This window comes from Camelus bactrianus, chromosome 29 (genome assembly GCF_048773025.1).
Source record: "Camelus bactrianus isolate YW-2024 breed Bactrian camel chromosome 29, ASM4877302v1, whole genome shotgun sequence".
Lineage (NCBI taxonomy): Eukaryota > Metazoa > Chordata > Mammalia > Artiodactyla > Camelidae > Camelus > Camelus bactrianus.
In genome coordinates this window covers 23,897,996-24,474,711 of record NC_133567.1, presented here as the reverse complement: position 1 = coordinate 24,474,711, position 576,716 = coordinate 23,897,996, and the positions used below count along the sequence as shown (strand labels likewise).

The 576,716-nt window shown below is 36.0% G+C and overlaps 1 protein-coding gene and 1 pseudogene across 1 annotated transcript; both read left to right on the top strand.

Moving 5' to 3' along the window:
- Nucleotides 1–2,346: 2,346 nt before the first annotated feature.
- Nucleotides 2,347–4,171, top strand: LOC105066652 (endonuclease G, mitochondrial pseudogene; annotated as a pseudogene).
- A 144,193-nt stretch (nt 4,172–148,364) lies between these two features.
- On the top strand, nt 148,365–431,750 carry MMP16 (matrix metallopeptidase 16). Its single transcript, XM_010952046.3, has 10 exons — nt 148,365–148,862; nt 282,567–282,715; nt 292,074–292,196; nt 303,411–303,715; nt 348,590–348,751; nt 350,686–350,897; nt 390,782–390,920; nt 406,555–406,705; nt 415,609–415,724; nt 421,891–431,750. Exons 1-10 carry the CDS (start codon nt 148,731–148,733, stop codon nt 422,223–422,225), a joined length of 1,824 nt encoding a protein of 607 aa, XP_010950348.1. The 5' UTR covers nt 148,365–148,730; the 3' UTR covers nt 422,226–431,750.
- Nucleotides 431,751–576,716: the final 144,966 nt, after the last annotated feature.

Sequence of the window (576,716 nt, the reverse complement as noted above, 5' to 3'; positions counted from 1 at the left end):
TAATCCCAGAATATTCTCTAAAATAAAGGCTTACTCAGAAGAAAAGAATTTAACATAGCCTTATCCAAAATAGGGAAGGGAAACTGCCCAAGTTCATCTTCTTCTAAACTTCTTGTCTCATCCGAAAAAGGAATGAAAGCTGAGAAACCCTGTGAAGGTCACAGTCCAGAGACACAAATCCATTAAAAGACTAAAATTTCATTATAAGATTATAAATTTATTTTACCTACTGCAGTATCAACAGAGGTACAGCATAATTACAGTGAAGTGTAGTCGAGAGAGCTACAAGGTACAAATTCCATGAAAGAAGGAACGTCTTAGGGAAACTTAAAATAAGGGAGGAAAAATAAGGACACCTATATCTATAGCAAACATTAAATATAGCCCAACTCCTAATCAGATTAAGATAATACCTCACACTAAAGATCTATTTACCACATTTTATATTACCCAATATATCATATCCAGATTTCAACAAAAAATTACAAGGCATGAAGAAAAATAGTCTGAAGAGAGAAAGTATCATAACTAGACAGATATGGCACAGACTTTAGAATTATCACAATTTAAAATAACTATGATTAAATTTTTTGATTAGCATTTGTGATTTTTAAAGTTTATTTAGTATAGTCAGTTACAATGTCAATTTCTAGTGTACAGCATAATGTTTGAGTCATATAAATACACACATATGTATTTTCATATTCTTTTTCATTATAGGCTACTACAAGATACTGAATATAGTTCCCTGAGCTATACAGAAGAAATTTATTTTTTATTTATTTTATATACAGTAGTTAACATGAGCAATTCTTGACCTCCCTAATTATCTCTTCCCACCCCTCTTCCCCCTAGTAGTCATAGGTTTGTTTACTATGTCTGTGAGTCTGTTTCTGTTTTGCAGATAAGTTCATTAGTGTCTTCTTTTTTCTTTTCTTTTTTTAAGGGTCTGCATATGAATGATATCTTACGGTATATTTAGTTCTCTTTCTGGCTTACTTAGAATGATGATCTTCAGATCCATCCATGTTGCTTCAAATGGTACTGTTTTATTCTCTTTTATGGCTGACTAGTATTCCACTGTATAAAAATACCACAGCTTTTTTATCCAGTCATCTGTTGATGGACATTTAGATGGTATCTGTGTCTTGGCTACTATAAATAGTGCTGCTGTGAACACTGAGGTGCATGTATCTTTTTGAATTTGAGTTCCCTTCAGATATACTCCCAGGAATGAAGTTGCAGGATCATATGGTAAGTTTTTTTTTTTGTTTTATGAGGAATCTCGGTACTGTTTTGCATAATGGCTGCACCGAACTACATTCCCACCAACAGTGTAGGAGGGTTCCCTTTTCTCCACATGCTTTCCAGCAATTATTGCTTTGTGGACTTTTTAATGATAGCCATTCTGAGTGGTATGAAGTGATACCTCATTGTGGTTTTAAAATTTATATGGACTTTCAAAAGACTCAGAATTTCCAAAGCAATACTGAAGAAAAAGAACAAAGCTGGAGGAATAACCCTCCCAGACTTCAAACAACACTGCAGAGCTACAGTAATCAAAACAATGTGGTACTGGCACAAAAACAGACATATAGATAAATGGAACAGAGAGCCCAGAAATAAACACACAGATCTCTGGTCAATTAATCTTCAACAAAGCAGACAAGAAGATGTAATAGAGAAAAGACAGTCTTTTCAGCAAAAGGTGCTAGGAAAATTGGACAGCTGCATGTACAATGAAGTTAGAACACTCCCTCACATCATACACAAAAATAAATGCAAAATGGCTTAAAGATTTAAATATAGGAAAAGACACTATAAACCTCCTAGAAGGAGACATAGGCAAAACATTCTCTGCCATAAACCTTAGCAATAGTCTCTTCAGGCAGTCTACCCAGTCAATAGAAATGAAAGCAAAAATTTTAAAAAGGGACCTAATTAAATTTATAAGCTTTTGCACAGCAAAGAAACCAAAAGTGTAACAAAATGACAACCCATTCCCCACAGAATGGGGAAAATATTTGCAAATGATGGAATGACAAAGGTTTTATTTCCAGAATATGTAAGCATCTCATACAATTTAATAAGAATAAAACAAATAGGCACAGCGAGTTGCCCTCTGTCCACGCTTCGGCCACAATCCCCGAGCATGCAGGCGCTGCGGGCCAGCTTGACCCTGGCGCTGAGCGCGGGGCTGGGCGCAGCCGCTGAGGGCTGGCGGCGGCGGCGGCGGCGGCGGCGGCGGCGGCGGCGGCGGCGGCGGCGGCGGCGGCGGCGGCGGCGGCGGCGGCGGCGGCGGCGGCGGCGGCGGCGGCGGCGGCGGCGGCGGCGGCGGCGCGCACCGGAGGCGCCGGGGCTGCTGAGCCGGCTGCCCGTGCTGCCCGTGGCAGCGGCGGCTGAGCTTCCAGCCGTGTCCGGGGCCCTGGCGGGTGGCAGCCCGGGCGAGCTGGCCAAGTACGGGCTGCCCGGCCTGGCGCAGATCAAGAGCCACGAGTCATAGTACCTGCTGTGTTATGACCCGCGCCCCCGCGGCGCGCTCTGGGTTGTCGAGCAGCTGCGGCCCGAGCGGCTCCGCGGCGACGGTGACCGCTGCTCCTGCGACTTCCGTGAAGACGACTCGGTGCATGCATACCACCGCGCCACCAACGCCGACTACCGCGACAGCGGCTTCGACCGCGGCCACCTGGCCGCCGCCGCCAACCACCGCTGGAGCCAGAAGGCCATGGACGACACCTTCTGCCTGAGCAACGTCGCCCTCCAGGTGCCCCATCTCAACCAGAATGCCTGGAACAACCTGGAAAAGTACAGCCGCAGCCTGACCCGCACCTACCAAAATGTCTATGTCTGCACGGGGCCGCTTTTCCTGCCCAGGACGGAGGCTGACGGGAAGTCCTATGTGAAGTACCAGGTGATTGGCAAGAACCACGTGGCGGTGCCCACCCACTTCTTCAAGGTGCTGATCCTGGAGGCAGCAGGCGGGCAGATCGAACTTCGCTCCTATGTGATGCCCAACGCGCCTGTGGATGAGGCAATCCTTCTGGAGCGCTTCCTGGTGCCCATCGAGAGCATTGAGTGGGCCTCGGGGCTGCTCTTTGTGCCAAATATCCTGGCACGGACCAGCAACCTTAAGGCCATCACTGCGGGCAGCAAGTAAGGGGCAGCCCCAGCCAGACTGTGGGGTTGTCGGGGCTAGGTCAAATTAAAGGTGTTTATTTTTGGAGAAAAAAAAAAAAAAGAAGAAGAATAAAACAAATAACCCAATCCAAAAATGAACAGAAGATCTAAACAAGCAATTCTTCAAAGAAGACCTACAAATGGCCAATAGGCACATGAAAAAAAAATAGCTCAATATTGTAAATTACCAGAGAAATGCAAATCAAAACTATGATTAAATTGTAAGAACTTTAATGCAAAAAATAGACAATGTGAAAGAAGAAATGGATAATGTAAGCAGATATATGAACATTCTAAGAATCAAAATGAAATGCTAGACTCTAAGACAGTATAAGAGAAATGAAAATGGTGTGGACACAACTGATGAAATAATCAGTGAGCTTGAAGATGGCAAAAAGAAATTTCTCACATTTGAAATGTGAAGAGGAAAAAAAGCAAAAAACAGAACAGAAAATCAAAGAACTGTGGTATAATTTTAAAAGGTATAACATGTATAATTGGAACACCAGAATGAGAAGATAAAAAAGGGAGTAAAATAAATATTTGTAGTAATGGCTGGGAATTTTCCAAAATTAATGACAGTCATAAACCACACATCCATAAAGCTCAGAGAACACAAAATAGTTATATATATATATGTATATGTATACACACACACACACACATATACACTACACCTATGCATATAATACTCAAACTGTAGAAAACCAAATACAAAGAGAAAATCTGGAAAGAAGTTAGAGAAAAATAATCGCTTTATGCATAGAAGAAAAATAATAAAATTATGGTGGATTTTTAATCATAAATAATGCAAGATACAAGACAATGGAGTACAATAGTTAAAATGGTGGTGAAACTCAGAATCTATATGCAGTCAAGTTACCCTTCAAGAGTAAATAAAAAATAAGGACTTTCGTAAACATACAAAACCTGAGGGAATTCATTGACAATAAGCCTGACTTGAAAGAAATGTTAAAAAGAAGTTCTTCAGGGAGAAGAAAATAATACAGGTCAGATACTTATATTTACAGAAAGAAAGAATCATGTTAAAGAAGAAATAAGTGGAGATAATTTTTCTTAATATATCTAATAGATAATGGTTCAAATAGTAATAATAACACTGTATAGGGTAATTAAAGTATATGAATAAATGGAAAGCAATATTATAAGAAATGGGAGGGAGAAATTGGGACTGCTCTATTATAAGCTACATGTACTATTCATGAAGCAGTGTACTGTTATTTGAAAGTGGACTTAGGTTAGTTGTAAATGTGTATTGCAAAATCTAAGGCAATGACTAAATTTTTTAAAAGAAGTATAATAGATATGCTATGATAGGGGAGATAATTGAATACTATGAAATGCTTCATTAAAACCAAAGAAGGCAAAACGAGCAGAAAGAAAGAAAGAAGAAAGAAAGAGAATGAAGAAGAAAGAAAGAAATAGTAATAGAATGACATAAAATTGTCAGGTTTTAGAGTTTGTCTTCCATATAATATGAATCTACTTTCTTTTTCATACTAAACTGTTAATAATTTGGAAAATGAAAACCAGTTCAGCTATATGTTCATAGTTTCAAATTAAGTGATGGTGATTGTAGTATGATTTCAGTATTTCTTGTTCACTTTTTTCAATCTAAGAAGGGTGACTTAATTTCAAGTAATTAAGAATAAAAAGTGATATTCTAGGGATAAATAAGGAAACAAATGGAAAGGACCACAGCATTCAGATTACCTTGCAAATGTCTTCAATTTTTCATCATTCATGTCTTCTCAAAACAAAAGCAAACATTTGTTCCTTTGCATAAAGTATCACGTATTTTCACTCGTACATGCCTGAAACCTTTCAACTGTTATCACCTAAGAGTCACTTATTACTGAATCAGCATATTCCCTAAGTTTTTGAGGTATGTAAATAAAGAAAGCCTAGCAATTTGTATATATGTAAATTAATGTATATTACACATATGTATAGAGGAATAAGAGTAAGAATTATAGTGGATTTCTCGTCAGAAATCCTGTGATCTGTCTATCTATCTGCTATATAGAGAGACTGATTTGTTATTAGGACTTGGCTTATACATGACTAGCAAGCACAACATTTTCTGAGCAAATGTCCCAGTCTGAGTCCAAAGATCAGCGCGCTGCTGTGGAACCAGGAAATTCAAAGGCTACCAGAAAGGAGAATTCTCCTATATTCGGGGGAGGATCAGTCTTTTACTCTATTCAGGCCTTTAACTTGCCTAGATGAGGTCGACCCACACAATGGAGGCTGATCTGCTTTATTCACTATACCGATTTAAATGGCAATTGTATCCAAAAACATCTTCATAGAATGAATATGTGACCAGATATCTGGGTAACATGCAGCCCAGTCAAAGTGACACACAAAATTAACAATCACAGATAAATAACATTCTTCAAAACAATTTTTTTAATGATACAGTTGGCTCTTGAACAATGTGGAGTTAGGGGTGGTCATGCGGTCAAAACTACGTGCATAACTTTACATTGTTATGTATTCATTGTTCTGTACCTGCAGATTCACCAACCACTGATCCTGTGGTATGGAAGTAAGTATTTAATGAAAAAAATCAACCTATACGTGGACTCACACAGTTCAAACCCAGGTTGTTCAAGGGTTAACTGTATTTAGTCAATAATTAAATGATTTATAAATCTCAGGAAAGAATTTCATAACATTCACAAGATTATAATTGTATATTCCTCAGGATTTACCCCCATGGGTGACTCAAGAGGCAATGGCTCTATTCTGAAAAAGCTTTTAAGTTACTTAAAAGTCAAAATAAAGCTGTCTATACAGAAGCATAAAGCCCCTTCAAATAGCTCATTCAGGGTAAGATAGTTTCTTATGGATGGATTTCATATTTATTTCATCTATCTCAAAAGCCAATATGTGGTATATGTCACCAAAAGGAAAGAAAATAATGTGATTTCCCTAGAGAAAGTTGATAGCTATCACCAATATTTAAAATAAAGGATAAATAATTTTTTAGAAATTGTCCTTCTGCTACTCCAGATAATGCTGTCATATTTTATACACTACAAACAACAATAAAGATAACAAGAAACAAAGCACTTTGAAAAATATATCAAAGAATTCATACATTTTCTTGTAGCCAGACTTGTTACAGGACACAGCAAAATAAAAAAAAATCTGAGAAATAGATACATAGGAGATAATTGCTATTTATTTCTCAAAACAGCTTTCACAAAACAGCTAACAAATGCTAGAATATGGAAGTTTTATGTAATCCTCCCTACCAATATAATATTCATTGAGATATCCTGTTGTATCTTCACAGCAAGTTTATGAGGTAGTTATCAATAGTACTATTTTACTGATGAGGAAATTACCCGTAAATAATAGAATAGTCATGGCATAGCCATCATTAGCAAGACATGGAGCCAGAATTTAATACAGGTGTGTCCGTCTCTGAAACTTCTTATTCCCAATTCACATTCATTCCTTCCTTTGTAAGGAGTGCCCTACCAAGTAAAAAGTCAATTAATAAATAAAGATTGATCATATGAGTTCATCTGGCTTTGGTGTCAAATGACATTTTCTATAATATCATATTTAAAATATCATGACATCAGAGTTCCTGAAGTTCAAAGTTGGGCTTTATAGGTAATAATTTCATGAAATTTATCTGAAATGTTATTGAACGAACTCAATTTTTAACAATTTCAATTAAATATCCTAGGTTTTTAAAATATATATATTACATATCAAATCTCATCAGATCTCTTTATAGAATCAGTTTGAAAGTCTAAAGCTTGCTTATTTCTGGTTTTTGAAGATTACTCTATAACATAGTAATATTAATGTATTGATACAAAATATCTTGATATTTCTTTGGGAAAAAAAATGTTGGTCCTTGTTTGGGATATCAAAGAATTATGTTGTATATGACTATGTATTTTATCTCAGTGGGATTTGGCATCACGGGCTACATTCAAAAGAGTCATTTTGTAGCCTTCTCTGCCAAAGATTAGCAATGAGAATCTAGTACCAGATGTCTATTAGGTGTCCCTGCAGGTCTGAGTGTAGACTATGATCTCATTTTACACAGTATTCTAATATCTTTGTTTTCCTGTTGTTCAGCAGTAAAGCCTGTGGAGAAATGGAAAGCAAAATTATTTCCTGTAGTTCACCATCTGCGGACCAAGCTTTTTCTTTTTTTCCCTTTATGATGCAATGCAATGTTTATATTACCCAATTGCAGCCTACACACCACACCAAGTGGTTTTTTTTTTTCATTTTTGATTTGTACTTTGTTCAGTGTACAAGTGTAGATAAATGCAAATTTAATTTTTTTTAAAATATGAAGGAAGAAAGTCATAACAATATGAAATGCATGCTAAAAATATTCAACAACTGAAGTAAAACCATCATACAACTTTCATTTGTAAGTCAAAATGTCTAACAACAAAGGAAAGGACAGGATACATGGCAGAGATCAACACGGGCATGTAGCCCATGCCAGGAATGGTGCTTCAATTGTTACTCCAGATTCACATTAAGAGAATACAGGTTGAGATTTAAGGCAATTAAGATGGGATTTAAATAAATACAGAACAGAAAAGGGCAAAGCAAAAGTTGGTCTTGTGATGTGAAACTATGTAGGAAACTGTATTTCAGGTACAGCAAGTCACATAAATCCATGCACCAAGCCAAAAATAACTTCATGTCAAAAGCTGTTTATCAAATATGGGAGCATGTGGTAAGCACTGGTAATCACTGTGGCTTTAGTAGCATGCCAACTTGTGCATTTACTCTGTAACATTTGTCTGGGTTATATCATGTTCAAATAATGACCCATGTTGCAAAATCCTTGTCTGATTCTATGACAGTAAAGAAAAGTACATTTTAATTTTTTGCTGCTTATACACAGAAATAGAGTACCTGACTGAATTAACATTTCATGAATCATTTTTATATCACATATTCAACTGACATGCAGCATTATCAGGACCTAAACTCTATTTACTATAAGCCACCAAGCACATTTTATAATCTATTTACATATATCCATATGTGAGATTTTTATAGAGTCAGTGAAATATGAAGTTATAATCATTTTTTAATGCTGATGAGTGCTCACTAAAATTAGAGCAAGTAGTTGTAATAAAAATATCCACAAATATTAAAGCACACTTTGAAATGCTGCTACATTTTACTTAATGAATATAAACTTACATGACTTTTTGTAATCCTTAAAATTTAATTTACGTTATGAATCTCAGAGCTTAATTAAAGAAACAAACCTTGAATTGCCTAATTTAGTCTGTATAATGTTAGGAGTGTTTTGGCAAGCAGTGAAAAAGTAGAAAACTTCCAAGGTACTTAGAACATATTTCATGTGAATATTTAGATTTCTACTAATTAAAGCTTACATACATGCACACACACACATATACACAGAAATCATTGAAATGAGAAAATTATGACTAAATTGAATATAATAGCCAAAGCTAAATTTCATCTTATATTTCATCAGAAAAAAATTTGTTTCCACTCTATGTTCACAAAAAATCTGCAAATATAAATGATCTGAAAGTGATGAATTCATAGAGTAAACATCAGTTCATACAAATCAGTAAGCTCATACAAAAGAGAACCATTTGGCATCCAAAAAGGAAGAGAAGCTAGCTACCACAGTGACACAGTAAAGCTTAATCTACAGATAAACCTGAGTCTTTACAGATCTCAGTAACTAAGAATCATGCACATTAAAACATATTTAAGTAGAGAGAATATACCTTTGAGTCTCACTTGAATTTGTACTAACAATATGGTAAAGGGAAACCCTAAGCTGGGAAATGGACCTGGTTTGACACTTGTCCATATACCCTGATAGAGTAAAAGTATAAGAACACAGAAGTGTGCTCATCCTCAAGTCAAGTATCCCAAAGTAACTTTGGGAAAAAGTTCTATCAATTATAAGATCACAATTCAAAATTACAAAATACACAGAATAAGGCTCATAACACAATATAATGTGGAAAACAAGTAGAGAACTAAATTTACAATTAACTGTAGTCATACAGGACTTCAGTCATGAAACATAAAATAATTATGTTTATAATGCTTAAAGAGGCTATTTAGAATTTGTGGGGAAAATATACTATAAAAACAAGAGAACAAGCAAATTTAAAAGACAACTAAAAAAATGTTAAGTGTAAAAACTGAAATTAAGATCTCAATGTTATTATGTCAAAAAAAACCCCACAGAATATATTCCAAGTGCACATGGAATATTCTCTAGGATTTATGACGTACTTGGACACAAAACAAGCTCCAAGAAATTTAAGATGATAGATATTATTTCAGGCATCTTTTCTGACCACAATGATATGAAACTAGAAATCGACCACAGAAAGAGAAATCAAAGAAAAAAGGTTACATGGAGACTAAACAACATGCTACTAAAAAAAAAAAAAAAAAAACAAAACAAACAAAAAAAAAACCAACAACAACAAAAGAAAAACCATGGGACAATGATGAAATCAAAGAGAAAATTAAAAAGCCCCTTGAAACAAATGATAGTGAAAACACAGCAAAAGCAGTCCTTAGAAAGACTGGCCTTTCTCAAAACAAACATACAAACAAACAGACAAACAATCAAACAAACAAAGAAGAAAAATGTCAAATAACATAAACTACCACCTGAATAATTAGAAAAAGAACAAACAAAACCTGAAGTCAGCAGAAGGAAAGAAATAATAAAGATCAGAAAGGGAATAAATTAAAGAGATTTAAAAACAATAGAAAATATCAATAAAACCAAGAGCTGTTTTTTTGAAAGAATAAACAAAATCAACAAACCTCTGACCAGGCTTACCATGAAGAAAAGAGAGAGGACTCAAATAAACAAGAAATGAAAGGGGAGAAATAACAACCGGTACCACAGAAATACAAAAAACCATAGGAAAATACTATGACCAAATATGTGCCAACAAATTGGACAACCTGGAAGAAATGGACAAGTTCCTAGAAACATAGAGTCCACCACAACTGAATCAAGAAGAAGTAGATCATGTGAACAGACCAACCACTAGAAGTGAAATAGAATCGGTAATAAGAAAAAAAATCAAAAACCTCCCTGCAAACAAAAGTCCAGGACCAGATGGTTTCACTGGGGAATTTTACCAAATATACAAAGAAGAGCTTATCCCAATCCTTCTCAAACTCTTCCAAAGTTTGATGAGTGGGACCATTCCTAAAGTCACTCTATGAAACCACCATTGCCCTGATACCAGAACCAGACAAAGACACCAACAACAAACAACAATAACAACAAAAAATTACAGGCCAATATCTTTGATGAATATAGATACAAGAATTCTCAACAAAACATTACCACACTGAATCCAACAGCACATAAAAAAGGTTATATGTGACGGTCAGGGTGGATTCATCCCAGGGTCACAAGGATGGTTGAACATTTGCAAATCAATCAATGCAATCGACCACATCAACAAAAAAAGGACAAAAACCACATGATCATCTCAATAGATGCAGAAAAGCATTTGATATAATTCAACACCCATTTATGATTAAGAAAAAAATACTCTTAGCAGAGTGGGTATAGAGGAAACATATCTCAACATATTAAAAATAATTTATGACAAACCCACAGCCAATATCATACCCCACAGTGAGAAGCTAAAAGCCTTCCTCCTAAAATCCGGAATAAGACAAAGACACCTACTGTCACTGCTTCTATTCAGCATAGTGCTGGAAATCCTAGCCACAGCAATCAGCAAGAGAGAGAAATAAAAGGGATCACATGGGAAGGAAAGAGGTAAAACTGTCATTAGATGCAGATGATATGATACTAGATATAAAAACCCTAAAGACTCCACAAAAAAACTGCTAAAAATGATAAACAAAGTCAGCAAGATACAAAATTAACACATAAAATTCTTACATTTCTTTATACTAACAATACAATATCAGAAAGGGAAAGAAAAAAACCCCTTTTAAAATCATATCAAAACATAAATAAAATACTTAGGAATAAACCTGCCCAATGCAGTGAAAAACTTACATGCTGAGAACTATAAAAATTGATAAAGAAAATTGAAGATGATTCAAAGAAGTTGACAGATATCCCATGCTTTTGGATTAGAAGAATTAATATTGTTAAAATGGCCAAGTTACCCAAAGCAATCTATAGATTTAATGTGATCTCTATCAAATTACCCAGGAAATTGTTTACAGAGCTAGAGCAAATAATCCTCAAATTTATATGAAACTATAAAAGATCCAGAATTCCCAAAGCAATCCTGAGGAAAAAGAATAAAGCTGGAGGCATAACCCTCCCAGACTTCAAATAATACTACAAAGTTAAAGTAATCAGAACAACACGGTTTGGCATGTGCACACACGCGTGTGCGCGTGCACACACACACACACACACACACAGACACATGAATCAATGGAACAGGATAGAGAGCCCAGAAATAAACCCACAAACCTTTGGTCTATTAATCTTTGACAAAGGAGGCAAGAATATATAATGGAGAAAAGACAGTCACTTCAGCAAGTGATGTTAGGAAAACTGGACAGCTGCATATAAATCAATGAAGCTAGAACACTCCCTCACACCACACACAAAAATAATCTCAAAATGACTTAAAGATTTAAACATAAGCCATCATACACCTCCTAGAAGATAACATAGGCAAAACATTCTCTGGTATAAATTGCAACAATGTTCTCTTAGTGAGGTCTACTGAGGCAATAGAAATAAAACAAAAATAAACAAATGGGACCTAATTAAACTTACAAGCTTTTGCACAGCAAAGGAAACCATAAGCAAAACAAAACAACAACCTACGGAATGGGAGAAAATATTTGCAAATGCTATGACTGATAAGGGCTTAATTTCCACAATATACAAACAGCTCCTACAACTCAACAACAACAAAAAAACAAACAACCTAATCAAGAAAATGGGTAAAAGACCTAAACAAACATTTCTCCAGTGAAGACATACAAATGATCAATAGGTGTATGAAAAAAAAAATGCTCAATATTGCTAAGCGTCAGAGAAATGCAAATCAAAACTTTGAAGTATCACCTCACACTTGTCAGAATGGCCATTATCAAAAGTCTACAAATGACAAATGCTGGAGAGGGTGTGGAGAAAGGGAACGCTCCTATACTGTTGGTGGGAACGTAAATTGGTGCAGCCACTGTGGAAAATAGTATGAAGGTTCCTTAAAAAACTGAAAATAGACTCACCCTGATACATATATAGACAAATAATCAGAAAACAGACCATCTCAAGATGTTACTCTGGTGCATTACAGAGATATTTTCTTAGATAAAAAATATGTCAGAGAAGTTAAGAAGGATGGGATGGGAATAAAAGGCTTAACATACATTTCATTGGATTTTCAGAATACTAGAATAGAGAAAATCAAGAAGATAGACTATTTTTTAATGGCTGAGAACTTCCTAGCCTTATGGAAATACGTGAACACTGAGATTCAGTAATCACGGCAAATCCCAAGAAATATATATTAAAAAGAAGAGGAAACCAAATGTAAGACTATTGTTGATATCAAAAATACCAAAATATCGATGGCTTAAACAAGCCCAAAATCTTATTCTAAAAAGTTGTCTTTCTATGTTGTTTGACACCCCAACGTGATGCCCTCATTCACTTGCTTTAGGCGACTGCTGTGTACATCTCAGATATTATAAAAAGGGTAAGAAAAGAAGAATATAAGTTGCACACATTGTGGTTTTTTGCATCCCGTTAACAAATTTTAGTCTTCCTGGCCACGGCCAAACTAGGCACAGGGAATCTGGAAATAGTACTGTCTTTCACTGGGCAGCCATGTGCTCAGAAAAAAAGAGAACCTCAATAATATAAATTATTCTGTCCAGTAAAATCACTACTAGTCACATTTAATCAGGATTAAGTAAAATTTAAAAATCAGTTCTCATTCCCACCAGCCATACTCCCAAGTGTTCAATAACCATATGTGGTTGGTGTTGAGAAGCACAGTTTAAGAACATTTTCACAAATCAATGCACAATGGATTCTCTAGAAGAAAGGTAGACTATTGATTGGAAGAAATTTAGCATTCTGTGTCATCAGCTTCACCTTTAGCCACTCAAATATTTACATGAATCCTACTTCCATACTCAAAATACACTCTCACCTTAAGACATAAGTCCCAGTCCCAGGACTTTGGGTGCAGTCCCCTCAGCTGTCTACTTATTCTAAAGATATCCATAATTAAAGATAATTGACCTGTCTCTAACTGCCCCATACACAGTGGTAGAGCAGGGTCAGGAAAACTACATATAAAGCACCCCTATAAGCAAGGAAGGAAGCAAAGCGCACAACATTCGCCCAAAATAATTACCCAATTCTCCTGGGCATGAAGTGTTAAATACTCAAGCTGGATTCAGTTTTGCTTAGCCATCAGCAGTTTTAGTTCTGCTGTCTGGGAACCTCTCATCCCTTTTGTTTTTAGATCTCTGAAAAATTCTTCCCTAGGGCCACATCTGAAGTGAGCACTGGAGAATATTCTTCCTGGGTATTCTGGTGCAGATTCACAGGTTACCTTAGAAGTTGAACAACCATAGGTTTTTGCATTACTTAAAGTCATCTGAAATAAAGGTTTTGAGTGGGAAGACAAGATTCTTAATTCATTGCCACTGGGCTGATTCCAAGTTTTCCGACCTTAAACTCTTAGTGGAAAATACTGGAAAATACATAATACTAGAGTTGGATAAGGCTGCCTCTTCAAAGATACTTGTCAAAATCGCTTCTGCTTTGGGCTCAGAAATAAATGTATTTCTAAAAACTAGCAATTTATATTGCAAGCCATAGGCAAGGAGTGCTGGGGACTGTCTAATTTTTATTTAACAATTGCTTTATTCAAAATATTTTCCACTGTCTTCCTCTAATATTTCTGGTCAACTGTGCACTAAGGAAATAGGAGGAGTTAGGAAAACAAAATTGTAGGACAATAGATGAAAAGAATCTAAGATATTTTTCTGTAGTTTGATGTGTAAGTGGCAGTTAAGTCTATTTATAAAATTTGAAGAGACAAGCTACGTCGTGCCCTCTGGCATTTCTGTCAGATTTGATTGAACTTGCTCCAACAGCTTTAATATTGCTAAGTGATGGGCACACTTACAGGTAGACAGAGTGATTTATAGCAAGAAGACTTTCGCTATCTAGTCTATTAGTCATTCATTTGTCTCAAAAAATGCTTCAGCTAAGTTTCTTTAAAAAAAAAAAAAAAAAGACTGATAGGAGCTTGTGGGTGTAAACAGCCTGGGTTCTAGTCCTAGGCTGGCTACTGTCTTAGCTGTGACAATGCAAACCTTTTAATTTCTTAGTTGTAAAAGAGCATATGCATTTCATTTCTACTGTATGGGATTAAACTGATGATTTACACAATTGAATTAGGAAATCTCAAAATAATATTGAATTTTCTTTTTAAGGCCGAGCGAATGATTTTAAGCCAGTGGAGGAAATCCCAGGCAAGTGTAGCCAGGTGAAAACAAGTAAACAGAAAAAGTCTCCGGGATGGGTTATGAGATACTCCACTGTCTCATCTCACTAGATCTAAAGATAACTGTCACAGCATATTTGTATAATACCCAGCAGTGTGGGATATAGAACCTAGGGCCTTCTATGTTAAAATATCTGAAGGGTACTCAGCAGAAGCCCTCACCGCAAAATATTCCTCTAAGCACCTGTCCAAAGGGCATACATTCAAGAATAGATAATGCTGCTTGTGCATTTTCAAGGTTTACAAAGTTCTTTTAAAATGGAAAGTCTTAAGTTTACACTGAACTGTACACTTCAAAAGGTTTAAGATGTTAAATTTTGTTATGTATACTTTTCCACAATATTTTAAGAAAGGAAATCCATCAGATTTCATTCCTAGAGAAAGCACTTCAATAATGAATATGGAAAGTAACCTTATTTTTTGAGTGTCTACTTTAAGTTAGGTGATTTCTATGAGTGATCACATTTACTATTTACCAGAATTCTTACAGGTGTTGTTAACACTTACAAATTAGAAACTGGTTCATAAAGATCGTTTAGTATATCTGTGGGTGCAACGTTAGTAAGGGAAAGAGCCAAGATTCAAATACATTCTATTGACCCTTAAAGTCACTGTAAATAAATATGTCCAAAAAAGCAGATGCAAAAGGAAGGAGTGGGGAAAAGCCCACAAAGTCCATGAATTGTGGAAAATATGAATACAGCATCTCTGCCACATTCTGATCACACTAAGGGCTGCACTGTATCCCATTCCTGAGCAATTCTCCAGTGAACATTAAGATAGCAAGCCTAGATCAAGTAGTCAATGCAAGTAAAAGATAGGGGGGACTATAAACTGCTGTCTGTCTGTCTATCTATCTGTCATCTATCATCTATCTATCTATTATCTATCTATCATCTATCTACCTATTACCTATCTGTCTATCATCTGTCTTTATTTCTCTATCAACTGTCTATCTATTACTAGTAACAGCCTTATTCCTCCTAAGGAAAATAATACTTTAGTATTAGATATGGCATCCTCTCCAAAATAAATTTCAAGCAATTGTGTCCCAAGTTTTCTCTCAGGGAGAGCTGACTTTAAAAATGAAATTTCAAACTGATACTTCATTCAAACTATCATAAAAACCAATAAATCTACCAGTACAAAAGGGTAAGAACTGAAGACAAATTATAAAAATAATTCCAAATATACACACAAGAAAAGTTATTTAAAAAAAAAAAAACTGCAACTAGTGACTGCTTTCCCTACTCTGTGTAATTCTTCTCTCTATTCACCCTTTCTTAATTTTATAGACAACAGCACACAGGAAACATGAACTTTGAGGATCTCCATCTTAAAAATATGTCTAAAACTCAGAAAATAAATCAATGTCAAAAGTCTATGACACTGTTTTTTTTATAGGAACAGTAAAAAACATTCTTCATCAGATAAAACAGTTTTTTAACATTCGGGTTTAGAAGGGGATGTAGCATTTTAAGAGCTGAAGACTCATGTATCATTTTTCTTTATCCACAGAAACCTCATAACTAACTAGTACTGTTTTCCTAACATTAGTGTGATCCAGGAGAAAGGGAAGCTGTGGACTAACATTGTCTTTGGGTTGCTGATAGAATTGAGAACTATACAAAAGGTTAGAAGTTTAATTAGCTCCCATTTGTTAATTTTTGCTTTTATATCTATTACCTGGGTAGACTGCTGTAGGAGAACATTGTTAAGATTTATGAGACTTAGGATGTGATCCGGCAATCCCACTCCTGGGCAAATACCCAGAGGGAACTCTAATCTGAAAAGATACATGCACCCCAATGTTCATAGCAGCACTGTTTACAATAGCCAAGACATGGAAACAGCCTAAATGTCCATCAACAGATGACTGGATAAAGAAGGTGTGGTATATTTATATAATGGATTACTACTTAGCCATAAAAAAGAAAAAAATAATGCCATTTGCAGCAACATGGATGGACCTGAAAATTGTCATTCTAAGTAAAGTAAGCCAGAAAAAAAAAAAGAAAAATACCATATGAGATCACTCATATATGGAATCTAAAAAAACTCCAAAACAAACAAACAAAAACAGACTAAGTATATTCTATCTACAAGAAACTCATTATAAGTCTAAGGCTTAAATAAGTTAAAAATAAAAAGAAAGAGAAATATATTTCACATATAAAATAAATGAATTTTTAACAAAGATGTAAAGGAAATTCAATGGAGAAAGAATAGCTTTTTTTAATAAAAATTTATCAGTTGAGTATCCATAAGGAAAAACAGAAACCTTGAGACATAACACAACTTTAAATAATTAAGTGGAAATGAATCAAAGATCTAAATGTAATATCAAGCAATTTTTAGAAAAAAACATTTTAGGAGATAATCTATGAGACTTTGGATTTTGTGATGAGATTTATATATATATATATATATTTTTACATTTGTATTGAAGCACAGTTGATTTACAATATTATGTTAGGTTCAGGTGCACAGCATAATGATTCAGGTTTTTTGCAGACTATAATGCATTACAGGTTATTATAAGATATTCAGTAAATTTCCTTGTGCTGTACAGTAAATACTTGTTGCTTATCTATTTTATGTATAGTAGCAGGTTATCTGTTAATCTCACACTCCTAATTTGCTGCCCTCCATCTTTGGTAACCATAAGTTTGTTTTCTGTGTCTGTGAGTCTTTTTCTGTTTGGTATATGAGTTATAAGACTCAGCCATTTGACCTTTAGGAAGTAGTGGAATGGTTAAAGCTCATGGTCATGGCAGAAACCTGGAAGTCATGCCTCAGTGTCTTGTTTGGGGCGTGCTGTTAGTCTTACTCTTGGTTATAGTGGTTCTCATGTGGCTACCTCCTGCATAGATAAGACTCATTTGCACTATTTTTTAGATATATATGTGTGTGTGTGTGTATATATATACATATATATATATATATACTTCTGCATTTCTTAAGCCAATCATCTGATGATGGACACTTGGGTTGCATCCATGCCTTGGCTATTGTAAATAGTGCTGCTATGAAAATTTGGGTGCATGTGTTTTTTCAAATAAAGGTCTCATTTTTTTCCAGGTATATACCCAGAAGTGGAATTACTGGAGCATCTGGTAGTTCCATTTTTAGTTTTTTAAGGAAACTTCATACATCTTCCATAGTGGCTATGTCAATTTATTTTCCCATTGGCAGTGTAGGAGGATTGCCTTTTCTCCACATCCTCTCCAACATTGATTATTTGTAGGTTTTTTTGATGGTAGCCATTCTGACTGATATTAGGTGATACTACATTGTGGTTTTTATTTGCATTTCTCTAATAATTAGTGATGCTGAGCATCTTTTCATGTGCCTGTTGGCTATCTGAATTCCTTTTTTTTTTTTTTTGGAGAGATAGGCAGAAGACCTCAATAGACTTTTTTCCAAAGAAGATATACAGATTCCCAACAGGCACATGAAAAGATGTTCAACATCACTAATTATTTGACAAAATGTCTATTTAGTTCTTCTGCCAATTTTTTTATAGAGTTATTTTTTTTTTTTTGAGATTGAGTTGCATGAGCTGTATGTATATTTTGGATATTAATCCCTTTTTGGTCCCATCATTTGCAAATATTTTCTCCCATTCCAAAAGTTTTTTGTTTGTTTGTTTTTGTCAATGGTTTCCTTTGCTGTAAAACAGCTTTTAAGCTTAATTAGGTCTCATTTGTTTATTTTGGCTTTTATTTTTTTCCTTGGGAGACTGATCTAAGAAAATATTGATACAATTTATGTCAAAGAATGATATGCCTTTGTTCTCTTCTAGGAGTTTTATGGTGTCATACCTTACATTTAGTTCTTTAAACCATTTTGAGTTTATTTTTGCATATGGTGTGAGACTGTTCTGATTTCATTTTTTGCATGCATCTGTCCTGCTTTTCCAACACCATTTGTTAAAGTGATTGTTTTTTAGATACAATATGAAATACACAACCATAAAAAAAAGAAAAATTGAACTTCTTCAAAATTATAATATTTCACTCAGTAAAATATGCTCTTTAGACAATGAAAAGACAGGCCTCAGACTATAATCAAATATTTGTAAATTACAAGGCTGATGGGAAACTTAAGACTCAACAGTGAGAAAACGCCAAGAGTAGCGTCAGCAAAATGGCAGACTATGAGCTCCTGATGCTCATCCCCCCACCAAAAAAATAAATAAATATATAAAGATTAATTCGCTACCTGGCAATGAAAATAGCACTAGGAAAGCTCTGAAATACAATAAAGAAACTGCAAAAACTCATTGGAACACAGAAACCAGGGATGACTGCATAAAAATACATAGAAAGCATTTTACATATGCTGACCCATCTGCCAGTCTGGCAGAATTCTGTGTAAAGAGGGATTCCCTAAGCTGTGATCACCCCATAGAGGAAAAAGAGCAGGAGGACTTCAGCAGCTTTTGCCCCCAGTGTGTGCACCCATAGCTTTCAACATTAAGGACACAAACAAGTTCAAGTGATGTGCTGTGTGTAAGAGACTCATTTTAGATTTAAAGGCACACATAGGCTGAAAGTGAAGGGAAGAAAAAAGTTATTTCAGGCAAATTATAACCTATAAGAAAAAAGCAAAGGTGACTATACTTACATCAGGCAAAATACACTTTCAGTCCAAAACTGTCTCTAGATGCAAAGAACGTTATTATGTAATGAGTCAATTCAACAGGAATATAAAACTATTAAATATATATGTACTGACATTAGAGATTAAATATATAAAGCAAATATTTATAGAGCTGATGGCAGATATTAAAAGTAATGTAATAGGAGGGGATTTCAATATCCCACTTACAATGATGACAGAACTTTCAGACAGAAAAAGAAAAACAAAAATGAAAAGAAAGGAACAAGGAATAAATACAAAAGCAACTGGAAAACAAAGTTCAAAATGGTAATAAACACATATCTTTCAATAATTACTGTAGAGGGGAGGGTATAGCTCAAGTGGTAGAGTGCATGCTTAGCATGCACAGTGTCCTGGGTTCAATCCCCAACATCTCCTCTAAAAATAAATAAGTAAACCTAATTACCTTCCCCCCACAAAAAAAATGTTTTTTAAAATAATTACTTATAAATGTCAATGGACAAAATGCTCCAATAAAAGACAGAGTGGCAGATTGGATAATAAGACAAGAGCTTATAATATGCTGCCTATAAAGACCCATTTTAGGGTGAAAGACACATATAGATTGAAAGTGAAGGGATAGAAAAATATATTTCATGTAGATGGAAATGACAAGAAAGCAGGAGTAGTAATACACACATCAGACAAAAATAGACTTTAAAACAAAAGCCATAGAGAGAGATAAAGAAGGACACCATATAATGATAAAAGGAGTAATAAAAAATGAGGATATTACACTCATTAACATACATGCACCCAATATAGGAGCACCTAAAGATATATATATAAAAAAATACTAACAGACAGAAAGGGAGAAATTGATGGGAATACAATAATAGTAGGAGACTTTAACACCCCACTAACATCATTGGACATGTTTTCCAGACAGAATATTAATAAGGAAATGGAGGTACTAAATGACACAATAGAACAGTTGGACTTGGTGGATATCTTTAGGACATCACATCCCCAAAAAACAGAATATACATTATTTTCAAGTGCACATGGAACACTCTCTGATAGACCACGTATCCAGGCACAAAAAGCCTCAATAAACTTAAGAGGATAGAAATTATTTCAAGTACTTTCTCTGACCACAATAGCGTGAAACTAGAAATCAATCAGAGAAACAAAGTAGAAAAAAATGACAGTATGGAGACAAAACAACATGCTACTGAAAAACCAATGGATCAATAATGAAATTAAAGAAGCTGAAAAATACCTTGAGAAAAACGACTATGAAAACACGATCACACGAAATCTATGTGATGCAGCTAAAGCAGCCCTAAGTGGGAAGTTCGTAGAAATATAGGCCTTCCTCGAAAAAGAGCAATCTACCACCTAAAAGAATTAGAAAAAGAAGAACAAACAAAACCTAAAGTCAGCAAAAAGAAGGAAATAATAAAGGTCAAGGAGGAAATGAGTAAAATAGAGATTTAGAAAAAAATTAGAAAAATCAATCAAACCAAGACATGGTGTTTTGAAAGAGTAAGCAAAATTGACACACCGCTGGCCAGGCTCACCAAGAAGAAAAGAGAGCACAAAGGTAAATAGATACGTTCATGGAGAGAGGTGAGTTCCACATCTTCTTACTCTGCCATCTTAATCTCTTCTCTTCACTTTGTCACTTTCTTAACTTTAAATTATAACAGAGTAAAAATATATCATCTTTTGAATTTGAATCTATTAAGGATCTATATCAAAATAACAGTCATGTATAAGATGAATTCAATATAAATAATCTTAAAATGGAATTGACTGAAGTTTTGAATCAGAATATTTAATAGTGTCTTCCAACTTGCAAAATTAACATAAGTGTCATCATTTTTTTTTTTTTTTTTTTTTTGGTAACTGTGTTAGCTAGGATGTCCAAAACATCAGTTCATCTAAGTAAGATATAAATCTGCAGCTCTCTGATGTGGGGGTCTGAGCTTCAGCAATGCAGGACTGACCAGGGATAGCACATTGCCCTCACCCAGAGGGCCCAAGATGGCTTGCCACTATGCCCATTTTCCAGGCCACAAAATGGGAGAAGAAAGGACAGGAGAAGCACACCATTTCCCCTTAAGCACTTGACCTGCCAGGAGACTTCATTATTTTACACACCTCCAGCTGGCAGACCTTAATTCCATGGCCAGTTTTGCTGAGAAGGGGCTGGGGAATGTATTATTTAGCTAAGCAGCCATAATCCCAGCTTAAAAATTTATTACAATGTGTAAGTAGAGGAGAACAGGTATTGGGACTCAAGAAAGGCAGCCCTCTACCACAGTCTGACAGTATTTTGAGATACTAGTCAACACTGATTTTCTTTCACATATTCTGGTACCATTTGCTCTCCATAAACTTCACCCCGACTTTGGTCTGTGTCAGTCATGGTCTCAGAGAAAAGATGACACTGTCCAATGTAGGAAAAATTCATAAGTATAATTTTTAAATTTCAAAACATACATCTTTGTATCTTATATAATGTTAAGTCAACTGTACTTCAATAAAAGACTGGTAGGAGTGAGGAGAGAGAGCCACTGAAGGTGTAAGCTTTACTTCCACCATCTGGAGTTTTTCTCATATTCCAGAGCTGGAGCCCCAGAAAGGGGGCTGGATAGAGATTATCTTGAAAGAAAACCACCAGGTCTAATGAAGAGAGCTTTTGTAGAGACGATACCACTAGAATCCAGGGCTGAGCTGATGCTGTGGGGTAAAGGAAGAACCTGGAGGATCATACAAACAAGGACCTCAGTCAACATTTGAACACGTTACAATGTGTGAGTATTGATACCAGGAACAACTATTCTAGTCTAGTGGAACCTTTTCTGCTCTTTCCTCTCCTCTCTTCCTGGCTCTGGCCTTGTAGTAACCAGAGACAGTGGAGTTAACCCAGGAGAATCAAAGAGAAAGGGGAAAGGAAAGAAACCAGACACACCTGGCTTCCCCAACTGTAGGTTCCAAAGTTAAATTAGATGAAATTGGAGGTAAAGGAGGCAGGCTTTTTTTTCCACAATGTGAAGTTGAAAATTTGATATGAGATGTGATTAGATTTTTCAGAACTGTAAATACTTTGGTGCTATGATAGAGACTGATTGGAACAGCTAATGACTCTGTCTGCCATCTCCTCTAGCCCTAAGGAGAAACTAGGTGACACATGAAATTCTATCAGTTTGCCCTTTCTCCTCTATCTCCCTCCATGAGTGACCAACTAAGGGTGCATTTTCTCCCTCACCCCGCTTTGACTGCCACGTTTCACTCAATTCCATACATATTTATACACACTACACTTATTTAAGGAAAGAGGTTTATTCACTGAGTCTTTCAAAGTCTCTGGCCTTCAAATCCTCTCAGGTACCTTCCTGGAACCACCGTTTTTTAAATCCAGTGGGAACACATTGAGTTCTCCATTTGTGCTCTCTTTTCAATTCTCATGTTGCTTAGGGTTGATGGAGCACTCATAGGAAAAAGAGGGAAATGTGCAGGGTATTTAGTTCTGTTGTTTCCATCTCACTAGCCTCTCTTCACGTGGCCTAGGTGTGGACGGCAAGGGGACTGCAAAACCAGAGCTCCAACTTCTGTGCATGTCCTGCTTAGCTGATCTGTCAGTACAGTCCTCTTTGGCCTCGAGGATTACTCCATGATCTCTGAAATCTCAGAAAAAGTCCCATTTAACTTCTGTCACAGCAGTAGGAAATAGATTATTTAAGGCCTCTTGTATCTGAAGGATCTGAACAGTGTGCTTTGGGCAATAATACATTTTGAAAACTTCAAGTAGAGTATAATTATAAGAAAGCTCAAGAAAGTATCTCAATTAACCAAAAGTAGGAAAAAAACTGGCAAATGAGAGTTCAACAGGATGAAAAACTCTGGATTTAGAGGTTGTATCAATAAATGACTTTCTTACATCTTTCACTTTACTTGAGTGAAAAGAACAAATGAAATAAAGAGGCAGCCAAAGATCTCAAGTTTATCTTTACCATCTTGAAACTGTGTTTGCCAAAAAATTTTGACATGTTAGCTCACGTACTCATACTGGAAAATAGTTATTTAGGGCTTTAGTAAAGTGTAACCTACTGGAGACACTTCATTAAGATGGCTTGGAGGGGAAAAAAATAACTAAATTGAAAATACAAAGACTTGTATACCAGAGAGAAAAAAAGACAATCACAACAAAATTTCACAAGTTTCCTACAAAATGTGTGATGATGGAGACTAACATTTTGTTCAGGTTAAGAAAAACTGAACCATTGCCCAACGTGTATTAATATGCTGTTCTTTTTGCCATAGCTTATTTCTTATTTATGACAAAATCTTTATTGCCTTAGGCAATTACTTAAAATCTCATTATAGTGAATGTTTGGAAGTTTCAGAAACAAACTTAGAACTTTAACACTAAATATTGATTGTAGCCCTAAGTGAATGTGCGTGAACTCCACTGCCTTACCAAAAAAAGAAGAAGAAGAAAAGAGAAAGAGAGATCATATATTCCATTAAGTCAGATAGAAATTACACAGAATTACACAGGTGTTAAAGTATTTCATTTAGCTTTTGATTGGAATGGTACTACATTATTCTTTTCATTATTGCTTATCTAGTTCTAACTCGAATTTTAATATGTATGTAAGGGTCAATCATTTTTTATTCATACTTTTTATGAATTACACTTGGTAATATATCCATTTGTTAAAATGGACTATAAACTAAAACATTATTATCTGCATAAATTGTATGTTAAAGAGAAAAATCAGTCACAATAAAAAGCAATTAGAAAATATAATACATCTTCTATTAATTGCCTTAGAAATTATGATACACTTTAAAAACTAAATTTGGTAATTTCTGTTTTATGATTTATTTGTGTGTTAAAATTTGGTCAACTATTAAGAAAATACTTTGTAAAGATAATTCATTTGTTTGATGTTGAGTACTGTTGAGTTCATTGTATCCATCTATTTCAGCGTATTATTATCGGTCATAGGCTGATTAGAGCTACCTATTTTATTTTGTTTTATTTTATTTGTAATTTTTTGTATCTTTTGTCCATGAACCCCACTCCCATCCTACTTTTTCATCAGTACTCACGATAATATATTTAATATATATCCTTATATATGATTGTCTCCTACTATATATATTAGTGTTTGAGGGAAGAAGAAATATGGTCTAAATTTACATAAATGTTATTGTTTTATAAACGTTTCTTTCACCTGCTTTTATCACTCAACAACATTTTTGAGATTTGTGTTGCTCTATGAATAATTAGATTTTTGCTTCTTACTGCTGCTAAGTAGTCCATATTACAAATTCTCAGCACTTGACTGATCCATTACTGTAATGACTAACACCTGGTGTTGCTCCCAACTCCTAGCTGTCACAGATAATGGTACAGTAAATATCTCTGTACTTCTCATTTTAAAGACCAAATGAGAACATTACTGACCTAAATACCCAGGAGCAGAATACTGGAACTTAGGGGACACAAATATAAAATTTCATTAAATTCAGCCAGATTGACCTAGTAGAGCCTTAACAGTTTACATTTCCCATTTAAGAATTCCCAACTAACCACAATCTGAAGAGTACTTAATATTATTAATATTTCCAACATTTATCATATTATGAAGTAATTTTTATATTGTTTAATTTGTTTACTTTTCCTTTCTTTAATTTTACATTGCATTTCTCTAATGAGAGAAAGCAATCCTTGATAAAACTGTTAGCCATTTAGACTCCCCTTTCTCTGGACTCCTACACACCATCCTTGCCCATGTTTTCTCTTAGATCTCCACTTGTTTTGATGATGTGTAAGAGATCTTTTTACTGTCTCTATATTAATAACGTGTCAATTTTAGACATTGCAAATGTCCCTTCTCTTTCTATCATAATCTGTCAAATCTGTCTATGGAATTCTTTGTTGAATAGATATCATTATAATTTGATGTTGTCAAATCCACCCATTTTTAACCTTATAAGGTTATACTTTTAAAATCTTGTTTTAGAAGTCTCTGTTGACCTTTAGGCCTTAAGATTATTTTCCTACATATAAGAGAAGGTATTCTGCAAAGACTTTGAGGTAATCACGTGGCAGTTTAAGTCTGTTTTTAGTTTCCATTTATTTACATTATGTTAGTTCATAATGGTATTTATAAATATATTTTTACTGCATGTATAAAATAATGCAGTTAAGTAGGTAATACAAAATAACAATGAGAATAGCTTCTAAGATATATGAATTAAGGAGCATAAAGATTTTATTTAGGCTTCAGTGGTAGTTACAAGAAGGATTGGAAGAGACAAATGTCCAGCGGTATTTACTGAGCATTCTCTACCTGCTTTAAAGCTTCAAGTCACATTCTATGGGTTGAAAAGTAACATAAAACCTAAAATGAACCATTAGAATACAAGCAAATATGAGGAGTACTACGGAGCCTTTTCATATGTAAGTTTAAGGAAGAGTAAGAGACATTCATTTCAAAGAGATGATTCTCCTTGAGACCTTACTGATTGTCAAAATGTTCTCTCTCTAAGAAAGTGTGTACTTGAAACCAATGTACCAAAAACTACTACCAAAGTGTAGTGTTCATCACATTGCTCGTTACGAGACAATATTTTTTCTGACTATAGGTCCAGATTAAGTTCTCACTACTTAGAGCCTTTTATTTTGAGATTTGTGAACAAAAGTTGTTCCTGAATATTTCCAGTCTTGCTCTATTCACTGTCCTTGGATGAACTAATCCACACCCTTAACATCAGCAGTCTCCCAGGCATGGTCTCCTAGGTAACAAAATTCTCTAGAATCATATAAGCAACATAGGTGGTATTTCCTCTGAAAAATATTTTTAAATTTTCTTTGCTCTTACTCTTGCTCTTTCTGTAACACACACACACACACACACACACACACACACACTTTCATTTACTCTTTTTCCCCAAATACAATCTCACCCCAGTTGGGTTGCAGAACCCCTTATAACTCACCATTTGCTTCAAGCAAAATATTTATAAAGTGAATTTGTAAGAGTTTTCTCCCTCAGATCAAAAACAAGTATGAAAAATATCACACAGATACTAGATATAGTTTGATGGTTAAGAATATGGTTTTTCTGGCAGTTGGGACATGGAGATAGCTATCAGTATGAAGGGATGTGAAGAGATAAGGAGGAAAATAAGAAAATTGCAGATTTGTAAATCTTTGTTTGAGTCTAACATTCCTGAAGAGAAATATTTTAATCCCAATCTTATAAATAATGCATTATTTTTAAAGACCTGTACTATTTTGAAAGACTGTATCATTTGAAGTACAACTTTTCATAATAAACCTTATTTAGTAACTCAAAAATTTTAAAACTTAATTCTCTTAACCTATGTTGTTCAAATTTTGAAAAAGAAGAAAAGAAGGAAGAAAAAGGAAGGAAAAGAAAAGTTACAAATTACAATGCTGCATTTCTCGATACTGTTCTCAATTTTTCGTGCATGATAGTGATTAATGATCCCTGACTTTGGCTGTCTCTTATCAAGTTTCTTCAGGTCCTGATTTAGAAACTGAAGGTTAACCTTTCTACTGTTGATCAAGGGTATGGGGAGCCTTCTGGAAAATAACAGATTACAAATGAAGACTCTTTTCACTGGAAAGATAAAGGCTGAGAAGTAAGATAAAGACTTCTAAAATCATGGAGCTTAGGGATAGGATAGACATGAATTCATTCCCCAAACAGTAGTGTGCTAAAATCAGGAGCAATTCTTGAGAATTACTTAAAAATGACGTTAGAATTACTAAGCTGAAAATAATCTATTCATATGGAGTGTAGATAGTAGCTCATACATGTAAATAAATTAAAAGTGTTTTAGGTATATTTGCAAATGATTAATCTATATTAATCATCAAAGTAAAATAAGAGAATGTAGAAACAGATGTCTAAATGTAGAAATTAATAAATTAGTCTATACATCAGATATCTGATTCTATGGAACATTTTATTAATCCTAACAGTGTATGTTTTATAAAAGATGCTTTTAAAAATTATCTTCGTGCTCTGGGTGTTAAGAATGAGACCTAGAGGTCTTAATGCTCTAGACATTCCCATCTGACCTTCACACAACCTCAGGGCTTCTGGCAAGAGACCCCCTTCCCACCCCCACTCCCATGATCCCTTCTCTAGCCTCATTTGCAAAGCTCACCCATTCACCACCAGCACTGGCTCCTGTGACTACCAGAATTAACCTTACTAGACTCTCTTTTGGGTTTTTCTGTTTTTTTGGTTTTTTTTAATTTTATTTTATTGAGTTATAGTCAGTTTACAATGCTGTGTGAACTTCCAATGTAGAGCACAATTTTTCAGTTATAAATGAATATACACATACTCATTGTCACATTCTTTTTCACCATGAGCTACCACAAGATCTCATATATATTTCCCTGTGCTATACAGTATAAACTTGTTTATCTATTCTATATATACCTGTCAGTATTTACAGATTTCAAACTTCCAGTCTGTCCATTCCCACCCCCCTCCTCCCTGGCAACCACAATTTTGTATTCTATGTTATGAGTCTGTTTCTGCTTTGTATTTATGTTCGTTTGTCTTTTTCTTTTCTTTTTTTTACACAACTCTTAGAGCTATTAAAAAAAAAAAAAAAGACAAAGCTGAGTTTACTTACTTGTTCGTAAAGTAAACACATGTTAGAAAAAGAAACACACTGAGTAGTTCCCTGGGGGGAAATGTGAGCTTTTAACTACAAGAATGGTGGGGAGTTCACAGTGGCTGTGCTTATAAAGAAGTATAAACTAGCACTCTGGACAGAAAAGCATGTTAAAGATCTACATAGCAACACTAAGAATGTGGCAAACTCCAAATGACTCAATTTGTCGGGTCCTTTAATAACTATATCTGGGTAGAACCAGTTATGACAAACACAATATTCATCTGCTATTTCCTCAGCAAGGTCATTTTAAGCAAAAAATTTTCAAGTTGCGTATTTATCCAGCCCATATTGGTCTCCAGAGTAAACCCTAAACTCTCAGATTACTCTTCATCACTTGGCCTTTAATCTAATCTGATCTCATTCTCAACTTCCAAAGCCTTCAGTAAATCTTCAGACCTTATCAAAACTTCCTATTGCCTCAACTTCCTCTTGTCCACCAGTTTTGGAAACTTCCTTTTTATTCTTGCTCAGACTGAAATTCGACTCTCCTCTGATGACTCTGTACTTCTGTGGCCTTGTTAGGAGGTAGCTGTTTTGTTTGTTTGCTTGCTTTTTCTCTCATACAACTTCAGGTCATTGGGCTTTTAGATTTTCTCTGTCCTTATATTGTTTTAGCCCATTCTCCTTGTCCTCCCCAAGGACTCCCACCTTTGAGTCTCATGTAACAACATATTGGTAGTAGACTGAGTAGTCTACCCCCATACTAGCTCTGGATTTCCCCAGGTGATTTGCTGTAGCCAATAGGATAATTGCCAATATAATACAAGCAGAAACTTGCAGATTTCTTGCATGTGAGTCTCGTTCCATCTTGGTATTTATGGGAATCCTGCAACCACCAGTATGTGTAAGAGTCTAAGGCAATCATGCTGTATAACAAAAGACCCTTAGTGAAGTCATCCCCATTGTCCACGTGCCTCCATCCAACTTCTAGACATATGATTAAACTCATCTTAAGTCACCTAATTACAGCCAAGTGAATATTGACCAGAAAAGTCTCCAAGTAAATCCACAGAATACAGGAAAAATGATAACCCTTTTTTTCTGTCTTAAAAATACTAATTATGCAGTGGTTTGTTATATGGTAAAATCTAACTAATAAGGATTATAAGTTAGTCAGATGCTAGATCATAAACTCTATGTGAGTTTATTTTGTCCCCAACTGCTATTGCTCCAATACCTGGAAAATATTAGATTTTCAATACTCTTCTTGACTACATAGAAATGTCAAGTATCTTTTTAGGTATCTGTTGCCCTGAATTAAATATAAGGAGGAGATGCTTGTTTCATTTATTGCTCACAGATCTGAGATACTTGAATACACATATTGTTTAGACAGTTGTTTTGCTAAACCTACAGTGAAATTATTTTTCAAGCCTCTCTATTCTAAAATTAATATAATGAAATAGCAATAATGATAATGTTGCAATGGTTAATTGTAATTATTATAACATTAGCATAATATTAGATAGATAATTGTAATATTAGCATAATATTATATAATTATTATTTATTATAAAGCCCTTGATTTCTGGCATTGCACTATTTAATCTTCAAGTGAAACTTATAAGACAGACAATAGTTTCCCTATTTTATTAAGAAGAAGGCCTGATGCTCAGTAAAATTACTCATTGATCCAAAGTTTCACAGTTATATTTAAATCCAGAGCTGCCTTTTTCTAAGACATTAGTTACATTCATTTTTTCAATGTCTATCTTCTTTATATCCCTATTTTTAAAGTAGTTTTTAAGATAGAAGAAAACTTAGGATGTATCTGATTCAATTTCTTATCCAGTAGGTGAGGGAACAGAGGGCAAAGAGGTCAGCTACTGTATCTAAGAGGACATAAAGAATAATTTATTCAATAAATTGCACCAGGATCTTAGACACTAGGAATAAGGAAGGCTCACAAATGGAAGGAGGAAAGGTATTTTCATTTATTGAGATCATATCACACGCTGGGCACTGGGTAGGCAGAGACAGACATATAACCTGGCTTATCCCTCACAAGAAGCCAGTAAGGGAAGCATTTTATTTCTACCCAAGAGGAAGCTAGGGTTCAGAATTGACTAGTACCTAAAAGACATGTCTGAAATCTAAACTCACGTCTGTCTGAATTCAAACAGCATGCTTTGTCAGTAAATACACAGCAATTTGATGTTATCTTACAGAAGTTACAAAACTTTTAACAGGAAAAATGGCTATTTCTCAGAGAAAGAATATTGCAAATCCGTTTTAGAAAAAAAGTATCTCTAGTTAAGGAAACTAGTATTCATTAATATTTTGACTTAAACTGGTGGACAAGAGGAACAGTATTTAAGGTAAATGCCAGGTCAGAGGGGGAGACATGTTTCAAAAAATGATTCAAAATGCAAATATTGTTTCTGAAACTCTATTTCAGTGAGCTTCATGTTGCTGATGAATATGTTAATACTATGAGGTAATTCACTGTTTTTGTTTTTTGCAGTAAAAATTATGACAAATTAATAACCTGAAAATTAGATCAAGATTCTATTATGTAGTACCAATAATATGCTTAATGATGTCTTTTGGAACATCGGGAAGCCCTTATCCTCAGCAGTACACAGTAAGGGCTGGCTCATCTAATAAAAATGAGGCTCACCACTGCACGTGGCCCGCTAATGGAGAAGGAAGCCATAGAAATGGGCAGCTCTTCAGACGGAAAACACAGTAATTTATTTGTCCAACTTTCACGTCCTGAACCAGACTGTGAATTTTTAATTGATGGCAATTAATAATTGATGAATGAATGAATGAATGAGGCAAGAGATGAAATAAAGTTACTGGATGGAAAATGCAGCCTACTGGAAAGATAAGATACACCTTGGTCAAAGTTAGGTACTGACACATTATAAATGAAATGTAAAAAATCCATTAATATATAACATTAAAATACATATTTGACACCCAGTGAATCTTTGCTTGAGATTCTATAAGTGTTAAAGAAGATCACAAGTTATTTTTAAATTTTTATGTGTTAAAATATTATTTAGAGTATTATCAAAGCTCAGAATCCCTCCTATTTAAATGGATTTAGAGTAGTGAAATGTTAAAATGCATTTTAATATACTAATTAAAACAGCCTTAAACTAGATGAGTTATCATTTTACATTAACATAATGTCAACATAATTTCAATTTAAATATATTTCCATATCTTTTGATCAGAATCTTGTTAATATTCCTGTTCATTACCTCTTACTAAAGACTGACTTTATTTAGAAGTCATATGCATGCGTTAGTTGTTGAGCATGCTTACAACAGTTAAAACTTCTCAAATAAAATTTTTAATTGGAATATAAAATGTGCAGTGTACCAGTGGGCAAAGCAAGCCAAAATTCAATTCTTTCTTGTGTCTTTGGATGCTGTTGCGTCTCTTCTCATTACACTTGAGCACCTAGGAAAATAAGTTAATATACTCTTCAGTTCAATTTTAGTTATTCCCACAATTGTAAATGATTTTCAGAAATGCCACTTTACCTGGGCTCAGTCTTTAAAACCTCTTCTTTGCATTCAAGAAACCTACCATTTATGCTTTCTGAAAAATTGTAAGCATTTTAATGGGGCCATCCTGACTAACTGTTGGAGGTGATTTCCTGCACAACTAGTATCTATGTCATGAAAAATGTATTTTAATGACTGTTATACAAGTAAACATCACTGTGGAAATCCATGACTTACGTTATTAATTGTATGCAATTAAAAGCATATACCAACCTTCAGTAGTTTAAAACTTTATCTTTTGGTGGCGTACTGACAAGCAGTCAGGAAATAATTTTTTTCATTTAGAATATGACCACCAAATACTGTCTTATTGATGAATTTAAGTGCAGGATATAAAGAGAATCAACTGAACAACACATTTATCACTGCCTGCGGCTATGGATGAGAGGGAAATAACTTGTTAACATGGGTGGTTGGAGGTTAGAGTTTCCAGAAGCTATTGGTCTAGTTCTGTCTGCAACTCAATTACAATTCAGGTGTGTGGGGGAGATGGACACAAAGGCAAAAACAAAACATCCATTGTTCTTAAAAATATAGAAAGTATATAGACTTTTTTGGCATTTGAGAGCCTAGATTTAGTCCAGAGCTACAAAGACCTGGAGCTGTCACTGACACTAACAAACAGATGTGTGATCAGTGGTAAACTATTTACATTTTTTAAGCTTCAATTTCTTCACATGAAAAGATGCTAAACAAAGGATACAGCATATAATAAGGAACTACAATAAAGCTGTTCCTAACTATTATTCGAGGGGACATGAGGCTATCAAAACACAACCCTGAAACTCTTTGAGCATTGACATTTACTACTGTTTTTTACTACCAATATTTTTAATTGATTTTTTTATTGAAGTATAGTCAGTTACAATGTGTTAATTTCTGGTGTACAGCATCATGTTTCAGTCATACATATACATACATATATTCATTTTCATTATAGGTTACCAGGAGATATTGGGTATAATTCCCTGTGGTATACAGAAGAAATTTGTATTTTCATCTATTTTATATATAGTAGTTAATATTAGCAATTCTCGAACTCTTAAATTTATCCCTTCCCATCCTCTTTCCCCCAGGTAACCATAGGTCTGTTTACTATGTCTGTGAGTCTGTTTCTGTTTTGTAGATAAGTTCATTAGTTTCTTTTTTTCTCTTTTTTTCTTTTCTTTTTTTTTATTTTAAGATTTCACATATGACTGATATTATATAGTTTTTTTCTTTCTCTTTCTGCTTTACTTCACTTAAAATGGCAATCTTCAGATCTACCCACGTTGCTGCAAATAGCATTATTTTATTCTGGATGAGTATTTTATTATGGATGAGTAGTATTCTGTTGTATTAATATACTACAAATTCTTTATCCAGTCATCTGTCAATGGACATTTAGTATGTTTCCATGTCTTGGGTATTGTGTATAGTGCTGCTATAAACATTGGGGTGCATGTATCTTTTCAAATTAGAGTTCCCTCTGGTTATATGATCAGACTGGAGTTACTGGGTCATATGGTAAGTCTATTTCTAGTTTTTTGAGGAATCTCTGTACTGTTTTCCATAATGGCTGCATCAATCTGCATTCCTACCAACTGTGTAGAAGGGTTCCCTTTCTCCACAGCCTCTCCAGCATTTGTCATTTGTGGACTTTTGAATGATGGCCATTCTGACTGGTGTGAGGTGATACCTCATTGTAGTTTTGAGTTGTATTTATCTGGTAATTAATGATACTGAGCATTTTTCAATGTGCCTATTTGTATGTTTTCATTGGAGAATTGCTTGTTTAGGTCTTCTGCCCATTTTTGGATTGGGTTGTTTGTTTTTTTGTTATTAAGTTGTATGAGCTTCTTATATATTCTGGAAGTAAGCCTTTGTCAGTTTCATCTTTTGCAAATATTTTCTCCCATTCCATAAGTTATTTTGTTTTACTTATGGTTTCTTTCACTGTACAAAGGCTTATAAGTTTAATTAATTCCCATTTGCTTATTTTTTATTTTATTTCTAGTGCCTGGGTAGACTGCCCTAGAACATTGCTAAGATTTATGTCAAGTAATGTTTTGCCTATGTTTTCTTCTAGGAGGTTTATAATGTCTTATATTTAAATCCTTAGGCCATTTTGAGTTTATTTTTGTGAATGATATGAGTGAGTATTCTAACTTCATTGATTTACATCCTTTTGTCCAGTTTCCCCAACACCACTTTGTGAAAAGACTGTCTTTTCTTCATTGTATATTTTTGCCTCCTTTGTCAAAGATTAATTAAACATAGGTTTGTGGGTTCACTTCTGGGCTCTCAATTTTGTTTCATTGATCCATATGTCTGTTTTTGTGCCAATACCATGCTGTTTTGATTACTGTAGTTCTATAATATTATCTGAAGTCTGGGAGGTTTATGCCTTCAGCTTTGTTCTTTTTCTTCAGTATTGCTTTGACAATTCCGGGTCTTTTGTGATTCCATATAAATTTTAAGATTATTATGTTCTAGTTCTGTGAAAAATATCCTTGATAATTTGATAGAAATTGCATTAAATCTAAAATCAAAGTAGATTGTTTTTGGTAGTATGGACATTTTAACAATATTAATTCTTTCAATTCAAAAGCATGGGATATCTTTCCAATTTCTTTAAGTCATGTTTAATTTCCTTAATCAATGTTTTATAGTTCTCTGTGTATAAGTCTTTCCCCTCCTTGGTCAGATTTATCCCTAAGTATTTTATTTTTGGGGATATGATTTTAAAAGGGATTTTTTAAATTTTCTTTTTCTGATATTTCATTGTTAGCATAAATAAATGCAACTGATTTCTGTATGTTAATCTTATATGCTGCTACCTTACAAAATTCTTTTATCAGCTCTAGTATTTTTTGTGTGGAGTTTTTAGGGTTTTCTATATATAGTATCATGTCATCCACATATAGTGGCAATTTTACCTCTTCTCTTCTGATTTGGATCCCTTTTATTTCTTTTTCTTGACTGATTGCTATCACTAGGACTTCCAAGACTATGTTGAATAGAAGTGATTAGAGTAGGCATCCTTGTCTTGTTCCAGATTTTAGTGGGAAGGCTTTCAACTTTTCACCATTGAGTATTATACTGGCTTTGGGCTTGTCATAAATAGCTTTTACTATGTTGAGATATATTTCCTCTATACCCATTTGGGTAAGAGTTTTTTTTAATCATAAGTCATTGTTGAATTTTATCAAATGCTTTTTCTGCATCTATTCAGGTGATCATATGATATCTGTCCTTTCTTTTGTTGATGTGGTGTATCACACTGATTGATTTGCATATGTAATATCATTGATGAACATAGATGCAAAAATCCTCAACAAAATACCAGGAAACAGAATCCAACAACCATAAAAAAGATCATATACCATGATCAAGTTAGATTCATCCTAGGAACACAAGGAAGGTCCAGCATACACTAACTGATTTTAACACAGATGGCATTTTTATGTCCCTCAGCATACCTTTTCATCTTATTTCTTGTATTCCTCCTCAAGCATGCACTGCTAGGTCTCCCTGTTCTCTGCCTTAAAACATATATTTTTTTTCTTCCAAATAGATAGAAGTCCACTAAGCCGATGTACAGGTGCTGCTTGTAATTGGAAGAGTTGTTAGCATCTCTCTGCCTTGGGGAACTCTCAGCCACCAAGGGACATGGTTGATGGATACACCACACCCTCTTTTCCTTCAGTGACAAGTTCAGATGCATAATCTGTTTGTTTCCTTTCCGAGTACCCTGTGGGAATGAGTCCACGGCTCCATGCCAAGACTGCATAGTGGAACTCTCTATTCTGCGTAAGACAACATCTAGTTTACAATAGCCTCAGACTGATAGAATTTGAAATGGTATTTTGAATATTGTCTCTCCCACATCCCTAATCTATATAGACATAAAACATGCGTCACAAAGAAACTGAATAGTTTGTCAAATTTCAGTGGTAGAGTTCAGAACCAAGCCAGAATTCTTTTCATTATAAGAAGCAGAAGTATTTAGAAAAAATTTAAGCAGATTCACAAAATAGATACATTGAACAGTCATTGCCTTTACATGAAACTCTTCTTTTAAAGACATTCTCATCTGTCCAGATTTACTTTATAAAAGAACATACAAGTATTATGTTAATTGATCCAACATTAGTATTTCCCTTTGCCTTCTTAACCAGAGATTTTGGCATATATGTGATAAATTCGGCAGGTACATTTACACCTGTTAAAACATGGTGGTTTGTAAGAAATTCACAGAGAGAGCAAAGATCTTACGTAGAGCATGCTTGTGCATCGGAGTTAAAGAGAAGACAGTGAAAAGGAATAAGCAGGTTGTCCATGGTTTGGCATCAGTCAGTTGAGCGTGGGATGTTGTGGAAAATGTATTAAAATACACTTGTAAGGCTTATGAAATTTTGAGAAATATTTAAAAATCTGTACATGAATTTACTAAAAGAGCAAGTTTATAAATATGTTTATGTTCATAAAATATGCTTAAACTTTAGCAAGATTTGGTGACAAAAAATGTCTAAGCAATGCAAGGTGGTTTATCTGTTTCAGTAAATTTTTTTAAGAATTAATTTTATTGTACTATGTAAATGTTAGATACTAAAGAACCGTATATACAAGAAAGTAGCAATATTTACTCTACAAAGGAGTGAATAAAACAATTATATGATATATTTTAATTCACTTGTACATATTTATTCTCTAGTTACACACTTAAATACTTTAAGATTTTTTTTAGATGCAAGTATGTAAAGAAAAATGTGACTTCTCAAACAGAAATAAGGGAAGGGAAGTGGATTTTAATGAATGCAAGTGTAGTGAAAAGCATTACACACTTAAATACAAAGTTCATGCAGTTTCCTACAAGCCTTTTAACATGAAAATAACCAAAGATTGCATTTTATTATCAAGGTCTAAACTAGTGTCAAACTCATCTCTCTTTCCAGAAAATCGGAGTTTCCAGAGGACCCCTCTGGCCAACTCCCATAACCTTGAAATTCACAGCACCCTTATGAAAAAACAAGAATCAAAAAACAAAACAAAACAAAAAATATTGCAAGATATATGGTCTTCTCTTCAAAAACAGTGAGGGAAATCTCATATGGGATGAAAACTCCCTTCCTGCTTACAGATTTTTGCTATGATAAAAGGTGGAAAATCACTTTCATAAAACAAAGTATTTAGGAGAAAGGCCTGAGCTTACAGAATAAGCCTACGGCTTTAAGAATTAAAGTTCTCAGATGAACAACAACTTTAGCAGAACAATTTCTTGCCCCAAATCACACAAGACTCTCTGGTTAACACTATTTCTGAAACAGAACAGAATTGTCTGTCTCATTGCCTGACCCAGCTTGACTCTTGTCATCTTCAGAGTAAAGCCTCCACCGAGGACATGTGCATTCCAGTATCCCTCAGAATCGTCCAGTTAAGTCGGCTTAACTCAGATACTTTGTCAACGCCATTTCATAGGCTTTGGATATACAGAGATGAATAAGGAATAATAACTTTCTTGGAGGACTTTGGGCAAGTTGGGGGAACAGATATGATTTTTAAAAAGTCTAACAATGGAAAATACGTAGGGTATCAAATCTTAAAGGTAACAGAGGGGAACTCAGGAAGCTTTGTCACCCATCGTAGCAGGTCTGCTCTTAGCAACCTTTAATGATGTTTTGTTTTAACCTCTGTGTAGTTGCCTTGCCACACTTCTTGTTTCCTGGCCAACACTAGAACCGTGCCCAGATATGTTACAAATATTATTCCCACATAGAGAGAGTCTTTAAATAAGTCAGAAGAGATTAGCAAAACTGCAGATGATGGTTCCAACCAGTTGCAGTTCAAATTTTTTATTGAGCCTAACCCTTCAAATAAAAACATAATGGAAATTTTAAAAATGAAGGACCATAGGCCAGATACGGAAAGTCACATAAAGCATAGAATATGTCATATTGATTTGCTCTGATTTTCTGCTGTGGGTCACAAGGACACCATCATACAATCATCTAGTTTCCTGGAATAAAGAATAATCTTTCTACTTAATCACTTTGCTCAGTAGTTGGTGCCTTCAGCTTCTCTATCTAAAACTTTCGTGGTCCATTATTTTTCTTAAGCCTCCAGTCATTTTCTGTTTGAAATGTCATTAATTTTCTACAAGGGAATGTGAGCAAAATTAGTTAATATTCCTCATTCATCCTTGTATTTAAACACACCATTTTCCACTTGTATCATCTCATGCTGGATTCAATTCAAGCTTCTAAGAAACATTTATTGAACGATTTATCTGAGTGCATTTAACAATGTTTCTATCCACATACATTTTCCTATTGTTATTATTATGATCTCCTATTTAAACCTCCCAATCACTTTGGATCTTTCTTCAACATTTCACTACATGTAGTTTCTAGAAATTTTTTTTTTTTGAGAGTCCCAAACTACATATGTGTTTTTGCCTGACAGCAAAGACAACTGACTTTTCTACACATTGTATGTTTTCTCTCATTACTTTATACATAACTAGCAATCAATTTTCCCCTAGAATGATTTAATTATATTCTTGCAGTAAATCCAGTAGCCTCAGCTACAGTATTCTTTCAGGTTCTGAGAGCCTTCGAGGAGGACCACCACGTTACAGTTTCAGATGGAATGATGCCCAGAGGAGTTAGTCGTGCAAAGGGGTGATGCTCCCACGAATAGTACATCTTTCCCTTGAGACCACTTTTGTTTTTGGTCTTTTTGAATCTTCCATTTTTGAATTCTCTTATTTTTCATTTTTAGTAAATATTTTAGTTTTATACAGCTCACTTAATTTTTTTGTTAAGGTTTTTTTTTTTTTTTTTCCAGAGCAGTCTTTGGTTCACAGCAAAATTAAAGAAGGTACAGAGATTTCCTATGTAACTCCTGCTCCATATGCACATGCACAGCCTCTCCCATTATTAATATCCCTAACTGGAGTGGTATATTTGTTACAATTAATTAATATACATGGTCACACCAGAGACACTCAAATCCATAGTTTGCATGACAGGTCATTCTCGGTGTTGTACATTCTACAAGTTTGGACAGATATAATGACATGTATCCGACATGATGGTGTCTCATAGAGTATTTTTCACTCCCCTAGAAGAAGTTCTGTGTTCCTCTTATTCATCATTCTCCCACCCTCAACCCCTGGCAATTACTGGCCTTTTTACTTTCTCCATACTTTTGTCTTTTCCAGAATGTCATATTGCTAGAATTATACAGTATGTAGCCTTTTGAAGTTGGCTTTTTTTTTTTTTTTTTTACTTAGTAATATTTATGGAAGTTTCCTCCCTGTCTTTTCATGGCTTAACAGCTCATTTGTTTTTATCATTAAATAATATTCTGTTGTCTGAATGTACCACCATTTATTCATCAACTCATCTATTGTAGGACATCTTCATTGCTTCCTAATTGCTAAGTTTTGGCAATTAGGAACAAAGCTGCTGTAAACATCGTATGGAGGTTTTTGTGTGGAAAAAATTTTCAACTCCTTGAAGTAAATACCAAGGAGTGTGATAGTTGGATTACATGACAAAAATATGTTTAGTTTTATTAGAAACCACCAAATTGTCTTCCAAAGTGTCTGTATCATTTTGTGTTCCCATCATAAATGAATGAGAGTTCCTTTTGTTCCCTATCTTTTCCATCATTTGGTGTTGTCAGTGTTCCAAATTTTGGCCATTCTAATAGGTGTGTAGTGGTATCTTGTTATTTTAATTTGCATTTCCCTGATGGCATATGACATGGAGAATTTTTCATATGCTTGTCTGCCATCTCAATAGATGATGGAGGTAAAGAAACAGAGAGTAGAATGATGATGAACAGGGGCTGAAGGGTGGGAGAAATGGAGAGATATTGGTCAAAGGGCACAAACTTTCAGTCTAAGATGAATAAATTCTGGAGATTCGATGGACAGCTTGGTGACTATAGGGAACGATGCTGTATTATATACTTAAAAGTTGTTAAGAGAGTCGTTCTTAAATGTTATGACCACACCCACCAAAAAAAGTTAATTATGTGAGGGATGGAGGTGTTAGCTAACCTTACTGCGATAATCATTTCATGGTGTATACATGTATCAAATCATCGTGTTGTACACCTTAAAACTGCATATATTGTATATCAATAATATCTCAATAAAGCTGAGGGGAAGAAGTGTCACATGTCATTAGCCATCAGGGAAATGTAAATAAAAACCCAAATGAGCCATCAATATATACTTCCCAGAATGACTAAAATGAAAAGGTTGTGATAACTCCAATTGCTGGCAAAGCAGAGAAAGCTCATCACTCATAGATTGCTGGTGAGAATGTAAAGTAGTACAGCCCCTCTGGAAAATAGCTTGTGAGTTTCTTTTAAAACAAAAATGATCTTAATATAAGCCCCAGTAATTGCACTGTTTGGGCATTTATCCCAGAAAAAGGAAACTTATGTTTACACAGAACTTGTACACAAATGTTCCTGTACGTAATAGCCCAAAACTGGAACTGATCCAGATGTCCATCTATGGGTGAATGGTTATATAAACTGAAGTTTATCTAAACCATGAAATACTACTCAGCAATTTAAAAAAAAAGGTCACATAGCTTAAGCTCTGAGTTTTGTATTTTTTTTTTTTTTTTGTAATGCAAGTGCTTGACTTCAGCTTTGAATGCTGAGGCATTCGCTTGAAAGAAGCATCCACTTCAAAGACAGCTATCTTGAAAAAAATACATGTCCAGCCTCAGGACCAGATAAAGAGCCAGGTGCCCCTCACCCTCTCCAGGTTCCTTTGTTTTAGAGATCTTGGTTGATTTAGATAACTGACCATTTGGGCAGCTTGCATTTATTATATTTCTTTTCATGCTTTAAATTCATCCTCTCATGTTTTAAATTCACAAGTAATAAGTGAACTCGTGAAACCCTAGGACCCCATCTTCAACATCAATAAAAGCAAAACCCCAGGGGAGATGGTTCAAGATGGCCATGTAGGAAGTCCTTAAACTCACTTCCTCTCATGGACACACCAGATCTATAGTTACATGGGGAACGACTCCATTTGAGAAAAACCTGAGAACTAACAGAACATAAGACACAATAAAGAGGCCACATCAAGATGGTAGGAGAGAGCCCCCAGACTCCACCCCTAGCACAACGACCCTGAGTTGAGATGGAGATCATAAAAATGGAACTTCTTCCTGAGGAGCAAAGTGTTTGAGGCCTATGTCAGGTACCCAACCCTTAAGATGTGCACCAGAGAGACAAGCTCTCAAAACAACTGGCTTTTAGAACTAATGAGGTCAATGTTCAGGATGCACAAAGGGCTGTAGAAAATGGAGATACTGCTCTTAAGGGGCACATGCACAGCCTCACTCATGCTGAGACCCAGCACAAAAGCAGCAATGTAAAACATGCCTAGACCTTTTGTGAAGGAAATTCACTCCGTAGTCCTAAAGCATCTGCCAGAGGGGCAGGGGTCTACTGGAACTCTCTCAGGGGATGGAGGCACTGGTGGTGCCATTTTTGCATTTACCTTCTACATTACTAGCACCACACTTGTGGGTGCCATTTTTGCATGCTCTCTCAATCTAATAAGGCCTGCTTTCCCTGCCCCTGCACTCTCCCACAACCCTGCTCCCCCAAACCTGATGGGTTGGCTCAACACAGCCTGACATTCCCCAATGGCCCAGCCTCACCAAAGCTGGTGGAAACACACAGTTCATACAGGGGACATCCCATAAACATCTGGCTCTCATGATCAGTAGTCTTGAGTCTCTGGGCCCCATGGGACTAAAACAATCAGAGATAGGCCCTGGCAGGCTACCATCTCCAGGGCACAGCTCAGATAGCAGATTGAAACACATGTCCAGTCTTCTTGTGACCACCCCTTCAAGACGAAGAGGGGTAGTTGTTTCATCTAATACATAAAGATAAAACAAAGACTCAAGCAAAATGAGGAAACAAAGGAATGTATTCAAAACAAACAAACAAACAAACAAACAAAGACAAAGCTGGGGGGAAGGGGGGAACTAAATGAAACAAAGATTAAAAAAATAGAAAAAACTTACATGATAAAGAATTCAAAGTAATAAAGATGTTCACCAATTTCAAAAGAAGAATTGATGAACACAGAGAGAAATTCAACAAAGGGATAGAAAGCATTAAAAAGTACCAAACAGAAGTCACAGAGCTGAAGAACACAACTGCAAAATACACAGCAGGGGTTCAACAGCAAACCAGATAAACCAGAGGAAAGGATCAATGAGCTGAAAGGCAAGCAATGGAACTCACCCAAATAGTGCAGCAATAAGAAAATAAAATGTTAAAGATTGCTTAAGGGAACGTGAGATAACACCAAATAGAACAATATTTACATTATAGGAGTTTTGGGAAAAGAAGAGACAGAAAATGGGACAGAAAACTTATTTGAGAAATAATGACTGAGAATTTTCTAACCCAGGGAAGGAAACACACAACCAGATCCAGATGATATAAACCCGAAGGGAGCCTCACCAAGGACACATTATAAATAAAATGTCAAAAAGTTAGAGATAAAGAAAGGCTCTTAAAAGCAGCAAGAGAAAAACAATGTGTGAAGGAACCCTCATAAGATTATGAGCAGATTTTTCAGCAGAAACTTTGCAGACCAGAAGGGAGTGACATGATTTATTCAAAGTACTGAAGGCAAAAAGCTACCAACCAAGAATACTCTACAGGATGAGATTATCACTCAGAATTGAAGGAGATATAAAGAGTTTCCCAGATAAGCAAAAACTAAATGAGTTCACTACCACTAAACTGCCTTACAAGAAATGTTACAGGGACCTCTTATAATCTTAGAAGTAAGGGTACTGGTTAGTAATAAGAAATTGTAGGTAATAAGAAAACGTGAAAAAAAAATTCTCACTGGTAAAGGTAAATATATAGTAAATTTAGCAGAATAATCATTATAAAGCTAGTAACAAAGTTAAAAGACAAAAACAGAAAAAGAATAGCTATAATAATTAGTTAAGGGATACACACACACACAAAGATGCAATACATGAAATCAAAAACATAAAATGTAGGAGGGAGAAGTAAAATATAGAGTTTTATAATGTGCTCAAATGTAACTTACTAAAAACTCAAAATAGACTTGCATACATATATATATTATATGTGTGTATAATATACACTTAGTAACTGCAAAACAATAACCTAGATTATATACACAAGAATGATGAGAATGGAATCTAAACATAACACTAAAGAAAGTCATCAAAGCAGAAGGGAAGAAAGCAAGAGAAGAAAAAAGAAACAGAGGAACTACAAAGCATCCAGAAAACAATTAACAGAATAGAAATAAGTACATAACTTTCCATAATTACTTTAAAAGTAAATAGACTAAAAACTTCAATCAAAAGACACAGAGTGGCTGCATGGATTAAAAAAAAAAAGCAAGAACAAAAACAAGATCTATCTATATGCTGCCAATAAGAGACCACTTAAAATGTAAAGGCACACAAAGACTGAAAATATAGGGATAGAAAAAGTTGTCTCCTACAAATTGAAACCAAAAGAAAAATGAGGTAACAATACCTATATCAGAGAAAAAAAAATACTTGACAAAATGATTGTAATAAGACAAAGATGCACACTGCATAATAATAAAAGGGTCAATTCAAGGAGATATAACATCTATAAATGTTTATGCACCCAACATAGGAGCACCTAAATATATAAAGCAAATATTAACAGACCTAAAGAGAGAAATTGAAAACAATACAGAGATAGTAGGGGATGTTAATACCTACTTACATCTAGATCATCTTGACAGAAATCAATAAGGAAACATCAGCCTTAAATGACAAGTTAAACCAGGTGGATTGAACAGATATGTAAAGAATATTCTATCCAAAGCAGTAGCATTCACAGTTTTCTCAAGTAAATATGGAGCATTCTCCAGAATAAATCATATGTTATGTCACAAAAAAACTTCCAATAATTTAAGAAGCTTGAAATCATATCAAGCATCTTTTCCAACCACAATGGTATGAAGGATCATGAAAATCACAAAAAGGAAACTAAAAATAGCACAAATACTGGAGATTAAACAACACAATACTAAACAACATAAGGATCAACAAAAGAATTTAAAAATTTTTTAAAAATACATGAAGACAAATGAGAATAGAAATACAACATGCTAAAATCTACGGATGCAGTGAAAACAGTTCTAAGAAAGAAGTGCATATTGATAAAAGCTTACTTCAAGAAACAAGAAAAGTTTCAAACAATTTAACTTTACAACTAAAGGAACTAGAAAAGGAAGAACAAGTGAAGCCCTAAGTTAGTAGAAGGAAGAAAATAATAACAGAGTGGAAATAAATGAAATAAAAACTAAATAAAAATAGATCAATTAGACTACATCAAGCTAAAGAGCTTTGCACATGAAGGAAACTATCAACAAATTGAAAAGGCCACTTCCTGAATGGGAGAACATGTTTACAAATAATATATCAGATAGGGAGTTAATATCCAAAATATAAAGAGAATTCATACAACTAAGCATCAAAAAAATAAACAACCCAATTAAAAAATGGACAGAGGATATGAAAAGACATTTTTTTCTGAAGAAAATATATAGATAGTAAACAGACTCATAAAGAAATGCTCAACATTACTAATCATCAGGGAAGTGCAAATCAAAACAACAATGAGATATCACTTCATACATGTCAGAATGCCTATTATAAAAAAACAAACAAACAAACAACAACAACAAAAAAACAAATAACAAGTGTTGGCAAGGATGTGGTGAAAAAGGGATCCTCCTGCACTGTTGGTGGTAAATAAATTCATGCAGCCACAATGGAAAATAATATGGACACTTCTCAAAAAATTAAAAATAGAACCACAATTAGATTCAGTAATTCACTCTTGGGCATTTATTTGAAGAAAACAATAACACTATTAAGAAAAGATCTATGCACCCTCATGTTCATTGCAGCATTATTTACAATAACCAAGATATGGAAGCAACATAAGTGTTTATCAAGGGATGAATGGATAACTATAATGTGATTATATATATATATACAATGAGATATTAACTATAAAAAAATGAAATCTTGCCATTTGTGACAACATAGATGGACCTAGAGGGTATTGTGCTAAGTGATAAGTCATATAGAGAAAGGCAATTACTGTATGATTTCAATTATATGTGGAATCTAAAAAACAAAATAAATGAACCATAAGTGAACAGAAACAGAGCCATGAATACAGAGAACAGGTGGCTGTCATAGAGTATGAAGGTGGAGGGAGGAAAGAAATAGGTGACTAAGATTAAGGGATACAAACTTCCAGTTGCAAAATAATTGAGTCATCATTTTGAAATGTACACTGTGAAGAATGTGGTCAATAAGTATGGAATATCTTTGTATGGTGACATAGCGTAACTAGACTTATCATGGTGATAATTTTGAAATGTACAGAAATATCAAATCACTAAGTTGTAAAACATAAACTAACATACTATTGTAGGTCAATTATACTTCAAAAACAAAGAAACTGAAAAAAAAAAAATCAAATTTGTAGTTACCAGAGTTGGGGCAGGGGTGCAAAAATTAGATGAAGACAGTCAAAAGGTACAAACTTCCAGTTATAAGATAAATAAGTACTAAAGATATAAAGTACAACATGAGTAATATAATTACCACTGTTGTATGTTGTATATGAAACTTGTTAACAGAGTAAATCCTGAGTTTTGATCACAAGGAAATACTTTGTGTATTTTTTAAAATTTTGTATCTATTTGAAATGATGAATGTTCACTAAACTTGTTACTGTAATCATTTCATAACACATGTAAGTGAGATCATTATGCTGCACACCTTAAACTTATACAGTGCTGTGTGCAGTTATATCTCAATAAAACTGGAAGAAAAAAGAAAAATGGAATGAAACTTAAGTTTTAGAAAAATAATCAAAATGGACAAAACTTGGTTATACTTCCTAAGTAAAAAAAGAGACAGAGCTCAAATAAATAGAAACAAAAACAAAAAAGGAGCAGTTACAACTGATAGTAGAGAAGTACACAGGACCGTAAGAGACTACTGGACACCAACAAATGAGGCAGTCTAGAAGAAATGGATTATTCCTAGAAATATATAATATTCCAAGACAATATAATGAAGAAACAGAAATTGTACATGGACCAATTACTATAAGGAAATTAAATCAGTAATAAAAAAAGTACCAGTAAACAGAAGTACAGGAAAGCTTCAATGGTGAATTCTACTAAACATTCAAATAAGATTTAATATTATCCTCCTCAAACTCTTCCAAAAATGTGAAGCAGAGGGCACGCTCCCCAATACATTTTAAAGGCCAGCATTGCTCTGATAACAAAACTAGACAAGGACATCACCAAAAAAAAAAAAAAAAAAAAAAAAGGCCAACATCCCTGATGAGCATAAATGTAAAAATCCTCAACAAAATATGAGCAAACCAGTTTCAACAAAACATTAAAAGGTTCATATACCATGATCAAGTGGTATTTATATCAGGGATTCAAGAATGGGTCAATATCCACAATTAAATCAATTTAATGATATACCACATTAATGAAATGAAAGATAAAATTACACAAGCGTCTCAAAGATGCATATAAAAAATCTGACAAGATTCAATATTTACTTATGATTAAAAAAAAAAAAACCTCTCAACAAAGTGGATACAAATGAAATGTACCGAACATAATAGTCTTATACGACAAGCCCACAGTTAACATCACACTCAACTGTGAAAAGCTGAGAGCTTTATCTTTAAGACCACAAACAAGACAAGAATGTCAGCTCCCACCACTTTTATTTAACACAGTATTGGAAGTACTCACCAGAACAATTAGGCAGGAAAAAAAAAAAATTTAAAGGCATCCAAACTGGAAAGAAAGAATAAATCTGTCATGATTTTCAGATAACATGATACTATATATAGAAAACCCTAAAGACTTCACAAAAAACTGTTAAAACTAATAAAAAACAAATTCAGGAAAGTTTCAGGGTACAAAATTAACACGCAAAAATCAGTTACATTTTATACAGTAAGAATTAATATCAAAGAAGTTAAGAAAAAAATCCCATTTATAATTAATCAAAAAATAATAAAATACCTAGAAATAAATTTAACCAAGGAGGGGAAAGACCTGTATGCTAAAAATTATAAGACACTGATGAAAGAAATTGAAGAAGACACAAACAAATGGCAAGGTATTCCTTGTTCAAGGAGTGAGAGAAATAATATTGCTAAAATGTCCATTTTACCCAAAGAAATTCTACTATATGCAAGATGTTAACATTGCAAAAGTTTGCTGAAGAATGCATGGTATCTCCCCCTTACTTTTCCTTGCAATTTTCTTTGAATATATAATTATTTCCAAATAAAAATTAAAGCAAATTTACTCAAGACAAAAATAAGCCATGCATCCTTTATAAGATAGAAATATTGTCTGTTGCCAAGTGTTAGAACAATGCCTAGTATATATATAGACACTCAAGAAATAGTTCTTGAATGGATTATGAAAAAGATCTATAAATATTAAAAGCAGACACTATATTTTAAAATTCATTCTAACAATTAGCACATATCTAACATGTTCATGATGGTGTTCATTTTTATTGTCCATTTCTGACTTGTAATGGATGTGCACTTAATGCATCTTACAATTTTGCAAATGGGTTTCAAGCCATTAATAAGACTGACACATTAAATTCTCAATTCTTAGAGAAACCAAAGTACAACATATGGTAAGGATATAAAAGTGAATTTCATTTTTATAAAACAAGTGCCGTAGCAGCAGAAAATCTTGATTACATTAACAGTGAGGAAGAGACTCGAATCCCTCATGTTGCCCCAATTTTCAAACTTAGATGTGATATTGATTTTTTCACCTTGTTAAATGAAAGCTTGCTGTCAGAGACCATTTTTTATTTTGGGAGACCTTTTAAAATAAGAAAATTGGCTTCATTTTATCTTAATTCACCTGGTGAAAGCTTTCTCCTCTCTCTCATTCCACTCCCTCCCCTCCACCTTTTTACTCTTTAATAGACAAGTTTTCACTTCAGGCACAGAAGAATCAATACAAAACTAAATACAGTACACTGCTACCCATCAAGGACTAAATGAAGAAGTATATAAAAAGTCTTGTACTTTGAGGAAAATCAGTAAAGCCTGCCCTTTTGTTACTTAACCTTTTAGCTAGTCAAAAGCTCATTTTATTAGAAATAAAAGAGTATTGGATACACTTTCTCAGAGTCTGATTCAGTTATAAAAGTAATACAGACCCCCCAGAACAGTGGCTTAAAGAAGACTGGAATTTCTTCCTCAGGGGAAGGAAGTATATAAGTAAACTGTTCAGACTAGTATGGCGTTTCCAAGAAGACAATGGGGACTAGGCTTCCTTCTAGATCATCTTTTGACAAACCCTAGGATGCAGCTTTGATTCCTTTGGCATAAGAAGATTGATAGACTCCTAGCTCTCTCAGTTGCATTCCAGGTAGCAGTGTGGAAGATGGTGTACCACATCATTTTAAGAGTCCCTCAGAAGTCCTACACAGTACTTTCATTCATGTCTTAATGACAATAACTTAATTGACTAATTACTGCAAGGGAAGCAGGAAATGTTTCTTTTCAAGAAGGAAATGTACCCATTGAAAGTTGTAGTTTTCTGAATTTCAGACTGGAAAACAGAATGGTTCCTGGGAGGCAAATAAATGTCCCTTCTTTAGGTGATGGACATGGAGTTTATCCCAACCTGCAATTTCCTTACTGAATAAGGAATGTACTGAATATCAGTTCAAAAATAATTATTGTGGATCTGCTATGTGCTTATTGTCAGATGATTAGGGGTGCTTACAAATGTGGAGAAAATATTTGCAAATTAAATATTGGATAAGGGACATGTATTGAAAATATATAAATAATGGCTATAATTCAACAACAAAAATACAAATAACCCAATTTAAAAATGGGCAAAGGATATAAGTAGACATTTATCCAAAAAAGATATGCAAATGGCCAATAAACACATGCAAATATAATTAACGGTATTTATCATCAGGAAAATGGAAATCGAAACCACAATGTGACCCTACTTCATATACATCAGGATGGCTATCATTGAGACAGACAACACAAATGTTGGTGAAAATGTAGGGAAATGGGAACTTTTATACATTGCTGGTGAGATTGTAAAGTGGTTGCAGACACCTTGTAAACTAGTCAGGCAGTTCCTCAAAATGTTAAACATAGAGTTATCATATGACTCAGCATTTCCACTCCCAGGTATATACCCAAGAGAAATCAAAACATATATTCACACAAAAATGTGTACATGAATATTCATACTAACATTATTCACAGGAGCCAAGAGGTTGAAAAACCCCAAATGTCCATTAACTGTGAATGAATAAGCCAAATATGGTGTTTGTATATGATGGATTATTATTTGGCCATAAAAAGGAATGAAATACTAACACAGTCATCCCTCTGTACCTGTAGGGGATTGGTTCCAGGAGCCACCATCTTCACCAAAATCCCTGAATGATCAAGTCCCTCACATATGAAGTCATGGTATCATCAGCCCTCAATATTCACAGGTTTTGCATCCTCAGAAATTTCAATCCAAAATTGCTTGAACCCAAAGATATAAAACCTGTGACTATGGAGGGCCAACTGTGTGTCTATTGAAAACTAGCCACGTACAAGTGGACCTGAGTGTGCTGCAACATGGATAAATCTGGAAAACATTATGCTAAGTGGTAGAAGCCCATTGCAAAGCATAGATATTGTATTATTCCAATTATATGAAATGGCCCAGAAAAGGCAAATCTATTGATACAGAAAGTAGATTTGTGATTGCCAGAGCTGTCGGGAAGGTGAGGCAGGAAGTGACTGCTAGGCAGAAAGGGGTTTCTTTGAAAATGTGATAAAAATGTACTGGAATTAGAGAGAGGGGATAGTTGCACAGCATTGGGAATATATTAAATTGGACAATTTAAATGGTTGCATTTTATCCTATATAAAATTATATCTCACTAAAACTGGTATAAAATGATAAAAAATGCTTAGGGGCAAATAAGGGCTATAAGACAAATCATCATTTCCTGTTCTCAGGAATTATATGTGGACTTGGTAGGTAAGTAAATAATTATATGTTTCATGCTCTAAAACTATTATTACAAGTATTAAGGAATCATATTACCACAGGCAAATATTTTAAAGCATCATATGAAAATAACATCAATGACACATTTAGTTGTCAACAGTTCATATGTCTCAGAGCACACTAACCGAAAACCCTCCCATTAATTACATAGTCAAATGGGATGTGCAGGTTTCGGTCCTTTCCTGTCATTCTAACCTCAGGCAGAGTGTTCTAGGCTTCATTTTAATACACGGCAAATCTCCTTATCGCAAATAGTTTCTTTCACTTAGTAAATTGTTCATCCAGTATTTATTTCAACCTAGGTTTCTACAGCTTTCTGAGACTATGGAGAACATTCATTTACCACTCTTTAGGAAAGAACCTTTTACATACAAAAAGGTGATAGAGTCCATCTTCTACTTCTATTTTTGTATGGAGAGTAGACTTTCTCCTGTTGCTAAGGTTAAATTCCTGAAGAAAATAAAAAGAAGAAAAGAAATTAAAGACTGAAGTTTTCAAATCTTGTTTGTCTTTTTTTTTTTTTTAACAAAACCAAATAAAACCTTTAAGAAGTGCTAAATCCAAAGTTAAACTGTCAAAACACTTGCCAACTAAAGAACATCATATGCCATCCGGTCTACAAGGATTGAGTCATTAGCCACTCGGTTGCTGGCCTTCAACACACCCTAGAAGGAATTCAAGTGGAGATCAGAAATGAAACACTATGCTCTAGGAAAGCTGAGAGGACAGACCTTCAGACAGTAAGGTATCTTCGGGAGAAAATTTTATGAACGTAAATTCTTTCATCCTCTCATACCTAGAGAAGCACTAAAGCCATTAACATCTTTTCTTCGTGACCAGCAGCAACCTTCTACTGAGATGTGTCCTTGATTGCAATGTACACCCTTCACCAAAATCACATATATACCAACCTCCCACTTACCTCCTCATAACAGGTTCTCAGAGCTTTCGGAGATGCTATCTCTGGGCCAAAGTCCTCAGTAAGACGCTGAATAAACTCAACTCACAGCTTTTAAATTGTGTGTTTTATTTCAGTTGATACATTTTTAAACATTTCATATTCATTAAAATATAATAGCTTATAGAAAAATTATTATTTCATTAATATTCATGCTTACTAAGATCAGACATTTTGCTAGATTCTTTGGTTGGATTTGACCTTAAACCAGGTAAATACTAGTGCTTGTTGTTACCATTTTGTAGTTGAGAAAATAAGATTAAAAGGCATTAAGTAACTTGTCCAAAGTTACAGCCAAGATTCAGATCCCAGGGAGTCAGAATCTTAGGCTTTTAATCACCGTCTATTTTATTTTCTACTAAAATATATAAGCTATATTATATTTACTTTACTACACTAGTCAAAAAAGACCAAAAATAAAACAGAAATAGTAGCTAATATTTAGTTTAACTCTGTATAGCTAATAACTCTATAGTATCATTTAATTAAATCAAATAAGGAGAAAATCATATTTACTAGGGCTTACATTAATATTAGTGAGAATTATGCAACTAAATTCTATCACTAATGATGGCATGATGATGGTGGTAATAAAACTGAAAAACATGCACACCATTGCGGGAGGAGGACTCTAGGTCCGATTCTGAAAGTTCAATTGCTAATTTAAAGACTTAGCAGGAAGCTTACTGTCTCTCAAGTATGTTTTAGTGGGAATGTAGCATGGATTATTTCTCCAACGATTTGAAGAAAGATCAAGTCAAGGCTGAGTAGTCCTTTTTTAAAAGGGTTTCTTTCAGCTCTTTGTATCTTGTGGAAAATCACTTAAGCCTTGTCTGAAGACCAAACTATTTGAAAAAGAGATCAATTTCCTTTTCTTCTAAGTTAGCCAAGAGATTTAAAAGTAGATTACAAAAAAATTGTTCAAGTGTTTTAAGTTAGTTTCATTCTGGCCCCTGTCTTCTCTTGTTTCTCCTTGTCGTTACTCAATGTGATACTTGGATATTTAAGATCCATACGCGGTATTAGGATGGAACCACGTAATGACTTTGCTTAGGTCAATGGTGGTGGATTCTATTCTCAAGTATTTTCCAAATGTTACAGTTTTGCTTGTTTGTTTGTTCTGTGTTTAATTTCTGTGCCTGTACTAAGAAAACCACCTGTGGTTTTATTCTGTAGTTAGTTCAATGTTGCATATTATCCATTCACTTTTTTTTTTCACAGTTGAATCATGAGCCTTTCTACATTCATTTACTATAATCTTAGGAATGATTTGATAAATTTTGCACTATGATATGACATGCATCTGGTATAATTGCTCTTGAAAGCTTTGATTATAGTTTTAATCATGTTGTTAAGTAAATGAAGTAAATGAAGTTTGAAGCAGGAGAAGGGGACAGACACTAACATTAGGACAAACACAGATGAATTGCACCAAATGGTCAGTTTTAAAATCAACACTGGTTGAGATATTATCTTTTTACTTATATATTATTCAACTTCATAAATGATGCATTATAAAAGGGCATAGCCATTACCCTAAATATTCTTCTATATAGTGAGAAACAAGAAAGAGTGCCATGAGAGAAATAGGTGAGGGGGATGGGCCTATTCCCCCTTTGAGAGCATAAAAATTTGAAACACTACAGTGCATCAAGGGATTTCTCCATGAAGTCGTATGTATTGGTAGAGTATCTCTCTTTCAGAAAGGACAGCCACTCAGCTCAAATTGGCTTAAACAAAGAAGTATCATCTTATATTTTCTTACTTCAGGCATGTCTGAATCTTGCTGCTCTGCTAAATCGGTCCATAAATTGAACATCATTGGTTCTGAATCATGTGATGGTTTCTCCCACAGATCTTTGATCTAATCACCACAACTACAAGAATGAATTCCTCTAATCAGCCAGCCTTAAATTCTGTGATCATTCCTGGACCCAATGTCACCTAGACCTCATGGACTAACAGTTGATAAGGTCTGGAGCCTCAAAGAAAATTGGGGTGCACTTAGCAAGAGGAAGATGAATGAATTGTGAGTAGGCAAAACAACAGGTGTCTACTAAACTATTTGAAAAATAAGAGCATTAATTTATTCCAAGCTTTCTTAAATATTATACTTTGTTTTTTGTCATTGGTAGAGAGAGTAAGACAAGACATGCCATGGCAAATCTCACTAGTACCATTTTAGTTTAAAATGTTTCTATGTGAATAAGCCTCTTTGTATCAGCTAACTCTGTAACAGAATGTCTTGGCTATAATCTTTCTTTCCTGACACACATCGCATTGCCCAGCATTAGGTCTTCATCTATTGATCAAACTTTTTTTTTTATCTTACTGTTGCAAAATAATTTTGTTAGGTACCCTATATTAAAATAACCTAGTTAACTTATTGTTTTTCTGTCCATTTTACTTTCTTTTATTTCTTCACAGGAAGTAATACATTTTGAAAGCAGAAGAGAAACACAATTGTACTTCAACATGTGGTTCTAATAATGTGTTTCCTAATTTGTTTATCTACTCAATTAATTTCATTTCAAATGGAATATAATCTAAAAGATTCTTTTAGAGGCTTTATTTAAAGAAATCACTAAATAGCAATGTGGGCCTTAGTAAAACAGCATTAACAAAAGAAGAAATCATTAAGCCTTAAAAAAACATGCTATTCATGAAGCTCAGTTCCAAATCATAAGATCTGGTTTACCTCTGCTACCACTTAGCAGGGGGAAGTCACTTCCTAATCCCTTTCTATTCAAAGTCTCATCAGTGCCCTGCTGGCGGGAACCCTGTGCTAACGTTCAGTGTGTAATCGCCTCTCGGCCTGCCATTTTCTTATTTGGTTCCATTTCCCGGTAAATCTGCAAACTGACCTTCTAAACGAATAACCACTTTGAAAGGGCTTCAAATAATATAACTGTTAAATACCTCTTTTTTTTTCTCTTTCCCTTTGTAAACTGATAATTTTTCTTTTGACAGTTCCTAGTGTTCCCTGTTACTAAAATAGCCATGCTGTTAATCCAATATTCTTTAGATTTAAATAAATTTACTTTGCTTATATGGATAGCTGGAAGTTCGACAAGAGAATATGTACCTTTGTGAAAGGCGTATATGGTGAAAACATCAAGCTGAGATTTATTCTGTTTGTTTCCAGCCCACCTTTCCATCCTTTTCTCCTGCCAGATGGTACCATATGAATTATATTCCACTCAGGTATGACTGCTTGCCATTCCCCTGTCCAATGTACTGTCCAAGCATGATACACAGGCCAGCATTTCCTCAGGAAAGCAGTCCTTGAATTCTGGTGGGATCCCTTTTCTAAGGCTTCTTGCTTTTAAAACCTGAGTAATTTTTACTCCTGAATATATCAATGTTTTTCATAATTTTATATCAGGAAATGCTAAGAGAAATAGGACAGCTGAATAGGGAAATGGGGGATTTGAGAAGGCTTGGAACAAATGCTCTCTAAGAGAGAGCTAGCCAAAAATCTCTTAAAATGTTCAATTCACCAGGGTTAGGTATAGTGATAGCTAAGCTAGGTTAGAGATGAAGAATTTATACGGTCATCAGTCTGTAGGCTATTATGGTTTCCTCAAGCAGGAGTCAGCTGCAGTAATGATTTGAGAATCAGCTAGAGAAATGCATCTATTCTTGATTTCACAGATTAAGAGAGAAAACTGGAAAAGCCCCCAGTGTCTCTAACTCCCCTGGTGTGTCTATGCAGTGGGCTATTGAAATGGAGAGTCTGGGGTACAGTCTTGAGACTGAGTAGATCTTTATAGCGGTGGTGGTGGGCATGTTTTCTGCATGGATGTTGAACTGTTTCCCTAATCATAGTCAGAACTGGCATCAAGGAGTTTAAAAGTGGAGACTCACTTCACTCTTCAGTACATGGGAAAAAAATAATCCAAAGATTATATCCAATGGTTAAAGGAAGTTTTAGAATTCACCAAAGAGGTAGTTTGTGAATCTCAATTAAGGGGTGCTCTTTAAGTGAAGAAGAAATACTGTTGATTTAACACCAGAAGAACCAGCCATTACCCCTGGCCCTGAGGTATATTCACTTGAGACTGAGTTGTTTCCACTCTAAAAGGTAACAGAACTAAAGGCATTTATTGCAGAGAACTAGATCTTGATTGGGTCAAAAGATGAAGGCAATTATTTTGATCCTGAAGGCAGATTAGTTAGCTCAAAATAGAAGAGTTTGGGAGTAAAACAGGGATAGGGGAACCAATCAGAGGGAAGAAATACTGATAGTAAAATGGTGAGTGTGGTTGACAAGATAATTGATTAGGTTAACTTGCTTTTTCACCCTGGACCAAAGATGGTAGAGGTGGAAAATACTGATAGTATGATAGAAAGAAAGGTTTTTGCTCAAAGTATTTATTTCTAAGAATATTTTCCTATATCTATGGAGGCATCTCTTCCAAAAATTTAGTTGGGAAAGATTATTAAGATTCCAATACATCCACTTTCTGATGGAAAAAGTTAGTCAAAATTCCTGGGAGAATCCACACTTCGTAAGGTGGTAAAAATGAAGACAGCCTTAGTTTGAGAGAAAACTCCTTTGATCAGGGTTTCCCAGGTGAGTCCTATAGTCATACCTTTACTTCCCAATGACTGTAAAGTGACTGTAAAGATTAATCATTACTGGAAAAACCATATGGCCACTGGGGAAATTGCCATCAGCTGGAATTCTTCCCAGGCCAAGTAGAAAGGAGTGGATGGTTATCCAGTAGGTCTCCTGCCAAGAGAATCACAGCAGGTGGCATTTAACCTTTATGTGGCAGTTTACTTCATTTTCTCACCATACTGTATATCACTAATTCACTCATCTTCTGTTTCTTCACTGCTACCTTTGGATTGCTTTTTTCAATATCTGGTACAGCATATTTACTTATATAAATGTTTTCTGTATTCAGGACTTCCAAACTCAACAGTGTATTTATCTTGTTAGAAATAAGATGGCTAAGAAAGTACATTTGAGTCAGAATATGATATTTTGGAAAAATATCTAATAGCATAATATGGGCCTTTTTTATTGTTGTGGTTCTGTGTGTCTATTTCAAGTGAATTCTATTGGTGAATTGTGAACAGCAGAGCAGTGAGTTGACAGCTCTTCAGGTAGATCATTCAACTTTATATGCAGAGAAATCAAAGCAACTGTAATTGGAAAACAGGGTGATAAGAGGAACACATGTTCTAGTCCCACTGGGCTCATGACTACAATACTGTTCACATCTGACTGGTACAAGACTCCCATCAGTTAGAGACCGAAAGCACTTGGCTGGTGAAAACCATCCTGGCTGGTCTCCTTTCCAATAAATGATGGCTTTCTACTAGATTCTTACCACATAGCCATCTATTTAAACATTTCTATTAAAGAAATTACTATTATTTTTATTTTTTCTTTTTAAGCTATATGATTACTTTTAAAAAAGCATTAGTGATACCTATCATTATAACATACTAAGATTTTTTAAAAGTTTAATGTCACTATTTAACACAACTACTGTTTCTTTTAACTTTAAGTACATATTTGATAAACATGCCTTATAAGCTCCCTCCATGGGGTCTACGTAGCAAACCACTCTGGTATGGTTGTAAAATCAGCTACATATACTCCTAAATTCATTTTTACTTAGCCTTCATTTGCCCAGATAATTCAGCTCTTACAAATTACCAAGTGAAATATATAAAAAGAGAAAACAATGATTTTCAGAGATATGTAGTATCAAATAGCTATGGTGGAAGGTAATTTACTAGTTCAGGCACATAAATCACTAAAATACAGGAAGTTCAAAATTCGATGACAAGGGCAGTCATATGAGCACATTGTAGATTCAGACATCAGTGGAATGAGAAGAGTCATCTTAGCATTTACATCAAAATTAGCAATATGTCTAAAATAGAATTTATATCTTAAATGGAACAACTTGCAAATATACATATCAAATCCCAGAAGAAAGTGGTAGGAACCAGAATTCAGGGGAAGGGGCCCTAAACCTATGGAGATCTGGCAAGAAGAAAGTTTTGGAATTTAGGGATGGATATTAGAATCCAGCAGAAAATTTGTCAGAGGATAGATTTACTATAAATGTTTATTGAAATGAATTAGTAAAAATAGGAACAGAGTAATTTAACTGAAGTATAAGGTCAGAGACAAACTAAGAATGAAAATGTAACTGTGCTAAATCATAGTATTGCTGAATTTGCTGTTCTTTTTCACTTCTTTGTATAGGAAATTATATTGAACCCATGGCCTGAGCCAGGTCTATCTGCGCCTGTAGTTAGGACTTAATTTGATGGATTTAGGAACAAGGAAGCAGAGAGGTCATTACATCAGAATTTAATTTACTGAACTTGAAGAGCTAGTTTTAAATTGTTTCCCTGAATTGCTGACAAGTATATTTACAGAAAAATTTTACTTTTTGCTTTTGATTACCTCCCTATAGCATCTAGCAAATGACTGTCAAAATAGACCTATTATATAATACTTAAAAGTATAGAATTCTGGGTCTCCAACAGCAGTGTTCTAACAGAGCAGTGCTTTAGTTTTTTGAATAACAACTACCCCATAATTTCAGAAATGCTGACTAATTATACTTTTCATTTAAACCTTTTATATTCTGCATTTGAAAAAGTGCACTATACTGCAAGCTCCAGACACTGATTTCAAAATCTGAGTTTGCCAACAAGTGTAACTGTTAGACATAATTCAAGTCAGTCTTTCTGAGTCTCAGTTCTTTATTAAAAGAAGGTAGCGATAACTGGTCTACCCACTTCACATAACCTCGTAAGAATTACAATATATGGTATATGTGAAAATGAACCATGAAGAATGGAGAGACGTTGTTTGGTCTCCAGCCTATGTTGAATGTTAGTAAATGAGCAGCTAACACCAAGAGCGAAGAATTGTGACTGTAAATATTGCTTGGATCCATCCAGTTCAGAAATTTCTCTTACCTGGGAGGAATACCTGGAAATTTTCTTTTTATTTTTCCATTTCCAGTTATTAGTTGAGTAGAATAAAACTCCCACAAGGAATTAACCATATACAGAGCTTTAAATATTTAACATAAGCATAAAAATGATTATAGAAATGAGGGTGATAATGGTATTAAGTAACATTAAGTAATAATACTTATCATCCATTACATGCTGTGATAGATTCTACTATAAACTCTTTATAAATTTATTTTTATAGCACCATGCTTGGTGTACTGCAATCACCATTTTATTAATTTGAAAAATAAGAACCAGTAGTGCAGAGTTGGGTAGAACCCTCAAAAAGAAAAAAACCAGAATTGGATTCATGCTGGCCTGTCTTTAAACCATTAATAGCGACTATGTGTGAGCCAGTATATGGGAGTGAGATGGGTGGACAGGCATATTTCTGTGTGAACTGTCACATGGGGCTTTAAAATTAATGGGTAAGGATTAAAAATTTTTCATACTTGAATCCTTCATACTTAGCACATCATTTAGTACATTACTGAATCTTGTTTCACTACCAAAGACCATTCTTTTTTCAGTTAGAGCTTTAAATAAACCCCAGGCAGAATGGCTTTGCATTAGCCTTATATGAACTTTAGTAACTTATAACATGGAAGAATGTTTTATCTTTCCTAGATACAGCCTAATAAAAACAAGCTACAACCACAAATGATACTTCCCGTACTCCAGACAAGCCAAACTTTCTCCACTCCCATTTAATGTAGTATTCTTGTATCTCCATGCCTCTCATTGTGGCTTTCACTGATCTGTATTTCTTCCATGACATCTATCTATACAATGTGTGAACAAAAAATACTGCAAACCACATCAGTAAACAAAGAATGCTGAAGCCATCAAGTTATCAGCGGCTGCCACCCTCCCCCAGTGAAGACAAGCCTGCAGCCAGGCCTCTGCAGCCACTCACACTGGTGCCCTCTGAGGGGACTCAGAGCAAGAAAGGACAGGACACCTGCCCTAGATAGCTAGGTGCTTGTCAAAGGAATGAATTCAATGAGCCCAAATGTTTGCTTCCTCCCATACATAGAAAAGTGCTAAATTCTTCAACTTGAGATGCCTGGTTTTCTTTAGATAACAAGTAATCTTTCATTGTTCCAACTACCTGGTCTCTGTTGTAAAGCTCCTATGTATCCTAGCTCCTCCCCTAATTCTTGGGAGCAGTCCCTCAGGGAGATCTGGGAGGCTGTCATCCCGTCAAATAAAACATAACTCTCAACGTTTAGGCTGCACATTTATTTCAGCTGACAAAAGCCAATCTAAGTTTTGTGGTTCTTGATGCTTATTCAAGTAAGGCTATTCACTTCTACAATAGAAAATTTCTTAAAAAACTTTCGACACAGATCTTGTGCTCTTCCCTGAAGTTCCACAAATATCTTCTTTATTTCTTTTTGGTTGAAGTTTAACTTTTGCTATGTTGCCTCTTCACATCTAAGCTTGAAAGAAATGCGTGGGAACTGCCTTTCCGAGTGGCCTCAAAGGGACCTGATGATGCAAGTTGGAGATGCAGTGAGTGAGGTTTCTGCAGGATCAGACTTAATCAGTGGACTATGTGTGAAGGGAGAGAGCCAGCAGGTAAATTCTCCAGCCTTTTGTTGTTCAGGAAATCATCCAGTAAACAAATGATCACCCTTCCTGAGGGACCTGCTGTATCTTTTTGTGGCTCCTTGTGAAGTGAGTCATGCTTCCCACTGTTTTGTATCTTTCCCAGCTTTACTTTACTCTTATTCCCTCTAACATTCTCTCTAATAAAGCTTCAGCATGTTAATCTTTGCTTAAACTTTGCTTTCTAGGGAACTGCAGTGATAACTTAAAATTTACTTAAGAATTTGTTAATTTTATTTTCATTGCCCTTGGGTTAATGGCTTTCAAAATTGTTCATTTTAGTCAAGGAACCATTTCTTCAAATGTATTTTAAGAAGGAGATCAACATACTTAGAAGAAAATCGCAAAATCGGAAGTAGAGGTGTGTGTGTGTGTGTGTGTGTGTGTGTGTGTGTGTGTGTGTGTTTGTGTGTGTGTGTGTGTGTGTGTGTGTGTTTGAGAGAGAGAGAGAGAAAGAGAGACATCTGGACTCCTACCCCTTTCCTCTCCCTTTCCTTTGGGAAGTTCTGAAGCACATCTATGAACTCTTAGAGCTTACCTCTCAGAGCATAAATTGAGAATGATGCTCTATTTCTGTTTTTCTTTGTTACTTCACACCGCTGTAAAAATGCAGAGACTTCTGAAGTGCGATTCTCTTCCATTGTAAACTTAGCAAGAAGGCTTCCTAAGGTTGATAGAAATGCAAATACTGACTTCTCTTTTCTCATGTAGAGATCTCTCTCCCTCTCTCTCCTTAGATAGGAAGAGAACAGCTTATATTCTGAGTACTCAGTGAAAAACAGCATTCTCCATTTTTTAGAAGAGTTTTGGGTTTCCTTCCCAGGTCAAATTGCATGTCATCTGCTCTGCCTTTAGCAGCTGGAAATTTTTTGCTGGACTCTTACATTTGCACATGTATATTTATTATAGAAGTACTTCTAAACTATAAAGGAATAAGCAAATATGAAGTATACGAATTGTAAGAGTTCTACTTGTTTTTTTTTTTTTTTTAAATTGAACTATCTGGATGAAATTATACAAAAGCTTTACTGGAAGTCGCATGTCATGAATGCCTAAAATTCAACCCAATTAACATTAATAGGAAGCATACTTTATTTAAGATCCTTTACTAAAAACAGAACCACACAAACAGAAGTAAGATATCAGAGTCTACTAGAAAATACAAACACGTTTACATCAATAACACAATTCAGACTGTGATGCCTGATATAACAGATGAAAACAAAGCGCCACGAAAGTACAGAGGTAGTAAGTGATTAATACTGACTGAGACGGTCAAGGAAGGATTCATGGAACAGATGACATCTGAGCTGAAACCTGAAACTAGTTAAACAGTCTAAGAGCACAAACGATGTGATGTGCTTGGATTACAAGTATTCTGAGAACTGAGGGGACTAGTTTTCACTTGTAAAGAAATTACCACCAGTAGTCAAAACATTTTAGGAGGCAGATGCACTGTTATATACGATGCTGGAGGACTGCTCCACAGTTGCAGGGTTTGTAAATGCTTGACACATGTTCAGTACATTTTGTACTTATAAACATTGTGCAATGTTCAACATAGCCTTATAGGGTGTCTTGATGAAGATGTAGAGAAATGTGAATGAAGTCCAATGTCTGATTTATACCTCAGATACTTAAATTTTCCAACTGAAAAACACCATTCCAACTGTGTAAATAATTCTGGGATCCAAAAATATCAAATGAAAGCAGCAAGAGTGTCACAAAGATTTTAGAAGGGGCTCTACTGCAGCTCGGGAAGCCACCCTAGTTACTTTGTACCTTTATGACATTTTGGATAGTGGAGTCCATGTTAAAAGAGCAGACTCTTCCCAAGGCTCCCACCTCCCATCAGCGCCACACAGAGAACGTAAAGGAAGCCCAGCTGTTCACCCCTTCTTGAGCCATCCTTGCTTCCCGACAGTCCTTGTATCCTCTCCACAACAACAGTCTTCTTCAAGCTGCATCAGGCCTGTTCAGAATCTAGGTCTATTTCGACTCAGAATCTCTGCTTCTGTGCTATTTTGAAAGTCAAAGGAGAGATTTCCCAATTAAACCAGAACATGTGCAGCTACGCTTGCAAATGTGTCACATTAGCTTGGATTCAAGTATAAGTCAGAAAACCTGTAGTCAACCTCCTACTTACATCTGCGAATGAGCCCATAAGCAACGGCGGGGTTGTTCAGGCTAAACAGATGGATGGTCCCGCCAGGGACAGATTGCAGTTGAGCTGGAATGTAGGATGCAATGCCACCCGCTCTGACTGAGAAACATATTCAGGAGCAGGAAAGCCATGCTTTTTAATGTAGATATTCTTTTTAAATTCTCCACAACTGTTTCTAAGGAAAGGTTAAATCATTTGTCCTCCATTTTTTTTTTGCTTTGTTTCATTTTATTTCTTTATTTCATTCTGCTGGATTCAGATCATATGACATCTAATTAAATTAATAATCACTATTCTTCATGCCTTAATGCTATACAATCATCAAAAATAATTAGCTTAGCTGATTAACAGAAAGATTGTAATATACAATATATTTTATATTGGACAGACCAAGTGGATAAAGCTATATTCTGATACTTTCATAAATAATCTGAAAACTTTTTATTTAAAATATATTTCATATATCTGAATCAGAAATATCTAAAACGCCATTCCTTTATGTGAACATATATATAAGATTTTCAAATGAATATGTTCATAACAGTAAATATAACATTATAATACTGGATTGTGCATGAAATTAGTGTTAGTATATTTCAAAGATATTATGTTACTGTAAATATAACCTCTGAGATAGTTCATTATAACAATTTTCTCAGTTCTGCTTTGAGATGAAAGAGATTTATTTTAAATAAGACTGTATTCCATAACTCCATTTCTAAAAACTGTATAAACCAAGAGTTAATATGAAGAAAAACTTTTAAATGTGAGCAAAAAATCTGATTGCATTATTTGCTCTTCAGTGGGTTATGTGTTAATCTATTTTTTACATCTCACAGGCTATTTATTTTGTGCAGTAACATGGCTCCTCTATCCAGATATTCAGGATTTCAGTGGCATAAAGAATTTTGGAAGAAGCTTGTGTTTATATGATTTTATTTCTTAGCAGTCAAATAAGTAAATATCAACATTGATCAGTTTCTGAACAATTATGACTTTTACAGATGAAAGTCTCATATATATCACGCAGACAGGTTTAATGCCAGTTTTTTATCAGTCATATCATTTTAAATGGCACAATTTCCTTTAACAAAATGACCTCATTCTACATTTGATACTGAAATTGTTATGTAAAGGATAGAGCATCAGGGAATTATCACAAATAAAGTTGTATTCATAGTGAGTAAAAGGATAATTTAGCTGACAAAGTCTGCTCAGTTGCGTACTTTTCCTTTTTTTCTGAATGTTGAAATAATTCTAAAATATTGTTAAGAAAAAAGGAGAATAAATCTAGTTAGAAATTTAGCATTTTTTATGGGGGTAGCACAGTATGGTTGTATTGATTGAAGATTTCTTTATAGTGAGTATGGAGCATTTTCAAAGAAAGAAATTTTATTTTTCACATAAATTTATATTAGTTGAATAAAAATTATAGAGACTGCTTGGAGTATAACCAAATTTGGAATATTTATAATTACCTCTTTAATTGAGAACATACCCTTAAAACTATTCTCAGTTGAAATATTTACCTTTTATGATAGTCAATAGGAGAATGGAAGTGGAGAAAGGATTATTGAATAAATGATTTGTATTCATTTAACAAGTCTTTATTAAGCTCTGATACATGCCAGGAATGCAAAGATTTCTAGGGCCAATTATCTGTTCAAAAGATGCTCACAGTCCAATGGCAGATGTAGATGTATAAATAAAAATGATAATAAAATATAATAAATGCCAGAGATGAGGAAATTTCCAAGCAAAGTATTGAAGCTGTGGCCTGGTTTATTCTTACTGCTCAAAATAACACATGAAAGAAAAAAGATAAATTGAAGGAATAACTATCAAACAAAAAGAAAACAAGACTCAATTATTTGGGAATTTCTCAGTCTGTTTAGAAGGCAAAAGACTCTAAAATTGAGAGATTCACACTGGGGAAAGCTTGTCTTAGAGGAAGAATTGAGAGTATGGCTATACAACATTTTGATCCCAGAGGATCAAAACATCGGCATATTCACTGACACAAAAGATCCTTTGATGAGGTTGAAATTGTGACTGGGATCTCTTCAATTAAACAAAAGAATATCTAGGAAGCTTAAAGGCATTGTCTCTCAGCAATCTCAGAAAACAATGAACATGAATATAGGAAGGGAATTATCTAGGAAAAACTTGTGGACCAGCCTCTTGGTTAATGGTGTGAATATATGTGATATACATAGGAAACCACAAATTTCTTGAAAATGTTACATCAGCAGAAGCACTGCTAGACTGGACTGAGACAGAGAGAGAGTTTTAAAGAAAGAAGGGTGTCAGAAAAACAGGCTTATAAGTAATTTGCTTAAAACACATGATACCTTTTATGATAAAGAATGAATGGCTCAGAGGGTGGAGCTGTAGGCCCAAAAGGGACAGAAAACTATTCTCAGGCCTTGACACCCGACGGAGTTTTGCTTGAATGTACTTTGAAATTGCTTAGTACTATCCTTTTATCTTTCCTTTCTCCCTTTTAAATCTGGGATATCTGTAAGTGTTATTCTATACACATCTCATCATTTGGGACCAGATAGCTTGTTTCTTTAATTTCACAGGTCCACAAATAGAGATTAATTGTACCCAATTATAACTGGATTAAAACCAGAGCCTCATGGATACCTAAGGTAGATCATGAGATTTGGGACTGTTGAACTGATGAGATTCAGTTGAGATTTTTGGAGCTTGAGTTGATGATGTAATGGGTTGAGAATTTAAGTGACTCTGGGCTGAGGTAAATATATCTGAGGTGGGTGCAGAGCTTTGGGGGCCAGAGGACAGACTATGTAGGGAGGATAGTGGTCTCTCAAAGATGTCCTCGCCATAATCCCTGGCATCTATGAGTGTGTTATCTCACATGGGAAAAGAGATCTTGCAAATGTAATTAAGGATAGGATCAAAAGGTTTACCTTGATTATTAGGGTGGGCCAAATCTAATCACATGAGTTCTTAAAAGGGAAGAAACTTTCTGGGCTGAATCTAAAAGATGATTGTATGAGAAGGATTAGATGCTCCATTCTATTTCTGAGATTTAGGGACAATGTGAGTGAACTGAAGAGACATCTCTGGGAGCTACTAGCAGCCCTCAGTAGACAGCCAGCAAGGAAATGGACAGCTTACTCTCATAACTGCTTGAAAATGAATGCTACCAGCAACTCAAAGGAGCAAGAAAACAGATCTTCCCTGGTGCTTCCAGAGAGAAATGCAGCCAACATCTTGATATTAGCCCAGTGAGACAAATGTCAGATTTCTGACCTGCAGAACTGTTAGGTGATAAATTTGTGTTACTTAAACCATTAACTTTGTGGTAATTTTTATGGCAGCAAAAACAGAAAAACAAAAACAAAAAAAACCCGTGAATACAGGTGTCATGAAGTAAGTGAATTTCAAGCATAATCTTAAAGGAAATGAGTAAAAATCTACCATAAAAGGGCAAAATAAAGACACTTAAATTGGCATCGTTTTCCATGTAGAACTATAAGTGTTCCAATCAGAAACATGGGAGATGGATACTGCTGTAGGTATAATAAGTAAATAAAATTCAGACAAGTTTTTTGCAGTGCATTAAACATAATTTTAGGTAGTTTTTTTTTCCTTATGTGGAAGATAAAATAGTATAATATTTAAGAAAGTAATATATAAAAATATTATAAACATTTGAAGTGCATTGGTAATTCAAGTTAGGATACATAAAGTGTGTTGGATGGATAAATTTTTACCACAGATGATATTTGGGAATAATCATAATATGTATTTAGTTAATATCATGGATGCAAACTAACTTAAAGGACACTGAGTTAGAAGAAAGAGCAAAAGATGGAACCAAGGAAATACTGTGTCTTAAGAATACACCAAGGAAGAGAAGCTAGTGATATAATCTAATAAAATCTCACCAAAATATGAATATTATACTAATGTTGACCAAGAAAATAAAAGATAAGAATTTTAAGAACAGATTTCTCAATGGTCAAATACAACAGAGATATTTAATAGATAATAACTAAAAAGGAATTAGTAGTTTTAGCAATTAAAAGATAAAATCAATCATAATAAAAGCAGTTCCCATAAAGCAGTGAATTCAGAAGCCAAATTTTCTACATAATAAAAAGCTTTTGGAAGATAAAGTAATGGAAAGAGTAAGTAGTCTACAATTTCAAGATGTTTGACTAAGAAGGCAAGAAAAGTCTATTGATGATGTGGGATGGAGTGTGAGTTTTTTCTATATAACTTAATAAGCATATTGGCAGAAAAGAAAAACATGGTATAGAGGATGATTTTAAATATGACTAAACTTCTGGGTGTATATCTGGAAGAAACACTAATAGAAAAGATACATGTACCCCAGTGTTCATAGCAGCACCATTTACAACAGCCAAGACATGGAAGCAACCTGAATGCCCATTGACAGATGACTGGATAAAGAAGCTGTGGTATATTTATAGAATGGGATACTACTCAGCCATAAAAAAGAATAAAATATTGCCATTGGCAGCAATATGGATGGACCTGGGGATCGTCATTCTAAGTGAAGTAAGCCAAAAAGACAAATAAAAATACCATATGCTATCACTTATATGTATAATCTAAAAAAAAAAAAAAAATGAGTGAACTTATTTACAAAACAGAAACAGACTCACAGACATAGAAAACAAACTTACAGTTACCAGGGGAGAAGGGGGTGAGAAAGGATAAGTTGGGAGTTTGAGATTTGCAGTTCCTAACTACTACATATAAAATAAAAAGCAAGTTTCTACTGTAGAGCACAGGAAACCATATTGAGTATCTTGTAGTAACCTATAATGAAAAAGAATATGAAAATGAATATATGTATGTATATGTAGGATTGAACTATTATGCTGTACACCAGAAATTCACACAACACTGTAAACTGACTACACTTCAATTAAAAATAAAAAAAGAATACCTCATGCCAAAAAGAAAAGAGCATAATATCATTGGGGAGTAGAGGGTTTGGGTTCATATTCCCTGATTTTGATCCCAACTCCACATTCCTGAGGGAGGAGAGATTTTTGTCCTTGTTTAATTTGAATCAGAAGTATCATGGCATAGGTACATGATGGGTACTTCTAATCTACAAGGCTAATTTTATTGAAATGAGGGCAAAATGAGTAACAGGTTACATTCAGACACTGAAGATTCCTGCCTTGGTTCCCAACTTTCTTTGTGGCCTCCAGGCCACTTGTCATCCAAAAATGTGTGACTGTTTATCAACCCACAGGTTCCTGCTTTTCTCCCTCTGCCCAGGGACCCCTGTTGTTTACATGATGTATGGTTTCCTGCATTTGGCCCATGCCCCTGCTTTTTGCCCAATTCCTGCCATTTGTCCTGCATCCCCTTTCTCTGCTCATATCTAGCTGTCTGCCTGCTCTAACAATGTTGTCTAATGTCTAATGAATTTTCTCTGTACATAATTTAAACATGGTTGTTAAGAACAAACAAATTAAATAACTGCAAATAATATAAAAGTTTTTAGGTGCACTTTTTACAAATGATTGCTTTGTAATGTGTCTACTAAAACAGTTTCCCTAATTTCTTTGGTAACATACATACTTAGAATTTTGCTAAATTAAGTCAAATGATGAGTTAAGTTAAACTTATTGAATATCTTGATCATTCCTAAATAGAATAAGATACCGAAATATTAATATTACAGATAAGTTTATTTTACAGAAAAACTAAAGATATTTGGGACTATTAGTAAATATGTTTGGTGGCATGCTGGGGAAATTTTTTTTATACAAAGCACATGTTTCTAGGAATTATAAAAAGTATCATAACTTTGCCAATCTATAGAATGCTAATGTAAAAGATAATTTATAATTGTTTAGTTTTTAGTTTTCACCAGAAATTAAAAGTTTCTATAAGAGTTAAAAAATTCTAATATATGTGATTAAAACTATTAAAACAGAAGGGAGACAGCTTCATACGCAAGGAGAATAGGATGTGTGCTTTTAGTAAAAGAAGATTTATGAAAAAGGAAACTTTGGGAAAGAATTTAATGTGTGTTCAGAACTGGGTAAGATTGGAATAAATTCAATTAAGTAAATTATTTGTTGAAATATAGTTGACAAACAATATTATATTAGTTTCCAGTATGCAACATAGTGATTTGATATTTGCATATGTTATGAAATGATCACTGTAAGTCTAGTAACCATCTGTCTCCATAAACAGCTTTTACAATGTTATTGACCATATTTCTTATATTGTATATTATATCCCCATGCCTTATTTATTATATAACTGAAGGTCTGTATCTATTAACCTCCTCCCCTTCACCTATCAAAAATAAATCTATTATCTTGTCAAAGTAATCACACTGAAGTTTTATATTGTCTGTTTCAGGTCTTTACTTATATAAACCTGATTCTCTTGATATGGACAGAACGACATTTTTCTCAGGACTATATAACCTTCTAATTTGCCTACGAAGTCTTTGTCATTTTGGTTACACAGACAACTAAGCATTGCCTCACAGTGACCCATGATCCTATTTGACTGAGTGTTTTAAAAACTTTTCGGTATTTTTGACAACCTTTCCAAAATTGAATACCAAATAAAGTCTTTTTGACTTAAAGCTAATTTTGAGATATGTGATATTTCAGAGGGCCCCTGAAATATCTCAAGCTCTTAAAAAATAGAGAGATTATACTGACTTGGCACATTTGATAAGTTAGATTACATGTTAATCACTGTCCAATAAGAAGTAACAATAAACCTCTCTGTGTTGTATCCGTATAGTGTTTGTTATAAATATTCCAGATATTGTGTGAAATTCCTGAAGATCTGATATGTCTCAGAGAAATACCTTCACTGACTCTTATGTAAAGGCAGCCACAACAGAATTTTGTCACCTGCATGTCCTTATAACATGGCAACAGTCTGCATCTGAATCAGAGACATTAAGAGGGATAAAAAACAGCTATAAACTAAATGAGCAATTAGAACTGTAGGAAACCCAAGATGGATGCTTCATACTTCCTGGCTCCCTGGCAAACGGCATTTTCATTTTTTGTATTCCTTCACCCATCATAGTGCACTTAAGATGACTCAAATTATAAATAACATTGGTGGGGGTACTTCTATAAAATTGTGAAAACAGTCTACCGGCAGTGTCTGACCTGTGATGTTCATAACCCTGAAAAAACTATTTTTTTGTCTCAAAGGCCTCAGACCTCCTCCCTCTGAACCCTCTGAACACTTGTACCTGCACTTCATTCAACTACCGCCCAGTGCATGTTATCATAATATGTTCTTGTTAATGTTTGTGTGCTTTCCAGGTGGGTCGAAGTCTTCCCTTGTTGCAACACTCACGCCCACACAGTGACAAACTATTAGAAAATGTGCTTTCTACTTTGGCTGTATCTTCTACAGTTCCAGTGGTCAAGGCACCAAATTATATGAGCCTTAACAAAACCCTTGCAAACTTTTCACAGTCCCTGTCACCCTCAATTATCAAGGTCCGTGGAACTAATGGAAAAACAAGACTCAGCAGAACAAGAATTACATGGACTGAATGACCTGATAAATATGATTACAATTTTTCTGACTTTTTTTTGCCTAAAATAACATTTTTTAATCTTTTATTTTCCAAATATGAGAATTTTTTTCCACTAAGTTACCTATGACTTATAGCAATTTGGTAAATTTTGCCTTTATAAGCAGAATTAGAACATTTATCTTTTTCTCCCTACTTGATCCCTCCAGAATTAAGACCCTCTTAGTGAGTGTTCTTATTTCATGGCAATGTACTTATTTCTACGAGTTCAGTAAGAATCTGTTCTTCTTGTAACAGGATACAATTCAAAACATTGGTAAGATTACCAGGGCTTTTTACTGGAATGTCATATTTAAGAGTACATGTAGTTCAGATAGGACCAGACGGCTTTAAGGAATTAGGGTTGACTTTATGGAGTCAGTATAGTCCCTTGGAAAAATAGCCATGTACCTTTCTTACATGACTTCTAGCATGTGTATGTAAAGATGGTCACTTTCCAGCAGGTGCAGGAACTTCAAGATATTTTGGGGACTTCAAAAAGAGAGAAATTCACCAAATATGTAAGTGGTTAAGAAAAAGTCTGAACTACTTAGCCTGGTTATCCTGGCCTTGAGAGTCCTTTAAATGTCCAATCTGAGATTTCTCATGAAAAGCTCCAGCAAAGCAAATTTAAAACAGCCTCTTTGATCAACACCATTCTTGTTACACTTATGTAAGTAATCATATCTATTTTACTGAAAACTAGACTTATTTTGTAAACATATTAGTCTTAACTTGGCTATCTTTAATAGAAATGTAGGGAATTTTAGAGAAAAAAATTTTTTTCACTAATAAACATTTGTGAATATTACATTCTCATGCTGTTAATTTTCTTTGCACTTTTGCTGTTTATCTGTAAACCAGACTAGACCCTGAATTCTTCTAGTTTCCCCCAATATCTGGCTATGACTGCCCAAAAGGGTGCTCCCAGTTTTCTCCAGCCCTTTGACTTGGAAACACTGAGAACTAAAACTGTCTTTTTTTGAAGCCATGTAAGCCAAAGGAAGACAACTTAATAAAAGTTTCAGATAAATCACTGCAACAGCTCATGTGTGGACAATCTTCCTGTCTTTTTCTACATGGACCACTTTGAAAGATCATCAAAGGCATTTAACCTGCAACTTGGGAAAATCTGTCAGGTGGCCACGGTCTGTCTCACTCCCTCTGAGGATGCTTCAAGCCTGACATCTAGGACTTTATCCAACTGGCTACCCTCAGAGCTCAGAGACTGAGGTTATAGTCCATTCCTGTCACTAAGCACTGTCTTTCTTTCATTTCCATAGAAATGCTTCTTATTAAATGCCTGATTTCTTGCATTATGGGCCTAAGCTGGGGAGCCCACTGGCATCACCACCTCCTTAAATGAGACACAGCTGTTAAACTAGACTGCCCTACTCTCAAGGAGGAGTATGGGACTGGTTCAGGGAGACAGAGCAATCTACCAAACAGCTTCTACACCCCAACTGCCAGGGGTCAGAAAATGCCTCCCCAAGATGTGCCTTTAGGCACATGGTTTATTTTGAGCTAAAGGCAATGGGGCCCTGTGGACTCAAGAGAAACCACTGTTCCTCCCTTAACTACCTAGAAGAATTTAAATTAGGAATCTTCCTCAGAAAAAGAGGCTATTACCAAAGATAAATGTTATCTAAATCGTCTCATCTGTATGGCAGAGCAAACATCTGATTACCAAATATCTGCTTTTCTTATTGTTCTGCAAATGAGACTTCTGCCCTTGGAAGCCCCAGACCCCCAACCCATTCATGTATCCCGTTCATTCATATATATCAGGATGGCATATGTACCTCATTTTACTTTTCTGGTTTCGAACCTCTCATATATGTGAGGTGTCCATACTTACAAATTAAAATTTGATTTTCCTCAATTAATCTCTCATGTCAATTTAATTCTTAAACCAGCCAGAAGAACCTAGAAGAGTAGAGAAAAGTTTCTTTCTCTCCAATCATACTTTTTTTTCACTAATCTAAGTTACTTTGGTTTGAAAAGTCAAAATGCTTTCTTTTAACTTTTTCCTTTGCTTTTTCACTAAGAATGCATTCTAACATGTATTAAAAGTTATTATAATTTTATTAAGTTATTTATAATATATAATATTTTATAATTAACTTAAGTTATTAAGTTTATAAAAGTTATTAAAATTCCAAATATAATAAAAAATAATATTTGTTTCACTATTTAGTTTTGAAAGCTACAATTGATAATATTTGATATTGAAAAGGGTGTGGAAAAATGTAAAATCTCCTATACTATTGGTAAAAGTTTGGAATGCAATAATTTGATGGAATTTGACACTATATACCTATGATTTTATGTTTGAATAATATCCTATCTCTCAACTCATTTGTAGAAATGTACCCTATAGAACATGAAGATTTCAATTAGAGCATTTGTTTGTAAAAACTAAACAAAAACAAAGCAAAGAAAAATGTCTATTTATAGAGAACTGGTTAAGTAACTTTTGGTAAATCACTGTGCTAGAAAATTATGTCTCCATTAAAAAGACATTATATATAAATAATTTAAGTAAAAAAACATACTAACATATATTACTAATTGGAAAAATGAGAGTTGCCCCAAGTTATTTATATGTCATGAGCTGTGAACCATCTAAAAAGCTCTTACTTTCTCAAAGATGTTGCTCCTGAATTTTCTCTTTTATCACCAATATTATCCATTTTTTCTCTTTTTATGGATCAAATATCAGCAATGTTGAGAAAAGTAAGCTCTCCTCACCTCAGGCTTCTTCTAGGTATGACTGAGTTTCACTGCTCCTTAAGAGAAAAACACTTTGAAAGAATATCCTGTCTTCCTTTTCTCCACATTTACATTGCCAGCTTAATTATTTCAGATTGTTTCTTCTCAATTTTTGTGTGTGCTTTGTTGTAGTAATAAACAATTATTGAGTAACTGATCCCTTAAATTAACATTATATAAAATACGTATAAATGAAAATACTTAAATATCAAGTATGTCTTTCAAATAACTTTCTAACACCTATCTTCTGACTGTAAATAAAAAGAGACACCAAAAAAACAAATGAAAACCCATTTTGAGAAATAGGACCTCAATACCATTCAAAAGGTTATAAAATGTTGCACAAGTTGAGGAAAAAAAAAATGGGACAACAGTAGCTGGGGGTTGGGGAGGATGCCAAGCAACTGGTGAGTAGGTAAGTATGGTCTATTCACAAAACAGACACTGCTCAACAATATAGAGAATGAGTTACTGATAAATGTAGTAACATGGATGAACCTAAAAATAATATTGTGGAATAATTTTAAAAAAAGACAAAAGAGTACATATTATATGATTTTGGTAATAGGAAATTCTGAAAATGGCAACGAATCTATTGTGAGAGAAAGCAGATCAGTTGTTTCAAGAAAAATGAGGAGACAGGCAGGAGCTGGACTATTGAGAGGCATGGGAATCTTATGGAGGAGATGAAGGTGTTCGTTGTCTTGACCGTGGTGATGGCATCCTGGATGAAATCATATCTCACAAGTTATTAAATTGTATACACTGTAAATATTTAAAGTCTATTGCATGCAAATTATACCTGTCTAAATGTGATTTAAAAAATCAAAATGGAATGCTTCAGATAGTTTACCTTGTTCTTTACACAGTCCTGGTTCACAGATTTTTTTTTTTTAACAGAAAGTTTCTTCTTATGAAAGTTACATTAATTATCGCTATTTTATGATATAATTTCATAAGACAATAGCATAACAATTGCCATCATTTCACAAGGAATAAATGAGGGTACAAAGAGGGGGGAAAAGAAGGAAAAGCAGTTATTAAAATTGGGATTTGAGTGGAGATAAAAGACCTAAAAATGCACTTTATTATTTGAGAAATTGTGCCTTTTGATTTGGCATTTGAACATGCATAATCTTGGAGGAAAAGACGGGGTGATACATGGGAAAGAAGGAAACAGAATTCCTAGCCTGAAGGTGACAAATTAATTGTTCATCATTCAGCTCATTAATTTTATCCCCATTATGAGATTAAAACAATGCTCTTAGAGGTTCTTTGTTTTTTGTTTTTTTTACTCTAAGACTATGATTTGTGACACTTGAATAGAATCTTTAAAGGCCAGGAGTTCAAAAATAATTCTGTGAACCCTCTAACATAAACTATGTATGTCCAAACAATTAAATTGCATAACCTTTCATGCACACCATGTTGAAGAAAACAATTTATTGGCTCATTATAATGAATAATAATTTAAAATAGCCTACAAAACATAAAACGTACATTATAAAAGAATGACAAATTTCAACTGGTCTAAATTGTGAATTGAGAATCGTTCATTGAGCATAATACTCCTAATTTATCAACTCAACTTCGTTATATTAAATCTGTATTCACATATGTGAAAGGAAAATAATCTATTTCAAACTTGTAATAACTATTATTAAACATAAAAGATGCATTATGGTATCTTGAAGCTGATCACTATTCATATTAATAATTTTCAGAATACTATTATGAAATGAAATATGAATTTTGTACACTGAAAAGAATACATGGGAAAACTTAATATAAGTGTCTTTGTTTCCTCCACTAGGAATTATACTGTGAAAAAAGAACAGTGTTGTAAAGGCATATGTGAAGGAAATGGGGATCAAAATGATAGAAAGATCACTAAAGCTTCTCTCTCAGCTTATGGAAACACTATTAGAATGATGTCTATAACAGTTTTTTTGTAGAATCATTTTGAAATATCTAAGTTTAATTTAAGAGATTATTTTTTACTCTTATTTAAAAAAAATACTATTCTTCAAAATGGGACTGCATTAAGCAGCTAAAAAGTAATCATTGCATGCAGGCTGTGCACAGCAGGCACCCTGGCAAATTTGTAAGAATTAAATGCTAGACTGTTCAACTACTTCCAAAAATCAATCTGAAAGGGGGTCGATGAAGAAGAGCACAGACATTCTTGTGCATGGATGGACAATTATAAGCCAAAGGAAATATTTAAATGTTCCACGCTCCTTAGGGAAATTTTTGCCTCTGAATTCTCATTACTTTTAAAAGAAAATGATTTCCTTTGAAAGAGAGCACATTCAAAGACTTTCTAGACTGTGAACTGGCAACAGAAGAAACCAGCTTCATTCTCTGGCTATTTACATAGAACTTACTACATAATAGGAAAATAAACATGGTAAGCCACGAGAAGGGTAAGGAAGTGGAAGATAAGGAAGACACAGCCCAGAAAGGGAAAACAAAACAGTGTAACAAGAAAAAGAAGAATTCAGGCTTGTAAAGAATTATTATCTCTCGCTTCAGCCAAATATTTTTGAAATGCAAATGATTCAATAATGAGTGTTTTATTTTACAATCTCCAACTCTCAGTTATACCACAGATAATTAGGCATTTCATAGATAAACCAGTGCCTAAGGTTTTCATATCAATTAACAAAATGATGAGAACACATTAATGAAATAATTCATATAAACTTTATCAAATCTTATTAGAACAACCTTTTGCAAGAATTGGCTCAATTAGTCAATTAACCTATAAATGCCTACGCTTAAATTGTTGCCATTCTGCTGTCAACAATTTTAGTGATTTTAGTTTTTCAGACGGTTTACCAAAAGTTGGAGAAGGCTAGAACAGAAACTCAAATTAGTCAATTTTTTTATTTAGCAACTCCAGCCAAAGAGGTTTAGAAGATGGAGGGAGATTATGGATTAAATTATAATTTCTTAAATTTTTCTGGATTTTTAGCATCAATACTGCCTTTTTTCCTCCATAACTAGAGATAATTTGCAGTTGTGGTCCTAATAGCAGTTTTCAATGTATACATGTTATTTGACTTATATACTGGACCAGAATAAAGTTATATAGTACAATTCTACCATAATATGTGTGTAACAGATTGAAATTTATGATATCAAAAACCATTTGCTGAGGTTTTAGAATATCCATTAGTCTAGATGAGAACCAAAAGGGAAAAACGTTGATCTATACTTTCATGATCGTTAAGAGATCCTGATGCTCTTTACAATCATTCCACACATTACCCCACACACCTGCCCTGATGCACTTTTGGATAACTCAACTTTCCTAACTTCATGACCTCTGTTTCACACTGCCCAATGAGGAACCTCAGTGTACTGTCTTCCCTTAATAAATTCCAGAGCGTGTCTCTTGTAGCTACTAGTTAGCAAACAGTTCATTGCAAACCCATTTGCTTTGTAAAACTGACTGTCCTAGTACTTAAAGAAAGATCCATAACTGAATGAAAGAAAACCACACAGAATTAAGAAGAAACTTTTAAGCGAATGCTTATATTTTCGCTCTTGTTTTTAGAGCTGTGTAGCAGTTTTTTCACAAGAAAGGCAATTTTCCTTCATTGAACTTGACTTAGGTATGAACCAGTTATTTCAAGTTTACTTCCTGGCTTTCCATTTCTCCTGTGAAATATTTGCTAGTGACTTTGAAGTGGATCTCAGTCACAATTGGTCCCACTACAAGAAAGGATTTTTTCTTTTTTGCTTTATTTCTCAGTGAGTACTTTATCTCAAGAGCATTCGAAATGTGGAGCGGCAAGACCCCAGATGCAAGTAACTGTAGCTCAAAATGAATGAACTGGGAACCGCGACGGTTAGAAACCCAGATTGCAATATCTTTCAAATGTGGAAACTCCACTTAAAATAGGCTTTTATATTGAACAGCTATTCTTTTGACACAAAGACATTGTAAGACTTTTTATTACACTAACACTTCACAAGGCTGTATTATAATTGTACAAAAAATAATATTATCATACACATGATTATTAATGAATATATATGTTCACTGATGAACATACCTATGTATATGTTCATTTTCTGATGGGAAAACAAAAGGAAAATAATTCACTTACATAGATTTGAGGTGTATTCTTCTTTTTCCTAGCATTGCCTCAAATTGTCAGAATGGATTATTTTAAGGGCCTTTTAAATATAAAATACAACATGAAAGTTGTTGCTTTTAATTCTTTAAAATAACGGTGTTTGATTTTTTTGGGGTATAAATATCTCCCAGAGAACAAATACAACCGAGCAAGAAGTAAAAGAAGCAGAAAACATGGCAAAATGCTTTAAGGGGAAGCTGCTGGAGAAAAGCTTCTATTCTCAAACAATGATGTAGGTAACAAAAGCGCATTTCCTCCAGGGATGTGGCCAATCTGGGGCTTTGCTTGAGATGTTGGTTAACAAGACTCTGGCTGCTGACTCACCACTTGGAGTTGAGTGCACCTGATAGCAGCACTTAAGGCCATTAGTCTTGCAGGAGCCAAACAGAAGTAACATTTTTGCCTCCACAATAACATGTAAAGCGTATTAAGGATCCTGGAGTTTACTGTGTAGTTGCGTGTCACATGGGTATTAGTTTGCTACAGATGATAGAACAAAGTACCATGAATTAAGTGGCTTAAAACCATAGACATGTGTTGTCTGACAATTCTGGAGACTTGAAGTTCCAGACGAAGATGTGTGCAGGCCACCCTTCCTCTGCAGGCTTTAGGGGAGGATCTGTCCCCAGGCTGTCCCCTCACTTTTGGTACTTCCTTGGTTTTAACTCCAGTCTTCACAGAGTGTTCTTCCTGTGTGTGTGTCTGTGTCCAGAAGTCCTCTTTTTATAAGAACCCCAGACATGTCAGGCCTTCCTTTTTCTAGTAGAACTTTATCTTAACCAATTGTATCTGCAATGACCCTGCTTCCAAACAAAGTCATATTTTGAGGTGCCAGGGGCTAGGTTTTCAATATATAAACTTTTAGGGAACACAATTCAACCCACAACAGCATATAGATAAATGTCTTCCTGTAGGCAAAAAATTAACATATTCTTACACTCAGACTTTGGAATAGTATCTATAATTCTCATTTTATTCATGCATAAATCACATTGTATTAAACTCTGTAGTGGTAAGCAAAGTGAAGCCCATTTGTTTGTCTCTAATGAAGTTCTATTTTGGGGGGAACCAGTCACTATCTGTAGATAAGCAGCAAGAATAATCTCAAAAGCTACTTTTATAAGATTTCCAAGATTTCAAATCCAGTGCCTTATCTATCAAGAAAAATCTGACCTTGAAATGTACTGTTGCTGAATATTGATGGCATATATACTTAGAAGAGTTGATTTTTTTTGAAGGCACAAAGAGAGACAACCTGAAATGGCTGAAAGCTAATTCTTTTAGAACAAAAGTGATATAATTGACTCATTTTCACTTTATCTGATGATTTTCTAACTGACAAATCTCTGTGAAACCACTTCTATTAGGAGGGGTGAAATTCAAATGTTTTTCTTTTATAAAAATGTTAGTAAACAAGTCTGGCTAGGCTTTGAAGTTTATACTTGTGATGCGTATTTTCATACCTAGACTACGTCAAAACGAAAATAAAAGGCTAATGATTTTCAATTTTATTGTATCTGTATATTTCTTCCTATGTCTTAAGTTTCAAAAGGCTTAAAGAGCAAAATTACCAGATCTGCAAAGAAGAAGGACCAGACCTTTAAATATATATATGACCAGATATCCAGTAAACTTAAGCTGTCATAGACTCACAATTCATTTTAATAAACAAGCATTTGTGGATTGCTGACAATATGAAACATATTATAGCAAATATTATGGAAAGTGAAAAGGGGAGTAAGTTATGGCTGCTTGACCTTAAAGACTATAGTTCCTTTAGATAAGCTGAAACAATCAACCAAAATAGAAAACTAAAGATGAATGATTTCACTAAAGAACTAATTTTAAAGTATAATAATTACAACAATACTTATAATAATATGATACTTGACAATGATACGGCACTTCTCATATGCCAGGTGCTGTTTTAAATGCCTTATATATATTTATTCAGTCTTAGAAATATTTTTATTATCCTTGTTGTACAGGTAAAAAGAAACTGAGGCAAAGATAGATTACATAAATTGGTTTCTGAAGCTGCAAAGCTAATAAGAGTTGCAGGCAGGATTCAAACCCAGCCAGTTTGTCTCTAGACTTCCTTTCTTGTCAGTTAACCTGTACTGCCCCTCTCCTCTTAGAATTCCTGGCATCAGATGGCAAACTAGGATATTTTTAGTCTACACACTAAGGCAACTCACCAAATACAATAAAAGTAATCAAAAAGATAAGAATGAGGAAAGACCTTTGTCACCAAATCAAAAATAATGAAAAATGTCCCACACATTTGTAAAGTTTGGACCCAATTAGATGAATATTGGGGAAAATATAAGATACAATAGATGTGGAATAAGAGAGGCAATGTGAGTCTTCCTTCTGACAAACACATCCCCAGACCTCATTTAAGGGATAGATTTTATCAAAAGTAAGTGAAAAATACAGGAACATTTTGCACTTGGAATAATGATTCTAAGGGAAGAGACATCCTTGAAAAAGCCAAATTCCAGCAGAGGCGCAGAGCTAAAGGAGAAATGCCATGCAAGCTAGCTCTACTTCCCACGACCCATCCTCCTAGTCAGAGAAAAACTACAAAATCAGGTGAGGGGACAAGGGAACGAGCCGTCACCCAGGCAATCACTATTTAGAATCAGGTGAGCAGTGTCACAAAAAGAATCTGACACGTGGGGATTCACCGACTGATTTTTTTTTTTTTCTGAAGGAGGAAGTGCTGATAATTATGGAAGGCCTCTTTAGAAATTGTTTCCCTCCAGACTCGCACACTGAAGTCGCTGCTTGTCCTTTCTTACTTCCACATCTCATTTTAAGAATGAGTAATAAGCAAAAAGGAAGTAGCATGGGGCTGATGCTGAGAGGTTTGTTTTGTCTTTTTTTTTTTTTTTTTAATCAGGAAAAGAATATAACAAACATAAAAAATGACCCCCACCACCATAATCAACCCTACCAGGTCCTTCTGAGGAACAGACAGGACACTACATACTTTGTGCTTTTTAGTGCTTCTACTCCCAAAAGACCACACTATTGAGACCCAAAGGATGAAGTGGTCCTTTCCAAGCAGCCAATTGTAAAGGGACCCTTTCAACCAAGCTCATTATTAAGAATATGGCTTGAATGAATCACCCTCATCTGCCTGACTTCTCAGGATGAACACCGGCATCCGTGTTTATTTCTGGCAAGGTTAGAAGCCTCAGGTTTTCCGGGCATCCACTTTCACTGGAACTTTCATTATCAATCAGGGGTCTTTATGCTCTCTCTCACCTATTCCTCTAACACTTCCTTCCTTGTTCTTTGCCCTCAGGTTCTATAAGGTCTGAGCTAGCAAATCCTCTATATCAACAATCTTGTATTTGAACTTGTTTCAGTTTTTCTCATCTAGGCTGACATGGCTTTCCCCCAAGGACACCACATCCCCTTCTCAAGGGGAGACTACTTATCTCTCACTTCCCAAGCCTCCTTTGTCCTTTTGTCTCCCCTCTCTCTGCCCCTTACTCTCCAACTAGAGCAGCAGGAAGATGGGGCAGGAAAAAAGTAAACATTTCTTAAAATGCAGTGATGAATGCAAGGTAAATCAAAATCAGTAAACTTAAATACTTCAGAGGAATGAATGAATTTGGTAAATGGGTGATTCGAGGTGACGCCTTGGGAACCGGCCTGCTTCCCACTCGGACTCACTTTAGGGGCTGATCCTGAGCCTTCTTTTCTGTGATCCTTTCTCCTCCCAGATGAGCTCATTTATTCTCATAATTTCAAACACTGTTTCTGTGCTACGGACTCACGTATCCATGTCTTAAGCCTGAATCATTCCCCTTTAAACTAAACTCATGTAACCCAACTGCCTACTTAATATTTCCACCTCAGGGCCTTAATACGTATTTGTTCAGGTCAAAACTCTTGTTTTATCCTTACTGACTACTCAAACCAAAGCAATGCCCTCTCCTGGATGTCTCCTGTTAACAATTAACCAGGTGAACCACTATTCGTCTGGTTACTTCAACCCAAGTCGGGGTTCATCTCTGATTCCTCCTGTTCTTTCATCCACTTACACTGCATCTGTCTTCAGTTTCATGGGTTCTATCTCCAGCACATCTGAAATCTCTGTCTGTTTTGATACAGCTTCCCTTCCATAGCCCAACAGGTATAAATCGCTGTCGTCTCCCATTTGGATTGCTCCGCTGCTGCATTAACCCCATAATTAGTCTTTCTGCACCTGTGTACTTTCTCCAGTTTACCCAAATGCAATCCATTTTTTGCATGAACAAATCAGATTGCTGCTCCCCTGCTTAAAGGCCTCTCAGAACTTCCCGCTGAACTTCAAGTTAAACCCATTCACTGTACTGACTAGAAAATGCCCTAAATCAAGGGTCACCAAACCATTTTCTGTAAAGAGCCAAACAGTACAACATCTAGGCATTGCAGCCTCTGGGGTTGTGCCGTTGCAGCACAAAAGCGTCGCAGACAATATGGAAACAATGAGCAGGACTGTGTTCTGATAAAATTTTAATTATGACACTGAAATTTGAATGTCATATCATTTTTATATCATATTTTTCTTCTTTTGATTTTTCCCCCAGAAATTTAAAAATTAAAAAAAAAAAAAGCAAAACATTTCTTAACTTATCCAAAATCAGGTCGGAGGCTAGATTTGGCCTGTGGGATATAGTATGTCAACCCATCTAAATTACTATCCCAGACTGCCTTTCTGACATCTCCTTACACGTCTGTTCCCCTACCTCGGTGTGCCCAGCCTTATCAGCCTCTCTTCTGTTTTAGCATACTCCAGTGTTCCCTTGACCCACACCCTGCACATTCATTCTTAGCTTGACTTAGAATATGACTTTCCTTGTGGTATGAACGGCTTGTTACTTATCCTTTATCCTTCCACAAGAATACAACCTCTTGCTAGCATTGTTTCTTACTTTTCTTCTCTCAAGTGGCATTTTTACCCCATCCTAATACCGTTTTATTGTTTATTTCTCCAAGAAATTACCTGCCCAGTTCCAAGCATGTAGTAGTTACTCAATAAAAGGATGACTAAAACAAAATAAGAACTTCCACACGCACAGATAAAACAATGGGAATGTGGAATTTTTGAAAGGAAGTGGCCCACCATGTTAAATATCAATACTACAGAATAGTCACCCTTAACATGTTGGCAAAGTTAGGAACTTTCAAGGAAAAGAAAGGATGTATGAGCAACCAGGTAAAGGAAAACGTTATATAAAAAAGAGAAAGGAACAGTTCCAAGTTGTTCTCTTAACTTAATGCAACTTTCAGGGTTAGAAAAAAGTGCAGCAATGTTAAATTCTGGGAGAAAGAAAGCTTAAATCAAGGAATTATTCAAGAGCATAAGAGATTATAGGATAGGAATGACACAATGAGGAGCTCCGTAGACCCAATCTCCAGCAAAACCATAACTGGTAAAATTATTTTAAAAAAATTAAGTCTCTGAAAAATTTCCTTAGGGCAAACAGTTAGTGAATAAATTCCTATTCAAGAAAATGTACTAAATCTCACTAAGAACAATAAGAGTTGCAGGCAACTGAGCAAAGATTCACTTTCTGCCCAGCCCCGATTTCTCATCAGCCAAGCTCCATGTTGCAAAAGTTGCATTCTAGGCTGATGCAGCTGAGTGGGTGGGGAGTCCCTTCTGCCACTCAGTTCCACCCGGAGGGTGAAGACTCCATCCCAGGCACGGCAGGTCAGATACTAAGACTCTAATCATCCTCCACTCAGCTTGCTCATTGGACAGAGTTTCAACTCTCAGAAAGGAAAGTGAAAAAATCAGAAACCCAGTGCCCAACTCATAAAGCAGGAGAGTCACTTCAAGATAAGTGGGACAAAATGGAACTCATTCTTAATCTTACATTGATATAAATTTGAAAATAAAAGATTTGGCTATCAATTTAAATTCAAAGACATGTAACTGAGAAAATCTGATTTTACTCCAAATCTTCTAAGTAAAGAGGAAAATCTTTTCAACTGAAATAAATATGCATTCTTAATTATCTCATTGTACATTGCAGATACATATATATCTATTCAAATATGCATTTTTCCAATCCATTTTTATGGATAAAATATGTGCCAACTATTATATCAGGAGGATATTAAGACTAAATATCTTTGAGTTCAATAGTTAAAGACTTACAAATATAGCAAAAGCTCTCAGCTAGAGAGTTAAAGGAAGGGGGTGGTTCAGGTTGAAAGCGGCTATAGCCAAATGACTATTTCTGAAGGGTAATACATATCTCCTTTTTATTACCTCCTTTCTTATGTATTGATGCATTTGATTTCATTTGATTTTTAAGGATTTTTGTGTCTTGTTATTACCCTTGCATTTTTTATTATCTGAGAAATGTTCACAGTCTACAGAAGTCTTAGGAGACATGATGGTTATGTATAATGTGATATGCTGCATGGGATCCCAGAACAGAAATAAAAGGCACATTAGGGAAAAAAGAACTAAGGTAATCTGAGTAAAGCTTTTAGTTAATAATAATTTATCAGTATTGGTTTATTAGTTGTCACAAATGTATCATGCTATGTACGATGTTACTAGTAGTAAAATTGGGGATGGGGTAAATTGGAACTCTACCATTTTCACAACTTTTCTGTCAATCTAAAGCTATCCTGAACTATTCTAGCAAATTCCATTATTGCTTGTGTTCTTTATTATCAACTGATTAGATGTATTTTTCTCTATGTTTATTTATAAAATCAAAACCTATGCAAATACTTTGAATTCTTTTAAAGACATTGACTATGTAATTCAAGGAATATTGCCCCAGTTTTAATGTTATTTCACTGTAGAAAAATTATACCTAGGGCATTTTTAAAGGTCACTTAGTATAGTTGAGAATTTATAACTTTATTTCTTTTCTCTTGGATCTGATTTTTTATTCCTATGCTTTTAACACTACCCTGTGTCATTGTCTTTCTTGTGTATGTGTAAAGCAACATGTGCAGGTTACTGGGCAATGTGTGGAAGCAAATCCCTTTCTGTTCATCCTTTTCAAAAGCAAAGAGCAAACAAGGTATCTGGCAGAACCCCAGTTCTTGTTTTTCATTTCCATTTCACCTTAATTTTATTCCTGAGTTGCCAGGCCTTAATTTTTTTTTTTTTTTAATTTCAAAGTGAATTCTGCTTTTTATTCATTCTTCAGATTCAAAGACTACAAGCACTAAAATTTTTTGTACATTTCTAATGGAACTTTGTGATGAGGAGTAAATCTTTTCAACTAGGAACATTCTAAATTTAAGTGAACTCCGACAAGCAGCCAAATTTGTCCACAAAAATTTCCCCTGGAGGATCTCCCACATTGAGATTAGAGTAATGGCTGAAAATGGCATTATCATCATCATAATAATATCTTCTTCATCAAATTGTTGTGACAGTTAAATGTGGTGATTTTATAATGTGGTTAGAATGTTGGTGGTATGTAGATGTTGGCTAATATCGTCATTAGAATGCTTTAGTAAAAGCATTATTTATTTCTGGACATATATGCATTATAAATACCAACCAATCCCAGGCCTAGTCTCTTAAAAAAAAACACACAGATACTGAAGATGTCATGAAACAGTTATATTCCCTACACGATTTACAGATTTAGCACTTGAGAGAATAGTCCTCTGATAAGTGAAGTTTTAGTTAAATAAGTGAAAGTCAAGTAAGTATATTTTTTAACTAAAAGAGTTAAAAATAACAATGCTTTCATTTTTGGAAAAGTTGTTAATTCTTTATTAGCATTTACCATTTTTAAAACATTAAGTCAATCATTTTTTGCCTACCATGTATCTGACATTGTTTTAGAAGTTGTGTTTGGTGCTGATAATTCAAAGTTTAAAAAGACAGATACTGTCCTTTTCTTTGGTTTATTATCTAGTTGGTATCAAAGAACATAAACACTTAATTTAAAGTGATTATGTAAGTAGATGGATATTTGGATCTGAAATTAAAACGAGAATATGATGTAAACGTAAACTTAATTGGAATATTATTTGCAGACGAATTGGTAATAGCCACTGAGGAAGTAGATGGAATTACCCAGGGAAATAATTGAGAAAGAGTTTATTAATTGGCAGGGTAGTGGAGTAACAGCTATTCTAAGCTCATTGTTGTCACCTAACATAACATGAAAACTGAATCTGGAATCACCTGAAGGCTTGTTCATTTATATGTCTTGCACATTGGTTTTAGCTGTTGGCTGGGACTTTGGCCAGGCTGTCAACCAGAATACAACACATAGCCTCTCCATGTGGCCTGAGCTTCCTCCTAACATGGTGCCTGGGTTCCAAGGAAAAGTTTCTTGATGGAGAGAGAGAGAAAGAAAGAGAGGGGAAGAGAGAGGAAGGAGAAGCTTTCAGAGTGAAGCTGTATTGTCCTTTATCACTCAAACTCAGAAAATACGCACTGTCACTTCTGCTGCATTCTATTTATCAAAACAACCATAAAGGCCTACCAGTTTTAAGGGAAGAGGAAATAAACTTCATAGCTTGATGAGGGAGTGGAAACCTCTGAAATGCATACGGGAATAGAAATATTGCAATGCCATTTTTGGAAAATATAGCCTTCCACATAAAATTTCATGTAAAACCATTTAGATTTTGGTTAGGTTTTCCTTGGAGCCAAGTAAAAATTTGGAGAAAATTGGTAACACTAAAATATGGCGTTCTTATGCATGAACAGTTTATTACATTTATTTTATTTTTATAAAATAGCTGTTAATGAAGTTTATACATTTCACTGTAGAGATGCTGTATGTCTTTGTTAAACATTTTTACTATTCTGAGATGCTATGGTAAATTGAATTGTTCCTTCAAGTTATTTATTTAATTCCTAATGCTTAGTTGTAAATGACTTTTGGATACTAGCTTTTTATCCAGTCACAATTGCAAATTGTCACATTATTGTTAAAAACTGTCTATAGATTTTCTTCCCAGTACTTTTTTTTATTGAGCAAAATTCACATATTTGAGTACAGTTTGGCAAATTGTGGTAAAAAATATATTTCCACATAAACCATAATCACAATAAAGATAAAAAAATTTTATCACCTCAAAGAGTTCTTTCATGTCTCTGTCCAGCCAATCCAGCACATTCAAGTACAATTAGAATTTTTATTTATATAGTAATACATAAGTTTTGCCTGTATAGAATATTACATAAGTGGAATCTTGCACAGTATCTGGCTTATTCTTTTCAACATAATTATTTGCATTTATATTTGCTGTTGTATCTATCCCTTTTAGTTTTTGAGTTGTATGTCTCTTTAATTATTGAATAGCAGTCCATTGTATCAATATACTATAATTTACTTATCTGTCCTCTTAATGATGGACTGAAGTAGTCTGGGTCCAATAAGGAGACAGAAACCAAATAGTAAATTGAACAAAGAATATTTAATATTAAGAATGATTAACTCTACTTGATGGATGTTAATTAAACTTAATTGTGGTAATCATTTTACTATATATATATGCATATATAATATATAAAGTCAATTTCTTATGCTGTGCACTTTAAACTTATACAGTGTTGTATGTTAATTATATTTCAATAAAACTAAAAAGCATTAAATTTAAAAAGTGATTAAAAAGAAATTAGCCTAGCAATGATTGGCTAGTAAGAAGTAAAAAAAATTGAAAAAAATATAAAAACAGTGGTTAAAAGGAACAGCCACTACACTTGGGACTGCAATAGATTGTCCTCCTTGTGTTATTATCCAGACCTTGTTGGGGAAGGCATGGCTGTGGATTACCAAATGACAGGAGAGTCTGTGGTGCCACACTACCTGAACTTGCTAGAAATACACCCTTCAAAGCTTACTGGAAATTTGACCTCTAGGGTGCTGGGGAGAGCTGTTCCCAGGGAGGTATATCACCAGAGGCACTCTCCTACAAAGCCACCCAAGGTGGGTGCTGGGGGAAGCTGGGTGCTTCTGGCTAATGACTGCTCTCAGGGCTGTGCACTGGAGAAACCCCACACACTGCAATAGCCAACTGAGCAAATCCACTGGAATTAGGAATTAAAGCTATTTTCTCTCCTTCAATGTGTCTTCAGTGAATTCTGCTGGGCAAACTTCAGTGCTAGCTGGAACAAGTGAAAATATTTAAAGGGCCCAGGTCCTTTTTCACAGATTAGTCTAAAAGGGTGAATTCGGAGCCTAGAGACAATAAATACTTAACCAACATTTGAAACTTTGGGTATTTGGGGATAGAGCTACAATGAATGTATTTTAAAGTAACTCGTGGAGATGTTTCCATGTCTCCTGGATCATAGAGTAGATATATGTTCGACTTTAAGATACATTGCCAAAATTGTGGTAACATTCAGAATCACCTTGTAAATTTCTACAAATAAGCCAACTAAGACTTTAATTAAAATATATTGAAACAATCAGAATTGAGAGAACTGATATCTTAATAATGTTGTCACCTAATCCATGAACATGGTATACTTATTTATTAAAATCTTCTTTAATATCTCAAATAATGTTTTATATTTTTCAGGGTAAAGTCTTGCACAAATGTTGCTCATTTTCCCTAAATCCTCTATATTTTGAATGATTGTAAATGGGAGTTTTTGAAACTTCTTTTCTAATTGTTTGTTGCGAATATAGAGAAATATGCTGATTTTTGTATATTGATCTTATATACTGAGACCATGATACATTCACTTATTGGTTCTAGTGATTTGGGAGGGTAGATTCCAGGGGATTTTCTGTTTACATAATCATATCATTTATAAATAAACAGTTTTACTTTTTTCCCCAAACTTTTTGTCTATTGTGTCTGTCTGGCCTTCTTACATTAGCTAGCACCTCCAAAAATATAGAATAAAAGTGACATATGGAGACTTTTTTTTGCCTTGTTTGTGATCTAAGGGGGAAAGTATTCAATATTTTATCATTAAGTATAATATCAAAGTCATCTTCTGGTATCACAGCTATGCTGGACTCATAAAATTAATCAGGAATTCTTTTTTTTTTCCCTGTTTTTTTTCTGTTTCCTGAAAGTTTAAGATTAGTATAATTTCTTAAATATTTGATAGAGTTAATAGTAAAGTCAGCTCGGCCTGGATATTTCCTTATGGAAAAATTTTAATTACAAATTCAATTTTTAAATAGGGAAAGGTCTCCTAATATATATATATTTTTAAATTTCTTGTTGGCGTAAATGGTGTATTTGTTGGAGGAGGTCATCGAGAGGATGTGACTACCAGTTGACCTGTGAGTGAGACCTAGGCAATCAGAGGTTTCTCATCCCCTCCCCTGTCCTTGGAATTTATGTTTCACCCACTGTTCCCACAGCTAGAGTTGTTTTCAAGGATGCAGGCTTGAGAGAGCAATATGTTGCTGAGGCTGTTTAGACAGTATACCTAACTGAACCCAGCTAAGGCCTCTGTGTAAACTTTTAAGACTGGTGGGCAAGTGATGAGCTCTACTGTTTTCTAGTCACCAAAGGCAAGCCTCATAAGTAAGTTCCCTTGCTTATTAAACTTGCCACCTACAATCTACAATGTCCTACCTCTTTCTTGAGTCTCTCCTTGTCTTCTATTCATATACTAGATAGCTTCAGATTTTTTCCCAGGAGACTCTCAACCAACAGTATTTCAACTACTGTACTTTCTATATCTAGTATTTCCATTTTAGTTGTGGTTTCTTACCCATATTTTATGTTGGTAATTTCTTCCATTGTCTCTTTGACTATGTCTTTAAAGCTAATTTAAAATTCTTAAGTTTAAAATTTATGCTTTAGCATTTATACCTCTGATAGAATCTATAAATACTTAGTGTGTGTTATTTTCATAGAATTGTGCTCTTCAAAGATCTTGTTTATTGAGTCTTTGAGCTTGTTTTTTCCCTGAGTGTATCAGCTCCCCTGATAGGACTGTGGAATAGTGAAGCTTGGTCCAAATAGTTCAGGGGATGGGCAATGGGTGGGTGGTATGTTCAAGTGTCCTTGGCTCAGACAGCCACAGTCAGTTGCTTTTTTAACCTTACCAAACAAGTCCACAGGTCAGGGCTTCTTGCTTTCTAATATCCCCATTATAATACCCCTTAACCTCAGAATTAGAAGAAAACAATCCTCCCTGTTAATTCTCCAGTCCTGAGTACTTTGAGGGCAAAAGAAGGTAAGAAACCATCCACCTAAGAAGGTCACAATCTGTTTTCCTCAAGTTTTGTTAAGCACAGTTTCTGCATTGTCCTAATTTTGTTCCTGAGGACATTTGAGCAAGAGCTTTGAGTAGATGTTGTTGTCTCGAGGCAATGGATGGAGGAAAGGAACAAGAAGTTTGAATTTTTTTTTTTTCCTACATTATCCTCATGCATCCATGCTGTTTTCTCCTCCCTCAGGCGAAAGCCAGTATTCACAAACAGGCTCAAAGACCTGCCATCCAAGATTTTCTGAATTTTCCATCTTGGTTTCCAATCATTTTAAGATGGGACTCTGGCCAGGGAGCCAGTTAAGGCATGAGTTTTATAAAGCTGACCTTCTAATTTTGAATCTCGATGTTAAAAATACTGAGGAAATTCTTTTCTTGGGTTCATATATAGTTAATCTTACACACTGGAAATATTCAAACACCACTGGTATCTGTACAACACAATTTAAATAAATATTCTGATACTAAAAATATTAAATTTTATCAGCTAAAATTACCAGAATAATATGGAAACTAAAATTATTTTGTGCATTGTTATATTTTATTGGCTTCAAATCATTCTATTTTTTTATGGGAAGGTTTTCAGAGATTTCTTATTCAGATTTGGAATGCAAGTGAGTTGTGTTTTCAAAAGCATTTTACATGAATGTATTTTGTAGTGTTTAAAAAGGCAATACAGAAAAAGAAAGTTCAGAGCCCATGTTAGCCAATTAGTCAGCCACTATACAAACTAGAGAATGAAGCAGGGATTGGCAGCTATATTGATATCAAATGATTTTTAAAAGTCACAAATTCTTTAACACCAATTAGCAATTCTTGCCTGAATTAATATATGCCTAAAATAGAATTTGCTACATCATAGACCATGAAAATGCACAGCCTTAGAATTGTTAACCAAAATTTCAGAAACAGAGACCTGATTGAAATAAAAAGGCGTTTATTTGCAGTCTGTTATGACTGCAGAATCAGGATGCACTTGAATTGCATTCCCCCTGACTGCAAAATAGAGGAGGCTTTTGAAGACACAAAAAAATGTAAAATTACAGTTAGTTACATGAGTTGTTTATCAAGAATTATAATTGGTGCTGTCAAGAAGGGGTCCTTGTTAAATAAGGATTGGCTGGGGTCTGAAATGGTCTCACAGTTACAAGGGGAGAACTTGAGACCATAAGTTTGCAGCTGACAAGCGTTGTTCTGAATATGGCTGTTGGTGCCCTTGGGGTCTGGGACAGTTCAAAGGAAGTTCAGATTCTCAGTGGTGCTAAGACATGTCTGAGACCAGATTCTCAATGGTCAACTGACTCCATTTTTGTGTACCTGGACTGTGATTACTCCATTATAATTTTAATTTGTTAGCTTTTTTTTTTTCAAGTTTAGTTGTACATTAAACATTGTCTTCAGCAATGGTGGTATATTTTCAAGCCCTTCATACCTATCCTGCTAAATTGCTGGAATAGAGTTCTTCTAAATTTCCAAATTTGGAAATCATACTTTTCAAGTCAGAGAAGTTCTTTCCCTTGATTCTTTGAGATTTTCATTACTTAAATTATCTTTTGATTCTTTCATTGGTTTTACCATGCTGGGAGCCAATAATTCTAATGATTCATCTTGATTTTTTTTTCCCTTCCATTTACTGAGTCTCCTGAAGTATGCTATAATTCATCATTAGTAATCTATGATTTTGTATTGCTGTAGCATCATTAAAAGTCGGGATTTCTTAACAGAACGAAATTGTAACAGTCTGGATGACCTGGAAGATTTTAATCATTTTTAAGTCATTAAAAATAATTCACTAGCAAATGAGCTAGTAAACTATTATCTTATTATTGAGGTGTGAGGAGGAGAGATCTGCCTGGTAATGACCTATGGGTAGTTCTTTTTGGCTACATGAATCAGAAGCAATCCCCTTTGAGAGTAATGTCCCCATAGGAGCACCAGAAATCTCTGGGTGGTGTTGTAGGAAGAAACTACACTCAATGAGCAGACGTGTGCATCCTTTCCCTCTGCACTTTCCTTAGCTCATGCCCAGAAATACAGGGAATGATATTTTCTCCCCCAAATCTTAGAGCTCTCAGATGAATATGTGGGTCTCAGATATAAGCTCGAGCAGGTGCCCTTTGGGTAGAAAGAAAGCTGGGAGCGAGGTTCAGCAACTCAGACACCTCTTCTAAGCCATACATTTGATTTCCAAAGAGCTGATTCCAGATGATTATATTTTCCATTGTGACATCTATAACGGTCAGAAACCTAGCTGAGAGGATTTTAAATATCAGGTAATTTAATCTGAATCCTCTTTGGAGGATAAGAATAAACAAAGCTCAAACCTAAAAATATTTTGGATGAAGATTCAAAGGAAATGGATTATATACAATGATGCCCAAATGTCTGGTCATTTTCATCTTCCATTACTAAAAGCTTAAATACAGGGACAAGCACAGCTCTAAACTACAGGTGATAACTTTTTTCCTGTAAAATATTCCTGAGACTGAATAAAATTTAAAGAGTTCTTCTAGCCAACCTGCTTTTACTCATTAATATATCAACAAACTTTACTTCTTTATGTCTCTTATAATGACTGTTTCTGGACTCCCAGGTCAGGACTAAAAAGATCTCAGCATTAATGAATTCGCCAGGGTATCAAAACATTAGCACTTGATATCAGGTTTTTATAAATTACTGATAAGGAAGGCAAATGGTATACAACAAAGATAAGCACTTGAAATTTAAAAAGCTATACTTCTATCCCTAAGGCTGAAACTAAACTTATAAGTGACCTGATCCAAGATAACCTCTTTCTTGGCCTTAGACCCCTAATGGGCAAAAAGATAGGATAGAACTACATTAACCATCAGGTCAGGCTCCGTTTCAAAGTTTCACAATCAAGTCCAAGGTCTATGTTCTTCAGTGTCTATTCCTAGCTATAGAGAGGATAACTACTTTGGGAAATTAGAAACTTTCCTGGCACCCTCAAAATCACAACATATGTTTAGTCACTTCCTCTCCCAGGGAATAATTCATAAACAGCATTCTTCAGAACTAAACAATTCTCTTTATCATGCAAAATATTATAAAAAGTAAAGAAATATTTCAGACAGAATATTTGTATGTTATGTGCATGTGAATCCTTCTTGATAGCTGTTTTAACTCGGATAAATCACTTGACCTATCTGATCTTCAAATTCCTCACCTATAAAATGGAGATGATTCTGTCTATCACAGCATCAAACCTAAAGAATTAAAAAGACGGATGCACTTTACATTTTGTAAGTGTGCGTATGCCACTTGTATGCATTTTTACATAATCAGTTGTCAAAATAAAAGTACTTTCCTACTTTCAAATTTTCTGGGTTTTTTTTTTTCCAGTTCGGTTTTCAGGAGTATTTTATTTCTGCAGGATGCTCATTTTTCAACTGAGAGGGCAGCATATAATTTAATATATCATCTCATCTCAAATAGCCTGTTTGCAGTTGCTGTGTACTTTTGGCACAGTTGCACAGAGCTCTCCACTGTAAATGTCACCTCTGATAGATACCACTGGCTATCAGGCAGCTGGCATCTCTGGCCTTTGGAGCAGGTCAGCAGGCAATTTTGCAGAGTGTCTGAGCAATCCACAGGAAGAACTTACTCAGCAGCAATACCAATTGCTTTTACTTAAAATTTAATTTGTATGATGAGTGCTTAAAGCGAGTTTTTACTTTTACCATCACATCAATAGCTTCCAAGAGGAAACTTCAGAGGCATAAACAAAGGGGAGATGAAGAGGCAGAAACTTAATAGGAAACAGGCAGTTTGGCTGTGAAAGTCCCATTTCTTCTTTAACTTTCGTGTCTGTCTGTGCAAGTTTGACTATGGCGGTGAACGTGTCATAGGTTCTTTTCCCTTAATGTTTTTCCTTTTAAAATGACATTCTTGGCTTAAAAATGACAAGGGATACTCTCTCTGATACTAAAAGTATGAGGAATATGGAGCAAACACAGCCAGGATTAGATACTAACACGACTATGAATCAGAAGGCCCTTGGAGTAATCTTCACAGGGATAATACATGCTATTTATTTAAAGCTTTAAGAGATGTAATTGAGAAGTGAAAAATCATTAGGCGGACAACCGTGGAGGATTGGAAAGAGTAAAAGGAGTAATAATTCATTGAGGAATGAAACAAGTTATTGAGAGTGAAGATGTCAATGAAAGTGTCTATTTTGTGGTCATGGCCAAATTTTACAAGTATAGTTCACAAGCACGATGGTGGGTTTTGACAGTCAAGCCTATCTGAATTATTTTCCTTAAGTTTATTTTGCTACTACAGGATTTTAACTTGTATTTTTAAGGGCTGGAAATAACAATCTTTATAATAAGAAATTACTATAATATTTATACCATTTTCTCATAACCTTGGCTGGCAAATTGAGAGCTCTGTTGATAATTGATGTTAACATTTAGATCAGGTAAATTGATATGCATTAAAATACACAATTTTAATTAATCCCCTAAGTCAATTTCTATTTTTTTCTTTATTTATTGAAGTATAGTTGATTTACAATGTGGTGTTAGTTTCAAGTGTACAGCAAAGTGATTTGGTTATACATATACGTATATATGTATTCTTTTTCAAATTCTTTCCCATTGTAGGTTATTACAAGATATTGAAATATTACTATACACTAGGTTCTTACTGTATATCTATTTTATATATAGTAGTGTGTATATGTTTATCCCAAAATTCTAACTTGTCCCACCCCTGCACCCCTTTCCCTTTTGGTAACTGTAGTTTTTCCCTATGTCTGTGAGTCTATTTCTGTTTTGTAAATGTTCATTTGTACCTTTCATTTTTTACATTTCACACATAAGTGATATCATATGATATTTATCTTTCTCTTACTTCACTTAGTTTGATAAACTCTAGTTCCGTCCATGTTGCTGCAAATGGCATTATTTCATTCTTTTTATGGCTGAGTAATATTCCATTTTGTGTGTGTATACACACACACACACACACACACACACACACACACATACATACATGCCACATCTTTATCATTCATCTGTTGATGGACATTTAGGTTGCTTACATGTGTTGGATCTTGTAAATAGTGCTGTTATGAACTTTGGGGTGAATATATCCTTTCCAGTTAGTTTTCTCCAGATGTATGCCCAGCAGTGGGATTGCTGGATCATATTTTAACTTTACTTTTAGTTTTTTAAGGAACCTCCATACTATTTACCATAGTGGCTGCACCAATTTACATTCCCACCAATAGAGTAGGAGGGTTCCTTTTTCTCCACACTCTCTCCAGCATTTATTATTTGTAGACTTTTCAATGATGGCCATTTTGACTGGTGTGGTGATCCATTGCAGACTTGATTTGCATTTCTTTTATAATGAGCAATATTGAGCATCTTTTCATGTGCCTGTCGGCAGTCTGGTCTGTATGTCTTCTTGGAGAAATGTCTATTTAAGTCTTCTGCCCATTTTTTGATTGGATTTTTTAAAGCTCTATGAGCTATTTGTATATTTTGGAAATTAGTCCTTTGTTTGTAGCATCATTTGCAAATATTTTCTCTCAGTCCAAAGTTGTCCTTTCATTTTGCTTATAGTTTACTTTGCTGTGAAAAAGATTTTAAGTTTTATTAAGTCTCATTGGTTTATTTTTGCTTTTATGTCTATTACTCTAGAAGATGGATCCAAAAATATACTGTTGCAATTTATGTCAAAGAGTGTTCTGCATATGTTTTCCTCTAGGAGTTTTAGAGTATCCAGTCTTAAATTTAGGACTTTAATCAATTTTGATTTTTTTTTTTTTTTGTATATGGTGTTAGAGAATGTTCTCATTTCATTCTTTTACATGTAGCTGTCCAGTTTTCCCAGGACGACTTATTGAAGAGACAGTCTTTTCTCCATTGTATATTCTTACCTCATTCATTGTAGATTAATTGACTATAAGTGTATGAGTTTATTTCTGGGTTATCTATTCCATTCCACTCATGTGTGTGTGTGCATGCATGCCATGCTGTTTTGTTCACTGTAGCTTGGTAGTATAGTCTGAAGTCAGGGACCATGATTCCTCCAGCTCTGCTCTTCTCTCTCAAGATTGTTTTGGCTGTTTGGGGTCTTTTGTGTTTCCATACAAATTTAAAAGTGTTTTGTTCCAGTTCTGTGAAAAATGCTATTGGTAATTTGATAGGGGTTGCATTGACTTGGTATATTACCTTGTGTAATATGGCCATTTTAAGGGTATTGTTTCTTCCAATCCAAGAACATGATATTTCTTTCAATCTGTTTGTGTCATCTTCAGTTTCTTTCATCAGTGTCTTATAGTTTTCAGAGTACAGGTCTTTTGCCTCATTAGATGGGTTTATTACTAGGCATTTTATTATGTTTGATACAATGGTAAATGGGATTGTTTCCTTAATTTCTTTTTCTGATATTTTGTTGTTAGCCTAAGTCACTTTCTAAACCCAAGATTTTACTTTGCTTCTTTGAATGCAGGATTTATGGTCTAAAACAAGAACAGTTTTCATGAACCCAGTGGACATATTAAATCTATCCCAATGTTTGAAGGTGACAGATGCATTTTAATGTTTATTGTTTAGTGTTTGTTAAACTCATTATTGATCTTACAATATATTTCTGTTAAAAATGGTGGAAAATACTTTGCCTTTAATTTAGTTTATAAGCCTAAAGATATTAATTCTTCTAAATAAGAACTATTATGTGTGGCCATTGTTTAGGTTTGATTTTCAGAAAAAAAAAATAAATGATTTATTTTTAAATTAAGTTTTCTAGTTTTCATTTAAGGTTTTTGTTTAAAAAGACAAACATTATGTTTTTGGATTTTAGGTTTTTTTTATTTATTTCTTAAAAGAAAAATGATCCTCATACTTTGAATATTTTTTGTAGTCAATAATGTAAAAATTACCCCTTTTAGAGTGCATATCTTTAGTCATTTTTAAAAATTTATTAATATATATTATCTGTCCTTAACATAAGCTTCTTAGTGCACATCTAAATTAATGCTGACTCTCCTTGTGCTGCAAGATATCTCGTGAGTTTTCGAACCTTTTTTTAAAATTGGTCTAATAAAAATTATTAAGTTATTACATTACAATCTATTGGAACCGATTCATGACTTGAAACAAAATCCCTACATTAATTTCATATTACTACATTAATTCTGATTAGCTGAACAGCAAAGGGGACAGAAAGTATAATAGTAAGCCAGAAAAACACTTCGATTTTAATCTCTTATTAAAAATATTCTTAAATATAGTCTAGTTTCTGGCTTTAGGCAATTCTTTAAATGAACTGAAAATAATATATTTCTTCATTTCTTAGTGCCTTGGATTTTTTCCCCCTCTGGATATCATTGATCATACTGTGAAATAATACTAAAATTGTAGAAGATAGGATAATTAAACTGAATGCATATTGACACCAAGAATCTGTTCTAAAAATACTTTACTTCTGCTAGAGACAAATTGTTCTATTTGAAACTGAGCCCTTAGCCATGGTCTCATCCATCACACCGAGACCTGGCTGGCTGAGTGGCACTGGGCTGGTGGCAGGTGATGAACCTTGGGAAACTCACTTACAGATTCAGAAAAGTGATGATCTGTGAGGTGTTTGGTTGTCCAAGGGTGCTACAGCAAGATAAGGAGGAGGCCAAAGGAAACCAGAAGCTGTTAAGCAAAAGCCTGGAACAAAACTGAGACTTCCCAGAATAGTAGAAAAACATAGTTAGCTCTGCTCTGTTTGCTCCCAAGAAGTAAGCCTGCTAATTTGAACCTGTGGACACCTCCATTTGATCCCTTCAGGAAAAAAAAAAAAGAAAAAAAGGGTGAAAATTCTTCCTTGTTATCAGAGATTCTATCACGGGACAGGAAATGCTTATTCAATGTTTTGGGATGATAACTGCTGACTTAGTCATGGGTATTTTTCTGAGATACAGTGACTTGTAGCCCTCTGTTGAGTGACTTCAGTCATCCACAACTTTTACTTTTGAAGTATTTTCATATTTACACTCACTTCATTATTGACCTGGATTCATTTGTTAAGGTCCGTCTGTCTTTTTCAGACTTAGCTCTGAGGTGTTAGGAGCTATCTTCGTTGGTTTTGTCTTCCTTTCTTAGTTTCTAGCATAACGCTCAGCTTTTAAATGTTACTGATGTAAAGAAAGAATGCCTGACTCCAGGGGACTTCCCTGCTGTTGGAGCTATTAGTATGTATTTCTGAATTCCTAAAGAATTATATCTTGGACAGGGATTCCCTCAGTTGCAGATTTCTCTAGCAGAAAGTAGAAAATATTTTCCTATTATTAGCTCATTTCAGTAATGGTGAATTGTAGATTAAAACAAAATACAGTTTATTTAGTTGGATTCTGATTTATTGAAGCTTATTGAATTGCTGTAGCCTTATCTTTGAACATGAACATAACACCCTAAAATTAAGCAACAATTAATCATTCATACTTGATGACTACTCTTACTATTTAGTCACTCTTGGAATATTCTACATGCATTATCTCATTTAACTGAGCCACATCAATGCATTATAATTTGACATATAAAAGAAGTGAGTGATAAATAATGAAAATAATTATACTGATTTCACTCTTCAGTGAGTTCACAGTGCCTGGAAAGACTTGCAGATCAGTAGGTCATTATGAGAAATAAAACAATGCTATTTAACCACTAATTATGAGCATATGTGCATCCAAAATGCGATGCAAAATATTTCCTGCTCTTTCTAGCAAATCCCTTTTTTGTCCATAGAAACTAGGAATCTCTTTTATTATCTCAATTCCTATTTCACAACTGCCACATTCACCCAAGTCTTTTCCTTCACTCCTTATTTCTCCCACCTTTGCTCAATCCTAAGCATGATCTTTTCTCATTTCTGGAAAGAAATAAACAGTTTTGGCAGAGCAAGATGAGAAGACGCTCAGAATGTCAAAGTCCTCTTACTGGAGCAAGGCAGCTGTTCACAGTCATTCTTCTTTGTTGCATTACTCTGCTAAAATCTTTTCCCTAATATTCTACCAAAGAATTCCTTTCCAGGAAGGTGAAAAAAGAAGGAACAGGAAATGAGGGCAAAAGAAAATTGTCCGTATCCTATCACCCCTACTATGTGCCCTACTATGTGACCCTTAAAGGAATGTTAAGGAGTCAATTAAAAATTTGAAAAGTCCTCTAACGAGCTTCATGGTTATTCTCAAGAAGAATGTAGCTACTTCTGAAAAAGCGGAGTCAACCTAAAATGTGTTTATGTGAAGTCAGTTAGCTCACACACAGTTGGCATGTGAGGGATGATGTCAATAGCATGTGTGTTGCATGTGATAACTTGTGATACCTGCCCCCACCGAATGCTTTAAATGCTTTATTCACCAAGTAACAGCCTTGAATACAAACCACACTAATACAAAGGGCAGAGAAACATGATATTGTAAAGCAGAAGTTCTTCCACTCAGATTATATTAGAAATTACCCCCCAAAACTTAGTCTTTTAAAACAACAAATTTCTCTTTTTGTTTTTAACAGTGTCTTTGGGTCAGGTATATGGAACTCCTCCAGCAAATGGATTCCTCACAAGTATGCAATCATCTCAAGGCTCAAGTGTGGGGATAATTCAACCCTAAGCTTTTGGCAGGTTGTCATTTCTATGTGAGCTTTCAGCCTGGGGAGCCCCCAATCCTCCCTGGTTGCTGACCCAACATCTCTTGCCAGGTGGCCAGCTCAGAATGCAGCTGTGAGCAAATGAGGGAACAAGAGCAAAGCAAGACAGAAGCTAATTTCAGAAGTGACACCCCATTACTTTTGTCCTATTCTCTTCATCAGAATCTAGTCACTCAGTCTGACCCACATTTACAGGGATTGCTATCAGGAAGTTGGGGAGTCATTTAGAACCTGCCTACATACCTTACATTTGTGTATTTGGCCTTTAACTCCATAATTTAACAATCTGAATCACTTGATTATTTTATTACCGTCTAATAATTTCACTTCTTTTTTTTTTAACTTTAAAAAGTGAAATCCTTTATACAGTGTACAGTGATCCACTAGCCTTAAATTGTGCTGCAGTCACCTGGAGGGCTTGGTAAAACACATTTTCTCAGCCCTGCCCCAGAGCTTTTGATTCCGTGGGCTAGGGATTCAATGGGCCTGAGAATGTACATTTCTAAAAACTTTCCAGGAGATACTGATACGGCTGGACAACTGCTTTTATTTTCTGGGAACCAATCATGTCTTTTGAATAGTATTACCATTTTAAATTAGTATTTATGTTATTTTTATTTCAGTTCTGATTACAAAATTGTATAAATATTGAATGATCTATACAAGTCTGTTTTACCCGTAAGCCCTGATATTTTTATGTCTGATTTTTCAAAAAGTAAGTTTTTTTCAAGAATGCATATATTTCATTATAGCATTATTGTTTGTATTAGGAGAATGATGCATTGAAATATTTTTGCAAAGAAAATATCTATTTTATGGGTGATGAATCATCTTTGGATGACTATCTTATGGCAATAAAAGACCATTTTAAACTCTAGTTGTGTGAGAATAAAATAATTAATTCAGGGAATGTCAATATCTGTCATAATGATTCTAGCAATTACTTTTTTTTTGCCCTTCAAGACAACAAAAACTGAGACATAGTGATTGGTGGCTCCTTACTCCTCTCAGACTTACAACTGTGAGCACTTTGGAAAATGAAAAGACTGAACAATTTTAAGGGCTTCCTTTCCTCTTATTTTGCTACTCTGTTTTATGTACAAGGCATTTATAATTGCACCTTAACGTTCTTTAAAAATATATTTTTAAAATGTAATACTGGACATACAAGTGCGAAATTTGAAAATGAGTATTTTCTAGTTCTTTGTATGTGGCCTCAAGTTACACTGACCCAGGCTTTTACAGAAAGTGGCCTCCCATAGTAGCCAAATCTTAGAGTGTGAAGAAGTCCTGCATTCATATCTCCATTCACTTTTTAAAAATTTGTTTTGTGATCCTGTCTTAGCCTGTTTGGGCTGCTATAATAAAATACCACAGACTGGTTGCTTATAAACAACAGAAATCTATTTCTCACAGTTGTAGATTCTGGAAGTCCAAGATCAGGTGTCAATGTGTTTGGGTGGGAGCCCTTTTCCAGGTCAGAGAGTCCCACTGCTCCCTCCCATGCAGGAAGGGGCCAGGGGGCTCTGTCGTGTCTTTTATTAAAATGTCACTTTTAATCCCATTTAAGAGGGCTCCACCCTCTTGTAAGCTAAACATCTCCCAAGGGTCCCACCTACTAATACCATCACCTTTAAGAGTTTTGATTTCAACATAGGAATTTGGTGGGGGGGGCCAGTGCGCAAACATTTAGACTAGCAGGCTAAATTTGACTTTACCAGAATTACTTCTGTAGTTATGGAAAATAAAATAATAAAATAATCCCTTTTTCTTGACTATCTTATTAGCCTATAAAAAGTAAGTAGCAGACATGTGTATATTAATCAAGCAGGAATGTTTTTTTTTCCTTTCTTTTGTGAAAGCAATTGAGCTTGGTAGTCACAAAAGAGGCTGAGATGAGGAAGTCATCACTGTATGGTACACTGTTGTTATACAGTTCCCATCTGTGAGCTAGCAAATTATGAAATTTCTCTTTGTATGACAGTAAATAACTCCTAGTTTGCTGAGAATTATTGGAACAAGAAATTTAGAGTATAAAAAAAGCTTGCTGCCTCTAATAACATACATTATGATATTTATTTCTACAGCTAAACATAACATGAATATTTTTGTGAAATACCTTTAAGATCAATTAATTTTTTTCATATATCTGTATATACAATGGAATACTACTCAGCCATACAAAAGAATGAAATTTTGCTATTTGCAACAACATGCAAGAACTTGGAGGATATTATGCCAAGTGAAATAAGTCAGACAGAGGAAAGATAAACACTGATATTACTTATATGTGGAATCTAAAAAAAAAAAAAAAAAACTAGTGAATATAATGAAAAGGAAACAGAGTCACAGACATAGAGAACAAACAAGTGGTTACCAGTGGGGAGAGAGAAGGTAGAACAGACAAAATAGGGGTATCTGATTAAGAAGTATAAACTATTATGCATGAAATAAATAAGCTACAAGGATAGATTGTACAACACAGAAAATAGCCAATATTGTATAATAGCTATAAAGGTAACATAACCTTTAAAATGTGTTAATCACTCTGTTGTACACCTGTAACATATAATATTGTATGTCAACCATATCTCAATAGAAAGATTACTTTTAAGGTGAAATCCTGTTCAGTTACAGGGTTACATTTCCTTCATGTAAAAGTCAATCATCATCATGTCATTTTACGGAGAACAAAAAACTGAAGTGTGTTTGAACAAATTATGGATTCTCCAACTTAATATCTTCTTTCTGTGCCATGTTTCAACACTGGAGTCTTAGGACAATACCTTTCTTAGCATACCATTATGACCAGAATCATGTATCTAGATAGAAAAACTATAAATTTAAATTTTGCTTTCTCTGGAGCAGAGTCCAACTGTATGTCCAGATACCATATCACGGAACTTAATTTTATGAGATATGAGAAGAATTTTGTACCACAGCTTCCTCTTGGCTTGAGACAATGAAAAAGTGAATCATATATTGACTTCTTGAATATGTATAAGCACATGTGACTGCCCTTTATGATTGGATTACCACATTCTGTTGATTCTTATTTTGTAGTTGGCTTTATTCCTTTGATAACTACATAAGTTTAAAAAGCTAAAGGTCTAATCTGTTCTTAGAAACTATAATTAGTACATATATGAAAACTAAAAAAATGTGCAGTATACTGTTTATATGTATTTACATGCAATGTAATGCGTATGTGCAGTCAACCTGTAATAATTCTACATAATAAAACTGGAAAAAACAAGAAAGAATGAAAGAAAGAAAGAGAGAAGGAAAGAAAGAAAGAAGGAAGGAAAGAGAGAGAGAGAAAGAGAAAGAAATAAAAAGAAAGAAAGAAAGAAAGAAAAAGTGAAAGAGAGAAAGAAAGAAAGAAAGAAAGAAAGAAAGGAAGAGAAAAAGAAAGGAAGAGAAAAAGAAAGGAAGAGAAAAAGAAAGAAAGAAAGAAAGGGAGGGAGGGAGGGAGGAATAAAGAAAGAAAGAAAGAAAGAAAGAAAGAAAGAAAGAAAGAAAGAAAGAAAGGAAAAATCATCTCTGTCTTTTCCACTATTGACTGATGTACAACAAATAGACTGAGGCAGATTATAAATGTGATGAGTCATGTGACCTTAGGAGCACATTTTGAGAATTTGAGGATTATAAAAGTAATGGGATACTTGCTTTACAAACTGATTTTCACATGTACATACATAAACCAGTTACTTCGGAATATAATTATATATAACTTCTATGTATTGTTATTAAATATTATTGCTTACTAAAAACTTTGGAAGGTGGCAAAGATAATGTTGGCTTTAATTTGATCAATAAATGATCAACATTTACCTATCAGACTTCAGTAAAAATGTTCCTCATTCTCCTCTTGGCTTCTAGGTTTGCCTACTTTTTTCTGTTAATAACAGCTTTTATCAAACTTCTAAATGTAGAAAATCCTCAAAGCTTAGACTTTGCACTTTCACTTTTTTTCCTACAAATTTTCTTCTAATCCAGCTATATGATTTTAACCTCTATGCAGATGACTTCAACATTTTCATTGCAATATCTCTCTGCTGGCATCCAGCCCATATCTCTTAAATTTTTCTACATCTTAGTGTGTATATGGACGTTCCCCCATTACCCCACATTCAAAATGTCTGGGATGAATTTATTAATGTCAGTTCAAAATCTGCTGTTTCTCCTGATGTTTCTGCTCTTGCCCCAGCCACTTAGAGATGAAATATTATATATTTTTTGCATTCCAATTTCATAACTAACTCTTTTTTAAAAAATTCATTTGCCAAACTTGTGCATGCCTCCCCAGTCTGGACTAGATTATAATTATATTTTCTTAATGAGATAAAAAGTTCATTACCCCAAGTGACAGGGCTTCTAGGGTTTCAGATGCCCATTAATCCCCATCAAGGTCAATGTCCATCAATGTCTAGATGTTACGCCCACTCTTCTCATCCCTCTGCCTGAGGAGGACACTTGATTGTTCAAGGACAGTCTCCAACCACAGATCCAGAATTGCTCCCCCTGTAATTAGAGTAGACCAAAGAGAGGTGACCTAAGACTTATACACGGGCTTCAGCAAAGATGAGAATATTTAATTCTTGTTACCATTCTGCCTGGAGAAGATTTTGCATTATTTTGAAGTTGATAACTTTTTTTTTTTTTTGCATCGTAGGGAATAAAAGAAATATTTTTTTCCCCTAATCTATTTTGGGGGACTTACATATCCAGAGATAAAGAAGGCAAGATACCTCAGCAAAGGAATTAATGGCTGTTTCTCATTAATCCCAGCTAAAGACTTGCTGTGTGTCTCTCAGGCAAAGGCTTCAGAGGAGTTTGGTTAATTAAGGACAACAGTTATCATCTATGAGAATCTTCTTTTCCTGTGAAATAAAAAAAAAAAATCTTTAGGTGGCCAGTGTCTGAGGTTACAGGTCACCTTCGGGTACTTTTCCAATTATCTTCAGTAACATAGCCTGATGGTGTTTCTCCTTTCTTTCCACTCTGCTGCTGAAATCTGGAATTCTGTAGTATCCAAATGTTCTTGCTGCTCCCCTCTACCACAGATTTACTACACTAATGGTTTCAAATCGCACTTTCAAAATGCCTCTTCTAGCCTCAAAATCCTTTAGTACCTTCAGTCTTCCTACATTCCTGACAATTGGAATCCTCTACTTTGTGACTCCCTCCTTCTTGAAATCCTATTTGTATTTTTCTAAACTCTTAACTTTTACTAATGTAGCCAATTTTCTTTTCTTACATATTCATTGTATATCTTTCTTCTATGACTTTACCCCTGTTTTTGCTTCAAAACAAGCATTCCTTGCCCCATTTCCAAAATTAATCTAAATTTCTTAAGATTCAACTTAAGTGCCACCTTATCCATGCAGACAACCCTAATCTAGATGATATAGACAGATAGATGAGTGGATAGACATACAGACAGACAGATACATAGATAGATAGATAGATAGATAGATAGATAGATAGATAGATAGATAGATAGATAGATAGATAGACAGACAGACAGACAGACAGACAGATAGACAGACAGACAGATAGATAGACAGACAGACAGACAGACAGATAGACAGATAGATAGACAGATAGATAGATAGACAGATAGATAGATAGATAATAGATAGATATGTGTGTGTGTGTCTGATTATCTTTATTTCTCATTTTGCCCTTAATTTATTAGAACATAAAGTGTAAAAAGTGCTTCCACTAATCTTTAAGCTATTGGACAATAGGAAATACGTTTTATATTTTCTGTTAGTTCATAGCACATATGATTCTTGGCTAATATTTGTTTATTAGTTGATCAGTACTTAAAAAATTACAAATGGCTTCTCCTCAGGAATGAAAAACTGGGACACATTTGTTCCCCTGCTGTGTGTATTATCCTTATAACACACACAAAAACAGTGAGGGAAAAGCAAGTGTGCTTACATCCTCTAATAAGGTATCTTTTTAATTAATGTGTTATAAATACATTTGCATTTTCTCCTTGTCACAATGCAAAGGCCTTGGTTTTTATTTGATCTCTGTATACTTGTTAATGTAAACATATCAATAAACTATTATTGCATTCTTGTGTTTTTATATGGATTGCTTTTATCTCTGTATTTTTGGAAGTGTATTTTATATCTTTGCTCTTGAGTTAGCAAAACTTTCTTTTTTCCTACTTTGACCATCATTTAAGTGAATGAGTCTGCTTCTCTCTTACAGAGATTCTAAATAGATAATATTTAGATTTTCCTTCACCTTCTAACATAACCATAAAAGATTTTAAATTTTGGTTATGATCTTTTTCTGATTTTGTGGTAAATATTAAACATTGAAAGCTAGGCTTTTTTATAGGTAAATACCTAAATTAACAATCTCAATATAAATCATATTCACATGTGCCATATCCTTATTTCTTATTTGGGTTACACATTTTCCAGAGTGAAAATTTTTTATAGAGTGGGGAGGGGGGTCTTCTATTAGGTCAAACAAAGGCAATGACAGAAAATATGAATGTGACCAAAGTATTTGAATATTTTAATAAATAAAAAGCATGTTGGCTGCTTACAAGATCTGGATCATCTCTATTATTTGATTTTCAGGCACCAAAACACTAATGTAAACTCACTTGGATGATTATGTGGGAAAACTCAAGCAGTGTGTTATTATTGAGGCTAACAGTCAATCTTTGAGGTTACTCAGTTCTTAAGACTTTATTGTAATTATTTAAAAAAGAATTAAGTGATGTTATGAAAGAAACAATGCTCTTGAAGGATTGATTGTAGTGTTTCTGCTGTGGTACGTATAATATTTTTGCTATGTCACAGGTAACATGAGAATATTTGAAATAGTATTTGATATATTTTAAAATTTAAACATAACTTTATGTCTAAAGACTCCATTCTTCCAAATTAATTATTTACTATTTAGTGAGTATTATTAAATGCCTACAATACATCTAAGTCCAATGGAATAGTGTGAGTGATTTAACTGTCCCTCAAAAATGATTCTCTTCCCTTCAAGAATGGAATCACTCTCATATTGTCCAAAGTACAGATCCATGGACATCACCCAAGAACTTCTGAATGGAATATCCGAGTTGAGAACTGGAAATTCATCTTTATAAGAAGTAATTCAGATGATTCTTTGTACCCTAAAGTTTGAGAATTATTTGGCTAAGTGATTAAAAGCATGAGTCACTAGAATTACACTAACTTGATTGGAGTCCCAGCATTTTATTTATAAGCATGTCATCTTTGTTGGGCAAGTTAACTTAAGTTTAAGTTTCTTTGTTATACTCAATTTTAGTAAAAGAGAAAGCAATAAATTTTAAGTTATGTTGTTTTTATGAGGATTAGGGAGACAGCACAATGTACTACTAATCAGAGTTCCTAAAATGTTTTGATAGATATTGGTCCTAAGACCTGTGTTTATTAGCAAGAATATAATGGTAAGCTAAACATGCCAGTATCCTTTCATCTGGATTTGAAAATCTAGTGGAATTTTAAAATTTAGTAAGACTTCAATGAGTGTTATCTTTTATGGATGATGATGAAGACAACGATGACTGAGGCCTAAAAAGCTAGATGAAAAATAAAAACTAAAATAAAATTACATGCTGTAAGAAAACTATTTTCTAAAGGAGAAAGACAGATAGGGGCAAAGAGAAGACTATTTCTAAGCTATGTTTATTTTCTATGCTTTATACTTTGTGTGCTTCTGGTGATCTCTTTTCTCCCCAGAAGCTTGCTGTTTATATTTAAAGGTGACTAAATCTCATCATAGTGACCCAGCAATGATGGATCTGGATTATGAATAATATCCTCCTGAAAAAAATAATAAAAGTACACAGTATCCACACATCCTCAGAGTTTTAAGCTTAACATAACTACATGGCTATTATTTTTCTCAGTAGAGATGATGCTCTACCTTTATTTGTTTTGATCTGTATAATTTCCCCTTTCCTACCTTTCTACCCCAAGGTTTGCAAAGAATCAGGAGTCATCCTCTCAATAGTAATTAATAAATGAAACAAGACATTTACTGTCATGAGGCTTATACTCCAGTGGCTGGGGATCAGGATGATACAGATGGTAACTAAATACACACATAAGTAAATGAATATGTAAGCAAAGAGACTAATTTCAGTTAGTTATAAATGCTAAGAACAAAATGAGATAAGATGATATCATTGAAAGTGACAGAGTAAATGACTTTAGATTAAAGCATCCAGGAAAGATTCAAAATAAGTATTATACTCAGAGGAATGACTTACTTAAAGAAGTTAGTCATTTAAAAGAATGGAAAATGGAATTTCAGGAATGAAATAAACACTCCGGAAATAAGCCGGAGAACCTAGAGCAGAGTGAGCAAATGGTTCCAAGATCAGTTGAAGAGGTAGTCAGGGACTCGATCACGTGTGGTCTTGAAGACCACACAATAGAAAGTTCTCAATTATTTTCCAAGGATAAGTCATAGCCATTCAAGAGTTTGAGCAGCGGAGTGACATAATCTGATTTATGTCAACCCAAATGTCCATCAACAGATGACTAGATAAAGAAGATGTGGTACATATATACACAATAGAACACTACTCAGCCATAAAAAAGAATAAAATAATGCCATTTGCAGCAATATGGATGGACCTGAATATTGTCATTCTAAGTGAAGTAAACTGGAAAGAGAAAGAAAAATGCCATACAATATCATTTATATGAGGAATCTAAAAAATAACAACAATAATAATAAGGACACAAATGTACTAATTATTATTTTGATTTCTTGAATATGTGTAAGCACATCTGACTGTCCTTTATGACTGGATTACTGAATTCTGTTGATTCTTATTTTGTAGTTGGCTTTATTCCTTTGATAACTATGTAAGTTTAAAAAGCTAAAGCTCTAATCTGTTCTTAGAAACAATGATTAGTATATACATGTAAATTTAAAAAGTGCAATATACTGTATATATATATTTACATGCAATATAATGTGCATGTGCAATCAAAAATAAAAAATAAATAAATAAATGAAAGAAGAGTCTGGCTGCTGTGTAAATGGTGAAATACAATGAAGCAAGGATGAAGGTGAAGTTAATATTAGGATACTATGCAATAGTCCAGGTGAAAGGTGATGCTGGTGTGGGTTTGGGTTTAACAGAGAAGTGGTTGGACTGTAGAAATATTTTGAAGGTGGAGACAAGGAGTTTTACTGATGGATTTTTTAGGCAGTTAGATAAGTGGGGGCACCAGGCAGCTAAGGTGGAGAAGATGAAGGATGGTCTAGAAGATGGTGATACACCCAGTTTCAGCATCAGGGGCTTTACTTCCTTTAAATGAGCACCAGCAAGAAACTGGTTAGAACTCCATGGCCTCGACTACATGGTAGTGACAAGGACTTAACTGGACATGACTCAGTGCTCACTGTAATATAATTAGCACTGCAGTTTAGCCACTCACCTCCCCCATGGGCTTTTCTGTGCACATCATGGGTAAGGACATGCTCAAAAAGGGACAGGCATGACTAGCAGTCCAGGGGCAAGAACCATCAATCAGTCAAGAGACCACCTTTAAATGAGGGTATAAGAGAAAAGGACAAAGACCACTGTCATCCTGCCTTGGATCAGCCTGCCTCCCATTCTTGGAGGTGTACTTTTGCTTTGCTAATAAAATCTTTAAAATCTTTCACTACACAATGCTTTCATCTCTCATCTGAATTCTTCTCTTTTGGACAAGAACTGAAGCTTTTTTCCTTCCTCTTTTGGGGTAACAGATTTAGTGTGTCATGTGTGGGAAAGTGAGAAATCAAAGATGATCTAGGTTTTGGAAATAAACAAATGGTTCAAAATAGAACACTATATTTACTGATATGAGGAAGGCTTGGAAAAATAGTTCTGACCACTTTAAATCTGAAAAGTCTGGAACTCAGTAGTGAGTTCCACGGAAAAAAATATTAATTTGAATGTCATCTATGTATTAGTTGTAATATAAGTCATGAGTCTTGGTACAGTCTGCCTAGAAGAGGAAAGCATTTGGAGCACTAAGTACAGGTCTGGTAGAAGAGAAGCCACAAGAAAGACCTTGAAAAGACATTCATGAAGTAGGAAGAAACCCAGGCATCTTGGGCATCCTCGTAGGAAAGGGCAGTGTGTGTTTCAAGAAAGAACTGTAATCACTTATGTCAAATGCTGTTAAAAGGCAAGTTAAATAGAGCAGTGATCATTTGTAATCTTGAAAAGTGTCTTTATTGGAGATTCTATGAGAAAAGCCTCACTGGATTAGGTAGAAGAGAGAATGGGAAGTTAGAAGAGGGAGCTAACAATAAAAATAAACAACTCTCTTATGGGAGTTTTGCATGAAAGCACACGAGAAAAATGGGGCAGTGACTGGAAGAAATGTGAAGATATGCAATGAATTTTTCTAAAAAAAAAAAGGATCATCTTAAGTCATCTTGCATGCCAATTAGAATGACCCAGCAGAGAAAAAAAAAGAAGTTACTGGTGCACGAGAGAAAAAACATAATTGCAGAAGCAATATCCTTGAGAAAAATTAATGGGAATGAAATTCAGGACACAGAATGAGGGACTGACTTTAAATGGGGCCAGAAATTTCTCTTCTATTGTAACAAAAATTATACGGGATAGATGCAGGTAGCTTGTTGCAACTGGTACACTTCTTGTCTGCAGATGCAATGGGAGAGTAAGTTAGTAATGTAATGTGGGGAAATGTGGATTAAAAAGGAAAAAAAAAAAAAAGGATCCTGCCCTTAAAGAGTTTACAACCAAACACTCAATAAATATTTATATTTTTTATTGCACACCATCATTATCAATAATATTTTAAATACAAATTTTGACAGTTTTTCCTGCTTTTGTTATCCAGCAAGATTTTTTTGGTCCTTGCCCTTAAATGGTACAGAAGCACAGGCATAAGTTTGCCTCATTACATTTACCTGTCCTTGTAGTCATATGTTTGCAAGCTGTTGGCATAGACTGATACTGCCTGTCATTTCTTCTGACACCATTTAAATCACAGCAATGGTTTAATAGTTTCCTAAAAATGGTGCTATGATTAATTCACTTCCTCAATGAGCAAGGTCTATTTTAAGGAATATATTGTGTTCAAATGATTAGAATATTTGCATATGAATAAATGAGAATTATGACCCCTTATATAAGACTCAATGATCTATTCTAGCTCAACTGAGACCGTATTAAAAAAAATACCCTGGAGTAGAGGTTAACAGCCTACTCTTAACACCAGGCAGATCTGAGTTGACAGCTCGGAATTCCCAGGCTATCTGAACTTGGGAACGTTTCTTAACCACTGTTTCTTAACTTTTTCATCTGAAAACTATGTTTTTATATATATATACATATGTATATATATGTGCGTATGTATATATGTATATATATGTGTGTATGTATATGTGAATATGTATATATATTTGTATATGTATGTGTATGTGTGTGTGTATATATGTGTGTGTGCATATATACACATACATATATATACTGTCTCTTTCATGAAAGTGATTTCAGTGGTTAAATAAGACACTATTGTAAACCACCAAATACATTCAGTTCCTGGATCATTGTATGACAACCATTTCAAATTTATTCCTGTGATTATCAACATAGCTATTAGTACTAGGAAATATTTGAGTGTTTATGTTACCTATCATGTCATAGTTTAAACTTTTTAATATATAAGTTCCTTCAACTCCTACCAAAAGGCATATAAATATTTTATGAAAAAGAAATTATATACAAAGAAATAAAGTGATTTTATTTAGGGCCACCCAGCTACTAAGTGGCAGAGCATGGGCAGAATTCAGACCCTGCGGTCTGGTACCAAAGCCCAAGTTCTTATCCCCTTCACTCTGACTCTCACAACTACTGTTAATGAGTAAAAGATATTCCGTGTCCTTTATCTGTTAAATTGGGATATTTTCAGTAGCCTTAGTTCCTTATAGAACTCTCACTAAAGAAAATTGTAGCAACAAATATCTTAGCTACTGTTTTGTTCTGAATGGATTTTTTCCCCATTTCTGGGGAGAAAGAATGTTTCTGCATTCTGGGTCCACTCAGCATTTCATAGGAAGCGATGGTGGAAGTAATGGTACAAATTCTGCCAGAAACTGTTCAAAAGGTTATTTAATTCTATGAAGGATAAAATACAAATGATAGATTTTATCTTCCAGGGATAATTTCTCAATCTTCCCATGTAAAGGAATGCAAACTCAACTCCCTACAGGAATCTCATTTCATTGGTACCTCATTTATTCCTTACACAACGAAGAATAAATGTACAATGAAAAGGCAACACCACATGCTTTCTGCATATTATTTTATTTTTTAAATGAAGTGTAGTTGATTTACAATATTGTGTTAGTTTCAGGTGTACTGCAAAGTGATTCAGTTCTACATATATATGTATATATCTGTATTCTTTTTTGATTCTTTTCCATTATAGTTTATTACAAGATATTGAATATAATTCCCTGTGCTATTCAGTATATCCTTGCTGCTTATCTGTTTTATACATGGTGGTGTGCATCTGTTAGTCCCATACTCTGAATTAATCCCTCCCCTCTTTCCCTTTGGTAACCATTACTTTGTTTTCTATGTCTGTGACTCTGTTTCTGTTTTGCAAATAAGTTCATTTATTTTTTAGATTCCACATATAAGTGATATCATATAATATTTGGCTTTGTTTGACTTACTTCACTTAGTATGATAATCTCTAGGTCCATCCATGTTGCTACAAATGGAATTATTTCATTCTTTTTTTAAATTTTTGAGCAATATTCCATTATATATATGTACACTACTTATTTATCTATTCTTCTTTTGGTGGACACTTAGACTGCTTCCATGTCTTGGCCAATGTAAATAGTGCTGTTGTGAACATCAGGGTACATGTATGCATAATATTGCTTTATACAGATTGTATGCTTCTATTCTCTTTTTATCACACTAACTGCAAGAGTTCAGATTTATCAAAAAAGGGGAACTCTTGCTTCTCTTCTGAGCATTTTTCCTATGCCTGAGGCACTCCAACTGTCTCAGTAATATGATTTACATAAATACTTTAGCTCAAAAGTCTCTAAACAAACGTGGCCTTCTTGGCATCATGTGATAGCAAGCATTCTGGTTCTGAGGCACAGAACTGGATTTTAATAGCCAATAGAATAAGTAAAGTGCTCTTTTGCCTTCAAGACAGGAGTGACTGAGATTATGCCTCATATTTTCCACAATCAAAAAGTATTCACACAGACTCTCCCTCTGTATTTCCTCCAAATGTGCTAATATATTGATCACTGAATAGTGCTGAGATAAAACAACTTGGCAGATTTTGAGGGCAAACAGGTTCTGGTACAAATTCTGGCTCTACCACTTAGCAGCTATGTGATTCTGAGCTTTATCTTTAATATTTAAATTATTGTAATAGTTACTTCGTATTGTGTCACGTCAGATAACACATAGAACATATTTGGCACTCTTTTAGAATACTGAAAATAATCAGTAGTAAAAATAGTCATATGTATCAGTTATAACACTTTCATCTACAAATAACATACAGCTCAAACTAGATCAAACTCTAAGGAAATGTATTTTCTGATGTAACTAGAGGACCAAGGAAAAGGTAGTCTTCAGGAATGGGTAAATCAAATGTCCTTAGTGCGATGTCTACAGGATTTTCCCAACTGGCCGGTCTTATTTGGTTTTATCAGGAGGGAGATTATTGTGGAAAAGGCTCTTGTAATCCGCACTCTAAACTCTCATACCACAATGTCCACAGAAAGAGGGAATATGTCTTTTCTCCATAGAAAAACATCAACAAATATGGTATGCAAAATTTTGGCCAGAATTGGGTAACTTGCTTACATATGAATCACTCCTGGTGGCCAGAAAAATGTCATGGACTGATCAGCCTGGGTCATGTGTAACCAACAGGTCAGAGAGAGCAATCTGAAACTAAAATCAGGGAACTTTGAGGGTGGGGGAAAGTCAAGGATAGATGCAGGAAAGGCAACAAATAATGTCCATTTGGTTCTATTTTCATAATGAGAATTTTTGTGATTTTCCTCATATGTAATTAATCAGAATTAGTATTTTAAAATAAATTTTCTAATTGTGTAACAAAGCTGAATACAAATGCTATTTCTCAGCCTAGTGATGGATAACATGATTAAAAAAACGAGGTCTCAGAATCATGAAATTTAAATACAGTGAGTTGTTTAACTACATGCCTGTTTCAAACTATAATAAGAGAATATGTGGTAATTCTTTTCATACAAGTCATGAATGGACCCATAGGTTTATACTGTTAAAAAAAAAAAAGCTTGACACTGATATCTGAAAATTCTATGAAATACACATTGATTACTGCCATCTGAAAAATGCTAAAGTTAGAATTAAAAAGTACATAGCCAAAAAATTATATATATACTTATATTTAAACTGAACATGTACTACATATAAATTATATAATCAGCATTATATCGCATTGTTTCTACAAGTTATTTGGATGATTTTCCTTTCTTTCCCAATAGGAATATTGCTACATTAATTAATATCAAGTATAACCCAACTTTCTGCAAAAATCTAGTTACAAATGCATAGGAATTCTAATGGTCCACTCTTGGAGTGAATATGGCTGGAGTATTTCCAGGTTTTTTAACTGTACCATTTGACACATGATGAAGCTATAACCTCCAATGTGACTATGAAGTCTAACACCTTGATGATAGAAAGAATCCTTTTGCCTGTTGAGATTTTGACCCAATTTTCAATATTTATTCTCTTAATGTTAGGTGGTATCTGGACACCCAAATGTTGCTTCTTAACTTGTCTTGATTTAGGGGGTATATTGCTTTGATTCTATGAATCAGCAAAAATTGTAAAAAAAAAAAAATAGTAAAAGTTGTGAAATTAAAATTAGAACAAAGGATAAATTAAGGCAGCATTTGAGAATCATTAAGTTTATTTCTGAAACTTTTATAATATGGGCAGAATTTTGATAAGTAGGAAGAATCTCTTATAGAGAATTTTTTCAGTTACTATAATATTTGTACGTCATATTTCAGAATATTTTTAATTAATTTGACCAAAGAGAAGAATGTGTACGCTTATGAATAAGATTAGGTCTAACTTTTCCTATTTGTAAATAAGGTTTATAATTTTCCTTGTTCTAGAGCTGTGCAGCAACCCAGCACGATTTTTGTCTCTGTGATTTACCGAGGTATGAGAATCTGAGTCAGCCTAATCAGATTGCTTCTTTTGGTGTGTTTTATCCTACATTTCCTCTACTCTCCTGATATTCTCCCCAAGGCCTTAAGAGCAGATAGAAATGCTGCATTTACCCTGCAGCTGGCAGAGGATACAATCTCTTCCAAGACTGCAGTTTTATTTCACAAACAGGTGTTAAAGCTGCAGAGATGAAAGACGGCATTCTCCACTAAAATCTGAGTCAGGCGATCATACTGCACTTTGTAATTGAGATTGGCAAACAAACCTCAAGTCTGGCTTCCCCAGAAGCAGATAATGATGATATCCATTTGGTTAATATAACAAGCTATGCCCCTTTTCCATTAGTCTGACAAAGCAAAAGACTACTTGAAATGACTTTATAGTCACTTGGGGATGATCACAGCATCTCACATTATCTGCCTACTTGTTTTCAAACAAAAGTTTCTGCTAGTCTGAAGTGTCTTCTCTCAAACCGAGTAGTCATCCTTGAAATAGCTGGGGAGTACTGGAATATAAATATTTACTTTCTTAAAAACTGTGAGATAAAGATGCTACACTGCGCTCCATTGAAATTAAATCGATCAGTGCTTCATACAACCCATGTGTACAGGCTGCGCACTGACAGTCAGCCGTGAAGCTGGGGCTGCCAGTGGCAGTTCCAGAAACACAGCAAGGGATTGATTAAAGTGAGCTTTCTACCATCTGTGGTCATGTTATGTTTGGGATAGTTCATATATTTGCAAGGGCAGCAGTAAATATGCCAGCAGAGACAACAGGTTTCCTTGAAGCAGAAAAGAAAGTGGAGTCAATCAAGCTAAGGCTGTAGCTTAAATCTGTTAGCAAAGGATTCATGGAAAAGTGCTGACTTTGGCATTCTGTGTGAAAAGACCATCCAGGATCGAAATATTATGCTAGAAAGACAATTCTTACTTGGAGGATTTATGATTAAAATTTTAATTTGTTCTAATATTTGTCCAATTAAATTGCTTATAGGCATTTTGGCTGAAAGTCAGCCTTTACATTAGGGAGCAATATTTTAAAAAGGGTTTGGCTGGAAATGATGGCTCCCATGTTTTATTGTATTTGGATGAGAAGGAAAAAATAGAGAAGGAAAAGATGGAGGAAGGTAAATAATTGGACAAAAGCTGATTTTTCCCTCCCTAAGCAAACCTGCAATCTATTGAACAATCTCCTGGTCCTATAAAACCCTTTTGTTGTTCATTCATTCATTGCTCATTCATTCATTCAAAAAATATGTATTGTGCAGAAAGTGTCAGTGATGAAGCCCTAAGGGAGACAAATTTCCTGGCCTCTAGGAGTTTACATTCTAGATTTAAGCAATGTATACAAATAGCTTTATAACTAAATTTATGGACATTGCATCTTCTTTGATCAGAAAAGTCTAGCAAAAGTAGCATACAGCATCTTACCAAAGTAACATAGTTTTTCGTCTTTGCAGTAAATACGCCACATCTCTGCTTTTCCAATGCCCTATATTTTTCCTCTACACTTTCTTATATTCATCTTGCTTTGTATTTCACATAGAGAATGGAAATCATTCACAAATCATCTCATGACCAAATCTACAATTCACCTTCATCTGCCAGTATCTTATTTCCTTTTTTACTAAAATAAAGGGGGAGGCTTTTTCTTTCTCTTGGCAGTGGTTGCTTTGTCTATCCTTTATGACTTTGCCTCATTGGTTATTTTCTCTCTTTTTGCATCATGGAACTCTGTCTCTCCTCTCTCTTTCCTAGATGATTTCCATATGTCAGAAATCACTCTTTCACAACATGTTTCACATCATGACACACGTATAAAGTTATAATAATTTTAAGTCACACTGGAGAAAACTGGGGAGACTGCTGGCCCTCTTCTCCGGTCATCTGGAGCGTTGCGGGCACAGCTGTGGGCCTGAGCACTTACGTAGGCACTCTACATAAAAAGGATGCAATGTCTTTCATCTTATAATCAAACAAATAAGCAAATAAACAAAACCCTCCTTTACCCCATATGCCTATTCAGTTCCTTTCTGGTCTCCTTTGTGTCTAAAATTCTGACAATAATTTTCTGCACATGCTTTTCCCAACCACTTCCTTATCTCTCATTTACTCTTCAAAAAAACTCTAATCAACTTGCCTTCTCTGAAACTACCATTGTCAAAATCAACAAATTTAATGCATATTTCTCTGCCTTTCATTTGAAAGCTTCCTTCTTTGAGCTCAATTGTTTCCTCACTTTCATGATTGATCTCAGAATTTCCTGGATTTTTTCCTATGCCTTCCTGATTACATGATTTCTCAGTCTCCATTGCTGGCTCTTCTGCCTCTTTCTGACCTGAGAATTAGGTTCCCTTCCTTCTTTCTTATTTCTCCTGAGATCTTCTCAACCAGCCACATGGTTTTCATTACCACGTATGCACTAATAAAACAGAAATTTAACTCCTCAGTCTAGCCTTCTTGAGTTGGCATTTCCATTTAAATGTTTCACTGTCATCTTAATCTTAACAAGTCTAAAATTAAATTTTTCCTTACTTTCTTCCTCAGCCTTCCCCATCCTGATAAAAATTTCACAAAGCAATCAGTTTTATAGTAAATAGCTCAAGAGGGTTCTGGATTCTTCTCTTTTTTTCACCCCTCATGACCAGTTCATCAGTAAGTCTCAGTAATTTAATCTTTCACCCACATATAGGATCTGTTTTCTTTCTTTTCTCCTCTACCGCTCATGTTAGCTCAGGTCACACTTGTCTCACTCACTGGAATTACTGAGACAAACTCTTAACATTTAGTCTTACCTCCCCACCTCTTCTCTCCAATCTCTTCTCCTCAGAAAAGCAAAACAATCTTCTTAAAATATAAAATAAATTATTTCATACCCCTGAATAAAGCATGTCAAAAAGTGCATAAAATCTACACTCTTCCATGGTTTGTAATACCCTGAATAATGTAGCCCCTACTTCTGTCTCTAAACCCTTCTTTGTCTACTGCCCCTCACTCACAGCCTCCTTGGCTTGCTTTCAGTCACTCATTTCTACTACATAAAGGCTTTTTCAAATAAAGACTTTTTTGCCTGTAATATTCTACCCACTTTCTCTTTTCATGATTGCCTCTTGCTTCTCTTTTAAGGCAGGACATAATTGCTTTCTACTCTTTTTTTTTCCCCCTGACCATCAAATCTAGAGTTGGTCTCTTTTGTCATTCCCTCTCACAGGACACTGTCCTTTTTCTTCATGTTATTTATTACAATTTTTAATTATACTATAAAAATTTACTTATCAATTGCCATTACCACTAGAAAGTAAAACTTAAAAGATCAAGAAAACATTTTTTTTCTGTTCATTAAAATATGGCAAAATGCTGCCACACAGTAGGTGCTCAGTACATTTTTGCTGAATGTGTACTTCCATTTCAATATGGCAGATGGGGCCTCAATTTCTCTCTTCTTTCTCAATAGCCAATTAAAATACATCAAAGAAATTAAAACAGAGAGAGCATGAGGATACTCTGTTATTGAACACATTTTTCAATAATGTCTGAAAAACGAGAAGGAAATCACTATTACAGATTGATTAGAGAGAGAAGAGAAGCCACAGTCTAGAATATACACTAAGGCAGGCAAGTTAAGGAAGCCAAGTTAAGCCACAAGTTCAGCAAAGGGAGAGGCAGAGATATGCACACAGTTGAAAGAAGAGGCACTAACTGAAGGTTTATAGATAGAACTCTTGGCTTGCTCATTCCTCTCCTCTATAAGCTATGTGAATACAGAGTATTCAGCTAGTCTTTTAGCCCAGGTAAAAATATTAGAACACTATTCTCTATGGAAATTATAAAAGTTATCTGGAAAGTTAGAGCTGACACTTGTACATTTGATCACACCAGATTAAAATTTCATTCTTTTTGGCATCTAGGAGATTTCCAGGGTAATGGGCAGAACCTCAACCTATTACCTTATGCAAAAGCTAACTGACTATATTTACCTAAGTACATAAAGGACTTCTTTAATACCTTAATTTAAAATATAAATAGATAATACAATATCACTTATCAATTAACATTAAAAAAATCCAAGGCATGTAGAAAAGAATGTCCTAGAAGAATCTAAAAATATATTAGAGAATATTCACAATTAACCAACATTTGCAGTAGCACTCTTCTTAGAAATATCACTGAAATGACTGGGGACAAGAAAGCATTCCTAGAAAGTAAACACATAATTGCAAATTTTAAAATAAAATGCAAGAAAAGGAAAATAATTTTGAGGGACTCTCCAAAAAATAGAACAGAAAGACAAATAACTGGCAAATGTAATTTTTGAAAACAGAAATAAAAGGCATTCAAGATCAAGGCAGGGTGTCCTATATTTTATTATTTAACAGAGAAGGAAAAATTAGGGGAGATGAAGAAGCCAGAGTTTTGGTCAATTAGAGCACCTAGAGAATTCTGAACAGAATGACAGAAGAGACTCATACCTAATCTATGATGATCATATGTCAGTCTTCATAGTATTTAAAAGTTATGAAATACTCTAGATTGACAGTAATCGTAATAAGATATCCATTAATAAATGAGAATTGAATGACAGTAAACTTGTTAGTTATACTAAAAAGTTGTGAAGAAAAACCATCAGAGTAATTAAAAAAAAAAAATTTATAGTCTTGATTTTTATACCCAGCCAAAAATTTCACTGAATGTGGACAAAATGAAGACATTTTCAGGCCCATAAATGTTATCTCCCATGAACCTTATTTTAGTAATTTGCTGACTTAGAGTCGTAGAAAAACAACTAATAGTCACAGAACATGGGTGGGGAAAATGCAGAAATATTCAATTTCTCTTAGAGTTCTCTCTAACAACAGTGCTGCAGGGCTAGGGGAAAGTTTTTAAATTGGAGAAGGAGGAAAAATGGCTGGCAGCCATGAGAGAGGACTTTAAGAAAAAAAAGAGGAGACATGATAGAACTGATATCAAAATAAAAACTTGGAAAATTCAGAAGAAAGAATAAAGGTACAGACTTCAAAAAATGTGAAAGAAAGCAATCAGAAAGTCCCTGGAAAAGTTAGATGTCACAGGCCAAATGAGAAATAAACTTTGATCTCAGCAATTCTGGATAAAATTGTGCTTAATGGAGGTTGACATTTAGTGGGTGGTGCTACTACATAATTAGATTTTACATAGTTTTTCTTAGGCAATGTCTCTTCACACAAATTAGGACCGTTAAATACTGATCTCAATTCACAAGCTTATAATTTCAGTTGAACACATTCATCTCTTGATAATCATTTATAGAATTCTATTAGATTCTTCTCTTGACATGCACCTTTTAGTATATCATTATGCTGAGAGTCACTTCTATTTGTAGGTTAGGTGGAAGTTCTTCAATTGTGCAGTTAACTGGATTTTGAAATGTGAAAATTTCTTTTTCACTTGTATCAAGGTCCAAAAAACAAAACTGGATCTGTAGTCTGAGTTCAGGAAATATATCTATCACAAATTTTCGTGGGAATGGAGAATCCCATTTCTTGGTTTAACTTTTTACACCATGAGAAGTGGTTCAAACATGAGTTGTTGAAATGACTGTAGCTGCACATGTAAGTACTACTCTGCCTGTTAATTTTAAGTTGATTTATTAAGAAATATTATTATGTCTATAATTAATAGTGGTTGAAGCATTTTTTTTTCATTCGGAAAAAAAGTTTTGGTCTCATGTTCAAAAAACATTCCCATGACATTTTATTACTTTAAGTCATCCAACTTCTGTGAAGTAGGTCAGGTCCGATCATTTAGCTTTTATTTCTAACAAAAAACAAACACAACTGACAATAATAAAAAGTCATAAGAACAAATGAAGCTCATATTTACAATAACAAATGATAAATGTTTTCCACAAAGTACCTGCAGGACCATTACAGTGAATAGCTTTAACCACATTACATTCTCACAAGCTTTGTAACTTTGTCCAACTTTTCTTATTTCTACGACACATGCATTTTTATCACCATCTGTTGTAATATATCTTAACAGATTCTTTTTCAAGTTGTACTGAATTCATATTTCCTCAACTTCTTTGAAAGTATTCTTTCTTATCCATAGAAAATATTCACATAAGTAGATTTTTAACCACCTCCAAATTGTCATTGGCTCCTCAGATAACAACATCTAAGCAGTATCAATATCATTTACTGACTTATCAAGAAACCACTTGAAATCAATTGCTCTGTTTTTTCTTAATCAGCTATCACTGTTTTACTCAAGTTCTCAAATCTTTGAACAATTATTCTCACCAAAAAGCTATTAGTCCTGACCAAGCTTATTTTTTCTGGGTACTTTAGTCACTACAAGCAAACACAATTTAATTAAATGATGTTCCTTGTTTGGTTTGCAAATGAGCTATGCAGAAATTTATTTTGGTTCCAGTCTTCCAGTCTAATTTTTAGTTTTTTATTTGTGTGAAGAAATTCTGCCATTATTAAATATCCCATTTCAAATTTTCTATTTTTTTCCCTGTCACTTTCCAGTAAGTTAGGGATATTGTCATAAGCACTTACGTTGACATCAATGTGTACTGTATTCTTTTCATACAGTTATAATTGGATAATAAACATAATGTTTGCCAACTGATTCTATAATAAAATAAACTATACCTCATTCCACCTTAAAATCATGACAAAGTCCACTTTTATGGTTTTGATGTGATGAGTATGCCATGAAGTAAATAAATAACAAAATAGCACAGTACAATGATACAAGTGGCATTCACAACACTGTCTAGTTGTGACTGTGTCACTGTGACAGCAATAATCTGAGCAGTAATGCAAAGTTACGAGGCCACACACAGCCTTGCTGCAGTTACTCATTTCTGTCATTTTAGCGCAGAAGCAGTCATATACAATATGCAAACAGATAAGCATGACTGTGTTCTAATAAAACTTTACTGACACTGAAATTTGTTTCATATAGTTTTTAATGTGTCATAAATATTTTTACTTTGATTTTTCTGCCCCCAAATCTTTAATTATGTGAAAGCCATTCTTAGCTTGCAGGCCATACAAAAACAGGTAGCAAGCTGAATTTGGTCCACAGGGCATTGTTTGCTGATCTGATCAATTCGGACAACATCAACAAACTTCCTTGCTGGTTGAGTTTGCCAATGGCAGTACTGCTGGTGGATTGGTGGGAGGGAGGAGAGTGAGTTTGGGGTATTTATTCCTTTGTTGTTGACCCCTCTCTGTGGGATTATTGCAAGTTGGTTGCATGTATCAACTGAAGGTTTTAAGGCTGTATCACTTCACCTGAAGTTTTTAATTCTTGCCAGGCGTCTTTCTTCACACAGCTCTCTCTGTTTTTAGGTTTCATTAGCTGCTTCTTTCATTTGTTTCTTCAAGCTTAGTGTATTAAGGAGAGTCTAAAATTACCAACCCCAGCCTTATGCACTGTCCTTACAGTTTCCTACACTGTGATTTGATAAATGGTTAACCAAATTATCCTAATTTTGTGATATATTTTCTGCTGGGACCCTAACTGGTCCAGATTTGAATACTAATTTCCCAGAGTTAATATATGATGACCTTACATCATTTCAAAAATATTAAGCACTCTCTAAGTGTAACTGGGATTGTGTCTCCTCCCTTTCCTGGTATACCTTCTTACTGCAACTATTTGTGTTAAGGATAGAGGAGGCTGGCAAGAGAATTAGAGTCAAGGTTGAGTGAGAGAGAAGAAGAATTTTTGCTCAGAGGGTTAACTCCAAATTCTGGTGAGTAAATTGTCTCTCAGTTTTCTCTAATTATGTTTCTGGTTGAAAATATCCTCTAGCTAGTGGTCTTTACACAACCTTTGCTAACTTTCTGCTGGAATAGCCCCTAAAAAAACACAGAATAAATATGGAAACTCTCAACAACACGAAAACATTTAGAAATGATTTTGATACTATGGCCAGAGTTGGAGAAATTTTTGCCACTTAGAAGGCAGATGGAATTGAACTGAAAAAAACAAAGTTGAGTTTCCCATGAGTATAATGTACCAGAGACAGAGCAAAACTGCCAGTCCAATTGATGACAAAAAGACCCTTTGCTTCTCTCCCCATCTGCCTCTTGCAACAGGAACTCATTAACAGTCATACCTGGAAAACATCAATGTTGTTTTTGAGACTACTCCCCATCTTATAAAATTAATAATTAGGGTATAAAGAAGGCATAACCCAGGCAAATTGCCTTCTGATGCTTAACAAAATTATGAATCCGACAAACATCTGTTGAACATCATCTACTATATGCCTTTCTTCTTTCTCTAGGGTAGGTGTTGGGAGCATAAGACAAAAGTCCCTCAAAGAGCCTACAATTTGATGTGAAAATAAAACAATTAGAAAGAATTGAGAACATGATGACCCATGGGAGTCTAGGGCTTAGGAGATCGGGGAAATTTTCCTAAAGGAACCAACATCGAAAAGATGTATGAAGGGTTATTAATGCTAGACCAACTACGGTGATGTGCATTAGAAAGAAAAACATATGCTTCTGAAAGAAATATAGTTTTCAATAGAAAACACTGAGATAAAAAGATGAGTGAAATTTAGAAGAATCCTCTGTCAAACAAACTACAAGTCCAGACTTTATTTTTTTAAATAGGAGAGACTTTAATTTTAATGCTCATTTCAAGAGAACAGGAATTGGACGGTGGCAAGTAGGAGATCACTATTGCAATAGGGAGAGAACACTGCTACCATGGGCTCTTCAAGGTTCTCAAGGCTTAAGCAAAAGAGTTTTTATTTTATAGGGAGGAGTAAACAAGACTGGAGAGGGCCAGGTAGGGGGAGGTGGGATGAAAGGGTGGCAACACTGGAGCAGATCAGAGGCTGCTTTCTCCTGATACCAGCCTATGCTCAGAGAGGCCTCAGGGAAGCACTGCAATGCTGGCTCACGTCAAGGATTAGTCAGAGTCCAGGGTCCTGGGAGGAGTGAAGAAGCTTAGTCAATATTTGGTAACAAGCATTTTGTCCCCACTGATCAGGGACAGGAAGTTCTGTTCACCTTTTATAAATAAAGAGTGAAATATGGGGAGTCTGTGTCTGACTTGTCATAGGTAAAGAAGAGGGGCATTCTTGAGCCTTATTTCAGGTGGTTCCATGTTACAAGGTGTTCTGAAACACAAAGGGTTGGGAGTGGGGGAAGATTTATTTAACCATCTCTGTTTTCCAGAATCATGGTATTCACTAAGGTAAAGCTCCACGTTGTCCCTTTAATGCACTGCATCTTCTCAGGAGTTGTAGCTTTACCATTAACTTCATTTGTACAAAATGCCAGAGACCAATCCTTGTGGGTAAGAGATGACTCTGCTTGAGATTATCAGGGCCAAACTTCAATATACAGCTGATGCTGAGAAGTGAAGGATTTGTTAAAAGCTTACTCATGCACAGTTTCCATCCCAAGCTGTATTGTTGTCATCTGATCGATTTAGGGGCTCGTGCACTGCTACCAAGTTATCTTCACTATGCAGGGTTTTTGATAATACTTTACTTGTGGAGCCACAGGTCCCAAAATACAAAGTGCTGTCAGCCCATTCTCCTTAGATCTTACCCAGTGACATTTTGAACTTTGAAGATCCAAATGACTGTGTGTGAGGTGATGGAGTTGAATAAGGAAACAATTTTCTCACTATCTCAAAAAGCAGTACTACCCCAGGAGAAAGTAATATTGATTTTTTTTTTTTTTTTTTTTTTTTTGCAGATCCTGCACTTTTGGGCTGGGGGACAGCTAGTGGGGGTAGGGTCAAGTAAGTTTTAATCCTCTCTCAGCTGCTGTGTGTCAGTGAAGTGACACAAGCTAAGAACACTGGTTTCTCCAATTCCTGCCAGATTCTGTCAGTAAGTAGATTATCTTTCCCTCTCCTTAACTGGAGTTGTGAGATTTTATGTTTTCTCCCCAGCGTCTTAGAATTTCCATGAGATATCAGAAGAGACTATATTAGGGGGATTGCTTGCCAAATGCTATTTTTAATTCAAAGTCATAAACTAAAATTTTCTTTAAAGAGTCCATTTCTGATTAAATCAACAAACAAGAAGGGAATATGCGTTCTCAACAGAACAGATATAGTTCAAAACAATCTATAATTAAATATGGCAATTAGATCAGCCTTAGAATTAAGCAATTAGACAACGTCCATAAGATTTAGGTGAAATAAAGTTTGGGTTAATGTAACTTAAGTTCTAATATAGAATTACAGCACATGAATTGATACGTATGAAAACTCCCCATCATCTGAAAGCTGAAAGGGAGTTGACTAAGCTGGCCTTAACACTCTCCTCAGAGTGACAGAATTTTAGCAGGTATCTTACTGAATATAGACACCTGACTTCTCTTGTCTTAGAACATTTATGTTAGAAAACTTGGAATTATAAATTTTGTCCCCCGATCCTTTGAGAGTTAGTCTTTTTCAGCCTCCAGTCAGTTGCACAACCAAAGAATGTGTTTCTCAAAGTCCCATGAGCCATCCCTTTGAAATGTAATCACTAAGAGAAGAGTGCCTCCATCTCTCCTAGTCTCTCTGAATTATCACCCAGCAATCACTGATGGCCTAACCACACTGAGGACTTTTCTCCCCTAATGTCCTCCAGTGATTTTTCACTAGCTCATCTCAGCACTAAATACTCTCCTTTTATTTCAACAGAGTTGAATTTAATCTCTCTCTCTGCCTCCTGTTGCAATAGTCTTGAATAAAGTATTGCTTGCCGTTTAACTTTGTCTGACAAAATTTTTCTTTGGCAAAAATAAATATGTTTTTATATTTGTCTTTTTGTCCAAATTATGCAGATTGTGTTTTTTGGTAAATGTGGGCTTATTTGTTTCTCAGTTTATAATTGAGCAGTTACTGAAATGCATCATTTCATTTAATGTTCCAAAATACTAGGTAGTTTGAGAAACTTTTCTTTCAGGACTGAAACAATAGAATTCAGTGAAAGGAGGGCCCATGGACTATAAGGAAAAAAACTAATGAGATAACATTTGAAAGAAAGACATTTTGTTTGATGAGTATGAAATTTTCCCATTTTATTTTTTCTTCTCTTCCTTCTTCTGTCCTTCCTTCTTTTCTTCTTCCCATTTTATAGGTCTCTCCTTTCAGGTAGTTTCTGTGCCTCAAAGGACACAATCTGCTTTCCAATCTGTTTCAATTATCATTCATAAATATAAAAAAATTCAGTGAACTTTGGAAAATTTCACACAAATCATAGCATTTACACTAAACACAATTTCTGTTAAATTTATAAAATGTCTTGATCACATTTAAGGAAAAAAACGTGTGTCATAACCTGTTTTTCTTGCTTCATACTTTACTGAGAGTCAAAGAAGATGAGGGGTGATCTTTAACATTTGGGGACCCAGAGGTCTGCCAGACTGTACAGCAATTCACTTGAGCTAATTCTAATTCATCCTCTCTCTTTGTTTTTATTTTTTCCTCCTTCCTTGTTGTTATTATGGTTTTTGCCAAGATCAATGCTAACTCATATTGTGGAGAATATGGCTACTTGTGTTAATGGTCGGGCTGCCTTATCCAAAGACCAGTAGCAGTGATTCTAAATCTCAGATGTACATAAGAATCACAGTAGGTACTTGTTAGAAAAGCAAATATTTGGACCCTTTCCCAGCAATTTCAGTGTTTCTGATGGGGTCTGGAATTTGTGTTTTGAATAAGCATTTGACTTAGGTAGGAGACGGGAGGACCAAATTTTGAGAAATGTGAAGACAGAGTTAAACATACGAATCTGACAAAACTAGAAGAGTGAAAAATATTAATTGTGGGAAAGTAGGAAAATGGGATTGAGGATACGTGTCTGTTTATTAAAAAAAGACAATGAATAAAGGAGAAAGAGGCACATATCTGGCCCCAGTCCTGGGCCTATCGGCCTCCCATGGGACTTCATTTTCAGACTTTGCTGACTCTGTCTATCATGCATCAGAGAGGAGCTGTACTTCGGCCAACCCTATTCTTTTAAAACAAAACATATTAATGCTGAAGTAATTTAGTAAGTTAATTACCTATAAATAAAAATATCCCCCTTTCCTCTTTGCCAGCATGCATTTATCCTCCCATCTGATCGTGTGTTACTGATATTCTAGGATTTTTATTTTGTTTGACCATAAGAAATCTGTTCACCAAATTCTTCCTTAGTGTCCTTTCTAGAATGCTAGGTAATTTTTTCTATAGTGCTTCAAATAAAATAATATATTCAATGTATTTCTTTTATTTCTCTTAGGTGAGAAAGCAATCAGGAGAGCTAAGTGATAAATGTGTTAATCACGTAGTGTCCAATAATGTGGATTATTTACTAACTGGTCACTCTCCAAAAGACTAAAAGAAAATAATCGTGAATAGAAATAGGAAATGTTGTCTGAACAGGTCTTTGTGGTGAGGCAACTCCGAATTTAATCGTTCTTATGGAGATTGCTCACAATCTTTGGATTCAGGGACCAGATCTAGGCTGTTCCCTCCTATGGGGAATATGAAACATCATTTGAAATAGCATTTTCTAAGACATTGTAATGATAAAAGAGATGCCATGAGATTTGGTTTTCAAAAGGAATTGTATGACAACAAATTATTTCACCTTAAATTGTAAAGATTTAGCGCAGAATACCAACTCACCTTAAATTGTAAAGATTTAGCGCAGAATACCAACTCACCTTAAATTGTAAAGATTTAGCGCAGAATACCAACTCACCTTTACAAAGGGTTCAGTGCCATGGTAAGCAAGTGTTTGTAACCAGTGCTGGCTTTATACCCAATGGAACTGTTAATGGCTGCCTTCTGGGAACTAGTTTGAAAGACAGAACATTCATATTTTAAAATTTTATTAGCAATGATTAATATTATGGGGCAGATATTATTTATTTTCCCCTAACATTTCCTCAGTTCTGTACTATTATAAAAAGTAAGCATAAATATATACCTACTTTCCTAAACACAGTTTTCATCTAAAGAAAACTAAGAGGAAGTACTAAGAAGAGGCAAAGAATGTTTTTAGGACTTTATTTGAATTTATAGTGGTTATATTCGCTCTTTTAGGTCATGTGGACAAGATCAGCCTACTGGATATTGGATTAGGTCCCTAACTATTGTCTCCCACCCCACCCCACCCTGCAGATGACCTCCCCCAATCCCAGTTCCCCTGGCTCCATCTCAGAACTACTTCCTGTCTAGCTTTTATTGGAAGCTTGAGTAGGATACTTGCCTACTCATGAACAACTTCTATATGTGGAGATAAAAGAGACAACAACACAGTATGGCGTGTCATAAAATATGCATACTTCTCAGAGATTCTATGTCTCAGCACACCTAAAGGGAGAATCTTCTAATTAGCACACTTTGACAGTGAGTGAGTGAGGTGAAATGGATTCATATAGGTGAGGAATCAGATTTCTAAAGGTTTGTGGATGGGGATAATTTCCAATGCATATGTCTACTCATTATCCTGAGATTCAAGCTTTCAAACACAACATTCTAGCCTTGCTTATCTTAAATTCTTAATGCAGATGATTTCCTAACATTTCTTCTTTATTATGTGTTGTATGATATGTTTACTGGTAAGAATTTATTGTCCTCAGACCTAATATTGTGTGATTTGAATACCTTCTTGTTATTAAAATTATGATATCTAGGAAAGTACAATTTTTACGTATTTGATCTCATTCAATTTATTTTACAAATCTTCCCTACTGCCCCACAGCACTCACTGACAGTGCAAACAACTTATCATAAAGTGATTCAATTCACTTTTGTTTTTCAGACTTCTCAGCAAGGTTCTACCCAATTCTATGCTAAGATCAGTATGTAAATATCAAATTATTAATGCATATCTATTCCTATCATGATCCTTTTTCCCCTAATTAACTAGATGTATACATCTTGTTGATGACAGTTTCTGGAGGTTCCATTAACTATTTAGTTAGTTGCCCCTAGTTTCCTTTTGTTCCCATACTTTAGCACAAATAATTAAGCAATACTTCATTTAAGAAATGCTAACAAAACATCTACTAGGGACCTGAAGCAGAATTGCACTGCTGCATGAAAATGTGCTGAGGCTGATTTGTATTGCCTCATGAAAGCTGACTGTGTGCACCCACTCCCATGTTTAAATCACATATGACATTACACTGGCAGCTTCAAAGTGGCCACAGTGGGAGTATTTACAACCTGGTAATGGGCAAATGTTAGGTAGATTTAGGGTTTTATTGTTTGCTTTTGTTTTTTCCAGCATGCACTTACTAACTTTCAAGATACTGTTGGAGTCGAGAGGTTCTTGTCTTATCGCAGAAAGAATTCAAAGACAAGACGTGGAGGTCAAGAGAGCAAAGCAAGGATTTATTAAGGGATAGACAGCATGCTCTCAAGGAAAGAGCGGGCAGACCCAGGTGAATAGCTGCCCCAAGTTTCCTTGGCAAGGTCGTTATATGAGTGAAAAACTGAATGGGCAGAATACTCATTGGTGGGGAAGGGTTTGGGGTTGTCTTTCCTGATCTTCATCTCAACTCCACCTCCCCAAGTAGGGAGGAGGGATTTTTTCATCCTTATTTAGTATTGATCAGGAAGTTGGATGAGGTCATAATGAACAAAAGTTTACATTCAAATGGGGGAATCAAAACAAAATATTACATTTGGACAGAGGTCATAGATCAAAAGGTTACATTCAGATAGTGGGGATTCCTGTCCTGTCCCACCCTTCTGCCTCCAGGATACTTATCAACCCAGAAGGTATGTTTTTTTATTAGTCCAGAGGATCCTGTTTTTCTTGGTCTGTGTCAAGACCCCTGCTGTTCACAAGATATATGGTTTTCTGTCATTTGCCCATATTCCCCTTTCTCTGCTCATATCTATCTGCCTGCCTGCTCTAGCAATATCATCCTTGCCCTCAAAGAGCTCACTGACAAATAGCTGGAAAAGACTAGTAAATTTCTGGATTTTCTTACTGAAAAGATAATTCTGATGCCAATGTGGGGGTGATAAACATAAGGATGAGGCTGGAAGTATCATCATAACTGTCTCTTAGATGTGCTTGAGGTGTTTAGGTGAATAATAATAGAGACCTTAAAAAAGGAACATGACAGTGGGGATGTAAGGTGCGTGTAGAGTTTTGTAGGAGATTGACTTAGCAACAGTATATTGGTCTTCCACTGCCTTCCATGACAGTTGAACTGCAACAGGAAGTGCTCTGCTAGATGAAAAAATACTAAACAAAATATGTGAAACAGCTTTCAGATATTGGACAACAGGTAGCACTTGAATTATTTTTATGTTCCTAATTGAATCCACACTAGTCATGTTTTCTTATTTTTCATTTGGATTTTTTTAGATTAATTTTTGTAAAAGGCAGTTCTCACCATGTCATTCTTTTAAACTAAAATAGTGTCATTGAAAAAAATACTGTAACAATAATGAAATTATAGAATATTTTCTTTCTGAAGACATGTCACAGGAAGCTGTACCATGTTTGCTCTAAGCATGTTGTATGTATACTTGCATTTAATCCTCCCAACATTATGAGGTAGGTACTACTGTTGCTCTCCTTTAATGGGTTAGGAGATTGAGGCAATGAAAGATTAAGTAACTTGACCATGGTCTTAGAAAATAGGGGTACTGAAATTCAAATTCAGGAAATCTGTCTTTAGTCGTTATTTTTATAACCATAAAATCCACATATTTTTCAAGAAGATTGCAGATTTTTGCTTTTGCCTATTTCAAAGTCCCCCCATGTATGGATCCCAACATATATTTTCTAAGTCATCCTTTACCATTTTTCTATAGTAAAATTCATTTTCCACACTTGTAAAATACTTAACTCAGAGAATCTTATATATATATAGGATGTGGTAATCACATGCTTAAATTACAGTAAATGTGCTGTAAATATTAGTTCTTCTGCCTTTCCCTTCCTCCCTTCTTTCCTTTGTCTGATTCTTCTTTTTCTTCTTCTATTATACCTATTATAATGATGATTATTATATTGTCATGTTAAACTGGGTAACACTTTAATGCTTTCATTTTCTTTACCTAAATCCATATGGTCCGTTGTGCCATTTTTGTGACATGTCTTGGCTCTCTTCTTTTATACTTTTATATACTTCTATATACTTGTGCACTTTTGTATACTTTTGATAGTATACTTTAATTCTTTTGTATACTTGTATAGTTTTGGGGATTAAGCTTTACATATTTTATATTAACTTGTGATTCCTTACAAAAGAATACTTTGCCTGGCATATTGTAGCACAATGCCATTCATTAAATAGATTTACATTGTGTCTACTGGGAAATGGGTGGTGTTTTAACTTACGGATTCTGAGGATGTATTGAAATATTAAAGGTTAGATGTTGTGAATCAAAGTCCAGAGTCATTATTTTTTTAACTTAATGGAGTAAAATTCTAGATATAAACAATAGAAGGTCAAATATACTTTCTGACATAAACTGATGAAAAGAGCATAAAACTGAGATGAAATCCCAAAAAGATAAAGTAATTGGGTTAAGAAGATAGAACATTTTCTATAAATACAAATAAGCCATGCTTAGCTTTGTACAAGAGACCTAAGAAAAACTTGAAGACATTACGGATTACAAATTAAATATGTCTTTGCTATGGTTTCAGAAGAAAGAAAAAAGGGGAGAGAAGCAAGATGGCAGAGTAGAAGGAAGCTTGTAGCTTACCTTCTCCCACAAATACACCAAAACTCACATCTACGGACTGACTCAGCCAACCAGAGCACCTGCCGAACTCCCACAGAACATCGCCCTCTTTGAAAGACAAAGATGCCAAAAATCTGGTAGGAGAAAAGGAAAAAGGAAAGAAGGAAAAACCAAACAGTGCAGACTGGTCCCACGGGGAGGGAGCGGCAAAGGAGGAATAGCGCTCGTCCGCTGGGTCTCCCCCCTTCAATGGAGAGGCCGACGGGATGGAGGGGGAGGCTCCGAGGCTCAGATCTGCCCCGAGCACCCCTTGACTGACAGAACTAAGTTAAATGGGCACACAAGGTCCCCGCAACACCCAGCCCGAAATGCGAGCCAGCAGCTGTGGCTGGGACAGGCCACCCGAGCCGGGCGGAGGACAGGGGCGGCTGCACTGAGGCAGCTCCGGGGGACTGCAGGGTGCTGCATGCAGTGGCTGGGAGGTGATAGGGAGCAGAACAAACTCAGTTCCCCATGAATTGCGAAAGAAGCAAAGCAACAAGGCTGGTGTGCCCTGGGGGGGAGGGGCCCCGTAGCCTTTGTCTCGTCAGACCCGGCGCCATTACTGGTACTTCTCACGAGAAGAGAGGCGGGGCACAGCCACAGCCACCATCTCCTGTGTGCAGCGCCCAGGCAGGGGCAGGGGCAGGGCCGGGCCCTGAATCCGCACCCAGTGGCTCGCAACCTCCTGTGCCGGACTGAGACTTGTTTACAGCCTGAGGCAGATAGGATCTTTCTGCCCTCTTCTCTCAGAGAACTCACACCGCCAAGACAAACAAGGAGCTGAGATTTGGCACAGAGCAGGGGTGGGGCCGTTCCATGGTCATCCCCGAGCCTGCCTTCTCACTTCTCATTTTTCAGTGGTCACCTTTGTCAGCATGCAAATGGTCTGGATCAACAAGAGTCTCAACGTAAGTCAATGCCTAATCTATGATTTCCCATAAGAGTTTTCCCCTACCTCAGGGAATTCTTCCCCAGAGAATTAAATCTCTTATAGCATTCAGGACCCATTACAAAATACAAAACAAATTAAACCCCCTCAGATCTCATACTCTCATCTTCAAATGGATCTAAGACAGTCATCATAGCCTGCAAGAGGGGCTGAGCTATAAGACAGTCCAGTCATTTCCATTGTTCCTCAAAGAGCATTGCATGCCCTTCCCTTCCTTTCTGAAATGAAGTTGCCAAATTTTGTAAGATTCACCTGGTTTCTGCCTATGCCTCTTGTGGATTCCCCTCCTTCCAGGCTAATGTAGGTGCCCATTTCAGTAACTGTTGTCTGAGAGGAAGCAGAACCCCTTCTGAACTTCTAGGATGAATCTTAGCACAAGTTATCACAATGGGTGGACCTGAGGCTGCTCACTGTAGTGACAAGAAACTCTTCCTTCCGTCCATCCTTCCCCTCCCTTCACCCCTGCCCCCACCCAGGGGAGAATTAACAATTCTTGCACCCTGTTCAGATAGCTGCAACCATTTCCCAATTTTTTTTCATTAACAGGCAATAAAGTTGAGGACCATTAATTTTCCCAGTTGACCATACTATTTGATCAACAGATTCATTACCAATTTCCATGGATTTCCCATAAATCCTATTAGCCAGCATGGCTCTCATTCTCCCTCTTCCAGAAATCCTTTTCTCTATCAGCATTCACTCTTCATTGTCAAAACATCTTTCAAGAACTGTGGAGAGTCTGAGATTTTTACCTAACTTGAGAGGTACTAAGTTAGACTGCCTCAAAACAGAGACAGAGTTTTGTGGATCCTGAGAGAAGATAAGGAATCTCCTGAGTTGAAGACAAAAGACTTTATTTCTCGTGACAGTAGTAGTATCAAGAGTATCCAAAATTTTGCATGTATCAGATGAATCCTAATTCTCCCAGGGAGACATGAAGGGGGCCAGATGACCCCTGAAAATCTAGGGGGTTTCAAGAACTTGAATATTCTAAAATAGGAAGTAAGCATATCTGACCTTTGTTCCTGTAGGAATCAGTCTTATTATGTTGAGAAGCAAGGAAGCCTACTCTTTGTTTCAAATACACTATACCTTCTAAGTCTAATTGTTATGCAAACATTTTTGAAAAGACAGCCCAGAACAAAGGGCAATTAGTGACTCACTCATGAGACATGCAGACATACACAAGATCCACAAAAGATTATCTCCTAACAGTAATAGTAATGTGAAATTATCACTAAACATAATTCATATTTTGATTAAAAATTCAATGACTTTTTAAAATTGAAGCATAGTCAGTTACAATGCGTGAATTTCTCGTGTACAGCATAATGTTTCAGTCATACATGTACGTATACATGATTGTTTTCATATTTTTCATTATAGGTTACTAATACTGAATATAGTTCCCTGTGCTATATGGAAGAAAAATTTTCAATCTATTTTATATATAGTAGTTAATAGTTGCAAATCTCGAATTCCCGATTTCATTGACTCTTTTAGGGAGGGCATTGGAATCAAGACTACCTTTCTTCACGCAAATACTTCCAATATACGTTTGGTGCTGTTATCTATAGAATTGCACACTGTCTCCGATTTAAGATGATTCAGCTTACAATTTTTCAGCTTTATGATGGTGAGAAAGTCATAAGCATTCAGGAGAAAGAGCACTTTGAGTTTTAATCTTTTCTTGGGCTAACCATACACATTACAATACTCTCCCGTGACGCCGGGCTGTGGAGCCACAGACCCAGTTGGCCACGTGATCAGAGGGGTAAAGAACTAATAAACCAGCTGAGTAGTATTCCTCTATGGGGGTGTGTGTGTGTGTGTGTGTGTATATATAATTATATATTATAATATATAATATATTTAATATATATGAATATATATTAAATTATAATTTAATATATATATATGTAAAAACAGAACACAAACTAAACTACAACCATTCTGTTTGTCAATTTTAATACTAATTCAATAAGTTACATGAGCCAGTCAACATTTTATTATAAAACAGGCTTTGTGTTAGGTGATCTTGCCCGACCTAATGTGCATGTTCTGAGTGTGTTTAAGGGAGGCTAGGCTATGATGTTTGGTAGATTAGGGGTATTAAACGCATTTTGATTATGGTATTTCTAATTTACAGTGAGTTGATCTAGGATGATCATCATCAATCTAGGAAGATCTGTAAAGTGAATGGGTGACTTCTCTTGTAACTTACATAGTAATATACAATCAACCTCCAAGGTGTACATATTTTATTGAAGTTCAAATACTTGTTTCTATTCCCCAGATTAGCTAGTACTGTTATGGTTTCACAGCAACTATGTGTTCTCAGAAACAGTGCTAAAATGCTTGTTAAACAAGAAAGGATGGAAACAATTCATGTGGGATTGCGTGTGAGCTGGACAGGGTCAAGGGAAGCTGGCAAGTTCCTGCTTGAGGTATCTTGTTAACACTGAAAGAAGGAGGCAGTTGCTGATGCTCAGAGGGCCTTAAATTCGAGTCTGAGAAAGATTAATGCCTGTTTACCATGTAATAACATGCTTTAGTTAAGAAAGCTAGCAAGTATTGTATTTGGTAACATCTGCTTATATTTAATTGTAGTAGTGACTTAATGGGTTCCATATGAAGAGCTGCTTAACAAAAATGACACATTGAAACACTATTTTGGAGGGAATGGAGCAGTGCTTTTTTCCTCAAAGGTGGCACTTTACAGAAGTTTACTTCTTGTTAGCTAGGAACTACAATTTTTATACAATTTGGATAGTGAATTCTGACTTACTGTAGTGATTTAACTAGTAGCACAAACATTTTGTAAATTCCTAATTATTTTTACAATTGTGCTCTTATTATATAAGACCATAATCAGGAAAATATTTTAAAATATGCAACATAAAAGGAATAATGGTGTCTGGATAGCAATGCTCACAGGTTACATTTAACAAACTCTGAGTAATAATAAAAAGTTTTAACATTTTTAAAGCTATATTCAGAATAAGAGTAATTCAAGGCTGGATAGAAACTGTTCTGGGGTGATTTTTGTTTAAGCCATCTATCAACAGACAAAAAGATTGTTACTCAAAATAAACTTTCATTCTATCTTCTCCAACCTGAAGAACTATTTCAATCTAGAAAAAGCAAGAGAGAAGAAAATCCATGATGGTTTCAGAATTAGCAAGAGTAATATCTTTACATATATTCATGTGTTTTATATCCCCAAATCTTTGGATCTAGTTTCTAAATGCAACACACAAATGATTTAATGGAAAAAGTAATGAAGTAAGAGTCAAGAGGTCAGTTGGTTTAACTTTGAGCAATTTACTTAAACAATCTGGAATTAATTTTCTGGGCTATGAAATGAGCCTCTCTCTTTGGATTAAGAAATGTATGGGCAAGTTAGATTGACGATCACATCTACTTTCTTACCAACCCATTATATTTTCTGTCTATAAACAGCACTGCAGTTATTAGGAGGTGTGATAACAGTGAATCCAGAGTCATGATGAAAGACATTGCCCAAGACATCTTTTTCATCACCCAAGATATCTTGAACTTCGACCTGGAGAAACACTGGGAAAGAAGACACCACCTTCTAATGTGAGTGCTTTTGAGACATGAACCACATGACATGGTGACAATTAATAGTCCAACTGATCATCACAACTTCCTATGGAAGGAAAGGGGGAAGAGACTTTGACTGACTGTTTAGTTTTTACCAGGGATTATACTAATAAAAATTCCCTACGAGCTAGCTCTTATTGGCCTGGTTCTGCAGACACAGATCTTGACATATACCAGTAAGTAAATGGAGAAGCCAGATGTCTTTGCCATTTATCTGATATCAAATCTTGTTTTTTAAGTCACATCACTACTAAACTAAAAATTAAGTGAAATAACATTGCTCTTCCTGGATGTCTCTTATCTCTCTGAATAGTCTTCATAGCTCCTTGAGAAAAAGATCATGGCTTATTCATTATGATCCGTGGAGCTTCATGAATAATCTACACACACTAAGTGCTCATTAAATATTTTTGTGTATATATTTTATTGAAATTTGAATACTTGCTTCTATTCACCAGATTAGCTAGTACTATTGTGGTTCCACAGCAACTATGTATTCTCAGAAACAGTGCTAAAATGTTTGTTGAATAAGAAAGGATGGAAACAATTCATGGGGGATTGTATATGACTGAACAGGGTCAAGGGAAGCTGGCAAGTTCCTGCTTGAGGTATCTTGTTAACACTGAAAGAAGGAGGCAGTTGCTGATGTTCAGAAAGTTTATGGAACATAATAGTATTTTTTTCTCTTCCATGTAAAAGATTTTTATTTAATGAAAACTTGTGCCTCTCATCAGTTTTCTGCTTGATGCAACAATCCAGAACATTGAGACATTTTAACTGGTAGTAAGTGTGAAAATAGTTTTAAAACATAGAAAACTTAGATGAATTTCTGGAGACCCACACAACTGTGTCTCATGGATTATTTAGGGATTAATAGTCTAAATTATTCTTATTTGCCTGTTTGATTAAAAATAAAAAATTACTCTATTATGAATAAATGCTATATTAGAAGCATTAAAAAAAAGAAAGAATGGCATGTGTAAGAGGCTTGAAAATTGAAAAAAAATAATGGGAAATAAAATTCAAAAAACAAATGGTTTAGAATGATTAAAGGAAAGCATTATATATGGGAAAAAAGGAACTCCAGGATGCACATATTTCTGAATAGAGAACAAAACCAATGAAAGAAAAAATTCAAAAATATGAAAGAAAGAAATTCATTGAAATAATGACACCTCTGAATCTTACAAGATTAAGCAAGTGTAACACTTTCTAGGGAAATTGATTAAAAATAATTAAAAAAAAACCCCAAAACAGTTAACAGGCTTCCAAAATCAAAAGCAAATGAAATAAAATACGTAATTATATGACAAGCCTCAGAAATCTCCAATATTGGAGTTTCATTACCTGATAGAATGATCTATTATTTTTATACTCAACATACTATTGAAGTTCAAAAGCAGGAGGTAGATTGTTCTAAACAATAGAAATAAGGTAATATGGGACCCAAGGGTCCATCTTAAAACACAGTAAAATTCAGACCGTAATACAAATATCGTATTTGATAGGCATTGGATTGGTTTATGTAAGTATCATTCATTCATTCTTTCAATAAAGATTTAGCATTCTCCTTTCTGAGGTAACCATTACACTAGATCCTGGTGATACAGTAGCAAACAATTTAGAGCTTACATTTTTTTTGGCTGGAAATTGGAGGAGGTAGGTAGAGATAAACTAATAATTTATCATAGTGACTGGCAAAGGGAATGGGATTGAGAGGCCTTTGAGATAAGTATTTAGAAAGATTCTCTAAGTAGGTGACCAGTATGCTGAAGATATTTACTAATTGCAATATTTGTCCATGTGCAAATGGTCAATAATTCATCAACATTGTGTACATTCTACATTCAGTTGTTCCCAAACTCTTCCAGGGATAAATTGCTCAGAATTCTACAATTTCATAAGTTGGTGGTTGTTATTCACCATTTAAAGCTAATCTTCCCCCTTTTTTCCTTTTGCTTAAAATTTGATAACTGATTTTGTTGTATTTCTTAAATGGAAATATTTCAATTTTGCATTCATTTTTTAACAGCTTTATTGAAATGTAATTGATATACAAAGAACTGCACATATTTAATGTGTAGTTTGATGAGTTTAGACATATACAAACACCCTTAATAATATCACCACTATCAAGGTAACAGAGTTTTCTTGTATATCTCTTTGCATGTGACTCAGTCCTAAGTATTTTCATATAAAACATTTTTGTCTTTTCCATTAGGATGAGATGATAATAAGGGAATTCTTTCATCTTTTCATTAGTTGGATTCTAAAACATAGTTCACTTGGGTTTGCTCTCCATGAATAAACTACCATGAGAGGCAACACTTCAATTGCATTATGTTTTAACTCATTTCTACCATAGTGACTCTCCCTCCTGGCCAAATAAATACATTGGTTGGTATGATAATTTTGCTAAGTGAAATAAATATGAGGCTTTTGTTGTAAAACATGGGGTTGAATCCTGACTCTACTCTTTTACTTGCTCTGTGACTTTAGGCAAGTTACATAACTTCTCTCATATCACTGAAATTTGCAGATTTGTGGCAAGACAGATTCATATTCTTGGTGGCTAAACTGAACTAAAAATGGTTTTGCCATCACCTTCCTAATTTCTACTCTTAATATGCTGTAAGATTGGCCAAATGATAATACGGATTTAATGTGGTAACTGATGCTCATGGAAGTTCCTGAGAATGAAAGACTGACCTACTCCATCACAACTTCACCCAGACCAGTGTTGATTCAAGTCACTGGATCTCCATTTGTGTTAAGACTTCCACCCTTACTGACATTACTTAGGCTCTTTGTAACTCCCTTTTATCTTTTTTCCATCATCTATCTTTTATTCTTTTTTGCTTTTCTAATCTCTCTCCCATATAATTCCCAGCTTTTGTGCAATTGTTTGCCAATGTAAGTGTTGCTTTTCACCTGGTAGGAAGTATACCAATTTCTGAATCATGAAGCATAATCCTTTTCTCTTATGTTCTGCTAGGTTTCTCTCAGTTGCTGGATGTTCACAGGTCACTTTTGCAGAGCCAGAGACATTCATTAGTTTCTTCTTCCTTCCCTTTTACTTTCTCTCCATTCCTCCTTCCTTCCCAATCTTCTTTCCTTCCTCCTGCCTATTCGCTTGTAATTCTGATTGTACTTCTTTCTTTCACCATAAGGAAGCCTGAAGTTTGCCTTCTAAATAACTGAGATGAAACTCTATCTCATATATATAGTTTAGAAATAACTTTAGTCAGTTGGACATATTTATACCCTAAGAAGAGTTTCTATGTAAATATAAGACACCCAGTCAGGGTTGAATTTCAGATAAACAATAGATAATTCTTTAGTGCATGTCCCAAATATTATATAGGATATACTTAGACTAAAAATGATTTGTTGTTTATCTGAAATTCACATTTATCTGTGAGCCCTGTATTTTTATTTGCTAAATGTGGCAACCTTAAACTAAGTATTTCATACAGGGCTAATAAACCTGTGTTTTTTAATCAATCAGTGTTAAAAATCATTTTATAATTTTGCATGTTAGAACTATGTCAGTTGTCCATCAGGGAGATGTGAAAAAACATTTACATCAGGAAATTTAGAAATTGCTAAATTCTTTACGGATGAGTATCATACTTGTCATCATAAACCTACCTTTTTTCACTTTTATAATAAAGTATGATATACAATTATTTATTATAACCTATCTCTAATTCATTTTATTGAATTAAAAACAGGCATTTGTTTACAAATAGGTAGACACTTTATATTAAATCCAATATACTGACGTATTCTAAAATACCCAGAAATTTTATTGATATCCCTGAGCACCTGATAATACAGAAGGGAAACTAAATACAGGAAGTTTGCAATGAGAAGAAGATACTAAACTGGAAGCAAGTGAAAGGGGGATGGGAAGAAAAACAGTTTTTTTTCTCTATCCAAGAAAGTTCTTATGGTAGAATAACTTCACATATACGTCAACATAAAAAGCTATTTTTAAATAGAGGTTCTCTTTTAAGTTATACAATCTATTAGAAAAGTGATTATCATGCATTGCTGCACCTAGGCAAAAAAGAAAAAAAAAAAAAGAAAAAGAAAAAAGAAAGGAAAGAAAGCAAGCACCAACAGGCTGAAAAGCCTTCCTCCCCTCAGACATGCACATTATGATGACCCCTAGTGGTCGAGCCAGGCAAAGGTGCCACACGTACACAGACACACCCAGACACACAGGCACAGCACAGCTTTTAATCAAAATTTATTCCTTTGATAACTATGTAAGTTTAAAAAGCTAAAGATCTAATCTGTTCTTATAAACAATAATTCGTACATATGTGTAAACTAAAAAAATGTGCAGTGTACTGTATATATGTATGCAATATAATGTGTATGTGCAAACTTAAAATTCTACCTAATAAAACAGAAAATGGAGGGGAAAAAAGAAAAGAAGCCTCATGTAGAGACAGCTCCCTTAGTGTTCCTCTGAATTTAATTCAGGGTAATCCAAAATATACTTTCATCTACTTATTACAGGCAGGGTATGAAACTTACTAAATTAACAACATTTTAGGTTAGATTGTATCTAGTACAATATTATTATTTCTGAACTCTTAGCAAGATGGGTATTGATTATGACCTTGAGTTAACATCAATTTATACATTCTCAGAAGTTGAGAAATTTAGGCTACTTCAGAAATTATCTGATTCAAATTCTACATTTGGCAATTAGAATATATTAAGCAAAGAATGTTTGACAGGCTTGCTTAAATTCCATCAGCTACTTATTGACAAAGCTAGAACTAAGACGTACTCTCTAGACCACCATCTCGGTGCAGTTTCCAATATCCACCAGGGCCTCCTGACTGAAAGGTCACATTTACTCTAAGATGAAAAAAGAACAAAAATGTGTGGTTCTATATAGGGACCTAAAACTCATTAAAGAAAGCCTATAATATCTTTCCTGAAGGAAGGTATTAATCTTATTCTCTACAGATTATATTCATATCCTAAGAGACAAGAAATAAGGTCTTATATTCTGATTAAGGTTAAGGTATATAGCTAACTACATATATCAATGACTAATAAAACTTGGAAAATTATTAAAATTGAATTTAATAACCTTAAGCCATTGTGTTACAATAACAGAGGATCAAGAAATACAATACTTTGAAAATACAGATTTCGTTTGCATAGAGAACAATTTACATTTAATTTCAGCATGAAATTTTAGGGAGCACTCATAAATATTTAAGTGATTATGATGTAATAATGGAGTTCTTTTCAATGAAAAAAAATGAGGATGTTGTAGAGAAGATTCAAATCCTGGACAGGAAAATAAATTGTCTAATGTCTTCAAAGTCTCCAGAAAACTTGAAATTTAACATTTTTATGGGAACTGAATTTATGGGTTATTTTGTTTAAACCAATTGTAGGTTCATAAGCAGATTTCAAATACATTTTTCTGCTCTTGGTAAGCCTCCCATATCATGAGTTTTCATATTTTTAATTTCATTTTTAAATGGAGATACTTGAATGACATTCCTGATTGGGTGTTATATGTATATTTTAAATGATTTTAGCCATGAAAAACTATGTAATTTTGTTATGAATAAGTTGATCAAAATCCCAAAGGTTGTATGAATGCTCTTGGGAGCTTCACTGACTATTTTACTTTGTAGACAAATTCCCATTCCTAGATATTGTGAAGAAGTTGCTAAATGACTATATTTATTGAATTTTTTTTATTGTGTGTAAGCATGGAATTAGCCACCCACTCCCTTTCCACCCAATGAAGTGTTTCTATAAATTTTAGACTTAACAGTTCAGTCCTCACAATCCTATGAAGTTTAGTCCCAACTCAATTTAAATGAAATTTTAAATTTTAGTCAAAATTTCATGTAAACAATATCCAGCTAACTACATTGTCTTATTTTCCAAAGTGAAACAAGCATCTGAGTAAGAGTCTTTTAAGGTAGAAAATAAAAGTTCTCTTTAACATAACTGGACAAAGAATTTTTAAAAAGTAAAAGAAATTAAAAAGGTGCAAATGCAGATGTAACTTTGATACAGATAAAGTTTCAAAAGCATTATTGTTCTTATATATTTCTGCTCTAGAATGTTTTTATAGTAACACTTAAATTCTATCTATAGGTAGTGTATTTGGTCCTATGAAAACTGTAAGAATTTAAGCCAAGGCATAAAAATTGTTTTTTGACTCCTTGGGTTAACAAGATGATGATTTACTTAGAAATATATGATGATAGTTGATATTGAAGAAAATATTGAGTGAAAAAGATTTAGATTTTTTTTTAAATTCATTTTTAAGATTTCTTTAGATGAGTAAGTTTTAATCTTGTAGAAAACAGTAACATATTTTACCAAGAAATAAATATTAAATAAATATTAATGTCAAGTTACAATTTACTGACAGTGACATACACTCATACTGAAATCACACTGTTTACATTTTGATGACATAAACAAAACTTCTGTAAGTCTTAGCTCATTTGAAATGACAAGCTATTTTTTCAAGGAAGAAATAATTTCTTATAAGTCTTCAGATTCCCAGACACCAATTACTTCATAATTTACAATGAATCACTTATTTTTGACCTTGTGAATGACATAAAAACCGAACTATTCCAATATAAACAAAATCAGATATCTTAATGATATTAATAAAACAATGACAACATGTAACATAGGATAGGGAAAGTGAATCTTTTGGGGGAAATTTTATAAATGCTTTTGAATAGTTACTTCCTATGAGACTATTAGACCATTAGAATGCTCTCCAACAAATGGGGAAAGACGAGTCAGATAGTGAAAGATGTAGTAGACATCCAAGTTCACCATCATATCCAATTTCTTAATACTAAGAAGCAATCAATATATGAATGAATCTGCCTATTCCAGCATTAAGGGAATCAAAAGATAAGTGAGGTTAAATCATTTCAAAATGATGACATATACAATGAAAACACTAGATGTTGCTAGAATTAAGATTATCCAACATCTTTTCTCATCTTTCTATTACTCGCCTTCTTGTAATTATAACTATACTGTTATGGGTTAATTCACATTTATTTTTGATCTTATGTGTAGAAAAAGGACATTTCAAGTTAGATGTTTAGTTTCTCATTACTGTTGGAAGTTAGCTCATAAAAGGTTTTCTGAACTCCATAAGTTTAGATTCCAATTCAATGCCTCTAATTTAATCTAAAATATTCACTTCTAAATCATACATTTTTATTGTGATCTTACAGCTTTTACGGATGTGAATCTCATTTCCATTCTATTTTCCACTTCCTTTTCTTGCCCATGAACTAATAAAAAGTGCATTTAATATGCTACGTAATAGTACAAAAGGGACTAATTATATTTTGGTAACAATGTTAAAGACTGCCATTCTATAGCTCCCTTCTTTTTGCTAAGAAATGAAAACCTTTATCGCTTCTATTAATACCAGTTAAACACACAGCATTTGTTACTCTGCAGTATGACCTATTAGGACTGTTCTCATAGCATGAACATTTCTTACTCTATTTTCTTTTCTTTTTGTTTTAAACTTCTTTCATCCACCAGAGTCTCAAATGAGTCTTTGCTGCTTGCTTGCTGTATGCCTAGCATATGATAGTGCCATGGTATAATAATACCTTATGCTGTTTAGTATTTAAAAATTTACAGAAAGCTTCCACACATAATATCTCATTTAATCTTTGCAACTACCCAGAGTACGAAATCCCATTTTATAGCTGAAGAAAATGAAATTTAGAAATACAATGATTTTCCAAAAGCTATGCAGTTTCTAAAGGAATTCTCAATTCCTTTTCTCCATTTTACCAGCCACCTACAGAATATGTCCTTTCTCATTACATCTGTTACCACTCACTAAGCCATGACAGGTCTGATAATCTGCAGAGTATTATTCAATTTTAGTCTACCATAATTATTGATATGACATGGGCAAAATGGCAATTAAACTATCTCTTAAGCTGACTTGTTTGTTCATGGTGTTTTCTTGCATGTCTAAGTAGTTTATAATGAATATTTTTCTTTAAAAAAATGCAATCAGCTATAACATCTAAAATGAACACAACCTTGTAAATCAACTATATCTCAACAAAAATGCAATAAGCTATAAATCAGAATACATGTGTCTTTTACCTCTGTCAACCAGTCACATGACTTATTTAACCCCACTAAAGCTCCTCTTCAGAATAAAGAAGAATTTGAAGCAAAGAACTTTAAATTTCCTTCGAACTTATAAATGCCATGTCTATGTGGAAAGTGATATAGAAGAACAGTAAAAGAGGGAGTTGTCAATGGACTGGCATAAAGAATAATTGGAGACAAAAAAGAATGTATGCACACAACATTGTAAAATGACTATAACTCAATAAAGAATGTTAAAAAAAAAAAGAACTTATGCGTTCACAACAGATTAGAGGCGACTGCAGTGGTTAGTCATGGGATGCAAGAATATGAATTTATAAGGGACAGTGATAAACGGCAGGTGCAGGTGAAGGAATGAATCACAGTGGCACTGGACGGAGATGTGACAGATACTGGTGACTCAGCAAGGAGCGCAGACTAGTATTAAAGTCAAAGGTGTGTTCAAGGTTGAGGGGAAAGGTTGGTCCAGATGAAACTGGGGGAACTAAGGGATATACCATCTAAAGGAAAAGGTGAGATGAGCATGTTTGGGGAACATACCGAGTTTTAGGTGAAAGGGATGATATGAATTCTAGACCACGGGACTGAGTTTAAGGCTGAAGATCTGAGAGTCACCAGAGTGGAGGTAACAGATAAAACTTGAAAGTGAAGAGACATTCTGAGGGAGATGGTGGAGTGAGGGAGAGGCAGAGGTAGACTCTGAGCTTCTGCAAATCCTGGTATGTGTTAAGGCAAACCAAGGTCACTGGGAGTAATGTAATTGTGCTGGAGGAATGGCCTCATAGGGTGACAGACACACCTATGGGCACAGACAAGGCTCCCCCAACAGCCTAATGGTATAGAAGGATGTACACCCACTGTCACTTTTCTCCTCTCAGCTGGTGGGTTCCTCATGCTTCCCAGTCATCCTGTACCTCCAAACTTCAGGTGCCTCATGAAGAAGAAATGGGGAGACACCAGAGGCTGCTTCCACTCTGTGGCTCATGTCAAAATCTTGTCCCTAAGTTTTGCACTGCTAGCTGTTTGTTTATATTGATAGTTAATCCAAGTGAAAACAACTTTAAAGAAGTCCAGGTCTTCAGTCTCATCTGTCTTATACCCTAACCAGCTGAGGTGGCCTGTCATAACTCACTTCCCATTTACCTTTCTACCTACTCAATTGCTGGATATTTTACAGTAGTTAATAAATGTTCCGGGAAGGAATGAATGAATGAACAAAGAATTGAGCAGAAAAGCAAATACCTGAGAAACACTCATAGTTATGGAGGTGAAAAGAGAGCATAAATCAATGAAAGAAACTGAAAAAATAAAAAATCACCCTAACTTCCCAGGCTATGATAATGCCTAGCAGCTTGTCAGTTTTATCCTGTGTATGAATCATCCAGGGATTTTGGTGCAGCCAGAGATTCAGCATTTCTGACAAGCTCTGAGACCTTAAGGTTCCACCAGAGAGCACGCCTTAAATAACAAGGCTTTAGATGACGGTTCTTCATATGCATGCCCCTGCTAATAACAGATGCATGAGAGAACGCCCATGGCTTAGCACTAATTCAATATCCTCTGAATTAAAAAAAAAAATGCTGGCTCAACTGATGCAAGTAGGGAAGAAAGCACATAAACTGATATGACAGGCAGATGAACAAGGTTATTTAACTTTCCAAGCTATGGAACTCATCCCTAAGCTACAGAGCTCCCGTTTAAAAAGAAATCTGTCTCGATGGTTCTAATATATTATTTACCTCCAATGCTATTTTTGGTAGTTATGAATATTCAAATATCCCAGCATGCCATTCAACTGCTCACTTTTAAGTGTCTGTCATTTGCCTCTGGAGAGTTATACCATTTATTTCATTAGACCTTTTCACTCCCATGTAATATTTTGTTGAATTGCTATTAACTTTTCTTTTGGCTTCCTTATTCAATTTCTTAGTCTCTTTTGGATTATCTGTTCTTCATCCACATGTAATTCTGAGGTTATTAGTTTCTGCTCATTAGTTTTGTGGATTGTGAGAAGAAAAAGCATCTGACAAAAAGCACACACAGTGAGAGTCAAGAGTTGTGAGGAAAGATGTCATTAACACTCCAGAGGGAAGAGTGATAGTCTATATTTTAACCTCCTGTTGACAGGAAATCAAGTCCTTCTCCAAGAAGACCACCAGCTAAGAAGCTAACACTACTAAGATCTGAGAATAGAAACGTCTTTATAATTCTGCCCCTTAACAGATGAGAAATGGAATCACAAATTCACCCAACAAGGAAAGTGATTACTTCTCCACAAGTACCCAACTGAGTCCCTATGGAGAACTGTTGTATCAGGCTTATTGAACTAAATATAAAGTCTACAATGACAGCAGATATTAAATGCTTAATGGAACATATGAAGTAAAAAAATATGAGACCTTCTAGAAGGTGGCTATTTCCACAGAATTAGCAAATGTACAACAAAGGTAGTGAAATTTCAATTACCTCCTTCCAAGAATTAATTTCACATATAGTCTAAAGCCTGAAATGGCACACAAGACTTCTTGATCGATCTCTGAACATCCATTCAGTCTCTGACCTTGACCTTGCTTTGTATCACATTGACCTCCGGATCTTTACATTTATATCTCCACTGCACTCAGGTCTGAAATACCCTTCCTTTTCTTATCTGTCTATTGTTTCTACTCTTTCTTCAGGATGTCCTCTGAGAACCACTACTTTCATGATGTCTTCTCCAAAGACCTCAGGGAAAATCAACTACTTCTTCCACATTGTTAAATATAAAAACATCCTGCATGTGTGATTACCTGGGTCCTTGCAACATTGCTATAATTATTATATGTCTGTCTTAGCATTTTATTTCTGTATTTCTAGAACCTTAAACATTCATTTATTTATTCATTGCTCACCAAATTCACACTGATGAATTTTAAAAAGCTTGTAAAAAATGTAATTACTACTAATCACTAATTTGAGATTATCTTTTGAATTTAGGATTTCCTACTTTCATTTCCTTAGGGTGGCTCCTTAAAAGCACAGGTCTCCAGGCCACCTCACGAGTACAAGCCCTTACAGTTTTACAGCTGGACTCAAACCCTGTGTTGTCATCTCTTTGCACCCAGTCTCACCCCATGGCCAATTCTATGCAAAATTTTGAAGATAATCTTCTCCAGATGCCTATTCCTATATAAAATGGTTTAGCAATTCTTGTTTGCCTATTTGATTGGACGTTACCTGAATATTTTATTGCAAGCCCTTCCCCATATCTTGCCTTCCATATACACTCTTTTAATGTATCTCTCTGTTCTGAGCTCTAGTATTTTCTTTGATGAAAAGGTTGCTTGCAGTGAGAAATCCCTTCTTGCTGAGAACCCAACAGCTGTTAACTTGCATTCTACTTTGAAAAAGTCTTCTATTATCCTGGCTCATTTAAACAAGGACTTCACTATTTAGAACTGCGTTCTCATGTATGTCTTGTATAAATTTGTTTTACCTCCTCCCTTCAATAAATACTACTTAAGGATTAGGAAAAGAGCATAAACTTTTTTCCCCCTGTATCTCCTCCCTCTTTAATTTTGTACTTTGCTAGACATAAAGAATACATTTAAATAATTTTTAACTTATTGACAAATATTTCCCACCATGCTTTGTTATTTTATATCGACACGTAACACCTTGTCATTTCTATATAATGCTCTTGCTTTCATGTTGCCTTTTAATTGGTTCATTTATGTAACTCATCTCAGCCTATGGGTTATCAAACTGTTTAAGGCAGAAGGGGATTTCTGTATCAAAAGTCAGTGGAACGTAGTGGGAAATGCACTGAACTGGGAGTCAGAAAACTCAGGTCTGAATTCTGTCACTTGAATGATTTCCTGGAAAGTTATCTTTTATCACCATTATTTTCTCCATCTATGAGATGAAAACAAAATATCCTCAGGGATGTTTGTGGGAATTAAATGAGATACTATATGTGGAAACTGCAAAATTTAATACACTATACAATATAAGGTATTTCTTATCATGTCTTCAAAATTCTTTTGTGGACAGGAGGTGCTGTGCACAGAGCAGACTGTCAGGAAGGGCTCTCTGAGAGACTCGAGTCAAATTGAGTGGGTCTTATTTTGTACATTTTTAAAAAGTATCACTTGCAAAGTCCCATTCCTCAGCTTCTTTGTGTTTCTCTACAGGATACAAATTACCCCAGTCCAGTGCCATTTTTTACAGTGTTTTTCAACATGTTTCCATCTACATGACCTTTTTGTAGTCTGACTTCTTGCTTTACCAACTCTGATGAAATTTGTCTTGTCGATGCTCGGTTCCACCTCACCGAGGTCGCTGTCACACCTGGAGCCGCCTTTTTCTGCAACCTCTCCTTTCCCATGGGCTCTTTTTCCCCTCTGCTGGCTGCCAAGGTGAAGCACATTTATTGGCATGGCCCCCAAAAAGATGCCTGCCCATCTCCCTTCCTCCTTTCTCTTTCAGCCAAACCATCACCTGCCCAGGGCTGGTGGTTGCTGCCACCCCTGTCCACGGCCTCACACGGCTTGGGCTCCAGTCCTTTTTGGCAGACTCTTCCGAACTTCCCCTGCCAGCAGCCTCCCCCTCTCGCCTGCAGCTCTCCGGGCTCCCGCCAGCCTCTCCCCCGCTCGGTCTGCGCTCGGCCCCTTCCTCCCGCCCTCGCCGGCTGCCTCACTCGCCTTTCCTCAGGCTGCTCCCTCTCCTTCCTTCCCCAGCCCTTCCCTTCATTCCCACAGCGCGTTGGCGTTTCTTTCCAGCGCCCCCACCCTCCCCGGGCCCGGGGTTCCGTTAACACCCGGACCACCGCTTCTGGGTCTGTGCGTACGTGTGTCCACCGGACAGAGCTTCTTTGGAAAGTGAGCATCTTCTTCCTCGTTTGTATTTGACATGATGCCCCCACGTCCCCCCGCCCCCGCGCTTGTCCTGGAGCCTGGAAGGCGGGGTGTACCGATGGTAGAGGGGATTCAGGGCGACGGCAGGCCGCAGGCTTGGTCGGTGAACCCCAGCAAAGTTTTGGACTTGCCATCTCAGGCTCCTTAAACTTGGCCAGCCCAGCGACAGCCCCGAGCCCCCACGTAGCGCACAGTGACCCAGGAGCTCCCCCTGAGTCCCAGCACCCCCTTGACTCTCCAGACCCGCTGATCTGAGGACCACGGTCGCCCTCCAGGACCGGGCCTGGGCCCGCTCCCCAGCCCACAAGAGGGTCCGCAGCCTGAGCCCCACCCAGTCCCCGGCACGGGAGGGGCACATTCGTTTCTAGGTGCATCGGTGGAAAGTGGGCGAGATGGAAGGGTGGAGCCGCCCAGATGCCCGGGCGCCCGATGTCGCGGCTGAGGAGTGGGCGGTGTGTGAACGGCCCCATGCAGCCCAGGGCCCCTCTCGAGGGCTGCTTCCTCGGCAGTGCGCGGCCCAGGAGCGGTTTACCCTTTACAGGCAGTCTCCTTTAAGAAGCGTGCGCGTGCGTGGCGGGTTGTGTGTGCGCTCCTGTGCAGATGTGTGTCTGTGTGTGCGCGTGTGTGCGTGTGCGCGCGCACCGAGAGGGCCCGAGAGGCAGGCAGACCCCGGGAAGGAGGAGTTATGTAGATTACGGATGAACGTTCTGGAGGGGACCGGGGCGAGGAGGGAAGGAGAAGCCCCGGCGAGAGAGCGGGGAGCGGCCGCGGCCCATCCGGCAGGAGCAGGAGGCGGCGGCGGCGGCGGCGGAGTGGGCGGTGGAGGAGGAGGAGGACCAGAAGGAGGCGGAGGACCAGGAGGAGGAGGAGGACGCGCGGGCTGGAGGCGGCGGCGGCGGCGGCTGCGGCTGCGACTCGGTGCTTTGAGCCGGAACCCCGGTGAACTTGGGCGCCACGTTCCCGGTGATGGGCCCCCGGGGACGGTGATCGCGAGCCGCTGCTGCCCCTCCCTCCGCCGCTGCTTCTCTGGGGGCTGCAGAGCGCGGGGCACCTCCGTCTCCTCCCCTTGACCGGCTGTGGGTGAACCTGCAGGCTTCCGACCCACCCGGAGGACTTTTTTTGAAAGGAAAGCAGGGAGGGAGGGAGAGACAGAGAGGGAGGAAACGAAGGGGAACTCGCTCGTCCGTCCACTGAAGCACAGGTCACTATGATCTTACTTACCTTCGGCACTGGAAGACGGTTGGATTTCGTGCATCATTCGGGGGCATTTTTCTTGCAAACCTTGCTTTGGATTTTATGTGCTACCGTCTGCGGAACGGAGCAGTATTTCAATGTGGAGGTAAGAGTACGAGGGCTTTCTTCCTTTCCCCTTGCCTGGGCTGCTCTCTGAAACATTTCGTTCACCCCTCGGATCCCCGTAGCTCAGAGCAGCCCGGGTCTCACCACATTGTTTCCCCTCCGGCTGCCGAGACCCTTGTTGAGTTTCCTAGTGTCTTAGGTGATGGATGCGCGTGAGACTAGGAATCCGTTATCCCCAGCAGCACAAAGCACGGGTGCTGCGCGCTCAAAGACACAAGCCATGCTTTTCACCAGGGAAGGAGGCGAAGTCCGACATACAGCAAACGTGTGGCTTAATAAAAGCAGTTTGAGTTGATGATAAATAAACTCGGGAAATACAGAATTCATTGCTTGGCAAGATATGCTCCCATAGTATTGTTCCTGAAATCTTTCTCCCTGTGTTTTGTGCCTAACAAAGGAGGTTGAAAATCAAAGACTCTAGAGGAGAGTGTGGGAATACTTGATATGTTTAATAACATTACTTTGTGATAAAACACTTGACTAGACAGAGTCTTTTTCTCATTTAGACATAACTTAATACACAGTAACTAGATCTGGCTGCACAGAAGACAGGAAATCCATCTCTTCTTAAGTGTCTTCTCTCCCCCTCCCCCACCAATTGAAAATAAACGTGGCCCAATGTAATAGTTCTGAGGTGTGTTTTTAATTTGATTTCACACTCTCATGGCAAATGGGAGAGGATTTAGACTGTCATTTGCTTTACTTTGATAGCTTTGGGAGCAGACAGACACAAAGCAAAAGGGAACTTAAGGATAACGACTTGTCAGACCTCTGCCAAAGAACTCAACCTGTCATCAACTCAGCACTAAAGCCAGTAACATGCGGTAAATCAGTGGAAGATTGTATACATCTGGGCTCTAACCAGTTTATCACATACACCGTGGAATACAAAGACAGAAGAGGGTCTTAGTAAAATGTACTCCTTTTGACAAGATCTTCTGCTGCCTGAAAAGAATTACGATTAAGTCTCTGAAGAATAATGTGATTTTTCCCTATGTTGTTGATTGTTGAAAGCTTTCTGTCATTTTGTTGGGAGTGTGTGTTTACACAACAGCGGGACCTGTTGCACAGTATCTGAACATGGTTCATGTAACAGATTTATATACAAAGTGTCCATAAGAAATGCTATATGGGAGGGTATATTCTGAATAAACTCTCTGTTTATATAAACTGTTCTTAGGACTCCATGTAATAAGTGATGGTTGGTAGAGAAACAAAGTGTTTGAAAAAGTGAGAACCATTATGGAGAGTTGAGTTTACAGATGTTAAGTGTGATTATTTTACACAAAAGCCCAATTCAAACCAAAACTGCTTAACCCTTTGAAAAATACAACTTTGTTTTTCTGAATAAAAGAGAGATGGAAAGGGGCTGAAAGTCCAGACTTTTCTGGATGGCAAATGTGAACTTTGGAAACTACTTGCCACCCATGGATTTTTGTTTTTAGCATTTAAATCAAGAGATAATCTAAGGTGGAAATAGAGAAGTAATTAGTTCATAGACTAGAGGAATGAAAGTGGCAAGCTGTTATTTATCATGTTGTAAACAGAAGGGCCTATTGCTTCAGTTTGGTGGTGATGGTGGTGATTGTGGTGGGGTGGGGCATGGGGTAGGTGGTTAAAAGTAGGTGCTAGGTTTTATCTTGCTCACCATGAAGAGGGAGGGAGAGCCTGGACTCATGGCTACCTGCTTTGGGAAAGTCAGATTTGCTTTCAGAGATTTTGGGGATAGCATCAGTGTTTTGATGATTATCAGGTTTCCCTTTTCAGCCTGAAGATCAATGTGATTGTATTCCTTCATAATTTGAGTCCCTCAATCAGTTTAATAAGGTATTATGCAAGAAAAAGTTATGATTTTGCTTAAAAAAAGATTTTACTTTGCATTGCTGTTTTCTCTTTCTTCAAGGTATATGTTAAAAATGGTTCATGGAAAAAGTTATGTTCTCAGTTTTAGAGTATTTGAGTTATTCCATCCATATTTATTACAAAGATTTAATTATGAAAGATAAGAGGCATGTGCCATCTGAGACCTTAAAAAAGAATATTTGATACAAAGGAGATTTTCTAGTGATTTAGAATAGATTGTCTTTGAGAGTTTGTACTATTTCCAAACAGTTTTTTAAGCATTCGAACATATCCTTAGTTGGATTTAGTTACTTCTTTGTGTGTAATAATACCTCCAATTTTTTTTTTTTAATCTTAAGAGTAGCTGCTAGTTAATTCAACATACTATAAAGAACAGGGGATGTTTTCTGACATGAATTTCTGCCTGATTCACTTTTATTGGCTGCTTCTCTTTGATAGGAAGCACTAATGGGAAGAGTAGTCCATCACATCTTCTTCAGAAAAGGCATTTATATTGTGTTCCCCATTCTTGCTTTGCACAACATACAGTGGGAATGCTTTATTTGATTGATTCTCAAGGACAGTCTTAAAATAAACAGTAATGGTATCAATCATGCATGAAGCTCATATGATCATCAATTTTTTTCTAGCAAGCACACCAAGTTATAGTTGGAACGAAGCTTTTAAAAGATGCTTCTTTTATGCTGACAACTGAGAGTACAATGCTTTATCCCTCACTGAACTTACAATCGATGGGACCCCTCCATACTTTTCATATCAATAATTTAAGGTTTAAAAACCTATATTGTTTTCCCCTGGAGGTGGGAGGGGGTTGGGTGGAGATATTCATGTTAACTTTTTCCTATCTGATTTTTAAGGGTCTAAACATTTGGAATTTTAACTGTTAGAGCAGGAGATATTTGTTAACATGCTGAAAAAGCCTGTTACAGAGAAAGAGTACATTTTGTTTGTTTGTTTGTTTTTGTTTTTAAGAAGCAAAAAGGAGAATCTCTTACAGCTGAGAAGAAGGGTGAGACACTACCAGAAGTAGTACTATGGAAGAGTCAATAAATTCCCCTCCTAATAGATTGCAGGTAGAACACTTTTTAATGCTAAATTTTCAGTATCCATTTGTTTAAAGATTTTTGTATATCATCAGATCCATTTTGGGGGAGTGGGCCTTTCAGTGATAACCATTAATGTGATGCAAAGGAGGAACATTGCGAGTAGTAACTGAAAGTCAAAAGCTGCTGTCATTGGACAGCAGTCTGAATCACAGGCGTTCACTGGTCAGAAGCAGCTGAGTTGTTCGCAGAGACCCATGGTTTAATCTCTACACTCTTTAAAAAGTCATTTTGTCTCTAAAATACTGTTATTGTTGTAGTGGAGATTCTCATGATCCTGAGGCTCTTTTTTTTTCTTTTTTTTTCTTAACACTATAAGCATTTTTGTCATGAAGTTTAAGATAGTAGTAATAATTTTCATCAACTTTGATAGTTTTTCGAATGTTAAATATGTGAATGGCATATTCTTTACTTTTTAAACAACAGCACACATAATGAAAAATTATTTTAAGCCAATTTAATGGTAAAATAAAAAGATGTGACACTCTGATACACATATCAAAGCTTAAGAAGATGATGACTTTTTGGTGACAAAAAATCTTGATAAAGCAAAAATTAAAAGATTTTGCTTTTCCTAATTAAAGAAAGAAGAGAGATTGTAGATTTCAAAAGGCTACTTTATGACAAGTACTATGAATGTAACCATTTCCTACATTTGTGGATGTGACCATTTCCTACATTTTTCTTGCAAAATGTTTCTTTAACTTAGTCTTTATTCAGCTTTGTCAGATTTAATCTGAATCTACCTGAAAGGTTAGAGTTTGCTGGGAGTAGTTTTGTATCACATATAATCTCAGTGGCAATTAGTGGTGAGACGTTTTAGAGCTAAACAAATTTATATTTTCCAGATTTTAAAATGTCATATGGTGGGGCCTTTTCTCATATCTCTTGTCTTTTACTTGCTTGAATAGTCAACATGCATTATGTCATTTGCTCATAGAAGGATGGTGACACCATGATGTAGTCAGCTTCCTTGAGTGAGGGACTCTGATTACACCCCATAATGCTCCACCATAGCAGTTTTTACTGGTGAACAGCAGGTGCTGTGTAGCTGATTCATGGGGTTTTTTTTACCTGCAGCAGGATTCCAGGCTTTGGAATCCCAAGTATGCTGGCCATTGAGAAGGCCATGAGGGCCAAGAACTATGACCAAGAGACCAGAAGACTCAACAGCCCTCAGGTTCTCTAGCTTCTCCTGTGTGCCCCACCTTCACTGTGCCTTTCTCTGTTCAGAGTTGCTTGGTCAGATTGTCTGGATTTAGGGTGACATGATTGCTCACAGGTGAGCAGATGCCTGTGAGGTTGTTTGCCTCCTACTGCAGCCAAGAAATCCTCAGAGACCAGCTGTCCACGTCTGTCCCCGTCTGTCCCCCTGTACATCTGGACATTCTCTTTCAGGCTTTTCTTCCCTTTCAAGTAAGAATAGAGTTTGAGTTCAATAACAGCTTTTTTATTTCTAAAGTCAGGTTAAAAGCAACAGAGCTGAAGTTTCTATTTTTTCTTGTCCATGCTATGTCAGGTTATTAACATAAGAAAATTTTAATGAGCTTGTTCAGTGGTATAATTCTTTTGTCTTCAGTTGGATTCATGAATGATTTTATGTAAATTCATTTCACTACCTGACCTACCCCAACTACCCAAAATGTACCTGTTCAGAATATTTGGTAAATGGCCAATTGGAATTATTTCTGGATTCCTCCCAAAAGGAGCCATTGAACATTCAAATTAATTAAGTTAAATTTGTGCAGTGTCAGAACCTGAGATTTATCTCTTTATATTCCTTCAGGAATTTTCTGACCCTTCAGCACATATATTTCAAGTTGAGAAAGTCATTTTTTATGTTACTTTCTATCACAATTCACTTTAAATATCTGTGAATGTGCTTATATTCATCAAATAGTCTTTTTTTTTTTTTTTTTTATTCTGGTGTCGTATAGTGATTAAGGGCACATACTCCAGCATCAGATTGCCTGGGTTCTAATCCCAACCTTTATTACTTGCAAGTTAATCATTAAGTCAATAACAGACAAGATAATTAATCTCTGTGAGCCTCAATGTACATACCTTACAAATGGAGGTACTAATCAGACCTGTCACGTTGGTTGTTCCGATGATTAAGTGAATATATGGATATCGTATGTTAGATATTAGAGAGATGGATGGTAGACAGGTAGCTACATAGGAACATGCCTTCCCACTCCATACTTTTTAGATGTCATTATTACTCGTGAAAAATAAACACTGATTCAGAGGCAATTGGCATGATCGCATCTAATTACATAAAAGTCTGTCAGGTTAGGAGATACCAGCTGGTCTAGAAAGATTTCATTTTAATACTTTTTTAATTTTTAAAAAGTATTGTAATATTACTGAAAATCAACCCAACTGACATCAGTACATTTTCTTCCCGTGGGTTTTTTTCTTAGACAGTTTAACTCAGGAATACAATTTTTACATTTTGTCTTGTCATCTGTTACTATCATAGAATGTCAAGTTCAGCTCACACCTTCTCTTGTAAGACTCAGTTTGCTGAAGTCTGTTCTTCTTTTCAAATACCATGGAAAAGAAATAGGCCTTTATGATTCAATGGGCCTGTTTATTTTAATTGGCTCCAGGCCCAAGTGCTCCCTCGTCACAGTAGGAGAAAGATTTGATATATTACGTAGGCCAGCTCTGTGTTGTACTGCAAATCCAGAATGTGAAAGTTTTTTTTTCTTTAATTAATCAGAGAAGGAGGAGGATTGGCAGAAAAAAATATTAAAGTGTATTATTCCATGACAAAGAAGTTAAAAAAAAAAATCTTGTTCATATAACATAGGCAATGGAAGATAGTAATATAGTGTAATGAGCCCTGGGACCGAGGTCAAGGGACACGGGCTTTAACTTTGGTTCTTGTACTGACATGGCTTTGATCTTAGACAAGTCCTTTCTTTAATGTCTTCATCTGCAAAAATGGGAATGGAACTAACTGTCACTAAGGCCATTTCCAAATTTGAAGTTGCATTGTATTTAGCCTCCCAGCTTTAACTTATGTAGCCAAAAGGGAGGAAATGCATGTATTTACCCCTGTAATGTTTTTGGACAACTAGATTACAAAGGTAGAGTTTTCAGATTTTTTTTCTGAACTCCGTATCATAAAGAAATACAGAATGTGCAACGTAAATCCAACATTTGTTATCATCTGTAGTGACACAGGGCGTTCCGTTTTGGAAATGATCCTGGCCTTCTGCTGAGCAGTAGAAACACTGGTAGAAAATTACATGTAATTTTAAAATCAATTTTTGGCCAAGGTAGCAAACTTTAAAAATTTAACATTAAAAACATGGCTTGATGTTATTTTGAAAAATATATGTCATCTATGAGTGGTCCCTCAATCATAAAAAGGCATGTTGGATTAAGATCAAAATCTCAAAATTGTGTTTTTTTTTCTTTTTTTTGCTGTGGGGCGGTCTTAAAATTCAAATCCATTTATCTGCCTATAAATAAAAAATACATGTTTTATAGTGAAGTGAAATGCTTATACTTACTGTACGTCCCTTTTGCCCACTGTGGAAAATAATTTTGGCACTTGTCTCTTTGAGGGTTATTTTTATTCTTCACAACACATTTGATTTTCAATGTGAAACATCAGGTTGCATTTGTTTTATAAAATACGCAGCTTATGCAAACAGAAAAAGCAGTTCATGTTAAAAGGATAAGCTACTAAGTAATAATACGTGTGACAACTTTCCCTTTGCTTTCTTTCCTTGGGAAAGCTATTTATAGATTTTGAGGTTATTCATGAAATCATGTTTGATTGTTGCTTCCTGTCATTTGGCATCCTGAATGGCTGTGCTTTGTCTCAGTGTCTCACCACGACCATTTGGCACTGGGTAGCCTTGGGTTTTTGGATCAGAGGAGTGTCTCTATGAGCCACATAAGAAGCTTGGCCAAGAGAGTGAGGATAATCCGGCTGGAGTCCCCTAACCTTTGACTGTGACCTGTGGGTGTAGTATATAAACGGAGGCTAGAGGGAGCTATTGAGCTGTTTAAAGATTCCAATAGAGTAGAAATTGGTTTAAAGTCAAGGACAGTAGGTGAAATTAGATGTCTTAAAGTGAATCCTAACCAGTCACAAGGAGCTCAAGGAAATCAATGAACACACGTGGTTCACAATTTAATATGCGAGTTGGGTTTACTGATAGCCACTTGGTACTGGGGATTAAATATTTGATGAACTAAGAAGGAAATTAAGTTTGGAGGGGCTTGGGGGAGTTCTGGACATGACAGTATGACAAAGATTGTTATAATGCAGGACTGCTTTTAAAGTCCCTTGTTTTGAGGTGTGGAACAGGTCAGAAACTATAAATGACTGTGGGTGTTTTTGGTATTTTCATTTTAACTAGAATGAAATAGTCTTACAGATAAGAGGTGAGGTAAATCCAATTTGATTATGCCTTTTAGATTACATGTAGCAAATATCCACTTTTACGAGCTTGTCAGACTAAGACTATTTTATTTTTTCATGTTTACCATGGGAGTGTATTGAATAGCTATTTTTTTCTATGAAAGCATATTTTAAAATATAGCTTTTACCCTGTCCATCTTTTTCAAAAATACGTAAGAAATGAGCCACAAGACTGTGAAACAGTGTTTTTCCTTTAAATAGGAACCCTGGATATAGTCTCTCAATTGAAAAGATTATTGTATAAGGGGGGGAGAGGTTAAAAAGGGGCAATCACTAATGCCTTGGGGAATGCCAGCATTTAATTAAGATATAATCTGCTCACAAGCATTATTCAGGATTTTGAAAGTTTTTAATCTAGTCAATTTAAGTGAAATATGGATAAACGAAGTAAGTCATGGCTTCACAGACGTACAGTCTCAGGAGAGATGGTCCTTAGAGAAATGCATTCAAATGACCAAGTAAACCCAAAGAAGCTGCTCACTGGAATGGAATTTTACAGTATTTGTTTTAGTCACGTTCAAGCTAAGAGGGAATCGACCGCTGCTTTTCGAGGAAGCTGGATACTTTTATGAACTTTATTTCATGTCCCCAAATTGCATGCACCTGAGGTGATGTCAGTGGCGCGCAGGCACGTGCCTCTGCAGGTGGCTGATGGAGTCAGACCCTGAGTGATGTCAGCGAAGACATTTTTTCCATGGGAACTTTTCACTGTCAAACTCATACCGTGTGCTCATAGTTTCTCACTGTTTATAGCAATTTGAAATTTGAATTTGTTTTAGGTTTCAGACGTCTGTGCATTCATTCCCTCTTTAAACACTCGTGAGGCAGTTCCTTCTCATGGTCCTGCTTGTTTCTTCTAGTTGGGAGTCTTGAGGGATGTCTTATTTTAGAGATATTATGGGGCACCAGGCTTGGAAATTGGCCACCATTTTACAAGAAGCTACATTCCCTCCCGTCTCCTCTTTCTTTGTGAATAAGGCAGAATAGAGTGAAATAACTTCCAGAATCAAATGTGTACTCAGCGATTTGTATGAAATTGAGAACCGGCTTAACAAAAGCTCACTCACAGTTACAGACAATGCTTTTTTGGACATCTGGGTGTTTTAATATCACAGCAGCTCTATTCATGTAACTTACTGACTTGCTTCTATATGTAGATTAAATGCAATTGTTTGTTCCATGGGTGACTCAAGCAAATTACAAAAGTAATCTTTGCCTTATTTTGACCATTCATAAGACGGATTTGTGATCCTTATTGCTTGTCTATAGCACAAGTTTTATAATGACAGCATTCAGACAGTCCCAAGCAATCACCTTCTTAAGTACCAATAGGGTGTCTCTCAGTTTCTTCATTCTTGCTGGTATCCGGGAATGTAGAAACGATTATGTGCTGGCTTTACATTCTAATTAGACAAAGTCCAAACGACCAGTAAAATGGAATTGATTTCATTGAACACCTTATTTTAATGATAATAAAGCGTTAACCCTGGCTGAGCATTTGGTGTGTGCCAGTGTTCTAAATGTTTCACATATTTTAACTCATTTGAAGTTTATTACAATCCTGTGAGTTAGCAGTACTGTTTCTCTTTCACAGATGAGGAATTGGAGGCACAGAGAGGTTGAGGGACTTGCCAAGGCCACAAAGCTCTGAATTCTCCTGGTGTGGAGTAGCCCAGAATCAAAGCAGGCAGGTTGGCCATGGATCCCAGGGTCCTAAGCAAGTGAATACAGGCGAGAATTAACTCTGAGGTTCTCAGTAAGGACAGGGTCATCCAGTTCCATCGCTCACGTCTTTTATATTCCAAACTGAGAAGAAATCATTAACACATGTAAAGAAAATGCTAACTCTATCCCAGTATAGCATCTTACCTGGAGTAAAAACTGAATACTGCTGTTGATTTGATTTGCTGATTCAAGATTGACTATCGAGTGCTCAGTGTAATTTTACTGTTGAGTACCCTTTATGATTTCTTCCTCGTTAGAAAATTGGCAGCCTTTGTTCAATTGCGTATAATACTAAATGTGGCGTAATCTTAAATTGTATGTAATATTAAATTAATCATACTGGCTCATTCCTCATCTCTTTGTCAGGTTGCGGTTTACCATTCAATGTGATTGTCACAGATTTTAGGAAGATTTGATTATATCCCAAGATGAAAAGAATAGAACATTGTAGAAAATGTGAAGGAAAACCTATGTCAGATCTGTGTTGTGGTGCCCTGCCAGGAAAGAATGTTTGTGTATATGACTGCTCACTAGCGTGAGCTCTGGAGTTGGTTGTTTCTATAAACTGCCATGATTGGGTAGAAGCTGCAAGGCAACAGATTTGTTTTATCATTTCTAATATATTTCTTTATCGTAATGTAAAAGAGAACTCAGAGATAGATCAATCCAGAGAAGGATCTGGTGCCTCAGGATTTGGTGCCTGCCTCCTTGCTGTTTGAGATGCCTGATGTCTGATAATTGCTGTTGTGGAAGGAGTGGAAGCTTCACCTTGGTGGCTGAGCAGAGGATGTGAAAAACATCATTAGTCCTTAAAGGACCTTCAGTCCTTGTTGCTGTCTGTAGCATTCAAGGCTCATTTAGTTCATTTATTAAGCCTTTTAAGGAAAGACTGTTTCTAACCCAGTTTACAAAGGTGAGAATCTAGCTGTTATTATAAAAAAATAATAATAATCCCAGTGTTAACGATGCATTCAGCGCTCTCTCAGTTCCTCTGTAGGTGGTATGTCATGATGGCTACGTGCGAGAGCTTTGGAAGGAATGCTGTACCATCTTAGCTGAACTTGAGTGAGCCAAGCTATTGACTATGTCCCCAGTTTCCTTCCTAAACTAGAGATAGTAAGACTCAACTCAAGGGTTGTTCTAAGATTAAAGAGGTAAAGGGTAATGGATCAAGATAAGTAACAGGCTCCTGAATTATCACCCCTCTCCACAAGTAAAATATGGACAAAACATATGAAACAATGTTTATAAGTCACTGCACATCAGGTCATGAAGGGTAGTCTTCTCTGAAAGATGGGAAACAAATGAGGTTAGCCCTGTGGTGATCTCTGTTTACTTCCTTGAGAGAGTTTCCAGGTTAACAGTGCAGGGAAGACAGGGCCAGTTTGAGGTAGACAGACTCCCTGAGTTAATGAGATGAAGCTGGGAGTACAGAGAAACTAGGGCAGCTAGAATTCACAAGTCAGAATACCACAGGGGAGAATTCTGCACAGAAGGAAAGCACTGGAGAGTGCGGAGAGTCCCCCTTGGGTGTGCAGCTGAGAACTGATCTGCACATAACTGTGCAGGGGAAAGATTCAGCCAAAGTGATCAGAGGGGGCAATGCCTGGCGATCACAGAGATGGGAACAGGGCCTGTTCCCACCAGCCAGACTGGACGATTTCATCCCTTACAGGGTGTTGGGTAGAATACTCAGATGCATCTTGCCCTAGTAGTGGGAAAAAAGAAACAAACAAAAAACAAAAAACACCTTGGACTGAAAATTGCTCTAGTTCTGCTTAAAAAGTCTTAAAAGCAAGACTTTTGTAAGTGACTAAACTGCTTTCCACCACACAGCTTTACAAGGTATACAGGAATACAAAAATATCCAGCACCCAACAAGTTAAAACTCACAATGTCTGACATGCAATAATAGAAGTTACCAAACCTGCAAAGAAGCAAGAAGACACAACACATAATGAGAAGACATGTCAGTCTATCTGAACTAATCCAGAGATGACACAGATGTTAGAATTAGCAGACAAGAATATCAAAACAGTATAACTGTATTCTTTGTTCAAAAATTGAGATGTGGAATATACCGAAAAGTACTCAAATTGAACTTTTAGAGGTAGAAAGTATAATATATAAAATTAAAGGTATATCTGGAATTTATAGCAAATTTGATATTAATGGAGGAAAAAATAGTAAACTTGCAGTCAGCAAGAGAACGAATCGAAAAAAGTGGCCGAATATATGTGTATATTTTGAGTCCCTGAAAGGGGAGAGAGCAAAAAGAATAGCTGAAGATATAATGACTAAAGGGTTTCCTAATTTGGTGGAAAATATATAAACTCATGATCCAAGGAGCTAAATAAATCCCAAGCACAAGAAACATGAAAAAAACCATGCCAAGGCACATGGTCATCAAATTGTTCAAATGAGTGATTAGGGGAAAATCTTAAAAGCAGACAGAAGAAGAAAAGACACGTTACACACAGAGGAAGGAACAAGAAAGGCTAACATATTTCTTGTCAGAAATAATGCAAGCAAGAAGATATTGGGGAAGAAAAATCTTGAAAATGCTAAAAGAAAGGAAAATAACTGTCAACTTGGAATGTTATTCTCAGTGAAAATACCTTTTAAAAATGAAGCAAAGATGTTTTTCAGGCATACAGAAGCTGAAAGTCCTCATCACCAGTACACCAACGCTGCATGAAATGTTGCAGGGAGTCCCGAATGGGAGGCAGTCCGAGAGTCCATCAGTGTGTCCGTGAGCAAACGCTGGTACATCCCTGCAGCGGAATGCCACTTCCTAGTAAAAAGGGAGTGAATTGTTGATACATGAAACCACATGAATGAATCTCAAAATAATCATGAGTGAATGAAGCCAGACAAAAAGGACACGTATTGTGGGATCCCATTCATGTAAAACTGGAGAAAACGTACACAAGTCTAGAGCAAGTCTGGAAACTGGAGAGGAGGGTGGGACAGTTGGGGGAGGATTGTAAAGGAGCCAGAGAAGACTCGACGGTGATTGAGTACATTCATTTCCCTGATTGTGATGATAATTTCACACTGGAAGTCAGAACTTCTCGAACTGTGCATTGCAAATATGTGCAGCTCACTCTGTATCAATCATACCTCAACAGAGCTATAAAAATAGTATACTGAGGGTGTAATCCAGTTAATACACAGTAACCAGCCTGCTGAGTAAAAACTGCTGCTAATTACATGTAGACAGTAGTTTGAGATCGAAAAGAAGTTGTAATCCTCTTCATGACGCTACCCTGCAGATTAGAGCTGCCTCACTGTTAAATCTTAGGTTGCTCAGGACTTGGTGTTGGACCATGTCTTACTCTATGTTTATGTGGGCAGTGCTGTGGATTCCGGTGACTTAAAATACCTTCATAGTGACAACTGCTAGTTTTCATCTCTGGTTTAGAGGTTTTCTCAGCTCCAGTCTGTAGTCTCACCTGTCTGCCTGCCCATTTCTCATATATACTTGCCTACAGCCCTACTTTGAGCCTCTGACTCTCAAACTAAAAACCCCTTTACAGGTCTAAAATTATTGGAAGCCCCCCAAAGTTTTTAGTGTGATTTATATCTACCTAGGTTTATAGTACTAGACAGTTAGACCTGAGAAAGTTTTAAAGTATTTATTTAAAAATTCATTTAAAATTAACAATAATAAAGTTACTATGTTAACATATTTCTGTGAAAAAAATTTACAAAAATTAGTGTTAAAACAAAGACATTGTGTTACTTTTTTCCAAAAGCTGGTTTAACAAAAGTTGGCCGAATTGTTATATTTGCTTCTGCATTCACACTTGCAATATTATAAATCATGTAGCCTCTGGTAAACTCCACTGTCAATTGCAAGCAAATGAGAATAAAAAAGGTAAATAACATCATATTAAAATAGTTTTGACCAAGCAGAGTTTTAGGACCCACAGAGGTCCCTGGACCACACTTTGAGAACCAGTGTATTAGCAGCTATACTGTTTCCTCTTTTCCCCCCTGGATGTACCGAGATCCACCTACCTTGGGGTCGTCATCAAAATGCTTAACTCCTTCACTTCTTCCCCACCCTTCTACATACTCTTTAGTGCCCAGCAAACATTATCTAGCCTTGCTAATCCCCAGTCTGCCCCCCACCTCCATCACCAGAAAATGAACCCATGATACATTTATAATAACCTTCTCTACTGATGATTCAAAGTTCTTTTCATAATTAGGATCGCAGAGTGTTTTATTTTACCTCAAAGCTAGATACTGACATATGTACGTAAGCCCAAAAGCTCACTCTTAAAATTACTGCTAGAAATCTGTTAATACACTTATTAATTGCTAAGACTTGGCATGTGGACACTCAGAAGCCAGGTATCAATTTGTTTTGTTTCTCTGTGCCTTTGAGTTTTGCTTTTCCTGTCTTTGGAGCCATATAGGCCAACTCATGTTTGCTGAGGGAGAAATTTAAGGAGACTTGAATGAAATAGTTTTTCTCTCTCTTTGCCTGGAACATATGGTTAAATTTTATATATTAGAGTAAATTAAATGCATGTGCAAATCATCTGTTGTAAAAGGTTTTTGTCTAATAAATTACTGTCTGTCTCTTATGGTCAATTATAACTTTAAGAGACAGATTCTAACTGCCTTGGTCACCACCACTGTATTCCACGAGCCTGATGCTGCCGTGCAAAAGGTCCAGAGCTTAGGAGATGTGTGCTGGAGGAATGAACGGATACGTCATCCCTATTCGTAGGTGTTAGTCTGTAGTTTGATACTTTCTGATCCATTTCAATAGTTACATCATTCCTTAACTCCTTTAGTGCATACTGGGTGAAAGTATGGTGTCTATTACCTTACATTTACTTTAGTTACTTTCTTAAAAATATTTAACTTTTAATAATAAAAGGCCATGTTTATCTTAGTGATTGATTAACTAGTGAGTAGTGTAGACTCCTGGATTTTTTCCCCAGTCATCTCCATTATGTTACATCAGCATTTCTGGTATAAATAAATATTTTTCTGTCTTCCCCACTGAACATTCATATAAATACCTATTGGCTTTTGCATTTAAAAAACGTAAAATTAGTCACTATTTTCAGAGGTGTGTATTGGAACACCTAGGGAAAATATAAAAGGAGCATATAATAACCTTGCTCTAGTTCAGTGACTTCAATTGTAGTTGTTACCATTAATAAATAGCAACTTCCTCGAAACAATTTTTAGGAAAGAGCAAAACAATTTTACTCTTACCTCACTGGACATCTTAAGTCATTCCGATCCCTCTTTTAGCTGCGTGGCTGAGAAATAAGTCGGTTTGCTGTCAACTTGTGCATCCATTAACGTGTAAAACCCTACGAGTGGATAATCACATAATAATTTGAATTTCTTTTAAAAAACTTACTTTAAGTTTAGATCATCTTTAGTGTTCTAACAAGCACAATACTGAAGACCCACGAAGAACTGAATCGAGAGATATTAAAATTTGATGAATTTTCTTTTGCCGAACACCTGCATATTGTTGATTGGCAGGATAAGAACGTGAAAACACAAGACTTTCAGTCTTTCATTGACACGTGTACTGTCTGTCTCGAGTACCTCTTCCTTCAGTAGGAGAGAAATGTAGTCTTCTGAATATGAATTAGTCCATTATTCACTTTTGCATTTAACAAGAAAAATGAGTCTTCTATCATAGCGTCATATTAAAAATGGCAGACCTCCTGAGTCTGTATTGAGGGCAGCCATCTGCCTGAGGGTTTTCGGTTCTGTTTATTTTTTTCAAAAACCTGATTTTCTTTTCTCCATGTTACTTGCATAACTTCCAGAAACTTCTAGACACATACACAATTCCTTCCTTCCTGTGTCCCTTTTTTCCTTTCCCCTCAAGTGAATAACATTATTTAAAATACGCGACCCATTTTTAACATAAAGATACACTTTGGAGGATTTTTCTTATCAGAACATATAGAACGATCTTATATTTTTATGGTAACTTATAACATCCCTATGTGGTACTTGATTTAACTATGGCCTTATTGCTGGACAAATAGTTCACGTTCAGGTTGTGTCTATTATAAACAACAATGCAGTATGCTTAATCTTAAGCATGTGTGTTTATCAAACATAAAATTTCTAGAGGTGGAATTTCTGCATTAATGGCTACATTCACTTAGAATTTTGGTGTATTCTGCCAACTGGCTGTCCACGACGTACATTAATTTAATATTTATCAACAGTGCTTGAACATGGTTGATTCTATACATACCTGCCAGTACTTTTCATTTGTTTCCAAATCTGATGAGTGAGAAATCAATTTTTATGCAAATTTAAATTAACATAGATATTTGGCATCTTAAAATATTTTAAACTATTTTTTATTGCAAGATCTTCCTTTTCCTGCCATTCCTTATTTTGTCTTCTTTTCTTATTGATTTACAACAGCTTTATACATATTTATTAAGAAAACCGACCCATTCTCTGTCATGCATAATAAAGTGAATTTGTTGATACATTTTTGGTTTTGTTAATTTTTTTTTCAGATTAATTATATTACATTTATATATATTTTTAAAAGCCAAACATATTTATATGATAGCTTTTAGCTTTTTGACATGCCTCGAAAAGTTTCCAGCATTTCAAAACTTTTTAAAAATAGTTGTTTCTTCTCTTTTTTTTTTTTTTTTTTCCTGTTTAAATCTTTGGTTTACATAAAACACTTCTGGTACAGCTGCTAAAATTGGACTATAATTCAGGATTTCCCCCAAGTTGATGAGCAGGTAATTCAGCACTCTATGGAGTGGCACATCTTTTCCTCTGTATCCCTTAGATTCTGTTGAGAACTATAAAAGACAGTGATTTAAGACAAATTCCACTTGGTCTGACGGGTCTACAGGTCCAGGACACCTCAGTGCATGTACTTTGCGGGGGCGGCCCTGCTGTGTGGATTTCCCGTGCTCCTGGAAGCAGAGGCAAACTGGAAGATGCTCCATGGCGGAGGACAAAAGCGTCGGAGGACGAGCAGCCCCACGTAACGCATCAGTTCTTAGCCTCGTAACTAGGACGTGGTCTCCTGGCCACATTCTTCTGCCGAAAGCCACCTGGTTACCTGACAAGGCCCAACGTCATGGAGCTCAGATGTACACTCGGCTTCTGATGAGGCCAGGGCAAGGGTGTGGATGTAGGAGGAGTGAAGCATTGGGACCAGTAATTTAATCTATGGCATTCTCACTGATTTAAATGCTGTCTTTGCTGTATATTAGTTTTTCCATATATTTCAGTCTGTTTCTGAGTTCAGTTTTGTCCACTGATTTAATTCAATTTTCCTGGGAAGACACCAAGCTGGTTTGCTTATTCCCTTCAGTAGTGTCTTGCAGCCCACTTTAATGTTTTTTTCCTTTTTCATTGCTATTTAGGAATTTCAACTATATTTACCAAGCAACTTTTATTTAAAGAAAAGCTATTTATTATATATATATATATATATATATATATATATATATATATATATATATATATATATATATATATTAATTTCAAATAACTGTCTTGTTAAATCATCATATTGTATTATACCATCCTTCTGTAAATTCTCTGGAGTAGTCTGGGTACATGGTCATATCAGTTACGTATAAAGATAATCTCACCTCCTGAGTGTTTTTCTGTGATTCATTCTTCTGGATAATTGTACTGATTAGTTCTTCCAAAGTAGTAGTAAGTAATTATTGTGATACTAGACACATTGTCTTTATTCTGACTTTAGGGAAAATGAAGGCCCATTTGTTTTCAATTGTCTTCGTTAACCTTAAAAATAATTATACTCCTAGTCACTTTATCCAGGATAATTACTTCTGGAATCTCTATATTGCCTTCAAATTAGGATTGATGGTGAATGCACAACATGTTCAACATGACAAGAAACTGAAATTCAGTCTTATATTGTCAACATTCTCCACTTTTTCCTTGATTTTAATATGCTTTGTCTTTTAACATTTCCAAGTAGTTTCCTTGAAAGTCTGAATCTCTGACTTACTTATTGTGGTATTTCCAGGTATATGGGTAGAAAAAAATTGTTTTCTGAATGAAACAACAAATGGATTGACTGATTAATTTTTGTGATGGAATTTAGGCATTTTATTCTAGACTTTCATTCTAGACTTCAGATTTCATTCCAAAGAAAACCAGTGTGAACTACCCTGAGTGATATGGGAGGTTTACTGGAAGGCACTCCTGTCGCTCAGATTGTGGGGAAGGGCTGAGCAAACAAGCCTGGGGCAGTTGCGAATATCTTCAAGCTGAGATCTCTGTAGAGTTTTCTCTCTCACACACATCTCTGCTTCTCTTTCCTGGTTGGCCTCAGTCTCTCCTGCTGCAGATTAATTTTTTCCATGTGGTGTGGGATTTTTCTATGAGCTAGCAACCATTTCTCATCACCTTTCTGGGAGAAAATAACTCCCCTCTGTCCATATGCATACACTCCCAGCTCTGCTATGAAAACCTTAAAGTTTCTGATTAGCCCAGCTTGAGTCCTGTGCCTCTTCCTGTAGCTGGAGGCAGTTCGTGGGGTCAACGCATGGCAGCTTGTAGTGCAGCTGGATGGTGGAGGAACAGGACTTTCCTCAGGAAACTGGGAAGACATGGTGGACAAAGCTTCAACAACAGACATCTAAAGCAGGTGAATTGGTTTCTCCTTTTTTTTTTTTTAGTTTCTTTCTCCTGTCCCATTTTATCTATTTCCCCCTCCCCTTCCACATTCCCCGCCGTGCCCCTCTCCCTCCCACCCCCCCACACATGCGCGGTTGCCTTCCTGTTTTCTTTCCTTTTCTCAGTCATTTCCCCTCCATTCTCCTGGACAAGTTAGGATTAAGAGGTGCTCCCTTCTCTGGGCTTGTTACCTGTTTGGAGAATATTACCATGAGTGGAGCTTCAGTGGAGAAGGAGTAAGAATGCATCACACACAGATTACTCTATAAGAAAAACATGAATTCGAATAAATGAGGCAGAGTTTTGAGCTAGTGTGACTGAGAAAAAAAACAAAGCTAAAAAGCTTAAGGTTGGGTTTAAGCAATAAGTTTTGGACTTACATTCAATATTTGTTCTCAAGAGTTGACAAATAACTTTTTATTTTTCCTCCAGAAATTTCTTTGACTAATTTTATTTGAGACGTAACAACAAAGTGCTGAGATTGTGGCTCTTTGCCCCCCTAATTCTGTTTTTCATGCTGGGGCTCTCACCATAATCTAAATCAAAGCTTTATTAGATGAGGAGTCTGTAGACCTGGTTGTGGGCATGACGTCCCCTCAGCCTTCACAGGAAGCTCTTGGTAGAAACCAGAGTAGAAAACCAGGGCTTTGGACTCCAGTGTCACTGCGAGGGCTTATGAGGGATTGTGCTGTTGTTGAAAAAACGGGCATTCTGCTCTGGTGTCAATGACCAAATTACAGAAATTACCATTGTAATATGGATTCCATAAATGTTATTTTATTATTATTTAGATTCTGACCCTCTGTTGACAAAAATACCTAGAGAAACAATAAAATGTTTTAGCCATTTGAATGTTGATTTCATGGGGGCCAAAGGATGGAGAGAAAATATTAAGGCATTACCAAATATCTTCCAAATTCAGACTTTGACAAACTGACTTTGTCTCAATTTCATCTGAGATACGCTTTCTTCCTCAGTAGCAAAGGTATTCATACTGTAGCTATGAATCCATCATCACTGTTCTAGGCACCATTAACTAAGAGTGTCTTTGTTTCACCTTTGTTTAAACTTATCTGTAATGTTACAGTTAAACACATTTCTAACTATAGATACACAATGTCATATTCCTGCAGATCTATGTGTGTTCTTAAAGGAAATGTATAGAATACAGCATATGTACGCATGCATATATTGAAAGCGCTGTCTGAGTGATTTGGGAAAAGAGCTGTTTTACATACATCTAGGGATTTTCATCTTTTTTTAAAACTTGTAGCAAATGAGTCAGAGTGATATTAAAAGGGGATAACTGTTTTCCTGCTTCCAGGAAAATGCAAAGAAGAGGCTCAGTCACTTCAGCTCTAGGAGTTCTTTTTTTAGGTCTCACATGTAAGACATTGCAGATATAAAATGGAGAGAAGCCGAGAAGGAGAACATATTGGGGGGGTGGGGGGCTGGGGAGGGTAAGAGAAGTTTGGAAAAGGACTTTCCCCCACTGCACAGTATCCTACGAAAAATCAGCTTTACAGAAAAAAAGAAGAATATTTGTCCTTTGTTCTAGAATGATTGAATGGAGCCCTATGAGACGTAATCCTAGTCTTTTATTGGTGGATTTAACAAAAAGGATGACATTTTATGGGAAGCTAAGTGACCGAGTAAACTTTAGTGTGTTAATGTGAGAAGGGTTTGTGACGCCTCCTCTCATGCTGATCCTTTACTTCCTCTCTCTCTCCACCTTTAAACACATGCAGAGAAAATGGTGAACTTTGTGATTCTTGTTTTTTCCATCTACCATTGTTTCAGTCATTTTTGTGCCCGTGACTGATGGTATTTCATTAGATGGTAGAAGAGTGCCTCCAGTTCCAGGCTCTTAAAGAACAAATCCTTCAATGTACAACCTTTTTTTCAGTCTTAGAGGATTCTAGGACTTACGCATTTTCCCATGCTCTTACTCCAGTGAGGGCTCTATTTAGGTCTAATAATTACTGGATAATATTTTAACATAGAAAGCTTGAATTTCAAAATTCAAGAGATGGAAGACTTGAGGACACACAGTTTAAGAGCTGGAAGAGCAGAGTACAGCAGAATTTCCATCACAGTCTTCCCTGATAGGATTCGCTTTTCATTTTCCATCTCAAAGCACAGTGGTTGATACAATGAAGATACTGGCCACCCTTTTCCAGAGAGACCACTCGCCTGTGGTCACACCTCGTGTGAACGTTTTTGGCATTTCCCAGCATGGCAGACATTCGTGTTCATTTCACTAGGAAGTAATTATAAACTTAAGTGACAATATGCATTACGGTTTGTGTCTAGTATCTCGCACACACAAAAAAGTAGATGTCAAAGCTTTTGCTGTGCATACATTCTGGAGAGTCCAGGATGCAGGCAGGAAACTAGTGCAGACCATGTGTTTCCAACTTTCAGTGTGTGTAATGTGAGCTGTCAGTGACTGACTTCTTTATAGACTCCTTTATACAAGCTTAGAGGGGAATGACTTTGTGACTAAGAAGGGCTTTGATCTGTTTTTGGAGATACAACTGACTAATTTTTCTTTCCAAGTCTTTCTTATTATGGCAGGATACATTCCAAACGGTATAACAGTATCTTTGTAAATCACCTCAAAGTGACTCAGTTGATGAAATGATGACAGTTCAGTTCTTAGGTGGCAAGAAGCTTTGGTAAATATCTGGATAGTCTCAAGATTGAAGAGAAGACTCACTCACCCTTATGTTTATGTTACACCAATGTCTATGATGGTGCTTTTGTCAAAGTATTCTCTGAGGATGGGGAAGAAGCAGGTGATGGAAAGTGGGACTTCAACTCCAGGATCCTTCCCTTTTTGGCTTAACGACTGTCAGGTGGGATCCAGAGAGAGAATCAAGAGACATGGTGTTAGCATTAATTGAAGAATTCGGAGTTTGGAGGACTTTTTTTTTTTTTTTTTTTGCCTTTTTATTTAAACATCATATTGATTCAGATGGATAAACAAAAGCATGAAGCAGGAGTTTATACATTTACCTTCTGAACAGAAGAGATCAGCCATGAAAAAAATGAACTGATCTGTTTGTAATATATTCTTTTGAAATTGGCAATAGGTGCACATGTAGCCACAGACTGCAGGTAAACAGGACTGAGCTTTTCACCAATAAGCTCCACTTTATTCCTCTGTCCACTGTACCTTTTCTCTCATGGAAGGTTATCTTCCACCCCATTTCCCCCATATGGTGTGATTTTTAAAAGTCTATCTTAAAAAAATTTTAAAAAAAGGATTTTTACTAAGCAAGTTAAATCCTACAAATATAATGCTAGAATATTTGAGCTAAGACAACTTTACTTATAGCTTGTCCAAGTTTAAAAAATTGGGGCATCTATTTAAAATTAATTATAATCATGGTTGAAATTCAATTTGCTTTTATAAACTGCGTACTTTTAACGTGTAACACATGTATTGAGTGAGTAGCACTAATTTGAAAAGATGCCATCAGTATTTAAAATTTTTTGATCCATCATCTCTTGTTGTCACTTTGTCTCGTGCCCTGGAGCTGTGGGGCTCACACGTGAATGTGCAAATGAGTCCTCTGGAGGAGCTGGTCTCAAGTGATGCTTTCTTGGTTCCTCCAGAAGGTCTATTTCAAGATGTCTGACAGAGAACTTTATATTTTTACATTTTGAAAAATGTCTCCCCACCCCTGAGGGGATTTTAATGTTGCCAAACTATTGATCTGGCTTTTGGGAAGCATAGTTATAGAAATTCCTCAAGGGCTTGGTACCTAAGCAGTTCCACATGTTTTCCATTTCTTTCTCTAAATTGAATTCAGGTTTATTGGCCTGTAATTCCCTGGTTCATCTCTTGTTCCACACGTAAATTTGGCAATTACAAGCAGTGCTTTTTCTGCCTCCCTGTCTGCCCTTTGATGCTTAGATGCATCTGCTCTCTTCCACTCTTCCTAATGTGGGGTGTTCAGGGAAGGGAGGTTGAAATGTCTTAAGGCTATTATGAGTTTTAACTGATTGTACTCAAAAAGTTATCGCTGCATTTTCTCTTCCATTTTCCTAATGGTGACCTCTTCCTCCCCTTCCCTCTTAACCTTCTAATTACTTTAAACAGGCACAGGTATAATTTAGCTAGGTAGTTTACTTTATTTACTTTTTTTCTTTCCTGTACACATTTTGAGAAGTGTAGATCTTTGTTTTTTGAACAACTGAACTTACTGAATTCCCTTGCACATCGTAGAATTGTAAGTTTGGTTGTGTTGAGTGTCTCTCCTCCAATTGTCATCTTCATAGACTTGGCTTCTTTGTCTTGAAAAATAGCCAGTATTTTTTTTTTTATATTTTTCAAAATAATGCCCTTTACTCTACTAATGATATTGTTTGATCAAATACATGAAACATGATTCATTTAATCACCTTAATACAAGGGATTCCAGCTCACATTGCTTCATTCAAATTTTTATTATTATTCTCTTTTATTGAGGCACAGTTTACAATGTTGTGTCAGTTTCTGGTGTACAGCACAATGCCCCAGTCATACATGAACATACATATATTTATTTTCACATTCTTTTTCACTGTAAGCTACTACAAGATATTGAATATATTTCCCTGTGCTATACAGTATAATCTTGTTTATCTATTTTATATATACCAATCAGTATCTGCAGATTTCGAACTCCCAGTTTATCCCTTCCCACCCTGCTCCCCCCTGGCAACTGCAAGTCTGTATTATAAGTCTGTGAGTCTGTTTCTGTTTTATATTTATGTTTATCTGTCATTTATAATTTTTTTTAGATTCCACATATAAGCGACCTCATATGGTATTTTTCTTTCTCTTTCTGGCTTACTTTCACTTAGAATGACATTCTCCAGGGCCATCCATGTTGCTGCAAAAGGCATTGTTTTATCATTTTTATGGCTGAGTAGTATTCCATTGTATAAATATATCACAACTTCTTTACCCAATCATCTATTGATGGACATTTAGGCTGTTTCCATGTCTTGGCTATTGTAAGTAGTGCTGCTTTGAACATTGGGGTGCAGGTGTCTTTTTGAATTAAGGTTCCCTCTGGATATATGCCTAGGAGTGGGATTGCTGGGTCAATGGTAAGTCTGTTTTTAGTCTTTTGTGGAATCTCCACACTGTTGCCCACAATGGCTGCACCAAACTGCATTCCCATCAACAGTGTAGGAGGGTTCCCTTTTCTCCACACCCTCTCCAGCCTTTATCATTTGTGGACTTCTGAATAATGACCATTATGATTGGTGTGAGGTGATACCTCATTGTAGTTTTGATTTGCATTTCTCTGATAACAAGTGATATTGAGCATTTTTTCATATGCCTATTGGCTATTTGTATGTCTTCATTGGAGAATTGCTTGTTTAGGTCTCCTGCCCATTTTTGGATTGAGGCAGTATTTACTGAGCATCTTGCAAATGTACCAGATGTGCTAAATGTTATGTGTGAAAATATTATTACCATATTCATTTTACAAACAAAAAACCTGAGGTCACAGAGAAGTTGAGAAACTGGCCTAACTAAAAGCCTTCCAACTAATAAGTGTGAGACCTGGGAGCCGGCTCTGACAGTAAGTCTAGAGCACACTCAGGCAGCCACTTCAGGGCACTTACAGCACATGCCCTGGGGCAGACAGCTCCGTCCTGACTGCTCCAGGTCCCTTGTCAGCTGAGCGTGAGGAAGTCCTTAAGGAAGTCATGCCATCATTTTTTTTCTCTAACAGGTAATTCCCTAAACCTTCCGTGACTCGCCCTGAGCTTTGGAGTGGGCCACATTCAGAGAGGTCATCTCTGCAGTGAATCAGGATGACTCATTACAGCTTTATTCTCTGCAGCACCCACAAGGGACTGGTCTCAGGTCTCAGAGACCTTCTTGGTTATTACAGAGAAGATGTGCAAGTTAGGGAGACACACTTCCACAAAGCTTCTTTTCCAGATGTGGGACCTTCCTCCTCAAGAGCCGCCTGCAGTCCTGCTCCTGGGAATAGCGCTGGTGGCCACGATGCCCGTCCGGACCTGCGCTGTCGCCTTGCACAGGCTTCCCTGCCCGATTGCTCTTGGGAGGTTGCTGGTTCAGGCCTGAGTGTGCATGCCAAGTGTCTGGCACATGTGTCTAGCTTTGTTTCCACAAATCCTAATCCTTTGAACAAAGGACATCTTAGCCAATCTGTTAAAATATAACTATTAAAGATTATAGCTATTGAAATTCCAAGTTTGAATAACATAAATGGACCAATTACTTATAATAACCATACTGAGAATTTATTTTTAATTTCAAAATAATTGTTTTAGGGTCCCTAGTCACAGTGACTTATTCTGAACTTCCTCTATTTTAAAAGAAAAATGATACCAGCTGTCTTGTTGGGAGTAAATGTGGTTGAAGCCACTACTTTAAATCAGTATTTCCTTCACTTCATGTGTCTTTTAGAATTCTTAAATGTAGAGTTATATTCACCGTTTTTTCCCAGCATCATGCCTGGCAATCAATAAAAGGTAAATCAGTGATTGCTGAACAATAGAGAGTGAGAAACTTTGAGGTGGGATAAAATATTGGGTTATAAACATAGTCTTGGTATTTTATTCAGACTAATGTCACTTAGTGATTAAGAATAATGTACAATTAATATACATGTTTATATATATTATATATTTATATATGTATTTCCATTATGAAACTTTTTAATGCAGTCAAGCAAAATGTCATATCTAAGGTTTTGATTTTTCTGGGTTTTTTTTTTTTTTCACTCATGCACCTTTTATGGTGCTGTTTTATGTCTTGTTAGAGAAAAATGGGACAGTACAGGGTTCAGGATAATATCATCTGTATATGAAAATATATCTTGTAAAAGCAATGTATTACCATCTGTGCTTCACTTATAATTTCCAAAGAAATTACTACACAATTTCCAGAATTACCTTACTTCTTTAACCAACATGTGTTTTATGAAAACAGACTAAGGGCTGGAAAACATTTCTGAATTCTTTCCAGAAACCACCATGTTTATTAGATTTGAGCAGTAATAAAAACAAAAGGCATTTGAAAATAGCTTTCTTTGACAGACTCAGCCACTTTGGAAAACTGAGACCATCACTGAAAACATTTAATGTAAATTGTTCTCTATTGTGTTACGTTTCCTCTGAGAGAGTCTACGGATAGAGTTGACTGGGCACTGTGCAGTCTAAAAGTATATATCATCCTTCTCTCCTGTTCCATCTTGTTTTCTTCAACATTTCTTCTCCATTTTAGATTCCAGGGTTAAGCAATCAAGTACTCGGTTATTGATGGGAAACTGGAACTCACTGTGGTGCATAACTTCCTAATAAGAGGAGACTAATTTTAAATCCAGGAGGCAAGGTGGAAGCAGTGTGAGCCCTTGTTAATTACCAGTCACATCTGTGAATGAGGATGAGATTTAATTCCTGTATCTTTCGTGCCACATCCCAAAGGATTCACACTATTTTGTAAGATGAGAGAGATACTTACAACGCTAATCCCTTGAAAGTGGGAATTGAAGCCTAAGTTGATGTTTCACACCTGCATTTCATTGTTAAGAGTGAAATGTTAGGTCCAACAAAAAGAAACACAAATCAACACACGCACACACATACAGCTTAATAATCAATTCATGCAGCCTCTGAGTTCGGATGGATTTAAATTCCAGATGTTGCCTTAGGGAACTGTAACTCAAGCCCAGATGGGTTGTCAAGAAAGCTTATTGTGTGTGTATGCATGCACATGTGTATGTAGATATGACTGTAAGGTTTCCTTAGTTAATGGAATGTTAGGATTTATAAAACTTCTTTACGAAAAGCCAATTAAAAAACACAAATGTCTTGTTATATCAAGTTTCAGTAACTTCCCATGGATGCTGGCTTGAATGCCTCGTTCCAGCTCTTGACGCTTGCTCTAGATCTGAAGTGTTTCAGCATGGTCTTCACGATTCTATTTATTTTTCCTTTCCTTTCCCTTATCAAACTAGAGAATGCCTAGAAAAGTGTCTGACACAGTTGTTGCTCGTCAAATACTGGCTAATAGGTCATGAAATAACTAGGAACGCTTTATATAAAGAGCCGAGATGAAGAGGGGGCGTTCACTGGCCTGAATTTAAATCCTAACTTATACTATGTGGTTTTGGATAAATTGCTTACACACCATGAAATTTATTTTGCTTTTCTGTAAAGTAAAAAAGTTACCTTTTCTCTAGATAATATGATAATACTGCCTCTCATAAAGTTCTGAGGATTAAGTGAGGTTTAAAAATGTATAGTGTACACTTAAAAATATGTCCAACACACCTTTGCTATATGTTCTTCGAGTTAAAAGAAAGTAGGTAATGCTCACTTTTAAAAGGAATGGCTTAACTTTTTAAAAAGTGTTTATTCTTATTGTCATTTAAATTATAATGACATTTGAAAGAAAGAATAGCTAATTAAATTGAATTTTGTTACTCATGTGTTTAATTGGATAGAAACTCACACCCATTTCAAAGCTGCTTGAAAATTTCATCGAGCATCAACTTCTAGAGTTGTCATTTAAAAAAAGTAGGTCATTTTGGGAGAAAAGCTTAGCTCAACATCAGCTAAGTAAGTCATGCAGTGACACTGTGAAGAGAAAAAAAGACCTAAAAACAAGTTCTCAGAACCTAGAATACTTTGTTTAGTGTTAGTTGTTTTAACTCATTCTCTTTTTTTATTTTCTTAAAATCATCTATGTTGTATTCAGAATTGATAATGATATATTCAAAGTCACAACTGCGGTATTTAGATTACTTTTAAAGTCTTACACTTGTAGTTTCCATAGCTTGGTGTTCATTCCCTGGTGTTCATGGAACTTGAGAGAGTTAAGCAGAGAGACATCAGGGTACGGTGAGCTCTCTGAGGTCATGCGTGGTGTTTATAAATGTGTATATGTCAGTGGTTCTTTCTTCACGGTCTCGAAGAAATACAAAACCACCATGAACTAGGAGTTAAAACTATTGTCCCTGTGTATTAACATTTAGATTAAACTAAAAGAGATTTATAGGTTTTTGTTAATTTTTAATATATAAACATAACTTCTGATTAAATGTTAATCTTTTCCAGAAAGTGTTGCTATGCATATTTGATGGCAGTGATTTAATCAAATGATGTTGATGGATTTTCATATTCGGGCTTTTATGACTACACAGTGAAGGAAAAACTGCTTAGTTATGTGGGTGACAAATGCAGCCTATTTCATTAAGCCCTCTGTATGACTTCTAGATTTATTTTTTTCAATCATATGATTTCTGTTACACATTTAAATTTCTAATATTTATTGATTGTTTAAAACCCTTTACTTACTGGCAGTTTAAGTACATAATAACCAGTATGATTTCAGGACTGCTTGAGCCAGGATAGTACTGCTCCCAGTACTGGTGGTTCCTCCCTGGTGTTCACAGCATCCTAGAGAGGTAGATATCCGGGCACTGTGAACTCTCTGAAGTCAAATGCAGTATTTGTAAATGAGTATTTTCTTAGGATCTTTTCTTCAGATTCCCAAAGGACTCCATAATCCCCCCAACAACTAAGAGTTAAAACTACTGACACTGTGAACTAATATGAAAAAAAAAATTAGTGACAAACTAAAAGAGGTTCAAAGATTTTCTAACTTCTAATTTACAAATGTAATTTCTTATTAAATGTTAATCTTTTCAACAAAGCAGGTAATTATTTTAGAATAATTTTTACTCAAAATCTATTGATTTTGGCTTTCAAGGTACTGTTTTCAGGAGAAAGGATCCTTGTGTCATGGAATGAGAATGGACTTCCTATCAAGGCAGATCTAAGTTAAAAATAACACCTCCTCAAAATACTAACTGTGTGTAGCTTTGGGAAATTGTTTGGAATTTGTGAGTCTCAGCATCCCCGTGCAAAAAATAAAACAATAATGTTTACCGAGTACTGTTATTAGGATGATTCAAGATAATATTCATAACGCATATGGTAAACACACAGTTCTCAAAAAATGATAATTGTTATTCACATTTAAAAATTGTTATCTATTGAAAATATGATTTTATATGTTTCTAATATTCTCTCATGTTTCTATTGCTAAACTTATTCTAAATATTAACTTGAAATAAAAAAAAAGATGTTACTAATGATTATTCTCTTTAAAAAAAAAACCTAGGCTTTGCCTTCCACTGGACTTTTTCTTCTTGCCTGCAGCTTTTATTAATTTGTTCACTCCAAGTATATTTTTCTACCTGAGAGAGAGATCTTTCTTTTGCCTCTACCCCAGTCTGGAAAAGTATGTCCTGCTCTGTCTCCTCCCTCTAAGACCCTGAGTTTAGTTTCTGGCTTCTAGTGGGAAAGCAGGGAGTGAACAGAGACCCTTACCCTAAAGCCCTGAAGTGGCTGTCCGAGGTATAAAGTCTTCCTACAGAAAGCGGGGTCTTTCTGGTTTACTTCTCTCGTTGTGGCTCCTTGAAGCTTCCAGTAATCACTGGTTTTGGTGTACAAGAGTACTGCTAGAATGCTTTAGCCAGACCCATAATAGAATACATTCTTATATCCCTGTTTTCCTTAAAAGTTGACCTTACTTTTGAATTGACTTCAAATGTCAAGTTAAACAAGGTTTTACATGTTGGCATTGGATAATCTCTTTAGTTCTTGAATATTTGGGGGAGTTTGCCCTACTGCAGGGCATTGTGCAGGCAAAACATAAACAAAAGTATATTCAGCTTAGCTTATGATTACTTCTTCTGTGTCCAGAAGGTTGTGGGCATGTAAGATGTCATTTGGTGAACGCTATTCTTACTGTCTCAGTTTGGGGTTGGTGTTTAGATTCCGTGTGGCGTGAATAAAAATTCTCATTCCTCTCTCCCTGTTTCCTGCCTTAGAATGTTGTAGACTCAAATTGTTCGTCACAAGTGAGGTGGGACTTAGTGAACTATTGTTAAATAACTAAATTAAATGCATGTCTATAAGGTCACAAAACCCTTGAAGTAGAAAACAGTTAGAGATGGAAGAACTCTAGAGACCCATAGATTTGCAGTCAGAAGAAAATTCTGAAATAACAGAGCCCATTTTTTAAAAATTAATGTACAGAAGAGGAAGTTTTACTTCAGAAAGATTATAGATCTTCCCCGTAGCATGTCTGTAAAATGGAAGGCCCCGAGCTGACAGGGCTCTCTCTCCACCATACACACAAGACGCCGGCACACAGCAGCGTTTCTCGATGTGTATCTTAGGATGATATGCTGTGCAATGCGGCTGTTTCCGCTGTGTGCTTGGTCCTCCTGATTTGTGGATTCCATAACTGTGAATTTACCGACTTGTTATGATTCATTGTTAACCTCAAAATCAATCAGTGGCATTTCCCTGGTCATTCACAGACAGGCACATCCCCAGCAGAGGCCAAGCAAGGATGGAGGTGGTAGGGGGTACCCTAGCACAGGGCAGGAAGCTCTGGCTGAGCTGGACAGGGTTCGAATCCCAACACTGACACCTGTTTGTGCAGTGGCCTCAGGCAAGTCACTTCACACTTCCGAACCTTATTTTCTCTTTTGTAAAATAAAGAAGATAGAATTAATCTGTGTTGTTATTAGAATTTAAGATTATGATCTATGTGAGCCATATATGTGTGTGTTTATTTCCTCTTGGAGCCATAATTTAGCATTTGCTGGTATCGACAGTGGCTTTACAGCACATAAACTATTGTAAATAATGAGAAATGACTATTTTTATGTACAATCTAAAAGAAAATGTTTAGTGTGAAATGCTTCCTGTGTGTGTGTGTATGTGTACATGTATGTTTGTGTGTGTGATGTATATGTATTTTATTTCTTCAAGCTTTTGAAATCTGCTGGTCTTTTATTCTCTTCCTGACAGCGCTCCTCTGATGGGAGAGCTCTTTGATGTGCTTTGTGGGTCAGCTGTGTGTGCTGTTACAATAATTTTCTGTTTTGTTAGCTTTTATAACAGCTTTTAAACATACTTTCCTGGATGGACAGTGTATACACTTTAGATTTGTGGAGACGTGTAAAGAAAATAGACGTGACCCACGTTCCTACCATCTATGATACTTTCCTCATATTCTTTTTTCTCTGTGGTCCCTTATCTCTCTTTTTCGTATCTCCACGTGCTTCTCCTTCCAAGCTGTACCATCTGATTGGAGTGTTCTCCTCTGTGCCTGTCTCCCAGTTGTGTGACTCACCCTTACTTGTCAGGTATCAGCTTGAACCTCTCTGTCCCCACTGTCTGCAAGAAGGGCCCTATGCTTTTTTTACCTATGAGTTAAAATTATCTGGTTTCTTGTGCTACTCTCTCTTAGACCTGAGAGGGAAAAATTTTTAATGTCCTATTTTTTCCCCCCTAGAAGATGTCCAGTAACTATTTGTTGAATGAAAGGATAAATGAGTGTGAATAAATGAATTAGAGAAGAGTGAATGAATAAATGCACCTTCTTTCACATCTCTGATTATTTCCTTGAGCTAAAACACTGAAATAGGGAAAGACTAAGTCAAAGTCTGTGAGAATTTCAAAGTTCTTACCACATAAAGAACCTTGATTGCCTGTTAAAATGACTATTATCAGAAAGTCTACAAATAAGAAATATTGGTGAGGATGTGGAGAAAAGGGAACCCTAGTACACTCTTGGTGGGAATGTATATTGGTACAGTCACTAGGAAAACAGTATGGAGGTTCCTCATAAAGCTAAAAATAGAACTACCATGTGATCCAACAATGCTGCTGCTGGGTATATATCTGAAGAAAATGAAAACAGTAATTGGAAAAGATACATGCACCCCAATGTTCATAGCAACATTTTTTGCAATAGCTGAGATATGAAAGCAACCTAAGTGCCCATCAACAGATGACTGGATACATGATAAGATATCTATATATGTATATATAGAATACAGAATAATGTTCAGCTGCAAAAAAGAATGTTACCTTTTGCAAAAGCATGGATAAACCTAGAGAGTATTATGTTTAATGAAATAAATCAGACAGAGAAAGACAAATACTCTGTTATTACTTGTATGTGGATTCTAAAAAAGAAAACAAACAAATGTATATAGAAAAACAGACTCACAGATATAGAGAACAAACAAGTGGTTACCAGTGGGGAGAGGGAAGAGGGGGAAGGGTGAGATACAGGTATGGGATTAAAAGACACAAACTACTGTGTATCAAATAAATAAGCCACAAGGATATATATATATATATATAGGACAGCAAGGGGAAATATTGTCATTATTTTGTAATAACTTTAAATGGAGTATAATCTCAAAACTATTGAATCATTATGGTGTATACCTGAAACTGATACAATATTATAAATCAATGATGCTTTAATTAAAAAACAAACATCGCTTTCCTGAAAGGTTGTATCAATTTATACTCCCAACTAGAGTGTATGGGAATTCCTATCTTTTGCATCCTCATCATCAATTTTATATTAAAAATTTCTGCCTATTTTTGGTGCAGGAAAAATGGACTCTTTCTTGCTTTAACTTGCAGCATCATCACCCTCTAAGGATGTGGACCATAGGTTGGTGGGTATTCAGCAATTATGGGATGATGGACTGTATGCCTCAGTGGCATGCTTACCCAGCCTTCTGTATGAGGTTAAGCAGATCTCAGGATGTTCCCAACATTATGTGAAATACTTTGTGCCAGCAACCTGCTGTCATCTGGTATAGCACCTGGTGTATGGCCTTTGGATAAAAAAAATGTGGTATCCTGCAAGGTGTGTGTTACTGGCTGCAGTCACCTTAAATGCATTTGGAAGGGCTGTGTTTCATGGAATTTCAGAGAGATATTCATCGTACAGTTGCCCGAGCTTAAAGGGAACCATCGGGACTACTGAAATGGTTGCACTGGTTGTTTTAACCACTGAAATACATCATGTCTGTTGATAACTGGTACAAGATCACCCTGTGCCATACTCAGCATTTTTGTTACTCAGAAGCAGATGAGGCTTTGAGTTAGGGCTGGCAAAGTGCTGTTCCTAACTTTCTCTTTTAGGCAACTTTAGAACTATAATTTGTTCATGAAATCAAAGCTGCATTTGTTTATTTAACTTGTTATGTTTGAAATGACGAATATGTCACCGCTCATTCAAGGAGCTCAGTCAGACTCTGGAATTTAACCAACTTGGACGTTATTCTGACTCTGTGTCTTATTGTTCAAGTGACCTTAAGGAAATGATGGAATTTCTTTGAGCCAGAGTTTATCTGTGAAGTGAGACTAATCCTGGCACCTGTCTCACAGCCTTTGTGTGATGGCAACACAAAACACACCTGTTCAGTCAAAGCTTCGGGCAGGCACCTTATTTGACACATAGGAAGAGATCAATAAACATAAGCTATTGACGGTGCCTTCGATAGTCTCTAGACATAATAGGTGCTCAGTAAATTATTTGTTGAAATATATGCTTTTTCAACAATTACTTTAGGGCCCTACAACTCACTCATCCATCCATGTATCCCTTGCTTTGTGCAACAACTATCCCTTGAGTGCCTACTGCGTTGCAGGTTCTCAGTTAGGTTGAGGGAACTGTGATGGTGATCAAAAGAGATGTGGTCTCTGTGTGAAGTCAAAGGGCTTTAAGTAAATTGAACAAGAAGAAATTTAATAACATGGGACGTGCCATGAGGAAGACACACTTGATGACATGGAAACTGATAACGGGGTTTGAGCTAGCTGTGTCAGGCTTCTCTGAGCCAGCGGCATCTGACATGTTTTCTAGAGAATGGGCGGGAATCATCTATTTAAAATTGGAAGAGGGTGAGGGAGCTTCCCAGCTGGCCCTTCTCGAGGCCACACACCAGACGACGTTGGGAGCGGTGCTGAGAACAAAGAGCCGGGAGAAAGGCAGTGTGGCTGGAGCTCAGAGAGAGACGGTACCTGGGCGTAACTTAGGGCTGAGATGGAGGTGGAGGATCAGACCACGCAGAGCTTGTGACGCGGCAGAACTTCGTTCTTGGGGTGATGGAAGCCCTTGTGGGCTAAGTGGGCAGAGGATTGGGGTTTGTACTGCAATATGGAGAAAGGATTGCAATTGGAGTCAGAGTAGATATAGATAAACCGGCTAGGTAGCCATTGCAGGATTCTAGGTGGGAGAGGTGATGTTGGATTTAAGGTGGTGGCACTGAAGCTGGGAAAAAGAAGAGGACTTAAGAGGGAAATTTAGGAAATAGAATCAGTAAGTATTTTGTTAAAAGAATGTGCTTTTTCAACGAATATTTTAGGGCCTACAATTCATTTATCCATTCATATGTCTATTATTTTGTTCAACAAACAACACTGGTGATCAAAAGCGTGAGGCATGGGATGGATCCAAGTGGAGTCATAGGTCTTGCCCTCATGGAACAGGCTGAATGAGAGTGAAATTCACCGAGGTGGAGGACCCTGGAAGAGAACAATTCTTCCAGAAAACTAGAGAGGAAAATTAAGAGTTTCATTTGGAATGTGGAGTTTGGGCCATTTGTAGAGAATGCTAAGAAAGCAACTTTGAATTCCTATTTAAACTTGAAAAATTTTGGCTAGACTGTCACATATAATAGGTTAATTTGAAATGCACAGGTAGTTACCAAAGTCAAGGGCGTGGAGAATGTTACCTACAAGGGAAGGGGAAATAGATATTCTGAAGACAGGGGAGGACCTACAGGGGAGCCTTTGGGGGCCCTTATAGTGAATGGCTTTGTGTAAGCAAGAGTCCACAAAGGATATAGAAAAGAAGCAGATGGAGGGCTAAGAAGGAAACAAGGAGTGTACTAGGCTGGGGAAGTAAGGGAAGGAGTGTACCGAGGAGGAAGGGGGTCATGTTTTGGCTTGCTGTTGAGAAGTGAAAGGAGATCCTTGAATTCATCAGTATGGACCACTGTGGTTCACTAATTGAAATCTAATTGGACTCTTGGAAGAATGACGGTGCTCTAGTCCTAAATGGATGAGTTAGGAGTAAGCAGTTGCTGAGAAGATAGATACCTTGGAGATAGGACATTGGCTTTGAAGAGAAAGGGAAAGGGTATCACTGGAGGAGGGTGAGATGGATGACCGATAGTTCTACATTTGGTTTTTAAGTGGCAGATGCTTGAGTATGTTTAAAAGCCATTGGAAAAAAGTTCTGGACATGGATAGCAGTGATGGTTGCATGACAATGTAAAAGCCGCTGAATTGAACACTAAAAATAGTTAAAATAGTAAATTGTATATTATGGATATTTTACTACAAGAATAAAATTTTTTGAAAAGAAAAAAAACATTGGAGAGATCCCATTGCGAAGCAGAGGTGAAATATACAATAAAAAGAAGAGATAATCAAAAGTTTTTATCTCCACATAAGGCAGCAGGAGATGGGATTAACACGGTCAGAGGGATTTGCCTTAGGAAGAAGAAATAGTTCATCTTTCATAAGAAAGTGAGAAAATGGGGGGCTTTTTGTGGGGTAGCTTCTTTGGATATTTTTGTCTAAGAGGCCTTGGGGATAAAGTAAAATGGTGAGAAAGATGAAAAACATTTCGTGTCCTTCCTGGAAGTTACAGTTTGTCAGGGAGACAGACAATTAAAAAAGAAATCAGAATAACATATGCTAAATGCTGTTGTAGGGGAAACAAAGCAGTTATGGAGCCTATTAACAAGAGTGAAGCGGAGACTAGCAGGAACACGCAGAGCTTACCTGCAGCAAATGCCGCTTCAGTTTCCGCCTCACGGCCAGGTAGAAATTAGGGGCAGATAAGGAGGGGGATACGTGTTTCTGGCACAGAAAAGTTTTTTAAAAAGTAGAAAAAAAGGAAGTATCCTTAAGAAGTGGGAGTTTGAAGCATTTGAGAAAAGAATTAAAGCAGTTCGTACTTGGCTGCCATGGAATTACTTTAGGAAGCCTTGATACAGCCTTGGGCTGTAGAGAGAGGCTAAGTGTGCACATGGTGAGGAATGGCACCTAGGAGCATTCTTCTGGCCATGTCCATCCACTGTCTGTCACCTGCTTCTCAGAAGTACTTCCCAGTGTTTCTAGACCACTGAGCTTGGGTTCACTTGACTCTGAGGAGACAACAGATTGTGTTGAAGAGAGCGCTGAATCAGGACTCCTGATTTAGACCCACATCTAGTATCATCTCCATCACTTGTTGTTTATGAGGCCTTGGGCAAGTTATTTAACTTCTGTCTTAAAGCCAATATCATCATTGCAAATGGAAGGGATTGAGTAAGATGATCCTTCAGATACTTCTAACTAAATGGTTTATTATTATTATTGTTATTGTTATTACAGGCTGGATATACACACATGCAGTATGCACCATATTGATAGTGCAAAAAAACCCCCAAATGTTGACAGAAATTATCCAAGAGCTGTTTACCTATGACTGTATGTCTGTGATACATGAGCAGCGTCATTTCGAAAAGCTGTTAGATTGGTCTGATAAAGCGTTGCTTTGTGTCTTTTGAGGGTTAGCAACACTGGGCTGCCCTGGATAACGCAGGGACAGGGCCTGGTTGTCATTTCAAGTTGCTTTCTCTAAAACAGTTGAAGAAAGTATTATCTTAATGGTGCCATCAAGTAAATTTTCTGACAAAGTAATGATTGTGATCAAGAGGGTAAGATGCTTTGGGGCAGATGATTTATTAAAATCCATGCATTCACTGTTAATAATGATCACTGATTATTCCAATATTTATTCAGTGCTCAAGAACAAAATTGTTAGCTACCATTTCGTGCTTTGAAAAATATTTATAACGCTCTGCTTTGGTAGTGTTAATGTAAGAAAAAGAAATAATAAAGAAGGAGACACAAGCAAAGGAGGAATATGAGTATGGTGGGTTTGTATATAATAATTTAGCCACAATTATAATCAAAATATTATCAAATCCAAGCTTATCTTAACCCCTGTTATCTTTCAAATCCCACCGTTAAATGGAACCAATGGAACTCCATTGAAGGGGAGGATTCATACTATTTATTAATTGATGTACCTCCATAAACCCCAAATCTATCCCAGCTGAGCCAGGGCCCGAGTACCATGCATAAGAGATGCTTAGTAATTAAACATGAGGAATAAATGCCTTTATATCAGAATTCTATATGGATGCCACATAACTTTAAATGTTTTATATATGTAAAAATAAATTCATTGACTATTACCAACACAAATTTCACTATAAGGATCTTGAATTAAACAGTACATTAAAAGAATAATTTAAGGAACCACATGAAATTCAATCCAGAAATGTAAAGGATGTTTTAAAATTAAGACATTTATTAATATCATACACTGTATTAATAGATTACAGAGTAAAAAACATATGTTCTTTTCAAAGAATGCCAAAAAGGTTTTGGCAAATTAACTTCCACAACTATTTATTTAAACAAATAATCAAAACAAAACACCCTTGTAGAATTTAATTACATGACTACTTCCTTAATAACCCACTTATTTACCAATTTACCAGCCTCAAGAAGAAGAATGTTTCAATAGAAACATTTTTAGTTAATTTGGGGGAAAATAACCAAAAAGTGATCATGTTCACTATGGTTAATACTGTTTTAGAAGCCCCAATCTGTGTAATTAGGAAAGAGGAAGAAAAAAGCACATCCATATTAGAAGAAATATGACATATTCAACATTGTCCATGTGACTAAATCTCTGGGAAACCCAAAAGAGTCCATTGAATTAATATATATCATTTTCTCTTTGTTGTATTTTTTAAATCACTGTTTGCATATGGAAGAATTCTCAATGTTTTAATATTAATTCCTTACTGATGTCTGTTAATATTTCTTTAAAACAAAATGTGTAGAATTTTAGTTGGCAAAGAACAGGCAAGAACGTTTCGTGCAGAAACTCTTCTGTGGGACATCAGCCAGCTTGTGGATGTGGGGTGGTCAGGACAGGGGAATGGTCAGGAGATGCTATTAGAAATTTCCAGATGAATGAGTAGAATTTTTGAGACAGAGATTTCCTAGGCTGAGAGTGTAGTGTGGATCGATTTGCGGAAACAAGTCTGGAAAAGTGCTGGTTGTCTATCCTATGATGAGCATCCTTGCATAGTGCTTCTAAGATGCAGGACTGATCTCTGGGGTCTGGGCCTGGGTAAATGTGTTGATTAAAGGCCCGTAGGTGGCTGTTCCAGGCTTCCTGGTGAAGAGCTATTCGCTGGAAGGGTCCCCAGCCTGGGGGTCAGTAGGCTAGATTCTAATTTGATTCTGATATTAACAACTTCAGAGGCCTCAGTATCCTTCTCAAGGCAGCCAAAGCCATTGTTATTCCTTTGTTGCATCAATTTTGCTTTAGGATAATTTTGTAAATGATCTCTACCTCCTCCTGACCCTCCCACAGATGTTTTGTCAAAGAAGTACATTGGGATGCGCTCTCTTAGGTTTTCTGCTGATCATCTCCTCTTCCCTGTGGGCCACTAAGTTATTTTTATATTCCTTTTTGACTCTTCAGATGAGTTTAATATGGGTCCGAACATAAGTTCAAACAGCCTTATCTGTATAATTTGTCTTGCTTTTCCCTTCAAACGTTCTTAAAGGATATTGAAAGAATATAATTCTGTCTGAATAGATAACCAGAGGAATTAAGCTAAATTTTGGAATTATAAAATGTGTCCTTTGATCCAAGGTTTGCACTCTTTTTGTCTGTGCTGTGTTTATGTCTTTCGACTCTTGCTTTGGAGTGAAATTTTTTTGTCTTTATTACTTTGTGTTTTTCTGATTTCATGTGTAGTATGTAAAAGTTGGTTAAAGAGAACAGTGATGTGCTGATATGTTACAATGCTCAGCAAGATACCATAAGGCTATCAGGATTCAGAAAAGGAGAGAGTGCATTTTAAGAAAATGTAATGATCTCCATAATTTAATTTAAATGTTCATTTTTTAATTATAAATGTACAGATTTGAGTAATTTTTTAAAAAAAAACTGATAGTTTTTTATTTTTAGATTTTTGAGAAATCGCCACTGTTTTCCATAGTGGCTGCACCAATTTACATTCCTACCAACAGTGTATGAGGTGAAGCTTCCCTTTTCTCCACATCCTGGCCAACGTTTGTTATTTGTTATTTTTGATGATAACTGTTCTGATCAGTATGAGGTGATGTCTCATTGTGGTTCTGATTTGCATTTACCTGATGACTAGTGATGTTGAGCATCTTTCCATGTGCCTGTTGACCACCTGAATTTCCTCTTTGGAAAAAAATGTCTATTCAGTTCTTCTGTCCATTTTTCAATCAGTTGTTTTTTTTTTTGATGAGTTTTATGAGCTGTTCATATATATTGGATATTAACCTCTTACTGGTCATATCTTTTACAAATATCTTCTCCCATTCAATAGATTCTTTTTGTTTTGTCCATGGTTTTCTTTGCTGTGCAAAAGCTTTTAAGTTTTATTTAGTTCCATTTGTTTATTTTTGCTTTTGTTTCCTTTGCTTTAAGAGACATGCAAAAAAGCATTGTTATGATTTATGTCAAAGAATGTTCTGCCTATGTTTTCCTCTAGGAGTTTTATAGTATCAGGTCTTACATTAAGGTCTTTAATCCATTTTGGTCTTTAATCCATTTTGAGTTCATTTTTTTGTATATGGTGTTAGAGAATGTTTCTAATTTCATTCTTTTACATGCAGCTGTCCAGTTTTCCCAGCCCCACTTATTGAAGAGACTATCTTTTCTCTATTGTATATTCTTGTCTCCTTTGTCATAGATTAATTGACCATAAGTGTGTGAGTTTATTTCTGGGCTTTCTATTCTGTTCCATTGATCTATGTGTTTGTTTTGCACCAGTACCATACTGTTTTGATTACTGGAGCTTTGTAGTATAACCTAAAGTCGTGGCACTTGAGATTTCCAGCTTTGTTTTTCTTTCTCAAGATTGTTTTGATTATTCAGGGTCTTTTGTGCTTCCATACAAATTTTGAAATTATTTGTTATAGTTCTATGAAAAATGTCATTGGTATTTTGATAGGGATTGCATTGAATCTGTAGACTGCCTTGAGTGGGATGGTCATTTTAACATTAATTCTCCCAATCCAAGAACATGGTATATCTTTCCATCTGTTTGTATCATCTTCAATTTCTTTCATCAGTATCTTATAGTTTTCTGATTATAGGTCTTTTATCTACTTAGGTAAGTTTAGCCCTAGGTATTTTATTCCTTGATGCAATGGTAAATAGAATTATTTCCTTAATTCCTCTTTCTGATAGGTCTTTGTTAGTGTATAGAAATAAAACAGAGTTCTGTATATAAATTTTAATTAATTTACCATATGACCCAGCAATTCTACTCCTGGATAAATATCCATAAAAAACAAAAACACTAATTCAAAAAGACATATATACCTCAATGTTCATAGTAGCCTTATTTATAATTCTAAGGTATGGAAGCAACCTAAGTGTCCATCAACAGATGTATGGATAAAGAAGATGTATACACACACACACACACACACACACACACACACACACACACACAAAATGGAATAGTACTCATCCATAAACAATAATACAATTTTGCCATCTGCAGCAACATGGACAGACTTGAAGGCCATTATGCTAAGTGAAATTAGTCAGGCAGAAATACAAATATTGTGTGATATCATATGTTGAATCTAAAAAATGCAACAAACAAGTGAATAAAACAAGTAAGAAGCAAACTTACAGATATAGAGAACAAAGTAGTGTTTACCAGTGGAGAGAAGGAAAGAATGACAAAAGGATCATTATGGGATTATATGAAATCATGTGTGTGAAACTTTTGAAGAGTGTAAAGCACTATACAATTTAAAGAATCTCTCATTCAATAAATAAACAAAAGTGGTTTAGTGCAGATTGAAATGTCTGTTTATTATTAAATAGTGTATTCATATTTACTTTCCAGTTAATTATTAACAGTGATCCCCCAAAATTTTGACCTGGTACTTCAAGGATTAATTTTTTGAGCATCCCTCAATATATTATATTTTGTTATTGATAAATTATATACATTGACTAAAGCATACTGAAAACAGAAATAAAAAAGAATGAGATTTAATAAGTCAATACAGAAAGAAGTTCTAATATTTTATTTCATCTCCCCTGTAGATTATCTTCCACATTTCCTGTGATGAATAAAGTTCATATTGTAGACCAATATCCTATTGCATCAAATCCCCAATTTCCATTTTAAGTCTGAATTTCAGTAGATTCTTTTTTCTCCTAACAACATAAAAACAAAAGTATTTTATATTACTCTATCTGTCTTCTCTCTGTGTGTCTAACTTAATGGAACATTCCCTTGTCCACTGAACTCACATCTTAAAGACATACACCTGAATCATTAAAAAACAAAAAACATATAGAAGTGGTATTTTTAATCTTTTGCCACTTTTTTACTTGATTATAGCAGCATGCATGGGTAGGAATATATATAAATGTATATATTCTACAGATGTATACTTTTCCTTTTTTCACATCAATACACAGAAAAATAAGTTTTGCTGATATAATTTCAGCTTTAGAATACTTTTCAGAAACATATCTATTCTCTATGTGGAGCAAAAAAATGCATGAATTGCATGAACTCTGCCATATTATAGACTAATTTCAGGATACCTTTGTTAAATTATGAGACAAGTAAAAAGAAAATATAGACATGTGTACAAGTCGTGTAGCTTAAAACAGATGCAGTTTGGCTTTCTTGTTAATGCCGATGGTTTTGTGAAATCACAGGCAGATTCTTCCAGGTTATCCATGGATGGAGGCTCTGCTTGGTCATGAGAGATGTAGGAGAGGTGTGGAGAATGTTGGGGAGACCTCTAACTTCTGAATCACTGGGGTTCATCTGCCTGTTAGGGACCTCCTGTTAATTTCTGCTGCCACTGACTTTCTCTGTTCTGGGCATGTCTCTATTTAACACTTCAGTCCAGGCATAGCTTTATGATTCTTACCTACAGGTACCACAGCTCCCTGAGGTCTCACTGTGTTTCACTGAAGACTGTTGCATATTAGAGTTCTTTTTAGATGCTCCCTTCTAATAGTAAGCATGCGTAGCAAACAGTCCTCCGTTTTCTGTTTTTTATCTCTTGATCCCCAAATGCAGTGGGCTCCTTTGTGGTGCCATAGGGCTTGCCCCTTTGGGGGTGGTAATTAATGAAGTCCCAGAGAACTCCTGCCTACAACTTAGTGAGGTTGTTTTTACAAACCTACTCCTACATGAGAACAATGAGGTGGGTAATTCAGTCTCTCAGAACCTTTGTCCTTTGATATTGTCCTAAAAGCCTATGAAATATTTTCAGAAGGATATTACCATGCCATGCAATACTGTCCTTACTCAATACTGGACCAGTTCTCCCCAACAGAAATATAATGCAAGCTACATAGGTAATTTTAAAGATTCTAGTAGCCATGTTAAAAAAAGTAAAAATAAATGTTTTCTTTAATGAAATATATCCAAAATAGTATCACTTCAACATATAACCAATAAAATATTATTGATAAGGTAGTTTTTTTTTTTGTACATTGCTTCTGTTTTTCAATTTTAAAATGTGGCACTAACCACACTGCAAATTTTCAACAGCCACATGTCTTATTACATGTGTCACATGTAAGGAACAGTGCAGCATTGGACCAGTAACTTATCCTGTATATATCTGCCTTCTTCTATTGTATGTAGCTGTGTTATCCATGCAAATACACCAGTTCAGAATATATGTCTCCCAGATAATAAAGTCATGGTATTCCAAGCAGAAACTTGCAAAAGCTTCTCAAATTGCTTTCTGCAACGTGAAAACCTCCCCATTCCAAGGCAGTCCTCTGTTTGTACCAAATTAAAACATGATTCTCCCGTCATTCTTCCATTTCAGGTCAGAACATTGGAATTTCAAAATTATATACTAAGTCTCTTCATGCTCTCATTAAAAAAAAGATTCTGAGCCATCTAGAAGAGCTTCCTTAGGTACCTTTTGGGGCTTGAGTCATTTCTTCAGCTATAACCTTGGCATACGTTCCACAGTAATAGAATTTCTGCAGTGCTTCTAAGATGGGATACCCTCAACCTTCTGTGCCTTATACCTCCCATCACATCAGAGTCCTGGGCAATTAGCAACCTACACGAAGACATTGCAGCACCAATACTGCAGCATCCTCAGGACTCAGGACCAAACATGTTTGCTGCAGCAGTTTAAGACTCCATCACTGTGCAGTGTACAGTGGCATTTTCTACACAATGGATGTGTTCTCAGAATCCATTACAAATCTAATATTTCAGACCCACGTTGTGGGACTTAGTGTTACCTGGGGGACCAGGATAAACTGGATATCAGAACAGCCAAAAATATAGGCTTCAAGATTTTATTTTGAGTGGTGATGGCTTAAGAAAATATGAGACCAGGAGGAGGAGCAGATTTAAGAGATCAGTGATAACTATTTGTATTTGTCCTTTCTGGGCTTTTCTTTCTTATATTTTTAATGATTTTAGCTGCCATGTACATGATACCAGGTACATGTAACCAGCGTTAGCATCGTAGTGAAGGTGCTCAAAAATTTGGAGGGGGGGAGTGGAATTCAGTGCAATCAGTAGTGCTGGTGAACATGTTATAAATACCCTTCAGGTACCACCACATCAAATATCACTGCCTGAGTGACCGCCTACCAGAGAGGAAGGACAGAACTGTCTAATGTAGTTCCTCAAAATGAAAACGGAAGTATCATTCTGAGACTGCACTGGACCTGATTGATGATATAGATCTATCTTTATAGCTGAAAAGTAAATGTGATGAAGATTACTCTGTGCGTTGCTAGTCACACACATAGTTCAGGCTTTACGGTAGATCGTACATTCATTCCATGTCAAATCTACTGTCCAAAGAGTAGCCAATTTAATAGCATATTCCTTAGTAATAGTTAAGTAAACATAATCACCCTTATGGTTCACAAAGGTGCTTTCAAGCCTGGATAAATATTAGTTTTCAAGTAACCGATCCATCTGCCCGAAGCAGTGTCAGCCGTGGTGGGTCAGGAAAGAGAGAAGGATGATATACGTTTGTTTCCAGTCTTCTCTCTGCAAGACATCTGTGACTCTGTTAGATGAACTTCACCCCAATAGCACATCTGGGTGTAGACGGAGATCTGAAGGCTATGGGACTTTGTCTGAATACCCTGAATGGAATATTCATAATGAAAGGGATTTGAAGAAAGTACTCTTAATCATAATGACAAATTAAATATGTAGCAGAGATACAGCAAAAGTAATATGTGTTGAGCTGCTCAGCTTTGTACCGCTTTTGCTCATATTCAAAACTCCAAATGTTTTGAAATGGGAATAAGAAATTAAAATGTAAAAGTTGAACATCTTTAGTTTTATTTTGGTGGCTTAAGAACAGTTAGTTTAATATGTAGTGCATGTTTCTTTTTGTCTAAAACAGATTTATTTCCCTCCATTTTTAAACTGCGTAATTAAGATGTTCTAACTTTACTAATATTCAATAAACAGAAAAAATAAAATTATTACAGTTAACATCTTATAAAATGAAGAAAACGTCTAGCCAACAATAAAGATCACTGTTTTAGTGTATTGCTATTGAATATCTGTGATTTGTACATTCAACTGAATCATTATTTAATATTCTTTTTCTTAAACATGGAAGCAGAAAGAATGAAACTTGACCTGATTAACATTTAATTCATTGAACCAATGCAGAGTGATTAAGAATCTTACAAGGGTTGTCATATTTATAATTTAGAGATGGGGAGTGGTAACCTCTCTTCAGTGACTGGTAATTACCAACCCCTAAGTGGTACCGGGTAAATCATGAATCAAAATGACTATCTCACACACTTCCCTTCATGGCACAGGAAATGGGCTGACGTAGCAAGGGATTTTAGTATTGTAAACCCTTGCATCTTTAAAGGAAATTTTAAAAATATTTTCTTTGAAATCACGAGTAACTAAATTTTTTTCCCCACTGTTATTTAGGGTAGCTTTTCTCTGGAATTTTTCAAGAGGCTGAACTGAACATTTGCATAAATACAAAGCAATGCATTTGAACGCAGGAAGCAGAGAATTACTTTCATATCTTATTTAAGCTTCTGTAGAGACAGCTGAATTATCCTCAAGGGAATTGAGTAACACTGGAGACCACAGAATATTGGCTGAATATTAAAACACACACACACACACACACACACACATTTATCACATGCTTGGACACATACAGACGCACTCAGTTACCCTTTTAGAGATACAAGAAACTACAAAACCTCTTGCGGTATAAGCTATGTTTTTGTTGTGTGTGTGTCAGATGCGGGTACCTCATTGTTGCCATAATTTCTTAAAATAATCTTCGTGGTTTGATTCTCTGTACTCCTGAAAATTTTGAAATTTATTTGCTTAAAGTTTTAATTTTTTAAACTGTTTACTTGAAATGTGACAAGATCTGAGTTAATACTAGCCTTTAGAACGTTGTGTGCATGGATTTCAAAAACATGATTTGAAAGCGACAACCAGAAAATGGGATTATCTGTGGGACATTACAGTCCTACTGTTTGCAAAAGGATGGATAGTGCTGTTAGTTGATTGTATGAAGGTCAGGCATGAGGACATTAGATTCATAGCCCATAGGGCTATGGGGATAGATTCCTATCTTGCCCAGGAAGAAAATAAACACTGCTATGTATTTTTTAAATGTTCACAATGGCATTATTTATGATGTTAGCAAGCATTGTTCTCTGGTTGTGTTCTTGTAACTATGAGCATTAATAAAAAAGTCCTCACGATAACAGACTCAATTCTGATATTTTGATATTAAGTAATATATGGCAAGGGCCGAATAGGATGAGAGGAATTCTGGAAAAAAAAATGGCCAATCTATATTGGAACTAAAATCATTATTCAAAACCTTTTTCAATAACCAGGGGTAATCTGTCTTTGTCTTACAGATATTAAGGTTGGGCATTGCATAAAGGCTTAGCCATATTCTACATTTCTTAATTAATACATAATATTTTATTTCAAATAACCTCACATTTATTTAGCACATCCATCATGACTACTTTTTACTATTTTTAATTATTAGCTATTGTTCCTTTTGGCCTTTATTTAGAGTCACAAAATAATGGGACGAGTGACCCACAATTTTGATTCTCATAGTTCCTTTTCAGAACTGGTACTGTAAAGCAAAATTATATATACTGCTGTCTATTTTTAGATGTTGAAATTCCCCTCCAGTATCTTGCCTGGATAACCACCGCTTTAATTATAGTGACTTTTATTGTTTACTTCTTAGCATGATTCTCTCTCTAGAAGATGATAATTTTTTTTTTTTAAAGATAGATCAGAGACTGGGAAATGATGAAGAGATAATGCCTTTGTGAGTATGCCTATCTCATCTCTTTCTCTGGTGTGATTCTTTGCGTGTAGCACCCAGGGATACAGCAAATATTAATTCCCTTCATTTCTTAAGGAGCACAGAGGCAGCTGTCTGGTCAGACTCATATACCTTTCATAGGGTTAGAATTAAATGATGACAGATTGAATCTTTTACATGTGGGCAGTTCATCTGCTGGCATCTGTTTCCAGGTGAATTTACATGTTGTCCATTGTTTCATTCTTACACGTTTATTCATTGCATTTCTTTTAACACTGACTTTGTGCCAAGAACAGTACTGGATACTCGAGATATAAATCTAAATAAGACAGACCCTTCTGCAAGGAGTTATCCCCTTCTTGTAAAAGCAGGTGCAGATTCATACTTATAGTTTGGTTAGCGTAGTGCTGAGCTCTGGGTTCTTGGGGGGCTCAGAGGATTCTGGACCAGTCTCTCATCAAAGCCAGGTTCTTAACTATTTAGCTATTCAAAGCAGGAGAGACACCTTTCTTCTGTAGTGCTTTATTTGAAGCCAACCCAGACTGAGCTCTGGCGTTGCGTTACAGTCCTATTTCATTCGATTTGTCTGAAATCATGGACTCATAGGTCTTTGATCCTTAGTCTCCAGGGCAGAAATCTTGAGGTCAAATCGTCCAGGCTTCCATTTAATGTCCCTGACTTGTTCACTTTTGGTAATCACTGCTCCCCTCCCTGCATACTTACAATCTCTGCTAGAATTTCCCTAGCAATCAATGCTCACTGATTTACAATTTTGAAAATTCCTCTCCTGCCAACCCTGTTTACATAGGTGTCACAATTGTATGCCTGTACGTTCTGGCTGCTTTCCTGTTTTTTGTTGCAACACAGATACCCGCCTTGTTTATGTGATCTCATTTACCTGCAAGTTACTCCATTTATTGGATATAGACATAGACTTAGAATTGTAGATATATATTATATGATACTAATCACAGTTCTGTTCCCCAGAATATCATTTGAATGGGTGCAAAGATAACTATAGTGAGTTTTCAGTCTCACCTTTTCTATTTTAGGGCTTCCTTTGTCCCTTAGTCTTGTTTGTCCTTTCACTGTTTACAGTGGTTTTTCTTCATAGAGAAGTAGAAAAAAATAGGATTTAATTCATTTTGCTCTTACACATATGTTTCAAGCACTAACCTTCGTATTTTCTGTGCTGTTATTCCAGCACGACTTTGGCACATTCCCCCAACGAGCACTATGTGTTCCCCTTGTGTAAGGTTCAGAAGGTTATTGGGGCACAGGGCAGTGGTAGCGTGCATGCCTAGCATGCAAGAAAGAGGTCCTAGGTTCATTCCCCACTACCTCCATTAAAAAATAAATAAGTACATGAGTCTGATTACCTCCTCCCCAACAAAATAAATAAATAAAAAGATAAATTTTTTTTTAAATGAAGATTATTGGGGATAATGGTGAAGATCTTGATGATGCTGCTGTGGTGCTATAAATAATAATGATAATGGTGTTCCTATTGTGATGGCCTGATGACAATGACAACACTACTGTTAATCTGACACTGACCACGACACTCATACACACTCACATATGTACACACACGAGCACGCACATGTGTGTAACTGTGTGTGTTACATAAGCCATGAACTGTGCTAACCACCTTGTATACATTCTCTCATTTAGCTTCCATAAAAGCTTTATGAGGTAGGTATTGTCTCCATTTTTAGATGGACAAGTTGAGAACTTAAATACCTCTTAAGTTGCTGACCTAGTGTTCAGAACCAGCCTTCTGAGGACCCAAAGCCATATATATATAATATATATGCAATATATAATGCAATATATATAGAGATACAAATTGTGCATACTTAAGCTTTCTATTATCTAGCAAGGTCCTTTATTTGTTTTGTGGCTGCTGTTATCATCTCTTTACCTTTCAACATTTTTTTTGTTTATTTGGGACTCAATTTTGAGACATTTTCCATTTTAGCCATATATATATATATATATATATATATATATATATACACACACACACACACAGGGTCTTCCTAAAAATTTTATCTGGAAATTTGGAATCCACTATTCCTAAATCTGAATCCATGACTAGAGGTTGAATCTTTTACATTTGGGCAGAGTATCTGCCCAAATCTGTTTTCAAGTGAGCTTACATGTTGTCTGTAAGTTCAATGCCAAAGGGCCATCCATTAACTCATATATAAATGACTTTGTATCAAGATTCCTCCTGTATGCAGTTCATTGAAACGTTTTATTTACTTATTTACTTTTTGGTCAGAGTCACATCTAGAGAAGAAGTTCCTTTATTTGCTTCTGTAATCCAAGTGATGGAAGAATGGTGCAACGTATGTCAAGGGCCAAGTTTCCCTCAGCGTTCTCCCACAGTGAACTAGAATTCTAGTAGATCATAAATAGTTGAAGTTTCTCATAAGTACAGTCACTTTTATGTCAGTTTTGTAATCCATAAATTGTCACTTCTTTCATCTGCTTTGATAGTTTTGGCGCATTCCCCCAAAGAGTACTATGTTTTTCCTCCTTCATCTTATACTAAGCTCTCTTGGGACTTAAGTGATATTCTAGGTCCAAAGCAAGTGTGCCTACTTTAATTTAGTCTCATTTATTTTGTGTCTATACATCTAGCAAGTGCCAGGTACTCTACCAGATCCTGTGAATACAGAACGGTAGACAAGGGCGGTGTGCTTACTTGTCCATCTTTTAAATGATTGCCTTAATGTCTGGAATTTGTTTGGGTTCTGATTCAAGTAAGCCAAGTCCCCCTAGGAGCTCCACTGGGAAAACAGCTAATTATGTAAGACCAGTAAGGTTTGATGAGCTTTAGAAGAGATGCCAGCAGATTTTGAAGGCACAAAATAACGTTAGGCTTTTTGTGTGTTTCTGAGTAGATATGTCCTCTCTTCTCTCTGTGTTTCCCTCTTTCATCCCCAAGATCAGTGCAGGGTCCTTGTCTACTGTTGCCATGGCTCATCCTGGTTGCCCTGTGATAGTGTTTCCTTATGGGGGCGGGGCAGTCACAGTGAAAGACAGGCAGTGATGTTCGTAACAGGGTCATTGCTGCTTGGGCTTAAATGCCTGGATCAAGCCCCTTTGGCAGCTTCAGATGAAGCCTGAATGTCTCTCTGTCAGCAAGTTACACTTCACATCAAGTATTGGTCACATCTTCTCAGGGCCCTGACAGGAACACCTGAGTGACTTTAAACTTTATCACAATGTACTAACAACAGATTATTATTATTTTCCATGAAAAAGAAAGTTTCAAAAGTATTAAGACAGTGGAATGCTAATGTAGGAACCCCTCGGGACATTACCAATACTCTTCTGTGGTCTGTTTTGAAACCTCTGTAAGCATCTCTCCTTTACTGGCAAGCACAGTGGTTTCTGGCTCTCTGTTATTTACGACCCAGTGCTTTAGCTTCCCAGGCATGAGGAGCTCTGCACAGGTTCTCCATCCCAAGGTCCCGTGAGAAACTCAGCCTGACATTGCACAGGGGTGAAGCTGAGAACCATGGCAGAGTGCTCAACGTTATCAGCATGGGAGGTGTCAATATTAAGACACAAAGAACAATAAAATAAAAAAGTAAGGAATTTGGGAAGAAATTGAGAGAAAAATAGCGTAAGAATGAACACAAACAATGCATTTGCATCAATGTCCATCACATGCACAAGAAGGAAAATCAGAAACTTTGCTTAAAATCCAGGTGTTTGAGAGACTAGACCAATGATTTTCTAACTGACTTCTGGAAAGAAATTGGCTTCCAAAGAAAAAGGGAAGTTGAGTTTTTATGATTCTGGCCCCTGCCCTATGCCTTTAAACCAGAGCAGCTTCTGTTTTCTCTCTTTTATGTTTAAGACTGCCTAGTAAGATTTTGAAGGGGAAAAAGAATTGTCTGAAAAAATGTATGCAAATAATGGAATTACACTACACACTCTTTAAAGTTCTCCCTTATGTTTGCAGGCCTATTTGTTGAATAGATGAATGAGTGAATTTTTGCTGGAAAATCTGTTGTCTGTTGGAGATGCTAGTATATTTGGCAAAATCTTTCTGTCTCATAAGAAAATGGCTTATTTAAATCTACATTTTTTCTACGTACACCATTTTAAGGGCCACAATGTCTTTCCTTTGACTTCTTCATTCACACTAGTATACAATGATAATGTAGTTTTCAATGTCATTGAATCCCAGTGTGGTGAGAATTTTAGAAACCGTTATAAACTTTAAAAAAATATTTTCCCATTAATTTCTATATTTTCAGCCTTCCATTTATTTGTTAATAAACGATGATGAGTTTACACAAATTTGACAGTGCTGAATATAATACAGTCTAAATTTCCTCATGAAATTTTCTTTCAGTATTTAGGTATTACGTCATTCCACCACGTGCTGTATCTGATAATTCTGCAACCCTTGATTTTTAACGTAGAGAGGAATATTCACAACTAACCCTGAGATGGCTTTCTTTTTGATGCATTGAATGAGTATTTGTTCAGTGCCGCTTTGCACAGATGTTGTGTTGGCTTTATAAAAGCAGGGCAGGTGTGGTTCTTAGTCTACAGCAGCTCACAATCTGCTGTAGGGAGGTGGCAACTTCGTAAGCGCAAAGGTTTTATGTCAGCAGAGAAATCACGTGAATGGTAGAGTCTTGGTTAAAGGGAAGTGCTTGAAATCTGAAGTGAAAAGATTTAGATTTAAGACTTGGCCACTACTATCAGTAATGTTTGGGGCAAATTACTTAAGGTTTTGGACTCTTCCTCATTTTCTCAGCTGTACACTGTCAATAGATCACCCCCCCAGAATTTTCTAAGACTTAAATGGTCATGCTTTCTAGTGTTTTGTGGTTTGTAAAATTCTATAAAAATATTAGGGCACTCTCTCATATATATATATATATATATATATATATATATATATATATATATGTATATCTTCCTATCTAAAATCAAATGGAAATTCATAATATTTGTGGGCAGGTGAGAGGCAGCAAAATGCAGAATGACTAAGAATGAAATCTCAGTTTCCCACAGGTGCCATATAAATTAGCACCCACCATGGAAGCATCTCCTTTCTGTGTGCATATTCATTTCCTGTGTTCTTGCTTCTGGGCCTATTTTTAGAATAGTTAGATTCTCCACTAGTGTGGCCAGTTTCTGTGAGGAGGTGTAGAAAGCAAAGGTTTTCAGGAGTCATGAAATAGCTGTTTGAAGGTAATTGCCACTGATTCAGCATGATTGACATCCAAATGATAAAATTGGTTAGAAAAAGATGGCAGTATGTTCCCTTTTTCATGCTCTGGGGCTTCCCATTAAACAACCAAACAGTTGCTCACTTCGGGTAGGCACATTTTGGTACATTTCTTTTTATGTTTCTACAAACTACTAAGTAGATGTTCTTTTAGAGAGCATTTTAAGTGCAACTATACTGCTATGAAAAATTTCCCAAGTTGTGAAAATGCCCATTTTTTCCATAGTAGGAGGGAACTTGGGAAAATTGGGTGTCAGATGGGTGGAAATATGATGCCACCAAAAGAACCCTGGATGAGGTGGTAGGAAACCTATTTCTTATGTGACAATTTCACCATGTTGTCTGATCTATAAAATGTTAAATTTATGCTACCTGATCTCCCGAACTGCTAAAAACACTGTGATTTTTAAAAAGTTATTCAATCCCAACTTGCTTGTCGCCTTTTTTCAACTGAAGAATGTTTTGTCAAAGAATAGCATATACAGTAATAACTAGATATTGTTAGTCCAATAGACATAAACACATCTATATATGACAGAATCAGAGGCTGGAGGGAAATTAAGACTTTAATCTAGTCTACTGGTTCCTAGCCAGAGGGTTGGAGAGGGAATTTGGAAGAAGGTAGGGGCATTTTTGTTTGTCATAGTAATGGGGACACTTTTAGCATTTTGGGAGGACAGAGATTTTAAAGGTCTTACAGTGTTTGGAATTGTTCTGCATGAAGAATTACCTTTTACAGACTACCAATTATGCCCTATGGAGAAATACTAATAAAGCAAACTCTGATTGTATAAGTGAGAAAGCAATTCTGGAAGTTAAAGATAATGGTCCTGAACACTGAGCACATTTGTGACAGATTCAGGATTACTCTGATAACCAGGTTATCCAACTCTGTTTTTTGTTTGTTTGTTTGTTTTCGTAAAGCCCCAGTTGTCAGCATGTATTTGCTTTCACATGCTTTGGAAAATTCTACTGCCAAACTTTTTTGGATTGCACAAAGATTGTCTAAAATGTAATGTTACTTTTCAGCTTTTTGTTCTGATAATATGACTTTCTTCCAAAGCATAAATCTCCCTGCAGTGTTGGATTAGCTAAAAATTACATTCTCAGAACAAAGATGAGATGAGATGCCTTATTCACAATTGAATTATCAGTGACTCAGGCAGTCTCTGGCTTTCAGAGTGTCTCTTTTTCGTTGAAGTATAGTCAGTTTACAATGTTGTCAATTTCTGGAGTACAGCATAGTGATTCCGTTATATATACATATATTCCTTTGCATATTCTTTTTCATTATAGGCCATTACAAGGTATCGCATGTAGCTAGTTCCCTGTGCTGTACATTAGGACCTTGTTTATCTGTTTTATATATAGTAGTTAGTATCTGCAAATCTTGAACTCCCAATTTAATGCTCCCTACCCTCTTTCCCTACTGGTAACCAAAAGTTTGTTTTCTATGTCTGTGAGTGTGTCCCTGTTTTGTAAATAAGTTCATTTGTTTTCTTGTTTTTTAAAAAGATTCCACATATAGGTGATATGGTATTTTTCTTTCTTTTTCTGGCTTACTTTACTTAGTATAACCATCTTCAGGTCCATCCATGTTGCTACAAATGGTAATTATTTTAGTATTTTTTTGTGACTGATTAGTATTCCATTGTATAAATATATCACAGCTTCTTTATCCAATCATCTGTCTATGGACATTTAGGTTATTTCCATGACTTGGCTATTGTAAATAGTGCTGAATGTATCTTTTTGAATTAGAGTTTCCTCTGGATATATGCCCAGGAGTGGAACTGCTAGATCATAGGGTAAGTCTGTTTTCAATTCCTTAAGGAATCTCATACTGTTTTCCATAATGGCTGCGCCAAACTATAGTCCCATCAATGGTGTAGGAGGGCTCCCTTTCTCCACAGCCTCTCCAGCATTTGTCATTTGTGGACTTTTGAATGATGGCCATGCTGACTGGTGTGAGGTGATACTTCACTGTAGCTTTGATTTGCATTTCTCTGATAATTAGCTATATTGAGCATTGTTTCCTGTGCCTCTATCGGCCATTTTTATGTCTTCTTTGGAGAATTAGGTCTTCTGACCATTTTTTTGATTGGATTGTTTTTTTGTTTGTTTGTTTTTGTTACTGAGTTACAATGCAGAATGGACCTGGGGCTGGGACCATAGTGCACACCATGTCCTAGCTAAGTTACTTGTCTATGAGCTTGCATAGCTGCTTGACCTCCACTGCTTAGTGTCTTTTTCTGAAAAATGAAAATGATAATTTCTACCATGACTTTGTCTACCTGAGAACTGAGTTAATGCTCAGGAACATTGATTATATTCAAATTAAACTTTTCTGCAGTGAACTTGAAGACAGTGACCTAGATAGCATCAAATGGGACATATGATGAGTCTTGCAGGTCTCCAACTCCATCGTGGTGGACATACTTGGGGAGGGGTGACATGAGGTGACATCCTGCCAAGTTATTGCGAGCTCTCAGGGATTTCTCTCCCTGCTATCTGAAATTGTAGCATGATTTTCTTTATATGTTTGTGTAAACTATCTAAGATTTGGTTTAAGGCAATATTTTTTGCAATACACCATGCTGGAACAGCCCCATGTTATAGAATATGCTTAGCCATCACACAAAAGCCACATAACCATCGCTGTGTAACAGTGATTGATCGGTGGAATGGCAGTTACGTGCCTGCTGTGTCCAGGGCCCAGGAGACGCTGAGCATGGCGGGCCTGGCCATGGCCTGAATCATGTCCCAAAGGGTTGTTCTGAGAACTGAGGTAATCACCTACGTGTGCCTGGCACTGAGCTGCTCAGTTCACGATACTCTTCCAATGTCTGCTCTAGCTTGCTAATATTTAAAACATGCAAAGCATTTGTGCATAATCAAAAATATGGACTTATTTCTGCTAAGTATTTCTTGGCTGCTTTCCTGTGTCTAGCCCTGACCTAAACTGATATATCCATGTATATGTACATATACACAAATATACAAGTATGTAGAACTGTATACTTTTGTAGGGAGTTTGTAGCGGAAAAGTATACCAATACTTTTGCACGTTACACATTTTTGTAGAGGATTTGTAAATGCCAATCCCTGATTAGGTGATGTTGTGGGTTGGATTGTGTTCCTGCAAAATTTATATTTTGAAGTCCTAACGCCCGATTCTTCAGAATGTGACCTCAAATGGTGATAGTTTTTCCAGAGGAAATTAAGATGAAGTGAAATCATTAGATTTACAATATGACTGGTGTCCTTATAAATAGGGGAAATATGGACATGGGGTTGTGCATCCAGGAAAAAGTGACAGAAAGAGGCATACAGAGAAGCTGGCTGCATACAGTCCAAGGAGAGAGGTCAGCAACCGACTCTGTCCTCCACCCCCAGAAGGAAACAGCCCCACCAATGCCTGGGTTTTGGATGTCTAGCCTCCAGAACTATAAGATGATGCATCTCTGCTGTTTAAGCCACCAATTTGTGGTACCTCATTGACTTCAGCCCTAGCACACTAGTAAGCAGAGGAGATGGGAATGTGTCCTTGTGTCCTTCCAGAGCCCCTCTCTGCCACGGCCACCCTGTAATTTAGGGCTTGCTTTAAGTAATACGCCAGAACAGTTTGTATATACTGTGATGCATCTGAAAGGGTAAATGCCTTTGGAACACTGAAGTCAGCACAGTGAGATATCTAAAAAGGAAAGAACAGTTGAATTGCTTTTTTTCTTTTTTTTATTTAGGCAATTGCATCTTTCTTGATGCTCTGTTTGCTTTTGAGCCTATTTCTCAGGACAGTGGAAAATGACATTGTTATAATGCATAGAGCAGAGGGTGTTGAGTCTCACAATTGATTTCCTATATTTGTAATTTACATAAGAACTGTGGTAGCAAAGACAGCGGTGGATAAGCACTCCTCCAGAATTCAAAAACTTTAACTTACTCCAAAATTGCCAATTATCTGAAAAGAAGGTTTTAAAAACAAGGAGTTTAAAATGCTTGCAAAACCCAAAGAAACTCAGAAATCTACAAAGGAAGCAGCCAACAGCCTGTGTTACTTCTGCTGTGTTGATAGAAGCCAGCAAACCTGAACATTCAAATTGTGCTGAGTACTGAGCAATTCTTCTAACAGCAGGGAGTCTTAAGATGTGTACTTTCTGCCTAATGGATGCAGAGGCAGTAAAACAAAAGTAGGTGGATCAACCTCTGTTTTCTGCAGAAGTTCCAGAAAGATGCTTTAGAATTTTATAAAGTGTAATATTGGTTGACAGACCATGTTACCATGCTAAGCTCATGGAAAACCTTGAGAATTAAATAAAATTCAAACACAAACTGCAAAAAGGAGATTAAAAAAATACTTATCTTTTTTGGCTTTAATATATGTGGACTTAGTTTTGTTTCTTTAGTCAAGCCTGTCACGTAAAAACTGTCTGGCCATCTTCTGTAGAGCTAAATTCAAGTACATTTTATTATTTATTAAGAAGTTTACAGCTTTTGTGTTTCCTAGGTCTACCTTTTACTCTTGACAATTTATCTCACTGCTGCACATCATATGAATGTTTTATGTTTTATAATTTCAATTGTTTCTTCTTTTTGGTGAGAATGGAGGTTTGGCTTGAACTGATCAGAGTTCAAATGTTACTTTATTCCCCAACATTGAAACAGCCTTGTTTTGTCCCTGTGCTTAGGCACTGGGATACACAGACAGGAGACCTAGTGTCTTAAGGAACTCAGTCTTTAGAGTTACTACCTAAGGAATCTTAATCACATTACTCTCTGAATCTTAAGTTATTTTGTTACAGCAACCTGAATCCCGTCTAGAGACCAAGCGACACTCAGAGGGTTGGAGAACTCAGGTTTATTACCCCAGCCGGCCCAGGGGAGTTAACACTCCAAGCTCTGGACTTCATCTGTAGGTTTACACAGGCTTTTATAGGGTTTTAGTTTTCGATTAAGTTTGCACTATATGCAAATGAGGTGCTAGAAATGGACCAATCAGGAGTGAGATTTCAGGAACCAATGGAATTTTAGGAGTAAGCTTCGTTTTCCTAGAAGCAAGCCATTTTACAGAAACGCAAAAGCAGGAAAAGCAATGGCCCTGCCTGGGAGGTCTGGCTGGTCCCTTTGTGGGTTTTGCCCCTTCAATTTATAAACTGACAGGTTTGCTCTGGGGATTAAATAATATAAAGTGTGTTTCATGCTAGGTGTAATGCTCAGTGCCTAGGATAGACTCAGGAAATATTGTTATCTTCTTTTTCTACCTGTGGATGGTTGTACAGCATATATACACATATATGTGTATGTAGCTATGTATGGCGTCTATGGGATCTGTCTGTCTGTATCTAGTGGGAAGTGCTTTGAGGTACTTCTCTAATATTAGAGATGGATGGTGAGTCATGAGCTCCTTTGCCTGATATCTCTTTTGCCCAGTGGTTGCTAGAGAGTCTGCATCAGAGGAGTTTTAATTGAGTGGCTGGGTGGGAAACATAACCTCTGAGTAGTGATGCAGAGCAAGAAGTATTGATTATGTGATCAAGTATGGTAGTGAAAAATGAATGGCAGGACACGAGTTCAGGGGACTGTAGTTTAAAGATAAAGTACAGTTTTAAATTGTAGTGGGGTTTTCTCTTCATAAAACTGGAGTGTTGGATATTAATAACTTTTTTTTTTCTGGGATGGGTATTATGACTGTCCATGTGACACAATATTTGAATCGGAGATGACATATTTGTCTCCTAAATGTTTTGTAATCTGAATAAACTAAGTAACCAAAATTAGAAAAGGTCCAGCCCATCGTGGGGTGTGTGTACCTAACACTATATCATGGGAACACAATTGTTTGTAGTGAGTGATTATCATGGTAACACAGTTGTTTGTAATGTGTGATGCCCTTGAGATCTAGGGGAATGTTTAAATTAGGGTCAGTATGTTCTGCTTATTAAAGCAGGGAAGTTTATCCTGTGCTTGAGTCATAGTTCAACAAAATGTATGAAATACTGTCAGCATTTTCCGATGATAGGCTGGACTGAAATGAGCTGTCAGGGTGCTTGAATACAAGGTACTTCTTGAAATTCATTAATTATCTGAGATCACTAATGTAAAAATTAGCCATTTAGTATATTGGAAGCTATATGTGACTCAAAACAATAAATAATGCCCTTCAAATGGGAATAATTTACTCTTAAGGCACTGAAATAGTGATAGCCAATTGTTAAAGTACCTGTTAACTGAGGAACATGATAGAATTCATTAACAAAACATGAGGATTCTTCAGTCTTATAGTTGTATTAATATTTTATATATGCTTTTCCCCAATTTTTAATCTCTACTATAGTTGCTCAATTTCATCTGACCATCAGTAGTTGAAATGTTGATTTTTCTCTTAATAGTTTGATCTTGTTTAATTGGCTTTCCTTCTTGGCAGAAGTAGAAGAGATCTGTCTTTTGGATATTATTGTAAATGAATTAAGTCATTTAAGGTGTTGGACTATGGAGAGATGATATCTCATTTTTATGGTAACATGAATACCCAGAGCTATAAACAGTAGAAAAATATATAAATATATATTTTAGCAGCCTATTCAGAAACTTTCAATAAACGACTCAAGGAATCAGAAAAAATATATAAACCTTTTGGTGAAAAAGTAAGATGAATTGATGATGTCTTAAGAGCCAAGGAAAATAGGTCTTTAACTTAATTATGTTTCAATTTGTGACTTAATTTTGCAAAAACAAACATACACCCATTATTTTCTGAGAGTAATGTCTCATATGAATGACTATATAGATGAGAAATTGTACTTTTTTTTTGCAAAACAATAGAACATTTTAGAAACATAGAAAAGTAGAAAACAGGTTAAAAAATGAAACATTTTTCTCATCTCAAGTAGTCTTAATGGTCTTTTTTTTTTCAATGACATCATTGTGGGCCTGTTTTTCCTACTCCCTCATAGTATACATTTTTTTCCATACGTAGCTTTTCACTTCACTTGGTCAACTAGGTTAAACTCATGCTTTCTACTTTTAGTAGTAGCAATAAGTAAGAGTTTTTGGATACAGAGCAAGCAGCCAACAATTCAGCTACTTGTTAGATTATAACTTGTTCACATCAGTTTCCCAAAGTGACTGAATTCTTGAGGACATCTTCAAATTAGACTGTTTCTGGTCTCACTGAGAAGTATGGATGGAGAAGATAGGATGTCCGTTAGCAGCTGGAGCAAATGGACAGAACCAACATGGACCGTGAGCTTTTATATCTCTTCCTAAAATAATCTTCATAATAGTCAGTGTTTTTCTTACTTGAGTAGTACTTAATGGGGTCAACGTTACGTGGTTAACACAGCTATCATTCTAATTGCTGGGAATTTCTTTTTTTTTTCTATTATAAATAATGATAAAGTGGATCTCTGTATATTTTATTTTTTCTGCAACCTAAAATTATTTATTTAGGCTTTGGAGGATTAATTCTGCAAAGTACTATTATTTTAGATTGTGGTAGCTTTTGCTGTCAGTAGGGGTGTAGCAATTTAGGGAGAGGCATGTGGCAATATAAAATGCCTTAAGTTTATACAGACTGCATCCATATCAGTATATGAATGTTATCATTTTCATTTTTGCTCTTCTAATATAATATTCCCATTAATTTTTGATCTAATATACTATATTCTCTTTAAGATATTTCTGTTGAGAGTCATCCACTTTCCTAACTTATTTTTTCCTAAAGCTATAACTTGGGTTTGGCATCATGTACCCAGATAGTTATAGAGATGCTGTAGAGTAGGTAGCACCCATCTCTGACTCCCTAAAGATCCTGGCTCTGTAGCCAGATAGCTGCGGGATGAAATGCCAACTCAGCTACAAGACAAGGCATGTCTCTGTGTCACAGCCTCTGGTTTCTTTATCTATAATCATCTCATATGACTGGTGAAAGGAGGGAAGGAAGGGTGGAAGGCAGAAAGCATGCTTTCTCATGCAGCCACCAGATGAAGCACTTTGGACTTTTGAGCTGGTTCTAAAATTCTCATGGTGTTCTAAATGGGAGATAAAATCTCTGAATCATGGCTATGCAATTTATATGTTAGAACTCAATCAGGTATTTTAAGCTTAAGTTACTTTCTGTGGGTGATAGTTTTATATTTTTTTTCTTTTTTCTGCAGTATCACAACTTTTATACTATACTTCTCTATAAAAAGGAATGACAGATTTCTAACTTGTTGAGAGAGGAGAACATTGGTAACCTGATTCATTTTTGCTCAGGTCAGAAATGAAAATATTTTTTGAGTTAGAAGTCTTTTTCTCTTGTTGTAAACATTTAACACTTACTGTGCATTAGGTGGTGTGGAACTCACAAGATAAAATTTTGCTCAGAAGGCATACTTTTTACAAATAAGGTTTTATTTAGTCTTGCTTTTTTTTCCCCCAGCAATTTCCTTTATTTTAGACCAAAAGGCTACTAAGGAAGGGGAGATTTAGGAAGAGAATGAGGGCTTAGGCACAGAATGATCTTTCAAGCTGGAGAGAGACCAGATGTGGTGTCAGACAGGAATTAGTATGCCTTACTGTGGACTCACTGGAAACTCACTTTGGTAAGCTAGTCATCGTATTTTGAAATTGAAAACCTATTTTAGCTACTGATCTTAAGTATAGGCTTTTGACTATGAACTGGGTTCATTTTAATCATTCTTACAGGCAGGCAAAAAAAAAAAATTATATATTAGCCTAGCAGAGATGTTTACACAGGCAGCTTGGGCAAAGCAGTGGGGAAGAAGATGTGAAGGAAGTCCTGAGCAAGAGAAACATCGTTGAACTGAAACTCACCTACATTCAGGCAGCAAAGTTGGGTGTCCTTCCAATGTGCTTGACTCTTCCCCACCATCAGCCCACCCTTCCATTCCTGCCAAATATCTTTTTTTCAGAGAGTTGAGAAGTACCTTCACTGACCCTAATGTCGTATTCTTTGTAAACTTTTTTAGGACAGATTACAAGTGTTATTTCTTTTGGTATCATCTTTAATAAGAGAGAGAGATCCCGTGTTCCCATAGGGAACTCTGTAAACATTTATAAAAATGAAATGTCAGGATATTTATTCATTTAGTCAGTTTAACAAATATTTATTCAATGCATGTCATGAGTCAAACATTGTTCTTAATGCTTATCATGCGATGGAAAGAAACAAACAACTCCTGTGTACATGAAGTTTATATTCTAGTGGAATTCGTGGCATAAATTACAAATAAAATTAGAACAAGCTTTACTGTAAGAGATATTAAGCTCCATAAATGGTAGATTCCATTGAGGACTTTAATCCATCTAGAAAGGCTTAATATTTACTAGATGCATGTAATATGCCAGTGCCAGTCAAAAGCAATTATAAAATATATTTTTTTATTTGCTTGTATTTCTGTTTCCCTATATTAGCTACACTTTTGCACATATTTCTAAATTCTACATATTCGTGCCCTCTAGTAAATCTTCTTGACTGCTAGGAGCTGGCTCCTTTCTTCATTCTCTTCTTATTACAGGTTTCTAGAGAGGATTGTCCACACGTATTTAGTATCATGTATACATGGGTGTCTTTGTGGACTATTTAAAAGCATGGACTATCTGTGTGTTTGTTGAATGAATGTAGGTCCTTAAGTTTAAATAAAACCAATTTTTCTAAAAGTAGATTAATTGGATCAAGTGAAATAAAATCAAATTCAGCCTTATTAAGTGTTTCAAAAAGAGCCTTTAAAAAGTATGCAAAGTGTTAACTAGTTATAAAGTTAAAAAAAATTAACTTATTTAATTTGAAGTAAAAGAGAAAAGATACTGTACAGAAAGCAGTGATCATTTTTACTGGGAGTAAAACAAGAGAAATTCAACAGAATTGTAATAAACCTATGGTTATTATTTTTACCACTTTCATATTATTACATTTAGAATTGCTTAAATAGGTCCTGAAACAAAGGAAGGGAAACACACTTGGCTATGGTCACTTAACGAAAACTTTTGCAAGAAAAGCAGGTCATAAAACTTGGACATTTAAAATTTCTACTAAGGAGGTTATATGCCTGTGAACCCATCTCAGTGTGTGTGTTGCTGCTTTTCTGTTGGGGAAGAGATTGTGTGTGCGCGTGTGTGTGTGTGTGTGTGTTGGGGTGATTGTTGAAGGACGGAGTGAGAAAGGAGAAGGGAAGGAAGCAAGATGATGACAGTGTGATATACACATGCTTACTTTAATAGTTGGTCTTTCTTCTCAGAAAAAAAAAAAAAAAGCCTTAAGAGTTGGTTATAAAAGAAACTTTGCCTGTTCCTTTTCCGATTGTAAGTTGGTGCTTCGTCCCAGACAGGAAACCAAGCCCTGAGATATAAGTACAGGGAAGATGAGAAGGGGGACTGAGCCGAACCGCGTGGCATGACCTTGTGCAGGAAGGACCCAGCTCTGGTTTCAGTAGCTGCGGTTTCCCAATGGTCTGGGAGAAGCCAGGAAAGGGTCCAGCGGCCTCAAGAATGTAAAAGAAAGCAGCCCAGGGCAGTTTTGAGAGTACTGGCTATTCAAACTATTAGTATTTACCTAGATCTTATCTCATATGTCACATTATACTAAAGTTAAAAAAGTAGTATTTTCTTTAGTTGACAATGTGTGGTTGTTTTAATACACATATACCAGAAAGTGCATATTCAAAATGTGGTTGCTTCCCAAGTCTGTCATGTTATGATTGGCATCTGGGGCATTTTCCTACAAATAGAAGGCTTTCGCAATTGATGGATTAAATGTGTTTCCACAGAAAAGGAATTCATATCCTTGGAGGAAGGTTTTCCATAGATCAATCACTGTTAATTTTGGAAAAAGACTTGCCAAGTTCTTTGGGTGTATTTTAAAAGTAAGGTTGATCCTCATTAATCACAAATACTTTGACCCCTTCAAGTTAAGGAGGAAACCAAATTATGTTTCAAGGCTTTTCCTTCCTTTAAACATTTGTGTGTGTGTGTTATTCTACACAGAAATGTTTATTGAACAGAAGAAGAATATGGTAAAAATAGTATATGTCTACAAATAGTACAATCAGGAGACCTGTGTTCCTAACTTATATTCTTTAGCTGTGTAATACTGGACACACCCGAGTTTCCTTGTCTATAAAATGAGATTTTTTTTTTTTGAGCTGGAATAGTTGACATCTAGGTCCTTTCAGCTCTGAAACAGTAGTTTTATTAGAGTAACTATAAACAAGTCTTTTGAGAATATTAAGTAAATATTAATAGTGTTGGCAGGAATTTTTGCAAGGGATTTTTTTTCTGAAAATAGAACTAAGATTTGGCCAAACAGAAGAAACGGATCCAATTTCTACAGCCTAGAACCCCTGAACTTGTTCAGTGAATGGGTGGACTCTTCTAGGGTCTTTTTGCTGTCTCAGAATTACTCTGAATCACTGAACGATAGAATTGACTCCAATAGTTTTTGGCAGACATTTAAGGACACAGCATGAGTCAGGACTGCTGTTCCCTGACAATAAACCTTTGTTTCCTTGCTATATAGGAACCTCAGGGAAGCAGCAGTGTGGGAGCAGAGGGGAGCCTGAAATTAGAAAAAAAATCGGAAGATGTGGTTTCATTAGGCACGTTATTCCATCTCACTTCTTGCCTTCATTCATGAAAATGGTACTATTTGAAGGGAAATGGGCACTAGCATCTCAGTCACTTTAGAGGCAGGCTTGACATCAGAAAGGATACTGATTCACAATTTGTTAAAAAGAATGGAAAAGCTCTGTTTATGTAGCTGATTTAAACTATCCCACTGGAACCACAGCGATGATAGTTAAATCCAGCTGTCCCCAAGGATCATCAGCTTTATTTCAAAGGCCCTTTTTATGGTTGAATTGAATGTTCTTCAGCTTTAACCTTTAGACTTAGCCATACTCAATAACTCTAGCCTTCTGTAATTTTTTAACAACCTAACATTATTCAAGAGAAAAAAAAATCTTTAGAACCAGCTTCTTATGGCTATCTTCTTTAAGTTTTATTCTGTTCTTGAATCCCACAGGTCATTTTCCTGTTGTTAAAAGCAATGACACAAATGGAAACTAAACTAAAATGCAGTTCTTTTCTATACTCACTTTCTGGGATGGTCTTCACATGTCAGTTTTAGTTCCTGTCCTAAACGAGGTCAGGAATTCAATAAACATTTATGGAAGTTTTACTTCTTGCCAGAGCTCTGTTAGGCCCTGTGGATAAGCATAAATATTCCCCACCCTAGGGGAATATTTGAGTACCTGGGGGGTTTTTCACAAAAGGAGTTATTTTAAAATGATGAAATAAATGACATTCTTTGTTTGACCAAGTGAGTCAGACTCCTGAATATTCTCCTAGACCCATCTGTTACTTCTTTATAAAATCCATGAACTTTGCTAAGTCATTTAACTAGAATATCCCCCCCACCCCCAATATCTGATCAGGTCCCTTTTCCTTCACCATCTTGCAAGTGATGTCTGATCGCTCTGGCTTGTCTTTAGGAAGAATCCTCTTAGATTGGTTTAGCGAGAACATGTCTTAACCCTTAGTGGTTCCTCTTATTAATTTTCCAGCCACTGCCCCCCACTCTGGTTTTTGGCACTTGCCACTTGCCCATGGTGTACTTGGAATTGATCTGAGTTCCATACTAAGGTCTTTTATCTCCTGTTGCAATCGTCCTGAATAAAATTGACTTTTCCTGCTTTAACTACTGTCCAGCTCTAATTTTTCTTTGACAGTTATGGTGCTGTGACTTGGATAGGTTCAGATTCATCACTGGACCCCTAGAGCACTCACCCAGGAGCCTAAATGTGTACCTTTGAAGCCTTTGTTTTCACTGCTGACCAATTGATTGGGGATCCTTTGGTGAGTCTGACTCCTAAACCATTGCTCCAGACAAATGTCTGTTCGAGCTGGTAGGGACAGATTTTGATTTTTAAGATTCTGAACATACTCTAAAATCTGGGTTAGAATCCCAGAAAGACAGAGGCTGGGTTAGATTCTAGGTTTCTCAGGAGTTGTGTAAGAGTTTCTGTTTTACTCTGATGCTTTTGTAAAGCGCTTCACCTAAAAAGAGATACATGCAAAGGACTCTGAGAAGTGTAGATTTCTAATAATTCTGTTAAACTGAGTAAAAATTTCCAGAGCTCTAAAGGGAAAACTGGATTCATAAAACTGCCATCCCAAGATCAAGCAAACCAGGAATTAAATTAAATCAACATGGAACTAAATAAACTGATGAGGATGATTATAATTTTTATGATTCTTTGTTTGAAACATTGCTGGTTCTTTAATTTTTTTCCAGATTTAAGAAAATCTTTAACTCTCACCTCTTAAGCTATATATAACTTATAGCAATTTGGTAAATCATATCTTTGTAAACAGGATTTAAACATTTATCTTTTTCTCCTTATCTGATCCCTCCAGAATTTAGAAATTTTAATGACTATTCTTATTTCCATGGAAATACAGTTATTTGCGTAAGTTCAGTAAGAATCTATTCTCTTTGTAAAAGGACAGAATTTGAAACATTGACTGTATTGCCAAGGCTTTGACTGGAATGTTACATATGAGAAAGATGTGCTTATAATCAAGGGTGACCAGACAGCTTTAAGGATCTATGTTTGACTTTATGTAGTCAACAGTGCCCCCCTTCAAAAAATGATTTGGTCTTTTGCTGGTAGGGTTCCTGGCTTTATAGCTTAGTAAGGAAGGTCAATTTCTTGCAGGCCCAGGAACCTCAAGATACTTTGGGGACCTTGAGAAGGAGGGAATTCACTCAAACCTATAGGCATTGCAGGTGTCTGCAATGCCTGATGGCGAGTCCTTGACTTGGCTTTCTAGCCTCAAGAGGCTTTTAAAAGTCAGTCCAATCGGAGATTGTTATGAAAATTTCCAGCAGAACAAATTCAAAACACCTATGTGGCCAATCACGGTTTTTGCTGCACTTATGTAAATAATCAGATTAAGTTTAATGAGAATAGATTCATTTTGCAAACAAATGTATCTTACTTTGACTATCTTTAATAGAAATGGGGGTGATTGCAGATAGAAAAATTATTTCCATGGAAAACTGTAGCACACTCTTGTGGATATTAAATTCTCGTCCTGTTCATTGTCTTTAAAGGTTTGTGATCTACCTACAAACTGGGCTGGATCTCAAATTCTTCTGCTTTTCCTCCTTTATCTGGCTACAACTCTCCAAATTAATGTTTCTAATTTTTCTCCCTTTTGACATGAAACCATTAAGAATTAAAATTATCTTTTCCCAAAGCCCTGCACACTGAAGTTGGATGACTTAATATAATTTTCAAAGAAATCACCATGACAGGTCATGGGTGGGCAACCTTCATCCCTAGTATGTGAGCCACTCAGAAGGTTCACGGGAACACCCTCTACCAACATCAGAGATATTCAGACTGCAAACCAGAAAGCCTCTTGCCAGTGGTGCCCTCACTCTACCACGTAACGATGTTTTGAGTCCATCATCTAGAAATCTTCTTGACTGGCTGCCCACTGAATTCAGTAACCGGATTTTTAACGATGAACCTTTGCTTTTCTTTCATTTTCATAGAAACTCCCCTTATTAAATGCCCGACTGCTGGCACCATATGACAAATACTCTGCTTCCAACAGATGATTCCACTGGCCCTCAGTGAGTTAGAGACAACCTGATGAGAAATGGACTTACGTTGTTCAAAGGAGAAAAGAATGCCTCTTCTTTCCTTGATTCCTCTCACTTGAACAAGAAGTGGGACTGACAAAGAGTCTTTGCTTGATCAGACTCTAGCCAGTCTCTTGAACCTTTTCCTAGACCCATCAGTGCACTTTCTTATAAAATCAAGTTTTAGTAAGAACCCTGCTAGGTCAGTTTAACTGGAACCCTCCTCCCTCTCAACAAAGCTTTGACAAGTAGTAGAACTAACAAAGTATGATCACCCTCAATATCTGATCAGACTTTTCATCCTCATCCCCCAGGTGATGTCTGAGAACCCTGGCCTGTCTTCAGCAAGGATCCTATTAGGTTGGTTTAGCCAGAAACCCCCCTACCCCGATCTTTCCTCTTAGTGATTTTTTTACTTCCAGGCCCCCACCCTTCTCCCACTTAACCTCTGCTGCTCTTGGAATTGAGTCCAGTTCTCTACTGAGGTCTCTTTTTCTCTGATGTAACAATCCTGAAAAAAAAAAATTTTGTTTTAACTGCTTTAAACACTGTCCTAATCTGGTTCTTCTTTGAGGGAAGTGAGACAGTAAATGTAGGGCTGGGATACAAAACTCAGAAATCAAGGAGCCAGATTCCTGGGTTGATGCATCTGAAAGCGATCTCTCTCCTTCCCACCTTCTAGTACCAGCAGCTACAGCTTTCGGCTTCTCCTATTGTTGTGTGGTTTAGTGGCCAACAGTTAGCATCATGAGTGTGCGCTAGATTCAGGAGCAAGTTTATTGTATTCCACATGTCTTGGGACTTCTCTTCCTAGGGTGGGAAAGAGGTCAGAATCCTACCCCAGGTAAAGCTTTACTTAAAAGCAAAAAAAAAAAAAAAAGTACTAGGTACACGACCACATACATAGAGTATGTAACATTGGAGATTGTTATGGAAAATCTTTTGACCAATTTTTGATTTAGGAAAGAAAGAACATTAGCCCATTTATTTAGCCAAAAAGATTGCTTTTTACTAGACACAAGCTAATGGTAAATTGATAAAAATTGTGTTTACAAATAGAAACTTAGTTGTTTTGTTAGGTCCTATCTTTGAGGAAGAAAATGATTGAAGCATTTATTTTCTTCTTAAAAAAGTATTTAGGACATGATTGATTATAAGCTTGGCTTAGAAAATATTCAACTGTATACGATAAAATTGGTGAAGGAAGAACGAATGGGTTAAAAATACTGCCTAGAAAAATCACAAGCTGAAAACAGAGGTGAGCTGTTTTAATAAGATCGGGGACGTCAGGTGCAGAGACATCACGAAGATAAGCTGGGGCAACCTTGAAGTTCAGCCAAGTGGAGAGACAAGAATGACCTCTGGATAAATGAAAAGATAGAACAGAGCAAATAAAACTAGCATCTGCAGAAAACTTCCTTAAAGCTGTGACTACGGAAATGGGGATCTAAATGATTGGATTGCACTGTTTCCAAAAAAGAACTGCCCATCCTGTATGCTTTACTGGTGGAAAAATTAAACTCTTGCTCAACTATTCGTCAGTGTGTATAAGTGTGGTAGTTTTCCATACTTGATGCATATATATATATATATATATATATATATATATTTTTTTTTTTTTTTTTTTAATTAACCCTTCTCTTTCTGCTCATCTTCTGGCAAATAACCTGCTATTTTTAACTTAAGTGAATGTGTCAAGTCTACAAAGATTGCTGTTCAAGAAATGACTCTGTTATATTAGAGGAAAGCTTTGCTTTTAGGTTTAAAAATACTTTATTCATTCAAATTCAGCCTCTACTAGTGATCCAGATAGATCATTGGATCTCAGAGAAACTCTGTTTTTCTAACTTTAACTTAGGATGTGTGTGTGTGTTTGTTGTGTGTGTGTGTTTGTGTGTGCACTTGTGTGTGTGAATTATTTCCCTGTTTTTATTTTAGTTCATTTATTTTAGGATAGAATTAGATTTACTGAAAGGTTGTGGCAGTAATACAGACAGTTCCCTCATCCTCCAGAACAAGCTTACCCTATTATTAACATCTTATGTTAGTATGGTACATTTGTCACAATTAATGGTCCAAGATCTATACACGATTATAAACTAAAGTCCACACTTTATTCAGATTTACTTAGTTTATATCTTATCTGTTTTTTGTTCCAAGATCCCATTCACGACACCACATTACATTTAGTTGCCGTATCTCCTGAGGCTCCTCTCTGCTATAATGACAGGTTCTTAGATTTTCCTTGTTTCTGATGACCTTGACAGCTTTGAGGAGTAGCAGTCAGGTGTGTTTGTGGAATGTCTCTTAATTGATATTTGTCTAATGACTTCCTCATGGTTAGGTTAGGATTATGCGATTTAGGGGGAAGACTGCAGTGGAAAATTACCATGTTCATCACATCATGTCAACATATGAAAAGTTGATAGACATGACTTTTCACTACTGTTAATTTTGATCATTTGACTGAGGTAGTGCTTTTCTGGGTTCTGTATTACTCCCCCACCATATTGTTCTCTTTGGGAGGAAGTCACTATGTATAACCCACATTTAAGGAGAGGGGAGTTATGTTCTACTTCCAGGAGAATACCAGTTTTCTGAGAGACATTGTGATAAATAAATGTATATAAAACTACATGTGTATAAAGGCTTGGAAAATGTACAGTATTGTTTAAATACATGCTATTAATGATAATCATAATAGTAAGAGCATCAAATACATTCCAGTCTGCTTTTAACCAGCATCTCTGCAAATAACTGACAGTTATATTAAAATTGAGGGAATGTATGGAGAGAAAGAAAACAAATTTTTAATTAAGGAAGCAGCAGTCATCCTAAAGAATTATCCTATCAGAATTTTCATTTCTACTGTTTATCAAGTGTTCTGAACTAGTTCACAGAGATGTACTCGCTCATTTAGTTTCCAAATCTACTACTTAGTTAGCATATGTTTTTTTCAAATCTGTTTGGGTTGAGTGAGATAAATTAAGTTACCTAATTTGCATTATCTTTTTACATACCAAATTTTTTATAGACTCTCCCTTTACAATCAGTCAGTTTTTCAGTGTGAGCTACAGTGATAAAGAAATATGGAAAAATGCAACCCAAATATGATGTATCTTTTTAGATATGCCCATTGGAGCTGGAAAACAGAACAGGAATTGAAAACTACTCATATACAGCAAAACTGAGTGACTGCACATATATATATATATATATACTGAAACTTCACTCTTAGGTAAATATTCGTAGAAAATTGCTTTTCAGTATACAAGCATACTCAATGTTGACTCAACAAAAGCTACAAAAAATATTATAAGAAAAGTCACATTTGTAATTCATTTTGCCAGAAAAGTACTGGCAATATCTTTAAAAGGGAAAAGAATGTGATGTATGAAAAACACAAGTCAAAAATTTAGTTGTCAATACTTAGAAATGGAAATTGGCTAAACTAGACACTTAATACACTTAAAGATAGTTACATGAAATGTGAAAAAGAAAGCCTGTATTTTCAGTTGTTTATTATTTTCCATGGAAATGTATGTATTGAATTGCCAATAAAAATCAATGGTGCATACTGTTTTTCAAATATTTTAGTTCAGAGACTCCCAGCAACTAACTTAGAGCCTAGGAATTAGAATTTTGCAGTAGAGTCATGATTGATTTGGAATTTCAAGGCCAGTTGTACTGAAAGTAATGGAGAATTCCTTAAAATCCAAAATAAGGGTATTGTGCAATCCCTGTGCAATCCTTCCAATTGAGAGGAAGCAAGAGGTAGTATGAACACCTTTCCTCTGTTATGAAGCAGAAAAACACTTTTCCCCCTAAAATTTTCTCATTAAAAAGGACATTTAACTTCATTTTTAGCTAGATCTTAATATCAGATTTTAGAACTTTATTCTTTCTTAATGTTTGACAGGGTAATGGTTTGTTTTTACAAAACTGAGAAAATGGTTCAAAGGGAAAAAATAAGTAAATGGCATTTGCTATTCAAAAGCTGAAAGTGTAGGCAGTGATGAAAATCTTCCTCTTAACTGCAGTGATTGAGAAATCAGTTGGAGAGCTGTAATTGTCCATTAAGATAATGAGCATCATGGCCTGGAAACAGCATGTGTGACAGAGGGTCTGGTACCAAACACCACAGGAAAAACTGCAACTCTCAGAGGGTCATAAAAACTAGAGGCGTATAAAATGACAGCAAAGAACTCCAGACACTGAGGGCTGCTTTAGTAAATTTCAGGGGCTTCTGAATGATAGTCTTGTACATGTTAAATACGAATTTTAAGAGAAGAAATATCTCCATTATTTACCAACTGGCCTTTTGCATATTTTATATTAAATTGATTGATAATCTGATTATTAGTTTTACAGAAATGATCTGATTAACAGTTGAGCTCCCTTTAGGCTTTCCCAAGGAAAAGTAAGTGGATACTAAGGAAACAAATGAAATTGTTCATATTTGATGAAGTGGTTTAAAAATGAAATTAATAGTAGTATCACATTTAAACTTTCATGGGTTTTTATTTAAAGATGTGAAAAGTTTAGAACTTTTTACCTTTTTCACATTAGCACTTCAGTAGAAAAATTACTTAGTGTCTATTTAGTATGCTGGCATCGTATTTGGTGCTTGGAATTGAAAACTAAGAAAGACATGATACCTGTGCTTAGTGTATTAAAACAAAAATATTATAATCTCGTGCAATGTGTTCCATAAAGCACAGCTTTATACAAAGTTTTACAAACTTTCCCATTAGGGAACTACTAAGTATTAATGATTTCTGATGCTGGATCATTAAAATACAATAAAAATTTATAAGGTGGGAATGGAGCTTTTGGGCACTGAAAATGTGTGTTTAGCCAAGATATTGAGAGATGAATAATTGGGGCATGGAACAGGTGTTCTCTATGGTGAGAGCATTTTTTGAAAGGTGGGGAAGTTGAAGCGGCTGATAGAAGGGAAGGTAAGATGGTTACAGACAAGAATGTTTCCTTATATAACTGGATGATTAATGTGTGCAAACAGCCAAAATGAAAGAAATGAATTTTAGGAACATTATATCTAATTTATTTAAGCACTTAACTGACTGTTGAAAAGCAGACAAAAACCTTACAATCTACTTCCTAGCTGAGCTCACTTGCTTTGGAATATTAGAAACATCCCCTTTTTGGACAGAAACACTCTTCCCTCTTTATGCCAACCCTCTTACTCCTTTTTCTCATAGATTTTTCTTTCCCCTACCCTCATGGCCCTGACTCAGACTTGTGGGATTGCACACCTACAAGCAGGAGTTCTGTTGCTCTTTCTCAAAGCCATGGTCTGGAGGAGGTCTTGGCTGAGAAGAGGGTGTGATACTCCAGAGGATTATTTGTCTGGCTTGGGGGGGAAGGACAGTCTCAGGTGCCAGTCAATGTAATGTGGCTTCTATTCCTGAATCAGTCAAGTCCAAAGTTCCTTATGACGTAAGGATGCTGAAGTGGGGAGAATACCCAGGAGTCAGGAAGGGTAGGTGTTCTTGTTAAAGATTAGGAGATGCATGTCTTCTTAAGGATGGGGCTATGACGCGAGTGTAACTGTAGTACCTGAATGGTCTTCACTACTCACTACTTCACTGCATCTTTGCTCTGTTTCTGGTCACCATTCATCAGGCCTCTGGTGGACCTAAAGGGAAGTTCCAAAGATGAGTTCGTGCTCTAGGCAGTCACTCCGCACCTGGGGGGTGAGGATGTAGGCTGTTCATTCTGGCCTTTCTGGCTTTCAAATTTGACTTTTCCCCTAAATCAGCCTCTTTCCCCATCAGATATGATTCTTTTCTGTCTACCCTCCCCCCCACCCCACAAATGTCAAATGACATTTTGAACTTGACTCGTCTACATATCATGCGGTTTTATCTGCTTTTACCGCCTGTGGTCCGCTGTTGCCTCTGGGATGTGGGTTGCTGTTCCAGGGATCATTGAGGAACTCTGCTTTGACCCATCCCATCCCAGCCAGCTAATTTAAAGAGGTGTTGCTGAGAGATTTTTTTTTTTTTCCAAACAGGAGATCAAAAAATGGGACTTCCTAAAAATCCTAACAAGCAGAATTTCAAAGTAAATTTTATAAAAATTCTCTTTTAAATCCTGGATATTGACCATAGTAATTTTAACTATATTGTGATTGGAAAACACACTAAAAGTTCATTTTAGCCACACCCAACACAGCCCCAGCAATAGAATTCTTCTCACCTACTTCTGCCTAGAGCATAATTCCTTTCTCCTGTTCCCACAATAGTCAAGTCCTTCTGCATATAGTGTGATGTGCATATGTGTGAGAGAGTATTATCCTCAGAGACCCAGAATAGAAACACTGGGAGCGTTGGAAGACATGGGCCTTAATCCACGAGTTTCTGGGAATGATGGTTCTCCAGGAAAGAAGGAAAAGGAGGCATTCGTGGGAACCTGTGCCTTTGTTCATGTCCTTAGCTTTTTTCATGTCTGCCTGTCTTCTCCATCTCTGAAATTTTTCTTTGCATTTTGTATCCATTTATTCTTTCCGGATGTTTTCTGGGGACACTCCTTAATCCATATTGCCAGCTCACTGATTCATTCTTCACCCAGAACCATTCCACTCTTCAACCAAAATGTTGAGTTTATTATATCCACAATTATATTTTTTAACTAAATTTTATTTAAGTGTAGTCAGTTTACAATGTTGTGTCAAATTTCTGGTGTACAGCATAATGCTTCAGGCACACGTGAACATACATATATTTCCTTTCATATTCTTCTTTATTACAAGTTGCTGTAAGATATTGAATATATTTCCCTGTGCTATACAGTATAAACTTGTTTATCTATTTTTCATATAGTATTTAGTATCTGCAAATCTCGAATTGGGAGTTCGAGATTTCCACAGTTATATTTTGTGTACCCAATATCTCCATGTTGTTTTCTTGTTATATTGTTTTATGCCTACTCAAATATTAAAAATTCTCTCGTGAGTTTGATGATGTTTAATATACTCATTTAAAATATTTTTTCTGCCTGGATCCATTAATTCTGATTCATGCAGTGTAGAGGGTTTTGTACGTTGTCTTTCTTTTACAGAGATTGTGCTATAGGTGGGCGGGATCCCTAGCAATTATTAGCTAATAAAACCCCAGCCTCAGTTTATGCCTCCCAGTCTTCAGGAAGTGTGTGTGTGTGTGTGTGTGTCTGTCTGTCTGTCTGTCTGTCTGTCTGTCTGTCTGGTGGGAGGTGCTGTCTTAGGGTAGTGAGTGTTACAATCTGGGGGGAGTTCATAATATCCATGCCTTAATGTTCCTCTGCCCCTCCCCATTGAAATTTAGCTCATTTGGTCTGGCATGGGGTCCAAGCTTCAATGTCTTCAGAGCTGCCTTGCTGAAGTCGATGTGCAGCCATGTTTAAGAAGCTCAGAGGCCTGACCATTGTGGTGGGAAAGGATAGTGAGAGGAAGTGCCTGGGGGCAGCTGAGCACACCTACTCTTCCTGAGTTCTCTGGACATTATTACTGCAGCTGGGAATGGCAAAGAGGTGATTAGTGAGCAATGTGGGGAGAAGGAAGAACCACAGTACCCACACCCAGCCCACATCCATGACCCAGGACTCACCTCTTCTCTGGGCTGCTCCACCCAGAGTTACCCTGGGGATTTCTCACCTTTTCTTACCCATCTCCCCCTCCCACATTGACGGGAGGAACCACGAGGCTGAGTTCTCTAGCCTGTGAACAGTGGCAGAGAATGCACAGGAGCGGTGGTGCTGCACAAGGGCAGACTGTGTGTCATGGGTTCCCTGAGGGCTGTCACTTCTTTATACCCCCTGGGTACCTCATCATCTGTTTCAGAAAATGAATGTAATGATGACAATTTATGTTATTGAAAAAGCCATACCATTCTGAAAATGACAAGATTAAACATGCTTCATAATAGGAAATATACCTGTGGAATATTAATACTTGAAATATTCCCGTATAATTTTGCTGAGACTCCTAAAACATTATTTAAAAATTTCCTACTGTTTAAACATTGTCTTCTGGGTGTATTTTAAACATTTTGTGGAGACTTAAGATAATCATAATGACTGTTATTGGCTGTGCCCCATTATGCCTTTGCAGCTCTTAGAACTGTTTAATAATTGTATTCTTCATTTATTATTATTATTACTATTCCCTATGGCCTTCAAAGAACTGTTTTCTCTGATTCTCTATTTTGTCCTGTAGTTCTGTTTAAATAAAGGGATAGTCACTCTATTAGAGTCATATGAAAAAAGTAATACATTCAGAGTGAGATAATTTTATTAACAAGTCAACACACGCAAAAAAGAAAAAAACTTTAATTCTGGGAAACAATGTTTGACATATTTCTTGTTTTGAAGCTATGTCCAGATAGTTGAATTTGTTGGATTTAAATAACCACTGGATGAAACAGGTGGTTATTCTAATTAAATAATATCACTTGTGTCCTGATATGATATTTTCCTTAATAACAGACTTGAGATCCTCCCCCCACTCATTAGCATATAAGCATACTTTTTACTTTTAAATCTGGAGCACATGTCCAGTTCCTTAAAGATACTATTATGGTTCCATCAAACATTTTCATGAGCATCTATTATCTTTTAAGGTGAAAGCTGGGCTGGAGAGAGCTCACCATTCAGTAGATCTTTATAGGAATCATCTTTATGACAGATGATATGTCACTGAACTGAAATTTTCTTTTCAGCCATCCTGAGAGTTGACGTGAGGGTGCTAGATGATCAGTCCTGACTGGCCACTCTGCTCATCATTTTGTCTGTCACCCAGTGTCACTCCTACACTCTCTTAGTCTATTTCTCAGGGGTGCTATAGAAAAGAAAAAATACATAGGTGCATGTTACTGAATTGGAAATGACCGAATTGTTGGATGGATTCCCCTTTCTAGATATAACAACTGGTTCATAAAAATGTTTGGTGCACAATTTAACAAGCCATCTGAATGGAAAATATATTAGAATATCAAAATACATTCTTATAAATATGACCTCCAGATCATAATCTAAGTATCTTTATAATTCCTCACTTTTTAAAAATCAGTGCACTGTTAATATACTGAAATACAGCAGGACCACTTCACCTATATACTTAAAATAGGTCGTTCAAACACCCTGTAATGTTTTCTGTAATGCATGGCTTGCACAGGAAAATTTATCCACATTATAAAATGTAATTTTTACAGTCATACCTTCCAACAGGATAATGATCATGAAGAAAATAAAATGTATCATTAAATGTAAAATGTATTCTCTCTGAAAATAGCCAGCTTACCCTCTGATTACTCAAAATTTTAGCAGAGCAAATATAAGCACTGTTTTACTCAGAGAATCGATTGCTTTATGCAGTGCTTATCAAAAAAGATTTTTAAAATGTAAAGTGACTTTGAAGTCCTTGCTTCCTCTGTTTTGTTAGAGGCAGAGACATAGTAGGCTGAGGGTAGCCGCATAAAGTAATCCACACCATAGCATCTCGGCATGTATGTTTCATAGACCATGCAGACATTGCTTATCACACTGACTTGAAATATCGGGTTAGTTATTGTCAAACAGGTTTAGTACTCAGGATAGGCCATCTTTTAAACAAAGTCTAACCAATATTATTTTATCAAATCACTGTTTTTATTTTTGGTTTTTTTTTTTTTTGATAATTAACTTGCTACAAAAGATGTAGTTTTAGGTGGCTATATTGTCACTGTGGACTTTTTCTACTTAGAAAAGTTAGATTGTGTTTTGTCTTTCCTATTAGCTCTGGAATGTTTTAAAACCTGGATGTGGTCACTCTATTTTTGACCAAAATTGACTGAATTTTTCTCATCCAAAAAGAGGTGTCCCGTTAAATGAAAGTGATAAAGAGGCCACCTTCAGAGTACGCCAAACAAATCCAAACTCTGTGGTCGCTTTCCGAGGAAAAACCTATTCCCAGTCTTGCTGTGTCCTTGCCCTTGTTTCAGCGGACTCTGCTGAGACCATCGTAGCTCTTTCTCCTGCGTTCCTCTTGTAATCTGTTCAGGGTAAACTCATTATATTTCAGTTGTCCTTTCCTCCTCTGAGGCCGTTCAGTAGCAAAGCATTTCTCTCTGCCCCGACATGGGGTCTGCCTGGGAGAGACGCGCTCACCTGTCAAAATGCTATACCTGTTGATTTCCATCCCTGCCAGAGGTCACATTCCCACTACTCCCAAACTCAGGGTGTCTGATGTCTTAGGAACTCCTAAGTCATCCAGTTATAAGATCCTTAGATTCTTATTGTAAAGAATAGCTTGTGTAGTTATTGGTTCCCAAATGGGGAGGACCTTGTATGATAAAAACTGAGATGGGGACATAGGTCTATGGATATATTTGACCAGAAGAATTCCCATTCTAATACCTGTGTATTGAGAGCCACACCTGTTAGGTGTAATTGGCAAAAGAGGAAACTTCAGCATTGAGGGGAAGAAAGGTCATGTAAAACAAATGGCAAAGAAAAGAATAAAGATTTTGCATTAAAGGCCAAGGGAAATTAAATCAGCCTGGGCCTTGAGCTCCATATTCCGGTGTATTGGTGTGGATAGAAAGGAGCTAAGGGATCCTTTACTAGAGCTGAGGACAGGTGTTTGGCCTGAGGTTTACCGGAACATAAATGCCTGTGTTCTCAGGGAAACATCTTAGTAATATCTACTGAGACTGGAAAAGCTAACAATTGAGTAATAGCGCAAGAATCCTCAAAACCTTTATGACACATAATTTTGTTCATGTCTGTGAAAGTCATGAAGGGAAACGAGATGTTATAAGAGAGTAGTTAAGAGTCAAGACTCTGATTAGCACTGCTTGTGTTCAAACTCTGGATCTGTGTGACTTTGGGCAGGTGATTTAACTTCTCTGCATCTTGCTTTTCTCAGAATGTACAGCGCAGGGCTATGGTTAGGATCAGTTAAATTAACAAATATCAAGTACTTACAAGAGTGTCTGGTTCATAAAAATAGATAATACATACTAGCTGAAAAATACATATATTATTAGAGTAGCTATGATATTATAAAACTGTGATGCTATAAAGGAGAGGAATGATATGCCTCAAGGGGAATTTGACCTGTTTTTGCCATTTGGCCTTGGGTAGCTCATCCCCAAGAGGTTTTCAGAACCTCACTTGGAGAATTTGATGAGACTTTTTATTGTCAGGTCCATAAATGTTTTTCAGTCGCATTTAAGATTCTACAAATATCACAGTATATTTTTGTAAATTCAGAAAATAAGAGTGATATCTTACACTTTGGTGTCTCCCAATTTAAAACAGTTTTTTTTTTTTTTTGAAGTAGGTAAGGCAAGTGTACCCTACACATGAGAAAAGTGAATCTGCCTAAAAATTTGCATTTATGAACCTGTGATTTGATAGAATACAGTGCAGGCACAAGGCCAAAGAAACACTTATATTTAGAGTGGCAATCAGCTGTTGCCTTGAGTAAGGAATGTCATAAACTTAATTTTAAAGTTTCTTTATTAGGATTTCTCACTGGATAAATTATAAAAACAAAAACTAAGTATTTTGACCTTAAAAAAATTCTGGTAACTAATTTGCTTTCATAAAATACTAAATTACAGCTGTCTTTTGCTTTTGTACATCCCTGTTTGTTAATACTTTGGCTCAGATGAATGCCTTTAAGAGTAAATTCTGGCAACCTGAGCTTTACATTATCTTCAACAGGCAACCCAAGGACTATTACCTAGAAAGCAGCTCATTATTCATCTCTTTTGAGCAGTTGCCCAAATGAAACAATGGTGTCATACATTATATTAACATGCAGCACAGAAAAATCCCTGCTTGCTAAACAGTTCTGAGCACAGAAAAGGGTTAGGCTTTCTTCCAACTATTAATGCAAAAAAAAAAAAAAAAAAAAAAAAAACAACTCCCCTACCTCAGCAGAAAGCAAATATTTAATGCAACTCTGTAATAAATTTGAGGATCCTTGCCCTAAATACAGCTTTTGAAGCTTCTACGATCTTATTCTATCTTCCTCCAGATTCTACTGCTGCATTTCTCGAGTGAAATCATGCTGACTAGAAATAAAACTAGGAAGACAGGAATTAAATGTCTTCGTCTCAAGAAAGACCAGGGCTGCTGTCACCCATAATTACAAGTGGCATCCTGGATGCTGGGAAGTGAGACACAGGTGTTGGCCTTTGCCTAGCCTGTCGGCACTCTGATGAGTCTTTTCATCCAGCTTTCCTATAGCTGGTGTAGGTGGAACCAAGAGCAAAATACTTATGTCCTCCTAAATCATGCCACAGAGAATGAGTTTTAATGGCATTTAGTACAAAAACTAACCCTCAACAAATGTATATGACTCTGGGACTATTTGTATCTTTCTATTCTAAAACTTATTGACAATTGTAACTTTCATTCCGGGGCACCATTCTTTAAGCCTGAATTTAAGGTTGGGAGGAGGATGATAGCTCACTGAAAGGACTGAGAACTCACATTCTTGAGAATGTAGGATCCAGGAAAATACACTTGCAGATGCATTTAACTTTGGTTTATGAGATCACAAGGCATTTGCTTTCAGATATGTCCAAGACGTATGGGTTTGACATCACGATCCAAGCAAACGACTATCTAGTCAACCTGAGGTCATTAAAAAAGGATACATGGGTAATATATGTCAACAAATAGCACACTTCTCTAGCTCATGTTTTTCCAGTGATGTAGGGATATGAGGATTAACTTCTGTCTGCTTGCTAACCCTAGGAAGGCTAGAGGTCAGAACTGTCCAGTATTTAAACTGTGACTTTTCAAGGCTTTTGTTCTTGTGACTTGTACTGCCCCTCATAGAGTCAGTCTGTATTTACAATTTCAGAGTATTGTTTTTACTTTCGAATGGACTCAAACCAGCAGTTTCAGAGTGCACGTGGCATTCAGATCGGGACTTCGCCATGCCAGAGTGGAAGTGACGTGGACAACTGAATAACAGTGCCCGTCTGTGGTTCCATCCCCTCCACAATTTCAGAGAGTCTGATTTTGAGTCTTCTCTGGGGGCACAGTTCTTTGTATTGCTCTGTCCACACAAGAGAAATATACTTAACTTTATTGTTATGGTATCATTTGGCTTAAAATATCTCCTCTTCTCTCTAATCTTTGTCTGGACCAATCCAGAAAGGACATGGTTGATAAGGCAGGGTAAATGTCTAGCCATGTGACAGCTCACCTAGAAATCTTGCCTAGCATTTTTACTACAAAAGGCAAGACACAAATGTTAGGAACAAAAGCAAAATAGAAACAAATGATAAATATAGTTTTCTCACGTTTAAATACCACTGCTATAACTGTGTGCTCTATTCCTGTCACCGTTAGGAAAGAAAAATATAGCCGTTTTATTATCTTATCTCAAAATCTTAATATGACTTGTTTCCAAATCTTTCTTTTTTATTTTCTATCCATGTCTAAAGTTTTATTATATATGTTACTCTGCAGCTTAAATAAATATCGTGTATTTTTAATACCTCATTTGTTTCACCTTTATATATATATAAATGACTGTATATATAAATACTTAAATGTACAATGTGATGATTCGATGTATGTGCACACTGTGAAAATATTCCCACAGTTGAAGTAATTAACATATCTACCACATCAGATATTTCCTTTTTTTGATGAGAAAACTTAAGTTCGACTCCTAATAAATTTCAGTTATACAACACAGAATTATCGACTATAGTCACCATGTTATTCATGAGAACAAAATAACAAAATTCATCTTATGACTGGAAATTTGTACTCTTTTACCGACCTTTCTGAATTTCTCCTACCGCTTCACTACTGGCAACCAGCATTCGAACTGTTTCTATGAGTCTGACCTTTTTTTTCAGTATTCTACATACAGGTGATGCCATGTAATATTTGTCTTTCTCTGATTGACTTGTTTCATATAGCATAGTGCCCTCCAGTTCCATTCAGATTCAAAGTGGCAGGATTGCATTCTTTTTTAAGGCTGAATAATAAACCATCATATATCACACTTTATTTTTTCATTCTCACGCACTTAGATTGATTCCATACCTTGGCTATTGTAAATAATGCTGCAATAAATATGGAAGTACAGATATCTTTTTGAGATTATGATTTCATTTCCTTTGTGTATATACCCAGAAGTGGGGTTGCTGGATCATATGGTGGTTCTATTTTTAGTTTCATGAGGAATCTCCCTAATGTTTTCCTCAATGGCTCTACGAGCTTGCATTCTCACCACAATATACCGGGTTTTCTCTAAAACCTCTTCAGCATTTTTTATCTCTAGTCTTTTTGATTATATATATATAAAATCTTATATATATAATCATATATATATATATACACACACACACACACACAAGCTTGATTGATATCTCATTGTGGTTTTGATTTGCATTTCCCTAATTATTAGTAATATTAAGCACCTTTTCATGTACATGTCGACCATTTATATGTCTTCCTTATCATATAGTTTGAAATGAGGGAACATGATGCCTCCAGCTAGTTCTTCTTTCTCCAGATTGTTTTGACCATCTGGGCTCTTCTGTGATTTCACATAAATTTTAGGATTTAAAAATTTTTTCTGTGAACAGTGCCTTTGGAATTTTGATAAGTGTTGCACTGAATCCGTAGCTGGCTTGGAGGAGTTTGGGCATTTTAGCAATGTTAATTCTTCCAACCCTGGAACACAGATTATCTTCCTACCTATTTGTATCTTCTTAAATTTCCTTCATTAACATTTGATACATTTTAGTGGACAGATATTTTACCTCCTTGGTTAGGGGGTTTATTCCTAAGTACTTTAATCTTTTTGATGCTACTGTAAATGGGATTGTTTCCTTAATTTCTCTTTTGGACAGTTTGTTCCTGATATATAGAAACGTAACTGAGTTTTGTAAGTTGATTTTTTATCCTGTAAACTTTCTGAAGTCATTTATTAGTTACAACAGTATTTTGGTGGCATCTTTAGGATTTTCTACATATAATATCGTGACATCTGCAAATACAGGCAGTTTTACTTCTTTCTGTCTGATTTGGATGTCTTGTATTTCTTTTCCTTGCCTAATTGCTCAGGCTAAAACTTTCCATACAATAGTGCATAAAAGTTTTCATACTGCATATCCATGTCATATTCTTGATCTTAGAAGAAAAGCTTGCAGCTTTCCACTGATAAGTTTGATGTCAACAGTGAACTTTTCATATATGGCCTGTATTATATTGAGGCTCATTTCTTCTATACTCAATTTGTTGAGTGTTTTTATCTTGAAAGAATGTTAGACTTTGTCAAATGACTTTTCTGCATCTCTTGAAATGATCATATAATGATCACCACGTAAGATGATGTGGTGTGTCACATTTATTGATTTGCATATGTTGAACTATCTTTGCATTCCTGGAACAAATTCCAGTTTATCATGGTGTATGATCTTTTTATTGTGCTTTTGAATTTGGTTCACTTGTATTTTGTTGAGGATTTTGCATCTGTATTTTTCAGAGCAATCAATCTGTAATTTATTTTTCTTACAATGTCTTTGTCTGGCTTTGATATCAAGGTAATGCAGCAGCATAAAATGACTTTGGAAGTGTTTCCTCCTCTTCTAATTTTTTGAAAGAGTCTGAGAAAGAATGGTATTAGTTCTTTAAATGGTTGGTATGATTCACCAGTAAAGCCCGGCACTGGCCTTGGACTCTTCTTTGTTGGGAGTTTTGATTACTGATTCAGTCTTCTTGCTAGTAATTGATTTGTTCAGATTTTCTGTTTCCACATGATTCCACAGTATTGGTAGGATTTCTAGGAATTTATCCATTTCTTCTAAGTTATCTAATTTGTTGGTATATCATTGTTCATAGCAATTTCTAGTCATTGTTAGTATTTTATGTTATTAGTTTTAATGTCTCCTCTTTCCTTTCTGACTTTATTTAAGTCTGCTCTCTGCTTTTTCATGAGTTAGTCTTGGTAAAGATTTCTCAGTTTTGCTTAGCCCTCAAAAATAACTTTTAGTCTTATTAATCTTTTCTATTGTCTTTTTAGTCTCTATTTCATTTATTTCCACTATGATTTTTGTTATCTCCTTTCTTCTATGAACTTTGGGGTTAATTTTTTTCTTTTTTAATTCCTTGAGGTTCAAAGTTTAGTTATTTATTTGAGATCTCTCTTTTTCCTTCATTAGGCATTTATTACTATGACTTTGCTCTTAGAATTGCTTTTTCTGTTTTCCATAATTTTTAGTATGTTGTATTTCCATTTTTGTCTCAAGATATTTTTTGATTTCTCCTTCACCATTGGTTGTTAAATAGTATATGGTTTAATCTTCACATATTTGTAACTTTGCAGTTTTCTTCTAGTAATTGACCCTTAGTTTCATAGCATTATGCTGGAAGAGACCCTTGATATTATTTCAGTCTTCTTAACTTTGTTAAGACTTGTTTTGGGACCTAACATATGATTTATCCTGGAGAATGTTCCATGTATTCTTTAGAAGAATACGAATTTTGCCCCTGTCGGATGGAATGTTTTGTATGCATTTGTTAGATTTGTTTAGTCTAACATGTATTTTAAGGCCAATTGATTTGCTCTTTGGATGATTTATCTATTGTTGAACTTGGTTAATAAAGGCTCATAGAATGATTGTATTGCTGTCTATTTCTCCCTCCATGTCTGTTAGTATTTACTTTACATATTCAGGTGCTCTGATGTTGGGTGCATATATATTTATATTTGGTTATATGCTCTTGATTAATTGACTCCTTTATAATTATATCATTTCTTTTTTCTCGTTATAGTTATTATCTTAAATTCTATTTTGTCTGATACAAATATAGCTATCTCTGCCTTTTTTGGTTTCCTTTTGCCTGCAATATCATTTCCCATTCCTTCACTTTGAGCTTATATGTGCCTGTAAAGCAGAAGTGAGTCTCTTGTATGCAGCATGTAGTTGGGTATTGTTTTATAACCCATTCAACCATTCTATGTCTTTTGATTAGAGAATTTAATCTATTTACATTTAAAGTAGGTTTGGACTTACTACATTCATCTTGTTAATTGTCTTCTGGCTCTTTTGCAGTTCCTTTATTCTCTTCTTCTCCTGCTCTCTTCCTTTATGATTTGATGACTTTATTGTGGTGGCATGCTTTGATTCTTTTCTCTGTATTTTTTGTGTATCTACTGAAAGTTGTTGCTCTGTGGTTTCCATGATACCTACATAAAACAGCTTACAGTTGTAACAGTCTACTTTAAGCTAATATCTTCCAAATGCATAAAAATGTGCTACATTTTTACACACCACCTCAAATTTTATGTTTTGTGATGTCATGATTTACACATGTTATACTGTATATCCATTAACAAATTATTTTGTTATGGTTATTTTGAGTACTTTTGTCTTTCAACCTTCACATCAGCATTATGAGTTATTTACTCACCACCATTGTGATATTAGAGTATTCTGAATTAAACTATATATTACTTTACCAGTGAATTTCATACTTTTTTGTTTTCTTATTATTAATTAGCATTCTTTTATTTTGACTTGAAGAACTCCCTTTAACATTTCTTGTAAGGTCAGTTTACTAAGCTTCAGCGTTTGTTTGTCTGGAAAATTCTTTCTCTCTCCTTCAATTCTGAAGGACAGCTTTCCTTTAATATTCTTGGTTGACTAATTTTTTTTTCCCCCCAGCACTTTGAATATATCACCCCACTGCCCTTGGGCCTACAAGGGTTCTGCTGAAAAATCTGCTCATAGTCTTACAGCTGTTTCCTTCTATATAACAATTTTTTTTTCTCTTTTTTTTTCCCTGCTTTTAAGACTTCCTCTTTGACTTTAACTTTTGCCAGTTTAATTATAATGTATCTTGTTGTGGGTCTCTTCGGGTTTATCCTATTTGCCATTATTTAATTTTCCTGGGCCTGAGTGTCTGTTTCTTTCCCCAGGTTAGAAAATTTTTCAGCCGTTATTTCTTTGTGTAAGCTTTCTGCCCCTTTCTCTCTTCTCCTTCTGAGACTCCTGTAATACATATATGTTCTGCTTGATAGTATCCCATAAGCTTCTTAAGCTATCTTCACTGTTTTTCATTTCTTTTTTTTTTTTTTTTCCTCCTTAGACTGGATGAATTCCATCACACTGTCTTTGAGTTTTCTAATCCTTTCTTCTGCTTGCTCTAGCTGTGCCTTTATTGAACTTTTCGGTTCAGTTATTGTATTCTTCAGCTCTATGATTTCTGTTTATTATTTCTTAAAGTTTTCTTTCTATTGAAATTCTCGCATTCATGCATTGCACCCCTGAACTTGGTAAGCATCTTTATGACTGTTGTATTGAACTCTCTATTTGGTAAACTACTTATCTCTTTTTATTAAGATTGGTTTCTGGATATTTATCTTGCTCTTTTGTTTGAAATATATTCCTCTGTTCCCTGATTTTCCTTAACTCTCTATGTTAGTTTCTGTACAATGACTAAAACAGCCATTTCTGCCAGTCTTTACAGACTAATCTCATGTAGGAGATGAAACTTGTCAGTGTGGCTGGCCCAGGCTCCTAGCTGGTGCTCAGACCTTTATAATTGTCCAAGGCAGTGTCTTTGTTCTTAGTGGATGCCAGTAGTTGAGGGTGTGCCAAGACCATTCAGTGTCCCGAAGGGGAGGATTGCAATCAGCACCTAGATGCAGGCTGATTAGAAACCAGACCCTCAGGCAGCAGGTGACCACACACCCCTTCCAGGAAGAGCCTGGGACATGGACATTTTTGCATGCTCCCTCTGCACTGAGTCTTTGTGGTATAGCTGTGGCAAGTGCTTGGGTGCTAATTAACAGCTGCTTCCTTGTCACAGTTTTATGTGACTGTGAATGCAAGCCCCACTGGCCATCAGAGCTAAATGATCCTTGAATGGTGGCTCTAGAAGTTGAGGCATTGGATGTATCCAGTTTCTTTCCTGATAAACTGAGATATTTTTCTGAGATGCTGTCAACTTGGTTTTATTGCTGGAACAAGCCCCCACCAACTCCTCTGGTCTCTGAGGAGGATCACAGACAGTACAGTACAGAGATGCATGTTTATTAAAAATTAGACCCTCAGGCAGCAGTTTGTAAAGTTGCAATCAAGCTCCTTCCAGGGAAAGACTGGGCGATGGTAGTTTTTGCCAAGTCCTCTGTGCTGGGCCTTGCGGGGAGAGCTGAGGCAAGTGCTTGTGTTCCTTTGAAGAACTGCTTTTTTGTTTTCTATAATACTCATGAATACAAGCCCTGTTGACTTGCAGAGCTGAGTGTTTTGGGGGTCCATCCCTCAGTTGGAAGCTTGAAAAGTTAGAGCACCAGGTGTTTGGTCCAAACCTTTCACTCTCAGAGAGAAGCCGGGATCTGGGGGTTCCCTCCTGGTCTTATGGCACTGTGCTAGGGGTGGGTCTATAGTGAGAGTGTGTCTCAGCTTTCCTTACACATTTCAGTGTGTAGTCCTTATTCACTCAATGTGAAGGAGTCAGTCAGCTGGTTTCTGGATTTCTCAGAGGGAATTACTCCACTAAAAGCTGTGTACCTTTTGTGCATATGTGAGAGGAGGGAAATTCAGGAGCCTCCTATGTCCTTTTCTTGGTCCTGCCTGCTAAGACCTCATTTAAACTGAAAAGTTTATATACTTCTAGTTGCTCAAGTAAAATTTAGGTTTATTTTTCATTTCTTACGTTTTACCACATTTTAGGCATTCTAAAATATCATTTTTGAGATAATCACCTATAATATATAAATCATATTGCCCTTGGTATCTTTGCATATCCATCTTAGCTAGAAAGTGTACTTAGTAACAAACTTTTCTCTGTACATTTAAAATTATCTCCTTGAATTGCAAAATAACTTAAAATTAAGGATAACCATGCCTGTTGTTAACTTTCAGTAAGCATTTTTTTCCTGAAAATAAGTTGAGTATTAAACCTGTGGGGTGATATTCAACTACATTTTGTTTACAGTTTAAGTTTTCTGATATCATACATATATGAAATACAAAGTATTTTTCTCAAGTTTTATTTTTTAGTATGTTGATGTTTTGAAGGAGGTATCTGGTACTTTACAGTGGCATTGAAAAAGGGTGTTGTCTGTATACCAAACAGGAACCTTACCATGCCTCTTGGTTGGTCATTAGCTTGATAGAGGATCTTCTAATTCACTGGACTTGATTACATTTCCATTTTCTGAGGAGCAATATAATTTTTAACATATTTCTTTATCATCAGTTCTCTCTATGAAGAAGAAAAAAATTGCCTGGTTGGGAATTGAGAAACAGAATTAGTTCTCATACATTGTTTCATGAGCATAGAAATGTCATAAAGAAAGGTAACTTTTCCTTAGGCATATTTCTTCTAGGTTAAAATGACTCCTGATGAAACATCTTTCAACATAGCACAGTATACTTCTCTGACGATAAGATTGTAACCCACAATCTTGTATCTTCTCCTCTTGTAACTGTCATTTAGACACATTGACAATTTCCTTGCTGGGCAAATCCTAATGTTAATAAGTTTTTACTTCAGGTTTGTTAATATGCTATTAATTAAATATACCCTCCACACCAGCAAGGATTTTTGTGTAATTTCTTCACTTATGAGACTCAGAATAGTGAATGGTCAATGGTGACTGACACATAGTAGGTCCCCAGTAAGTATATATGAATGGATGCCAGCCTGACTGAATGAATGCATATAATTAATCCAAGCTAAGCATTGTCTCTCCACAGTAGAGATGTGGATAATTTTTCTATGCTGAAGGCAGTCATGTTCTTCCTTATTTCAAGTTAAGGGGTATCTCACTGCTTCCACCTATAATGGAGAACATAGAAAAGTCTGTAAACTGTCCCTTCGTGGTTTTAAAAAAGCATTCTTTTGTGGCACTGGAAAATGTCTTTATTTGATACAATCACTGTTTAATTGAACTTGTTTGTACAGGGATTCTCAGTGCATTAAAAATTATTAATCTTATAATCCACTTGATGATATAAACATTTTTCTTCTTATGACAAAATTAATTTTAAGTCATCCTACCATGTTTCTCATAATAGAACCAAGTTGTAGAATCAGTCTTTCCTCAATGTGTTTTCATTTGGGGTTTAAACAAAACTCATTGACTCATTTATTCCATTTATGAATTGAGACATTTGTTGAACACCCACCATGGTTGAGTCATTATACTGAGACCAAGAAATGTAATGTCTCAGATGTTTCTGTCCGCAGACATACAAAGTCTAGTCGGGGAGGGATAACTGTGGTTAGTGACTTAAGAGCTCAGGCACATAGCACTGTGGGAACACACAGGTGAAGCGTCAAAGCCAAACCAGGAAATCCTAGAGCTTTTCTGTAGGAGTTGATGAGTTAACTGATTCTCCTAAGAGGCAACTCCATGCTCAGTATATGAAAACGTAGTTGCTCTGAAACAGTGGTGGCAGGCATGTGAAAACAGAAAAGAGGATCTATGAAAGAATGGAGAAGTAAAAAAGGCATAGCCAATAGTTGTACATGGCTGATAGCAGTGCATGTAAGTGAGGAGCTCCCTAACTTACAGCAGACATTTGTGTGGGAGAGAGGGCAAAATGGCTTTTCTTCCTTTTATCACATTAAATTCTCCACCTGGGTAATTTCATTCACTTGCAAGGGAAACGCATATATTTATCAAGAATATATTAAACACTATGTATTTTTTATTGTGATTAATCAGTTTACAATTTTGTGTCAATTTCTGGTGTACAGCACAATTCTTCAGTTGTACGTGAATATACATATATTCATTTTCATATTCTTTTTCACTGTGAGCTACTATAAGATAGTGAATATATTTCCCTGTGCTATACAGTATAAACTTGTTTATCTATTTTGTATATACCAGTCAGTATCTGCAAATCTCAGATTCCCAGTTTATCCCTTCCCACCCCCCTCCCCCCGGCAACCACAAGTCTGCATTCTGTGCCTTTGAGTCTGTTTCTGTTTTATATATAAGTTCATTTGTCTTTTTTTTTTTTAGATTCCACATATGAGTGACCGCATATGGTATTTTTCTTTCTCTTTCTGGCTTACTTCACTTAGAATGACATTCTCCAGGGCCACCCATGTTGCTGCAAATGGCATTATATTTTTTATCATTTTTATGGTTGAGTATTATTCCATTGTATAAATATACCACAACTTCTTTATCCAGTCACCTGTTGATAGACATTTAGGTTGTTTCCATGTCTTGGCTATTGTATATAGTGCTGCTGTGGACATTGGGGTGCAGGTGTCTTTTTGAATTAGGGTTCCCTCTGGATATATGCCCAGGAGTAGGATTGCTGGGTCATATGGTAAGTCTATTTTTAGTCTTTTGAGGAATCTCCATACTGTCTTCCACAGTGGCCACAACAAGCAGCATTGCCACCAACAATGTAGGAGGGTTGCCTTATGAAACACTATTTAAAAATGACTATTGGTGGACCATAAATTAGCTTCAACATATTAAATGATGTTTCATGCAGAACCCACTTCCTGACCATGCAGTAAATTAGAAGTAAAAAAATAAATAAAGTAAGAAAAAACATGTTTGAAAATTTAAATGCATGCTTCTAAACAACTTAGAAATTAGAAGAGAAATCATGATGAAAATGATGAAATATAAACTGATTGAAAACAATTACTATATGTCTGTCCGTGTGGTTTATAGCTTGAATCAATGCTTTGGCAAAACCAATTTATTGCCCAAATGCTACATTAGAAGGAATAAAATTTCAAAATTCATTATTAGCTAAACATTCAACTTAGAAGTTAGAGAAGAACAGCCAAATATATCCAAAGATTGTAGGAAGAAGAAAATAATGAAGATATTTCATAAACTATTGAAGTAGAAAAATAAGCCTATGATATAAATACTATATAATAAAAAGCGTCCACAAAGCCTCATTCATTGTTTTGAAATGCTAATAAAAATAGACAAATCTCTGTTAAGATTCATAACTTAAAAAGAGAAGGCACAAATACCCTGGAAATGGAGATGTAACTTTTGATACTACAGAGATTGGGCCACTAGCAAGAATATTACGAACAAATTTATGCCAATAAACTCTGAAAACTTAAGTGGACTGGAACAATTTCTAGATCAGTGCAGTGGTCTCATGACCGGTCTCCTAGATTTGGTGATTACATCCCCTCAGTTCATTATCCACGCAGTAAAAAGATCAGTTTGCAAAGCAAACCTAATCATGTTGCTCTTCTGCTTTAAATATGAGCCATAAATGACCTCCTGCTAGTCTAAGGAGCAGGTATAAAATCCTCGGTGTTCCCTGCAAAAGACATTACCCTGTTCCCACCTCTCCATTTTCAACCATCTCTACTCTGTCCTCGCTTGCCGCTCCCCTATGATTGTGTTTTCCTTTCCTTCTGTTCCTAAAATGTGCTGAGTTCCTTTCTGCCTCAAGCCCTGCACCCATGCTGTTTCCTCCACAGTGGCACATTTCTTTGCCACATTCTCTTGGATAATTCTTACTTAACTTTCAGCACTCAGCTAAACGTTACTTCCTCCATGAGAGCTTCCCAGATTCCTGACTCCCAGATTAGTTTGCCCTGGTACAACCTTTCCCATTATTCTGTGCTTTTCTTTGACAAGTTCAATCCCATTTAGGTGTGATTATATTTTATTTGCTTTTTACTGTCCAGTACATGCACATACACATTTCATAACAGCAGGAATCATGTCTGTTGAATGGAGTGCTTTAATCCCCAGCCAGCCCAGGATCTGCCCCCTGGTCACTGTTCAGTCTACTCATTCATTCAGGAGAAAAGTGTTTATTGCACCATTTTTATGGACTTGGTTCTCCTAGAAGTTATGGCAACTCAGTAATGAACACAACAGAAAAAATTGTTGCCCTGGTGGAGTTAAATTTTAGGTATGTGTATGGGGGATGGGTGGATACCAAACAAAACAACTTCATTAAAATGTGTTGCTTTATTTCATGTCTCTTACCCAGCTTTGATTGTGGGAGCCTTAAGGTGACAGTAGCTTTTACCTTTTAATTCACGTCATGCCTGTCTAGTCTGGTTAGGACTTCAGGACAAATTAAAGAATACTTGAACAAATGAAGATGTTTAAAGGTAGATTGCAATATATTTGTTTTACACAGAGCTTTTAAAAATGTCTTTATTGAGGTATAAATACATACAATGAACTATATATATATATATATATATAAAGTGCAATTTGACAAGTTTTGTTGTTATGTTTACACCCATTTTGTAAGCTCTTCTTCCTGCCTGCCCCCTATTTCCAAAGCAACCATTGGCATGCTTTCTGTCACTATAGATTAGTTCTCATTTGATTGAGTTTTATATAAAAAAGTCATCTTGTATAAACTCTTTTGTGTCTGGCTTCTTTCATTCACCACACTATTTTGAGATTTATCCATGTTATGTTTATCAGTTGTTCACTATCTTTTATTGCTGAGCAGTATTCTATCACATGGATGTAAATGTAATGGAATTTATGTTTTCCTTTTTGTTGGATTTACACAGGATCTTAACCATTCGACTGTCACATATCCCTTCATAGAAATATTAATGGTAATAAAGTCTGCCCCGATTGGGGGTAAGGGAATACCAAATTGTAAGATTGAAAATAGAGAAACAAGTGTAAGACTATTTATTCCTGATATTTTCAAATTAATAAATATTTGTGTATTATCACATAGAGATCTGAAAATTGTCTGTAATCCTTGGCATGATTTTTGGCTACAAGGAAGACTGAAGAGATGCTTGAATATTAGTAGAATCACTATTTGCTATGTCTATTTTTTAAATTATAGTTAATATTAAACTGTATGTTTAACTTTTACATTGGAAATCTTCTAAAACTATAGTGAAAAACCTAAAAAATATAGTGACTTGAGGAAGAAAATTGAATATAATCACTTTTTCTTTGCATAAAAACAGATTCCTTTTAGATGGATTTGTCCTTTCCTTATGATGACTCTTAGATTAAGGGGATATGAAAAAAAGTAACCCTATTATTCTTTTGTTTATGTATTATTTTTCTGTCTCCGCTCTTTCCTGATGTCAGGTCTTAACCATAAATTAAGTGACCTTAAACAAGGACATACTGCATCTTGTTTTTCTTAGTTTTGGGTTTAATTGGCTTAAAATGTGTTTATCTATGTAGGATACATTTTTCTCTCTAGCTATCAACATCTATTTTTTAGAGCAGTGTTAGTCCAAGGAATAAGTGGGAAGAGAAGGAGAAGTTCTGCACTGTTCTTTCCCTGCTGATGCCTTCTTGTAGGAAATGCCCCTCTGTCCGTGTTTTTTACTGGACTGAGGAAGGAGAGAAAGTCTCATAAATTAAAAAAAAAAATGTTCACAAAGGTGTTAGAATTTTTATATAGATGTAATCTTTTTTACAATAGACATTCAGACTTGTAAAAACTTACTTAAATTGCAAAGAAAAAAATATTTCAATTTCAGGCATGGGGACTTGGGGGAGAGACTCTGGAGAGGGCACCTTATCTCTAAGATGTCAGCTTATTTTCCCTGCGAGGAGGGCAGGTTCAGGCCTCTGTGTTACAGCTTTAAACAGGAAGAATCCAAAATGTTAAAAGTATAACAAGCATGTAGGAGAAATTTAAAAGCAATCCAGGAAAAGAGGGAAATGTAACAATATTGCCATGACTGTGGGTAACTGACAAGTCTTAGTAACTGACAAGTTGATTCCTTCCTCTTCCCATCATGGAAGCGACTTGAGCTGTAATTCTCACTGATTTAACTGGATTGTTTTGATGTGTTTATTATCTCCCATCATTTAGATTTAAACTATTTTATTCCTGGACTGTAGCATGGTGCAGTGATTAAAAATATAGTCAGAAAAGTGTGGGTTTGAAATTCTTCTTTCTCATACTCTTATTTTTAGGATCCTGGTTGAATTATTTAATGCCTTTTCTTCAAGACCCAGTGAACTCATCTAAAAATGAGAAACTGTAATTTTATCAAAATTTCTATGATTGTTGAGATATTGAATGAGAAACACGTATTAATACACAATTATAATGCCCAGAGCAAAGTATGTGCTCAGTTAGTGAAGGTAAGTGGTGGCACCCATATTTATAAGCTTTGATAGTCTCTTCAATGGCTTTTCCCCTGTTATTCACTCTTTCTTAGACACCAGCCCTGTATTGAAGTTACTAATGTGAAGATAAAGAAAAGCTTTCTTTATCTTCTCAATTAAGCTTTATCAATAACTAATATTTATATAGTTTACAAAGCAGTATAAATGCATTATGTCTTTTGATTATTTAAAAACTGTGGAATTACATATTATTAATCCACTTTACAGAGTAGCAAACTGAACCTCCACAAAGAGAGGGATGGGGGAAAGAGACAGAGCAGGAGTCAGTTTAACGAGAGGCTGGCAGGTTCAGAACCTGCAGGAGACACTGACCAGGGAAGAGATGATGTGGCAGCTAGAGTCTGAGACAGTCTGAGAAGCAGACTTTTCCTTAAGGCAGGACTACCCTTTTTCTGTTAAGACCTTCAACTGATTGGACAAGACCCACCTACATTACAAACAGTAATCTGCTTTAAGTTAGTCTACTGGTTTAAATGTTAACTTCATTTAAAAAATGTCTTCACTGACTCATCTAGATTAGTGTTTGACCAAATACCTGGATGCTGTGGCCTTGTCAAATTGACGCATAAATTTAACCCTCACTGTTGTTTAGTGACAAGTTGACCTTTAGGTCCTCAAGATAGAGGTTTAGGGTCACGTCTGCCATTTCCCATACTCCTCATGCAGGGTGGCATAATGGACAGCTTTCAATAGCTGCTTTTGGCACTGTGTGAAGGAGGCCTTGTGCAATTCTGTGAATGCAGTTTCTAGGCATGCAGTATGGAAAGATGGAGATCACCTAAGTAAACTTTGCAAAATAAGGAATTTTAAAAATAAATCCCCAATAACTTTTTATGCATGCTTTAAAAGAAAATGCAACAAAAACCCAAAAATGTATTCAACAGTGGTATCAGTTTTTACAGTTAAAAATAATACCTTTAATTAATGAGTCATGATATATCTTGATCTGATTTGTCCTCTTCTTGAAAAAGACTGTATTTGAAATACAACAGACATTTAGAGGGAATTCTTAGTATTTTAGCAATTGTATGAAGGTGTTGTTTACACCTGTGGAAATAATGATATTTTTCTCTTTGGTGATCTACCTACTTTATCTTTCCTTCCTTCCTTCTTTCTTCCATCCCTCCCTCCCTTTCATTTCTTCCTTCTCTCCTCCATTTCTTTCTTCCTTTCTCTTTCTTTCTTTTTTTTAAACACTCTACTGCTTTCAAAGAACTGTATTTGCTAGATACTGAGATAATGGTTTGCCTTTTTATCGGTGTACCTCAAATAGTTTTTACAATGAAGTGGGCTAAACATAATTAATATTTATTTTAGTAGAAATACAACAATGTTAAAAATAAGAATTTGATGCTGGCCTTTCTTAAAAAAGTAAATAAACCAATTTAAAAAATAAGCATTTTAATCATTTTTTGAAATATGTATTTCTTCTATTACAATATTTTCTCACTGGTTAAAGAAATATAACATTTTAAACAGTTCAAAACTATAATAGAAGTAATAGATGTATATGGTATGAAAAATACTGATGAATAGAAGACAAAAAATGAAAACCTTGTACATGACCTCCTTTGATATATGGGTTTTCCCTTTGCAAGTTTCACTGATAATCCAGATCATTGTCTGTCTAATCCAGAGTATGGTGAGGAGACAGGAAGAGTGGCCACTCTTTGATGGGCTCACCATTTCCCAACTTTGAAACAATTCATCACATTGTAATTTATTTTTGTTCACAAGGCTGGGGGGAGTGCATGTTACTTAGAAGTTCTTCCTGCCAACTTCAGGTTAACTTCTGCCTCAATTTTCTGTGAGAGCATGAAGAGAGAGTGTTTTATGTGTATGTTACTTATAGTAACTGATATGTACGCAAAGTATATTAAATATTTCCAAGACATAAGATTGATCATAATAATAGATTAATATGCCTACAGTACCAAGGAATTTACTTTGTCTTTGAGAATAAACAAATGCACATGCAAACAGAGATTATCAATAACAGTTTTATCATTTTTAGCGAACACTTTGTTCCATGTACATGCAGTAGCCGAGACGCAGTTAAGGAAAGCTGAATCCAGGAATGTGAATCTGAATCGGCCTGGTCACTAGCTAGATGTGTGTCTTTGACCAGAAGTGCATGGTGCTCATGCTTTTGTTTCTTCATCCATAAAATAAGATTTTGGGCTAAAAGAGTTGAAGGTCTCACTGTTGGGGGACATGGTGGGCCAGTGTTGTGAGTGGGAAAAGAATTTACCAGAGACAAAGAAAAGTTTAAGAGACTAGGAAAAAGTTTAATAGACACTTTGCTATAGGCAACAGCGGGCCACACAAATGGGAGGAGACTGTGTGAGCACTGAGGGTCAGTTGCTGAGGTCTTTTATGGGAAAGGGTTGGTGAACAGAGGGGGCTGCATGATCACCATCTCTAAAACTCATAAGTTCTATGGAAAATGTTGTGGAAGGTGGTTTTGTCAATAAAATGGAGATGCCAAAATTTAGGAAGATATTCATTACCAATCTGATGCTTATATACTCATTTAAAATTAATTCATATAAGACTTTGAGCAGTCCTTGAAATAAATTTTTCATCTCTAAAAATGTAGATACTTATAACCTGGCCTGACTTGCTTGCTTGGATGTTATGGGTTCGAAAATAACATATATACAACTTTTATAAATAGTCATTTGGATGTAACCCAATCTATATTTCAACATATATGCTATTATTCTTTGTCAATGATTCTTAAACTTGGGATACGGAATCCTTCAAGAACTTGAGACTACAAAATCTCTATGCAGAAAGAAAGGAAGAAAGAAATGTATATTAACACAAAATTTTCATACACTTCAAGGAAGTTGCGACTGCCTGAGGCCTTTCTTAGGACTGAGGGTTAAGAACACCTGACCCATGGTTGAAGCTTTATTTATCCACACACAGTAACTTAAGTAATGCTGTAAACTTATTACCTTCTGAAAGACATTTGAACAATGAATAAGTAAATGGAATAAAAGGGTTACTTTGGCGTTTTGAAAGGCCACCTAGCACCTTTCCTCCATTAGTCTCTGACCTTTCTTTCCTGCCCTTCTTTACAGCAGGTCTGCTTTACTGAGTCACCAGAGTTAAAAGGCCCAACTCTAATTGTGTCTGTTAGTAAAGGTCAGAGCCTAACCCTGAATTTTCTATATTTGTCCTAATAGTTCTTGAAAGAAACAAGAAATCAGCTGCAGTTAAAGAAGGGTCAAGGAAGAAAAAGTTAAATGATTAAATCAGAAGGCAGTCATTAATTTAAAAACAATTGCTGGTGAGACCCATGGAACCTTGAGCCATTAAATTGGAAAGAGCTCCCATATATCGGTCCAAGGCCAAAACTGTTCTTGGAATGGGTGGGTAAGAAAAGTAATTGTGTTCACTTCATTTGGATTATAGCATACCCTTGCCAGAATACTTTAACTCTTATTAAACTCAGGAAAACATGAATACCACATTTCAGATCTGTGGCATATCTAAAATTCTGGTTTGTATGTCAGATGAAATTAGGGCTTCAAGATGACAGACTGCCGTGAATAAACATATTTGCTTAATTAAATGAGTTTTTAAGTTATCCATCTGCTATTTGGTAATATGAGCACAACTCCTGTTTATCTTGTTTTATTAGGGATAAATGATTTAAAGGATTTTTTTTTCCATTTCTCAAAAAATGAGCATAAGTCTATTTTATTTATTAAAGCATGCACTCAGAGAAACACTGATTTAATCATTCATTGCCATTTTTTTTCTTAAAAAAAAACTTTAATTGAATAATACCATTCTCAAGAGGCTAGACTGAACTCCTTGAAATTGTGCATAATATATGTCACTTTGCATGTTTGACCATAAAATAGAATCATTACTGTGAAAGAACTGGATTTGACACCCACTTTGGGGACCTTTTAAATAAAATAATTGAATAATTTTGGAAAGCCCAGTGCTCTTGAATACTGTACATTAAATATTTGTTCAATGTGAATAAACTTTCCCGCATGAGAAGTTCCCATGGTAGGGGCCAAGTTGTGTCCTCACATTTCTTTTGTTAAGTCTGTGCATTCATCATTATTCAGCATTTATTTCAATATTGCCTTGTGCAGACAATAAGCTGGCTTCTTTGGTCATTAAAAGGAGAGAAAAGTCCTGTCTCTGACTCTGAAGAGCTCAGCCTTGGCAGTGGAAGGTACTCATCTGCCCAGGGGGAATGTGCTCCTGGAGTTGAAAAGACTCAGACTTATATCATGTAAGAGTCAGTACTCGGATTTGACCATCAAGGAACTGAACTTGATAAGGGGAATGTGGGATGGGAAGGGCATTTGGGGCAGATCAAAGGAACTACACAAAGGCAGAGAGATAGGGTTTTATGGGGACAGCACAGAGAAGGGCACACCATCTGGTTTGGCTGCAACATGGATAGCCCAGAAGGAAGTGTTATGATAGAAATATAGGATAGCAGGCTGTGCCATAAAGTGAAAGAGCTTGAACTTCTGGCTTAGAAGCTCTTAATTCATCTTGATAGGCTACTTTAGAGCTAAGGGGGAGGGGTATAATTAAAACAATTAAAACAGTGTCTCACAGTTATTTAACATTTACTCTGTGCTGAGTATTCTGCTAGGAATTCTTATATTTATTCAGTCTTCATGGAAAGTTTAAAAGTAGGTATATTAGTATCCCTGTTTAACAGATGAATAATCTGTGGCTTAGAGACATTGAGTAGATTACCCACAAAGTCACTTAGGTAATATAATAATTGGCAGAGCCAGGGTTCAGGCTGGATCCCCTTGACTCCAGGGTCTCACTCTCTTATTGAATATAACATGGTCTGACTTAGACCTTTGGGGGATAATTCTAGAAATACTGTAAAGCTTAGGTCATTGAGAAAAGAAAATAGGAATTGTGAAAAAGTGATAAGACATGAAAAAAAATATACTACTAGTAGGAGTGCATGGAATGGGGATTAGCAGCAGTGCCCAGGTCAAATCAGGGAACCTGGCCCAGGTGTTCCTGCTTCTTGAAGAAGATCCTCCTATTTAACTAGAGTACACTTAGATGATCTTCAGTATTTACATGCTATATATTACTGGTCTGTCACTGTTTTTTCTCAAGTTGTCTTGCATGTATGAATGCTTCCTTTAGGTAGATCCTAAATTCCCTGAAAGCAAGAATTCCCTCTCCAGTGAGACAGCCTATTCCACAGCCTTAACTGGATGCTAAATATAGTTGCTGCACAAAAAGAAATTGTCCGTTTATCCAGAAAGTCTTTCTGCTGTATATTTGACAGCATTTGATTAATTTCACTGTGTGAGTTAGGTATCGCTGACTTGCACTGGCTCAGTTGCCAGGGTAAGTATGCTTGCACAGTAATCATATATTTAACTGTTAGTTTATTAAATCAGCCCCCACATGCAGAAGGCAGGGAGAAACCAAAGAAAGAGGCAGATCACTCCAGACTGGTAGGTGGCAGGTTTAATAAGCAAGGGAACTTACTTATGAGGCTTGACATTGGTGGCCACAAGACTGTACATCTCATCACCTGTCCATCAGAATCTTAAAAGTTTGTATGGAGCCCTTAACTGGATTTAATCATGTATGCAGTCCAGATGATCCCAACACCACAATTCTATCTCAAGGCTGTGTCCTTGGGGCAATTTCTGGGAATGGGGAAGGCAAGCTCAAGCCACATACAAAGGACAGATTGAGAGGATGAGGGAGGCTCCAATTGCCCAGGTCCAGCTCAGAGTTTCAGCTAGAGATCTTTTCTTGATGACTTTCCCCAACATCAGTATTAGGTGTGTAGAGGACTTGAGTGCTTCCTCGTAGGGCCAAAAATAGTTAGAAAACTTCAGAATATACAGTGGCTTTGGATGTCTGTGAAGAGGCTCACAATACAGGACAATGTGGGGATCACTCAGTAGGTAACCCTGTTTTTTAAGTGGCACTATGGCATTTCTGTTGAGAATGATTATGAGAAATGATCTGATATATATGATAGAACTCACAAACATACAGTCCGTTTAGTATGTAGTATATGCAGTTCTGTGGGATTTGGGAAATATTTGTCTAGTTTTACACACTAAGAAGTGTCTCTTTTCTAGGTCCCTGATTCATTGGAAGGTTGCTTCAGTGTTCTCATCTGAGAACGGTTTTCTATGCAGTGTATGGTTGTCAATGCAATTAAAGAAATACAGCACAGTTTCTTACACAAGCACTTTGAAATATGAGATGAAAGCTATTTCAGAAGTTCACACTGGCACTAAATAGCCATCAAGGATTAAGTTGAGGATGGGCACCACTTCGTTACTTGCCCTTGTGTGAAATCTGATCCTCATAGAAGAAAGTCTGGAGGAGTAAGTGAATGATAACCTCCAGGTTTTCTCCCTGCCCCAATCCCTCATATTATGGTTTGATATCTGTGTGGCAAAATAAACCCAAGATTTTAAAATATCTTGTCCCAGAAAGTATCCTTAGCATTGTTTCATGTTAGAATCTTGAATGTTTTAATAGTCTTAGATAAGTTGAATCAGAATATGACATTTTCAAGGTTATAATCTAAAAATACACACATATGTTTATCACATTAAAATAGTTTGGGGGAAAAAAAAGGTTTTTTTTAAGTGTCCACGTCCTAATACATAACTTGTTTCAACTTTAACATATTGTAAAATATGGAGGTTAGAATCATCTTTGTGAAGTTGACAGCTAATATTTTTAGATATAGAAAAGAGAACTGCCAGTTATTTTTACATGCATTATTTAAGCTGTATAAGACTTGGGAACCTTTAATATTTACAAATTAGTCACCTGGGTGACCTTCTGTGGCTTTCATAAGTTTTAGAGGGAGAAAAGAGCTGCATGGTTTAAATGTGACATGTGTAATGATTGTTTTACTTTCTGCTGCTGCTGGACTTTTATTTCTAGAGTTGGGGGAATGTGTGCTCTTTAAGCCCTTTCCTGAGCTAGCAGATGCTGAAGGCTTTTAGGTAAAGAGAAGCTGGATGATTTTAGATTCCACTTTACCAAATGACCTGCAGCACACACTGGAAGCCTCATGTTGACTAGGAAATTGATGATTTTATGCCTCTACTGGGTTAAGTAATGGCTCAGTTTTGAGTTGATTACCCCTCTCATTTCAGTAAATCATTATAGAGTCTATTCACTCCTCCTGGTCTATTGATTCCACTTTCTTGTCTCAAATCTATCATGGATACAAAAAGGGATCAAAAAAGGAAATTTTATACCTGTTTTTGAGATGGTGTCATAGATATTTCAAGTGAAATATCTAAGTGATGTTCTTTGAGGTGCTTCATGATGTTAGGTACTGACATGTATCACCTAATTCAATTCAGCAAAATTTGGAAGATGGGGGTTTTAATTTTAATTCTCATTTTAGCAACAAGTAGACTGGAAAGGCTACCTGGCCTCCTTTATCTGTACAGGTAGTAAGTACCAGAGGTCTCCCTGGATGATGTGGAGTGACTTTGTCATCCCAAAAAGGGAAGGGAAAAAGCCTCAGTTCTTGTCTTTGCCCAAAAGAAAAGAATTCACATGGGAGAGGAAAGCATTGTGTAGGGAAAGATTTAAAATTTTTATTAACAAAGGAAAAGTACACCTGCAAGGGTAGGAGGCAGGCTGATCCAAGGGCGGATGGCAATGGGCCCTGTTTGTCCCCTTCTCTTACACCCTTGCTTAGAGGGGGTCCTTGATTAATTGACAGCTCTTGCCCCTGCAGTGCTTAGTCATGCTCATCCCCTTTGTGCATGTCCTTGCCCATGATGCACACAGAAAAACCCATGGTGGTGTGTGGGGGGTGCTAAACCACATGCTAATTATATTACAGTGAGCACTGGGTCATGCCCAGTGAGGTCCTTGTCACTACCATGCAGTCACGGCCGTCTAGCTCTAACTAGTTTCTCACTGGCACTCACTTAGAGGAAGTACAGTTCTTTTATATGGAAAGTGAACATCCCACCGTCTTCCAGACTGCCCTCCCTCTCCCCCACCTCATCTGCCCTGTACCCCTCTTAACTAACGACCTAACAACTTGATTTCTGAGTTCTAGGATTTTGTAACTTATGCAGTTTATGTAATTTATGCAACTTTACACTCCCAGAGTAATCACAAATAATTGATATGCAGGTGGTAAATTTGAGAGTAAGAAAATCTGTGTATCTTGTTTATCTAGTGTTTATAAAAGCTGCATAGTAATCTTATAAAGCATGATCATATTTCTTAAGAGATATTAATGTTGCTTTTTATTATTGACATTATTACTGAAAAATACAGACTTTAAGTACCTCATATATGTTCTAACTTTCTAGCCTTCATCCCATAAACTAACTTATTATGTATCAAGAATATAGCAAAGGGAAATTTTAATTATTAGTAATTTTCTATTGCCTTCATTTCTGTCTCTCACTAATTTTTTTTTTTTTATCTAGTGCCTATCTAGTGTTAAGTATTTAGGTTCAGTGTGAAATAAAACTCTAGGTTCTCTGGACCTCCATTTTTGATCAGTAAACAATGAAACATCACAAATTCAAATTGCCATTTCTTTTTCTTCCTGTTAAATGTGTGTGTGCAGCCGGCTCCAGTTATGTTTTGAGATGTTAGCCCTTGACTCTATTTCATTTACCCTCAGTTACTTAAAATAGTTTATCTTTACTGGTCCTGAGGTCGTGTGGTTCCAGGGCAGTGGTTCTCCAGCTGCGGTCCCTAGACCAACACCATCAGCGTCATCTGGAACCTTGTTAGAAGTGCACATTCCTGGCCCCACCCCAACTTCCTAAACCAGAACTTGAGAGGAGAGCCCAGTGATCTGTGTTTTCAAATAGCCCTCTGGATCATTCTAAGGCACTCTGAAGTTTGAGAAGCCTTGTCTTAGTGTTACTGAAGGCAAGTTTGTGTGCCCAATGCACTGTGAGACCAAACAAACTGAACCATGAGTACGGAGCAGAGAAAGGTTTATTGCAGGGCTGAGCAAGGAGGATGGAGTGGCTCATGCCCAAGAAAACTCTGAGCTCCCCGAAGGGTTTCAGCACAGCATATTAAAGGCCAGGTAAGGGAGGGGGTCAGAGGGCATGTGATCAGCTCGTGCACATCTCTGAGTGGTTGATGTTGAAGTGACAAGGCGGTCAGCACTACCAACCCCTAGGCACCAGAGGGTCTGGGGCCATGTGATCTTGATCATTGAGAAGTTGTTTTCTTCCCTTTGGTGGTGGTTTTCAGCATCTGAAAAAGCTACAGCAGAGGATATGGAGAAGAGGTCTGACCTGGAAGGCCCTGGAAGGGTCCTGCTCGGTTACATTAGGGATATGACAGAACGGTGATAAATATGACAAGTAGGTATTCCTGTGGCTTGTGACCCGTAGTTTCCATGTAAATTGTCAGGATGTTGATTCCATTTTGTTTCTGAATATAGGTTTTCCCTGCTATTGGAAAGGAGAGCGTTCCTCTGAAATCTCTCATAAGCTGAAATGGTATAAAGCAAAGAAGCAGTTACCTTAGGACTCACCTTGCTGACGATGCACAAAATAAATGGCAATAAAGCATGTGCGCTCACAAGACCCAGCACACAGACAGCCCTGGCTGCTTGATGCCCTGTCCCTCGGCAGGAGCTCGGCTGGCTGCTCTCATACTGCTGCCTCATTTCAAAACAAATGCTGAATGCTGTTTTTGCTTCTTGCTTTTTCCCATAAAAGTGAAAAATCCCCTTTGGATTTTTTAGTTAGCAAAATCAGATACTCATGTAGGTCTTTCATAAAAGCAAAGTGGCTTAAGTGAACTTGAGAACAGTGGGAGATATGTGTATTTATTTACTTCTATTGAGAGAGGGATGTATATTTTGCCAGGATAATTTTATACAAGGATGAAAAGACATGACTGCTTTGTCAAAGGGGGATATATAAGACAAAAAGTTAAAATATTTTGAATATTCTAACCAACTCTTCAATTTACCGTTTTTCTACCCCATGTTCCTAAATTCTTTTTTGTTTGTTTGCTTTAGTTTTGGGTTTTTTCTTTGTTATTTTCCTCCAGTTTTATTGAGATATAATTCACATAGAGCACTGAATAAGTTGAAGGTTTACAGCATAAAGATTTGATTTACATATATCATGAAATGATTACCACAGTAAGTTCAGTGAACATCCATTATCTCATATAGATACAACAATAAAAAACAGAAACAAAAATATTTTTTCTTTGTGATGAGGACTCTTAGAGTTTCTCTTTTAGCAATTTCCATATAGTGTACAGCAGTGCTAATTATATTTACCGTGTTGCACATTACATCCCTAGAACTTAATTTATCTTATAACGGCTGTTTGTACCTTTTGACTACCTTCATCCAGTTCCCCCTGCACCCACCCCTTATCTCTGACAGCCACGAAGCTAATGTATTTTCCTATGAGTTTGTTAGTTTTTGAACTACAGTTGACCTACAAGATTTTACTTCCTGGTATACAACAAAGTAATGTGAAGTTTCTATACATTTCAAAATGATCACCATGTTAAGTCTAGTTGTCATCACTCAAAGATATTACATAGTTATGGACTGGATCCCCCACACTGTACATTTCATGCCTGTGAATCAAATATTTTATAACTGGAAGTGTGTACCTCTTAATCTTCCTCATCTGTTTCTCTCCTCCCTGCATCCCACTCCCCTCTGGCCACTACCTGTTTGTTCTTTGTAACTATGGCTCTGTTTCTGTTTAGCTTTGTTTGTTCATTTGTTTTGATTTTTAGATTCCAGACTTAAGTGAAATCATGCAGTATTGGTCTTTCTCTGTTCGTCTATTGCATTTAGCTTAATACTGCTAAGTTCTCCACATCCAACTCTTGCTCCTTGTTGTCTTTTTGTTAATAACCATTCTGACAGGTGTGAGGTGTTATTGCCTTGTGGTTTTGATTCTCATTTCCCTGATAATTAGTGATGTTGAGCATTTTTTCAGGTACCTGGTGGCCATCTGTATGTCTTTTTTGGAAAAATATCTTTTCAGGTTCAGTGCCCATTTTTTTAACTGGGTTGTTTGCTTTATAGCATTGAGCTGTATAAACTCTTTGTATATTTTGGATGATAACCTTTGTCACACACATCATTTACAAATATCTTCCCCCATTTCGAATGCAAACTTTTCATTTTGTGGATAGTTTTCTTCATTGCGCAAAAGCTTTTAGTTTGATGTTTGGTTTTTATTTTTGCCATTTGTTTATTTTAATTTTTTCTTCCTTTGCCTGAGGAGACACATCCAAAAAATATTCCTATGACTGGGGTCAAAGAGTGTATGTGGCCTATAATTTCTTCTAGGAATTGTAAGGTTTCAGATCTTCCATTTAAATCTTTAATCCATTTTGCCTTTATTTTTTGTATATGGAATAAGAAAGTGGTCAAGTTGGTTCTTTTGCATGCAGCTGTCCAGTTTTCCCAACACCATTTATTGAAGAGGCTGTCTTCTCTCCATTGTACATTCTTGCCTCCTTTGTCACAGATTAATTGACCATATGTATATTAATCACTGACATCAGTGTGGGCTCATTAGAATCTCTCTCTTCTGTTGGTCTATGTGTATGTTTTTATGCCAGTACCATACTCCTTTGATTACAGAAGCTTTGTGGTATAGTTTGAAATATTGGACCATAAAACCTCCAGTTTTGTTCTTATTTCTTAGGCTTGTTGTGGCTTCTAAGGGTCTTTTATGTTTGTCTATAAATTTTATAATTATCTGTTCTAGTTCTGTGAAAAAGGCCATTGGTATTTTGATAGGGATCACATTGAATCTGTAGGTTGCCTTGGGCAGTATGGTGGTTTTAACAATATTAATTCTTCCAGTCCATGAGCACAGCATCTCTTTCCACTGGTTTGGGTCCTTTTCAGCTGCTTTCATCAGTGCTTTATAGTTTTCCAAGAACATGTTTTTTCACCTCCTTCGTTAGATTCATTCCCAGGTATATTATTCTTTGGCATGTGATTGCAAATAGGATTGTTTCCTCCATGTCTCTTTCTGATAATTTATCATTAGTGTATAGAAGTGCAATGGGTTTCTGTATATTAATTTTTGTAACCTGCAAATTTACCAAAATCATTGATGACTCCTAGTAGGCTTTCCAGTGGCATCTTTAGGATTTTCTGTGTATAGTATCATGTCATCTGCAAACAGTGATATTTTTACTTTTTCCTTTCCAATGTGGATGCCTTTTATTTATTTATCTTGTCTGACATCTGTGGCTAGAACTTTCAATACTAGGTAGGATGAAGGTGGTGAGAGATTTATTGCTTTCCGCTTTTTACCACTGTATATGATACCAGCTGTAGGGTTGTCATATATGGTTGTTATTCTGTTGGGGTATGTTTCCTCAGTACCCACTTTGTTGAGAGTTTTTTGTGATAAATGGATGTTGAATTTTGTCAGAAGCTTTTACTACATCTATTGAGATGATCATATGATTTTTATTCTTCAGTTTGTTAGTGTTGTGTATCACATTGATTGATTTGTGAGTATTGAACAATCCTTGCCTCCCTGAGATAGATCCCACTTGAACATGGTGTATGATTCTTTTAATGTATTGTTAAATTCAATTTGTGAATTTTTGTTGAGAATGTCTGCACCTATGTTCATCAATGATATGGGCCTGTAATTTTCTTTTCTTGTGATATCTTCCTGTGGGTTTAGTCCCAGGGTAATGCTGGCCTCACAGAATGAATTGGGAAGTGTTCCTTTCTTTGAGTTTTCTGGAATAATTTGAGAAGGATAAGTGTTGACTCATCTCTAAATGTTTGGTGGAATTTACCTATGAAGCCCTCTGGTCCTGGACTTTTTTGGTTGGGATTTTTTTTTTTTTAATTAGTGATTCAATTTAATTCCTGGTATTTGCTCTGTTTATATTTTCAGTTTTTCCTGATTTAGTCTTGGAAGATTGTGTATTTCTAGGTATTTGCCCATTTCTTCTACATTGTCCATTTTATTGGGTGTATAATTGTATTAATCTCTTACGATCTTTGTATTTCTGTGGTGTCAGTTGTAACTTCTGCTTTTTCACTTCCGACTTTGTTTGTTAGAACCCTCTCCCTTTCTTTCCTGATGAGTGTGGCTAAAGGTTAATCAATTTTATCTTTCCCCAAAAAACAGTTTTTATTTTCATTGATCCATTTTTCTGTTTTTAGTCTCTATTTTATTTATTTCTGATCTGATCTGTATGATTTCTTTCCTTATAGTAACTTTGGGTTTTGTTTGTTCTTTTTCTAGCTCCTTTAGGTATAAGGTTAGGTTGTTTATTTGAGATTTTTCTTGTTTCCTGACGTAGGCTTGTATTGCTATAAACGTCTCTCTTAAAACTACTTTTGCTGCATCCCATAGATTTTGGATTGTAATGTTTGGTTTTCATGTGTCTCCAGGCATTTTTTAATTTCTTCTTTGATTTCTTCAGTGTCCCATTCATTGTTTATTAGTATATTGTTTAGCCTGCATGTGTTTGTGATTTTTGCAGTTTTTTGTTTTCTTTTGATTGATTTCCAGGCTCATAGCTTTATGGTCAGAAAAGATGCTTGAAATGATTTCAGTCTTCTTAAATTTACCAAGATTTGTGACCTAGCATGTGATCCATCCTGAAGAATGTTCCATCTGCACTTGGAAAGCGTGTATATTCTGCTGTTTTCGGATGGAATGTGCTTTAGATATCTTTGAAGTCCATCTGCTCTAATGTGTCATTTAAGGCCAATTTTTCCTTATTGATGTAAGTGAGGTATTAAAGTCCTGTACTATTATTGTTTTACTATAAATGTTGCCTTTTATGTCTATTAATATATGCTTTATGTGTATAGATTATCCTATGTTGGGTTCATATATATTTACAGTTGTTATATCTTATTCTTTGATCTTTTATCATCTTATAATGTCCTTCTTTGTTTCTTCTTACAGTATTAGTTTTAAAGTCTATTTTGTCTGATACAAGCATTGCTATCCTGGCTTTCTTGTTGTTTCCATTTGCCTAGAATACCTTTCTCCATCCCCTCACTTTTAATTGGTGTGTGTCTTTATATCTGCAGTGAGTCTGTTGTAGGAAACATACATTGGGCTTGTTTGTGTATCCATTCATCTACTCTATATCTTTTGATCAGAATATTATTCCATTTATATTTAATGTAATTATTGGTAGGCATGTACTTATAGCTATTTTGTTACTTGTTTTCTGGTTGTTTTTGTAGTTTTCTTTTGTTCCTTTCTCATTTTGCTCTCTTCTCTTGTGATGTAATGATTGTCTTTAGAGTTATGTTTAGATTCCTTTTTTGTGTTTATCTATTATTATTATTATGGATTTTTGATTTGTGTACTATATTGTACTATATTTGAAACCATACTGTATATTAGATTCCCAGAATTTATTCATCTTACAACTGAAAGTTTGCATCCTTTGACCATCATCTCCCCCCTTTTTTAAATATGAAGAGTTATACATGTGTATTGTGGAAAACTCAGAACATACACAAAATGTACAGGAAAAAAAATACTGTCTCATATTATTTCATTCTTATCACTTCTATTTTAATGAGTCTATTATTTATCCTCTTCTTTTGTGTTTTTTCACTGTTGTAATATTATTGTGTATTCATTTTTGTAAACAATTCTTTAAGAGCATTTTTAGGTTCACAGCAAATTTGATGGGAAGTTACAGAGATTTTCTGTATATTCCCTGTCCCTGCACATGCCTAGTTTCCTTGTTATCAACATCCCCCACCAGAGTGGCACCTTCATTGCACTCGATGAATCTACATCATAATTACCCAAAGTCCATATCTTACATTAGGGTTCACTCTTGGTATTATACATGCTGTGTGTTTAGATAAATATAGAGTGACATGTATCCCTCATTATAATATTATACAGAATATTTTTACCACCTTAAAAATCCTCCATGATCCACTAACTTCTACCTCCTCACCCCCAGACCTTGCAACAACTGTTCTTTTTACTTTCTCCATAGATCTGTATTTTCTAGAATGTCATATAGTTGGAATCATACAGTATTTAGCCTTTACAAATTGCTTCTTTTACTTAGTAATATGCATTTAAATTTCCTCTATGTCTTTTTTTGGCTGACTAGATCATTTCTTTTTAGTGCTGAGTAACATTTCATTGTCTGGATGTACCACAGTATATTTATCAGTTCACTTACTGAAGGGCATATCGGTAGCTTCCAAATTTTAGCAGTTATGAATAAAGGTGCTAGAAACACACATCTATAGTTTTTTGTGTGGACCTAAGTTTTCAGCTCCTTTGGGCAAATACCAAAGAGTGTGATTGCTGGATGATATGATAAGACTGTGTTTGATTTTATAAGAAGCTGCTAAAATGTTTTCCAAAGTGGCTGTACATTTTGCATTCCCACTAGCAGTGAATGAGAATTCCTGTTGCTCTACATCCTTATTAACATTTGATGTTGTCAGTGTTCTGGATTGTAACCATACTAATAGGCATGTAGTGATATCTCACTGTTTTCATTTGCATTTTCCTAAAGACATATAAAGTGAAACATTTTTTCATATGCTTATTTGCTATCTGTGGATCTTCTCTGGTGAAGTATCTGTTGAGTTCTTTGGCCCATATTTTTATAGAGCTGTTTTTCTTTTTTTGTTGTTGTTTTAAGAGTTCTTTGTATATTTTGGATCAAAGTCCTGTTTCAAATATGTTCTTTTCAAATATTTTCTCCCAGTCTGTGGCTTGTCTTCTCACTGTCCTGAAGTGTTCAGTTCTGTGTAGTACTTTTCATAAAAATTTTTAGGCTATTAAAATGTTGCTTTTAAAAATAATTTCATTAACTCCATAATAGCTTAGCAAAAATGTTCCATAGTTATATAATAGTTACCTTCTGATTGAACATGTAGACTACTTCAGGCCACATCCATGGGGATATATATATGCCATGGGGAGATTATATATATATGTTTATACATATTGGTCTAAAGAACATCTTTGTATACCTCCAATTTACCTATATCTTTGATATTAAGATAGATTATCAGAAATGAAGTTTTCTGTTTAATGTTATAAATATGTAAATGAAAATCACTTATAATGTGTCACTTAGGAGGAAGTACACATTATATTTTAATAAGTATACTTCCAGTCCTTTCTTTGGCATTAATTTTTTATGTTTATTTGGTGCCATACATTTTTTACTTGATATTTTTAAATTAACATTTAACATGAGCATTTTATCATGTGATTAGAGTTTATAAAAAATATTTTAATGGCTGTGTAATATTCCACTTTAAAAGTATCAGTATTTAGTCATTTTAATCACTTACGCTTATTTTGACATGTCTATTAAAATAATTCTTCAGGAAAATTTTTGTACAAATGTATCTTTCTAGTTCTCTCATTTTCTTATAATAATTTCCTAAAGTGTATCGTCATAAATTAAAGCTCTTATAACATCTTCCAAAAATTGTTTCCAGAATGGTTTGCCAGTTAATACTATTAGCAAAGTATGAGATTTCTTAATTCAGTGCTCCCTTTTTAGCACTGAAGATAATACTGTCTTAATCATTGTGAAGTTTATAAGGGAAAACTGTATTTTGTTTCAATTTGCATTTCTTTGATTAATGATGTTTGAATATTTTCATGTTCATTAGTCATTTGTATTTCTGCTAGGACTTTTCTATACATAGTGATTAGCAATTTCTAAATATAGTTGTATGGTTTTCCACATGCTGTTAAAAGTATTAAACATTTGTCAATTGATATGATTTCATTAAGTAGTATGGCAATTACCTTATTACCTTTTAAATTCCTACATATTTTAGGGAATTTTCAAAGTTAACTTAGCATGATTATTTCAGAAATGAAGTCTGCTTATAAGGCAATTGAGGACTGTGTAGCAGAAATCATTTTTTATTCTATAGATACTTATTCTATAGATATTCTATAGATATTTATTCTATAGATATTGGAGTCTTTTAATTCCTTTGAGCAAGAGTAGGAAACACAATCATATTTATATATCAGAAACAACAAACACAGAGCCTGGGAAAAGTAGACTAGAGTTGGAGCAAGACTGAAAAAGGAGTTGGTCACTTAGGAAGCTGAAATATAATGATGGTGAGATTTCCATCATCTGACCTTAGGAAAGGGGGAAATGAGTAGAATCAAGAAATATTCCCAGCTAAGACTGACACATTTTTGTCAAGTTTTTATGACAGGATTGTTTTTGCTTTATAAACTTTTTTATATTTGTAATTTTCTGTACCTTTTTTAGGTTTGGTAGTTATAAATTTGATGTTAGAAAAATATCATTTCTGTGGTAAATTTCCATACCTTTTAATCATGGAAATTCCCTCCCTGATGAGTTCCTAAATAAGCATTTACCACTGCTTTGCAAAAGTGTAATTTTCTGCTTTAAAATCTCTTGGGAGTAATTATGCGATATGTGTATTGTAAGAATTTAAATGGTTTTATTTTTCCCTCAACAGTTATCAGTTGTCTGAAAGCAGAGATGCCTTAACTGCCTTTGTAAGATAAATTGTGATCTGACTGCTCCAAATTATTCATTTTAGTCTTCTTGTCCATCGATTTTATAGGAAGTTTTCCTTATAAAATATAGTTGACTAATTTGTTTATTATCTCTAGGTTATATTTGTATGTAAGTAGGAAGAAGTGGGAACAGAGCAAGGCAAACTGGGTATTGAATCTCTGTTTTACCATTCTTAAGTGTTTTTGTCTACTTATTTCTGAGAAGGAAAAATAGTCGTCCCTTGAGTGTCTCTTGCTTTAATCTGTTTCAGGAAACAAATTTCCCCTGCATGTTTTATATACAGGGACTGGGTTTTTTAAAGCTTCTATTTGTGAGTTGCCATGAACACAATTGAAAGGCAGATATCTAACTAGAGAAATAGTTTTAATTTTCATAAAAAGTTTTCAAACTTCAACATAAAATTATACAAGAAAGTGGGAGACACACACATAGAAAAATGGACAGAGTATGGATCTGCAATTCACACACACACACACGCACACACACACGCACACACACACACACGCACACACATACGCACACACGCACACACGCGCACACACACACACAAGTCCAATCTTTCTAATAATCTAATAAATATAAATGGAAAGAATAAGATATCATTTTTTCCTATGAAACTGACATAAACAATTATAATTCAGAGTGTTATCACCAGAGTGGGTGGGTGGTATCAGACATGGGTTATGAAGAAACAGGGCAATATTGACAGTATGAAGCTTTAAAATGTTTATGCATGTTGACTATACTTTGACACTTCCAGGAATTTTCACATGAGGAAAATCAGAATTACCGAAGAAGCTTTTTAAAAAGTATTATTCATAATAATGACTAACTTGAAACAACCTCAACTTCCAGCAGTAGGGAAGTAGGGGTGATTTAATTGATAGCAAATGTATACATAATCCAATGCATCCGTTACACTTCATGTTTTAAAGTATTAATGACATAGAAAAATGTTCATGAGATAGATTGGAAGGCTAAAAACAAATCTGTATTCAGCAGAGCCCAATGTTTAAGTATGTGTGCACGTTTGTATGTGTTTGGAGGGGTGGGGTTTTTTGTTTGTGTATTAGAAGTGTGGGAGTATGTGATAGAGGGTATTAGGTTTAGTATATATGTTAGTGGTATTTTTGTGAGTTTGGTGATTGTGGGTATATGGAGATGTATTTGTGTGTTTGGGGTGTGTGTATGAATTTATGGATTATGTGTCTGTATTTATGGTTGTGTGCATGTGTGAACACATACTCAAAGATGAAAACATTCAAAGCCAATACACCGAAGTGATCATCATGGCTATAATTGGATAGGCAGGATTAATTTTCTTAATTATATTTTTTCTCCAGTAAATTTGTTTCCATGTATTTGTGTGAATTCATGTATCCCTTTCTACTTAGAGAAAGTTTATTACAAATAAAATAAAAATATTTTTAGTAATTATAAAGAAGTATCTCTAAGGATTATAAATAACTGCCAAAGTCTAATAAACATGGTAATAACTTCTACTTAATTTGGATAAAATGATAAGTGGGATGAATTTTAAGAGCAAAAAAGTGGACACGCAACAATTTGTACACATTTTTACTGTGCTGTGGAAACACTTCATATGAAGTGTGAAGTTTTAATTTGAACTAAATAATTTTAGTGTGAGCTATTCTGTTTTCTCTCAGTGCATTTTTATCCATTTTAAAACATAAAAATATCTTATGGATGTTTCACATTAAAGCTAGCTAAATTGTAAATTGTATGGTTTCAGAATGTATTTTTGATTTGAAAGAGATCCTTTATGACTCAAATCAATGTAAAATGAAAGTTAGTATTTGAAATATTTAAACAGGTGGTGCTTGTTCATAAATGACTTGAAGTGTTAGGATTTATTTAACACCTCATTCAGGAAACGTAGCAGAGATCAGAGGTTAATCTAATCTTTTAGGCCAGAGACTCTCTCAGATTGTGTTTGGAGATGTTAATGGGTATTCTGGAAAAAAAAAATACATAAATTAAAGGCTATGTGGTCAAATAAGGTTGGGGAATGCAGTCTGCTCTAATCTTCTCCTATTCATTTTCAGCTCATATTAGCTCTCTGATACCCATCAGAAAGAAACCTATTTAGCTTGGTTTAATTCAACTATTACTATATAAATTTGTCTATGTTATTATTTTTTTCATGGATTGCCATTAACATGTCATGAAAATAGTGTTCTGTAATTTGAGAAATTGCATGCTAAATTCTTCAGTTCAAGCACAGTAGCAGATTTATTTTCAGGTGAAAATAGTTTTTTCCAATAGTTTTGCATGGCTAATTCATTCATCTCATCCGCAAAACAAAGACAAAATAAGGCAGAAAATAGTAGTTTGAGATAAAGTTATAAAAAGTTATTTCTAAGCATTTGTACAAATGCCAGACTTGATCATTTTTATAAACTGCCTAGTAAAAACCTTCTCGCTTGCAAAAAACATGTATATTAGAGGAAGGTAATTATTGATGGGGAAAAATTACCCCCCCAAATCTATGTATAGCAGAGAGTTTTCTTTTGGCATTTTATTTCTCTAAAGAATTGTTTCTGCTTGAGAAAAATAAACCTGCCTGCTAAGCTAGGACCCAGGTGGGGAAAGGACAGGAAGTCTCACCATTTAGTGAGCAGCCTGTCAACCAGGCAACCTGCCCCCCAGGTGTCCTTCCAGTCCCTAATCCCTGTGCTTCACCTCCAGCTTCTGCCGTGGCTCCCCTCCCTCAGTTCTGAGGCTTTTTGGTTAAAAGTCCCCCAAAACTAGTTCTCATCTGGTTGCAAGATAGTCACCTGAGTGCACAGATGACCCAGGCTGGGTTCTTGAGAATCTGACTGACCCTTACACAACGTTTAGACAATCCTTTGTGGGGTTATTTGTTTTCTGATTTAGCAGAGTTTCAGGAAGGTGCAATGTAAATGCATTGTAACTCAATCTTCCAGAAACCTTAAATATGCCCTTTGTTCATATGTAAAATGTTAATGTTTTGTTATTATATGTAATTTCAATATGACAGAGCACTCAAAGCAAATTGGTGCATAGCATCCACCTCGTATTGATCTCACTGAAATGATTTTCTTCCCTTTGCTGATACCACTTTTCTTTGATTCTCACAATCTAGATAATTATGCCTCTAGGAAGTAAAGATCTTGCACCTCCTAACAAATAAATATGCCTAAGCTGATTCTGGCTGAAAAAATATACATATATACAGTCTGAATGTGCAGCTCTAACCAGCAACTTACAGGATACACAGGGAATGACTAATGACTGTGATAAATGACATCATTAACATGCAATCCGTGGAAATCTAGGCACACAGTTTGAGAAAATTTCCACAGAATAATGTGTTTTTTTGCCCCCCAAAATTGGAAGAAAATAAAAAGAAAGATGAACTCAGGGAACTGATAAATTAAAATAACCTAAAAGAATTAGTAATCACAGTATACAGAACCTATCTAGATTCTGGTAAAAGCAAACTATAAAAATAAATTGCAAAATAATTGAAGAAATATGGAAACTGACTGGATATTTGAAAATATCAACCTATTATGGTGAATGTTTTAGGTGTGATCATGGTGCTGTTACAGATAAGAGATTGGTTATATGGAGAGGGATTGATCAGACAACTGAATATGTTAAAGATAATGGAATCTAGTTTTCATGTTGGCAATGAAGGATGCTACTACAAAGGCAGAAAGAAAAACAAATGCTGTGGTGGATTAATGTTACTGATAATTGAGTTAAGGAATGTTTTTAAATATATATGTAGCTGTATAGGGAGAGGCACACTGATTTAAATATATGTATGTGACAGAAACATAGACATAAATATGAATGTAAATATATGTGTGTATGTGAATGGGCATGCACACATACACGTGTGCACAAACATGCATATTCCTGGCTTTATACATTGGCAGAACTGAGATCACTGACAAATCTCAGATACTGCCTCCTAAATACCATTCCCTACTAAAAGCAACTGCAGTTCCTTAGATAAATGACTGATTCCAGGGCTGATGCTGGGAAGGGATAAGGTGACCACTGAGCATCTTATTTTGCTAGAGTGAGGGAAAGTACTTAACGAATTGTGGGAACATGTCAAAAGGACACAAATAAGAGCCTGAAGGCCCTCCTACTAGTCCAACATCAAAGTGAGTAATGATATAACAGATTATTATCCATTGAATTATGTAAATCACAAAGCCCTACAGATATAAATTCATAAGTAAACAATTTGAAATTTCATGAGGAACTGGATATTTATATAGTTTCAGAATATCCCCTAACATTATATTGCAGAAACCTCACAGACACGTCCTAAACAAATTATCCGAGTAAACATCATCGTGAATGGGACAAATTTAAATAATGTACCACCTGAAGGATGCACACAGCATCACTTTGACATATTCCTGCCAAAGATGTATAGACAAATCTAGTTATGAGACAGTATTAGGCAAACCAAAGTTAATGGATATTTTCCAAAATAACTGGCTGGTAATCTCCCAAAATATCAAGATCATGAAAGTGAAGAAAGGAGACCAGGGTGACATCAACAGGCAGCCCATGCTTTTGAACTGAATCCTTTTGCTATTAAAAACATTGTTGGAAACACACTAAAAACAGAATTATCATATGATCCAGCAATTCCGATCTTCAGCGTACATCCAGAAAAACAAAAACACTAACTTGAAAATATACATGCACCCCAGAGTTAATAGCAGCACTGTTTACAATAACCAAGGCCTACAGGATATTGTGTTTAGTGAAATAAGTCAGACAAAGACAAATACTGTACGATACCACTTATATGTGGAATCTAAAAAATAATATAAACAAATACGTACAGCAAAGTAGAAACAAACTAGTGGTTTCCAATGGGGAGAGAGATGGTGAGTGGGGCCCATTAGGGGTATGGGAATAAGAGATACAAAGTACTATGTATAAAATAAGCTGCAAGAGATTTTAGCCATTATCTTGTAATAACCTTTAATGGAGTATAAACTATGGAGTATGAACTATAAAAACAATGAATCACTATGCTCTACACTTGAATGTAACGTAATATTGTAAATCAACTGTACTTCAATAAAAACAAAAACATTGAGGCAACTGGAATAACTTTGAATGGAGTCTGATGATTAAATGGTAATACGTTATTTATCATATTAAATATCAGTGTTAGTCTCTTGACATTGATGGTTATATTTAGCTACATAGGAAAATGTTCGTGTTTATAATAAATACAGTATTCAGGCTAATGGAGCATCATGTCATTGGCAACTTATTCTCAATGTTTCATAAAAATTTAAAGTTCTGTATTGTCTGAAATGTTTTACAATCTATGATTATTTAAAAATTTAAAAAAAATTACCTGTGGTGGTGAATCAGTTTTTCAATTTTTAATCCATAATGGATTAATATTTTTTATGAAATGTATAAAAAATATTATGTAATGTCAAAGTGCAAAAGTAGTTTATAGAAGTTTACTCTTTTCTTCTGTACTTCACCTTGTCACAGATCAGTCAGAAACTGTCATGGCTTCGATGTGTACCAGTCTGTGGACCACACTTGAAGAGCATTGCTCTAGGTTATGTATGGTCTTTTGTGATTAAATAAGTGCTCATTGTTTTATGAAACTGGCTTTCAGGAAGGACAGATGTGTGTGATATAACAAATGCTTCTGAACATGTGTAGGCATTAAGTACCATTTCTTTAAAAGCAGTCAAGAAGGGATGTATTGATGATTTTACACTGCTGCTTTTTTCTATTCACGGAATACACTCAACTTGGTATATGCATTAGTCATACATGTCAGTCAGGATCCTGACAGGAAAAAAGTGGCACACTCCAAAGTGTTTAACCCCGAAGAATTTCATAAGCGGACTATTTTCCAAGATGTAGGGAGCGTTAAGGGAATCTACAGGGGATAGTGAGGGACCCTGAGATTAGCAACAGCAGGAAGCTGGGTAAAGGGAAGCATTTCAGTTTTCAGGACCTGGTAAGATCTGGAGTCATGAAAGAATAACTGTCCAAAAGATGTGTGGCCATAAAGAAACACAGCGAGGGTAGGGGAGGGGGCATGGATATCTCAGCTTCCCCTTTCATCAGTCTTCTGTGCTCCGCTGTCAGAGTTCCCTATTAGCACAATCCAACTGGAAATCACCTGGCAAGGGAGACTCCATGGTGTGGTCCACAGAGGTCAGCCTCCCAGGGCATGTGGCAGAGCGGGATAGAAAAACAACCATGGAAAGGCAAATGGAAACTAAACCACGTAGCATTTTTAAGAAACGATTTTAGAATCAGTTGCTGTTACTTACTTTTAAAGTTTTCTATCTGTTCAGTCATGAGATTGTCTATAATTTATTATCTGTGTGTTTCTCTTCAGATTGCAGGATTAGAATGATAGTTCATTCATTGAATGAGTCCAGATGAATTCTGCCCACTTATTCTATGCTCTCTTCTTCAAGCGTTTGGGAGATTCTGACGTAAGACTATCACACTAGCAGTAGACAAGGGGATTGAATCAATTACAAGTCAGGGAGTCACGTTAAGAGATAATGACCATTATTCAGTTTTAAAAGTTTGAGGTCCTAATCTAAGGCTAAGGATGGAGTGATGAAAATGGGTCTGATGCAGTCAGTCAGATGTGTAGACTGATTGATTGCTTGAAAGAGATAAGGAAAAAAGAATGTATTGAGGTAACTTCCAGTTTTGGAGCTTGGTTGATCAGATGGATCATTTACCTATATAAACAACATAAAGCTGGACAATGTTTTCCCTGCACTGGGAGCCGGATGAGCAGTGATGAAAGATTCAGTTTTAGACACGGTGACTGATGTGCTATGGAAACATCTAAATGCAGATGTTTGGGAGGAAATGTGATACACGTTGCTGGAGCTCTGGAGGGAGACCTCATCTGAAGTTAGACAGGGGAGGCAGCAGCATCTAGGTGTTGGCTTAAGACATCAGGATTGTTCATGTCGTTGTTGTTATTGGTGAGCATCCTTCATATATGGGAAAGCCACAATGTGCCAGGCACCTGTAGAATCAGAGAGCTTCAGCAACTTGTTTCCCCTGGAGAAGATGAATTCTCTAAGTGCAGTGAAATTGAAATGGGCAGGTTTTCAAGGGTAGGGGTGGTTAGTGGCAAGGAAGCATCAGCAAATAGAAAGAGAAAGAACAATCTGATTTATTTTCCAATTTGATAAATATTGTTGATATTAACTTTTTGAAGCGATGACTTCTTTTTTTCTGAACTGCGTGTCTTTGGTCCAGAATTGCGAGGCTAAGTACAAATCCTCTGGGTCATCGGGTCACAAAGCTCAGAAGAGAAACTGCACTTGGGATTAGGACTAGGAAAAAAAAAAGGATGTTCCTTCTAAAGCAATCCTACAACTGTCAAAATTGATCTTATAATTGAACATTTTTCTGTCTTTGCTCTGAATTTTAGGAAATTCAGATGAGCCGGGTATATGGCACCTATGCAAGATATTAGAGTATATATAATCTGTGTGAATTCTGCCACCAGCATTATCTTATTATCCACACTTTTACTGCTAAATGTCAATGTTTTCTATTTTATTCCTATTCAATATATTTCTGTGAGCGACATTAAATATTGAATGCCGTGGAAGATTTTTTAAATGAATACAAATGTAAAAATGTAATTCTGTTTCACAGTGCAGTTTTCTTCATTCTCAAACAATTTTGGATTGCTGAGTTGACCCACTTCAGATTTTAATTTGCAGTATTTATCAAGTCAAAGTAAGGTTTTAAATTTAACACAAATGAGTGATGAGTCGGTGCTGAAGATCTTAACATAATGTTAACTGGATTAGTGCTCTAATGATATTGCCACAGAAATACAGAACTCATTATGTTTAATCAGCACAAGTACCACCCCTAAAACTCATTTGAAGTATATTGTTTTAAGCAATCTTTGAAAATTATGTGGGATATCATGTGCTATACACAAAAGAACTGCTTTTAACCAGGGCTTACCTCTGAATTTTCACATATTTACTAGGTATTTTAAAATCATAGTCATAGAAAAATTAAACAGTACAGAAGTGGTGTTTTCTGCTTCTACTCTTTACACACCAATTCCATTCATAAGAGGTAAAAATGTTTGATGAATTTTTTGTGCAAATGTGGAAATTTTATATGGACTTGCAAGCATAACATACAGGTATATGTATGTGTTTATTTTCACTTACTAATAGTTTGCATTCACCTCTTTCTATCTGTTCATATAGGTCCATTTGATCCTTCTATATGAGTATATAATATTCCATTATAGTCACTCATTCAATATATATTGAGTACCTACTCCATGCCAGGAACTGTTCTATTAGCAGTTTAATAGGACTCTCATAGTCCCTGCCCTCATGAAGCCTACAGTCTAGAAGGTGAAAGACAAGCACCTTAAGTCAATTAAATACCTATTTTGGAAGTCACTTTAGAGGAATCAAATAGGCTATGCAAATATAAAATAATAGGAAAGATATATTTATTTAGGATGGTTTGGAAAGGCTTCTCTGTGAGGAGGTGCCATTTGAGTGGAGACCTGGAATATTGACCAGAAGCAACCAGACACCAAGAAAAGGTCAGTCTCTTTTCCACACTGTTACACAGTATTCCACTGATGTATTATACCACAATTTACTTGCCAATTCCATTCTCTAGGTAGAATTTTTTTATTTTTTTTCCTACTAGAAAAATAGTGTTATAAACACGTGTGCAAAATTTTCCTGGAACACCTGCACAATAATTTCTTGAAGGGCTATACCCACAAATAAATCTACAGAGTCATAGGATATCTATGTCTACTTTAATATATTCCAAATTGTTTCCCAACATATTGTGTATATTTGCATTCCCATGAGCGGGGTGGAAGAAAGCCTGTTGTTCTACTGTGGCTCTGCCAATAATTTATAATGCTATTTCCCCCCTAAGTTTTATCAATCTCGAAGGATATGACCTGGAATAATTCTCCCTCAACTTCCAGGACACCTCTGATTTTTCTGCTGCTTTCTAGGATCTCCATTGCCTCTTTTGTTGGCATCTTTCCTTTGATGTCCCTTAAGTGTTGGTTTTTCATCCTTCTCTTCTGTGTTTGTGCTCTCTCTCACTCTGTCTGTCCTACTTCTCATTTCCCTCTCTCTGTCTCATTATTGCCCTCAAAAAGCACAGCCCTTTAATTTTGTTAATCTTGTTATGTCTATGTTCATATTGCCAGGAAGTATAAGATGACAAAGATGTAGCTTACCTGCCATGTTACCATAGAGAAGTCATTGAAGGGTGAAGGAATGTGGACTCAGTTGATGTGTATAAGTAACACTTGATCCATTAGGAGAACTAATGCATGGATCTGTAAAATGAAGGAAAGTTAGCAATTTGTATAGAAAAAACAAATGCAATTAGGGACATGTTCTTAGAAGTAAAAATGAAAAACTAACACTGATGCCTGTGTCAGATTTTGAGCCAGTGTTTTAAAAGTATTATCTTGTTGATTGGGTAAAGAAGTTGTGGTATATTTATACAATGGAATACTACTCAGCCATAAAAAATGATACAATAATGCCATTTGCAGCAACATGGATGGCCCTGGAGAATGACATTCTAAGAGAAGTAAGCCAGAAAAAGAAAGAAAAATACCAGATGATATCACTCATATGTGGAATCTAAAAAAAAAAAAGACAAATGAATTATATATAAAACAGAAATAGACTCACAGACATAGAATAGAGACTTGTGGTTGCCAGTGAGGAGGAGGGGTGGGAAGGCATAAACTGGGAGCTTGAAATTTGCAGATACTGACTGGTGTATACAAAATAGATAAACAAGTTTATACTGCATAGCACAGGGAGATATATTCAATATCTTGTAGTAGCTTACAGTGAAAAAGAATATGAAAATGAATATATGTGTATCCATGTATGACTGAAGAATTGTGCTCTACACTAGAAATTGACACATCAATGTAAACTGAATATACCTCAATAAAAAATAAATAAAAGTATTATCTTGTTAACATAAATGACAAGACGTGACAGGAGGCTGAGAGGAATCCAGCAAGTAGAAAACAGAATTTACAGAAATTCTAGAATTTTCTTGATAGAAAATGGATACAACGCAAAGGACATATGCTTAAGAGGAGGAGATCCCAGAGAGGCTCATGAGATGTCCATCAGTAATGGCATGTAGTAGCAGAGAAATAGTTTTTATTTATTTTGAAGTGTCTTCTTAGTGTAGAGACCACAGATATATTTGTCAGGAAAGATAACACATCTGTTACCTAAAATTGTCACATATTCTTCAGATATTTTGGAAATATAATTGTAGTATAAATAATTGTAACATATACAAATGCATTTCTTTTATCTGCTGTTGAATTATTTTGTGCTATATCCTGTGATAAACACTCTAGCAGGGATTTTTTTAATGGAACTCTCACCACAATCCTATGATTTATTGATAGTGTTATATTCATTTCACAGATGTACAAACTAAGGCTTACAAAGGCCATTTACTGTCCTCTAGATCATAACTTGTAGGTTTCTGATCCCACCTTGAACCTGTGTCCTCAAGACTCAAAGGCGATACCCATGCTTACTATGTAGCATCAGCTGTCAGTGATGGCTTCAGTGCTCAGTGACTACCTGCCTACACACTGAATGCTATGAGAGGCCACAGAGGGAGCTATGAAATGATAAGGACTTCAAGGAAGACTGGGACTTGATGAGCCAAGACACTGGTATATTCAGGACAGTAGTGGTAGAGGGTAGTTGAACTTAGGCGATGCCTGGGAAACATGTTCTATGGCCCACAAATAGACCAGTTTGGATAATATCCAGGGAGTATATAAGTTTTTAGGCAGAGTTGAGTTTGCAGAAGTAGATATGTATGAACTTTCAGAGTTAATAAATGCAAGGATAACGGATTTTACACCAGTCCAGGAAGTCAATGATAGCAATCATAGTGTCTTGAGCAGGAAAGTTTAAAAAAGGAAATGATATTTTAAGATGATTAATCTTTCAGAACTAAGTAGGATAGATCAAAATGGAGAGAATACGGAGCTGGGAAATGAAATAGGCAATTAGGAAAGTGTTGCAATATTCAAGTACAAGTAAAGAGAGCCTGGCCTAGGGAGGTGACCTTGAAGATGGAAGGGGAACAGAGGAGCCTTTTTATAAACTCAGAGGATTTAAAAGTTTGAAATGTTTTTAAAGGTGTATTTAAATTCTATTGCCATTACACTGTGAGGTTTGGGCGCCCTATCCAGGTGCACCTATAATGTCCATACAAGTTTTTATCAGAATATCTGTTGTTTCTCTGATGATTCAACTACGGACTCCTTGATGGCAAATATTTTGCTGTTTCTTTGTATGTGCCTAGCACCCTTTGTATCCTAGTGCCTAGCATGCTGTCCAAAAAAAAAAAAAAAAAAAAAAGCCCAGTATGTGCCAAGCTTAAATAGGATGATGATGATGATGAGAATAATACTAATAATACAATACCTGTAGGGTACTTTACAGCTTGCAGAGTTGTGTCTACTCCTCAAGTGTATCACGAATTCAATCTACTTATCCATCACCCTAGCTACGGCCAGAATTGCATTTACTTTCTAACTGCTCCACTTGCTCTCATATTTCCTTCAATTCATTGCCCATACAGCAGCCAGAATGATACTTTTCTAGGACACATTTGATTATATCACTTAAAGGCTTTAAATTACACTTGCACCTATAAAGCCCTACCAGTTGTTGCATAATCTGATCATGTCACTCTCTCTTCTAGATTTACTCCCTCTCAGCCAGAGTAGCTTTCTTTCCAAGAAAAGTCAGAGCTCTTTCATGCTGCGCCAGTTATGTATTGCAGTGAAACAGTCTGCCCCAAAACTTAGTGTGTTAAAACACCACCATTATTTTGCTCACAAAGCTGTTATTTGCATAAAGCTCAGCAAGGGGGGCTTGTCTCTGAATGTATTACCCATAGGCTAACAGCGAGCATCACCTGAAAGCATGTTACTCACCTGTCTGGCAACTGATGCTGGCTCATTGGCTGAGGCTATGGATGAGGCTGTCTGTAAGAACACCTGTATGTGGCTTCCACAGGTAGCCTGTGCTTCCTCACAATATGGTGGCTGGTTTCCCAGGGTGAGTCTCCCGGGAGAGACGGAACCAGGCAGAAGCTGTGTTACCTTTTATAACGTAGCCTCAAAACTCGGGCAGCATCACTTCCATCATATTCTGTTAATCAAAACCAAGTACCAAGACTAGCTCTTAGCCAAATGAAGGGGAAATCAGACTCCTCCTTTTGAGGAGACCAATTTCCAAAAATTTGATATGTTTTAAAATCAACACCCTTGCCTCTGGGCATTTGTACCTGGCTAGCTCTCTTTCCTGTAAGCTTCCCTTCCTTTTCTTTGCTAACTTTTACTCACACTTCAAGTTTCATTTGAGCTATCAGTTCATTACACATACCTTCTTATCCTCTGCATCTAAATTAGGTCCTTTGCTTAGATCTTCACAACACTCCATGTTCTTTTAAAGCACTTGTTAAAATTTGAAATGACATATTTGTTTAATGCTTGTCTTCCCAGCCATCAATCTGTCAGCTCCATAAGACCAAAGACTACTTCTGTATCACTCACTGTTAATAACCCCAAAACCTAGTCAAGAAGCTGTACATAATAGATTTTCAACAAATACTTGTTGAATTAATGCACCATGGAAGAGGTTTTATTTGTTTTTTAAGACCCTTCTTTAGAGGAACCTGGAATATTGCTTCTTACCCTTGAGAAACTTTAACGAATTCATACTCATTAGCCCTAAAGCACATATATTTTTAAAACACACATGACCTTATTTTGAAAAAGAAGCCTTTAATGTCACAAAGCAGTTAACCTCTTAATTGTCTTAATTATAATAAATAATAAACTCAGCCATCATTCTATGATTTTTTTCCCTTTAAAACAGACAAACAAACAAACAAAAACTAGTTTCACATTTCCAAAACTATAAACCCTCAGGGGCAAAGGATGTTTTCAAGATTTTGAAGCACAAGATTTTCCCTGGAGAGAGAAAGCTATTTTGAGAGAGCACCCAGTACTGAAAGTGGAATGTGTGTGTTTTTGTTGTTTTTAAGTATTATTCCACTATTCACTCTATCTTCTGGAGTTATAGCAGGAGAATCTATCCCCAGTAACTCGCCTCTCCTACATCCAAATTAAAGCACTTTAAAGTTTAGCGCTTCCAAAAATCACATTATAGCAATGGGTTGGCAAAACAAACCTCTTTTCTTACCATTTGGCAGAGATCAGAAAGAGATGGGAGATACCTCTCCTTTGCCTTCAGAGGACTATGCTGTTTCGAAGGAAAACTTCAAACTGTTTCTTTTAGAGAATTTACTTTTACTTTCAAACTTTTAGTGAAGTATAATGATTTTTAGCCTTTTGAGAACAGCTCGCACTTTGCCTTTGGTAACTGGTAGCATATGGGTTCTGCTGGGCAGACAGGTAATCCTTATTATTATGTGTTTATCATTTTTTTTTTTTTGTCTGCCTTGTTTTTTCCACAGTGAAATAGCCCGCCTTCCCACTGATGGGATTCAGTTGCGTGAAACAAGACCGCCCATTTCTGACCTCGAATAGCCTGTGTAGATCATCCTTAATCTTACACAATAAAGGCTGGGTTTGGTCAGGAGTCACTCCTCTTGTCTTTTTGGCCATTGTTAAGATCAAGATCCATTTTATTTATTTATTTATTTTTAATTTATTTAGAGCCATTTTAGATTCACACTGAGACTTGTATCCCTGGAAATCACCTACTTGCTCTGTGGCCCCCTGAGCAAGTTGAAAAACCCTTCTCATTCTATTTGCTCACCTGTAAAATGAAGTTAATGATACCAGCCTCGCAGCTTGTGATCATTGCAGGATCTAATGTATTAAAGAGATTAGCTCAGTGCCTGGCTCAGTAAATGTTAGTGCGCTCAGTTTGTTGTTTGCCCTGAATATCAGTGTTTTCCTAAACGCAGTTTTGAAGTGGTAAAAACAAGTCTACATTGATGTTTATCTCTAGGTGTGGGGATGGAAGGTAGAATCTGACTAGGCAAAGACAAAAACCTAAAAACTGCTCAATTCTTCCCCAACAGTGACCCGAGTTGTCACTCAATTTTACCTTGTTCTATATTTCCTAGATCTCACCCAGAGGTGACTGGAAGTTACTAATTTTTGCTACATATGTGATAAACTAAGCTTTGTTATTCACATTTGAGGCACTGGACTCCTCATTTGGGAACCGGTTGTGTGTGTTGGGGGACAGGGAAGGGTGTGAATCATTGGGTAGTAAACCCAGTGGGCAGAAAACAGCAAAAGACCATTTGTATGGTTTCCATTGTGATATCAAATGGGCATTAATATAAGGGTTCCTCACTTTGCTATCTTTATAATTTTATTGCTCACACTCAGAAGATGTGCCAGAAACTGTTTCAGGTGTTGCACCTATCCTGTTAAATGGGAATATAAATATAAAAAATAAATGCATAAATCAACAAAGCTCCCATGTAGTGGTTACAATAAATGCAGCGAGGGACTTAGGACGCTACGTGGTGTTGGTGGCAGTGGCAAAGTGGAGTCAGGGAAGTGTTCTGTGAACAAGTCTAATTTGAACTAAATTTAAAAAGGTTCAAAGAAATGTCTTTTTGTAGTAAATACATAGGAAAAGTAAATGCAGTGCCTCAAGGCAGGAAAGAATTTAACTTGTCCCATGAACAGAAAAAAAACCCAAAAAGACCAAGTGCCCAGAATGTCAAGAGACGGTACTATGAAAAGAATTTAAGGGGTTAACCATGACTTTGCATGGACCTGTAGGCCACAGTAAGGAGTTTGGATTTTATATTAAGTCGGTGGGAAACTGCTAAAGGGTTATAACAGATGAATGATGCAGTTTGATTTACGTTTTAAAATGACAGCTCATGCCACCTCACACCCCTTAGGATCGCTATTTATAAAAACAAAAATAAACAGAAAATAACAAGTGTTGGAGAGGATGTGGAGGATATTAGACCCCTTGTGTGTTACCGGTGGGAATGTAAAATGGTGAGGCCTTAGGAAAGCAGTATGACAGTTCCTCAAAAAGTTAAACATAGAATTGCCATATAATCCAGCAATTTGACATCTAAATACAACCCCAAAGGACTGAAAGCTCAGATTCAAACAGATATTTGTACACCAATGTTTATAACAGTATTATTTACAATATCCAAAAAATGGACACAACCCGAGTGTTCATCAGTGTATCAATGGATAAACAAAATGTAGTGTATCCATACAAGGGGGTAGTATTCAGCTTTAAAAATATTACGTACTGCATGCTGTCACATGGATGAACCTGAAAACATCCTAAATGAAATAAGCCAGACACAGAAGGATAAATACTATATGATTCCATTTATACAAGGCACCTAGAGTGGTCAAATTCATAGACAGAAAGTAGAATACTGGTTACCAAGGGCTAGGAGAAGAAGGTAATGTGGAGTTACTATTTACTGGGTGTCGAATTACAATTTTTAATTATTACAAAGTTCTGGAGATGGATGGTGGTGATGGATGCATAACAATGTGAAAAAACGTAACGTCCCCAAATTTTACAGTTAAAATTGGTTAAAATGGTAACTTTTAAATTACATATTTTTTATAGTAAAAAAAAAAGACATTTCACATTAGTTGGGCAAGGAGAGGGAATGGGAGAAATATAAAAGCAGAGGGCCCAGTTGGAGAATCTTGTAATTTCTGGTGGGGGAAGATGGTGCCCTGGACAAAGAGGTGGCCACAGACACAAGAGTTTCCATTCAATATAAAATTGGAGCTCAGGCATGCTGATGGATTGAGGCTGAATGATGAGGAAAAAGGAAAATTAAGGATGATTCCTGTATTTTTGGTTTTAAACAGCACTTTGCTAGCAGAGTCTGGGCATTAGGGTGAGTTCAAGGTTAAAGGGTTAAATTGGTGTGCCATCAACACATAGATGGTAATCGAGGGGTTAATTTTAGAAAAGATAAAGGAAAGGAGTAGATACAGTGGACTGGCAGCACTGAGACGTATTTAGTCTTACTGTTGTAGACAGTGCTACAAAAGAATTCATGACATGAGAAGAAAGGATAATTCTCTGGCAAAGATGGTCACTGCATTTTTTAAAGCTACAAAACAGGAACGACCACAGTGAAATATTCTAGCATGGAAACAAGAATATTAATTGGGCAGGGCACATTGGGCCGAGCAGGGCTGCTTTGCATTGGCCATTAGAGAAGCCCTCAGAAGTAGTAGTGTTATACCCAGAACATAGACGATCACCACTCCTTTCATGATGTTAAATGGGACATTTTGCTTGCCTGAAAACTACAAAAACTCACAGTTATCATAGATATGTTTTCAAACGATCTGCCTTCTCGTTTTGAAATGCGCATTGGGTCTTCTAGGATTTCCCAGGTGATCGATGGGCAGCTGGGTCCCTTCCATGCGTGCAGAATTGTTACAAGGATTAAAGATGATGTACGTGAACTGCCTAGTACACACATAGTGGGCAGTTACGGATCGGTAGCAGTTGCTGTTATTCGCAATGTCTGTTCCGGGTGGGACTGAAATTTCATGCAACACAGTAACAAGGGCAAGGTTTGAGACCACATTACGAACGATGTCGTGGAAGTTATTCTAAGGACTTTATTAAGCAGGACTTCAGTAACTTCAGTGGTGCCTGACAGAAAGGAAAAGCTTGGGAATTATCACAGTCAGAATATAACACAGAGATACTGATAAACTCTGGTCTCACCCCTTCAGGAGAACAGGCGTGTCACATCTGAGAGCATTTAAGGAGTAGCTTCATTTTTAAAACCAGACTGATTTCTTTCTGATGATCAGTGTTCTTTGCGCTTTCTATTGCTTGCCTCCCTCAATCAATTTTTCTAACATTCATAACTATTTTATTTACAATTATGTTTTTGAACTGATGGACTAAGCATTCTGTATGTTACAAAACAGACTCAAAATAGAAATATTAAAATCAGTTCAGGATGACATAATGTTAAGCAATAATTTTTGTATTTTACTTATTTGCATTTATATTGTTGTGTTCTTATTAGAACTATCATTAATCATTATCTTTGAGAGTTCTGCTTCATTATTTTGAAAATATTGATTTTAACACTTTGAAATACAGCAACTTCAAGACCCATTTCTCTTTTTTATTGAAATGTAGTTGGCTTACAATACATTAGTTTCAGCTGTACATGATTCAATGTTTTTATAGGTTACAACTCTATAGAAGGTTAGTATAAAACATTGACTATATTCCCTGCACTACACATTACATCCCTGCAACTCATTTATTTTACACGTGTACTCGGTACCTCTTCATCCCCTTCACCTATCTTGCTCCTCCTCATAATCCTCTCCCCTCTGGTAACCACTAGTCTGTTCTCAATATCTATGAGTCTGTTTCTGTTTTATTATATTCATTTGTTTTATTTTTTTAGATCCCGCCTATAAGTGAAAATGAACAGTATTTGTCTTTGACTTATTTCACCAAGCATAAGATCTCTTTATTTCTAATCTTCTTAAAAACTGTCATGGCCAAAAAAAAACAAAGATACCACATAAGGATATATATAAATACAACAGGAAAAGCTGTCATTAGCTGATTACAAATCATTAGCCATATTCTATCTTCTTATCCATCAATTAAAAAGGTTTTTTGGTAAAATTCAGATGTAAATTCTTATCTTCCCTGATGTCTTTCAGTTGTTCCTAAAAACAAATCAGAAGGCTTAGCATTTTCATATTTTAAACAAATGGACTTAAAACCTACTGAAATTATTCTTTTTGCAGATTATTTTACAGGTGGGAAATTCTATTCCTGGAATTTTAAAGAAGCAAATTCTGAGACAGTTTTAATAGTTGATGTATTTATATCTTTTGAGTACTAAGTCATGTGATAGTGGAAACACTTCCAAACATGCATCTTTAAGTTACTCTGTACATGGGACACTTTTCAAAAGCAGTTTTTCCCTCCTGCCTTGCCAAAACATCACTTTTATCTTGATGAAACAGATTAAATGTTCTTTTTTTCACACTCCAAAAATAGGTTTTGAGTAACATGCTGCAGTTGATTCTTGAGTGACACAGGTTTGAACTGTACAGGTCTGCTTGCATGCAAATTTTTTCAATAAATATGTTGGAAAATTTTTTGAGATTTGCAGCAATTTGAAAACACTTTTGCAGACAAACAGAACCACTCCCCAAATTAAGAAAATGGTATGTCATGAAAGTATAAAATATATGTAAAATAGCATATAACATACAAAATATGTGTTAATCGAATGTTTATGTTGTCGATAAGGCTTCTGGTCAACATCAGGCTATTAAGAGTTAAGTTTGGGGGGAGTTAAAAGTTGTACTCAGATTTTTGGCTGTGTGAGGGGATCAGCACCCCTAATCCCATGTTGTTTAAGAGTCAGCTGTATGTGTAGCTACTTGTCTTTACAGAAAAGGAGAACACTTTGGTCTTTTTGTAGAAGAAATTCATAATTTATTTGTTTGACAACTGTTTAAGTACTTTATAACCAGGAAACATCGTTATGGTGCAAAATATTTTCTTTGTCATTCCCTATCACATTGCAAAGTGTTATAAAATTTCTGGTTTTTAAAATGACATCCATAAATCCATTTTATCTGTCACAGAAAAGTAGCTGTATGTTGCAGTGGGCTGGAATCAAGCTTGATGAATGGATGGAGTCTGTCCAAGTGAGGGCACCCAGATCAATCTGTGCATTAAGTAAAAGTGTAGTTTATTTTTTCTTATTTTATACATAGGAAAGTTCATGCATGAAAGTGTGGATATGTGCATGATACACAGTTCTCTGGTGTTTTGTGTCTATACCTCAAAGACATTTTGCACGTCTACCTTGAAGAGCCTAAATGAGATTAATTTCTTCATCATTTTTTGGTGCTGGTGAGACTGAATCTGCCCCCCAAAATGAAAGCTAGTTAAGTCCATCATCCACATGTCTTAGGCTGAAGTTCATCGTCTTTTAAAAAATTCACAGTAAAGACAGATAAAGAGACAGTATATCATAGCACCCCAACATTCCAGCACAATAACTGGCATATAATGGAATCCCATTAAGGGCTGCTGTCTTTCTGTTAGTTTGTTTTTATCACCAGAGCTCAGCCATTACTGTTTGAGGGGTTTTGCTCCCACAATTGTTAAATGCAAAATACAGTTCACTTTTATGCAGAATGGAAAAACTCTCCCTACCCTTTACCTCCTAAGTTTTTAGTTTCTGTCATAAATTGGAGAATTTCGTGTTAAGGTGAAAACTTTGATCATGGTGATCATTACGACTTTTACTAATGGCCCCAGATGTTTCGCATCTCTTTGTCCACATGCAGTGTCTCTTGATTGCTAAGATGTTCAGTGGAGTAACTTTTGATCCTTCTGCTACTTCATTTTCATTTAAGAAGCCATTTAAGTGACAGTAAAATTCTAAAGGAATTTCTTACTAAATATGGAATTTCATGATTCGTTCATGGTGGAGATGAGACGGTGATTTAGAGCTCCTTTGGATTTTTGAATGAACAGAAAGGCTAATCTCAGCCTTGATAACTTATCCTATGAATTTTTAGTTTGACCATTTCTGAATAACTACTCCCACGGTAGTTTAACTTTTTTGGTTAATAGGTAGTTATAATTCATACTTATAGCCGCTTTTCAAACTAGAAAATTTAGGTTCTAAATTCTGCCACTCTTTATAACCAGTGAATATATGATATATCAGAGAAAAATGCCCTTAGATCTTTGCTAACTTTGCTGATGATAGCACAAAATAAAGAGTGATCATTTTTCAGTTGTTTGTTAAATTTAATAACAGAATTTAACAAATACATTTGGAATTCTCCGACTGAAAATGGAAAATAACTTTATACCATCGAGAGCCATTAAAATGCATTCTTTCACTTGCATTTTATTAGGAAAGTCAGTTAATTATATCAGAGTATAATACTATTAGAGATTTATATATTTTGTTAGTAAATATGTTAAATTTAACATGAAGTCAATAATTTTTTTAAAAAATGACCCCAAATAATAAAAAAGCATTTATACTGTATGTAAATAGAAGTGATTTTTACCTTAAAAATATATTTATCACCTTTGTCTTCGTTCTTTCATACTGAGTACTATAATTTGGATCATAGGATCATGGGTATATGAGACTTGCATCTGTGAACTCTGCCTGAAATAACTGGCTGAGTCACAAATAGGAATACGGTCTGGCAAAGTGAATTTTCAGATTAAATAAAATACCATACCCTACCTCTCCCCTTTCTTGCTCTTCAATGATGTCTATAATTTCTAAATACATCTAATAAATTCATAAGCTTAATCATTTAATTTTTGAGGGGGAAAGATGTCTGAGCATCATTTCAATATGCTGTCTCTTTAATGTTGGGTCCTGTCTATGACGGAGCTTTAATATGATTCTGGGCTTTGCGATTCACTTGAGTAAACAAATAGTGGTATCTTGATTTTATATTAAGGCATTAATAAACTTTTTAGCTTCTACCAGCTGGAGGAGAATTCACTTCTCTAGATTTTGTACTGGCCAGAGGGATTAAATAAGAATATATATTCTAAAAGTTCTCTGCTTATGTTTGCCGTTAGTTATAAGAAGTACTGATGGCTTCTTTTTGTTGTTGTGTTTGTTGAAAGTCTTCTTTCAGGATATTGCCCTGATATACGGGTGTGGACAGCTGAGTCAATTAATATAGATTTTCACTGTACGGTTGCATGAAATATAGCTGACAGACATTCTTAATGAGTTTACTCAAACTTGTGTGCCTGCTACTCCCTATTTATACTAGAATCTAGTAAAGACAGAATCTATTGGCAGAGAATTTAATATTTAAGTGTTTGCCTTTTATTGCTTGATATATCTTCTTGTGCCACAGAGAACAGAACTCTTCTGGTTGTCCCTCCATTTGGATAATCGCTAAGTGCAGGAAATTGTTTTTGTCTCAAAAGATAGGAAGATTTTTGAATATATTAGTAATACGGAATGTAATTCAAGGTTAGATTTTGCTGCACCACTTGAGGTTCTGTAGTTGGTTGTTCTAGTGATAACGAGATGGGCTGAGTCCAGACAGTGAAAAGAATAAAGTTTTCTCTTGAAGAAATCTGTTTGTCTCGATATTTTTCCAGTACTCTCAAATATACATGCCAATCCAGTGAGCAAAATAAAACAAAGCAAAATGAAAACTAAAGTGTGAGACTTTTTATACTTCCCCTCTTTGTCTTGGGATTCGGGGACTTTTCAAGCAATGCGTGATTCTGTACCCTGTGTAGCTGGTCTCTGCTCACAAATCTGTCTGCTTAAGTCTCACCTACACTTTCAGTCTTGCCCATTCCAAGGACAAATCTTAACTTTGGTGGGAACAATGTCAAGAACTCAGAACAATTAATAAGCATAAAATAATAATGTGACTTATTGAGCAAGAATTATGCTGGCGGTTTTATATATTCTCAATCCTCACATTGACCCGACAAATTCAATATAATTTCCCCTAAATGCACACATGAGGAAATTATTCCTTAATTATCCATTACGTGCAATTGAGAGCATTGTAAAAATATAAAGGGACAAACAATCTCAGATCAAATTTATTTCCAATCATCAGGAGAAGCAATATTTTTAAACACTATTGAAAAGAAAAATATGTTTCAAATAACAATGTTTGAGGATGGATATCAATGGAATAGTCTTTAAGTAATACCTTCAAATATTATTTTGTAGATTTAATTTAATTTTTATCACAAAAAATATTATAATTTAGTAGAAAACCAAAAAAAAAAAAAAAGAGAGTTATAAATAGCAGTTGTCTGTATGTCACACCCAATTTCCCAAACTTCTTATTGTCCATTTCTGTAGAATAAGCCACCTGTCTTGGTCTATTTGTACAACAAATCTGTTTTATTCTATAGGGATAGAACAAGGGTAATTATATCAGAGACTCCCATACGTTGATGATTATGGACCAGTGTTTATTCCTGATCTTCGCTGTTTGAACCTGATCTTCATTCATTGGTAATTCAAGAGTCAGTATTACACAGCACTGTACATTGTGGCCAGAGTTGTTTCCTGCCATTGATGCTGTGTGTTCAGTTTAGCGCATATTTAGCCTGTTTTCCATCACCATGTAGACCAATTTAGTCTCATCCGAGGAGCCTTAGCTTCTTACTATTGGTACATCTTTTCCCTATCATACTAAAAATGACTAGACTCTCAGAATTCTGTGGTCTCAAACAGCTTGAATGAAATAATGAAAACAAAAGCAAACTCGAGGGTACTCCCTTGGTGATGAAAAGTATTTGAGCATGTATTTGTTTTCTTCTGTAGCTTCCATATGGAATAGTTATGTGTGTAAAGAAGCACCAAGGATCAAATTAATACTTAGAGCCATTGTAGGTATACTCTCTGGCTTCTCACCCTGACCCAGAGTAAGGTCGTCCACAGCAATTTGTGCTTCAATAAGGAATGTTATTGAGAGCTTACTGGTTTTGTACTTTGACACCAGTATATTTATGCTTGATTTTCCACTGTTTTGTATAAAGATGTATTACAAGTTTCAACTGAAAATTATTCCTGGTCAATTATTGATGATGTCACAGAAGAGTTCTTGATTAACAAATAGTGATATTAAGAATGATCAGCTCAGGGTGACCCATAATCTTAATGACATTGATTTGGCAGCCAAGAAACAAACTTTGACCATAAAATGGCAGATCCCCTAGCCTTCCTGATTCTTTATGATTAAAAATAATTACTCACTTCTCATTCATTTGGAAAAACAGCCTTTCATGATGAATGACGTAATGTAAAAGAACTTAGAGAAAAATCACAATTCATTTTTCATATAATTCTAAACTCATTTGTTCGAAAGACTATGGCATAAATCAAATCTGTATTTTTTAGAACTTGCTGTTTTTTCATTGTGCACTCAAAGTTTAAAATTTTATAGTTTTCCCATTTATATATAAATCAGAGGGTTTATTATTAACAGTTTTCTCTTTGCTGTCCTCATAAACATGATTGCCAGTAGCTTAGCACTCATGACTAACGTAGCAACAAGTCAGCTCTATAGCAAGTAAGAAATGAATGCAAACAAAGTGTTATGGGAAAAAAGAGTTCAATTTCAGAATATTAGTGTATGTATGCTATTAAAAATCAAGATGAATTCTTCTAATTTGGGTGAAATTGCAGGACAGTAAGTATTGAGTTTCCTAGTAAATAATACATTGCCGGTGAAATATTGTCTCCTTCATTCAGAAAAAAAAAAGTAGAGTCTATTTCAGACTGCACCACTGTTGACTGTGTAACTGAATATATGTCTTCCCTGGCAGCCTATTCATTGCAGATTAGATGAGAAGATTATCTTGGCATGTTTTCACTAAGTGGTAGATGAGTTTACTAGATGGAGTTTCAACAAATAAACCTTCCTGACAACAATGCATTTGCTAACCTCTTACCTAGTTTTAGAATAAATGTTTTATTTTCAAAGGGTTGTACTCACTGCAGTTTTGGGGGATCCATTTGGTGGAAATACCACAAAGGATTCCATCTTTTGTTGCACATATTAAGGCTTTGATATATTTAATGTCTGCTTCTTTTGTGAAATATAACTTCTATAATTGCTGTTTATTTTCAAGGAGAAATAACTCTCCTGTGTTTCAGTTGTAAGGTCATAGTGGAAGTGTATCAGGTATTGGGGGAAAGCTGCGACTTCATGGGATCATTGGTTATATGATGAATAGACCCAGGTGGGAGGGGAAATGTATACTAGTGCGCACCTTGCATTAAGTACCACAGCTTTTATTTTTGTGCCAAAGGCAGAGTTAAGGGACAGCAGGATGGGACAGGAGCTGAACATATGATTGTGCATTTAAAATGAATGAATAGAATTGTAAAACTAAAAAGCACCTGCCTCTGGTGGAAGTACCCCCCCAACACCCCAAGTTTTGGGTTATTTTTAAAATGTAACCTTAAATGACTCTAAACTTCTGCTGTAATTGTGATTGGGATGTGAGCTCAGTGTCAACATCTTCCTCTGACTATCCTCCCAAATCTCTCTCCCCTCTCTGAGAAGAAAAGAATTAAAATCATCAAATCCCTAAGGAGAGGGCCAAATATTCTTAACAAAATAGTCTGATTTTATCTATACGTGAAAAGTTAACTTACTTACATGATGTGGTTTGAAGTGAATAACCTTAAGTAAATGAAAGAATATTTTTTATAGGAGAAACATTTCCTCACCCTTGACAATATCTAGCTACAATTGGATAAGACAAGTTGCATGAAGTTCAGACCCCAAATGTCATTACAGAATAATTGGTAGACATGTGACGATGCTACTAGTCACAGCTGTAGCTAGTGGTTAATTGTTCAGGAAAATGACACTTTAGACATGGCATATGCACATTAATTTTCCCTTCTAGCATAGATATCTCAATAGGGTCATATTGTTGAAAAAAATACCATTCTTCAGTTTGGGAAGTTGAGTTTTTAGAGGGCAACGATGATCTTATTTATAATTTTATCCAGGATTTACTATAGTGCCTTATGCACTGTCAGCTTGCAAAAAAATGATTAATCTTTTTCTTTACAATTAGAGTTCGTTAGTATGTAGGAAAGATCTATAACAACCACTGAAATTATGCTGAGATAACCCAAATTACATAATATATGTTAAAAAGAGATAAAACAGTTAAGAAATATTTCTCCTTGTAGAGGAAATAAAGTTTAAGAGTCAGTGATAGACATAAACTAATGACCATCAAGTTGTTCAATTGTGCAGTTGATCTAAAAGAAACTGTGCTTGTGATTGTAGGTCTGGTTGCAGAAGTACGGCTACCTTCCACCGACTGACCCCAGGATGTCCGTGCTGCGCTCTGCGGAAACCATGCAATCAGCCTTAGCTGCCATGCAGCAGTTTTATGGCATTAACATGACAGGGAAAGTGGACCGAAACACAATTGAGTAAGTAATGGTACCCACGCTCTCTTTCTTCCCTGGTCCTTGAGCCAAACCAAGTGGTCTGAAAACCTTTAAGTGAACTCCAACAACCATAAATGGCATAATTTGTCTCATGAACATTTCCTTGGAACTTAACCTGTTTTTAGCTTCACTCCCCTGAGTTTCATAAAAAAATTAAAACACAAAATCAAGTTTACTCACCTGAACTTCAGCAACACATTTTAAAAATAGGAAAGACAATTTGAACAATGGGAGTCAAAGTAGAGGCAGAGTTGAGTGGTGATGAGTGAGTGGTGTGCTGGAGTCGGCTTGTGTGGCCAGGGAGGGCACGGTATGCACATTTGTTTCCCTACATGACGTCACATCATTAGCTTGAACTGACCAAAGTAGAAATATCGACACCACGGAAAATGGGAAACAATGCAAATCAAGACTCACTTTGGAGGGAAGAGGAGGAAGGGAATCAGAGAGCTAGTTAATAGTTGACTAGCTTCCCACTGGTAACAATTCTCACACTAGTTAAATCAAGGGAAGTTTTCACTGAAAAGTCTGTGCTTTTAGTTTTTAATAACAAAGGGTTTATTTCTACTCTTTATTGTTTTATCAATCATTTGTTCATTTACTTATTTCACCAGTATATTTTAACTGGGCATTTTGTCTGTGGAAGAGGCACATGCAGATTCAAAAGACAGTCTCTTCTTCAAAGGAACCTCAAGTTAACGGTACAGCTAGATATAGTCAAGATTATTTTACCACAGGTAAGCTCTGTAACATTATGAAACAGAATAATTGTTTCTGGAGAGCAAAGGAGGTAATGTTTAATTCTTTCCATGCAGGGAGGAATCATTTGTGTCCACTGAGTTCTTAGAGGGCAGCGATAATCTTATTTGTAGTTTTATCCAGTATTTACTATAGTGCTTTATGCACTGTAAGCTTGAAAAAATGATTAATACTCGCATAGTAAACCTGCTTCTGCATTTAATATGATCATCATACATCAACCCTACATGATAGGGAAGACGGGAATACATTTTTCTCTCCACTCTTTCAAATAAAGAAACTGAAAGTCAAAGGCTAAGTGAAGCCCAGGTTAATTCCAGAATCTAGAATTTTGACATTTACTTGGGGAACCCTGCACTATACCATGCTGTAGACTTTGAGAAATGACCCATTTTTCTTAAATATCTGAAATATCTGGGCTCAGACATATATAATTAATTCTTACATATTAAACTAATTTAATATATAACTTTATAATTCTATTTTGCCCTCTAATAATTAAAACATGATGTTAGTCATACTATATTTCTGTTTCACCAAGACAGGAAAATGTATAATAAATGCTTGAAGATTAAACCATTCAAAAGCAGTTTGAAAAATTAAATATATTGCCTCTTCTGGCACTTTTAGGAGATTCATAAAAATTAACTTTGATTTTCATCTGTGAAAGTGGAAGCAAGTATATAATGAACACTGTGAGAATGAGAAACTTGTTATCAATATTTGAAGCAGAATTTTGATATTTTGGAACTGCTGCCCCATAATCATTGCAATTCTCTCTTAATAGTGTACTATCAAACTTTCATTTTAGGTCACAACATAGCTCTTGTCCAAAATAAATATAGTTTTAAATTAATAAGCAAAACCTTCAGCAAGTCCTGTGTCTTATTGCTGTGTATAATACAGAACTCCATTTAAATTACAGTCTTCATCCCAACAATTTAAAAAGTGCTCCGGACAGCTTTCTTGTTCCTAGTGCACAGCTGGTATCTTCTAATTCACTTTATTGGAAAATATGGCACAGCTTTTAAAAATAGAATACATTGTGACTGGGAAAACAAATTATTTTAAATCTGCTTATTACTAGGTATTAAGAGAGTGGAGTCCTATAAAAGATGTCTATGTTTCCCTCTACTTTGAGAGCTCCTGCTGGTCACTGAAAGAACTCAAGATGGACAGGTTTGATTTCCTAGAATAGCTGGAAAAAGGTCTTTGTCAGGAGATAATGGAAGAGGAATGTGGGCAGGATTTATCTGCACCCTTCATGTGGAAAGGGGTCAGAGCAGTTTGTAGCTGTTCTCTGGCAGGGTGATGTGAAAAATGCAGAGGTGTGGGAAAGGACACGGGTCTTTTTCTGCTGGACAGTGGCTCAGATTTCAGACCAGCAGAAATTATGATGTCAGTGTATAGGAGTTACAGGAACATTTCTGTGAGTTATAGCTTTATAAAGAAAAAGATCAATGAAGTGGGCAGCTTTTAACTTAAAAACAAGCAATTTTTCTGCTTTTTAAAAAAATTTTGGTGTTTGTTTGTTGTTTTGTTTTGTTTTTCTTTAACTGTACTTTGTTCTAGCTCAGTTTTTTTTTTGTTTGTTTGTTTGTTTTTTGGAATTGAAAATACATCTTTCCCTTTACATAGAGTGTTATATCTGGTAGTTATTTCTAGGTGAACCCATTAAAGTCTCGTTAAACTCTCATCATCTTCCCTTCCAAGGCTGCGATGCCTCCTCTGTCCTCTATGTCATTTTCATTGTCACTCATACCAGAAACCCTGTGGCTTCATTGCCTTCTGTCTGTTTCCTCCGCTGACGTATCCCCAGTCTTGAGGTACTGTTACTCAGCGTACTTGGCACAAATTGTGTACCATTTTTGTAAGTATCATCCCTATAATCATGCTACTTAAGCAATTCTCTGTGCTTCTGTGATATCAAATGAATGCGTGGTAACAATCCATGCTAAAATTGCATGCTATTATTTTACGTACTCAAATTATAAGGTAGGATTTTTTTCATCTAGGTCTTATGACATAAAATATGTAGCATAATTGTAGACTGAAAATTATTCATCAGTATTAAAATAATGTCTTAGGATTCATTTTCAGATGCCATAAACTTTTATCTAATTTTAGACTCTTGTCAAAATCATTTGTTTTTAAATTAAGTAATTGTATTATCTTGTGGCAGACAGACATTTGGTGGATTCAATCTATAATTATTGGGTAATTAAAAGTAATGATACCATTTGTGGTAATCCCTATATCATGTTGAAAAAATTAACCATTTTCAAGCAGCAAATTTAGGTATTACCTTAAATGGCATATTACATAGTTTTTGCATTAATTAGCATTAGTAATGGAGAGTGAGAAATAAATACTCATCCTGCCCCCACCCCAAAGGAGCTCATTACCATACATTGCTGTGGGTCTTTTAGATTATGAGTTGCTTAGCTAATTTTAATAAGCAGCCTCGCTTAATTCCTTAATAAGTGAGGAGTAATCTATGTTTTGCATAAAAATGATAAAGTTAGCCAGGACAGAAACAGATAGCAAGGCAATAATTGAAATGAGTCTAACATTTTATAATGTTGCTAGTAAGTATTTTAAAATTTCAGTTTATCTTTTCATGTGTGTACAAGTTACGCACGGAAGCGTATTTGATGAGATTTGTAAGGTGATAGTTCTGTTTTCTTTTTGATCTCTCTCTCTCTATATAAACACACCCATTTGTACAGAAGTACTGGATGATCCCGGTAATTCTGTTTAATTTATTTACGCCATGCCCAGAAATGTGTCTTAATTAAAAACTAATTTAAGACTGAATAAGTAGCTTTATTCAAAGAATTATTATGAAACTAGTGATATTTGAACTCCTGATTTTAGAATTGAAATACTGATTTAAATATATCAAGAACCACAAGCTTTTCTGACTTACTGATCAATATGTTTCATAATTTTTATTCTTTTGTCCAAATTATCAAGTTAAGACTCTCTCCCTTTTTTATTTATATATAAATGATTCATTGGTAATATTTTTTCTTTGAGTATTCATAACTGTAACATTGTAGGATGGGTCAGTCCATGCTACGGTGGCTACAGAGGGATGGTTGATAGCTAAATGAGCGGGGTCTTAGGTCCCCATTCTGAAAGGTGAAAGGTGAAAGCTTAAATAAGAGCTGACACTGAGCTCTTCTTGGCATTGCAGGTCATGGAGGCATAATATATTTATTCTCTGTGCTTGGGTTTTTAAGTACTTTAACACTGCATTTTCAGCTTTGTGAATAACATGTGTGCCTATGTGGGTAGCTAATGAGTTGACAGAAAAAGGAAATTCTGGACCAGAGTGAGCTATCAGCCTATCTACATTTGGAGCCCTATGTTAATTTACTTAAAAAAAAAATCTTCTTCATGATTGTTGAACTTGGCATTATGAATACAAACAAAACCTAAGGATTTTTAAGGTAATAAAAATAAGCATATTTTAAAATATCTACAAAGATTCCTTGTGACAAATATAATAGTAGTACTCTTAACCATTAGAGCTTGGAAAAGTCTGGAATCTTGTTTAATATATTATGCTGATGAATATTTTTCTAAGATTACTAATTCATAAGGCACAAAATATACATTTTTGAGTATTTTTTCTCCTGGTAAAGGAAGATGTATGTACACGGGGCCACCATGTGGCACAACCCCAACCCCAAAGGGTCTCATTCCCCTCTTCTTTTGAAGAGCTGCCTTTCTGCAGCCCCACCACAGGGCACCAGGGCATGGACTACTGCTTGAGGGCACCTCTCGTGTCGTGCCGTGGGTCGCCCTAAATGTTTGACATGAATGCCTAAATCATTCATTTTCTCTTTAGAATGAATACTATTTCGTATATTGTGGCTCTTAGCATCATTGCAAATTTGTTTAGAAGCTTGTGGCTACTTTATTTACATAGAACGCAGGATGGTATATCTGTTGGTATCCTTGGTATCAAAATACTAGGAATAGCCCTGTTTTGAATTATAGAGTGCTTTAGGTCAACACACAGAGTGAACTGAAGCATGTTGGTAGGTAAATGTGTCTACACTGTTGCGCTGTTACTGCTGCTGCTTCTGCTATTATGAGTACCACTGCTTCCTGACATTCATAAAATAATACTGTTGTAATTATAAGTTAGTAATAATAACAGCTACTATTTGCCAGGAACTATTCTAAGTGTTTCACGTGATTTAGCAAGTGTAATCCTGACCAAAACTCAATAATCGTATAATCACTTATTTTTGCAGAAGAGGAAATCAAGAAATAGGAACAGTGGCCTGACTAATAGCACAGGGCTTGTGAGTCAGGGGAGCTGGATGGGAACCCTGGCAGTTTGGCCCTGGGATTCCTGCTTCCAACTTTTATAATATACCTCCTCACAAGAGGACTGGTTTTAGATAGTTTTTCATTTTTAAGTTGAGTTAATTTAAATGAAATTCATCATCTGCCCAACTAGTTTTAAAATGCTCTGGGTTCTAAAACGTTAAATCAATACTGACCATCCACATTATATTTATGAAAATTGAGGTGGTGCCATTATTTGCACTTTGAAATTACAAAATGTCTCTCTTGTAGCTCACTCCTCCCCCAGTGCTCATTCCCCAAGTGCTTGCTTGCATTGGAATGTCAACTTAAAATTCTTAGCAAATGAGTCAGTAAACTAACATAGGTGTATGGGCTGTGTGTTGACACGCTGAAAAAAATTAGTGTTTTAGCAAAGATACTTGCACAAAAAAAGCACTACTTGAAAATAATATACATGCGTATTTCAACACCTTTTCTTTTCTATAGTTATTACTTAGGTCAGATAATCATTTGTACATGTGTATGCAATTTTGCACACCTGTGTATAGGTAAATATGGGATTTGTCAAATTGATACGTGAATGCAACTACCATTTTGGTGCATGCTAACTAGAAGTGAATCCCCAGACTCTACCTGAAAAACAGCAATAACATGCCAGTTTTACATTTACTATTAGACGGCATTTAATTCATTGATGAGTTCTAGTAGACACTGACCATTCTTTATATCTACTGAGAACTTTAAAAATTATAAGAGAAAGAGACTGAATGCTTATGAAATTAAATAATAATTTAAGCATTTGGAATCACATAAAAATACTGAAGAGTGATTTAGCGCAGATACTGTGTATTCAGTGTCATGATGTGCTTTGAACATATTTCAGAATTTTACATATTTTGATAATTAATACCTGCTAATATCTATGTGTTAGATATAGATATATATATTTGGATACATATACAGATGAAGTTAACATAGAGTACTCTCTACTTGACCAACCCTCATTCAGGATTCTTTGAGTTAAATTACTAGTTTATATTATATCATGCCTGTTCTTGTTTCTTACACTAAAGTTACCTACTTTATGATTTAGTTTTATATAAAAGTTTCCACACAATGTCCAGCTACTCAATAAGCATTTGTTCTAGGCACAGAGTTGCTAAGAGTTACAAAGTCCTTAAGAAACATATAGGTAGTCAGGGAGATCAGTATGTGCAACAAGAATATCAAAAAAACCCACATGATTTAGTTCACCCACCTCCTGTTCCTTACTGGAAACTTCACTGGACGCTGGCCCCGCACTGGGCTCCCTGTCCTGACTCACAGGCTGTTGGAAGATAGAACAAGGCACGTACAAGTTGGAACACACAATTATAGCGCATGCTGTGTTGAGACGGTTAACTGTGCGAGTTGAGTAATCAAGGGGGACTAGGACTGTCACTGTAAACAAGGAGGGAAACGTATGTCAGAAGGAGGTCACTCTATACAAAGGCAGAAAGAGGCTGGTTCTGTAGGAACTTGAATGGATTTTGGGAAGTAGGGAGACAGGGAGCATACTTGGTAGGTAGGCCTGAATAAGAGTCTTGCTATAAATGCATTTCGTGCCCAGAACATGTAGGAACACATCTGTGCTTTGAAATCATTTGTCATTAGGAGTGAGAAGAAGGCATTGGTGGGAGTGAGAGATACAGAGGAATTCTGAAGGCAGAAGACACTACACCATGACTGATTGGAGGATGTAACCTAGCTATCTGTCTTAGGCATTGGAAAGACCTCTGGCTGAGGAAATGGTGCAAGTTTGAGAGGAAACTCACAATTTGTAAATTACATGTAAAATTAGAAATGACGACAGGGTAGCTAAATGGAGATGGGAGAACACTTAACCCATATATTGTATTTTTTTTATCTCGTATGTCTTCCTATAGACTGTGCTAAACAAGAGCTCTTATCTTTTTATTCAGTTTTTTATCTCTTAGAGTATTATAAAGGCTTAAAAATATTGTAGGATGAAAGGATCGGGATGGAACGAGTAAATAAATGAACAAATAGTTGGAACATAACAAAAAACTATGAAAGGAGCAAAAACCGAAGAAACATGTAAGGAATTTAGCAGAAATATCTTTCAGCACAGGAATCTCATACTCATCCCTGAAACCCCTGTCCTTCAAAAGACACAGTGCTTCACTGAGAAAATTTTGCTGGATCCAACATAATGCATGACTTAAGATGGAAATTTATTTTAATAAATTTAATTTTTTTCAATCACTGTCTTCATCTTTTAACTTTATGTATCATGACAGTACTTTTAGGGAACATATCCTCATTGAAAATACATTTTATTTGGATAACAACTAATTATATTTTATCAGGTTTTATCCCACTATCTTTTTCAAAATTATTTCTCTTCCAGGAGTGTTTATTTAAATATTTTCTTTCACTGGATGTAAGTGTAATCACAACCCACATTAAGTAAATTTATTCACATTTAAATTATATATAGTTTATTCTCCCAGTACTTTCAGTGAGATAAATCAGAATAAGTACTTGCTAAGAAATGTTATACTTTTTATTGAGAATATGATTAATGAAATACCCATATATAAAAGTCATTTAAATTGTCATAAGCCCACCATTAATGCTTAATATTTGTTAGTTAAATATATATCTAGATCTTACAGAGTATAATAAATATTTTTTTCATTTAAAGTCCCTATCAACCTATTTATTAAACATCTTTTACATGTTTGGTGTTGTACAGGTAACAGGGGTATGTTAGATCCACCGCCCTTGAGTGTTTTACAGTCTAGTGAAATGTCTCAAAGTCTGTGATTTTGTGTGCCCTGCGAGTGCTAGTCGAAAGTAAGAGGTTTCCCTTTTCAGAACTTTGGCTCTGTAGGGCTGGATAGCTTCCGAGGTGTTCACATTGACAAGACATCTCATTTGGTTTTGAGACTTTAATAAAGGGGAAGAATGATTTTCTGAAGTAACCCTACAATGCATTATAAACTAGGATGGAGTTTGTTAAGTCTGGTAACGGCAATGTCTATGTTATTACTGGCAGCAGAATAAAAAAGGAGAAATTTATAATCCTTATCAGAAAAGTGTTGTCTTTCTTAAAAAGCAAAAGTCATGCTTTCATTGTGGCATAACGTTATTCTTATGTTCATAAAAGCTGATTAGCTGATTTATCCATGTAACATGTAAACTATTTCAGTCATTTTCACGAAATGGACATCTCTAGACAGTCATTTCTGCAGCCAATTATTTTCCATGTAAAGAGTATAGAAATTAAGTATTTGATGAAATACAGCAAAAATTGATTCTTTTCTCATTTCTACTTTCTGAAGCATGTGACACCATGAAGATTCTGCTTTAGTTGTGTAATTGTTCAGTTAAATGGGCTAATGAACAGTAAAGCCATTTTCTGAATCACTAAAGGAAAACTGCTCAAAAGCATGAAAATGTTTCTCGCTGAACAAGAAAAAAGACTACAAAGAAAACAGGGCAATGGTCAAATCAGACTCTAGAAAAGAAGTTAGACAATTGTATTAAAAATTAATAAATCAGTACAGTATTTTATTTTCCTAATGCTAATATTTAAATTTTATTTGTGTGATGTTAAACCTCATATTAAGAAAAATTTTTCTTAAGCATCAAATTTGTTTATTATCAAAGATTCAAAGTGAATGACTGTTCCTTGGAAACTGAGGTAATTCTTAAAGTGAAAAGAAGACAAAATTGGAGGAATGCAAATGTTATTTGAACAAACAATTTTCTTTTGTGTAAACCAGAAGAAAGTAGCATTTATTTTCTTGACTCCTGGACTTTCAGGTCATGTAATAGATTTAAAAAATTTTTTTGAACGTTAAAGCTGGAAGAGACTTTAGTGATAATTTATTTTTAAAAGTCTCATTTTAGGAATGAGACAAGGGGTGAATGACCTGCCCAAGGTCACATATCTTGTCAACAGCAGATTCTAGTTAGAAGCTTCAGAACACCTCAGTCTACAGTTAGCTCAAAATGAATTAAAGAGAGAAAAAATTATCTAAAGGATCTGAGTTATAAACTAGTGATTCATGATCATTTAGTGAAAAATATACTTTCTACTTAGATTGAAGTTGCAAGAAAACTGACAAATTTTTCCTTTATATTTTCCTGTTTTCATTATCACTGTCATGACTTCTCAATTGACTTCTATTTCAAATCAGTGTTTAAGGTTGTCGGTAAATAACTGGAAAATAACTGCTTCTTGCAGCTGGATGAAGAAGCCTCGGTGTGGCGTACCTGACCAGACAAGAGGTAGCTCCAAATTTAATATTCGTCGAAAGCGATACGCATTAACGGGACAGAAGTGGCAGCACAAACACATCACTTACAGGTATAAAAATGAATGATGGATTATTGGGGTTTTTTTCCATTTTTTCACTATTTATTTTGACATTTTGTTTGAGATCTTATGCACATTGACTGCATGGTAACATACAATGATGAAATGTTAACATAAGGAAGCAAAAAATTGCAATTCAGAAGAGAGTAAATTGTCCATCTGCCTTGTAGATTTCCTTGAAACTCTTGGTCTCTTTTGTAAACTAGATCTTCCAGCTTCTTGAATGAATGCTAAGATTCAGAGTGACTTTCAGATGAGTACTTAACACGTAACATTCTTTAGCAAGTACTTACACTCTAGAAAAAAAAATCAAATTATACAAATAACTGCAATTTAAACAAAATGTCTTTAAATTATTAGCCTTTAGTATCAGTTCAACCATTTTACTTTCTATCTTTTTAGCAACAATGCAAATGGATCATCCTTTCTTGTCTTCAATGAAGGATGCCTAAGGGATGTGAGTGCCTTCCAGTCTGGAGTGGCAGTTGCTGCTAATGGAGATGTTCATATTTATTTATTCATTAATTGAACAACTGTTTATATTGAGTCCCAGTTTCAATGAAGGAAAAAGCTAGGTATTGGGGATATAGCACTAAATAAAACATAGGAATTCCATCTGTCCCCATGGAATCTACAGTCATGTGGAAAAATTGAACAATGATATAAATGTGATGCATGTTATAAAGGAACAGGATGCAACAGAAATGTAGACAGTGGTCATTCAACCCACTTTAGAAAACCAGGAATGGTCTCCCTTCTGTCTTGAAAGCAAAAAGTTGTATTAAAGGAAATTCATATATGTGTTCAAGAACATTTAGCCTCCATTTATGATAACTAGGAATCAAAGCAAAGATTTTGATTACTTTTGATTACTTACTTAATCAAAAAATGGCATCTACAAAAATCAAAACTACAGCTTCATTATATATTTCACATATAATGTGAACAATATAATGTAAAATGTTGGGGAAAAATATTGAGGAAAACAACAACAAAAAATACTTGCCACCTCTACTTCCATTCAACAACATTGTGTAACTACTTATAAGAGAATAAAAGAAAATAAAATATATAAGGATTTATAAAGAAATAATACTATCCTAGGTTGCAGCTTTTTCTCATTCAGGACTTTGAATATATCTTGACACTGTGTTCTGGCCAGCAGTATTTGTGTAGAGAAATCAGCTGAAAGCCTTATGGGGGTTCCCTCATAACTAACTCTTTATTTTTCTCTTGTTGCCTTTATAATCACTTCTTTGTCTTTAACTTTGGCCATCTTGATTATAATATGTCTTTGTGTAGGTGATGGGAATGTAGTTTGGTGCAGCTATTGTGGAAAATAGTATGGAGGTTTCTCAAAAGATTAAAAATAGACTTATCATATGATCCAGCAATCCCATTCCTGGGCATATATCCAGAGAGAACCTTAATTCAAAAAGATACATGTCCCCACTGTTCACAGCAGCACTATTTACAATAGCCAAGACATGGAAACAAACTAAATGTCCATCAACAGATGACTGGATAAAGAAGATGTGGTGTATTTATACAGTGGAATACTACTCAGCCACAAAAATGATAAAATAATGCCATTTGCAGCAACAGAGATGGACTTAGAGATTGTCATTCTAAGTGAAGTAAGCCAGAAAGAAAAAGGAAAATACCATATGATATCACTTATATGCGGAATCTAAAAAAAAAAAAAAAAAGGAAAACTAACTTATTTATGAAATAGAAACAGGTTCACAGACACAGAGAACAAACTTATGGTTACCAGGGTGGAAGAAGGTGGGAAGGGATAGACTGGGGGTTTGAGATTTGCAGATACTAGCTATTATATATAAAATAGATAAACAAGTTTATACTGTATAGCACAGGGAACTATATTCAATATCTTATAGTAACTTATGGTGAAAAATAATATGAAAACAAATATATGTATGTATATGTATGACTGAAGCATTATGCTGTACACCAGAAATTGACACAGCATTTGTAAACTGACTATACTTCAATGAAAATATATAAAGAAAGAAAAAAAAAAAGAAATGAAACTATCTTTAATCACAGTTTGTATAACTTTCTATACAGAACACCCAGAATAAACTCTAGGTATTTGTTTTTAGAAATAATAAAAGAATATAGCCAGCTTTAAAAAATTAACGGATTTTATTTTCTGGGCAATTTTAAATTTACAAAACTGTTGAACAGATAATACCAGTAGTTCTCACTCCCCCCACCATATACACACTCACATAGTTTCTCCCATAGTCAGGATCTTAATTAGTGTAAATATCTGTTACCGTTGTTGAGCCAGCATTGCTATATTACTGACTAAAATCTATGGTTTACCCTAGAGTTTACTCTTTGTGTTGTAGGATTTTGACAAATGCTTAGTATCATATAGCATTACAGGGTCATATAGAATAGCTTCACTGCCCTGAAAATGATTTGTTGCATATATTTATCCCTCTTCTCCCCCTAGACTCCTGGAAACTACTGACTGTTTTAATGTCTTTATAGTTTTGCCTTTTTCAGAATGTCATATAGTTGGAAACATACAGTTTGTAGTCATTTCAGACTGCCTTCCTTCACTTAATAATATGTGCCTAAATTTCCTTCACATCTTTTCATGACTTGATAGCTCATTTCTTTTTATTACTGAATATTATTCATTGAATGGATGTGCCACAGTCTGTTTACCCATTTACCTACTAAAGACTTCCTGGTTGCTTCCAGTTTTTGGCAACTGTGAATAAGACTATTATAAATATGTGTGTGTGGGTTTTTGTGTGGGTTTTTAATTTTCGACTTATTTGAACAAATACCTAGGAGTACAATTTTGCTGATCACATGGTAAGACTATGGTTAGCTTTTTAAGAAACTACCAACATATCTTCCAAGTCACTATACCATTTTGCATTACCACCAATGGTGAATGAAAGTTCCTGTTGCTCTACAACCTTGTCAGGATTTGGTGTTGTCAGTGTTCTGGATGTACCATTCTAATAGGTGGTGTCTCATTGTTGTTATAATTCGCAATTCCCTAATGACAGATGAAGCTGAGCATACTTTCATGTGCTTAATTTGCCAGCTGTATATCTTCTTTTGTGAAATGTCTGTTTAGATCTTTTGACCTACTTTTAATTGAGTTGCTATATTAGGTGTTATTTGTTCTCTCTTGGATTACAAGTCTCTTATCATATATGTTTTCAAATATGTTCTCCCAGTGTGTGGCTTGACATTTCATTCTCTTTTCAGTGTCTTTTGCAGAACAGAAGTTTTAATTTTAATGAAGTCCAGCTTCTCTGTTTTCTCTTCTGTATTGTGCTTTTGGTGTTGTATCAAAAAAAATCATTGCCAAACCTAAGGTTGCTTAGAATTTCTCCTATGTTATCTTACAAAAATGTTAATAGTCTTGCTTTTACCTTTAGGTCTGTGTTACATTCTAAGTCCCTTTTTGTGAAAGGTGTAAAGTCAGTGTCTAGATTCAGTGTTTTTGCATGTGGATGGTCAGTTGTTCCAGCACTATTTGTTGGAAAGCCCGCCCTTTCTCCATTGCCTTTGATCTTTACTTAAAGATCAGTTGACTGTGTGTGGGGGTAAACGTCTGGGCTCTTTATTTTACTTCATTGCTCTATGTGTCTGTTCATAAACCAGTGTCACACTTTCTTGATTACTATAGTTTTACAGTAAATCTTGATATCTGATAGTGTCAGTTTTCTGCGTTTATTCTTCTTCTCAGTGTTATGTTGTGCTTTCAGAGTATCTTTGTTCCTCTGTAGATAAAGATGCTTTTTCCCCCTCCTGGCTTCTTTCAAGGTTTTCTCTTTGCCTTTGGTTTTCTGTAGTTTGTATAGAATATTCCCACATGCAGATTTTGTCCTCTGAAAGTCCTGGATTTGTGGTTTGCTGTCTGTCATTATTTTGGAACATTCTTGGATACTATTTTAAATATCTCTTCCATTCCTATCTCTTTGCCTTCTAGCATTCCCATTATGTTATATCACAGCTTTTAAGTGCCCCACAGTTCTTGGATGCTCTGTTCTGCTTTCCATCCTTTTTTCCCTTTGCTTTTTTCAATTTGGGAAATTTCTGTTGCGTTATCTTCAAGGTCACTGATTCTTCCCTTGGTTATGTTCAGTCTCATGATGAGCCCATCAGAGACATTCTTCATTTCTGTTAATATTTTTTTGTTTCTAGCATTTCCTTTTGATTCCTTCTTGTAGTCTCAGTATCTCTGCTTATATTACCCTTTTTTTTTTTCATATTGTCCACTTTTTCCGTTAGAATCTTTAAAGTATTGATCATGTTTAATTTAACTTTCTAGTCTTTTAATTCCAAAGTCTCTGCCATATAGTCTGGTTCTAATGTTTCCTGTGTCTCTTCAGCCTATGTTTTTTCTTGTTTTTTAACATGCTATCAATTTTTGTTGAAAGCCAGGCATAATGTGTTGGTTCACACAAACTGAGGTAATACAACTTTAGAGTGAGGTTTTACATTTATCTGGTTAGGAGTTTGGCTGTCTAATGTTTCTTGTAGCTGAAGGTGTTGGAAGCTTCAGTTTCTCCTAGTGTCCTAGTTTTTGTCTCCCTGTTATCACTGAATATCCGTAGAAACTCTTTCTCAAATAGGTTCTGTGTCTTGCAGCTCTCTCATTTGTAATCCAGTGTTATTTTATTAAGCCCTGTTGCTGTGGTATAAGGTATTGTGGAGAGGAGGCAGTCTATAGTCTTGTAATTGAAATATCAATTTTTCAAGTGGACTTAACTTTTGGGGCTGTTACCCTCCGAATAGTAACTTAGCCTTTTACCTTTTTTTTTTTTTTTTTGCTTCTTAATTATGATGGACTTTATTTCTGAGTTACTTTCAATAAAATTTATAAAGATAATGATACAAGTTATTCATAGTCCAATGCACAGGTTTTCATAATGGTCTAAGTACCGCTGTTGAAGGGTTGGCAGAGAGCTCGAGCGTTCGCTCACTGAGCATTTCTCCCCATTTTCCCCTTTATGATACGAGGTTCTGGGCATGTAAGTCATTATTTTCATTGCTACTTCTTGGTTCATTCCCAGTAAACAGAAAACACCAAATAGACTTTAAGTAAGTTCATTTTTTGAAACCTACACTCATGATAAAAGTAGTTCTAGAGCCAATGATCTCAGAAGGATCTGGCCCAGTGGCAAACCTACAAACCTACAAGCAAATACCCATGACTAACCTGTTTCCTGGCTTCTATCTCCCTTTATCCACTTTGCAATAACCACTAATAAAAGTAACTTTTTACCATATGATTTTTCTATTTCTCAAAAGTGTGACATGTTTATAAAAAACATTAGTTTACAAACTGGAAGATGATAAGCATGCCAATATTATTTGTCCAAACTGACACCCTAGTGAGTTGGCAGTCTAATGTAAGCCTTTTACGTTTTGTCTTCTCTTTCATGAGACGGCAATGATTCAGGGGCTTTTGCTTCTGGCAAGCTGTGATTCTTTGTATTCAACTTTCTCCCCAGTTTTGGGGGTGGCCGTTTGCCCTGTGACTGCAATCTCTAGTGGAACCAAGAAGAATTGTTCATTTTTTTGGTTTGCTCGGCATTTTTTCTTGTTGTGAGGTTTGGAGTGACAACTTCCAAGCTTTTTACATGTCAGAACAGAAACTGGAAGCTTTTTCCAGGATTCATAGACAAAGTACACACACAAGGACACACAGATACAAACACAGTAATCTTTACAAAAATCCTATTTAGAATAGATACAAAAATATGAGTGAAGAACAGATCTGTAAAAGATGTATAAGCTCTATAAAGTGAAAATTAGGAACCTTTACTGAAAGACAAGAAAAAAGACCAAAAATAAATGTAGAGATATATTTTTTCTTAATATAAGACAGAGTTAATATAATGAAGTTCAAATCTTCTACAAATTCAATGTAATTCTAATAAAAATCCCGATAATATTTCTTGTATAATTTAACAAACTGACTCAAAAATCTCTGAGGATTACTGAAGTCCCAATATTAATCAAAATATTTCCACCTACCAGATATGAAGATTTACTTTAAATCAGCACTTATTAAGGCAATATGTAGTGTTAGCACAGAGATAGAAAAATAATCCAGCATTGTCAAAAAGAGATCACAGAAATAGGCCTATGCGTATACATAAGAAAAAAAGATTTATGCCAGACCAGGCCTTGTAGATCACTGGGGAAAGGATGGGCTATTTTATTGAAGTTATTCTGTAATAATTGATTATCTATATGGAAAACAATAAAATTAGATTTTTTACCCTATACCACATAAAAAAATCAATAAATACTAATTGGATTAAAGTACAAAAATCAACTTCAGAAGTATAAAACTTACACGAATCTGCATATTGACATGTATTGTTTTCATTTCAAATAGTATTCTTTTTCTGACCTGATTTCTAAACTCTTGACAGTGCTGGCTGCTGACAGTGATTGGTGTCTTTGTATCCTTAGGTATTCAACCACCTCATTCATTTCAAAAAGAAAGAAAGAAACTGTTAAGAGCCATTATGTTCAGATCATAATTCCACTTATGCAGTGTCCCTCTACGGACAATTGTCTCAGCCAGTTTTGAATTTTCAAAGAATTAGTTGTTTATCCCTGTAAAATTCCAGGTTATTGATAAGCACAACATGTGGTTAAGAATTTTGGAGTGGGAAGGATCTGGATTTGAATCCTGACTCTGATTCCTGCTACCTGTAAAGCCAGGCTCAATTGACTTAATATTCTAAGTCTCATTTCCTCTGTGTACAATGTGAGTATTGTAACAATTCCTACCTTGTAAGGCTTGGGATAAAATTAAGTCAGATAGCATAAAACAAACAAGCAAACAGCACAGTGTTTGATACATAATTAATACTTAACCCTTGTTGACTATCACCTTAACTTCTTTTAATATATCAGAAAAATCCCAGAAATTGTTGTGAGTACATTTTAAGGATAATATACGTAGGATGCTAAGAAGTTTCTTTGTGTATAGTAAGTACTGTACAAGTATTTGCTACTACTTTCGATTTACTATACTTAGGGAAGTAAATACAAAATATGACATTGAAGCTTACAACATAATTATTCATGGAAAGGATAGCTGACTGTGACGTTACAGGATACAGATAAGAGTTGGTGTGGAGGTGGTTGAATATAGGTTTCATTTTATTGCAAACTCATTATAAGCCAACAGTATAATGTGGCTCAAACAAAGCTAGGATGAATAGAATTAGATTGATACAAAGTAAAGTGTTCAGAGCAGTGGAGATGCTAATTTTCCTCTTTGCTTCCCTGGCCACACCTTAGCTGATGCATCCTTTTCTTTTTGGGCCACCACACGTTCAGCTGCTTCTTGGCAACTTAACGTATGCCTCTAAGAAGAAATCAAGATGCTAAGAGATCTTGAAAGCAGCCTGCATGGGGAAGGGCTCAGGATTACAGCCGAAGAGTCTCAACATGATGGAAGGAATATTTAAGGAAGAAATTTTGAGTTATTCTCAAATACTTAAAGGCTTTCAGAAAAAAAATACAATATTTTGAGCTATTGAAAAAATTAAATTATCCACCTTACAAGTCTTCATCATTGGATGCATAGAAACCAAGAAATATATTCACTTGTCAGGGAAATTAGAGAATATTTGTGGAAATGGTTGAAAAGTTAGATTACATAAATTTAAGATCTTTCCTATCTTTAATATGTGGAATTGGAAGGAACTTTTCTAAAATCAGTCCATTTAAAGGTAATGTCCAGTCTCCTACACCTTCCCCTTTAATGACCCCAGTGCTTGATGTCTGGAAATGGGAACTTCTGAGTTTATACCGTGTATGTATTCTTAGGGGGGTATGTGTAACTTGACTGATGTATAATTTACATACTGGTTATAATTATAATACAAATACTGGTGGCCATTCATCTCTTATTTAACTTGAATCTTTATGATCAATTTTCTTTTGGCAAATTTTGCTTCTTGGATAATTAGGTGTTGTTCATTCAATAAATGATTGCTGAAAATATTATATGGCATAACCGGCAACTGATGAGTTAGGCAAGGCTTGTGCTCTGATGGAGAAGGTAGTCTAGCATGGGGGTCAAGTGTATAGGTGAACAATTATAAGATAGTACATTGTGTATTCAAGACCATACAGGAGCTTCATTACATCAGAGAGCATATCCATTTTATACTCTCTAGAACCTAGTAGAGTTCCTGCTGTGTATTAGGCCTTCAATAAATAGTTGTTGAATAAACTGATGAATTCTTAGTAGGCTCTGTTTAAGCTTTATTCAAAACAATAACTGGACCTTAATGAGTAGCATAATTTTTTTTGAACTGTAATTGATTTAACAATGCTGTGTTAGTTTCTGGTGTATAGCGTAGTGATTCAGTTATATATATATATATATATATATATATATATATATACACACACTTAGGGAAGTATACCTATATATATATATTCCTTTTCATATTCTTTTTCATTGTACATTATTGCAAGATATTGAATATAGTTCCCTGTGCTGAACAGTAGGACCATGTTATTTATCTATTTTATATATACTAGTTAGTATCTGCAAATCCCAGACTCCTAATTTGTCCCTTCCCCCTTTCCCCTTTGTAACCATAAGTTAGTTTTCTATGTCTGTGAGTCTGTCTCTGTTTTGTAAATATGTTCACTTGTGCCATTTTTTTTGAGATTCCATATATAAGTGATATGAAAGACATGATATTTGTCTTGCTCTGTCTGACTTACTTCACTGAGTATGATAACCTTCAGGTCCATCCATGTTGCTGCAAATGGCATTATTTCATGCATTTTTATGGCTGAGTAGTACTGCATTGTTCACATGTATGAGCGTATGTGTGCAGAGACACTGTATTTCTTCTTTATCCAGTCATTTGTCGATGGACATTTAGGTTGTTTCCATGTCTTGGCTATTGTAAGCAGTGCTCTGTGAACACTGGGGTGCATGTATCTCTTTGAATTAGAGTTTACTACTTAATGGGTAATATGATTTTTTTTTATCAAATAGATCTTTATTTCCCAGATTTACCAAATATTAAATAAAATAGATTTAGCCTAAATTCCTTTTCTCTACAAAATGTAAGTTCCTAAGTCATAATTTATGTAATAAATGGCTCATGTCCAACCATCAGTACATATTGGCAGGTGTATACTCAAAATATATACCAAATCTGACTATTTCTCAATATCTCCACTGGTACTCCTCTTGTCTGAAGCACTGTCATTTCTCACCTGAATATTTGCAAGAGTTCCCAATAGATCTCCTTGCTTCAATTCTTGCTCCACTTCAATATTTTCCACATCAAAGCTCAATCATTTCTTTAAAGCATAAGTCAGACACCACTTAAAGCAGAAGTAAGGATGTTCATGAAGCTCCAGTTTTTCCCTCTCTCACCTGGAGTAAAAGCCACACTCCTTGCAGTGGCCAACAAGGCCCTGTCTAATGTGATACTCTGCTGCCTTTCTGACCACACCTCTTGATGCTTGCCCTCTGTCTCTGCTCAGACTATACCAGCCACCTTGCTGTTCCTTGGACTTGCCAAGCGTGTCTCCCCATCTGGCCCTTTCACCTGCCATTTCTTCTTCCTGGAATACTTCCTGCCCCACCTCCATTTTCACTTGGTTTGCTTTCTTATTTTCTTTGTATATAATGACTGATATTTATCATCAAATAATCATTGTAAACATGGTCTGCAGCGTGTATTAGAAAATAGTGAAAACCTTGTTGTAGATGTACGGTCTAGCTTAGAATGTAAGATGGTTGATTCTTGAGTCAAAATGTTTGGGTTGAGAAACTAGTTCTGCCATTCTAATTGTTTTCTACATTCCTCTAAATCTCAAACTGTTTCTTTGTATGATAGGTATATATGTCAGTCTCATTGGGCTTCTCAGGGGGCTAAATAAGATATTGTGAAATGCTTGCCTGGCTCATAGTAAATGCTTAATTAATGTCATTATTATGTCGGTATGATTCCTGCCTAACATTGGTAACTAAATTGATATAGTTACAATTGGGTTAAAAATATAATCTGCATATTATTTTTTTTACCAGAAAGTATATCTTAAATATTTTTCCATACTGCTAAATAGCTTTAAAATGGTAAAATAATTTTGAGCCCTATGTGTATTATGGCATGTAATGGAGACATCATAATGTTCATACCTTTTAGCTAACAATTTGCTTTTATTATTGCACTGCAATAAATATTCACCTGGCTATTATACCCTTTTACATATTGAGATAGTCCCTTAGTGAAATTCATGGATTCATGGGTCTACGTCTGTTGGTTGAAGTCGTCTGAAACTTATTTATGAGTCCTGTGAAATTTGCTCATTACTTTTCACAAGATGGTATGAATGTATACTACCACAATATAAAATACTTACACATATATACATTTATTTCATTTTGTTCTATTTAGAAAAAATAGAAAAAGAAGTGAGGAAAGAGAAATATCTGATTAGTGCTAAATAAATTTAAAATCATTTTTATTTTATTATTAGCCTCAAGACAAATAAGCTAATTAAAGAATGTCCAAGTTCTTTAAATGTGTATAATTGTTAAATATTTGCATTAAAAGGCTATTCACTCATATTGCTTTATTTTAACTAGAAATAAGTATATAAGAAAAAATAGATCATCAGAAATTGTCATTAATTGACCTTTAAAAACTTAGAAATAACTTTGAGTCCACTGAGTTGGTGGTCATGGTTAAGAACGTAAAGACATTGTTTGAAAGTAAGGTGTGCACGCAACAGTGTGCCCCTAAAAGTAATAATAACCGGATAGAATTACATTTTTTTAAAAGTTCCATCTTGAAGCTGATGCACCTGTTTGATCATTTGGCAAAGCTGCCCTTCTATTGTTGTTTAGAAAACAAAGTGGTTGGTCTAATTGCCCCACTGTTAACAATTCCGCAGAGAAGTTCTCATTTATAGCCTTGGTAGCTGAATTCTGTACTGCTGAGAATTAAATGACCCAGGGTAGTGAAATCTAGTGATAGAGACATGAGGAATTAATTAATTTCTTTCCTCTTGAATATGACTGTTTTTCTAATATTTTACTCAACTGAATAGATGAAGACCTGTAATAAGTCAATCTGTAATAAGTCAGATTATATATGCTAAATCCATGCTGATTATTCTTTTTTTTCTAAATTTCAGTATAAAGAACGTAACTCCTAAAGTAGGAGACCCTGAAACCCGTAAAGCTATTCGCCGTGCCTTTGACGTATGGCAGAATGTAACTCCTCTGACGTTTGAAGAAGTTCCCTACAGTGAATTAGAAAATGGCAAACGTGATGTGGATATCACCATCATTTTTGCATCCGGCTTTCATGGAGACAGTTCTCCCTTTGATGGAGAGGGAGGGTTTTTGGCACATGCCTATTTCCCTGGACCAGGAATTGGGGGAGATACTCATTTTGACTCAGATGAACCATGGACTCTAGGAAATCCTAATCATGATGGTAAGTGCATAGTTTTATTCATTGTAATTTTTTCTCCTTTTATTTATATTTTTGGAATTTCCAAGTGATTTACTAATATGCAAACTGAATCTAAACAAACTAAATTTGTCTTTAAAATTATCAAATACTGAGGCTTTTTGTAACATTTTAGAACAAGAGTTTCTATGGGTCACTAGACTAATAATTTTTCATGTGGCTTTTGATTAAAGAATAGAACTTTACACTGTTCTAAATACTCTAAAGTGAATTTTGTTTTCTATAAAATGTCATTTAAAAGATTCCATAGTTTTCAAATCATAGGACATGCATTAAACAAATTCTGTGATTTTTTTTTTTTTACTCTTTATTCCAGAGTTCCCACTTGAAATTTAACCCTGATTAACATTTGTGGTGTGGCTTCTGTATCTTTTTTTTCCCCCCCATTACCACCTTTCTTTTTTTTTTTTTTTTAGATTGAAGTACAGTGAATCATAATGTGTTAATTTCTAGTGTACAGCACAATGTCCTAGTCATGTATATATATATACATATATTCATTTTCATATTTTTTTCATTAAAGATTATTACAAGACATTGAAATAATTCTCTGAGCTAATATAGAGGAAATTTTTTTAAATCTATTTTTAATATATAGTGGGTAACATTTGTAAATCTCAAACTCCCATATTTATCCCTTCCCACCCCCTTTCCCCAGTAACCGTAAGACTGTTTACTAAGTCTGCCAGTCTGTTTCTGTTTTGTAGATGAGTTCATGGTGTCCTTTTTTTTTTAGATCCCCGTATGAGTGATATCATATGGTATTTTTCTTTCTCTTTCTGGCTTACTTCACTTAGAACGATGATTTCTAGTTCCATCCATGTTGCTGCAATTGACATTGTTTTATTCTTTTTTATGGCTGAGTAGTATTCCATTGTATAAATATACTACAAATTCTTTATCCAGTCCTCTGTTGATGGACATTTAGGTTACCTCCATGTCTTGGATATTGTATATAGTGCTGCTGGGAACATTGAGGTGCATGTATCTTTTTGAATTAGGGTTCTCTTCAGATATATACCCAGAAGTGGAATTGCTGGGTCATATAGTAGGTCTGTTTTTAGTTTTTTGGGGAATCTCTATACTGTTTTCCATAATGGCTGCACCAACAGTGTAGGAGGGCTCCCTTTACTCCACACTGTCTCCAGCATTTATCATTCATCGAATTTTGAATGATGGCCTTTCTGAATGGTGTGAGGTGATAACTCACTGTAGTTTTGATTTGCATTTCTCTGATAATTAGTGATATTGAGCATTTTTTCATGTGCCTATTGGCCATTTGTATGCCTTCATTGGAGAATTCCTAGTTTAAGTCCTCTGCCCATTTTTGGATTGGGTGGTTTGTTTTTTTTATTAAGTTGTATGACCCGTTAATATATTCTTGAAATTAAGCCTTTGTCAGTCACATCATTTGCAAATATTTTCTCCCATTCCGTAGGTTACCATTCTGTTTTCCTTTTGGTTTCCTTTGCTGTGCAAAAGCTTATAAATTTAATTAGGTCCCATTTGTTTATTTTTGCTCTTATTTCTATTGCCTGAGCAGTTTGCACTAGGAGAACATTGCTAAGATTTATGTCAGATAATGTTTCTCCTATGTTTTCTTCTAAGAGATTTATTGTGTCTTGTCTTATAATTAAGTCTTTAAGCCATTTTCAGTTTATTTTCATGTATGGAGTGAAGGAGTGTTCTAACTTTATTGATTTACATGCTGCTATCCAGTCTTCCCAGCACAATTTGCTGAAGAGACTGTCTGTTCTCCATTGTATATTTTTGCCTCCTTTGTCAAGATTAATTGACCATAGGTCTATGGATTTATTTTTGGGTTCTCTATTCTGTTCCATTGATCCATATATATCTGTTTTTATGCCAATACCATGCTGTTTTGATTACAGGACCTTCATAGTATTTTATAAAGACTGGGAGGGTTATTCCTCCAGCTTCATTCTTTCTCTTCAATATTGTTCTGGCAATTCTGGGTCTTTTGTGATTCCATATAAATTTTAGGATTGTTTGTTCTAGTGAAAAATGTCCCGGGTAATTTGATAGAGATCATGTTAAATCTGTAGATCGCCTTGGTGAGTATGACCATTTTAATGATATTGTTTCTTCCAATCCAAGAGCATGGGATATCTTTCCATTTCTTTAAGTCTTCTTTAATTTCCTTAATCAGTGTTTTGTAGGTCTCTGTGTTTAAGTTTTTCACCTCCTTGGTCAGAGTTATTCCTAAGTATTTTATTGTTTTGGATGCAGTTTTAAAATTTCTTTACTTTCTTTTCCTGCTAATTCATTGTTATCATAAAGAAATGCAACTGATTTTTGTATGTTAATCTTGTATCCTGCTCCCTTGCAGAATTCTTTTATTAGCACTAGTAGTTTGTGTGTGTGTGTGGAGCTTTTAGGGTTTTCTATGTATAGTATCATGTCATCCACATATAGTAACAATTTTACCTCTTCTCTTCCAATTTGGATCATTTTATTTCTTTTTCTTGCCTGATTGCTGTGGCTAGGACTTCCAAGACTATGTTGAATTGAAGTGGTGAGAGTGGGCATCCTTGTCTTGTTCCAGATTTTAGTGGAAGCTGTTCAGTTTTTCACCACTGAGTACTATGATGACTGTAGATCTGTCATAAATAGCTTTTATTTTGTTGAGATATATTCCCTCTATACCCACTTTGGTGAGATTTTTTTTTTATCATAAATGGGTGTTGAATTTTATCAAATGCTTTTTCTGTATCTATTGAGATCATCATGTGATTTTTGTCCTTTCTTTTGTTGATGTGGTGTATCACATTGATTGCTTTGCATATGTTGAACCAGCCTTCTGTTCCTGGGATGAATCCAACTTGATCATGGTGTATGATCTTTTCTATGTGCTTTTGGATTCTGTTTGCTAATATTTTGTTGAGGATTTTTGTATCTATGTTCATCAGTGATTTTGACCTGTAATTTTCTTTTTTGGTTGTGTCTTTGTCTGGTTTTGGTATCAGGGTGATGGTGGCTTCATAGAAGGAGTTTGGGAGTACTCCCTCCTTTTCAGTCTTTTGGAAGAGTTTGAGAAGGACTAGTGTGAGTTCTTCTTTGTATGTTTGGTAGAATTCCCCAGTGAAGCCATCTGGTCCTGGACTTTTGTTTGTGGGGGCATTTTCTATTGCTAATTATATTTCATTTCTAGTGATTGGTCTGTTCAAGTGGTGTATTTCTTCTTGATTCAGTCTTGGTGGACTGTATGTTTCTAGAAAGTTATCTGTTTCTTCTAGGTTGTCCAGTTTGTTTCCATAAAGTTATTCATAGTATTCTCTTATGATATTTTGTATTTCTGTGGTATTGGTTGTAATTTCTCCATTTTCTTTTCTTATTTTATTTATTTGTTTTCTCTGTCTTTTCTTCTTGGTGAGCCTGGCCAGAGGTTTGTCAATTTTGTTTACTCCTTCAAAAAACTAGCTCTTGGTTTGATTGATTGTTTCTATTTTTTTAAATCTCTATTTTATTTTTTTCCTCCCTGATCTTTATTATTTTCTTCCTTCTGTTGACTTTTGGTTTTGTTTGCTCTTTTTTTTCTAATTATTTTAGGTGGTAAGTTAGTTCGTTTATTTGAGATTGTTCTTTTTTGAGGAAGGCCTGTATCACTATGAAATTCCCTCCTAGGACTGCTTTTGCTGCATCACATAGATATTATGTGGTTGTGTTTTCATTGTTGTTTGTCTCTAGGTGTTTTTAAATGTCTTCTTTGATTTCATCATTGATCCATTGTTTTTTTTAGTACCATGTTGTTTCTAATCTGTAACATTTTGCCCCCTGTCTTTTGTCTTTATAATTTTCTTGGTCTCCCAATCTGATATAACTACATAAGTTATTTTTTATTATTCTTTATTTTTTATCAACTTTAGTTTCTTGCATATCTAACATATCAATGTTCTAAACTTTATGATTATTCTGATATCCAAAAATAATGTAAAGACGAAATCTCAACAACTAAAAGAATAGTTACTTGATATAAGAAACGTGTGTTTCTTCCTAGGCAAAAATCCATACTTTACTTTTATGTTTAAAAATATTCACAAAATTATAGGATTTGAGAAGTATAAGTAGCCATCTTCATAGTTCTTGTAATCAAGACTTAAATATTTTTCTTTCACACCACAGTAGAATGTTGAATATGTAAGCGTGCATTGTTTAATGACAACTAATCAGCTAATAAAACTCTTAATGAGTCCTTTATAAGTTAAGCCCAGCCATCAAATTAAGTTTAGTTAGTTCATTAGAAGAGTTAATTAGCTGGATTAGTGTAATAGCCTTGCAATTTTAGAGTATGCAGAGTTCAATCACATTAAGAACAGAATGAATTAGGTTGAGTTAAACTTAAAATAACATTAATTTTCAAAGAAAGCAAATATAATAAATAACTGTTCATGTTTTCCAAAATAAGATAAAATTTCTGGTATTAAATAAAATGATCTTTTGAATTGTCATTAATAAGTGTATTTACTATAATATAAAATTATTATTTTATTTTAAGAACTAGTTTGGAGACTTATGGCAAAATATGTTGGGAGATTTCATTATCATGGAATTAAAAGCCAAATACTTTGGAATCAAACAGATCTGCGTTCCTGGCTAATTGCTCATTAGCTCAAGACACCTCTAACATACTGCGTAGTTGATTTCATTCTTTATCTTATATTGCAGGGCTGGAAACATTGTAAGTAAATTGGTTTCTATTCAGACATATTTAACTTACTCTATACCTGAGTATCTTATTATAAAATGCCTGCAACATAACAGTTGACCCATACTGGTTGATGCATAATTTATTTAAAATTAAATGTGTTTATTTTATCAAAATCACACAGGCATTCTAATGAAGTAGTCCAGAATTCTTTAAGTCACTTGTTAACATTGTTTTGAATAATTGAAGAAAATTTTCATTGTAAATAATTGAGAAAAAAATAGCACTTATAATGGTAGAATTTTGCTGACACAGGGAAATCTGTATTTGATTCCAGGGGAAAGATTTTCTTCTAAAATTCTAAACAGAGAAAATTATATTTTATTTTGATAATGAATCTAATTGTTAAGATACTTTAAATCTGTAGCTTTGAAATTGTGTTAATTTGGCATGTGACCTCATGAATTTAAAATTGTTTTAAAATTATATGTGAAGGAGACGGTGCCTATTAAATGACCTGTATTTTCTCTCAAAATATTGAAATCATCAAGAAAGCTGCACAAATCCTTTAGAATGTATCCTCTGGATACAATAGCTGGATTATTTTAGGCATCAACCAATGCTTTTAAAAATAAGAAATTTTAAAAAAATCTATAGGGGCATTTGAAGTGACATAGGAAATAAGAATTTTTCCACTGATTTGAGTATGATTGATATTACAAATGCTTGTGTGTTTTGTGTAATTTAAGACTTTTTTCAAGGGATATATATGTTGGAAAGAATTGTGAAATAAAACATAGGAGGTAAATGTGTACAATCCAGTCAAAGGACTTGTGACTCAGATTATATTATATTATATATTTGATTTTATTGCCTTTGATTGCCTTTTAACTTATACTGTAGAAACATAAAAATATTTTTGTACACACACATACTATTAAAATCCTAAACAAAACAGTTATATAATATGTAGTGTTCCATTTGGAGGAAGATATTTCTTTACTGGTCCAATGGGAATATTTTTTTCTTTTGAGTGAGCTGAAAGGAAATGATTCTGCAAAATAATAATGTTTCAGAATTATAGGAGAAAAGGGAAAAGTTGACTGACTGTTCAAGATGTAACACCATAAGGATTGACTGCTTAATTGAAATTCAAACTTTTAACTAGCAACAGCAGGGCAGCTCGGGTAATGTCATGTGAAGTACTGATCATTTATCAAAAGAAAAGCCTCTAGCTTTGTTGTGGTACTGGTGAATGTGTGGAGAATTAATCCATGTGTACATCCCAGATGCTATCTGTAAGATTGTCTTTTTGTATCACAAATATACATGCACAATTCTGACATTTTCATTAATAAACTTTCTTTTCTTTACTCTAGTCCTCCAATGCCCCCAGCTTACTTACCTGAAAATTTTTCTTTCTCTCCTATTCATAGCTCTTAAGCACCTAGAAAATAGAGAAGCTTGACAATTTAGCAAAAATGCAAATGAAAGAACCTCTTGATAAGTACCCAGCTCATTTTCCACAGCACATTGCTCAGCTAATGAAGGCAATTTGAATTCTGTCTACCTCAAATGAGATAAACAGTATCTTTGGCTGCCAGTAAACCTTAATTCATCATTATCCACTTTCCTATCAATTTGCTTATAGTCATGATAGCTTTTGAAACTTAAGGTAATGTCCATTAAGCAGGTTACCCACTAGTTACATTAAAATAAATAAACACACACACACACACACACACACACCCCATACACACAGCCCTAATAAAATAATGCCTTTCTTTTCCAAGACATTTTGTTTTTGTTCATGGAGTGGATAAGCAGAACATGTGCATACTAATTCTAAATAGAAAATGCTACTGTGATATGGTTTTTGAAAAGAGTACATTGCCTGAATGTGAGTTGGAAAATTTAAATCTAGCAAAATGTTGAGATTCATTTTGAGCGTCATTATCATATTGTTTCCTTGGCTATCGTATAACATTTAAATGGTACTGTCAATTGCAAACACAAACCTACCACAAAGATTATTTCTAATCAGACAAGTAATCTACCACAGTCAGGATTTCAAATTGATAATCTCCAAACAAAATGCTTATCTATTAAAATGATATATAAAACTATGACAGAGAAATAACTAGATGTATATCTTATTTTACCGTGCAGCTGCAATTCTACTAACAAAAAGAATGCATTGCATTGGCTCTGTTTATTGTCAAAAAGGTCACTGCCTAAAGTCAGAAGGTGATCAGGAGGTGCTGTTGTAGCAGTCTATCTAAAAACTAAGGAGAGATGAAGGATGATGAAAATTTCATCTGAGACATCAAAATCCTTAAATCTGTTGCATCATTGCAAAGGTTAATTTTATGTGTCAAGTTGATTGCGTTAAGAGATGCCCAGATAGCTGGTAAAATATTAGTTCTGGACGTGTCTGAGGGTGCTTCTGGAAGAGATTATCTGATTCAACAGGCTGAGTAAAGAAGATCCTTCTTCACCGACGTGAGCGGGTATGAGCCAATCCCTTGGGGGCCAGAATAGGACAAAAGAGGAAGGGTGAATTCTCTCCCTTCTGGAGCTGAGAAGGACATTTTTTCCTGCCTTTGTACATCACAACTCCTGGTTCTTAAGCATGTGAATTCAGACTGAATGATACCATCAATTTTCCTGGTTTTCTAATTTGTGGACAGTAGATCATGGGGCTTCTCGGCTGCCATAATCTCATGAGTTAATTCCTATAATAAATCTAGTCTTATTTAGCCATATATATCCTATTGGTTCTGTTTCTCTGGAATCCTTGATGAATATTATTATTAAATATGAAATTTTACATCCAAGCCCACTCATTCTTTGACTAGACCAAGTATAAGTTAAATATCTTCATGATACGATGCTTGAGTCAATGGTCACAATTTGTGTAGGCCAGGGAGAGTTAACCTTCTCTAGGAGAGAGTTTGTTATTGGTGTGTGAATACAGGTTACCAAGGGGTGAACCTAGGCTAAGGCCAGCTGTCTGCCACTTGCCAACCTTTTCTGCTCATTCTGCAGCTACAACTGCTGTATAATGTTTCTCAGATGCCTACAGGATTTGGACTTTTGATCTTTGAGAACAGGAAGGGTTAGATGCCAAACAGATATTACCAAGACGCCTAGAAGTGCCACAGTCTGGGGGAATATTGTCTAGATGTACCAGCCCTGTGCTTTTTGAAGATATGGGAAGGAGCTGATATGATTGGACAGCCAAGTACCTTAACCCACCCTTTATGACCAGAGTGCTTATTGAACTTGTAAATTCTAAAAATATTAGCACTCTAACCCATAGTTCTTACCTTACCATGTTTTACTAAAACTTGGGAGCTCTCTCTCAAAGGAACTTGGCTTTCAAAACTATGATAGAGGTGTTTTTTTTTTTTTATTGTTTTTCAAAATCTGATTTACTTCCTGGAGTAAACTTTATTTTATTAAGCTTATTTCATTTCACTAGACTGGTGACCTAAAGCTTGATATGCTTGAGGTTTTCAAACCCTCTCAATTACATTGCTTCTTGTGATTAATATGCAGCTTCTACTTGGTTATTTATTTTTAGATCTTTGTGTGCATCTAGAGAGTAGCAGGTGAATTGGTGTCGTCACACGCAAGATGGTCTTTTGTTATCTCAGTTTTACTGAATTATATAGATGGATCATGAATATTAAAATGCATATAATATAGAGCTCTTAATAAATTGAAATATAAAGCCAGAAATTTCAATGGCTTAACAGAATAGAAAACTATTTCTTACTCATGTGTTGGGACAGTGGGACTGTCCAGTCACTCGGTCAGAGACCCAGAATCCTGGAGGCTCGGCCACCATAAATACGGGATTTCCAGTGTTGCTTCAGGCATCAACATCTAAAGAGCAGCTGAGTGAACCGAGGTAGGTTTGCTCATGGAAGGGTGTTATGTGCCAGACTGCAAGTGGTAAATAGCATTCCTGACCAAGCTCCACTAACTAGAATTCAATCCTACGGCCACACCTAATCACAGGGAAGCCTGGAGAAAGTTGTTGGGTTTGATGAGTCAGTGTCTGCCACTGTCTAATATCGAACAATGATCGTTTGATATTAGATATCCTGTTCTGTATCTGTGGGTAAGTGGCTTAAGCATAATTTGTCTTAATACAGATTATGACCTGTTGACCATTATTTAGTATCTGTTACTCCTCTCCTCAATTTATCTTCATATAGGTTACTTATCCTTAAATCTAGATAGATAACAAAGCAAAATTAAATGGGAGTTTCAAATTTAGCCACTAGTTTATCAATATAGAAAATTACTGTGTTTGTGTTTTTTTTAAAAATCCAGTTGTTTGGAATTAATAATTTTATATTTTTATTGCCTACATTTTCAAGACTATTAATGAATCTCTACCTGAGTTTTGTGCAATTATTTTCCTGCAAAATTACAACCATACCATTACAATACTACCATTTAGTAATTGCCTGACAGTTTAAACACAACAGAATTATCCACTAATTATTCTCACTTTTAATTTATAACTCATTTCTTCATTTGAAATCAGATGTTGCCACAACTTGCCTCTTCCTCAGTCTGTTGATAACATATGAGGGCAGCAGCAGAAACAGCCCTTGTTACAATCCACGGTGGAAGTTGTACTCTTGTCGCTGATTGGATGCATCAGAGAACAAGTCAGTGGGCTGAGATGACGTTTCACGTCTGTTAGGCAAGGCTCTACTAGATACATGTGTGCTGAGCAGTGGAAATTGACCTAAGATCCTGGAATATCAGCCTGCTCTCCAGGTTTCAATTAAAGTGGTTATTTGACTAGTATCTGAAAAGAAAAGTAGGGAAATAAAGAATTAGTTTAAAAACTCATTCTGTGGCTTAGCATCAGTCTCATTAAATAATAGGAACAAAATTTATTTGACACTCTCTTAAATTCATCTTACATTTTTAACTCATTTGTTCCTCACAACAAACTTATAAAGTAGACAGTGTAATTTTGCAAGGAAATTGAGGCACAGAAAGTCTGGTAACTTGCTCCAGGTTAGCTAGTTAGGAACAGCAAAATGATACAATGAAAAGGATGCTAAAGAATCTACTTGAAGATTCAGGAGAAAAGCCTATTGCTGAAAATATTTTATCAAGTGAACCAGAAAAGCAATATTGGAAACAACTCAAAATACCCGTAAAGGAAACAGGAAACCCGTTACTGCTGTAACAACTGAGTCTGTCATGTGCAAGAAAATCTTGGTAAGCATTTTCAGAAAAACATGGTAGGAGGAAATGATGTGAAATTCGAGGCTAGATATTAGAATACCTAGTAGATAGCTTCAGTGTAAGAAGTATAGATTCTCCCAAAGGAAAGAAGAGTGGAAAAATTAAAGCAAAAGAAATAAGCAAATACATAGTAGCAAAAATGTCTTATGCTAAATTACGACAGCAGTGTGCAATTCAGAAGGAGTCATTGTGTTCATCGCAAAATTAACTCAATTGGATCCATATGTAAATACATCCTACAAGTAAAGAAAAAAATCCCTTTCACCAATAAGCAGAAAAAAAAAAATTCTTCTCAGAGGACTGAAAAACAAAGCGAATCATTGTTTTGCTTGTTTGTTTGTTTGTTTTAGCCTCTGGTATGCAAAGTGCTAAAAAAATGGAAGAAATGATTCATAATACTATTTTATATACTAATGACTTACTTTTTATTATTAAACTATATCTGTGATTTTAAAATATGTGTCTATAAATGATACTTGTTTTAGAAATCCTATCTGACCTGAGGGATAGTTCCTTGTGATTTGGCAATAATATAAAGACAGAAGCAAATTGTGATGTAAATATACAGCTTTGATATAAAATATGATGTTAACATAGAGGTCTGATATTACTGACTTTTCATACACTTTCCCTTCAATAAACATTTCATTGACAATTCTGGTGTTAGTAATATGGTGGAAATCTGCATTATATGGTAGGAACTGCAGGGAAAGACTAAACATTATATAAAATTCCAATAAAAATATTAATATTGCATACTGTTTTAAAAGATTTTTTTCTTGCAATCTAGGATAGAGATACAATACAATTATTTGTAATATTGATTATGAGAAGTACCATAATAGAGATTTTAAAAGGACACTCTTGAAATTCCTACTTCTGGAGGACTAAATGTTTTAAAGATTCTTCTTACTACTGAATAACTAGATAATCAATGAAGCATGCCTTTTTTGACTATATGGCATCACATTTAGGGAGTAATATCTCCAAAATATCAAGAAAACAGTGAACTGAAACTAGAGTTTTGCATAATCCACACATGTGAAAAGCAGAGATGAAGCCTTACCTTAGTTCAGAGGCACAGTGAGGAAGTTGAATCTGGAAATCCTGTATTAAAATGCCAGCACTTGGATTTAGACGACGTGATCTCAGATTCATTGTACCACCCAGCCTACTCACACACTTGGCTCCCAGTATAAGCAAATCCATATTCTCTCTAGAGACAAGCATACTGGATTTAGGCTGTCAGATTTTTTTCACAGATGGGTATAATGTAAATGTAAGTTTACAATTAAAGATCACTAAACAGAAAAGAAAACCAAGCATCATGAATAAGAATCAGCTCTAAAAAAAAGAGACTGTTCTTCAGGAATTTAAGTTATTGAAATTATAAATTTAAGAAATATATAATTTCAAGATGATGATATCTCTGAAAAGGGAAGATGGAATTATGGAAAGAAACAAGCAACAAGATACTATTACAAAAGACCAAGAAGAGCTGAAAAATAAAACCTAAAAGGGTAATAGTAAGAATAAAATATAATAATAATGGGTAGATTAAACAGCAGGCTGAAATTAGCTAAAGAACTAGTGAATAAAAAGATCTAAATAAATCCACAAATTACAGTGTGGAGAGCAAAATGGATGAAACATATGAAAGAAAGATTGAGATAAGGAAAATAGAACTAAAGATCTAATATAAATACAGTCAGAGTACCAGAAAGAGAGAAGTGGAAAAAAAAAGAAAGGAAAAGAAGCAATGCCTGAAGGCATACTAACTGATAATTACCTAGAAATAAAAGAATAACTCCACCCATAGAAGAATCACGATTTATTCAAAGCAGCATAATTGCACACACACAGACACACTTTAGAGTAACTGCAGGGCACCAAAGACAAAGAAGAGACTTTCAAAGCAGACATAGAGATGGATGGAAAAGACACTTCATCTACAACCCTGCAACTAGACAGGAAACTCCCCAGTCAATAAGGAAATCCAGCAGACAGTGGAATATTTTGAAATGCTAAGAAAAAAATAACCATCAGGCTAGAATTATCCAATAACACTGTGTTTCAAAAGTTAGGATAACATAGCAAATTTAAAAAGGATAAAAAATGAGAAAGTTGTCCATTTATTTAATAATTCTAAAAGACTTCCTAAGACTTAAAAGAAATTAATTGTAAAAGAATCTTAGATAAAAGAAATAATTTTGATCAAAGAAATGAATAATGCCAAGTATGAAATTATACTATTATATACTCTGTACAACTTAAAAGAGACAAAAGAACCTTATTAAATAATAATAGCATGAAAACCAGGGAGAGAGTCAATATTAAAATACTCTAAGATTCTTATATATTTTAAGAATAAGTTTAAGGAATTAATCTTATATCCTGGTAAACAGACAAGGTAAATTTTCAAGGGTAATTAATACAAAAAACTAAGCAGAGTATAATTTCTAAAATAGAAGGAAAAACAGTAGAAGAAAACAAAAATAAATTTTAAAGTTGCAAAAGAAAAACCTACATTTTTAAAAAAATAAGGAAGGAACACTAATGGCATAAAAAGAATAAATTTTAAAATATTAATATAATTACTTTAAAATTCTAAACGTATCAGTAACTGCAATGAGTGTAAATAGACTAAACTTCCAGTTAAAAATCAAAGTTTTTAAAGCGAATAAAAACAAAATTCTGCTAGGTACAATTTATATACCCAAAGTGTTGCAGCAAGTGTCAGTAAGGATATACATCAGAAAGAACACTTATACATGTTGGACATGAGTATAAACTGTTCAAGCCACTGGCAAAGGGTTTGGCCAAAATCTAGTTAAAGTGAACATTTACATGTACTCTGATACAACAATTTTATATCTAGATTTAGTGACAGTCTAAACAAAGACTTGCCCTTGTTTACCAGTTAACATGCACAAGAATGGCTTCATACCAGCATCTTTTATAACAGCAAAAAAGAAGAACTAAAAGTCTGTGTATCAGAATGAATATATGATATTATTTATTTGCTTACAAAATGGACTATGAAGTGGCAGGGAATTGTTACCACCACTATTAGCAACCACCACTATTAGCAACAATATTGATGATTCTTAACACAATAATAAGTGAACAGGGCAAACTGCAAAAGTCTAGATACAATATGATATCATTTGTTCTAAGATTAAAAAAAAATCCCAAAATAATAAAGTACAGGCATATAAATGAGCTTTTCAAACAAGGGAAAGGTATTACAATTTTAAGAATAGAATTAGCTCTGAGGGAAGCAGAGGAATGAAATATGGACAAAACATGTAAGTCCATGTAAAGGAGTTGGCAACACTTCATTTTCAAGTTGGGAGGATAGGTGTCCAGGTTCACATTACGCTTATGCTATGCTTCACAATTTACATATATGTTAAGTAGGTTGTTTGACCTATATGAAATATTACATTATTTAAAAGGGTCTTGCTAAGAGTACAGAACCCAAAATGTTGTTTTATCTTAATTGAATTTCCCAATCACATTGAAACAAACTTTTCACGTGAAAGAAAGCATTTGAATTGAGAATTAAAGAAAAAGTATAATTTTGACAGAGAGAGATGGGAAGAAAGAAATATCAAGCAAAGGAACTATATGGAAAAAAATCATAGAGTGTAAAATAATTAGAACATCTTTGTCTAGAACAGGATTTCTCAACTTCAGCACTGTTGACATTTTGGGACAGATCATTTTGTTGGGTGTTGAGGAATTTCCATTAATGACACCATCCCTGGCCTCTATCTATAGATGCCAGCAGTAACCTCAATTAGAAATAATCAAAAGTGTCTTCCAACCAAAACTCTCTCCAGTCTTTGCCAACAGTCCACTGGGTGAGGTGGGGAGGTGTGGATCACAAACTCAGGTGAGACCACCGCTGGTCTAGAGGATGGCATAATTAAACGTGACCAGTAGCAACAGCTAAAACTGTGAAGCTTGGTTTTATCCAATTTGTTGAAATCATTTAGTGACAGGTTGATGACGTCTGTTTCTCTGGTGGCCCATTGAAATCCACCAAACTAGTTTAATAAGGAAATAAAATGAACACACCTGTAATTTAGGATTTTTATTCGGTATGCAGCATATAAACTATCTCAGAAGGAGGAAACTAGGAAGAGTTGATTTCTCTGTTGAAATTGTTCTGTGGCCCCTGGTCAATATTATCTCCTATACCACCATGTTATTTAAAATATGTACTAGAGAATGACAGAGTACTGAAAATGGAATAGAGTCTGAGAACAACCTACAAGCAATAGTGGATTTCGTTAAAAAGAGATTACTGCACAAAATAAAACATATAAGAGTATGTAAGAATTTAATTTTGACTATTAGATTTCACTTTTTCAGATGTGAAAATTCTGGTGACTCCATCCTACCTACCCAAAAAGTAGAAACCTTTGAATATTTGTCTTGGCAATTCTAGTTTAAATTTATTAAACTCATTACTTACAGTGTTTTTTTTTAAATTCTGATCACAGTCTCGAACTGTGTCTTGGATATATTTAATTCTACATTTGCTCATGCATTAAATACTTGTTTCTGATTACACACCAAGGTTTCAATTTTAGAATTGGAAAAATTGTCTCAAGTAGTATACAAGGCTTCTCAGAGTAACAACTTATGTCCTATTTACTTAAATTTACTTTACATATATGAAATGGAATTTCACTCTAAGATTATTCTATATTATATTAACCTGTAATATATACAGATTATCCAATCTTAATTCTCATTTCTTTGATTTTTTATCTTAATTTTTTAAACCAAATTTTCCCATTTTTTTTCTGTTTCATAGTGTAAGTTTTCCAAATGTGCGTATGTGTGTACTTTTATGACTGTGTGTAGAGTAAATCAGGTTTCCTTAGAGCAAAATTGGCACTTTGTTAGAACTTTCTTTTCATTTGCCAAGATATGCTTTTTTTATAGCCACGTGATCTTTTAATTTTATTATTAAATTATGCATATTGGATAGAAAATAAGATCAAGAAAACTGGCATTCATTTAGTTCTAGCAGATTTACTCATTCTAGAACAGTGCCAAAGGAGGACATACTAGCAAGAAAATACATATTGTTATGGTATATCTAACACATTTTTCTGATTCCATACTAAACCAGTGGCAAAAAAAAAAAAAACCTAGTTTAATTAAAAGTTTTTAACCTAATTAAGCTTTTCTTTTAGAGCTCTTTTTGAGGGAGTGACTTTATCAAAAAAAATTTAGCTAGATGAGTGGTATTTAGGTTTTTTTACTTAATAGAAACATGCTGGGGAAGTGTTCATTTCTGTTTTGCAGTTTACTTCTCAGCAATGTGATCCAGAAAATTAAATTAGCTGTAATTTAAACCTTTAAATTTACCTCAGACTTTCAATGTAATTCCCTGGCCTTAGCAGACAACTGTGAATCTTAAATTGAAATCAGTTTATGAAATTATATTCACAGCTCTCCTTTCTCCCGCTTCTTTGACTTCAGTTCATTGTTTCCTTGTGAATTACTGCCTTTGGCAAAAATGGATGCATTTTATGCCCGCTACTCCTTCCGTCATAAGGTTCTATCAGCCCTCAGGACCGTGCATCAGTCTAGGCAGCCTTCTTTATCCTAACCGTTACCTCTTTCATTTGTAACTTTCTGGTCCACAAATACACACATTTCCTGTACTATCTTAAAACCATAATGAATTCTTATGTAACAAATGAAACCAAACCAGAGGTGAAGTATCTTGAAAAATAGATTTGCAGACAGAATAGACCATAACTTTTTTAAAATCTCAGTATATTTAGAACAATCATTTTAGTCACGTAAGGACTTCAAGGAGAACCCTTCATGCTTTAGCCCAAGGTCAGCTGGCCCAAGTCGCCAGGAGGAAATAAGAGAATCATTGAGGAAGCACTGGGTACTAGTTCCCTTTACCTGGGTTTATTACCAGCTCATATGATTTCAGTCAGACTAACCCACTCACCATATGACCCTGAGTGTATTCTTTTCTGAACATTATCTCTTCAGTTCAAGACGGAGGGTTTGCAATGACAGGAGGAAAGAGATTGTTGTCATCACACCCTTCCCTCAACTTGAATGTCTGTCCATCTCTATTCAGGACACCAGGAGTTTATACTCAGATATAGACAGTTTTATATATCTATAATTGTTATTATGTTGTATATAATTTAAAAATATTTACCATTTCACTGCACATTATTTATCCATAATTTTTCTAATTCATTAAAATAGCTGAAATACAGTTCAGTGATTCATATTTTGCCGTATGATTGAATATAATTTATTACTATACTATGGCCAAAATTTAGTTTATTTCCAGTTTTAGCTATTAGTTATATTGTATTGAGCAAATTTGTATATATATTTTGGTTGACATTCAAGTTATTTCTGAAGAGTAGAGTCACATAATTATTTAGCTAAGGAACATAAACTTTTTAAGAGAGCTTGATATGTTATTAAGTTATTTTTTTCAAAAATGAAGAACGACTTTACATTCCTACCAGCAGTATATAAAAGTGTACCATCCACTGGCCATTAGCATAACAATAAATATGATATAATGGTAAAGATTAATGATAATAATAATAAAACAATAACAATAGTGTGTACTTTCTGTTAAGCACTTTTAGGTGCCATAGATGAATTTTCATTTAATTCTGACTGCAGCTGTATTGTGTGTGTGTGTGTGTGTGTGTGTGTGTGTGTGTGTGTGTGTATCTTACCCATATGGGATGGTTGCACAGCACGCAATTTCAACCACCCAAAGCTATCCACCTGAGTTTAACTCTAGTAATACCTAATTTCTCACCTTGACCAATTTGAATAGATAAAAGTTTAATTTCACCCATTTAGAAATTTTATTGATACTGAATAGTGCATATTTTTTATATTTATTTATCTGTATGTGTTTTGTGAATGTTCATTAGCTGTGTCTTATCTTGGTTCCATCTGGACCATGCTACTAAGTTGTTTTCATTAATTTGTAAAAGGCCATTAAATAGGAAGGATATTGGCTGTTTACCTGATTTTCTCCCACTTCTTCATTTTCAGAAAGTGGGAGAGAGCAATGCTACCTTCTTTCATGCGTAAGAATTTGGAGGCTCCCTGCATTTGGCTTGCCTATGGGGAGTATTTTTCCTTTATTGGGTACCAGATTGACAGTCATAAGTTATTTCCCCAATGTTGTATTACAGTTTTTCTGTTTCATCCAAATATTATATTGATATGTTGGGAAAGGCTAGTGTTAATATTTGATCTCAATGATATTTTAACTTTAATGATTTTTCAAATGGTACATTCTTTTGTGATTTTATTATTTAAAAATTTCCTGTATTATAATATACAAAATATATCTCCTGATTTCTTCAAACATGGAATGTGGTTGAGCAGGCAGTATTTTATCTATTTTTTTAAATTTGATGTTAAATAATTGGTTTTCTGAGTTCTTGTAGGCAGCAGTGCTTTCTAATCAAAATGTTATGAGATTTACACAATGAGGTTATTAAGACTTTTGAAAAATATATAAAAATATTATAAAGAACTTAGTTATATACTCAGGATCTTACAAAAATTAATTCCATAGAATTGAATTCATAGCGACAATAGAAACCAGATTAATTTTTATCTTTCAAGTTTCCGTAATTGAAGAAATTACATTTTGACTGTAGCTCATGTGCCACTTGTCCTTTTGAAACATCACATCTAATTTCTCTCCCAGTGGAGATGGGCCCTTTAGTGAATCAGTTCTGATGCACAGAATGTGGTGAAAGTGTTGCTTATGTGAATTCTGAGACTAGGTCATGGAAAGGATATATAGCTTTTGCTTGGAGCTACTGAGGTATCTTATTCTTTCTCTTTCTTCTCTCATTCTTTCTCAAGATATTTGCTGTTAGGTCCCAGTCACCATGCTTTACAGAAACCCAGGTCACATGGAGAGACTCAGGAGCAGATGGACTCCCACCAGTAACCAACACCCAGTTGAAGTTATGTGGGTGTGCCACTGCCGAAGTGGGCCCTCCAGTCCCAGTTGTTTCCAAAAGAACGTGGACCCAGCCTATATCAAATTGCAACCTCATAGGAGACACCAAGTCACAACTCCCCAGCCAAGCTTCTTAAAAACTGATAGTTTGGTAATTCCTCAGAAGTTAAAACATAAGAGTTACCAGTTGACCCAATAGTTTTGCTCCTATGTATATATCAAGAGAAATGAAAACTTACATCCACACAAAACCTTGTAGAGGAATGTTTATATGAACCTTATTCATAGTGGCCAAAAGGTGGAAATGACTCATATGTCCACCAATTGATGAATGGATAAAAACAAAATATAGTATATTCATACAGCTGAATATTCAGAAATAAAAAGGAATGAAGTATTGATACATGCTATAACACAGATGAAGCCTTAAAACACTATGTTAAGTGAAAATCACAGTTATATGATTCACTTATATGGAAATAAATACAAATTACTAACTGAAATATGGCTAGTTTCCTAATCATCTTAACCTAACTTCAGTCATTAATTGATGAGTATATAAAACAATGCAATGCTGATGACTTTGATTCTTCTGCATAAATCAAAAAATAAGGAAGAGGGTAGAAAATTGGCCATATTCCCTGCTATTCTCATATGTAGGGGAAGGAAAGTAAATAAGTATGTGGACAAAAAAAAAATGCCTAAATATACAAAGATGCATCTTTTTCCCCCAAAAAGTTTTTATTTAGAGTCTTAAACCAAAGCTTGTGTAATACATGTGTGTGAACTACTCTGTGTTTAATTAGAATGACCTACAGAAAATATGGAGAGTATATAGAAATAGCTACACATCTGACAAAGGAAATTTTAATAATGTGATGCCCTAGAATAAGTCCTATCACCCCTGATTTCATAAGTTATTTGAAGAAGAAAATGCATTGAGAAGCACTTGACTTTTTAAGGACCCTTAACCCCCATCAAGAAGAGCAATGCTGAGGTAAGTCTGAAGGGCTATGAAAGGACTCAGAGATATGACTGGGCATAAAATTGGAAGATTTGCTTATTATGAGAATTTATAAGAATTTATCTAGAAAAAGATAATTCAAATGATATGTACAAAGTGTCAGAATCTGAACAATCAGCTATAAGTGAAGAACATATCATTTGGTGTCAAAAATAGCATACGGATAATTTAAGGAAAAAAATTAAGTCAAAAAAGGATGCCTAAAATTTAAATTATTGGATGTATTTTAAAGTGTCTTTGTTCTCACTGACAGAGTCCAAAGACTGGTCATAAACATAAATGCCTTGGTAAATGGTAAATCTTATGGCAGACTAATATTCTCATTGAGATTAAAAAAAAAAAAAAAGATGAAATAACATGTTTAAAGATACCACATTGCTGTCAGGAGATCCAGGACTTAAGATATGAAGATCAAACAAACAAAAGAACCAAAACCAAAAAAGAAGAGCCTAGATATTAGGTAATACTGAGGCATTTTGAAAATTCTGAAACTACAGGTAGAGAGTTGTTTTTAGGATTCAAGAGAAGCATAAGAAATTTTATAAATCTTACAGAGATAACTAGACCAAAAAAAAAAAAAAAAAAAAAAAAGCCACTTCTATGAAGGAAGCCAAGACTGTAGGGCCAAGATTAAGATGCCTGAGATCAGGGAAACATCAAGAAGTAAACCACAGTCTTTTGTTGTGCCCTTCAGACTCTTGCCAAATTTATAAACTGAACAAGATGAACACTTAGGAGCCAAAACAAAAGCTACTGAAGTATAGAGAATAACTTTTAGTTGAATTATGGCAGAGACAATACAAAAATTATAAGGCCTGGGGGATGATGGTGGACTCTGGTAAACACCACATCTTCCAACTGGGACATCTAGAGAGTGACCCCTTAGGAGCAGGATCTTAACAGGAATGTAAACCAGACACCACTCAGTCTCTGACGAGATTTGGGTGACCTGTCCCAGTTTGAGCTACCTACCAGAAGATAGGATGTATATTGTCTGGATTAAAAAAATATATCATCTAGAATCTTTTATTTGTTTTTTTTAATTAACAATGTCTGGCATTCAGTAAAAAATTACTAGGCTAGAACCAGAGAAAACCTTGAACACACCCACACCCACACCCCCCAAATGCATATGATCCAGATATTGGAATCATCATTCATAGACTTTAAAACAACTGACGAATGTGTCCAATAAATAGATGAGAAGATGAGGAGATTTCAGTAGTTAAATTGAATCTACTACAAAAGATCAAAGGGAAACACTTGAACTGGAAAAAAAAAATTAATAACTGAGCAGGTACATTTAGTAGAAGAGTGGGCACTGCAGAAAAGATAACGTGTTAATGTAAAGATGGATCAATGAAAATATCCAGGCTGAAGCATAGATAAACCAAGAATTTAAAAAGGAGAGAAAATAGCAGACATATGCAAAGTGGACACAGTGAAAAACATATACCATATGGAAATTCAAACACCAGAAAGGGAGAAAATAAAGAAAAAGAATAAAGCCAATATTTGGAGAGAAAATGGCAGAAAAGTGTCCAAAACAAATTTTAAAAATCACACCACCAATAAGATTAAACAAAAAGAAAAAATTACTCAAAGGCACATCATAGTGAAACTACTAGAATCTAAGGAGGACATCTTAAAGCATCAAGAATGGGCTAAAGAGGGGACAGTCCAATTTACTTAAGAGGAAGACAGTAGCACTGACATCGGACTTCTCAATATTAACGTGAGAGTCAAAGACAATAGGATGACAATGGGATCTTTAACACAGGCAAAGAAAATAATAACTGACCTAAAACTCTGTTCCTGCAAAAATATCTTTCAAAAATAAATGCAAACTAAATTTTCAGATGAAAATCCAAGATAAGACAGAACCACACTAGAGTAAGTCCTTAAATGGTTTGAGGCAAATGGATATGCAAAAGGTTTTTTCTTTTAATTTTTCTCCGACTAATTTTTTTAGTTTTTTTTTTTTTTGTTGTTGTTATTTTTGAGGGGGGTAATTAGGTTTATTTATTTATTTTTAGAGGATTGAACCCAGGACCTCATGAATGCTAAGCACACGCTCTACCATTTGAGCGCTGTCCTCCCCTACAAACGTTTCAGAACAGCCCTACAGAAGGAAGAGCCCCAGTGGAGGACTTACACTACCAGACAGCAAGACTTTGAGTAAAGCTGTCATATTAACCACATGATATACTGGTGTAAGGCTAGAAAAGAGAACTTTGTTAATGAAACAGTATAGAATAAAGAAATAAATCCACACATCCATAGTCCACTGTTTAATGACAGTCATTATACAGCAATATAGTAGGGAAAGGGTGGCCTTCATATGGTTCTAGTTTGACTGGATATCCACATGGACAGAATAAGAGGAACATGGCCAGCTAACCTCACACCACACACTTTAATGTGAAAGGCAAAACTACCTTGTTTCTAAAACAACATAGGAAATTTCCATGCCTATATCTGGAAAAAATGTTATACAAGACACATTTAAAAAGCACTGGCCATAAAGTGGACTTCATTATAATTGAGAATATGTGCTCATTTAAGAGAAAAGCATCACTAAGAGTGTGAAAAGACGGTTGTTTGTTTGGAATAAATATTTGTGACACATATATGTAAAGGAATTGTATGCAGAATCTGTTGTTGGAATATAATTCTTCATAGGTTTCTTGCATTTCTCTATCCATCTTACAAGTAATGTACTAACTACACATTTTTTTCTGGCCTTTCTGTCCACTGTGTCTGTATAGCAAACGACCTTTAAAGATACAGGTAGAGGATCTCTCTAGAGCAAAGAGCAGTCATGCTTAGTGCCCATTATAGAAGACTTTGGTACCCTAGCTCAGAGTTCTTCCTCTTTAATACATCACAAAGAATGGGCAGAAATCTACGTAGACCCATGCACCTCACCCTCATAGGACTTGGGGTAAAAGGAAACTAACAACATGATGCTTGATGTGCCATAAATAATAAGATCCTCTGTCTCTGATCCAGGTTTCTTGTGTCTTCTTCCAGCCCAAAATGGTGACAAGGTAACTTCTTACCTCTCAAATAGGACAAATCCTCAAATTGTTCACAGCCCTTGATGCATATAAAGAAGACCAACAAATCAAAAATAGATAACCTAATATAAAGATGGGCAAAAGATTTGAAGAAGCAGTTTACAAAAAGGGATCTGTGAATAACCATGTGAAAATTGCTCAACATCGTTAGGGTTCTGGGAAATATAAATTAAAACCACAATGAGATACCACTGATCCTGCAGAATAGCTAATTGAAAGGTTGACTATAACAATTGTCCATGAGAATGTGAAACTATTGGAGCCTCAATCAGTGCTGAAGGAGATGAAAAATTGATATGTAATTCTGTAAAACAATTTGTTACTATTTAAGCTGAATACATGCATGCCTAGTGAATGGGCATTTCATCGTGTGTGTGTGTGTGTGTGTGTGTGTGTGTGTATGCGTGGTGTAGGGCAGTGTTTTCAAAAAGACTTGAAGTAGAATGTTCAAAGCAGCAATAGACCCAAACTTGAACGACTCCAATATATGTCAATAACATAACAGATAACGCATGGTGTTATTTATTCAACAGAATGAGATATAGTATTGAGAAAGAACAATATGCAAAACCATGGGTGAATCTCAGTATGTGCTTCCTAAAAAAAAAATAGGCTTTTACAGAATAGAATATACAATTTGAATCCTTTAATGTAGGATTCCAAAACACGCAGAGTAATCTTTGATTATAGGGATCTGATAAAGGTTACTTTGGAGATGCAGTGACCAGGCAGGGGCTCACAAAGAGATGGTGGCTAGTACCGTTCTAGTGCTTGATCTAAACATTGATCACATGGGTTTTCAGTTTGTGAAGATCAATTGAGCTGTACATCTAGCACTTGTGCACTTTTATAATATGTGTATTTTACATTTATGAAAACATTTACTTTAAAAAAATCAATGTAACCTAACTGAGGAAAACATGGGAACCCACAAAATATGGTGATGCTCTGCACATTACAGCCAACCTTCTAGACTGCATAATCTCTCTCCTACTTTACTTCTTCACTTTTTCAATTCAAATCCACCTTCCACCTTTCAGAAATCATTATTGCTTCTTAGCTGCCAAACCCATGAGTCTTTAGGCCATCTCTCTCTTGACATCTACCTTTATTTAATCTCTGCTCTCCTAAAACTTCCAGATCTTATGAAGTTGCTATGAATGCTATGTTGTAGCATTTGAACCACCACAACCTATTCTTCATGGTTTCCTTCCCTCCTATCCTCTAAATATTAACTAGGGATTTTATTCTATGGGTCTAGTTTGTTTTCTTTCTATGCCCTTTCTGTTCCTCTCATTCACTACGATGGATTAAACTACACATAATAAGGACTTGGAAAAGCATAATATCGAGCCACTTTTTCTTCTGAGGTCTAAAGTCAAATTTCACTGCCCCGTGGGAATCTCAGATGAATATATTCAAAAGTTACCTTATTATGTCCTCAGTTATGTTGACTTTTTATATTCTATACCTTTGTTGATGTATCAACACCCATCTAATTGTCTAAAGCAGAGATGTGGTGTCATCCTGGATTGTTTTGTTTGTGCTTGTTTGCACGTTATCTTGGGTATTCTCCACACTGACCTGGTCACGTTGATTCTATTACTTAAACTCTGGTAGGCCACATTACGCTGGCCATCCTTGGCACTGTTTCCTTGCTGCAGATTCTCGCTGTTTCTCATACGTGCATTCTGATTAGCATGTTGCTGGTCACCCTATCTCCAGTTTCCAACCTCAAGGTTCAGTCCCCAAACGAAATCAGAGTAGATCTGTTCGTTTCCTCAGCTGAGACGTCAGTGGTCCGTACATACTTTCATTTTGGCTCCTGCGACTCTTGTAAAACTTCCTTGTCCTTGTTTACACATCCATCTGACAGTCTTAGACTGAGACTGGGACTTCATCTTATCGGTCTCTGCTGCCACTATGCTGGCAACATTTCAGACGCTAAGCATATGTTTATTGAATAAATTGATATCTCTGCGGTTTTCGCCGTTTGTATTTTTCTGTTTATTTATCAGTTTCCCCTATCAGACTAAGCTGATTGAGAGTCAGGTCTGTGTGTTTGATCTGACACTCAGTAAGTGTTTGCTTAATGAATAAATGCATGTAGTGGAATTAAGTTTGGCTGAAATGAACTTTGATTAGAGACTTGTAAGGGACTAAAAGACCAATAACAAAGCTTTACAATAGTTGAAAGGAAGAGAATGCATAAAAAATCAGTGGAATAATTGTGAGATAAATAGTGAATTTATTATGGAAAAAGGAAAAAAGTTACTGTTATCTTTTTTATGATAGAAAAGCTTATTGGGGAAAATTCTATTCGTATAATTTTCCAGAAATGAACAGATCGATATTTTAGGGCAATTCACCAAGTAAGCCTACATGTATCAGTGACATCACATCTAGGAGTTTAACTGGGTGGTCAGCAAAATAGATTCGCAGGTCACATGTATAGCCAGGAAATTTCATAGAAAATAATAAAGGTGAAAATAATAAAGGATGAGTACAAAGAACATTTGTGTTACATAAGTTATTAGAGGAACAGCAATATTCTCTCTAAAAAGGACAGTAGCTACTAATTAATTGCAATGTGTTGAGAAGTTACTTAAGAAACTAGATAGAAGAGAAATGTGGATTAAAATTATCTAGATTTTCAAAAATCTTTGACAGTGACCAACACCAAAGACTATAAAACAAGTAACTGCTATCAGATTAAGACAGTAGATAGACCCACTTTATCCTGAAAAGGAAATTGTCTTAGAAACAGGAAATGAGACGTACGTAAAACACACTTCACGTTTCTTGGGAAGATCCCTAAGTAAGAAGTTTGGATATCGAATATTCAAGTATAAAAGAATAAAACCAAATCTCTTCATTTGTGTTAGTGTGATGAAGGATGTTTTTACTAACGTAGGAGCTCTGTGTCTTTAATAATTTGGTGGCCCCACGATTACTTGAGTTTGAAAGCAACTGTGTATGGCTAGTACTTTTGTTAGAATTGGTAGCATATTGTTGGAATTTCCTAATTAGCTGAGCAAGAAGCATATGTTATAAAATGATTTAAAATTACATATTTATACATACATTTTGCCGCAGGTGTTTTACATCTCTATTCAGTTGTGTCTTGCCTTTTCAAGTTTTTGATCCTCAGAAGGCTCTGATTGTCTTTTCTTTGTTTCCATTTTCTGTGTAGCAGACAACTGTGCTTAATGGTCTGCATGCTGGTGATGCATTACAATCGACTTCTCTCTTTATTTTTACAAAATTGACTTGAATGTATCATAAGATGGAGGTCAGAATGATACAAATGACAAAAAGTGAATATAATTAACATGGTAGATGGTTGTCATGATAGGAACTATGACGATGAGAGAAAAACGTACTAAGATTTTCATATTAAATTTTGTGATGTTATTTGTCACGTCGTTAACTCCAGTTCCAAGTGTTGCATTTAATTCTGCAGCAAAAAATTCAGCTCTAATGTTGTTTGTCCAAAAATTTGGCTACTGAACCTTAAGAGTTACTAATCTGAAAATATATTTACATAATCTCTTTGGCAAAGACACAGAAGGAAGTCCTAGATCACTCATTATTATAACATGTGGAGATGGGACACCTTGGCAAAATTAAATGGAAAGTATATTTTTCATAAATCAACAAATATCATAACTCATTCAGTAAAGTTCAGTTTAGCCACCACCAGCTCCTTGTTATCACTTACTCCCTGACTCTCCATCCTGTGTTGAACAGTGACTGAGGGGGGCTCATGCATACTTCCAGTGTGCAGCTAAAGATGTAGAAGCCCCCATATTTCTGCATAGTTCCTGGGAGAATAGTTCTGAGCACAGACATTTCATATCAGAATTTAGCAAGCTGGATCTGTTTTATCATTTTTCCATATCTATTTAAAAGTCATATTGAAAAGTGACAGATTTTGAAGGTTGTAATTTCCTCCTAGAACCAATTTATTAAAGTTAACAGCAGGAGATAATTTGATAAGGCTCTTATTTCCTCTATGCTTAAGCAATGTGAATTCCCAAAACTGCATGTGGAACATTTCAAACATTTTCACTGATATTGCAGAAAATAAACAAGGCAAAGTATTGAAGGGGAGAAAAATTGCTGACTTTGAAGACAAATAGACCTGAATTTGAATCCCGATTCTGCCAGTTGCTAGTAATATTCTTTGTTATTTATTAATAATCCTAGCTATCTAGTTTTCTCATAAGGAAAAGAGAGATGGAAGAATCTCCACTGCATAGTTATTGTAATGAGTGCAGACACCTAGTACAATATCTGAAACCTAGAAATTGCTCCAAAATGGTAACATTCACTATTATTATTGATGTTGGAGCAGCCAGCCTCCAAGATGGCAGCCAATAATTCCCTTTTTGGTAATTATACTCTGTGTAATCCCCTCCCCCTCATCCAGCGATGTGAGCTGGACAATGTGACTCACATTTAATGAACAGAAATGGAAGATATTATGGTAAATCACTTCCAAGATTAGGTTGTAAATGACTTGCAGGTTCCAAGTCAGACAGTTCCTTCTGTCTCTCTCGTATCAGTCAATGAGAAGTGAGCCAGGTAACATATCATGGGGACACTTAAGCAACATATGAAAAGCCCATGTGCTGAGAGCCACATCTCTATCCAAGAGCTAGTAGGAGCCATGGCATACCCACAAGCACAAGCACTGCTGTGAAGCTTTGAAGCACATCCACCCCTAGTCATAACTTCGACAGCCCAGGCAACAGCTTTCCTAAAACCCTCATGAGAGATCTCGAGCCAGAACAACCCAGTTAAACCACTCTCAGTTTCCTGATCCACGGGGATTATGAGATAATAAATGACTTCTGTTTTAAACTTCTCATTTGTTATGTAGCCATGGATAACCAAAACAATATTATTATTGAAGTCATTTACAAAGAACGACTGCAAAATCATATTTTAAGGATTTTTTTCCCCAAGACTTTTCACGTGTTAAAACTTACTCCTACTTACATATAAAATCTTTAGTTTTTGTACTTTTTAACTAAGGATATATTAATTTAGTGGAACACACAAAATCTGTTTCTCCATAGCTAAAAAAAAAGCTTTTGGTAAATATTACTTTGTTGTTAGGATAACTAATGGAACAGCAGAACAAGGCCAGAGGGAGTATATGAAAATATTCAAGGTAGCTTCAAAGGGAAATTCTACCTCTGAAGATGTGTCCCTTGCAGCCATTAGTGATGTGATGGAATAAACAGAACCATTCATATATAGTTAAATTCTCATTTCTTAACATTGTCTAAGGTTGTCTGGTCACAATAAAGCAGGTGCTAAAACTTTAAACGAGAGGAGTAAATGCTTTATAGAATTTATACAGAGGATCTCAGCATGAAGAAAGTGAAAGAAGGGGACCGTTAAGAATTAACAGGTGGGTTGGTGAACAGCGGCAGATGGGTTAGATAAGAAAGGTTGGACGGAATTATGGAGGGTAGGATTTAATGGGTTACTTGAACTGTAGTTACTAAGAAACCAGTTTAGGATTTTGAGCAATGGAGTCATGTGAGGATAGTGATGTTTTACTGGCACCCTCTCCCATGGAACAAGATGGCAGGTGTTCTCTTGTACAGTATAGGTAGATTCCTCAGACTTTCCTCTCTCTCGTAGTTAGCATCTGTTACTGGTTATACATGCAGTGGGCAGTAAATTCTTACTGTATGTTATTAAAACTCGTGGAAACGTAACAGTTCATGAGCAAGCATTAAAGGAAATGATACTCCTTTTGGTGTCAGCATTGTTTCTCTTCTTTTTCGTTTGTGTCACAAAGTTACATAAGTGTCTTTCATGTTGGATTAGGTGATGGAGTTTATTCAAGGGAAGTGTGTGTGAGTGTGCAACTGAGAGTCATATTCAGCACAGGGAAAAGATGTTCAAACAGACCCAAGGACAGACTTGCCTGTGCCACCTACCAGCTTTTAAGTTATTTACTCCAAATCTTTGTTTCTTCAACTGTTATTTTGGGGTAATGATGCCTACCTCAAGGGGTTGTTGTGAAGATTAGCTTTCTGGACCACTGTGAGTACGCCGTGGATGTTAATTTTCATTCCCCTTTGGTAAATAAGGCAATAACTTCCCAGTTAATTAAGCCTCTTGCAATTGAAAGATAATTAGTAGCAAAAGAAATCTCAAAATCAGGAATTTGCATGCCTTGCCTTTTTTTTAAAGTCAATATTTGTAATACGTGTTTAAGTCTTCCTGTCTGCTGAATAAAATTCCAAGACTACATTGAAGTTATTATATGAATTTATTTTCATAGGGTCTGTAAAGTCATAAAATATAGGTGCTTTATTCATTGCTTTACTTACAAAAAATACACACACACATTCACAAATTTGTCAAGACATTTAGGTTATAGTTTCCTTCCAACCCATGTATCCCAGAAAGAAAACATTCTTCAGAACATTTGAAATTCATAAGCACATGGCCAGCAGAATATTCTGCCAATTCCTAAGCTAAAACCCCAGGCTTTCAAATATTTGTTTGCTAAATAAAAAAGGAGACAAGCTATTCTGCTACACCTCTGCTGAAATAATTAAAATGTGAGTTTTAATTATACAATATGTTGAATAAATCACAGCCATATAAAAAGAATGTCTGTTATTAAAAAAAAAAGACATGTCTTTTTATTTTTGCTTTTATTTGTATCCTCTGTTTTCTAAAAGCAAACTAAAAGAAAGTAGGTAAGGGGGACACTTAGGTGACATCACAATCTTTTGCAAGATTCAGAAATATTTTTCAAAATTTCCTGTAAGCACCAGGCCAAGCATGGACCCCATGATTTTGTTCATATGTGCCATATAAACGTATATCTTTAAGTTCACTACTTGACTGAAATGTTTTTGAAGGACCAGTTCACCTAAACCTTACTATGTTGTCTACACAAATAATTATTAAATTTGTGATCATGCATTTTAACTTTTTTCTTCGCATATGAAGGATGATTTATTGCTCAAATAAAAGTATACACTTATCACTCTTGGAACACAAATATGAACTCAGATCACTGTTCTAAAATGAGAATTGAAGAAAATCAAATACATTCATCTTTCATCATTAGCATCAATAGCTGTAAATGGCTATAAATAAATTATACATGAGAAAAAAATTTTTCACATATTGAGTTATAGGGAAGTCATTCTGGCTTTTTACATGAGCTGAGTTTTATGCTAAGTAAAATAGCCTATTTGTGGCCTATCAAACATACCCTGTACATCTGCTTTAATTATCAAAGAAAAGAGCACACTGACCAGAAGTAAAGAATGCCCATGTTAAAAATAAAGATTAATTACTTCTCTTCCTTGGGACGCCAATGCTGGTGCTCCTTTGATAATGACTCCCTTCCCAGGTGCCAAAGCCATACCATCTTCTGTGCACGTGTGCATCTGTTTTGTTTTTTTTTAAATCTTGAAGAAATGTACCCTTGGCTTGTTTCATGTTCTTTGTCCCGACAAGATATAAAACTGCTGAAAACCACGTGTCTTTGGGGCAGTTACTCAGTGATCTGGGAAGCTGGCTTTCATGCTATAGTCCTCAGTTTAGCTCAAATAAAACTCTTTCCTATGCTTATTATTAATTGTTTATTGATTATTTTCATCTATATGTATGTATATGTGTGTGTGTGTGTGTGTTTGTGTGTGTGTGTATGAAATCTTTTGTAAAAAATACATGATCAAAGTGTTAAGCTTATAATTGCTTTTACATTTTGCACATTTGGTTGTGTTAAAAAAGGCAGGCTGGGGAGAATAAAAAAGGGAATTGTTTTAGAGAAAAGCAAAAAAAAATCCTTTAAAAAAATCAATATTAAAAAAATACCACCCTCTGAGTCAAAATAGATTCTCCTGGGAAAATACAGCAGTTAAGGAAAAAAGGGCACATATCAGTAGTTCTGAGTGAGTCAATAAGTTATTATGGCTTGTTTACTATCTTCACTGTTGTTTGATTTATATATTACCGTGTTACAAAAACAAACTGGTTTATAAATTGTTAATAATCTCTGCACAAGTACTTCAGTGTAGAAGATTGCAATTTGCTTGCTTTTGCTTTCTTCTCCTTGAAAACAAAAATTATTTATACCTAAACAGTCATGTCTATAACATCACTAGAAATTAATTATCAGGTGGCAATGAACTAAAAAAGCAAAATTCAGAAAACAACTATATTAAAGGCCTCTAGAGCTGGTAATTTTAGCCTTACCATTCTGGGTTTTTTTTTTTTTTTTTTTTTTTTTTTTGGTTTTGTTTTTTTCCTTTAGGAGGTGGGAAAGAACCAGGTAACCACCAAGTCTATCCAGGTGCCCAGCTGAGCCCCACCCCCAGCCTAACTCCTTAGGCTTCTTCTGTCCGCACCCTAAAAAGACTTCCCCAGCATTTTCTTGGGGATACATACTCATGATTGGCTTTAATAAGTGTTGAAGGACGTTCTCCAGTGTAAAATTAAAAAAAAAAAAGTTTCTGATGCCCAAATATTTAGGCTGAAAGAACAGGACTTTTATGAATGAAAGTTATTGACTATTTTCTACAATATTATCCTCTTACTCAAGCATGACTTGGATCCCAGCTTCATGAAGGTTTTGGTAGAGAGGCTAGTAGGAGACAGAGGCGTGCTGCAGGCCCGTGAAGACTGACCTTGAGCTTGCTTACAGAGGGCATGCTTCTTCCACTTCTGCCCCTCCGCATCCCAGCAAGCCCGATGCCTTTACTCAAAAACAGCCAACCTGTCTCCTTGTTGTGAGCAAGCCCTGTGTATTAGCAGAATCATATTAATGGTGTTACAATAAACCTTTCAAGCGCTTCTGTTATGGGATGAGATCAAGGCAGTAAAGAAATACTTGACAGATACATATTTTTATATATATGCATATGTATATATGACTATCTATTTAGTCAAATGCATATAGGAATTAACAGTCTAGATATACTGGTACAAGCAAGTGAATGAAACCTTTTACAGTTTTGTTTTACTATTTCTTGCTGATTATTCATTATCCAGTTAAGCTCAAAGATTGCAGCGAAAAGTCAGCGTTAGATGCTATGTGAAAATAATGTGAAATATTTATATAAAGGTCTTAAATGAACAGCTTTTAAGATGATAGCCATTTAGTAGACTAAATGGTATACTTTGAAAGTTAAAATCCAATTCTAGGTTCAACTTTTCTATCTTTAGCAAAAATGATAGTGAAATATGAGGCCACTTTATGTGGATTTTTATGTTTAAGGGATTACGATCAACTGTAACTTACTAATGGGAAACAGTATAACTCAAGAAATTATTACAATCATTCTGTCACTCAAGTGTTTTCCTTTCTAGTTTTCTGTTCCCTTCATCACTGCCTTAGTTTAGGTCCTCATCATCTAATTATTTTTACTATTAAAGCATTCGTCTGTTTTCTTTGCCTTCAGCCATTTCCCCACCCCAATCATACCTTCACACTGATGCCAAGTCAGCCCTCGGCAATATCATTTCTATACTAAACTTTCATGATATTCTTTAGCCTTCTACATAATGACCAGTCCCTTAAACCTAGCGTTCAACACTTGATCTTAACAGACTTCCCAACATTGCTGTTAACATATGTTTGCATCAAGGCCATAGTTGACCATTTGGGGCACTAGGTTTGCTAAAGTCAAAAACTGATGTCTAAATTCCTGTTCTGATACTTAACAGATTGCTGACCTTGGATAATCCAATGTACTGGAGCTTGTCATGTAAAATAGGAATTTAGCGTTTGACTCTTAAGTTTGTAAGTCTGTTCATTATAGAAATAGGGGTAATGTTAATGGGAGCAGCAGTGGTAGTGCTAGTAAGTAATGTTAGTATTCGTGTTGGTGTAGTGTAATAGTACCAGTTAACTCCCAGTCTTTAAACACTAATATATTTTTAGGTATTGTGCAAAATATTTTATATACATGTTGGTTGATCCACCAACAGCCTTGTAAGTAGGTTATGTTAGACCCACTTTACAAATAAACTGAACCACACAGAGGTTAGTAATTTACTGATTTTTCTACAGGCAATAGCTGAGTTAGGATTTTTAATCTGGTCTGTCCAAAAAGACTTAAGGAAGAGTTAAAATTAACTTCAAAATTCCATGCACCGCATTACTAATGCATTCACTTTTGGGGGGGAGAAGTTCCATCGTTTCTCAGATTCTCTGAGGAGCTTGTGAGCCCAGAAGTGCTCAGAATCACTGAGCTAAACACTCAGTTTCATAATTAAGAACAAAGGACTTGGGGAAATTTATCTTTTGAGACCCTGGCACTTCATATTGTCTGGCACACAGTGGGAAAATCAATTACCTGTTAAGATAAATTGTTTATCAATGATTCTATAAATAGTTCCTTACACATAGAAGACAATTAGTAATTACTAAAATAACATATGTCACATAGTTGGGGTGATCTGGAAATTGCAGCACATAATACCCAGATTATTACACTAGTCATACTTAGAATTATGACTGGATAAACGGTACTTATGGTTCATATACAGTAAAAGGGCATGTAATTAAAATCAGCTCCTGACAAGTGACTTTGCAATTTATTTTATGATGACTTTTTGTTTAAGCAGACAGTAAAATTGATCTCTTTTGCTCTAGCCACAGAGAGGAAAGTGAGCTTCCAGAATCATCCTGACCATTACACTGAGCAGCCAGCGGGGAGAGCGCAGCACAGATAAACCACACGTGACTAAATGATGTGGGACGTAATGAGAAAGTCCTTAGACTCCTAGCTAGGCTCAGCAGGAGACGGGAAACAATTCTTGTCAATATCGTGGTGCCACTAGCCACAGCCAACCTTGAGTTTTTTAGGATTTTTTTGAATTTAGTGAAGACACGTCTAATCCACTAAAAGCAGGCTTTCCATCCAAACTACAGCCTAAAGGAGGAAAACATTTACCTCGGCCTTGATTACCCACATATTTTCCTAGGTGTCCGCCTTACCTGGCTAACGTGGACCTGAGTTGTTTTAAATATATTGATTTATTCTAAAGTGTGTATTAAATTATGAACGATGAATGTTTGGTAGTCACGTATCTTTGAAAACACCCTTACTGGTTTTTGGAAGACCTATTAAAAAGCTGTTTGCTTTCCTTATATTTTAAGTGCCTGATGTTTAATTAATGCCTTATTAAAGTAGACAAGAGGCATGCTTCAAACCTACCTGCATCCAAACAGGCAAACTCTGTAATATCCCCAGCAAACCCTCTTCAACTGATGCAGAATTGCTTTGAAATAGAATTTGAAAATGAAAGTCCGTGTACTCTGACCTTTCTCCTAGATGTAGCAGTTCTATTTCCTTTTCTTTTGAAAATATTTTCTTTGCTATGAGGCTTTTAGATTTAATTAAAAATTAGAGGCAATGGAAATGATTAAAACATTTTGAGCAGCCAGAAGTATACTGAGGAAGTACATTTTAAAATATTAAGTTTAGCATTAATTTAGTGGAGACAAGAAATAGAGATTATTATTACAGATGTTTAGAAAGAGCTCTGATGCAGGTGGCTTGGCGGGGTGGCCCTCATCTCTTATGTGCACACACAGAAGACTTGAGGGGATGTTTAAGGCTGAGAAAAAAAGTAGAGAAATCCATTTCTTCAGCAGACTAAGTTCTGGGTTATCAGCCTAGACTAGAAGGGGCTTAAATCAGTTCCTACTACTTACTGGGTGATTTTGGCAAAATCACACACTCTATGAAAGTCTTCATTTCTTAATATATGATAATAACAAAATTAATATGATGAGACTTAGTACATGTGAATATTAACTGATATTCTTCCTGTTGCTTTTATAACACTTTATAAAGACTTTTCAAAATTCTTCTAGCCTTGGGACATTATTAATGGTACTATATACAACCAAACCCTTTAAAGGTTTGAGAGTATATGAATGAAAATTAGATTTGTCATTAAATAAAACTCAGTCTAATTTATCTGACACACATATCAGTGCTGTTCATAATTGTAACTTCAGTGCAGTATATTTGCTTATGTTAAGCAACTAATAAATAATTGCAATAATAAGGCTTTTTATTTTCAAACTATGTCTGACTTAACTGGGAGAAAGCATGCAGAGGAGGAGCCAAAGAATTATTCTGGAGCTTGTGACCCCTGGGGGTACAGCCCAGCCCAGGTAAGGTGCTGAGGGACAGTGAACAGAATGAAGGCAAGAGAAGGGCACCAGGCTCTTGAGGAACTAGAAGCTTGATGGAAGACTGGAAGTAGATGAAAGAAATGTGAGAAAATCTTACACAAGATTGGTTTCCACCCCTCCTACCTGGCAGAGCCCAGCTGTGACCCAACTCTTGTCTGGAACTAGACAGCTGGAATACAGGGTAGAGCCCAACTCTACCTTGTAAGGGCAGCCTGACTGAGCAAGCTCTGTAGCCCCTGAACATGTTATTGGTAGGAGGAAGTGAGAAAATGCAGGTCATGAAGTTTCAATGACAAATCCAATGATATCCTTCTGGTTCATAATAAATGCTTAGTAGACAGTATTTCCTTCTTGGTCTTTTTTTCACATGCCAATCAGACTTTTCTGGCTCTTCTTCAGGGACCACAGATTTTGTTAGTCACCAAGAGAGTAGCCCTGTCTTCAGTGAATTGCAAAGAGAGTACTAAAGGTGAAACCAAGGTTTCAGGTTTTCCACATTGGAAAGAAAACAAAATGTGCTATATTTATACAATGGAATACTATTCAGCCATAAAAATGACAACATAATGCCATTTGCAGCAATGTGGATTTCCCTGGAGAATGTCATTCTAAATGAAGTAAGCCAGAAAGATAAAGAAAAATACCATATGAGATCACTCATATGTGGAATCTAAAAAAAAAAGGAACATAAATACAAAACAGAAACAGATTCATAGACATAGAATACAAACTTGTGGTTGCCGGGAAGGGGAGTGGGAAGGGACAGACTGGGAGTTTGAAACTTTTAGATACTCACAGGCATATGTAGAATAGATAAACAAGAGTATACTGTATAGCACACAGAAATATATACAAGATCTTGTGGTAGCTCACAGTGAAAAAGAATGCAACAATGAATGTATGTATGTTCATGTATAACTGAAAAATTGTGCTCTACACTGGAAATTGACACAGCATTGTAAACTGACTATAACTCAATAATAATAATAAAAAAGAGACAGGAAAATAGCTGATCTTTAGATTTTCATCTTTAGAAATGTTCAGCCACCCACTTTCCCTCAGACTTAGGGTCTCTGCCAAAGTTTTCAGTTTATGTAGAGGTAATTGGACTAGACAATGTTTAAGGCCCTTTTTCATCTCAGGAGTACTGTACAAATACTGAGATTCTTCACAGTAGCTTCCTTTTCTGCTCAGTTGTTTTTGTTTGTTTGTTTGTTTTTGTTTTTCAGTTTTTCTTGCCTATCTCCTAATCCTAACCAAATGGTGAGAAGGTAGGGTACTCAAATGTCCCATATTTCTTATCTACTGCTGCGTAATATATTCCCCCAAACTTAGCAACTTAAAACAATAAACATTTTTATCTCATGTAGTTCTGAGGGTCAGGAATCCAGAAGCAGCTTGGCTGGGTGGTTCTGATTCAAGATTCATCATGAACATACAGTGAAATTATTGGCTGGGGTTACAGTTATTTGAAGGGACTGGAGAATCTACTTCTAAGCTCAGTCATGTGGCTGTTGGCAGGAGGCCTCGGTCCTCCATGTGGTCCTCTCCCTTCTGTGTAGAGCTGTTCACACAACATGGGAGCTGGATTCTCCAGAGTGAGTAGTGAGGGAGAGAGAGAAAGAACCAAGGAGGAAGTTGTGTTATGTATTGGGACCTAACTGTGGAAATCAGATGCTATCACTTCCACCAGAGCAATCAGAGACAATGCAATACCAGGAGGCAGCAATTACTTGAGCCGTCTTAGAGTTTGACTCCCATATATTTCTTTTTTTTTTTTTTAACATTTTTTTAATTGGGTCATAGTCATTTTACAATGTTGTGTCAAATTCCAGTGTAGAGCACAATTTTTCAGTTATACCTGAACATACGTATATTCTTTGTCACATTTTTTTCACTGTGAGCTGCTGTAAGATCTTGTATATATTTCCCTGTGCTATAGAGTATAAGCTTGTTTATCTATTCTACATTTTGAAATCCCAGTCTATCCCTTCTCACCCCCTCTCCGCCTTGGCAACCACAAGTTTGTATTCTATGTCTTATGAATCTTTCTGTTTCATATTTTTTTTTTTTTTTAGATTCCACAAATGAGCGATCTCATATGGTATTTTTCTTTCTCTTTCTGGCTTACTTCACTTAGAATGACATTCTCCAGGAGCATCCATGTTGCTGCAAATGGCGTTATGTTGTCATTTTTATGGCTGAATAGTATTCCATTGTATAAATACACCACATCTTCTTTATCCAGCCATCTGTTGATGGACATTTAGGCTGTTTCCATGTCTTGGCTATTGTAAATAGTGCTTCTATGAATACTGGGGTGCAGGTGTCATTTTGAAGTAGGATTCCTTCTGGATATATGCCCCAGGAGCGGCAAAACATTATCTGACATACATCTCAAAAATGTTCTCCTAGGGCAATCTACCCAAGCAATAGAAATAAAAGCAAGAATAAACAAATGGGACCTAATTAAACTTACAAGCTTCTGCACAGCAAAGGAAACCATAAGTAAAACAAAAAGACAACCTATGGAATGGGAGAAAATTTTTGCAAATGAAACTGACAAAGGCTTGATCTCCAGAATATATATGCAGCTCATACGACTTAATAAGAAAAAAATCAAACAACCCAATCCAAAAATGGGCAGAAGACCTAACAAGAAATTCTCTAAGAAAGAAATACAAATGATCAACAGGCACATGAAAAAATGCTCAATACCACTAATTATCAGAGAAATGCAAATCAAAACTACAATAAGGTATCACCTCACACCAGTCAGAATGCCCATGTATTTCTTTAGCTTCTCAACTGGCAAAACCAATGTGCGAATAGTCTGAGTGGACCGAGGTTTAAGAAGACCCTGCCTCCCTATCTATCACACACTGGCGTAATTTCCACTAATCAAAAATTTGATGATGATTTCTGAGTTGTATTTCTAGACCTGGATTTCAGTATTTTTAATTCACATATTTAAATATTTAAAATTATGAATTTGCTCAAGTTTGTTCTCATTTAACCTCCAAGTAAATAGTAAGAGTTTCTATGCATCAGAAGCTGTTATTGTGATCTATGCAAGTGTGATATGTGTTACAATCAAGTTATGTACAAAAGACCAAGGATACACAGAGACAGAGGAACTAAATTTACTTGGAGAATTGGAGAAGGCTTCACAGAAGGGGTGATTCTGAGTTTTGTTTTAAAAGATTAATAAGATTTTGTAAGACTGACAAAGAGGTAAGCAGAAGATATGTATTAGAAAAAAATGCTGAGATTTTGCAAGTTTCAGAAGATGACGTATAGAATGATACCATCTTTATAAAGCTATAATTTATCTAAATCAAATATAGATATTTGATTAAATATAAGCAAGGGATTGAGAAATTGAAAGCTCAGGCCAGTGATTGCCCCTGGAGAGACTGGAACAGCCAAAGGTGTGAGATAAGAGAGAAACCAGAGGTGGATTCAATGGTGCTAGTGTTTGAATAGGTTTATAGGATTATAAATGTTAGAATTATTTATAACAATTTTATGTATGAAATATTGTATAGTCATTTTTGACATTCAGGCTATGTTGTCGGCAGAGGGAACAGCATATGAAAATGCATGGAGGGGGTGAAAGACCTTAGAGTAAAATACAAAGACATAATTATGACAAGGAAATGATTAATAATGCATTATATGTCATAGCATACAGTTCAGGGTTCTGAAATTATATTGGAGAATACAAAGGAAGGAAGATTAGAGATTCAATTGAAAGCAACAAGCTCAAAACTCGAAATCTTACAAAAGAGGCAAGTACTATTTCTGTATTAAGAACCAGGAAGCTAATTTCTCCTTTGTTGCCTGCATAGTGATAAGATCAAGGCATATTGCAATTGAGAATCTTGAATCGTGTGAATTCATGATAAGTTACAGGAACAATTATTATTTTCATCATTAGGAAAGAGGTCTGGTGCATTTTAATTGTCTAAAACCTCTTTACGTGCCAACAACTTTCATTCCAAGTGGAATTCAAATCACAGGGTGGTACTTCATTTAACAGCTTACCCTTTAAAACCATTGTGAAGCTGAAAGTAAGGTTTAATTATGTAATTGCCAATCATCTGAAGAATGGTAATTACTTGGAGGTATTGGCCAGTATTTCTGATTAAAAAGCGCTGTGGCAAACTCAAGAGGTCATAGGTTCATATTGTGAGCCTATTAATTTTCTTCTAAAGCCTTACTTATTCTTCAGATAAGGAATAACTCCACCCTTAAAAATGGTGCTTGGAAAAACTTGATTGACCTGAAGAGAACAGATACATGAAATGTAATGATATTTGCTATTATCACTTTACTTTTTGGTTTTGCATTTTTCTTACTAATCAAAAAAATTATTTGTGATTAAGAGGCTATTTTCCTGGGAGAGATTTGAGGTGCTTGTTAATTCAACAAGGTTCAAAGTGTTGATGGATGACTAAAAGCAGTATTTATCTGACCCAGAGTGACAGAATGAGCTCCTATGTGTTTATCCAAGAACAAAGTTCAGGATACTTTTTCCCTAGAGAAGAGGACGTAATATACAAGAAGGAAGGTTATGAAGGTTGGATATTTTTTTCTTCTTTTGAAGAATAAAAATAAGATATAATTCCTCTAAGGCCACCTTGGGACTGTCTGACAAAGAAGTTGTATCTGTTTTGATGAAAGAATGCCAGGAGAGTCTGGAGGGATTTTCTGAACCAGTGCTATCATCTTCCTGACCTCAGTTGTCACCATAGCTTCCTGGGAACCCTGAATGCCAACTCTTGAGTCTTCTGCTCTGGGTTCCACTGCCTTGTGTTTTTGTTGGTCCTTTGGCTGCTTGATAGATCTTTGTTTTTTCATGAGGTCTGTTCTTGACAAAACATCTCTTTCACTTTTAGCTCACTGATGGCACATTCTGGGCATCTTTCCACATGGACTGGGAGGTGGGCATGCCCAGAAGCTAAATGTACACCTGTCCTACTACTTTGCATGTTATATGCATTTGCACTAAGTCTTGTTGAAATCAGATTTATATCTTAACATTGGTGCTTCTGATTTGATATCACAAAGATGTTCTTTGTACAGTTGGTGATACATGTTTAACATGTAAAAATGCCTATGACTCCTTTTCTTCCCTGTCTTCCTCTGGCCTGTGAGTTTCCTCTGAGACACAATCCAGATGTCTTCTTGCCTCTTTCATTACCATCAAATGCCAAGTATCTGTTGACATTTATTGAGCCATTTATTGATATTTAATGAGTTTTGATTGTTTAGTTCCATTGTCTGAAGCCATATGAGGGTGGTGACCTCCTCAGTCTTCTCTCATCTCATCTCATCTCATTTTCTTACCACTCCATGATAGTCAGAAAATAATTTTAGGGGTGGAGGGGTATAGTTGGTAAAGGAGTACAAAGTTTCATTTATAAGATGAATAAGGTCTAACAATCTAATGTGTAATATGGTGACTATAGTTGATAAACTGCATTGTATAACTGAAATTTGATAAGAGAATTCTCAGGAAAGAAAGAAAAAGAAAGAGGGAAAAAGGGATAGAGAGGAAGAAAGGAAGGAAGGAAGAAAAAAGGAAAGAAGGAAGGAAAGAAGAAAAGAGAGAAAGAGAGAAAAAGAGAAAGAAAGAAAGAAAGAAAGAAAGAAAGAAAGAAAGAAAGAAAGAAAGAAAGAAAGAAAGAAAGAAAGAAAGAAAGAAAGAAAGAAAGAAAGAAAGAAAAGAAAGCAAAGAAAGCAAAGAAAGAAAGATAGATAATGGATGGGTTAACTAACTCAGTGAGAGAAATTCTTTCAACATGTATACGTATATCGAATCATCACGATGTATGCTTTAAATATCTTACAATTTTATTTGTCAATTATATGTCAGTAAAACGGGGGAGAAAGAAAAAATCTGAACCATATTTAGGTGGAAACTTCATTGTATTCTTTACTGCACAAATTCTAATTAGTCCTTTACTCCCTGAAAACCAATTCATTCATTCAGCTCATTTAAAGGTTAATCACCCACTATACGTCAGGCAATGCCTTTGAATTGAGGACTCCAAGATAAAGGATGCACAATTTCAGACTTTAAAAGTATTCTAAATATATGGGGAAGATTTGCCCTAAGATGATGCCAAGAAAATACTACTAATTTTTATGATAAGGTGATGCACAAAGGACTGTGGGAACCTAATGAAAGCACATGGTGACAGCACCCCTTGGGGGAAGGATGTCATAGAGAAGGTAACCGTTGAGTTACGTCAAGACAGCTGGATAATGAATCCAACACATTAGGAAAGGGAGGCTGTGTTTCAATTCCAGAAAGAAGGCAGTTAATGGAGGCACCTTAAAGACTGAACAAGCATATATTTCCATGATTAGAAGGTGGGTCACACGAGGAAAAGAAATGGGAGATAGTGTTGGACAGGAGAGGCAAGGGCTTATGGATGATGGGTCTTAGTTACCTTGCTAAAGAATGTGAAAGTATCTTGAAGGCAGTAGAGAAATAACAAACATTTAAGCAAAGGCAGTTACCAGAAGTTGTCCTTTCCACCACTATATATTTTTCCCCTGTGTCCCTTCTGTAATTTCACTCCTTGTTTTCTCCTTAAGTCATATTCTTTAACTCCTTTAAATGTATTCTTAAGGTATTGATAATCTCTTACATTTAATATCTTGGGCTCACGAGGCTCACTTTTAGGTCCTTTCCTCTGTTCATTTGAGGCAGCGCAGGACGCTCAGGGCACCCCTCACCCCTTGGTCTCTGATTCCCACATGACTTGTACATGGCCATTCCTGCCTCCAGTTTCCTTCCTTCTCTATCTTCTGAAACTGTTCAATCCAAAGAAATTACAAGTCAATCATTAACAAAATCTCATTAATAATAATCAAATTATTTTTTTAGAATGTTCCCTATAGGTTCTTTTTTGTAATAAAATTGGTCTCTCCATTGATTATACTCCTTTTCTTACATTCCTTCAAAATGGCGCCTGTTTTCTCCCCAGTATTCCTTCTGCGGCAGGACTGGGGTCATGGTACATGTCCTCCATTTTTCCTTTTTTCATTTTCAATGCTTCTTCATAATCATATTCCTCCCCCTTCTCCACAGAAACTTCAAGTGTTGACTATTCCATCCACTGTTTCTCCTTGCTGTCGTCCTAGTTTCTAACCCTCACGTCATTCTCCCTACCCGTTGGTCATTTCATCTCCTGGTTTGATCCCTCCCCCTTCAACACTTCCCTTATTTTCATCCTTGGCTCAACAGTCATACAGATACTTTTTCCAGTGTTCAGCCCTCTGAGTTACTGGCCTCCCCTCTCCAGCGAGTTTGTATCCACCCTAACTCAGAGAGTCACTGCCACAGATATCCCCTTGGCCTAACTCTCACAAACCTCAATGTCAGATGCCTGCTCTGACTACCCCTGAGTAGCTCCATTACTCAGTAAAAGCTACCATTTTCCAGCTCACTCCTGCTACATCATGACTCCAAGTATCCTTTGACAACTCTAAACTTCAAGAGTTGATCTTAAATTGATCATATCACCTTATCTTGCCACAGTCCTTCTTTATTCCATAATGTAATTGCTTCTTTCCTTACATGACATAAATACCATGGTGAGGAAAAAGTCACTCCCTTACATATACCCACAGATCCTTGGTTTTATCCTCTGCTTTTTGTATTCACTTAGTGATGCCAAAACCTTGGTGAAATTAGCACTGCCACCCGATTATCTGCATACACACAAGCTGAGTAAGACTGGGGGACAAAGACATGCACAGTGAAACCAATCCCACCTGAAATTCATGATCATGAACGCTGTCTGGCAATTTTGTATTTTCCAAGTTCATTTTTTATAGCTACCCTGTTCAAATATTTCAGACTTTCTTCTCTCTCTATTTTCCTCCATATTTTTATCTCAGTTGATAAATCTTCTGGTTTCACTAAGCATTAAGAAGAGATCTTTTTTAATCTTCCACCACCACTTCTGCCCACCTACCAGACTCTGTGCTCTTATATTTCACCCTCATTTCTGTTACTGTAATTTGACAGTCCATGCTCCTCCTTCGTGCACTCACCTATCCCAAGTCTATGCTTTTAGCTTGAACCTGCCTCTGAGTTCCGTATGCCTATGTGGGAATTCATATATGTATTTGAATCTCCAGTTAATATTTAAGAGGCATCTCTAACTTAACACTCAAAGAATGAGCTCCTGGTAGTGCTACCCATCTCTCACCTCAACCGGGGGAAAAAAATAAAGGCAAGAAAAACAGATTTTCCTAGGGTTGGCTCCATCTCAAGTAACTGGCATTTTCATTCTTCTAGTGGCTGGTATTAAAAACCATTGTGTTTTTTCTTTGAACTTTTTTTTTTCTCACATCTTCCATCTTTAAGAAACCATATGGTTCTCCTTGCAAAAAGCATCAAGAATTTTACTGTTTCTGCCTCCCTCCATTACTCCCACTTTGGTCCAGGTCGTGAGCATCTTTGCCCGAATTATTGCACTAACTTCAGAGATTCAATCGTACTGCTTCCCTTGCCCACTGCACTTGATTATCGAGAGTAATCACCAGAGTGATCCTGTCAAAATGTTAAATCAGATAATGTCTCTCCTCTACTCAGAAACTTTCAGTAATCCCCGCTGCTGTCAGACTAGAAACCAAAACCATTACTGTTATCTCAAATCCCATATGCGCTCTAGACGCCATTTCCTCTCTGACCTCATCCTTTCTCTGCCTTATCATTTCTCCTTATCTTTTTTCACTATGTAACCATCCTAAGCATCTTACTTTTCTGTTGCATTTTTCTCTAGTCTCCCCCATTATAATGTAAATGCTAGGAGGGCAGAGGTTTGGGGTGGTATGTTTTGTTTACTACTGTATCATCAGAGCCTAGATTAGTACCTAACTCATGGTAGGCGTACAATAAAATGAATGGATGATTTGATGAATGAAAGTGTTTTCACATGGCTACATCATAGAATCAGTTATGCATGCTAATTTTTTATAGCTGTGTGATTTACTGCAGTAATTAAAAGGATGATCTCTGAAATCACACTGAGAGAAATTTGAAATCTATCAGTATCTTACTATGTGATCTTGCAAGTTGTGTGTGACGTCTCCAAGCCTTGTTTTGTCATTTTTAAATGGACATAATAATAGTGACTGACTCATTGGAGAATTGTAAGAATTAAATGAGAAAATACAGGTAAAATGTTCAAAATATCCAAAGCACCGTTAGTAAACTTTTAATAAAGACAGCTAATACTTGTATTAAAGCCGACACATATTATATTATTTTTCTTTTAACTTCTGTTTATTTTCAAACCCTCTAATTTGTTTCACACTGGTAGTCAGTTATTCTTTGAGAGTCAGGTGGACCCTGGACGTCTGAATGGCTCGTTTCAGTGTGTTAATATCAGACAGGTGATCGGCCCTAGGGTTTCATCCATTTCCCTCGGACAGAAACTCCAGAATGGAAAAAGTGTTGGTTATAGGGATCGTAGAAGTTGTTGGGAAAGAGTTTTCCTAAAAATGACACTCAGGAAGTTTAGTGAAATTATTTGCATCTGTAACAAGTCATCCACATAAAACTTTACATTTCACATTCAGTCCTGTTAAGTTTTTCACTTAGGAACATAACCCTTGGAAGTATAACAGCCCGAACTCTTTGATGCTCATGCAGTTCAACTAAATTTTTGGAGTTAACAAATATATACGTAGGACTGGCTCTTTGTCTCAGGAGTTATTGTGATGATCCAGGAGTGAACAACACGGAGGGGCCATCAGCAGGGGTTTGACTGCAGAAAGTCAGACCAAGTGTCTCTGAGAGTTTTCACCAAAGAGACTTCATTGTGCACATTCACCACTAGTAGGGGAGATTTTTTTTTTTTTTTAATGAGAAACAGACCCTCTAAGATAATTATGTTTTTGTTCAGATTATAAATTGATCAGATTTTGTATTTACAGAGTCAAGTCTAGAATCTTAGGCTTCATGACTGCTAGGCTACGGCTTATATTTTACCCCACTATATTCCTATATTCTAGGCTGGTAAGAAAGAGAAGCCTTAGTCTGGGAGTTTTAATAATCTGAGTTCTAGCCGCAGCTCTGTAAATACAAAGATGTACTGTTCTTGACGAGACTTGCCACTTCTATGCCTTAATTTACTTATCTGTGTAAAAGGAGGGATGGTACATGCCCTGTGTTTGTTGCTGAGTTCGTGTTATAATTATGTTCAACATGAAAGTTATGTGCGTGAGCTGTGTGCTACGTGCTTGCTTTCTCATTGGAAGGACATTTCAACAATTTCTGATGCTCCTGCTCCTTCTTCAACTTTTATTCTTTGTTCTTCTCTTTCAGTTTCTAATTTCTGTAACTTCATTATCATCACCTCCACACCAACCCCTCTCCCTTTTTAGAATAGCATATTGGATTTTGCCAGTAGGTAAGCCGGTAAAACCACATTGATGGTTGGAGTAAAGTGCTCCTCTTATTTTTCTTGCGTAAAACGTTGATAAGATCAAACTGCCCTTTTCAACTCTGTCCTTGGATGTTAGTTACCATAGTGTCTTTTCTTCTCATTTTCACAGGAAATGACTTATTTCTCGTAGCAGTTCATGAACTGGGACATGCTTTGGGATTGGAGCATTCCAATGACCCGACTGCCATCATGGCTCCGTTTTACCAGTACATGGAAACTGACAACTTCAAACTACCTAATGATGATTTGCAGGGCATCCAGAAGATATATGGTAGGATATCACTAATTCGTTTGGTTAACCTTGCAGTGAAGTCCGGAATTTCTGCTGTGGGTTTTTTGTTTTTTTGTTTTTTTTTTTTGAGATAGATGCTCCACATATGTTAGAGAGACAAATATTGAAAAAAAAGAATCTGGTCTATTGGCAAAAGTCTTCTGTCAATCAGGTTTGGTTGGCAACAGCCCAGATGTCAGAGTATGCAAATTATGGGAAAGTCCATGCACTGATAAAGTTTTCTTATTGAGTTTAAATGAAACCTGAAGTTATAATAAAGATCTGATAAACTTTAGTATTTAAAATTCAGGTAAAAATGTAATAAGTGAATATAAACAATAAAATCAATGAGATATAGGAGACTTTCATAGAAGATACTAAGACTTTGGTGAAAGCTGACAAATTAACTCTCAGTTTATGATAGTTGATGTTAGATGGTTCCTAGACAAATCGATTTAGAGGTGTGAAAATACTCATGTGAGACGGATGTAATAAAATGACCTCAAAAGCATGTAATTATTGTCTAAGAGCAAAAGGTAACAAATGGCTAAGTTTACTAATACATAATTCGAACTAAATTTCTAGTAGGGTCAAACCATTTCAATTTATGGGCGCCAGTCAATGAATGCAAATTAAGAGGAAAAGGAGAAAGAATATTACCCATGTTTACTGTAATCCTAACTCCCTCAATAGAACCATTGACCTTTATAAAGACATTTATTTAACACAAAGTTGTTAAGAACTTGACATTTATAATTTACATTTAGAGTATATGCTTTACAAAAGTAATGAAGTGACGCTCATGTTACAATACAAAGACAAATGTGTGCTGGCTGTATGTTAATATCCAATATCCAGAAGATGTCATTTGCATTTTTAAATAATGTAGTTGAAGTTCACTAATTTGTTTTGCGTTCATTAGTTTTTCAATTTCAGTGTCTCAGCGGTGAACATTCTCTCAGGGTTAAAATAAGTTTTGAAAGAAAGGTCAACTTTTGTGCTACTGCTGAGAAAAGAGACATGTCTGGGTCTCAAACCCAAATAGCTCCTATGTTGAATGAGCAGCGTATGCTGTGTGTGTGTCATCAGAAATTCTGCCTGAGTAGTTAACTGAAAAGAAGCTCTTTCTCATGACCTCATGAATTAGTCGTCTAGACTGAGGGTCTGCAAGAGTGTTCTTGCCATATCTAAATATTAAGTGTGAACAGCTCTGTATTTCTTTTTAAAAACATAAATCCTTTGAGAAATGATGCTTTTACATCTGTACCAAATTACATATGTAAACTCTGGCGTGATTTAGAAACCTCGTTTTAGAAATACTTCTTCACATCGATATTTTACTAGTGGTCTTTTAATCAATAGGTCTTTTAGATTCAGTATTCAAACGAAACATTCTTCCAGCAAGTTGTCAAAACATTTCATTAGAAGAAAATAATGAAAGTCAGGGAAAGTTTACCAAATACAGTCAGAGACATAGGATAGAATAAACTTTGATTTGTTAATGTTTATCTGTTAGAAATATTTGCGTAGAATCGTCTATCAAAATCTAAGATTAACTTTGGTAAAGCATGCATTCATGGTTCCAGTATTCGTTGTAATGTATTTATTATTTATATACCACCTTCTTCCAAAAAAGTTCTGAAAGCAGCTTTTCCAATAAGGATTGTGGGGAAGCGATTTAAAAAGTCATTAAAAATTAACAGAGAAAGCCTAGTAACGGATCCAGAATTGAGCATGATGAGGACAGCTTCTGATAGACTTGGCAGTGGTTTGTTGGGTAAGATGGTTTGTTTTCTCAGAAAATATACAATCTTAAAGACCTCTTAGCTCACTTAGTCTGCACCCTCCACTGATGTGTGATTGTCCTCTGTAGCATATTTTCCAGCACTAGGGCAGTTTTAAGTGAGCCAAATGTTGTCCTCTGTTTTCAAAAGGTCCACCTGACAAGATTCCTCCACCAACAAGACCTCTGCCAACGGTGCCCCCGCACCGCTCCATCCCGCCGGCTGACCCCAGGAAGAACGACAGGCCCAAACCTCCCCGGCCTCCCACTGGCAGACCGTCCTATCCTGGAGCCAAACCCAACATCTGCGATGGGAACTTTAACACCCTAGCCATTCTTCGCCGTGAGATGTTTGTTTTCAAGGTAGGAAGCTGTGATTTTTTTTTTTTTTTTTTGGAACGGTTGATCAAGTGTCTACATGAAAACAAGTTCTCATTCATTCTAACACTACCTTCCCAAACCTCTTGCAGTTAGGAGGTTCAAAAAAAAAAAAAAAGCATCTTAAAAAATAAACACACAAATGGACTTAAATGTCTAGCAGAAGATTGTGGTAACTAACGTTCTATTTGGGGAATGCATTGATGTCAGCAGAAACTGAAATGCCTAGAAATGTGAGGGTGAAAAAAACGCTGCATGTTATGAACAGATAAAAAAGCATAATTTAAATCATGAATAGGAACTAATAGAGATGATTTGCTTGGGAGCTTAGCCACTTCCAGGCGCACTGCAGCTCCTCTATCTTTGGTTTGCACGTCTTTTTGAGATCCTTATAATTTCCTTTGACAATTAAAGCGTTGCTGTTGAAGAGGAGAATTGATCATTTTTTTTTTTGAGGTCTACCAGTAGCCATTTGAGTTAAATTTCCTCTACAAGACCATCATTTTGATTTTATATATATGTGCTATTTTCTTTAGTCAAGCATTTATATCTAATTCACATTATTTTTTAAAAGGTTACAAGCTAAAACTAATTTTACATTTTGCTAAACGTTCTTTTCAATGACATTACGTTCTCCGACAATAACACTAAAAAGTCAGTGTATAAAAGTAAGGTACCTAATATTAAAAAGTGAATATAAGTGTAATACTAAAAAATATAATTCTCTCAGTATTTGTAAACCAGTCTTAAAGGTTAATGAAAAATGTTTTATGTTGGCATTTGTGCATTAAAATAGCCACATTTTTACCCATACCATCCATTTAAAAATAAAAGAGTGTGCTCTCTTTTTAGTGGATGTGAATCAATAAATAATGAAATATTGTCCCACGTATACAGAATTTTCTATCTACTAGAAGCTATACTTTGAAAATACAGCTTTCATGCAATTTTTAATAGATAAAGTATTCTGTTTCCTGTATTGGAAGCTGAAATTGGGATTTAATATAATATGCACAAAAGCATCATACTTTCCAGGAAAAATCAATGCTTTTGTTCAAACACATGAATAGGTTTTTTAATTTTATAAATGTTCTTCAATACTTAATTAGCTATATCTTGCTTAAGTAGATTAATTAATTTAGATTCAAGGAGTGAAAAAACACTTACTCTCTATGTATACATATATATATATATGTATATTACTCATTGCAGCTAAGCCCACAGCAACTAGTTGAAATGAAAACAAAATGCAAGAATTTGTTTATCCTGCAAGATAGCAAATGACAACTGAAAGATTTTGTTTTCACTGTTCTGGATGAATTTCAACATCCAAGCTTTATACCTTGATACTATGGTGCTGTCACCAAAGTGTCAACCCTATCTCAGACTATGATAGGAAATTGGCTGTGGTTACACTCATTTCATTCTTCCTGCCTGTCTAATTAAGTTACCAGCCTCAGAAGAGACCAGTATCTTTATGCCTAGTGATCATTTTCATCAACCTTTTTGCTCTGCGCATTGAGGGAGCTTAGTGAGTGCTCTTGACTGACAAAATGAGATCCTGTGATCACTGGTTCCTGGAATCAGAAATGAATAAAAAGCACGTAGACCGACTCTCAAATGAAATTCAGTAGCCGCTATTTTCAATGTCTTAACAGGTGTGTTAAAAAAAAAAAACAGGAAGCCCTCTTTCTCTGAGCTTTCCTGTTACCTTCGATTACTTAATCAAAACTCTCTTCAGGACAGAGTTACTACTCTGAATTTGATTTCTTTGTTTCACTGCCTGCTTTTTTTTCCCCTAAGAATAAATTCTATTGAAGATATCTTCTTTACAATTTTTTATATTCATCTCCTTTTGCATCTGATGAGTGTTATGCCCAGGGTAGTTTATGAGGTACCCAGGATATATTAATAGAAGGTACCACCCTGTCTTTATGGAGCTCATACTCCAGGAGTGAAGACAGACAGGAACCTATGTACTTTTAAGATACAGAAGGAAAAGGAGACATAAAAATAATGTACTGAAATCTAGTTGAATAGATCAAAAAAAAAATTGGACCGAGAAAAGGCTGAATTTTGAAAGAGACTTTTCCTAGGTGCATAAAAGAGATTGGCATTTGGCATACTAAAAAGTTGATGTATTGAGGGAGAGAAGGTAGACATATTAACTCTAGTGCAAAGTGATAAATGATATAAATCAGAAATACACAAGATTTGATCAAAGGAGATCAAATAGTGGGTGATCTGATTGATACCCGCTCTTAGGTAGCAGCTACGTGAATCGGGTAACTAATAATGTGCCTGAATGTAAGCGAGGCACTTTACGTCGATAATCTCTAGATCTTATAATAATACTGCAAGGTGGATGGTATTTTCTGTTTTACAAATGAGAAAACTGAGAATCAGCGTAAGTAGTGAGTCCTAGTTATGAGGTTTTCGAGCAGTAGTCACTAGTTGAACACATGTCTTCTTGATTCCCAAAATCTATGTTTTTTACCCTAAACTATGCTCACTGAAAGAGTTAGGGAAAGGTTCAAAGACAGGTGGATTTTAAGCTATATTTTAAAATAGTAAATATTCAAGTAATGTTCCTTAAGCTCCTGAAGTGAGACTCTGTTTTAGGCACTGGCAATGGAGCAGGAGACAAAACAAGCCGGACCTTGGTTTCGTGGAGCCTGCGTTCTAGTTTTCAAAGTGGACGTGTGGGGGAGAGTGCTTCACACACAGGTCCTGCTCCTGTCACGGAAGGCTGGGGGAAGGGATCCACACTGACTGAGCCCGCAGGTTCTGTCTGTCATTGTTAGTGACTCTTGGTCTTCTAACTTCTTCCTCTGTACCCATGAGGTCTAGATGACTTTCACGTCTGAATTAATGTCATTTCCCCACACTTGATCTCCTGTCTGAAGTTACTCTCTGCCATTCTCTCTTGTGCACACCTTTTTACATTTGCCTTTAACTTGCTCATCATTGGTTTTCACAGTTTGCTCCTTAGGGGCTATTCCTTCAAGGACGTGTTAGGATCACCCACTATTTGATCTCATTCGTACTAACGTAACTTAATTTTCTACTTTTCTTCATTACTAATGTATGCAAATTGGAAACCTCTTTATCTCCTCAACCCTTACCCACTAACACTCATTTCATTTTATTTTTAATATCTGGGGCTTCTCTGCAAGCTTCTGCTTTTCCAAAACTTCCATCCTCAGCATCCTCCACATGTCCCAGCCTCTCTATTCATCGATCCCAAATCTCTTCCCAGTGATACTTAGATTTATTCTCTACATCCAGTTGAAATTTTTTTGGTCTCTATATTCTCTAATTATTTCTCATTGTACTGTGCTTCTTAACTAGATTATAAACTTCTTCCAAGCAGGGGATGGTTCATGTGGGCTTCATTGTGCTGAGGCTAATGGATAGAGATCTCAGTATAATAATTATGTAATTAAACTACAGCCAGTGTCATATTTATACAATAGTAATCAACCAATATGACATTACTGAAAGTATTTCATTCTGGTACCTTGTTATCCCTTGCCCAAGATCTCCATGAGTAATATTTGCTTAAATTTTGTATGTATGATTTTTAAGTCAAAAATAGGAAAATCTAGATATAAGTAAAAGATAATAGCATCAGGTAATTTTATTTTCTTATTAGAAAGGAGCCTTTCTCTATAATAGGAGTTTCAGCATAATTCTTTTGGTAGCAAACTTCCTCTTAGGAGATATTTGATATACATTTAGCTTCCTAGGCATTCATTTATTTAACGTGAATTCACCTGGATATGCTTTCTATATGGGAATATAAATAAATAATATATATATATATTAATATATATTATAAATATAAAATTATATATAAAACATATTTATATTTATAAAATAAATATTTTAAATATAATATATTATTATAAACATTATTTTGTTGATTATTATTTATTTATATAAGGGCACATTTATATATTCTGTTCGTATGCATGAGAAAATTGAGCCTTCCACGCAGCTTCATAATCTTTGGGGAATGTAAACCACCTAAAGCAAGGAAATGAAAATCAAAACAAAATGTCAAGGAACAGAGAAACAAAATAGCAATAAGAAGAGAAGTTTTGTCCTTATTATATAGAAGGCGATTTTTAAGAATGTTCCCTGAGGAATGTAAGCTGTGTGTCTTACCTGGCGCCACCCCTGTGACTGAACTGACAACAGCAGCGAGATCTGATTGTTCAAACGAATACTCTCAGAGTTCCTTTGGACAAGATAGAGACATTGACTATTTAGTGATGCAGTGGTGTGAAAGGAAAGGGAAAGCAGAATCAGCCAAGCTTGTCCAGGATATGTTGCAGGACACAATATTTTCCAATTTTACATATGGAATAATGCAGGGTAACTATATTATTCCTAAAGCTGAGGACAGTTTGAGGAATACTGTATCCAGCACCTCAAATTCTTTTAGCGCAAAATTTAAAAAAAAAAAGAAAGAAAAAAGAATGGTTCTATTGGACTTCTGACCAGTTCTTTATATCAAGGGAACAAGCAATGGTCAGTGCTTTACAGTAGAGCTAGAAAGATTAGTGCTGAGGCAAAGCTGAAAGCTGTCATGGACGAGCATTCAAGGAGGTACAGTAAAATGTCTTCCCAATTAATATAGAAGAGCAAAGCTCATGGCTCTGAATAAGCAAAGCATTTCATCGTTTACAAAAAAAAAAAAATTAAAACTCGGTTTCTTTGACTTTGTCAAGTTCTTCTGTTCATGTATTACAAGATAATTTGTTCTTAAATATGACCTTCTCTTCTCTTATGACCACCTATTGAATTTTACTGAAGAATCAAAGTTCCTGTTACTTTTGTAAAAGCCAGATTTGTTAACACTAGCTTCACTTTCATTGAAAGTACAATGTCCTATTTAGCCAAGCCAGCAAGTACAGGATATGATCCAATTTTATTTGCAAGACAGTTTTGTTTAATAAAAGAAGACATTTTATATAAGAGAGAGAGAACAGAGATGCTTATTGAAAGAGAGAGTTTAGAGGTATAAGATTTTGTTCTAAATTATATCTCTATAATATTGATTTGTGGCTAAACTCTTTACAATGGATCAAAGTTCAACTCTTTGAGTCTTCAGTCAGTAGCTCATTAACTCTTAGTTCTTAATGTCAACCTGTTTTTCATTCTATGCTTAACTTCTCCCCATGGGCCAGGATTTACTCCTCTTATTCATTTTATTTTGTTTTTAAATGTTTCCTTTTTTGTTTCATATTGGTCTGTTTCAACTTTATTGTCCTGGAAATCTGGAACCGTGCCTTTCTCACATCACTTGTACAACTATATCCCATTACGCACATAGAATATTTACTCACAGCTTTTCAAGTGTATCTATTGTCTTTTCTGTATGTATGATGCTGAACTTTTGGAATTAAAAGAAGTTGAAAATATGTTTTTCCCTTAAAATGCTTAGCTCTTATCAGGGAAAGGGCATCATGTAATTGTCAATCAGAAATGGCTCCTTTAAGATGAAGCCCATAAAATAGAGAATGATGGCTCTTTACATGTGAGAGACTATTGGGTTAAGCGTGGGAATAATAAAATAGTAAAAACAACAGTGGAGTCCAGGTGGCCACTTCCCAACAAGCAGTGTGGTCCAGAATAAGAAGAAAACCCAGATGTTAAAATCACCAGAGTGAGTATGTTTGGTCATCATTGAAAGCGCCAAGATACAGCCCTGTAGGCTCAGAGAAGTGAAGTGGGAAGCATTTGAGACTTGCCTATTCAAGTTCCCACTTGACCTCTCCACTCAGATGCCAAAGTCAGCGTGCTTAAAACTGAGCCACTGACCTTCCTTCGTGAGCCGACTCCTCTGCTGCTCTCTTACCGTCCAAAATAAAGGCATCCCCATCTTCCCATTGATTTAATAAATAAAACCTAAATGGTTGAGAGCCGAGCTCTGTCAGCTTTACCTTCAGAATACATTAAGAATCCACCCACTTCTGTCCCCATCCACTGCTACAGTCCTAGTCAGAGGTACTACCACATCTCACCTTCATACAGCAATAACCTCTGCACTCCTCTCCCTGCTTCCTCCCTTGCCCCAACCCTCCAGCCTGTTGCCAGTTCCACCTGCAGAATGATGCTGTAAAAATATGCATCAGATCAGACCACTACTTGGTGTCAAACCCTTCAATGTTTGTCAAGGTTCTTATCAGACAGTCCCACTTCTGGGTGTACATCCAAAGATGGGGGGAACCACTATCTCAAAAGGATCTTTGCATTCCCAAGTTCACTGCAGCATTATTCACAGTAGCTAAGATGTGAAACAAGCAAAGTGTCCATAGACAGATGAATGGATAAAGAATATATATATATATATGTATGTGTGTGTGTGTATATATATATATATATACACATACACAATGGAATACTATTCAGCCCTTAAAATAAGGAAAGCCTGCCTTTATGACACCATAGGTAAATCTGGGGAACATTATGTTGAATGAAAGAACTCAGACACAGAAAGACAAATATTGCCTGAGCTCACTTATACATAGAATCCAAAAACCTTAAACTCATAGTAACAGAGAGCAGAATGCTGGTTACCAGGAACTGGGAGGGCGGGGGTGGTAGAGAAATGGGGAGCTGTTTGTCAAAGGGTTAAACTTTCAGTTATATGATGTATTAGTCTTGGAAACCTAATTTAAAGCCTGGTGACTATAGTTAATATTGTATCATTTACTAGAAATTAGCTAATAGAGTAGACCTGAAGTGTTCTGACCACGCGCACACACACACACATGAACTGGTAACTATGTGAGGTGATGGATATGTTTATTAGTTTGACTGTAGGTAATCATTTCACATTGTATACTTACATCCAGTCATCAAGCTGTACACCTTAAAAATATACAATTTGTGTCAATAGTACCTCAATAAAGTTGGGAAGAAAAGCCAAAGTTAATTCTGTTGCCCAGAAGGCTGCAGGATCAGCCCATTTCACTCTGATCTCACCTGCCCTTTCTAACTTTTACTCCCTCAATTCCAGCCACACATATCTCCCTGCTGTTCCTCGAACTTGCCAGGCCTTCCTGACTTTGTAGGTCTCTCCCTATCAAATACCAAATATTCACATTATCTTTCTGATTTCTGCTGCTATTGGTAAAGAAGCAGAATGTCTCCAATCTCTAGTCTTGTCCAAACTGTCTGCTGTTACACAGGTCCACACGGGGCTAGATACATGAAAGGGAACAGCATTTATAGAAATTCAGAACAGTTTATGATGAATTTTGTAAGTTCTGTGCCATTTTTGTGACCCTCAAAGACTAGATTTGTCTTTTACAGTTGGAGGAATTCTCTCAGCTCTCCACTAATGATGTCACTCATTCATATTGCACGGCTGTGTGTCATTGTTTACATCGGCATGGGAAAACACTTAAACTCTTAGACCAGGAGATGAACTCAGAGTCAGATCTCTTGTCATCGGCTTCAGGCAAGGACTGTGTCCACTCCTCCATTTGCTGCCGAATCATGGAGTGCCCTGGACACAGTAGACAGTAAATAGTTATTAAATATCTCTGAACTTATCTTCCTTGGTGGCTGATAAATTCCATGATAGGTATATATAGTAAGTTCAGGAAATGGTGGCCGTTATGCATTAAAACAGACTTGACGTTTTGAATTACTTATTATAGTCAGTACTTGAAATTATTTTAAAAACAAACTTTTGGCAGAGTAAAGATCACAGAAAACTGCTCTAAATTTTAATATATAAGGGAAAGAAATAAAAGCATTTATTGTTACTGCTTGTATCATATTACCCCATAAAATGATTAAAAAATATTCTGTTAGCAGAGAACCCAAAAAGTATTTTACAGACAAAAAATACTTGGAGAAATTGCGCAGAACAGGGTAATCTAAAACTACTCTGAGTCGCAGCTTAATTCTGTGCTGACAAGATGTATTACCTGATAATATTAATAGTACCCTGTAATTGGGCTAGATTCACTTAAGAACAAAGGAAGCAATCGCCAAGACAATGTAAGCAGAGAATTAATTAAAATTTCCTTGTAGCAGAAAAACATAGTCTTTCAAATATTTTAGGTAAACATTTTAGGCAGCAGGGGGAATTATGTGTAATACTGCACTTTATTGTCAATATGAATTGATTTGCAAAATATTTGTATTCAATTATGATTTAAGATTTACTCCCAAACACATTGAAATTCTTTTGACATTTCCTGACTCTGTAAACTTTTGGGGTGAGTATAAAATAATTCAGTAAAATGGATTCACAATCACCTGACTTTCCAATTTCCTTCCTAGTCATTTTATTTTTGGGTGACCTTGAATATTTTAAGCATATAGTTAGACACTTATTTTAGATTTAGTAAAACTATTTAGTTAATGTAAAACAGAACATTTAATATTTGTCTACAGTGCATATTTTGGAGGCTACAATATGTTTTATCATGTACATTTTATTTTGATATTAATTTATAGTACAAATAGGGAAATTCTATATAGCCATGCAAAATATTTTCTGAAAGCATATTAATTTTGAGCTAATTTGAAAAACATTTTCATTCTATAGCAATATGAATCTTCCTGTTATAATTATTAATAATCTAAATTTTTCAGTGTCAAAGATATGTTTTCTTGCTCCATGTGTGTCATAATATATACCTTTATATAGATTTTTACATAGAAAGTGCTCATATTCACCATAGATGGTCCACATCACTTTAACCTCAATATAAGCTTAGTTCAAGATTTATACTGCACATAAAATTAGTTTATTCTTAATTTTACGAAAATAGCATTTTTTTCTAATTTCTTCCTTCATATTTGGCATTTGTGACTGTAGCACTTTTGGCCTCTTATATTTCTGTAAAGCAAAAATGCAACTTCGTTCTTTATGTTCCCTTTGTAAACTTTCAGTTAGAAGCGTTGTGATTGCCCTTCCCCTTTGCGGATTATGTGACGGTATTTACACGTTGAGCCAGCACTTCAGAATTTCTTAGAAACACCTGTTCATTTTGTCTTTTGCAAGAGAGCCTTAACATGTATAAATATTTAAAACATGGTAGAGACCAAAGCTATCATTATTTGCAAATTATGTGACAATCTACTTGAAAAATTCCATGAAAATCAACAGGAAAAAATGACAACTATTAAAAATATTAAGAAAGATGTTCTGAATCATAGTAAAAATATAACCTTTCTAATAAGCACTTAGAATATAATTGAAAAATAATTTTCTTGACATAAAAAAGTAATTCATAGGATTACATTTAATTAGTAGTACCTGGCCCATAGGCAGCATTCAATACATATTTTTAAATGAATGCTTTTACTTCTAACTCTGTCTTCTCTGCATTTTACTTTCATGAGGGAGGTTCTTGACAAGTTTGTTCATTCTTCTATTTGTGCTTCTTATGATACTTTAAAGCTTCAGAACACTATATTGTGTTTATTTACATAATTATGAATAAGGTTGAAGTAAAGATTCCAGGTTTAAACCACAACATTAGTATTTCTTACAACAAACAGGAAAATGTGCATAGTTTCCAAATTAGTAATCCCATGCATGGCAATTCATCCTGAAATGATGAAGTAAATATAAAATGAACAATAATATCTATTACAGCTTTCTTGCCAGTATGAATAAAATGTTGCAGGCAACCCAGATTATTCAGTAATACGGTAGTGGTGTAGCAAATAACAGTGCATTACCTGAATGGAATATAATGCAATCATTTCAAAGGTCAATTAAGAATATATAAAACAATAAGATATGATTATAATGTATACAATAAAATAGTAAAACATAAAATTTTATGTATCATTAACTACAGTATTTGAAATATGTGTGTTGATAAGGCATAGAAATTATAGAAAAATGACGTTAGACAAATTTTAGAATGATGGAATTGTGAGTGGGTTTTTAAATGTGTACTATTCTGATAATGTTGTATACACATTTAATAGCTCAAAATATGGTTGCCTAACAGAAGCTGGATAGCTGTGAAGATTGTAGTAAATTTAGCAATGGTGAAGCCATACTATTTTTTTAAATATAGTTAGGCAAAATCTATTCAATTATTCACTGGTGAGATGTGGCTCGGATGGTGGAGTGTGAAGGCTCTGAGCTCGCCTTCCCCCATGAGCACACCAAAATTACAACTGTTTGCAGAGCAGCTATCAATGAGAACAACATGAAGAAAAGATTTTCAACAACTGAAGAAATAGGAAAGAAACCACAAGATGAGTAGAACGGTTGGAGACACGCTAGAGTCAAGACTAAGACCTACACCTCCAGTTAGGCAACCTCCAAATGGCAGGACGATCACATGATGGAACAAAGTGTCTGAGCCCCACACTGGGCTTCCCAGCCTGTGGGTCCTTAAAAGACAAGCACCCAGAATATCTGATTTTAAAAGTTAGTGTGGCTTGTGTAGGAGAGAGGTAGACAGCTGGAGGAAACAGAGACCCTGCTCTTAAAAGGCACGCACAAAACCTCACACTCACTGGTACCCAGGGCAGAGGCAGTATGTTGACAAGGGCCTGGGTTGGACGCACGTGCAGATCTTGGAGAGTGTCCCATAGGGGCAGGAGAAAAACCAAGACGTCCTCTGGGGACATAGATGCAGGCTACATGCATTTGGAGAGCCCTTTCTACCTCTAGTGCTGACAGGAGCAATTTAGGAGTCCTCCCTCTGACCTATAAGCATTGAGGGGCTCACCCATGCCCACGTCAGTTGGCACCAGTCCTAGGACCCCCTGGGCTGAGCAACTGCCTACACTACTGCGCCCAGGACAGCCCCGCCAACCAGCTTGCTAGCTCCGGGGCCCCACTGACAGTCATGCCAGGACCCAAAGTGACGTACCAGTGGGCAGGCACCAGCCTCAAGGGTCCCCAGACTAGGAAACCAGCTGAATTGGAGCCCAGCCCTACCCCCCGGTGGCTGACAGCTTCTATATGAAGCAGAGCCCAGCAGCCAACTGAGCTGAGAGGTAGCTCCACCTACTAATGTGCCACAGCAGTTGTCCCACCACAACAGGGAGGCCCATGCAGCCCACACAAGGGACATCCCTGGAACACACAGCTCTGGTGACCAGGGAGGAGTGTGCTGTTGAGCCACAGAGGACATCTCCCACATCCGGCCACTTTGCCAAGATCAGAAAATGTTAGCAAACTACCTAGTAGATAGAAATAAAAGCAGAGAATTAAGCAAAATGAGATGACAGAGGAATATATATATATATATTTCTAAAGAAGCCACCAAAAACTATTAGAACTCATAAATGAATTCAGCAAAGTTGCAGGAAGAAAATTAATATATGCAAATCCACTGCATTTCTATATACTAACAACAAACTACTAGGAAGAGAATTTAAGAAAACAATTTACCTTTACAATTGCATCAAAAAGAATAACATACCACAGAATAAATCTAACCAAGGGCTACCTCAGAAAAGTATAAGACATTGTTGAAAGAAATTGATTTGAGCAGAAACAAATGGAAAGATATACTCCGCTCATGTATTGTAAGAATTAATGCTGTTAAAATGACCTTATTATCCAAGGCAATCTACAGATTTAACAAAACCTCTATCAAAATACCAATGACATTTTTCACAGAACTAGAATAATAATTCTAAAATTTGTACAGAATCACTACAGATCTTGAATAGCCAAAACAGCCTTTTAAAACAAAACAAAACAAAACAAAGCTGGAAGTATGTTCCCTGATTTCAAACTGTACTACAAAGCTACAGTAATCAAAACAGCATGGTACTGGCACAAAAACAGACACATAGCTCAATGGAAAAGAATAGAAATCCAGAAACGAGCCCACACTTACATGATCAATTAATCTATGATCAAAAATATAAGAATACACAATGAGAAAAACAGCTCTTCAATAAATGGTGTTGGGAAAACTGGACAACTGTATGCAAAAGAATCAAACTGGACTGCTTTCTCATTGTATACAAAAATAAACTCAAAATGGATTAAAGACTTAAAGGTAAGACCTGAAACTATAACACTCCTAGAGGGAAACATAAGCAGTGTGTTCTTTGACATTGGTCTTAGAGATATTTTATTTTATTTTATTTTTTGGTATATATCCTCACACACGGGCAACAAAAGCACAAATGAATGATTAGGACTACATCAAAATGAAAAGCTTTTGCACAGCAAGGGAAATTATAAACAAAAAGAAAAGGCAGCCTACTGAATGGGAGAAGATACTTGCAAATGTTGTATCTGATAAATGGTTATTATCCAAAAATCAGTGAACTCATACAACTCAACATCAAAAAACAAACAACCTGATTAAAAATGGGCAGAGGAACTGAATACACATTTTTCCAAAGAAGAAAGACAGGTGACTAACAGACACATGAAAAGATGCTCAATATCATTACTCATCAGAGAAATGCAAATCAAAATTTCAGTGAGGCATCAACTCACACCTATGAGAATGGTCAGTTATCAAAAAAACAACAAATAAGTGTTGATAAGGGTGAGAGGAAAAGAGACTCCTCACACAGTGTTGGTAGGAATGTAAATTGGTGCAACTACTATGGGAAATAGTTTGAGGTTCTTTAAAAAATGAAAAATAGAACTACTGTATGATCCAACAATTCCACTCTTTCGTATTTATCTGAAGAAAACAAAAACACTAATTTAAAATGATATATGCACCTCTATGTTCATTGCAACATCATTAACAATAGCCAAGATATGGAAGCAACCTAAGTTCTTATCAATGTATGAATGGATAAGGAAGGTGTGATATATATTTATGTGTGTGTGTACACATATATATAATAGATGACATAATGTTACTCAGCCATTAAAAAGAATGAAATCTTGCCATTTGGGATCATGGGTGGACCTAGTGGTTAATTTGCTAAGTGAAGTAAGTCAGACAGAGAAAGACAAATACCATATGCTTCACTTTTATATGAAACCTAAAAAACAAAACAAATAACAAAACGTAAACAGAGTCATTGGTACAGAGAGCAGACAGGCTGTTGCCAGATGGGCTGAGGTTGGGAGGATGAGTCAAATAGGTGAGGAAGATTAAAAGGTACCAACCTCTAGTTACAAAATAAATGAGTCACAGTGATGAAATGCATGGGGAATATAGTCAATAACATAGTAATGTATTTATATGGTGACGATGGTAACTAGACTTATTATGGAGATCACTGTGTAATGCATAGAAATATTGAATCACTGTGCTGTACTTGGAGCTAACAGTGTTATCAGGGAGTTATAATTTTTTAAAAATTGATTTAAGTGGGTACTTAGGAAAGAATATCTAGAAACCTTGTATGTTTTATTTAAACTTTAAAAAAATAAAAATTAAATATTCATTGGAATTTTCCTTAGACTGGGACTGAAAATGACCGTGTTCAAAATTACAGTGACACGTTTTAATAATGTGATTTAACCTGGCTAGCAAAGGTGTACAATTAGACGAAAATCTTGCCCGCTATGCATTAATCTGGAGTAAGAATAGTCTCTAGTGAATCAAGCTTACTAAATATTTTGTTTACAGTTTTGCCACTTTGTGTGCACCGTGGTGAGAATTTATTCAGTTTACTACAGAAATGCTTTAAAATCATGCAAAGTGACAAGATATTTGGCAATTAGTCCAGAGTGTCGTTAATTTATGCAATGTGAGAGCTGTCATATAGCAAAGTTTGTCAGTTCAACAAACACTGACAAATTGAATTATAAGCTGTGTTTAAGGCACTTAGCACAGAGACAGGTGCATTGCAAATGCTCGAGTAATTTCAGCAACTGGTTTTAATGTTGCAATAGTTGTTGAACGTGTAGTTGTTGTTATTATTACCACTAATACTTTTACTGTTGTTCAGAGCGCTGTGGTTGACCTTAAAGAGATTGCATGGGAGTCTGTGACTGCATTCTTTGCCCTTAAGAATCTAACTACTGTTGTCTTTTATTCATTCATTTTTTATCATTTAATTTAATGAGGTTTTGAATGGCTACCAAATAATGGCTGGGCATTGGAAATGAAGTGACATCCGAGTCACTCTCTGTTCTTCCCCTCAGGAAGATAATAGTCTAGCAAGGAAACGTCAGTCACTGGATGATCACAGTGCGTTGCGACGTGCTGTAATCGGCTAACGCACAAAGTACAGCGGGAGCACGTAGGGCAAGGCAGGGACATCGAGAAATGAGACAGAAGAGATACAGGTGAGACTCCTTCCGCAAGGATCTCATATGCCATGTCGGGAACTTGAGGCTTTGTTCCGCAGGCCAGGTTAACTGCCCAACAGAATTGACTAAGAGAGGCGAGGCAGGAAAAGAATGCAGGGAGCAGAGCTGATGAGAAATGTTGACCCTGTGTTGGTTCCTAGAAGATCCAGTGGGAGAAAGACAGAGCCCCATGCATATAAGGGGGGGGGATTGAAGAGAACTAACAAAATAAGGGTTTGATGACCAGGACAAAAGAGCAGCTCTAAGAATTGCAACACTAGAAACAGGTGGCTGGTCACTCAAAATAAATAAATAAATAAAAAATAAAAATAGGGCTTGCCTTTGACTGTCATAGGGAGCTGGCACTCTGAAGAGAATCAGAAAGGGCCAGACAATGGGAAGATTCCTACTTGGAAATGGATGAGAAGTCCCAAGTCTTTCAAGTACCAGAACATTGAGACTTCTGGATAAAGAATTTACGATACTTCTCTCTCTCTGTTATAAATATTATTTACTGAAATTTTGTTCAAAAGAAAAATGCATCATGTTCTTAATACGTCCTATCGAAGGACAAGAAGCATTTTCATCGAGCACTGAGTGTGTCTATGGTTAAACCACTGTTTTTGCATCTCACCTAGAGCGGTCGCCGTGTCTCTACATTCACTGGTCTGCACCGCTTCTTCTCTTGTAAAGCACAGTTATTTGTAGCAGCTACTGGTCAGAACGTGAAGCAAAGACTGTTTATATCCTTGAACTGAAGTCCAAGGAGCTGATGTGAGAGCCTGCTGTCTGTGTGCCACTGACACAGAAACCTCCATGTTCATAATCCTTAAGTCCCTTGGAACACAGGCAGCACGTTCCAGGTTGTCCACTGCATTTGCAGTTACCATCGTCAGAAGGAGAAATGCTGAAGCTTGGTGATTGCTGAAATTCTTCATGTTTGTTAAAATATCTTTGTCATGTATATCAGCCTAGTTTTTCCCTATTGTTCACATAAACAAAAGGTCAGGAGGGGATCAAAAATGTTACATGACTGAATCACTTTGCAATGCACTTGAAACTAATGTAACATAGTAAATCAACCACAGTTCAATAAAAAATAACTTACATGATTAGAATTCTGAAGACTGTTGAACAAAATCACACAGTTCACTAAATATATATGTAAGGAAAATTCCCCTATACCCCTTTTAAATGTATATGGGAGTTCTTTTTCCTTACATAAATAAATATGGGAAATAGTTTATGTAGGAAAATTAGGGGAGATGGTTACTGATATATAGTAATATTTTAATTAAATAACTTAACTGATGGATCTGTGTTGAATCCCTGTTATATTTAAGAAAATATACTTGGTTATGGTAAAAAATGGAAAAGCCAGGCTTTGGACACCTGTATGACCAGGATTCTAGCATTGAGCATAAGTTTCTTCTTCTGTAAGAATCTTTGTAAATATCTCAGTGCCACTGCCTTTAAAGAACCCACAATTCTCGGTGGGAAATAAACATTAATCACCAAATCAGAAGAAAACAAGTAAAATTATACCTGTAGTAAGTGCAAAGAAAAGAAGGCATATGGTGCAACAAAAACATAGACATAGTTGTTTTGTTTTAGTTTTTAAAGCCTGATCACTGATATCAGGGAAGTCTTTTCTAAGGAAGAGATACTTCAACTGAAAAAGAACTATGCCCTGCTTTTGGTAAGAAAAACAACATATTCTGCTGGAAAGAAATTTGGACTAAATGTCTTAAGACATGGGTTTTAGTGTCAGGCTATTATAGACATGATGAGAATTTCTGTTTTTGGACAACACATTTCATACATGTGAATAAAGAAAGTAACAGTGGCTGAAAAACGTGTCTCACAGTGAGATTAGATGTAAGAAATGCTTCTGAATGTTTAAAAGAGCTGCGCTATTGTGAGACATTGCCATTGTTGGCACAAAATTGAGGGTGGATTTTTCTCCTTAATGTATGATACCAATATGTCAGTTCCACAGTATTAAATTTTATTGTCAGTGTATGTTATACTGGAAGCTTCAGGTGTCTTAAAAACTAGAATTCTCTACAGAGTACAGTTGCCAAATAATAGACATCAGAAGAAACATGAAACCTGAAAAATATGACAAATTTGAATCAAGATTGGGAAATAAAGTTTTAGTTAAATACTGCCCATTTTCCTTACCCTCTTTGGCTTTCCTTTAAAGAATTCTGTTTCCCATAGTAAATAAATAGTTTCTTGTATTCTCTGTAGGGTATGTATATAGAGATTGGACACTGTGAACCATTCCACAAGATAAATTTTGTGAAAATAGTTTATTATGGATAAATCCCTTATTTTAACATTTCTATGAAAACAGATTATAAGAAAAATTATTTTGCTGTAGAGATTAAGTTAATAATTTATTATAAAGAATCTACATATTTAATATTGATTTAATCCACGTTAGGTCTCATAGAATAAGAGCAAAATAATGGTCATATAATTACATCAACATCTAAAATTCTTCAAAAGTTTAGCTATAATTTTCTTTAGCAACTTATATACTCGCTTATGTATTTTGGTGTACCTGTGCATATTGATTAATTTTCGTAGCACTGTCCTTGGATTTGCTTTGAAATGTGTCAGACTAGAACTCGGTCATGTTAATACTGAGCAGCACTAAAGTTGTCCTTTACTTTGCATTCCTATTCTTAAAAGTCAATGAGTGTTCAGTGTTTCCAGCTAGGTGTTCAGTTTGTTATTATTATTTTTTTTAATCTGCAATCACATACTTGGTCCTTAAATAGTGACTGTGTTTGCCTAGGTCAAAAGGAGGTCTGAACTTTGCCCTTGGCTTTCTGGAAGTAATCCATGTCATGATTAGGATGGGGACTGGATACAAGAGAAAATCAAAGCATATAATTTAGGGTAGGGGCTTTGGGTTATGTAGTATCAACTGACCAAGATACGGAGTCCAATCCTGTGGGCAATCAAGAAAGCAAGCAAGCAAACAAGCAAACAAGCATACCTTCCGAATGAAGCTGTAATAAAAACTCTGAACACTGAAGCTCAGGTGTGCCTCCCTGCTTGGCAGGTACCCCATGGGGATTGTCATACTTTGCTACCAGGGTGGGAATATATTCTGAGGACAGTGGAACCTTCTCCTCTGAATGTATTCCTTTGGCTCATTTTTGATCTGTATTCGTTTCTAGTAGTAAAACATAACCATTAAGTATGATGGTCTTCAGTGGAATACTTTGAGTCCTTTGAATCTGAGAGTGGTTTAGGGGGCCCCCTGAACTTATGGTTGGTGTTGGAAGGGAGCATGGCCTTGTGTGGACTCTTCCCTCTAACTTTGTCGTTGGACCCTCTATCCTTGCAGTTTGGGTGAGAAGCCTTGGGCAGACTTGGCAATCTGGATGATTTATGCTCTTAATTTCGCAGTTTGGCTAACTCCGGGAGTTTGACAAATTTCCCAAATTCCTTAAGCTCAGTGAGATCTCCACATTCTTCAGTCAAAACTAATTTTAAGAAAGTAAATAGCTTGTAGCGTATCACCTTTTAGTAATGTCTCCTTGAATCAGCACACAGTTTGTAATGATGTAACAAACTAATTTGTAGATTTCCTTATAATTCTCCCTTTCAGGATGGAGGGGGTGGGGCCTTCCCGTGTCCCAAGTCCTAGTCTTTCTGTTCCTATAGTTTAAATATAAAGTTTGAGTAGCACTTATCATATATAGAAACAATACTTGGCAGCTTACTCACTGAGGATCAATATAGATCACATTGTGATTTAACTTTAAAAAGTTATTTTTTCCTTTCAAATAGTAAAAATTTAAACTAAAATCATAAGACATTTTCCCTGATTCAGTACATCAAAAATCATCTTAGGAAAAGTTAGAAAAGCTGACTTTCCAATAGAGAGCTCTAAAAGGGTTATGGCAGGTGACCTCAAATATTTAAAACACCACGATGTGAAATGTGCAGGGGTAAAAAACTAGATCCAACACTAGGAAGGCAGATTTTGCCTCCGTGATTTCTCCCCTCACACTGAAATTTTCATGCAGAGACATGTGCTCAAAATTCAGAGGTCGAGGTACGATTGCTCTACTGAATTCAATAAATATGATCATTTTCAGTGTCTTCGATCTTATCTCATATGTCTGGTGATAAATGAACCTGCTAGGAAATTAAAACACTAACTATATACACCCACACAGCAATTTATGTATGTATTACTTATTTTTTTACCTTTTTATTAAAACAAAATGATTAAAACTTTATTTCTTTAGAGAAGTTTTTTGCTTACAGCAAAATTGAGGGTAAGGCACAGAGCATTATTCCGCTGTATCCTGCCCCCACACATGCATGACCTTTCTCGTTATCAACAACCACCAACAGGGTGGTACATTTGTTGGCAGCTGATAACCCTACATTGACACTTTGTAATACCTGATGCCCAATGTCCCTTATGCATCTGTTTTTAATTAATTGAGCCAAACTCTTTCATCTCTGCCTTACTGATTCTCTGGCATTTGTATTATAACTGCACCAAATCCTCAGTGACCAACTATGTCCTTGAAGCCTCTTATCTCTGCTTGTACTTAAGTTTGTGTGTGTCTGTGTTTATGTGTATGTACATGTGTGTGCTGGATCTGTGCTCGCTAGTGTTTTCAAAGTCCTCAAAAGTAAAACATACAGTCTTCCTTTTCCTTTTTTAAATGAAGTATAATTGATGTGCAACACTCTGTCAGATGCATAACATAGTGATTTGATATTTCTGTGCAGTACAATACAATCCCTTCTATAAGTCTGTTACAAGCTGTCACTATACAAAGATATTGCAGAATTATTGACTATATTCCCATGCTGTACATTTCATTCCCGTGATTCATTTACTTTGCAACTGGAAGTCTGTACCACTTGATCTTCCTTACCTACTTCATTTGCCCTCCCACACCCCTCCTTCTGGCAACCACCTGTTTGTTCTCTGTATCTATGACTCTGTTTCTATTTTGTTATGTAATGTTCATTTGTTTTGTTTCTTAGATTCCATATATAAGCAAAATCATATGGTATTTTCTTTCTTTGTAAGACATATTTCACTTATTATAATACCCTCGAGGTCCACCCATGTCACAAAGAACAAGGTTTCATTCTTTTTAATGGCTGAGTAGTATTCCATTGTATATAAATACCACATCTTCTTTATCCACTCAACTGTTGATGGCCATTTGGGTTGTTTCCATGTCTTGGCTATTGTAAATAGTGATGCTATGAACATTGGGGTACATGTATCTTTTGAATTATGTTTTTTCTCTGGATATATGCCCAAGAGTGGGATTGCTGGATCATATGGTAAGTCTATTTTTAATTTTTTAAGGAACCTCCATACTGTCCTCCATAGTGGCTGCATTAATTTACATTCCCACCAACAGTGAAGGAGGGTTCTCTTTTTCCCACACCCTCTCCAGCATTTATCATTTGTAGACTTTTTAATGATAGCCATTCTGACTGGTGTGAGGTGATATCTCATGGTAGTTTTGATTTGCATTTCTCTGGTAATTAGCAATATTGAGCATTTTTTCATGTACTTGTTCGCCGTCTGTCTGTCTTCCTTGGAGAGATGTCTATTTAGGTCTTCTGCACATTTTTTAATTGGGTTGCTTGTTTATTTTGATATTAAGATGTACGAGCTGTTTGTATATTTTGGATATTTGTCCCTTCTCAGTCACCTCATTTGCAAATATTTTCTTCCATTCTGTAGGTTGTCTTTTCATTTTGTTGATGGTATCCTTAGCTGTGCAAAAGCTTTTAAGTTTAATTAGATCCCATTTGTTTACTTTTGCTTTTATTTCCATTACTCCAGGAGCTGGTTCAAAAAAAACACATTGCTGTGGTTTATGCCTGTGTGTAAAACTCTTGATCTCACCTTCAAACCTGAACTGCAGCCCTACCTGGTAGAGTATTCTTGTTTGTTGGTCTCTGCCTTTCAATATTTTGAAACTTTTATACCACTCTTTCTTTTGGCTGCAGTTTCTGATAGTTTTATGGTAGTTTTCTTGTACATAGCTATGGTTACCAACCTTTTGTGCAGTCAAAACTCTGTGTGAACCTTATAGTTGGCTGTTCACATCCACAGTTCTTCTGAAACCACAGTTCTTCAATATCTATGCGTCTGCATTGGCCAATTCTACTGTCTGGGGTTTGTGTAGTACTGTAGTATTTACTATTGAAAAAAAATCCATGTTTGTCTTGACCCTTGCAGTTCAATCCCATGTTGTTCAAGGTTCAACTCTAGTTGCTTTTCCTTGCTGTTTCTATTATTCTTTACTTATCTTTTTTTTTTTTTTTTGGCATTTTAATTACAGTGTGTCTTGTCTCTTGCATTAATCTTTTTTTTTTTTTTTTTTTTTTTTTTTTGGATTTTCTATCCTGGACCTGGATGTCTGTTTCCTTTCCCAGATTAGGGATGTTTTCAGCTATTATTTCTACAGTGAATTTCTCTGATCCTTTATCTCTCTTGTCCTGGGACCTGTTTAATACAAATGTCAGTATGCTTGATGTTATCTCAGAGGTCTCTCAACCTAGCTTCACTTTTTAAAATCATTTTTATTTTTCTCTGTTTAGCTGCAGTGACTTCCACTACTCTGTCTTCTAGCTTGCCGTTCATTCTTTTGTATCATCTGTCTACTGTTGTTTCCTTCAAGTCTATTTTTTTATTTCAATTATTATATTCTTCAGCTCTATTTTGTTCTTCTTTGTATTTTCTAACTCAGCTAAATTTCTCTGTGTTCATCCACTCTTCTCCCCAGTTTCTTGAGCATCTTAATGATTACTACCTTGACGTCTTTATTTTGTTGATTGCTTATCTGAATTTCATTTAGTTCCTTCATTTGGAATATGTTACTCTGTTGCCTCATTTTGTCTGAATTTCTGTGTTTATTTCTATGTGTTAAGTAATTTGGTTATGTTTCTTCATCTTGAAGAATTGGCCATATGTAGGAGACGTCCTGTGGGGACCAGCAGCACACACCTTTCAGTTCACCACAGCTACGTGCTCTGCGAGTGGCTTCTGTGTGGGCTACATGAGCCCTTGTGTTGTGCAGGGATGACTACTGTGGGCTCACGGGTTCCCAAATACGCAAAAAGAAGTTTTACACTTTTTCCCTCCAGCATTTCTTGATTGGCTTTGCAGAAATAAAGTTTTTAAAAAAAATGAAAAATAAAGTAAAATAAAAGATTGCCCCATGTCTCAGTTGTCTGCCAGGCCTTGCTTCATGTAAAGACTGTTGGCCTGCTGATGGGGAGGCTGGATTCTGGGGCAGCTGGCTGTGGGACGTGTGGTTTCCTAAAGCTGGTTCCACCTGGCTGATAGGTAGGCCTGGGTCCTTGTGCAGCTGGCTACACACCCTGGAAGGTTTAGAACTGATGCTGACCAGCTGGTGGTGAGGTAAGCCCCTGGGTCTAATAGCCTTATGGAAGGACTCCAGAACTGCACTTGCTAGCACTAGCATCCTCATGGTGGAACTCCCCAAAATGACTGCTTCCAGTGGTCTCTGTCTCCAAAGCCTCACTGGCCTTCAAAGGCAGACGTTCTAGGGGATCATCTTCCTTCTGCCGAACCCCTGAACTGGGGAGCCTGGTGTGGGGCTTGGATTCCTCGCTCCTTGGGGAGACCTCTGCAATTGTGATTAATCTGTTTGTGTGTCATCACCTACCTGGGTATCTGGTTCTTGACTATACCACATCTCTCTGCCTCCTACCCACCTTGCTGTGGTTCCTTCTTTATCACTTTAGGTGTGGAAAGTCTTGTGGTAATCTTCAGGTTGCTCTCATTAGTGGTTGCTCTGTAAATAGTTGTAACTTGGCTGTGCCTGTGGGAAGAGGTGAGTTCTGGGTCTTCCTGTTCCGCCACATTGGCCATCCTCCCACAAAGCTCCATTTTGGATGGTGCTTGTTAGAAGATGATGTGCCTTTCATATGATGGTTGCAAATTTGGGGGATCCTATCAGCCTCCACGTTGCCTGCTGGGAAGGCTTCTAATCATCTTTTGGACCAGGGCTGTCTCTGGGTATAACAGTGATCTGACAGTAAATTATATATCTAAGGCCTGAGACAAAAGACCAAGAATTTAAATTGCTTGTTTTTTCATACTAGTTTTGCTTATTTTTAAAACACCAAAACACAAAAATGGCAGTGATCCTTTGAAGAAAGAAGAAAGCAGAAAATTAAATTCTCAATTTTGTTCCAAATTGCCAATGGCATTTGAATTGGAAATAAGGATCCCAGAGTGTTTAGTTCATTTTAATACAATGCAGCCAAGTATGGCTTTTTTTTTTTAAGTTATTTTTATTACTAATTCCATGAATGGTACATTTCTTCCATAATACCCCAAAAGGATCCTAAGATCCTTTTGTCATTCCTAAGAAGCAACCTACAGTCAAACCCATTAACATTTGTTTATTGAAACTTATAAATTATCCCAATAGCCATGGTAAAATGTCTCTAAAAGTCCTCATGTCAGTTCAGATCAGACTCAATGCTAAATGAGTTTGTATCAAACTCAGAGACAACTTTTTTTAAACTGAATTTTCAAATTTTGGATAAGAGACTAGAGACCTGTTACAATAAATATTGTCCAACAATGTAAATAAACAAATTTTGGCTTTTTCTTTTTTAACGTCAGCAATATTTCAAGAGCAGCATTATTTATTGTTTCAAATTCTTGTGAGCTGGAAATAGTAAAAAGTTGTGCACTTGAAGTTTAACAAGCTGCAGTTGGCTTTTTTATACCTCTCTCTTATTTACAGCTCTGTTTCCAGTGCCTAGCACAGTACTCAGCTTTTGGAAGTGAAAAAAATTCATTACTATTAAATGAATTCTTGATAATCAGTGATTCAGGACGTCTATTGAATGCTCAACTACTAACTTGACAATATTATTCAAGACGATACTGTCAGGGACACACTTTTCATAGAATCATAAGATAATCAACAATAGATGCATGTTTAAGAGAGACACTCAGTTTTGAAGTGTACTTTAAGACAGCAGAAAATCCCCTTACAAACAATACTAATTCATCAAGAGAATTTTTGTTGTTGTTTGTTCATCTTTCAAATGTTTGTAAATAGGTTAGCTGTTCCCATGAATTATCTTGTAAATTTTAGCAGACTTGGAAACTTGTCATCTCCCCCCATTTTAACTACAACTTGATGCTTAAACTGAAAGAGGTGCCAAGTGATCTTTCCCCATGGTATGGATGGGGAACTAAGGCTGTAGACATAAATGACTTGCCCTGACACACCGGAAACCAAAGCCAGAGGCAACAGTCAAAGCCAGAACCCAAGGCTCTTAGTTAGTCATTACTCCCTAGCATGCAATTTTGTCCTATGTTGCTAGTGGCGGAAAGAAATTAAAAACAAAAAAATCCTCTGGACATTTCAGTCTATCTATAATTATAATAATTACAATAAACTTACAAAAAATTTAAGGCAATTTTCAAGGCAAAATTAATAGAGCTTTTTCCTTTCAATGCCTTTCAGCAAACTGTTGCCTTCTTTTCCACCATACCACTAACCATCGCCGGTAGTGAAATATTAATGTACTGTGAAATCTGCAGAGCTCTGCCTTTTATTTTTGTACCTAATCAACTCTGTGTTATAATTTTGTAACCATGCGGCCCACCCTGAATTACAGTTGCAAGTTATATGCATTCATAATATGGAAAATACCACGAATGAAATAAGCCTTTTGAAAGTGGTTAGGAAGGCCAAAGGAGGAAAACTGAAATCCTTTTGACAAGCAGTTTCTGAAGCTTTTGACAAGCAGTTTCTGAAGCTTTAAGGGCCTTTTTCATGTTGGCTCACAGAGAGGCTTTGCATAACACACCAAATAAAACCTCTTACTGCCGCTGCAGTACAAGGCACCAACAGTTTTTCATGAGACCTGGAAAGAAAATGGACAAACTTTCCTACTGCTGACATTTCAGTTTGAAATAATGTTTTTCAAGTGTTGGTTAAGGGAAACAAAGACATAACCTCGTCGGGGATGTATTGCTGGTCAGTGTCTACCTGTGTTGTTTCCTTGGGAGCTGTATATTGCAGTGTCATAAATATTTTGTAAGATATTTTATAAATTACAAAAGTAAAGTAACTTTTTTAAACCCTGGATCTGTGCTACATAAACTAAAGAACAGCTAGAACATAGGAAGAGGGAAAAATGTATTTTTTTTTCTTTCAGTGAACCTCATGTTTTACAATTTTTGTCGATGAACAACTCTGAAAATAATGCCATAGCCCATCTTATTTGGCATTAAAAAATAATATTAATTAGGAGAGAAGTTAACAATATCATTAGTTAATAGTGTTTTTTCACCCTTCTAATTACTATCAATCATTTTGGATTTTTTTAATACATTAGTCTACAAATTAATAATAGTTTAAAAATAATAAACGATTGTGGTAGTAATTATATTTGTCAATCGAATCAGTGGGTATCTAGCGTGTATCTGTTCCTTGCAAGGATTCTGTTGCATCAAATAAAAGAAACCACCATAGAATAGTTATTTTACAGCTAAAGCATGCTGGTGGCAAAGAAATAAACATAATTATGCTACATTAAAAATATACTACCCTGATGCCCCCCAAACCCACAATGTACGGGTATGTTATGTGTGAAATAAAGAGTTCTTTCTGTTATTTCCAGTAATACACTCCACCTTGACCTAAGCCCAAGACAGACACACCTTATATGAAAAAAAAATGTTATGGTAGTTCATATTAAAGTGAGAATTCAATGTGGGTTTTGAGCAAACTCTGACATAGCATGTAGAGACTGTTTCCTTAAAGGTCGTAATTCTGTATTTCCAACATGAAACATTTATAGCATCGTTGAAATTGCTAGTATATACATGAGAATAAAAGGGAAAATCACCATTTAAGTTTGTGTTTTGTGTTCAGCTATAACTGAGACACTCATGAAAGAATTTATAACACTTCATTATTTGTAATCTGCTTATTCGGGTAAAGCCGAAAATGATGTCTCCTCTGCTATTCAAAATGCCATTTGGACATTATTTAAAATATCATCAATTATTTTTATGATTATCTTAACTTTTTTAAACTCTTTGTTTTAAATTTCATTTGTGAGAAATGCAAAGAGCAACCAAAATCTGGATGCAGAGGAAACTGAAGTTTGTGTAAATCAGAATTGCTTGACTCTGAGATGTTGAAAATGTCCCGGAAGGAGGCCAGCTGTCATCAGTGGTGAAAGGTGCACTGTTTCCGTGTCTAGTCCTTGGGTTTATGGGGCAGGCTGCCTCCGTGTCTCAAGCTCTAAGCGACTCAATTAACAAACTAAAGTCACGAAAGACTAGCTGATGCATGAGCTAAAAGACAACTTACCCATTATCACAATGAGAGTGTGAATTACGTATTCTCAAAAAAAAAAAAAATCTGCATTGTAAGCCATATTCTAATCAGAAAGCTGCTTGGGAAGCAGTTGGACAATCTCAATGGTGTTCCTGGGGCCATCATTTTTTGATAGCTTGATACTGTCACTGTTATTGCTAGCACGTGGTTGAAATTGTGCGTTGTTATGTGTTAAGCTTTCAAGACATACACTCCTTTGTGTAGTACTGACGTCCTCCAGACCAAAATCTGCCTATTTGTACCCCCTTTTCTAGACAATGTGCAGTCTAAATTGTCCATTTTCAAAACTTCCACTTATACAGAATTTCGTTAGAATATTTAGGACCTGAGACTTAAAGTACCTTTGACATCCTTCAATAGATTTAGATACATCCTCAGCCTCCCCAAGAGGTACTTCACCATCTTTTGAGTGAGTTACTGCTACATACAATTGATCTATTATAGGCTAACTTCTTATTTAACTTTCACAAAAGTATATAATGTGTACAATTAACTTAGAAGTTACTACATTTCCAACATAAAGTTTGGAAAATATTAATGGCAAAGATCAAATTGGGAGAAAAAAAGTAAATATATTTTTCTTTGAAGAAATGCTTTTATATTTCAAAAAGGAATAATTCCACCATGAAATACTAATCACCATTTCTTACCCAATGCATTTATTGATTTATTCATATGATAAATATTTATAAGGAGCCTGCCTTTGCCTGACAGCTGTCTAGGAGCTGGGGATATTGCAGTGAACGTCCCCCAAATTCTTCTCTTACAACGAGCTTTATTTTGAGTAGAGGAAGAAAGAGTCAAAAATCAAATGAATACACCTAAGTGTATAAGGCATGAATACACACAATGCTTAAAATGAAATCGTAATAGATAGAAGTTGAGGGGTTGAGACAGGTGGGAAGAGGGCTACTGTGATTTGCACGGTCAAGAAGGGTCTTTCTGAAGAAGTGACATTTTAGATGAGGTTGAAAGGGCAAAAGGAACCAACAAGGCAAAGATACAAGGGAAGAACTTTCCAGTTAGGGCTACAGCTAAATAACGTTAAGTTTTTGCTAAGATTCTAAACAACAACAACAACAACAACAAAATTCTGAAAGTTATAGCCATGGTGCGTCTGCCTGTACCACCACAAGTAGCATTTCCACTGACATCGCCAGCGTAATTGGGGAAACACTCCACGTTCTGATCAGTAGTTATGTGTTTCTGCTGAAGTCTGGCTCGAGATACACTAGCGCTGCAGGACTATCTCAGTCAACATCCTCCCATCGTCTTGAGCCACTACTGCATTTAGGACTTTATTTTATTGGCAATATGGCAGTCTTGAAACAAATCAGGATGTGGGGAAAAAATCACAACAGCCATCAAGGACTAAAGCAGTACTTGCAATGCAGTTGATGTTGATGCAAATGCTCTATGTACATGAGCGGTCCAGCATGGCAGCCACTTGAAATGTGGCCAGTGCAACTGAGGAGCTGGTTTCTAAAGTTATGTTTAATTAACTTAATATCAATAGTCTCATAGGGCTGATGGCTATCATTTGGACAGAGCAGATCTAGAGAATTAATTGTAAATAATTTATCTGTGTCTCGGACCATATAAATTCATTTTTTTTTTTAATTCTGAACCCACATCTTTGGAGCATGAATGAGAAGCAAAATGGAATTTTTATATCTTCATTTGGAATACACAGGTTAAAAGAGTATCTTAAACACAGTGTGTGTATAACAAATTAGTCATGTTGCTGCTCCTCCACCTTCTCGGTTGTTTTTCTGTGGGCACAGGCTGAAATATAGTTCTCTCCTCTCAGTGGTTTTGAAGGTAATGGTGCCACACCCAACACAAGGAAGACATGAACCAGAACGCTATGCACAAAGCTATTACATCAAAGAGAATTAGCCTCTATTCCCTTGATGTGTTTTGTGTTCACACTCATAAATTTCACTATTTCTAACCAGTGAGAAACAGTAGTGACAGAATCTGAGTAAGGAAGAAAACATCTATAATGATCTTCTGGGGAAAACATAGGTACTATTGGTGGTGTCTCTCTCCTCCTAAAAAAGAAAAGAAAAGAAATAGTTTAACAAGAGTGAATCATAGCATAGAAATGTTGCAAAGTAAAGTTTATCTATATTTTTATTGGTCATTAATAGTAGAAAAAAATCTGATTTTTTTATCATACAAATGGCTATTTTGTTTAATTATGATAACTGCTTGCTGTTAACCTTAAAAAAATGCCCTGTTGAAATCAGCTATGAACGTATATTATGTTCACTGAGCCCCCAAATGAAGTTACTGTAGATTTTTCTAAAAACTGAAGTTTGAAAGGTTAACAGGAAAGAGGAAGAAAAACCTTTCCAATTAATAAGATTTTCCAGAAAATATTGATATCTTTCATAAGTCTAACTTGGAAGATGAAATAAAATATATACACTTGAAAAAAATATTTGGCAGCAATGTTTTATATAAACTGGATCACATGAGACATAGTCAAACCACAAAAATTATTTCAATAGTATCCAAGGTCATCTTTTTTTAACACAATTTTAAAGGTTACTTTACATTTACAGTAATTACAAAATATTGACCATGGTCTCCATGTTGTGTATTACATCCTTGTGCTCATCTTACACCCAATAGCTTTTGTATCCCATTCCCTCACCCCTACACTACCCCTCCTCCCCTATTGGTAATCACCATATCTCTGTATCTGTGTTCTCTATATCTGTGAGTCTGCTTCTTTTTTGTTATATTCACTAGTTTGTTGTGTTATTTTTATTCCACATATAACTGATATGATACCATATTTGCCTTTCCCTGTCCAACTTATTTCACTTTGCATAATGCCATCCAAGCATCTATGTTGCTGCAAATGGCAAAATTGCATTCTTTTTATGGCTGAGTAGTATTCCACTGTGATATTTTCTTTATCCATTTGTCTGCTGGTGGACCTCTAGGTTGCTTTCATATCTTGGTAATTATAAATAATGCTGCTATGAACATTGGGGTGCATATATCTTTTCAAATTAGTGTTACTGTTTTGTTTTTTTTTTTTTTTCAGATATATGGCCAGGAGTGGAAATGCTGAGTCATATTGTAGTTCTATTTTTAGTTTTTTGAGAAACCTCCATGCTGTTTAACATAGTGGCTACACCAGTTTACATTCCCACCAACAGTGTACAAGGGTTCCCCTTTATCCGCATCCTCACCAACATTTTTAATTTTGTTGTTTTTGATTATGGCCATTCTGACCAGCGTGAGGTGATATCTCATTGTGGGTTTGATTTATGTTTCCCTGGTGATTAGTGATTTTGAGCATCTTTTCATGTGGCTCTTGGCCATCTATATTTCTCCTTTGGGAAAAAAAACAAAGTCTGTTCAGGTCTTCTGCTCATTCTTTAATCAGGTTTTATTTATTTATTTATTTATTTTTGATGTTGTGCTGTATGAGCTGTTTGTATATGTTGGATATTAATCCCATATTGGTCATATCATTCGAAAATATTTTCTCCTATTCATTAGATTGTCCTTTCCTTTTGTTCATGGTTTACTTTGCTGTGCAAAGGCTATTAAGTTCAATTAGATCCCATTTGTTCGTTTTTTTGCTTTTGTTTCCTTGTTTTAGGAGATGGATCCAGGGAAATTTGCTGCTATTTATGTCAAAGAGTGTTCTGCTGAAGTTTTCCTTAGGGGTTTTATAGTATCCAGTTCTACATTTGGATCATGAATCCATTTTGACTGTATTCTTGTATATGGTGTTGGGGAATGCTCTAATTTCATTCTTTTACATGTAGCTGTCCAGGAAATTAAGGAAATTTCCTTAATTTCTCTTTCTGCTACTTCATTGTTAATGTATAGAAATGCAGCAGATTTCTGTACATTAATTTTGTATCCTGCAACTTTACCAAATTCATTGATGAGCTCTGTTTTTTTGTGGTGGCATCTCTAAGGTTTTCTATGTTTAGTATCATATCATCTGCAAACATTGACAGTTGTACTTCTTCCTTTCTGATTTGCACTCATTTTATTTGTTTTTCTTCTCTGATTGCTATGGCTAAGACTTCCAAAACTGTGTTGAATAAAAGTGGCAAGAGTGACCATCCTTGTTTTGTTCCTGATCTTAGAGGACATGCTTTCTTCAGCTTTTCACCATTGAGTATGATGTTAGCTGTGGTTTTGTCCCATATGGCCTTCATTATTTTGAAGTATGACCCCTCTATGCTGGCTTTCTGGAGAGTTTTTGTCATAAATGCATGTTGAATTTTATCAAAAGCTTCTCCTGTATCTATTGAGGTGATCGTGATTTTGTTCTTCAGATTTTTAATGTGATATCACATTGACTGATTTGCAGATCTTGAAATATTTTGCATCCCTGGGATAAATCCCACTTGATCATGGTATATGATCTTCTCAATGTTTTGTCGGACCTGGTGTGCTAGTATTTTGTTGAAGATTTTTGCATCAGAGATACTGGCCTGTAATTTTCTTTGGTTGTGATATCTGTCTGGTTTTGGTACCAGAGTGATGGTGGCCTCATAGAATGAGTTTGGAAGTGTTTTCTCCTCTGCAATTTTTTGGAATAGTTTCAGGAGGATTGTTGTTAACTCTCACACAAAAGCTTAAAGGCACCAGTAAGTAAAATGATTATTTTCTTTAACATTATCCCTTTAAATGTTAATTCATTTTCATTCAGTTAAAGTAGTATTTGCATCACACAATAATCAATAACCAGCTTTTTAGGAATGGATTATGGTATCAAGTGAGATTCATCTGTATTCATAATGTCTATTAAATGAATTACATTTGCAAACTCTTTTTTTAACCACACCATAGAAATCAAAGAAGATTGAAAAGAACTGAAATCTTGCAAAAAAAAAAATAAATAAATAAATAAATGAAGATTTATTTCTATCTTCAGATAGTAGCAGAAGACAGAGAAAAAATTAAATTGTTCAACTAAGTGAACTGGTTTTCTTTCTTCACTTCTATGTGAATTTGAATCCTCGTGAAGAAATGCAGGCAGGGTACAAATGACAAATGCTGGAGAGACTGTGGAGAAAAGGGAGTCCTCCTTCACTGCTGGTGGGAATGCAGTTTGGTGCAGCCACTGCGGAAAACAGTCTGGAGATTCCTCAAAAGGCTAGGAATAGACTTACCATATGACCCAGGAATCCCACTCCTGGGCTTATATCCAGAAGGAACCCTACTTCAGGATGACACCTGCACCCCAATGTTCATAGCAGCACTATTTACAAGAGCCAAGACATGGAAACAGCCTAAATGTCCATCGACAGATGACTGGATAAAGAAGATGTGGTGTATTTATACAATGGAATACTAGTCAGCCATAAAAAAGACAACATAACGCCATTTGCAGCAACATGAATGTCCCTGGAGAATGTCATTCTAAGTGAAGTAAGCCAGAGAGAGAAAGAAAAATACCATGTGAGATCTCTTATATGTGGAATCTAAAAAAAAAAGAAAAAAGAAAGAAAGAAAAGAAAAAGACAAATGAAGAAAATACAAAACAGAAACAGACTCATAGACATAGAATACAAACTTGTGGTTGCCGGGGAGAGGGGGGTGGGAAAGGACAGACTGGGAGTTCGAAATCTGTAGATACTGACAGGCATATGTAGAATAGATAAACAAGATTATACTGTATAGCACAGGGAAATACATGCAAGATCTTGTAGTAGCTCACAGTGAAAAAGTATGCGACAATGAATATAAGTTTGTTTATGTAAAACTGAAAAATTGTGTTCTACACTGGAATTTGACACAACATTGTAAACTGACTATAACTCAATAAAATAAAATTAAAAGAAAAAAAGAAACGCAGGCAGGGTAACATATTCTCAACTATTCCTGAGTTTTCAACTATACCCACAAACATGTAAGTTGTAAATACAGACAGCATAAATCACATGTTTGAAATACGTGTGGTTGAGCAAGGAGTAATTTTCCCTCTTATTTAAGTGGTTTACATGAACTCACTTTTCTTTTTTACTACTAGGAGACAAATTTCGGTTACTCTTTATATTATTTGCGATACTGTTTTGCTCACTTGGCATCCTCACTCTGGGATGTGTGTGTTTCATTACTTAGAATTTACTGCTTTACCTGAGACAAATGCCTTCTTCTCTCCAGTCACTGCGCTAACGTGCTCGTCTCCCAAAATCCCCGGTGCTTTCTTTTCTAACATCTGCCCGACAGCTGGGTCACAACGCTGTACAGCTTAACGCCAGACCCTTCCAATTCTACATTTATTTTTATTTAATTTCCTCCTGATTTTAGTCCTTCATCTCTATACTTGTTTCCTTATATATCCTATTTTATTGACCTGGCGTTGGATGTCTCATCAAAATGCTATCTTTCTATTTTGTATGGCATTTGTGTGCAGTTGCTTCGAGGATTGTCACTTTCCTTGTGTTAGCACCTCGCCCTCCTAGAGCACCCATCCCTGCCACATACCACTGAAGCTCCTCCTAGTCACCAAATCTTACTTCCCCTTTCTCCAAAAAAGATGTCTTCTCTTGCCCACCATTACCCTCATCCTGATGGAGTGTAAATTTTTTGTACCTTCCTTTGGTATGATGTGTTAATTTCCTTTTCTATAGTGCCCTTAAGGTTTACCTATGAAAGCCAGTTCAACACAGGCCTTCCTTACCTTCAGAGGCTGCTGAAATTCCTCTTAATTCATGAATCTTCCAGCCAAGTGGAGATACACCATCTCTTTTATACAAAAATATTACTATGTTAAGCTCCTATACTTTCACAAACCAACACTTACATACATTAGTTTTTATTTAATCTTCTGTCACTAGATTCCTTATTGCTTAGAATAATTTTCAAAACTTACTAAACCACATCAATAGTTGTCTAGCTCCATTATTTGGTTGAGTGATTAGGAAACGTATTTACTTGTATTTATTTTGGAAAAGCTTCTCTTTTTTATTTTTTTTTTCTTCAACAGTAAGCAAATATTGACAGAAATGAACCAGTAGCCCAAATGCTTTCCATTTGCTAGTGAGTGTGATATTCTGACTTCCCTAGGACTGCTTTAGAACTTGATCACTATTTTCTTGCACATCAAGCTGTTTGTTGAGGACTTTCTTTTAGTTTAAGGAAGGACAGTTACCTTTTGAACTCCCTGTTTAAGTAAATAAACCACAGCAAAGCAGTGGAGGCAGCAGGGATGTTTTCAAGAGCATATTAGCATAAAGCAATTAGGTGATGCTAATGGGGACTAGTCTCTCCTGTTATGGCAACAACTGCTCTGAACTCTGAAACAAAGTCACTTAGGAATCTTTCAGGGTTTTTTGCTTTGCAGTTTCTTGGGAATTCTCCACTCAATCTAACCTTATCTAGTAGGAGCAAACCTCTGATTCAGCAAAGGGCTTTTACACCTAATTTGTTGACAAGTAACTTTGTGTCCCTTTGAAAGAAAAAAAAAGTTTCCCTCTAGCACTTTGCCTCCTGGGCATCCTGCCTGCCTTCCTCCCTCCCCCGTTAGGCTTTTGCACCTGCTCAGAACTTTTGCATGGAGTCTGTTGATGATTTTATATTTGTTCAGTATATATATATATATTTTTTGAAGTATAGTCAGTTACAATGTGTCAACTTCTGGTGTGCAGCACAATGTCCCAGTCACATATATACGTACATGTATTCATTTTCATATTCTTTTTCATTAAAAGTTATGCAAGATATTGAATATAGTTCCCTGTGCTATACAGAAGAAACTTGTTTTTTTAATCTATTCTTATAAATAGTGGTTAACATTTGCAAATCTCAAACCCCAAATTTATCCCTTCCCACCCCCTTTCCCTGGTAATCATAAGATTGTTTTCTATGTCCGTGAGTCTGTTTCTGTTTTGGAGTTGAGTTCATAAGTTCATTAGTGTTCCCCTCCCCCCCCTTTTTTTTTAAGATTCCACATATAAGTGATATCATATAGTATTTTTCTTTCTCTTTCTGACTTACTAGTGTATTATTCCTAGGGCTGATTGCTCTACTTTCCACATTCTTTCAGCTCAACAAGTTTCCTCCATGTAGCATGGTGAGGTCTGGGGGAAAGAACATGACTAACTGAAGAGGAAGTCAAGGAATTAATACTCCACAGCTCTAGCTCAGCCCTTGGTTCTTCTTGTGTCATGTCGTGAAGCATCTCTTTCCCCTTCTTTACATCATGACCGCGTTGTGGCACATCGGTCAGTACCACAGTACAGGATGCAGCGGGAAAAAGAAGGGTCACCTACAGGGCAGGAAGAACCCTTGGGGGATAGAGGCATCTTTTAAGTGAATGTCTCAGGAGGTGTTGAAGCCTGAACTGAGTCTTAAAAAAAGAAGGAAGGAAGGGTAGAAAGAAGGGAGGGAGGGAGGGAGGTGTGGAGGGAGGGAAGGAAGGAAGGGAGAGAGAAAGCAAATGATAAGGATGCTCATGTGGATCATGTAGAAACAGGCTGGCAAGTGGGGGATTTCCATATAGTGGTCTAAGTACTTTGGTGGATATTGGATGCTGTAAGGGCAGTAAAAAGGAGCTAGGCAAGACTTTCTGTGGGGACACAAGCCAGCCAGGCCCCCTACATCCAGGCCAAGGAAGAGATTTGCTCATGTGTCTCTCTCTCACTCCAGTTTTCTCTATCTTTGTACACTTTTTTAACACATAGTGCCGGGCATTGTTCCAGCACTGAGGAGTACAGAGTTTGAATTAGATGAGGTGCAGGCTACGATGAGAGACAGGTGAGCAGAGAAACAAGACCATTTCAGAGAACAATAGGTGCTGTGAAGAAAATGAAACATGATGAGTTGATAGAAAAACACTGAGACAAATTGAAAAAACTCAATTGAATACACTGCCCTATCTCTGTACCATGAGTAAAAAAATAGCCTTCTATTTTATTCACCAGGAACATAGTTTTTTTTTTTTTTATTATTATTGTAGATGAGACGTCTTTCTTCAGGTCAGAAATAAAGGGATGGTAATTCTTAATAAGTGTGCTAATGGCACAGCTGTTTCCCAGCCCATTATAGTTAACTAGACGGTTGTTCCCAGTTTATGGAGGCACTGCCTTTTGAAATTAGCTGTTTGCCTCTGCTTCTCTCTGGAATGAATGCACATTCTTAAAGAGTTCATGTTTTTGGAATCCAGTTCAATGCGAGGAGTGAAATCTTCTAAATTTTTTCAACACTCAATATGGGTATTGAAATTTAGGTCACTCTGCCAATAGTCATGATCTTCAGATCCCAAAGGAGGGGGAAAAAACCGAAATGTCACAGTCCTGTGTGTTACAATCATCCAGTTTGAGGCTCCCTTCCCTGAAGGCAGTGTATTGATGAATCATTTTTGACTAACTGCTCTTTTCTTCTTTGCAACCATTGTGAAATGGTTTCTGAACAAGAGTAGATGAAAAAGGAAACAGGAAAAAAAGGATATAAAGACCCAGAAAGAAAACAGTGCTGACACATATGCAACTTTTACTTGCTCAGATCTCTCTGTCTAGTAGGGCTTAACCACAATTAGTAGAGCAGCACCTCGTATATAAACAAAATAAAATGCAAATATTTCTGTTATTCTATTGTGTATGAATAATTATTAATTTGCCAGTTTTAAAAATTAGTATTATAGTCAACAGGGAAAAATAAGAGGAAGAGAAAAAACATTCCAAATGGAGCAAACTGCGTCAGAGAAGTCTTGAGGAAGGAGAGAGCTTGTCTCTATCAAGAAACTGGAAGGAAGCCCATGTAACTGGAGCACCGTGAGCACAGGGGAGCCTGCCCGGGAGCTGGGCAGGGGCTGGAGGCTGGGCTGAGTGTGAATTTCTTCAGATGCAGTAGGAGGCAAACCATGGCTTTGAGTTGGCATCACAGCCATCTCAGTGAAATTCAGCGGCAGCTGGAGTAGGATGGTGACAGTGGTGATGGCAAGAAATCAAGAGATGTGTGATGCCATTTGAGAAGTGGGGAGGACTAGAGGAAGCCGGAGAGGGCTGGGACCACAGAGGATGCCTTCTGGAGGTGTTCACGCTGAGACACGTGAGACGTTCACAGATTTACATCAAGTTGTTGGTTCGATAAACAAATCTTATATGTTAGAAGAGAAGTACAAGGAGGTCAGTTCTACTAATTTTTTTTTTGAAGGCCTGAAAATAGATCAAAAACATCATCATCTTCACAGATGGCAGGAGATAGTATAGTTTTTCTGTACAGTTTTCAGCAAACAACACGCAGATTATAAGCCAGAATTTTAAAGACACTAGAAGAAAAGCAAACTGAATTTCTCTTGTATGTGACTGTGCCATGCTGCGTACCGTGTGATGCTTTGTGAACTTGTTGTTTTCATGAAAAAAAATGGTCTGTCTGGGTCCCATACTGCATGGAAAGAAATTATCTGTTTTTTAAACCCCAAAATATTTGTATCTGAAGTGAAATATTGGTGTTTGGGTAGGAATCTATTTTTAATTTTTAAGCATGGTGTGTTTTCCTAAGGTGACTTGGCCAGTGTGCTAGCTGTGATTATTTTTAGTGTATCCTCTCCCCTCCCACCCTTTCTATAAGGACTGTAGCCAGAAGCCAGAGACAAGATACAAACAATAAATTTAGGGCTCTGTAGAGGTGACTCCTCATTCTTCCCCTTTACATCAAAGGCCAAAACAAAACCTACATTGTTTGGAAAGGTGAAAATGTTTTTTTTTTCCCAATCCATGGTTCAAAGTCCTTTATACATTACATCCCTCTAGAAGACGAAATGTGTACTAATCATTTGTCTTTTCAAGTAGGCTTTTGTGTTCTTGTGACTCCCACATACCTTTTGGCTTCTAAAAAGAATCACTTACCTTTACTTTGCCCTTTCCTTCTTAACTTTTATTTTCTTTCAAGAAATGTTTATTGAGCTTGTACTATGTGCAAGGCATTTTTCTGGAAATAGGGAGCCATAAGTAAACAAGAGACAGACCTGTTTGCCGTCATTGGGATTATATTCCAGCAGAGAGAATGAACAATAAATAAGGAAAACATGTAAGACAGTGATAAATGCATCAGTGAAGAAAAAGCAGGGGTTGGGGGGATAGTGAAAGCAGGTATGGATGGAGTGAGGGGCTTCAATCTTAGATAGCTTGGTCAGAGAAGGTTTCTTTTGGAAGGAAAATTGGTACCAAGACTTCAATATCATTTAAAATATCTTCTCTCTGCAAATGAGTCACAGGCACTTTTTCTGAATTGGCAATCTGTGATGACTGTAGTCTGCATTTACATCCTCTGTAACAACACTTGCTGAATTATTTGTACCATTGCATCCTGCTCAACAGAGAAGTTGTGGATAAATTGAATGGAGTCAAAATCTGAACATCCACAATTTATACGACTCTCTGCCAGGGCTCCTGTCCACGAGAAACAGTCATGGATTCGCCTGTGCTTCCCCATTGCCTTGAGAACTTTTGCCAATTGACTGCTTATCTTGAGGAAGAACTTCATTTCTTCCTTCCTTAGTGGCATGTTGAGGTTGGGTTCCTATCTCCAGAATGCAGCCTGTTTGGCCCAAAAACCCATTGGCCCTGTCTCAGTGAGATGCTAGCAATGTGGAGTGCTTCTCTGAGAAAAAATGGAATATAATCCAGGATTTTCCATTCAATTCCTTCCTGTTCTTTGGCTTAGAGAACGTTCTGTTTCATTGTTCCATAAATAATCACGGTCAGCTTTCTTTGTCGGAATCCAGTAGTTTTTTTCGCCATTTATATTTATTAGTTTAGGATATATATTATGATAATTTAAGAACATTTTATGTGGCGATTGGCCTGATTTTAATACCCAGGCAAAAACCCTTGTTACAGATAGACCAAAATGCTGTTTTTCTTTGAAATCAACAGAATATCACCTGATCACATACTATTCCCAGCAAATCCTGGATTTTCATACATATTTTCTTAGCTCAATCTTTTCATGAAATAACTTTATATTTTAAAATCAGCTTATTGTATCTCATGCATGTGGCTCAAAACATTTATTAATTCAGGCTACCTGCTACTATGAAGATTATCAACATCAAGTTAATAATATAAGGAGATGTTAGAGGGAAAGAGAACCAAAATATGACTAAAATTTGAATGAGATAAGGAACAAGGCAAACTGTAAACAGGATTATAAACCAGAAAAATATGATAACAACTTTCAATATAATTTTAGCAGTAACAACCAACAATTTTAATGCTACTAAATGCCAGGTCCTCAGAAAGTTCTTTGAATTAATCAGTAATCAGTAATCATACTATATGTCAGGTATTGGTAATAACTCAGCGAGTAGTATCTCAACCAAGGTGACACAGTTTTTAAGGGACAGAATAAGAATAGAATGTGAACTCCAAGTCATTAATTAAGCTATTCCCTTTATTTATAAACAGCAAAGTTGATAGAGAAGACAGTTGATTATAAGGAGAATAAAGTACAATTATTCAGAGGTTACTCAAAAAATTTTAATATTTTAAATTAATTTAGTTGGGGAAAAGGCTCATTTTTATCATATTGCCTGCAGTCCAAGAGTCCTTAGTAGATTATGTATGTGTGTGTGAATTAAAATGTGGATAACTGACAAACCCTAGGGAATCAGTTCGGGCTAACCTGTTCTTAGTCAAAACCCTGGGAAAGCTGTATAATAAATGACTTATTAATATCTCAGCTCAGGGAGGAGAGCAGAGAAGAGTTGAAATGGAAGTATTTTTGTGATATACACTTATCTAAATAGTACAGATATATAACTTACAAGTGAAGCAATGCTTGTAAATACTGAAATTTGAAATGAAGTAAAATAGTACATTTATTGGAAACTAACTTTTAAACATACCTAGTTTCTCTAATATTAAAGCACTTTGGATAGTCTCTAAATTATTGTAAAATTTTTAATAGAAAATGATTTGACATCAACAGATACACCTTTGGGGGAAGATGTGTTGCCCCTTAGTGAGAACTGATGGTGAAAACTATTGTGTTAGGCTAATTATTAACTCAACAATGTTTATAAACACCTGTTATGATGCAAATCATATACATTATTCACTAGAGATAAGAGAAAACATATCAAATATAAAATAGCCTGTGCTATGATCGAGTGAAGTAGAGGCTATTGTGGGAGCGAATAGGAAGGAGAGCAATTGACCCAGATTGGAATCCACTGCGTTGATTTTCCTTCAGGATGACTTTGTTCACATAAAGTGACCGTATAATTTATGGTCTAAACCAGGACACATTTGAAGGTGAAAGAGGATTCTGGTGATAATTACACAAGATCGTGGGTGTAACATGGGCATACCAGGAGGCATGGCGTCGCTAATTCATTCCAACATTTTACATAAGGAGAGCTTGCATATGTCTATAAATACAAAGGTGCTTATGTGTCCGTATGCTGCTCCTGGCAAATGGAAAGCTCACTTAATTCACAAATCTGGCATGGAATTATCTGTGCGATCTCTGTTCTTCCATCTACAAAGCCCTGGAGATAACGTAAAGTGCTAAGATTAAGCATTGTTACGTTACCTTTTTAACCACAATGTATGGATTAGACTTCGGGTAGTTTACTACAAGAGCCTTCATGATCATTGTGGGTAAGTTTCTTTGACTTTTTTTTTATGGAGTTATAGTCAGTTTACTATGTTGTGTCAATTTCTGGTGTACAGCACAATTCTTCAGTCATACATGAATATACATATATTCATTTTCATATTTTTTCACTGTGAGCTACTACAAGATATTGAGTATATTTCCCTGTACTATACAGCATAAACTTGTTTATCTATTTTATATACACCAGTCAGTATCTGCAAATCTCGAACTCCCAGTTTACCCCTTCCCACCCCCTCCCCCGGCAACCACAGATCTGTATTCTATGTCTGTGATTCTGTTTCTGTAATACTACTCAGCCATAAAAAATGACAAAATAATGCCATTTGCAGCAACATGGGTGGACCTGGGGATTAGCATTCTAAGTGAAATAAGCCAGAAAGAGAAAGAAAAATACCATATGACATCACTCATATATGGAATCTTTAAAAAAAAAAAAAGACAAATGAACTTATATATAAAACAGAAACAGACTCACAGATGTAGAATACAGACTGGACTGTTTTGATGTAGGACAGCAGTAAAGGTGCTGGCTTAGCTTTGAAAGCCTTAAACCTTCGCACAGGGAGATTTGTGGGAGGCCTCACGTTTGCTGAGAGATGCTTCTGTTTGCTTTGCAGGACCAGTGGTTTTGGCGAGTGAGAAACAACAGGGTGATGGATGGGTACCCCATGCAGATCACTTACTTCTGGCGGGGCTTGCCTCCTAGTATCGATGCAGTTTATGAAAACAGTGATGGGAATTTTGTCTTCTTTAAAGGTAAGGAATGTTCCCCATGTCTTGCTCCATTGTATTTTGGTCATTTTTTCCCAAGACCTTGTTGAACACATAGAAATGAATAAGTAAAACCTGGTGAGTGAGGTTAGGTAGCTAATTCATTTTGTAAAATGAACTACATATGTTCACTACCAATATAAATGAAATAAAATCAAAGATAATTTTTTAATTCTCAAATTTATGTTTCCTCTTATGGTATTCTGATTTATAAGTCAAATTTAGGAGCATTGTGATCTCTTAGTATTTTTAGATTTGGCCTAAAAGCACCAGAAAATAAATAAACTAATTAGTTAATTAATTAATTAATTAAAAGTCATTTTTCTATTAATTAAGGGTTTGGGGGCTTTTTAAAGAGTATGTGGAATTGCTTGTGGTTTTTATGCAATGAAATCTATTTCACATCTTATTTTCATATGTAATTTCTTAAACTTGAGTCAGTCAGTTTATGTTTTGACTAAGTCTTATCATCTGAGTGACAGATTTTAATTGCACAAGGATTAATGCCTGGCATGCAAAGGTGAGACTACCTGGTAAAGTGAACTTAAGTCAAGTGACTGGTACTCCGTCTTCAGAACTCACTATCATTCAAAACAATGAATCTGAAGTCTGTGTTGGGGGCACAGGGAAAAGACACTGGTTGAGCTGGAGGATTGATATCATGGTGAGGGGGAGAATGAGCTGATCTGAGGAGAACTGGGCTGTAGAATGAACATGATTGAATGGATTACCCAAGCACCTCCAGGACTGAGAATAAGCTTAGACAAGGACTGAAGCTGAGGGAGAAGAAAGAGGATGAAACAAACAAACAAACAAAAAAAGCAGTTATTCTCAGGATCAGGCTACAGGTGTCTGCAGTAGCGATGAAGGTAATGCAAACATAAGGCTTAAGGACACTTGGGATACTTTAAGTGAGGTCCGAACTACCCATGTGAAATGGAAGTATATACTTAGAATTTATCTTAACAGATCGTAACTTGGGAAAAGAGAGGTTAAAGGAACACAATAGTCCTGCGGTCACACTGCCAATTTTGAGCACTTACTAGCTGCTCGAACTGGACAGTTGCTCAATTCTCTTTGCCTCAGTCTCTCCATCTGGAGAATGAGGTTACTATTAGTCCCCACCTCAGGATCAGTTTGAGGAGTAAATTAATGACCAAGTGTGAAGGGGTTGGCACCTACAAGCCCTCAGTAAACATCAGCCATTGCTCCTGCTGGTGTGATCACTGTCATTATTATTATTATCAATATTACTGCCCCCCTGCTCTTTATAATGAGTGACATGTCCTGTCCCACCGTGGACAAAGGAAGGATGCCTAAAGGTTCTAAATCCTAGCGGCATGATGTTTGGAGGGAAATTACCCTCCCCTACACTCTTCTTTGGTCGCATGTGCAGTAGCAACAACAACAACAACGACAACAGCAAATGAAAGAATAAGCCCTAGGTAGCCTACAGCTAGAGGGCTGTCCCAGGGGACCCCGTCTCATCACAGCATCAATCGTGCCCTCTGATGAAACTGCCCGAGGAGAAACTGGCGCAGTCACAAATCAGTGTTCCCACGATTCTTTATTGCCTCGGGGCCTTCGCACTTTTATTCAGTGTGCCTCCCCTCCCTCCCTCACTCTGGAAGGGCTCGCTGCTTTTCATCTTCCAACTGCCAGCATGAAAGGGACCTCCCCAGGGTGTCCTCCCTGTCCACACCACTGACACCCTCCACCTCGCACGCAGCACTTGTAACATTTGAAATTGACTGCATTCTGATGTAAATTTCATGCAATCTGGATCTTGTTTATATTCTCTCACACACCACTGTATTTCCAGTTCCCAGAGACAGTGTTCGGTGCATAGTAGGTGCTAAACAAACGTTTTAATAAAAGCAAGATAGTTGCATTCTGATTGGACTCAAAAGGGTATTTCTTACGATGGTAACAACAGGGACAACTTTGTCTCTTGTCACATAGTTACTAAACTTTTAGAATTTAACTTGTCAGCGGTCTCTTCTGACCTACTGTCAGTATCAGGAAATGTCTAATCTTAGAACTTTGCCACTCCAAGGGCCCAGCTGTGGTGCTTCCTTCCTCCAGTTTACTCCCCGCATTACCTTCAGATAAACCTCCCCAAACACGTTATAAACAGGTAGCTCCCTTATTCCAAACATCATTTCTTATTCAGAGGGAGCCAGAAGCGCTGGCTATTTCCAACAAGACTACCCCCTTCTCTGGTCTTTAATCTCACTATTGGCAGGAGAATTAAGAATTCCAGAACCCTGGGCTTTGGATGACACCACCATGTTCCTACCTTTATCACAACAATCACAATCAGGATGACTGTCTCAGCTTTGCCTTGATCTCCTTATGGCCTTTATCACCTCAAAGTCTAGATGATCAGATCATCTCTCATCCCAAGACCATCATCCCCATCTTGCTCTGTGGATGAGGAGACAGTCAACACCTCATTTCTAGCACTCTGTTTCCCTTACTCTGTTTAATTTTCTGCATACCATCTGGCAAACTGTATGTTTCACTTACTTGTTGCTCATCTGTATCCTTCTCACTAGAATGTCAGCTCCTGAGGGCAAGATCATCTCTCCCTTGTTTTTTTTAAAACATAACATTGTATCCCCAATCTCTTAAACCAAGAGTTGAGAAACTTTTTCTGTAATGACCAAATAGCAAATATGTTTGGCTTTGAAGCCCATACCGTCTGTATTACATTTCCTTTAATTTTTTTCAACCTTCGAAAATGTAAAACCTCTTCTTAGATCATGGGCCCTACGAAAGCAGGCAGTTTGTCCTAGTTTGCTGACCTCTGTATTAAACAATGACAGGACTGCAGTAAACACTAAACTAGTAATTGTTGAATGAATGAAGAATTCAGTTCAAGTCCTCATCTGTGTCTGTGTTCACAGCTCTATTCAACTTGGTCTAGCCCATACCAGCCGTATTGGACAGCTGTTACCAATGGATTTAAGTGTTATTCCTCTTCAAGTTGTACTTTTTTTGGCTCTCTTTCCTTTTGTTTTCTCTCTCCTTGTTTTTCCTTTATGTTTTTCTCTTCTTCTAATCCAGTCTATACAAGGGTACTTGTACTAAACTAGCTTTGTCTTTTATTCCTTCTACCAAACTAAAGTCCATGTTGATACACAAACTTACTTAATCATGTATTTCCCAAAAGTACTTTAGTGTTAGCCTTGCTTTCTTCTTGCATGAGAATTTGAAGGTGTGGATATAAATATAAGTACAAATGAATGTTTAGCTATTAAGTATAAATACCATCTTAGTAATGTAAAAATCAACGTAACATGTCATATTCAGGTGAGCTTTAATAAATACCTTAAGAAGAATTAGAAACTGCTGGAGACAATAAAAACTTCATATTTTTGTATAATTTACATAATTTTTAAACTTTGAGCAAAATTATGCATGTGTATGTCATATGCGTGAAATTGTCAGCACATAATCATAAAAATGGATATAGATTGTCCTCCGTAGATGTGATCAGTTTTATATTCTTAATAGAATTTTATTGCTTTTTATATATAAAAGTGAAGTATATCAAAAATACACCAAGGGTGGCTTCTGTTTCTAGCCAAGATGTAGTAATAGGAGTCAGATTTATCCTCCCACCTAAAAGCACCAAAAATTGGACAAAGCATATGAAACAATGATTTTCATGATACTGGACATCAAGAAACAAAGGCAGTGAATCCTGAGAGTTAAGAAACAAAGAGAAGTAAGCCCAGAAAGTGCCTCAGTTTCTGCTCTTATAAGAATTTCCAGGCTGTGGCCCGTGGTATGGGAATGCAGGTGGAGTTTGGAAGATTCTCTCAGTCAAGAAGACAGAGCTGAGAGCTATGGGAGAAGAAGGTGGCCACAGTTCACGAGACAAAGGAGTGCCGAGGAAGGAGCTGCACTACGTGAGCACCCAGAGGTTAGCAGAGGAACCCCCAACAATATGGGAGACAGAGCTGGTCAGCTGATGTGTGTAAGGAAACGAAGTCTGGAGAAAGACTCATGCAATAGACACAAAAGGGGCAATGCCTGACACTGACATAGGGCTGGCAGTACTTGTTCCTAGCAGCCACGGGCTGTCCACGGGCCCTGGACAGGCTACTGAGAAGAGTTTTGCCTCAGCAGTTGGGAATAATGATCCTAGAATGAGTACTCATTCCATCCTTCCTAACCAATCTTACAACACTCGAAGTACTCAGATTGTTTCTATGTAACAGTCCTGGAACAAAGCTCAGGAATATTTATAGGAATACAAAATTATTCACCCAACCAGGTAAAATTCACAATATCTGACTTTCCCCATAAGACCAGAAACAAGACAAGGGTGTCCACACTTATCAATTCTAATCAACATTTTACTGAAGGTTTTATTCAGTGTAATACCATTGCACTCAGGTATTTTCCCAAGACAAATGAAAACATTTATACAAAGACATCTACACAAGTACTCAAAGCAGACATATTTGTGACAATGAAAAACTAAAAACAATTCATATATCCTCAATAGGTGAATAGGATAAATGAGCTATGGTATGTCCACATAATGGAATACTACTCAGCAGTAAAAAAAAAAAAAGGATGAACTACTGATTCATCCTACAAATGGATGAGGCTTAAAATAATTATGATGAGTAAAAGAATTCAGACAAAAAAGAGTATTGCTGTATTGTTATATCCATATAAAATTTCTAAAATGTGCAAATTAATCTACAGTGCCAAGAGGTGTCTCAGTGTTTGCCTGAGGACCAGTGAGATTGGGCAGGAGGGAATACAGAGGGGCATGAAAAAACAGTTCAGGATGATAAACATGTTCATTATCTTGATTATAAAGATATGTTGACAGATCTATACATGTGTGGAAACTTAAATTATATATTTTAGATATGTGCTATTTATTGTGTGTTAATTATACCATAATAAGGCTTAAAAAAAAAGCTTTGCTAAGCACATCAGTTTATGTTGGAATAGTTTAAATAAATATTTTACAAATTTAAGTATATTGGTGACCATGGGTAGTAAAATTTTATTCCTTCATTTTTCCACAGTGTGTTAATTATGAGCATCCAAATTAATACTATTCTGGTTTCAATCCCTTACTTAAACCCAGGGATAATGAAGCAGGGTGTCCCCTAATACCAAAAATGCCTCATTCCCCAGCATCCTCTCTTCTTGATTGAGATTCCACTGCTATTGAGAACAGTAACATGAGAAATTAACTAAGTCTTAATGTAGAATGAACCCATGTACTGTAGCTATCATACTTAAAACATTATATAATGTTACTGCTTACAATGATTATATTGTATTTTCTAATAAATGTTTATATTGAAAATGACTATGTACAATATTTTGATGTCCACATTTTGAATAATTAGATCTTTATTATTTTATATTGCTTATTGTGTTCTATTTTTGCTCTCCATTCTAAGTTCCCTGGTCATATTTTTGTTTACTTTCTATTTATGCTTTACTATTTTTATCACATATTTTGGCATAAAGAAGCAAAGTATAAGTAAGTAGATAAATATTTTAAGGAATTTTTTTCAACCTCACATATGTAGGATTTCTGTTTGTTTGGTTTTGTTTTCCCTTATGAAGCCAGTTCTTAGTATATCCTTTCCCTGGTCAAGACGTTACTCAGTGTAGGTGCTTATGTCTGAGCGTAAAGCTGGATGCACAGACCTCAGGCCTTTGTCACTCAATGCTAGCTGGCATCATGGTTTGGTATACGTGACTGTCACCTGGTACACCTGCTGCTGGTTAGACCTGTGGTGTCTAAACAGACTCCCTTATCCTTCTACTCAACATTTGGCAGTGAACTGAGTCACTCTTTTATTGATGCCCAAAAGTTGGTTTATTTTACTGGGAAAGCCCCAGAAATAGGAAACATATCACACCCCAGGGAAGTAATATGCTTTTCTCCAGCAACTGAATGTACTACACCCTTTGTGCTAGTCAGCTGTCCTCACGTCATTCAGAGAAATCCCGTTTAACAGAGCAATGTTTTGTAAGCACGATCAAGCCAGATGTTTATATTCTCAGTTACTAGTCATGTCCGGATTGAATGATTATGAGCCAATAACATAAAAAATTCTATGTTAGAAATTGAGCTGGTGCAATCTCCTTCAAGTACGGGACAACAATTTAAAAGCCATCTCCCAGTGTTGTCCAAATCAGTAACAGTCAAGATCAAGTAGTTGACAGGTTGTCTCCAAATTCATATTGTTGCTATCGTTTAATAACTTCAAGCAGTACTTATCATTCTATTTGACAGCTTTGTTCCAAGAGGCAAAAGTCATATAGAAAAGAAACTAAAGTATCTGAGGCAGAAATGAGGAGGCTAGTAAGGTGTGGGAGTAAGAAAGGCATATAAAAGACGTGTATCAAAAGAGAACTGTCTTAAATACGTGGCACTGGAAGATGGCAAAGAAAAGAACTGTTTGCTTGAGAAATGGTTTATGTGACTTGCATTATTTCTTCATTTCAAATGTTCATAAATCAGCAATTTCTTTATGATGTTTACAAATCACCACTCTTGAAAGGTTAAGGAAGTGCTAATGAAGTTCATTTGAAGTAGAAATACATTGTTTCTCACATAGTAAAATGGATAACCTAAACGAGATCTTTTATTTTAAATAGATAATGGAATGATTACTTACATCTCTGTAGAAGGTAATGGAAAATTGATGCCTAAAATGTTACACTAGATTAAGAAATTTACATTCAGTGGCCTCGGTACACACATTAATAGTTATATAACATGTACACAGGTTACTTGCTTGAATTAAATACATTCAGAGAATTTTAATATTACTGTCTGTATTTTATATTGACATGAAATGACCGTCTAAACCAAATGGTCAAACATTTAATATTTGAAAATCTCCCTTGTATTTTAGCTCTACTTATTTATGATTATTCAAAAAGCCTATGGTATGTTTTTATGATGGCTGTTTTTAATTTCTACTGCAATATTTTCCTATCAGTAATATTGTGCATCTGATTTTTCCTCATTATCAACAACTTGTATCACATCCTTTTATTTATTGTATTTGAGTACTCTGGGAAGCAAACAGTAAGATAAAGTTATGGGTAGGAAGGTAAATCTTTGAAAGATAAAAGGGGAGGAGACAGGACTGGCACAGAGTCTTGGCAAACCCAGTGAGGAACTCCTGAGCAAAGGTTGCCTGTCAGAGGAGTCCCGAATAGTGCAGAAGTGGCCAGAATCTAGTATGTGCTGTGCTCAGTCACTGCCTGGAAGCTGCCCCAAAAGCGCATAACCTGACCAAAGGCACTCAGTTGACTCCTTGGCCAACTATCGGATCCAAAGGCATTCAACTGAATGGCCAGTTCTTTCTTCAAGGGAGATCTAAGCTACCCACCTCAGTGTCTGCAACATTTGCACATGTGTTCAAAATTCTCTATTTACTTGATAATATTGCAGGACCAGGAAAAATAAATTCTGGTAACAGAAAGTCATGTGACCTCCAGAACTGGGCATTTATTCAAATTTCTTGTGTTGCCTACCTATAAACAATATAAAAATTAAAACTTAATCCAAGTGACGGGTGCTGCCATCAATCAGTGTTCTTAATCATTTATTGCTGGCATTATTTATTTGAGTAGACACTAGACAAATTCAATCCATAAAATGTCATCTTTTGTAATAATGAGTACCATTTATTGGGTGCCATGAGTCAAGTACAGTGTGGGTATATTATACATTTGGGCATTATTTCCAGAGCTCTGAATGAGAGGTGTTAGTATTCTACATATAAATTAGAAAAGAAAGCCTTGGATTTAGTGACTTGTCCAAGATCTCAGTAGAGCAATAACCCCCTAGTTCTATCTGATTTCAAAGCTATTGACTATCCCACTAAGCCACTAATCCAATAAAGAATTTTTTTTTCTTTTTAGAAGTGGCATCTCTATTTTATTCAGACTCTCATGGTTGAAGAATTTTAACTAGGATCATAGCCAGTCTGTTTGCTAGGGCTGCCAGTATCAATTCTTTATGATAATTTTTTTAAATCTTTGTAGTGTTTTGAAAGAATGTATCAGTGTTGGAACAGTAATCGACCAAATAAACATCATTATTGAGTAATCCAAGTGCAGGCTTATTTTGTATGAAGAAAAGTCAGCCATTATGGAATTTGTGTCCTAATTTTTTCTGTAGAAGGGCGCATAGTAAATGCTTTCTGCTTTGCGGATCATATGGTCTCTATCATAATTACAAAACTCTGTCGTTGTAAAGTTAGAAAGCACGTTAGACAATATGGCAATGAATTGGTATGGCTGTGTTTGGGTAAAACTTCATTTGCAAAAAAGGCAGCAGCTGGTGGCCCTAGTTTACTGACTGCTTTTGTAATAGAAGATGCAAAATATAAATGTACAAGTAGAGTTCTGTGGACTCTGAGGAGACGAAAATGCAGCTGATCTTTAAAAAAAAATTAAAGTTATAAAGGGTATCTAATTACTGAGGATACAATGAGCAAGGCACGAACCTAATATAGTGGATTAATTAATAAATACTTCCAACAATAAATGTGGAGTGATCAGTTGATAAGGGGGAAGGAAGCAGGAATTATCAGCAATTCTGAAAGCCAGACAGAGTGTAAACATGCTCTGTTTTGAAAGTCAGTTTGGAATAGTAAGTTTAGCGCTGCATTAAAAAGCCCTGGGCTGTAATACAAATCTATTAGCAATTGGTTGTGTCATTTTAAACGCATCACTTTTTTGACCTGGAAAATAAATGTGTTAGGCTGGATTCTCAACCATTTTTTTGATCCAGGGTACAGGAAAATCAAATGTGCTCCTATCTGTAACAGTGGCTGGGTTCAAGGGTGTTAGGGAAGTATGTGGTAGTTTTAAGGCACTGTCCTCTAGATTAAAAAAAAAAAAATTAAGTCATTAGACACTATACTTTTTCTTGTAGGAATAAGCATGTAATTTAAAAACTCTTCATGGGTTTATTTACTTAGCGTATTTCCTGTGCTGGTCCCTCAGCTCCACAAGAGCAAAAACCCAGTGTTTCCCTGATTTTTGTATCTGCTGCTCCTAGTTCAGTGACTGGCTATAACAGACCCTTAGCAAACAGACATTGAATGGCTGGCTGGCTGGCTGAATGAATCCTTGAAAAATGATTGGAATAGATGATCTATAAAGCCGCCTCCAACTCCAAACATTCTTCGAGGTTATTCATTTTATTTATAAAGCTTTTCTGTCTTTAACTCAGACTTGTTGATTATTTTCCCCCGCATTCTGCCAAGTACAATGTCAGTAAGGACCCGTTTTTTCCACTTGCTCCAGAAATCAACCCCATATGAAATCCAGTAAGTGCTCTCCTTCTGCCAAAGAGGCAATATTTTCCTAGAGAACCAGACTGTCTGATGGTAAGGTAGTTAAAAATCTCCTTCTCCTATAAAAAATAGTTAAATATGAATCTCACATACTTACTCAAATTCTAAAAAAATAGAAACGAAATTGTTTCAACTTTGTCATGTGAAAATCTTGCCTCATTAAGATACAAAAGGGATTGTGCAATTGTATTCCCTTAATAGGCACTTGGAGAATTAAACGTGTAACTCATAATCATTGTCGCGTTATTTTCTTGAATTCTGTGCCACAAATACTCAGCAAGCAAGGTGGTTTGTTTTTTAACTTTTTCTATACGTAACTGCTAGGATCTCATCATGCCAACTTACAGCAAATGTTTACTGATAAGTCTCTTTTGCTTTGTTTTTTAAGGGGAATATAAATGCATTAAAAAAATTCCCTGATATTTGCTCCTAATAGAATAAAAAAAAAAACCTAATTGAGATCCTGTATACAAAGGCCTTGATCATTAACAGTGAAGGGCTTATTGTTCCTTCCTTTTACTGATGGAAAACATTTGACCAGCAATATTGGGAAATATTTCCATAACGCTTGACAACCCCCTTTCCTCTGCCAAAACAGCTTTTATATAATAACACTAATTTCTTGGAAGAAATGTAAATTTTTTTTTCACACATTATCCTCTCCTGAGACACCCTGGACAGCACATAACCTAAGTTTCTATGAACACTGTCTCATGTTACATGCACCAGGACGTCCAGGGTGTCCACGAACCTGGCAGTATCACTAAAGGGCCTGGAAAGAGAGCGAAGAAATTTTCATGGAAAGAATAGGGTATAGGAACTACGAATGGAAGCCTTCTAAGGCAGAGTAGAATGCTTCTGCTGGAAAGGAAAGACAGCCAACCACGCTGAGCTGGTGAAGTTTAGTCTACACAGCTAGCGTCGGAGGCATTGAAACTGTACACCCTTTCCTAATTAAAGCTGTGATGAAAGGAATGAACGCAGTAAGGATTGCGGTATCAGCTAACAGGACAAGACTTTCTCACTCTTTCTCCTATTGTTGTAAGGCTTTCTATTTTAAATGCCACAGAGATATGACTGAAATATAGAGCAAGCTGGAAAACAGCTCTCTGGACTTTCCATCTCACTAACCCTGGCAAGGAAGTGACCTGGGACTTCGAATTGTGGGGTTTTTCTTCTTCAAAAAGTATTCACATTTAATAATGGCTCAGGATAGGTGTGTATTTTCACAATAGCATTTTCCAACACACAGTTAAATATAATCATTTTAATGGCCCTCCAACACAATACTGGGGCATGCCTTTAAATATTCTCAGACTTGCTGATAATTATAACATTAACTTTTCTTTCAGCAAGATTCAAGACACAATATTATAAATGTAGTCTTTATTGTCCCTTTATGTTAGATTTCGGATTTTTTATTTGATTATCTGTCTAATAGTAAATATGGTTCTTTGAATCAGTAACCATTTATTAAGCATCTGCTACTTTCCAGGCATCATATGCAAGGTGCCACAGGTAAATGGTATCAGATATGTTTGCCCTCTGGCTGTTCACAGCCTAGAGTGGGTGGCAGGCTTGTGATTCATGAAGTTCAGGGTGCTGAGTGAGATGATAACTTTGAAGACTGAGAATTCTGGCAAAATAAGAGGCCCCTCTTACTGAGATAGAAACTGCTTTCCAGAGAAGTGATGCCATGCTAAGTTTTGAAAGAATCATACCAGGTTTTAAGAAAAAGAAAAAAGAATGAAACAGAATATGGATAAAATAAGAGCCTCATATTGAAAAGAACCTGAAAATGACTTACCTTAGGTAGGTTGGGTATTATCCCAAATGCAATGGGAAACCACTGAAAACTGTAAACAAAAGAGATAAAAATCAGGTGTACATTTCAGGGAGATCTCTTTAATGACCGTGTGGAAGATAGATAAGAGAGACAGACTGGAGGCAAGGAAGCTATAAAATAAAAGGGTTGCTGTGGAGGCACGTGGCTGGAAGGCTGCACAGTACAGTGGCTAAAAGCCAGGGCTTTGGCCAGTAGACTTGGGCTTATAGATCTAATATCTGTGTGATATTTAGATGGTCAAAAATTATATTGAACAGTATTACTCAGTAAAAAAAAAAGAAAAAGAAACCCAACCAGGTTAATTGAGCTTAGGAATGAATGTGACAGGAACTCAGCTCAGGAACTGGCTACACCTGCCATCTCTCCAACAGGTCTCCTTGTGTCTCTCCTGTCTGTTTCCTCTTTGCATCTGCCCTACTCTGTTTTCTCTTTCAATCCACCTCTCTGATGACTCAACTTCTGCTTCCTCGTAATGTCTCCTTACCAATGGACGTCACGACTTCGCAGGCCCCCTAATGAGTAGTCAATTTCCCCTGCTGAGAAAAGTCTCTTAATAGTCCTTGAGTCGCATCGGCAAGAAAGAGGCATGGATGGCTCTGCTCGTCTCTTTCACCCTGCAGAATTTTGACTGGCTCTGGGTGTGGAGTGGTAATACTGAAGGAGGCTAAGGAGAGCAGTGGGACCTACGTTAGAACTTGTGGACAACAGGCAGCTAACTTTGGAAAGGACGATGGGAAAGAATACCTAGAACCAGCGGCAAAAAGAATGATCTGCAGGAGACAGGTTCAAGGAAGAGTTAACGAAATCAAACCAGCTGAATGTAAGGACTCATTAAATAGGAAAAACAAAGAGGGAGATTTCCGATGTGAGCCACTGAGTAGCTAGCATGCCATCCATCCAAATAGAGAAAACAAGAAGGTCCTTTGATGAGTTCAAATTTGAACTTGTGGGTCAACTTTGTGGAAAATCCCAGCAGGTAACCATACATCATTTTTGGTTTTCAAGAGATATTTGGACTAGAGGTAGTCATTTAGGACCACTCCCTTTTTGGCTTCTTGGGTTTTCTTTTACTTTGTGTTTCTCCCTTGCCTTCTCTACCTCCTTCCCATTTGCCTTTTCTTTCCTCTTCCCTTATGTGATCTCTTTGAGATGAGGGGGTGGGGAGTGGGTCACATGTTTCTAGAAACCCAGTCCTGGTTACTCTTCATTCTCTCTGGATTGTCTCATGAAATCTTGAATTAGTAAATGACATATTTATGCTTGTGACTTAAAAGACTTACTATCTTCAAATACACATCCCGTTACCTACTTGACTTCTTAGATATCTAAATGACCTCTCAGATTTTGATTTGAACCCCCAACAGCCCACCCACCCATGTCGTCTTTGTCTGTTTGTATAACACTATAAAGTCTCTCACTTAACAAAAGTCAGAACTTCAGGATTTTTCTTGATACAATCTTTTCCTTATTATATTCCATCTCCAATATATGTCACGATTCCTTTCCATCTCTATTGCTGCCATCTTATTCAGACAACTAATAAAAACTTTTTCATTGAATTATTCAGTGGTTTCCTATTTCACTTAGAATAAAATTCAAATTGTGACAAAGGCCATGTCACCTCTATCCTTACTACACTCTCCTGCAACATGATGTTCTAGCTAATGAGGTTCTTTCCATTGGAGCATTTGGTCTCGGCGTTTCCTCCGCCTAAAACCATCTTCACTGGTTTGACTCTTTGGTGTTACATGAGTCACAATTCACATTGAATACACAATTTGCACTGCTATCTGAATAAAGGGATCCAGCCACCCCATCACTGTTATATTAATATATTCTTTTGTATTTTTGTACACTTTTCTCTCTGAAAATATCTTTATTCATTTGCTTGTTTAAGGGCAGTTTCCCCACACCCATTCACTGTGATCTAAGCTCCATGAGTGCAGATTTTGCCTTCTGTTCACTCTCATATCTCCAGTGCATAAAGCAGTGTGTAATGTGTACAAAGTACGTTGTTGATGAATGACTCCAATAACTAATTAATTTTAGCAAAAGACCCTTGGTAGATCTCATTTTCATTATTCTCTGTATGATCCATTTTCCACAAAAGGCCAAATACCATCTTTTGAAAATATGAAAGAGATCATATCCCTCCGCACATCCCACTCATAAATTCCACTAATTGAACCTCTTTGGTGGCTTCCCAGCGCCTCAAACTGCGATCCAGGCCCAGCGTGTAGGTTTCCAGTGCTACTCCCTTCTTGCTTCTCACACTCCCTGGATCTCCCTTCAATTTTTTGTTCATACAAAACTCTTCTTTTCTTGGGCTGTTCCTCCCAACATTTTTTTTTTTTTTGCATAGATATCATCTTCTCTTTCTTTAAATGTTGGCTGAAGTGGTATTTCTTCAGAGAGGCTTTCCTGATCTCCCTACCTGAATTTAGTTCCCCTTATGTTTTCTTGTTCTCAACCCCTGATGTGTTTCCTTCATAGAATTCATTAGTTTTCCAATTACTACAATGATGTTTTTGTGTTCTTGGTTTTCATCTGCTGATTCACTTGAATGTAGGGTGATCAGGGTAGTGATCAGGTCTGTCTTTAGTGTCCTTTGTACCCAACATGACACTTGGGACACTGAAGGTACTCAGTAAACATTGTTTTATATTAAAATGATAGCAATTGGTAGTAAGAAGCCCTTAGAATGATTCGATAACTCCTAGTTACAAACTGGAAACTCCTAACCAAATCTAGCTTGAAGTTTGGTTTTTTTCGGTTTTTTTTTTTTTTTTTTTTTTTTTTTGGTTTGTTTGTGTTAGGTTCTCTCAGGCCAATATGTGGTTTTACTTTATTTTATTTTTTAAAATTCCTTTTGATGTAATGTGAATGCTACACTTTACCATAGTCCTCACCTAGGGGTGGTATTGAAAAATTGTAACAACAAGGAACTTACATCTATTAGAAAGGACATAGGATATTTTTGTCAGATATTAATAAGATACTAACTGTTCTACTCTGTCAGATATTAACCCCAAGAGGAGGGAGTGATTTAAGAAGTTGCCTGATTATAGAAAGATCCAGAGGAACCAGGGGAAGAAGACTTGGCCAGGGCAGAGGGGTGGGGACACAAATAGGCCTTGAAGGCATATTTACTGACTTTTGTGGATGTCTCTCAATATTTGAATAATACCCCTGCCATTCCAGTCCTGCCTTCTCTAGCCTGGCCCTTTTAAGTATTTGAGTTTGTGGTTCCACTCTGCCCCTCCCCTGTTTAGAATAAGAAGAGAAGAAGGCAGAGAACAGAGCCCTGGGAATGTCAACTGAGTGAAATAAATGAAGCCCAGAGAGGAGCAGTGAAAGAAAGAAAGGAAAGAGAGAGAGAGAGAGAAAGAGAGAGAGAAAGAAAGAAAGGAAGGAAGGAAGGAAGGAAGAAAGGAAGAAAGGAAGAAAGGAAGAAAGGAAGGAAGAAAGGAAGGAAGAAAGGAAGGAAGAAAGAAAAAGAACCGCAAGTAGATGGTTTTCTAGCAGCTCAGGGAGAAACGTGCTTTAAGTGGTCAACTGTGTCAGTAGATAAGGGTGGAAAAATTGTAGGCATTGGTGACTCCAGGACAAAAGTTTTCAGTAGACAATAGGTATTAAATCAACTTTCAGTGGAATGAGGAATGGTTGCAGGTGACTTGAGAGGCGTACCAGAGAGGGGAGTGGTCCACGTGGTCCACCAAGGGTGTAGGGCATGAGGAAGTGTGTTGTCTGTAGATAATTTCAGAGCAACAAAAAGCTGACTGAAGTTTATCTTCTTTTTAATATGGCCATACTCTGGCAGTTCCCAACAAGGTTAGGGTTAAATTTTTGCTCCCTTTACTTACCACTCTTAAAGAGAAGGATACAGCTGAAAGCGGTCATCAGGTCAAAGGAAGATGACTTTATAAGACTAGAGGGGACTTATTAATGTTTATATAATAGAAAGAAAGGGTCTGCCTAGAGGCAGTGTTTTACCAGAGCAGCAATTGTATCCAGTACAGAATCTGAGGGTATACGGAATGCACAAAACACAGGAATAATGTAGCCTTGAACAAAGTCAGGTGTCTAATTCCTAGAGGAAGAATCCTTGATCCCTGATTCAGAACTGTTTCCATATGGCAAGTTGTAGATCTTTTTTTTTTTTTTTTAATTTCTTAAATTAATTTACAGACTTTGACTAGATTATTAAATAGGTTTTCGTTATAACCACTTTTGAAAGTAGCATCGGTGTTTCAGAAGTAATGTCAGTATTCCAGATGTGACCACTAACTGAGTTATTTCATGGATTTCATGTTAAAGAATTTTAACTGCATTATGTGAGAAGATATATTCTTATTTCTGACATTAAATTAGTGTATTCTGCATTTGCACTTATTTCATACAGGTAACAAATATTGGGTGTTCAAGGACACGACTCTTCAGCCTGGTTACCCTCATGACTTGATTTCTCTTGGAAGCGGAATTCCCCCGCATGGTATTGATTCAGCCATTTGGTGGGAGGACGTTGGGAAAACCTATTTCTTCAAGGGGGACAGGTCAGTACACACTTCACATGAGGAAAACAGTTAACTAATGTTTAGAGAAGTCAATATTTCTAGTCTATCATAGGCATGTACATTTGATGGAAGAATCTGACTGTGTGTATATAAACACAAGAATTAATAGAATTGAAACTATTTCTAAACATATTTTAGAATAATATTCAAGATAAATCTCTCTCTAATATACCCAAATAATATGACTTTCTTATGAATGTATATATGTAGTATATATTCTTTCTCTTCTTCGTAATCTTAACATGCCTATAAAACTATGTAGCAGTGTATATTTATCATTACAATACATTTCCTTGTAATTTAACTTACTTTTTAACACAGGATTTTTTTTTTCTTGCTTTTATATTTTAAGTTAAAATTTTGCAGTCTGCACACAGTTAATTTTGAATATTTTCAAATATCTTCAGTTTAGTCATGAGTTCTATTTTTCAGGACACTATTTATTTAGGTACTGGCAGATAGGTGCTGTGAACTAACTGGCCATCGCTGGGCTAAATACATTTGGCTGAAAGTATAATATCCTTCGCTATTTTCTCTCATTTCTTTTCCTTTTATGGCATTCCTACCAGAGTTTGTAAAGCTTAAGTGAATTGTTAGTCTTACGACTTTACAGTGATCACTAGGTGTACATAGTTCTACCCTTGCCCACTTTTTGACAGATATTACATATAAAATATAATGTTGAAGGCTACATTTTTATTCATTTAAATTAATATTAGGTTAAAAAAGTAATAAAAAAGAAAAATTAAATTTTAATTATACTATTACTAGCCGGGTCAAAATGTGACACCTATAAGTAACTGTCACTGGTATGTCAAAGAACTTTATGCCATTTTACAAGTAAATTTACAGCACACACCCACACGCACACACATATAAACAACAGGCTTTAATGACCAGCAAACTAGTATTGAGTTTGCCATAAAATCTTAGCATAACATAATCCTATAAAATGTCTCAAGCTTCAGGAGAAAAGTAAGAATATAATCCTTGTGTATTTTGCACTTAGCAGATGATTTCAAATGTTGAACTTTACCTATGAACAAAAAGATCCTATAATTTGCCTCCATGGATACAAATGTATACTTTTGCATTTATTCTGTTATTAACTTTCTACACATCAGATTTGTATATATTTCTATGGCAAAATGTGCATAGATTTTAATTCACTACCATGAAACTAAAGTTTTGCTAAACATTTCTTACTAAATCACAAAATAAAAAAGATTCATCCAACAAAAGTTTTATTAGAGAAGACACTACTTACCACAAAAAAGTATACAACTCTCAGCGAGATGAAAGCATAGTAGAGTATGGAAAGGAAAGAAGGAAGGTGGTGACTGCCACAGCATGGTGACCACTAATAAAAATAAATCTGTGGACTTATATTCTTTAAAATAACAACCCTCGAGGTTGTTCGAGTTAATTCCTCAGCTGGTTTTAATTGCTTGAAAGTACTCTTTCGGGACTAGGTTCAATACAACGTTGTGTAGGCTGTTTGTTTTTAGTTTTATTTTCTTTTGTTTGTTTTGGTTTTTCTGTTTGTTTGTTTGTTTTTTCCCCAGAAAGGGGTAGAATCAAAAGGCTGAGAAGACACACTGAATATGTTAACTTCTACAGGACAGAACATGAAAGCTTTTCATGTGACCGTTTTAATGAGGGTTTCATAGACGATCAGAAAAACTGCTATTTTATTATCAGATAGTCATACTTTTTAAAAATGTTTCCATTCTAAAAACTTAGCACTTCTTGAAAGAACTGAAGTTTAGAAATTAAACGTGGGCTGCCTCAAATCAGTGAAATCAATGAAGGATAGATACCAAATTTATAACAGAATAAAGACTATAGTAAATGAGAAAAGGAGTTTTAGTTCATTTATTTCCTACTTGAGAAGCTGCATGCAAAATATAACACATATATAGAAATATTCTGCTTCTAAGTTCTCCTTAAATAATTAGTCTTACAGGTTTTAAAAATATATAAAGCAGGGTCCCAATTAATTTCCACGTATGTGATCTTATGTAAGAATTCGTGAGTCATAGATGTTTGTAAACAGATTACTTCATATTTGCATACTTACATAATTCCAAAGTCACAACATTTATCAATACATTCATTCTAGATTAAAAGTAGGTGGAAAAGACATTAAACTGTCTAACCCAAACAGATAAACAACAATTTGATTGTCACTTTTGTGTAAGAATTCAGTGAGTCTTTCTTCATTAGAGGCATTACATATTTACAATACTTATCAGTTTTAACATTGCATATATCTTCCATGTATATTTTTGAAAGAAAACATATTGAAAATTATTAATCCTTACTTATTTCTTCCTCTTATTCCACTGTCATTTTTCTGCCTAAAAAATGTATTAACAGGTTTCTATGTCTCAAAGGCTCTGGTCAGAAAAGGATCTTAGAGATAATCTATTCTAGGTATAAAAACACCAAATTGCCTTAAGGTGTCAGGTCAAATAATGTGGATAGTGCTGTGTACAGCAGTAGTATTTATGGCCATAGGAGTGATGGGTACTGTGAGGAGCTGGAAAGTGCGAATACTCTAGAAAAACAGTAAATATCAAAAACATATATATATATAATTTATTAGACAAACAAAGCACATCTTTAAATTAGATTCAGTTTAAGTGCTGCCATATGTCAGCCCTGCATCTTATTCACTTCCTACCAAATTCTAGGCAGCCTCAGTTACACCCCAGAGGTGTTCATCCTTCTGTACCTGACTCCCTGTGGCGACAGTGTAAATATGAGACAGCCCATTCCCTTCTCAACAGCTCTAACTCCTGCTTCCTTAAGATTCCTCTACTGGTCTTGCCCTAGCCCTCACTCATTTATTTAAAAAATAGTTTGGACACACATTGTGTGACAGGTGCCAGGTGATAAAGATATAGCAGTAGAAACAGCCACAAGGCTTCAGCTCCCGTGATTCTTAGGTTCTGTCAGGGGAGATAGTAGTAAACAGAGAAGAGATAAATGACCCTGACATTTTGACATTGAGGAATGCTCCAAAGACATAAAATAGGTGACATTGTGACAGAGACTCATGGGTGGTAAGGAGCGGTTGGGAAAGCAGTGTGGAAGTCAAGAAAGGCCTAAGTTGTGAAAGGGACACTTATGCAGGGACTTGAGTGGGGAGAGGTTTCAGCCACATGAAACTATTCAAAACGGTGCCTCATAGGCACGTGCAACAGCAGCGGAAAAGCAGTAATGTTGGAATGCTCAAATCAGAAAAAAACATGGTGGCTTGAGCATAGTGAGTGGCCGAGGAAGTCACACAGGTAAGCAGGGACCAGATTATGGGGCCCTGCAGACCATGGCAAAGACTGGATTCTGAGTACCATGGAAAGGCGTTGGAGGTTTTTCAGTGGGGAATGCATGTTCTGCTGTGTGCTCACGAACATCATTTGGGCATCTGTGTGAAGAATGGGCTTCAAAACTGGAAGCAAGGAGATAAATTGGGAGGTGTCCTCCAGTACAAGGGGACACGATGGTAGCAGTGGAGACAGAGCAAAGGGGGTCGGCATGGTGTACATTTCAAATATGATCATAACGAGTTTTCTTAGTGGCTTGAATTTTAGGGGTGAGAAAAAGCAAATCAGACACTTCTAGGTTTTCACCAAAAATGACTGAGTTAGATGGTGCCATTTCTGCAGACAGGGCAAATAGGGGAAGAGATATTAAGGAAAGGGAATTAAAAGTTTGAAATATTTATATCCAGATTGAGTTACCTGTTTTCACACCAACTGGAGAAATCAAATAGGTAGTTGGACAATTGAGTTCACATCTTAGTGGAAAGGTTGGTTGGAGGCACAGATCTGAGAAGTAACTGAACATATAAATTGTACTGAAAGCAGGGACCTGCACGAAATCTCCCAAGTGCAGAGACAGCTGAAGAAGAGTAGATGCAATGATGGTTCTTTAAACAGATCTGTAAATTCAGATGAGAATTTCCAGTTTGACTTTTTCACATACGGCCTGGAGCTCAGTCCCCCAGCCTCCCACTTGCCCTTTTCCTAATATGCTATAATTTGATGCTTGGATACATTTTGATTTTCATAACATTTAGTTCTAAAATGCTATGTTTCTAAATCATCTCTCAGCATCTTCTCACAAGTATATTCAAGACTCTTTTGTCATACTTCATTCTAAGCTGAACCTTTGAGAATTTTAAGACCTTTTCAAAGAAAAAGGACAAAAATTTAGGTCCCCCATTTTGGTTCGTTTTATTATTATTTCCACTAATAGTCAATCCGAAAAATACATTGATTTCCTGTAGCTCAAGTTGTGTGTTTATGAAGTTTTTACATGTTTTTAAAATTATCAAACAGAGTACAAAAATGGAGATTTCGTATGATTATCTAGATGTGAGAAAAAGTGACTCTGTTCTGTGGTAACTTAACAGAGAGAGGCAAGTAGTGTTGACTCGGGAGTAAAACAGACAAAGTAGGATGAAGAAATGCTTGGGTCCCATGGACTCCGTCTTGGAGCCATTTTTTGTTCAGTTTGAGTTCAGTATCCAGTAACAATAGAATATGTCATTCCAGAATTGTCTATACCTCTTGTTTGTTCACACAGAAGGAATGTAAGATAACATTGTATTCTACCACATGGGCAACTTCTATCTCTTATGAATGTGACTCATGACCAGGTCTAAAAAAATGATGAGTAAATCCCATTTCAATTCGTAATTTATTTTAAAACATTGATTTACAATGGTTTTCTCAAAGAATCAGCAATTTAAAGTCAATTCTACTGCAGAGATTACTGATATACCAGAAGAAAAAACTGTAAGATTGAGTTATAATAACCTTTATCATTTGCTGACCCTTGTACACAAAATTCCAATTTTTTTCTTTATAATATCTAAATTTGAACTCCCCAATGGTTTATTTGCACAATGTTCCATCTGAATATGTTAATATACTTCTCAATGAACCCGTGAAATACCACGGATGCAAAAACTCAGTGGGGTGAGCTTTTTTTGTTCATGTTGAAATATGTTCAAATATGTTAGAAATTAAAGTGCAAACCTATATTTATATAAAGAAAAGCCTCAGTATCTTTTATAAGGCAGCTGAATATAATGTTTATATCTAATAATATAATGGACTGAATAATATTATGGCTGAATATCGTTAGATGATTCTAATCACATTTAAGTTACTGGATTTGTATCAAAGCTGACACAGCAGATATCCTGAGAGTCCAAGCCTGTTTTGAACTTTTCGAAGATTGTGAAATGACCCCAAATTATAGGTTTGCATTATCTGCTAGCATAGAGAGGGGAAATTTGCTTTTATTCTGACAGATTCATACCAAAATTATGTTCCTGTAAGAGAGTATAATAAAATGCACATTCCATTAATATTTTCTTGAAATGTGATCTCAATGAATCTTACGTGTCTGGCATATATGTGCACAAAAAGTTTGGCAGGTGAATGGATCTATGAATGAATAGAACAAGGGATGAAGGAAAATTATACTCACACAATGAACATGAAGAATTTGAGTGAGGGTTCCGAGAGGGTACAAATGACAGGGGGATTAATGTTGGAATGTTCTATCAAGGGAAGTACTGGCAGTAACGTGGTAGAAAACTACTCAACTAGGGAACAAAGAGCCTTAGTTTGAGTTTCAACTCTAACATTCAAAAGGGCAAATGTGACTAAGACATTACTTTTGAATAATATGATGCCCAATGCTTTGTCACTGACTGAACTGAGTGACCATAATGTACTGAATCCATTGTTAGGACATCATCACAGAGTACATTATAATATGCAGTATGAAGGACTGTTGAAGGATTTTAGTGAAATAAGATTAAATATAACGTATGTATATAAATTTACTTTACAGCTACAAAACACTCCATAAAGAATAGGTATTGTTACATGAATTTTGTTATAACCTCCCCTTAGAGAATGAACCTGGCTCTGAGTATGAACTTATTGTCCTTGAATCACATGCAGAGTAGGATCCCATTGTCCCCAGAATTTTAAATTATTCCTAAGTTAATAGAATTTTAAAACTAGCTTTAAGTTACGGTTTATACCATCTAAAAATGCCATTTTTCATAAAATGCATTATTATTTAATCTATCATTGAGAGAGAAACCCTGCCCAGTAAACTTTGACATAGTATTGATTGTAAACTGCACCCCAATGTTAGAGATGTAAAGTGTGAGAAAATGTGTATCTTAGCATCCATGAAATCAGGTATCTGATGATTTCTCTGAGAGAGGTTTTCTTCATGGTCAAGTGCAGGAACCAGTTAACATATATGACTATCATAAATCCCACTGAAATATTTACTTGGGAGAAGAGATCTGGAGATTTTGAGTGTAATCTCAACCCTGTTAACCAGGATATGTGTGTCACAGAATGTTCTGTGATAAAGGAATATTCAAAAATAACTTAAAAGCAGATGTTTCCATGAAAAACTGTGAAAGAAAATGCACTTTTGTGTTGGTAGAGCAGTTCATTCCCTACCTGTCTTCTTCAAAAAATACTGAGCTCCATTATTTCAGCTCAGTGCTTCTGCATGCAGCTTCTCCTGGTGTCTTTATCAGATCTACCCTCATCTTCTGTGTATCAACAACCTATGATGGGCACCTCCGCCGGGTGTTTGCCTTCTGCATAAAACCTGACTTGTGGCTTATTTATTGGGATGCATCCTGAAACAATCTTTTTCTTCTTTCCACATGAACACTGAGAATGGAGCAAGTGCTAATACTCTGGATGTTACTTTCGTGAAGTTTCTAGGAATCTATAGCAAAATCTTCTTTACAAGATCCCATAACTCTGTAGATAAAGCATTCTCCATAGACCCGAAATAGGAAAATAGTCAGAAAAGACCAGAATTTTTTTTCCTTTTTCTGATTTGAGCCAAACGCCTAACCCCAAGATAATGCATTGTGTGTTACTTCACAAACCTGTGTTGCTGAAACACGACTTTTGGCAGATGTTAAGAGATGTCTAGCGGGGTGGGGGAGGGGGAAGGTTGTCAAACATTTTTGGTATGTGTAGAGAAAAGAATAGCAACTTTTGAAATCAGACAGAACTGGTTATAAATCTACCTATCATTCATTGTCCTCCAAGAATTCTCCTCCCTCAAAGGGGGACAGTGATGACCCTCTCATGGGTTTGTTGTGATTAAATAATACAATACGTAGCGCATTATGCCTGCCTTAAAATAAGCAGTATCACTGTGGACTCCCAGTGGTGTCACTCCGGTTTTGTCCATCCTTTTGAGCATTCAGGCCTACATTTGTTTGACTGTTAGAACATACAAACCATAGTGAGTGATCCAAAGTAGGGACGTTCACAGTTCGTTCCTCAGCTGGCTAGCGGTTCTGTGAAAGTGGCCCAGTGGCCGCCCTGTGAAGGGATGAAGCTCTGAGAGTTCTGACTCTTAGTAAGTTTTGCTTTCATCTGTTTATCTGTCTATACACCAAGGACTGTAGTCAAGACCTGCCCTAAGGTCCACACTCGACGAGGTCCCCAGTAGCCTCGTCAACAACTCCACTTTGTTGTCTAGCAGGCATCTGAATTTAACATACCTAAAACCAAACTCGTGATTCCTCAAACCACCCCAACTTAACCATTCCTTGCTTCCTTATCTCACTGAATGGCAGCATTATTCTTCCGATGTTCAGCCTCCAAATTCTTGAGTTATGCTCAGCCTCATTCTCTCATTTCCTGCATTCAATCCATTAGTAAGCTCTTCGGGCTTTTCCTTCAAAATAATACCCCAGTGCCTTGAATTATCATCAGCTCTATGGCGAACACTCCAGCCAGAGGATGACTGAAATGCCATCCTAACTGCTATCATCCCTGCTTCTGCTTTACCCCCTTCTGTCTATTTCACTCACAGCAGCAGTGGGTTCCTCTCAAAACTAAGCCATGTCTTGAAGGTCCTCTGCGCAAAGTCAGCATTGGCTTCACTTCTCTCTTAGAGGAAAACTGAAGGCTTTGCCGTGGTGTGAGGGTCTATCCAGTCATGGGTCTCAGCTCCCACGTTGCCCTTGTCTGCCCTTTGCTAGTGCAGCTCTAGTCACACTGGCCTCACTGTGGATGCTTAAGTTTGCACCTGCCACGGAAACTTTCGGTAACGAGTTTCTCTACCTGGAATGTTATTCTCTCTGAAACTACGTATGTCACTCCTCACTTCTTTCCTCCCTCTGCTCAAATGTCACTTTATCACAGGTGACCTCTCTAACCACTGATTTTGTATGGCTGACCCATGGTCCTGGATACCTTTTTCTGCTTTGTTTTCTTTATAGATCTTAGCACCTCCTATGATAGTATGTATGTACTGATAAATTGTTTTTTGCCCATAACCCCTGTATATCCTAAAAGGTAAGACTGGTGAGAGCTAGGGCATGTCTGTTTTGTTCAAGGTTGTATCTCCAGCCCCTACATTAATGCTTGGAACATAGGAGGTACTCAATAAAGATTTGTTAAATAAATGAATGAAAAAATGAATCAAGATTATGCTTATTTCAAAAGAAGATCCGGCTGCCTAAGTAAGATTTTTTAAAAATCCTGACAACCTCTGATTTCTACACAGATTGGTGACACCCTTTTGAATTGTAGCTATGCTTAGCTAGCATTATTTTTTAATTAACTTTAGCAGACTTGCTAAATACACAATAACCTACCCATCATTTTTTTTTAGCATATACAGAAAAGGAAACAGAATACATTATTTGTGTCCACCATCTTTGCATGATTTGTATCAGTTCTGTAAATCATTAACAGATAGCGTTACAGCAAGGATTTAATGAATGTTAGCGGTTAGAGTTTATCTACATAATTGTCTTTCCTATGCGTGTGTTGTTGTTTTTGTTTATTTATCCTTTGTAGGTATTGGAGATACAGTGAAGAAATGAAAACCATGGACCCTGGCTATCCCAAACCAATCACAGTCTGGAAAGGTATCCCTGAATCTCCCCAGGGAGCCTTTGTGCACAAAGAAAATGGTATGCAACATATGCATGATGTATGTCATGAGTCTACTAAGTATCTCAACAATCTATTCTACTTTCTCCCTATGCCAAGTGATTAGAAGCTGCCATACTAGGGCTGTCATGTTTATTTTAATTTTCCTTCCTAGATTTGCGTTTAATATTATGCTCCAGATACTTTTTAACCTCAATCTATTTTAGTTTATAAGAAAAAAGTAAAGGTAAAGGAAATTTTTTTTTTAATTAAGGGTGTAAATACCTTTGAAGTAACCTCACCTATTTTCCATTAAAATTCCTATAAGGATAATTATTATAAAGATAATAATAACAAACATGCATGGGATAGGAGCTAGTGACAAAGAAGATACGTTGTAAGTGTGGGCTGAGGCACAAAGACATTGGTAACACTGCATGTTGAGAATTACAATTTTTCATGTATGCCTTTGGCCTTGAGTTTCAGCAAACAAGGAAGATCCCAGCTCAATACAGTCAGGCTGGAGCGGATATATGATTGCTTAGTAACAAGAAACAGATCAAAGACCTGCCCACTTCCCTTGCTCTCCACCTCAGGGTTCAGAATTCAGCCAGATCCTGAGTGGAAAGTTAGCCCAACAATGGATAACCAATACTCCTGTATCTGTTGGCAGATGTAAAGTCTGAACATCTCTCTCCTCACTCAGGGAGGAGTAAGTAGGAATAAACCATAATAATCATAATTCGAAATAAAATGTATACACAATATTCTAGAACAGAGGAAAGGGAAGTAGCATCAAACTGAAATACAGAGACAAAAAACTTACCCTCTCAAATTAGTTCTAACAGGAGCCACACGAAAATAATACATTATGTCAGTTCTCCATAGCATGAAAAGTCTGTATATATACAACAAGAACAAATACATCGCATACAAGAGCAAAATTAAATGCATCTAGAGAGAGGAAAGAACAAAAAGATTCAATGAAGAAACAGGGGGAAATGAAAAATAAACACTACCACTGAAAACAATGACCAACCAACGGCATTATGCCGGAGTTTAAGAAAACTTTCCACTGAGTGCAAACTTGAAGGAACTGAGACCCAATATGAATGATACCAATCAGAAAAGTCAAACACAAACTGTGATTTGACCACTGTTACAGGCCGTGTTACACGACATTCTCTGTATAGTGTCCCAAGGTAAAACACTGTAGGCAGAGATTAAATCAAAATGAACCTTCAAGCCCTGATTATAGCACTGGCTGAGAATTATAGATTTTTGTGTTTATTCTGTTGGTTCAGAGAATTAAAGGACCAAGATATGGCCTCTATGTGACAAAAAGCAGAAATCCACAGAAAAGGACAGTTAAGATGAAACCTATCTGTTTGAAATAAAAAGGAAATCAATACGAAAGCGAAGGAAATCACAATGCAGTCACACTGAAGGCAGTAAAATATAACGAAAAAAATCTTGAGCAACTATGCAGATGCAGGTGGAAGGGACAAAGAAGTGAAAAAAAATATGAAAGATAAATTACATGGAAGGCAGAAAACTGAAATCATACCCTAAAAATTGTAGCTGTCTCTAAGGAAGCAACCAGTGGGGAGAGGAGATTTCTTGAGGTGAATCTAAAAGGGATTGTTTCAGCCCAGATAAATCCAGCTCTAGCTAGCATTTACAGAATTTCTACCACTGTTTTAGATTGCCTTCACTCAGAGTTATCACACACTAGACAAAATTATGTGCAAAGAAAATTAAGCCAAGAACTTACTAGTGATTAAGTCTAGCAAATTTGATAATAGTTGTTTTTATTTTATTGCCATTAATATTCTAAAAGAAGTATAAACTTTTATAATAAAAATAACTTTTAAAATAACTAACAATTATTTCAAAAGACTGAAAAAATATACATAATCTTAATTCTTTAGCATATTAACTGGTTTCATTTCCCCTTTTTCTATTCACAAAGCCACTAATACCTACAGTTGATTCAGTTTCTCTGGAAATAATTCATAATTATATGAAAATAATAAAAACATCTTGCTGCATCTTGCCCCATGATTTTTCATATTCTTGTCCACCTGAAAATCATATTAGTTTAATGTAAATTGTTTTCTTATATTCAGAATGTAATATTTCCTTTTTATATAGCAAAGGATACCTGTAAAATCCTGGCAGAGAAATGAAGCACATTGGAAGAATTATTGCTTACTAATGACAAAAAACTGCAGGTGAAACCTCAGCATATCTATGTCTTCTTCACCTTAACTTGGTCCGACCCCCCCACCTTTGATATCTTTCAACACTGAGCTCACTTTTGATATTTCAGGAATCCTTGAACATTCTTTTTTTGGTACCCTGTCCCTTACACTCAAAATCTCATATTACTACTATCAACATGTATGCCTATTATCCCCTCTAGTGCAAACTCTTAAGATACAAGTACATAGTAATAAACATTCAATAAATATTAGTTGTTGAAATTAATTTTATCCTTTCCACTACTCTAAACATTCACTCCCTGAAGAGCTAAAGGGGTGGAGATCTATGTATTTGAAACCTTTGTTTAATAGGGTTTCAATATTACTCAATAGGATAGCAATATTAATCAGTCCAGAAGGTCTCAGTCTAACTAGCACATTCTCCACTTTTCATTCTCTATTCAGATCTCATGCTCATGGCTTCTTACCTTGAACTCAAATTTTGCACAACTTCTTCCCTTATGGTTGTTATAAAAGAGACCAAGCTCAAATTATTAAGTAAATACATTTTTATTTGTATTTAGACTCAAAGTAATTCCTTAAAGGATTTTTTTCCCCATTTTTAAGGTTGACTATGCCTTCCTGTAATACCTGTTGACACTAATTCTGCCGCTGTGACCAGGGAAATATGGATACGTGGTGCCTACCATGTGTCAGTTGTGCTCTGTAAATTCATTAATTTAATTGTCCAAAACAAATACCTCTTTGCCTCATTTATTATTATTTATATGTGAGGAAACCAACATCAGCTAATTTAGGTAAACTTACTCATGTCATAAAAGTGGTAATATTATATATCATATCTAAAGTTTAAAACTAGGACATTCTTGCATCACTGAATGTGCTCTGATACACACTTCTCCACTCTCCTCCAAAGAGGAAGAATTGATACAGCTTTTCCTACATTGTATCATTAGGTAACTGACAATCTGTCATGCAAGGCTAAATTTTTCATTTTGTCCTTCTAGGTAAACCTTAGACTTCCTCAGAATGTAGCTTCCTAAGCCATCATCCTCCCAATTTTCACTTGTAACCCTCTTAATTCAATAATTTTCTTATTTTCCTCTTTTTTTTTTTTTAGCCCCTGAAAATAATGATAATAATCTGACTGATATTTGGTCCATGCAAAATTTAGTGAAATGATTTCTTCTTGCTTTTGGTAGCATTTTAAGCAATGGCATGCGTTTTTAACATATAGTAAAATTACAGTAAAGAATCACTGCATTCACCTTCCTTCAAACTGATTCTACGTTAGTTGTTGTCAAGTCCCACCTCCTAGGTACTCTTTATTCTCTTCTTAGAAAATGCAGTTTTAAGGTTGATGTAAGATTCTACTTTTAACACTGTTGCGTTTTATTTTACTGATTGCATACAGCTCCACTTCTAGCCCGTTAAAATGGTTTTGACTCAATTCTGTTGGTGTATTAATTCTCTACACCCACTCTTGCTTGCTGTTGAAATCTACAACTGCCATTCAAACAAATACTTCCACTAGAGTCAGTGTATTCATTCACATTTATTAAACTCCCAATCTACTACAAGAGAAAAAAACAATCAAGTAATACATTCCAGCTCCCTGATTCCTTTATCAGAATGTCTCAAAAAAAATGGTAATTTAGATGAGAACTCTCAGTAAGCATAGCAACTACAAGGTTGTAACATCAAAACCACTCATAAAAGAAAATAAAAGTACACAAATGTTTCTCCAACCAACTGACATTTCATAAATGGCAAAAAAAAAAACCTTAAATTATTGAGTAAGATGAATTTGCAGGATCAAAGTTTGACAGATTTATCACCAAGATTCCAGGCTACTTCTTTTCAAATACTCTCATTCTCTTAACTTCTGCTGGTGAGACGTCTTACCTCTGACAAATGTATTCAGTAAACTTCAATTGTACTTCTGTATGTGGAGTGTATTACTATAAAATTTGGCCTGCAGACCTGATAAATATGAAAACGGAAGCTTCTGAACTTTTATATGATACCCAGTAGCTTCATAGTCATTAGCTTTGACTAAAAATTAAAGATGAGGACACTTCCAGGTGTTGGTTCCCGGTTTATAAATATAAGAAGTGTGTTCCCCTGTTTTGAAGGTCTGTTTAATTCTAGATCAATGTCATTATTCAGCTATGATCATCTAATGCACTGTTATTTGGCAGGTCCTCAACATTTCTTCATCCAACTTGTTGAGTAATTGCATTGGATTTCATTAGCCTGATCAAGTACCAGCTCCCTGCAGAAAAATTTGAATCTACATACACCTGTTTTCACTTGGCAGTTTGCTCTGATTGCAGAACTGCCCTTCAGAACTAAAAGCAACAGCAGATTTTTATGTGATTGAACAGAATGAAGTGACCTGAAGTGATGGTCTATCCTGGCTGGAATCTTTAGAGAGATGTCAGAGTTTTTTGTTGTTGTTGATTTCAGGAGTGATACTCACAAGGTGTGATGTTTAACCAAGGAGTATTTGTTAAAAGACGAAACTCTTTAGAGGATCCAGTCTTAGAAAAATCACTAAGCTCTAAAGCTAGACCAAAATTTAAATCCTGCCTTCACCAGGACTGGGGCTTGTCGTTTTATCTCTGAGCCTCAGTATCCCTGCCTGAAAAGTACAGGTAGTTCATTCTACCTGACAGCGTGTTTATGAGGATTAAAAGATGCAATTTACTAAGATTTTAACACCATGATTCTTTCATAATAAGGGATCACTAATATAGGGGGGAAAACCTAATTAATAATTATTATCTCAAAAGTAGGCATACTATTCAAAATTTGATAGCTCCCAAAATATAGTTTTTAAGTGATTATAACAGTACCACCTTTCTCCTTAGTTTCTTGAATTTTATCTGAAAGCAAGAATTAAAATGAAATCACAAAGAAACTTGACATGAATGAAGGAGCTATAGACAGAAAGAAAAAAACTGAATTTGTACCCAACCAAAGTGACATAAAGTTAGAGAATAGTCCTATGAAAAACACACTTATTTGTAGTTTAATTGTCATAACGTTGCAAAGTTATTATCTGCATCCATAATGTTGTGGGACATAAACTGTATGTGTTGCTGGCTATTTGAGCCTTCCATATACCAACTCCTCCCCCAAGGAATATATGTTCGTTGGAAATATTAAGACAGAATTATAGATTTATTTATGTTATTAATCCTTTACTGTGAAAGAATTGATAGTGGCTTTAGAAGTTCTATAAAATATGACTAGGTGATAAAAATTTACCATAAGCTGAGTAAACCAGAAAGTTGAAGAGTGAGGACATGAGCCAGGGCTGAGTATGAAAACTGCACAAAATCAGCAAAATTCCTGTTTACCTATTAAAATTCCTAGAAGACAAAGGAAATCATCTCTAGTGTCATGATTTATGACGTGTGATGATTTCTGTTCCAAATGGGAAAAGCAAACGTGTTTTTTGGGAAGGATACAATTCCTGATACTAAGATGATTAGAAGTTTCCCTTGAGAGGTTCCACGGAGAAGCCACCTTATTACATATTGTGGGGTTTCCTCGGTGGCCATCTGAGGGCAAACAGGGCTTTCGTTGCAGCATCTCTCAATATAAGTTGATATTCTCACACTAATGTATAAATTCTGTGCCAGCAATCCTATAAGCAAGCGATAAGATAAAGTTCTGTTTACAGTCTAGAGGAGAAGAGGTGTCCAGCATAGTCTTTCAACAACCGTGTGCAAATCACATTTCCCTCTCTGGGCTGAGCTTTTCCTAGGCATTTGAGGGCACAGTTCCTGGAGCCCAACAGTCAGATCCATGACAACAGACAGCTGAGCTGGAAAGAGTGTTTTTCTTCCTCCAAAAATTGAGTGACCTGAAATTACATCTTTTAAGTAGCCTCTTTCCTTAAATTTTGATACATATACACTTTCACAAATAAGTGGTTCCTATGTATGTGTGTGTGTGTTTCCTCCCCTCCCAGGCTTTACGTATTTCTACAAAGGAAAGGAGTATTGGAAATTCAACAACCAGATACTCAAGGTAGAGCCTGGATATCCCAGATCCATCCTCAAGGATTTTATGGGCTGTGATGGACCAACAGACAGAGACAAAGAAGGACACAGCCCGCCAGACGATGTAGACATTGTCATCAAACTGGACAACACAGCCAGCACTGTGAAAGCCATAGCCATCGTCATCCCCTGCATCCTGGCCTTATGCCTCCTGGTCTTGGTTTACACTGTGTTCCAGTTCAAGAGGAAAGGAACGCCCCGCCACATACTGTACTGTAAACGCTCTATGCAAGAGTGGGTGTGATGTAGGGGTTTCTTTCCCTTTCTTTCTTTTCCAGGAGTTTGTGGTAACTTGAGATTCAAGACAAGAGCTGTTATGCTGTTTCCTTGCTAGGAGCAGGCTTGGGGCAGCCTGTTTTGGGGCTGCCCTTTCAAACCCAGAGGGTCGCTGGTCCTGCACATGAGTGGAAATGCACTCGTGGGAAGCTTCCATGATGCACAGTCTGCTGTCCCTCAGTCCTTTGTCTTTCTTTGTCATTCAGTTCTAGGCCTTTCCTCTGCACGCTCAATGCCCAGTAAATGTCAGGATTAACTAAAGAAGAGGAAAAATGAAGAAGAGGTTCTTCTTAAAGGTTTCTAACACTATGTTTTTTTTTTTATTTTTTTCTGAAATCTGAGCCCATTTCTGAGGGGAAAAAAACAAAATGGAAAAACCCACGAATTTTTGCTTTAAAGCAAAGAAAATTAAAAAAAAAAAAAAAAAGAGGTTAAACAAAACACCCACAATTGAACTTTCAGGAAAGTGTGAAGACCCAAAACAGCTTTGTCTCCAAAGAAGATAGCTCTCTGACGGCTATGGATGGCCTCCTACGCTTCACTTCTGTCAGGTGGGAGACCTGGAATACACATGTAGGACTTCAGACTGTCGGCACAGCCATTTCCAACCAACAAGGGGCCAAAATATCTGCAATATAGTAACAGCCTTAATAACACATCAAATTTTCGTTTTATACAGCTGGTTCTCAGCTAAGTCCTGAATGTTTCATCACATTTATATTCACAGCCGTATTCAGGCAGGACCTTTGAATTGTTTTGAAGTGTTTCTAAACCCCTTCTGGCCACTTTCCCCTGCGTCATTGTGATGACCTCCCCAGATCGCATGAGACCATTGCCCCAGGCCTTCCCTGGGTCGGTCAGGGATACCCGTCGTAAGTGGAGCAGGAAGCAGTGTGTCTTGAAAGTGGTTTAAAGTGCAGTTACTTTATCAGGATATGTGGCACTAGCAATACATTGGTGTAACCCTTTGAGAACTATCAAACCAGCTTTCAGAGTCTTAGGATCCTCAGTCTTGCTAATCTGGGAAATTACAGAACTGGGCACTGGTGAAATCAGACACAGGTCCAAGAAGTCCAGGTTTTTAAAACAGATATCCCATAACCCCATGTACTTTTTAAGTGATTTACAGGACGACATAAATGCATTTATAACAAACAGAAATGATGTTACTTGCCAAAAATTTTCTGGCAAATAAAAAGGTATTTTATTAAATATCTTGTAAGAGTGAAATTTTCTTTGAACAACTGATGATAACAGCCTGTCCTTTTTGTTGTTGTTGTTGTTGTTGTTGTTGTTGTTGTTGGAGACATTGAATTTCTGTTTTAAAATCCATTGCATGAAAATTCAGTCCGCCGTGGTACATGCATTTAGCACTGCCATCTTAAGAAAATGAATTCCGACGATGACTCTGAGTGGGTGTCTTCCAGTGTATGAGCTATTACTGTCATACCATAGTTCTCAAAGGGTTAGTGTGGCTTCTGGCATTTAGCCATCCATTTGATCGCTTACAGAGCCGAGAGACCACCAAAGCATTTCATTGTTGAGTGTGATTTGTCCTAACAGCAGTATTGTCATTTTCATGTGACCTGCAAAGCAGGTTTGGATCAATATTTTTTTCCTAGAGAAAAGTCAGCAACTGACAGACCTCTTTATTGGTTTTTAGGAGCTGCTTCTTGCAGTGAAAGGCTTTGCAGCCACTGGGCTGTGAACTTATTAGAGATGGTCAGGACGAATGCACCCAGGAGTCAGACATTGGCTTTGTGTGAAAGCCAGCTTTTGAGGGTATTAGCTTTTGAAACAATGAATAGCTTGCCTTGAACTTGATTATTGATCTGTTGGCTGTCATTAACAACAACTTAAACATTGTCTTCTGTGAAAATTTTCCTTGAAGAGTCCTGTTCTATGTCTTTGCCCTTTGACCTTTAACTTGCAAACTGGCACAAACTGAAGGAAATCTGGTGTTGCTTCTCCATTGGAATGTTAATTGTTCTCTGAAAACCTAGTAAGCATGAGCTGTTTCCTTAGAGTGGAGGGGGAAAGGGTGTTGCTGGTGGATCCGCAGATGAACACTTTGCTCTTCTCATGCACACTTTAAAAATGCCCTCTTATTAGAACTGACTTTTAATTCCCCTTTAATATAATTTCAAGTCTAAATTCATCATTTTAGTACAAATATAAAACTATAGGGGAAAAAAAAAGAAAACCTCAAAATACTTGAATGGCCAGTGTGGCTTTTATATAAAGATGGAATTTTATACGAGTGAAAATTTCTTACTCATTTGCTAATAATACACATTTCCAGATGATTTTTAATGAGTGTAGGTGTACATTCTTATTTGGAAATGGATAGTCTGGCTGCCTTGAATTTGTATTTATACTCAACAAAGCATGAAAATTAGAATGCCTTTCGGTAAAACTACATGTTTGTGATTTGGTTGGGGAAAATATTTTGTAATCATGGATGGCATGTTGCAAAGCCTTTCAGATTGTTATTTCTTATAACCAGAACATATATAATGTAAGGCTAAGAAAGAACAGTTAAAAAACAGGAATGACTTTACAACAAACCGTTATGCAATGCAGACTGTATTTTGACAGGATGATGGAGACGATGTAAGAGAGGGCCAAGAAAGCAAGGGGTGAGGACGAGGATCAGCCCTGTAGCTTTACTTCAGTGCTTCCATTCGAGACGATGCTAGTGTTATAAAGACTTAGTCACTTCTACTGAGCATGGAGGACCACATAATTAAGATCATTTAAACAATGTTTGCTTGTGGGAAGTTTTAATCTTTTTAGGACCTTGATGCCAAGGGGGGTGGAAAATGGGAATCGTATTCTGCTAAATATTGAAATGAGGAAATATGCCTTTTTTGGGACACGTGCAAATCATGGCAGAATTCTATCCACCTGCATTGAAAATTGATTTTTTTTCCCTCTAAAGTGAGAAAGAAACTAAAGAAGCAATCTTTTGCCTCTTAACTCATTTGTCACAATATCCTGATTCATCATAAGACTATGGGTACATAAGGGCTAGGAAATAACCATATGCATTAAGAAAGGAAAGACTCTGTCATTATGCTTGAACTCTGAAAGTGTCATGGATGAGTGTTGGGCTATATTTACTTGAATATGAGATGAGATTTATGTGATAAGAAAAGGCATGTGTATGGCTTCTCTCTTTACTAGAACATTTAAAATTTCAGGTTGTGAGACTGCAAGGTAAGAAGACATTAAGTACAAATATTGGGATTCTATTTGCGTATTGTACACCAGGCACTTTGTAAGTATGGTTGCTGACTTTTCTTCCACTTGGAATTGGGGGAAAATATGTCAATCCTAATGGAATAGTGAAAGGGAGAGTGACTAATTGGCCTGGCGCATAAGAATAACGATTCAAAAACAATGTGAATAATAAATAAAATAATATAATGCACCAGTTCAGTATCAATATCACACAACCTATCAAATATTTTTCATCATCCCATCACTGACAGCATGGAAAATTCAGACCTAGAGTTTCAGAAATTGAAATGAAAACACATTCACAATCACAAAAAATAATTCTCCTTGTGTTTCATTATTTCTCATTACTTTAATATACAACCAAATGTAAACAAGGTAATGTTTTTAACATAAATTAACTATATAGTTTATAATATTACCCAAATATTACTGTTCTATATATATTATTAACTAGACTGAATGAAGTATTAAAATAGCCCATCAGTCTGTATTCTCTATAAATCCACATTAGGCCGGTAGAGGAGGTTGTGAACTTAACCATTGACCTGTTTCAGAACAAAGTGTCTGCAACATGACATTTGAAACAGGTTAAATGCAGACGCTCTTTACAACTGCAAAGGTAACACGGATAAATTAGAGAAACATTATATGATACTAGCAAAGAAAACTTCTGTTATAAATCAGAGGGCAAGGCTTTTCTGAGTCAGATGTAATAAATTACTAAGTAATAATTTACAAAAATAATTACTAAGTAATAAAGGATAGAGACTGATTTACTGAAACAAGCAAATGTTACTTTTACTATTCAGGTTGCTTGTAATCTTTTTCTATTGACACATAATTCGTCTGTTTCATATACTATATACTTGTTTTTATTCACTTTCTGTGGGTAATTAAAGAAACACAATGTGGTAGACAAGAACACTGCCCAGTTTCACTGGTAGTTCCACTACACGGATGAAGCATATATACTGGATCCTAGGGATTGTAATATAATACTTCCAAGTGTTATGTCTTAGGCTGGTATCTCTAGGATGCTACAAATGCACACCCACCCTTTGTGGCTCTTACAGCAGAATAACCAATATGTCCAGATTGACTAAATTCAATGTGCTACCTGAAAAGGAATAGATGTTATGATCAAACAGACTGAATTAACCCAAGAGTCATGAAAAAAATTTTTGTTTTTTTAAGTTTTGGAATTATTTCCAGGAACTAATAAAGGCAGTGATTGACTGATAGCATTGAGTCTGTGAGATTGTAGCATAAACCGAAACAGCCTTGTGGATGGTGGTAACATCTTTTTCAGCAAGTAGAGCAGAGAGTTCATTTAATTTTTGATGCTCTCAAGAACACATTCCAAAATATCACAGATGTCAACCAGAAGGTGCCATCTAAACCAAAAACGTTAAATTCAGATGAGCTATTACAAATAGCTGTGCGTACAGTCTTACGCTATCACAAAAGATTTCATGTCCATAATAGTAGAGAATCTAACCATTCTGTTGCATCTCATGTACCTTCCTGGCTGATTTACTGTGACTGCAGGTTATGACTGCCAGGGCATATGTATCTATGTTATAGAGTCTGTGTTGCCTAGTAGGGTACCATAATGACACCATAAAAGTCATATTTAAAAATTAACACTTCATATAATAAAGAATGCAGCAGCAGGCATAGCACCACACCATAAGGAGGAAAACTAAATGTTCTATTTCTTGTTATGGAAATGAAGGAAAAGGAAAAATGAGTCTTTTGTAAAATAGAAAAACATACTATAGCATTCCTTAATACAACTGGAAATTTTCCTTTAGCAAGTATGAAAATTGTAGAAAAAATTCAACTTCAAACTCTTCACGCTAGTGATGAGTATGTGATGCATCATTGTATATAATTAGTGGTCATTAGCTGTTACCCTGCGCAAACACATCTGATACTCATGCACTGCCTTCTAGGCCGAAAGTGTCAAAGTTAGATGCTCAGTAACCTCAACTGGAAAGATATATATATATATATATATATATATATATATATATATATATATATATATATATATAACATTTTATATATATATATGATATATATATAGATATAATGTTAGAATCTCCTGAGAAAAGCCATTTCCCTAGGATAGAAATTTACCTCAATAATCATATAACACAAAACACTTGACAGAATAGCAAAGAAGTTGCCTTAGCGTTCTGGTCTCATGTGGTCGTAACCTTTGTCTTCGATTAGTACTCAAATCATTTTTCATTTGTTTCCTTTGGTGTAATTTTTGAAATGATTATGATACAGTTCAAGTAAGATTAGTAACATCCAATTGCAAATATCTCTTTCAACATTTCATATATGTATCTACTTTGACATTTAAACCAATAGTATATAAAGCCTAAGAATGAACACTGATCTGACAAATTCACAGAAATTGAGTGAAAAGCAGCTGTGAATTGTAAAATTTCTGTCAATTTTCTGGTAGAATACTGAAGCATCAGCCTTCAATTTTTAAACACAGTTGTGAGCTTATAACTGGATAACATGTATCATGTTTTACACCAATGCTAGTTCTTTATGCTAAGTAAGGGTGTAAGATCCTGAGTGCTGTAATTCAGCACGTCACAGGTACTCGTAACTAAAGCTCTTTATGGAAAATGAGGACATAACCAGTAATTCATGGCCAGCGCATAATAAGTATAAAAAGTTATGTGTGGAAGCTAGTTCTGAAGATTTCTGAAAATTCTATGCCTTTTCTCTTCAAGGAGCAGCATGTCTTAAAAGGTATCTTCTTAACATTGGACTGGGAATAACGTTCAAGTTTGCACTCAAGTCCTTACTTTCAATAGCCCACTGGACAGAGCAGGACAAAGACGTCATAAACTAGAATGTTGTGCTGATTCCCATCACTTTGCCACATGCTCTGCTACAGAGCTATTTATAATGCCCTTTAAGAAGGGAGAAGAAAATCAATTAAATATAAATATGAAAATATGATAATCATATCATGTTAGGCCACTGAGCTTCAGAGCAAGAGGTCATTAACCCTTATTTCATATAGAAAAACCAGGAGAGACTAGTAAACATGCAAAAAATGACTAACTTTTTGACTTAGAGATGTTTCTTGAGTATCTTATCCACTTGTTTTTTATCCGTGAACAGATGTCACTCACAACCCAGACATTTCTGTCGCACTTGGTCTGTAGCTAGGTTGGCTCCCAGATTAAATACTCTTTGACACAGGCCTTTTCTATACATGCCTCATAGACGGTGATGCTTCTGTGAGAAGTGACTGCACAGCAGGATGCTACTTCCTAGGACAGGATCTGGTCCTGCTTGTAACTTGCCACCTTTCATATGAATGTATGTTTCTACATTGGCCTCTCTTGCCAAGACGTAGATGAATAAAGCTTGGTATGAGCTGTCCATCTGAAAGGTCACCAGAATGCATGGTTCATTTGCTCGTATGTAATGCCAGTTTGAACTTGTCCCCTCTCTCTTCTTCGACAACCCCATTGCGAAGGCAAAACATACTTTCCTTGAATGACGGATTCAGTCCTTAAATCAATGTCATAGTTTTTGCTACCACTGAAATAACACCACAGAGGCCACGTTATTAGCTGTCTTCTTCTCACAGCTCTTCAGTATGTAACATTGCCTGGATAAAATTAGGTTTTTAGTTCTTTTTGTCACTTACTCCTTTTGTCTCTGACATGGAGTCCATTATTCCTTTATATATTAAAAAATACACTATTTCACAATTTAGTTACTTCCAAACAGACATGATTTCCAAACGAGCATGTGTGTGCCTGTTTTTCTGTTTGTTTTTTGTGTTTTTTCTATCCCTCAAGTTCTGAAATTACTTGTTTGCTTTCTGTTTGTCACCCCAAACTACAGGTGGTTGGGAGGGGTGTATTATTTTGTGTTCTTTTATGCAGTCCGTGCTTATATTTGCTTTCCTGTAGATTTCTGTATATTTATACCTTGCCCTCTCTCTCTTTTTTTTTAAACAGAATTGATTTTCCTTTCCTTTTGTGTGAACCAGAATTGAACAGCATCAGATGTGGTGCCTGAAATTATGTGTTTGCTCCTCAGCTGGTTTTTTTTGTTTGTCTGTTTATTTTTCCTTCACAAGTTTCATGCAAAGACTTTGGCCCTATAAATTTCACAGACCTCCCAATCTCTTGCGTTGGATTCTAACTTTGCTGGAGCTATTCCCCTGAGAAAAGTGAAATGCTGAGGGTGAAGGCAGTTGTCTGTTGATAAGACAGCTAAGGGAGTTTGCTTTTGGTGAATGTATCTTGAGTAACTACATAGGAAAGAAGATACCAGAATACAGTGTTCCATTTAAGGCGCATCACGGGTACATAAAAGCCTAAAACCTCAGTTCTTTGGCCTATTTCCCTTTATGTGTAAATTACATATATGTTCAAAAGAGTGAGAATAAGAGAATTGGGGGCATTATAGTGGCAGCTTTTTGCTGCATTGGTTTTGACTGCATCAGCGTTTCCATTGTGAACCTCTATTTTCAGGGGTTTTAGAGATTCACCCATAAAAATTTGCTTCAGGCTTAGAAGTCTTGAAAGATTTTTTTTGTTTAGGTACATAATTTTAAACCAATATAGTTTGTTTTTATATTATAGGAGGGAAGTAAATGGCGTTTACTAGTTCAATTTTGTGCTTATATAACTTTTAATAAACTTAATTTTTTAATAAAACATAAAATCTAATTAGTCCATAGTCTATTGATGGTTTTTTAAAAGAATCAATTATTGACATAGAGAGAATTGTCTGCTTTGTCAGTATAGAAACATATCTTCAAGATGTTTTAAAACTTGTAACCTATATTAACATTATCTTGATTCTAATAGTGGATCGATATGATAATGAATGCAATTTATGCCATCCATATGAGCTATCTGGTAATATAGATTTGGAAATATATAGTATATTTAGTAAATATATACATATATTTACTAGATAGATTAAGGGGGGCAAGCTCCCATAAATTTAGTTGGTCAAATAAATGCCATATATATTTTAAAAAGTTGCACAGAATTAGATGCAAGCAATTGCAAAGGAAAGTTATCTCCTGGGTGAAGAATACACATTTTATAGCTTCTTATGAAAATCATCTTTTTCTATATTGCGGTTATGGGAAATTGAAGGAATTTAATGCAGACTTTATTTAAATAACATTAAACTGTGAAGCAGAGAGAAACACTAGGAAATTAAATACTTAGGCTGTTATCTTTTGGTTTTTGACAATACTTTTATTAATTCCCCATGATGTTTTTGGTTATGGAGAGAGTATTAAAATCTAACTTGAAATGTCTGGGTTGCTCACATTACACTCAACGCTGTTTCATTAAGTGTTTGATAATATGGAGTCTTCTGTGTGCAAGGAAAGAAACAAATAACACATTTATTTGCTGAATGAGTTTTAAGGTTTGCAAGTTGTTAGTGGGTTTTTTTTTTTTGTTTTTGTTTTTTTTGCCCACATAGGGTTCTATACATTTATACCATCTTAAATCCGGCATATCTATATATATTTCTTTTTTCAGATAGCTTCTACTGACAAACACAAAGCTTGTTTGTGTGCAAATATAAGGCTACATAAATGGTGCTAAAGTGTATTATGACTGTCAGATATAATCAGGCAAAATTTTGTGGTGCTTAAATTAATTTTTTCATTGATTTATTGATCAATGCATTGAATAGTGTTTATTATTCACCAGTTGTCTTTTATCAGTGAATCAAGGCCTCATAGCACATGTTAAATACGATGGTTGACTAGTCTATGTAACAGCTCACCAAGCTACTAGCTCTTTAATTCCTTATAATGTTGCGTCATTAAAGGTCAAGGGGTCATGATATTAATCTCATTGCTGTAGACCATTAACATGACTAGATTTTTCCACCAAGTACTTATGTTTACAATGCTATAACCCTTTGACTGCTGCGGCAACCTTTAACCACAAAAATGTCACAAGCTAGAATCATCAGCATGGTTCTTGCCATGGCAATCATAGCGTTAAGGGCTGTGCAGTGATTTGTTTTGTATTTATTAATTTATATTTATTTTGTTTCCATTCAAGGAGGGGATTTTTGGGTGGGGCAGTTTTTGTCTGCTGTAAGTGTCTTAACCTAGGGAAGGGTTAAATGGCTTTTTATACTATTGCCATCTTCTGTATTTACCATCAATCCATTGTGTTGTAATTAAAAAAAAACTCAATAAATAAGAGAACAGAAAAATTGTTCATAGACATTGTGCTTTTACTCAATGAATGATATACATACATATATGATGGGTAGTTAGGCTGTGATCTACAGGAGTAGATAGCTTTTACTGTCTCTGTCTTCCTAATCGATATAAAACAGAAAGTGAAAACCCTAAAGGAATTTAGGCCAAATCTCCTGTCTATTTGCCTGAAATAGCAAATATATTTAACTGGCCATGTCAACTGGAGAACTGTTTAACTAATGACTAGATGCATATGGCTGTGACCAAGGACAGAAACAGGAAGTGTTACCACCTCAAATGGGTTTCAGGCAAGTACCCATGAACATAAGATACGTTACCACTTGATTTCATCACCACTTGACAAAAATCAAAATTATTTTTTGGAAAATTTTTTGGAAATTAATTTTATTGATTAAAGTCATTCATCATGACTGTCTAGGTAAATGTAATCAAAGGAGTTAATTTTGATATCAAAAGTTTTTTGGCAGAACTCCATTTAAGGATTTTTTTCCTCCTTCTTTTTCTTTTAATGATTGGACTATAGTAAAGTGAGGCCACGAATAGAGAACTGACTCACAGAGTGAAAACAAGAGTAACGATGAGCATTTTCATATTTAATATTTTAATAAATTATTTTTTCTTAGAATATCAAGTAGCTGCATGTAATCAAGTTCTGAACAAGTATTTCCTGAAAAAGCACGTCTAATACGTATCAATAGACCCAAAAAGTCATCTGAATTTTCAGAAGTATTAAGAAAGCATATTGAGAATAAAGTAAAATGTGTTCTCTTGTGCAAAAATCAAGATGCATCTGTGCACCAAAAAATTAAAGGTATAAATTTTAATCCACAGACAACAGAGGATCTCTGAAACAGAATAACAGACAATTACGGGGGTTTAATTGTCTGAAGCAATAAACAGTAGACTAGAGGGACAGAGAACTGTTTGTGTTAAGTCTTTGAAATCCCTGGAAATTTGGAAATCTTTCTCAAAAAGTTTAAAGGAATATTCACAGATAAAAGAGTTGTACTTTTGGAACATGTCAGCATATAAAAACCTACAAGATTGAGCCAACTAACACTATAGTTTATTTTTACTTGTAGAAGGCTTTTAAGCAAAGGATAACCTTTATTTTTCTAAGGCTGTTATGGATGTGTAACATAAATATCAGGCTAAATCTAGGAATTAATCTCCCTTGTTTTTACTATCAGAGGGAAAAAAAAAGCTAGAAACATTAACCCAGTAGAATTGTTTTTTAAAATATATGTATGAATTATTTGTTTATTTAACATTAAAATATACTATTACATCACTTATCTTCCAATCAAGGACCAAAATAACACATCGTGGAAAAAGGAAAATCCAGATGGGGCACTGAGGACCTATTAACACACTTAGCACACTCTAGAAACATGAATATCATTTATTGAGGTGAGCGATAATGTTTGCATATTTTAATTCTTTTCTAAAATGTATTGAATGGGCATAACTTCAACCCAGTTTGACACACTGTCACGCTTTCAAGTTAGTTACCCCATGAGTGTGTCACTAGGTCTCCCTTTCTCCTCCACCTCCTCCTCTCCTCTGCCTTCTCTCTCTCTCTCACTCTCTCCCTCTCTCTCCCCCTTAATTGCTCTATTCCTTGAAAGAAAAATTTATAATTCACTTTTTCCACATCTTCCTAACTCACAGCTCCTTATTCCTGATACCGTGGTTGCACTGCTCACCACGCCACAACTTATTTCTTCTGTGTAGATGATATATTTAATACTTTATCTGGTCTTTTAAATTTTCTGTCTTACTTGGCTTCTTAACAGTGTTTAATACCAATACTTCCTCTGCCATTAATTCCTTTGCTAATTCCTCCTCCTTGAGGGAAGGACCTATTTATTTCTCATTCGTCTTCCATACCCAGAGCCTGATACGGCACCCAGGTCATAGTCAGCCCTCAGTAAAATGTTGGCTTCCAGACATTAGAGTTTAGAGGGTTTCTTCCCTGACCATATCTAATTTTTTAAACTAATTCTTGTGAGTTTACATAAGTTCTCCTATATATTCCTAATCTCCTTTATTCTACATTCTATCCTGGTCCCTTATTCACAAGCGTGGCTTTAGCTTTGTAAGTGTGATATCTCATGAAATCCAGATTCATAATTTCCACTCACTTGCTGGACAAATTAATCTGGCTTTTTCTTTAGTTTCCCAGTCAAACTACTAACTTGTAAAACTCATCACCATTCTTTTTCTCCCATCAAAATACACCTGCTTCATCCTGAATTATCTAATTTCTCAATGGTACTAAACTTTCTTGATTACCTGTCCATGAACTCATCAGGTATTCTGGCCTTCTCCTTATCCCCTTGCTTCCCAAGCCCCACCCCCAACGTTAGACACTGGTCGTGTCTATCACACCGACTTCTGCAGTATTATTCGGCATCTGATTTCTCCTTGACATTCTTGTCCTATTCGGGGTCCATTAGTTCTTCCTTTCTCAAACTCCTGGCCTAATTCACTTTCTCTTTTCCAGCTTATCTACACATTCTCGGCAGAACCATCTTCTCAAATTAGAGGTTGTATCTTATCAAACAAAACACAAAAACAAAAACAAAAACAAAAACAAAAATAAAATTGTGTCATTCCTCTATTAGAAACAAAGATTTTAGATGCAGACCGTCTAACATCTATATTTAACTTGACTTTCAAGTTGTTTCACCAGTGTGTATTTTTAGACCTGAAACCACCCAAAGACTTGCCATCCCTCAGCCATCGTTTGACTCATGCTGTTCTCTCCACTTCGAATTCCACCTTTCCCTTCTTTATCTTTCCTGACCTCACAGAAGAGATAAAACTCCCCAGCCCTAAAACCTCGTATTATCTCTTTGCATCTGGTTTGGTTTAGGATGATCCCGTTGAGATCGTGACTGTCCCTTCCCCACCCACTTTCTTTTCAAAGGTCTCCCAGTTTTAATAATGTTATAAGGTCATACTCCTGTAAAACTTTCTAGACATACCTATAATTTTTTGTGAACTTGTTTTTATTATTTCTTGTCATTGTCTAAGCTCCTGAAGACTGTTTTCTTGGTGGTGGTGGTGTGTTTTTTTTCCCCTCCTGCAGCATTGGATGGAGCTCTTTGAGTTAAGGAGCTCCAGAAATGTTTGTTGCACTAAATCAAATTGTATTTTTTCACTGTAATTGACATTACAGAAGTTTTATTTCACTTTGTTATGCGTTCTCAAACCCATATTCTAGGAGTCTTATGAATAAAGATATTTAAAAGCCTTTGTTTCTAATATATAATAATTTTAGCAGTAAACCCTGATGCTCTCCAAGACTTACTTTGTTTCAAAGCTTTTTAAATATTTCTCATTAAATCATACAAATGCCTCAAGTTTAGGCTCATCTTTTTTTTTTCTAGCATGTCCATCTTTTACTTTTAATAATCATCTTTTAAGCCAGAAAGAATTCTTCAGCAAAAGTAGCTGAGCTAAGCCAGAATGCCTGTTTTTCAGAGGCACCAGTGTGCAGCCGTTACCAGGATTTAAAATATTCAAAAAATAAAATCCTACTTTCTCAAATGTGGGCATAGACTTGAAAGATACAATTATTTGCTTTCTTACTATGAAGTGGTAGGGCACACTCCCTTCGTGATGAGAAATCAGAAAAGGACTTGTAAAGAAGAGCCATTTTGCCTCTTCAGAGGGAAATGCAGTCCAGATTCTCGCTGGGCTATCGCTAGGTTTGCAGGAAGGATGTCAACAGAGTGTTCAATCTGAGAGGTAAGAGATTGGTGACACAGATTCAGAAAGGAAAGAGCTCAGTCAAGGACAGAAAAGAGGACAGACATAAATAGTTCCAAGACAGGGAAAGACACAGTTCTTTTTCAAACGTATTTGTTGCTTAGAACAGTTACTATTGGGCCTCTACATTTGCAATAGAACTCTTTAAAGGTTTTACCTGGCGTGTGACGTGTGTCTCAAAGCCACCTCGGCACTTTCAGGTCCAGTGATGGCATAAAATTTCATTCCCTCCAAAGTCCTACCAAGACTATAGAAAATTGATTTTTTCTTTTAATTTCTTTTCAAAGATTTAGGAAAAGGGAATACAAAAGAGAAGACATTAGCAGCACTTGGGAAGCTGGAAGCAAGTGGACATCTGGTCGCTGACCTAGCAGACCCAAGGAAGTCAAATTATAAACTGGCAGGGGCAATCAGAGAACAAGCCCAAATACATCACATAGTGTGCCGAAGTCTCGGGGAGTGAAAGCAACAAGTACCTGTGAAAACGGCGTGCGTGGAGTTGACAAAATTAAGAAAGACTAAAAATCGTTCACAGGAATCAGATACATACTTTAAGTGCTGTCCAGGCCCCCCCAACTTTGGACAACTGCTCTTTCTTTCCCTAGCCCAAAACTCAAGGTTTATTCTGCGGAGAGGGTAACGGAAGACGGTGTTTGAACTGGGGAATGGCATTTTTTGGTACCAAAATCAGGGGGTTAAGTGAGTGTCTCCATTTTGAATATTAACGTGGAGATCTCCTAGGCTTGATCGGTTTCACCACCGGAATGTCAGCAGCTGGTTTAGGGAGACGATACTGTTCTTGTTTTCTTTAGGTAAGAACATGGAACACTCTTCTCTGGTGAATCTGACCAGCCCAAGAGGAAAGCCAATAAAATCTGTAATCAAGGTTTCTTCTAATAAATCTCATGCTGACAGGTCCCACTGGTGCAGTCAGTGTTTCCTATCAGCTTTTGTTTTCCCCTGTTAAACAGGATCAGAAAACCAAAGATGTCTATGCATCGAACAAAAAGTTGAAGCAGAAAGCTAGTGACCAAAATAAACAAACAAACAAACAAAATTAAAAATCAGGAAGGAAACAGATTATGCAGGGAAGAAAATGAAACCTTTAAAAATGATCTTTTCTAGCCCTCAAAAGAAAAAAAAATTTTAATCTTTTGCTGGGGAATTAAAAATGTGACAGGAATTAAAAACTCAATAGGCTAGAAGACAAAGTTAAATCTCTTAAAGAATAAAACAAAATGAAAAAGATACAAAAAAAATCACTGACGCAAAAGATCACAAAATTAAAGAACAGAACCCCAAGTCCAGAAACTCCAATATTCATAAAACTGGAGTTCCAGGGAAAAAAAAGAGAGAAACAGGAGAGAAATGATCATCATAAAATTCGGTAAATTACGAATTTAAAACACAAGAGTTTCCAGACTTAAAGAGCCTAAAGATGTCCAGTGTCGTGGATGAAAACAGACATAGAAAAGGGTGTATCACTGTGAAAATTCAGAGCCTGAGCGACAAAGAAGACTGTACAAGCTTTCAGAGACTGGGTGGGAAATTCACCTACAAAGCGCAAAGAATTAGGATGGCCTCAGATTTTTCTCAAGGAACACAGAAAACTTGAAGATCATAGAGTAACGTCTTCAAAACTCTGAGTAAAATGTTTCAATATAACATTTTATATACAAACAGATAGTCGTTAAATGCTGGATAGACTAAAGTTAGGAAATGTCTCAAAAAAAAGTCTTTGCATGTTCCACTTCTCAGCTGGAGGATATGCTTCACTACATGGTGAGAAATCCAAGAAAGAGATGCTGAATTCAGAAAAAACAGGAGTTCTAACTAGAGGAAGAAAGAAGTGAAGAGTTTATCCAAAAGAGTGGTGACTGGCACTTTCAAGATTACAAAGGTGCACCGGGAGTAAAAGATGAGCAGTTCAGACTGGAGCAGCGAGACCAGGAGACCAACACGTTGAAGACTTTCATGCTCATGATTTTTGTTGTTGTGCCAACTTTTTAAACCTATGATGCTACTGCAGGATGTGCTCCATCAAAACAAGAACATAAATGAAGAAAATACGAGGCCATAGGATCTGAGGAACAGAATTTGGATTTCTCTAACTCTTGAGAAATTCAAAGAAATTTCCTACAATAACAGCAACGATAAATCCTAATATAATGGGCCTAGAAAGCAGATGATCCAAATTGAAAGGGAATGGATGACTCTCGTAGGTATATGTATTTGGCAGGGGTAGAACTATACGTATACACGAAACACACACATGTATATATGTATATATAGTTAAATTCACACATAAACACAAAGTGAAACTAATAGATTACATGATGGGACTGACCTTGTAGATAATTGTAGCTAAAGGTTTTTGGAAGGTGTAGGGAGAATTAGCAATAGATCGAATAAACATGGAGCAAGTGTAAAAACAAGGCAATTAATTTAAGAAACAACCTTTTTTTAATAATTAAAAAGGTCCAATTCAGTGCTCAGTTCTGAAGAGCTCTAAGCCTAATAATGTAAAAATTGATTTTTTTTCTTTAACCAAAATTTTTAATAAAATATATTTAGAGGGTGGGGGATGGGCAGCAGAGGAAATGACACAGGAATACAGCTTCATCTTTATCTAACATTGCAGGAACTCAAAAGATGATGTATAAAATGGATTGATTTGAAGATAAAAGTGTACTTACATTACTGAGGAACACTGAGGTATTCAATTCCAGGAATAAAAGGCAGTAGCCCCAAATACCAAGACATTTCGGGGAGGAGGACTATGGGAATGGGGGACACTGCTTGGGATAGTTACTTTGTGTTATAGTGTCATTCTAGCATTTTCTGTTTTAAATGATGTAACTGTATTAATTTGATAATAGAAAATTTAAATTGAAGCACAAAAAACAATCTATGGTCAACATGTCCACAATTTTCTTGGACATAAGGATGCTCTGACCGTAACTCCAGGTGCTTTGTCTCTGCCACTGGGCAGTAATCATGTTCCTTTGGTCAGGGATTTTCTTTTCACCCAGTTCCCAGCATATCCCTCCTTTATCTTTGATCCTCCTTACACTCTCCACCCTTATTTACAGCATCTGTGATCCCTCACTGGGCAGAGAGAAAGGGGAGTCATGAAAAGCTTGAAAACTTGCTTTTCAAGGGCATTTGACACTTCCCTTCGAGAGACACTTGGTCAAATGTTTTTGGATGATGACAGCCTAGGAAAGATAGGTCTCTCAGTTTTATTTAGTGTGAAAAATATTCTTCAGAGGAAGGGTCACTGCGATCAGCAACAGACAGTAAAATTAAATTGGAACAGGATGTTAACCAGCTCTAGGGCATCTGCCCTACCAGAAGGTGAGAATCCTTAAGAAATTGCTTAGATTTAAGAACTGATAGAGAACTTTTTATACAGTTTAAAGAAATACTTGTAACTTTAACTTGTTATATGCCAATTTAATGGTGTTACAGTGAAATTACAAATTATTCTTTTCAGAAATATATTATTGGTTAATTGGTTCATTTGATATTAATTGAATCTTTGCTACATTATAATGTTTAAAATTTTAATATTTCAACATTAAATTTAATAATACTTAATATTAATGGGGGATAGGATGTGTGAACTAAAGTAGGGGAGTCAAATTTGTTTACGTTTTTTATCTTATTGTAATTAGTAAGTTACATTATATAACACAAGATGGATAGCACAGTGCAACATACCATGAAGTAAAGATATAAATATGAGAAATAGTATATTGTAATATTATAGGTGCAACCAGACCTTGAGAGAATCCAGATGCTAACTCTACTTGGGATTTTCAAGGAAAACTTTATAAAGAAGGTAATGCATTAAAAAAAAAAAAACGTGGAAGGTTAGCTGGTAAACAGAAGGAAAGTCACATTTGAGGCAAAGGTACATACAGCTTATAGAAAAATACGTAAGTGTGAGAAAGGATATGGAGATGAAGTTTTCTAGAACCAGAGCCCAATGTACAGGAAGAAGAGCTATTTGAGACCAGTTCAAAGATACAGACAAGGGCTAGAATCACGAAGGGATTTGATGCCTCTGAATCTGTTTTGCCCGCCTACCTGGTCATTCCGTAAGCTACTCGCCACCACTTTCAGGCATTTGTTTTTGGCTAAAGTCAATTGAAGTTTTTTTTTTATTTTTTTTATTTCATTTATTTAAACTAGAACAAAACAAAAAAGTTCGCCCATTTCTTCCACACCCTGACTCCCAGTCTCTTGCAACCATCAATCTCTTCTCTCTTATATCTATGAATTTGTTTTCTGTGTTTAGTTTTTTGTTTTCATTTGTTTTTTTATAGGTTCCACATAATATAAGAAAGATCACACAATACTAATCTTTCTCTGTTTGACTAATTTCCTTTAGCATAAAGCCCTCAAGCTCTGTCCATGTTGTCGCAAATGGCAAGATTTCTTTCTTGTTTTACAGTCAAATAATATTTCTTCATCCATTTTCCCATCGATCGACACCTAGGTTGTATCCATATCTTGTAAATACCGCTGCAATGAACATGAAAATGCATATGTCGTGTAGAATTAGTCTTTTCATTTTCTTCAAATAAATGCCCAGAAGTGGAATTCCTGGGTCATACAGTTGTTCTATTTTTAATTCGTTGAGGAACTTTCATCCTGCTTTCCATAGTAGCTGTACCAACTTGCATTGCAACCAACAATGCGTGAGAAAAGTCGTCTCTTCTCTACATCCTCATCAACACTTCTTATTTCTTGTCTTTTTGATAGTAGCCATTCTAACAGTTGTGAGGTGATCTCTCACTGTGGTTTTGATTTGTATTTCCCTAATATTAATGATCTTTTCATGTGTCTATTGGCCATCTTTTATGTCTTCTTTAGAAAAATGTCTATTCAGATCTTTTGCCCATTTTTTCTTAATTGAAGTATAGTCAGTTTACAATGTGTTCATTTCTGGTGTGCAGCATAGTGATTCATATATTATATATATAAATATATACATATATTCCTTTTCATATTCTTTTTCTTTATAGGCCATTACAAGATATTGAATATAGTTCCCTGTGCTATACAGTAAGACCTTGTTGTTTACCTATTTTATATATAATAGTTAGTATCTACGAATCTCAAGCTTTCAATCTAATCCTCCCCACCCCCTTTTCCCTCTGGTAATGATAAGTTTGTTTTCTATGTCTTTGAGTCTGTCTTTGTTTTGTAAATAAGTTCATTGGTGTCCTTTTTTTCCTCCTTCTTTTTAGATTCCACATGTAAGTGATATCATATGGTATTTTTCTTTCTCTTTCCAGCTTATTTCACTTAGCATGACAAACTCCAGGTCCATCCATGTTGCTGCAAATGGCATTATTTATTCCTTTTTTATGGCTGAGTAGTATTCCATTGTATAAATATGCCACAATTTCTTTATCCAGTCATTTGCTGATGGACATTTATGTTGCTTCCATGTCTTGGCTATTGTAAATAGTGCTGCTATGAACATTGGGGTACATGTGTCTTTTCAAATTAGAGTTTCCTCCAGATTTATGCCCAGGAGTGAGATTGCAGGATCACAGTATAAGTCTATTTTCAGTTTTTTAAGGAATCTCCATACTGTTTCCCAAAATAGCTGCACCAAACTACATTCCCACCAGCAGTGTAGGAACGTTTCTTTTCTCCACACCCTCTCCAGCATTTATCATTTGTGGATTTTTAATGATGGCCATTCTGACTGGTGTGAGGTGATGCCATTGCCATTTTGATTTCCATTTCTCTGATAATTAGTGATATTGAACATTTTTTCATGTGCCTGTTGGACACTTGTATATCTTCATTGGAGAAATATTTGCTTAGGTCTTCTTCCCATTTTTGGATTGGTTGGTTTGGTTTTGGTTATTGAGTTGTAGGAGCAGTTTATATATTCTGGAAATTAAACCTTTGTCAGTCACATAGGTTGCAAACATTTCTTCCTTTCCACAGGTTGTCTCTTTATTTTATTCATGGTTTCCTTTGCTGCAAAAGTCTGTAAGTTTAATTAGGTCCTATTTGTTTATTTTTGCTCTTATTCCCATTGCCAGGGTAGACTGCCCTAGGAGGACATTGCTATATCAAAGAATGCTTTGCCTATGTTCTCTTCTATGGTGTTACGGTGTCTTGTCTTATGTTTAACTCTTTAAGCCGTTTCAAGTTTATTTTTGTGTAGGGTGTGAGAGAGGGTTCTAGTTTCATTGATTTACGTGCATCTTTTGCCCATTTTTAAATTAAATTGTTTTTCTGCTGTTGAATCATTTGAGTTCTTTCTATATTTTGGATATTAGCCTGTTATCAAATACATGATTTTCAATCATTTTCTCTCATTCAGTAGGTTGCCTTTTCATCTTTTTGATGGTTTCCTTTTTTGTGCAGAAGCTTTTTAGTTTAATGTAATCCTACTTGTTTATTTTTGCTTTTGTTGCTTTTCCTTTTGGTGTCAGATTCCAAAATGTATCACCAAGACCTATGTCAAGAAGTTGACCACTTATGTTTTCTACTAGAAATTTTATGGCTTCAGATCTTACATTCAAGTCTTTAGCTCATTTTGTTAATTTTTGTACACAGTGTAAGATATTGCTAAAGTTTCATTCTTTTGCATATAGCTATCCAGTTTTCCCAGCACCATTTATTGAAAAGACTGTCTTTTCCCCATCGTATATTCTTTGTCATATTAATTCACAATATACCCATGGGTTTATTTCTGGGTTCTCTATTCTGTTCCATTGACTTTCGTGTCTTTTTTAAAAAAAGTAATACCATACTGTTTTGATTATTATAGCTTTGAATGCATAGTTTGAAATCAGGAAGCATAATGATGCCAACTTTGTTCTTTTTGCCCAAAATTGCTTTGGCTATTTAGGTCCTTTGTAGTTTCATACTAATTGTAAGATTGTTCATTCTATTTCTGATGTGGTCCCCAAGTTGTCAGCTGATCCTCCTAGGTTCCCCCTCAGGATATCCTAGGACAGACCTTCACTTGAAATAAAATCAGATCATTCACCATCTCCTGAACATGCCCCCATTGTCTTTCCCAGGAAGTGGCTTTAGAACTTTCTCTCCCTCTATGTAACATCTGTCTGCAAAGTCTATCAAAATTCCACTTGGTGCCCCTTGTCCATCTCTGAATGTCCCTTTGTGAAGGGACCGCCTCATAACTTCATTCAGCTGAGCTCCCTGCTGTGAATGTCCCCAGGACTCCCTTCTCTCTCATGGAATTTCCATGTTCTTCCTTGTATTATGATTGTCTCTGCACCTGTCAATTCATTCACATCTGCATAAATTTGCAAAAGCATGATCAGTGTCTTATTTAACCCTAAGAGTTTAGCATTCATCACATGTGGCAGGTAGCAGATGCTCGAAGAATATCTGACAAATGAATTAAACCAAATACCTCTTTTCTGAAAGCAGGGAACATGGATTTGGCTTTTTCCTAATGTTCTACCCCCAAACTTTAGAATTCCATCTCAGGCACACCACAAAATATACCACACATTTGACTTCACTCATGTCTTTCACTTTCCAACATAAAAATCTCTAAAAACAAACAACCACCCTAAGCTCTGGGAAGTGTCTGTGGTTCTGAGAGTAGCAGATATGAGGATAGAAAAAGGTTTTGGTAAGATTGCATTGAATTTGGATATTGCTTTAGGTAGTATAGTCTGTTTAACAACATTAAGTTTTCTAATCCATGAGCACAGCATATCTATTTATTTGTGCCATCTTCAATTTCTTTCAACAATGTCTTATAGTTTTTAGTGTGCAAATTTTTCATCTCCTTGGTTAAATTTATACCAAAGTATTGAATTCTTTTTGATGCATTTGTAACTAGGATTGTTTTCTCAAATTCTTTTTGATAGTTCATTATTAGTGTAAAGAAACACAACATATTTCTACATATTAATTTTGTCTCATGCAACTTTACTGAATTTGTTTATTAGTTCTAAGTTTTTTGATGGTTTCTCTAGGATTTTCTATACATAATATCATGCCATCTGCAAATAGTGACAATTTGCTTCTTTTCTGATTTGGATGTCTTTTCTTTCTTTTTTTTTTCCTTCCTTCCTTTCTCCCTTCCTTCTGCCCTTCCATCCTTCCATTTTATTATGTTGAGGTATATTCCCTCTATACCTGCTTTGTTGAGATTTTTTTGTTATAGACAGCTGTTGAACTTCGTCAGATCCTTTTTTCTGCACCTGTTGAGGTCATCTTATGATTTTTTCCCTTCATTTTCTTAATGTGGTAAATCACAGTGAATGAATTGTAGATGTTGAACCATCTTTGCATCCCTGGAATAAATCCCACTTCATCATGGTGTGTGATCTGTTTAATATATTGCTGAGTTCAATTTGCTAATATTTTGTTGAAGATTTGTACATCTACATTCGTCTGAGATAAATGCCTATAGCTTTCTTTTTAGTGGCATCCTTTTCTGGTTGTGGTATCAGGGTAATACTGGCCTCATAAAATGTGTTTGGAAGGGTTACCACCCTCTCCTGTTTTGGGGGGTTTTCTTTTGGAAGAGTTTGAAAATTGGAATTAATTCTTCTTTGAATGTTTAGCAGAATTTACCAGTGAAGCTGTCTGGTCCTGGACTTTTCTTTGTTGGGATATTTTAAATTACTGATTCAATATTCTTGTTTGTAATCAGTTAGAATATCTCCTCTTTCATTTCTGATTTTATTAATTTTGTCCTCTTTTTTTCTTGGTGAATCTAACTAAAGGTTTGCCAATTTCATTTATTTTTTCAAAGAAACAGCTCTTATTCTCACTGATCTTTTCCATTGTCTTTTTAATCTCTATTTTATTCACTTTCTGCCCTAGTATTTGTTATCCCCTTTCTTCTTTAACTTTGTGCTCTCTTTGTTTATTTGAGACTTCTTGTTTCTTGAGGTAGGCATTTATCAGTATGAACTTCCCTCCTAGAACTGCTTTTGCTGCATTCTACAAATTTTGGTATGTTACATTTACATTTTCATTTGTCTCAAGGTATTTTTGACCTGTTTAAATTCTTCTTTGATGCATTGATTTTTCCTTATCATGTTGTTTAATATCCACGTATTTATGAACTTTTCAATTTTCTTAGTGCAATTAACTTCTAATTTCATACCATTGAGGTCACAAAAGATGCCTGATATGATTTCAATTCTCTTAGATTTATTAAGATTTGTTTCATAGCCTAACATATGATCTATCTTGGAAAATGTTCCATGTGCACTTGAGAAGAATGTGTATTCTGTTGCGTTTGGATGGAATGTTATATATTTGTTAAGTTCATCTGGTCTAACATGTTGTTTAAGGGTGATGTTTCCTGTTTGATTTTCTTGTCTGGATGAGTTATGTATTGATGTAAGTGGGGTATTAAAATCCGTTACTATTATTGTATTGCTGTCTATTTCTTTAGAATTGTTTCCTTGGACGTGCAATTAAGACTACAGACTGAAGTGGTTGTTGGCAATAGTTTTGAATAGGAGGATTAGGAACAGGAAATGACATATCTGTCCTAATTAGACAGTGAATGGTGAAAATGTCTGTTTTAAAGGAGCTACATATTTGATAGCTAATGGCACACAGGGGCAAAAAAATACAATTAAATTATCACCTACATTGCTTGGAATAAAGTAGAATTGAAGGAAGGGCTTTAAAGGACCAGTAGCTGCTACTACATATCTTTAAGAAAGACATTGGAATATCAAAGACCATGGGCTGAAGTCATTAATTTTAATAACACATGAAAGTTTAAAGAAGTAAATTTATAAGGCAAATTAATATTTTACTTGCTTAGGCATTTACTGAAAATTAAAGACTTTCTAAGAATGTCTTAACTTTTGCAGCCACAGGTTTGAGCAAGCTTGAAACAAAACCCTCATTTAACCAATGTGTTGCCAAATTTCAATGCACAGCCTCATTAGGTCTTTTACATAAAATCTAGGGTTTGTGTTGGGAAAGAATAGAACAACAGTTATTGAAGTGAGAGAATTTATGGGATTCAAAGTACTTTAAAATTTCCAGTTCACCGTGAGCTTAAGTATTGTCCCCAAACTAATGAGGCTGTTTCTGCCTTGTTTAAAGACCCTGTGGTAACTTCTTCAATGGAGTTATCTTGCAAAAGAGAAGTTAATAAAATAATTGCCTCATTCTTAACTCATTTAATTATCTCCAGATCTAAAAGTTAAGAGTCATATTCCAACATGCCCTGAGGAGGAATTAATTAATTATAATGTCAAATATTGGAGGAAACAACTTAAATACCAAAATTTAGCTAGTTTGTGTCATCTATGTTCTGGGAATTTGTATAGGGAAGGATTCTGAAGGTGCTCAACAACAAAAAAATAATATATTTCTTAATTGGCTAAATTTATCAGTATGGGTTTAATTCCATAGCAAATGAGCTAGGTGAAGAAGCAGGGAATATTGTAAAGCTAGAATCAGCATTGGTTCCCATAAATTGCAGATGAGATACTAAAAGTTCCTTGATAAAATAAAGAAGAAGGCTCCAAAAACTTAGTGAGATGAGATGGGGTGAATATACCACATGTAACTCACTCAGCTACATCCAGTCATATTCCCAGATGAGGCCCCAGAAGGCAGTCCCTGTGATGGGGAGAGGAACATTATTCACTTTGAAAAAATCCTTTACTGGTTGTTCTCAGCTAGGCAGGGATGCTACTGGGAGAAATTGCAGACAAGAGGGCTTACTATTTCAGTGAGAATTACATTAATATTTCAGTGTTAGATTCCAAGAATGGAAAAGCCCAAGTAACAATAATTGACCACTAGAGGCAAGGGATGTGTGTTTACCATTACACATGGTTAGTGGATCTAACCAACACAGAAGAGCATCCCACAAAGTTTCATCTGAATTGCAGAACTGATAAAAATAATAAATTTAATGAACAGAGGCCTGACTCCAACCACCTGAAAACAGAGTTAGAGCCTTCTCAGTGGACCTAAGTCAGTTCTCAGACTTGAATCAGTTCATGGACTCAGCATCTATTGAAATAAAAAAGAAACACTTAGTCATTTTAGAGGAGGAACCTTTTAATATTATCACAGTTGTGACAGTAAATTTTTCCCCTAATCTTTCCTAAAAGGATCTGTGGCCATTGCCAGGGTAATTATGTTCCACGGTGAGATAATTAGCCAGACTTTTTAGAGATATTTTAACACTGACTTTGCACTAACTCTAATTCCTAAAGACCTGAATAGCAACTCTGGTCTTCTAGGCAGGTGTCTCATGGAAGGAGTTTTTGATTCAATGTAGCCCCAGTAGAATCCTAATATATGCTATGGTCATTTCCCTAATCAATTGGGAATATTACATTTAGCCTCTGTTAGAGTCTTTATCTTCAGTATTCATTTAAATAAAGAGTGATTATAGTAACTAGGACAAATGGAAGCCCCCAGGACTCCTTCCTCGTAAGAAAATTAAAACTACTTCCCTTGGATAATGCAAAAAAAAGTTAGGGCCATCATCAAAGATTTGAAAAATTCAAAGATTGTTATTGCTACTACATAACCATTTAATTCCTCAATTCATCCAGTAAAGAATATGAATGGGTTCCAGAGAATGATGATGGATTATCGTAATGATAGTCAGATGGTGATTTAAATTGTCATGGGTGTTTCAGATGCGATCTCTTTACTGGAATACATTGTACAGGCTCTGTCACTTGACTTGCAGCTACTCATCTGACAGATGATTTAAAAAAAAAAATTATCCCAATTAGCACAGAGTGTCTTCTTCAGTTTTTTTACTTGGCAAAGATAGCAGTACACCTTTGCCATATTGCACCATGCTATGTCAAATCTGTGTTATAATTAGTTTGAAGGGAAATAAATCATTCTTACCCTTACATAGAATTCTTGTCTGCCACCTACGCTGATGACAGCGCGCTGATAGAATCTGGATAGGACGAGCTGGGAGACGCACAGGCACGCATGCCAGCATACGGGAAAGGAATGTCACAAAGAGGTTTAGTCAATCCAAAGAAATATCTGGGTGTCTAATTATTTGGGACAAGCCAGAATATTTCCTGCAAATTAGTAACATAAATTAACAGTAACAAATTATTAGTGAGTTGTTGTACCCTGCAGACACTGCCATCAAGAAAGCATCACATGAACTGTTTTGGAAATGCCCTCCACGTTACTCAGTGGTCTAAGGCAGCTAGATTTGAGTGGGGCTCACAGAAAGAGGTATTTGTCCATAGTGTGAACAATTTGTCTGGTTGTCATTAGCCAGTGTATCTACTTATGTTTTAAGTGTGGTGGATTCAACACAAAACAGTCCATCCTAAGAGAAATCTTTAGAGCTCTGGAACAGAATCATGCACTTAACATCAAGTAACTATTCTTATTTTGAAACCTGACTCTTGACTTGCTCCTGTACCCTATTAGATACTGAATCACCAACCACACATTTCTATGAACTGAATCAAAGTTAAGCATGCCAGTAGGTCTCCATTATCAGGTGTAAATGGTATATTCTGGATGAGGTCGACGCAAGTCCTGATACACAAGTTGCATGAAAAAGTAATGCAAATCCTCGATTTACCTAGACCTGCTGCAAGGTCCAACTCAGGAGTGGCCTTGTAGGAAAGCAGGGAAAAGAAATTCTTGAAGTGATGAAGCTTCACTTTGCCTGGAAGGAGAAACACTGAAGTGTCTACCCTGATGCAGAGATGGTGACTAATAGTTTCACTGAATGACCTGGGAGTTGAAGGGGACAAGCTTGGAATCACAGTAACCAATTTGCCAGTGGATATTCTTCCCTGTCTCACTTTTTACAAACAGAGTAGTCTTTTTTTACAGCAATGCTTTCTCGTGACTAACATCATTATCAACTTAACTGAAGGCATTGCGCATGGCCTGAATTTTCTGGCTGTAAAATATTATGACAATTTAGCCATAAGAACTTTTTTTTCCCTGAAAGGTATAAGAGATGTAACATTGTCAGCTGTCTTACTATTAGGTATCCAAGTATTTAAACTAGAAGCAAAGCTACTAAAATATTTTAGCGAATAGTATCACTTACACTAAGAAGGGTGGTACGACATGGTGAGTAGAGCTGGACAGCAGCCCAGTGAATCACTGGCTAAATTTTGGGAACCAAGCAGATCATCTCCCTGACCCTTCTGTCCTCTGGCTATAAAAATCATTGTTTTTACTAGTCTTTTTCTATTCCAGGACTCTAAAGATGACAAGGTTTCATTAAAAAAAGTTAGCAGTTCATTTGGAGCTATTTTGGAGGTAAAAGAGTTTCATCTCTTGATCGTGTATTTTAGAAATGGATTTTATATCATACGTCCTTTACTATAATATTGCAGTGTTTCTCAAAGATGGCTGATTGTCATGGACATTTAAGTCACTGCGTGGCCATACAGATCCCTGAGTTCCACTTCAGACTTGCTGAATTAAATTTAACAAACACTTCAAATATTTTTGATGCTTGGCCATGGTTTGGAAGCACAGCCATTTGCCATTTCTAGCTAATTCTTTCCTGAGAATATTCTTTGCTTAGCCAACAGAAATCTTTCCTTTCCTGGGAATAGGGGCCACATGAGACATTCCTATCATTTCCCATAATGCCTAGCCTAAGTTTGACGATACAATAGACAGTGTGTGTATGCATATGATTAATCTAATGAGCAAAGATTGCAGAATGAAGAGGCAATCCAGAGTATATTTCCTTCTAAATAAAAGACTTTCTATATATTTGACAGCTGGAAATGTTCCAGTTTGAATTTGTTTGTGGCTGTGAATTATTCAATATACTGACAGTGATGTTGGAGTCGAAACTCATTCATTCTTCCCTTAGTCACGAGGTGAAACACCTTATAAAGAGCATATTTAATTGCCCAGATGTTTGTGTGAAATTACTGTCATTAATCACAGTATTGATTACGCTTCTCCTGTTTTCCAGCAGCATTCTATTTTTAAACAGTCCCCTGAAGTGACATACTGAGGCAGCCTTATTATCCATGAGTTTCTCGTTTGCAATCTAATTGATAGATAAAAAAATTCATTGCACACCATTTAAATCTGCTGCTTGTGTTGAAAAGGTAGTTATTTTTGTCACTTCCTGTTTGCCATAAAGCATGTTCTGTGTTGCGGCTTCCATAACTGGGCCACTTTTTCTTAAGTCAGCATCTTCCTACACATAGTATTGGCCCCAAGCACAACTGTGCTTTTGCGGCTCCCTTCCAGCTCACTTGTCAGCACACCTCCTTATCCTGCCTGTTTCCTGCCCTTCAAACTGTTGGCTTCTAGACTGTGTTCAGTTTTGAAGATCTGAGCTATTGATTAGTTTAGCTTAAAATGCAGATACCTGTACGTCCCCTAGAGGTATCTGCATTTTGATAGCAATCTTGAAAATCAATACACATTCAACCTCAAGACTGGGTCACATTCATGGAGTTAAAAATGTTTAAAAATCACTGAGAGATTTCTACCTTTTAGACCAAGTAAATTACTTTTGGTGTATGACAGGTTAGCAGTTAGTGTGAAATGATGTCTTTCTGGGCCTCAGTTCCCTAACTTGTAAAATGAAATTCTTGAACTAGATTATTCAAAGCTACTTCCAGCCCCCAGATTTCAAGGTCTTAAGAAGGTAAGTTGATTTCTCGGGGCTCATGCGGGACATGGTATGCAAGATTAGGTCTTAGTCATCTCTAGTTTATAAGAGGGGACTGGTTAAGACAATCTGGGCACCAGAATCTTGATAACATTTGACATTTAAATTTCTTTGGTTCTAGCATCCATATTCAATTATATGTAAAGGACTTTATAATGACAACAAAAACAATTAGGTAAGAGCGAATGAAGCCCTTTCTGCTAGAAAGCAAGTAGTGTTCATGGAAAGTTAACTTAAACAATATACAAATCAAATATACACTTGAAACCAAAACAAAAAGATAGCCATATATGTATACACACCAGATTTATATGATTTTTAGTTTGTTTCTTGTATTAACTAAAATCTCTCTTCTCTGTAGTGAATGAATAAAACTAAAAATCAGGTTTTGCTAGTCATGCCCCACCCATAACATTTACAGGGCGTGGGCCAAAAATACAAAAGCAGGCCCACATACCAAACAGCTAAATATTAATCATGGTAAGTCAAGCCAAGATTAAATGCATTCGACTCTTTTCCCTTGATAAACAGACCTTTAGAATTCTCAGACTTCTGCCCCAGGTTGGGGTAGAGGAGACACAGTGCATGAATGCAGGCCAGGCCCATGACCGCCGCATTTCTCTTTCCATCCCTAACTTGATCCTGCATCTCAAGCAGCCACACATCCAAACTCCTTCCACCAGCTCACCAACTGATGGCTACTCCCTGTGAGCCTCGATGGTACAGTCTACTCTCACACGGACAAACCCACACAGGCTCTGGGAGCAGGATCAGAGTTATTTGGGTAGAGAATTCCAGGGCCCCAGGTGCCAGAGTGTGTGTGTGTGTGTGTGTCACCTCCAGGTGGGCACAACCACCCAGTCTTGTCCATTCCACACCTTGTGAGGAGGGGCACCATCAGAAGAGCGCTAAAGCAGGAGCCTAAGAAAGAGACTTCACGTCTCAGGTCTGGGAGTCAGACTGGGTGTGGCTAAAGGACTGTTTGCTCCATCCCTACTCCAATGCTCTTCCGCTTTCGTTATTATGTTTCTATGTTGCCAGCTGATCCATTTTCTGGTTCTTTCCATAGCCAAGATGGATGCAACTGAATGGTCTTTTTCTTGTCTTAGAACTTTTCATCTCTCTCTCTTTCTCTTTGTACATGTTCATAGTTTAATCATAACTCCCCTACGTGTTTATAGCTTTTCCGGTTTTCTATGCTACAGTTGCCTGGAAGGCTTGAGATACAGGCTCAGAACCTCTCCAAAATGCCTGCTGCAAGTCAGCTGTCAGAGTAATTTTCCTCTGTTCCGCTCACTGTGGGGATAGGAACGGTTTATGCAAGAGTGCTTTAAGACTGGAAAAAAGCAATGCCTATGTTGTCTGTCAACTAAAATTCTTCTCCACACCAAAATCATTGTTTGCTACATCTTGTGTCTAACAATTAGATGCTTTTTCCCTGTTTTTCTTTCAGAGTTTCGCAATTTAACCCTTCCAAGGCTACTTACGTGAATTACATTTATAAATTAAATGCTACTGTTAATTCCATGTTAATAAAAATTTTCAAGGCTCTATCAACTCTGATCACATCATCTACCTGGGGCAGAAATACTCTTTTTAAAGAAAAATAATTAATACTTTCTATAAAACAGAGTATTTCTAGCATCTAATTAAAGAAAAAAAATATACTGATCTCTAATTCTCACTCATGGCCAGAAACAGTTTTTATTTTTTAAATTAAATTTCTTTAAAATTATTTTAAAATATCCATTAAAGGTGAAAAAAAGAAGCATATTTTATTTTAAAGGGGGGCTTATTTTGTAGACTTTTAATTACAGAAAGGAGAAACTATTTTGGCTTACATTTCCACAATGTCATTATGATACAGTATCATAGTTAATGTTAATAATAAGAGCTATTACTATTTCAGTCCCATGGACTTTGCTAAAAATAAGGAGAATCCATACTTTTGATATCTGATATCAGAAATAGCAGAACAATTGGTGTCTCTGTTGCTCACTGTGGTGGTGGGAAGGGTTTATCATACAGTGCTCTAGTTTCTGGGCTGGAAGAGAACAAACCTGTGGGTTCCTTCCTTTAACAAATTGATTAAACAATTTCCACTTGAATTTTCTCATAGTCCTTATCTCTCCAGAACTCCAGTGGAAGGTTTTTCTAGTGTTGGAATCAAATACGCTCTTGTAACTGGCTCCTAAGCAAAAAGGCTAATAGTCACAGAGAGCTTATGAAATCTAAAATGTTCATGCTGAATTGTATTGCTAATTTGAATGGTTAGGGCAATGTCAAGGGGAGGATTCCAGGAAACTTAGAAAAATCGCTGGTGGCTAAAAATAATTTGCATGTGTTGGAGAAAAAATATGATGAATATTGTTCTATGCTGATTCCTGATTTTCAGGCTTTCCAGGATGTAAAGAAACAGAAATCTGCAGATGCTGCTTCACTCAGCTGGCTCAGTGCAAGTTTACTGAAACAAGTATGAAAAAAATTGTGGTGTGTTGTACATGAAATGAAAGCGAGAGAAACTATGATGTGTATTATTTGAGTTATATAGTTCACTTTTTAGAACAGACTCTGTATTTGCTCTATAGAAAGTGGGGGGAGTTTTCAAATTAATACGTGAAAGGGATGCTCTGGAACATGATCACTTCAGAGTTACTAGAAATAGACTACATGTCAGTTCTGAACCTATTCACTGTGCCTCTCATCAAGGCCAAGAAACAAATTAAAAAAAAAAAAAAAAAAAGTACTGCCTGTCATGTTTTTAGACCTAGAAGAAAAAAATGTGAGCTGCAATATTTTGTCAGATCTGAGCACATAAAGTAACTTTTGTCTTGATAATTTGTTTAACTTCAGAGAGAATGAATAGTAATAGGGGGCAGTGAATTAGCATAATTGATTGCAGACTGGTGAATAGAGGGTGTACCTGTAGGGTGGACTGGACTTGAACAATAAGTTTTAACATCAGTGATTTTGAATATGGACTTTTAGAATCAGAGAAATCTAAGATCAAGTTTAAGTTCTTTTACTTAATAGCTGGGCAACTTTGGAAAGAGAAGAATGTAGTGCAGGTAGTTAGATAAAGTTATCATTATAAATTCATAGATTAAAATCCATTGAAAATATATCTTGTGATAGGCAGATATGAAAATACATTTAGATATGGGTCTGTGTGTGTATATACAGATACATATATCCTGACTCTGTTAACTAAGAGGACCTATAACAAATGACCTTCTAGCAGCAATGAAAAAAAAAAAGCACTCAAACCTTGGTTTCTAAATTCCATGATCCATTAAAATGAACCTTAAAATGATTCCTTAGGGAGAAGGCTGATTCCAGGGCTGAAACAGGGAAACTATAAGAAGTACCTGGAATATCTTCTGTGCCAGAAAGTAAGAAAGTGTTCCAAGATGGATAAGGTCATTCAAAAAACACAGGAATCCTCCTGAAGGGGCATCAAGTCATCAAAGTAGCCAAATCTGGAACAATTTTAGTATAAAAAAAAAATAGTGACAGGTTATAACACAGTGACTAAAAGAAAACTCCATGGGTCACTACTTATACAAATATATAAATGAATATAAATGGAAGAGAAGGGAAAATTCTTCATTATAGTGGGAAGCTAGCCAATAAATATAGAAAGAATGATGAAGTTAGAAAATCACCAATGGAACACAAATTGGTGAATTAAATTTTAATGATGTATAGAATATTTATATACTCTCAAATTATCACCCCACAAATTGCTTATTAATTACAAATGGAAAAAGTAATTTTTTAGTGAAGAAACTCAGTAGATACAACAATAACAAAGTGATAGAGTTAACGTTAACAACACCAGCAAAATACAGCATGTCTTCTTATAGGAAGCGCAAAGGAAGAAGAATATCATGCTATTCCTCTCCAAAATACATAACCTGAAACCAATGATGAGGAAACACCAAAAAAAAAAAAAAAAAAAAAAAAATTCTATAAAAAGTAATTGGCAACTAATCTTCAACAATGTCAAGGTCAAGAAAAACAAAGAAAATCTGAGGAACCCCTTCGAATTAAAGGAGAGTAAATAGACATGACCACTGATTGCATTGTTTGATCCTGGACTACGAAAATAACAGCCATAAAGTATTTCACTGGGGTGCTTGACAAAATCTGAGTATGAGACATGGATTAGAAAAACACTTTGCTATATATATAATTTCTTGGTTTTAATAATTTGTCCAGGAGAATATAGTTGTACTCAGGAAATACATAGTGAAGCACTTAGATGTAAAAGGGTGTGATGCTCTCACCTAACTTTCAAAGGGTCAGAGAGAGAGAGAGGGAGGGAGGGAAGCAAAACAGGGAAAGAATGGATGGTAAAGCAAATGGAGCAAAATGTAAACATTTGTGAATCTTGATAAACGGTATATAAGAATTCCTTACATTATTCTTGAAATGTTTCTGTAATTCTAGAATTACATTAAAATATAAAGGGAAGGAAGGAGGGAAGGAAAGGAGGGAGGGGGGAAGGGAAATGAAAGAAGGAAGGCAGGAAGGAGGGAGGTTGGCCATGACCTTGAGGTAGAATGGGTTTCCTCTGGCTTGGTGGTTTATAATATGTAGAATGACGGGGTAAGCAATGAATGGGTGGGACTTTTATATGACCAACCATCCAAATTTATCCCTGTGGGGGTAGTTACCAGATCTGGTGGTACTCTGCTACTGTTCAATTCCTAATGCATGACCCTCAAAGTACAATAAAGTATGGTTGACTGTTGACTCACCAAAGAAATGCTAAATTGACCTGGTTGGTGTGTACTTACTATTTGCTACTCTATTCATTGAATTGGAGTGTCTCGTTTTGTTGCAATATGCCTCTGTGTGTTTCAACAAGGTAAACAGATTTCAGAGCAAAAATGGTTAGAAAATCTCTCTCCCCACCAGTAACCTAGAAACTGCATTTTGTGACCTGCTCTGTGACTTGCTAGTTGAAACAGTAACTATTAATTTAAGGAGGAACATTTATTTTTGCTTTTGAGGAAGGTAAGTGATGAGTCTTAAAATATTATAATGTGAAAAGGACATGATAGAACATAACTCCCAATGGCCTTTGAAAGTCTGAATTGGAAAATGCTTTCTCAGTACAATTTTAATTAAAGCAATTGAATTTAAGCAGTCAAGATAAACAGGGAAATGGAAACACTAAACCTTAATTCATCACTTTGGTAGGGCAGATTATGGAAATTGTATTTTAAATACAGTTCTCCGTCGGTTTGAGCAACAAGAACGCTATCAGATACTGTGTTGCAAGGCACTCTCCACGTCTTTCATTTAGTTGTCTTCTTGCCTAGTTGATTAAAGATTAGTGTTATTATCTTCACAGCATTTTACAAGCTTTGACAAATGAAGCTAAACAGCAGGTCTATGAGATGGGCAAGTCCACTGCTTCACCCTTCCTTACAGAGAGAGAAACAGACAACCCAAGTTCTCAAGTATCACAATAGCAGGGAAAACCAGAATGTCATACATCTTAACTTCTACCCAGGTCCTTGAACCATTTCTAGTATGTTCCATCCATCGATCACAAGGAACTTCAGATCACACTTGTGAAGAGATTAAGCCTAAACCACAGATTTTTTTTTTTTTCCAGGTCTGGAAGTCCAAAGTCCTAAAATCCAGGTGTCAGACAGGGCTGGTTCCTTCCAGAGGTTCAAAGGCAGAACTGATTTATTTGCTTCTGGAAGCCACTTGCATTTTTTGGCTCATGCCTCTTTCCTTCATCTTCAAAGCCAGCATCTTAACATGGTCAGATCTCTTTCACTGACTCTAAATCTACTGCCTCCCTCTTATAAGAACTCTTGTGATTGGTCCCCTGAGATAAGTGACGGTCTTCTCCCTCATCTGAAGATCCTTAACTTGATCATGTTTGTAAATATCTTTTTGCTAAATCAAGTGAGACATTCTCAGCCCCAAGGACCAGGTGGTGGGCCCCCGTTGGTGGCCATTTTCAGCCTACTGAACCTCCCCAGAAGTACTTATGAGGAAAATGACTGATAACCACCCTGTCTTCCCTTTACATTCTTCAGCTTAGACTCCCTACGGTCACAAGTAGCTACCGACACAAAAAGTAACCCCCAAAGACACATCTCTTTTGAAATGGAGACCTAGGAAAATATATAGTGCAGTCAATCAGAGCAGAGGGGCTTTGGAACTGAAATAGTTGGATCCTAATCCAATATGTTACTAGATGAGCAAGCAAGTCGAGTTTCTAGTTGGTGAATGAGCAGGCAAATTAAAACAAGATAACAAAAAGGCTCCATCTTATATCAATTCTCCAAATCTCCTGCACCTAATTCTTGAAGAGTTTACCTCATACTCCTTTCTAATATACCTTTTCCTCAGGCCCAAGAAACTTCTTGTTGACATACTACCTGAAACATACTCAAAAGTCACCCACGAAAAGAAAACACACCCTTATCTCTCCTTACCCCCTCCTTTCAACCGAGGCTTCTACTATTGGCCTGACTTGGCCACTTAACCAAAGAGACTTTAGGCAAGCCATGTAATTCTCTGAGCCTCGATATTCCTATTTCTGAAATGGGCACAATACTTCTTACGTCAATAGAGTTTTGAGGGCTTTAAGTGAGATCATGCATGAAGACCATCTAGTACGTATTAAATGGTAGGTAAAATAAAATAGAATAAAATAAGTCCCCAAACCTTGGGATATGTTCCTCTCAAGAAACTCACTCCTCAAATATCATTTTAAGTGAACACATTTGGACTATTCAGCCTAACAATGTGAGGAACATACGACAACAGGACAACAGATAAGCAGATACAAAAGCTTCTCCCTTAATAAATAAATACATAGTGAGATTCCACTGGCAATATACTAAACACAGCTCTGCAGGTGTACGCTTTCAGAGAAGACAAATCGTTACACACAACTTGAAGAGTGCAGTGATAAAGAGATGAAAAAATTGGTTTCAAGAACATAGGGCAGCAGGCATTTACTTTCCTCTTTCCTTGACATCTGTGGAATAAGGTGGTAAAAACACATTGAGCATCAGCACACGTAATACCAATTCCTGAGTAAGTAAGAGTACTTGACAGAGGACTTGCATTCTTTGTTTTTACAGCCCACGAGAGATAAGAAAGTGTTTCTTTTCAGGCAAGACCAAAGAAACTACAGATAAATTAGCAGTCCCGCAGTCCCAGCACAAAATCCTTTTATTCAAAGCCGAAATAGACCCATGTCCTGGCTGCCTGCCCACGAAAACAGCAGTATTTTGTTAAACTAATTACATTGTTTCCTTGCAAAGAATTGTCTGAACTTTATCTGATTTCCTCTCTAAATGATAATCCCTGTTTTAACCAAATTGCTCCATTCAGCAGTGGGCAGGACAGGGAGCCTGTCTCTCGTGGTCAAGCCTTTTGTTTTTCGTTTCCTCTGTTATCAACTATCAAATGTCTCCACCCACCTTGTCCTCATTCAGCAATCTAACATGTAAAGAGTTCCCAAACCACCACCCCACCAACACACACACAAACACATCTCGAAAGCAGAGGGGGAAAAGAGTGGAGTGGGCATGCGCGGACCCGTTTCTTCCTTAATGGGTTGGAAGCATAGTTGTGTGTGTGGCTTTCACGCTCTATCAGGGCAGGCTAGATGTGTTTTACAGACTCGTGTGACTTTTAGTAAAACTCCGCTGTAACAGAACAACTCAGGTGTCCTCCAGGGTTGTTTACAATAGGATTTATTTTTATTAGGAAGAACATAGCACCAGCTCCAGCTGCTCTTGCTTTGGATTTAAAAAAAAAAAAAATCACTCTTCATCAGTAGAAGGTACGAAGTTTCGTTTGACAGCTGGCCTCATAGTAAAATTCTATTTCGTGTTATTTAGTTTAAAATTTCTCTCATAATGCTAGGAACAGATAAGAGGCCCAGGTGCTGAAGGGCGTATTTCTGTTTTGATGGGATGGACTTGGTCGACAAAGTTGAAAAAGTGGAAGAAATAAAACAGAACTGTCAAAAACACGTTATTTGAATGAAATCTAGAGAATATAGCCTGGTGTTTTTGTGAGTTTTGCCAAAAGTGTAAAGGAACATAGCAAAAATTGGTTTTGTCAGCAGAGCTATTTATTATCCAAAATAAAACAGCTGTTTGAAAGAAAAATCACAACAATGTGAAATGTAGTATTTGTGCTCTCTCCTTGTCTCCTTCACTGTGGCTGTCTCTCAGAATGAAAACAAAGGAAAAACAAAAACCAAAAAAACCCCAGCCATGCTGATCAGCATTCCTGACTTCAAGAGACAGAAACTGAGAGGTTTTGCACAGGTTCACTGAATTCCAAAGGAGGAGGCAACCGACTAACCACGGAATCAGCAAATTGTTGCTTATGGTAAAACAAACATCTAATTCTTGACACTTCCTTTGTAAACTAGACCATGGCTTACATGCTATATGCAAGAAGAGGCATTAAAGCCCTTTATTTTTTATTGTAACAGCAGGTTGAACCGTCCTTCACAAAGGTCATACAACCAAGCGCCCTGCCATTAAGGAAGGGAAATGGTGTACAATCAGATCCCCAGAATTGAAAAGTGTGGAATTGGGGATTCTTGTTAGCTCAGCCAGGCAAGGCCATTGACTTTCCAGAAGTCAGGCAACTAACTTTCCAAGGTAGGCATGCGTTCAGTTAGTTCATAGGCTTGAAATAAATTTATCAGGCTGTGCTTTTAAGTTCTAAAAATTTCATTATTTTTCCTGGCATGTTTAATTTCACATCTTGTGTATTTCTCACCTCTTCATTCCGCCTGCTGAAAGTTGCCAAAATATCTGTTCCAGATATAAATGTCCTGGGGTAGGAAGGTTACTAGGCAGTGAATCATGGTTAGACACCCTCAGATAACCTGCAAAAGAAGACTTTCACTGTTTCTCCACATTAGTAGTTGGCCATTTAATATAGTCTGCATAGTGTGTGTGTGTGTATGTGTGTGTGTGTGTGTGTTGTAAAGGCTATCAGCACTGAAGGGTATTTGGTAATTGAGGAAATTGTCCAGAAAGATTCTAAAGCATTTTAGGAAATTAAGTATTTAGACAATTGATGTATTTTATATTTATAGTAATAAATAGACCCACAACAGCTACCATGCACAGAGCTCTGTAAAAGGCAATGGGAAACATGAAGCTAACGGGGGCATCCGACCATGAAGATACTCATAATCAAGCAAAGGTTTGGAGGGGGAGCAGGAGACGGTCATGCAAATAATAATGAACGAGCTACAGATGATAAACAGCAGTTACTGTGTGCTGGGCATGATATTATATACTTTACGTTCATTTTCTCATTTTTTTCATAGTTTTATGAGATAGTGCAGGAAAACGACCCAGTTTTTAGTAGAGACTTTAATCGCTGTTTTATATGTTATTTTATTGTTTGAATTTCTTTTTGACTGATATGTATTCATATGCTACTTTTATGAATTTAAAATATAATATAAAGAAGAGAGAATTAAAAAAAAAAAAGAAAAAGAAAAACTACCCAGTTTTTTACTTCCTGGGTCTTTCTTTCCTGTGCGTCTCCTTTACTTTCATGCAACTACCACACTCACACAGGACACTCTGGTCACCAAAGGTGTGGAGACCTTTTCTCCATCCCAAGCAATTCTCTGTGACAACAGCTGAGTGTCCTGCAATTCAGCGCAATCCTGACACTCTCCCACCGGTTAAGGGCTCAGACCCGCAGCTGCCCTCCCCTCCCCCCGCCTTAGGGTGCCTGTCTCAAAGCCTGGTTTTCACCTGTGCTTCTGAGCAGAGGTTCCAACGACCCCCTCCTCGGGTTTGATTCATTTGCTAGAGCAGCTTCCAGAACTCAGGGAAACACTTACTTACTGTTCACTAGCGCAGGAGTTTCTGTCCCTGTGAAGTTGGGGTGTGTCACCCACCAGGTGTGGATGTACTCACCCACCTGGAAGTTCTCTGACACCTGTGCTGGTGGGGTTTTATGGAGGCTTCCTCATGTAGGTGTGAATAATTATTAACTCCATTTCCAGCATCTCTTCTTTCTCTGGAGGAAGAGGGATGGGGTTGAAAATTCTAAGCTTCCAATCATTGCTTGGTCTTTCTGGTGACCAGCGTATCCAGGAGCCATCCAAGAGCCCACCTGGAGTCACCTCAGTAGAAAGAAAGGTGCTGCCATCACTTAGGAATTTATTAAGAGCTCTGTGCCAGGAACTAGTGGCAGAGACCAACGTATGTATTTATTATTTCAGGGATAGAAAATATTATTACCCTTGTTTTATGTATAAGGAAACTGAGACCCAGATTTAAGGAATTTGTCCAACATTACATGACCGGAAGTGATTCATTCATTATGCAATTCATTCATTCATTTATTTATCCAATCAACAAATATTTACTATATATTTGTTATGTGTCAAATACTGTTCTGGGTGCAAGTGAAGGAGAGCAGTGGGCGTACTATTCAGAATCCTTACTCTACGGATGAAGCTTACATTTTAATAGAAATGGGTTGAGAGGCAAACAAAACACAAGTTCACAGTGTTATAATATGCCAGGAGGCAAAAAAATGTTGCAAAAAAGATTGAAATAGGATAAAGTGAGAGGTATAATAGTCGATGGATAGTCAGCCCTTTTTTTATAGGGTGTCATGCTTTTTCATAGCGATGCCCTATCTGAAGAGGTGGTATTTAAACTCTCTTTTCAGTTAGTTCAAACATTCAGCAATTTTATAACATTTTTTCTTACGAAAATAATGTGTACTCACTGAGGAATATTTAGAAATACAAAAATAAATAAAAAGTAATCCATCAAAAACATCCCAAATCAAAAGTATCCATCATTCCATCACCTGTATGTAACTTCTGTCCTAGGATTCTTCGGTGTTTGTCCTATGAGATGATTAGAACATTGAGATTGTGTTGTTCATACAATTCTATATAGTGCTTTTTCTCTTATTTTAGATGATGAATATTTTTCAATATCACTAAATATTCTTGGAACATAGGAGTTTAACACAAGCATGGTATTCAACATGAATGAACCACAGTTTATTTAACCTTCTTGTTGTATTTATCCTTTCTGTTGGATGTGCATATTACTTCAAAGTTCCCACTACTACAAATAACACCTGGATAATGACTTTTGTGCATAACTTGCAGGCTTCTCTTATTATATACTTAGGACAAATTCTTAGGTGCTGGATTTCTGGGGAAACAAATGCAAGCCAAATTTGCTTTCCGGAAAGTTCATATCAAATCAATCTTCCAACAACCTTTCATGAGTGCCAATTTATGGCAATGCTTTCTAATTAAGATTGTCATTTAATATGTATATCAGCTGACTTTATAAATGAAAAATAGCATTGTTATAATTAATATTTTGGATATTGATCTTTTATTAAAGAACACCTTCTAAATTCAGAATGCTAAACATAAAGTGATTATTGAGAATGCTAGCTTGTCTGTTATCTGGAAAGCAGTTTGGTGGAGGGGTCACTTTCCAACCATGATCTGTAGAAAAAGTGAGGGCAGAATTAGTTTTTTGGCCTAAATCCACCCACTCATTCATTTATTATGCAGTCATAAAATATTTATTTAGCCCTTATCATGTGACAAGCAGTATCTAAGCTCAAAGGACTTAGCACTGAACAAAGCAAGCACCTTGCTCTCATAGAACTTTATTCTAATGGAGGAGAAACAGACACACATGCAAAAAAACCCTGAATTCCCAATAAGTAAATATGTAGTGTATCACATTTTGGTAACTGTTAGGGAAAATGTGTGTGCCTCCAGCACATAGACCCCATGAGAACAGCCTTTTTGACTATTTTTGTTGACTGCTGTGTCCTTAGAAACTACAGTCATGCCTGGAACAAGATAGGTACACGATGAGTGTTTGGTGGATGACATAATCAACAAATAAATAAATGAAACAGGTTAATGGGGTAGAGGATGTTTGATGGGGGCGTGTGTGCTGCTTAACATAGCGTGGTTACGGAGCGGCTCAGTGCCAATATGATCTGAGCAGACACTGCGGCTCCTGCAAGAACTAGACGGAGGTCCTGTAACAGAAAAGAACAAATCTGACTCCATATTAGATCTGTTTCTTTGGCTTTAACCCTGTGCCCTGTTTTCTAGGATTACACCTGCTAGCTCTTCACCTTTTGCAAAAGAATGGTGCCTTGAGCCTGAAATATACAGGAGAGCATATTCTCAAGGCTTTGACCTTTAAGGATATTAACACTTTTGCACTTATATAAAGATAACAAGTTGCAGAATGGAAAATAACATTTGTTTTGTTGGAGGTTTACAGGGACACCATGATCTGACCCATGTGGACAGCTGTAAGAACAAAGGATTCCCACACCAAAAAGTTTGCAACAACCAACCACACCCCTCCCCTTTTAGTATAAAATGAGCCTGTATTCTGACTAGAGCAGGATTGTTCTCTAAGACATTAGTCTGCCATCCTCTCGGTCTGCCAGCTTTCCAAATAAAGTCGCTGTTTGTTACCCCAACACCTCATCTCCCAATTTATTGGCTGAAAGGGTTTGGACTTAGTTACAGTCCCAGTGGGGGTGCTGTGGAAATGGGGAGTAGAAGGTGCGTTGTTGGGGAGGAAGTGAGGTGTGGGACTGTGTACATAACTTCTCTAGCATTGAGTCTGAGTGAGAACCAATCTTGAAGTGTTTTACACAGAGGAGTGACAAGGTCCAACTCACATATGAAAAGGATCACTCCTTCCTCCCGACTCTAGGGCAGAGACTGGAAGCCAGAGTAACACATAAAGGACACTGATGCAACCACACACTGTGATGAAGATGGCTTAGAACAGAGCATTCACAGTGGAGACAGAAAAATGTTAAGTTCTGAGTATCGTTTAAGGATAGAGTCAACAGTAATTGGTGGTGTTTAGGATGGGGTGTGAGAGAAAAACCTTAAGTCAAGGTAACTCCAAGGATTCTGGCCCAAGCAACTAGAAAGATATAGTTATCTTTTACTGGGGAAAAGTTTTGAAAAGAATCAGTTTTTAAATGGAAAACTAGGATCCTGATTTTAGATATTTCATATTTTAGCTATTTCAATGGGTTTTAACAACTCTGTGAAGAGAAAAGCAATATTCAATTTATTGACAATGTTTTAAACAAACCACCTGAACTCCTCCACTTTAGAAATGAAGGTGGATTAGAGTGAAAAAGAAAATAAGTTTATTTTGAGTTTTGTAGACATGTATCTTTACAAAAAGCTGTTGCACTAAAATTCAGAGTCAGAAGCAGCCATGCATTTGGTGCCTTTGAATTTAGCAACATATAAAGGAGAGGGGTCAATCTCTCCTTTGCAGTAGAACATGGAGGCTTTGGCGCCCTGATGGCCCTAGGGCTAAAAATATGGCAAAGATGCCTGATAAACATGTTGGTACCTTGAAGATACCCAGTTGAACATTGACAACACCTGCCAAGAGTGTCCTTTGTGAGCCTAGGTAAGACAATGTCTGGGTTATTACTGTTAATCTGATTTTATCTCTTATTCACATACTGGTAAGTGCTTGAAAATACCAATCATACAGTTTTTCAGTGCTGGAAATTTATACATGAATAATTTTAATTCTTATAAATTAGTGCAGACAGTTGAAATTGAGTGTATGAATATCTTCAGACTTTACAGTCATTGCACTTTGCATTCTACTAATAAATTTAATCCTTAAGAACCAAATTTCTAACTATTCCTCAAAATATTCAAAACAACCTTCAGTGCTTTCTTGTATTAATTTAGATGTGGGGATGATTACCCAGAGGGAACGTTCTTATGTCTCAGCAATCATAGGCATCTATGTTATGATGTTAGACATTTTTCTCCAGGTTTCTTGAACCATCAGAACTGAAACATAGAGTGATGGGTGTGGGAAAACCCTGCAGGGTAATATTTTGTGACACCATGGAAGAAACATATACTGCAGTACTGAAGATGTATGTATAGCTTCCTCCAATGCAGAGGGTCCCAGTCAAGTTCAATTAACAAAAAGGATTAATGATGGAGATTGGTTACAAATACACACACGCCTAGTTTCTGGGATCTACTGGTAACAGTAAGTTACTAACAATGATTGCAGCATTCTCAAAAAGAAACGGTAAATTTCATTTGGAGAAATTTCACCCCAAATTAATTCTAAAGCTCATGGAGTTATCCTATTTTGTGGCTCCCACTAAAAGCTTTTCCCTCTGATTTTTCTCTATTAATACTAATTCTTTCAGGGACCTAAAGTCAGGAAGCCTCCTCCATGCTTCATAAATTTTCTAGTGACATATTTAACCCAGCTTCCTCTGTTGGAGTCTTAGTGCATTAACAAACAACCCCTCTGACTTTCTAGAACACACACTTTTATTGAGTTACAAAATGACCATTTTTAGGCCTATTGGAACACAAAACAAAGCTCTCCTTTACCATAGGCCCATTGAAGGCCACTTTGATTCTTCCATCAACACTGGAAACTGCCAGGACATTTTCTGTTTTTTTCCCCTGTGCCTGTTGGCAGTAGGAGCAAGGTTCTAATGAGTCCATTGTCAGCTAACATGAGTCTCTTGGATGGCAGAATGCTAAATTACAAATCAGTTGCATTTTTGTCTCTTGATATGAATGTGTCAGTGTCCTTCCTCTAAGAAACTTTGCCAGTTAGGAAGCGGATTCTCCTGTATTTCAAAACCTTATTCATGAATTGACATTAGTGTTACCATTTCAGTAATGGGACCTTAAAAAAGCATTACAGCTAAATGGTTCTAATTTCAATTATGACTGACATGCTATAGAATGAACTCTCAGACAGATGCTTCAGACTCCAACTCAATACACTATGTCGTAATTGCCGTGCAATCTTTCAAGTGAAATCAAATGAACACTTCAACTCCGTCCCTTGTCTCTCCAAGAAGGTAAACACCAGGCTGTAATGGGCTGTGCTAATAATAACTTCACAAAGCAGTGAAACAAAGCTTTACTTCTTTTCAAGGCTGGCAATGAGAAGAAAATTCTAAAAGGAAGGACTGTGAGTATCTGAGATTAGTGCTAAACTTAAAAAAAAAGTTCAGGAAAATTTGATAGTCTACTTAAAAAAAAAAAAAATGAATGGTCAAAGGACTCTCCTGAAATTTTTTGTTTTGACACATGAGAGCAACAGGATGAGATTCAGGGCAGGCCAGAAGACTTCCCTCTCTTGTCTTTACATTCTCAGATCCTTATCATGGAAGGTCCTAACTAGCTCAGAAAACTTATTTAAAAATCTGTTCTATTTGGATGGTTGTGATATTTTAATCTCATCGAGAGTAATTTAAAAAATGCTTTCCCCAACTCTATCTAGTCACCCATTTCTAAATATGAATCAAATACAGGTTTGTGAGAAACAATTGGCAGAACAGAACACAGTATGAGGCTATATATGCAGCAATAACTCTGCTTTCTGAGAATCTGAAGGGAGAATTGAGAAATTGGGGCATGAGGCCATGGCAGAGATTAAGACAATAATTCCAGCATTGGGAAACATTGGATAAATACTCAGTGATTTCTGTTCTCTCTGAAATGTTTAATTTGACATGCAAATGAAATATATTCATGCCATAAAACATTCAGGCAGTCAATAAATGTTTGCTGAATGCATTTATGAAATGAAATTTTAAAATGCAGGATTCATTACTTCATAATTATATATTCATAAGTCACTTTATTTACAAAGTCCTTCCCAATCCTACTCTTCACGTTAGAGCAGAAGGAATAGAATTAGACTAGCGTTAACCATGATGACTCTCAGCTGAATGGCACTTTACAACTTTTCCACATATTATTTTGTCGGGAGATGTTACATGTCTTGCACTGCACCACTGTAGTCATGCCCAGGGCAGTGCTCCTCCCCTCACACCCACCACCAGCCCATCGCTCCTCCCCTCCCCTCACCACCAGCCCATCGCGCATGAAGCCATTGAGCCTTACTGCCTCTCCATCAGCCCCTGCTTCATCATCCAGAGAAGCACCGGGAGAAGAGCAAGTCCGAGTTGGGTACCACTGAGGAGTGTGATTACGGAGTCTTTAGTCATTTAGGGATTTCTCGTCACAAGATTCATATGCTCTAATTTCCCAGCTTTTATCAGTTAGAGAATTCCGACTAAAAATTCCAAATTACAATTTCAGGACACAAAATAAGGTGGACAAATCAGGTCCCATTAGTTACTGTTCACGTTTTGTTCAAGAAACTGTTATTCCCTTGAACTCCAATTTGCCCACTTTACAGAAGCAGACTGTTTCCTTGCTTTCTAAGTAGTTCAAATGATCTCATTTTCTTAAAAAAAAAAAATGAAGCTGTTTTAAACTAGTTTTGTGTGCCCTAAGAAATGGGATAAGGTAGAAGAGTCGTGAAGCAATACATTGTCAACAGATAAAACCTGCTGTCATTATATGCTAATTAACTTGAAAGAAACCTGAAGCCCAAATGATACACTCTGTTTAACAACAACAAGAACAAATCGCTGGGTTGGATATTGAGAAGCAGGAGGTTTAATCACTGAGTGTTTGGGTTTACTATTTCCAGGTACTTTCACGTACTTATTTATTTAATTATCACAAACAAGCTATTCTTGCACAATATTAGAGTTGGGAAAATCAAGGCTCAGAATATTTAAGAAAAACAAGATAAGGTAGCACATAGTAGCAGTCTTTAGTGTCAAACCAATAAGATTTTAGTGTAGTATAATAATATAGCAAGAAACAGTGTATAGAGACACCTGAAATTCTGTAATTTGAGGGAAAAAAAGTGGATTTGAAGAGTGAATAGACAGATTAATACATATGAGATAAAGATATAAACAAATGTAGTTTACATTCATATCAACATAGAAATCTGTGTTTATATACATTTAAATGCATATACAGTCAATTTTCATTACTATTGGTAATTATGTTCTATAAAGTTACCAAAAGATTAAATTAGTAGATATCGAATCATTGCACATAAGAGAAAATGTAGCGTTAGGTTCCTGGGAGCCACTGGTCACATTTTTGTCAACTGATCGATACACAACCTTATTTTACGTATATTTCTGTTTAAAAATTCCTTACTGAATATGTTGATTCCTTAACATTGAACTCATGGTCATCGGCACTGTAACTCATGCCTCAACAAAATTTCCTTAACACACTTACTTCCTCCTTAAGGCACATCACAGCCCTCTGCACTTAGGAACACTAGACAGCACTTTACCACCACACTTGGGAGCCACCTTAAATAGCAAAATCTTCAACAAAAAGCATAAATATTAAAAACGTGGCTGCAAAAAAACACTTGTTTATAGTATAAGAGCTGAAACAAGGGGGCAAAGTGTCGCCACGTTTGATCTCAGCTGGGAACATGTGCTCTGGGCAAATCCAATTTTGCACCGCTCTGTGCATGTCCATGAAAGACTGAAAAAGTATCACAATTATTGACTTTAGGGTTGGGCTACAAGAAAATTTTAGTGCAGAGGTAAATTCACAAATCCAGAATATGTGAATCACGAGGATCAGCTATTTATACTGGATATACATACACTGGGTATTTCTTTTTTCATTTTTTAATTGCACAAGAGCTATTTCCTATTTTCTTTGTGTACATATTACCAATATTTCTGTATATTACAATCTTGATGGTGTCTTAAGGATACATAAGAAAGCACAAGTAAATGCATGGTCCATGCACATATATTTACATTTTCTAGTCAATTCATGTCCATATTTGCTCCACTTTTTAGAAAAGAGTGATACTATACTATGATCCAAGAGACTAAACAAGAATGCATGTTTTCTATTTTTAGGGAACATGTAACCATAGAAAGAAAAAGTCCACATTAATGAATAATGATAGTTTTTAATTAATTTTTTCTCAATATCAGTATTAAATTGGGGTTTCACTGCTTTACTTATACTCTTTCATCAATAAATTTTAATTAACAATATTTGCAAAACCCGGCTCTGAGTGGTCAGCTAGGGAGAACTCAATGGCTCAAATAGGGACTCATTTAAAATGTGATCATGGTTTTCCATACATTGTAAGGCCATAAACTGAGGTAGTTATAAACAGGAGTAATACATATTAGTTAGTATATTTTAGATAGGAAACCATATATTGACGTTTCCTTGGGTTCTTGAACTCACACACTGTCTAATGCATGAGAGTTGGGGTGGTAATCAGAGATATTTCTGAATCCCTGTCACCAAACTTTACTGAATGGGAATATGTGGTTTTATTTAGCGGAACCATGGAAGATGCAAAGGAGTAGCCCTGGCGATGCAGGAGGTAACTTCTTAAGTATGCTGAGGCAGGGTGAATGGATGAGGAAACATGGGGAATTAAGAAGAAGGCTACCACTGGGGGATCCCAGGCCAGTGTCTGAGTTGTTAGGCTGTGAAGCTTTGGCTCTAAGGTTCAGTGGTCCATTTTAAGCAGGCTGTGGAAATACATATTCTCTCCAGAGAGTTTCTCTCAAATATTAGGCTCTTTGATTTTAGAACATCCCTGAAAAAATATAGATTGAAGACTTCTCCCCAAATATCAAATTCATAGGAGGTGTCGATAGCCCACAGTAGGGAAAAAAAAAATACCCAAAATAGTTTCTGGAAGCTGTTATAAGAATTTGAGGAACTGCCTAGGTTCCCAGGATCTATATTTCTGAAATTTGAAAGATTAGGTAAATTAGAGCAACACCCCTCACCCTCCATACCCCGTGCCATGGTCAAATGTATGCTTTGGAATTAAACAAAGAAGGCTTCAAATCCAGATGTGCCTATGTATTTTTGAGGAAGGATAATAATACATGTTTCCTCTGGTTGCTGATAGGATCAAATGAAATGAGGGGGAAAAAAAAAACCCAACAAAAAACTACTGAGGTCATTGCCTGATGCAGTGCAGGGGCTTAATAAGCCAAAGACTCTTTTTGCTCTTTCTAGAGATGATGGAAAGTCACCTGGGGCCTATCAAATTCAGTATTAGTTGATTTCTGGGACTAGAAAGTGCTTAGCTGTCCCTTACTTTATAGATAACAAGTGTATTCAAATGAGAAGAATAGCATTTCTGTGATTGTCTCAAGTTCCATTATCAACTCCTAGACTTTTGTAGCAGAGATGAGAAAATGTGTGCACTTACAAACGAATGGGGGTGGGTGCGAGTTTGATCATACTGCTTCTTTATAGCATCCTTATCCAGGTTTTTGTGAACATGTGTATGCCTTTCAAACTATGCTCATTGCCTGGACAAAAGAACAAAGCCATTTTACTGATCAAATTAAAGAAAAGGAGAGCTCCAAATATTTGCAGTCCCATGTTTGACAAAAGAAGCCAGAAATATTTTCCAGTTTGAATAGTATTCTGCTTTTAGGCTGGAGGGTGCTAGCTGGTGGTTATTTGAATGTAGAAAAGCAAAGACTGACGCTGAGGTAAGGCCACAGTTATAAAGAACTTGTATGATTTGCCTAAGAAGAGAACACATCTGTAGATAGAGAGACAAGCCCATAAGAAAGAGAAAACTAATAAAGGAAAGGATATAATATAAGACATCAAAAAAAGGCAAACATTTGTACTTAGTCATATACAGTTTTTCCTAAGCTCAAAATAACTCATTAAGAACTAGTCTCTCCTTGATGGAATGCTGTCATCTTATCCCCAGTTCATTTCCCAAAGGTTGGAAGGGAAGTCTAAGGTTACAACATCATGAGCAGTTAAAAGAGATCATTTATGCTCGTCTTGCATGAAAATCATCATTTGAAAATGATTTAAATTTTTATTAAAGCAATAGCGGGCCCTATGTACTTACGAAACTGTCTGGCTGCATTTTGCTGATAGTCACAAAGACAATGGTGAGAAATTCTAAACATTCCATGCCGCATTACCATTGCTCTCCAATTGTGCTCATCTCCTTTCTCCGCACTGCTTTTGCACTTTTTGCTATATCATTGTATTATGAATTTTTAAAAGGAGAGACAAATCCCATAAACTTCAAGTCATATTTTGTCAAAGATTAGCACACCTGACTGTTCATTTGGACAACTGGGCAGGGGTTGGGGGAGGCTCCTGCAAAATTTCTCAGGTCATAAAGAGAAAACTGGAAGAATGCAAAGAAACAAAAGTTAGATGGAGGGAAATCAAAATTTTAAGTTTTTCTATTACCCAGATTTCTTTTTTAAATTTTTAAATTTTGTACTTGAACTTCCTAGAATCTCTGGTCACCCTCACTGGATAAGAATAAGAAAAGGATGCTTACTTCTGCCTCAATCTAAACAGAGATCTTGGCATTCTTCACACTTCTTTAGGCCAATTTCTCCCTATAGATATGTCTAAAAATGTACCTGGATCTTGTGGTATGCACAGTCATTTATTTGAGAACATCTTTTAGCCTCTCTCTTACTATTAACATGATTAAAGCAGGAAGAGTGTACTTTTGGAGCCTAGAAAAAAAAATATGAAAACAATTCACAAATCAGCTCTAATGGAAACACAGTTGTTCCCTATAAAGTAAACTATGTTTCAGTGAAAGCAAGAAAGCATTCAGATACTTCAATCACATCCTCCCCCTTATCATGGAGTGTTTCACTAGGTACCACTTATATCTGATCTCTCGTCCCCAATCAATTCCACTGTTGCCAGCACCATTTAAGGACCAGAGAATTGCAGCACAATTGTGGATGCCAGAATATGATCAGCACTTTACCCACCCCCACCAACCCACTCAAACTGAGAGGCTCTGTTTGTGTTCTCATTTCATCCTGCTTTGAAGCCTTAACATAAATTAACAATCCTGCTCCTCCATCTTCTTTCAATTCCTTTTTTGCATATATCCTTTTTGCCTAAGCAGCTCCCTGATAGCCCTTCAAGAGACTGCATTATTTCAGAGCCCTTCAATATACTAAAGTACTCTTTAGTTTGCAAAATTACTAATTTATCGTGTCATGTTAATGAGCTGTCCCAAAGCCGCTTTCCAAAGAGGAAAATATACTTCTATTGAGTGGCCGATGCCCTGAACAGAATCTATTTAATATTCACTCACTGAAGCCTTTGAAAACATTAATCAGCCACATGATGATCTGAGTTTTGGTATTTTAAACCTCAGAGCATCTGGGAAGTAGCCACTATGTAATCATTTCTCAAGAGGCAGCCTGCTCTAGTGGACAACGCAAGGACCAGAGAAAGAAAACAGGCTTTAAGTTGTACCCAAGGCCAATTGATTGGTAATGCCTTCTTGATGTGCTGGGTGGAAAGGGGTTCTGGGACAACATGGAAGCGAGATGCACAGGAGTATTGAAATTGATTTGCTGTGTGCTCAGGAAAAGGCACAGACCAGCAGCTGCCGCCTGGGCTGTGCAGATAAAAAGCCCCTGGATTCCAACCACGGTGCTCTCCTTTTACACTTCTAGCTCCTGGGCTGCTTACTTAGCCTTTCAGTGTTAGTTTTCTCAACCTTAAAAATAAATTTTTTTGACAAATTATGAAAGCAAAATTGAGTTTATTTAAGAATGGCAGAAGAATCGCAACCCAGGACAAGCAGGCTATGCAGAATCATAGGCAAGTCCGAAGAAACACAGGAAAGGTCAGCTTTGATTAGGTCTCAGGAAGAAATTGGGGAGCATCATTATGAACAGAAGTTTTTGGGGAAGAGATAAGAGTTCCAGGATGTGGCGGTTCCTCATTGGCTGCACGGGGTGGTTAGAGCATTGTCGCTGTGGTAGGGGGAGATCTCCTTTTTCTTAAAAGCAGGAGATTCAATTCCCAGGTGGAAAGTGGCCTCCCTCATCAGAGTAGTTCTCTTCTTTTTTCCTGCTGGTGAAGTAGACTGCAGGCATGACAGCGCCCCCTTCAGGGACTCCTGACTCCATTTTCACAGTTTTCTCATCAGTGACAAAGGGGAAGGCTTAAAGCAGCTCAGTTTTACTCTGAAAAGTAGAGGAGGGCAAGGGCGTAAAGATCCCTGACTTATTTTGAAGAAGAGTTTATCGATTATTTGAGTTTTATTTTGAGAAGGCTTTTAAAACACAGCCCAAGTATAACTTTTTTGCCTATCACTCTTGGTACAGAACAAAGTTCTTCCTAATAATTAGGCACACACATAAATCAAATTATTATCACTTTAAAATATCTTAAGCACACAGAATCTGCCTAAAACTGGGCAAATTAACATATATTTCATTATAATGTCCCTAATATTTCAACTCAACCAGGAACTTAATTTAGGTGCCATTAGATTTATGAAGTACGGAAAACACTTAAGATCACATAATTAAATGTAAATGCATCCTTTTTACTAATATTTGTTACTGTATGTAATACCCTAAGTGCACTGCTAAACATGTGCATAGGTTATAAAGTGAAGTAACAGTGAACATTTTCAGACACAAATTATTTCACAACATGATGAGTAGTAATTTATGATTCCTCTCATTTTAAGTACTGTTTTCATTATTATAAATATGGTTTCAGCAGTGTTCAGAACTAAAAAAAATCAGTTCTTCTCTTCAGATTTTAAAATGAACCAATTAATTCATTAGCTGATATGCCTCAGTGAATATTACTCATTTTCCCCTGTTGAAAGAGAAACTGAGGCACACTGACATTTACAAGAACCTATCTGAGCAAACGGCAGCTGGAATCAGGCAGTGCCAAATGCAAAGTGCTCAGGAGAGCGCCACTGCCCGGAGCAAGGGGAGAAAGTTCCACAGGGATGATGGGATGCAAAACAGGGGATTCTTTGATTGACTCTGTTGTTAAGTGTTTGCCTTACTTGGGAAAGCCTGGTGGGCTGTTTTTGATCGGTCAATCTTAAGTTTGATTGTCTCAGGTTCCAGTGCATTGAGTCTGGCTTAGGTTTTGATTTGTTTACATAGGATACCAAGGCATGAGAGCCACCACAGTCTGATGGCCTGCTTGTGTAATTATTTTAACACTTCTAATTTTGTCTCTAAAAATTTGAGCCAGATATTTGTATTAGGCAAGAAGATATCTTTGTTCAGTTTGCTGCCTCTGCATCCTGGGGCTATCTTGCTAAAAAAAAAAAAAAAAAACAAAAAACCAAACCCAAAACAAAACAACAACAAAAAGACTCTCGAAAGTATCTTACAAGGTAGACTTTTTTTACCTTGTAGTGGCAGCATCTGGTAGATTTAAGAAGAGAGAATGGTAATTAACAGTGGCAGAGGGAAGAACATTTAAACTGAAAATGACCACATTCATTTGGAGTAGACAAACAAGCCTTTCAGGGGAAGGTGCAGCTCTAGGTCTAAGAAGCCAAGGGGATATCAAGCAGTAACATAATTCGTTATAGACACTGTCTATGCATGGCTGCAGCAAACAGCGGGAAAGTGAAAGACCATTGTGGGTCCGCCAACCAGTCTTTTTGTCTACATTATAGGAAAAAAAAAAGATGGGTTGAATTTTTTTTTTTTTTTTTGCAGTGCCCGTTGATTAAATATTACATTCATTAGATATTTTGTTCCATGGATCACAGAACTAGAAACTCTCTACAACAATTTCAAATGGGCAACTGCATGAAAGTTCACTAACTAAGATTGTTGCTGATGGTTTAACTGACTTAACAATAGGCAGTCTCAGGAGAAATATTTTTACAACCAAATAAGAAAGACTTCTTTGAAAGGTATTCTTAACTTGAGTTTATCAATTTTTAAAGCAAGCACTTCTTACTGCTTTCTACATTCCACAGAATTTAAAATACCAAAGTTAAATTAGAAGATGTAAACTGAATTCATAAGTAAAACAAAGTTTCTTTTCAATGATTCCATAAAAGGGAAGGGAAATATTCTATACTTGGTAGATAACCTCTTCATTTATTTACTACCTCCTTTTCAACTCCAGTGACTTTTCTTTTTGTTTCTTTTTTCTAATTGATTTAGGATCATTTCACAATGTTGTGTCAGATTCCAGGGTAGAGCACGATTTTTCAGTTATACATGAACATATATATTCATTGTCACATTTATTTCTCTGTGAGCTACCAGAAGATCTTGTATATATTTCCCTGTGCTATACAGTATAATCTTGTTTATCTATTCTATAATTTTGAAATCCCAGTCTATCTCTTCCCACCCCCTGCCCCCTTGGCAACCACAAGTTTGTATTCTATGTCTGTGAGTCTATTTCTGTTTTGTATTTATGCTTTGTTTTTGTTTTGTTTTGGTTTGGTTTTTTTAGATTCCACATATGAGTGATCTCATATGGTATTTTTCTTTCTCTTTCTGGCTTACTTCACTTAGAATGACATTCTCCAGGAGCATCCATGTTGCTGCAAATGGCGTTATGTTGTCAATTTTTATGGCTGAGTAGTATTCCATTGTATAAATATACCACCTCTTCTTTATCCAGTCATCTGTTGATAGACATTTAGGCTGTTTCCATGTCTTGGCTATTGAAAATAGTGCTGCTATGAACATTGGGGTGCAGGTGTCATCCTGAAGTAGGGTTCCCTCTGGATATATGCCCAGGAGTGGGATTCCTGGGTCATATGGTAAGTCTATCCTAGTCTTTTGAGGAATCTCCATACTGTTTTCCATAGTGGCTGCACCAAACTGCATTCCCACCAGCAGTGTAGGAGGGTTTGCTTTTCTCCACAGCCTCTCCAGCATTTGTCATTTGTGGACTTTTGAATGATGGCCATTCTGACTGGTATGAGGTGAAACCTCATTGTAGTTTTGATTTGCATTTCTCTGCAAATCAAAAACAAATCTAGTGACTTTTCATGTGTTGCTGCCCCCACTCAGCTGCTTCATTGGAAAGAATACCTTCATGTAGAACTCCTTAAAATTTTCCTTGGAAATAGCAGTGGAAATCTGGAGACATCAAAAAGAAACCACTTGGAAGACTTAAAAAATTCTGAGTGGTTATGTGTTTTACCTTACAAAATCATGCAAACTTTGCATTCTGCTCTGTCGGAACTCATGTTTGTCCGAAAGAAACAATTTGCTAGGGGGCGGGGAGGGGGACTGGGGTGAGGGAATGTAGAATTTCCTAGCCAGTGTAGAGCAGTATTAATCATGCTCACTCTCTCTGGATGTAGGGTGCTTAGGTTCAAAGCCTGCTTCTCCTCTTGCTGGTGTTCTTGGATGATTCCCTTAGCATCCACACACCTCAATTTCATTATCTCAAAACTGAGAAAATTAATACCTCGTGTCCATTCAATGTGAGAACTAAACATGTGTAAACTCCTTAGACCAGAGATAGAGCACATGATCAATACTCAGTAATATTTAGCTATTATTTGTATTGGTTCTTATTAAGAGATTAACACCAATTGTGTTTAGCATCCTCTTGAGTTCCCTTTTCTATCTTCATGACACAATATGATGAGGAACAACCTCCTTATTAATATTAGAAAGCAACCAACTTTCAAAAAGCAGCCTTTCTGTATATATCTATCAAGCACTTACCAAATATTCTGCTAGACACCAGGGTTGTCTAGAGTCCTGAAGCAAGGGTAAGATGAAATCTTTTCTAGCTAATACTGAGAAATGTGAATAATTATAAATGCTGTGCATTTTATGTTAATTCAGATTTTGCTGGTTTAAAATAGTGCCATATAAATTATTAATGAAACTTCATTTCATGAACCAAATTTTCAAAAAATAATGCAAATGCCTATTTGCATTTGTTGTTATGAAATAATTCATCCTGGATTAGGTGAGTTTTGAATAATGCAAAGGCTTCAAAAATACCTGCTTTACTTAAAAATCTTTTTGCTTTACTATTGTTTCTTCTAGAAAGTTGGGTTGCTTGTTTTAATAACAGACTGAAAGGGTTTCTATTCAGAGGTCACCCTCTTTTATGAAAAGGTTTTAAACTTTTTTTTTTGATTGACATAAGCATAGACATACAAAAGTAAACAGATCAGAAGACAAAGTACAAAAGTCACAAATGGTTACAAATTTATCACACTATTTTAATCAGCATACATATCCAAAATCAGCATATTACCAGAAAGTTAAGAAACCTACCCTATGCTCTCTGCCGGTCACTACTCACCACAAACATAATCTCTATCTTAACTTCTAACACTGCTGATTGATTAGTTTTATTTTATTATTTTTTTAAACTACAAATAGTCATTCAGTATGTATTCTTTTGCATCTAGCTCATTTCATGAAGTATTTTGTTTGAATTATTTTCCACACAAATATATATGGGACTTCCCACTGGGGTTACAGCTAAGCATTGCATATTTACCATATGCTAGGTGCTGTATAAATGCACTTTATGCATAATCTCATTTAACCATAACATTAATCCAAAAAGTAGGTAGTTTTATTACCTGAACTTTACTGATATGAACACCAAGCCTTAGAGTTGCAAATTATTTTCCCAGGATGTGCCATTGTAAGTGGTTTAACTGAGAGTCTAAACTCAACATACCTTCCATTATAGAAATGTTATACCTTCCATGTTAAAAATGTTGTTTCAGCAAGACCTTGGATGATGTGTAAGAGACATACCTGGTTTGGGGAAAAGGTCATTTTCTTAAATCCTAGCTTGCTGATAAACATTGTTGGTAACATGATATTAACTGGAGTAATTAATAGTATGGCATGAGGTTTTAGAAAGCAGTACAATGAACTACTTTTTTTTTCTTGTTGAATAATCTGTTCGTTACTATGTGCTGAGTAATAACAAAATTTTTCAGAGCTCAAATCAGTAATTATGTCATATTTTTGGGGAAAACCCATTCATTGCTGCTTCCAACATAGTTAATATAATTCATGTTCTGAGAAATTTTAGGAAATTTTTGGAAAATCTCAACATAAATGTTTTTGTGTCTTAGAAACAGCAAACCTTCAACTTCCATTAAGCTAAGAGATCAAATAAATATTTGGTAGCAAGAATTAAAAATAAATCCCTATTAAAAAGAGATATAAAAGACAACCTTTTAGAGGATGGTTCATATAACTCAAGCTTCTAGCAAGTACCAGCTAACAGTCATTGGCAAAACAGTGAAGACATAATCTGAAACTTCTCTCAAATCTTTTTTTCTATTTTCAGAAATTTCATTTTTAAAGGTCATGGATTCTCTAAGTATGTGTACTGTTTAACTAGAGGAAACAAAACTGTTCAGTGGCAAGGGATTCTTGAAAAACAAAGGAACTTGTGCAAGAGACTCACACTTTCCATCCAAATTAGATTCTCCTCTTCTTCCATAGTGATAGAGTTCCACTGTAAATAAAAAACCTCCTAGCCAAAAACTACATTTCCCAGCATCCTTTGCAGGTAGTCCTGACACTGTTGCTAAGTTTTGGCCAATGATGCCTGTAAAAAGAGGAAATAATATCCTCTCAGTCATGATCTTAAAGGATCATGTCTTCCTTTTTTCATCTTTCTCCATGCTGTTTTCTGAAGTGTGGATGCAGTGTTGAACAGCTTATACCACATGGGCAAGGACAATCCTCTAGGAAAGGTGGAACAATCTAGAAAGATCCTGGGTCTCTGGGTACTCTTGTAAAGTAGATCTGCTTTAGTAGCCCTGACAGCCCATATCCAGATTGCTCTTAAGAAAGAAATAAAATTCTGCCTCATATAAGTACTTTTGAGTCTCTGCTAAACAGCTAAAATATGTCCTAAATACCATAAAATTTGGCATCTGAAAGTGATGTCTTGACATAGCACATCTTGAAATATGTAATATTTATTGGCTACATTGTTGGGAGGTAGGTAGCAAAGACACAAATATTTCTGGATGAAAAGCTGGGATGTTGTTTAAAAGCATTTGGTAAAATTGTTGCATATACTATCTTGAAAATCAGACCATATGCTGGCCAGTACTATAACGCTAAAAAAGATAGTTTACAAAATATTCCTGCATGACAAGATACATTTGTATGCCTTTAACAAATTCTGCAAAGAAAAAAAAAGAGAACTCAGGCTATTGCTAATCACTTTACAAGGAGAAATTTAAATCTATGCATTGAGGATTCGGGGCACTCTGCCTGCATTCAGCAATCCAGGTTGGCTGAGTGGTTGGTAACCAGGAGCCTTGGGTGTTAAAACAAAATACAAAATCTGCTTTTGTAGCTTAAACTAAAACACTTATATGAGGTGGCTCTGAAGATAGGGATAGGCCCCCAGGTATTTCTCAAACACTTCTCATGTGAGATGTGTAGGCTGGAGAAAGGAAGCCATCCTGGGGTCAGAAATCCTATTAAGGGGCTTGTCTTCCTGACCTAAACCTATTACCTAGATTGCTTTAAGGGCATGTCTATTAGGTTAAGAAGGAGGGATGAGCAGAGAGACTAGTGAATAAAGACAATAAAGTCTCTGGCTTACAAAAAAATACAAATAAATGGGATCTTTGGCAGTGGTTACATGCACTTGGAATTTATTGGAAGCAAATATACTAGAAATCCATTAAGTTTCTAGAGGGCTGTACTGATAAAGAAATGTCTAACCTACCTGCCAAGGGGCATGTGACCTAAGTAATGCCTATGCTTTCAAAAGTGTGGCAGGAACAGTGCAGTTAAAGCTATGCAGCTGCCAAGAAAGGCCAGTTCTATAATGTCCACTTTGGATACAGTCATTGAAGGTGATGGATGGGAAGAACCTTCCAGGGGAAGATTCTGGGGTGAACGGAGGATGATGTGAAAGGCTGTTCCTCCAACAGATCAGAACCAGGAGCTGTGGGATGGGATAAACAAGGAACTTACTTCACTGCCAAAGCAGAGACATATTTGCAGTTTCCATCCAGTGGGATTTGATACTTGACACGGGGCTGCTGTATTTTTCCCATTTTCCCTTTTCTCTGAATATATATATTTTTAGGGATGTTATCTTGTTCTGATGTCCCAGTTTTATGGAAATCATTTGTGTGTGTATGTGCGTTCAAGATCCCCTAGTTTGTGAGTGCATTCATTTACTGGACATACAGAATTCTATCTTCCAGAGAAGAGATGAATATCGTCTATCTGCACAAAGAAAGGCACATAGAGATATTTAGTTACCAAAAAGGCAGACAGTAGAAAAACTACTAGTTTCCCAATACCCAATTACTCCTCCATAACATCACTTAAAAAAAAAATCAGTTTATTTTCTCAAAGACTGCATTCTCCAAGTTCTCTCACAATTATGCCCATCTGTTTCACTAAGTTTAGTAATGGTGTGTGAAGAAGAGATGTGTGTCCCTTTTAGGTTATACCTTTAAAAGGCAGGGGCATGCCCTCCTTCCCCCATTCCTTTATCCAGCTTCCTGAAACAAGAAGTTGATGATGAACTATCTTGATTCATGTAGACAAAGAAATTACTTTGGGGATACTGAAGCTACAAGCTGGAGCTGGTCTGACCTCCTGGCTGCCATATAAGAGTCAGGCCATCATTTTATCTCGTAAGGAAAATAAATTGCTATCTTGTTAAATGATCTTAATTTGGCAGTGCACCACAAAATACTGGCATCCCACAAATAGGTTTCAAGTGTGCCAAGATATTGATCTCCTCGGCCCTTGGGGTGGCTGGGTAGAACCTGACTTGAAGCTGCTCAAACTCTTAGGCCAGTCATCCTCTTTCCAAAGAGTTTTATTTTGTTTAACCCTTTTCTAAGTATGTCATGACATTAGTAATACTGGGAAGTACTGCCCTAAATAATACAGAGTCCTATTGTTTTAGGTCATGGGTGGCTTGCTTCACTGAAACCTCAAGAATGCTCTATATAACCTCAAAAAATACAACATAGAAGTGACGAGGCTATGCACCCAGTGGCAGTTTAGAATATCCTTTCATAGTAATCTTGTTGCTGGAGGATAGATTCTTGCCTCACACAGGAAAGAAGTCAAGAGCAAGGCACAGTAAGGTGAAAGCAAGTTTATTTAGAGAGATCCACACTCCATAGACAGAGTGGGGTCCGCCATTTTGATTCTAACCAGTTCATCCTGTCCACAGTTGCTATGTCATTCCTTCAGGGACTGTGCCCTGCCTGCTTCCCTCCTGTCTCAATCTGATGTGGCCTCTCATCCCTAAGTCCTCAGCCTGAGAAGGTTGCCTTTATAGGCAGCTTGCAGCTCTAGCCTCCATTCACCTGGTGTCCCCCTTGCTTCTTTTGGGTTATGGAAAGGATCCAGCAGAAGTGTGCCTAAGTAGGAAACAAAGCACCAGGGGGTCTGGATGGCTCCATGACATGTGCTTCATTGCCAGTGTTGTCATCCCAACTTCCTAGCCCAAGCAAAAAATCCTTCATGTGAAAGTAGTACCAGCAAATTCCTGCCAGTCCTTAAACATGGACACTGGCCTGGTGGTCTGGCCTAAAATCTTAATTATTCTTCAGAATAACATGGCTTAATGTAAAAATAAGCACAGAGGGCAAAGTAGATCATGCCATTAACATTAATGAGAACTGTAGATAAGGAATCTATTGTAAAACAATTTAATATATTTCCTTGGACCAAGAGCATCAGAAGATTTTTGGTTGCCTTTTGAATTTATGCAGGATCAGAGATTCTTGGAATCAGTCATAAACAAAGCTGATTTAATGACCCCTTGTTTGGAATACTAAACCATTCACAGATGTTAAGAAATATACTAAAAATGGGTTGGCAAATGGGATAATGAGGCCCAAAAGCCTCCACCCATTCAGTCATCTCCTGGAGGGAATGATAACTCAAAGTGATGCTTTCTGACCACCCTGGACTTGCTGAGTCTCAGAGGTCACCATGCATCTATGACTAATGGTTTCTTTTCTGTCTGGAGCTGAGATGGGAAACAACTTGAAGAGGACCACACCTTCCCTCCAGGCTCTTGTTAACTATGAGAAAAAATAATTGGTGTTTCTTCCAACTGGACAACAGAGAAGTAGACTATAGACATGTCATCTTGTGACATTAAGTAATGTCATAGGACATTGAACCAGAAAGCTCCTTTTCTGGAATTGACTGTCTGACCCTAAGCAACACATATGTCCCCTTCTAAATGACATCTTGACTGTGCCTCTCTCTCTAGGCATATTATGTAAGAGAAACCAAACATAGGCCGGGCATTGACCTATATGTGTGTATGGCTTAGACTGTAAAAGATAAGATGGGTCAATTAAAAATCTGAAGGGAGAAATATGAAGTAAATGAACTATTTAACAACAAGAAATGAAGAATCAAAGTCTTGGCATAAAGAGACCACTTCTTTGCCAATGACCTCTTTCTTGTCATGCAGATCTCAGAATAAGCTTGGCTTTCTCAGAACGCCTCCCTTTACCTTTAGACTGTATTAAGTCTCCTTGCCTAGGGCATAATGAACTTGCCCTTGTTACAGTCATCAGTAGGACATGTTTGAGGTCTTTTTCTCCATGCTGTAGATATGTGTGTTCTTGGGTGACAAACCTGGGTGCCATTCACAAGTCCTCCGTCTCCTTCACTCCTGAGTCTAAACTATGAGCAAGCTCTATAAATCCTAATTCCAAAATAAGTTTTAAATCTGATGATTTTTGTTCCATATCTGCCTGTACTCTAAGTAACCCAGCAGGTTAACCAAGTTCTCATCTTTTCTCGACTGGACAACAAAATCCTCTCACAGTCTAAGCAGTTTCTGATTCTACTTTTACCTCCTTTTTATTCATTTTCCACAACGTTAACTGAATGATCTTTATAAATGTAAATTGTCCTAAATCATTTGCTTGCTTAAAATGATTCAGGGGTTTTCCACTCTGCCTGGAAAAAAAAAAATCTTAACTCTTTGACACAGACTATAAAGCATGCCTGCTCTCTTGCCTGCCTATCCCCCGGAACCTCACCTCATGCCACCACTCCCTCTCATGTGGGTTTCCTTTTGCTGCCTACTTTTCAGTTCTTCAGATTTCCTAAGCTTTATGCTATGTCAAGGCCATTTCCAGAGCATCCTTCCACTCAGCCACCCTCAGTTTTTGAAGGACATTTCCTTAAATGGTCCTTCCCTTACTGCTCAATCTAAAGCAGCTTTCCCTGTTACACTCTCTTTAGCAACTTGTATAGCACTTTTCAAATATTGATCACATGTGTTTATTTTGATGTTTACTTGTCTCTCCCAGTGAACTGTCAGGTCCCTGCGGACAGGGGCCATATCTGCTTAGTTTAGCACATAGTGTAGCCCTTTGCATGTCATATACCCAATGCGTCTGTGCTGGGTTACTTAGAGTACAGGCGGAGAACCTGGTTTCTTGAATGGAGGCAGACATGTGGAGGAAAGAGAGAGACAGAAAGGTAGAAAGATAGCTGGGTAGACACTGATCAGTCCTAAGAGGGATGAAGCAGTTGGTTTATAGAGTTGCAGTGATTTATAAAAGTTTCAGTTTTGTTCATCTTGTATCTTTTCAGAAGAAAGACAGCAAAAACAAACAAAAGCCTCTTTGAGTAATAAGAGATGACACATGCTCCTTGAAATTAAACAGACAGAAAATCAAACTCTAACTAAAGTAATATGTTACCACAGTGAAGTAAATCTATTTAACAGCCTTGAAAAAGGAAAGACTGTATATATTGAAAGTACAATAATTTGTCATTCCAAAGGAAAAAGGGACACCACTGTCTTAAATTAGAAGATTTTTAGATTATTTGTACACATTTGTTGGTAGTTAGCTTGTAAATCATCTGTCTCTCCCAGTTGTATGTAAGCTTCCTGATGGCAAGGCCTCTGTCTATGTTCTTCATAGATATCACTCTAGCACCTATGAAAAAGAATGGTTTTAAAGAACATATAAAGAATATATGGATTTAAAATTTGGAGAGTAGCAGAGAATGATGTATGTGCAGAGAAATACAAATGACAGTTAGGAACTCACCACACAAATCTGAACATATTTCCTCTTGGGATTAGTTCTTGGCTCCTGGAGAAACTTTTGTGCCATGGACAAATCTGTTAAAATGATGTATGGAAACTTGTAGTATAAGTGAAATGTGTGGATTTCAACCATGAGGGAGAAAAAGAATGGAACATCTACTGTCCTTAATAGCAATTCTGCTAGAAATATTGCAGTGGAAAACTGGTATTTTGGAAAGGATAATGTAATCAAATTTTTTTTGTCCTTTGTTTTTTTTTAACCAAAAAAGATTACAGGATTGAGGAGACAATTTTCTGGTTGGTACGACTTGTATTCATTTCTGTTTTTGACTTACACACTGAGAGGACTATCTCTGAGAATTCAAATGACCTAAAATTTTGGCTACCTTATATCTGCACTGAGGACACTGTCCTATCTAGGCAGCAAATTTAAGGAAGATGCCATATGTGAAGTGTTTCTCAAAAGAATAGTTTCTCGAGTACTCCCTTCAAACACCTTTTCATTCATTCATTCATTCATTCACTTTTCAACACATATTTGTCACCAATGTTTGATTGGGAAATTTTGTACAAATGAGCATCTAACAAATTGAAATAATTACATCAATAGTGCCTACTTGGGTCCAAAGAATGGGCTAGATCTTTATTCTCATCCTTAGGTGTAGATTAGCATCCTTTGGGGCAGTTTCAAAATTATTTATACACAGATCCCACCAAAGGAGGGGTTATTCCAATTAAATTTGAGTTTGGAGGAGACGGGTCAAAATAGGGATTTTCTAAAGGCTCCCCATGAGTAACTAAGGTTGTTGGGAGAATTACTGTTATTTGTGAATGAAGCAGCCCTTTCTTCCTTCCCAGCCTTCTGAACTGAACTAGGGTTCACGGCATCCAAAATGAGCCCAGCATAAGTGCCTGCCACTTTCTCTATTTGAAGCCACAATTACTAAGAGAATTTGCCCTTCTTTCTTCTTTTCAGTCAACTTTGTACCAGATTTGTGTTTCTTTGATTTGTAAATATCCTTTTAGTAGAGAATCATTAAAAAGATGTTTTTCAAATTTGTACATCTAACTGTGCCATCTGATAGTGAGAACTTGTAGAAAGCCATCGGAGAATGGGGCAGTCCACAGAGGCTCCTTCTAACTAGGAGTAATTTCTAGTCAAAGCCCCTCAAATCACTTGCGTTATGCATAACATTTCACCTTGAGTTTCCACAAGTTAACATCAATGAAATATTTAGCTTATTAAAAGGCTAGTCTGCCAAATTTAAGAACCTAGGATTTTACAGAGCAATAAAATAGAGTGAGTATTCAGGGCCAGGAAAAATAGACTTATGAGCATCCAGATTTTTTCTTTCCATCTTATTGTTAAATTCCCTTTCAGGTCTATCTTCTCATAGTTTATTTATTATGATATGTATCTCAAAAGTGAGGAAACTTTCAGTAATTGTGCAGTTTTCAGCTGAAGTGTTGCATAAAGACAGAAAATGAGACTTTTTCCCTGCTGTATGAGTGGTGATATTAGATGTTAAAGGGAGTATGTGGAGTGTGTTAAGGAAACAAGACAAAGACTTCCAGGAAAGCCATGTCAGTTCACAGTATTAATCTTGCCCTAAATGGTATTGAGCATGTGCCAGCATCCCTGGAACAAAGCGACTTATGTGGAAGCCAAAGGAGAGGAAGAGCAGGTGGCAACAGAGGAGTCCAGGCACTCACAAAGCATCCCCTGTTCAGTGGCTTGGCAGTGAAAAGCTGCCCTGCTCATGGAGTTCAGTGAATAAATCTTAGTGTGATTGACACACTGTGAGTATCAGAGAGTCCTTCCAAGTCAACATTAACAAGTACACACAACCAAGAAATTTAAATGAATGGCAGTAATCTATCCACCTTTGTACACTGACTCAAAATGCCAGTCTGTTAAAAGTCGTTTCATTTTTTTCAACTGACGGTATTTGTATTAGACAGTTGAGAATGCAAATGTAGCCTAGCAAATTAATGGGGCTTCAACAATTCACTGGGTATAGTTGTCCTTCAGGGAAAAGGAATTAAGAAAGTAATTGCTGAGTAGATACTCAATCATGTCAGCTTCCCTTTTGTTTGAGATCCCTGTTGAAAGCCAATTTACTAACCCAACTGAGTGTGTGTTACTAAAAACATCCACTGACCATATTTTTATAGTGTCAATTATTCTTTTTTGTATCTTTACCAAATTCATGAATCATCTCTACTCATGGAGCATCATACGCAAGATGCTTTGTATCTTTTTCCTAGCAAAAACCCTGGGCCAATTTACATGGGCCCAGGAATAATGACAGCTGCATCATGAAGTTTTCCAGAAATCAGAAATTTGTAGGTGAGCAGCTTAAAGAAATACTACATACGGTCTGTGGACCAAGAGATATCAGATGAGGCCTTTGTGTCATAATAGCAGAATCAATTCTGAGGTTTAATGTGCTCTTATTGAACATAGCTTTGGAACAGGGCAAAGTTCCTTGGCTAATAAACATCTACTCTGCAGACAACATGGTCACACAAATGGCTCAGACTTGCTTCTTTCATCTTGGGAACCTCCTGGGACTTCTCAGTGGGAGTCAATGTATAAAAAACAACCAAATATTCAAAGATGCTTTAAAAAAAAAAAGCTGAAGATTTGGAAGTAGATGATGATGATGATGATTTCATTTGAAGAGTAGAAAGAATTGGAGGATCTGATCTTGGAGCCGTGGGGTGGATTTCTTGGTTTGATTAAAGATGACACTTCTTCTGGCCCTTGGGCAAGATTTCTCTCTGACATTGTGTGTGTCTTCCCCCTTGCTGTGTTATAAGTCTCTGAAAGGCTATTAATTAAAAACATTTTTGTGTACCTCTTTCCTGTCTATCTAGAGTAAACACAAGTAGGGTGATGGAGCTAAGGGCCATCCATATATTCACATAAATCAGTTCAATAAACTCATTTCTATGTAATACCGAGTTGAAACCAACTCTTTGAAAGAATGAGGACAAAATCATTCTGAAGTATTGGTGAACAGGTAAGACTTTGAGGAGAGGCTGCTTTGGGAAGATTTAGTGGGAGGCTTAAAGTCACACCAGGACTCTGAATATCTGAGAGTTAGGGGAAAAAGCATAAAGCAGATTAGAAAGGGTCTTAAAGATAAACAGAGAAAAAAGGCTATTAAAAAAAATTTTTTTTGCATGTAAAAATCGGGGTTCCAGAGATACATAGTTTGAAAATGTCTACAACTGGCAGTATTACCTGAAATGAAGAAGAATATTTCTCACTTTTTTCTTGCCTTCTCTTTTTTCTATTTTCCTTCTAAGCCCCCCTCCTTGTTAATAAGAAAGACCACTTGTTGAGGGTCTGGCTTCAGAAGATATGTACTAAAACAGGGTATTAAAATGAATTGTGCTAAGTTGCTGTGAGGGTTATGGTACCAGTGAGAAAAAATATATATATATTAGCATCAGAGTATGAGGGGAAAGGTGTGTTCAAGACTCCATCTACCCATGTGGTATGAGAACCTGGCTGTGTCTCTGCCCTACACATCAGACACTGTGATAGGTCATTTACCAACCTTGTTGATTTAACCTTCAAAATAACCCTGTGGAGTTCACATTATTTCATTCTTGCTGGAGACAGAAGATCACAGATGTACAGAAAATTGTCCAGGGTGACACATGAGTAATACTGTCCCTGGAATTAAGCCTAATCTAGGTGATGCACAACATTGTTTATGTAGGAAAATATGACCTTACAAATAACATTCAAAAGTACGGTCTGATCAGTGGGGAGGGTATAGCTTAAGATGTAGAGTGCATGCTTAGCACACACAAGGTCCTGGGTTCAATCCCTGATACCTCCTCTAAAAGTAAATAAATAAAACAAATAAATTGCCCCCACCCCCAGAAAGAAAAGAAATGTAATTTAAAGTACAGTCTAAAAAAATAAATAAATAAATAAAATACAGTCTAATCACATATTGAGGATGACCAGAAATGATGCTGTTTTAGAAAGGAGAAAGAGTACTTTGAATCAACATTATGGATTTTAGAACAACAAAGTGTATTACTTTCCGGATTTTGAGAAAAGCATTTGCACCAAAGTAATATGATTTGGAAAGTTCATGTTCAGGTTGATTGCTGTCTGAAAGCACCTCACTGAGGGGAGGGTAGAGCTGAGGTCCAGCTTGTACTCATCCACCAGGACTTGGCTTTAGAGGGTACCATTTTTTAATTGTTCTCTCTCCTCTAAGGGAGACACATTTCTCTCTCTCTCTCTTTTTCTCCCAGAGGGAGTTCCTTTTTCTACTTTTACAAAGGCTAGCAGTGCTTCTTTCCATGGTGCAGAATTCTCTCTTGAAAGCAGAACTCTATGTTACTGTGATAGAAGAGGGCTCAATGTGAAAGTCAGCTAAACATTGTCAAACTGATCTTAATAATTAAACAGAGTTTTTAAAGTTTAATCATGACTCTGCCAATTAAATCAGTTCCCTCCTTTAAAGAGAAACTGATACGTACTCTCCCGAAGTCCTGCTGAGAAGCATGTATAAACACCCACAACCGTCCTGAAGAGAACTCTGCTGAGAACGAGCGTGGCTGAATTATCATTTTTGGTAAAAGTGACCATGAAACAGTTTTCAAATGTGCAGAAGAAAAACAGGAATGCAGAAAAGTTGTGATTTGGATAATTCAAGATACTAAGACATATAAATTAAAAAATGAGAGCTCTTTAAAAATAAGGTTGGTATGGAGTGAAAAAATATCTAGGGATAATTCTTCAGGGCTTATTATTTTCCTACAAACATAGTGTAATTGCTAAACCTTTTACATGAGAAACGAGGCAATTTTTTTGTCCCCTTTATGCAAATTTAATGTGGTTAATGCAAATTGATACTGTTGCTAATTAAGATGACTGCATTTTTATCTAGATGGTTTTTAGGTATAAAAACTGCATGTAATTATAATATTAATGAAGTATTTATAGATGTTTGGGTGGAATTTGTTTTGTTTTAAAGCAGCTTTATGATTATTATTTTTATTATATATATAAACATTTTCACTATCTTAGCAATGAAAGTTCTTTCCTTAAGGAATGAGAAACAACAAAAACCAGACTACCCACTAAGAGAAAGCATTTGAGCATCATAAAATGAATATATAAAATCTCAAAATACAGAATTCTTCTTCATTTAAATAAAGAAAATCTATTTTGTTTCAGTGGCCAGTAGTGAATATTAAAGCTAAACAAAAACCCTTTGCAACTATTCAAGGGAAGACAAACTGACAATTAAGGGTGTGGAGTTGCAACTACATTTGAGGCTGCCTTATTAATATTAATTTTAAAATACATAGAAGGACCAGCACATTGTAAGAAACACTACAAGATGCAAATATTCAAGAAAATAAAAAACTAATTGGGCTATTTCTTCTGCAAAACCTTTTATAAGTACAATTCAGAGAAGTGTAATTTACAGAAAAATGTTAAATAATTCAGATATTTTTAAATGGATTTTTAGAGTTGACACAAAATGCAGTTGTAGAGAAAAATTAAATCTGTATAAATATAATGAACTCAAAAGTAATACAATTGAATATATATAACATATAATTATAATATATAATTACAATAAATATATAATATTATATAATGATTATATTATATATAATTGAATATTATATATAATATATATAATTGAATATTATATATATATGGCTTGTTTTTGCTTTTGTTTTTCAGAAACTTCCAATACATTTGAACCTCACTCTGCCATTGTTGACTATGAGACTCGTTCAGGGCTAGATTCTAACTCCTTCAACTCACTAGCTCTTGAAGTTGTAGTTAAGTCACTTGACTTCTCTGAGCTTCAACATTTTCATCTGTACAATGGGACTCAACTTATCAGGCTGTTGTATTGATCAACTGAGACCATGTGCCTGGATGCTCTCAGAACTCCATGTAATATAATTCAATTTAATACCCATGGGATGCTGTACAAAAGCTGCAAATCCTGCCCTTGACTTATATTTTATAATATTTACAGCCCTCATCAGGAAGTACATATAGGTTATTTTGTAAAATTGAAACACGACTTGTCAAACTGGGTGAGATCTACCTGAAATCTCACGGCCAGGAAGTGGTGGAGCTGAGCTGATCTGTGCTGTGCTGGCCACCACATCATGCAATTTTATATTTGTGAAGCACGTTTTAAATAAAAGTAAGCTCTTATGGAGAGACATTCACTGTGAATTAGACCTGCTTAGATTCTACCAATAAAATATTTGCTTTTAAAACACCAAATGGACCATGCTGTAGGTCTGTTACTATTTTAGAAGTGGCGTTTCCTAGTAGAAACAGTATGGTCAGATTATATCATCTGTAGATGGTGCTGAGAAATGGCCTAAGATAAATTAGGATGGAATTGCTTTGGAAAATTGTTGCGTGGGGACGGAGATTGCTTGAGAAGGTGGGAAAAAGAATGACCATCAAATCAGGCTGGAAGATTATGCTCAAATCAAGGCTCTCTCAGATGTCTTGGATGCCCTGAAAGTGACAGAAGCAATTTTCAACCAGGAATGTGACCATAGACCAGGAGGCAGCAGAGCGAAGTGGAAGCCTGCTGACTGCCGGGGGCTGTAGCCTGGGCTCACCCAGGACTGATCGTGTTTCGTAGGGTGGATTACTCAACCTCTATATGCTTCAGTGTTGTTTTCTCATCTGTAAATTGTGGACATTGACACTACTTCCCTACAGTTTTACTGTGTGGATTAAGTTGCCTATTAAATGTAAATGGTTGAAATAATATCTGAAATACAGAAATGGTTCCTGGAAAATAGTAAACATTTGAAAAATGTTTGCTGCTTTTACTATTTTTATTGCCATTATTTAAGATTCTTAAGACAGTTACCTTCCCATATTCTCATCTCCATTTCACTCCTAAACCTGCTGCAGCCAGCTTTTACTTACCAGCCCTCCACTTAAACTTTCTTCCAAAGTTTACCAATAAACTTCCAATTACAAAATCCGATGAAACTTTTTTTTTTTTTTTGCTGGTGTCTCAGGAATATTTATGACATTGATCTATTTCTTCTGTTTGTGACTTTCTTTCCTTTAGAAATCATTGACTATATGATGAGTTTTAAGAATGCCACAATACATGTGAAGCCCTTGGCAATGTGTCTGTCTACAGACGTGCTGTATGCTGTTGTTATAATTATACTTTGGTGATGATGACTATGGTATCTATTTTTACAGAGAGGTTCTATATTTCTCATTATATTCTCAATAATATTTCTCATTGTAACCCAGCAAGACCCTTCCCAGGACAGATGCCCTCCCCATATCCTCTGCGGCAGCTTCTCTCTGAAGTACCCAGATAATAGTATCCCATGTATATTTCCTGAGTTTTTCAGATACTAAAAGCCACCACCAAAGGGAAAAAATTAACTACTTGATGATCATGGCCCCCAGACCTTCTGGCAAAGAGGGGTTGATAGTGTTGATCACCAGGTTACCTCAACATCAACCAATTAGAGAATTGTGCATGGAATGCTCATGAACCATGTGATCCTCTCCCTTACCTGGCCTTTAAATATGCTTTGCTGAAACACTTTGGGGAGTTTGGAGTTTTTTGGGCATGACCCACCCTCCTTGCTTGGCCCTGCAATAAAGCTTTCTCTGCTCCAAATGGTGGCAATTTGGTTTGTTTGGTCTCACAGTGCATCAGGCACATGAACTTGCATTTGGTGACATTATAATTTTCCCATAAGTCTTGCTTCTGTCATAGCAGGTGTATACTATTACCTATCACAGAGCTTGCCAGAGAGTAGGCACTCAATTTGTTTGTGCTGTTTCCATAAATATTCAACAAATACCTACACACTTATGTTTATAGCAGTTTCATTCATAACTGCCCACATTTCAAAGCCACCAAGATGTACTTCCATAGGTTAAATGTTTAATAAATGGGTTCATACAGACAGTGGACTATTATTTGCTGCTGAAAGTAAAGGTGCTACCAAGCTGTGAAAAGACAGGAAGGACCCTGAAATGCATCTTACTAAGTGAAAGAAACCAATCTGAAAAGGTGACATACCATGTGATTCAAATTATAAGACCTTCCAAAAGAGGTAAAACTGTGGAGACAGTGAAAAAAAAAAAAAATCAGTGGTTGCTGGGGGCTAGGGAGGAGGGACAGATGAATAGGAGAAACACAAAGTATTTTTAGGGCAGCAAAACTATTCCATATAACTGCAGTAGTGGTTACATGCCACGCTACATTTGTTAAAATCTGTAGAATGTACATCAAGAGTGAATACTAATGTAACTTATGGACTTCGGGTGATTGTAATGTGTCAATGTGTTGCTGGTGGGTGTAACTGGTGTTCCAGGTTCTTGTCCTGTCCCAGAAAGAATTCAGAGACAAGATGTAGTGGTTAAAAAAGTAAAGTGAGGATTTATTAAAGGATGGATAGTACACTATCCAGGGGAGAGCGGGCAGGCTCAGGTGAGCAGCTGCCCTGAGTTTCTTTGGCAAGTTGGTCACATAGGGTGTAAAAATGAAGGGACAGAATATTCATTGGGGAGGGAAGGGTTTGGGGTCATATTCCCTGATTCTCATATCAACTCCACTTTCCCAAAGGGAGGAGGGATTTTTGTCCTTATTCAGTCTGTATCTGAAGTGTCATGATGTCAGTGCATGATGGGTACTTCTGATCTGCAAGGCTAATTTTTTTTGAAATGTGGGCATAATGAGCAAAAGGTTACATTTGGACACTAGAAATTCCAGCCTTTTCCCACCTTCCTTTGTTGGCCTCTGGGCCACTTATCACCCCCAAAGTTGTGACCACTTATCAGCCCAGAGGTTCCTGCTTTTCTTTCTCTGCCCAGGGACTCCTGGTCCTCACATGATGTATGGTTTCCTGCATTTGACCTCCTTTCTGCCCAATTCCTACCATTTGGCCTGCATTCCCCTTTCTCTGCTCATAGCTAGCTCTCTGCCTGCTCTAACAGATGTGTAAGGCAATGTAGTTAGATAAGTGGGGGTACCAGGCAGGTAAGTGGAGGAGGGGGGATGGTCCAGAAGATGATGTTATGCCTACCTTCAGCATAAAGGGGCTTTACTTCCTCTAAATGAGTTCCAGCAAGAAATCGGTTAGGACCCGACAGCCGTGACTGTGCAGTAGCGACAAGGACCTAACGGGACTTGCCCCAGTCAATGCTAATTGTAATATAATTAGCATTGCAATTTAGCCCTTCCTCCCACCTTGGGTTTTTCTGTGTGCATCGTGGGTAAGGACATGCACAAAGGAGACAAACATGACTAAGCGCTCCAGAGGCAAGAGTCATCCATCAATCAAGAGACCACCTCTAAGTGAAGGCATAAGAAAGGGGACCAAACACAAGCTGGTACTGTGACCTGCCCGCAGATCAGCCAGCCTCTGTTTCTTGGAGGTGTGCTTTCCCTTTGCTAAAAAACCCTTTAAAATCTTTACCTACACAACACTTCATCTCCCGCCTGAATTCTTATCTTTCAGGTATGACAAGAACTGGGGTCTTTCCCTTCCCCTTTTGGGGTAACAGATGTAGGTTTATTGGCCATAGCAATGTGCCACCCTGGTGCAGTATGCTGTTAGAGGAAGAAGGGGTGTGTTGGAGGGGACAGGTTGCTAATGGGAACTCCCTGTACTTTCCACTCAACTTTGTTGTGAACCTAAAACTGCTCTAGAAAATAAAGTTGATCACAAATAAATAAATAAACATCATGCCTTAAGAGGGATGAGTTAATCAGGGGAGGTTTACCAGAGCAAATGACATCTGAACTGAGGTTTAAAGCCTTAATAAACGGAATGCTAGGGAGACAAAAGAGAAGAAAACATGTCAGGTAGAGGGGACAGCCCACCTCAGTGTTCAGAGACTTGAAAAAGCATTATGAATTTAGAAGAGCAATAGCATAGGCAGATCAGTATTGCTGAAATAGAATTTAACTAAACTAGTACCCCTAGTATTTGTATTCATATAATTTGTAAGTCTCTAAATTAAATTTTTAAAAAAATTTTTTTATTGGGTTATAGTCTGTTTATGATGTTGTGTCAATTTCCCATGCACAGCGCAATTATTCAGTCATTCTAAGTTAAATTTAATCTTCTTAACTCAGTCAGTATCTTTTGATTAATGTTTCTTATCTGAATAGAGTCACCAGTTATAAACAGAAGGTAAAAATATTTTGACAGACTGGCCTACTACCTGATTAGGCTAAATGCTTCCGGCCTCAGCTGAGGAGAGCTCCTTTAGATCTGTTCACGAAGAAAACAAGGACTCTCTGGTTCATACAGCTTCCTTTGTGTATCTGAAGACTATGGTTAAATAGTGTATAATCCTCTGAAAGAGACACTGTAGTTCACTAAAATGACATCCTGTGGCCTCAAAGGATATTTTTCCTCCATTCCTACAGGACACAAAGTGTTTTCACAGGCTTTACAAGAAAGCTCTGTTCAAGTTGCAGCACTAAGGTTTCTTTCATCCCCTACAAGATAAAACTTTACAGCAAAAGAGAAGTTTACCCATCTCTTATCACAAGAGTTAGAAGCCAGGGCACTGAGACTGGAGCGTAGATGCTTTGCTTGTAAGTAGAACCGATTCTGGTAAGATACTGTCCAAAAAAAGAGTACAGAAGCACAACATGATGAATCATTTTTTTTTTTCTACAGACTACTTTTTGATTATTCAGTTTTATGAATGCTGCCATTGATGCTAGCCTCGAGTTAGAGAAGCATTTTAGAACATAAAATACTATGGAGAGTTTGTAAGACATAGTTTGTGTGTGGGGGTGTGTTTTAACGGGAAAAAAAAATCAAACCTTGAATAGCTTTTCATTCACTGCTTATTCATTGCTTCCTTCTTTCATAAAATGATTATTGAAAGACTCCTATGTGCAAAGTTTGGGGAGGCTGGGTGGGGAAGGGAATTTGAGCGCACTCAATATGGAATCTTCATTCAAATGCTTATAGTTTTAAGCACGGTGGTTTTGCTGTTTCGTATGTATGTGCACGCATACTGACAGCATATCACATATATTACACATACATATTGACTGCATATTACACATTGGAAAGTGTATCCAAATTCACTTATAAACTGCCTTATACCTCATTTCGTGTGCTAATAGAACAGAGAAACAAATATTCAGAGATTAGATGTTTTTAAAAGCTCAGAATCACTTGGAAGTGCCTAACAAAGTAATTGACTACTTTCTGTAAATAACTTTTATTTATGATAATAAATCACATGTAAAAACAATGAAGATTGAAACTCTTTCATTGTTCTTCATCTTCTGATGGGCATTGCATAAGAAATGATACATTTAGTTACCATAAACAGATCTATCTAAATGACAGCTCCATTTATATCTGTCACTGCGTGCCCTGTTAAACTTTGCTGTTCCAGTTTTTAAAATTTCCCTCTCATCATTTGGAATTTATTCTCAGTAAAAGGGAAAATAAATATGGAATAGAAAGTGGCAAGATGGACTACTGAATATTGAAACAGAAATCTTCTTTTCACTGTGAATAATAATAATAATAATATCCTTTTCTTCACAATTTCAGAACTTGGATCAGGAGAAAATTTTCATAAAAGCTATGTGATAGTTTAAATAAACAGAATATTTTTAGAGGTGCTGATGGGATCTTTTTTGTTTTACTTATTCTAGAAGTATATATTCATATTTTAGATTTTTCTTTTAAAGATAAATTTGTATGTTACTATTCAGCAAATCTCAGTGACTAAGTAACAAACTTAGGAATTTGTAGAAAATAGTTTATTTTCATTTTCTTTCAAACAATTCCTGGAAAAGATAGATAGTCAGTGAATTGAGGAACATATGAAAATAACATCTAGTTTGAATATGCAAATGCCACTTAATTTTAAATACTAATAATATTTTATACCGCCCCTCTCAGAGAAACTACTAAATGGCAATTTCCTGTCTGCATATGGTGACAGGTTATCCAGATGGTACTGATGTTGGCTCAAAAGATGTCTTTGAAAATATCTGTTGTATTGAGCATTAAAATGATTTCCAATCAAAAATTGCTTTTTACTTTTCTTATACCAGGATGAAATTATACTTGAAAGCAGGGAAGCTACTGACTTTTTCAGATGATGGTCAAAAAAAAACCCAAACAAATTATGAACGTAAAAATAAAGAACAAATAGAATCTAAATTGTCATCTGTAAGTTCTATAAAATTATGAAAATATGAATCCAAGATCAAACTTTGGTCTAGTTTTTTAAATGTTTGAATTCAATGTTCAGATGATGTGACGGTAAAATGGCTTTCTGGAAAGGAAAAGAAGAAAACAAAACAAAACACCACCACAACAAAAAACAAGCTCTAATTTGTAGTAGTATTTACCAGTTTCCATGGTATAAATTATTCCCACCATGACTAATTTGAAGTTAGCGATGATCAACAGCCTCTCACAAAATTCCTGAAATTTATCAGTTAGTTCTTGTGAGTCAGTAAGAGCCAACTCCAGAACACCACTCACTGTATCCATGATAGAAATAGCAAAAATTCTTTCTTATAATAGCTGCCATGAAGTCCAGTTTGTTCTACTACACAAACATAGGTGTCTCAATTTACCTTTCATCCCCAATAGCCATTTTTAATTGCTAGCAACTTTGCTGTATAGGCAGCATGCACATTTAGGTAATATGGTTACACAATTGTTCTTCCTCTTGGCATCCTTCTAATAAACCTTTCTTGTTTGTTTTAGGATGTGGATGCTGGAATGCTTGGAGGGAGTTTGAATATTGTTAAAAAAAAAAGCTGCAACATAGAGGGACCACTTGACATACACAATTTATATTTCAGCTTAGCTTTTTTGAACTTGTGACATCTCTGACCCTTTGACATATTCTTAATAAGGCCAGTAAAATATTTTACTATTCTGCAATTTAAACCAGACACTTTGTTATTACAGCAAGGCCATATTATTATAGAGGTCCAAAAAATATTCTATAAAACAAGACAATGTTATTGTGAATGGTTAGCTATCAGTATAGTTTACACGGACTTTGTGACGACCTGATCATTTATTTTATTTTTTGAGGAGCTAGCTCTTGGTGGCCCAAGAATTTATTTGGTCCTTGTTATTTATTTATTTTTATCAAATGGAGTATATTAGTTACAGAACGTATTACACCAACATTTAGCAGCTTACTATAGTAATTAACATTTATTTGCCCACAGATCCATGGATCACAAATTTGGGAGAGGCTTAGCAGGGTGGTTCTGGCTTGGGGTCTTTCATGAAGTTATAATCAAGGTGTCTTCCAAGGCTGCAGTCTTTGAAGGTCTGATTCCATTGTGACTCTACCATGGCTGGCTACTTGGTGCTGGCGGTTGGCAGAAACAATAGTCCCTTGCACATGGAGCTCTTCGAAAGGCTGCTTCACTGTCCTCACACCATGGGAGCTTTCCTTTAGAGCAAGTGGTCCTAGAAAAAGCAAGGGGAAGTAGCAGTGGTTTTGATGACCTATATTCAGAATCCAAACATTGCAATTTCCACAACATCCTGGTTGGTTACACATGTCAGTAAGAGGAGAACATGGTACTCTGGGAGGATGGGAAGTTGGGAATCACTGGGGTCATCTTAGAGGCTAACTACCACATTGAGGTTTTATCTTGTTTTAAAAAAAAGCATCCTGGCAATCTGGATTTTCACTCTGCTGAGCCAGTAGAATGATACACTAAAATATTTCATTGGGTCCTAAGTGGCACTAATTTATCTATACTATATGAAATACAAAAATTATTATGAAGTACTTTTGTTTGCCTTGATGTTAATTCTTTAATAAATTCAGGAAGATGGTAAATGATCAACTCAGAGGTTAGAATTAGGGGGTCCTGTTTCATTTGTGAAATAATATAACTTAGAAGTTAACACAACACAAACCCTGAAGCCAAACTGTCTTTATTCAAAACCGAGTCCTTCCACTCACTAGCTGAGTGGTCTCGGACAACTAAATAGGTCTCTGCCTCAGTTTCCTCATCTGAAAAATCATGATAATGGAAAGTCATTTACAAGATGATTTTTAGGATTGAACTATTTGACACACGTCCAGTGTTTAAAAGAGTGCCTGCCTATAATTAACACTCTATGAATTTTGGCTCATTGCCAAAATTTGCTAGCGTTGGACTCTGACACACTTCTGTTGTTTTTGGAGGAGGAAGATGTCAGGCAATTTCCTACCTTAACTCTTCATGGCAAGCCTGCAACATGGGTCATCACTTTTTTCACTTTATACCGGGAGAACCTGAGATGAATCAAGGTGAGGTAACCAGCTTCAATAACACAGCAGGTAGAAAGAAAGAAAAAAAAAAAAAACCAATATTGTCTGAATGCTGAGGGGACATCTGGGTTTAGCACTAAAGATATTTAAAGTTTTTCAATAGTTTTACACTTAAGGACTTCACTTTTGTTAACTGCCCCATCTTATTGGCTAAAGAGAGTTACTTAGGATCTACCAAAGTTTTGATTGGACCTCAATATTCTGCTGTCTACTCTCTGGCTAAAATCTACTTTTCCAGGGCGATTTCAGATGTGAACGGTCAAATAACCAAATGCCTACTTTAATGATATGTTCCTTATAACCTTGAACTTGTGCATTATCATTAATAAAGTGATTGCATAGGATAACAACATATCTAGAAGCGTAACACCATTAACATTAAGAATAATATATGTCATTTACATTGATTTTTTTTCTTTTTTGTTGAGTTACAGTCAGTTTACAATATTGTGTCAATTTCTGGTGTACAGCACAATTCTTCAGTCATACACATATATTACATGAATATACATATATTCATTTCCATATTTTTTTCACCATGAGCTACTACAAGATATTGAATATATTTCCCTGTGCTCTATGGTATAAACATGTTTACCTATTTTGTATATACCTGTCGGTATCTGCACTTCTCGAACTCCCAGTTCATCCCTCCCCACCCCTCTCCCTACATTCAGTTTTAATGTCTGAATACTCATTTTCAAATATTGCTTAGCATTTTAGATGTAATATGGAGTGAAATCTTTTTTTGAGTGTACTTTTTATGGTGAAATTCAATCAGTCATATAGACCATCAATTATATTTAAAATTGTAAAATTGTGAAAATTTTTAACAGTGTGTATAGAAAGAGTGGTGAAGAAATTTCAAAAGGAAGACAGAAAAACATTCTCAGTTAATATAATTACCATAAGAGGGTCTATTAGCTCAATAACTATATAAAGAACATTTTTGAACTAAAATGTTAGCACATGTTTATAAATATTAAAAATAATGAGATAAAATAAGGTAGAAAAAAGATTATAATTTTAATGTTTATGGTATTGTTTATAAGCTCTATGTCTACTAAACCTTAACCAATAACTGTTATTCATGATATTAAACAAAATTTAAGCACAGTTTTTGATTTTTAGTTATTTAATTTCATTTAGGCTCTAAGGCTTTCCAGTAAAAAGTCCTGCTTGATAATTCTTCACTTCTTGTGAAGAGAAAAGCTCCAAAAACATGTGTGACTACACCTACAATAAATCATCTTTAATTCACATATGATGATATATATAGAAGTATTAAGAAAATATTAAAGAAAAAAGATGTTCCTCCCAAAATGTATTTGCTCTTGTGAAATTATGGACTTTAAAGGAAGCTTCAAGAGGAAATTTTCTTAGAGTTCTGAAACTATAAATGTTATCAACCCAAACAAAATCTTGTTGAAATAGTTGCTACTGACTGCCAACTCTTTTCAGTATTTAAAGGTGAAGAATTTTCCAGATTTGTCAGGCTGATCTTGTCCATTTATTCTGTTATTGTAACTCCATAAGAACCAGTGGGCTGCATTTGACATGGTGGTTATTTACAAGATAATAAAAAGCATATTATTTTGAAATGGAGTAATTATAACAGTACCCATTGAACGTCTCACTGAGAGTTCAGTTTCATCTCTGTGTGATGACAAAGGAAGCTTGCTCTCTTCACATGGGCAAATAGGCTGGAAATTCAAGAATGTACTTACAATTGTAACAAGAGTGTCTGGTTGAGAAGTCTGTTGAATATACACTTTAGGGCTAGATTATAAAACCATGAGAAACGGGGATGGACCTTACTTACAGGTATACTTCGGTCTTCAGCCAGTATCTACTTGTTTGGTGTATTTCCTAAAATTTGTAACTCAAATTATAGGGATTTCAACAGTTCCCTAGGAGATCATTTTATGTGCCAGTACATACATCTTTCTTTTTTTTCTCTAATATTCAAGAATAAATCCTCTTTTAAAAAATTTTATCCAAGCAATAATAAGTACTATTCAGGATTTAATGAGCTTGGTTTTCTTCCCTGTGGGGTGGAGAGGCTTGCCTGAATAAACACTCTCTTGGGCGCTGCCAGGATTTATGCAGGGGAGGGAGTGGGGAGAGGAAGCAGCATAACTTCTTTCCTGTGTTCAAGCACCACAGGATTCTGCTTAGCCCCAGGAAGTAACTGCGCTTTATGCTTTCGGGGTGGTGGGAGTTGAGGGAAAGGAAAAAGAGAAACACACACACACACACACACACATACACACACACACACACACACACACACATGGGAAAAAGGAGCATGCACTGTTTTCAGCAAACAGCCATGATTTGACCAAGTGATAGTGATCTAGAAAAAAAAGAAATCTCAGGAACAAATTCTACATAAATATGATATTCTTAATAACCAAGAAAGGAGGCAATGTCAAAGGAATACAGTCTCAAGAATCAGACAATATTACTCTAAAAGCAACTTTACTGATTGGTCACCAAATAAAAAATTACATAATTTCTAAACCTTAATTTTTTTATCATTAAAAATTCAAATAACCCTTCTGGAAGATTGTTTTGAAAGTGAATCCTCAATGACTGGTTTCTTCCCTTCAATCTTTCTCCCCACTTATTTCTTTAGTGAACTACAAAAAAATAAAATAAAGAATAAAAACATGTCTAGAGCATTTCTGGAATATTCTTATCTTGCATCTGATTTAATTACTTATTCACTCTGTTCAATATTTATTTAATGCATTTGGCTCCGGAGAAGGGTTGTTAATACAAAAATAAATAACTCTGTTAGTCCAGAACATGAACACACAAATAAACACAAAATTTTTGTAAACATGGTAAGCTCCACTCTAGAGGATGTAGTTTATGGAGAGAGTTTAAAAAGAACACAGAGGAAAGAAAAACTCCACGTGAGGTGAGTCAGGACTGCGGTGGTAGGTATGAATCTTACTTCACAGAGGCAAGGGAATGTCACACTTGAAATTAAGTTAAATGTTCTCAAGCCTCCTTCTCACTGCACTGAAGGAAAATCCTATTTTAGTCATTATTAGGTGGCCTGTGGCTTCATTAGTCTTTACAGAAGACTTCAATAAATTCTTTTGCTGTGTGTGAAGATGGAACAGATATTATCCATCATTGTTCAAACCCATATAATACTATATTTGGCAATTGGATGCCTTGTGGTAGGCTGAATAATGGTCCCCCAAAGACACCCACATCCTAATCCCTGGTACCAGTGAGTACTACCTGATATCGCCAAGGGGACTTGCAGATGTGATTAAGTTATGATGGAGAGATTGGCCTCTTTTATCCAGGTGGGTCCTAATGTAATCACAAGGATCCTAATGAGAGGGTGGCAAGATGGTCAGAGGTGGAAGTAGCAGATGAGACAATGAAAGCAAGAATTTGATATGATTTCAGGAAGAGGTCATGAGTCAAAGAATATGCAGGTAGCTTCCAGAAGCTAGAAAAGGCACAAGGAAATGGATTTTTCCTAAAGTCTCCAAAAAGAACCAGTCCTGCTAACACATTAGCTCTAACTCAGTGAAATTAATTTCAGACTTTTAGCCTCCAGAACTGTATGAGAAGTTGTGTTATTTCAAGCCACCATGTTTGTGGTAAATTTTTACAGCAGCAAAAGGAAACTAATAGATGTTTTCATCCAAGCTTGGGTTCTGGGACGTTTTGCTAAGGTGGGGAATATGAAAGCTTGGGACACTGGCACATCCTGCTCCAGAAAGTAGAGTGGTGATCTCAGCTTTTGGGTAACCAACCGATGTTTCTTTCTGAGATTAGAAAAATTCTTTCCTTCATGACTGGTACTAACAGTGGTCAATTCCTTCCAGCAAAATTTTCTACTGGGCCTTTACAGAAAATGATAGACATAGGTGGATTGTGGGCTGCAATTAGCCTGTAGGTTTGGTTTTTATCAGTATATATTTAAATTTTTATTTAAGCTTCTGGATATTTCCCATTAAAATGCATATTTATACATTCTTCTGAAAAATTGGAAAATCTGGCAAGTATGGTGTTTCCATGTGAAAACCATGGTTTAGTGTTGTCTCCTTTAGTAAAGGTGTAGTGCCTGTCAGTTAGACATCTACAGTGATTCTGCTTCACTCATTTTGTTACTTGTCAAGCTAACATTGACATCTGAGTTTGTGATCAACGCTTAATACTATTAAGATTCAAAAAGAGAGTATCTTCAGTCAGCTGCTGCTTGGGACTCAGCAACCCAGTCTCCCCATGAACAGGGAAAGCAAGAATGGTCTGGGGAGTTCAAGATGTGATGGAAATAAAAATGATGTGAACAAAATCAATCATAAAAATAAACAATAAATTATTTTGCAATAAATGCAGAAACAGTGACATTTGCATTTGGTCTTAAAGGATTAAAAAAAAAAAAAAAGAGTTAGTGACAAGATGGTAGATTACCATGAACTGATCCAAACCCTGAGATGCCTTAGAAGTAAGAGGAATATGGGGTCCTGAAGAATTTAAGGCTGAAGTTCTTGGGAGGAGCCAGAGGGCCTCCTGATCTGGGGAGGACAGAAATAATAGCTTCATTGGTGGAAGGCTGGATGCGATGGTCAGAGGATGAGTTGAAGGGCAGGCTTGTAATAAGACTGGTTGTATTTTTCCTTTCTACTGCATTCTCTGGATCATTGATGATTATTGTCTGTCTCAACAGCAGAGTGAGACAGAATCTGTTAAAGGCAACTGCATTGGAGATACATTTAGTTTTGATTTAATGGAGGATATGTGTTTGGTTTGTTGTCACGTCTCTGTACAGTTATTTCTAGCTTCTCTAATAATAGAATGGCTACATTAGAAAGCTGAGAATTGTTTCTAGGGTATCCGTGACATGCTGTAGAATATCTTATTGTATATAAATGTGCATTATCCCACTTACTGGACTGATGGGAAAGCCCAAATGGCTCAAGGAATTATAGAAAACAGTACTAATCTTTATTGACCCATTTGGGTGTTTCTGTTTGTGTCTCTATGCCTGGTTAGATTTGAGATTTTTTTTTTTTAAGTAAATAGGAAAAACACACACAAACAAAATCCCCATGAATTAGTGTTTATGCTCTCAGAGCTGCTTCTAGTGCAGGTGGTACATTAAGGAATGACTTCCTTTGCTACTGGGGGATCAGCCCTGAGCCAGAATGCAAGGTGTGTGAGCACCGAGGAGATTAAATTTTCATTCCCACATTGTCCTGTCACCAGAGCCTACTGTCCAGGGCACAACATGACAATTTTGTGCAGAGACCCTGCAGAGAACAGGTGACTGTCTTGTGAATTTGGTTCACAGAAATTACTCTTTTCCTGGATAAAGACAGACAAAGTCAAACAGAACATTTCATTAGAAACACGGAGCTGGTTGCTGGTGTACAAAGTGACAGGACAGCACATTCTCACTGAGGACGCCTTAGTTTACTCACATTGGATAGAAAAGCTTTTCCCAAGTTACCATAAATTTATAATATATATTATAGGAATAAACAGAAGTGTAGCAACTGATCATGGTTTAAATGACTGCTTTGTATAAAGTTATTTAAAAATAGATATTGTAATAATTATTATCTCTTGTCATCATTTTGCTTCTTGGTGTCAGCATTTAAAACAAAGAAAGGAGTTCAAATTATTCTTAGGGAGGTGCCCCATTTCTTGTGAGATTCAAGATATCTGTCTACATGAACAGTATTCCATGACTGTTTTACACTCCAAACCAAACTTGAAAAAATATATGTTTTTTTAAAGCATGAAAACAAATGCTTCAAGTTCCTTCTTTGTTTCCAGTGCAGTTCAGATCTCTATTTGGAGAGTTCATTAATTGTCTAGCAACGGTAATGGACAGTTAAGTGGAATGTGGAAATGATTTTCAACATCTTTCCTAGATCGGTTCCCTATTTTAATACAGAACAGGTTTCTGTGAGTTTATATGCAGTTTAAAAAATAGTTATGGTCATTGTTGTAGTCAAGCAAAGGTAAAAGTCTGTCTAAAACCTCAAGAGGCAAAGAACACCAGCAAAATTCTGCAAATATACTTGAATTTCCCTTTTTCATCTTTTCAGAAATAACAATTATAAGGAAAGTTTTGTACATTAACAGAACAGAAAATTTTTTGCTTTGTTTTGTTTTCCCCACGTCATTCTTTCCAGGTTTTATAAAGGAATACAACGTTAAGTTTCCTTTACAAGAAAGTAAACAACATGGTCTCTTCAAATTTTGCACCTTTGGACATAAGTATCTGGCTGTTGTCCTACTGTTTTCTTAATTTGATTGAGTCCAGCTCCCTAAGCTGAATGTGTGTCTGATGTGTATCTGATGAGCCAGATGCTGTGATGATGATAATGACTGAGGAACGGAGTGAAAGAACAGATCCATCTCCAACTGTTCAGCCTGAGGGATGGTGAATGCCAACAGGGTCCGACTCGGAATCCAGGGAAAACTCACATATCTCGATTGCAATGTTTAAAAGGATCTACCTTTCAGAAACCCTGGGATATTGTATGAAAACTTGCTGGGGCCTCTTTCTACATTAGCAAGATTTGACTTTTCTGAGCAACATTCATCAGACCTGATAGGAAGTCTGCCAGGCCAAATGTTCTAGCATTAAAAGTACCAATGTTTTCTCTGTAGATACAATTGTGTTAAGTTTGTGTGGTGGTGTTCCTGCAAGGAAATTACGTGTCTTGTGTGATCCTTCTCTGATCCATCACAAAGTCCAGGCTCCGGAGACACACTGGGATGCTGTTGTGAGTTTCTGCCAACTGCTTCTTCATCTAAGATACTGAGTGTCCACACAGGATATTTAGGAGAGTTAAAAATAATTAGAAGACCTGACATTTACCTTTGAGGATAATTGCATTTAATGGAGGAGACAAAGGGTTATGTGCCATTTACTTTTGCTCAGATTCGTCTCCAGTGCCCTTTCTCCCATTCTCTGTGAGTCAGGCAATTACCCACGCTTCACTGTTCAATTCAAATGCCACCGCATCGTGATGGCTTCACTGTTCTTTCAGTGAAGAATTCAGCAAGAATCCATTTCTCCCTCTTCTCCCTTCCTACAGTGCAGCGCACACCTCTAATTGAACTCTTCGTTCTACTCTGTATAACCGATTACACATTAGGAGCTCCCTGAGGACAGGAAACACATATTGTGTAGCCTTGCTGAACGTTCTAAATGCTTGAAAGCCTTGGTGACTAATGCTGGGGAAAAAAAAAAAATCCTTAGAATTAATTTCTAATTTTGCTTCTTGCCTAGCTCATGAAAATGGAATAAAAACTAATAAAAAATATAATAGAGATTTTTAATCTTTGCTCACTGTTGAGAGGTTTTCCTGAAGAAGCCAAGCTCTCTCACTTTCTCCAAGAATACCTCCTGGACACACGTGCTTTCCTGGGGCATACAGATATGAGTGTATAGCCCATCTCTGGGCTTTCTTGAACTAGAGAAAAAGCACCTGTACCCAGCATCCTGTCATTCTGATACCCTGCCCAAATCCGGACAGCAGCTGGGGAATGAATGATTGCCCAGAGCACGAAGCTGTGAGGATACAAGGCAATTGCAAAAACATTTTGGATTTTCCCAACAGCTGTAATCCAGAGCTGTTCTTCCTTCTGGCTGTTCTACTTTATTTTGACCTGCAAAAGTCACCAACGAGTTCTGTCTGCTCTCAAATCTTCCTAATCCTTCTTTGGCAGCTTCCAGTGATGGTAAATGTATTTGTTTGTGTAAACATGAGCTTTCATCCGTGCTTTAAAAAATTATCCGTAAACATATGTTAATATCGCTGAGCAGTGGTTGTGTACATTTGCAAATAAGGATGGCAGGAACACACACATGTTTTTAAAGGAGTTACAGATCACTCTTAGAGCTACAAACTTTATAATGGGGAAGAATGGAAATGGTAGAGAGCTGAAATTATTGGATAATTGGATATGAGTCGTGAATTCAAACTTCATGGAGAAAGAAAGTCTTGAGCACAGTTTTGAAGAAAGAATTAAATAAGGTAAATGTGCCAGAGAGCAATCCATTGATAAAGATGCCTTCATTGATTCATTAAATGTCTGTGATCTGATATCACGTTCAATGCCATGGACTTTCTAAAAGGCTGTGGTTGCGATCAGCCCGTGCCCAAACCTGCTGGCTTGCTCTAGCTTGGAGAAGCAGGAAGCCCTAAAATGTGAACCTTGATTTTTGTCAGATAGAAGGAGGAAAGACACTGAGGATAACCAGGAAGGATCCCACTCTTCACTGCATATCACAATTATTTTTTCTGCCCCAAACTGTGAGAGTATGCAGAGAGAGTCTTTCTCTGTAGATGTTCTCAGAGAAAACTGCTCAGATGTACTCAGAAAAATTTGGCACACTCTGCTAAATGGGCTTAGCAGGGCTCCCATGAATACATGATGGGAGGATTAATTCCTGTATTTTGCCAGGGAGGATCCAGGAACCATTTCCTCCTGTGACCAAAGGGATTTCTGGCTTTCTTGGCTGAGAATTGAAAAGATTTTAAATTATGCAGAGGCTCTGGTAGGGCAGAATACTTTTCTTGTCATTGGACTGTCTTTTGTATGATTAAATTAGGATCGCTTTGGAGTTTGGAAAGCAAAAGACCAATTGCCAAATAAAACAAACTAGATGTGTTCAGATGTTAATGGTTGACTGGAAAATGGCTTTATCTTTCTCAATGACTGGTCTTCTTTTTTTTTTTTTTTTTCCTTTAACCATATGGAAATATAATTCAGCTGGATTGTCCATTAGGAATTACAAATTTCAAGTGTAAGAACAAAATTCTACCTATATAATACACCATGCTTCGCTGACAAAGGAATCTGTTTTGTTTTACAAATAAGAGAACTGGGAGAAAAAAATAAGCCATAGGAAGTACAATGAAAAAGTTTAATATTAACTGGTGGTGGTCAGCATTGGATGTAACCATTTTTTTCAGAAATAAATGATCCAAATGATTTGTTTTTTCCCATTAAATGTAACAAGAAGTGTTTGAACAGTTGCTAGGAAAAACGCTTTATTAAATGCACTTTGGAAAGTTCAGCCACAACTTTCTCACCCTTTTCCCAGACAGTATCAAAGTCTCACTCTGTTGTCTCAGTTTAATGCTTTTTTTTTTCCTATCTGGTCGTTGAAAAAGGCATCTTGTGCTTTAACTCACTCTGAGGTCAGCCCATGATTCACACTCCTGCCAGAGGAGGCCCTCAGTGCAGATCTGAGCAGACCATGCCTTTGCCTAAGGTTTTCTTTTGAGTCACATGCAAAATCCCACCTGGTTGAATCAATGTCAAAGTTATCACTTTAAGTTCTGCTACTCACTGTATCACGCATTTTGTTCCATCAACAAATACTTATACAGAGCACCTAGTTAGTGTACCATACATTTCTAGAGTGCCTGGCTAACCAGACCCACCCTCTGTTCCTGTCCAGCTCATATCTCAGGGTCCTTTGTTCTCTGAGCTCTTCTTATTCCCTGAATCCGTATCCCTGGTAACTTCTTTGTCTTTCCTACCTTCACTTGGCCAAGTCCTTCTCACACAACACATCTTCCAAGAGGTCTTGCTCCTATGCTCTATCAATGTAACGGAGCTGGACTACAGATCCTAAAATCCCCTTCCCTGTCCTGTTCCAAGTTAGGGTTGAGAGCAGGGAAATTTGTATGAGATTTGGAAGGTGGAAATGAGGCAGGAGCCATTTTTAGGCTCTGAAGTCAGAGTGGGCAGTGTGGCAGCCCCACACCTGCCAATGACCCTCTGGCTCGCCTGTCAGGGTGGGTGGCACCTGGGCCTGCAGCTGGACCAGCTCCCACCAGCCTCTCCTTCAGCTTCCCTGAGTCCTGGGCATGTGTATTTCTGTAGCAAGAGATGCTAGCTTCTTCTGCCTATCTCTTGCATCACTGAGGTTGGAAACAGTTCCAGTTTCTCCTATGGGGTCTGGTCTGTTCTCATAAATTCTATTTTGCTCTCTGGATTCCAGTTAGGCATTGCTCTCCCCACCTTACGTCCATCTTTCTGTCTTGAATTGACCTACTGTCACCATTTCAGACTTGACACTAAAGTCAGATGTAAAAGTCTTGCATAGACTTCAACCAGCAACCAGACTTGTGTAAACTTTAATTCCTGTCCTGGATCTCTCATTCAGTGCCACTCACAGTGATTCTGATTAAAACCAGAGTGATACAGAAGTTGTTATCAGAAATGGGGTGTCACTGTAACATAACTATAAAATGTATGACATATGCTTTCAGACTAGGCAACAGAAAATACCTGGAAGGGCGCTGAGGCTATGGTTAGTGGAAGCCTGATGGGCATCCAGGAGACTGTTGGTGAGGCTCAAAGGCAAGAAGAAAAGTGTTACTGGGGCTTGGAGGAAAGGAGAACTTTGTTATATATTGGGGGGTGGTGGCATTTAGTGGAACTGTTATCTGTTATAACATAGAAAATAGAAACTATACCTAAAAAGCTGATGGAGCTGATGAAGGGAATTTTTTGCAGAATGTTTGAAGTGTTGTCAACTGAAATAAATGAGCAGCCTAAAAATTAAGAGTTATGTTTTATTGGGTGGGAGGGCTCAAACCAGGATGGTAGCCTCCCAGATCTCTCTGATGGACTGCTCCCAAGAGGTAGGGGAGGAGCTAGGATATAGAGGAGCTTTACAGCAAAGACCAGGTAGTTGGAACAATAAAAGATTACTTGTTATCTAAAGAAAACCAGGCATCTCAAGTTAAAGAATTTAGTGCTTTTCTGTGTATGGGAGGAAGCAAACATTTGGGCTCATTGAATTCATTCCTTTGACAAGCCCCTAGCTATCCAGGGCCAGTGTCCTGTCCTTTCTTATTCTGAGCCCCTCAGGGTGCACCATTGTGAGTGGCTGCAGAGGCCAGGCTGCAGGCCTGTCCTCACTGGGGGGTGGTGGCAGCTGCTGATAACTTGATGGCTTCAGCATTCTTTGTTTACTGATATGGTTTGCAGTATTTTTCCTTCACAGTATCAACTGGTTTCTTTTAGCTGCATCTCATAAACTACAGTTAACAGAAAGATGAACTAAGGAGGTTTTTAAAGCAGAAATTAGAAAATATATAAGGATCTAAGACTTGCTGAATTTGATAATAAAATTATTTCATATCCTCCTTCTCCCAAGCAAAATATACTCCACTTAAAAAAAGGCCTAAGGGCCAAGATCAAGTCCAGACTGCAGTCTGGAAAATGTGGCCTCTGGGCAGGTCACGCCTGAGGTCAAGGGTGTGATTGTAAATATTCTGTGATGACTTCAGAAAGATTTAAATCGGTGATTCATAGACCCTTTGAGATAGAAAAAAAGACAAAAAACAGAATTCTAAAGGTTAAGGATGTGCCTTGCAAATCCTCTCTACTAAGTAATGAGCTTCTAAGAATCTTAAGGGTGTTGTCTCACAGCAGCCTCAGGAGAACCCAAAGGAGAGAAAGGCTGACTTTAAAAATCATTCAGAAGTGTGACCTTTGCCCAATGAAATGTAATATAACTTCATATGTCAATAGACAAAGCAAAACAGAATGTTAAAAGAATTCTATTATCTTGGACTAAAATGTACAGAAGCAGTATAAAATGAAATGAGATTTGAAAACCCCATTGTTTTGCAGATAAGAGTTAAACTGAGGAAACTATCTCAGAATGTAATCAGACTTTGAAAGCTGCTCGAAGAAGAGCTACATTTAAGGAGAAGGAAGACTGATTCAGAGCAGAACTAGAAGACTGAAGGGCAGAGTTAAGAGTACGGAATACAATGCCCACAGTTGTTGTTCTGAGCCCAGAATAAAGAAGTAACAACGTGGACCCTCCCTGTTAGAGGTCAGAATTGCTATAGACCAGTTACTGTTTTTTCCTCTTCCTTTTCCCACTTTTTGAATGAGATGAAGGCTAATGGATGTCTCAGTGGTGTGGGAACTGCACACGGCTAAGGGCATGTGAAGGAAAAATACCGCAAACCACACCAGTAAACAAAGAATGCTGAAGCCATCAAGTCTGGTTTTCTTTAGATAACAAGTAATCTTTTAATGTTCCAACTACCTGGTCTTTGTTGTAAAGCCCCGATATATCCTAGCTCCTCCCCTACCTCTTGGGAGCAGTCCCTCTGGGAGATCTGAGAGGCTGTCATCCCAGCTCAAGTCCTCCCACCAAATAAAACATAACTCTCAACTTTTAGGCCACACATTTATTTCAGTCAACACAGGTACCCTAGGACTCCCCCACTGTTGTATATTTTGTAGGAGAGGTGGGGTGGAGGAGAAAACTTGCCTTTTATATCACTAGTCTTCATACTGAAATGAACTTATGGAAACACATCTAAAGAGCTTTATCCATTTCTGGACCTGATGACAAGGTCCTGGACCTTGAGCCTGAGCCTCATGTTGTTAATGGGATGAGGATTTTGAGGGGGGGTCCTTAAGGAAGGGACAGACTTTATATGTTGCAGAAGGGCAGGCTGTGGCAGTCTTAGCAGATTCTGACAGTTCTTATATTCAGAGATGGGGTGTGTGTCCTCACTGAATTCATATGAGTTTATGACTGCGTTAACTAATGGAGAATGGTGCAAGATACAGCACGTGACTTCTAAGGTGTGATCAGAAAGGTCCAAACAGCTTCCTCCTGGTTCTCTTGGGATGTTCTCTCTCAAAATGATAGCTGCTGAGACCTCCTTAGAACCCAGAAACAATTCTGTAGGAACTCCAGGCCCAGAACAGGTGCTCCAGTCAACAGGCACAACTGAGCTCAGCCTTTAATCCCATCTGTGGTGGTTCTCATCCTCAGAATTTCAAGTCTTCTTAGACCAGACTCAGGAGATCATGGAATGACAGCAAGCCGTCCCACTAAGCTCTGTCCAAATTCCTAGCCTGCAGAATCCGTCAGTATGAGTCAATGGTAGTTACCTAATGTAATGCCACTGAGCCGCTTGTGCTTGCTACACAAAAATATTAGCTCGAATACTTACTTTTTTATACCAACTCAGGCTTGGTTAGATAATGCCCTTCTCAGTCTTCACATTTAATTTTGCAACCCATTCTTTATGCTTACTTTACTGTGTTGCAATTTATAGGCTTACACCTGTCGCATGTATATAATATATATGCTGATGTCTATTAGTGGAAAGTAGTTGCTCAAATACTGCTACTGTTTGATGAAAAATTCAACATAACTACAAATAGTTTCAACCCTAAATACTGGTCACTCCACTTAACAACTTCAAAGACTCAGTTCATGTATGAACTGTACATTTCTGTTATGACTTCAGAAAGATTTAAATTTGTGACTCATAGACCCTTTGAGTTAATGAGCTCATGCGTGGCATTATTCTGCTTTGAGTTCTCGCTTCAACAGTAATTAAATAGAAAATCTTTGAGTCAGGCAAATGTATCTAAGTATTAAACTGAACACAGTTCTGCTCTGAGCACTACTGTCTTAACAAGACTTAACAATTTACCACATTCTCCCCTGATCGGTGGCTTATTTCTTCTCTAACATAGGCTAAGAATTCCGAATTTATGAGAGATGAGCAGTGAGGCCATGCTGCTTCTGGAATGCAGGCTTCTGCCTTTGCCCAGTAGGAGAGGTGATATGGTGTCCTCCCCGCATCCATTCATCAGAACCCCCACAAATACATTCTGCGGGAGAAGATTCCTTAACATTCACAACATGGTGTTTCTGAGGTTGGGCTTTGGAGTCAGAAAGACCATGGTCCCCATTCACCATCTGCCTCTCTGAACTAACTATGTGAAACAATCTAAGCCTCATTTCCTTACCTGTTAATTAGGATAGTAAGAAGTGTAGCCCATGGGGTTGTGGTTACACATAAAATGAGATAATGCACATAAGATATTTGGTGCATTAATAAATATTAGCTATTATTGAGACAGTGTGGAAGGGAGCAGGGCACAGTCATTCAGGAATGACAGCAATTAATACCAAAGTGGTGGAAGATTCAACCCCCAGTTGGCCTTGAGGGTTAAGATGGTGGAAGGTTTGACTTCTAGTAGACCTTGAGCTTCATTATATGCTCATTGTAACATATTAGCGTGATAAGTAACATGCCCGCAGGCGCCATGACAGCCCCAAGGAAAAAGGCCAAAGAGTGGGCTGTGGCCCAATTCCTGGGAGTCCCAGCCCCTTCCCCAGGGGAGCTGGAATGGCCCCACTTGTAGATGTGTGAAGCTACCGAGCCCACAAAAACTGGCAACACCATGCCTGGCCACCCCTTTTTTTCTCCTTTCTCTTTGGAGACGGCCCGCACTCTGTCTATGGAGTGTGTACCTACTTTACTTTAACCTGAACACCCAACTTCCACACCTCTTTCCTTACCTTTCTCTTGCTTTTTGAAACAGCCTACACTCTATGCAGTATGTATCTCTCTAAATAAATCTACCTTTACTCAACTGTGGCTTGTGCTTGAATTTTTTCCTGCATGAAGCCAAGGACCCACCCTTGGTGGGGCACGTCCCAGGGTCGCACCAAGACCTGGGACACAGCCCTCCTCATCTCCTACATCTGCTTTTCCTGCATCATTGTCATCTCCAAGCCAGTTGCCACAGGCTTAGCATCAAGTCTCTGCAGCAGCCTCTTTACCCTTAGTCCTAAAAATCGGGTTGCTGCTTCTTTTCCAGTCTCAGTTTGTCCTTTTTCTGGGCCCCTCATTTGTCTTGAGTTGTTTTTCTTCTTTTTTTTTTTTTATTTCTTGGTAGCCAGACGTCCACTGGTACCCTTTCCCAGGACTCTGAGTTGGACTTTTGCTCATCATTCTTCCACCAACGCCTTGGAACCCTGCTCTGAATCACAGTCATGAAGATGTGGTTGCTACCTGGTGCTCAGCCACCCTGATGGTAACTAATTTGAAGTCTTTGAGCTCCACAGATTTTATCTGATCCCTGACATTTTCCTTTTCTACTGTTCATACCCAGCTTCTTATCCACTGCCTGGTTGGATCCTGGAGAGTGTTACATACTTTTAAACTCTGTCTCAACTGCCAGATTGAAACTTCTCAATTAGAATTATCTTCCCCAATATGGCGGTCAGTCATCAACCGTTCTCAGTTACATCCTAAGATGATGCAATATATAGTATCTCTGCAGAAACATATATCTCTTGTCTCAGGCCAGGATTAGTTCTAGAAAAAGTGAAGAGAATTGGGCCTATAGAAAAGGAGCAAATTTTCTCAGCCATGGGGTAGGCAGAAAACAGAGAGGCTTTACTGGAAAGCAATGGCCTGATTAAGATTGTGGGAGTGTGAAATGGAAAGGGAGAAAAAATATTTGAGAGATTAAATACAAAATATCATGACAGAAAGGCATGGAGGAACTTGAGACACAAACCATTCCAAGGGTCACTGGATAAGTGGTGTACCACTATTAGAACAAGAAGTTGAAAAAAAGGAAGTGGCATGACTATCAATTCATTGAGAGAGGTAGAATTTGGGATCACGGAGGAGCAACCTGCTGGAGTTTTTTTAGTAAGAAGCTCAAAATACATTGTTAGAATTCATAGGACACTTCAGGGTAGGGTGTAAAGTTCCAGAACGCAATCGCACATCAGCAGAGGGGGAGCTGTGTGAATGAGTGAGGAAAAGGAGCAATATTAGGTGAGCATGTTGGTAGGCTGAACGTACCTGAGGAAAACATGAGAAAATGAACCAATGAAAAAACTTGGAAGGAGCTGTTCAAGATTGAAGGAGAGCAAGGAGTGTGTATTCATAGGGATGTCTAAGGAAGTGGATTTCAAAAGAATGGATTATCAGTAGTAACCAAGGCAGCAGAAAGGTCAAGGAAGATGAAGTAGAGAAACCACTACTGAATTTTAAACAAGATAAATGGTGTCAGCCAAGAGAGCAGTTCCAGTACACCTATGAGGATTAAAGCCAGCTTTCATATGATTAAAAAGGTCATGAAAAATTAAACAGTAAAAATTGTATTTCTAGCATCCTGAATCATTCATCTTAATGCACTCCTACAGTCACTGACTCTTGAAGTTCCTAGAAACTTTTGAGATCTCATAGTTCAACATCTCAGAGTGAAATATCTCGGGAGCTGGTTAAGTTTAAAACCTCTGTACTTTAACTTCCAAGGACTTTTTGGGAATTCACTCTCAGGAGATAATTTATTCATTTGTTAAAAGAATAACTCGATGACACATCGAGTTGGTATGTGGGTGCCTTGGTGTTGTTTTGCCCATGTGTGAGCTCTGAGTGTCTGTATAGCTGTGGTTCTTTAGGATCAGATGTTGGCTTCTTTTTCTCTTCCTCCTCCTTCTTTTTCTTTGGTAAGATTTATAACGTTGTTTTTGTGGCTCAAGAGTCCAGCAAGTGGGATACTAATACGGGGATCTGTCCCAGGTCAGGATGCTAAGTGTCTTGCTAAAAATCCGCTTTGGCAGTTTCAAGCAAGATAATCATTCCACTTCTGTCTTTCTCACCCTTTGCATTTCTGAATCTGAATTTCTTATTCTTTTACCTCTTTGATATGATCACCTGTGCTGGAATAATTTCATTTTTTGTATTTTCCTGTGATGGCAGAGGCATGGAGGATAATGGTGCTCAACTTGTTTTAAAAGACCTTGAAATGAGAATATAGGAAAAGATGGCTGTAGACCTTGAGGATCAATAATACTGATTCATTTAAAAACCTTTCCAAGGAGTACTTCTGAAAGGCAGAGCCAGCACTGGAAACTAATTTTATTTTTACACTCTAGTGTTAAGATGGAAGCATTCTCTTTAATTAATACCATTTTAGTATCATCATTATGCCTGGATATGAGAAATTCTCACAAATACTGTAGTTAATCATGAAGGTTGGAAATCAGCTCTGTGTAATTTTCTCACGTTAATTCTCAAATGACATCATTTCTTTTATAAAATAAAGTTTAAATTCTAATGTATATTTTAAGGAAGAACAAATATCCCTAAGCCTAGAGTATTTTAGACTGCTGTTTGACATAACCACCAACAATCAACTGTTTATAAGTTTATTTCTTCGGTACGTATTGTTGAATTCAAATGACAAAAGTTTGTGTTTATAACTAAAAAAAAAAAAAAAAAACTACAAAAAAACCAGATAACAAATGTCGGTGACCATGGGGAGAAATTGGACCCTTTGTACCCTGCTGGTGAGAAGGTAAGATTGTTTAGCCATTGTGGAAGGTAGTTTGGCAGTTCCTCAAAAGGTTAAACTCAGGGACCCAGCAATCTCACCCTTAGGTGTCTACTGAAAAGAACTGTTAATTATAACAAAAACTTGTACACACACGTTCACAGCAGCACTGTTCACGATAGTCAGAAAGCAGAAGCAAGCCCAGGTGTCCATGGGCAGATGAACGGATAAACAAATTTTGATGTACACGTACAATGGCATATTACTCGGTAGTAAAAGGGCTGAATACTGACACGCTGTAACATGGATGAACTTCAAAAACATTATTCTAGGTGAAAGAAGACAGACATGAAAGGTCCCATATCATATAATTCAATTTATGTGAAATATCCAGATAGGTAGATCCAGGAGTAAGAAAGCAGATAGGTGGTTAGCAGGAGCTGATGGGAGAGAGAGAACTGAAGAGTAACTACTTAATAACTACGGAGACTTATTCTGGTATGATGGAAATGCTTCGGGACTAGATAGTGGTTATGGTTGCCCAGCATTGTGAATGTACTAAATGTCACTGAATTGTGCACTTTAATAGTTAATTTTACATCACATGAATTTTACCTCAATAAAAAAAAGCTTGTGTTTGTATAAATAACTGTTTAACTTGAAGATTTAGGCAATTTTTCCCAGCATATTATATCGTGTGCAGTTTTATTTGCACCTTATAGAGTTAATTGTAAGTTTCTACATCACAAAGGAAGATGATGAGCCAAGGTTTCTAGTTCCCACTTTTGGAATTTCCATCAGAGGTGTGCCCTGTTTTAAACCATATCCAGTAATTAAAACAGACATTGGAAAACAGATTACTGTGGGCTTATTCACTTTCCAACATATTTTTTAAACTGTAAATTTGACTTGCTCAGAATAATTTAAAATATTGGATTGCTCCAGTCTTTAAAGTTGGAAGTTATTTTCTAAAATGTAATTTGCAGACATTTCCACAGACATTTCAGGGACGTCCCTTTGCCAGCAAAATTTCACAACAGTCTCCAAAAATTTAATTTTCTTTGTCATCCAGCTGGAGAAGTAGTTTACCTGACTTGCTTGGTTCTAGTAAGCATTGAAGGGAGACACACTTGGGCATCATCCACTGGTGATTTGTGGCGAAGTGGAATATTACGATGACAAGTACAACAGAGTCCTTACGCACCACTCACTTGGTTGCATTTTATTAGCAGAAAAATATTTTGAGGTTGCCCGTGCACCACTGCATACTATTACAGCTGGTTCCTATTAAATATAATAATTTGGTTTTCCTCTTTGGGACATTTCTTCCTGAGGCCCAAATCTTTGGTCATGGAATTGAGTGGGGACAAAGGGACAGATATAGACAGTTTCCCTTGAGTAACTTGTTTCTGTTAGAAATGTATGACTGAATTCTTTGTTTCATTTTAATCCTTCTATTTGGTAGATATTTTGTAGAATGAGAATAATTGCTACTGATGGCACCATTAAGCAAAATGTAATTGGCTAAGGATTAAATTTTTTTTTCTTTCACTCAGTTTTAACCTCTGAGGCCACAGAAATCCATAGTTAAATATTTCAGGATATCTTAAAAGATAGAAAGTAAGGAGCTATATATATATATACATATAGACAGGTGTTTATGTCACTTTTCTTCATGAAAATAAATTTCCTTTCCACACCACTAAAATAGAGCGCATGTCCACTGGTGACTGGAAAATGCTACCTAATATTGCTACCACAGATGTGTACATCATTTTAATCATAGAATAAGGCCATGTTTCATTAATGATGATTATACATGCCCTTCTATTCAGAAAAGGAATCCCTTTGCATATTTTATTTGTATAAATATGTGCACTCAGCAAAAGGCTTATCTTTCTATCTTCTTTAGTTATAACTCAGTTCCTCAGGATGGTACTATCTGAATACGGCCATGTGTTAATTCTAAAGTTATAAATCCACTGCCATTTTCAAATAGTAGCAGCAAATTATACATAAATTGGAAGTGCAAAATCATTACCAAAATCTGTTTAAAATTTGGATAGCAGACATTGCCTTGGAGGTCCAAAGAATAGAACAGAAATACACTTAAACAACTCCAATATTTTAGCTACTTATATGCGTGGCAACCCAACGAACTATGCAAAGATTCACATATCTGAGGATCAGAATAAACCAGAAGCTAAACATAACACTGTGATGCTGTTTTTACATTTAAGCACTTGAAAATAAAAGTATTGCACGGCAGCAAGAATGCATGGCAATTTAGTCATCTTCCTACTGTCCTTTTCAGGTCAGATCAGGACTTTATAACAGAGTATTCATTTGTATTATGGACTTCATATGTTTCTGATCTTGAAAAAGAAGTGAGAGTATCTGAGATAATTTTTTAAAAATATTGTATTGGGAAAATAAAAAAAAATAGAAAGTCTAATTTGGAAAGGAGAAAGATGAAAAGAGGCAATCAGTTTTCTTTTAATTTCTTAATTTTATAGTGTCTACTGTAGGTAAGACACTGCTCTCCTTGGCTAGGTCCAATCATAAACTCATTGCACTTTTTTTCGAGAAGATTAGTCTTTTTCCCCATGTGTGCATGCAGACATGCACATAAAGGGAGTGACTTGGGTATAAAAATAACTGTAGTGCAAGATGGAATCACATTTTAAGGAAATTTGGAGGAAACCAGTGATAGCTGATTGAAGAAAGCCTTTCTGGAAGGGTAAGATTTGCATTTGGTAAGTGATGTTTAGGAAAAGGGTGTGGAGGGTGGAACCTGAATCCATCCTGCTTGCTGCTGTAACCCAAATGAGAACAGGTCCCTGGAACAGGGAAGAGCTCAAAACATAATTTTTTCAAGTAAAAGAACATCAGGCCAAAATGGCGGGAGCGATTAGGGGGTGACTGTAGGTACAAGGAACAGCATAAAACAGGCAACAGGGAATAAACAAAGAATTTGGGGAAACAGTGGTCCATCCAGTTTTTCTGGGATTTTATGGATGCTAATAAAAATGAAAACTAGTATTTGTCAAGCACCTGATTTTCCAGGTTTTGTATATTACCTCAGCTCTTCATTTTGCAGGTGAGGAAACTGAGGGTTAAGTTACTGTAGGTGAAAACATGGTAAGTGCTAGGTTCTATTTCTGGTAATGGTCAGGTGACCTTCTATCAGACCAAGTGCTCCACAGATAACAATTATGAATCCAGAATAACCTGTGAAAAGCAAACTGACAAATATACAGCATTAATCAAAGCAAGGACAGATGTTGACACTTAGAAAAAGGTAAGAGATTGGGTAACTCTCTGCTGTTAGGTTCAGATCTTTAGGAAATAAGGGAAGAGCACAGGGAAAGGTGACTATATGGGGAAATATGGAAGTCAATGTTTTCCTATTAAGTTCTTTAAAAACACATATGATGATTTAAAGCAAAAACTGTAATATCATATTGGGCGGTTTGTAAACTCTATAGATCTGATTTGTATGACAAGTACAGAGAGTAAAGGATTTAAATGGCAGCAGGATTTCTAAATTTCTTATGTATAAAGACAATATTTTGTGTGTGATGTTCCTAACTTTTTATAACTAAACTTTTTATTTTGAGATACTTGTAGATTCATAGGCAGTTGTAAGAAATAATTCAGAGAGATCTGGTGCACACTTTATTGACTTATGCAATGGATTATCATGAGCAGGTTGATTCCTTAGTTGTCCTTTTATAGCCACACTGATTTCCCCACTTCTGTCCCCACTTTAACTCCTGACAACCATTAATCTGTTATCCATTTCTAGAATTGTGTCATGTCAAGAATGGTTACAAATGAAATCACGTGGTGCGTAATCTTTTGGGACTGGCTTTTTTCACTCGGTATTCTTCGGCGTTTCATCCAAAGTGTTTGTGCATCTCCAGTTTGATCATTTTTATTGGTGAACAATATTCAATGGCCTGGATGTACCATGTTTTACTTAATCATTCACTTGCTGCAGGACATCTGGCTTGTTTCCAGTTGTTGGCTATCACAAATAAAGCTAGACTGATCACTCAGGTACTGGTTTGGAGTGATTGTAAATCTCCATTTCTCAGAGAAAAATATACCCAGGAGTACAGTTTTGAAGTTATATACTATGTACAGGTTCAGCTTTTAAAGGAACTGCCAAACTGATTTCCAGACCGGATGTGCAGTTTAACCTTCCCACCAGCGACACATGAGTGATCCATTTCCCCACATCCTTGCCATCATTTGGGCTTGTCACTCGTCTCGATTCCAGCCAGTCTGATCGGTGTGCACAGCTCATAGTGGGGTTTTTGTGTATTTCCCTAGTAGCTAGCAATGCTGCACATTTTTCATATGCAGATTTTCCATCTGCGTATCCCTTTTTATGGTGAAATATCGCTTCATCTTTTACAGGCTTTCTAATTGGATTTTTTGTCTTTTACTGTTGAATTTGGAAAGTATATCTATTCCCTCTTCCTGGAAGTCAAAGCCTGTGATATTTTCAACGCATCATTGTGTACAAGTAGCTGCACATATTTAAAGCACACAGCTTACTACGTTTTTATTGACATATACACCTGTTACATTGACAAATTGATCCTGATTTTATATGGACATGGCAAGGACCTAAAATAGCTAAAACAATTTTGAAAAATAACAGTTGGTGGAATTTCTATCTTTAAGACTGACTATAAGGATTTAGTACTTAAAATTCAGTTGTCAACATATTGTGGTATTAAAATAAAGACTAAATAATTGATGGGATAGGAGAGAGTGTGCCTGGAAATAGATTCATGCATATATATATATATGTTATTCCATTTCATCACAATGATAACACAGCAATCCAGCTGGGAAAGGAAAGTTTTTTCAATAATTTGTGCTGACCAACTGATAGGCCCACAGAAAATAGTAATCTTCAACTTCTAGTTTACCCTTTATTTAAAAATTAATTCCAGATGGCACATAAAATGCTATTAAATAATGAAAATCAAAGGACAGCAGAAGAGATTAGTCTATGTAGAACATTTATGGATGGTTCTCTTAGTAGCTGAGGTAAAAGGTAATAAGAAATTGCAAAGAGGGAGAATCTCTGAGCATCTGTGTAGGGTGGGTGGAGGGAGGGAGCTAAGGAGTGAAATTTATCAAATGTAACTGTGACTTTGTCACTGGGTGGCAAAGGGGTTGTGAACATCTCAATGGAAATAAGGAAAGAGGACATAGAAATAAAAGCCATGTGTTCCCATTGGATAAGTCATAAATACCTAAAATGTTAAGAAGGGTTGTGACCAATTTTTATCCTCATAACCACTGGGAAAAAATGCACAAATGTTACAAAAATGCAAAAGCAATGGAGAGCAGGAAGGGCTTGCCTCTACGGAGAGCTGCTTGCCTAGTTAATGAATAGTTGAGGGGCTGTGGGATTCTCTCCTTTCATCAGTGACAGAAGATGTGGGCTGGGAATGAGTGATTGCTAACATCTGGCAAATTTTAGTTAAGACACTTTTCAGTGAACCAAATTATGTATTTTGTGTGTCTGTTTCTCATGGGTCATCAGGTAGATGAATCAATGAGGTTACTGATTCATAATTTTTGAAAAATTTTTTTAGTTTCCTAAGCATCAGTTCTTATCTTGGGTTGATGAAAGCATGGTTCTTCAGCCAGACTGCTTCTGCTCAGTGTACTGAGGTTGTAGTCTACAATAGTTCACATCACTGTTAAAGTACAACTTCATTGCACCCAATAGATATTAGCAGCACAAAAGTATTTAATTAGTAAGGTGGGCAGACTAAAGAAAAATACATGTTTCTATTATAAACATTGAAAATGTTAAAGTAAATGTTCTAAATTTATATCCTCCAAAGGAAAATATGGGTTTATGTCATAAAAAAAGTCCAAAACCCCTGTTTTACAACACATAACTGAAAAGATATTCATAAGTTTACCAACTAAATGAATTTTGTTTGCTAACTTATTTCCTGTATAGAAAAGACAACTCTTTCATGAGATAATGACATTTCACTTTCATTAATTTAAACTTAGATACTTTCAGATATTTTAACTTAATATTAATTTTTTTCAATTCTAAAAGTGAATTTCATCTTTAGATTATTATTATTTTTTTATTGTCTCCTCTTGTTTTATTTCCCTTTCCTGATTCAGTTTTGTGCTAATTCATTGAAAATCCACGTAAGGAGAATTTATGTTTTATTAAGTCTCATGTCACAAAAACAAAGCCTAACAAAATGTCTTAAATACAATAGAAAAAGTAAATGGCTGAATGAATGTTGCTTGAAACCTGTATCAAGCATTTACTGTCTTAGAATAGATTTTTCTGTGATAATGTGTTAGTACTATTAACAGTTTATAATGTTGTGTCAATTTCTGGTGTATAGCAATACTATTATGATTTTTAAACAAATATTTTTATTATTATTTTATTTAATTAATGTGAAACTTAAGAAGCAATGTGTGAGAAAATATCTTTTATTGATACATCACAATGTGTGATTACAGTTGTCTATTATTTAATCCAAGAAGAAATAGAAAACTACTCACACAGAACACAAATTTTCATAAGCCTTTTTGTTCCAATTTCAAGTATTCTTGGCCAAACCTTATAGAAAAAAAAAAATCCCTACCAATAGACTAATAATTTCTCTTTTTGTATATTCTTATATTTTAAATTTTGCTTGGTATTTCCATGCGTGTCCTGCTATTACTTGACATTCTTGATTATTTGAAATACAATGTATCAAATCCAACTTCATTATTTTCTATCTCAAGAAGGCATAATATTACAATTTCTCCAGATTCCTAAATTGTACCTGTTATGTTAACATTCTCAGCTAGATCATAAAGCCTTTCCATTCCCACTGACAGTGTAGGGGGTTCTTTTTTCTCCATACCCTCTCCAGTGTTTATTATTTGTAGACTTTTTAATGATGGCCATTCTGACTGGTATGAGGTGACACCTCATTGTAGTTTTATTTTGCATTCCTCTAATAATTAGCAATATTGAGCATCTTTTTATGTGACTGTTGGCCATCTGTATGTCTTTTTTGGAGAAATGTCTATTTAGGTCTTCTACTCATTTTTTGATTGTATTTTTGATAGTAAGTTGTGTGAGCTGTTTGTATATTTTGGAAATTAGTCCCTTGTGGGTTATGTCATTTGCAAATATTTTCTCCCATTCTGAAGGTTGTCTTTTCTTTTTGTTTTGAATTTCCTTTGCTGTGCAAAAGCTTGTAAGTTTAATTAGATCCTATTTGTTTATTTTTGCTTTTATTTTCATTACTCTAGGAGCTGTTTCAAAAAAATTGCTGAAATTTATGTCAGAGTTCTGCCTATGTTTTCTTCTAGAAATTTTAGAGTATCTGATCTTACATTTAGGTCTTTAATCATTTTGAGTTTATTTGGTGTATGGTGTTAGAGAATGTTCTAATTTCATTCTTTTACATGTAGCTGTCCAGTTTTCCCAGCACCACATATTGAAGAAAGTGTCTTTCCTCCATTGTATATTCTTTCCTCCTTTGTTGTAGATTAATTGACTGTAAGTGCATGGGTTTATTTCTGGACTTTGTAGCCTATTCCATTGATCAATGTGTCTTTTTATGCCAGTACCATACTGTTTTGATTACTGCAGTTTTGAAGTGTAGTCTAAAGTCAGTGCAGCCACTTTGGAGGACAGTTATGGAGGTTCTGTAAAAAACTAAAAATAATCTCATCATATGATCCAGCAATTCCACTCCTGAGCATATATCCAAGGAAAACTCTAATTCAAAAAGACACATGCACCCCAATGCTCATAGCAGCACTATTTACAATAATCAAGACATGAAAACAACCTAAATGTCCATCAACAAATGACTGGATAAAGAAGATGTGGTATATATACAATGTAATATTACTCATCCATAAAAAAGAACGAAATAATGCCATTTGCTGTAACATGAATGGATCTAGAGATTATCATATTTAGTGAAGTAAAGATCAGCTAGAGAAAGACAAATATCATATAGTATCACTTAAATTTAGAATCTAAAAAAATATATATATAAATTCTATTTACAAACTAAAAACAGACTCAGACACAGAAAACCAACTATGGTTACCAAAGGAGAAAGGGCAAGGAGGGATAAATTAGGGGTTAGGGATTAACAGGCACACATTACTATATATAAAATAAATAAGCAACAAGGGCCTACTGTATAGCACAGGGAACTATATTCAATTTCTTATAATAACACATAATGCAAAATAATCTGAAAAAATATATGTATGTATATATATAACAAAATCACTTTGCTGTACACCTGAAAGTAACATTGTAAATCAACTACACTATTTTTTTTTTTTAAATAGCCTTTCCTTAAAGAAGCTTTTACCCTTCTGCATGTGTTTTTACCCTTCTTTCTATAGCTCTGCTGGCACATTCTAAAACCTCAATAGTACCTGTACATTTTAATTAAATTTAGGATCCAAATCTTAAATGTGTATTCTTCCAAACTTCTTTTCTCATATATCCTTTATATCCAACCAATTTCAACTTCCCACAATTTTTCTATGCAGAACAGTAATAAGTACTACCTACAGTGTGAACAGTATGTTATGCACTTTGCTCAGCATTCAGTTTTACCCATCTCATTCAATCTCCACGCCTGCTTGGATCCAGATCCAGTTGAACCATAGGGAATTGGTGGCCAAATATCAACTCGAGTCACTATCAGCCCTGGCTCTTTAAATCCCCATACCATCCATGAAGTATGTTTGCTTTATTAATCTCATCTTAAGAAGAAGGTCCTGAGACTTAGGGAAGTTAAGAGACCTACTGAATGCCACACTGTTAGAGATAATGGGAAATGAGAACTAAATTCAGGCATATTCAATTCCAAAGCATCAACACAATCATTTGTATTCCCATAAGCACAACCCTATTTTAGCTTTTATCATTTTTAACTTGAATAAGCCTCTGGGTTTCTAACTTATGGTCTGTCTTGGATAATCTACATGGAATACCCACACCAACTTTTTTTTTTTTTTATTAGATCTCTGTACCAGAATATAAAGTGATTTCTTATTACTTATGGAATAAAATCCAAATTCTTTCTCTCTTTTGTGGGGTAACTTGAGATAAAACCAGTGACAAGAAGAGATAAATTATCATAAGCCTTATAGAACAAGAGAAGAGATGTAGAAAAAGACAAACTGAGGAAGCTAAATTTGTACTGGGCATTTGGATTATATGTGTCCTTTTGAAAGTTGAGGATAGATAGATAGATAGACAGACAGATAGATAGATAGATAATATACCTCCTCAGTCAGCTCAGGCTGCCATCACAAAATGCCATAGACTGGGTGTCAGAAACAACAAGAATTTATTTCTTATAGTTCTGGATGCTGGGAGGTCCAAGGACAATATGGCAACTGATTTGATACCCAGATGAGGGCTCATTCCTGGCTTGTGGTTGACAACCTTCTCATTGTCTTTGCAAGGAGAGAGAGAGAAAGCCCGTCTCTCTCTCTCTCTCTTTTCTTATAAAAGCATTAATTTCATCACAAGGACTCCATTCTCATGGCCTCATCCAAATCTAATTACCTCCTAAAGTTCCCACCTCTAAATACCATCACATTGAGGGTAAGGGCTTTAGGATATGAATTTGGTGGGACATAAGTATATATATAAATATACATATGGAAAGACACAAGAAGAGAAGTAGAGTTAGGGTTTCTGGAGTGGCATTTGTAGGTATTACTTTGATAAGCAGAATGAGTAAATTCAAAAACATAAAAATTGTATCACTATTAAAAAATAGTTTTACCAAATGGAACCATCACTTCAAATCTCTTCTTTGTGCCATTCATTGTTCTAGATTTATGCAGACATGATAAAATCTCCATTTTTTGGAAATTGGGAAATAAATAAATAGAGAAATCAATCTGAGTTGCCCAAGTTACAAGGCTAGATCTCACTTGTGGGATTTTAACTGGTGTCCTGAGTCCATAGGTAATGTTTATTCTACCCTACCACACTGGATGATCACTAGATGGTGAACAGATGATGGAATATAAAAAAAATGGCAGTTTTCATATTTGAAGAACAGACCCAACTTTGCTTGAGGTTCATGTCCACTTAGAAAGTGAAAGTCCAAGATATGAAAAAATGGAACAGATTTCAGCAGCCAGGTTTCCATCGGTTAAACTGGATGCAGTTGGCTTGGGTCTTCCTACACAGCACGCACTTTATAAGTGAGTTGCCAACTAACCACAGAGTCCTTCAGATGGGCCTTATCCATAAAAGTCATTTACAGAAAGACCACTCACTCAGCTTTTTCCCAGAAAGCTAAGCAAGAGTATCACAGACCTTAAATTAATATGATTTTGGGGATAATTTGCATTTCAGTGTGTAAAGGATGTTTTACACATTCTGTAATAAACTGAGATATTAAAAATAAAACAGACCTTTATTATCATCATTTTTAGAAGAATCTTTTTCAAATACTTTGTAGATACTTAAAATGCAATTAATTTTAATAGGATATCTGCTATCAGGTTACATATAAATTATGATAAAACAGTGATGTTAATAATGATATAATACAATGCATTACTCAAGCCAGGAAAATTTATAGTGCTCACCATAAGCTGTTTGCATATTATCACCATTAAGATCCTTTGGTATGACCTAACTAAAATTTCAATGTTTATTTTTTATTTAATGTCTGAATCCTATCTTTCCATTTTGTAAGAATGTTTTTTGCTATGTAAAGGATAATTTTACCTTTGAAAGGTGATTTTGGTTAATATTTCTTAAAGAAATATGACATATAACCATACTCCACAGGTTCTAAGGTACATAGCGCATGTGCACTTTCTGTATGTGTGAACTTATATTGTGTGTTGTTAATATTACAGACAACCAAGCTCATGTTACAATTTATTAGTCTCGCTTACTGAACTACGTATCTTTATCTCCACTCTGCTTTATTGTCTTCTTATTGTTAAACCTGAAGTAGAAGGTAATTAATTTCACACTTGCCATATAGAACAGCACAATGACCTTGAAATTCAGATAACAAATGGGCCATTTTTTCTACTGAGACTTTTTTACTACTGCCCTGTGTTCCTCAAGGCATTCCAATACACAGCACTCTGTTTTATTCACATAAAACTTAGACCTTGACATTCAATTCTATATCCTCCCGGCTTTTCTGCAAAGGGTATTTTATCTCAACTCCCCTTAATGAACATGATTGTTTATCCTGTTACACCCAACACTTGAACATTTAGACATTTGAAAAAGAGAACCGATTTTTCATAGAACACTACGTGGCAAGTAATTTTACTTATGCTAGGTGCTAAAGCATTTGAAGTTTAAAGTCATATGACTTCATGTAGGATTTGTACAGACATGATATAGACCATCATGATTATAAAGGATTTTAGAATAATTACCTTATTTAAGTCATAAAGATGTTTGAAAGGGTTTTTGATTATGTTAATAGCTTAATAATTATAGTTTGAATCTGAAGCAGGAAATCTTGAAAATGAGTCCATTTAGATGAAATTATAACTAGTTGACGTGCTCAATTCTTTTAAGCAACTAGTCATAAAAGATAAAAATAAATAAATAACCAGATCAAATCATATTTTTGGCAGTGTATAGCAAACAGATTGGCTGAACATCTTACACTAAGTGGAAAACTTTTTGTAGACATAGCCTCAGGTCTATATACAAGGGACAACTTGCTTTATTTTTGTTTTGACTCGAAGTTCTGGTCTAAGGTTTCCATAGCCTTTGTCTTGAATAGTTATACTGGATCATTTCTCACAGAGGCTTGCAAACTTGACCATGTCTAAAGCACAACATTTTATTTTCTTAAAGAAAATTATGACCTTTATGAGGAACTGTCATAAAGTGATGAGATGGCCCTTATACTTCTTGTAAATTGGCAGTGAAAGTAACTCTAAAACAGAAGTTCCAAAGAACATTTTGAATAATCGGAGCTTTGTTGGAAAAGTGCTCAGCATCTGGATACAACTGTCTTGAAGGGTAACGCTTATTTTGTTATAGAAGTTCTGACATATCCTTGTTGCAAACAAACAAAACAAACAAAACCCCCGCAGAACAATACAAAATCAGTCACATCGTTTTAGATTCCTCAGCTCTATCAATTGTTAGGGAGTTATAGAAAACTGAAGATGATTTGTTTTTCTGGAAACTGCTTACATTAAAGTGTTTTGGGGAATGTGGCCTGATAATTACAGTTCAAGCCACTTGTGATACAAACCTGCTGTAAAGGAGAGAGACAGTGAAATAAGTTTGCTGCTGAGAGAGCAAAATAATGAGGGAGGAAGCCAAGAGGTCCTGGTTGTTCAAGTCTGACTCAAGCCTAGGTTTATGACATCAGATTAAAATGTGGGTCCTCCAGGGACCTGTGCAGTCTTGCACAGCTTTTTAGGGTAGGAGAAAAGTGACATATTGTGGGCAGAGGTACTGCTGAGAAATAAGAAAAGGCATAGAGCACTGGTTGGTGTTCTCAGGGACAGGCTACTAGGGGAGTGTGCCCAGCACAGTAGCTAATGTAGACTTGAGCATTTAAGGCTCTTGCAACTTGTGACTCTGGTTTATCTGTCAAGTTCATTTCAGATGATTTTTTTTTTTAATTTCTTTAAATCTGAGAAAGTGAGAAAAAATAGAGAAGAATGGCTAAATTTTCACCCAGGACTCAATACGAAAGTACTGGGGAGTAGGGAAAAAAGCATCAAAATATCAATCTTACATCTCACAGTCCACTCATTATTAAAGCTGATTCAGTCTTCTACATTTGAAAGGAGCACTCATATACTAAATCAGAGGATTCGCCTATTTCTCCCAACTGCCCTTTATTCCTGAACACCTACTAAAGTAAGAAAACTTCATGAGCTTAATGATAGTTAATCAACTATTGAGATAGGCTGGTTCTTCTTTACTTTGTTGACTAATGCTTTTTTTTTTTTTTTTTTTTGCTATGTTTGAGGAAGGTACGGAGTTAAAGGGAAAGGCATAATTTAAAGGTAGCTGAATGGTTTCCTCACACAATGCACACAAGTTCCACTGTTGTTCCTAGGATCACCATTTGTGAACTAATTTAAAAGTTTCCCTCTTTTTGAATCTGTATTCAAATCACATTGTGAGTTAGTCCCGGAAGAGGCTATTCCAGACAGAGGCTCAGCTTTTCAAGGAAGCATTCATGTTCAGCTTTGATGTTCAGCAAACAGCTGTTCTTTAAACCTCAGATCTTTTTATTTATTTATTTATTTATTTTCAGTAAGCAGTTCAGTTGACACATTAGATAGGACTTGAGAGTTGTCTTGGAGAAATGGTACTGAAACTCCTCTTGGAGTGATGAGTGCGATACCCACCCCCCTCCCCAAGATCATATAGAGTCATGACACAGGGCTGTATTGCCTTTGGTCTTGCTAAGTTCCTAGATGAGCAGGGCAGATGGATTGGAGGAATTGGGTTAAAACTGAAACACATGGCACATAGCAAATCAGAGGCTGAGGGGCTGTCAGAGAAGGGCACCAGGGGACCGCTAGTGGCAACATAAGGATAGCATGCTAAACTAAAAACAAACAAGATTAATTAGTGCTATCACTGTGGGATGTGGGATTGGAACCATCTCCTCCATCTTCACCAATGAATTCAAAAACCCAGGAGCTGCTTAGGACATTGGATTTCCTGGACTTCATTTATTTTTCTTTACTTGTACACTCACATTCATTGCAGCATTATTCACAATAGCCAAAAAGTGGGAATGACCCAAGCACTCATTGACCAATGACTGGATAAACACAAGGAGGTATAAACACACAGTGCAGTAATATTCAACCTTAAAAAGTAAGGAAATCCTGCCATGTGCTACAATGTGGGTGAAACTTGAGGACAATATGCTAAGTGAATGTGCTTCATAAAAAATAATAAGTTAAAATAATTTTGTTTAATATGCTAAGTGAAATAACCAGTCACAAAATGGATAAAAACTGCATGATTATATTAGACATCGAAAATAATCAAAGGTGGTAGAAACAGAAAGTAAAATGATAATTTCCAGGGCCTGGGGAAGAAGAAAATGAGGAGTTATTACTTAATGGATACAGAATTTCAGTTTGGGAAGATTAAAAAGTTCTGGGACTGGATGGTGGTGATGGCTGCACAATGGTGTAAATGCACTTAATGCTACTGAACTACACCTTTAAAAATGGTCACAACAGTAAACTTTAACAAGTGGTCTTCACACACATACCAGTTGATCCCATCTGAGCAAGATTCATCCTGCCAAGATGAGGAGACAGCTCACTTTACCTAAAATCAACAAACTTCTCTAATTCACCTACTACAGATTATTTTCATATAATAGTACGTAGACTGGAAACAGACGTAGGTCAATTTGAACCTGAACATTGAGGAAAATCCACAACATCGAGGTTCTGTGGAAACGAATTTACCATGAGTTATTCTGGTTTTATAATTTTGACATGACTTTTTGTTTCAGAATCCATTTTAAGTAAATTTATATTATTGAAAGTACACAGTAAAGATCACATATTTGAATTCAGAAGCCAGGTTTTCCCTCAGAAGCAGGTTGGGGTCTAACAATCAAGGGCACGCTCTTTGAGTGTTAACTGATTCAGTTGGACACTATTGACCTAATCTTTTGAACCTTGTTTCTTGTTGCTAAACAACTTATTAGTTCAACAGCCAAGTAAAATGTTTACTCCCTTTCTCTTCTTCACAGAAAGTGGAGGACAGTGGAACTTGTATATTCCATAGGTAATTATTCATTTAGTTTAAGAGAAAATTAGGAAATTTCTTTATTGTAAATCTACCTGGATTGTATTTTTTTGAAGCATAATTAAAATACTTGGAACACATGTACATGAAAATGATGCTAATTTTACATGGAAGTTTTCTTCCTGTACCATATTTTTCTTCCACCAATTGACAGTGTTTGAGGAAATGCTTACAGCAAAGATTGAAATGTTTGAAGCATATGCTAGAGGTTAAACTATTAAAGAATACAGGTCTAAAATGTCCAACAATGATCATCTAACAGGCTTAATGTTATTGAATTTAGCATGGCTGGTTGCATGCAACTCAGTCTTGTAAATTGCTACATGTCAAGTTAAGAAATATCTTATGTTCCAATTTATACAAGGGCCCGTCTTTTGATTAATGTACTGATAAAAGTGTTAAAAGGTCCCAGCAGTATCCTAGCAACTTACTTAGGGTCTTGGAAACAAGGACCTGTGCACTGAATCAATTCCAGGAATTTGTAGCACTAGGCAGTGTTGAGATGGGGAAACTGCCAAGCCAGGGAAGAGAGGTGATAATTATATGCCAGGTGGTATTTGCTATTAGTGGGCTAACTTCTTCAATTTTCTTTCCTCCAATGAACAGAAGATCACTAGAGTTTTGGTTAGTGTTATTCTTGCACAGAAACATCCATTGCCACCCAAAGTTAACAGAGTTGACAAGTGTATAGTGAGTATTCACTACAAAGCCTGAATAGTTATATAAGTTATATTATTTAAAACTATTCACAATCTTTGAAAGTGGCCAATATTGACCAAGAATTAAGACCAGTGCTGTAAGGCAACAAAAACATTTATTTGGGGTCTGAAGAATTGTGACTTGGGAGACAGAGATCTGGATAGAAACCCATATGTGCTCTGAGAAGGGCTGAAAACCAAAGGATTTTTAAAGGAAAAAAGGAGGAAGCTTACATAAGTTGTTTTGCAAGAATTATGATTGGTGCTGGCAGACTAGAACCATTCTTGTCTATATGTGATTGGTTGCTAAGGCCATTGTTATGCAAGAGCTCACTGTGTAAGTTTCACAGGATGTTGTGGCCCAGTTCAAAGTGCATGTTCCATCCAGGTGGATGAGTGCATAGGTCCCGCTTCCCCAGTGGCCTCTTGGCTCCATCTAGTGCTCTGCTGGCCTTACAGACTCCAATTAATTATCCCTTCACACCATGATTACCTACATGTTACAGCTGAGGAAACTGATACTCACAAGGACAAAGTCATTTACCCTAAATTGTATGTCTAGTCACCAGTCTGAGATAGGAACGTAGTCTCTGGTGTATGTTAGGGAAACACAGCTGCACGGCTGCTGCTTGTGAGTAAAGGTGAATGTGGTGTTTGCAGCAGACATCAGTTCTACTCATCTGTGGGTCTGCAAGTCAGCGCAGTGTCCCAGGGGGATTCTGGACTATTAATGCACAGTTCCTCCTCCAGACCAAAGGATGTGTGTGCTTTGTTCAAACTTAGTTTAATTCAGTTCTCAGGGAAAGCTTTTTACTGTTGCTCGGTTGCTGTCATATTGCTGGGTCTCTCTCTCTCTCTCTCTTTTTCAGCTTTGGTTTAATATTGTGACATCTAAACATATTTTTTCTAGCCTCCTCTCTGATCTTCAAGTACTTCTAACTTACCCTAATATCAACAAGAGTCCTGGGCGGAAATGATCTCTCTTGAGCTTTTGTGTTGACATGAATTGGTTTTAACCTTTAATCTTTGAAAATAATGGTCGTTTGCCACGATTTCAGATTTGTTTACTTAAAGGCAGACTCCTTCTGTCTTGTAAAATCTGGTCTAGGTCGGCATGTGCTGATAACCTACAAATCAAACCCCAGGATCTTACACAGGAATAGTTCTATCTTTATTTGTCTTCCAATTAGTCTCTGCATACCATCAGGTTTGTCATGGATTCACTCCAAGTTTTTGGCCAGAATTGATTTAAATTCTTGCCTTACTGACATACTCAGCATCTCATAAATTGGTGGAGGAGGCTCAGTGACAGTAACTCATGGTTGGTTGTTGTTTTCCAAATTAATTTGAAATGGACTATAGGAGAACTCACCTAAAGGTGTAAGTTATGGTGAACAGATTTCAAAGAATCAAGTATTTTTGAAAAATGATGCTTTTACATAATATGACCAACAAGGAAGATTACCAGCTGTCCCTTCCTCTTGGAGTTTATACTCCATCACAAGCCAATGAAAACTGTTTACAAAAATAACAGAATGCTAACATCATCTACATCCCTATATTCCTTTCCCCAGAGTCTATTCTTTTGAAAAATAGTAAAATGGTACACGCAGCATTAATGTGTTTCCAGAATGCATCTTCAATATATTTTCCAATGTGAATTTATCAGAGGGAAGAGCAAAAAGCTACAAATTATGCAAACCTTCCCACTGCGATTGAAAAATTTGGCTGCATATAAAAATTGTCACCAGTAATTGCAGAGTCAGAATAAATTGTGGCCTTAAGGCACTTGAACAGAAGGCCTAATGAACCTCGAGTCTCACAAAATGGCCTAATGTGTGGCCATTAAGTTAAAAACAAAAACGTACAGCTTGCCACTGGAGCAGTTGGATTATGGGTGGAATGTGACCTTGTAGGTTACATATGTTACCTTGTATCATTACCACAGTGAGTTTAGAAATAAAAGCTGCTTCTGTAGAGAAACTGAGCCCTGTTGTAGACATTTATTTGGTATTGGGGTCTCTTGATGCATGTGCCTGAGATCCCATGTGTATTTACCCTACTTATGTTAAATTTAAATGATAATTTTTTTAAAACCATTTTAAAGTTCTGACTTCAGCTTAACACCTTGCTTATCTAACACATCATGTGGTCCCTGATGAGTCTGTTACACAGTGAAAAACAGCACAAGCACACATAGTGGTTTCATCCCACACCCTAAAGTTCAGGACCTTTAGAACCATTGAATCAATGTTTATGCTCATATGAGAAAGTTGGTTTTGGATGTGGTACCAAACCTTGTGGAAATTTCTTATTTATCTAGATTAAGCACCGAGCAAAATAACATTTACTGACCCAACAGAATCGCAATGTGAAATTCCAGTGAACTTGCCACAGAGGATTTTAGTTTCACAATGCTGGGATCTTCAAGAGCATGAGCACAGCGTAGGAGTGAGTCAGACCTCCCTTTGCAGATGCATCCTGCATTTTTGGAAAATGGTTGCCATGCACATTTCCATTGATTTTCACCTTTTCTACTTAGAAATAAATGGAGAAAGGAACACCCTGGAAAAAAAAAAGTTTGTTTTTGAAGAATGGGAAGAGATGTTGAAAATGAATATGATTTCTCATTATGTAGCTCTGTCAGGTCTAAAAAGGTAACAATCACAGGGTAAAACCCAAGTTAAAAATAAAATAAAGGGAGCACTGGATAGCAGTCTGAGCAGCCATGTTAAAAGTACTGCTTCATTGACTGAGAAACTAACTCATCTGTAAAATATTTTTAGTATCTTTTAAGCTCAAATTCATTATGTTGAAGAGAACTTTAATTATAAAGTCAGCTATACTTTCTACATATCCTTAGTGAACAAAACCACCAACAGATGAAAAGACAAGAAATCAATGTTCATTATTGTAGGACATAAAAATTGCCAACAATTTCTAGGATCTGAGATCGTCACTGATTTTTTTTTTTTTAAAAACTAATTACAATATCCTCTTGATTGTTAGTAGTTGAAGGAGAGAAGCAATTTGTTGAGGAAAGGTTAAGTTGTGTGTGATGTCTGACGTAGTTTTTACCCAGACCTACAGCGTAACTCACATCTAAGCAAAGAAATAGTAAAATATTGATTAAATATGAGCCTCAGATGGAAGATCTATGTTATACTTGATTTCATTCAAATCACAGCCTTTCAAGGATTTAAATTCAAGTATTATTTTGAAGTGTTGATTTAGCAAGCCTTTTGGAAATGACAACTTGTGTGATTCTGGGTTGTATTTTATTTTATAAATTTCTTTGCTGAGGCAATTTTCATAAACTTGGAAGAAGAATGCCTATCCATTAGCGACTGTAGTCAGTTTCATATAGACATGGGTACATTATGTGTGGTGATTTATCTTACATATGATATATTTTAAAGAAAGGATGTCAAGGAAGTGTTCTATGCTCTTTTCAAAAAAAGTTCCAATTTGGGAGAAAAGCAGGGAAATATGAAGTCTGATCAGAGAAAACCGGACAGCAGTGACAATGGAAGTGCAATCTTTTGTGATTTTCCCCCCAATCATTCTTACATATACAATTTTTCCATGTCTCTGTTGCTTTAAAAAGGAAATTAATGCATCCTCTTAAGAGCTGAAAGGATCATTTCACCGAAAGGACTGTGAGCCCTTGTGATGTACCTAATGCTGTCAATCTTCCCCAAATCAGGAAACTCACTGCTGTATCAGGCTTCTCAGTCATCCTGTGGGCCCCCCGGCACCATCCTTTTCCAAGTCAGCCTCCACATAGGGCTATGCTCTTTTTAAGACATAAGCAGAATCATGTTATTTTTATCTTTTCTACTAAAAATAAGTTTTAAAAAAGCAACCACCCTGAAAAGTAAATGTTTTTGGAGTATGAGTGGGAGGAACATCTAATGTAAGTGTTATTTTTTTTTTTTCCTTTGGGTAGACCTGCCAGGTAACAATCACAGATTGTAAAACCCAAATAACAGATAAAATAAAATGAACACAGAATAGCTTCTGATGACCCAGGTTAAAAATACTTTTGCATTGACTGATAGCCTGAAAACTTCTGACAGATTCTTATTGCCTAGAGGATCACATTAAAACCCCTTAGCATGGTACAAAGGCCATGTGATGTGGCCCCTTTCAGTTTTGCAGCTTTATCTTCTTGCCACTCTCCTTGAGATATTCAATATTCCAACAATGCTAAATTACTTGGTAGTCACAAAAGAAGCCAAGCAGTGTTTGAATTCCCCACCTCCACCTGGAAAGCTTACCTGTGTCTGGGAAACTCCTACTTAGCTGTCAATGTCCATTTCACGTGTTTTAGATTATCAGACTACAATTTGTAGTGCATTAGCAGAATTTTATTTTTAAACTCTGGGGTTGACAGAAGGTTGCTGACGTTTTCTTTTGAAAAGCGAAGATACTAACGTCAAATAAAATGCAGGTAACAAACAAATCACCAGCTACTCACATCATTTCATTTAAAAAGCCATTTTAACATCAAAAAGGAAGAATGTAATTAAACTCAATAAAAATAATAAGTTAGCCTTTCAGAAATATCAGTCTGTGTTTAGCTCATTTTATTCTGGACTCACAAAATCTTCATTTGAGCGGTGCCATTCTACAAAGCTCTGTTTTAGAAAAATTTCCCTGGCGGAGCCAAATAGGGCCAATTGCTTTCTACTTTAGGTGATTATCACAACTATTGTTCTAAAATGTGGGTATTTTTTTCATGCTGTTACAAACCTTTCCTAGAATGTAAATTATTAATGACATAAACTAAGTTTAATTCATCTTGGTATCTGCACCTTGTAGAATACCTAGAATATAATGTGAACACAATATTGGCTGCATAAATGGAAGATTTAATAAATGTAGACAGTACATCTCACTGCTAAACAGCTTTAGGTCTTAGAAAATTTCTTAAGCTGAATTGAAATTCTTCCCTAAGTCTCCCATCTCTGTTACAAAGAACATCTCTATTCCTACTCAAACAGCAAGCCTTCAAATATTCAAGTTAACATTTTCTTCTTTAGACCACAAACCTCAATTCCTTAAAATGTTCCTAGTAGGCAAATGTTTAGACACTTTCCAGTCCATCCATTCCTTCTTTATCAACTCAATCAAGTTTATTTTTATCCTTTTCGGATGTTGAAAATTCTGAGGAGGCATTGTGTAAGTAGATTTGAATCCTGAAATATCTGGTTTCCAGTCCTTCCTTAGCCATTCACTAGTTGGAAGTGCAGTCTGAGATGACTGACTGAAATTTTCTCAGACTTGGTTTCATTATGTGCGAAATTGAAATGATAGTGATTATAAAAAATAATGTTTACAGAATCTCTACAGATGATCTGGAATAAAGTAAGTGCTCAGTTAACTGCTGTAACAATAGATGATCTAACGTATAATAATACAACACAAAAGAAATACACGCGTCGTTCACATTCTGTCCAAGGCCCTTTCACGTGGGTGGGGTGGGGCTGGGGAGCTGTGAACTGAATGTCTTTGTTCCCCCTGTAAATTCGTATGCTGAGACCTAACCCCCAGTGTAATGGTTTTTGGAAGTGGGGCCCTTGGCCAGTGATTAGGGCATGAGAGTAGAGCCTTTGTGGATGGGATTAGTTTCCTTATGAAAGAGACCCGAGAGAGCCCCCTTGTCCCTTCTGTCATGTGAAAGTGCAGTGAGAAGACAGCCCCTTATGAGTGAGGACGTGGGCTCTCCCCAGACACCGAATCTGCCGGCACTTCCATCTTGGACTTCTCCGCCTCCACGATGGTGAGGGGAGTTTTGTTGTTATTGTTGGTTAAGCCTCCCAGTCTATGGCATTTCTGTGATAGCAGCCCAGATGGACTGAGACAGACTCACTCCAGCAGCCTTCAGAGAGCCAAGTGGATGGAAACTCTGTCATCTTTAACATAGGCTTCCAAGGTCACGAGGGATGAATTCCCTCCTAGTCAGTTAAAAAGGGGATAGAACAGAACAGAGGAGCAAGAAAGGGAGGCTTTTATGGGCCAGGCACAGAAATGGCACATGTCACTTCAAGTCCCATTCCTGACTGGGACTCATAAGGTCATGCCAAAGTTCAAGGACGAGTGGGAAATGTGGTGGAGCCAAGGGAGCTCAATAAGAGGGAGAAAGGAATTTGATGACCCATACTAGACTATCCAGTGCAGGTTAAGGAAGTCTATTACAATAGGTGAATGTTATTTTGTAGTCTCATTTTATTGTGGGATCACATTCATTTGTAGACATGTTCACAATTTGTTTGTTTTGCATTTTGATAGTGTAAGTTGATGTCTAATTTCTGTAAATCTGGGAAATAACTTTAAAAATAAAAATATTCTTTCTTTATTTTTTATTGAAGTTATAATGTGTCAATTTCTAGTGTACAGCATAATGTCCCAGTCATGCATATATATACATATATTTATTTTCACATTCTTTTTCATTGAAAGTTATTACAAGATATTGAATTTAGTTCCCTGTGCTATACAGAAGAAAGTTGTTTTTTATCTATTTTATATATAGTGTCAAACGTTTGTAAGTCTCAAACTCCCAAATTTATCCCTTCCCACCCCCTTTCCCCTGGTAACCTTGAGATTGTTTACCATGTCTGTGAGTCTGTTTCTGCTTTGTTGATGAGTTCATTAGTGTCTTCTTTTTTCTTTTCTTTCTTTTTTCTTTCTTCTTTTGAATTCCACATATGAGTGATATCATATGGTATTTTTCTCTCTCTTTCTGGCTTACTTCACTTAGAATGACAATCTCCAGGTCCATCCGTGTTGCTACAGATGGCATTATTTTATTCTTTTTTTTATCACTGAGTAGTATTCTATTGTATAAATATGCCATAACTTCTTTATCCAATCATCTATTGATGGATATTTAGGTTGGTTCCATGTCTTGGCTATTGTAAATAGTGTTGCTATGAACATCGGGGTGCATGTACATTTTTTGAATTAGAGTTCCCCCTGGATATATGCCCAAGAGTGGGATTGCTGGGTCATATGGTAAGTCTATTTTTAGTCTTTTGAGGAATCTCCATACTGTTTTCCATAACAGCTATACCAAACTATGTTCTCACCAATAGTGTAGGTGGGTTCCCTTTTCTCCACACCATCTCCAGCATTTATCCTTTGTGGACTTTTGACTGATGGCCATTCTGACTGGTGTGAGGTGATACCTCATTGTAGTTTTGATTTGCATTTCTCTGGTAATTAGCAATATTGAGCATTTTTTCATGTGCCTATAGGCCATTTGTATGTCTTCATTGGAGAATTGCTTGTTCAGGCTTCCTGCCCATTTTTGGATTGGATTGTTTATTTTTTTGTTATTAAGTTGTATGAGCTATTTATATAACTGGAAATTAAACCTTTGTCAGTTGCGTCATTTGCAAATACTTTTTTCCCATTTTGTAGGTTGTCGTTTTGTTCCACTTATGGTTTGTCTGATTATAGGGAAAATACAAAAGAACCTTAAAAAGAAAAGTAAAGGTCACACAACTTACATAAATGATGATAATAATTATCTCTAAGATAGTATGAAGATAACATTTTTTATATATGATGACATTTATTGGACAAATTGGTCTCCAGAGTTAACCACGTGTTAACATTTGACATTATAAATATTATAAATATTTTCCTATGGAGATATATACATTTTTTAAACCAAAATTGGATTACTGTCTTTCTTATTTTGTATGGTTGGCTTTTAAAATATAATATATTATGAATTTGTTCTTTTGTAATTGTATCCACTTTCTACACTGAGCAACAAATTACCACAACCCAATGGCTTAAAGCAACATACACTTTTTATCTTAAAGTTTCCATGGATCAGGAGTCCAGGCTCATAATATAACTGAGTTCTCTTGTCAGGGTCTTAGGCTAGAATCAAAGTGTTAACTGGGCTGCATTCTCATCTGGAGCGCAGTTCCCTTTTTAAGCTTACTCAGGTTATTAGACAATTAAGTTCCTTCCAGTTTTAAAACTGAGATTACTATTTTCCTGCTGGCTGTGTGCTGGGGGCTCACTCTCAGCTCCAAGAGGCTGGCTGAGACCCTAGCCACTGAGCTCCCTCTCACAGCAGCTTACTTTTCCAAAGCCTGCAGAATAATACGTCGTACACATCGAATCTCTCATTTCAGGAAGCTCCTGCCCCTTTTAAGGGCTAAATTGATTAGGTCAGTCCTAGCTGGGACAATCTCTCTTTTGATTATTTCTAGATCGATTGATTTGAGACCTTAGGTACACGTGCAAAATTCCTTGACCTTGGTCATATAAAGTAACCCAACCACAGGCGTGAAATCCATGAACATAGTCACAGGTTCAGGTAACACTCAGGAGGAGGGGACTGTACAGGGCTTATCCCCATGGGAAGCCATAGGATACAGGAATTTCGGGGGCCATCTGAGAATTGTTGACAACAATGGATATTAATGCTTTTTCATGCAGTTTGCAATAGATATTAGTGCTGTTGGCCACACATTTGTGATTATTCACTTGTTGGGCACAGGGTATAATGGCCATTCCCCACCTCTTTGTTAGTAAGTGCAGTTACATGACTTCCGTTGGCCAGTGGATTGTGGGAGGAAGTGATATGTGTCACTTCTGGGTGGAAATCTTAAGAACCCGGGAGGGATTTGGCATCTTTTAGTCTTTCTGGTGCAGCGATCAGAAATTACTGAGATAGGGCTGCTTTTGCTTTTAAACCTAGAGAGTGTGATGCGTGTGATGCATGTGATGCATGAAGCTCTGAGGTCAAGCCTTGGGCATGGTCATAAGCAATTCATTGTTTGAAATTATTAAGTTTCATGTATGTTTTAACAGGAAAAATTTTCCTCTCATCTTAAATACACTATACTTAAAAAAAAAAAAACTATAGATAGACTTTTACATACATTTTTGCTAAATTCTACTGGGCTAGTTTTGGTCTAGCTTTTCAATTTGTCAGCATAAATTTGAAGGTAACTTTCTCATCACCTTAGCGACGTTCTCTCAGTTTGGGGTCACCAGAACATTTGGTATGTAGCCTTAGATGCCTCGATCCAAATAATGAAAACAAATATTGATTGTGACTCAGACTTCTGCCGTGTCCCTAAAGAGGTCCTCCACATGACAAAAAGCCATTAATCATCCTTCCCCTGACACTGTTATTCAACAGTCTTGTAAAAGGCATGTTCATGATTTATCAAAAACAATGTGGTTACTGAAATAAAAGATGATGTGATAAAATAAAAACACAACATTATGTCATGAGTTTTAAATTTCTTTCTTTTTGAACAGTTTCATTAGGGTGTAATTTACATGCTGTGAAATTCACTCATTGTAAGTGTCCAGTTTGATGATGCTCATTTTCTCTTCCCATTTGCCCTCCAGATTTCTTTCAGAAGTTTGTGCATCATCCCAGCACATTCAAAGGCTGTCTATGCCTTTCTCACTCACTGTGCAATTGATGTTTTTCTTTGCCTTTTTCCAGCATACTTTCCCACGCTATCAGTCTTCCAAAATGGTGCCTCACAAGACATTCCCCATGTTGCACATTCTTGAACTTGAACTTGAGGATTTCCTAGCATATTTCATGTGGAATTGCTTCTGTTCTCTGACATCAACTACACAGAGTCAATATAGAGTCACTTTTTAAATTCATGCTCTATTTATCCTCCAGCATCTGAAAGTAGCCAATCAAATCAAGGTCAAGACAATACTCATGGAAATACAAAAATGTATTTATCTTCCTCCCTGTGCCTCTCTGTATAAACAAATTACAAATGCATGGTAATTAGCAATATGAGATTCCACCAAACATATGAATATAAACTTAATAGTCAGCTTTCCACCCACATAGATTGTACAACTTGGTTATACATAGGGTAACCAGATGTCCCAGTTTGTCCTGGGCAGTCTCAGTTTGCTCCTTTTGTCTCAGGGTAAGTATTAATTCTTCCCTCTTGCAGTCTCAGATGGGACCTTTTCTGGATGACAAATCATATGGCCTCTTTTTATTATAGGGCTCAGACTTTAAAAAAAAGCCTTTGTTACCATCACTAGAAGGTTTCAGCATGCCCTGCCTCATAGCTGTTCCCGAAGTTTGAAGTTAGTAGTGAGTAATTGGAATTTGTAGACCTTACAATAAACAAGCTCAGATGCAGTATAAACACACAGGGAAAGGTCATCAGATTGTTCTGTCGCCAAGACTGACTCCTTATGCTTTTCATTCATTTGGGGGAAATGCCAGAAAAAAGTAAGTATCAATATATTTTTTTTTTACATAGGCCAATTGATACCTGGTAGCTAAGACAATGTCTGAAAATTCACCAGCTCAGATTTCTAGGCAAATTTGCACCACCTCTAGCACCTCCTAATTCATACATATTCATATGCAATAGCCCCAAGGTGGTTAATATTTTTGAGACAATTTACTCAAGGAGAGGTTCCTAATTTATATTATTTAGGAATCATAGTGATTTTAAAAAATATTTGTAAGTGGTATTTTCTAATTCATAGGGTGGTTATGTGAATTAAAAAAACAATATGATAAAATGTGAAAGTACTACCCATAGAATCTAGCACAAAAATGTTAGATTTTTATCTCTTGTGTGAATTTGTATTAATTTAAAATGGCTGCAGAGAGCACTGTTTTGAGAGATGTAACGAGATCATTCAGTTAGGTGGGAAAGAGTGCTTTGGTGAACACTGATGTCTGTCATAGGGACAGGAAGGAGAGAGAGTGGTCCTCAGTCCTCATATGGTGCATTCATTGTGAAATAATTTATGTTTCTAATTCTTATTTTAGTTGTTTTCCTTAATTTTTACTCCCCAGTAAGTTATTTTAATTGTTAATCTTGGATATTAAATTTTTAAAATTACTTATCTCATTTCAACAGTTTAAAAATATTATTAAAGAAATTATATTTTTTCTCCTTTATTTGAAAAAAATTTCTGCTGTAGGCACCAGGAGACTTCACAAGCCTTTGGTGTATGAGCTTTTGTTGATGATGTAAGAAAGAATGATGAGATATGAACTGTTAAGTTCTTGTGTGTTTTATTTTAGACTCAACATGTTGAAATCAGACCCATTTTAGTAATATATAAAAATGTTGCTCTTAACATATCAGTGCTCAATTGAAAAAACACAAGGGCATTCCTTCATGGTTAAGAATAGGAAAGCCATTGGCAAAATTATGTCTTTGGCATTTTCTACCTCTATGTTTAGTCCCCTCCCCAACCACGATCCCAGTCTTGTTTATTAATTTCTTCCAGTCCCCTATTCCCATCCCTAACCTCAGTGCCTTTATGATACAATTGAGAAAATAAGTAATTTTGTAGAGTTCTTTTCACTGTGTGTACTGTCTTAATGGTTTACCCTGCATGTCTCCACCCCCAGGAGTATTTGTATTTAAAAAGAAGAGAATGTTAAATCTAATACATTGTTAACGGAAGACTTTTAAGGATTTGTAATTTGCCTAGGAGACAATTTTGGCAAATAATCCTTCATATCATCTCACAAATAAAATACTTCAACCACACATATGATTTCTTATTTCATCTATTGTCAAGGTTGGCTATGAATATAGTATGCATAATCTTTTCAATGTATTATTCAAAGACATCTATAAATCTATAATTGGGCTTCACATTACCCATGTTTTCTTATCATTCATCAATTTCCAAATTGAAATTCTTTCTTCCAGTGCTTTACTGAACTTAATGGTTTGCTTATTCTTAACACTATTCTTTTTTCATGAATTTCTTCTGCTTTCAATGACTTTCTTCTCTTTTCCATCTATTTAAATCTTTCTTATCTTTTACTATTCAGATTGAGCTCTCTTTTTTACATAAACCAAGTATTCATTGACCTCATCACTATGAGTTAAAGAAACTGATAACATGAATTATATTACCAGGTTCAAAGACAACACAAAATCATGAAAAAGAAGAAACTTGGAATATAGGATTGAATGGTGTGGTAGACAGATTAATAGTCCTCCAAATATGTCCACATTGCAATCCTTCAAACCTGTGACTATGGTAGATTACATAGCGAAAGGAAATTTAGGCTGTAGATGGAATTAAGGTTGCTAATCAAGATAGGGAGGTTTTCCTGCTTTATCCAGTGTACTCACAATAGCTCTTAAATGATAGAAGAGAGAGGCAGAAGAGTCAGAACAAGAGAGAGAGCATTGTGAGAAAGACTCAAACAAACTTTGCTAGTTTTAAAGATGGGAGGGAACTATAAGCCAAATACAGACAGCTTCTAGAAGCTGAAAAGGCAACAGAATGGATTCTACCCTCGAGCCTCCAGGGAGGAAAGGCAGCCATGCCTGCAACTTGACTTTAGGTCAGTAACATCAATTAAATACTTCTAACCAATAGAACTGTAAGATAATACACTTGTGTCATTTTAAACCACTAGTTTGTGGTCATTTGTTACAGCAGCAATAGGAAACTGATACAAGCCTGATGAAAGATTCAGGATTCAAATAAGACATTGGCAAGTAAGTATAAGAATGATTAAGGTCTTCCAGCCACTAACTGGGAGTCAGGATTTGAACAGACACAGTCTGATTCTAAAACTTCTATGCATAATTAGTATGCTATTCTGAAGAAGGAGATCCATTTATTCTGTGTAATTTCAAAGAAAAAAAACTAGGATCATAGAGATGCAAATTACAGTGATTTACCCTAGTTCTGATGAAGAAGGAACTTTAAAACATAGCTGTCAGTAGTTAATTTGGTTGAGACTTGGTGCAGACTGACTTGGTTCAGAAATGGCAGGAATGTTGTTGATAAAGGCAGAGATCTATTGCTAAAGAAGGCATCAACTGTGCCCTGGGTGAGAAAACAGCATGAAATTGAAGCCAGTGAATAGGGAAAGTGCTTCATCCCCTTGACGAAGTAGGAAGGCGGCAGGGGAAGATCTGGGATGATTCAGTTCTTGGTGTTGGCTGCAAAATGACACAGTACACATGATTTGGAAGAACTTGATCACCGCCAGGAGAATGGAAAGGGAAAAAGCTGTAGAGAACTGGTTATTGGCATAAATAGATATGCATTATCCATTGAGTGAGAACTCAAGGAGTGATTTCATCACATATTCTAAAGTGAAACATGGAGATTAATGAAGTTGTATATATGTATAGGACAAAAACTTAGTTTACACTAAATCTTTAGCCTGAAAGCAGCTTTAGGTCAAAGGGGCTGAACTTTATGTTGAATGCTTAATATTGACCCTATAATTTGCTGTACTTTACCTGAAAATGTAGCTGTAAATAAAGAATAAGAAACAATCCTTTAAACAACAAAATCAATGACTTCCATCCCATAACATTTATAGGCTACATGAAACATAGGCAAACCTTATTGGCACCTTCCTGGATTTGGAGCAAAGCAAATGACTTTTCTGTTTCAGTATCTTTCATTTTGGTTCGAATATCCACTAAGGGTCTTCCTTCTTCTTTATTTGAAAACCCCACACGTGCTATCAGGCAAGAGTGATATTTTCTGTCAATTCAAGTGCAGTCTAAACACTGACCATGTTTACAAGATTTGCCTTTTTTGTTCTTATATCAAGGAACACATTTTCTCAGTGGTATTCAATAGTATTCATAGTAGGTAGATCAATTTTTTGGTTGAACAATTATCTTCACTTGGAGAATTATCCACACATTCAAAAAGTTTTCTATCTAAAACCAAATACTCAAATGCAGGGCCTGTGAAACAGGGGGAAAAAGATCTATTTCTTTAAAACAAAGTGCTCCTGGGGCAAAACGTAAATTCAATTTTACATGTTGCTACAAGTGATCTGGATTTTTTCATTTAGGTTGTTTTGAAGAACTTATATTTCTGCTTGTTCTGAAAAATTAGTTTTTGGAAAGTCTTAAGACAGACTGACGTCTCTTTTGTCACATCTTTGATGATAATGGGTATGTGTGTGAAACTGATAAGGAAGATATAAGATGTGGGGTATTTACCAGGGGAAAGAGAAGTAATAAACTTATTTAACTAAAATTTGTCCCAGTGCCTGAGTTCCCAAATTCTGTAATAAAATGTGAATCTTAGAATTAGCTCTGAAACTTTTAAGGCCAATAGAGCTTTACCTATATGTAAAACAGTCTTCCAAGGGGATTATCTTTCTTTTCTCCCAGTATTATTAGTTTTATTATTATTATTTATTTTATTATTATTCAATAACCTAAAGTTTAAATAAAAAAAGAAAATCAAAGTCACATATGTTATTTGCCTGATCTCCTCTAGGAAGATAACTGGAAACTGGACCAGTCCCCTCCCCCCTTCCCTCATCTACATAGTTGGTGTCGCTGTTTACTCAAATGTCACCTCTGAGATTTCTGCTATAACAAGTACTCAAAATCTAGTAGAGTTATAGTAACATCTTTGAGATCAAGGGTTGCTTTTTTTCAAGAAAGCGAACAGAACGCAGTTGGAGCCCAGAGGGTCTGCTTTGTACCTCCGGTGTGTGCAGGGGAAGTAAGAGCAGTGTGGGGGAGGTAAGGGCAGGTCCAGACTGAGGGGCAGGGAGAGGATGGGCCAGGATGCACTGAGCATTGGGGCAACTCAGAGGTTGGTGGAATCAGGTTGGAGCCGCAGCTGCCATGAGCATTCTTCCTAGAGAAAGCCAGATCTCATGGATGTCAGGAGTTCTACAGGGGCCAGCAGAGGGGCCCCAGGATGAGAAACGTCTGGGTGTCCCTGGTGGCAGAGGCCCCTGGTCCTAGGCTTGACCATAAGAAGTTTGGCTCATGCCAGCTATCACATAAACCCCCAATCCTGGTAGATGCGTCACTCCACCCCACCCCCAACCGAGAGTCACAGTGTAATGGTGCCTTCTCCAGGGGCCTGACCATGTGTGGCCTTGTGATTAAGGAAGGTCCTACCTATGTAAATTCAACATGTCACATATCTGGATACATGAAAGGCACTCTGTAAATGCTCATTGAATGAAGACGAGAAAACTTGATTTTTGTAAGCTAACCTATGGTCTCATTGCCTTTAATGGCATTTCCAATGACTTTATTCCTATTAAACAATGCTTTCTGGTAGAATTTTAGATTTATCACCGAATTGTTGACTTTCTGCATTATTTCTACTGTTTTTGCTATTACATATAATTAGGAACTAGTCTCTGAAGATGGCCTCTAACACGTTCTCCCCTCCTTTGATGTGCATACCTCTGCTTACATCAAAAGGCAGAACTTGATCTTCCTCCCTGGCCCCAATTACCTTCCCTACCTTAATGCTGGGATGGCCTTGGGACTGGTTTTAACAAAAGAACGTGGTGGAAATGATGCTCTGGGATTTCTGAGTGAAGGCCTTAAGAAAACTAGAAGCAGGTTACCTTCCAGTCTCCTGAACCCAGCTTGCAGGCTGGGCAGAGCCCAGGGGATGTGGAGTGGTACTCGGATGGACAACCCCTGTCTTGACATATCAGCACATTTAAGCTCTCAGTAGCTGCAGCCTCTGCAAAGATGATGTGGGACAGAACCGTGCAGGTGAGCTCAGGGTGCTCACAACATTATAAGAGATGATAAAACAGTTGTTGTTTTAAGTTACTAATTTTGGGGATCCTTTGCTCCATAGGAGGAGATAACTAAAACTATAGGTTCCTGTCTTCTAGCACATAAATAAATACAGCTTGATTCTCTAGTAACATGTGACTTATAGCTCAGAAAAGATATTTGAGCTCAAGTGTTGCTCTGTAGAAACCATCATATTAAGTTGTCTTATTAATACAATTGTCTTAAGTTTTCTTATTAATATAAAATGTAATAACTCTTTTATTAAAATTATATGCAAAAGAAATTTTTTTTTCATTATTGGTGCTAAATAGTCACAGCATTTATATATGTTTTCCTATATGTACATGCTATACATTGGCTTATAGTAGAAACCACTCTTTGTCCCCAGCTGTGTGTCAGCCTCTTATTTCATAGTGACAGAACATCTGATTTTTGTCTGGACATACAGCAGCTCAGGATGAAAACTGCATCTCTCAACCTGGCCAGCTGCTGTAATTTCTGGTCAAAGGAATAGAAACTGGAATATGCCATGCAAGCTTGTGGAGCCGGCTTGCCTCTTCATCTCCTTCCAGGGAATGGAAGGTAGACAGTACGGTTGGAACATATTTCAGACGAAGATGACAAGGTCATACAGGTGGAAAGGGGCCTTACCACAATGTGAGTCAATCTGCTCACCTTGGACCTCGGACTTCTCTGGTGCCTGAGAAACCACTTCTGATGTATTTATCCCTTTATTATCAGGATCCTCCATGACATGTAGCCAAACCTCATCCTCATTAAAATCCTGGAACCATTTGCTAGAACCACATTTCTGTATCTGTCTTTCAAACTGGGATTGCTAGAGCACACTGTGTTCCCTCGATGACTTGGTTTCCTTTATATAGAATAGATATGATCATAACCAACTGTAACTAATTTTCTTCTTAAAAAGATGCACGTGCCCCAATGTTCATAGCAGCACTATTTACAGTAGTCAAGATATGCAAACAACTTAAATGTCCATCAACAGATGACTGGATAAAGAAAATGTGGTATATATGTTCAATAGAATACTACTCAGCCAAAAAAAAAAAAAAGAATTAAATAATACCATTTGCAGAAACATGGATGGACCTGGAGATCATCATTCTATGTGAAGCAAGCCAGAAAGAGAAAGAAAAATACCATATGATATTATGTATATGTAATCTTAAAAAAAAAAAAGGAGTGACACAAAAGAACCTATTTATAAAACAGAAACAGACTCACAGACATAGAAAGCAAACTTACGGTTACTGGGGGGGAAGGTGGTGGGAAGGGATAAATTAGGAGTTTGAGATTTGCAGATACTAACTACTACATATAAAATAGATAAACAACAAGTATCTTCTGTATAGCACAGGGAACTCTATTCAATTTCTTGTAGATGAAAATGAATATATGTATGTATATGTATCATTGAAACATTATGCTGTACACCAGAAATTGACACATTTTAAACTGATTATACTTCAATAAAAAATAAAAACAAACAAAAAAATTCATTAGGAAGTATGAAGTAAGTCTTAGCATCAAATTAACCCATAATATTTCCATTAGCAAAATATTTCATTTCAATAGTATTTCATCTGTAATAACATGTTTGATGCTAAATAGAAAGTATAAGGAAAGAGAGGAAATTGGTTGGGGGAAAGAAGATCTACATTAATGTAAATGATACAAAATAAAGCTTCCACAGTAGAATGCTGGCCAGTATCAATACTGAATGATAATGTAATGTATACATCCACTTTTAAAGGATGGACATAACGGGGCAACACTAGTTAGACAATTAATTTTAACAGTGGTTATTAGTTTAGCATTAGGGTACCTGCCGTGTGTATGACTTTATAAAACGCTAGTGTAGCATCTTAATATATAATTAAAAGCAGCATGTTGCTAGTGGTAGTGTTTAATAGTGTCTTTCTAGCAAAATGTGATTGAGGCATAGGAGAGAATTAGGATTAATATTATTATCTTAATTCAGTGAAAATAGTGTTGGCTTTTACTCTCCTTTAGAATAGGTAAAATGAAAAATCCACAGGTATGTTTTGGTGCAAATGCTCAATAGCCCAATATAATTGCCAGCCCCTGCTTCCCTGACCTATGTCTCTGCTGGGAAATACTTTTCCAGTTATAATCTTCCAATTACCATCATCTTATCTCCTCTTAAGCTTTGTGTGACTGATGGCTGATGAATGCTTTGTTTCCTGAATTGCTAACTCTTCCCAATGGCAGGATGATACACAGGAAGAAGATATAAAAAGGTACATTTTAAATTATTTTTTAATATCGAGGGATTCTTTTTTACCACAATAGCCACAAAATTTTTAAATTCCTGTAATGTACCTCTACATACATACACACAGATGTACACATGCACACACAAGGCTACATTCTATGAATTTTATTCCATAAACTATTCAGCAGTGTTTTTCATAAAATGAAGAAGAATGTCTCCATCTTGCATATATTAAATTTATTTCATAAAGCACAACTGTACATAATTCTTGCCACTTTTTGTCTATTTAACATTCTGACAAATGCCAGCTTTCTTTTTTTTTTAACATTTTTTATTGAGTTATAGTCATTTTACAATGTTATGTCAAATTCCAGTGTACAGCATGATTTTTCAGCCAGCCTTCTTTATATACATGTAAAATCCCTTTTCAATTTTTCAAAACTATCTCATTGATTTCCTGTAGAAATGAATTTCAAGTTTTGATTATACACAGATATCTCTTAAAATTTATCTTTCTGATTTATTGAAGCAGCTTCCAGCTATTTCCTAGTTAACCATATTTTTGAAGCTAAACTCTATCTTGATGGAAATCCACATAATGTCAAAATATAGATGAGAAATATGTGGAAATTTGCCTGGCTATCCGTTATCTTCTCAAAAATGGACATGATCCACAAAAACCCATGGAAGAGAAATGTGTGATTCAGGAACAGCAACACACAGATTGCTTCTGTCACTGAAGACTTCTCAGATACTTCGAAAAAAATGCAGTTTGGGATTCTCCTTTGTGTAGCAGGAATTTTCCTGCTCCCAAAAATATTAGCTGATGTCTAAATTCCTTTAAAAATGGAAAGCTAATGAGAATGTCTTTATGGTTCTGCTGATCTTTTTTTTTTTTTTTTTTTGGACAAAGTCGTAAATTCCACCATGAAGACAGTTTTGTATGCAGGACAGTCTATAAAGTTTTATATGTGGAGAAGGCAGAATCATCAGGTGGTTTGTAACTCCACTAACCCCCTGACTGAAACCTGAACTCGGTTCCATGCTCCCATCTTGTTCTCATGAGCTCCTGTCTTGATTCTGTTTCCCTGCTGCAGGTCACAAAAGGAAGAACAAGACTAACCTGCAAAGTGAGCGTTTGCAAATTTCCTTTGAAGAAACCAAAGGAAATAGTTCTAGTGCAGTTAATTTTTTGTCATTCCAGTGGCAGGCAGATTTTTCAGAAATAACTGTGATTTTAGTACTGAATTTCTCTGTAAAAATAACATAATCAGAATTTGTTTTTCATAAAAAAAAGAAAAAAAAAGACACCAGTGATTGAAACTCTCCTCATAGACCCTGCTGATCACTATGAGGGAAAGATGGCACTCTTCCCACGGCCACACCTTTGTTGAGCACTGCCAACCGACGGCTGTCTTTTGGGAAATTCCCCCTATGGGTAGGGATTTTTCACTAACACGCTTGTTTGCTGGCAGGTATTGGAATCCACAGTTGCAAATTCGGAAATATTCATTATTCTCCTGGGCATCACTAACTCTAGAGGCAGGCGACAATGCCAGAAATCTCATGACCAAAATAGAATCTCGCAAGGTATTTTTTTTTTAATCTGGTTTCTAGACTCTGGAGGTTTAGATCAATGATGTAATTGTAAGGATTTTTTTTTTCCCTCTAAATTGAATCCAAATTAAACTCTGAAACTTTTGAAGCAAACTGTGAAAATGGAAATTCTTTTCTCCTCATTTTGCGAATGTGTTTTAAATTTTATCTGCTCATATGTCGCTTAAAAGTGCTTTCTGTTTTCATCCTGTAAGATTTTGTCTATGCTATGAGACATGAAATGGTATTTGGGTAATAACATGTTTTAATTCATGAAGTACATGGGCTAAAACAGGTAACTAGTCAACAAGTCGATTGACATGGATTTCAGGTGAAACCCATCAAACCATCTGAGGGTGCGTGTCTGAGATGGTTTCAGGTGTCCATGTGGGCAGCTCTCTGTCTTTCTTTTAAGTGCATGGACACAGGGGAAGGGCTGGGACAGGGAAAACAGAGAGAGAAGACTTCCTTTAGCAGAGTCCTTTGGCTAGTCTTGTTTATAGTCAAGAAAAAAAGCATTTGCCGACCTGCTGAAAGGTATATTCCCTTTATTGATGAAAACTAGTTCTTTAATGTTTAAAAGGTGCATGGTGTAAACATATCCTGATTGTGGTTGTGTACTTTTGAGTTGATAAAGACCCTCAGCCAAGCATCACCTGGTATCCCTCTAGCAAGCAAGTGTATCAGATGTACTTCTTCTGTGAACTGAAGAGAGGAAAAAATTTAGCCCTTATCTTCCATTGAGCTGACAGCACTTTGAAAGGTAAGGATCTATAAATGAAGTCGCTAGCTACCACAGGCTTTATTTAGCTTGCGTGGGCTAGTTTGCTGCTGTAGTATGGAAGGTAAACTGTGTAAATCCTGTGGAAGAGAACAACACTGATTTCTGATGACTAGAATGAGTGGATTCAATTCCACAGACAATACAACCATCACTGATTTGTTTGCTATTCTTTCCTAGAAACTCCAAAACCTAATACTATTATTCATACTCTGTCATTTTGCTGTCTCAATGAACTTTATGTAAAACTTAATTTGGACTACAGATTTTGTAGCAAATATATATGTATAAAGTTGGAATCGTTTATCTGGACAGATGGTCATGCTAGCTGAACACATTGTGCATAAATGCCATGTAGCATGGCCAGAGTGTAAAATGTTCTCTTTTATAAAAAGAGTTTTGTTAAAAAAAAAAAAAAGCACCATGGAAAAATTCATACTTCACCTATGTGTTACTAATTGTTCAAAAAATGATTGAACACAAAGATCAGTGTGATAATGATTTATTTTCTTTGATTCAAAAGCTCATCAGTTGAATTCCAATTAATATTTTATTTTAGTAATGTTTCACACAAATTTGCAGTTAGGGAAATCATGTTTATTGAGTCTATGTCTGGGCTAGAATTTGACATGCTAAATCATTTTAACCTGATCTGTCTCATGGAGCTGTTGTGGTTAATTTACAGTTGAGGGAATGGATTCAGAGAGATAAAATACTGTGCGCAAAGATGGTGAGTGTGAAGGCTGAATGATTCCCGGATCATTCTTAAAGTATACCTCCCACAGCGTTGTTCTTAGAAACTTTGATGGAGCCTCATTACACACAGAATAAAATGCAGGTCTCTAGGAGATAGCTCCATAAATGGATTTCATTCTATGTTTTTCTTTACTTTCTAGCCTCTAAATTTGGTGCTTCAGCTGCACACTGGACAACGAAGCACTCTCTGAAAATATTCTGAGCTTTTCTGTCTTTGTTTCTGGTTCATTCTTTCCCCCCATATGGAATGCTTCTTTTTTTCATCTCTGTCAATGAATCTCCTAGTCTTTCTTTCTGGCCCAGACCATTTGCCATCTCCCCATGAGTACTTCTCAATTCCTTCAGGTGGAATTAATTATTCCTTCCCAAAGTTCACAAAATAATATACCTTTATTACTAAAAACCCTCTGTTCAGAAAATCAGTTATGTTTATGTCTATTTCATTGCTTCTGATAAATTCTAAATTCTTCAAAAGTTGCATTTTATTTACATATATCCTTTGTTTTTCCCATTATAATACCTTGTAGAAATAGTATACACCCAATAAATACTTTTGAATGGCTTTCTAATTGGTAGAATATTTTATAAATTAACCTTTTGTGTATTCAGAAATTATTGAAAATTAAAAGGACTGATTAATTTAGGAGTACCATAGTGGTATATAATGCTCATATTTTAAAAAATTATCTTCAATATTCAGCATGTAAGTCTTTCATAATTTTCTATTTTCTTGTTATTATAATCTTTTTATTAATTTCTAGAAAGCTGCTCCTCACTCAACATTCATTACAAATACTGAAAAAAATAAAATTATGAAATAAAGTTTTCTTTATTATACTAAGGAAGCTGTGATATATCTTTAGCTCTTTACAACATTCTTGTAAAATTATTTATTTTTGTTATTCCAGACATAACTTTGATCATTTCTAGCCTAATATTTTAGTCCTTTAGTCATAGTAACAATTGCCACTTATGGAAATAATTTTTATTATCGCTAGTGGTGATGATTTCATATTTCAAATATTTATTAGGTCAGATCTAAGTCCTAGATCATAGAACTTGAAGGATCATGCAGTTAAGGGCTTCTTGTAATGTTTTTATCAATTTAGCGATACAGATGACTCCTCTCAATGTACATGAAAAATGTATTTGTTTCAGCATTCTACTGCTATAGACTTTGCATGTTCTTACACAGTGTTGTGACTTTCTAAAATGTTAATAACCACTGAAATCGTCCCTCTACATCCACAAATCAGCCCCAGAGAGATGAAAAGACAATACGCGTGTCACTGGCATGCTGAAACCAGAATTTCGGTCTTCCAAATTTACGTACAGCAATTTTCCTGGACATTACGCCAGCTGGAGTCATGCTGCAAATTCATAACACTTAAGAGAAACACCAGACAGTGATATAGTAAATGATTACAGTAAGAATCAAGCTCACCACTCATTTTTATTCGTCCTTTTATTTCCTAAGTTAATTCTGGAAACAGAATGTAGCCCAACACATGCAGTCACAACATAACATATTCTCAGTCTCCTTTGTTTCTGTTTATTTCTTTCATGCTAGACGTTTTCTTTGAAGCCAGTAAAAGCTCTGCATTTTGTGACAAGCCTGAAGCACAGAGGGAAATGAAACTGCTCAAACACCCCTGGTGAAAAAGCAATCATTTGAATTATATTTTGACTTATATTTCTGTTTAGATGAAAGATAAGTAATTCTAATTGACTTGAACAAAATTCAGCACTTATTTTATTGGTATGCTTTCCGACAATGCAGTTTTTTACAATACAACAGAGTGGAGCCAAAACAGAAAAATAAGTAAATCAGAACTGGGAGGGCAAATCTTAAGAAACTTAGTTATTTTCTGCTGCTGCTGCTGCTTCATACATAGTAAGTTTTCAATACATTTTATCATTTAAGATACTAAAGGATCACTTGTTTTTTTATTCCACCAGTATCATGGTGAACGAGAGTTAGTTTTAGAGGAAGAAATCTGATTCGCTAGAACAACGTTTTAAATGTTTGATTCCCTAAAGGCCTGTTTGTAGTCCTGCTGGTGACTTTGTTTCACACAAGTTTGTGACTCTACAATTTAGAGAAATGATAGGTCATAAATGATACATTTTAAAATCAATGGTTTGTATATAAAGATGACCTTTTACTCATGTACCCACTGTCTGAGTTACTGATTGATTGATTAATTTCCGTCTATATTCTTTCCAAAACAGGAGTTAAAATGTTTCTCTAGGAAGGAGAGGTCATTTTCTTGTACTTGGCAAAAAAAATTTGCAAGTTTCCTGACCAGGACTAAGTATTCTTCACCCATGATACATACGCATATCTCTATTTCCCTCATTTACTCTTTCGTTCCTCCCTTTTCCTCCATCTTCTATACCAAGCTATATAGTTCACTGAAAGAGGATTTTTTTTTTTTATTATTAACGTAGCACTGTAGCCTAAATTGTTTCTAGAAGGGTATGTATTTTCCAGGAAAACTATCCCTAAGACTCAGGAAGTCTAAACTGTATCAAGATCTTCTCTGAAGGGCCTGAGATTTTACGCTAATTGCAAGCTCACAAGTTCGCCTGCCACAGTTTCATAGGCATTGATGGAGGATACAAGACTCCTGGAACAGAGACAAATGACTTTCCTACTTGGAGCAGAGCAGACAGCATAAACTTCCTATTTGCATTGGTTCCCCTGGATAACCAACTGCAGTGGGCGATGTGAACTAGAGCCCAGGAGGACCTATGCACACAGTGTGTTTGTGTCACAGCTAAGGAGATGTCCGTTTAGGAAACTTCATTCTTTTAAAGTGGCTTCCAATAAACCTGTGCAACTTTTGCCTTTCAGGAAAATATGTCTTAATTATTTTGTACAGCAAACAAACCTTCCCTCTGCCTTAGAGGGAGACCCTATCTCTGAATCACAGTTCTCCATACAACTATCTTCAAAAAGATAGTCCAGAACGAAAGATGTCCTAAGATGTACGGAAATGGGAGAGACCCTTGGAGAATTATCTCCCAATGAATAATGGTAGACATGATCTTGTTAGTAAGAGTGTATGTAAATGCATGAAATTATGTCTTCTGGTATATGACTGCATGTTATTTTCATCTTAAGCAAAAATAATTAATATGCTGAAATATAATTAATTGAATTTGCTATGATGAAATTGGCAAAAATGTAATAGTAATGCCCAGTGCTGTGAGAGTTTAGAAAAACAGGCAGTTACATTCCTGGTGTTCGTGTAATTTGGCACATTTTTTAACAGGCTAATCTACCATTGTGTGTCAAAAGTCTTAAAATGCTTTGGAAATTTTTTCAAAGAAATCAATACAGAGGTGAGCAAAGACAGACATATTTATTAGTTGTGTTTTCTATAAAAACAGGAAAATAGAAACTACTTATATCATGAATAAAAAGGAGTGATTTAAACAAATTATAGTTCACTCATATAATAGACTAGAATTGGAATAATTAAAACCATGTTATAAAAGAATTCTTATTACCATTATACAATATTTGCAGTATTGGACTAGAGGCTAGAAAGCAGTTTATACCATAAAATTTTTTTAAAGGGAGTATATATTTTTGTGTGCATGTGGGTATATAAATGTAGAATTACTGAAAATTACATTCTAAAGTGTTTATGTTAATGGTGATGAGAACTGAAAATTGAGATTATTTGTTACCTGTTAATAAATTTGTTTGGTTTAGATTTTTCTGCTTTTCTAAGTTTTTGGTATGATTTTTCAAATAATTGTGCCTGTGTTATTTGATAATTAGAATACATGTATTTTTTAACTTTTAATTCAGACTCTTTGATGTGAACCATAGTATTATTCTATGGTACAGAGTATATAAGAGTGTTAATTTATCCTGGGCTTCTAAATGATTAGTTATAAAAAAGACATATACCTTACACATCCATCTTTGGTATAAACATTATGCTAAAAAATTAATAATAAATATAAAATGTTTTACTTATTTCATAAGTGAATTATTTTTTCCATAAATAAATTATCTAGGAATAAAATTTTCATACTTCTGATCAAAATAGTTGATTGACACATCAAAATGTATAATATTTTAAATGCCAATGTTAAGAAGAGAAAACGTAGTTACAATTATATAGAGCTTTGGTTTTCATATTGGGAATAAAGAGTATTTACACCTCCATGAAATTGTTTTATGGAAAGTGCTTACAAATGGCAGCTTAGAACCTTCTACATCTAGAATCAAATCACAAAAATTGTAAAATCAAACTAGCTTATATTTTTAAACTATAAAATATTAATTTTAAATATTAGTTAAAGAAAAAAGACTTTTCCTATTTTAATATCATGAATTTTAATTTCAATACACACTTTACTGTATATACCTTTGACTTGTACATCAAATACAAAATATTATTTCTAAAAAGTTATCAACAAGTCATGCTAAGTCTTACATAATTAATTCTAAGTAACTAAAGTAACATTGATCACTTGTAAAATGAAGAATATTAAAATTTGTCCTACACTAAGGATTTTTACAAATTAATTTTAAAATACTATTTTAAGAAAGTATTAATTTAAATAATATTTAAACTTTAAATAACATTTATCATATGCCCTATTAAAATAACATTATTTTTAAAAGTCCTTACTGTTTTCAAAACTTATATATGAATCTGCAGAAAAAATCTTGGCATGTACACAAATTGAGAGAAAATGAATATGTATGGTACATAGTGAATGAAATGAATATTTTTCATCAAAAACACAAATCTCAAGTACAACAGAAACCTCATCTAATAAACTTCTTATCTTCAACTCATAAAATTCATTGTTTTATATGGTGGGCTACGTGTTTGCTCCACCAGAGACACACTCTACTTATCTCATACTTTCTGTCCTAGGAAGCTGTCCTCTGTGGGTGACATACTAATTGCATATTCAGTGATGTTATGTTCAGCCATTGTGGGAGTATTTACCCCACAGAAAACCAAACATTCTATGGTTCAGAACTTCCCCCCACCCCTATCCACAAGAACCACTGGTTAAATATTTACCAGCAAAGGATCTTAACTCACATGTATGATCAAGGCTATTAATTGCATAAATTATAAAGCTGAAGCTGAGAATCAGCATTTTAATTGTGTGTGTGTGTGTAAAATTAAAAAGGTGTCATGGGAATTACCTGTTGGTGAGAATTCCTATCACTCTTCTCTGAGTAGGGAAAAAAAGTCAGATTGGATGGAGGTCAGGATGAGGCACAATGAAATGAGAGAATCCTGTAACAAATGAAATAACTTCCTGATACTTGGTAGGATATCCACATAAACTATAGGAAAATCAGGACACTGTTAAAGGAAAGGAGATTTACTTAATCTTTATAACAGGGTAAATATAATATGTATTCATGTCAACCTTATTACTTAATCACTATTTACTGATTGACATCAAGCTTCCCCTCCCTTCTGGAATTGAGTATTTAGAAAGAGTATCAATTACTTGAAGGACTATGTGCAGTTATAGATCTGTTGGAAAGGAGACGAGAACAAATATTAATCAGAACTCTTATCAATGCTTACTGTTAGAAAAAAAAAACAACACAAAAAAACCTTCCTAGAACAGAAAGTGTAGATGATTCCTTGTTTTATCACATTAGCACTGAAGTTTTTTTTTCAATTAATACCCTTGAACAGATAATAAACAGTAACTCCAAGATTTCTTTAAGTCATAATAATGTGCTTATCAAAGAAAGAATTAACTCCAGTTAAATACTTTTCTCCTGGTAGCAAAAGCCGTAGTGAAGATATATCACAAGCAGATGGTGCAGAGGATGTGAACCGGCTGGATGACGGGAGGGTAATATCACTAAACTAGAATAAATTCCTTCTTGAGCCTGAGGATGGAACTGCTCAGAGAAATAGATAAGAAGCCAACAGATTGGGGCTGGAAACACAGAGATACCCGCAATGGATCTCAAAATACTAGAAAAGGTTGAAGGCGGAGTTGAATTGTAAGATATGTCAAAGAGAGGTCGTTAGTCACACTCTACTGGGATTGTGACGTTAAGACAATCTCAAGGAACTTTGCAGAGACGCGCAACCCCGCAAAGCTTAAATAAATGCACATCTACGAATTCCACCAAGCACTCCGCAGTTTCTGCAAGCCAGGATTACTTAACATATGGCATGTGGGCACGCAGACCCTTTTATATGTGTAGATCTAGATGCAAAAAAGGAGGAGGAATGTGGAATTGGAATGTGATAATTGTCCTTTTGTGCTTGTTCTTTTGAGTGTGACTGTGTGTGTTAAGTGCTGATGTGGATGAGGAAGGGAGTCAGAACGCAGGAGGCTCGGTTCACTCTAACCATCCACTGGTTGATTCCAGTAGTGAAGCATCAGACATTGGTGTGTATTGATTTTCCCCTCACTGATGTATGAGGCTGAATGAGAAACAAAGAGCGTTCAGTTGTGCACAAGTTTTAATAACACAACATCAATACAGTTTTGTACGGCTTAAGTGAAAGAGATACACATTTTTGCATTATTTAGCTTACAATTTAATTTTTTTAACTAAAAATATACAGAAGGGAGGTTTGAGATTTATTTCATCATGAATTCAACAACTGAATATAACTTAAAGCAATTTCTGTATTTTATTTTTAAAATATTTTGGACTCAAAACAGCAAGCAATATGGTTTAATTAAAAAAGCATGAGGGTATAATTTCCTCACTTCGATTATTTATTCTCCCACTGAGAGCTATATCTTATGTTAACGATTCATTTTTTCAAAATCTCTGATTAAAAAAAATGGCACCTTAGTGGACATCAATGTGCTTTATAACCCTTCTGTGCATATTTGAAAATGAAAGATACTGTTAAGTTAGTATTTGGAGAAATTGGAAGAGGAAAATTTCAAGAGGCAGAGTCTGACAAAATCAATCATGAAAACAATCTGTTTTTAAATATAAGATAATTCAAAAAGCCTAAAGATTGGTGAGCAGTGCCATGCAAAAATGTTAATTGACTACAGTAAATATTATGTGTAAGGCACAGAGCAGTTGATAATGTGAGCATCAGGAAACTTTTTTTTTAAATAGTATTTTTATTGAAGTACAGCTTACATATAGAAAAGTGCTCAAATTATAATTACCCAGCTTGATGAAGTTTTAAAAATTGGAGAAACCCACATAACCAGCACTTGGATCAAGAACAGAATATTTCCAGCCTCCAGACAGCCATCTTATGTACTATTCAGTCACGACATCCACTCTCAGGGGTGACCTGTACCCTGAATTCTGACACTGTTGGTTAGTTTTGCCTGAAATAGGTTTCTTTTAAAATCTCTGTTCACATTCCATCCTTGTCTTCCTCTTTGTGCTCATCACCAGAACATTTATTAGACAGCACTTACCATATGCCAAGAGACTACATACATTATGTGATGGAGTCTTTAAAACAACTCTATAAAGTAGGTATTATTATTATTAGCTACATGTTATAGATGAGGAAGTTGAGGCTGAGAGGATTTAAGTAACATGTCTCATAGTATTGTTAGTAAAGGAAAGAGCTTGGACCTCATCACACAAACTTTAGGATATTATACTAAAGATGCCCACTTTGATTTTTACTGATTTCTGCAAGAATGTTTTTACTCCTACAAAGCTTAATTCCTTTGGGAAAAATACTTCTTAATGCAAGGCACAAAATCTAAAATATTACCTTCATATACATATAAATTCATTGCCAAGTCTATGTTTGAGTATATGAGAGAACAGATTGCTGGAGAAAGATTCCCATACATTGTCTGTTAAGAATCACTGAGGCATCAAGTTACTATTACCAATGAGACTATATATGTTGAGGCAGAAAAAGAAGGATTGAGAAAGGCTAGTCCTACAAAAGAGAATGACACATTACAGTCACCTTAGTTACAACTCAGGCTCTGAATTCCATAAAAGGTTGCAAAAGAAGTATAATGTAGCTCAGTGAAGTGAGCAATTAGTTCTGTTGGGGTGGATGTGGGTAGATTCAGGAAGTCTTCAAGAAATTATTTTCACCAGTCTTGGAAAAAAATAATGTTAAAATTAGAAAGAGGATTTGAAGCAGAGAAATTAGTACAGTCAGACACATAAGACCACAAATTGGGGAACTAAAGTAGTAAGTGTGGATTAAAAAAAAAATTGAAATGGAAAATGTAGAAAGATTCATGGTAAAGATCTGGCCTGTCAGACCACAGTTTGCAAACATGTGACCTTTTTGAACCAAAAGAAGGTCATGTCTAAATGCAGTGTAGTATCCTGAATCAGATCTTGGAACAGAAAAGAGACCTGAGTGAGAAACTAGAGAAACCCAAGTAAAGTCTGGGGTTTGGTTCATAGTAATATACCAATTTTAATCTCTTAGTTTTGACAAACATACTGGAGTTGTATAAGATGTTAATATTAGGAATGAAGGATGAATGAAGGTTAGAGAAACTCTCTAAAGTATCTATGTAACTTTTCTGTAAATATAAATCTATTCCAAAATAAAAAAACTGATTAAAAAGCAACACAAAACATTAAAAAGAAGGTTGAGTGTCAAGGAGAGAGCTTCTCCACTTTGCTCTGTCATCTTCCCACCATTCCTTGAGCACATACCTGCTTGCTGGATGGCCTCCTGCAGGAGAAAGAGAGCAGATCAAGCCCTTTACTGACAGGAGGCAACAAAGACACTTTATGTTGCTGCTGAATCCTAACTAACTAGTTTGTTCCTTCCTACCCTCTTCATCACTCTGCCCCAAGGAGGGCGAGTCTTGAAAAGGGGAATGTGTTTGTCTCAATCAGCTCTGGCTGCTTTAACAAGATAACATAACTGGGCAGCTTAAACAACAGAATGTTATTTCTCACAGTTCTAAAGACTAAAAGTTCAAGATCAAGGTGCCAGCAGGATTGTATCTTGTGAGGGTCTCTCCTTGGGTTGCAGATGTCTTCATAAGACTTTTCCTTGGTGTGAGTGGGTAGAAAGAGAGCATACTCTCTGGTCTCTTTTGAAAAGGGTATTTATCTCATGAGGACCTCATCCCTCACTACTTCATCTAAACCTAATTATTTCCCCAAAGGCCCCATCTCCAGATACTATCAAGTTGGAGGTTAGGATTTCACTATATGAACTTGTGGGGAACATAATTCTGTCCATAACAGTGTGGGGAGAAGCTTAGTGGGCAAATGCAGATGGAACACCTGATGGTCAGGAGCATCCTCACACACCCCAAATTTACAAAAAGAGCCGTCTCTGGCCCCTAAGCATTCTCTCCTCCCGCCAAGTGTCCAGGTTGGGAAATGTGAGTACACAGGAAAATATAAAAAGACGTTTGAGGAGTATGACCAAAAGAAGTAGAATTCATGAACTAGAAAAACAGAAAACGTAATCATCTTTTATATTAATAACTCTGCGATCCAGTGAGCTGGTCCCGAGCACACAACCGTGCCATTCTACAACAAAATTGCTCAGACTCATGCACACAAGACCAGACCTAAGGGGAGAGTTGGGTTTCTACAAAGGATGATGTGAACCTCTCTGTCAGGTAGCATCTTCAGTAACTCTCCCCATTTGAGATTTTGGAAGCTTTCAAGCCCACATATTCAAAATAATTTTGCAAGTTTCTCTTTCATGTATCCTGACTATACTGAACTCATTTTGGAATTCCTTAGATAAATGAATGCTGTCAGTATATCCAAGCATTGCTTGTTTCTAATGCTTCTGTCAATATGAACCTACCAATAGCATGTGTTAATACAATGGCCATAGAGATAAAAGATTTAATTGCAATTGATAAGTTGCAACAGATATATGGACATTTATTTCTAATAAAGTCAAAGCCGCTTCTCTGCAGGAAAACATGGAACATTCACAAAAATCAAGCTAAGCCACAAAGGAATCCTTCATTATATCCAACAAATAAACGTCATGCAGATTGTGTTCTTTAGAAACAATGTAGTAAAGAAAATATTAAATTGAGAAGAAAACAACTAAAAAAAATTCTTTCTGTCTGGAAACTAAAAATATATAGCACTATGTAAAAGCATAAGGTAATTTAATTAACACTTAAAAGTAGAAAAACAAAAAAAGGACAACATGTCAAAATAAATGTGGAGAAGAAACCAGAGAGTTCAAGAACAAGAATCATCCAAGAGAAAACAAGTAAGAAAAATGGAAGATAGTTCTTGGAAAATGTTAATAAGATTTTAAATCTTTGACAAAGCTGATCAAGAAAAGAATAAAATAAAACAAAAAGAAAAGTCAGAATGAAAGAATAGATATTACTTAAGAGAGAATGATTATCAAAAAACTAATAAAAGAATATTATGAATAACTGCCTAATAGTGCAGTATATTTGGGCACCTGCATAAAATGGACAGTTTGGGGGAAATATACAATTTCAAAATTGGAATAAGAATATAAAAAACTGACTAGATCAGAGATTATGGATTTCACAATTGTAGAGCATTCAAGGAATAGTAATGATAATTGGCAGTGTCTGTGTAACATTTACACATAGCAAGAACCGTACCAAGCCTTTTGTATATGTCAGGATATTTCTTCTCAACAGTTATAAACATTAGGCATTATAACTGTTTCCATTTTGCAAGTAGGATACTGGAAGTACACATTGATAAGTAAGGTTTCCAAGTTCATACAGACAACACGAGGCAAAATAGTGATTTTGTCATGAGGTCATTTCAGAGTCATCTTCTTAAATAGTCTATAATCCTGGTTCTTGATTGCAACTATCTACATTTCCATCAATAAATCATTTGAGGAAGAAATATGAGTACTAGCTACTTTTTGAAAACCTTTTGCCAATACTTTTGAAGAAACTCATAAGGTCTGAGCCTCAAAATTTGCAGAATGGGGATCAGTGTCTTGGAAGAAATCATAGAGGTGAGATGACACATTAACAATGCTTTTGTTAGTACAAGGGTCAGTGTTGTGTAGGAAAAATGGGCATTGATGACTCAGTCAAAGCTAAGTTATATGTAACTCTAAATAAATTTAAAAGAAAATATCTTCAAAAGATACAAAATAAAACCCTAGAATAAAAACTTCACTGTGTCATGACTTATTTAACAGTGTTTTTATTTTTATTTTCATAGTACTACATATATTAATTGTACATTTTCCAATGGTTGGTATCCTAGACATGATGAAATGTGGTAATATGCAAAGACTTCAATCCACATGGCAGAGACTTTCCCCAAATAGCCGTTATCCCTTTCCCTTTAGTAACTGGACTACCCTTCCTTGTTCCTCCCTTCTTTGCCTCCTTCAATGTTTTCTCAGTATGCTGAAACCAGCTAAAGACTACAGTTCAGTGAGGCACTCCCTTGAAGTTAGATGAGCCCGTGTGACTGCATTCAGGCCAATGTTTGTGGTGAAAATTATGCTGCAACTTTTAGATTTTTTCCCCTCAGGGGAAGGATCAGCTCTCTCATGTCTTTTCTCCCTTTCCTGTTGACTACAATGTGGCAGCCACTCAAGCAACCATTTGAGACTGAGACAGAAGCTACATTTTGAGATTGTGGAACCACAGATAGAAGGAGCCAACTCTCTATCTTACGTAATGCAGCAATGTAAGTACCAAAGAATGAACAACTGAAGTTTTGAATGGTGGAAAAAGTGAAGACTCGTATTTTTCCCTAGAAGGCTGGATTCTATCTAGAGTTTATTTGTTAATTAGGATTGGTGAATTATGAAATTACTATCAAACACATGAGAAACCAAAAAATCTATTTTCAAAGGGAAGAAAGGTTTTCTAAAAAATTAAAATTCTTCAACTTTGGTCACACAGAAAACAGACTAAGGTTGAAATCACCACCATTGAATTGCTATTCTAATAAAAACACAGTAGTTTATCCTTACATCTTTCTTAGATTAAATTATGAAGACTTAAAATTGTTTGTGATGCTTTTTGGGGGGGATATGGTAGGTAGAATCTCTCTAAAATGAACCTTTTTCTCAATGATTACAAATTATAGGTGTAATTCATTATTAAATTTGGCATACCTGTACACAGTGTGTATGTATGTGCATCTACATGTGGGTGGGTGTGAGAGTTTTATAATAGTTTTAAAAATAGAATCTTTTAATTACCCCCTCCACTAAAGAAAACATGTTGTTTTATAGTATGTGTTTAGGAAATGAGATTAAGATTTTACTAAAGAGATTATCTTGACAACACTAAAAATGGGTCACTTCCAAATTCCCACATGGAATGTAATTCATTCTCAAGAAAGATGACCTTTGCTTTTGGAGTCAGCTACTTGGCTAGTATGACAAGTCAGTGGCTGAAGAATTACATCAAAACCACATAAAATTTAATAGGCAAAACTCTGCCAAACCGTTATGACCTTCCAGGGAATTACTTTGCTCCTTAAATTAATTATTGAAAAAAACACTGATTTTTATCTGCCTCAAAAAATTGCATGTTGTAGAGCAGAAACTGTAACAGCTTCATATAACTACATAACCATATTTTTATAAATACAATTATTTTTTAGGGGTTATATTATTATTAGCCATGATAATATTATTGTTAATAATGATATTTGCATTGTGTTAGGACTGATAATAGGTACTCTGCATACATTTATGTTAATTTTTTCATCTAACAATGTAGTGAGGTATTATAATCCCCATTTTCAAGATGAGAAAACAGAGGTACTTAGAAATTAGCTTGCACAGGGTCATCCCAATAGTAAATGATAGAGATAGAATTCAAAATCCAGTCTGTTTGATTCCACATCCAATCTTATTCTTCTATATCAGAGATTCATGTTTTGACCAAAAGTCAAATATAGAAAATATGAGGAATTTGAGTATATTTAAAATGAGAAAGGGAATTCTAGATTGAGTAAAATACTTAAGGATTGTTTAGCCAATATGCAAAATAAATACATACAATTACACTTATTTAATGCCACTTAAACGTTATCTCAGTCTAACTTTCTTATATATTTATTTAACAATTCATGTTGTGTTTTCTGGCTATCTGAAGGCAATCATTCACATATAGGCAGACAGGGTTTTATACTTGTTTTAGTAGTTAGCTTTCTTCTTTGGGACTTAAGATGTAAGCTATATAAATGTTTTTATGTGGTATTTACACAAACACCCTCACAGATATCAAAATAACAGATGATAATTTTCTAGAATTTTATCAAAAGAAAGCACATTATATAAGAAAGAGAGAAATTGATATTAGTGTGGAGTTATTTTATTAGAAAAAGGCATTTCTTCAAACATAGTTCAAACTATCTGGGGATAGAGGATGTAGCTGAAAGCTAATATGACTATATTATAACAGGACAGCCCATTTAAAGCAATTTGATGCTCATTGAGTACATTCAAATGACTTTTAAGATTTTGAAACCTGCCTTGTCCTGACAAGGACAAATAAATGGCCTGCTAATCAACCAGCTGCGTTGTTTTATATAAGAACTAACATCCTTCCTCCTAAATCTTTAGCTTATAAAATCGAAGACAATTTTTTGGCAGAAATTAACTGAGGTTCCAGGTGGTGTCTTTCTGCATTTTTATTGGCACTACAGTGAAAACTACCTCTAGCAATCAGAACACAACATTAAAAAATAAACGTCACATTTAGGTAAATATCTAGGGTTTAAAAGGTTTATAATTTTCTGCTTCTAATAACAGGTAGAAAATTTAATCAAGGAATTCTAATAGTCTTCAATGACATTTTTAACTATTAATAGCTCTTCTGTCCATAATTCTTCAGGAAAATTGTTAGTCTTCTCATAGCCTATTAATGTTTTTATATTTGTGATTTATACCAAGATAACAAAAAAAATTCTTCTTTTCCATTAGTTTTTTTTAAATACATTTTATTTTTAGAGCATTTTTATGTTCACAGAAAAATTGAGTGGAATGTACCAGAGAGTTCCCATATATCCCTGGACTTCACTCACGCACCGCCACTGATCGTCAAGACCCTGAACCACAATGGCGCATTTGTTACCATTAACGAACATACGTTGACACATCGTTATCGCCCAAAGTGCATAGTTTATATTAGGGTTCCTTTTTGGTGTTGAACATTCTATGGGTTTTGACAAATGTTTAATAACACGTATCCCCTATCATATGGAACAGTTTCACCACCCTAAAAATCCTTTGTGATCTGTCTGTTCATCTCACTCTCTCCCTTAACTTCTGGAAAACAGTGATCTTTTACTATCTCCATAGTTTTGCCTTTTCTGGAATGTCGTATAGTTGGAATCATGCAATATGTAGTCTTTTCAAATTGGCTTCTTTCACTTAGTGGTATGAATTTAAGATCCCTCCATGTCTTTTCATGACTTGATAACTCATGTCTTTTCATCACTGCATAATATATCATTGTCCATATATACTACCGTTTTATCAGTTCACCTACTGAAGGGCATCTTGGTTGCTTCCAAATTTTAGCAACTGCAAATTAAGTTTCTTTAAACACCTGTGTGCAGATTTTTGTGTGGATATAAATTTGCAACTCATTTGGATAACTATCAAAAAATATGAAAGATGAATTGTATGTGAAGAGAATGTTCTGTTTTCTAAGAAATTGCCCAATTATCAAGTGGCAATAGCACTTTGCATTCCCGCCAGTAATAAATGAGAGTTCCTCTTGCTGCATATCCTTGCCAACATTTGATATTATCAGTGTTTCAGATTTTGGCCATTCTAAAAGATGTGCAGTGTTATTTTGATTTTGTTTTTGAAATATCAATTCCTTCTTCAAATATTTGCACATTCAAAGTCCCTCTTTTCTAATGAAACAATATATAGTAAATCAAAATCAAAACTGCAGGTAAATACACTTATAAATAACCTATGGATCTATGTAATCGAACACAATAGACATCAGAAAATATATCAAAATAAATGATGTGAAATTTTCAAATTTGAGTTAAAATGGTACTTAAAGGGAACTTTAGACTATAGTAAAAAGAGAAAAATGTTGAGAATCAATGACATGTCTTCCATATAAAGAAGCCAAAAAAAAAAAAAAAAAAAGGAACTAAACACATTGAAAGAGAGAAATAGAAGGTGAATGTTAAAGCAATTGTATGTATAAATAAAAGAGAAAGCAGATATAAAATAGATCTCCACAATGTTAGAAGCTGATTACTTGAAAATATCAATAAAATTGCTAAACTCCAAAAACACTGTTCAGTACAAACAGAAAGGAAATCTAATTATCAGTTTCTGGAATAAAATATAAGATGACTACAAATCTTAAATATAATAATAAGATTTTTTTTAACATTGATAATAAGAAGATTGTAATTAGCAAATCATATATATAATATGCCTGAAAAAAGATTAAATGGCCAATTTTTTGACAATAAAAACAGAATTAATAAAAATGACAAAGGAAAAATGGAAAATGTCTCTCATCCCATAACTTTTAAAGAATTTGAATTTATAATTAAAATCATCCTATGAAGATTTCAGGATCTCACGGCTTCACAAATGTACTTTTCCTAACTTTTAAGGAAGAAATGTTACCAATATTACACAAAGACATTGACAGGGAGCACATTTCCCAATTTTTTTTTTTTTAGGTGGCCAGTGTAACCCTAGTAACAGAACCTGAATGAACACGATGATAAAAACAATAGTTAGTGAGGATATATATATATATATACATTCCTGATGAAAGTATGAATTCCTTTTTTTGGTATCTACTCAAGCTCAACATATGTTTACCTAGTAACCGTCCACTCTACTTCTTGGTAAATAACCAAGAGGAATGTATGCATATAGCCATCATGACACATATATAATAATGTTAGTTGCTACATCTTCTTAATAGCCAAAACCCAAAAATGATCTAAATTGTCAGTGTTAAAATTGATAAATAAATTGTGCTATAATCATGCAAAAAATGCATGTTGCTTCGTTGAGAAGTCAGTCTTAAAAGGCTACGTAAGTGTATAATTCCAACTATATGATTTTCTGAAAAAGAGAAAACCATAGAGATACTAAATAGATCAGTGATTTCTGGAAGTTTGATGGAAGGGGAAAGAAATTAATTAGGTGGAGCCCAGGGGATTTTTATGGTACTGGAAATGTTCTGTGTGATACTACAATGATAGATACCTGATATTATGTGTTTATTGAAACCCATAGAATTATACAGCAAAAAAACTGATGTAAATTATAGACTTTAAGTATTAATAATGATTTGACATTGATTCATCAGTTTTAACAAATGTTCTACAAAAATGCAAGATGTTCATGGAGAAATTGTGAGCAGAGGAGAGAAGTGGCATATGGGAACTTTCTGTACTATCTGCTCAATTTCATGTAAACCTAAAACTGCTCTAAAAATAAAGCCTATTAATTTTGTAAGTAAATCTCGCACGGTCATAGAAAAGCAATGTGAAGCAGATTATTCTCCAGCTGAGTGATGTTTAAACTGGAAAAATCCATCATGAGCATTTTCTGAGACCAACAATGCCCATGAAGAAGGCAAACCTTCCTTGCAAGCTGCAAATGGAACCAAATACAGACACTCTTGGCTAAAAGATGGTGTCGTGTCAGACCTAAAATTAACCCTAATGTTATGTGCTGCCTTGACATCTGGTGAAACCAAGAGGGCCTTGAATGGCCTAGTTAACTAATTCCCCTCCCCACTCTGCTCCCATGAATAAGGTCTCTACCCAAGCAACCCTCCTTCCCAAGGGGACAATGCATCATGCCTGCCTATCCCTGAGTAACACGCTTCGGTCCCCTATTGACTTGCAGAGTTATTCCAACAGCCCAGTCCTGTCCTTCCATGGGAACCAGGAGTCACCCCACCCTCTTGACACTACAAAGCCCGTCCCTCACAGTCCCTGGTTGTTCACTCTGCTACCAAATGTAACCCTTGTGTGGTCCTATATGGTAAGCCATCTCCCCTTGCACTGTGAACATATGTGATTAATAAAATGCTGCCAGTCACATCTGTCCAGTGGTGGGTGTCCTGTATTCAGCCATTCCCCTAACCCTAGAGTAGGGATCCCTCCCTCACCAATGGGATGAATAGAAGGAGATTAAAGCAGATGAATCCTGTCTATGAATAAAACAGTGAGGGAAAGAGTAGGACCTTCAAGGAACTCAGGCTACTCCAGATTCCCTCCAGAAACTGAAAAGAGGGGTCAGAGGCCTGCATCCTCTAAGCATAGTAGGGTTACTAATGCACATGGCGAGCACCTACCAGTTGGTCTGGTTGAGATGGCTTCTTTCACATGTACTGGCGGCTGCTTAATTCTAGTAAAGTCCTTGGGCAGGTGGGAACATCCAGTGTAGCTCCAGAAAGTGTGTAACACATGTAACACACACAGGAATCTCCCTGGTGTGCACATATGGATGAATGGGGTTCCGTGGATGGCTCCCTCTCTCATGCAAGCTATGCTCAGGGCTTCTTTCCTGATGTGGGTCAGCTGTTTATTCCCTGCATCTCTAACACCTTTCTATGGTGTGAACTTTCTGGTGCTGAAACCGGTTAGGCTTTTGGCTGTAGGCTTTCCTGAGGCCTTGCCCTTAGAAGGCCCATCTGGGTTGTGAATTTCCTGGTGTTAAGTCAGAGCAGACACTTGGTTGAACTCCAGTCTTTCTCAAGTAAGGCCTTTCTCTGTTGTCGACTTTTTGGTGCCAAATGAGGTTGTGTCTGTGGCTGAATCATTTCCAACATTCATTTTATTTATACGACTACTGCACTCTGAACTCTCTGATGTTGAATGAAGCTAGGGGTGTGTCAAGAATTTTCCACATTTACCCCATTAATTCGGTCTTTTCCCATTGTGCATGCTTTGATGTTTAATGAGGCTGGAGACTTTGTATAATTTTTTTCCCCTCCATTGTGAGGCCTCTGGTGCTCAATAAGTGTGGAGTGTGGAGTGTGGAGAAAACAGTCGCCCCATTCTCTGCGCTCAGAAGGCTTTTCTCCAACGCGAACACTTTGATGTTGAACAAGGTTGAAGCACAAGTTAAATAAATTCTTACAGTTTCTGCACTCACAGATCTTCCTCCAGTGTGAACTCTCTGGGGTGGATTTATGGTTAAATAATTTTCAGTAGTCACCATATTCATGAGGATTTTACCAGTACACATTCTTTGGTGTTGAAAAAGCATCTGCCATTATTGAAAGCTCTCCAATACTCATTGCATTTATAACCTTGTGTCCAGTGTGAAAGGCCTCCTCCCACTTGGATGCTCCTGTGTGGCTCCCCATCCTTCTCCATGGGTGACCTTATGCTTGGGAAGACCTGAGCTGGCTGGGAAATCCTTATCACCCTCCCCACATGTGAAAGCGTTCTATGAGAAGTGGACCCTAAAGTTCTTCAAAACCAAGACTCTGCCTTTCTTAAGGGCTCCAATCCATTAAATAGTGTTTGGTGTATTGAAGGACTGAACTAAGCCAGAAGCCTCTCTTCCACACCCAGTATATTACAGCTGCCATCAGGATATAAAGTCATTTGAAAAATATCTTTCAAGGCAAGGCCATACATTGCACTAAAGTGGGCCTCCTGGCTCCATGTAGCTGCCTTGGGGGCCTTCCCCTGTGACACTCCATGTGCAAAGCGCTCTGCTAGAAGGTGCCCCTTCAGTCCTCATTCCACTCCAAAGACCCGGTCAGGTCCCCTTCAGAACTCTCTTGCTGTGGCTGGAATCAGTCCATTTCATCAGGAACTGCATTAGTGTCACAGGGCCGCCGTATGACAATACTGCAGGCTGGCTGGCTTAGGCTACAGAGAGTTATCTGCTCACAGCTCTGGAGGCTGGAAGCCCGAGGTCAAGGTGCTGGCAGCTTTGCTTTCTCCCGAGGCCTCTCTTCTGGCATGAAGATGGCCACCTTATTGCTTTGTGCTCGCATGGCTTCTCCTCTGTGTATGGGCAACCCTGGTGTTGCTTCCTCTTCTTTTAAGGACATTGGTCAGGTTGGATTAGAGCCTCCCCCCCATAACCTTGTTTAACCTTATACTTCTCTAAAGGCCCTCTCTCCAAATACACTTACACTGCAGATTAAGGCTTCAATATGTGCTTTTTGTGGGAAAACCCTTCAGCCCATAACAGGCACTGAGAACTCTCTCCCCAGCACTCTAGTTGGATATTTGTTGGAACCTGGATGATTCAAGTTTTCTATCTGCCCCTCAATTATTCTGCAGTCATAAGAGTCAAAAAAAGCAGCAAAAATGTCCACCACCATACAGCTGATTTTTTTTAAGGAAATAATTTGGTTAGAAATGGGAAGGGGAAAAATTGACCTCATGCAGTTATGAAGAATGTAAAATTTAAATACTGTTCTAAAGGCTCACTTCACAAGATGTAGCACAATTTTAGAATTTTCCATACTTTTGGAATCAAAATAATAATTACATTTCCAACAACTTTTTTAAAAAGAAAAGAAAAAAAAAAAAACTCTGGACATGGGTAAAGATTTGTTGATTTTCTTCTACTTTCCCGGACATAACCTGCAGTTTGATATACAAACTATGTGTAAAATACATTTTGATAAGCAAATTTTCACATATCTGGAAAACCTCATTCTGGCATACTGTCATTTGCAATTTGTCAATATAATAATAGCTTGTGGGGTGAAGAGAAGAACTAGTATGTTAAAAGCAAGTGTTGTAATATGCTCCAAGACATTTTCACATAAAAAATACATTTTTAGAGAGGAAAAAGTGTGTGTGCAGTGGAATGTTCACAAAAAGGAACATTTTTTAAAGCAAGTGAACTGGTAATTATGGTCATTTTGAGTCTGAAGATCAAGAAATCAGTTACTTTTAAAACAGACATCCTTTGTTTTAGAAAAGATACCGAGAAATTTACCAAAAAAGTAAAATAATTTAGGAACATAACTTAATTTAGGGACATAACTTCAAATGTAGATACTATGGATGCAATTTGTATTATATGTAATACAAATGAGTTTACCTTCTATATCCTTAAAGAATTAGAGACAATACACTTGTAAATATTTAGATGTTGCAGTGCTTTTCCCCACATGGTTTTATTTTAGACAGAATGACACAAGATTTTGGAAAATATATTGAAAACTGTTATAATTGCCTTTTCTATGCCAAAAAAGAAAAAAAAAAGAGGGGGAGGAAAGAAAGAAAGAAAAGTCTGAGAACATCCTGTGTGTGAGGGTGGGGTTTTCCCCTGAAGGAAATGGCCCTTCCCACTGCCCCTTCCTGCTTTGGAGAGAATAAGCTTTGTTTTGTTTTGTTTTAAATAAGAAGAGGAAAATCTCCTTCTACTTTTTAGGGCCAAAAGGTTAAGAGCCTTTGTGGTAAATGGGCCCAAAAAGTGTTCTTAGTAATGTGTGGGAGTAATAACTAGTTCCCTGACACATGGAAGTGATCAGGAGACTTGTAGTGGCCCTCAGTTTGGGTCAAGTTCCCTGAAGTTGAACGAGTTACCACTGCTTTTTCCAATGGAACATCTACCTCTTCATGATAATTTAGGTCAATTGCTCCTGCTAGGATGGAGATGCCTCCCATCCTGCTGTCAGCGGTGTGCTGGTAAATGTTTAAGAGCCAACCTTGAGGGTAGGGCTGTCAAGCCTGGATTTGTAGGATTTGCAGTTTCCACTTTGGCTAATTTCAAGCTACTAATGCTAAGTTACACGTGGAAAAGGGATGCACACAATTTGCTTTGGAAGCTGATATGACCCTCTGGTCTCCTCTCAGGAGAAGCTTAAAGAGACAAAGCAACAGCTTCAGCTTTACATTGAATGGAGTCTTGCTGTGCTCCGCTGTGGCTGCATTTCCTTTCTGAGAAGCAAATCTCTGGGTCTGCAGAATTAAATTCTCCAGGGACAATTTCCCGAGTCACCGGAAATGATGGTAAACTGGGCTGCTCCTACTTCTAACCCTTGGTTCCTGGATCTGTGTACTTTAGCAGTGTGGGACGCAGCACCAGATAAAATGCATTGATTTAGGGTACATAAAGGCATCCCAGAGGATGGTCCCCTATTCCTGCAGTATCTTATCTCCAAGTCTGTGCTTGAAGGGTGTCGTCAAGAGGTCATTCCATTGATCTATCAAGCCATCAGTTGATTTGATGGAACCAGCGAATATCTTGGTCATGTGCCCACTACTGCATCCTTTTTGCCGTAAAGTGGTGACAAAGAGAGCCCTAATATTCCTCTTAGCTTGAGTAAACTTTAGATAGTCTCAAGACTTTGACTTCCTTTTTCTTAAAGCATTTACTTTAGAAAACGTGTATTTATAAATTCTTTCTCTATTCCTCTGACATGTAAATGTTTTAAAACACCTTTTGCCACTTTTGCAACCCAGGAAAGTCTTTTTCAAAGACTGGGAGCCATTCCTTCGAAACGCAATCATCAAGGAAGGTGGAGACCCTAACTCCTAGGCTCTGTGCAAGGCTAGGAGCCTAGCTTCCATGAGTGCCAGTTAGTAAACACAGACGGCTAATCACAGAGAAAAATCTTTTCCAAATGTAGGAATAACCCAATGTTTTTAACACTTCCTATTGCTCAACCTCCACGCTAATGTCCTCCAGTACTTTTTCACTAGCTTACCCCAGCAATTAGAAACCTTCCTGGCTTGTTTCAACAAAGTAGAATTCAGACCAAGCTTTGGCTTCTCTCCTCTGTTGCAATAGCCTTGGAAAAAAGTTTTCTTTGACGTTTAACTTTGTTCAGTTTAATTCTTGTATGTGCAGTGGGTCTTTTGGTCCATGGTGATATTTTGTGAAATGCTGTGTAGGTGGCCCTAATACTGTAAATTTTAGGATACTGGAGTTAACTGAGGCACCAAAGGCAGGGGAGGTATACGATATATGTAATATGGTAGTTCCCTGCTCTTTCCAGTAGAAAATTAGTCTGTTTTAGGTCAACTTGCCACCAATAATCTGGTACTTACCTCAAGTGATGGTGCTGTATTTGGGCTTCAATTTTCGTCTCTGTGTTTAGCACATTAGATAATGAGCAGTTACAGGATTCATCTTGGCCTTATGAGGGGAACTCTGTGTTACCGAACCCATACACAGCCTTCATCACTGCCATCATGGTTCCATGCGTGCACTAGGATAGCAATGGGGTGGTTGATAACAAAGACAAGTTGGGTTCAGCTGGCTGAGTCATTTTGTCTATTTGATTGTTTAATGTCCCTTAATGATGGGGCAACCTGGTGGGCATTTACATGTGATACAAAGACCCTCATCTTGTCTTATCACCCAGATAGGTACATTCACAGATCTTCTTTCCACCAGGCTTTCCTCTAGGCATCTGACCCACCAGCAAAGCCTTGGCCAGTGCTAGTGAAACTGTATTTATTCCTCTCTCAGGACCCTCCTCTGTTCACACAAAGTAGACAACCAGGGACAGTGATATACATATGTGTTGATGTTGAAAGAGAGAGAGATTAATTCTGAGGAATTGGTTCATGTAATTGTGGTGACTGGCAGGTCCAAAATCCACAGGACAAACTGGAAACTCAGGCAAAAGTTAAAGTCACAGTCTTGAGTCTGAGATCCAGAGGTCAGGGCAGCAGTCTGGAAAATCAGACAAGATTTCTACATTACAATCTTGAGGCAGAATTTCTTCTCTGGGAAACCTCGGTTTTTGCTCTTAAGGCCTTCAACAGGTTGGATGATCCACACCCACATTGTGAAAGGAAATGCCTTTTACTTAAAGGCAATTATTATAAATGCAAAATACCTTCACAGCAACCTCTAGAATAGTGTTGAACTGAACAGCTGGCACCATAGCTTAGCCAGGTTGACACATAAAATTAGCCATCGCAGTATTTATCTCTTTGTAGTGGAATTTAAGGGTATTTTTATTTTAAAAAACACTCATGCCATTTATTTTTGTGTTTTTCAGAGTTTCTAAATTATATGCAATAATTTCTCATTTTAAAAAGCTCAATAAGCATGGTTTTTAGAAATATGGATGTATGTACCATCTGAAATATCTTAAAGTAGAAGAAACCATAATATCTTGTAGAGATAACTGAAATATGAAAGTCCACAGAAAACCAAGACACCAAGTATCAGGGGATTTCCAGTAGAAATCATATCATCATGAGTACCAGAAACCAGGCTCATTCCCACAGTTTTCAGTAGTAAATCATGTCTGATGTGATGTTCTTTGAGTTATGGTCTGGCCTTCTGAACAGGATTTCTCTCTTTGTTAAAAGAAGGATAAAAATTTTATTGTCTTCTTTTAAGAGGAACCAATATAATGAAGCAGATTATTAAAAGACTATTTCCATAATCCATTCCATTTTTTTCTCTATTCTAAAATGATGTCCTGGTTTACCCCAAAATGAGTTGTTAAAAAAATCAGAAACAGATTAAAGTCTGGGAAGCTCTCATTCTCAGCAACTCTTTTCCCATTGGTTTTATTATGGAGAAATTTAGCCCATGGAGGGTGTGTCAAAGTGTTTCATGGAAGAACTTTGAAATTCTGTGAGGCCATGATTTTATTGCTATTTTCAGAGTCACAAAAAGATGGCTTATAATAAAAGGAAATTATAGAGTTCCCTTGTGAGGGAAGAATGAGTCTTTAGGCACCTTATAACTATCAGCTTCATTACAAGCTTTACCATCATCTTAGGAGAATATATGACTTATCTTTAGGTGTATTAGAGTGTTCATTTAGTCATTTTCCCAACTAGTAAAGTTTTCTCCTCTTCCTCCACTCTGTTGTAGTCTCTTCAGGTAGGTCTGTTTGTTCTTGGGAGCACAGTCTTCATGTTTTTGGGTAACACGCAGCCCTAACAGCTGGATTCTCTTCTTCACATTGAATGGCAAATTCCTCATACATAACACCAGCTGTTCTGAAAGGAATTTTCCATGAATCCTTCCATGTTATCTCCTTTTCCTTTTTTTCAACCTCCTTAGGCAATACGGTCTCTGAGATAGGTCAAGTGAAAAATAAATTTGGAAGTACGGGATCTTACTTTTGTAAAGAAGAGTGGAGCCATCAATGAATTAAATGAATAGGCTTTCCTTGAAATAATTTTTAGACAACTTAGCTGAACACAAACCTATCTCTTGACCCTGATGAACTTATACTCAAAGTTCCCCTAGTAATTTATATTAAATCAATGTATTCAATTATTTTTTATTTGTATTACCTGGCCATTAGGTTCCAAATGTTGGTTACTTACACCTTCTTCCAAATTTTGGGAAAACTTATTTTTAATGTGAAAAATGACTTGGCTGGTCTTATTTAGTTATATCTATAAATGTGCTCTTCCTTTATTTGTTTGCACTGGGATAGACTGGTCAAAACTGTAGGCTCTTACAATACAGAAGTCATGATGTAGAAAATAGCTTGGGACAAATATAAATAGAAACACAGCATTCCAAAATCTATGGGACACAGAAAAGCTGTTCTGAGAGGGAAGTTCATAGTAATACAGGCCCACATCAAGGAATAAGAAAAACCTCAAAAAACAAACTAACCTTCCATCTGAAGGAATTAGAATAAGAATGGAATATTACTCATCCATAAAAAATTGAAATCTTGCCATTTGCAAAAACATGAATAGACCTAGAGGGTATTATGCTAAGTGAAATGAGTTAGAAAGACAAATACTGTATGATTTCACTTATATGTGGAATCTTAAAAACAAAACAAATGAACAAATATAAAAAGACAGAAACCAAGTTATAGATAGAGAGAAAAACATAGGTTGTTGCCAGAGGGGAAGGTGGTTGGGAGAAGAAGAAAATAGGTGAGAGAGATTAAGAGGTACACACTTCCAGTTCTAAATAAATGAATCATGGCTAAGAAAAGTACAATGTGGGGAATAGAGTCAATAACTATGTAATATAGTTGCATGGTGACATATTGTAACTAGATTGATTATGGTGATTATTTTGAAATGTATAGAAATATCAAATCTATGCTATGAAACAGAAATTAACATTGCATTGTAATATCAATTATACTTGAAAACAAACAACAAACAGACTCAGAAAAAATCAAATTTGTTGTTACCAGAGACAGGAGGATGGGGGAATAAGATGAAGGCAGTCAAATGTACAAACTCCCAGTTGCAGGAAAAGTAGGTACTAGGGATAAAATGTACACTACAATAAATGTAATTAACACTGCTTTATGTTATATATGAAAGCTGTTAAGAGGGTAAGTTCTAGGAATTCTCACCACAAGGAAAATATTTTTTTCTATTTCCTTAATTTTGTATCTATATAAGATGATGGATGTTCACTAAATTTACTGTGATAATCATTTCATAATGGATGTAAGTCAAATCATGATGCTGTACACCTCAAATTTGTACAGAGCTGTATGTGACTTATAATAAAACTGGAAGAATAATAGAACTAGAAGAAAAAAGAACAGACAAAGCCCAAAGTTAGCAGAGGAAAGAAATAATAAAATCAGAGCAGATATAAATGAAATAAAGACAAGTAAAACAATGGAAAAGATCAATGACTAAAAGCTAGTTTTTAAAAATAAAATTGATAGCCCTTTAGCCAGACTCATCAAGAAAAAAAGAAATAGGTCCCAGATAAATAAAATTAGAAATGAAACAGGAGAAGTTACAACAGCTACAATAGAAATACAAACAAGTATAGAATACCATGGACATTATACACCAGCAAACTGGACAATCTAGAAGAAATGGATAAATTCTTAGAAACATACAATCTCCAAACTTAATCAGGAAGAAATAGAAAATCTTAACAAACTGATTACTAGTAATGAAATCAAATCAATAATTC

Excerpts from the sequence above, each read along its gene's own strand:
- MMP16 (XM_010952046.3), top strand. The coding sequence starts at position 148,731 with ATGATCTTACTTACCTTCGGCACTGGAAGACGGTTGGATTTCGTGCAT. Across the intron at positions 148,863-282,566 it reads AGCAGTATTTCAATGTGGAG|GTCTGGTTGCAGAAGTACGG; the intron begins GTAAGAGTACGA and ends TTGTGATTGTAG. Across the intron at positions 348,752-350,685 it reads GGGCATCCAGAAGATATATG|GTCCACCTGACAAGATTCCT; the intron begins GTAGGATATCAC and ends TGTTTTCAAAAG.